General features: G+C 45.0%; 3 protein-coding genes and 1 pseudogene across 12 annotated transcripts; 1 reads left to right on the top strand and 3 right to left on the bottom strand.

Moving 5' to 3' along the window:
* Positions 1-8,858: 8,858 nt before the first annotated feature.
* On the bottom strand, positions 8,859-56,819 carry HtrA2 (HTRA2-related serine protease). 2 transcript variants are annotated; one of them, XM_075677606.1, is made up of 8 exons: positions 56,388-56,819; positions 55,603-55,696; positions 52,620-52,857; positions 41,326-41,527; positions 36,654-36,878; positions 27,164-27,272; positions 25,837-25,993; positions 8,859-9,050 (listed from the first exon to the last, which is right to left on the bottom strand). In XM_075677606.1, exons 3-8 carry the CDS (start codon positions 52,736-52,738, stop codon positions 8,897-8,899), a joined length of 966 nt encoding a protein of 321 aa, XP_075533721.1. In that variant the 5' UTR covers positions 52,739-52,857; positions 55,603-55,696; positions 56,388-56,819; the 3' UTR covers positions 8,859-8,896. The 2 variants fall into 2 exon arrangements, with proteins under 2 accessions (XP_075533721.1, XP_075533720.1); XM_075677605.1 differs by lacking the exon at positions 55,603-55,696.
* A 244,303-nt stretch (positions 56,820-301,122) lies between these two features.
* LOC142566820 (uncharacterized) lies at positions 301,123-304,053 on the bottom strand. 6 transcript variants are annotated; one of them, XR_012825132.1, is made up of 4 exons: positions 303,255-304,040; positions 302,447-302,481; positions 301,573-301,647; positions 301,123-301,504 (listed from the first exon to the last, which is right to left on the bottom strand). XR_012825132.1 is itself a non-coding variant. In XM_075677707.1 (4 exons), the coding sequence occupies exons 1-4, from the start codon at positions 303,796-303,798 to the stop codon at positions 301,454-301,456; spliced, it is 324 nt and encodes a 107-aa protein (XP_075533822.1). In that variant the 5' UTR covers positions 303,799-304,053; the 3' UTR covers positions 301,123-301,453. The 6 variants fall into 6 exon arrangements, 2 of the variants coding, with proteins under 2 accessions (XP_075533822.1, XP_075533823.1); XM_075677707.1 differs by having other exon boundaries at positions 303,636-304,053; XM_075677708.1 differs by having other exon boundaries at positions 301,123-301,500; positions 303,636-304,053.
* A 349-nt stretch (positions 304,054-304,402) lies between these two features.
* LOC142566760 (tRNA (34-2'-O)-methyltransferase regulator WDR6) lies at positions 304,403-552,138 on the top strand. 4 transcript variants are annotated; one of them, XM_075677650.1, is made up of 24 exons: positions 304,404-304,637; positions 308,365-308,463; positions 319,326-319,413; positions 325,599-325,799; positions 338,223-338,358; positions 351,488-351,781; positions 382,505-382,567; positions 391,696-391,743; positions 413,147-413,319; positions 424,248-424,408; positions 438,075-438,196; positions 447,220-447,408; positions 452,658-452,819; positions 467,058-467,132; positions 468,649-468,834; positions 479,546-479,612; positions 486,624-486,686; positions 491,141-491,317; positions 499,874-500,051; positions 508,522-508,669; positions 511,886-512,021; positions 519,862-519,996; positions 539,247-539,397; positions 551,956-552,138. In XM_075677650.1, the coding sequence occupies exons 1-24, from the start codon at positions 304,571-304,573 to the stop codon at positions 552,068-552,070; spliced, it is 3,234 nt and encodes a 1,077-aa protein (XP_075533765.1). In that variant the 5' UTR covers positions 304,404-304,570; the 3' UTR covers positions 552,071-552,138. The 4 variants fall into 4 exon arrangements, 2 of the variants coding, with proteins under 2 accessions (XP_075533765.1, XP_075533766.1); XM_075677651.1 differs by lacking the exon at positions 467,058-467,132; XR_012825126.1 differs by lacking the exons at positions 539,247-539,397; positions 551,956-552,138 and having other exon boundaries at positions 304,403-304,637; positions 508,578-508,669.
* On the bottom strand, positions 515,718-517,712 carry LOC142566777 (uncharacterized; annotated as a pseudogene).
* Positions 552,139-576,716: the final 24,578 nt, after the last annotated feature.

The following is a 576,716-nucleotide window of genomic DNA, read 5'->3' as shown; positions in this document are numbered from 1 at the left end:
ACAAAATGCTTGCAACGCACGCTGCTTCGATAGCTGTCGCTTGGGGTCGACTGCCAAGGAGCTGGAGGAGAGTTTGGAAAGGCTTTGCGTGCTCGCTCCTTGAGAACCGGAAGTTGACAACATGACGTGCATCATGAAGCACAGCCAGTGAAGGCGGAGCTTAGCCCCGATCACTCGGCAAACGAGTTGAGGAGAAAATGCATGACTATGGAGGAGGGTAACTTGTAATCGTCCGTAGTTCTCTTAATATGAGATGTTTCACACAAATTGTGCTGCGTCGAATGATTAACTTTGGCTGTGCCCTACGCATCTACAAAATTTGATCTAACCATTTCAGGGGCCCTTTAAATGAATAATTTCGCTTTTCAGGCATTATTACACACAGTACTGCAGTCCACATATTTACAACACCTCAAATGAGTTTAGCAATGGAGATACAATGCATTCCTGCAACTATTTACAAAGAAACAGCTTCCGTATTACGCAGAGTTTCAGCTTTTCTCTTCTGTGCCTTAGCATTGGCATCCTGCATTCTGTCATTCATCTCGCGGAAACATGAACCCATGATATTTCGGCCCCGATTTGTAATTGCTCCAGCAATTGGGCATGCAGCACTTATTAGGCATATTCTGGCATGAATGTAATCCACATTCCACGGCAATGAAGGTTTGCGGGACACACAACTGCAATCGCAGCACAAGTGCGGAGACTACATGCATGGTTCACATTCAGAAAAAATTGCGCTCGGAAACATGTCGCAGCATGCCAGGACTTTTTTAATCGCGAAGCTATCCATGGAGCGGCAGGGTTCCCAGATCTAATCGAATTGTTATCGCCGTCATCACCCACTCGGTCTTCCGTGCCTTGTTTTCAACACAGGTGCACCGCTCGTACCTTCGTAGCATGCTGCAGAGAACTTCTATGTGGGCCTGTTTTGCTTGACGTAGCTTCAGATAAGGAGTCTGAGCGAGGCTGCCGCGCCGACAATATTTTTCTGTCATAGTTTGCGTCTCTCTCGACAGATGGTGTGAATCACTACACGTTATTGGAGTTACTGTACGGTATGTGCTTCCCCAAGGGGAGCATATACACGTACAGTAACTCTACACGTTATACGTTTACACGTCATGCAGCGCGTGTGGATAAGAGGAAATGGCTGAACGCCTGATACTTTTCTGTACAGGGCTTACAATTCAAAGCAAGGCGGCTGGTTTTTTCAAAGCATTGTGGTTTAGGGACAGCGGAGGCAAAATAGCTACATTAAGCGGGTAGAAATAACCAAGCGGAGGTTATCTGATCGGTGGCTTAAGTCAAGGCAAGAGTGAAATTTCACCCTCCACTAAGTACAAAATGTATTACAGTCACGGCTAGATGAAAGGGGGTTAACCGAGGGTCCCGGTTTTTATTAATCATATCATAAGAAGCCAACAAACAAAGATACCAAAGACAACACAGGGAAAATTATTTCTTTAATTCAATTAGTAAGTACAAGTAATTTCCCCTGTGTTGTCCTTCATATCTTTGTTTGTTGGCTTCCTAGAATATAGTTCGGGCTATGGGACATGTTCCGCCTCCCAATTTATAAAGGTTCCAGCTTTATCCATCCATCCACCCACCCATCAGCCACAGCAGCTGGCGCGGTGCGTGCGGCTCCTCAAACATGGGGCTCCTCCTCTATAGAATCACTAGTAAATTGGCCCATATGTGCCTGCGTACCAGTCCAACCATCTGACGAGCATTCAGGAAGCAAGCTTGAGTGTATCCTCCTAGATATCTAAGCTTATAAAGTAGCGCTATCCAGACTATGCAATCCAGACTTCGTGTGTTTTGCAAGTCGTGAAAGTCCACTTAAGAGACAGTGTGTTCACTAGAGCTCAACTTTGGTATAAATGTGCAAAATCATCCGGCTATTGCAAGCGCAATGTTTTTTCAAGTTGTATACATAAGGCGAGAAACCACGGCTTGCCAACTACAGCAATGTTTGTGGTTAGCATGCATGCATGCCAAGTACGCACATTGCTACTAACCGCTCAAGTTACCATACTATATATTCGTTACTATTACTATATTTGTTATGTTAATCTAGAGTATCTTGCGAGTTACTCTATTCTAACATTTTATTTACGCCGAGTAGTGTCCACCGAGTCAATTGAATGCTAATACAGCACGTTAGGGCGAATATTCACGAAACAGAAATACACTGAATACAGACCTTTCCAAACGGGATATACAGAGTGTCCCAACTATCACCTACCAAGATTTAAAAATATGCAAATGCCACGTAGCTGAATATAACTACAGTAAGCCTTTTAGTTCACTATAACATAACCAAAGTAATGTTGTTTACCGTCCCTTGGAGGTACTCTGGTTATTTTCTGCATTCCGCCTAATTACATAATTAGTCTTGATTAACAACTTCTCCAATATTATAATTAGATGAAAAGTGTGAATGAGAAAATTGTAGAGCAACATTAAAAACTCCCGATACAGCTTTGTGTTGCTAAATACGTGCTGCATAAAAGTGTTTTTTCCGAGTGTGAAATAAGCCCACGAATACACGCAAAGTGCCTCGAGTGGCCAGTCGTGTGGCAATTCAACATACCATGCAATGTTATACCTTCCTGCATGTTTGGACTGTAAAAAAATTCACCGACGATTACGACACTCCCCAATGCAAAATTTGAGTGCAGCTACAAGTGTTTTCATTTCGCGATATATTGGCTGGCGCGGACAACCTTACTCATGCAGTACGTTGCAATGCGACTCGGAAGATCGCAAGAAGCAGCGCGTGTGGCTGCGATTCACAGCAGCCACTGCAGACAGACCTCAGCACATGCAGCACTTTGTTTTCATATATGGTATCAGTGGCGCCATCGGTGAACAGACAATGGATGGATGCATGGATCAGGCTGAACCCTTTGAATCAGGTGGTGGCTCATGCCACCTAGCCGTGACTAGTGATATTTATACTTAGTGGACGGTGAAATTTCACTTTTGCCTTGACTTTAGCCACCGGTCAGATAACCTCCGTTTGGTTATTTCTACCCGCTTAAAGTCTATTTTGCTTCCATGATCCCTAAACCCCAATGCTTTAAAAAATCAGCCCCGTTGCTTCGAACTGTATATACAGAAAAGTATCAGGCGTTCAGCCATTTCCTCCTCCTCTCCACACGCACCGCATAGCCTGTCTATCCCTTGGTACATGACTCGATACATCTTCGTCCGCAATACTCCGGTCCTAGCTTCAAACAACAAAGAGCTTCCCCTAGAATTATCGTAGATAATTTATTTGGCAATTTCCTGCTTGAAAGTTCTGCATGTTCCCAGTGCTGATTTCGTCTGAATCCCTATTTCCACAGACCCCTCTCTGCTCCTCTAACCTTTTCTTGACCAATGTTTCTTGGTTTGACGCCCCACTACTGTCGAAATATTTGCTTGACAATTTTCTGGTTCACTTCCTGCACGACACGCGCTACTCTGACGCCATCTCGTAGCCATCGTCACCGCAGAGCCCGTCTTGAGCGGCACTACGCCTTTCTTCTAACGCTTTTGCCACACCCTCCTCCTCTGATTTCCTCCTCGCGCTCTCTTCCCTTTTGCAGTCTTTCATCCTTCACTGTGCTTGTTCGCTCGGTTAGTAGGGATGCAGATGCCGACACTGGCCACAGGAACGGGCACCTAAGAGCTTCACTCTAAAAAAAGCAGGGAGGATATTGATACGACCGGATCCATTACACGCACAGATAGCGGCACAAGGTAGACAGAAAAATTTTGAGGAAGAGAAAAAAGATCAAGGTGATGTGTACACCTAATGCAAGAATCAAAAGCATGTATAACATAACTGATCAACTCAAGCAGGCTAGGTAACTATTCGGCACCACCCTGCTTTAAAGGGGATTCCAATAAATCATCACCACCGAAGCGTGAAAAAGGAGTACCACTGCAGTACACGTCTCATACATTTGTTTCGACGGTGGCAGTACGTTGTGTTTTGGGGGACACAACCTCCATTGTGGGCCCTTTATGCTTCTTTGCGCTTGCTTTTGGTTCCTCGTACCATAGAGTTTCCTGCAATAGTTACTAGAGGGAACTCTGGCGCTTCAATCGTTCAGCCACCATGGGAATGATGGAAAGTACATGGATTTGTGTAACCTTCGTGCTTGTGAATTCAGATGCTCATGTGGCTTAATTGTGCGTTATGTGCCCTCATTGTAAATTTCAGAGCAATCTATACCTTTCAAAGTGAATAAGATGCTGCAAATATGCACAATCGCTACTAATTGCAATGGTTCAGCTTGTCAAGGTGGCCAAATGAAAACACGCCAAGCGTCTCAAGGCACTGGGTTGCCTGCGATAAATTTATAAGTGCATCTTATGTCGCTTGTTGATGAATGCATCCGTGGTGTAATGGTTTCGATATCGGGCTTCTGCGCTAGAGGTCCTGTGTTTGAATCGATACTGCTGTTGGAGAATTTTAATAATGTTTATTTAATTATTTATTGCACAGTATGTTGTTGAAAATGACAAGTTCACAAAGTCAAGAAGCCGTTTGAAGCCAGAAGGACGAAGTTTAGGCAAATCCATGTACTACCCATAATTCCTATGCTGGCTGAACAGCAACATTGCAGCTCCCGTAGACATTAGCACCAGACTTCCCTCAAGTCATTACTTATTTGAACAATGAACTTGTAGCTCTGGGCTACAAGTTTCTTGGATGTTGGTCAATGTGCTGATCGATCGTAAGAACAATCATATGTTGTTGCCCATACTACATTATCACGGACACCTATGTACCATACACTTAAAAAAAAGTAGTAAATATGTGGACGCTTGAGGTGCATCCCTGTTGCCGCCTTGCTGTCCTGCTATCAATGACACATGAGCGGCTTGTGCGCAGAGGGTCTCCACAGACACGGTGTGCATTTGGCTTCAAAAACAACGAAACGGACGCACAGTCAATGCCCCACTTAATTGACTCGGTGGCGGAGCCAGGACAGCATTCTGCCTTCTGCTGCTGGGATGAGCACCATGCGACACGCACACTATAAGCACAGTAGTGTCCTGCTGAGCTGCCGTGTGTATACACTGGTCTGAACTGAACGAACAGTGAATGTCGCACCTAATATTTCACTGGGTGTTGACTAATGCCTGCGACTTCCCATCGGTCTCATCTCGTGCCCCATCGAAGTGCAATGCCTCACTGGCAATGGTCCTCATCACAACATTATTGGAAGGCTGGTAGCTGCCCAACAGCAGTTGCCTTGTGAGCTGCATCACACAGACATGTTATCGAACACAGTGCGAGGAGTTCAAGCACAACATTAAACCTTGCTATCACTATCAATCCTTCACACGAACTGCCTTTTTTTTAATTTTTCCCTGTGAACTGTCCCTGACAAAGCTTTATGTGCCATATAGACCTTCTGTAACAAAATTTTGTTAGGTGTTTATGTACACTGGTTGGCATGTTGTGGGTACCACTTTAGGGCAAGTTCATTTGCAAAGGAACAGCACTTAACAGGACAATAGGGAAATGTCATACAAGAATGCTTACTAGCAACCATACTGTTTGTTCGTGTAGTGAAAAGCTACATACACGGTCATCAAGTGCATGGGAGCATGAAACATTCACAGTTAGTAATCTAGATATGACAACTACGTAATCTCCATCGTCCTATTCTTGAGAGCTGTTTCTTTGAAAAAGCATGTGCCAATTGGCCCAATCCAGTACACTGTTGACATACAAGTTAAGTTGCAGCTGTTTGGGACTCATTTTTCATCTCTTTTGCCATGTTGCTGTTCAATAGCGAACACCTGACCTTTGCCATTTGTGTGCATTCTGTAAGGCAATCTATTAAACTATTCCTAAGACAGGCATTGTACACGGCACCATAAGCAACAGACACAAAAGGAAGAGTGAAATACGTCTAGTCCTAAGCCACAGGCTATAGCTTTCAGGCTGCCCTCTTACCGTAAGGAAAACAATGCAACATATTTTATTAAAAGCGGATTCCCCTTAAACTCCATGCAGACAAGACAAACATAAAGGTCCAAGAATTATTGGGATTGAAAAGCTGCCACGGAAAGGTAAAAATAAGCAAAAGGAGGCCGGATGAAATGTGATGGAGTAAATCTGCCAGGGCATGAATAAAATTCACTTCTGTTTATATCAAGGTGATGCATGTCACTAAGCAAGCACAAAGGGGCATCCTCTAAATCTATCAATAGCACGAAGCAGATGGAAATAAAATATTGCGGCCAAGGCAAGAGTGAGGGTGGTGTGCAATGCCCCTAATAAGCTGAGCGGGTTGTGCAAAATAGTCAACAGGGAGGATACTGTCACGCGCTAAAGCTGCTATAAGAATCATGTTCGCGGCTTTATTGACTGTACAATGCAGGTCGTCTATAGAATCCCGCTAGATTATAAACGTTGCTATATCAGGCATACGGGGAGGTGCATTATTGATCATGTGCGCGAGCATGCCGCTTCACTAAAAGGAAACCCGTACTGTCATCTGGCTGCCCACTGTAACACATGTGGTTGCTCCCCGATCTTTAAGAAGTGCAAAATAAGTGGCAGATATAGTGAAAAGCATGCGCGGGAAATCTTTGAAGCATTTTGCATATTCAAAGGTGGTGACACGTGCGTCAGTTCTGCGTCCCTCACGCTTTCAACATAAGAACTGGATTATCTTCTTGGCTGACACTTATCCTTCTTATTATCTTCTTTATGTCACATTCAATGATGTCTTTATATGCTGCTTCTGCAATAAAGCATTTGGCTTCTAGTCAGCGCTCTGTCCTGTGCTCTTTACTCGCTCATCCTGTGTTGCGCTGTTCCTGTTTTATTCTAAAGATGAGCAAACCAGCCCCATTGAACACCCTGTTATTCCAATTATTTTCGAACTTCCAATTATTTCAAAAGGATATTTACAAAATTACCATCTGGTGTAACCAATCACCAATCAATAAACTACGCTTTCTCCTGTTGAAATGGTCTTTTTATTCATCTACTATTTTTACCACATTGTTCATTATGCACTGACCATTCCCATTTGTCCTAGTCTACCCTCCCTCCCTGTTCCTTTCCTCTCCCCGTCAACCCCACTCCGCTGCTAACAGCAGCACAAGGTGTCAGCACTACTTTCCTTGCTTTCTGCTTTTTTGTTATATTTGAAATAAACAGATAATTACTACTAACCAGTGGCTAATGTTACGAAGATATTAATGTTGATAAAACATTAATTTCCTTACTTGCAGAAACCATTTCCGTCTTCTGAAGTATGTTATCTGAAACAGAAAAATCTACTGTTGACACATGCAAGCACTTTAGCATAACCCTTTGAAATACATATTTCTTGAGCCTCTCACAGTATAACAAATGTCAAAAACGAAGCTAACCACACCCTTGGTTACTTTCGGCGATACTCTCCTATCTGTGAAATTACTAGCCTATGAAACATGTGCTCGACCGAAGTTCAAGTAAGTATGCCCCATTTGGGATCAATAAATTACGGTTTCTCCTGTTGAAATGGTCTTTTTATTCATCTACTATTTTTACCACATTGTTCATTATGCGCTGACCATTTCCATTTGTCCTAGTCTGCCCTCCCTCCCTGTTCCTTTCCTCTCCCCGTCAACCCCACCCCGCTGCTAACAGCAGCACAAGGTGTCAGCACTACTTTCCTTGCTTTCTCCTTTTTTGTTATATTTGAAATAAGGCTGCCCGTGGTGCGAGCACGAACGGGCCGATATGGCCCATGTGCTTTGGGAATACCAACGCCATGAGGAAGAAGGACCAGGAGGAACGTGGAAGACAACAGCAGGACCCTCTGAAGTGGGGCGCCTCGCTGAGACATGGCAAGCTGCCCTCCTAAGCGAGGCACCTGAAGACCAGGAGTGGGCCGTCCAGCAGGCCAGGGCCATTGCCGAGGATCTCTGAAGATTTTCATTGAGCGATGGACCCCTGACAGCCTAGCCCCGAGCACCGACAGCAACAACCGTTGGACAAATAAAGTTTATTCATACCCTATCCTATCCATTTGGGACCGGCACCAATTTAACCTCTCTAATACACTTGGGGCCGTTACAAATCGCGCAGCTAGCTATATCTACTCTGATTACTAAACTTAAATGATAAGCACATCACCTTACACTTGTGTTGTGCATTTACCAGAAATCTTATTTCTCTTTTAGTGCATTATTAATTTTTGCAGCTCACCATCCATATTGAAGCACAAACCATGTGAAAGCCATCTACACTTGCGGCTTTGCAAACTTATGCTCATTTGCAGTCCTTCTTTTGTACAGACCACGAGAGACCGGAGTCCTCTTCCTAAAGGACACTACGGTCCACTCCAATTTGCATGGTTTCAAGGTTGCCAGCGAATCATTGTCACTGACTAATGACCCATCCCTCATGTAAATCACCATGCCCGAGGCACTTGAGGTATTAATATATAACATAAATAAATCACAGTGGATGAGTTATTGCACTAGGGTGAAACTATAACTGAAAGTGAAAGTTCCAAATTACACCGCCTTATTCTGCTTAGCCAGAAAATGTTCACGTATAGCACTCGGCCAAGAATCATTACCTCCAGATACACTTAGTATGCAGCATTACCACAGTAGCTCCACAATCCTGAACTTTTCCATGAAGGCACCCAAGTACAACTTCTTGTGTGGCAGGCAGCAAAATCACAATAACCATTGTAGTATTTATGTTAACTGATGCATCACTGTAATGGATTACAGAACTAGCTGAATCAACAAGTGCCATAGCAAAGTGGTCATTTTCTTGCATATTTAATGAAAACACTTCTTGCTACACCTATGGCTCCAGCAAGACAAGCAAGAACATAAAATGGACATTTTATTTCTGATAATATGCTACTCAAGGTTGAACTTTGAGCTTCTTTCGGGTGCCTCTGTGTATGACTTCAATATCAAGTGGCTTCCACACTTCAAGTGCCTTGTAAACATCCTGGGAAGATTTGACTTCTGCACCTCCAATCTTCACAATGATATCACCAGGCTGGAGACCGGCACTGCAGGAGAGACAAATGAATGTTCCTGATAATTATGAAGATCACTTTCAGCAAAGCACAGAATGCCTAGACGGTTGAAAGATAACATTGCAGCCATAAGCTACTATGTATGTACGCTCATCTTTGTCTATTACCTGGCTCGACTGTTTTACCTGTGGTGCACATTAAAGAGCAAGAAATATGCAATGGAGCAGACATGGAAGATCGAGTTTAAATGTAAAAAAAAAAGTAACAGTTCTGCCCGAAAGGCGAAGCACTGATTGCAATAGCAAATTATTAGACATCTACATGAAGTAAGGTTATTCATTTTATCAGCTGTATAAACTACTGTAAACATTCAATTACTAACTAAATTAACAAGTACATTGTAATGCGTGCAGGCTAACACGAAAACATCTAACTTGATGACCACAGACACTTGCTGTCAGAATGCTGGCATAATGAAGAGTGGCCAGCAGTGGCAAGCAAATTCCGCTTCAATGCGAACTAGGCACGCAAGAACACAGCGCACACAAAGGCATCCGCTATCTCAGGTCAATTAGCCTTCGACCCATTGCAGGTTACCTCCAACACAAGACATGCACGGCTGCGCTTAGCCACCGCAGCTGGAGTAGAGAAATGCGCACGCTGCTGGGATTTCAGGAAACCTAAAATTCTGGCATCGGGTTATGTCTGTGGTGGTCGGCAGCTGCGTTTGCTTCCACGCCATTGTGACTCTGTAGTCCGACTCGGCCAGAAGGGTGCACGGTTGTCACTGGATGTCCTAGTGTGGGCCACAGAGTCTGCCGTAGGGGTAGGCGCTAGACGGAGGTGTTCCCTGGTTGGGTTGTCTAATCTTCCGATCCAATGTCTACAAGTCTACACAATATCAAACATCGGCACAAGCTCAGGAGTGCATGTTGTTTTGATGATTGTGTTCGACTAATATAAAGTGCAACTATATTTCTCCCCACAATGGGTTGCTTTTATCTATCAGCATTTCTACAATGTATGTACAGTGGAACTCCACTGATATGTTTCTCAAGGAACAGTGTAAAAAATAAACAGTAAAGGAGGGTGAAAGTTGCCACAGCAACATCAGATACAGCTCTGAATGGTGACCGGTACAGTTATTAGACATCGTGCTTGTACTGTGCCAGGGAATGGTGTCTGTATAATTAGGGGAATGTACAATGTTCAGTGACAATGAACCCTTTGTACTCTTCATATGCTTCACTGCATAACATGATTCTTTTGCGGTAAAACTAATGTGAACCGGTGATTTTTCAATGCAAATAAGACCCTTGCAAGTCCCATAATAAATGTAATAAATTTGGTGGATTTGGTTCAGTGTGCAAGGCGTACAGCAGTTTTTCGCCAATGCACACTTTTTCGGGTGCTCCACGAACTGCTCTGTGCACGTTTCCTACCAATGCTTGTGTGGTGCCTGGCTTGTGCAACTTTGGTTGCTTCTCGCAACGTATTGATAGCTTGCTGCAATGTACCAGTCGCATGTTGAAATGAGCAAGAGCTGCTATTTTGTAGCGATGTTTTTTTATGATGCTAATGCCTTGCAGGCACTTTTCACGCTCATGAGCGGCCAGAACGATGCTGGGTGGAATGCTGAACGCAAAATGCACAAAAAAAAATGCACAAAATGCACAAAATGTAGCAAAAGATTAGAAGGCGATCCACTGGTTAACGACCTTTTATGTTACATTAGCCTCTGATTGATACACCGTCCCGTTTGCCCTACGTAGAACTGGCCACCTCTAAGGGGAATTTTATACACCACACCCATACGACAGTCAGTAAAACTGTTGTTCTTATTGTGTTTTACTGGACCATTATCTGTTCGTTTTTTGCCTTTTACCCGCTCCTTCTTTCTCTGTACGGCAGCGCATATCTTACCTAGCTTATTGGGAGCAGTGAAAGCAACATTAACATCATATCTACTAGCAACTTTTTTAAGTCTGTGCGACACTGAATGAATATACGGAATAGCAACTACTCTTTTTTTGCTATTACTGCTTTCTGTAATCACGTCCGTCGCTCTCGAAACGGACTTCTTTAGGTGCTCAGCCACAGTGGCCACCACTACACTAGGATAACCTGCTTCCAATAGGCGCCGGACGTGCGCATTAAAACTGGCACTCATTCTGTGCATGCAGGATCTGGTGAGGGAAGACTTAAGGCATGACATGGCAACTCCGTTTTTTACTAATTTAGAATGCTTGGATTGAAAGTTTAGCAACGCCTTCGAAGATCTTGGGGAGTACTGCCAACAAACATGATTTTGTTCGAAGATCAAGGAAATGTCAAGAAACCGAATTACGCGTCGCTGAGGAAACTCCTTGGTAAACTTGAATCCTCCCCCATAAAGATTAAATTACTCACTTACTGAGGTAGCAGCTGAATCGAATTCTTCCCTATTGCAGAAAATCAGGTAATCATCAACGTAACGAAATATCTTGATAACGCTATCACCTAAGGCTTTCTCTAAGCAGTTGTCAACCTTACTCAGGTAAATGTTGCTAAGAATAGGGGCAACCTTTGAGCCAATACATATGCCTGATTTCTGCAGAAAAACGCCATCTCTCCACCCAATCAGCGTCGACTTCAAGTACATTGAAAGAATTTCTAGAAAAGCTCCCGTGGAAACACCGCATCTGTCAATAAAAGCAGACTCTTGCACTTGTTCTTTAATGCACTCATTTACGGAATTTAGCAACCAGTCATGCGGCAAGGAATAATACAGGTCTTCGATATCCATACTAAAAGCTGTACAATCACCAGGATTTTCCTCTCTCAGATACTGAACCAGTGCCTGAGAATTACGTAGGCAAAAGGGGTCTGAAAAAACTAGTGAAGCTAGGCAGTTCTGTAGGTAACTAGCGACACAGACCTGCCACGTCCCTTTCTCTGACACTATAGCACGAAAAGGAATTTCTTGTTTATGGGTCTTGGCCGAGAAAAACAGTTCTAAGGTGAGGGATTTAGCTTTCTTGACATTACAGACAAGCCTATCAAGATTATGCTTTGACAAGAGGTCAACCGCACGTTGCTTAAGTAACGAAGGCTTGAGTTTTACTGGCTGCAAATTCTTTTCTATGGCTGAAATCGCTTTTTCTGAAAACATGTCATCTGGCATAATTACGAAATAACCTTCCTCGTCAGATATTACTGGTCTAAGTTTATGCTCAACAAGGTAATCAACTAACGGTCGGACAGGGTCAGGCGTCTTAAAATGAGAATTTGATTGTTTAATGCTAGCAATGCAATCCGAAATACATCGTGAGCGTTCTTCTTCCGGGACGAACATGGTTATGCAGCGCGGTATGCTTAAAACGTCAACGGGTTTTATGTTAGGCTTAAAACAGTGCTTAGGACCTAAAGCAAGGGTTCTTCTATGGTTATCACTTACAATGGAGTCTCCAAGAACTAGTACATTATTCGACGGTGCATTATTAGAAAGGTGCTTCCTCTTACTTTGTTGAAGCTCCGGAAGTTTCATCCTCCATAGGAAGTCCGCATGTTATCACAGTTAACAGTTATCTCTCACGTAGACCGGCACGTGTACCCGATTGACACGTGGTGTTACCATTCCTGAGCATGCGCAGATGAGTTTTGTGTCTTCTTTCTTTTTTCGCCTCAGTGCTCCCTTCAGTTGATAGTCGGCGTTCGTGTTGTCCACTTCTCTACTCTTGTGTCCTGTCTGCATGCCTCACTTCTATTTTGCATAATGAATCCTTACCAACTAGCTCAGCTTTCTGTCGTTCTAAGGTGCAATTAAAAAGAGAGTGCTGTTCGTGCGCGGTCACCATGTGCGCAGCTGCACACGGCGATGAGGAAGACCAGTGCAGGTTGACGGCATATTTGACGCAAGAATATGAAACTGCCACGCCGAATGAATGTAGAACCTGGCGGAAAGCGATATGCTTGGTATGCAACGTTCGGTATTTTTGGTTTCGGAGATGAACCTACTTTCTTATATCCATTGGCAGAACAATTTTACTTCGTTAAAATGAGGTTTAAAGTACATGAATTGCTATGGAGGTTTCAAGGGGAATTGCATTTACTTCGCTATTTTGCTATATCCCGTGTCGCTATAATGAGGTTCAAGCATATGAGAAGACTTCGCTTGCGTCCAAACCTGAAAACCATTTCTTCGAGAACCTAAACAATGCAGTAAAAATGGGGCAAGGTGCTTGCTGCCATGAGTAAAAATTAGGAGAGCATGAATATTGAATCGAATCATAAAAAAGAAAGAGAAAAAGCTGGATATCCAATCAAATATTGAATATCAGAAAAATATCACAAAATTTAATTTTTACAAATTTTGTGTTAGGAATGAAGGTGCTGCACATGGTCGTGAGTCTCCTAGCACTGCATAACAAGAATGTAACAAACAAGCTATCAATAACTTGGGTACACAGAAACCAAGATATATGAGGGCGATTCAGAAAGTAATGCCTCCAGGCCCACTACTTTGCCAATAGTACTGCAAAAATTTTGAACTCTTTATCTTTAATGCACTGATGTTTAAGCTATAGAATGTCACTCGCCTCTCCTTCCAACCTCTTGTTCCAGGTAATCGAGCAATCCATGGCATCCACTGGTGATGTCTGGTTGAAACAGTGGGCTGTAATTGAATTTCTGACTGTGAAAGGTTGTACGCCCATCGACATTCATCGCTGTCTGGCTGCATTTTATGGGGATGCCTGTGTTGACGTCAGCACTGTACAGAGATGGGCAAGGACTGTGAAAGACTAAAATCCAGCCGCTTCAAATATCCAGGATCAGCATCGAAGTGGATGCACCGCAATGGCTTCTGATGAGGATCATCACTATCAGGTGGACAAGTTGGTTCGGGGCAATCGCAGGATCAAGCAACACGAGATCGCAGTAACACTCGCCATTGCCATTGGTTCAGTGAACCACATCATTAAGGGCCTCTTGCATTACAAGAAGATTCGCGCTCGTTGGGTACCACGGCAACTGATGACTGACATGAAACAGTCGAAGTGTACCCAACGAACGCAAATCTTCTTGTAACGCAGGAGGTCCTGATGATGCCGTTCACTGAACAAATGAAAATGGTGAGTGTTGTTGCGATCTCGTGTTGCTTAATCCTGCGATTGCCCCAAATAAACTCCTCCACCTGATGTTGATGATCCTCATCAGAGGCCGTTGCGGGCCGTCCACTTTGGTGCTGATCCTGGATATTTGATGCGGCTGGATTTTAGTCTTTCACAGTCCTTGCCCACCTCCAAACAGTGCTGGCGTCAACAGAGGCATCCCCATAAACTGCAGTCAGACGGCGATGAATGTTGATGGGCGTACAACCTTCCACAATCAGAAATTCAATTACAGCCCACTGTTTCAACCGGACGTCACCACTGAATGCCATGGATTGCTCGAACACTCTGGAACAAGAAGAGATAGGAAGGTGAGGCAAGTGACATTCTATAGCTTAAACATCAGTGCATTAATGATAAAGAGTTCAAAATTTTTGCAGTACTACTGGCAAAGTAGTGGGCTCGGATGCATTACTTTCTCAATCTTCCTCATATATTACAACCTACTCTTATTAAAGGGACTCCAAATTATTATGGCAGCACTGATTACAGATCAGTTCTAGTATTAGAAGGTCAGCAAAGTATTTTTTATAAATAGAATATCTGTTGAATAAAATCAAGTGCTTTTTTTTCTCTAAAGCTAAAGAATTAGTGACATTATGTTGTACTGAATGTGTACCAAGGAGGTTAAAAGTTGAACAGTGGACCTGTGTTTTATGGCAATCTTTTATTGCAAAGAAAGTTCTGCTTGCCAGTTTTTTTCACAAATACCGAAGGGCTTTCACATATTTTTTTTTTTTGGCAGATGGGTTATCAGAAGGCCAATCTGCACAACACACAAAAGTGCTGACCGCACTTCACACGACTCAATCACAGTTCCGCACAAACCATCAGTGGTGCTGTATGAGTCCACCGTGGTTGGTTCCAACTGTAAAGAGCAGGTGCCTTTTCATTGTTAGGCTCGACGCGATTTGCCACCTGTCAAAAATTCTGAAATTTGGCGGGTCACAGCAAGTTTACACTGTGTCAAAGCAACCATATTGCTCTTTCTGCTCGGCCGTGACAGAATTAGCACACGGTCCTGCAGGCAGAGTCTAAATTTTCAAACGGCGTGCTGCAAGGTGTCTGAAATGTTTGTCGTGTTTATACATTATGTCAATGGGGCCAGTGGCAGTGCTGTGAAGCTGTCCACATACTAATCAAGCATGTTTGAATGATCAGTTGGCAATTGCATAAGACCTTGAATTTTCTCTGATATAAAGGCTATTATGTATTGTCACAGAATATGTGGGACTCAGCGATTTTCGCCTACACCCGATGTTTATACATAGCAAACATGTGAATGGCATTCATGACATTTGCACCAGAAAGTAGCCACATTCATTACTTTAACCTTGACCTCCACGTGGCACTAACTGAAGTGCAGGACCCACCAGTCCTATGCTTAGAATGACAAAAAGCTGAGCTAGTTGGTAAGGAATTCATTATGCAAAAAAGGAAGTGAGGCATGCAGACAGGACACAAGAGTAGAGAAGTGGACAACACGAACGCCGACTATCAACTGAAGCGCCAACTAGCACTGAGGCAAAAAATGAAAGAAGACACAAAACTCATCTGCGCATGCTCAGGAATGGTAACACCATGTGTCAGTCGGGTACACGTGCCGGTCTACGTGAGCGATAACTGTTAAGGCACTTAATCTCTTCTTAATGTAAAGTAATCGAAGGCTGACTCATGCGTGCACCTCCACCATTATAGATATGCCATGCCTCTACCATAAGACACGTATCTTCATTCTTATGCCTGTACAATATCGCGCATTAATCTAACTCTGGCGTGCAGTTACAATCTCGGCAATGTAGTGAAAGATTAGAAGGCGATCCACCGGTTAACTATCTTTTATGTTCCATTAGCCTCTGATTGATACACCGTCTCGTTTGCCCTACATAGAACTGGCCACAGCTAAGGGGAATTTTATAAACCACACCCATACGACAGTCAGTAAAACTGTTGTTCTTATTGTGCTTCACTGGACCATTATCTGTTCGTTTTTTGCCTTTTACCCGCTCCTTTTTTCTCTGTACGGCAGCGCATATCTTACCTAGCTTATTGGGAGCAGTGAAAGCAACATTACCATCATATCTACTTGCAACTTTTTTAAGCCTGTGCGACACTGAATGAATATACGGAATAGCCACTACTCTTTTTTTGCTATTACTGCTTTCTGTAATCACATTCGTCCCTCTTAAAACCGACTTCTTTAGGCACTCAGCCACAGTGGCCACTGCTACACTAGGATAACCTGCTTCTAATAGGCGCTGGACCTGCGCATTAAAACTGGCGCTCATTTTGTGCATGCAGGATCTGGTGAGGGAAGACTTAAGGCACGACATGGCAATTCCATTTTTTACTACTTTGGAATGCTTGGATTGAAAGTTTAGCAACGGCTTCGAAGATCTTGGGGAGTACTGCCAACAAACATGATTTTGTTCGAAGATCAAGGAAATGTCAAGAAACTGAATTACGCGTCGCTGAGGAAATTCCATGGTAAACTTGAATCCTCCCCCATAAAGTTTAAATTGCTCACTTACTGAGGTAGCAGCGGAATCGAATTCTTCCCTATTGCAGAAAATCAGGTAATCGTCAACGTAACGAAATATCTTGATAACGCTATCACCTAAGGCTTTCTCTAAGCAGTTTTCAACCTTACTCAGGTAAATATTGCTAAGAATAGGGGCAACCTTTGAGCCAATACAAATGCCTGATTTCTGCAGAAAAACGCCAGTTATCTCTCACGTAGACCGGCACGTGTACCCGACTGACACGTGGTGCTACCATTCCTGAGCATGCGCAGATGAGTTTTGTGTCTTCTTTCTTTTTTCGCCTCATTGCTCCCTTCAGTTGATAGTCGGCGTTCGTGTTGTCCACTTCTCTACTCTTGTGGCCTGTCTGCACGCCTCACTTCCTTTCTTGCATAATGAGTCCTATGCCCCTTCTAATTTTGTGCTTGTTTATTAGCTTTCTTCAGCATGTAGATGCCCCTTTCCCTGTGCATTTCCCCATTCCCACAAAGAAGGCCACCAAAAAGGGAGCTTGCCAAATTATCTTGAGACTCAATGTGTGCCATGCACTTTTACAAGCATGCCAAAGAACAGCATGACTGCATCTTCCTTGTACTATACTACAAGAGGTAGTATGCTGGCATCTGCTTGCTATGGTCTGTGCCTTTTGTAGCTGTGCTCAAGTCAGGGTTAATAACACTTTTGATCATTCGTCCACCCGGAAGAATGCAGGCAGCACAGTCCTGAAGTTCTGATGAAGCAACTGCTGTCAGATGTGGGTAACTGATGACTTACCCCACATACAGTGTACAGACATGGCATCTGTTTGCAGAGCACCACTGCTGCTGCCTCATGAAAACTTGCAATGCAGGCGCAACCGAAGTGATAGGCAGGGTGCCCAGCGCGTCCCCCCCCCCTCTGATATGGTTCTGCCTCTTCGCTGCGTCCATTGGTACCTCACTGGCTCCGAGTTATCAACACTGCATGCAGGCACACAAAGTTTGGTGTGAACAATAGCAGACAATGTGATAGGTACTCTGCCTGTCAATTTGATTGCGACTGTGCCCCAAGACTTTATGAGGCGCCAGTGGTGGCATTCTGCAGAGAGCTGCTGCTGCCAGGGGATGCTGCGTTTCCACTAACAGTGGCCATGCCAGTACATGTTATAGCACTGCATCATAGCCCATTTGTGGTCCATGGAATTCCTACTCAGCTAGAACTTTATGCCATTTGCAACCACGCGCACAATAATTTTCACTTGTGCACGTTTTTCACCAACATATTGCTTATACACTTCAGGAAGTACATGCTTTGTCACACCTGCATACGGCAAATAACTGCTGTGACTTGCTGTCGACCTACATCATTAAAAAAGGTGGAATTGGGCAGGTCATGTAATGTATAAAATAAGTAAGCGGTATTTTATTCGAGTAAAACAATTAATACCAAGGGAAGAATAACTTATTCAGGGGTGCCAGAGAACTACATGAAATGACAATTTTTGCTGCAAGAGAGGTTTGGTTGATGCCAGTGGCATTTCAGGCTATGCCAAGAGATTCACTTTCTTAGGCATGAAAATTTCCAATCCCAGGTGCTTTTTAACTGCAGCTGCCTAAAAACTCCAGGTCAGTTCCTTGAATATTTCTCGTAGCTAATTTATTATCTTGCCTACATCTTGCATTAAGTGAACAATAAGGTGTGTTTTTGCTGCAAGAGCCTGTTGCACATAAAACATAATTTTTGTTATGGAATGAAACGGCATATCTGTTGACTTTTATAAAGCCTTTGATTTGCCAAACTGCAATATCTTTCTGAAGAAACTAGAGCCTTATGGAATACGGGTTAAAGCCAACAGTTTTATACAAGCCTACTTTAGTAATCGCAAACCGTATATATCAATTAACAATTATTACTCAATTCAATCAACCTTTTCTGGCGTTTCACAGGGCACCATTCTTGAGCCGTACCTGTTCAACATATACATTAACAATAGTGGTAACACTGATCCGCATGTGAAATATGTTATTTATGCCGACGATACTAGCCTGTTTCTTCTTGATGATTGCAGTAGAATGTTTCATTGAGGAAATTACATTTTGGGCAAGCTAGGCACATGGTCCTCTAGTAATGGAGTAGTTATAAATTCTAATAAAACAAAAGCAGTAATTTTTAGATCAAAAGAAAAACATTTTGAAGAGTGTCAGTTACTTATGCTAAATAACCACCATATTTATTTAGTCAACAAGCGTAAGACATTGGGAGTGATCTTTCTTGATTGCATGTGCTGCGATTCGCATACAGACCATGTTGTAATCAAGTTGGCACACAATGTAGGCTTGCTGTATTGTCAAAAAAAGACCTGGCTCCCATTTACAACAAGATCGCTACTTTTCACTCCTTGCTTTCATCATGTGTATGCTACTGTTTTCTTGTCTGGGGGCCAACGACTATAATATGAACATCGCGGAACTGACTCGTATGCAAAACAAAATTTTTCGATCTGTATGTGCTCTGCCTCTACACGATTCTGTTAGCACAGAACCAAAGACATTTCTTACAGTAAGAATAAACACTTTTTATGAATACTGTCTGTCTTCAGTCCTGAGCATCAAGAGGAATTTTTGTAAGGTCTTTTTAAAAGAACTTGCTTTGTAATATGACATGAAACATCCAGAAATAGTAGTATGCATAAATCGAACTCCCAATGACCACCACATTTGATATACAGAATGCTGCACTGCGCCGTGCCCCGGGAAGTGTGCTTCTCCCAATGGAGAAGCGATGTCTTGCGTCGTAGGAAATATTTTTTGCTGAGAAATTTGGAATGGCACTGTTTTGGCAGAAGCTGTAAAACAAAAGATTTAATCTGAAGGGAAGTACATGCTACTGGGGAAAAATTAGCAGCGTGCTGCTCTCAGTTTTGCTCGATGTGGATACGGATGGCTTTTGCAAACTGTGGCCGTTCATCATTGGCGCCACTCTGCTTCAATAACGTGAAAGGCTTCCCAGACCGATATGCATTCCACAAGGAAGTGCTGATGATACTCAATCTTTTCACTGAGCGGCACCAGGCATGGCAAGCTGAACTGAAGATGCTTTGCCACTGGATTTGCCTTCTCGTAGACAAAGGCTTTCCATGACTGGCATTTTAGGATTCTGCGCGTGGCCAAAATGTATACAACCCCAACCTCCACTTGAACGGACCTTTACATTATAATTTGAATTTAACAAAACCACTGCGCACCACATCCACATCTTGCGGAAAGAACCCCCCCCTTTCCCCATTGTGGCAGTGGCACACAAGACTCATCACTCTGTGATTTGTGCATCTGCGCTGAACGCATTTCATTCTTGCTCACACAATTACACCTCAGCGGGAATGGACTATGCTGTTCTGCAAGCTGAAATCCACTTTTGAAACTAACAACGTGCGTGTAGTGTCGGCAGTCACTGATGCAGAAGCCAATAACGCAGGGACGTACCTGCCGTAAAGTGCCGGAGTGCTGAGCGGCATGCAAGAAGAGACGTGCAAACTATTTAGAACGGTCAAGAAGTAAGGAGTTCAACAAGCATTTCAGTGTAATGCCAACAGTCTTCAAAGGAAGCGTGTTGACTTTCGTGAACTGCTTGTACAATACAACTTTCCAATACTTAGCATTCAAGAGACGGGAATCAGTGACAATTTTTGCCTCTTGAATTATATGATACACAAGACGTCTCGTCAAGGTGCTGTTCGTAGAATGCTCCTGTGCGTCAGAAAGGACTTACCATCTTATCAAATGCAGTCCAGTGATTGACTTTGCAGAATTCATTGCATGCAGAATATCCTTTGGTAAGTTCTGCATAACAGTGATTAATCTATATCTACAACCTTCACGCTGGATTTCAGTAGAAGCGCTAGTGGATATTTTCAAAATAGCTCATTCTAATGTATATTTATGTGGAGACTTCAATGCACACAACATTATCTGAGGCAGTGATCATTGTGACGCACATGGTAACATTATTGAGTGCGCCATAGATAAATGCAACTTGACTGTTTTAAACGATGGGTCACCAACATTTCTTCGTGGATATAGTTATTCAAGCTGCATAGATGTTACCCTGTGTTCACATGATCTAGTGAATAATGTAGTATGGACAACAGATATGCAAACGCGCGGAAGTGATCATTTTCCCATCCTTGTAAATCACCCTAGCATGCACTACGATATCAGGTGTTACAGCAGACTAACCAACTGGAAAGCTTTTCGGTACCACCTAACGGATCAAATTAATCAACATACAACAGAGGAAAGATTTACTGAATTTTTGCAGAATAATGTGAACATATGCACAAAGAAGGTCTCCATTCCAAAAGATTATGCTGCAGTTGACGGAGAGTATGAACACTTAAGAGCCATCAGACGCCGATCCAAAAGAGCGTACTGACGGAGCGTAAGTTTAGAAGCATACAAGAATGCTCAGGACATTCCCAATGTAATGTGCAGACGCATGCAAATTTAGGCAAATGGCGCTGCTGTGATTTCTGCAGCGTGCTGTCTTCTCACACGTCTGTCCCACGAATTTTTCTAGTACTTTGTTCTTTAAGTGGACACAGAGCTTCCCATTTCGTGCTCTCGCTGTAGCGCGGGACACGTGTGAGATAATAGTTGCAGATGAATTTTGGGAAACCTGCTTTTTCATCACAATGTGCAGAATTTGATAATTCAGTACTGTTAGCTAAACAGAAAATTACTGCTTGCTATTGGACAGAACATCCTCAATTAGATCTTGCTTTCACATTAAGCGAGCTTCAATGTGCAATTCATCATGTCGCCAAAAGTCTACTGCTGGGCCGGACGGTATTACGTACAATATGCTAAGAAACCTTGGGCCGACAGGTACAAATGCTTATTATTATATATGTCTAAGAAGAAATATATAATAGTCTATGGATAGAAGAAACTGTACCTGACTCTTGGAAAATTGCTCGAATCATCCCAATTTTAAAACCTGGTAAGACACCCACCGTGGTAGCTCAGTGGCTATGGTGCTGGGCTGCTGACCACGAGGTCGCGGGATTGAATCTCGGCCATGGCGACCACATTTCGATGGAGGCTAAATGTGAAAATGCCTGTGTACTTAGATTTAGGGGCACGTTAAAGATCCCCAGGTGGTCGAAATTTCTGCAGTCCTCTACTACGGCGTACCTCATAATCAGAAAGTAGTGTTGGCACGTGAAATCCCATAATTTTTTTTAAAAGCGGGTAAGACACCCTTGTGCCCTGAATCCTTCCGCCCAGTCAGTTTGATAAGTTGTTTATGCAAAGTAATGGAAAAAATGATTGACACACAACTTCAATGGTGAGGTAATGAAACGAACATATTGTCCAACTACTTAGCAGGATTTTAGAAAACAGAGGTGCACAATGGATGCAATATTGGATATAGTAACCTGTGTGGAACACGAACGTGCATGTGGAAACTTGACGACTGCAGTATTCCTAGACATAAAGAGGGCATTTGACACTGTTCGTCACGTTCATGTTCTAAGTATGCTGGAACTTGGAATGTCTGACAGGTCCTTGCAATGGATTTCTGAATTTTTTTTATCAGGTTGCAAAATATTTGTTCAGACGGGTGAAGGAAAGAGCGCTGAACATGTTGTCAAACAGGGAGTGCCACAGGGCAGCGTACTCAGCCCCTTTCTTTTTAACTGCATCATGGCTGATTTAACAAGAATACTGCCATAACAGTTAAGGTTTTCACTGTATGCAGATGATGTGTGTATTTGGACATCTGGGACTAATGTTCAATTACTTCTGATGGCATTGCAAGACGGCATAAATATCATTAACCAATTTTTGAGAGAGAGAGAGGAATGGTTCTATCACACGCTGACAGCTGTATTGCCCTTCACTCGGAGGCAGTTAAAAAATTTCACTCTTAATCTGGAAGGACACCCTCTAATGATTGTCACAAAGAATTGATTTGTTGGCATAATACTTGATAGGCAGCTGTCCTGGGCACCCCACATGAAAGAACTCAAAAATGAGGTCAATGCGATAGTGACCGTACGTCGCAGGCTTGCAGGCACATCATGGAACAGATCAGTATCGTCCATGTTGATTGTTTACAATGCATTAATGCAAGAAAAAACTGCATATTCTGCACCCATCTTACATTGACTTTCCCATACATCAGAAGAGCGACTTCAAGGACTTTTAGCTAGACGATTAGTACACATATGTCTAGGAGTTCCACAAGAGACTTCTAGCTGTCTTGTAATATCAGAGGCTCGCCAATCATCGTTTCCAGTTATGAGAACTACATAAACGTGCCGACATTATTTCCGTCTTCAAACACAGCATAAAAGCCACCCATTGGCTCTAGGCAGAATGAAACGAGATAGAAGTTATGTTCATAAAGAAATTCGAGAAAATCTTCATATATTGCCTACAAATGAATTTTGAAACTCAGACGTCGAATATTCTCTATGGCTGCTTACACTTCCAAAAATCCAATTGTCAGTAGAGTGGATATTCAGAAAAAGAGACATGTTCATTCAAGCTGCTCAACAACTAGCACTTTACCAGATATATATGCGGTATTCAAGATACAGACAGGTCTATACAGATGGCTCCTGTACAGCAACCTCTTCAACTTCAGCATCCATTATACTGCACCTCAAGAAACAAGAATCACTTAAGTTATCTCGTGCGACTTCATCCACAACAGCTGAACTGTTCGCAATCCTATGTGCAATAAAATTTATATTGTCAGTAAGAGATGCGCAAAAATGGGTAATCTTCAGAGATTCACAGGCGGCTCTAACATCACTCTACAGCACAAAAGGAAAAACAATCAGCGATAGCATAATATACGAAACACTTAAAGACCTCACAAAGGCAAGCCAAGCGAAGGATGAAATAGCATTCGAGTGGATACCAGGGCATTCCTGGCAGCCGATGAAGCAGCACGACAAGCACACGTCAAAGATGATGTGGTTCTGCTCCCAATATCAAAGAATGAATTATGCTGCATTATAAGGACGTCTTTCAAAATGTGTAAAGATACGTGGTTTGATGAGAATTCTAAGAGCTCTGATTTGTATCATATTGATTCGTTTGTTGAATTCAAATTTTCACTGTCATTAGACAGAAATATAAAAACCCTTATTCAACTATTAAGGTTAGGCACTGCCTACACAAAACATTTCTCACACAGAACTGGCCACGCGGAAACCCCCGAATGTGATGGTGGATTTGTAGACTAAGATATGCATCACCACCTCCTAGGTTGTCCACATCACGACACACCATAACGACGACTTAGATCAACCCTAATTACATCAGATCGCAGACCTTTCAGTTTAAAGAAACTTTTGGGTCCTTGGTCAACAACGACTTTGCAGAAGAGCATTTTAAAAGCACTAAAGACTTTTCTTGAATACAGCGGCACTGTTGGCCGTTATTAACGCTTTTATTGTTCCTTTCATTTCAATGTCGCTGTATATATATATGTGTTTGTGGATTATGTTATGTTGACTGTTCTGTTGCGACAATATGTGATAATGCATTTACACAATGTATGTACCCCCCACTGACTAGAGACTGTGTTATTAGGCGACAGTATCATTTGTATTTTTGACACTTTTTTCTACAGAACTGTGGAGTCATTTAACTTGTACATTGTATGTACCATGTGTTTCTTACATCATAGTCTTACTGTGAAAACGTTGTTTGACAAGTCCTGGTGCTAGTATTAAAAGTTTATTTGATATTTAACCTTGTACCCTGTATGTTGTAATCTAGACCCTTTCAAGAGCTAAGGAGTAGCCGGCGCCTTAAATTGTGCATTAACATCTCCTTATATGATATTAATTAAAAAAATATGTTTTTATTTAACTGTTTTCCCACCGACCTGGGTCACTGTGTAGTCCATGCTCGACTGGTTAGGGCATCAGGCTGCTGTGCAGAGAGAACAGGGTTCGAAACCAACTGTCGGACCAACTTGAGACACTGAGTGTATGTTAATAAAAACAAAGCATCGGGTTGCTGTTCATGAGGAACCCATGTGGCATGGGTTTGATTCTGCCAGACATCGGAAAAATTTAAAGGATTTCCTTTGTCACTGTAGAGCGGCACACACATACTGGCACAAATTGGCATAGAAGAGGTTCATTGAAGACCAGCTCAGATTGGCACATACCCAGTGCTCCAAGTTGGCGTCAAACAGTCTCACTGAAGAGCGGCACATATGTGCACACTGCTATACACTCAGTGTCTCAAGTTGGTCCGACAGTTGGTTTCGAACCCTGTTCTCTCTGCACAGCAGCCTGATGCCCTAACCGGTCGAGCATGGACTACACAGTGACCGAGGTCGGTGGGAAAACGGTTAAATAAAAACATACATACGTAGATGGATAGATACAGAAAGAATGCCCAGAAAGTCTGCCAAATACCCTAAGAATGTAAACGCATTAAAAACGGCTGCTGACTATAAGGAAGGGTGCTACTGCCATTGATAACTGCATTTTGGACACAGTTACAACTTATGCTCTTTGATGCAGAAGCATACCCTGGCTTGTGATGCCACGGTGGCCCTAGCTGTTACTAGGTGCACTCAGATCATTTTCAGCCCATGCTGCAGGCTGCACCACATGCCTTTTCATCTAGTTGCTATGGAACGTTACTGGTTCAGGCAGTACAGATCAAATGCAGTTCTTTGAAAGGTACCTCTGTGATGCAGTAAACTTACACGCTGGTGGTGATTACGATGATGATGATGATTTAGACTGCAGCTGAAACTAGAGGGCAGGCTTCTCATCATGTGCAGGTGCTGTCTGTGCTACATTCCTAGCAACATCATTGGTGAACATCTATTTGTGGTTGAAGGCCCTTGCGTGAAAAGGTAAGAGCAACACAACTCGAAGTTTGACTTCAGTTTTTCCTTCAAGCTGTAAAGCCACTGAGGCTGCTTGTTTCACATATCATTTAGTAAGGCCACTGTAGCAAAAACAACAATGGGCAAGAGTTATGTTTCTGTTGTTGCATGCGCCTACATTATACACATATATGTGACAAGGCCACATAGCAGACCATAAAATGTTTAATCATGAAGTGAAAGCTTAAATGATAGAGCGCTGCAGCAGGCAAGTCATAATATCATCATATTCCTACGTACAGGTTCGCAGGCGAGCCCAGCATGACCCTCCAGACAAGGACTCCATTCGTGACATGCGGGAACATAGGGTCACGCTGCTGCAATTCCAGGATGAGGCTAGGCGTCAGAGTCAGCATCGTGATGCCCAGGTACCATCGCTCAGCTGATGTCTCCTCCTCTGCATATCACCAACACACTATGATACGGCAGGACATCTGTGGAATGGTTTTTGAACACAGCAGTGAAGTACATGCAGCGGACAAAAATGATCAGAACAGCCATTGGAGCTTAAAGGGAGTGGCAATCACATTTTAAGGAACCAATCTTTTAAGGTGCAATAAATTGGCAATCATCGGTAGTGTTTCTACCTGCAGCAGTTACTTCCAAAGCGTACAAAAATTCTGCAAGCAGAATATTTCGACCTGAGCAATCTCTGAAAAAATAGGAGTCCCGATGCCAGCAACACTGAGAAGTGAGAGCGACGCTTATAGCCTACCTGGCTCATTGGGATAGGGTGGATATCGTAGCAGTGAGTGCAACTTCATTAACCATTTGCTTTTTACTTTTTCAGCCCTTCTGAAAATGCTGCTGTAATAAAATCTGTGGCTGCTGCAAATATAGCGCTAGCTAATGGCAATGTGATGTCTTCTTCTGGCCGTGGATGCAAGTTTTCACCGTTCCACTATGGCCCCTGAGAATGGGCGACAGCACATGTTGCCCCATCTTGGAGGCCATGGTGCCACTTTTCTACTCATAACAATTGAAGATTTAGCTGTGCATTTAAAGTTACAAAAAGAAAGCTTACAATAGAAAAAAAAAATACATATTGCATTTCATTATCTGCAAAAGGTCTAGGAGCTGTGTACACTAACAGAGGGTCACGTGATAGAGCATTCTATTTTTTTGTCATGGTTTTGCTATGTGAGGGCACTAAAGGTAATTTTTCATGATTTGTTGTGAACAATTAAATATATAAATTCTTGTTTAATGAGGAAAATGCTGCCATTTAAGTGAATACAAGACATAATTTTTATATCAGCGCAGCTATCTCGATTCCGTCTTTCATTCATGGCTTCCCTTCGATTTATGTGTTCACATGGTTCATGCGTGCTGGGCCAGGTTTTTTCTTTTCTTTTTTTCATCTTCGCGGCAATCCCCTTGCAGCAACGCCATTCATGGTACCATCTCATGAAAACACTTTTACTGTTAAAGTGAATGCAGAAGAAAATTTCAAGCAAGGTACAGTAGACTTCCATTAGTTTCACTCCAGTTAATTCGATTTTTCAGTTAATTCAATCTTGACCAAAAGTCCCAGAGTAGGCAATTAAACATGGTAATTTTTACTCACGGTTTTTCTTTGATGCCTCTTCCAAAAAGTTCATCGCATAATCAGCTGGGATGGCAAAGGAGATTCCTGCTGTGACTTTCATTGTGTTGATGCCGATCACATTTCCATCCTATGACAAAGAAAATAATAATAAAAATGAAAGCCCAAAATGAAAATGAGCAATACTGATATACAGGGTGTTTCAGCGAACGCTTTCAAAAATTTTTAAAAGTTGCCTGTAGCAGATATCACAATTCTAGTTCACGGGCTGGTCAACTCGAAGTGGCGGACAATACTTACACAGAGAATTTAGGTGCAAAATCGATAATTAATAAAATTCACCGATAAAATTTTTAACTAATAACATTATGGCCCACACTGCAATTTACAGTCGAGCCCACTTATAATGGCCCCACTTAAGACGAACGCTCGCTAATCACGAACAAGTCCGGCGTGACCGTCAAAATATACATTAGGGCTATGGCACTCGGTCTCAGCTACAACGAACTCCCGTGAGCCTAGCCGATCGGCTACAGCGAACGCATTGGTGCCGCGGACCACTTTCCACGTGGTGAGAGCCGCTGACCCTGTGCTGTGCACGCTCCGAGAATCGGCTTTCCCGCGGCGTCTCGCCGGAGGCACGGAGGAGCGGCGATGCTGCAAGGGGATTGCTGCAAAAAAGAAAAAAAAAGAGAAAGAAATGCTGGCCCAGCACGCATGAACCATGTGAACACACAAATCGAAGGGAAGCCCGAAAGTGACAGCTCATTCGCCATGGGACCCCACTCGCCATCGTCGACATAAGGGCAGCAGCGAAGTTTTCCACCAATTGACAACATAGCACATTATCACGTGCTTTCATACCGTTGTTTCCTACTGGTGTGCTCCCGTGCCTATCTGAGATGGTGGATTTGCCAGCGTGTACTTCGACAGTGAAGCGAAAAGCTTTGGACTTGCCCACGAAACTGTTGATATTGAAAGACCTTTCCCAAGGCGCGAAAAACCACGAACTGGTGAAAAAGTATGGTTTGTCGAAATCGACAATATCCACGATACTGAAAGAGAAGGACAAAATCTACAAGAGTGCCGCCAAGAACTCCACGACGAGGAAGCGCCTACGAAAAGCCACATATGCAGAAGCTGAAGACGCGCTTCTAAAGTGGTTCCTTGATGCTCGAGCATGCAATGTTCCTATCAGCGGGCCGCTGATGTTGTCCAAAGCAAAGGACTTAGCATTCCTCCTGGACTTCCCAGATTTTTCCCCTGGCAATGGCTGGCTCCACTGCTTCAAGTCTGCCACGGAATTATTTTCAAGTCCATCAACGGCGAATCGGCATCGGTAAGCGACGAAGATGTCAACACGTGGATGTCTAAAAACTTGGCCCGTGTATCAAGTTATGCTGAAAGGGATGTATATAATGCCGATGAAACGGCCCTATTCTATCAAATGCTGCCTGGCAAAATGCATGCTATGAAGGGTGACACATGTGTTGGTGGCAAGCACAGCAAAGTTTGCATAATTGTGCTTTTGTGCACCAACATGGATGGAAGCGATCGATGCTTGCCATTTGTCATCGGCAAATCAAAGAGGCCACGTTGCTTCCGCACATATGTACCAGTGCGGTAAAGGCATAAATCGAAGTCGTGGATGACACGCAAGTTGTTCGTGGAATGGTTAATTGATTATGACAGTAGCATGGCGAAGAAAGGGCGCAAAGTTCTTCTGATTCTCGATAACTGTACCGCCCACCATGTTCTAGCTGTCTTAACGGCAGTTGAGCTGCTTTTTCTGCCGCCAAATGTAATGTCAAAAGTGCAACCGCTGGACATGGGTGTAATACGGTAGTTTAAAGCGGCCTACAGGCGCTGTGTCGTACAGCGGATGCTGATTGCAGTTGATCACCCCACTGCCAATGTTCCTCTGCAGGTCTCGCTGTACTCGGCGGTCGAAATGATCAAAGCGGCGTGGATGGAACCCGAATGCATCTGGCATTGTTTTCGCAAGGCCGGCTGCGCCGACGCACCTGAAGCCGGCATTGAAGGCCCTCAACAAAGCCAGCGTGACGACGACTTGTGGCGACGCGTTGTTGTCGCTAACCTGGCCCGCTGTGATCTTGATTGGGAAGATTTTGTTGGTGCAGACGACGCTGCTGATGTTGGGGAGTCGTTTTGTGATACGACCGCTATCCGGGGAGTGTGGGCATTGTTAGGAATGGCCTGCCGAGTTGCGGACCTGCAGGTTTTCTCAGCCAGCTGCAGCTGAGAGAAAACGAGAACAGCGAGAACAGCGCTAACCGACCATGCGCCTCGTTTGAAGGATCGGTGACGACAGCAGGGCTGGCCACGTTTGGCGCCCCATGCATTATTGGTTAATTTGCCGGGTCGTCATGGTCTCTCTGTGGCAGGGGGAGCCTGCCTGGCAAAAGGGTGCTTTGCTCTACGGGCGCCCAGGATTCGTCACAGTCTGCCGACACACGTGGCGACTACAGAAAAAGGCAGCTCAGGAATTTAGAAGCGCCGGCTGGGGTCGGGCGTGACCACCTGACTACGGGGATGCAGGACAATGGATACCATGACGACTGCGCTGCAAAGGTCGTCAGCCCTCGGAGAGAGCACTGAAATGTGTGCGGCATGTGTGTGTGTGTGTAAAACCCCTACCCCCTTCTCACAAAGGGGAACACGAGGACTTTCTACAAATTGACTGGTTGAACGTTTTCCTCACCTAGGGAACTAGGGACAAATGGAGTGCTTATAAGCAGCGGTTATCGGCTGCTAGAGGGTGCTCGTCATCGTGCTCTGTGCTCGTCAATGTACTTGTAAGCTGTGTGCCAGTTTGCTGTATGCTTCGTCTTGCGGGCTCCATAGGGGAGTCACGCTAGACTGTGTAAGTGTATCCCATGTTCAAATGTAAATACTGCAAATAAATCCTGATCGCCTAAGTCCCAACGAAGAGCCAAGCTCCTGCCTACAACTACGACCTTCAAATCTTAAAGCATCAAGCGACGCCGAAGCATCGGGCGACGACAGCGATCCATCGGAGCCAGCACCCGTAAGCACGACCACAGCAGTGAGTCATATTGAGGCACTTATAAATCTTGTGTATTTTAAGGCCTTGGGTGACGAACACATCGCAGCTTTGAACAAGCTTGAAACCGCCGTCATTGGATGTGCTCTGAAGAGGCAGACAAGGATCACCGATTTTTTTCTCAATAAATTTTTGTTTTGATTGATATTAATTTTTGTGTGTGGCGCACATATCACAAACTTCTGGATACAACGAATGAATTCCGCGTGACGCTCAGGTTCATTATAAGCGGGCTCAACTGTACAAATTCTAGCCGCGGAGTTGGCAAGGCGGATCCACTTGGAACGTATGTTCAACATGACACCAGTTTCGAGATATAAATTCCCAAATTTTGCGGAGAAATGCATTGACGTTCAAGTTCATTTGTTAACAAAATGTTGTTTCATGCACTGAAGCACACAAGTAACTGGAACGCCAATGCATTTCTCCGCAAAGTTTGAGAATTTGTCTTGGAACTGGTGTCGTCCCGAGAATTCGTTCCAAGTGGATCCGCCTTGCAAAGTCCATTGCTAGAATTAGTAAATTGCCATATGGGTCTAAGATAATTAGCTAAAAATTCACTCATTCATTATTTAATTGATTTCGCATTTCATTTTTTGTGCAAGTAGTGTCCGCCGCTTCGAGTAGACTGGCTCACAAACTAGAATTGAGCTATCTGCCACAAGCAACCTTTAAAAAATTTTGAAAGTGTTCGCTGAAACACCCTGTATAGTGTAGCAGTGCAACCACTGACAATAAGCAAAGGTACAAAAACCTGTATTTCTTGCATTGCATTTAGCACACAATTGCAGTAGGAATAGGGGTTTATGAAGTGAATGACGGGTTGATTGATTGATCAATTGACAGGTGGTGTTTCAGGTGCCAGAGCAACACAGGGGCTAAGAGAGGTGCCATAGTGGAAGGTTCGGATTTTTGCATCACCTGTGGAATTTTTAATGAGTACCCAAAGCTCGGCACCCAAGAATTTTTGCACTATGCCCCTTTCAGAACATAGCTGCTTCAGCCGGGAATCAAACTTTACACCTTGTGCTCAGAAGAAAAATGTCTTCACTACTCAGCCACTGCTGTAGACTGTTAAACCTCTCTCTACTGCTGACAAGTCTAATTGTCACTAGAAATTGCACCAATATTGCTGATAACGAGTATGCTCTGTATGAAGCCATGTTTCTGGGAATATCTGAAAAATTTGGTACCCCTTTTGTCATTTCCTGTGGTATGAAAATGGTTAAGTGAGTGGACAAAACAGACTACAGTACAGTCCACTTATCACAATATCAAAAAGAACGAAAAATTCAATCATAATAACCGGTCATCACTATACAGGGTGTTTTTCTGTAGCTGCACCAAATATCTTAAAAATGCCTGTGGCAGATTCTAGCCCTTGATCTAAATTACTCAATGAGGTGGCCACAACTTCTACGAGAAATCAAAACATCTAATTGAATAATTTACATAATTATGCTAAATAACTTTTCAATAATCACTTCAAGGCACACACTTTAATCTAGGAATTGTAGTTAGTGAGTTTGCAAGGCATATCCACTTGGAACGAATTCTCAGGACTGCACCAGTTTAGAGATACTAATTGTCAATGTGTTCGACGAAATGCATTGGTGCTCCAGTTACTGCTGAGCTTCAATGCATAAAACCGCATTTTCTTTAAAAAAAAAAAGATAGCAACAGAAATGTCAAGCTCAGTGAATGAAAAACGCTGTCCAGAAGGCAAAACTTTGAGCGTTGTATCTGACATGCAGTTACAACGTATCATTTTTTCCCCCATATCCATAATGCCCAAGTTGATACGCTTAAGTCATCTCATCGTCACAACCAAAATATTGTTATAGTATGTGGTATGGTTATAAGTTGACTGCACTGTACTATACACCTACAATTAAATCAAACGTGTAAAGGGAGATTTCAAAAAGAATAGAAATAAATTTGGGAGTGCACATAAGCTTCTTAACACAAACAACATCGCTACTGCCCATGATATACAGAACACCTCTATTAACTCGATGCCATAAAAACAGGGGAAAATTTACCCACAAGCCCATGACCTGGTACCCCATTTCTATTGACCACCAACCAATTTCCTACGCAAAAACTCACTGATTCCTAGGCGTTATTACAGACAGAGACCTTTCATGGAGCCCTCACATCTCATACTTGAAGAAGAGGCTTACTTCTATCTCGCAAATAGTAAGGTTTCTTGCCGGTAAAATGTGGGGCACATCCATGGCATCTATGCTTCAACTATACAGGACGCTCTCCCTAGGATACTTGCGATACAGCATACCAGTGCTGTCCAATGCTAACAAAACTAACATCCATGTCCTACAGAGCATTCAAGGCCAAGCCCTTTGAACATGTCTGGGGCTACCTCGAAATGCTTCAACTGTGGCAACAATTGCAACCGCGAGAGATCACCCAATATTGACCTACATAGCTATCAACGCATTCCGGGCGCGTGTTTGCCATATATTCAGAGTCGCTGACCACCATCTCGCTCGCTTGCCTGAGAAAAGACCCAAGGCAGCATTCTCCAGATCAACTGCGGCTAACCGGCACTCTTTGTCTTTGAGCCACTCACCCGCAACAAGAACGCCACCCCCTATGTGGTGCTTGAAAAAGCCCCCTGTGTACCTTGCTGTTCCAGGAATAGTGAAGAAAGCTAGCCTGACCAACGCGGCTCTCAAGCAGATCACATTGGAACTTTTGCATTGTTCATACGCTAACCGAATCCATGTTTACACGGATGGTTCCGTCTTGGAAAATTCTACGGGCGCCGTTGTTCTACCATCTCAATCGGTCGTCATCAAGTTTAAGACTTCACACATAACGACATCTACAGGTTCCGAACTGACCGCTTTTCGCGTTGCTGTCAAATATGTATATTGAAAAAGAATTGCCTAACAAATGGGCAATATTTTGTGACTCGAAAGCAGCCCTCCAGAGCTTGCGAAGTTTACGACGTGGCAATTATGAACAGCTGGTGCCTAAATTCAATAAAACTTGCCATTGCGTTTCTGAACGAGGACATATCATCTTTTAGTGGTTGCTGGGACACTGTGGCATCGTTGGTAATCGCCTCGCCGATAACGCTGTCCGACATGCCCAGGCTGGCTCACCGACACTCCTTATACCTTTATCGCGAGTGGACGCTGGAAGAGAGCTTCGCAGTCTCGCTCGTACCATCACATTAAGTTACTGGCATACACCAGAGAACTCTAAGTGTCGTTTATACAGCCACGACCCATCACTGAAGCGTAATTTACCAGCAAAACTTTCACGACGTGACGCAGCACTGCTGTGTCGGCTGTGGGTAGGAGTAGCATTCACCAACTCCTACAGCTATCGTATTGGAATGGCGGATTCACCAATGTGCGCTAAGTGCATGTGTGAAGAGACCATCAGTCACCTTCTGTGCCACTGTTCTCGCTTCGATAATCAACGTGAGACTCTCCAGTGTGCCTTGAATAGACTGCATGACAGACCATTTACGGAAGCGAAGATCTTGGGAGCCTGGCCTCCCAGTTCATTAGCCCAGAAAGCAGTTCGAGCCCTTTTTCACTACCTGAAGGCAACAGACTTGAGTGCCCGACTATAGACATCCTACACCTAAGTTCTCTCTCTCTCTTTCACTCCCCATTCCCCTCCCCACGTGTAGGGTAGCAAACTGGACTCAGTCTGGTTAACCTCCCTGCCTTTCCTTCTTCCCTTCTCTCTCTCTGTGAGATAACTGAAGTCCCAAAACTAGAACCCCGCTGCCCGTGCATCGACCACACGGAGCCCGTACAAAATGCCACCAGTTATATTCTCAGCCACTTTGGCATGCATTGGCACGAGACATGTTGCCGTTTGCAGGCAACGACAATAATGGCACTGTGCCAAGAAAGCATGCTTGGCACTGAGTCTAGACGATTGATCCTAATGCACTACTTGAAGCCAGTCATCCGAGCATAACTGGTTCCAAGTATCCAAAAAGCTGACACTGCTACTTTCTGCATCATAAAAAATTCAGGATAATTTCACTTCAAAAACCGCAACTCTCGACATGATCGTGGTTGGCAACAAGGGGAGCTGGAGGCACACAGCCAACGCAGAGTCTTGCATGGTGATAAGCACAAGAATAAAGGCTATAAAGGCACAAATAAGGTACAAAGTGTTCATTCCTGTCATTCCTGTACAGTTTCCACTGATCGCTATGGGGATGTAGACTTTGCCACATCTTTGCTTTTTGTGTTGCCGCTTTTGCTTCTTTGTGTTGCACATTTGTGACACTCCATGGTTGTTGTGCTCCAAAGGGTTGTCTAGGTTAACTGGTGTGCGGTCAAATACATCCGAATAACAGAGTTTGAGGACATTTCAACAATGTTTATGCCTGCCCAGTCTAAAGAATGAGTCCGACTATTTTACTTTATGAATTAACAATGGCCAAATGAATTAACCTTTACTGTATATTTGTTTCATGCAAATGAGTGAAATGCCAGAATGTGAAATAACTCTAAATAAAAACTGCAAGACCATGCCAGCAATTCATTAGAATGAAAATTGCCAAAGCAAGATAGCAAACAGGACCCGGATTTTCATGACCAGTTAAGAAAGTATTAAAGGCCTCTGTTGGTATTATCTTGCTTTGGCTCTCCCTTGCAGTATCAGATTTTCCTTATTTTATTAATGTAGCTGGTTCCAGACGGACAGGTGTGCTTTATGCCAATGCACACAATGAAACTAATAAAATTCCAGAATTATGATGACTCGCAGTTGATCTACAATACTGTACTTGATGACACCTATAAATATAGCAGCCAATATATTGATCTTATGATTAGTTTCCCTACACCACAGCTGCCTGCTACCATGAAAGATGCTGCTGGTGGTGCTCCTTAGTAGGCTGAAAAGCAAATATGGAAAGGAGCACAGTTTTCTTTTTTTTTTTTAACCATGAGGAACTGACTAAACCCATGCAATGAAGAGGCAAGGAGGTGATGATGAAATGATTCTGCAATAGAAGTGGCGTTCAGGGGGATGCGCTCACACCCTGCCAATAATTATCTGAAAAATTCATAGCAGAGTTCTCTCCAGCATTTGCCTCGAGGTTGCCTCGAACCCAAGTACAGTGGGAGAGTGGCAAGGACGTCATGCATCATGACACTGGCACAACAGATGCACATGCACTCTGAGCATGGTGAGATTGGTAAATTGTGGCTGTGTCATTGATGTTTGACATCCACCAATCCACCACCATTTTTGCCACTGCTTATCCGATTGTTCTGTTTCTCACCATGAAAAATGACCTAGTACTTGCATCTCTATTTTGTGTCACCTTTCTATATTAGTCCCTCCGCTGTCAGAATAGCAAGCTCCTGAATGTACACTTTGCTTGGGGTGTGCGAATATAACTTTTCTAATACGAATTGAATACGAACCAAATATGAATACTTAGCTTCAAATATCAAGTCGAATAATGATATGCACATGCATTTATGAGCAAGTTGGTTTAATTTGTTATGATGGAACATTGCAATCTGCATTGTCAATGTTAAAAAACTACAATAGTAAGCTATTGTACTAAAGCATGGTGTATTTGACTCATTTTAACTTGAAAAACTTACCACTACTTCTCTTCGCCAGCCTAAGCCTTATTATACCGCATCAAATGCCCTTAAATGGGAGGCATTTGACCCTATGCCAGTCATCACTCATCGCACTTCTTGTCAAGCAATATGCTCAGAATTATAATGGCGCTACAAAAGAAAAAATAAAACGAAGAAACAAGGAATAAAAAAAAAAGTGCACCCTCGCTGTCTGCAAACTCGTGTACCTTGTTGCTGAAAGGCTGGCTTTCCCGCACAGCTTATGCGTTCAGTGGCTAAGTGCGCTTTACAGACGAAATTTCGCTAGCAGCACGGAAATCGTAACAAAATTCAGCAGAATATCACCCCGGTATTCTGATTCGATAGAAATAAATGCTAAGAACCGTGTTTGCTCTCGCACAACCAGCAATATATTCGACAAGATTCGAATATTTGCGTCCCAGCGAATATTTGAACATTTTCGAATATGTATTTTTCGAATCAGAAAAATATTAAAAATATAATATTCGATAATATTCGAACTTTTCGAATATTCGCACACCCCTAATTTTGTTTTAATGACCACTCACTTGGTCGAACACATTTCTGATGTACTCTGAAGTTCATTCAAGTTTTGCTATATAATGAAGTTACTGTAGTACGACTACAGAATCAAGGCACCACAGCATCATTTCTTTCTAAGTGCTAAACAAAACCTGTGTGGGCATGTAATAATTTTGCAGGTGCAAGCTTATTCTCATCTCCAAGCCTCATAAAACTCTGGGGTGCTCCATAAGGTTTAGATGTGCATTAGAAAGCACAAAATAAATGCAAAGAGAGGAGCACTAGCCAGGTTGATGAGGGGTCCTCCCGAGTTGCCAAAATTGATGGCGGCATCAGTCTGGATGTAGTCCATCTCGTTGTGAATCCCGAGCTCCTTGCTTGAACGGTGCACGGAGCTGACCACACCAGCCGTGATAGTGTTGTTGAGGGCAAGCGGACTTCCCATGGCAACCACCCACTCGCCGGGTCGAAGTTGGTCTGTGTGGGTGAGTTGTAGTGTCGGCAGACCCTTCTGCAGTAATCAACGTAGAAAGGCCTGTGACTACCCACGTAGCACACCTCAACCTCAAGATTAAACACAGTACAGATGTCTAATTTTTCAGTGCATTATTATTACAAACAGCAGTTGTCAGCTATAAAATGAGACGATTGTGTTTGTTCAGTCATCACACTCTCGTTCTTTATGGCAAGACTTGTTGCAGTATCATTGCAGTATTGTGTACCCGATGCACTTATGTGCTCAAAATGTCAGGTGGTTTGAGGCCCTTTAAGACATTTTTTCCCCTTCAGCATCACTAAAGTATACATCAGCAGTTCACATAAGAATCTATAATTCTTATGTGAGCTTCATTGTGCATCCACAAATATGAGCTGCCCACTTGGACTAAAACATACTTCAGGTAAAGAACAGAAACTGAATTGATTGTCCCACATGCAGTGCAGTATTTTGAAGACACTGGGCCCCTTTAGAAGATTTAACTGATGTAAATCATTAGTGCAAAAAATAAACCGAAAGAAGAGAACCCACTTGATAACCCCACATACAGTAAATCCCTATTATCGTATTTACTCAATTATAATGCACCCTCGATTGTAAGGCACACCCGCTTTTCGTGTCCAAAAAAAAGAAACGAAGAAAAACCACCGTCGATTGTAACGCGCACCCGTTTGCCATGACCTAAAGAAAGAAAAGTCCAGATATACAATTTTCTCTCATTTGGAAAAAACAAAGATTTACTCGCGATGCACTAAAGTTGCGATAAGTAAAAAAAAGTTGCAGTTTCGTGCGAAAGGCGAAGCATAGATTACGATAGCAAATTAGTAGACAGCTATACGAAAAGTAAGGATAGTAGTTTTATCGGCCATATAGACTTATAAACATTCGCTTACTAACTAAATTAATAAGCATGGTGTCACATGCACACAAGCATGAATACGCCTCACTCAATGACCGAGGAAACTCTTTGACAAAATGCTGGAGTGAGGAAGTGCGGTAGCAGGAGCAAGGGAATTGACCTTTATGCAGCCTCTCACTTTGATGCGAACTAAGCGACGAAAACGCAGCAGGAGGCACCGACCACCGTAGGTGGCTCCAAAAGAACAACACACACACACACATGCACACACGCATGCACGCGTGCACGCACGCACGCGCGCACGCACACACACACACACACACACACACACACACACTAGTTCCACACCACGCCCAACTTGCCCCTCGGCTGCTGCAAGGGTGTTGATATATCTACAGTGGCCCCCTGGGGCCATCCAATGGAACAAAGTGCTAAAATATAATATACAACAGCCAGCCTTTTAAAAATAGTCTGGAATATGTTTGTTCTGATTGAAAAAAATCCAGAGTTATGGCTGCAATTTAGGAATTTGTTCTATGTTCTTGTGTCAATCATTGGAGGAATAAAAATGTTTATTTACAGCAGAGATTTGTTTTTTGATCATAGAAGAAAAACAACCAAATAAAGAACTCAAACAAATAAACATTCAAAGAAATATACAACTGTCACCAGATCATATTTCAACAGTTTGCTCTGTCCAAAGTGAACTTGCCAGCGTTTCCTTCTTGTGCGCCGCATGTGCGGCAAAGTGCATCAGCTTTGATAGTGGCACCGCAACCCCACTTCCGCTAAATGCCACAAATTTCATTACGCCTGTGATTGCATTTGGAGCTAGACTTGGTGCTGTATCAGCATGCTCAGGAAGTTGCTGAGTATATAAAAAGAAGTGTGAGATACGAGAGCAATCTGCAACAATGAAATTCATGGCAAAAAAGAAATCATATTATGAAAGTCTTCATTCTCATTGGTACGACACAAATGGTTGGCAAATAAAGATGCTGAATACACGTGAAAATCGAAAAAAGAATGCAGCACACTTTAAAGGCACATCGCCAAACTCAGCAGATTTACTGCGCAGCAAGCAGATGACTTTGTGGCGAGCGGATGTGTAAGTGGGTGTCAGCGCCCCCTGGACCTCTTTCCGGTGCATTGTGGAGCGGCCTCAGAGCCGGCGGTGCAGCCCACACACTTCCCCTATTTTAGACATTGTAACAGCCTCAGCATTGATGATGCATTAACAATGTGGAACGCTATAAAGACGTAATTGTTCACTGCATCATTTATTTACTACTCTGCTCTAGTATGGTAGGTGATGACGGTGGAGAGTAAATGCCAAATAGATGCCGAGCAGACGATGCAGCGCGAGTGAATAATTATAAGGGCAAGCATTCTAAAATGAACAACATATTATTGGCAAGCATTCTGCAACAACTTGCGGCCTGTTAACCACACTGGCCAGCGGCGAATTTTTGGCACGACCACACTGCCTCGGTCTAGTCGGTGGTGCTTCATCGGGCTTTAGTGACTAAAGTTATGGTTCGGTGCCTGATCAGATGCAAACAAGCACATGCCTTGTCTCCAGTGAGGAAAGCTTTCCAAAAGGCTAGGCGGAGACTGAATAACTCACTTGGCCTCTTTTTTCCTCCAAAGTGATAGGCTTGCACCAGCTCATGTGTGTGGCGATCACAATGTTGGGAAATCATGGTCATGAATTTTCCATTTAGTCATGCATTATAATGCACTACCAATAGATCTGTCAAATTTTATTTCAAGTTGCTGCAGACACCACTGAAAGGAAATCAAGACAGGAAGACAATACTCTGCACGTTTACTAGCAAGTCCTTGCAACTTAAATTTAGTATACAGCCAGTCACGTCAAGCTTTTTTATAACAATGATTGAATCACTGGCTCAAACCACATGCACAAGTTAATTATTGGCTGTAAACATTATCAGAAAGGAAAAACTATCCCTCTGCTATTGCTGATGAAACACGGTGTGTTGAATACCGCGTCAAACCTGTTTAGTGCCTTTAGTGAAGTGAATGAGAAGAAAGGGGGGGGACCAAGAGACCCAATATTTTTGTTAGTCACAACCATACGAAGTCAATAGATATTGAAGCCAAGGAAAGCATAAAGCTACTTGTAGTTTGTAATTAAAGTGTATAAATGATAAGGTAAAGAGACAAAAAGTGGACGAAAAAACAACTTGCCGTCGGTGGGAGCCGAGCCCACATCCTCTACATAACGTGCATTATCTGGACTGAGCTAAAGTCACATTAGGTAAGCAGAGGGTTCAACTGACATGCAGCTCAATATCCGTGATTTTTTTTCTTGCAAAGACTGGGCAGAACTGGCAAAAACAAGCCATGTACACAAATGTGTGCACAGTAACTGATGGGGACATGTGTGTGTGAGCTGGTGGAAGACTGTCACATTGAAAGGTCCAAAATATGTCAGTCAGTCTTAGATATGCCTTTTGAAAAATGAAATGGCCTTCTTGATAAAGACTAGGCACATGCATGATTGCATCCATGTATCAGTGAAGGGGGAGGGATGCTCAACCAATTATGCATTCTTGATGTGTGTTTTCTTTACATTTATTTTGGTTCTGCCAAATCAGCATCTTGCTTACTGATGTTCTGATAGTCGGTTAGTGCATGCATCATACAAATATAGCCAATGACCGATTTTCGAAACGCCCAATTTTTCGGACATGCCCGATAATTCGGATGCCTTCGCAGCACCGCCACATCATACCCCATAGAGTCAGTGTATAAGAATGTCTGAAATTTCGAACGCAAAGACTCTTCGCCATCTGATTTTTAGGACTTTTTGCCATGACCGCAGGTCCGAAACAGCTTTGTCGAAGCCACCATTGCCGCCATTTTGATTGTCTCACCCCCTCGAGCACACACTCTTGCACACGGATCCGCTGGCAGCCGTAGCCACCACCACGGCAACGGCACGCAGATCCACCACCGCAGCAATGGCAGGCCTGGCTGCTTCGAAGTTTGCTACCAAGCTTCTTGCTGTTCGGTGCAGTGTTTTTCATTGAAAGAATTCACCACTGTCAGCAATGGCACCGACTCTGCCTTTGTATTTCTTGGCAATGGTATCGAAGCTCGGAAAGCACAACGCGTGACATAATGCCAGTTCCTGAAAGTCAGCTTTGCTTCAACACAGGAATGCTATGCGGTGAAGCACACCATGAGTCAGAAGTGATAATGGTCACGGGACACAGTTTGTATTCCTTAATTATACACGCGTGTACCTGCCGTCTCCTGTCACAGTACGAGCACTGGTATGCCTAACGGGTGCAATGGCAGGACTTCAGAGCTATTTTGTACGTGCGTGTTGCGATTTGAGCCCTTGGGGGCAGTAAAAGGCATGCGTTCATTTTCTTCTGACGTTTTTGCGGCCCCTAGTGAGTCCGAAAAATCGGACGTTGCCTGTATCTGTGCATTTTTCTGCAATTATCAGCTCAAGTTGAGCACCCATCCTGTGTGATTCCTCCTCTGTCCTTCGTGTTCGTGCTGCCTTTAATTTATGAACCAACACCAACTTGCCAAATTTTCAATTCAGCCAAGGGACGAGGCACTCACTGCTGGGATGCGAACGGTGGCCAGATCAGAGCGGCGGTCGACAGCCTCCACTTTTCCTGTGAACTGACGCCCGTCGTGCAACTTAACAGTCACAAGCCGGCCATCGGCCACAACATGTGCATTTGTTAGGATGAGACCATCGGGACGCACCACAAAGCCAGAGCCATTGGAGACGGCTATCTGCTGTTGAGTGAATGGGTGCCTGCAGACAATAGAATCATACAAACACAACTCTCAGCACAAGCACGCATTAGCTAGAAAGCACTGTGAAATGCTGAAAATGCTAACTGAAAATTCAGTTAGACTAGATCGGTAGATTACACTTTAAAGGAAATACAGGACTTGTGTTCCAGTCTTTCCTCTACTGACTTATCTGGCTTGCTCATTATCTTCTATGTAAGCGTGTCATCTACTCGACTGTAAGGGATTCTGCTTTTATTTCTCTCAACCTTATTTTTTTGTTTATTCATGCACTTTGTCTGCAAATGTCTGCTGTATCTTTTTTAACTTCAACTCAACTGCACATCCTTTTCTTCTGTCGTCTGGGATGTCTCAGTGATGACTGTACCCAGTTATTAAAAGTACAAAACGCTGGTTTTTGCTGGCCAAAATTAATAGAAGGGGCACACATAAACTATGCAATGTTATCAATGTCTTACCATGCAAGTAAAATTTGGCAACTGCCTTAAATTAGTGACTCTAGCACACATGCTTCAATTGTGGAATTGAAGCTGATAAATGCTCAAGGCAGCAGTAGGAATTATAAGATTATCACCCTTTAAGAGACATCTGTACCCAAAGTCACAAGCAAAATACCAACAGATTGGTAGCTTTGTCTTGCAGAGCTTAAGTGGGTTCTGCAACCGCATTTTAAAGCTACGATTTCTGCTCAATTTCTGTACCCAGCACATTATAGAGCTAAATGCAAAGACAATGAGAACTGGTACCCATAAGTGGAAGTTATTCAAATATCAAGGAGTTAATTAATTTATATAATTAAATATGTTATTGTGAATAATCACATATTTTGCCGTGTCCATCACAGCTGTCAATTTCTGCCACTAAAAATTCCCACAATGAAGCCACCCTCCTCTGCTCTTTCTCTTTTCTAAAATTGGAAAGTGTCAAAAGCTGAAACACCTGGTAAAATCCATATATACAGTCAACAACCTGTTTTCCCGAAGCCCGAATTTCCGGTCATGCCCCATAATTCGGACGCCTTCGCGGCACCGCCACGTACCCCATAGATTCAATGTATGAGAACGTCTGAAATTTCAAACGCACAAAACCTTCACCGTCCGATTTTCCGCGGACTTTTTGCCACGAGCACAGGTCCGAAACGGCAATAATCGTATCCCGCCACCACTTTATCTCGCCTCCTCTAACCGGCGCTCTCGCACGTAGATCCGCTGGCAGCCGTAGCCACCACCTCGGCAACACTAGGCCTAGCTACTTCGACGTTCGCTACCAAGCTTCTTTATGTTCGGTGCCGTGTTTTCCATAGAACCAATTTGCCACTGTTAGTAATGGCATCGACTCCGCCTTTGTAATCCTCGTCACTGTCTTGGGCGTTCAGGAAGCACAACGCGTTGCATAACGCCGGTTTTTTTTGAAAGTCAGCTTTGCCTCAATACACCATTGTTACGCAGTGAAGCATACGCGAAGTATCGCGGTGAAGCATACCGAGAGTGAGAAGGGGCAATTGTCACGGGACACGGTATGTACGTATTCCTTCATTTGACACGCGTGCACTCGCCGTCTCCTATCACATTATGAGCACTGATACGCCTAATATGTGTACTGGCAGGCCCTCAGGGCTATTTCGATGTGCGTGTGCCGATTTGAGCCCTTAACGGCAGTAAACGGCACGCATTCGTTTTTTCGTACTGCCCTTTTTCGGATGTTTTCGCGGCCCCACGGGAGTCCGAAAAGTCAGCCGTGTACTTATAATACTTTTACAAGAGGACCATGGCGTACGTGGAACAAACAAATTAGCACTAAGCTATCCTGTTCATTATTTGAAAAGTACATTTAGGCTACATTCATACACATAACAGAGCCAGAAAATACGCATCCAAACACTGTCAAGATGAGGACAAGTGGAGCTAGAGGGGCACTAAAGGCAAATATTATGTCAAGATAAAGTGATAGATTAGAGCTCGAGAATCTCTAAGGCGTCAATATTCTCGAGAATAGAGCCTTATATTCATCGAGAAATTGAGGTATATGATTCACATGATTAGAGAATCCCCCGGGAAACGCGAGTAGTTGCCCGGTGACGAAAGCACTCCTCAGTTAAATTCTATGAATAGTAGTCAACCACTCGTTGCACAAAACATCATCATATTGTACTATAAGACGAAATAAAATGCTACTTGTCCAGTTCCATTTCATGTTTAGACAAAAGAACTCGTTCAAATTACTTTTGACAACGACACGGGCAGTCGAACAGTTTCGTTTTCTCTCGACTCCGCACCGCCCACGCTTTCGCGTTTTAGTTATCGCGTAGCACTGCGTTGGTTTTGCTGACTCGCGAAACTAGCACAAACTGCAAGTAGCAGAGAATTCAACAATAATGTGATGTCGCGAGATACCCGAACGGTCTACAGCACTTGGCCAAAAAGCAGCTGCAGCAGTGAATCCGCCGCTCTGACTTTATCCGGATAGATGGATGTTATGAGCGTCCCCTTTGGAACGGGGCGGTGGGTTGCGCCACCAAGCTCTTTCTGTTATACTACCTAATGTCCTACCTAGGTTAAACAATAAAAAAAAACAGTGAACTCCCACAACCAAATTTTCTGATCCCCTATTTCGAACTGTGCTTTCGTACGCCTCCGTTTTTTGTCACTTCCCTACTTTTCTTCCACCAGTCCTCCAATCGCACCTTACTAATGCCTATTGCGGACATGTTTACTTTTCTACTGCTCTCGCTGAACCCAAGGGCTTCAAGGAGGGGAGTGGTGCCTAAATCGACCGCGGGGTAGACGTCTTCACATTCTAAAAAAACATGCTCCATAGTTTCCGTAGCTTTACCACAGCAAGCACATGCTTCTTCTTCCTTCTTATATCTCGCTTTATGGGTGCGCATTCTAAGGCATCCTGATCTCGCTTCGAAAAGTAATGAACTTCCCTTTGAGTTATCATAAATTGTTTCTTTCCTGATTTCGTTTTTTCCTCTTAAGTAGTTACTCATGGCAGGTTTCTTTTCCATTGCCGCCACCCATGAGATTATTCCAGCCTCTCTGACTTTCCGCTTGACGTTCTTTGTTGCTGTGTTGCCCACCCTACAGGCCGCATACTTGCTGGTAAGCTTCATAGTTCTTTTCCTCCACTGTGAATCAATGTTTTTCCTGTACAGATACCTCGACACTCTCCCAGCCCATTTACCTTCTTCCATATTTCTCAGTCGTTCTTAATCAATTTTACTCTGCTTCCCTCACTTCAAAACTAGTCCAGCCCACATCACCCTGCACAGCTTCACTTGTAGTCTTCCCGTGAGCGCCCAATGTGAGGCGTCTCACTGACCTTTGGTTCCCATTAAGGCCTGATTGTACCCCTGATTTAAAGCAAACAACCACATTTCCCAAAGTAAGTCCTGGAACCATTACAGTTTTCCACATACCTCAGAGCACCTCGTACCTATTGTATCCCCATAGCGCTCTGTGCTTCACTATAGCTGCATTTCTCTTCCCCTTCACTGTTATTGTTTTTTCCTGTGTTTCCATATATCTACTGCTTTCATTTATCCATATACCAAGGTATTTATATTCTGTTACCCGAGGTATTTCCTCGCCCTGTATCGCCACTGTCTGTTCACTGTTTTCATTGACTACCATAACACCTGATTTTCTAACACTAAATTTCAAACCTAAATTCTTGCCTTCCTGTCCACAGATATTAGCCAGACGTTGCAAATCACTTCGCTTGTTAGCTAGCAACACAATGTCGTCCGCATAAAATAAACCTGGAAGCTGCTGCTCTAATACTGCACCCGCCTGTTTCTATGAAAGATTAAACCTGATATTACTTCCTTCTAGCGCCCTCTCCATCTTCACCATGTACATCATAAACAGCAGTGGGGATAAAGGGCACCCCTGCCTCAGTCCTTTGTTGATATCAACTTTCTCCTCGCTTCTCATCCTTTCCCACTGAACGCAAACGGTTTTTTCTAGGTAAATCTCTTTCAAAACCTGTAGACAATCGTCACCTAAGTCTTCCCCTTCCAGAATATGCCAAAAAGGTTGCGGTTTACATTGTTATATGCTCCTGTAATATCTAAAAAGGCCACATATAATGGTCTGCTTTCTACTCTCTATATTTCAATACACGGAGTAAGAACAAATAAGTTATCATCCGAACGCCTACCTATTCTGAAGCCATACTTAAGTTCTCCCAAAATGCCATTACTCTCTGCCCATGCTTGCAGCTTTAATTTGATTGCCTGCATTGCTAATCTGTATATTACCGACGTAATGGTGAACGATCTACACGAGTGAATTCTGTCTTTCTCCCTCTTACCTTTATAGATGAAATTCATTCTACTTTGTCACCAACTGTCTGGTATTCGTCTATCTTTTAAAGTTTTTTCCACTGTTTTCCCCAGAGCTTCCTTACTTTTTGGTCCTAGTTCATTAATCAGCCTAACGGGAACCTCGTGTAGCCCTGCGGCTGTGCGCTTAGGAATTTTCTCTTTGGCTTTCTTCCAGTTGAAATTTGTCAGCATCACCTCCTTTTCCATCTGGTTCTCTTTCACGCTCTCTTTTTCTTCACGTACAACCTCGTGATTGCCTTGGAAAGATTCAGCTGGTATTTTCCGGATGTAATTTAAAGCCGCTTCCCCTTTGAGTTCGTTTCCATCTTTACCTACGATATCTTGTTGTTGTTGACTTCCTGCCAAATAATTTTATGTGGTTCCAAAATATTCTAGGTGCAGCCTTCTTTTTCTCACATATTTCTGACAACCAACATTCACTTTCACCTTTTATCTTGGCTTGCATCAGTATTTGAAGCAGAGACTTTTTCTCCCGGTATATTTCCCATGTACTGGCTACTTCATCCTGCAGTAACTGCGTCTTCTTTGCCTGCCTGTGCTCTTGGCATGCTCTCTGTCGTTCGGCGATCGCTTCATGTATCTGCCTGTTCTACCAGCTTTTCGGTTTCTTTTTTCCTTTCCAAAGAACATGTTGTTTCTATTTCCGTATTTCTGTTGTTATTACACTTAGAAGCTCACTGTATTCCAACTCTTTACTTGGCCACTTGCCAAGTTCTTCCTCAACTCTAGTGAGTATATTTGTTATTTGTTCAGCGTTCAAATTTGGACTGGCCATTTTGCACTCCTTGCTCTCTTTCCCAACTGCATATCGTATTTTCAATATGATGCGTTTATGGTCACTCCCTATGCTTTTATACATTTCCTCATCAATGACCATATGTCTCAAATTATCATGAATTCCTTCTCTCATCAGACAGTAATCAATGGTTGATTGCGGGTTTCCCACTTCCCACGTGATCTTCCCTTCACACTTAGGCCCTGTATTCACGATAATGAGGTTATGTTGCTCACAAAGGTCTAGCATTGATTTCCGGTTGTTATTGGTACGGCCATCTAAATCCTCTATGTGGGCATTCATGTCACCTAATAGGATAATTTCAGCATCATTCCCGAAATCCTTAATATCAGTACTTATGCATTCCACTAACTCTATTCTTCTCTGTGCAATTATTTCCGGTCCGCAAATACGTAACTCCCAGCCAAGTTTTTTTCCCCACTCATTGTACCTGCTAACCAAGATGCTCTTGACATTTTGAATTTACTCTTTTTCATTTGGCTCCCTGATGGATGAGCATTCCAACTCCCCCTCCCTTTCTTTCCGACTTAGTTCTGTTGCACTCTTCCCAAACATAATTCTCAATTACTGGCGGCTCTTCCGAGTCTCTAAGGTGCGTTTCTGTAACCGCATACACCCCTATTTGTTCTCTATTTAACTGCTCCTCAATCTCTGCCCACTTTTTCTTTCTTCTGCCGCCCTGCAAGTTTATTTAGCCTATTGCATGGCGTGCTCTTGCTTTCCTCCTTTTGCTGTTATCGAAGGCAATGCTCTTCTGAGGTTCCCCTTGGGGACCTTCTTCATTACCATCTACTCTGGTCTTCTGAGCGCCCGCGGGTCCCCTAAAAAAGCAACAGCGCGACCACCAAGTCGCCAGCCCACTTCCCGTGCCAGCCTGTAATTAAAGTGGATCCCGTCTCGTTTAAAACCACCACACCTTTTCACTTCCCTGTTTACATCGACAACCTCGAAGCCTTTCTCTCGGCTCATTTTCCATATCGCCTCATTAGCAGCCACTACGGCTCTTTGTACGTGACTGTCACGTACAGGCACTTCCGGCACCGTGAAAACCATGATCTGCACCTGAGGGGATAGCTCACGCAAGTCGTCCACCCCCTTCGCCAAGTGCTGGGCTAGTCCTGTCCCTTTCCTGTTCAGGACGTATTTAGCCCACCTGCTACTATGACAATGTTGCGCACGTGGGTATTTTCCGCGAGTTTTTCTTTCACTCGCTCCATCACAGAACCCAGGGTCCCAGCCTGGAAATGCCCCTACTGCCACTCTTTTATCGCCTTTCACCCTCTCCACAATTGCTTCTGAACACCTAGCCAGGTTTGAGTCACCGGCGATAATCACCATTTCACTCTCTCCTACCTCTCCCTGCTTCCCTTTGTTCTTTTTCGCAGGATTCGCACTCGACAAGGGGCTTCATCCCCTGTGCTCCTGCATTTTCCACGTGGCGGCCTCAAGGTAGGTGCCACTCTTTCCAGCTAACCCTTAACCACGTTTCACGCATTTCACGTACTTTGCTGGCACTCCCTCTCCTGTCACATCGGGGGACTGCATTCTATTGTCCCGACCATTCTCGTTCACAATGGCGGCCCTGTTCAGCTTTTCCCCGGCTGCTTCAAGTCTTTTTTTCAACTACCTTCCGTGCATCACGCTCCCTATTTAGCTCATTTTTGAGCTCTTCGACTTGTTTGACAAGCTCTTCCTGGAAAGCCTCCATTTTCTGCAGCCTTGTATCGACATCACATTGTGTGCCAGTTGACTCGATTCCCTCTCCATTCTCATCTGTCCCATCATCTGCCTTGAGGGACCCCCTGCACCCTGCCCACTTTCCCAGCTTTCTTGCCATGTATTGCACGGCTTTTTCTGATGCAAATACTATAATACTATAATAATGCAGAGCACATGCCTTTTAGATAAAAACCGATATGCACAGGATCCAAATCCTCAAAATGTTACAAAGCAAGTCTCATCAATGTTTCAAAAGCAATAAATGCCACGGAGACCCAAGGTATGACACGCTCTCGCACACACTCAACCACATGGCCACACTCTTACTTTCCTGCCAAAACACACACAGTAAAACCACTAATAGCTATTAGTTTTGCCACCTCCAAGCTACCATTTAAAGGCTACAAACACTCAACGTCCCACCCGGCTGCACGTGTTGAAGCAAGTGGCATGAAAGGACGCTCTAACCATCCTGCTAACCCAAATGTACACGAAACACACCCGCGCACATGAAATACGAGAGAAAAAAAAAAGAGACACCCAATTACTATTTAAAGGCTTAAAAATCAGCAAATCAAAAACAGAAGCAAAGCTCAAAGCATGCACAAAAACTTATGATTTCGTTGCCGCCGTGGAGTCCTAAAAAGCATGTCCATCCACCACAAAAGCTCAAGCTCAAGTTGAGGGAAAGTATCGCCACTTAGAGGAAAGTGTAGGTACCACTGGCACCACTAGAGTACGTGCGGAGATTCCGGGCAAATGGCAATGTGCGATTTGAAACTTTGAATGAAAAGACAGCCCTCCCTCCCTTAACTTCAGCATGTCCAAAACACGCAACCACATAATGAAAGAGCCGGACGCCGCAGTGGAAGAATTGGGCATGGTACAATGCAGCAACTGTGAAGGCTGGACCTACTTGGAGGACTCCTCTTTTACTAGTCTAGAAGAGGCCGAGGGGAAGACATACACATGCAATTTCTGCACCAAGTTATCTGCACTGTACAACACAGTAGCATTGCAGGAACGAAAAATGAGGGATGAGTTTAACCTGCTGGTGGAAACAATGAAATGCTAGTGGCAAACAGCTGAAGCTACAAATAAGGCAGAAATACAAAAACTCACTCATGAGCTCAATGCGGAATGTATTTTACTTGAAGAACTCTTGGCGAAAGCGACGGCTCCCCAAGACTACGTTGAAAACCTCAGACCAATACGATGCCACCAGGCCGACGACAATGACACTGCCATGCCCGGAGACGAGGCCAAGCCCTCAAACAACAGAATTGCCCACCCGCTTTCCAGCCTAGAACACATCCCTGAAAAAAAAAAAACTACCCTACAGAAAATGGAGAATCCAGTGAGGAAAACGAAGCAGGCCTATAGATTAAAATGGGAAAAAGCAACCGCGCAGTGCAACTATCAAATGAACATCTGGCAGCACACTACAGAAGCCAGAAATCTGCTTCATAGAAACATTACCAACCCGAGCAGCAACCCAAGGACACACTACCACAACGTAGATGCACAGTGGTGCTCGGAGACTCCGACACTCATCGCCTAAAGAGGCAGCTATATAAAGAAGTCAGCGATTGGAGGCTTCGCGTCACTACGAAACCTAGGGCAACAGTAAAGGAGACCCTTCTTCGTGCTGAAAATGAGATCACACATGCAAACCCATCTGCAGCTAGGCTCCAACTAATACTTCATGTTGGGACCACTGACATACTAAATGAAAGAGAAGCAAACGGATCCATAGAGCAGCTGAAACAGAAACTGCAATCTTGGAGCCAAAATGCACCTCAGCACCACTACATAGTATGTGCCACACCGGAGCTGACGTCACGAGGTCTCACATGACAGCCGCCTGCCAAGAATGGAACAAGCCCCGAAAAGCACGTCCATTCGCCACCAAATCTCAAGCCGACATGCACACAGTGACATCAGTGAGTATATCACAGTGGGACATCTGAGCTGGCGTAACTGAGTCGTTTTTAACACAATAATAAAGCAAACATTAATGAATGAATAACTGAATAAAATTTTAAATAGCACAGAGTTACAATGCAGCCCATTTTGTTGCCGTGAACACATTCCTCTTTGGATGTCACGCATTGTTGCTTACACAATAAGAGAACCTATGTATTAATTTTTCTGCTAGAAAATGACTACATCAAGGGGTGTGATGACTCTAACATGACAAAAATATTACAAATTACAAAAAAAAGAACAATACCAAAACCTGCTGCACTAACAGGCTTTTTTTTTTTTCAGGGTGCAAGGACCACAGACAAAACAACATATTGACAGAAAAGAAACAACATTCAAAACTAGATAGCACCCTCCCCACCCCCTTTTAATATTATGCAAAAATTTATAACCAAACTGAAAGGCTACAATGTTTTCTAAAAGCATTGAGATGCCAAGTTCTGGGTAGTGAAGTTTGGCATGAACCATCTTATACCTCTGTCACATGAGCACGCAAAAACTCTTTTACGTATGTGGTATTTTACAAAATTGAAAGACTTTTTAATGAAGAGGTGTTGTGCAGCAGACACATGGCACTGACCATCTATTTTTAGTGTTTCCTTCTGGACACGCTACCGAAAGCATAGTGCAAGCGTTTGAAACAAAATCGTTCAAAATAAACTGATGTATCTCAAAATATAAAGTAAAAACTTATTGTATTAGATGGTTTTCAAATAAATTTAATGTCAGATTAAGAAACTTTAATGTAAAGATTTATTGTAGTAGTTTAAAGAGCATTTGACTTGCTTACGAGACCCGCTTGACCTGCTTACGAGATTACAGAAGAAAAGTAGCATTACCGTGCTTACCACACCACCTGCGAGACATACAATTATTTTTTATGATGAGGCTCGGTGACAGAAAAATATGCATTTGCTTATTGGCGCTTCTGAAAAAGAGATTGCTCTCTGCCGTGTGCCTGTGGGTGAAACTCTTTTTCGGGAGCAGTCTTTTTGCTCAAAGGACTTTCGAGCGCCCGTATGACGGGTATTATTGCGCTAGCTCAGGGAAACAACTCGAACAAAGATGAACACAGAGGAACGAGACTTGGCGGTTAATTCATACATCGCTTAGTACGTACCTAAATGCCGTTCCCGGCCGACTACATATTAACGAGGTTTGACTGTATGTATACATGCAGCCTCATTAACGTCCCTGTAAACCTGGCAGACACTGCGCCATATCTTAGCCTATTTTCACCCACACTTCAATTTTAGGACGATCACAGATAAAAAAAGAAATACGAGAAATTTTGGAGGCATTCCCCATGTTACCTGGAACAGCAGATGAGTGTGTCAGAGCTCTATCAGCTTGACAAGGCAGGAAATGGATTTTGTGAGCGGAAATTGAAGGCAAAGTCATGTGGTCCACATTGATGACTGTTTTTTATCTTTGTTTCAAAATATTTTCTTCAACCTTGCATTTTCAAATGAATGCCAATTGACAGTTTGCAGTTAAACTTTTTAGTGTCACCCCTCTGTGTCAGTACGTTCTGCTGGAAACCAATTGTGCTATGTGCAACCAACGAGCTCAGGCAAACACTATTCTGAAGTTCCTCTATGTTCGTCCTTATCCAAGTTGTTTCCCTACGCTAGCACAATAAAATGAAACTTCAACTAGCCCAATTTAAAGCACTTTCTAAATGGACTTGAAAATCACGGGTCTCAACAGCAAACAACATAAGAATGGAAAGGTTCAAGCAGACAGAAGCACAAATCACACATGACATTGAATCTAGAGTGTAGCATGGTATATGTCGCATCAATTACAGTAGTGCACAGCTTTGGATGTATACAAGTTTAAAAATAAAGCTGAGCGTTGTAGTTTTAGTAGACACAGATGGCCTGACCTTGATCATAATATGCAACTCTCTGATCAATGGCTGGCGACTTAAAATTCATATGGGCAGCCATTTCTGAGGGCCCACTGTAATGAATACTCTTCCTAGAAATCTTCAAAGCCCCTTCTCCCAAGCAACATTTGGGGAGGTTCACAGTATAGACACCTACATATCCTCATATTGATGAATGTGGGAGCCATCGTTATCCTTAAACCATATAATAATAGCTCCCAGCATGGTTCTCAACGATGTCTAGGAACTGAACAGCCTGATCTCTAATACCCACCTATCCCCCTCTCCCACAACCCTCGTCTTTCTTTTCTTTTATCCCAGTCACAGGTGCAATTGCGTGAATTTCTTGCCTGCCCAGTATCTCGATGTAGACCACAGCAGGCGCTGTCTTTTCAACAGCATCAGCGATAAAGTTGAACCGGGTGGATGGTGGTGGAACAGTGGAGGCAGAGACAATGGGTAGCCACATTGCACGCTGCCTCCAGAGCAAGTAACCGGACAACAGGGCACCTGCTCCAACTGCGTAGCGGTTCAGGCGATGGTGACCCCTGCATGACTGTGTTTGTAGGCCACTGGGGTGACTGGAGCCTGTGTAGTTATAACAATGCTTCAAGTAAGAAAAAAATCCACAGGCTATGATGGCAGACAGCAACTCCGAAATTCCCGCTAGTAGTTGCTAGAAAATTCTTTTCTCAGAGCTCTTCATGAACACCATAACATTTTTAGAGTGGAAATTCTGCTGGGAGCTGACACAGTCACTGGGAATAAATTTTGCTGGCAGTTCATCCTCACTGGCCACCCATGGTCACATTACAAATTCCGGCCGAGTCAGACAATACCGGCAAACAGAAGTCTCAGGAGAGCACCTGAGATTAAAATAAAGCAGGTGGTGCAGGATCTCCAGGGCACCCGAGGGGCAGTGGGGGGATCAAAGTTGGAGTCAGGGTGGTTCATGGGTTGATGCTGCCAAGGCTGCAGTGTACTGGAAGGTGTGCGCAAGAAGATATTGTATACCACCGGCATGCAGAGGCCTTGGTGAGCCCTCAACCTACAGAACAGTTCGAGTCCCAACTTTGGTGCCCCCTTTTCCCCTTGGGTGTCCTTGAGATGCTGCCAAAAGGTACTAAATAATGACACATTGTTTACGCTTTGTACTTGCAAAAATTCTTACTTACCTTGCAGCTGACCAATGAGGCTGAACTGCCAGCAAAACTACTTTGAAAAACCTCTGCCACCTGCCAGCAGATTATCCACTCGTTAACATTTTGCTCCATGAAAACACATTTCCAACTGTCTGTATATACAGCAAATACAATAAAAGGAACTTGTGACGAAGTTAAGGACTGTGCAATGAATGATATGAAGAAACAAAGAGACAGGAAAACAGTGGTGTGGATTAGAGAACAAAATGGGGGCAGGCAATATTCTAGCTGATCTAAAGAGGAAAAAATGGAGGTGGGCAGTACATGTGATTCATAGGGAAGGTAACATAATAGTTTCTCACTACATTACCTTAAGGGAAATCTGGCGCTGCTGCGCTGTGGCATACATGGGAATGCCGGTATATTGTGACTTCGGATTGACATCATTCTTGGAGAGCCAGGACACGTTGAAGACGCGCCTGGAAAACACCGTTCTGTCTGTCACAATGATTCATTTTCTACTAAAACAGCAGGAAAAAATCTGTTTTAGCTTTATTATTACACAAAAAAAATGTTTTGTTTAATTATGAGAATTTGTTATTGCATTTACAATTATATGAAACGTAAAAAGTATCAGCTGGCCGCTAAATAAAGTTGGAGGACAGACAAGATTCGCACCCGCTTTGGGAAAGTTTGTCGTCTGTTCTTGCTTTTCTTCGCTTGGGTATGCATTGCAGGTGAGTAAACTTCACTGGAAGGTGTAATGTGTATGAATGAAAACCTCTTATGAAGACTTTACTTTAAGAATGCATTATTTGCGTAGCCATATCCATGTTTTAGATCAAGCCTCTTACAACACCAGCCAACATAAGACTCACAGACATATATACCATCATTCCCATGACAGCACAGCGCCCCTTAGGAAACTCCCATAGACGGTGGCACCAGGTTTCCCTCTAGGTGTTATAGTGAGAAACTCTGTGGTAGGTAACTGGCAATCTATCGAGTTACAGAATGCGTGCTAAGGGAAGGGAAGCCGAGAATGGCAGAAAATCAGGTGGTGTGATAAAATTGGAGAATTTGTGGGCATGATATGAGGCCAGCTGGCACAAGACAGGAGTACAGTAAACTCTCAGTTGTACGAACGTCGGTTTAATGAACATTTAAGAATAACAACCTTTTAGAAAATACCCGGCGATTTTCCTATGTATTCTATGCAAAAATTTTTCAGTTACACGAATTTCTAAATAGCGGATATTTCAGTTGAACAACTTGGATCAGTGGACCCATGCTCAATTTTCAAATCAGTTCAACCGAGTTTTGCACTCTGCAGCGCTGGTGTAGCCGATGCTCACTACCCCCAAATCACCCCTACAGAGGCGTAGCAGTCACACCGGCTACAATAAAAAGCTACTGGCATAAATCCTGCCTTTCCCCACAGTGTGGGGTAACCAAGCATGAGCAATAGCGCAATGACCCCAGGATGTGCACAGATGTCTGTCACCAGCTGGATGTTGACAGCAACACTTCGGTTGAAGACTATGTGCAGTGTGACAGTGAGCTTGTTACCTGTGCTGAACTATCAGATCCAGAAATTGTTTCCAGTGTTCGTCCCAAAGAAGAAGAGTGTGATGAAGAAGATGCAATTGCAGAGGCAGATTCAAATCCTTAAACTCTAGCCGAGGCTGTAGGATGCCTTGGAAAGTTGCGAGACTTTGCCTCAGCAACAAGCGTGCCAGAGGAAGTGCACAAAAACATGGACTCTCTGGACAGCTTTGTTACTTCATGTGCTTTAAGTGCATCAGTGCAAATGAAAATTATATATATATTTTTTGTCAAAATGAGATATACAGGAATATAACTGTTACGCACTTTGTATGTATTGATTTACCTAACTCCATAAATTGCATTTCACACTTTTGACTCTGTCTACAGCTCAGTTAATGTTCAGTTAAGCGGACTATCGCCTTCGGTCCCTTGAAGTTCACTCAAGTGAGAGTTCACTGTAATTGGTTATTGCTGGAAGAGCCTTTCTTTCTGCAGTGGACATAAATATGCTGCTGATGATGATAATAAATAAACTACTCCTAGGTTTATTTTCGCTTGCTGAGTTAAAGGACTTGTTCTGATGATGAACGTATCAATTTCTTGTTTCATATTTATTTACAGTGAATTTAACAATGTTATTTACACTTTTCCGGATGGAGTACTCAACCAGTCCGAACAGGCTGATGCTAGCACCAGAATAGCAGCACACGATGAAAAGACGGCGAAGTTCGTCCGCACTGCGCACGAAAGTTTACATTAAATGCTTTGTTACGAAAAAGGCAACTGCAAGGACGAGACCCATGCAGTACTGATGCAAAGAGCCGGCTTCACTTGTGAAGCATATCACAGTTAGTGCAGCACTGTAGGAAATCATGAATGAAAGGAGCACATGCGCACTGCTATGCACCAGACGAACTCAATAAGGCGGCACGCGGGTCTCCGTGCTCCGCCACGTTTTAACTCGCATTTCTAAACACGAACAAGCATGTCGCTACATTTGTAAACGCCTCTCGCAGACGATCATTAGCGGGCGTTATATCGATGCACTTATACGTACACTTCGTTTTTTTTTTCTTTTTTTGAAGTGGCTAGACCGCAAGCTGGGACGTGTGGAACAGTAACCTTTACTTGAAACCGGTAACCTACCGCAGCCCTGTTTGATCTCAAAACTAACACCGCGGCGTCACACGGTGCACTTTCGATCGCAATCGGGATCGGATTTCTCCATCGCGATTGGCTCCTCTGCGCAGGCTGAGCAAGTGAGCCAATTGCGATTGAGAAATTCGATCCACATCGGCCTCGCTCGCGATCGAAAGTGCCCCATGCAATGCAAGTATTTGTCGCATTACGCTAAGTACTAAGTTTTTCAACAACTACTCTTCCTTTGCTTTTTTTTTTTTTCCAGACAATGTCAGTCCAAATTATTACCGAAACGAACAAACTTGTCAGACAGCGCTGACAACACCGGCGTGGCGGTCTGCGATGAAACAGCTGGCACACTCCGGCACAGCAAGGACGGTAGTCGACAGAAGCTGGCAGTCTTATGCATAATTGTGGTAACGGCTAGAACTAATTGTGCTTGGAACGGTACACCGCACAGTCACAGCCCTCTGTCCTAGGTCACTGCTACTACGAAAAATAACACAGCGGCATGAAGCCAGCTCGGCGTGGGTTCCGCGTGCCGTCTGACTTCAACCTTGACGAACGTCAGCAACGTACTACGCTTGTTCGTAGCGAAACATATGGCCGGCGTTGCGCGCACCAGGTCGTTCGAGCAGGTGTGTTGCGGTCACCCAGGTTGCTGTAACGCCCTCGCCGCGACCTGCACACAGAACACCTATACAAGTTAGAGAAGGGTAACTGTACCAGGCCCCGCACACTCTCAAGTTCAACAAATCGCCACAGAGGGCGAAAAATCAATCGAGGCGTGTTTCAGCGTAAGCGCGCAAGTGGAGCTACTGTAATTTGGCCAAATACTTTAATTTATGCTTTTTCTGCTAGGGGCGCTGAACATGCTGAATTTTTTACTTTACACAAACCATTGACATAAACAATCGAGGTGTCTAAGGATGTTTTGTTATCTCAGGCAAATAGGCAGTTGATCTTTTTTAATTTGATTGTTGAAGCTGCTTTTTAATCATAGCGTCAAGGTTTTTGTACTTGATTAACCGCCGACAGCCTATTGGTATCGATGTGTTTCCTGGCCGTTGGCGTTCGAATACTACGGCGGTAAAACATTTTCGAAAGCATGCTGGTTTCGTCTGCGAGTCAATACACAGACTTGCTGTGAAGAGGTCTACTCTTGGCAAAACATAGTGCCTCATTTTGTTTAGGCGTTGATTATCATAATGAATGCGGCGGAGGTTGAGGGAGTACGCTTGAAGGTACGTTTTTATGCCGTTGATCTCCATAACACCGTAAGTACGCAAACCGATGTCACAGAACACCCGATGCATCATTGTGTGTTCTCCGTCATCGCTTGTTTGCTGTACGCCTACTAATTCTTCACTTCTTCTTCAAGTGTTGCATCCTCCTTTTGTCCTTGTTCTCTTGTGCTTCACTTACAGTATGTCGTTCCGTCAGCTGTAATGCGCATTTGCAAAACCAATACGTTTGATAAGACGCAGTGGTTATCATAATTTCACTGCACATGTATTAAGCTGGCACATATGGTTCATATACAGATACATGTATGCGGACTTGCACGACGTTGATGCGGAGATTAGGATAATTATGACACCCGTAAGGAAGAGGCAGACGGCCGTGAGCTGTTGCGTTCTTTCCGCCAAATTACCCGGCCTGGTAGTGCTCTAAAGATGTTGTATAAAAGTGACACGCGGTGACAGGGAAATTATTATGTTTAGCAGCCGACTGTGCGTTTTGTAGCTTAGGTCTTCTTTCTTGTGCGGTTGTGCTACCCTTATTAATGAGCCATTTCTTGACTATGTAACCGCGTTTGTGTGGATCCGTAGACATGCGCTTTTTGTTGTACTTGTAAAATGCAAATAAAATATTTTCAAGCTTACTCAATCTTTGGTGTGTGCGTTTATTCCAGTCGAGGCCATCGTGCCACCTGGAAACCGCACTCTGTCAGTAGCCCTACACGAAATGCAACAGCTGGAGCGCGGCGGCACAACTCGGGGTAACGGCGGCGTAATAAACGAAAAACCGCTCGGGATGCCCTTAAAAGTCAGTTCAGAGTGTGCCTTAACTCGATATGACTCAGCGCTACATATATTCTGCTGCGCCTTGATCGTGCTCCCGCCAGTTTGGTTGCTGTGTGGCAAACGTAGCGCCTACATACATATGTAGGCGCTACGTTTGCCACACAGCAACCTAACTGGCGGGAGCACGATCGATGCGCAGCAGCAAGAACCCAGTAGGTCAAGAGACCATACTGCGCAAAACCCCGTTTCCGTTTCCTGTTGTACAGCGCCACCTGTGGTCACATACTTTAGTTCACGACGCCACCGCTACGCTTATTTCCGTAGCATTGTGGAAGGTACAGTTTCCCTTCTCTAAGTTTGTATAGTTGTTCTGTGACTGTACTTTCCACAGTGCAACGGAAATAAGAGTAGCGGTGGCGTTGTAAAGTGTGCGACCGAGAGATTGCGCTGGCAAGATCAAAACTTCAGGGAGCCTACATGTCGCGCCTTCTCCGGGCGAAATGTAGGCTCCCTATCCCATAGAGTTTTTCACCATATTATTAGAAAAGGTCAGCTGGTCATTATGGTAAAATATGATACAATAGGATGTAATAACATTTGTTTTGTTCTGTTATTTTTGTTTGCCATCAGTGCAGCAAGAACCTACAGGTCCTTTTCACTTTTTATTTTTTGTTTCCGCCTCAAAAATTGGCAGTTGTTGGTTTGTTGCACCGTGGCTACTTTTTGGAATATTTAGGCTACTTTTTTTTCCAAAGACCTGGCAACCCTGGGTAAAACCGCGTGGGTGCTGCTGGATGGCAGTCTCCGCGCTTCGTGCCATCATCGGCGCCTTCGCGTTATTCCTGTGGCGTCGGCTAGCCTTCTTGTCTTTCCTTCAGAGGAAGCCACTGTCAACCACCCAAATGAACGAGATCACGATCAATGTGCGCTTCTCGGCAGACCTTGTGATACCGCTGAACCTTGCGCAGGACGCGACCGTAAAAAACTTGAAAGAGAAACTCGCAGAACGGCTTTCGTTGCCTGTCGAAGAGATTCGTATGATCTTCGCTGGCAAAGAACTGCTGGATCAAGTCTTAATTAAGGTGACCAATGCGTTCTTGCATGCTTTTGGCGGGGACATTCACGCCGAGTTGTGTGCCTAGTTGTGACCGCTGAAGGCAGGAATGTATGGTTTCGTTTTTTCGCAGGCGCCTGTTGGGCAGGCGACTTCGAGAGTTCAAAACGGCGCTGTGCGTGAAATAACGGTCTAGTGACCGTTGTCGCGCACAGTGTATTTCAAGCTGCATTTTTTTGAGGACTGCGCACACTTATTTCTTTAGTCGATAGTACCTTACATTCACCGTGAAAATCCCACTGTACGAGACAAAATATTAGCGATATTAAATGATTACAGGCACAACTTGCAAACAATGCAAGAACCAAGAAAGTGTAGACACTGAGTGATAGCAAAACAAACTATGGTCACATAGTGAGATTGTATACTTGTGAGTTGATGGGACTTTTCATTGTTTGATGGCACAATTGGGAAGGACATTCCAGAAGTGAGGTCATGTTTGTGGACACTACAGGGGCTAGATGGGGAGATTAAGGTGGCTAGAATCGTCATGACAGCAGGAGTGGTGCTGCGGTCAGAGGCCTGTCGCGAAGCGAGCTTCGATGGCTACTGAGTCTGTTGTGATATATTTAAAATAATGGGTTTTCACATGAAAGCGAAAGAAAAGGGTTAACCTATGTTGAGAGAGTGCATAATAGTGTACTGTTTCTTGCTGCAATGAGTATCAGTAATTTATATCTTCTGTTAACATGCTGACTGCACAGTGTGCAGTGCTCACAGTCGCTATAGTTCTCCGAGTTCCTGTCATTAGAAGTTCAAGGAGCAAAGTGAATGAATACTCCAGGTGATGCGCATGAATATGAAGCCTTTTAGGCTTCCAGACAAAGTGAATGTGTTGTTGTACAGAAAAAACTGGCTGGAGGGGCACCACATACTTTGCAAAGAATAGTAATTTTGGCTACGAGCCTGCAAGCCATGGGCTAAAATTTCACTGATTTTGATGCCACATGACCCATAACTTTCTGAGAAATGTGATCTGGTACTTCGCCGTTGTTACGAGTGTGGTGTAGCAGTTCCGAGAGGCTCTGCTTTCACCGTCAATGGTTGTGCCCAAGGAACAGGAACCAACGACATTTATTGCAGCACGACCGTACAGTCGGGATTACACTTGAAAACTGATCCCATGTTTTCTATTTTCGCTACCTTTACAGGGTGGCGCATGTAGTGCCATGCAACAGACAGCCATCTAAAATGAAACTGTAACAGTCGTCCTCTCTTAGTTCATTCAAGTGCTGTTCCCCATTCAAGCATGGGAAATAGTGGTGTAATGACTTGCAGTTTCTGGTGCTTCTTTGCAACTGAGTAAACAGTTCACAGCAGTCTCTTCTGTGCCACCAGTCACATTCACGGCTGGCTCCGAGTTTGCAGAAACAGCCTGATGAGTATCGCACAGTTTTTGGACGGTTATCGACGCCTGGTGTAGTAGGAGGTTCAGGCTACAATGGTCCAGAAGTTGATGCGGAAACTTTGCGTTCAGGACGTAGGTGGTCACTATCCCAGACAGTTCCATCACTGAGACAGATTGTAGCTGCTGACTGATCTGTGGCGCCCATGGCATGTGCAGCTACCCACGGGGGGCCTTGACGAAAGTTCTTTGCAAGTACGTCCTCTCCCACATACGGCACCCTCTGTCGTCATGCAGCTTCTGCTTAAGCTGTCTCAGCAGCATTGAAGTGTGTAAACCTGTACGAAGAACATCCAAAGGTGTCTTGAACATCCTCCCTGTGAGCATTTCACATGGTGCTCTGCCAGGGACCTCATGTGGTGTGGTTCTGTAATGAAATAACCTTGAAATCTGGGTTTTAAAAGATCCACATCCGCTCTTCTTGATCTTGTTCTTAACAATCTGTACAACACGCTCTGCTGCATCATTTGAAGCTGGATGGTAGGGCGGTACAAGCATATGACGTATCCCATTTCATGTCTGGAATTAAAGGTATTGCTCCCTTGCAAAGGCGGGTCCATTATCGGACACGATAACATCCAGCAGTCCATGCTGTACACAATGCTGTGATGACAGCATCTGCTGATGTTTATGCCACTGGACAGATTTCGACCCATTTTGAATATGTGTCAACAATGACAAGAAATGTGTGTCCCAAGAATGGGCCCCCAAAGTCAATGTGAAGCCTTGACCAAGGCCTCTGTGGAAACGACCAGGGTGTGTACTGAATGTGTTTAGGTGTACACTGGTGAGCTTGGCATGCATAGCCCTTTACACTCTTAGCGATGTCGCCATCAATTCCCGGCCATCAGACATGGCTTCTGGCAATCGACTTGGTTTTGTCGATGCCAGGATGACGAGCATGAAGAAGAGTCGGGACTTTGCCTTGCAGAAATTTTGGGATAACAACTCTGGAACCCCACAGCAAGCAGCCTTCATGGAGGCCAAGTTCACTGCTCCTTGCCATGAATGGATTGCCCGCTGGCCCAACTGGAAGCCCTTCTCGCAGGAGAGCAAGAACTACATGACTCAGGAGTGGATTGTTTCTTATACCCTGAGCTACAATGGCTGGTGACAAGAGTCCCGGGTATGCTTGTTCAACCATGAAGGTTTCAGTAGGTGCAGGTAGATCAATGCTGTTTGTTGGCAGAAGTAACCTACTTAGGGCATCAGCATGACCCAAGTTCCGACCAGGCTTGTACACGAGCTTGTACTTGTAAGCAGGAAGTTTCAGTGCCCATCTGACTAGTCGTGGTGAAGCTTGCACAGGAATGGGCTTATCAGCACTCGCCAACCCCAGTAGCGGTTTTTGATCCATATAGGCAGGGACAGGAATGCCACACAGGTACTGGTGGAACTTTTCAATGCCAAATATGAAGGCGAATGCCTCTTTATCAGTTTGGCTGTAGTTTTGCTCTGCACAAGACAAACTTCTGATGGCAAAGGCAATGGGCATTTCTCAACCATCAGCTTCTCTGTGTGCCAAAAGTGCACCAATCTCATACGGAGATGCATCAGAACTGAGACACAGTGGTTTTCTCTGGATCGAAATGTACTAGGACGTGCTGATGTTACCAACTGCTTGACTCTAATGAATGCATCTTCTTTCTCTTTTCCCCACTCCCATTTTTTTTTTTTTTTCGTTCATGAGAAGTGAATGCATAAGGCGGAGGTGTCCAGAAATGTTTGGATGAAACGTCATGGGGTGCAGGTGTGTGAAGGATTGCACATACCTTGCTCAAGCTTTGAGATATCCGTTTTTGCTTATGATGTGCTCTAGGTACTCCACCTGTGGCACAAAAAAAAAGACATTTGTCAAACTTCAACTTGAGTCCATAGTCACAAAGTCGAAATAGAACAGCACTGAGGTTGTGAAGGTGCTCTGAATCATTCAGACCAGTGACAGAGCTGCCATCAAAATATACTGCAACATGCTGCAGTCTTTGAAGGAGGTTCTCCATTTCTCTTTGGAACAAGGCTGGTGCTGATGAAACACCAAAAGGAAGACATATTCTCAAATAGCCCCATATGTGTGGAAATAGTAACATACTACCTAGAGTCTTCATCACGAACTATTTGCTGGTAGCACCCCTCAAATCCAGTTCAGTGAACTTTTCACCCCCAGACAGCATGGCCCAAAGGTCCTAATTTCTCGGAATTGGGTACCTTTTCCAACGGGGCCACTGGATTAACAGCAATCTTGAAATCCTCGCAAATTCTGACACAGCCACCCTTGTCAGTCACTGGAACAAAAGGCGCAGCCCAAGCTGAAGAAGTAACTGGCTCCAGAATGCCCTCCCTCTGTAGGCGCTAAAGCTCTTGCGACACCCCGTCCTTCAGGGCAAAGGACAGGCGGCGTGGCTTGAAAAACTTGGGTACCGCACATTGTGGAACATGAATTGTTGCATTTGGGCCTTTGAAAGTTCCAAGGCTCTGTTCAAATACCTCAGGAAATGCTTGAATAATGTCTTTAACATCAGAAACAGCATAACATCTGCTTCCTGGACAGCAGTGATTTCAGTGCCCAGTTCCTGAATGCAGTTGTGACATAGCAGTCTTGGTGAACCTTTGCCAGTCAGGAACAAAAGTAGGACAGCTTTTCTGTTGCAGTACTGTACTGCGACATCTGCTTTGCCTTCAACTTGTGTGAGCTCACCCAAGTAGCTCCGTAGAAGCACATCTGATGGCATGACAGTCACCAATGGCAGTAGTAGCTCCTGAAGGTGTTTTTTTTTTTTTTTTTTTTTTGCAGTGATAGAAACACTCGTACCGGTGTCCAGCTCCATACGGAGCGGCTTGCCGCAAATGCTGATGGCTACGATGAAGGGCGCGAAGGCGCGACGGGGTCGACTAGTGAGATGTCAAACACATTGGCAGGTGCGTTTTTGTCAACATTGTTGACTTGGTGCGCTCCACTTGGTTTTGCGAGCTGGAGGCGTGGAACCGTGTAGTTTTGTGGACTTACCCATCCTCAACGAAGCATGTTTTTTCTTTGAGTTGCACACTTGAGGATTGTGTCCCTGCTTCCGGCAGTAGTTGCACATAGTGCTGATGTGCTTGCACTCGGTCGCGAGGTGTTCCTCCCCACAGCAGTAGCTTGGCACATGCCCATTTGATGCCACAACCTTATGCGTAGGAAGCAAACTTCCTCTGGAACTGGCTATCTCGCCGGCATCTTTCTTCGCAGCTTCCATGGCAAGTGCAGTTTTCACGGCATCTTCGTCTGCTTTCTCGAGCAGCCTCGACTTCACGGCTGTGTCGTGATGATGCCGCACACGATACGGTCCCTAAACATATTTCCAAGCTCAGTTCCAAAGTTGCAATATTCCGAGAAACTTTTTAGTGATGTCACGAAGTTACTGACGAACTTTCCCTCTGTGCAAATGCATGTGTTCAACCTAAAACTCTGAACAGGAGATGGCTTGGGGCAGTAATCGTCAGCCAGAATGGAAAGAATTTCTTGTAAGGTTTTATCTTGCGACTGGGCGGGCTTAACGAGACCCTGCAAGAGAGCGTACGTCTTCTGCCCACAGCAACTAATGAAGTCTGACTTCTTTTTTTCTTCTGTAGTGTCATAGGCGATGAAGAAAGCTTCAAAGTGCTCAGTGTAGCAGGGCCGTACATATCCCTCTCCTCTGTCGAATTCTTCGAGGTTGCCGAACATTGGCATGACGAAGTTCTGTTGTGTCGATTTTACTAGACGAATGACAAACTCACATGTGTACAAGTAGGTGTGGAAGGACGACGCACTTGAAGAAACTTTAATGCTTTTTTCCCTCGTCGCCACTTGTCACGAGTGGCGACAAGGGAAACGCATAAATAAGTAGGCATAGCCGACCTATTTATGCGTTGCCAGCTTAAAAATATAAAGTTGCATTCCGGTATACGATCAGTTTTGCTAGCAAAATGCGATGTTGGGATAGTTGGTTCATGCTTCAAATGTGGGTTTTGGCGCAGCAAAACTAAATGGGAATTTCTTCTCATTTACACTTAGTTTTGCTGCGCCAGAACCCACATTTCAATTTTGCAAGAATTTGCGCAACTTGGCACAGGACACACACTGGGCACCTCACTTTGCACAGCACAGCAAATGGCACCCGATGTGTCCGATGACAAGACACGGAATCGCGCTTAGGTGGTGTATCCCCGAAAGTGATTGCTCAAGGATGCCTGCTTGCAGCGATCATGTTGCCCAAGGGCAACATTGATGAGTTGATGTTTTCTCATCATTTGACAAGACACAAAAAAGCAGGATATTCGTTACTTCTTATACACATAAAATTTCATGCCGACCTGCTTGGGCTTCGATTTCGGGAAGTTTGTTTTGGCTGATGGTGCTTCTCTTTTGCCGCTGTGCTGAAGGACCTAGAGATGTGGCTGGTGCATGAAAATACATGCCGCATGTGACCGCTGAAAAGTTTCACATGAAAAACAAGAGTCCAACAAACTATTGTTTGTGTGGCCATTACTTAACCAATGCATTCTTTGAACATGAAAGGCCTAGTTAGACCACTTTGATTTCGAGCTGCCACCCAAACAAGGGGTCGAAACATTGACGAACTTTTGTTGTGGCCTTATATTTGTGCTATTTGTACGTTACATTTTATAATTTCACACCCTTTCATATTTGTGAGGGTAAGTAAGCTATTGAAAGTGTAAAATTTGTATTATGAAGCTAGTTTTGAAAGATCACCTGTCGAGTGAAGGACTATAGCCACTTGTGCAAAGTCATGTAAACAATATACGACTGTGAGTACATTACTTTTGGAGTGAAATGCCAAAAATGCATGGGTGTATTGCATTTATGTTTTAGAAGTAAGTAAGTGGTTCCTAGTCCCTTTTAACATGGCAGGTGTTTTTAGCACCACAGGAAAAAAACATAGTTTTTGCTTTCTCACACAGTTCACATCGGTTTTGTTTATGCCTCAGATCGGGGTTTGTTCTGAAGTAATCTTGGCTGGTAGTAGTTAACTAGAAGCCTTCAGTGACAGTTCAACAGCCCAAGTCCTGGTTTAACACATAAAGCCTCGTGCACTGCGTATTGATATTTCAGAAGTTACCATTGCAGATGATCTCTAGTATCATAATCTGGCCTATAGAAAAGTACAAGAATGAGGCCTCCAAACAACTGAGAAATCACACCCATTACAGAAAACTTGACTCTAACCAAACTTAAGACTACAGCAATACTGGCAAAGCACAGTAGCGGAGCTCCTGTCCAGGGAACTGATCGCACAATCTAAATATCGCCTCAAAAAAAAAAAATTAAATTATGGGGTTTAACGTGCCAAAACCACTTTCTGATTATGAGGCACGCCGTAGTGGGGGACTCCGGAAATTTCGACCACCTGGGGTTCTTTAACGTGCACCTATATCTAAGTACACGGGTGTTTTCGCATTTCGCCCCCTTCGAAATGCGGCCGGGATTCGATCCCGTGACCTCGTGCTCAGCAGCCCAACACCATAGCCACTGAGCAACCACGGCGGGTGAATATCGCCTCATGATGCCCAAGAACAAAGAAGCAGGCCGCTTTTATCTTCTTCCTAAAATGCATAAGGTTCCCGTATAAAAAAAATAAAATAAAAAGGCCTTGAAGAAGACAAGTCCACTTGTCGAAACGTTAGCTCCCGCTTTTATCTTGTTCCTGTTTTGCTCATCGTCTTGAATTTCCATCTCCCTCCTTCCCCATGTTTTTGTTGCAGATTATAGGGATGTTTAGGGAGAAGTAAGTTATCTTTCTTTGTTCTCCTTGCTAGCAGAAAATGCTTATGTAAATTCTAATGGCAGAAGGGTCAGAGTTGTGTAGTGTGTCAAAGACTTCCTGCAAATTTGTTGACACTCTCTTAAAAGCGAGCAGTCATTGAGTACCATGCATTAACACTGTTTTTCTGGTGTTGCTTTTTCTCCAATGCTGCTGCTACTACTCAATGTTTGGGGCAGGACTACAATGTGGAGGAGCAGACAACGGTGCATGCAGTGCACTCGGCCGATAGCGAGGCATCCATGAGCGCAAAGGTATGCTGTCCCCTGGGTGAAGGAATCATCGCCTCACAGCTCACTGAAGAGGAGCATCTTGCACGCAAAACAGGCAGGGCTGCTCTAGCTGTATCCACTTAGAAAGCGAGAGAGGCCTACAGGCCTTGTTTGCTCAGTAAAAGCCAAAATAACTATAGAAACCTGTATGTGCACTAGAACTGAGAGTAAACCTCACATATCATTATTGATATGCTCAATTCCACGCCTCCAAACTCTGATTTAAAGAGGCTATGCAATGCTTCCAAGAAAGGTTGTTAAGTGGCACCAATAGCAGCATCATGATGTGAAGATTTTATGCAAAGGATGTGACGTTGATATATGGCAGTATGAGATCATTCGTGAAAAATCGTATGTGCACTTTGCGTTGGCATGATATTGTGGGTACCATGAGAAAGATATGGCATTACGATTTACAACCATCTTAAGTATTGTAATAAAACTGCACTTAATAGCTGCACAACACAGACTCCATTTTGTTCTATCGCACTTCTTTGTCTTTTCTCCCCCTGCCCCTTGTTCCAACTTCTATCTGCAGGCTGTCATAGGATTGCTTCATTCCCCCCAGCATTTTTTACATCCCTCCTGGGATGATAGTTGAATATATTCCAATAGCAGCGGATTCAATAGAGTCATTGGAGCCAATGTACCATATGGTCTAAGTGTCCTCGTTGACTTGCCATTTTGATCACACGAAATGGCTCATTATAGGCCGCATTCAGGCTTGGCCCTCTTTTTTACCAGTGCGAAGTCACCGACATTGAGTGTTGGTAAGGTTGTGTTTTGCCTCTTGTTGAAATTTCTCTTCATTCTTTCACGATACCTTGATCTACTATATTCGGTTCTTCCTGCTTCTGTGAGCTTTTTGTTCTTGCCAAGGGTGATATCAGCAGGCAGATAAGGTGGTCTCCCAGTTGCATTGAATAGAGGAGTGCATCCCAGGCCAGTTGTATGCGAGCGGTTGTGGTGAGCTACTGCCACTTCAAGACATTTCCAACCACCTGGGAATGCTGGATACATGCTAATGTATTAGCCCATTTGCTGCGAGATGATAGGGTGCAGTGAACCGTAACTTGATGTTACACTTTTCAGTTCATTCCTGTAGCCAACAACTTCGGAAGGCAGGTCCATTGTCGGAGACCATTACTTTTACATTGTCAAACATTTTCCTGCTCAAAAAAAAATTTACGCTGTTAGCGTAATTTTTTACGAGGTCTTGCTGCAATCATTCTGGTGCACTCATCAATGCACAACAGGAAGGCAATGGTGTCTTTTTGACTCCTTCAGGCTTTTTTCGTGTGAAGTTTAGATGAAGAATCTCAAATGGGGGGGGGGGGGGCATGTTATAATATTGTAGTATAACCATTTTTTATGTCAATTGTTTAAATTTTACTTTGTTAATCTGGCATTTATGACATGATAATTCGTAGTCTTTTGTTTCTTGCTTCATACAAGGTCATGGGAGCCTTTTTGTCAATTTCATGTAGGTTTTCTAAAGTTCAAGTTTATTCTTCTTCTAGTACAGACTAGAAACGTCCTCCCGGGCTAAAAGCTGCCGTCAGCAGCTTGACTGGACCCAGGAGACATTATACATGGCAGCACGATAACAGTAACCTTTTTGGTACAAAAGAACTTAAGCAGAAATTTACTAAACATAAACTAAGCATAAGTTTGAAAACTCAGATACATGCTTATGACAGGATATGTAAGAATCAACAAGACATTTTTGTACAAATAAAACAAAAAGGCAAAAAAGAAAACATGGTCATTTATATGCATCGTTATACATGAATATATATGTTATAGGTTAACGAAATACATCTTCAACTCTTTACGAGAGAATTTATTAGCGTGAACATGATTATTTAGAATTTTCGGCAAATTGTGTTTAATAGATTGTAACTTATACTCGGTGCGAAAGCGCAGTACAAGCCAAGGTTCAGGGTTTCTGAGATGCACAGGTATGTCATGGTGTTGCAAGGTCGCTAGTGATGTAAGAAAATCTCTCCATTCTTTCCTTGCAAAATAAAATGTTTGTAAAAGACGATATTCGTAGTATCAATCTACCCATATGATTTGGTATGTTTGTGACAATGTTTTTGTTGTTGATCAGGCTTTAATATTAGCAATGTGTCGGAAAAGCGCCTTTTGTAATGTAACTATTTTATTTATGGTTAGTTCGTGTTGGGGGGGGGGGGTTGCCCATACTAAACTGCAATAATTAAATTGCGAGGTCAACAATGCATGATAAATTTGTAGCTTGGCTTTTGTCAGCAGGTAAGCTCTACAGCGAGATAGTACACCAGCGACTGCAGAAAACTTGTTTCGAAGGTTATTAAAATGAGCATCCCAACTCAGATGACATGAAAATATTACTCGCAAGTATTTTGTGTTCATTAACTAGTTCTATGTGTTTGCCTAAATAGGTGATTGAATGTTCCAACTGAAAAGGTTTGTTTCTGGCTCTGAAAAGAATAGCTTTCGTTTTAGTGGGGTTAATTCTGATCACATTTGAATGTGACCAATCAGATAGTTTCATTAGCAATGCATTACTCCTGATAATTAGTTCGTTTGCGTCTTTTCCACAGAAGAGTATAGTGCCATCATCCGCATATATAAAGAAATCAACTAGGATCTATATTTACTAAGTCATTAATATATAAGTTAAATAATAGTGGGCCCAAAACACTCCCTTGCGGCATTCCATTTTTAAGTGTTAAGAAAGAAGATAGGATGTTGTTAATACATACACACCGAGTTCTATTTCTGAGATATGATTCCATTAAAGTGAGTGGATGTCTGCGTACTCCATATATTGATAGTTTATATTTAAGAATGTCATGACTGATGCAATCAAATGCCTTGCTAAAATCAATGAAGAGCCCGAGGGCAAATTCTCCGTTGTCTATGCTTTGCACAATACTTTCTTTCAAGGATAAAAGGGCGGCTTCCGTAGATCTACCTTTTCTAAAACCAAACTGTGAGTTTGTTACTACATCATGTCTGTCTAGAAACTTTGTTAGGTGCGTAGCAATAATTTTTTCTAGCACTTTGGAAAAAATGGGTAGGACAGATATTGGTCTATAATTAGAAACATTATATCGCCATGTTTGTATAGCACAGATACTTTAGCTCGTTTCATGCCATCTGGGAAAGTCGCCGATTCTATTGCTAAATTGAATATATGGACCAACGTGTGGATAAATGGCAAGTGATGTAAGACATATTTTATTGGCTTAATTTGTAAATTGTCAATATCCAATGCATTGCTGTTATTAAGATTTTTTATTGTTGTAAACACCTCATATTCGTCAGTTGGCTCCATAAATATAGTTTCTGAAACAAATTTATCTAGTGAATACATGACTTGGGGGGAGTCATGGGTGTGCTTGTAATGCTTGCATTCACAAAATGAGTATTGAAATGGCCTGCCAGTGCTTTACCGATCAATTCGCAATTGGCGTAGCTTATCGACTTGGGTACACTACTTTTAGTTTGACGACCTAAAATGTTATTTATTATTTTCCAAACCGCATCCGGACGTTTCTTGTTGATTTCAAAAAACAGACGTTGATAGTAATCTATTTTTGCCTGCCTTAGTATTTTATTCAGTTTATTTCTTTCGGTCTTGAATTCCTTAAGTTTCATTTCTGATCTGGAGTGCAAGAACGCATGATAAAGGCAGTTCTTCTTTTTTATCATTTTGATGTGCTCACTCATAATCCACAGTTTTCGTATCGTTTTTTATTTCCTAACTTGCTTGAAGGGGAAATGCGCAGTGTAGATGCGCACAAATAGTTCAAGAAACTTGTTATACGCTTTGTTAACATTTTTTTCTCTTAACACGGAATCCCAGTTTTGCGTACCTACAGCTAGACTGAATAAATCCAGTGCTTCGTTAGAAATGTGTTGGTAGGTAAGTAATTCAATGTTTTGTTTGATACTGTTGTCTAGTGCGTACACTATATCATTAGAAAGTGTACCCGCGGTGCAGACTGAGGTTTCTATATTTGTAATAAGAAGGTCGAGGGCAGATAAGGTAGATTGAGTAACCCTCGTTGGTGTAGTGATCAGATTGGTAAAGCGAAATGATACTACTAGATTGTTTAAATCCTGGACATGCTTATTTTTATCTAAAATATTTATGTTGAAGTCGCCTCCACAGGCAAAATGAACATTATTAAATGGACAGAACCCCAGAAGCTTACCAAAACAACCAATGAAATTCTCAATACTTCCGCTCGGAGGGCGGTATATTACTGATAAGACCCTTTTCTTGTCCTTGACAGTTAACATCTCGCAGTCAAGACTTATGAATGTAAACTCTGGCATCAGTTCGTAATGGTAATTATTTTTAGTATAAAGGGCAACGCCACCCCCTTGCCTATTCTGACGGTTTAAGTAAAAAGAAGTATATCCATCCAGGCCGACGACATCTTAGCTATTTTGAAACTAAGTTTCAGAAATCATGATGACGTTGAACTGGAAAGAAAATTGGTTGAGAAGACAAGAGATACTGTCACTTTTGTGAATAGCGGAACGGGAATTAAAATGCAAAACAGAGATAAGCTTGGTATCTTGTAGATGAACGTTTTGTGGTAGTGCAAATTCAAAATATTCCATTTTGAACAGAAAGTACTAGATTTAACACAACACTTAGCACATATCTTCGAAAGGTCGTGATGCTGTATTCTTACAATGGATGTGTCGTCAGACTGCCTCGCGAATATCCTGCCATTATATGACCAGACGGACTTCCATCCATGGTCACGTTTTCTACCGATAGCGATTCCAAGTAGTTGCTTTAGGGTAGGGCATAGGTGCTCGTTCACATAAATTTTGTGAGTGTTATCATTTCCAATATCCTTGTTAGAAAGACGTGCCCTCTTTGCCTTGTTAAGCACAGCATCGCGCTTGGTCCTGGATTTAAACTGCACAATGATATTCGATTTTTTGGGTCTCGGGTGGGTACATGGTGACATATTTCAATGTCAGTCTCGACAATTTCTTCTTTGATAACTTTCCTGATCATCTGAATGGTGTCCAGCACATTCTCATTATTTTTTTTTACGACGCCTTGTATTTCGAGATTTTTGTTTCTCGAGTACTGCTCCGAGTGCACAAAGCGTTTTTCAAGTTCTCGGGCCCTGCGTTCGAGGGCGTTGCATCTTTCTTGAAGCACTATATTTTCATTTTCTAGTTTTCGTCTTGCAGTTTCTTCAGCATTCAGTCTTGTCTTTAGTTCTTCAACTGAGGCGTGACCAAACTCAATGCTCTGAATTCGATTTTTGTGCTCTATTTTCATTTCTCGAATCTCATTGCGCATGTCCCTTTCCAATGCCTCACGATACTGCTTTAGTTGATCCTTAAATTCCTGTTTCAGTTGAGTGAGTTCAGCTTTCATTTCCTCTTTTAGTTTAGCTATTTCCTTAGCCATACCTTATCAACACAAAATATGCACTCCACAAAGCAAAGAACACAAAGCAAAGAAACCCGGCGGCAGCGACGGTAAATTGTATGCAATAGTATTAGTACAATAGTATCTTAAAGCACCAACCTGCGGCAAAAATGCAGACAGGCATTCAGCGTTGTAGTAGATGCGTTGTTGCTGCTGCCAAATGAATCGAACTCCCGCGAAGCACTCGTTTATGAAGCTTTGGCGCTGTGACGTTGCCGCCAATGCTGCAGTTGATTAGCTCAGCTAATAGTCGTGCTTTACGAGGAAAATCGCTGCCGTGTCCGCCACGTCACGCCACGCTCCGGACACACTTGCAGAACGAACTGGTGGGGGGCACAACTTGCAGCTTCTGGGACAGGGGAATCTGCGGCAAAAATGCAGACAGGCGTTCATCGTTGTAGTAGATGCGTCGTTGCTGCTGCCAAGTGAATCGAACTCCTGCAAAGCACTCGTTTATGAAGCTTTAGCGCTTTGACGTCGCCACCGATGCCGCAGTTGATTGGCTCAGCTAATAGTCGTGCTTTACTGGGAAAATCGCTGCCGTGTCCGCCACGTCATGTCACGCCACGCTCCAGACATGCTTGCAGAACGAACTGGTGGGGGGCACAACTTGCAGCTTCTGGGACAGGGGAATCTGCAGCAAAAATGCAGACATGCGTTCAGCGTTGTAGTAGATGCGTCGTCGCTGCTGCCAAGTGATCATGGCCTCCTGGGTAGGGCATAGGTGCTCGTTCACATAAATTTTGTGAGTGTTATCATTTCCAATATCCTTGTTAGAAAGACGTAGAGGCTATCATGATACAGTTCCAGTATTTATGGAACCAAGGAAGTAGGAACAGCAACTCATTCATTTTTAGTACGTTGCGAAACCTCGGTTCCTTCCTACATTCTTGCAACATTTGCCTCTTCATGATTGTCTGGAAGCATGATGGCTGATCGTGACATTGCATCCGCGACCTTCATAGAAGCTTCCGGGTGATTAGCTACTACTTCAAAATCAAATTGCTCAAGTTCACTCACCGCAACAGGCTATCTTTCCTTTCAATTCGGCCACCTTCAATATGTATGTTGTGCATCATTATCTGTGTATAGCTTGAACTTAACACTTTCCAATTATGAACGGAAGTAGCAGATGGCTTTTAAAATGGCAAGAGCTCCTTTTTCTGTTGTGGTATAGTTCAATTCAGTTTTGCTGAATGTGTAGCTGTAGTATCCAACTACACGGAGCTGTTGGTTTGCTGGTCGTGACGAGTCTCTCTGATACAAGACTGCTCCCGTCCCATAGTGACACCTTTTGTTCTATCACACATCTTCATTGTCTTTTCTCCCCCTGCCCCTTGTCTTGTTTCAACTTCTATCTGCAGGCCATCATAGGATTGCTTGAAGGATCGTCTAATTATCATGCAGCCATGAGCAAGGTATTGCAACCATGAGAATGACGCATCAACATGCTAAGCACATGGCGTGCCAATGTCTGCCTCGCTGAGGCTTTGCCACCATGAAAATGACGCCATGGCCTCTAGACGGACTGTGCACCGCATGATTGCGGAGGCCTTAGAAATGCAATAAACATGCTGAGCAGGCTTGGTACGTCAGCTTCCTTCAAGTAACATGGATGCTCTGCTGGCTATTGCGTGCCACACCACCACATCATGGGAAAATGAAATGTGGCATTCGAGCTGAGAGTTGCTCTCATTTTGCTTGTATGTTGAAGTTTCTGTGACTGATAACTTGGGTTTGTGTCTGGTAATTATCACAATTCCTCTTGCTCTTATTTCTTTGACATGCTAAGGAAAGGTCTGGAGCAAAGATGGTGGCCTTAAAGGAGTTTTGTAGGGCACGTTTAAGCACAGAAAAGCTAATGCAAAGTCAATAGTTCTTTTATATGCTAGAGCATGGTTTCAGTTGGTGGATAGCTAAGGAATCACTATAAAAAGTTTGTACTCGGAAAACATTTAGTTTTTTTTGTATGATTGTGCACATAATGGCCATCAATAAAGGTGAGCAAGTTCTAATTTTCCTTCATGTAATTTGCAGGGTTAAACAAGTTAGGTTCTGTTTATTGTGGTTAAAATATCATAGTGGACACTTGAGACTAGGGCTGTGTCCTTCTTGCATTGTTTAGCCACAGTCATGCTCGCAAATATGAAGCATGATAAATTCAAAGTAGAGGCACCTCCCTTTTCACATTTTACTCCTCTAGTGGCAATGTGTAAACTTCGGCCTTTGAGGGAACAGTGTGTGAACACAGCAATGCGGCAGAAAGCACACTTATTTGCGGATGACCACTAAGTATGTGGCATCATGTACATATGTGCCACTCTTCAATGGACGTCTTTCATGCGGACATGGGTCACTGTAGATGCGGGACTGGTTAGGTACCACTGTTCAGTGAAACTCCTTGATGCCTACTTGGAGCACTGGCGTTGTGCCACTTGATCTGTGCTGGTCTTCTATGAACATATTTGGTGCCAACTTAGGTAACTGGGAATGTGCTGCCTACAATGAAGGAAAAGATGCTGGGTGGAATTGAACCCACGTCGCAAGGGTTCGTGCCTCAAAAGCAGCAGGCTGCACCAGAAATGCACTTTGTATGCGCCGCATTTCAGTGAACGCTAAACTTAAGTGCCAATGCTTAGGTTTAACAAGCTGAGTCATGAATGCATCGGTATGGGAACCTTCAGTGAACCTGTCGCCAACTTGGGCTGCGGAGTATGTGCCACTGGGTGTGTGGCCAGTGAGGAAACAATTCTCAGAGTGTGCTTCTCATCCAGTGCCATGCTTCTCATCTTGGAGGTCACACACTGGACTTCTTGGCAGTGCCATTAGATGGCGCAGCATGTCCAGAAAGAAGTGGGAGAGAGGAGCCCATTTGCCGCATTATGCCTTTCTCAGTGTTTGCATGCGTCATCGCGCCATGCATTTCAGATTCTACACACTGGCCTCGTGGCCCCACCACTGAATGGTAATGAGTGTTCTCAGGGAAGCGTGAAAGAGGACTCCAACTGTAGTACCATGCTTCATACATAACTCGTTTCGATGGTGGCAATAAGTTATGTCATTATTTTGATTCAACGCTAAACGCATTACCGTCGACAGTCATCATCAGATGGGTTCTGCCAATATTTAATGCATTAGCAATGTTAGGGTAGTTCACATATTTTTCGAGAGTTATTTATGTTTATAACTACTGTATTTACACCACTGTAAGTCAACTCGAATGTAGGCCAACCCCCCCCTCCCCCCAAAATCGCATGCCTCAAAAAAAAAAAAAAAAGAAAGAAAGAAACGTGCGAGCGCATTTCACACAAGAGAAATTTATTGACGCGGTTGATGAAGACTACTCAATGTCACTGGAATCATCCTCATTAGTGCTGCTGCCGTCATAGTTGCTGCAGTCCCACAGCACGTCGTCATCAAGTGTGAGTCCACATTTGGCGAATGACCGCACCACAACATCGCGGCGTACCGCCGCCCACGCAGAGAGGACTCACCCGCACACTGTAAACAATGAGGCCCTCCTCACATGCCCGCTTGGGGTAAGTTCGAGGTTTTCTCTGGATATCCACTCGTATTTGGGGCGCAGCAGGTCCTTAAAAGGCTTGTTGACCCCCATGTAGAGACGCTGAAGCTGCCCCGTCAAGCCACCGGGGATCACGAGCATGTCGGTGCGCTCCTTGTGAAGCACCACTTTCACCTTGTCGCTGAGGTGGCCCCGGAAAGAGTCCAACACTAGCAGGTTGGAGATGTCTCTCTTGAAGGATGCCCCCGGCCTCAGGAGCCACACCAGACGGTACCACTCCACTACCATATCATCCGTCATAAATCCCTTTGCATTCGCCCGTACCACAACGCCTTTAGGAAGTACTTCTTTAGGCATCGTCTTCCTTTTAAACACGATGTACGGGCGAAGCTTGGTGCCACCCGCCAAGCATGACAACATGACAGTAAAACACAGCTTTTCATTGCCCATTGTTAGTAAATTCACATCGCATGCTCCCTTAACGCTCACTGTCGTATTGCTGGTCATATCGAAGTATATGGGAGTCTGGTCGGCATTGCCGATCTGGCCGAGCAAATATCGTGGGGAGTTGCGAAGTGTCAGAAAGTGCCTATGGAAGGCGAGGACCTTCTCCTCGTATGCGGCCGGCATTTTGGCACATGCTGGTGCGTCTACGTAGGGGGAAGCCAGCCCCCTTCATAAATTTAGATGCCCAGGCCCTGCTGGCTTTGAATTGAGTCCTCGGTATTTCTGCTTCCGAAGCGAAGACAGGGGCTCGTTGCGTGATCATTTCACACGTGACCAACAGTGATCGATCGCATAGATCGGTCACGTATGCCACAAGCTTCGTCTCCAGCTCCGGAAAGCGTCCCGACTTAGGCCCACGAAAACCACGGCGCTTGGAGTCGCACTAGAAAATTCCCTCACGCTGAAGCCGCCACTGCTGCACCACACGTTCACTTACTGCAAACTTGCATCCTGCAGCGCAGTTGTTAGTTTCCTCGGCATGGAGGATAGCAGCCCATTTGAATGCTGCTGTGAACAAGCGCCGACAGCTCTTTGGACCCAGGGCACTCATGACAGGCACGACGATTCAGCACAACCAGCACTACAAAAGCACAGAAGTGACAATCATGTGGCCGTCGAAAAAATCGAATCTCAAAGAGAAGCTCTTCCGTCAACTACCAATACCCCCCAAACGGCGGCTCTTCCATCAATAATCGATGCTCCCACAAGAGCCTTGCGCTCACGGTGCGCGCAGTAAATGTTTATTAAAAAAAAAAAGCTAGTGGAATAACCATACGCTGTGCATTGAGTGTGAAACTTTATTCGCAAGAAGACCACATCAGCTGCGAGATGACGACCATCCAAGCAACCGGAAGCAGCCACTGCCGCACTGCAGGATACCAAAACAAACGACAAGCGGCTGCACACGATTTCCTTTACCTCGTGAGTACGTTACTCGGATTCAAGGAGTGGTTTGTTGGTATCTAATAAACAAAATGAGTGTTAGCGAATTCCTCGATTCAATTCACGGCGCTAACGTAGCCACGATCGTATCACATTGTTCAATACATTTCCGAACTCGATGTTGTGAGGTTTGTCGCTCTAGGTACAGTGGGGCCAATGGGCACAGATTGGGAGCGTCAACTTTCAAAGTGGGCATCGCCTGTATTGACATCAAAATGTATGCAATACGATAAATTAATGCACTACACTTCTACCGTAATCTTGGAAACGTAGGTGCAAAGTTGTAACCACGCCGTAGCGTCCATGATTTCTCGTTTCTCTTGCCGTTACTAGCGGTTCGCGGTTCGGTTTCGATTCCAAGTCCACCCCCCAACATTGGATTGCTAAATTTGAAAAAATAGGTCGACCTAGAATCGCGTAAATATGGTATATGTCGCTTTCACTTTAATACCTTAAAGACCCTGCTAGGGGGTGTTACATAAGGGGGGGGGGTTACAATAAATGAAAATATTAAATAATGTGCACTTTTTTGCAATGTTTGACGTGAGGTAACTTCTTCCATGAAGGCAGGTGAGGTGGTAATGTCTGTGATATTGTAAGCAAGGTCATTCCAGTCTTTGGCTGTGTGAGAAAAAAAAAATGGACAGTATACGCATGAGGACGAGTTTTGCTTAAAGAATGACCTGTGTGATGGGATATGCGGGATGGTGTCTGACTATATGGTGCACGATTGAGGGCACTGTGATAAAATTTATGGAATACTGATAAGCTACCATTGAAATGGGACAGGAAAGGGTTTGCACACCACAATCGGCTTTTGAAGAAGTTGTGCTGATATCATATGAGAAAGCAGGGCTAATAAACCAGATGGCACTATTTTGAAAGGCTTCGAGGGCCGTCGCATTTTAGCGTAGCACTTAACATCAACGCATCAATATCCTGTTCTGTCAGGCGTGGCATTGCCATTACGACAGGCCCATGTGAAGCTTTTGTTTAATGAAATTCAACGTGATCATACCACAAAAGGCTTGCTACCACACAAGACTGAAAAAACACTTATAGGCGTCATATATAGGCCACCACTTAACAGAACATTTTTTTGGAAGAACACGGAAAGCTACTCGAGGCTTCATTACGCCTAACAGTCATGTCATTTTATTGGGCGATATCACTATTGATGTCACTCAAAACGACTCTACTATTTTACTTGCTCACAAAGGCTTGTTGCAACTAATAACATCTGTCACTTGTGTATATACTTGACCACGTTATAACTAGTCATCCATCACAATGTTAGTTACAGGCACCACGTCATGTGACATTACTGGTCATTTGCCAGTTCCTGCAATTTCAAATCGGACTAATCAAATAACAAAAACTAAAGCCACACGCACAATTTACAATAAGATTTTCCACTCCTAGCATTCGAAAACTGGCAAGAAATGTATTCTGCAGAATCAACTGAAGATAAATATGATGCATTTATAAACATTTTGAAACGTCATGTGATGGTTGGAGAGACGGCTATCACAGTTACCAGAACTAATTAAATACGCAAACCATGGATAATTACTGGCCTTTTGCGCTCCATTGATCATAATAACGTATAAAAAGTAAAAGCGACAGCCACATAATGTTAACCTCAAAGCTAGGTATAAGCGTTACAACCACCACCTTATTAAACTTTCGGAAATTTCGAAACTACTACTTCAGTTCAAAATTAACACAAGCAAATAACGATAGTAAGGTACTAACATGGAAAGTTATTGATAAAGGCTAAAAAAAGAAGACTTATAGCAATGTGCCAGGAATTCTCGATATGTTCAGTGATGCTACCGCTGCGCCGAACTGCGCCTAGAGGCGAACTCTGCTACATCCCGCTACATTTCAGCAAAATGTGAGAAATCTGTGCCCACTGTGCGCCAAAAGGGTTGCTCACGCTTTCAAAGAACGGAACTATGCCCTCAAGCGGTGTTTTACCACACCATCTAAAGTGGCATTGTGTGGACCAGCGACTGCATTAGCTCTGCGGTGGGCCGAGTCAAGGGGCTGTACTGATGTTTCGTCCATGGGTTGCTGTCTATATTCAATACCAGTCAACCAATACCTTATTTTGGTCGACTTGGCACCAAACAGCAATTTTCGCCATTGGATACTGACGAAGCACCACTGGTTAAACCTTGCGGTATCTTATACAGCTGTGACAAAAATTCGCTGCCAGCTGAGCGGTGGTGGGCAGGTCGTTGTGGCTAAATGGCCTCCAATGTGTTCGGACCAGTAAACCGCTCCTTTACTTGGGCATGAGATCAAGGGCTTGACTGGTGGCCGAAAGCCGAGATTGGGTCCGCAGGAGACATGCAGGCAACTACAGTGAACACTTTCGAGAAGTTTGTTTTTGTGCTTATTGGACGGAATGGCGTAAGCTTGCGTGTAGACAAAAAAGCTCTAAACTGAATTCGCTCTTGACAGTCTAACTTGACAGCGTTACATGTGCACAGTCGAAGATCACGCGCTTATATCTGCACTTCGCGGCGGTGCATGACGTACATCAAGCTGCATGATGAGCGAAAGCGAACCGCTCTGGCAGTGTCGACCATCGCAGTATTTCAAGTAGATTGTTTTCAGTGAATCGCAGCACACGGAAAAGTAAGTAAATATTTCATACCATTGGTGGTACCTTGTCTCAATAGAATGCGCTATATCAAAGGATACATATATAGGAGCAAGATAATGCTGAAAGTTTTCAAAACACATCTGAATTCTGCATATCGCACGTCCAAGTGCTTCAATGCTTTTTTAAGCACATCTTAGGACACCACTGCTTTGTCGCGGTCCACAGTAAGGACTGCGATAAAAAAAAAGGAGGAGGAGGGGGTCATTTTTAGTGTTTGAATTTATGAACCATTGACCACTTGCTCTTTTCACATGCATTGCCCAATGTACAAGCCCCATGTAATATAGTTTGCAATTGCTTTCATAAACCTGCTCCAAAAGTCCATTTTACTGCTCCGAAATGCATTTTTGTCTTCTCCAAAATCTGCTCCAAAATGGGTTGGGCCAGTAGCATCGCTGTATGTTTACAACTAATAGTACCGCTATAAACAACACTTTTAATGATCGTTTTGCCAACGAAGGTACTACCAACAACACAATTTCTTTCAGCAACATGTGTACTTGTCTTCCAGGCGCGAAAAATGTTAATTCATTTTTCCTTCACCCTGCAACTGATGACAAAATTAAAGAAATTATTTTTGGACTGAAAAACACAGTCGATAGGTGACGATGGCATGTCACTTGTACTTATAAAGAACTTGTAAAGAACTTGTCTACACTTTTAGCTCAAGCTGTAACGCATGTTATCAGTGATGTTTTTTAAACTGGTTGGTTTCCTTCGAAATTAAAGGTCACCAGAATAATTCCTGTCTTTAAAAAAGGTAGCAAGATGAAACTCGAATTTCCGACCAATCGTCATTCTGTCAGCATTTGCCGAAGTTGTCGAAAGGCCATTGTATCATAGGCTCGGTGATGTTTTTGAGAAACAGTTTATACACGCCTGAGCAATACGGCTATAGGACAGGAAGCTGCACTGTCGACCTTGACCAAAAATCGTCAGCTGCCCTTACGTGTCCACCAGAACATCCTTGAAGTCCACAATGACGGCGTCCCTGTCGGAACTTTGGTTGATACTGGGGCACAAGTCTGTCCTGAGTGCCATTTTTTGTTGTCACATGAAAAAGATCCTTACACCTCCCATGGCCTAAGTCCTACGTGTCGTTGATGGTGCGACGGTCACTGTTGTTGGGATGTGCACAGCCTGGGTTACCGTTGCTGGTCACCAGGTGGTTATTCTTGCGGTCCTTGCACAGTGCCCTGACGACCTTATGATGCTGATGGTGCAATGGTCGCTGTTAGGATGTGCACAGCCTGGGTTACTGTTGCTGGTCACCAAGTGGTTATTTTTGCCATCCTTGTGCAATGCCCTGACGACCTTATACTTGCACTTGATTTTCTTTCTGCCAATTCCGCTCTGATTGATTGCTCCGCTGGTGTCCTCTGCCTTGAACTGCCTTGCCTCTGTAAACTGCCTCACCTACGCTTGATGCACGCCTCGAACGCCTCTCAGCATTTCTTGACGTGTTCTGCCGTACCAGACTTCAGCTGAATTCATCAAACTGCCGCTTTGGCCATCGCCACATTACAATCCTTGGCCTATTGTGGACGCGGCCGGTGTACAGCCTGACCCAGAGAAAATTCGAACCGTGAAAGACTTCTGTTATATTCAGTTTCGTTATTCATTTCAGTTCTTTATTCCCCAGGGGGCGCTTCTGTTCTTCATTATATATATTGGTTGTATATGTTAAATAAACGGCTGTTTACTTCGGGACGGCTGGAGTCTGACTTCCACCTTCGGTCAATACCACATTGGCGACGAGGGTGGGACTCGAACCCACGCAGGCAACAGAGCTCCGTAACAGAGCTCTTCCGCCAGCCTTAGCACATGAGTTCAGTTCAATTTTCAGTCCAGAGTTGGGCCTTGCTAAGGGGTTCACGCATCGCATCAAGACACGGCAAGGCGTGCCGCCTGTAACTTCGAAGCTTCGCCGTCTGCCATATTCTCTCCGGTCACCAGTATCAAATGAGCTTCAGAGGTTGCTGAGCCTTGACATCATCAAGCGGATCGATGCTTCTGAATGGCTGTCCCCCATTGTTGTTGTTAACAAGATGGTAGCATCAGGATATGTGTAGACCTTCGAGAGCCGAACAAAGCTATTGTTCCAGACAGTTTCCCATTGCCCCATACAGAGGAGCTGCTTCACGATTTGGTAGGCGCTACACACTTCTCCAAACTTGACTTGGCTTCCGCTTACCATCAGGTTCTCTTGCACCCTGACAGCAGGGAGCTGACAGCTTTCATCACTCATGATGGCCTTTTCCGTTTTAAAAGAGTTTGCTTTGGGTTGGTTTCTGCCCCAGCGGCATTTCAGAAGATGATGGCGACAATCCTTGACCGCTGCCCTGGCGTGTTGTTCTATGTTGATGATGTCATCATTTTTGGCAACACCACAGAAGAACACCTTTCAAACTTGAAGACCGTGCTGCAAAAGATCAAGAACGCAGGTCTGAAACTGAACAACAAATGCCTTTTCGACGTTCCAGAACTTGCCTTTCTAGGGCACAAGGTCACTGCATGTAGTATCTCGCCACTTCCAGAGAAAGTAGACTCCATAGTTAGCACACCAATGCCAACTGATGTGGCCACCCTTCGTTCGTTCCTGGGTCTCGTAGAATACTACTACAAGTTTGTTCCACACTTGGCACAAGTGGTTGAGCCTATGAGAGTCTTACTTCGCAAAAATGAGCCATTCATCTGGTCTGCCGAAGCAGACAGCAGTTTCCGGAGGGTCAAGGAAATGCTTTCGTCGAGTACAGTCCTCCAGATGTTCGATCCGTCATTGCCAGTCATTGTGTCGACCGACGCGTCCGACTGTGGGCTGGGAGCAGTCCTGCAGCAACAAAGTGGCCATGAGCTCCGCACAGTCGCTTTCGCATCCCGTACACTGTCGCCTGCAGAGAGAAAATATTCAGTTGGGGAACGAGAAGCTCTTGCATTTGGGCGTGTGAGCGATGGCACACGTACCTGTGGGGTCGCCATTTCACAATTCGAACAGACCACCAGGCACTGGTGTCCTTGCTGTCGTCACAAGGACATGGAAGACGCCCACTCCGAATCGCACGCAGGAGTGCACGACTGCTTTGCTACAATTTGACTGTTAAATACCGCAAGGGGTCCACAAACACTGTAGCAGATGCACTTTCTCGGCTACCAGCACTTGCCTCGGAGGCAGAGATTGCTAAGGAGGAAGAAATTGTCTCGTTCATTGAGCCAGACTGCGTGACTAAGGAGAAGTTCAGGCAAGCCGCCCTCGACGACAGTTGCCTGGACACCATCAAGTCATTCGTGCTGAGTTCCTGGCCGCCAAAGAAGTCCATACCAGAAAAGGCGAAACCATTCTATGCCATTCGGGAAGAACTTTCTGTTGTCGATAACCTGCTTCTGCGTGGAGAGCGCCTCGTTGTTCCGTCCTCCCTCACGGCTCAGATCATCGGCACCGCACACGAGACACATCCGGGTATCACGCGCACGAAGGCGTGACTGCGTGAGCGGTTCTGGTGGCCACGAATGGATAAGCAAATGGAAACGGCAGTAAAAAACTGCCATATCTGCCTGGAGGCAGATAAGTCCGCCAAAACATCACCAGCACCGTTGCAACCTGTTGATTGGCCTGAGCGACCGTGGCAAAAGCTTGGCCTAGACATTGTTGGTCCTTTGGAGCATGCAGCTTACAACAGCAGATTTGCTGTAACGCTTGTCGACTACCATTCTAAATGGCCAGAGGTGTATTTTTGCAGCGAAGTGTCCACGAGCACCGTGAAAGACTTCTTAACAAGTGTTTTTGCCCGTGAAGGCTACCCGGAAGAGATCGTTTGTGACAATGGACCTCAGTTCACTTCGCGTGAGTTCATAACTTTCCTGCAAAACAGAGGCATCAGTATTTCACATTCTTCGGTATACTACCCCCAAGCCAATGGGCAAATAGAACGTTTTAATCGCACATTGAAGAATTTCATTCAAGTTTCACTCCTCGAAAGACGACCACTCCGGCAAGCTGTCACAGAATAGCTTGCCATTTACCGCTGCACTCTGCACGCCACCACCGGGGTCGCCACAGCAGTCCTGCTGCATGGTAGAATGCCCTGAACCAGGCTGGATGTCGTGGGTTTCTCAGCACCAGCATTTGCTGAAGACCCAGCCAAGGAGTTGGCGCGACTTCGTCAAAAGGTTAGGCGTCAGCAGCAAAGCAGCAAGCACTACACGGACAAAAGGAGAGCCGCCAAGAAGACGAAGATAGCTTTAGGCGATTTTGTCTGTATCAAAAAACCGTCCGTTCGGTTCAAGGGAGACAGCGCCTTTTCTTCACCAACTGAGGTGATCAAGAGGAGGGGACCAGCCTCTTTCCGACTTGTAGACGGCTGTGCGTGGAATGCCTCCAAGCTTTCCAGGGTTCCGGAGAGGGGCACCTGGGAACCAGGCCACCTGCCACGCCGCAGCCGCAGTCTCCTGATGCGCTGCAGCCCACCACGTCGCAGCTTCCTGATGCGCTGCAACCTGCCACGCCGCAGCCTTCCACGCCGCAGCCGCGGTCTCCTGAGGCGCTGCAGCGTGCCACGCCGCAGCCGCGGTCTCCTGAGGCACTACAGCCTGCCACGCCGCAGCCGCTGTCTCCCGATGTGCTGCAGCCTGCCGTGCTACAGCCTCCTTCTCCCAGGACACAGGCACTGTCTCCTGGCATACCGCAGCAGCAGTCAACGAGCCCGTCGCCAGTGCGACGTCCAGCGCGGCCGACCCGAGAGCGCCGGCCACCGGCCTGGCTCCAAGACTATTAGACCAAAGACCAATTAGTTGGCTGTCGGACATTGTGTACATAGGTTGTAAATATGTGTAAATAAGTACAGTGTGCGTGCTTTGGGGTTTTCCTTACTAATACTTACTAACAACTAATCACTAAAGATAAGGGAGGGAGCCTGTTATATTCAGTTTCGTTATTCATTTCAGTTCTTTATTCCCCAGGGGGCGCTTCTGTTCTTCATTATATATATTGGTTGTATATGTTAAATAAACGGCTTTTTACTTCGGGACGGCTGGAGTCTAACTTCCACCTTTGGTCAATACCACAACTTCCCTGTGCCCAAGTCTGCCAATGATGTTTGCAGCTTGTGGGGCTCTGCCCCTATTTTCGCTGGTTTGTGAAGAATTTCGCAGTGATTGCAAAACTGCTCACAGATGTTCTTAAACAAGACGCCCCTTTTACCTGAGGTCCTGCACAAGCCGCAGGTTTCTCCCAGTTACCCACACTCCACACAATGCCTCCCATTTTGGCCCACTTCTCCCCATCAGCTCAAACCGAAGTCCACACTAACATGAGTGGTTATAGAATAGGCGCTGCCTTGGCACAACATCAACATGGAACGAACTGCATCATCGCTTATGTCAGCAGACAGTTGTCCGCCTCGCACGAAATTGCTCAATTACAGAGCGTGAGTGCCTCGCTCTTGTATGGGCAGTTGCAAAATTTCACCCTTATCTATTTGGCTAATCATTCAGAGTAGTTTTGGACCGCCATGCTCTCTGCTGGCTTGGTTTTTCGAAAGATACTGCCGGCAGACTCGCTCAATGGGCACTGCGCCTACATGGTCGTATACAAGACAGGGAGCCTGCACAAAGATGTGGATTGTTTGTCCCGCTACCCTGCGGCCGACTATGACTCTTCGCACAGTGATTCCCTCGATTGTGTCTTTTCTGTGAGCCACTTGCTTAACATTGCTGACTAACAGCGTCAGGATACCTACTCAAGAGGAACAATCGAGCACCTGGACTCCTCTCCTAGCGACGCCTCTGTGTGCATGTTCACCCTGAAGGGTGGTACCTTATATTGGTGTCCTTCCCTAACGGTCCTGATCTTCTCCTCGTTATACCATCACACCTGCACTCCACAGTTATTTGTGAGCTTCAAGACGCCCCAACCACTGGCCACCTTGGTGTTACCTGCACACATGACCACATGCACCGTCACTTCTATTCGTCTGACTTAGCTCGCTCAGTGCGGCATTATCTTAGTGCCTGCGAGCTCTGTCACTGCTAAAAGAAGCAGTCTATGCTTCCTGCTGGGTAACCACCCCATCGACCTGAGCCCTTCTTCCATATCAGTTTTGACCTACTCGGACCCTTTCTTACATCTGCTTCAGGAAACAAACGAGTTGCCGTTGCTACCGATTACGCGACGCACTATGCAATGACATGAGCACTGGCAACCAACTGTGCTACAGACGTGGCAGATTTTCACTTACATGACGTAATTCTAGTACAGTAAAACCTCGTTAAACCGTAGTTGGCCGGAGCTCGGAAAAAGTACGTACTAAACGGTAGTACTGTTTAACTGAATAGCATGAGATCACCCACTTACCTATCGAAAATGGAACTCAGAGAGAGTGCAATGAAAGGGGAAAAAAACATGCAGTATTTATTCACTTTGCGTGACAAAAGTGTTATTTTCGTTTGATGCTGCCGCGGCCTAGCACGACGACGACAGCAGCCTCAAACTTACTGAAGCTGCGTGCCAGCTTTTCAGCCAGCCCCCTCTTCTCGGCAAACACTCGCATGGCAAATTCCTCGTTGGCATTACATATTCTTCATGCATGTGCGCAGTAGTGCTGCAGAAGTCCCAGGGGTGCCTTTTTCATTGCTGGATGCCAGAGTTTAGAATACTTTTCATTTGGAATAGAATTACGTTATCAGGCCCCTGTTCTCGTCGCAACGATTGCATTCATGAGGCTGACGTAACGTGCAGCTTGTGCCACTGTCGGGCTTGAATCGCCCGACAGCTTGAATCGCCCGAATCGCCCGCTTTCTGTGTCGTCCTCATCACTGTCGCTAGTCGACACTTCGGCAACAACACAGGCAACGATGGCGAAAAGTCGAACCTCATAGCCGACATGTCTTCACGGTCGCAGCAGCGCTGCTGAGCAACTTCTTACCATTCCAAATGCCACACACTGTAGCCAGCAGCAGATCCCTGTTGCGTGCCAGCGCCGACTTCTTCGTGTCATGTTCGACAGCACGGACGATGTCTAATTTTTCTTCTATGCTGAGCACCCGGCGTATTTTTTATCCGAGCTTGGGAACGACGCGAGTCCTCGCTTGCACGACACCATAACGCTCTCTGGCACGGCCATAGAGAAAGCACGGCGTCGAAATGATGTTGATGTGGCTTCGCGCAAATGCACAGGGCGCTTGGAGGCCGTTGTTCCGATCTCTGAGGCTTGTTGTTCTGCCAGGCCGCCCGATGGAGACGGCTCAACGCCGTGATTGCGCGACGAAAAGTTGAAACGCTACGTTTTAACCGATGCGTACGCAATAAGCTGGTACGGTTTATGCGGATACAAAACACATTATGTTCAATGGCCGCTGAGTCGGGGATTTGACTTTATTTATTTATTTATTTATTTATTTATTTATTTATTTTCAATACCCTAAAGGCCCCGAGAGGCATTACATAGGGGGGGATACAATTCACACATGATATTGTAATAAAAATGACTGAAGGCAAGAAGCACAGGTTTCAGTAAAACGAAACTACTGTTTAAGCGGGTACGGTTTAACGAGGTTTTACTGTATATGGTGCCCCACATCAATTGCTGACTGACCGAGGCTGTACCTTCCTGTCGAAAGTCATTGATGATATCCTGCGCTGCTGCTCCATACAGCGCAAGATCACCTCGTCATACCACCCCCAGAAGAACGGGCTCACCGAGCACTTGAATCAAACCTTAATAGACATGCTTTCCAAGTACATGTCGGCTGACCATCGTGATTGGGACTTTGCACTGCTGTACGTGACATTCGCATATAATTCCTCCTTCCACGACACTGCTGGCATCCCTCCCTTTTATCTTTTGCTTGGACGTGAACCAACATTACTGTTGGACACATTGCTCCCTTCCCCTCAAACTTTGACTTGTGAATATGCATGCGATGCCATTGCCCAGGCTGATTACGTGCGGCAGATAGCTCATAGTACACTTGCTGCTTCCCAAGACAATCAGAAACATCTTTACAACCAGTGACACCGTGATGAATGTTTTGCTCCGGGTACCCTCGTGCTACTTCGGTCTGCCTCCCAATGTGCGGGCCTTCCTGAAAAGCTCCTTCCTTGCTACACGGCCCCATACCACATTCTTTGACAAGTAACTGGCATCACGTATGAGATTCTGTCTGCCAGTGCCACTACATTTTCCCTTCCATCGCCCAGCTACATTGTCCACATTTTGAGACTCGAGCATTACCACCCATCCTCTGCTGTGGGTCCTTAGTGGTGCCAGGCTGGCGCTTCTGCTGCTGGGGGTCATGCTACGTGCTACACGAAGACGATGATGTCGACTCTTGGATTTAGTGGGACGTACCCATAAGCAGCCACTGCTGACTTGATGACGATGACGTTCCTTGCTTGATGTTAGCTGGCTTCCATGTTGGCCAGTGCTTCCACCCAAGAGGCCCGGTTTTGATTCCTGGCATTGGAGCCAGAGATCCCTACATAACCTTGGCATCAAAGAAAAAGAATATGGAGTGCTTCTGAAAACTGCTATAATACAAAATCTTCCTTTAGAAATGGTACTCCGTTATACTCAGCGCGTCTTGTCTTTGACAAATACAGGCGTTACTAATGACGAGCTAAACGAAATGTCTGTTCTTCTAGACTTCTTGAGCCTTTAAGTAAGAAGCCGGGAACAGGCTATAATGATGACTTCTGACAAGAGAGAACAAGCCTCAACCGTAAAACGACAATCTAATGAGCATTTCCAAGGTTCTGCATCTATGTTAACCGTGAAACTGACTCCAGAGAGATGTATACTATGCGGAGACAAAGATCACTCGGTGGATGTCTGCCCTACGAAACTAACATTAGATGAAAAAAAAAAGTGAACCTATGCAAATTAGGGTGCTGTTTCCACTGCACTGGACAATTCACACAGCTAAGGAATGCCGAAGCTGGAAAAGACTAAGCTGTGCGAAATGCAAGGGGCGACATATCGCCATGATGTGTGACCCAAAATGGAAGTAGAAGAATACAAAAACACAGACAACTGTTTCCAGCTCATCAACAGACTCGCTAAAGTACACAGTTCTTCTGCAGACCGCCCAAGTTTGGGCTCTGGGCACTGGAAGCAAATGCTTTGTAAGAATGTTGATTGATGGTGGCAGTCAACACAGCTAGGAAGTTGAAAGCCACTGTGTTAGCCAAAGAGCAGCTCACCATCTCGGCATTTGGAAACGTTTCAACCCCGCGGAAATATTATCGGAGAGTACGAGTCATGCTGCATAGCCAGTATGACTCAAACTCACTTGAAGTAGAGGCTATAGAAGTTCCCGAAATATGCAATGACTTGTCAGCATTGACAGAGACAAATGTACTTGCAAAGTTGAAAATCAAGAACTTACGTTTGGCTGATGTCGACGCAGTTCAGGTCTCGCCTGAGCCTGAAATAAGCGTGCTTATAGGTGCAGACTATTACTGGCAGCTCATCAGCGAAAGAATTCATCAACTGCATGACTCCTTGACCGCCATCGAAACTATAATAGGATGGACACTACACGGAGATACCAGAAGTCCACCTAAGTTCTACAAGCCGGAAACCGTTAGGAACTTCAACATATGCGTAATGGAAGCCAATGTTTCCGAGCAACTGAGGTAGAACATCTGGGACGGACGGACTAAGAAGAGAGACTTTCGAAAGATGACGAATATGTCCTGAAGAACTTCGTGGAATCAACTATTAGAAACAATGTCTCATACCAGAGATGGAGGATTGCATGACAAATAAATCACGGGCTGTACCTTCTTTTTTTTAATTCTCTCTTGCGTTTTTGCCGAGTGGCGCTTTTCTGGTGACGGTCTTGCGCGCAGCTGTTGCTTTTGTCTCATTTGGAACAGTGGATGATATTGTGCGCCATGCATGGGAACACCTGATTAGTGGTATAAGTCAGTGCCACAATCGCGATAACTGAGGCAGATGTGAGAGGATGAAAGAGCATGATTGTGGCACTGGAACACGGTAGAAAATTACTTACTTCTGTTCTCTGCATGTGCAATTGCACGATGTGGGGACAAGCAGATGAAACAGAAGTACATCTCGCTTGCTACGGTACAACGTAAAAAAAACACGCAGATATTCTGTTTGTATGTTTTATTATTTCTCTAAACTTAATGCGTCTGTTGAAGCAACAGATTAAACAAATAACTGATGTTGCCTCGAATAATTCTTGCAGTCGCGTATCACTACGAGGGACCTCGCAGCACTGCCATGTACATAGGCGCACTTGCACAACAGACGTTGACACTCCTGCTGGGGGCGCGGCACCCGTAAAGAGAAGAGCAAACGGTGTTTGGTTTGAAATTTAAGCTCTTTCCATGGCAGGTAGGGATGTAATACTTAGCAGACACAATCGTTGGCACGCATTATATGCACTGCACTTGTCAGTACAAAATGGGCAGACCTGGTGAAGGTCCCTTAAAGATGCTGCATGTGGGTGTAAACCACAGACTGAGGAAATGTGGATTTTGGGGAAGTGCAAGAAAACATGACACAATTCACTGGGGGCATTTTTCATTCGATGAAGAGCCAGTGAATGTGTCGCCGGTATAGATATGATATCATGGGAATGTTTGCAATATGCTGTTGCAACATACTGCTTCAGCACTGGCCTGTTTGGCTTGCATAGTGCCTTTAGAAAGTAGTCATGCTGTCCTGTTTGCCTTGTCTGATGGGTGCATTCTCTCTCTTTCTTTTTTCATTCTTGTGCCTCACCTTTTGAGGTTTTAGGACAGTTTGGCCCTTTATGCCAACTCTGAGGCAATGTTGTCTTTTAACTCTGGTGCATTGTAGGCTGAATTGTGTTTGGGTCAGAAAGAGAGGACACTTGACAAACATTGTCCTCTTTTTGTCTTTTTCCTTGTGCAGAGGCGGACAAGGCTCTGTTTTTTGTCTACTGTAAGCAGCCATGTGACCGTGTGCTGCCAGGCAAGCTCAGGGTCTGCTGTGCCACTTGTGGTGAAGGTTCCTTCATTCTTCAAAAGGTGACCATGCATCGCCTCGTTGCTTACTTGCTCTCAAGGCTTATAGGGACACTAAATCAAAGGAAGATGGGCAGAATATTAGAGTTTTAACTTGTCTACATATCTGTTATCTTTTACATAATACTGGGCTACCAGAGAGTTGGGTGACAGTAGCAATGCTGGTAATGTCTTGTGACAGTTTGTCAAATGTGTTAGCAGTGTTTTTGTACATGGGTGTTCTTGTTGAAAAATACAGTTGATCCTGGATAGCGAACTCCGATATATCAAAATGTTGCCTATATTGAACAGGTGTAATATTCCCTTGGAAATCCCATGCAAATTACAGCGATGTACCATGTGTATGTCAAACTCTTGTTCACAGCTGCATTCAATATATTGATCGTGCTGTGCTGTACCCCTGCAAGTGTGCTTCTCCGAGCAGAGACGCAATCACTTCTTGCATCGTCGGAAATATTTAATGCCGGTGAATTTGAAACGGCACTGTTTTGGCTAAAGATTGAATCTGAAGTGCAGTACATGCCACGGAGCAAAAATGAGCAGGGTGCTCTGAGTTGTGCTCGCTGCACATATGTGGCCATTCGTTATCGGCAAGAACAGACTGTTACTCTCCTTCAAGAAAGCGAAAGGCCTCCCGATCCGATGCACATTCCACTGAGTGGTGCCGGGCATGGGATGCCAAATTGAAGATGTCTGTGCCGCCGGGTTTGTCTTTTTGTGGACAAGGGCTTTGTGTAAACGGCATTTTAGGATTCTGTAAGTGGCCAAAATGAATCCGACCCCAACCTCTACTTGGAAAGACCCTGACAGTGTGAATGTAACAAAACCACCGCATGCCACATCTGCACTTCCATTGCAGCAGCAGCAGCACACAGGAGTTGCAGATCTATGCAGAACATGTTTCACTTGTGCTCGCATGGTTCTGCATGATTGGGAATAGACTTGGATGTTCTGCAAGCTCAAAGCAACACTTGAGGATAAGGGCTCATTCACACCGGCGACTGACAGTGGTCGCAAAGCGACCAGTCGCAAATGGTCGCAAACAGTCGCCTTTCTTGAAAAGCGACCATTTTGGGCCAGTCGCTCTCTGCGCGATTTTTCAGTCGCGCGACCGTGGTCGCAAAACTGATAAACCAATCAGCGGTGCACCGGAAGTGATCTTTCGTGTGTCTACGTCCAGCCTCCTCCGGCGTCGCGTTCAAATTCCGCGTAGATTCTGAGAGTTCTTGCTGAGAACAATAATCTCCGGGATTGCGACTTGCGGGTCGCCCTCAGCCGGGCTTGCCGGTGTGAACATCAGTCGCCTTCGGTCGCTTTTTGATTGCGAGTCGCAAATGGTCGCGTGACCTCCTCAAGTCGCCGGTGTGAATGAGCCCTAACACTGTGCATGTAGTCTCAGTAGTCACTGAAGCAGCGGCTGAAGGAGAAGGGCCAAGACCGAAGGGACAGCGAGGTGTCGGAACATTGAGTGCTGCACAAGATGAGACACATGGGCTTTTTAGGGAAGTCAACAAGCGAGGCGACTAGTTCCAGCAGGAAGTCTATTCCAAAAACCGACACAACAGTCTGCCTAGCTCGTTGCCTGCATATGACGATACATTGTTTAAACAGCGTGTTATTGCTATGGTAACGAAACATGTGGCTGGGCATGTTCACATGTGATTCGCAGTACAAGTGTGCTGATGGCAGCAGTACTATGTCACTCTTCTGCGCGAGCAACTTGCGGCATTCATGTGCAAAAAATAAGATAACATTAGTGGGATAGACTTGGCCTTGGAAACGCAAATTGGTAAATTTCTGCCTTTCAGAATCTCGAGAAACTGTCCGAGATATGCTGAGGTCTTAGATAAGCATCCAATATGCAGGTTTTATATTTCGAATTATTGATATGTCGAACTATTTCGCAATACCCTTCAAGTTCATATATTCAGCGTTGACTTTAGTAGAAATAGAAAGCTTGCATGTTAGTGATTTGGAAGTAGAAAGCATTAAAATGGGTCAAAATAAGGAATTGCTTTACCAAACAGAACGACAGAAGACAGTGCACTGACAGTCCTTTCATTCACTTTACTGATTTATGGTTTTGCCCCATTTTTAGTGCTGTTTGCTTACAAATCATGTACCAACCAGCTCACCTAGTCATTTTAACGATTTTGTTGTTGCTGACACTTTACACCAGTGGCTAAGGAGAATATTATTGCATGCTGTAATAATAGTGCCAATACAGTAGGCTGCCATTAATTCGACTCTGGTTAATTTGATTTTTTGGTCAATTTGATCCCATGTAAAGGTCCTGGCCAGTGCCCATGAATTTTTATGGGCACTGGGCAAACTTTCGTTATTTTGGTCCTTAAATTGGTCTATGCTGAATAATTCCAACTTGACCAGTAATCGCCTGACCTGACCCCTATGATGACCCCAATAGCGACCCCTTTAGTGCCAGCGACTGTCTTGGGGCAGCTTATGGGACAGTGAATACATTGAACACGCACATCTCTACGCCTATTTTCGACCAGCCCTAGGAAGACTTTCAAGCAAAAACCGGAGCTCACCCGATGTCTGATTGCGGCATTTACCCAATTCTAATGCCTACATTTTTTTACGCGCACGCATAACTGGCCAGCTAGTTAAATTAGTGAGTGTATATCTGAAGCTGCGAAGGAAGCAAAGGAGGGAGACACCTGTAGGCGAAGAGAATCGTGCACCAGGGAAAGTACGAAGGAGCGTACTAAAGCCCCTCAATGTGTTAAAGTAGCGCCATACTTTGAACTTTTCCAACGCTGTGCAGGCTCTCCATCTTTCTCCCTTACCTGCACCCTCCGCCGCCCATCTCCCCTTTCCGATTGGACTACCGCTGTCACGTGACAGCATGCAATTTTCCATTTTGTTGTTTTTTCATCTGAGAACAAAGCATGTGCTTTCAGAAGTCTCTCCGGCCCCATTTTCGATGCAATGAATGAATATGCACCGTAGTGCACATAGTATAGGGTGACGGTAGCTTCTCATGAGCGCACCGTTAAGAACAGCGCGCTTCCTTGGCACGCTTTCTACTGATCCTCATGAGTTGCTGCACCTACGGTTTCCATAATCGCTTCAGTGAAAAAAAAAACCTTTTTACACTGCTGTCTGGCAAGCATGATGTGGAGCCAAGTTATAGATGCACCGTATCAGTCGCGCAAACTTCAACGGGCTGCTGTCCGCGCGCTTTTGTGAGCTAAGTAGGAGTTTTCTCAGTGTATCCGAGATATTTATTCCTATGCTTTCACACCGCGTGATGTTACCGCGGATGTCGTGCACTCCGATATGCACCATGTCGACGCAGTTTTTCCTCCTTGGGCAGTAGTGTGCACATTTTTTAATGGGTAAGCATATTTTTGGTGAAAACCACTGCAAAATTTGTCTGTCCCGCGAAAAGTTTAATGCCTTGTATCTGCACAAAAATTCTCAATTTGCAAAGGCATTTAATCGTTATAATAGTGTAAGTGTGGATGATTGATAGCTTTTAAGTGGTAAGGAACAATTGAAAAACAAAAAATGAAAATTATCAGAGAATACCCTAGGATACATAGGGCTCCATAGAAAATGCGTGGGGATGCAAGAGTAGGGGTGGGCCAACTTAAATTTGGGGGTGACCCAACTTGAATGTGAGAGTCGGCCAATTGAAATTTGGGCTTAGGCCGACTGAAATTTGGGGGCATGCTTACGCATACTTATATAACTCCAGTGGAATTTCTGCATGCTTTTTGATATGACAAAAACTGAGTGATGCTCAGACTAAAATGTGCATTTTTTAAGCTTGTGTTTTTAGCCATGGAAAAAATACAGCATCAACTAAACTGTTAAAATACTCAAGAAACGAATCAGACGTGCACGCGTTAATACTTCGGGTAAAAAATTTTGTTTCTGCTTTAAAAATTCTGTGTGAAACGCTGCTCATTCGATCAAAATTTATATCCTTACTCAGTTTTTTTTTTTTTTTTTTTTCATTAATGCTTGTCCGCGGCGAATCGTTTTCTGGGCATATGATGGTTAATTCATCTAGGAAGCCTTTCTTGCATTTCGTTTAATATTTAGGATCATTTTTTGGATGAACAATTTGAACCTTTGATTATGTGCGATCTCAGCAAGAAGCTGGAGCCAGATGATGTACCCAGCATGCTCTATGCTTATCAGCCAGAGTGCATAGTCAGTGCCAACGTAATAAATTTTAATGTTTGTTGTATTTAAGACGTAGCTGTGTAACTGTGTAGTTAGAGTCGGTGGTACTCAAAACAGATTTGTAGCTTCTATTTCTGATGATCACTTTGAGGCAGCCATGCTTCACAGCTACTTGTGACGATTCACAAATGGTACTCAGCGCAAACTCGTACAGAGATGCGAACGTGTGTGCCCACGCTATCTCTGTCGTGACTCCGACGCATGCATTCTTTTACATGTTTTTCCCCATAAAATTTCGTTCGTACTGCTTTTTCTTCTTCCCAGGGTTGAAATAAGGCTCCTGGATGTAATTTCAGCGCATCAGGAAATAAATGGGAGCTAAAACAACAGCTCCAAACTAAAAAGTTCTCATCCTGCTTGCATTAATGCGTCATGTCGTCTGCTATGCAGCATCGAGGGGTGAGAGTGTGCGAGGAGAAATGAGTGCAAAGCGGGGGTGATGGAGATGGCACTGCATTTAATCATCGAGTGGCTTTAGAGCACGCTAGAGTAACTTGAATAAGTTTCAAAGTGTCGCATTTGTTTTCTGTGTTTTCTGTGTGCTGTCACCTGCTGCGGCCGCCGATGAGTGGGCCACTCGTGTCACGTGACCATCTACCGCCATATCCCTTCCAAGTGCTTTCAGTAGGCACGTCGAACATGAAGCGGATGCAACGTGGACGGAGAGCGTGCGCTTTGTCGCTGGCAAGAGCACTTTGTTTCTGGGCAACACAGGCGCCAGAAGTTACTGCAACATTATGCCTGGCTGTTGCGCTTTTGCGTGTAGCAAAGAAACGGAGTCCGGAAAGGCATTTTTCTGCATTTCGTGGGGGAAGGATGTCCGGGATCGACGTTCTGCGTGGTTGCACAAAATTGGCCACAAAAACTTAGCGCCTTTGAAAGACACCCACAAGTATGAGGTAAGTTTGTTCAATAACTTACTCGCAGTTTGCTGGATAGTTATTGCTTTCAGGTGACGTACTTGTGTGTAACCACTAAACTTTACCTGTCTGGTTCGTGCACCTGGCTCTGCTTGGAGTTTTTGAAAACGATGGAGTTAGTACACATGGTTTTGGGTGAGCTGTTCGGTTTGTGCGGCCCGCTCTGTTTTATGTTATTGTTTCATGTTTGGCTCACATGGCTCGCTTTCCTTCGCGCTATGGAAAATCACGTAGTGCCTACCTTTCAAGTAAGCTCTTCAGTTAGCGCGGCATGCTGTGCTTTGTGCTATTGAAGACAGCGGAGTATGAACTTTCCAGCAAGGTGTTCAGCTCGCGCTGCTTATATACTGTATCTACTGTTTCATTCGGTTTACGTGGCACTGTTGAAAAAATGTAGTGCATACCTGTCAAGTAAGCTGCAGTGCCTGATTCACGTGGCTGTCTCTGATTAGAGCTGTTGAAAACAATGTACATACATTTGAAGTAAGCATGTTATGCTCAGAGGGAGATTACTGAGTGTTTATCCATTAGATATCTTGACGACAGGTACGGCAACATCTGACAAATATTGTAACTGCAACACTGCTTAGACTGCACATAAAATACTGGTCATTTGTTTTTTACGTGATGTTAGCATGGATACGTTTTCTAAAGAAAAAATACTGCCACGTTGTAGTGCGCAAGCGATAGCCTTGCAACAGTACTTTCCGGTGGTGAGAAACGGTCACTGGAAAACAATAAACAGTGCACGTGGCAGTGCAGGCATACTTGGCATAAAACAAAACATGAACGAAAAGGTGCGGGTGTTTTGGTTCCATCCACATCTTGTAGTCATCTCACCCAAGCTCATCAAATAGCCACAGAGTAAGGGGAATTAGTTCGCTTGTTGGCCTAGTGGTGCTTGCTAAAAGTCTTTTTTTTTTTTTGCCGCAGGTTAAAACGCACACTATTATTACACAGTACACACACACAGTATTGGTGTGTTTTAACTTGCAGCAAAAAACATGTCTTTTAGCAAGCGACAACTGCGCCAACAAGCAGTTCTGTTGCAACATATTTCTTGTACAGCCGGCCTGTCTTCTTGGTGTGCTTTAACTTGCGGCAAAAAACACCTCTTTTAGCAAGCGCCGCCCGTGTTGTCTTTATATGTCTTCCTTTTGTGTGTGTTTTATCTTGTGGCGAAAAACGTGTCTTTTAGAGTAAAAGGAGCCTGTTCTTATGAATAATGTGTTTTAAATGAGCCACAGGTCTATACAGAAGATGTTGCTCCAGCCTGTTTTTTATAAATTTTGCAGCCCTGTTCTTATTGACTACTTCCCCAGGGAAGTTAATATTAATGTTCTCATTTTTCTTTGTGTTCTCCTTGGACAAAATATAGGACCATTTCGTTCCTGATAATTTTGAGAAGCCAAGAGTTGACGGGGGAAAAAGTTAAAGTGGAAGGCAGTACCAAGCATTTTTGCTTATCGGCCACAGTGAAATCCCAGACATCCACCGTTTCATAGACTCCAATACTTGCTGCAAGCAAGCACCATCTTGCAACCAGGCTGCCGCCAGCCGACAGCTGATAACCTGGGAGATGCAGTTGAAGCACCACAACAGGGAGCCAAAGAGCACCTGAAGTCCCAGAAGAGAATAAAGATACCCAGGGAGCATCTGAATGCCTAGAAGGGACTGGCAGCTCTCCTGTGACTAGAGACTCAATGGAATGCTCCGCACCAGGTACAGGTACCTGTATGTTATGCAGTTATGCACAGTATATTTGAAACATTAATTGTAAAGTGAAATCCTCTGTATTGTACTTGTTGAACCTTGACCAAGCAAGGTGATAATGAGTATCGCCTAATGGAAAGTGCAGTTCACCGTTAAAGGGAACACTTGTATGTGTGCTCTTCACGTTACCGGCACTCTAGGTACAAGTGGTGACTAAAGCTATTGCATGTTGAGCTACGGCTTGAACAAAACAGACAGGACTGTAAATAAAGGAGTGGACGAGCACTGTGGAAAACTGTTACAGCGTTATGGCCGTCTTTTCATGCCCGAGAAAATTGTCCAGTGTTTGCCAGGCTGTGTAGAGGCCATGCAGAGGCCTCATGTTCAGTAGCGCACAGCGCTTGCAATAAGAGACACAGGTAAAGATTAGTGCCGTGCATTGACCACATAAATTGTGTTATGTTGGCCAGACGGCCCGATATATCAGTAAGAGGTTGCAGGAACATTTTTTTATATTGAAGAACACAGGTCACGCATTTGACTTTGTATTGTTGCGTGGCCTCATAGCTCAGCCCAGAAAAACACTCCGGCTCTGCTACAGCATCTGAAGGGGACCGACTTGAGTGCCCAACTTTAGATACGCTGCACTTGGCTTAGTGCATGTTAAAGTGCGATCAAGACTCGTGACTTCGCTCTTTCACTCCCCCATCCTCCACTCCTCATGTAGGGTAGCAAACTGGATAAAGTCGAGTTAACCTCGCTGCCTTTCCTTCTCACTTATTCTATGCATGTTTGGAAGAACAAAGACGAGAAAGCCTGCCTAGCAAAAAAGGCATACTAGATTTTTAAAAAAGACGACAAATACACAACAGAGGCATCAATAGCGCTAAACACCAAAGAAATACACTTCTTGGATGCATACATGGATTGAACTCACTATATTAGACATTATTATGTGTTGCGGTTTTTTGGGAGTCGTTTTCAATTTTGCTGTTTGCGTATGCGTGATTTTTTCCCATTTATGTCTGGTTTACTAGCATAAATGGTAGGCAACCCTAATCTTTGACTTGGCTGTGTCACATGCTGTGACTGGAACGACGAAAATTGATGCAGTCGCATGTGTCGCCATGCGATTTTTTGAAGGCCCATTTCACATGATTGGGATTTAAACAATGCGACCGGTGCGACGCCCAGGGTTGCTTGTTGCAAGGTTTTGTGGTACATGCCGCATAATTCTTTTAATGTAACGAAGGAAACATGTACATTATATTATTATTCACCTGTCTTTATTAGCAACAAATAATATGTCTTTTGTAACTTGTAAACACTTTAAGTTTAAATTTGTTTTGGAGTGCGCAACGGCGGTTTCTGAAGTTCAGTGCGATGAGACACGGCGTACGTAAGCAACAGCTGTTCGCAGCTGGTTGTTCAGTGCTGTGTGTTCTCTCACGTGCCCTCTATGTCCATCTTAAAGGGCCCCTCATCAGGCGCCATAGCAAAGTTTAGTTATACATTGGAAGTTGTTACGTGTCCTCTAGGGAGCGTTCTGTCGCAAACATTTTTCAAATCGGCTCCATTAATAGCCAAGATGTAAATATTTCAGTATCGCGAATCCATGATTTCACGAGGTGAGCTTCACCGCCAACATAGACGCTCTCTCGACTTGCCCTGTCTAGCCTCTGCAAGCGAAATTCCTTCCTTGCGTTCTCCCATACCGTACCTCGAGGATCGTGTGACACATATGTCACGGGCCCCGCCTTCATTTTTTTTTCTCGCTTTTTTGAAGCGCGGTGCATTTCTGCTGATGGGGTAGCATGCGAGCTGTTGCAATTGGCTCGTTTCACGCAGCACACAATTTTGCGTGGACGCCTGACTAGTGGTACAAGTCTGTGATGTACGAATTCTTTGTACATATTAGGTCCATATTAGGTCCCTTACTATTCTCTATATTAATGATTTGGCCACATGTCTTAAGTCGGCACATTGTGTACTATACGCAGACGATACTACTATCTCGATGCGTGACAATTCTTTAACTACCTTAATTCTTAAACTAAACAATGAGCTTGACCATATTGTTGCTTGGTGTTCATCCAATCAATTAATTATCAATCCTTCAAAAACTCAGTTTATAATTTTCCGTTATAGCCAAAGAATACTACCTGGCTTGCCTGAGATAACTCTAGATGGTCATCACATTCCCGTCTCTGACTCTGTATCATTTTTGGGCATCAAATGAGGTTCTAACCTTAAGTTTTCTCAACACATTGCCTTCATTAAGCAAAAGTGTGCCTTCGGTATTAGAGCATTAATCAAGTCAAGAACATATTTCTCTAAAGATGCATTATTAGCATTATACTTTGCCTTCATTCACAGTCGCATTAATTACGGCATTGTTTCCTGGGGAAACACATATAACTGTCTTACTATCTCATCTATTCAGCATTTACAAAACCAAGCAATACGTATTATCACTAACAGTGTGTTTTTCACGAGTGCTACTTTACTACTTCGTGAAAATAACATCCTTGTTGTAACAAACTTGTTCAACTATGATCTAATAATTATGTGTTATAAATTACTTACTAAACAGCTCTCATACCACTTCATCGATTCCAGGCACCTCATCAATAACAATAATACCAGGTTTGCATGTAACTCCAATTTTCTACTACCTATGGTTCATTCTAACTGTGGAAAAATGACATTCTCATTCGCTGCTATAAAACTGTGGAATAGTTCACCAGTCAGCATTAAATCTTCATCCTTTCATACATTTAGTCATGGCATTAAGCTGTTTTATATGTGTAACTAAGTTTACGTCATTCATTACACTACATTTGTCATTTGTATGTATTTTTTTCTTTTTTTCCACTCTAGGCTTGTGTACATTCAATTTGTTTTCATTTATCTTATTTTTCTATGTTGTATTTTCGTGATTGTGTGTTTTTCTTTTAGTTAGCTTGCTCTTCTTTAATACATCTCTACATTGTTATTATTAACCGAGGGTCCCATTGCAGTCTTTGACTTTTGGACCCTCGTCTGTAGTATATTGTCTCTTACCAATTCATTGTATTTAAAGAATAATAAACTAAACTGAACTGAATACTAAGGCAGACACAAGCGGATCACAGAGCATGATCGTGCCCTGGGACATGGTAGAAAATGACAGTTTCGGTGTCTGCACGTGCAACTGCACAATGTGAGAACAAGCAGACGAGACGGAAGTACATCTCGCTTGCTGCGGTGCGAAGTAAAACAAAAACATGCAGACATTTGGTTTGTGTGTTTTATTATTTCTCTAAGATTTAAGTCGTCTGTTCAAGCAACATATTACACAAGCAACAGATGTTGCCTTGAATAATTCTCGAAGTCGCATGTCACCACAAGCGACGTCACAGCACAAGCGTGTATGTAAGCGCACTAGCATGTGTACGTCATCCTCCGGCTTGGAGCGCGGTGGCCGCAAGGAGAAGGGAAAATGGCGTTTGATTTGAAATTTCATATCTTTCTACTGGGTGTAGCGATGTAATATTTTGCAGACACTATCATTATCGCTTGTGTCTGCCACTTGTCAGCTCGAAATGGCCAGACCTGGTGAGGGGCCCTTTAAACAGAAAAAATCACCGCCCATGCACTCCGTACAGATGGTTAACCAGCGAAGCTGAAACGTACGGCCCCTTTGTTTATCTCTGCGTTAATCCTGACGGTTCATTAAACGGCGCCTTAGTAGGCGGCCGGATCCTCGGTAAGCAGTTGCTGCTTGCGCTCGGCTGCATGAGCCTGTTCTTGTGCCTGGGCTGCAGTATCTGCACTGCATAGACGAGCTTGTTCCTGGTAATGCTTGTGCCATTGCTGATTGAAAGCTGCCTGCTCCTAAGGATTACATATGACGTGTGGCCTACCCATTTTGGAGCCGGAGAGAACCTGCTGCACGCATGCTCGGCTGCGACGGAGAGCAACAACATTACTACTGGCACAGCTAATCCAACACCACATAGATAGCACTAGGCTTTTTCACTCCGATCCTTGACGTCATGTTAGCTGGCCCGACTGCCATAGAATCTAATAGGGATGCTCCCAACTAGGCAACAGTGATTTTGACGTCACCGCTTTCATCACGCCAGCCTTTTCAATGGAAATTTCGGACCAGGTTGCATGACGTCATGGATCGGAGTACAGAGGCCTTGTGCTACCTAGGTAATGTTGGTTATTCGTGTGCTTCTCTTTCTCGCTTTTTTTTTTTTTTTTCGCACATGCTGGAGGAGTTTTCGGCGTACAGGCGACCAACAGAGGGACAGACAGACAAAACGGCTAGCCACATACAGCTTCGCTGTAAAAACTGCACATGCGGTGCACATATTGTAATCTATTCGAAGTTATCTTTTTGTCAAGAGTCAGCTGAATGTTAAAGTAACTGCGATATATACCATATTTACACTATTGTAAGTCCACTCGAATGTAAGTCGACCCCCCCCCCATATTGTGTGTGACAGGGGAAAAAAAAGAAGGGCATACCCATGGGTGCATTCCATAACGAAAATTTATTAGTAGCCGGCATAGTCACTGGACTGCTCGTCTTCACTTGTGCCGCCATCCTCACTAGTGCTACCATTGTCGTTGCTGCTACGGTCCCACAGCATGTCGTCTTCTAGCGAAATTCCGCATTTGCATACATAAGTCCACACCGAAAGCACCCAACCACACACAGTCGTCATGGAGGCTCTTTTGACATGTCCGGTTGGCATAACTTCGCGGTCTTCTGCCGCCAGCCATTCGTACTCACGGTGAAGCAGGTCCTTAAAAGGTGAAGATGCAGGCTTGTCTCATGACAATGTCGTACGTCACTGGCAGGGACCGATCACGCACTTCAGCGAAGTACGCTGCAAGCTTGGTTTTAAAAGATGGCAGCCCTCTTGAACGCTGATGTGAACAAGCTCCGAATGTTTAGTGGACTCGGAGCACTCATGACGACTGAGGAAGCATGGAAGTAACACGGGGCTGGCAGTCAAATCGAATGCATGAAACTAAAGAGCTACAGGGAAAGAAAAACACATGAGCGGTGTCTGCTCTTCCATGAACTATCGGTACTCCAAGCAAGCGCCGCTGTTTTGGGGATGCCGCTGCAAATGGAACAGCGGCACTTCCGTGAGCTATCGACCCCCCTTCCCCCCCCCCCCTTCATGAGTGCTGTGTGCACTGTAAAGCTCTCAAAATGTTGAAAAGCCCTTCTAAAAAGCAAACAAACGCATGAGATAGCAGAAAGCTATGGGTAGGGCCGTATAGCAGGCATAAAATTGTAACTACGTTGTAGCTCCCCTGATATCTCACTGGTCTAGCTTTTTTTGTTGCACCATGTTTTGGTTTCGATTGTAAGTCAACCCCCTCCCCCCCCCCCCCCCCACTTCCGATTTTCAAATTAAAAAAAGAAAGGTCAACTTACAGTTGTGTAAATACAATTTTCCTTATTTTCAGTACTCCAGCATGTCATCTTTTGCAAGGTTTGTTTATGCACTGCATAGGTCACAACCTTTGTGCCATGTAATGTTTATGCACTACACTGGTCACAAACTATACCGAAATGCAAATGGCAGTTAATGTGGATGTGCGCTGCAAAACATCAACACGGTGACGTTTCTTGAAGGAGGGATGGTTAGAGGTATGCATGCAGAGAAATGAGTTACATGTGCTTATTTATTTATTTACTTATTTATATACCTCTCTGGCAGCAAGGTTGTAGTATTAGGTGAGGAGGGATAAAAAAGTAGTTACAAAAGGAAGAAGGGCATGACCTTATACAATACTTAACAATAACAGAAAATAGATTGAACACCTTTCTGCTAGAGACCAAGATTATCATGAAGCGCACTAACAGACGAAAGTTTACTGAACATGCCGAGTAAATGCTGGTTGGCAAGCAATAAATCGAAGTTGCAAATAAAGGAGAAGCAAGAACTGATACGTGTCCGTACAGATCTCAACACGAAATTCATCCATCTCAGAAAGCGTTACAGAGGCCATGCTGACACAAAATTCTCTCAGCATTTTTAGATCTACAGCTTCCATAATTTCTCTAGGCAGTTGATCTGCACAGAATGCTAGCTTCTTCCTCTACCATGCCCGCTCCGATGTCTCGACATCCAAGTGTGCATTGTAGACGAAGGAGCTAGCATTCTGTGCAAATCTGCTGATCAGCTGCCTAGAGAAATTATGGAAGCTATAGATCTAAAAATGCTGAGAGAACCTTGCGCTAGCATGTCCTCTGTTAGCGATGGATGCATTTCCTGTCAGGAAACACACATTAGTTTTTGCTTCTCCTTTTTGTCTATGTTCAGTTTATTGCTTGTCAGCCAGAATTTACTCGGCATGTAATTAAACTTTCTGCTTTTAGATCATCTAGGTTTTCTTGTTTGTCCTATCTTTTCTCTGGTGCTGTTTGCAGCAAGGCTTTCTTTATTTTCTTAGACTGCAACAAGCCACTTTAATGGCCCTTATGATGCTTCTGTGTACCTTATAAAATTTTTTTATTTGGACAAAGTTGCAAGATCGTATAGTGTGAAGCAGTAAGAACAGGATATGCTAACTTATAATTAGCAGGTTTATTGTGAAAATGCTGTGATCCATAAAGGTTACCAGAAAGTAGTACTACAGCAAGAAAGCCTGATAAAAACCGGTGCTTGACGAAACCAAACATGATCAAAAACAGGAAAGAGAAAATATAAATAAATATACAAGTCCTGGGAAAAATAAACATTGTGATCACCAACTACTCATGCAACTACCCTCCAAGAAACTAGTTTTTTTCCTAGTGGCATGGAACTGGAAGAGTGCTTGCATAAGCAAGCTGTCAGTCTGTCTATTGGAAAAAGAACCATGTTTCTTGAAAATTGCTGGCATGCTTGATTGGTGATCGTAGTGATTTTTTTTTCTGCACTTGGAAATTTTATGTATTTTATTTCTGTGACGTTTTTATTTGTTTGGTTGCATAGAGCACCAATTTTTACCTAGCCTTTTTGCTGTCTTTTTTTTTTTCTGGTAAACTGTACAAATCGCCTCATTTTCCTGGTAAACCTCATCGTGTGGTATTGATGGTATTAATTCCAAGTTCCTCCAAAGCACTGCAGAATACAGCTTCCATCATACTTACCCTTATTTTTATTAGAAGAATCACATAACGACAGCGTCCTACCCATTGAATGGAAAACCGGTAAGGTGATCCTCGTCTCTTTCGGGAAACTCGCATAACACACTGATTTATAGACCCATTTCATTAACTTCGGTACCCTGCAAAATCTTTGAACATGTGATCTTTTTTAGCTGTTATCAACACGGGTTCAGGAAATCATATTGTTGTGTAACACAACTATTAACATTTACTAATGGCTTGCATGGGTTTTTGGACTCTGGTTTTGTGACAGACTGTATCTTTTTAGACTTTTCTAAAGCTTTGATAAAGTTAATCACCAACTACTTATCTATAAGCTAAGCCTTCTAAATATTGACACTTACCCGCCGTGGTTGCTCAGTGGCTATGGTGTTGGGCTGCTGAGCACGAGGTCGCGGGATCGAATCTCGGCCACGTCGGCCGCATTTCGATGGGGGTGAAATGCGAAAACACCCGTGTGCTTAGATTTAGGTGCACGTTAAAGAGCCCCAGTGGTCGAAATTTCCGGAGTCCTCCACTACGGCGTGCCTCATAATCAGAAAATGGTTTTGGCACGTAAAACCGCATAATTAAAAAAAAAGAACACCATTGAAAGAAATGCACACTCAAAACAGTGTTGTGTGTGTGTGTGCATGTACTTTTCTGTCGTGGAGTGTTTTGTGCATTGTTAATCATACATGAATCACAAACTCGCCCACACTTCTGCCATAGTAATTGAGGCTTTTTAGACTACAGCTGCCAAGACGCTGCGCATATTTGTTCTCCCCTTTGGACTCTGTTGTCTCTGGACGTACAAACCAACAGTGAATGTGTCACCACTGGGCCAGAATCCTCGCAAGGTATGTTTCTGAAAACTTCACCTAGAACCGTGATTTGTTCATTGATTTGACTAACTTTTGTTTCACCATCGTTTACTTGCATGTTTGTCTCGGCTTCATCATTTCTCTTTTCAGAAAGACGGACAAAAGACATGTACTGAATACACTGGGTAGTGGGCATGGTGCTGGTGAAGAGAGGAAGACGACGAGAAGCGCTTGCTTGCCCGTTTCGCTATAGCACCGACTTGTTTCAGCCTACCGCTGCAAACCTAGAACTTGTGCTGCTAGGGGAACACCCCCGTTGGATTTGGTGGAGGTGCTGGGTTTCTCTTCGATGTCCTGAAACTCTGGATTCGGATGCTACCACCAGCTATTGAAATGGATGATCCGGGACCGTCCCAGGCTGCTTGCCTTATTGGTCTGCAAGCTGCCCATGTGAAGCCATAAGAAGCTCAGCTGTCACCATAATGACAACAGGTCCACTTGAACTATGTGCGTCACCATAAAATGTTTGCAAGTTTACCAGATAGAGGGGTGTGAGCCCTATCATGAAAGCAGCAGTCTACAGTTTTGTATCGTACAGAGCGGTAATGCAAAAATTTTACATAACAAGCTTACTTGCATTTAAGGGCATTTTATGACAACCGGAGAAGTAACATGTTGAGTGCCAACTTGTTTCTTTTCAAGTCAATATAGCCACGACGACCAGAACAGAAACAACGTAGCATGCTCCTACTTTCTGATGCACAAACTCTGTCGTCTTCTCTTTGCAAATCAGCTTGACGGGCATTACCACCAAGTATCACATGCTCCCTCACAACGTTAATTTGCTACATGAAAATGCAAGTTATTTTGAAACCTTCAAAAACGGTCAATTCAGTTTTGAGGAAATTATATTTCATGTTGACTGAAACTCTGGCAGTCACTGTTCATTTTATTATTTTATTTTTTTATTCAAGATACCCTCAGGGTCATATGGCATTAAAGAGGGGAGAGGTTACGAAGTAGTAGAGTAAAACAAACACATAAACAAGGGCAGTGTGTTTTGGTAACATAATCATTTTGCTGAGTATGCAATGTTAGCTAATGTTTTGCAAAAAGTTTGTTATTGGTGATGGCTATGATAATTGAGGGAAAGTGGTACCATTCCTGAGACTTACGGGGGATGAAAGATTGAAAGAAAGACTTTGTGTAACATGAATCAATTCCTACCTTACCACAATGATCAACGCAGTTAGAAATGCACTGAGGCCGCAGTATGAAGTTTTCGCGAAGTATGGCGGGATGGAATTTTTTATGAAATAGCGAAAGGGGGGGGGGGGGGGGCGACTTTGCCGCAGTTAGCCAGGAAAATAAGTGCTAGGTTAGTTTTCATTGAGGTTATACTTGCATTATGGTTATAATGAGAAAGAAGGAATCGAGTAGAGTTATGTTGCACTAGCTCAAGTGAAGTAATAAGATTAACGCTACTGGGGTCCCATATTGCAGATGCATATTCAAGTTTCGAGCATATTAGAGTCTTGTAAAGCGGTAGTTTTAATGTAGACGGTGGTTTGGAAAAGCTGCCCATAAGTACCCAAGCATGCAATTAGCATTGTTAAGGATGTACTTTATATAAATGGTCCAATTTAAGTTATTTGTAATGTGTACATCAAGATATTTATATTACATGATGAAATCTAAGAGAATGCTGTTAAGATGGTAAGTGCTAGAATTAGAATTAAATCTAGATATGTGCATTATTTGACATTTGTTAGCTACAAAAGGCTCATGTAGAGTTTGCATGAAATCAATAACTAGACTAACCTTGCACCGTAAGAGACAACGAGAAAAGGCAAATGCACGCAACCGGCCTGCTCCATACTTCAAAAACATTACATATCAATAAAAACCATTTTTCTTTCTCTTCAAACATCAGATGGCAAACCTGAGCAGTATGTTCCCAAAAACATTCTGAACTATATTTGCAGTAAGTTTGGCTTAACATTCAGCCAATCAACAGTGGACGAGCAAGGGAAGCCTCAGCGTGGGAACTTGTCTTTGTCGCGGCCTTCACAAATATGTTTGCTTGTTGAAACGTTGGCTCCAGGCTGAGGCTTCCCTTGCTCATCTCTGTTACTCAATTGAAATGTTCATCTGCTTGCAACCTCTTTGACTTGTTTGAATACACAAACTGAAGTGTTTTTTCAACATGAAACCATAAATTGCATTTTCCAAGGATCTGTGAGCATTAATTGTCCTTACTCGTATGTTTATTTAGTGTCTTTGTTTATTCACATAATATTTGCAAAGGTCCTTGTAAGCACTGTTGTCTCCACAACGTTCCTCGCTTTCCTACGAATATTCCACTTACGTCGAAGCCTTTACTGCAGCACCTGAACACTAAATGTGCAGCAGAAATATCAAGAGCAGACAATGTGTGATGTAAAATTTAGCGTGACGTTTTTTTTTTTTTTTTTTCCTTACACTTCGTGCCTCTCTCCAATGTGCTATGAAAACAATGGGACATTGCAGCTCAAGCTTATCTTGCTGACAGTACATTTTGCCAAGTGCTTTTTTGTTTCTTTTTTTAACATAGCTGGAATAGTTGAACCCAGACAATGTACTATGAAACACATCAAGCAGCACTGTATGCAATATAAGTACGAGGGTAGCCCAGCATAAATATCATTGTCTGAAGCTTCATTCTCCCTGCTTTAGCCGAAAATGGATAAGAAAACTCAATTTCAGCTTTCAATTTCACTTAATAGATGACTGTCTGTGTTTCTATATGTTGCAAACTCAGTGACTGACAGCATTAACTCCACCTGACCTGTACAGAAATTGTGGGCATGTACTGCTTCATTCACCATTAACAATAAACAATGTAAGCTTACTTGTTTGTAGTGTTTTTTTTGCCAGTTAAGGCCTCTCGGTCACCTGGCAACATATCGAAAATATCTGTATTCATGTTAGAGTATCGTATACACGAATACCGTCTTGAAAGCAATAACAAAGCACCGAAAACAAGCGAGCGAGCAGCACAATGAGCCCCGCCAGCCGCTACTGTAGCGGCCATATTGCTCACTATGTAATAATGATATTAGTTTTGATTTTGCTGGTGCCATCTCTTGGTCGCATACTTCAGTTCATAACGCCACCGCTACTCTTATTTCCATTGCACTGGAAAAGGTACAGTTTCCTTTCTATAAGTTTATATAAGTGTTCTGTGGTGGTACTGTGAAATTTTTCTGGACGGACGGACGGACGGACGGATCTTTAAATTAGGCAGCAGCACACGCCACCTAGCTGTGTCTAATAATATATTTTTTACTTAGTGGAGGAAGAAATTTCACTCTTGCCTTGATTTGATTTTAGCCCCCAATCAGATAACCTCCTTTTGGTTATTTCTACCCGCTTAAAACCTATTTTTCCTTCGCTGTCCCTAAACCTCAATGCTTTGAAAAAGACCGCCCGGTTGCATTGAACTGTAGGGTGAATCCGTTTACAGAAAAGTATCAGGGGTTCAGCCACTTCCTCTCCCTCTCCACACGTACCGCATGACGTGTTTATCCCTTTGTACTTGGCTCGGTACATTTTAGTCCGCAGTACTCTTGTCATTGCTTCACTCTCCCTCTCCACACATACCGCATGACGTGTTTATCCCTTTGTACTTGGCTCGGTACATTTTAGTCCGCAGTATTCTTGTCATTGGTTCAATAAACAAAGAGCTTCTCCTAGAATTACTGTAGATATTTTTTTTGGCAATTTCCTGCTTGAAAGTTGTGTATGTTCGCAGTGCTGATGTCGTTTGCATCCCTGTTTTCCACAGACCCTTCTCTGTTTCTTTAACCTTTTTCTTAACCGATGTTTCTTGGCTTGCTTCCTCCATGTTGTGTCAACATTCCTCATGTACAAGTAACTGAAAACTTTCCTTGCCCACCGCTTTCCTGCTATTTCTCTCAATCGCTACTAAATTCTGTCTTGCTGCTAGCTTCCCTGCCCTCGAATGATGTCCATCCCATGTCAACCTGCACCCCCTGATTTGGTGTATTTCCGTGTGCTCCCAAAGCAAGCGTACCTACCCATCATTGCCTAATTTCCATCCTTGCTCAAACCTCTGATCTCGTGCACAGGACCGCATTGCTGAAAGTCAGACTAGGGACAATCACCCCTTTCGAAATCCCTCTCACCACTTCGTACCTATTGTAACTCCACAGTGCCCTATTTTTCATCACAGCTGCATTCCTGCTACCTTTAGTCGTTACATATTTTATAGAGTGCGCAGCAAAGTAACGCCACCTTGGGGAAAGTGTAGGTAACATTGAGCGAACGAGGGATGGAGAAACTAAAGCCTTTAGAAATGAGGCAAAGCATCCCAGAAGAGGAAGGTAGGCGGAGGCGCACTGGGTTGACCTCCTCTGTTAGTTGCTACAGGTTGTGTGAGCGCTACGGAGGTACCGGGTTCGTCTCGTGATCGAGTGGCCGCGCGCCAAGGGAGGATAGAGCAGCAACGCAAGCTGCGGCAGGCTGACCGCGAGTAAACCGACCCTGAAGTCTTCACTAAGGCTAGGCAAAAGCTGAACAAGTCCGGCAAAAGGTGCGGGCTTCGCATGACCAGCAGATTCCCTAAGAACGTGCTATGCAGCTTGCGACAATGCGGGTGTATTAGGCAAGACGCCGTAGCTTAGAAACTCCTCAACAGCGTGAAGCCCATTTGGAAGCCCAGCGCAGTGTCTTGTGCAAAGCCTGGAAGCACAACACCGGACAGAATGTATCGATTGCGATAGCAAATTAGTAGACAGCTATACGAATTAAGGATAGTAGTTTTATCGGCCATATAAACTTCCAAACATTCGCTTACTAACTAAATTAACAAGTATGGTGTCAGCGTGTACAAGCAGACATAAACACATCACACTCGATGACCGCGGACACTTGCTATCAAAACGCTACCATGAGGAAGTGGCAGCAGCACCGAGTGAAGTGACCTTCGTGCTGTCTATCGTTTCAATGCAAACTCAGCGGTGAAACACAGCGCCGTTGCAGCTATGAGCCGTCGGCGCCGTTGGTACACCTATACTCTGCAGATCACTTTCAAGATAACGTGCGTGCAGCCACGGAATACGCAGTTGCTGGCGGAGCACGATGCCGCCCTCCCCCCGGGACCATGCAGGCAACAGAAGACAGCGCACAGTCTCGCCATTTTCTTCTTTAAAGTTTGAATAACAGTGCAAGGACAGCAGAGGGGACAGAAGAGAGAACATAACGCTAACTTCCAACAGTTTGTTTTCTTTTCAGAAAGCATAGCAAGTTATATAGCCAGACACTAGCACACCAATTATACGCAGAACACCGCGACAAAACCATACAAAATTCGATGTGGGAACGATAACCTGAGGTATCTGCTTCACCAACAAGCCCACTCCTGCACCCTTCTTAATTACACTTTCCTCTCTTGCGCACACGAGATTTAGCTGCTATCGTCGGCTCACCGTTGCTCGCTTTCACTTACACATACAGCATACGGCGCTGGGATAGTGTTAAGGTATGTCCTCACTTGCGGAAACAAGGAGGCGCGCTTAAAAATGCGCACCGCAAAAGGAGCTATTGCGGCAAGAATTCTCTGCCGCGCCGTTTCTTGCGGCGCCGCGTTTCCGCAAACCCGAGCGAGCCAATCACATGCGCCGAAGTTGTCACGTGGGCGATGAGGTCGATGCTCTCACCGGCGAGCCTGACCGGTGTGCGCGCCGTGTCTATAACCGTGTCCCAGCGGCAGGGGGAAACAACAACTGAAGTGCGTGGGAATTCTTGCGGGCTCCCGAGGCATCTCGAGAGAAGGTGAGAACTCTCGCCTGCTCGCCACTCTCCACCACCGCGAACGTGCAGTGGTGTGGCCTTGGGAACATGGCGCACGTTTTTTAAGTGCACCGCCTTGTGCACGCTTATTTCCGCAAGTGAGGACGAACCTTTATCGCCCTTGGACTTTATACGGAACATCGAGGCGACAATGACGGCAGAAATGAGCCTGGAGTGTTCATATAATTGCTATTGCAATTATATAGGAATGGCACCCACACGTGCTTACACATTATTCAAGTTCATGAAGTGAAACGTCACTGTAATTTAAAAAAAAAGAAGAAAATTGTGATAATTGGCTGTGCCGTACAATCGGACAAAAAGTGAAAACCACCTTTGCAATGTTCATATGCTTTACTGCAAAACAAAGGTGTATTGCGGCGAAGCTGACTAGAGACCGTGTGGCGTAACGGTTTTCACAAAACTGCTTGCATTTGAGCAACAGCTGCTCAAATGCAATTGTTACATATAATTCTTTCTTATATTTATATTTCTTCGTTCAGGAGATGTAATATCATTTCTGTGTTGGTGTTATACTTTGGACATATAGGAAGTGGGCTTACATTTGATTTGGGGGTGCGTTAAAATTGGGTAAATACTGCTAAATGATTCAGCACTGTGTCTTGGCTTTTTTTTTCTGCATCTTGTTTAATACAGCTTGCCAAATAATTTAATCAATTTCATCGGTTCCGTCTGGTTCAAATTAACGGAAGTTGGCTAGAATGGATACACTCTACGCCACCAGATAGCACTAGCAACATTGCTACTCCTGTTCACATCTCCAGTAACCTAGTGTTTCAAGGCCAGAGTGCTTAATAAACACTCTGGCTTTGAAAGACAATTTATGCAATGACGGCAGAGCCAAGTCGCTTGAGTATAAAGGTTTTTAACTGCTCTGCAACAAAAAGGTGCTCTTTGCAGGAATGCTTTACTTGACAGCATTTCTGTGCTCATGCTGGCTAAGAGCTTCACTGGAAAGCTGTTCTTGACAATATTATAATGACACCGACAGCCAGTCATAACAGCTTTGACAGAAGTGGTTTCCGGGATCCTTTATGCATTAACCCACCAAGGTGTAAATAAAAGTATGCAGGGTGGAATTTTTTTTAACTATTTACGCAAAGGGCCAGTCTTCAGAATCCTGCTTGCTGCAGTAGTTCAGTGCCTGTGAAATTCTGATACAGTGAAACTACGTTAAACTGCAGTTAGCCGGAGCTAAACAGTACTACTGCTTAACCAAAATAGCGTGAGATTGCCCACTTACCTGTCAGAAACGGAACTCTGAGAGAGTGCGATGAAATAGCAAAAACAGTATTTATTCACTTCACGCGACAAAAGTGTTTATTTTTGTTTGATGCCACAGTGGCCTGTAGCACGACAGCGGCCTCAAACTTACTGAAGCTGCCAGCCAGCTTTTCAGCCAGCCCCCTCTTCTCTGCAAACACTCGCATGACCTAGTAACACGACAGCGGCCTCATACTTACTGAAGCTGCCAGCCAGCTTTTCAGCCAGCCTCCTCTTCTCGGCAAACATTTGCATGGCAGACTCCTTGTTGGCGTTACATATTCTCGGTGCACGGGCACGGTGGCACTGCAGAAGTCGCAGGGTGCCTTTTTTATTGCGGGGTGCTGTTCTCGTTGCGACGATTGCATTCATGAGGCTGACATAATGCACAGCTTCTGCCACTGTCAGTCCTGAATCGCCCGTACTGTTGCTTCCCGTGTTGTTCTCATCTCTGTCATTAGGCAACACAATGGCAACAACAGAGGCAACCATGGCGAAAAGTTGAACCTCATAGCAGACATCTTTTCACGGTCACAGCAATGCTGCTGAGCAACTTCTTTGCATTCCAAATGCCACATACTGCAGTCAGTGGTAGACCTCTGTTGCGTTAGAGCGCTGACTTCGTGCCACATTCGATAGCACAAACGATGTCCAATTTTTCTTCTATGCTGACCACGCAGTGTTTTTTATCCGAGCTTCGGCATGACGCGAGTCCTAGCTTGCACGACACCACAATGCTCTCTGGCACGGCGCCAAAAAAAAATAAAAAATGATTTGAACCCGCCATGGTTGCTCAGTGGCTATGGTGTTGGGCTGCTGAGCACGAGGTCGCGGGATCGAATCCCGGCCACGGCGGCCGCATTTCGACGGGGGCGAAATGCGAAAACACCCGTGTGCTTAGATTTAGGTGCACGTTAAAGAACCCCAAATGGTCAAAATTTCCGGAGTCCTCCACTACGGCGTGCCTCATAATCAGAAAGTGGTTTTGGCACGTAAAACCCCAAATATTAATTATTAAAATGATTTGAAGTGCAAATGCACAGCCTGCTTGGAGGTCATTGGTTGATTTTTTTCGCCATATGCCACCGCCCAGGGTCGATTATTTTGTTGCAGATTTCAATTCTTCTTAGGGAGTTACTTTGAAAAAAATTAACCGTAATTTTTCTAGGGTGACCGTAAAGGGAGAAAAAAGTATTTTGCGTTGGTATACATATACTCTTAATTCATGAATAACAACAGTAAAAAAGAAAATAAACTGATAAGAATTGAAAATGGGATGCATTGTTATAGTTCAAGGCTTTGAAAATGCGCACACGAGAATATTTCGCAAGATTCAAATGTTCCTGCTCTTACACTAATATAACCGAACTGCATAGGTGCGCACACTCTAAAAACTGTGTGGTTGTGTGCCCGTCAAAAAAGCAAAACATATGACAGACTTCCGCTAATCTTCACCTTATCGCCAACCAGCGGCAATTAGTTTTCGCAAGTCCCCCCAAAAAGAAAGAAAAGCAACGGAAGTGCATGCACGGCGGCATCCTTCTATGTGCACCCCCGTGAGCACTAAACGAGCGAGAAACAAGCAGTCGCCCTTTGAGCGATTAGCAAAGAGATAGCCATCAGTTTTGCAAGCGCAAGAAGCCGAAACCGCCCACGGAACAAAGCTCAAACCGCCATCTGCCCGCGCGTGCGCCAATGCGCGAGCAGCACTATATGGACATGCAGGAGCAAACTAGCGCTAAAACAAACCCTGCAACGAAAACCGAGAGAGGGAGGTGTGAAAAAACAAAAAAAAAATCCCTGTATTTCCACATAATGGCAGCACATGACAGATAAGAAAAAGTTAGAAATTTGGCGTGCTTTTTAAATGTACAGACAGCACCGTAAATATATGGCATCGACCATTTCGGACTTCGTTCGCGGCGCCGTATATTTACGTCATTGACCCTCAAAGGGTTAATACTTTTCAAACGAAACTACTTTATAGGCGGGTACGGTTTAAAGGGAAGCTGAAACGGTTTTCAATTTCCATGAATTGCTGGGATTGGGAAGAACAGACCTAATAATTTACGGTTCCGAAATTTGTTTCTTCGTTTTGTTAATATAAGGGGCGGAAATCGCTTTCTAAATCGCCCCTGCGGACACGCCCCCATTGCTTCCCAGAGCGCCAGGTGAGGTGGTTGCCAGAGGAGAGAACCGGCGAGAGTGACGTCATTCGCGGGGACCGAGCTGCCGGACTGGCGTGCTGGCATGTGCTGGCATGCCTCTTTCCGTCCTGTGCTTTACTGAACGACGCTATGAGAGATCTGCTGCCGCCGCCGCTCACGTTTGTTTTCTTTTGCGATTTTCGTAAACTGTTCTTCCCTTCTGTGCTGCGTGAGTGCCTACAGCCAAGGGCGCCCAACACAGCATTCGGCTGCGCGAACACAGGCGGGCAAGACGATGTGATGTTTCACAGGTTCCCGAAGGACAAGAAGCTTGCAGCGCAGTGGGTCCGTGCGGTGAAGAGAGATAAGTTCGTGCCGACGAAATCAACTGTGCTGTGCTCGGACCATTTCCGCGATAGCCGGATAGCCTTACGACAAATGCGGAAACGCATTGTTGCTAGCGTTGCTACACTCCGTTTCATGCATCAGGTGCAACGCTGTGGAGGCTTGAGATACTTCTTGCAGTGGCTGAGTTCGCACTTAGAAAAAGCTCAGTGTTTCTTGACCCGATTTTTGAGAAAATTTTCCATATATAAGCTCAGTTCTGAATAAAAAAAAAAGAATTTACCCATAGAAACAATCCGTGTACTTATACGGCTGCTAACACGTTCTTTTAAATCAATTTTCTTTTCGGCATTTTTCATTGCAGCCCGTCGCGGCAGCTTCACGTGCATGCTCGCGCGAGCAAACGCCGCTGGCACACTGCGAAGCATAGACGGAAACGCGTGCAGTAATAAATTTTGGTGACCAGAGTTCGTGCGTAGCTTCCACATCGTTGCACCTGAGGTATGAAATGGAGTATAGACTTGCCAAGTGACATTCGACGTACGGTTGCAGTTATCGTGTTTACCACACGGCGGTGCTAAAACTGCCTAATATCTTTATGTCAACACTAGCATGGAGCACGAATACCGATTCTTGATCGAGCCACAATCGCAAAATCGTCAAACCATAGTGTGAATATTGCACATATAATACCTCTGGCCATCTCTGGATGTGTATGATAAGCAACTTCCATGACTGTACCTCGCAGCACTGCATGTGCACGCTTTGAAACGCGGCACTTATGTTCGCAATCGTGTATCAACACTAAAAAAACCACGGGACTTTAGACAAGCAGCGGCAAGGTGCTTGACATCGCGGAATTGCACCTGTGTTTACAATCTAATGAGAAGTTAGTGCTTAGGCATTCTTCCAGCAGCATGTTCCCAGTGACACTTTAGTGCATTTTTCTCCCGTCATTGGAACGTGCAGCTACATGAAAAAAACAACAACAACATACGTACCAGCTAAGATTTCCAACGCGCGAGAAGGTGCACACATCGCTCTCGCTATTGGCACACTCTACATCGTCGTTGCCGCTATCGTTTTCCGTATCGGCTGTCGGTTCGAACATGTACGGTGAAAATACAAGCTGCCCGAGACAGTGAGAACGTTCCATAATGCTTACAACTCAGCTATGAAGCCAGAACAGAACAGCGTGCTACGCTCTGAAACGGCGGCGCCGACCGGCGACTGCCGCAAACGACGTCACAGCGGCCCCCACCAATCACGGGCAACAGCGGCGTTCGCGCGATGCCCTGAGGCGCTGGTGCACGTTTTCATCAAACAACAGCCGCTTGCGTTTGTTTCTGCCCTTTTTGAACCAGATATTTGTGTTCAGAGGACTCAAAACTGTAGGATGCCGCAGAGAACTCATTTTTTTTTTTTTAAAGGGTTTCAGCTTCCCTTTAAGGAGGTTTTACTGTGCTTAGAATGAGGGGACAGTATCCAATCTTAGTTGTGGGGAACTGCATTTCAGAAGGCGCAGAATAATAAAATGCCTGCATGGTAAGGTCAACTAGTTGAACCCCAGACGGTTAACATTATTCCACATTTGACCATTTCAGTATCATACATTCGTAGCTCACATGTAGGTTTGATCATGAGGTGCCAACTTGGTAAATCAGTTCTGCGGAAGCCCACGAGGTTCAGGAAGGTCGATGATAATGATGTTTTGAGTCCGCTACGTGTCCCTTGTTGTGAATTAAGGTGGCTGCAAGAGTGGGCGTTTGTGGGTTTGGTGGCGCAGAGTGCGCGTGTATATCTCGGGGAGATTACCTCGTGACTGGTTAATTGCGTTTTTAGTTGTTTGAATATGTAAAGATTCTAAGAGTAGCCGTGAAGATAGGCCCTTCTCTGTCGTGATTATGCTCGCAGCATCCTAATCTTAGTAGTTTATTAGACGATCCACCAAGGTATTCATATTTGCACTGCCTTTCTGACATTGTTCTGTTGCTGTTGAATCCTTCTTTTAAAATTCCTAGTTTCATCTATGTAGGATGCGTGACAACTCTTGCACAGTATCTTGTAGGTACTTTTCCAAAAGGTCTTTAATGCGTAAAAGCTTCTGTCTTTGTTTGTTGGCATGTGTGTAATTTTTGCACTGTATGTGCCAAAAACTCTTGCCAGTGCCTCACTGAGTCCTTGCACATAGGGGACAGCCGCATGTTTCTGCTTATCTTTTTGTAGTACCGTTTCATGATTAACAGCTGAAGACTGCAGAGAGTGTGTGAAGTCTACTGTTGGCCTGAGGAGGACCTCAGGTTTGTGAACCTGCAGGAAACCATAGATTGCAGGTGTTTGCCTGTTATGGCAAAACAACTTGTAGTAGAAGTGTTTGTTTTTCGGTGGCACAACTTAAATACTTATGTGAATAGCTTTTGTAGTAACTCGGATTCTGTCTTTTTCATTAGGTTCCGGCTCATCTTGGTATAGGTTGTTTCATCTTGAAGTAACGACGTCACCTTGGCGATGTAGTCCGAGCGGTCAAAGATAACTGTAGCATTTCCTTTTGTCTGCAGGCAGGATAACACTTTGCTTATTCTGCTGAAGCCTTTGCAATGCTGTCTTCTCAAGAACAGGTAGCATGTCACTCTTGGTCTTTGACAGCTTGGAGAGGACCCCAATGGCATGAGAATGTGCCTTCTCTTGTAGAAGGGGGTTGATGAGGTGTACTGCTTGTTCCATGGCACGTCATTTTTTTTGTTGTTGTTGTTTGGGCGGCAACCCACATTGAAGTGCCACGACTGAGAAGAAATTCTTCTGAGGAGTCAAACTTGTGTGAAGACAGGTTGCAAACCCTCAGCATACCAGAAGGATCAGAGTTCCGACGCAGTAATAGGGAGAACTCGCCATCCTGGGATTCTGTCCTTGTTTTGTGAGTCCGGCAAGTGACGCTATTTGCGTGTAGTAACACATTGCGAATCTTGTTCGGAAGGCGGTATTCAAGCTGTTGTTGACCAAAGAAAATGTCATGTTGGTGGACCTCTTCAACAACGGATACCCTTCACAGCTACTGAAGACTCGAGAGTTGCGGTCTTCATTTGCCGATCATGAAACAGTATAAGAGAAAGAGAATCAGAAATGTGCGGCTGTTCTCTACGCGCAAGGAATCAGCGAGGCACTGGTGAGAGTTTTCAGTACATACGGCATAAAAATCGCACACGTGCCGACAAACAAACCAAAACAGAAGCTTGTACGCATGAAAGACCTTTTGTAGAAGTCAAGGTTTCCAGGGGGATCTACAAGGTACATGTGTAGGATGCCAAGTTGTGATGCATCCTACATAGGTGAAACTGGCAATTTTAAAAGAAGGATTCAGCAGCGCCAGAATGATGTCAGGATAGGCAATGCAAGTTCGAATGCCTTGTTGGATCATCACATGACTACTAAACACATCATGGATTGCGATGCTGCAAGCATAATCGTGACAGAGAAGCACCTATCTTCATGGCAACTTTGACAATCTTGACATATTCAAACGACTGAAAACACAATCGGGCAGTGGGTATTCTCCCTGAGATATAAATGCGCACTCTATGCCACCTAGCACATAGATAATCTTCATTGTGATCAAGGGACCCTAAGTAGTCTCGAAATGTCATTGTCATCAACCTTCCTCTATCTTTCGGGCTTCCACAGAACTGATTTGCCATGTTGGCACCTTGTGGCCAAACCTACACTTTAAGCTACGAGGGATACTGAAGTGGTCAATTGGGGAATAATGCTGACTGCCCGGGGTTCAAGTACTTGACCTTACCATGCAGGCATTCTTCTATACTGCACCTTATGAAATCCAGCTCCCCATAACTAAGATTGGTTACTGTCACCTCATTCTAGGTAGCAGAATTTATGTCATAGATACTGAGCTACTGCAACAAGAAGGCGTCTGAAGGCTGGCCCTTTGCATGAATATCTGAAGGAAATCCCACCTTGCATACTCTTATTTACACCTTAGTGGGTTAATGCATAAAGGATCCCTGGAACAACTTGTGTCAAAGCTGTTGTGACTGGCTGTTGGTGTCATTGTAATATTGTCATGAACAGCTTTCCAGTGAAGCTCTTAGCTAGCGTGAGCACTGAAATACTATCAAGTAAGGCATTCCTAAACGGAGTGAAGCTCTTAGCTAGCGTGAGCACTGAAATGCTGTCAAGTAAGGCATTCCTACACGGAGTGCCTCTTCGTTGCAGAGCAGTTAAAAGCCTTTCTACTCAAGCGACTTGCTTGTGCAGTCATCATGTAAATTGTCTTTCAAGGCCACAGTGTTTGTTAAGCACTAGCTAATTGGCAATGTTCTTCATGAGACTGCGATGATGAGACAGTTCCCAGGATTCCTACAAGTTCTTCAAAAAGGGCATGCTGAAAAGACATGGTACAACCACTGCAAGTGGTCCAACCTGATAGCAACAGAAAGCCAGCTAATAACAGCACAGATTGGAGCTAAATGCCAGCCCATTCAACAAGCTGAACTGGCACTACTCCCAATATGTAGGGCCACTGACCTCTTCCCTCATCTCACTGGGACAATGATCATTGTGTTCCCGCTGTGTCCACTTGGCCTTGATTTTGTCGGCATATAGCCAACCATCTTCCACTAAATAGATGAAGCTGAAGTATCCTGAAAGAATGGGGAGTTCTAGCTGGCCTCGAAACATTTTCGCCTTTGCTTAAGACTAGGTTACTGGAGATGTGACCAGCAGGATGGATGAGTGGAAGGATGCTACGAGCATCCCTTTGGAACGGGGTGGTGGGTTGCGTCACCAAGCTCTTGTTAATTATATTACTTAATGTCCTACACATTAACGAAACAGCAAAAAAAAAGAAAGGGAAAAGGACTCACAAAGAATTCCCTTCACCCAACTTTCTGAACCCCTATTGGGAACTGTTTTTGTATGCCTTCGTTGTTTGTCATTTCCCTACTTCCACCAATCTTCCAATCGCCTCTTACTAATCTCTATTGCGGACATGCTTACTTTCCTCTGCTCTCACTGAACCTAAGGGCTTCCAGGAGGCCAGAGGTGCCTAGCTCGAGCGCTGGGCAGATATCTTCACATGCTAATAAAACATGCTCCATTGTTTCCCTTGCTTTACCGCAGCAAGCACATGTTTCTTCTTCCTTGTTGTATGTCGATTTATAAGTGAGTGTTCTAAGGCATCCTGGTTTTGCTTCTAATAAGTAATGAGCTTCCCTTTGCGTTATCAACTTATTATGAAGTGTTTCTTGATTTTATTTTTTCCCTCTTAAATAGTTAATCATAGCAGGTTTCTTTTCCATTGCTCGCACCCATAAGATTACCTCAGCCTCTCTGACTTACCACTTGACGTTCTATGCTGCCGTGTTGCTCACCATACCGGTCGCATACTTGCTGGTGAGGGCCCTAATTCTTTTCCTCCACTGTGAAGCAATGTTTTCATTTTTCAAATATCTGAACACTCTTCCAGCCCATTTACTTTCTTCCATATTCCTCAGTCGTTCTTCATAATCAATTTTGCTCTAAGCTTCCCTCACTTCGAAACTTGTCCAGCCCGTATCATCCTGTACAGCTTCATTTGTAGTCTGCCCGTGAGTGCTCAATGCGAGGTGTCCCACCGAATCCATAGAGTCCTGATTGTACCCCTGGTTTCAAGTGAACAACCGCAGTTCCAAAAGTAAGTCCTGGAACCATTACACCTTTCCACATACCCCGGAGCACCCCGCACCTATTGTGTCCCCATAGCGGTCTGTGCTTCATTATGGCTGGATGTCTATTCCCCTTTACTGTTATTGTTTTTCTTGTGTTTCCATATATTCTATTGCCTTCGTTTATCTGCATAGTACCAAGGTATTTATGTTCTTACACGAGGTATTTCCTGACCCTGTATTGACACTGTCTGTACACTGTTTTCATAACAGTAACACAGTAGTAGCAATGCTGCTCGAACCATCTGGTGGCTAACATAGCTAGCATAGAAATGACATTAAAGCTTCTAAACAAAGTAGAAATCTAACTTGCACCCAATTTCTTAGCAAGAAAAATTGTTGCACAGTGGCAATTGGTTTCCTAAAGTCAGCTTCGTCACACAGTTTTTAAAGCCAGCTTTGCCGCAAGACACGTGTGTTATGCGGTAAAGCACATGAACGTTACAAAGGTGGTTTTGGTTTTGTGTCCGATTGCATCGCGCAGCAATTTTCGGGCCAATTGTATGTTTAAGAAAAAGGCACGCATTAGAATTGAGTAAATATCATAGCGGGACATTGTAAGCTCCAGTTATTGCTTGAAAATCTTCCTAGGGCAGGTCGAAAATAGGCGTTTTCAATTAGAGATGATGTGTGTGTTCAGTGCATTCACAGTCTCCTAAGCTGCCCTGAGACACGCTGCTACTTTCGTGAAGTGGGATCCTCAGGGGGATCCTCATGATAAACGCTATACATGGCTGGTGAAATGCCAGATGCAACAGAGACTGTAGGATAAGGTGAGAAAGGCACAAGTCAGCTGACATAGGCTGCATGAGTGGATGGTTCCACAACTGGAGTATCAAGTGGAAACATACGTGACATTGAATGCAGCTGCATTATGCGCAGGACCCATCCTGCTGGCAGGATGTACTTGAACCGGGCAGGCTGTCGGGGCAGTGCCAGATCTGTCACGAGGTGCGGGCTGCACGCTTCATATTCAAGTGCACAGGCATGGTGGGCTCACCTGACGATCACGTGCCCATCGTACTGCAGCTGATACGCTACAACTACCTTCAGGTGCCTTGTCTGGCCTGCTTGGACATCAGGTGAGCTCACACAACATTCTCAGCAGTGTTCAAGACCCCCGAATACCCTTGAATATCGAAATGCCAATTTCATAGCTACGTCGTACAGTTGGCTTTCGTTGACTAAACCTTGGCGGGACTGATAGCATTGATCAGATCATCCAGCAGGTTGAAATAAAACAAGAGGCATAAAAAAAATCGCCAAACACACCATTGCTTCATTTGACCATACAGTAAAACTTCGATAATTCAACTCAGTTAATTTGAACAATTTGAGCGGTCCCATCATTTTCAATGCAAGTTCTGCTGGATAATTTTAATAGCCCACACGGCTCTATCTGGATAATTTGTAGTTTCCGGCCGGCTTTAACATGCAACAGCATCAGCGTCCTGGCAACGGGAGGCTTTCGGCAAATCAATTGACCCGCCGCAGTGCGTCTAACCCGGTCAAATCCTGGCAAACAAATAACCCCGGCAAACCAATAGACAGCATCACCATTGACACCGTGTTTTCCACTTCCTGTTTTCCACGTGTAGGGCTGCATTGCATTCTTGTCATTAATCCATGCATCGTTGCCTGTGGACCTGTGTTGTCCTTTGTTATTCTCACTGGTAGTTAGTGGTGTGCACCCAGCTGTCTACCACGTGCGAAATCTTGGCTGCGTGCACTTTGCGGAGTAGAGTCGCTGACTGATTTTTGGGACCTCGCAGGAACCGAAAATCGGAACAGTCCGAAAAACTCATTCAACCAAAGAAATAAAATATATTAGGCTTAGAGCAGCTTAAAAAAATCTAATAATGCCCTTTCTCATACTACACATGGAGGCGATCAGACCTGCTTGGATTTGCACAAGGGTGACGTCTCCCTATACTGTCCACAAGAGCATCGCCACATTGGCGATCTCTGGCAATGGAGTTTGCCATGGATATAGAAGAAACAAGCCATGTTTCTTCACGCCACTTGGCTTTCGCAAAGGCACAGGAGAGGTGGCACTGGTCACACAAATGCGAAGCTGTACAGACACGCACATCTCCAAGGCACACTTGCTCTGTGGGCACAGCACATACAAAATAGCAACCGAAACTTTGGAAAAACAAAAAAAAGAGCACCTGCATTTAGTGATTATGACGATAGTGCTGATAAAAAAAATAGCGAAAAAAACGCCATCCCCTGGACTGTTTTGTCAGCCAAGCAAGAGTGGGCATGGTCTCCGAGACTGAAGGATGGTGCTCACTTTCTATTGATAGTGTGTGCCTCCCAATCTTGATAGCTATAGAGCGGGCAACTGGAAGCCAAGCCTGGCCAAGCCAGTTGAAAATCCAACATGGCACCTACCAAGCTCAGGTTAGAGTCTACTAGTATAGTGCCTAGAATATACTTGCTAGTGTGCCGAGGGCGCGCGCTCGCGTGGCCGCCGAGGCGATGCCTTCCCGCAGCCACCGCGTGGTGGCGCTGCCAATTGCTAAGGTGCCACCACGCCTCGTTCGCTGCTGAGGCAGCGTAGGTGCGGCAACTCTGACGTTCGTGCGCTGCGCTTTTCACTGCGAAAGCCTGTCTCTGAAGGCTTTGAGAGCAGTTTTTGCTTAAAAACTCTACTGGCTGGAGACAATCTTACCGCCCTGGCATTATCCGGAAAACATCCTGGACTGAAACAGCGCTCGGCAAAACGTTTGACACGTACAACTGCGAGCTGCTTTGACAATACATTGCGCAATGATTAACCTTACCTGTGAAAGGTTGGAATAGCACTACCATGCCATGGTCGGCCAGGCCGCCTTTTTGGTCACCTGTCGTGTGTTTACCAAGGTCTACGAAGCCTTCTAAGTTGCCTGAATGGAAAACAACAGAATAAGTATCAAAGCAGCATTTGGTTGTGTGATCCTTTCCAAATAAACAGGGATAACCTTCTAGGTAAAGTGCAGGCTCAAAGGAATGTAATGTTGAAGATAATAATGAAATTTACCTGTTGACATCACAGTCAGGTGCTCCGAAAGCTTGATTTCATCAATCAGCAGGCCGCCGCGACAGCTAAAGGCATCCATGTGCTTTGTCTTCTCCTTTAAAGCGCTGAAGATATTTGGATTTAGTCCAAATCCATCTTTAAACTGCTGCAGGTATTTCTGCAGGCAAGTTCGTCCGGGCAAAACAAATATCTTCTCTCTCCGCAGGTGCTCATACAATTTTGGGCTTCGCATTCTCATTAAGATGCATTCGATAATCCAGTTGTCGTCATATGCCATTCCCTTCACAGACCTCCGTCGAGCAGCATGAAAACAAGTCCTTACAGCGAGTTGCTGCTTTTGGGGGAGGGACTTAATTTTAGCTTCGACTGCAGACTTACTTAGCGTCTCATTCTGTGCCTTCATTAGTGCCACTTGCTGCTGCGCACCTGCCAGTTTTCTCTTTGCTCTTTGCAGAGCACGAGAAATGTTACTGCTTTTGTTTGGCTGACTGCATGCTTGCTTCCTCTTTCTGCGCAGCTTGTTCTGAGTAAGTCTCCGCTGGTATTTGCATTGAGCACAGCTCTCCCCTTCAGACTCGGCGGTCAAGCGACACTTTTCTGCAAAATACTTCCCCATGAATGATATGTGCTTTGCTGAATCAGGTTTCAGGCCACATCCGCCACAAAGAACCTCCAATGCACTGCGCCTAATTAGTTCTTCAGCTTCAACTATTGTTGTAAGCACGTGCTTGCTATGTTCTTTTCCAAGAAAATACACTGTAGCGACCACAGAGCTGCCTTCAGGCATCAAGCTTCCAAATGTTAGCATTCTTTCTATATACAAAGTGGCAAAGTTATTTTTTTCCACTCGATAACGTGCGTAGGCTACAGAGCGAGCAGGTGCTTCAGATAGCTTGGCCCAGGTTTCAGGAATACAAATTGAGTCGAACGGATGGTGATCTTTAACAGCAATACAACCCATCTGCTGCTGCGGGCATGAGTTCTCGCACGGCTCTTCTGTTGCTGGCAGCTTGTCGGAGACATCGTCGAGCATGCTTGACGCTCCATCACTGACGCCTGCATCGGCACTGCACTTTTGCCGTTTAGCGGCAGGTTGGTCACACAAGTTCCTTACTTTTCGTTTCGATGTCTTCTTAGGCAGAAGGTATTTCAAATAGTTGTCGAATACCGTTGGCATTGCGTCGGGCATGTGACGTGGTCTGTCTCGGGCGAGCTCGTTGACAACACCGTTCACCGTCACTTTGAACGTTCTTTCGATATAGCAGTCTTCAAAATGTTTTTCGCAGACAACACACGCTGGAGTCAACTTGCGGTCCCGTCTTCTGATCAGCCGCTCCCACTCCGCAAGCCGTGTTGGGTCCGAGGGCACACCGAACGTGGAAGCTTTGTCCGGATTCGACCGGTAGCCACTCCGACAGAGCGGCACGAAACACGTTTTTTCCCGGCCTTGATGCTTCAAGTTTAGCGTCATTAGTCGCTGTGGTCTTCCCTCACACGAAACAGCACGGAGAAAAACGCAGGAAAAAGCGCAGATCCGACTAAAATACTATAATGCACACCGCACACGACCAATGCAACTGCGGCGACTGCGGCACGCCTGGCAGCGACGACACCTTTACGACGTGCAGCGCCTCTTGCGGCCAAAGTTGGAAGGCATCGCACGCGCTGCCACCCTCTCCCATTGGGACAGCGCTCCGTACGACACACTAGCAGTATATTCTAGGCACTATACTACTAGAATGTGGGGGGGTGGGTCCAACATGGGCTCTGCGCTGAGACACTTTTTATTGAAAATCCAGATGGCACCACCGTTGCCTTCTCCTCAGCGCCACGGCCACGCGCACCGGAGATTCTGGCCGGCAGCATCGGAGCATGCCAAACAGCAGCACGGTCGTGCTCGAACACAGTGTTGCAGTTGCGTTCTAGTGTAATCGTGCCTGTAGCAGTCGGAGCCATGCAATCAGCTGGATCATGTTTGTGGTTTGCTTTCCTTTTTAAACCTTATGTGTGCGTTTTCACTGTGTCATGAGCGAGTGAAATTCAGAGATCATATTGCAAAAAAATGAGGGTCATGTACAGGAACAAATGAGCTGTGTGGCTTAATTAGGTGTTCAATAAAAATTAGTAAACCTTCGTGTCGTGCTTTTCTCAAGGCAGTATATTGGATGCTAACAAGATTTCCCCGATGCCCTAATAACGGCAACAATTAGAGATTTAGGTATAATGCAGTCCACATTATTTGTTACATACAGCACATTTTTTTTTAGGGTAATTGTGTGTTTTGCAATATTTTCAAAATAGCTGTCTTTTTTCCCATTTTTATGCATCATACGCCTGAGACGTAGCTGGTTTTCCAGGTTCCCTGGGTTAATAAAGGAAAACACATTCTTTATACTTGCTTGAATTAGGAAGCATGTTATAGGTTGTCTATGTCTTCGAGCTTGCGCAGGTTTCTATTGTCACATGCCTCCAACGTCAGTGGCGGTTCAAGTGATAGTCGGGGCATTCTCTTTTTTTAATGATCAGCCTTCATCTGTTGCTTGTGTCTTTCGCATGTGGGCTGCTCATGGAGGTACTCTAGGAAGGTACAGCACGATTGTCGGTGCCACATCAGACTGAAGCGCACGCTTTCCATGTTATGCAGATACTTCCTGGCCTTCAATATGTACATAATGCCTCATTATATACTTTGCCTCAAAGTGTAACCCACAAATGGAGTTGGTGGCTTCCAAAGGGCCGATCGTGCGGTGAAGATTGCGCTCCCGCATGTGGTGCCTAGCGAGAGCTTAGTCTGACCTTTCAACTACTGTATATGGCTTTGCAACCCACAACACAACAGTAGTTATTTCACCGAGGCGTACTAGGTGTGTTCATCCTCTCATCCTTTGAACACTCTGCCGAGTTGCTAAGTTACCAAACCCTAGACATATGGGGGGGCCGTCTGCTTGCGTATACATTGCGTAGATGTCATCGTTTGACCGAAGCGACAAACCACCGTTCATGGCAAAGCTGTAATTTTATTGTCTTTCTTTTTTTTTGCAAGTACTAGGTAAAAAAAAATTAGAGAGAAAATGATGAAAAAAACGCAAGCACGACAGTGTGTTGAGCAGACGATGGCTTGTTGAGCAGATGACAGCTCGGCGCCGCCGTAACCTCTGCCAGTTCTGTTGGGCCGCCGAGGCACCAGATTGTCCTGAACTTCAGGAGAAAGTGACGGCAGCGCCGCTGCAAATTTCGGCCTTTTTTGCTTCGCTCTTGCTGCTTGCCGTTGCCTCCGTTGTACCCACTTCCCCATTCCAGTACACTCTACTTGTGTGGCTTGGCTCCTTGTGCGTGGCTTGTTCCAAGCCATGCACAAGGAGCCAATGAGCTACAAGGAGCACATAGAATTCTGGGGCCTAAATTCGTCCGAAAAAGCGGTCGAGAAAATGCTTTAGCTCTGTGGGAACCCTGACGGCACATTTATGAAATCCAGAATATCCATCAAGTCTGAATTTTTTTAGCCTGAAAAATCCGTTGCCTACTGTATTCGAACATAGAAGCAGATGTTCAAACAGTGTATGCTGATGTGTAAGATGAAATCACCGTGCCACTCGGCAATGACAGTGATGATAACGAACCCACCTGCGCACCGCACTTGCTTTAGCGACAGTTATTGATCCCAGGAACATCGTCCGCAGGTTTGATGAGTGCAGTGTTGGGGATTTTGATATGCTACATGTTGTAAGCCAGCTGGAGAACATGACACATGGGGTGGTGAACTACTATACCAAGATGATGATGCGGGATGCATCAGTGATTACTTCAAGTAATCTTTCTCGGACATGGAAAATAAAAGTGATTTCCTTTTGTGGCAAGTTCTTGCTTTCTTTTTTTTTTCCCTTAATGTTGGTTAATTTGGAAATCCACTTCATTCAAATAATTTTCGTTTCCGTCGGCCTTCGAATTATCGGGGCTTTACTCTATTTACCCAATTCTAATATGACACTGAATCTTATGAACGCCCAATTTTCATTGATTCAAACCAGAAAACAGTGTGCTTTCAAGTCTCATGTGCATGGAATTTTATAACACAAAAAATGCAGCGTGTTTCTTGCGAATTGGAAATAGCCAACGCTTGAGCAGTTTACCTTCATAGTCAAACTTTGAGATCATAAACCTGGTTTCATGAAATTCGCAATATAATGAACCATCTTTGTTTCCTGATCTTAGTTCCATGAAAACCAGGCATTTTTTTTTCTTCATGATTTAACTGAGTAATTTTATCTGATGGCTTCAATTTAACCAAGTTTTTGGCCATTTCAAGCATGTACTTAGAACCTGTATGTCTGGTAAACCTAGCAAAAAACTACAAATATGGCAGCCAAGGCAAAAGCTATTTGCAATCGTGTCCTTCCGCATGAAAAGTTTGAGCGGCAAAAATTTGTTAAAGCACATGCACTGGGATGCAGTATGCAGGAAACACTGCTGCGCCAGTCGTATTGGTAAACAACTTGCGACGGTCACGGAGCATGCAGCAGCTCAGAGTGCTTTGAGGAAGACTATTCCTTTAGCGCAAGGGGGTTGGGAGAGGGTGAACACGTGGTAATGCAATCAAGCATGTGATAGAGAGGTGGGGGGCAGGATATGCACATCTGCCCTCTTCCCTTAGCATGCGCGTCTCCTCCTCGGTCCTTGCTGTGGCTGCGCAGGCTGTCCATATGCAGGCCACATGCTGTATATTGTGGGTAGTCTTTGGCAAGTTCAAAGGCCGAGCCGACATATTTGCTGCCTTGAGGTGCATTGTGTTCCTGCATGTCTAGTGTTGGTGGTGACGAAATCTAAAGTTTTCTAGACATGGTGCAAAGTCATGTTGTGACAGCAAGTGTCAGTGGTCATTGAGTGAGATCATTTCATGTTTGACTGAGCACGCATGACACCGATAAAGCTATGAACCCTACTTAGCGTAATCTCTCTGCTATCGCCATCAATGCTCCGCCTTTCTGGCAAAACTGTAACATATATTTTTTACCAATATGAATGTCCATATCTTTTTACATTTTTGTTTTTAATTTGTGGGTGTCATCAATGATCCCTGCGAGCACTGAGCACGATCAGCCATGGCATCCAAGATTTACAGTGTGGATGATGCAACACTCGGAAATCTGGACGCCATGAGCCGTGCCTATGCATTGCTCTCAGTGTGATCTGCACCGAGATCTGCACCATAACCATGCTATTACGGCTAGACCTTCTTGCGATTTATTTGTAAAGGCTTACGACTAGATACTATCCACCAGGAATGTCCTGGGAATTTGGGAAATAATTTTTACTGCTGAAACTTTCAAATCTCAAATTAGAGAAGTTTGTGACTTAATGAAGCTTTTTGGTGCAACTAAACCTTCGTTATATTGAGATCCGACTGTATAGGTAAATACAGAATGTAAACTTACTGTCCACCATCATCACTTTCTGGAACACAATCTTCAGTGTGTTGAAGTTTATAGCACATGAAAAGACAAGGATGCAGAAGGACATGGCACACACAGGTACTGACTTGCAACAGTGTTTATTTTGAGTCAAAGAACCACATATATAGGCAACATAATTTGGAGAAATCATCACAAATGCACAGTTTTCAAGGCTCACCTATCTTTATGCAGATAGGATAACTCTTTAAAAGATAACACAATTGATGGTTTTAAAACCCAGTTGTCCCCTAGCCTTTCAGTCACTTCAGCTTTGATAATTTCGCAAGTTAACTGACCCCTGCCACTTCCAACAATGGAACAGTCTTAAAATACTGGAACAAACGTGGTACGTTCATCGTCACTTGCGCTGACAACGGAATTCCTACAATTTCTGCAGTGTGCATCGAGAAACCCATGCTGCACATTTGTGATGATGAGCCAACTATGCATTTGTGATGATTTCTGCAAAATGATGTTGCCTGTATATGTGGTTCTTTTTTGTATATGTGGTTCGTTTCGTTTGCTTGTCTACACATGCGTCCGTGGCTTAATGGTTTCACTTTCAGGCTTCTGTGCTAGAATTCCTGTGTTCGAATCCTGCTGTCGGACAATTTTAATGATGTTTATTTAATTATTTATTACGCAGTACATTAGTGAAAATGAAGAGTTTACAAAGTCACAAAGCCGTTTGAAGCCAAAAGAACGAAGTTTAGGCAAATCCACATACTTCCCATAACTCGCATGCATGTGCATGCAATCGCTCCCATTTCAGTTCCCGTAGACAGTAGCGCCAGAGTTCCCTCTAGTAATTATTGTACGAAACTCTATGGCTCTCGCAAAAGCACACGAAGTAGTGTCGATCACATATGCGAAGCCGCACGAACACACACAAAGATGCGGCGCCGTCTCCGAAACACACCTGCTCTGTAGACACACCACCTTCACATAGCAACCGAAAATTTTAAAATAAACAAATGAATAAAAATGGATCCCGCTTTAAGTGATTATTACGATGGTGCTGACCGAAAAAAGAAGTAAGCAAGGAAAAGTGTGCTCCCGTAGCTTATTTTGTCAGCCATGGGAGAGAGGGCATCGCCTTCAAGACAGGAGGATGTCACATGCTTGGAGGCTATAGAACAGGCCAGTGGAAGCCAAGCCAACGGAAAATCCAACGTGGCGGCCCCCAAGATTAGGTAGCGTGGCTTGGAACGAGCAACTTAGTCCAGAAAATCGAACTTTGTAGCCTAAATTTGTAAGAAAAATCGGTCGCAAAAATGCATTAGCTCTATGGTAACCCTGTTGGTGCATTTATGAGGTCTAGATTATCTACCAAGTCCAAATTTTTGGAGTTAAAAAAATCTGTTGGCAAGTGTAAATCGCTTGTTCCGAGCCACACTAGAGTGACTAGAATGGGGAGATGTGAGGACCGGACTCTTGAGGCTGGCCCAAAAATGCGTTCCTACCATATGACAGCACTGCCAGAAGGAGCGCCATTGTTTCTCTCCGTGTCTGCATACCTCCAGGTTAGCAAATGATTTGGTCGTGCTTAGTTTTTCTGCTTGTACGCTTTCAATGCTGACAAGTTTTTTTTTTCAGCACTGTGGATGCTGTGAGAAGTTAACGAAGCATTTCACTGCTCTCATTCCACATAGAAACTGCGAGCACCGACCACACAGCTGATATTGGGAGGGTTTTTGCATCAACCTCTTGCCGACCGGTTGGCGCACGTATGCCTTGCCGAAGGTACAGTTCATAGGAATCACCGTGGAAGGTCAGCACGTTAGAACAAGTTTGAATGTGTCACCTGCACATTAGTCACACATTTGAGATTGTAATAGCACTTTAAAGGGAGGAAGTTAATGCAATATATCAGCTATGTGGTACAAAAAATTATAAAAAGTACAAAAGGGGATGACTTAATACGTGATTATTGCAAATAGCACAGTCATTGCAGAGCATCACATTTTTACAAAACCCACTTCCTAACCCTCTTGTCTTTGTTTCGAGTACAACACTTGTTTAACCCTTTGAGGAAAAGGCAACCACGTGTGATGCAGTAAAACCTGGCCACCGATCCTGTTAGAGCAGTGGAATACCCCGGGCAGCCAGTCTGTGGCATATTGGCTGCTAGAAGCAAGCAATCCTTAATCACTTTTGCATGTAGTCGTGTAATCCTAATGTATGAGTGAGTCTGTCCTCAAGGGTCTGAATAAGGTTGTACAGACAGATTGATGGGTACAGAAGACCCCCTCCACCATGTCCCACTGTTTGCAAGCTTCTGCTGGCAATTAGTGCAGAACGCTTTCTCTTGTCACAAGGCAGGCATCCCTGCATGCCTTGCAATCAGTTAAAATGATGCACTTCCTGGCTGCATAACCTGCAACGTAATAAACCAGGCGGGCATCACTGTGCTGCTCCACATTGTCCACGTGATCTAAGGCAACTTCTGCCGCTTCTGCTTCTTCAGCTGGTAGTGCAGTATCGTCCAAGGCTGTTTCCTAATTTTTCGGGTGCAGCTGCTCTTCCGACGGCAGGGACTCCAAAAGTTCAGGGGACACGTTTTCTCCCTTGGGGCTCCTTGCCAAGCTGTAAAAGCTCATGCACTCCTGTAAAAGCTTAACAGAGCTGCACTACGTATACCACGAGAGCCACCTTGCACAGTGCTGTGGCCTACGAGACTGACAGACTGACGGCACCCCCGACGGAAGCGCTGGATTTTCCCCCAGTGGCAGGAACACGCACTGGGACCTCGCTAGTCAATGGTGGTGCCGCCGCGGTCTTCACACTTCCCCATTCTAGCCATCCTAGCCAGGCTACCCGATTTTGGTGGCCGCCATGTTGGATTTTCCGATGAATTGGCCAGGCTTGGCTTCCATTGGCCCACTCTATAGCCTCCAAGATTAGGAGGCGCCCGCTTGCCATCCTCCTTTCTCGGCACCATGCCCGTTCCATAGAGAAAGACATTCAACAAGAGCGGACACTCCCATAGAGCGCAGCAGCAGAGTTGACTAGCGTGCCAAGCGGATGGGATTAACGTCTTCCGGTTTTGGGCATGCGTGTTTTGAACGCTAGCTAGCATGGGTCGGGCCTGCTGCGCTAATCAGTGTGGCATTTTCGTTCTTTTTTTCTTTTTGCTTCTGCTGCTCAACTGCATGCGTTCTTCGTACAGGATCGTTTTATTTAGTACAAATGATTGTGAACAATCTTTACAAGCCTCCATCCAATCTGTGCCATGCGCATTTTCATAAAGCAGACGCAAGATGCATTGTAAATGAGAGTATGTTTATTTTGCTCTATATAAATGCTCGTTCGGGGTTTTTTGTGTGTTCGTGCAATGTTGTGGCACCAGGTAAGCAGCAGTAATTCTCGTACGAAGCTCCACCGGAGGGCATCAGCTGAAAAAATTACAAAAATATGTCATTTTGGTGTTTAGACCTTTTAAGAATACGGCATGTAGAGGCGACGCGTGCAACAGTCGGTAATGGGCGGCATTACAAACCAAAGCAATTTGCTTCTACGTACACATTGCATAGAAAATACCCGACTAATCTCAAACAATTCCATAAACTATGAAAACGTATGATTTGCAAGCATTCCCCATTCCCGGTCATTATTTCCTGCACTTTAAGAGTCCAAAACACGGGCGACTGCGTGTTTACAAAACAACTTGGCCTCAGCCTATGCAATGGTAAGCTACATACACAGAAGTGGCCACAACACAGGCTCTGAGCCAGACCATGCTAGACGCTGGCATAATTCCTTCTACTCACACTCAAGACAAATGTGTGGGCACAAAGCCGGTTTTCAGTCGTTCAGAAGACAGAATCTTCAAGTTCTTGGTTTTTGAGCTCCTTGGCGTTATCTTTTGTGCATTCTGCCGGCGCAAGCAACATGCTCCAGTGTTACCACTCCTCACTATCGCTCGTCGCGTTTTCGCAAGTGTGAGTACCGAAAGAAGGTATATGTTGTTGTGAAGCCATAGAAAGCTTCACAAACTTGTCCAATTGAGATTCAGTACACGGCACTTACTTTGTCACCACGACCAAGCTGCTTTTTGCTAAGTGCATCACAACGCCAGATGTGGTGAGTGTGCCTCAACAGTGTCCCAAAAAGTAATTAAATTAGTTACAATAATGTTCGGGGTCAGACAAAGTGAGAAAATTTGTCCCAGTGAGATTCAGTATGCACGAAACCAACTGCGTCACAGAGCCGGGTGCAGCAAGCGTGCCCAAAAACTACTGGAAAAAGTTAAAAAAAGGTTGTGGCTCATAGAAAGCATCGCAAACTTCTCCCAGTACAAGTCAATAACTGAAATTAACTATACCAGGACAGCCAAGCGGTTTTTCACGAACTGTTTCACAAGTCTCGGTTCCGTGCCGTAAAAGCCTAAATTGGTTGAAATGCATCACAGACTGTCAAACAAAATTTCTCACCTTGCCATTGTCCAATAGTCCAGTGGCGCCATGTGGAAGTACACAAGGAACGCAAGAATGTGTCGGGAGCCCAACGAACAGGCTACGTCCAAAAGAAATGGGTCGCCGAACAGGCGAACTTCACATGCACAGCCACCTCACTCGCTTCGGTGGCCTGTCTGGCGCATGACGCATGCATCTGTCGTGCCTGCTGTGCTGTTAGCTTGTTGCTAGGTAACGCTAGAAAACTAAGTCACAAAGTATAAGTTCATTTATAGGCTAAAGCTTTTTAGTTTTAGCGGGAAAGAATTTTAAAAAATGTCTAAGTTCATTTCACATTCTTTTTTTCTTCTATGCTCGCGTCAGTTAATGGATGAGATTAACACAAGGCGTGACGTCTTTCCTGCTGCCAATTTTCGCCAAGTGTCCCCTCGTTGAATTTCTTTCTCTATGCCCGCTCTTCCTTTAGCCGACAAAATGCACCAGGGGACAGCACTTTTTCTTTTTTCTTTTTCTTTTTTTGGCCAGCACTATCGTCATAATCACTGAATGCAGGAGGTTTTTTTTTTTCCAAAGTTTTGGTTACTATTTTGCACGTGATGTCTTCACAGAGCAGGTGTGTTTGCGCAGCTTTGCATTTGTGTGATTGGTGACACCTGTGCCTTCACGAGAGGCAAGTGGTTAGATGGGGAGGTGTCAGCATTGGGCAAACTCAGCTGCGAGAGGAGGTGTGCTAGTGTTTCATGACGCAAGAGTGTGGCGTGCTCGTGACGTTTGGTGTGTTGCAACACCATGTACCCGAGCACATGAGGGTTGGACCCTCTCGCATGTAGCCGCGCGTGGTTTATCTGTGTCTGGAGAAATAGGGATCTTGGAGGTTGAGCCAATGCCGGATATTTGGACCTTTATGGCCCCTCGGTGGTGGTAACAGAACCTCTTTGGTCTCTGCTTCACGTAGACTGCACCTCCTGACTGACCTACCCAGGGGAAATTGGCAGTCACCTTTTCCTGTCCTCATCTCCACGCTCTATTTCTTTGCTCTTCTCTTTCATTACTGTCCTGTCTTCTTTTATCTTCTATTGATTTCCCATTTTTCTTGGTGGCAAGGGTGTACTTTGTGTGGCTAACCTGTCTTGATTAAGTCATATTTGGTTATTTATAGCAGCGGTGTATAGCTGGCTTTGGCAGGACTTCCCTTGCTGGAGCACCTGTCACATCCCCTTGTTGGGCTCGGTTGTTGGCTATTCGCATTGGGTCCGAAATTAAGTAAGGATTTATGGCATCAGATTCATTCCCCAAACTACCTGATCATCCTCTTTTCAAAAGAGGACGCACCGAAGAAACATTGAACTTTTTTGTCACGCACAAATAAATCTTTCCCCGCTATCATGTTGTACCTAGTGAAAACCCCGCAAAGACTGTCTGAACCGTTTCCCCATTTGTCATTGCTTAGTGTCTCACCAATGCACTGGGTCCCGGCTACAAAGTCACAAAAATGGCTAGTGGCGACCTTGTGCTTCAGGTTCGAGACAAGCTTCAGTATGGAAACATTTGGTGATACTGTATTCCAGTCACAGCTCATAGATCAATGAATACATCCAGAGGACTCATTTCAGATGATGATGATGAAGCAACATTCACTGGGCCCGACATAAATCGGTGGTGCACTCAGGCACCAGATGGAGTGGTTCCCTAGTTATGGGACCCATATGTTTCCAGCAGCTCCTGGCCCCTGTCCGTCAGTGCGAGCTGAATCAGTAGGACGGGGCTGGATAACAAGGTCTCCCATCGCTCAAGGGGTTGGGGATTGGGGGTGTTGGTGGGAAGGGGAGGAGGGGGGGGGGGGTCTTGAGTTCTGTGCACTCTGCCAAGACGTGCTGCAGGGTGCCCTTTTCTCTTCTGCAAAAAGGACAGAGCATATCGTATTCGGCAGGGTACATGGGGTTCATCAGTACAAGATGCGCAAGCGATCCCACCTGCGCTCGATGCAGGATTGTCTGTTGTTGCCTGGTGAGTTTGGGGTGCGGTTCTGGCAGAGTGCAGCTCTCCTCTTGGTACATCTGGGTAATGTCCCGAAAGCTGGTAACCGGGTGCGGTAGCTCTTCCGGCTCGTGCTCGGCCCGGATTGACATTTCTCGGGCATGGTAGTCGGCGATGGTGTTGCCTGCTACCTGTGAGTGAGCCGGGATCCACACGAGCTCTATGGCTCTTCCCGGAGGCTTGTGCTTGGCTAGAATGGCTCGGGTCGCGGAGGAGATTACCCCCCTGCGGAAGCTTCTGTAGGCTGTCTTTGAGTCGGTGACTACGGTGTCCACGCTCGGCTGTGCGAGTGCGAGGGCCATGGCCGCTTCTTCGGCAACAGCGGGGTCTGTTGTCTTCAGGGACGCGCTGACGATCAGCTTGTCTTTTGATGTAACCACCACGGCTGACTGCTGCACGGTCACTGTGTTTTCGGAGCGAGGCGTCCGTGAGAGGACCCTGGGGTTCTCTTCCAGCATCCGGGCTAGATCTTTGGCTCGCGCGGTGCGCCTCTCGTTGTCCTTGCCCGGCGTCATGTTCCGTGGAAGGGGTTTTGTCTGAATGATCATTTTCCAGTCTTCCGGAAGGGCCATCTTGATGGGTACTGGCTTGATCTGCCATCCTATCTTGCGTAGGATGGCTCTTCCGTGTTCCCTGTGACTGAGCCAGATTGTCTGATTAGAGAGGTGGGCTTTGATGAGCTCCTCCACCGTGTTGTGGGCGCCCATGTCTAGCAATTTTTGCGTGGACGAGTATATGGGCATGCCCAGTGCTTGTTTCGTTGCCTTACGAAGCATCGTGTTTAGGGTGTCCCTATTCGCCTTCGTCAGCTGGAGATACGGGACGGAGTAGGTAACCTGCGACACGACAAACGCGCATACCAGGCGCATGGCATCGTCCTCTTTAAGGCCTCGGTTTCTGTTGGATACCCTCCAAATCATACCAAGTATCTGTTCGGTTGTAGTCTTGATCTTTGTGATGGCGGCCTGTGCCCTTCCGTCGCTCTGAAGTACTAGGCTGAGAATCCTAATCTGCGGTGTTGGCTTGATGGTCGTTCCGGTGATCATGATAATCACGTTCGGCGGCAGCTCCTTTCGGATTTTCCCGGTTGGGTCATGAGCAGCTCTGATTGCTGGGGAGCGCAGCTCAATCCGCACGACTTTGCGTAGTCGTACACGGTCGTTGCCGCCCGCTGCAAGACTTCCTCCATCCAGGCATCAGATCCGGCTTGGGCCGTCCACACCGTAATATCGTCGGCGTAGAACGCGTGATCCACGCCTTCGATTTGCTTGAGTAGATCGGGCAGGGGCAGCAGGGCCAGATTGAAGAGCAGGGGCGACAAGACCGATCCCTGAGGGGTGCCGCTATCGCCGAGCTCGACAGGGTCCGACTTCTCCTCCCCTATCCTGATAGTCGCCGTTTGGTTTGACAGAAAATCTTTTATGTAGCCGAATGTCTTTCAGCCACACCAGGTTTTGTTTAGATTCTGCAACACGCTCGCATGGGACATGTTGTCAAATGCTCCCTTCAGGTCAAGGGCGAGTATCCCGCGCGGTGCGTGCCTCATTGCCGGCTTGATGACCAGTTCGTGGAGTTGGATCATCACGTCTTGGGTGCTGAGATGTTGCCTGAAGCCGTACATCGTCTGTGGCATCTGATCCGTTTCTTCGAGGTGCTTCTGCAGCCGGCGAAGGACCATGCGCTCCATCACCTTCCCCACGCAGGATGTGAGGGAGATGGGCCGCATGTTGTCTATCGTGAGGGCCTTGTCGGGCTTTGGAATGAAGCGGACCTCGGCGTCCTTCCATTCCTTCGGCAACTGCGAGCTCTCCCAGGCTTGTGTTCTAGGAGACCGCAGGCCGCTGTACCGCTCATGTTACCGAGTAATTTGTAAGTTATGGCGTCCCTGCCGGGTGCACTTCTCTTCTTACTGTCATCTATCGCTGTCCACAGTTCCGTCATGGTAAACAGCCAGTCCAGTTCTTCGTTGTCGGGTCCTTCGTACCTCTCGGGCACCGGGTACTGGCCCTTCTCTGTCTTTAGGTACTTGGCCTTCAGGTCTTCCAGGAGCCTGCGGCCGTCTCCCTTGTACTTGTTTAATACTTTGGTGAGGTTGCGATTGGTCGCAGTTTTGCTACTCAGTGGGTCGATCAGATGCCTCAAGAGACACCACGTCTTCCACGTCGAGAGCTTGCCCTGTAGGCCGTCGCAGGTCCTCTGCCAATTTTCCTTACATAATTTGGCCGCGTACTCGGCGATCTGTTTTTTCAAGACTGCTATGCGCTTGGCCAGCTTTCTGTTGTGTCTCTGACGTTTCCACCGCCACGTCAACGAGTGTCGGGCCGCCCACATGTGGGTCAGTCTGGCATCCACGTACGGTGTCTGCGACGTCGTTGCGATTTCTTGGGTAAATTTATCGAGGGCCTTCTTCTGGTTCGCCGCCCATTCGGTGTAGGTCCTTTGTGTTTCAGCTTGTCCCGTTTCTCCCTCGGATGCCGCTTCTTGTTCTTGGGTAAACTTTCTCATCTTGTCCCAATCCGTGATCCGCGCCATCCCCAGCACAGCCCGATATCGGGAGCCTCGGATCGTGATGCCGATCACGCTGCGGTCAGACCCCAGGTCCACTTCTTCGCTTCTCCAGGAGACGTCTAGCGTGCCCATTAACCACGACAGGTCTGGCGTGGTGTCCCTCGCGGCACTTGCCTCCTCTGGTGGTTATGTCCGGCTCGTTCAGGAGGGCCATCCCGTGATCCTCCATTGCTTTGGCCAATGCTTTTCCTCTCTTGGACTGAAACTTATAGCCCCACGTTGTGTGAGGGGTGTTAAAGTCGCCGAGGATCAGGAGCGGCCTGGTCCCCGCCAACCCTTTCGCCTGGCTCACGATGCGGTCAAATTCGTACTGCCGTTGTGACGGCCGGCAGTACGCGCTCATTACAAATAAATTGCCCGAGCTGCCAATTTCTCTAGCATGAATTTCGACTAGCGTGTGCTCGCACCCACCCTGCGCCATTACATATTGAGTTGCCGCCACGTTGCTGCGGACAAGCACCGCCGTCCTGTTCTCCGTGGGGTCCGTGTAAGTGACGTACCCCGGGAATCTTGGTTTCCCGTTTGTTTCTTGTAGAGCAATTACATTGGGCGTGTTTTCTTGCCCGTCAATGTGTAATAATAGTTCCGCTTCTTTGTTGCGAATCCCGCGGCAGTTCCATTGGTAAATTACGGTGGTATCCCCCCTGGTTTTCTTCTTGTGCTTCTTACTTGGCTTCTGCATCATCCTTTCCGGATGTCTCGAGTCGATTGCGCCTTTTCACGATCGCGCCTTTTATTTTTTCGGACCGCTCCTTTTTCAGGGACGCGAAGCAGTTCCTCACCGAAGTTGAGGCTACTTTTGACGCTAGATGCTTGTGCTTCACCGATTCCATGTGAGGCTGACTCTCGACAGCCTCGAGTCAGGCGTCCATTTTGCCTAGCCTTTCATTAATTTGGGAAATTGCGGCCAAAATGGCCATCAGCTCTCCTTCTCGCGGGATCTGTGTCGTTGCCGTGGTCGCGGTCTCTGCGGTCGCCGCTTCCTCTCCGCTTGCGGGGCTCATTTCGGCGTCCATCGCCTCTTGATTACTTGATGCACGTTGCGTAACCCCAGCATCTCCTGCCGCCCGCCCTAGGCGGGGTGAGGGGGGGTCCCTCCGCGGCATTATGCACAAGCCTGTGGCGTTGTTTGCCGCCGTACTGTTGTTTTGGGGGCTTGCATTTGCCGAGCTGTCGTTATTCACCAGTGTTTCGGTCTTATTCATAAGCGCCCGTATTTGGGCGTTCTGCTCCTGGATCTGAGCGTTTTGGCGCTCTATGATCCTCTTAAGTTCTATCACTTCGCTACTGTCCTTTTGTGGATTCGCTTGTGAGTCAAGGGGTTGGGAGGGGGTGAGCGGTGGGAATTCGGTGTTGTTGGTTCGAGCGACGGGAGACCTGTTGGTCCAGCCCACCTTTTTCTCGGCGATCCCTCAGCGTCCGGTTGACTCGCTCCAGGACCTTGAACTGGCCCCGGATCGCGAACTGGTCCGGGAGCGCGAGCTGCGGTTGCCGCCGCCGTTGCCGCCCCCAGATGTTGTCTTCGATCGGGAGCGACTCCGGTGGCCATTTCCGCCTCCACTGTTGTTGCTGCTGCGGCCTGGCATGTGTGACCGGCTCCGTTGTTTGGAGGCGCTACGGTGGGGTCCGCCTGCAGGACCTCTCTTGTCTCAGTTTCTTGTTCCGGTGTCTTCTTCCTCTGCTCGGCGCCGTTCCCAGCGTCGCCGGCGGACGACGTAGGGCGTCTTGAAGCAGGCTTCGCAGGCCTTGTCCGTGGTCAGGTGTTTGCCTCCGCACAGGCCACACTTCGGGACACATCTGTGGTCTTCGGCGGGGTTGAAGATTCTGCACCCTCGGCAGATCGTGTTCAAAGGATCCGGGCACATGTCCATTCTGTGGCCCACTCTTCCACACGCATAGCATACGTCAATTTGTTTTCTGTGCAACATGCACTCCATGAGCAGGTTACCGTATCTCACTAATTTGGTACTTTGTGCCCTTCGAAAGCAATGACGACTGATCGGGTTTTACCGATTCGGTTTGCCTGTAGGGCCGTTGGGTTATGCTTGTGCACAACATTGTCCTGAATTTCCTGGGCCGTATCCTCGAGCGGGATGCCCCTTATGATCCCCTTCACCGTGCCGTGGGGGGCCTCTTCGTAGGTACTTATTTCGTGAGCCGTGCCGCGTATGTCGATCCTTCCTACTGCAGCGTATCGGTCGGCGTGCTCTCTCTTGGAGGTGCTCACCACTACGATATTTTGCTGTAGGTTAGGGCACACAACGTCTTCACTTGCTTCATTGGCGAGGATCTGTGCTGCTGCCGCAATTGCACGACTTAGTTCAACGCAAGTCACGTCGCTCATGTGGAGCCCGCCTCGCGGTCGGAACACAATCTTTATGTCGCCGCGCGGCAAGTCTGGCATGCGCGCGCCCTTCAACAATTTGCCCTTGTTTATACGTTTCGCCCTTGAGTGATGTGTATCGCTGCCAGTGGCGCCACCGCTGAGGTTGTTGCTCCGGCTGTTGACATCAGCCGTGGCCTTGGCGCCATCTTGGCTCGTTTGAAGTACAGGATTTAGGCCTATCTTGCCCATGCCTTTGTGCCTGACTCTCTCACCGGCAGTTTTCCAGCCTTGCTATCTTGTGCACTGGTCCAACGGAATTTCGATGATGTCCACGTCTACACGCGTAGCGGTAATCATCTTAGGTTAATGCTCACTTGCGTAATCACCGATGGTTCGATGTTCCGCTGGCGGCTTCACCGAGGCTCGGGCTGGGCCTACCACTCCCCCGGCCAAGGCCGAAGTCGACGTTAGGCCCAGCGGAGGAACGCTCCTCTTGGCACACAAAAGTCCTCTAAATTCAGAAAAAGCGGTCCCCTACCTCGGAATTTGGATTCCCAGTGGTCCACACAACTTCATGCATCTGGTCGATGCACTTTCATTAAGGTGCGGCTAAAAAATCCGGCAGTTCAAAGAAAAAAAAATATGGAACAGGTGAGATGCGTCCGCTCGCTCCCTTTGTCGTCTTCGTCTTCCTTAGATGATGATCCCTTGAGCTTGAGGGAAGTGGAGTTTCTGGGTGGCTGGAAGGAACAAAATATTATAAAAGTGCAGCGAATAATCAAGTGTGAAAACAAAGAAATTCCAACAAAGCATCTGATACTCGATTACAACGAAGGCACCAATAAAAGGAAGGCGACACGAGACAACTACGTCCTTCGTCCCTTGTTTTATTTGGCGCCTTCGTTGTAATCATGTATAACCAACTCGCCCACCAGCATGTGCTCAGTGATCTTATACTCACATTTGAAGCGAGTGTACTGCCAGGTTCTCCTGAAACTGGGTGCGCAAAGACACTAGTAAGGGCATACATTCCCAACCCACGTAGATGCTTTAAGTGCGAAAGATTCAGCCATGGCTTGCAAACTGCCGAGGCCAACAGACCTGTGTGAAATGCGGACTCAATGAACACAACTCTGACAACTGCAATGGTGCACTCCACTGTCCTAACTGCAACGGTGAACATGCAGGTTACTTGTGATCGCTTCCCACTTGAAAAAAAAAAAAGAAAAGGAAGTAATAACTTAGCAGGACTCTGATCTGAGTTAGTTCATTCATGATCTTGAAGCAAACCTTTACCAGCGTGAAGAAAATGAGACAAAGGACAGGGAACATGCGCTCGTCTGTGTCTCTTCGAGTTCGTCATACTTCGTCTTGTTTTCTTCGCGCTGGAAAAAGTTTGCTTCAAGTAATAACTATCAAGACAAAAAGAGAACATTTATTTCCAGGGAGCACGGAAGCATGTTATTTCTTCATAGCTCGGAGTATGCTGATGTGGTGTGTAAGGGGGTAATGCTGCAGCAAACTCCAGCATCTCCCCGGCCCACAAAGAGTGTGACCATGCCACCAGCCCTCCCAGCAGCAGCAGCCAGCGCTGCTTTGCCATCCCTGAAGGAGTGCCCATCGGCCTCTGATTTGGCGGCCTCCAAGGCTTCGTCTCTTAAGGCAAGGCCTACCCCAGAAATACCCCGCTCGAGTGAGTGGAAGCCCAGCGGCTCCCATGAGTCGGTAGACATAACACCAAGTCAGCCAGCGCACCTAGCGCCTTGGGAGCAGGACGAATCTTGTGACTGCTCCTAGAAAGACAAAACCCGGTTGACGTGACCTGGAAAGGCTCCGTAAGCCAACTTGACTCCTTTTGACACACAGCACAAAAACACAAACAATCTGGATACACAAATGTTACACTGGAATGTGAGAGGTCTTATCCACAACCTCAATAACATTAAAGAACTTCTACACAGATAAAATCCAAAGGTGCTATGTGTTAAGGAGACACACCTAAAACCAACAAGGAATATGCCATTTTCCGAAAAGATCGCAATGACACACTCACCTCGTCGGGCAGCGTCGCAATCATAGTTCAGAAAGAGGTTGCTTGTCAGCAGTTACTTCTTTGAACTCGAGTTACTTGAGGCAGTCTCAGCCCAAGCGGCACTCTTTCAGAAGTTGGTCACTACAGTAGAACCCTGTTCATTCGGATTACACGGGACTAAATAAAATGCCCGAATGAACCAAATGTCAAATTAACAAGGTGACGACAGTAATAACTAAAAAAATGCCTAAGACATCACCATACCTTTACTTCGTGAAATAACTGGTTATTGTTGCTTGTTTCGAGCGAGACATTTGTGCAGAAAGCACTGTTTTTCGGAGTTCTTGTGGGTGGTGAAGTCCGCTCACACTGCTGGGAGATACCACATGGATGTCCTCCAAAACTTTCAGAGGGTCATCAGCATCTTTAGCAGTGCAGCGCGGCACTTCACATGCATTCACGACGGGCACGTTTTTACTATCAGAGTCAGGGTCTTCATTGCCGAGTACCGTATTTACTCGCATAATGATCGCACCGCTGAATTTTGTCATCAAAATTCAGCGTAGTATCCCAAAAGTAACGAAATTAATTACAATAATGTTGGGAGTCGGAGAAAGTGTCGCGAATTTGTCTCAGTAAGATTCAGTACATGCGAAACTGCATAACATGACCGAGCTGCTTTTTGCTAACTGCGTCACAACTCTGGGTGCCGCGAGCATGCCCGAAAACTCCCTAAATAAGTTGCAAAAATGTTGGGGCTCATAGAAAGCATTGCAAATATCTCCTAGTAGGAGTCATGAACTCCAGTTGACTGCACCAGGACAGCCGAGCTGTTTTTCGCTAACTGTGTCATAAGTCTCAGTTCTGTGCTGTAACCCTAAAATTGCTTGAAATGCATCGCAGACTGTCAAACAAAATTTCTCACCTTGCCATCGACCAATAGTGCAGTGGTGCCATGTCTAAATGAGCAAAGAGTGCAAGAATATGCCCAGAGCCCAACATGCTACATCCAGAAGAGACAGGTTGTCGAACAGGCAAACTTCACCGCGCAACCGGCCTCGCTGGCTTCGGTGGCCTGTCTGGCGCATGCATCTGTTGCACCTGGCGTGCCATTAGCTTGTTGCTAAGTAATGGAAGAAAAATAAGTCGCTAAGTATAAGTTCATTTATACGCAAAACTTTTTAGTTTTAGCAAAAAAGAATAAAACATAAAAATAAAATGTCTGTAAGTTCATTTATAAGTGTTCATATGTAAGTTCACAAAATTTCTCACCTTGCCATAGCCTAATAGTAAAGTGGTGCCATGTCGAAGTGCAGAAGGAATGCAAGAATACTTTGGGAGCCCAACAAACCAGGCTGCATAGAAGAAAAAGAAACAGAAAATGGGACAGGTCACCAAACAGGCAAACTTCACATGTGCAGCCGGGCTCACTCGCTCCGGGGGCGTGTCTGGCGCATGACACATGCATCTGGCATGTCTGGCATGCCGTTAGCTTGTTGCTAGGTAATGCAAAAAAAATAAGTCGCAAAGTGTAAGTTCATTTATACGCAGAACCTTTTAGTTTAAATGGGAAAAAATTAAAAAATAAAACAATATCTCTTGACTTCATTTCACAGTCTTTTTTTCTGACGCTTGCAGCAGCTAATGGACGGCATTAATACTAACATGACATATTTCCTGTTGCTAGTTTTCGCCGTGTGCCCCCTCTTGTTGAACTTCTTTCTCTACGTCTGCACTGTCTGCACTGTAGGTCCATTCAATTTGCGTTTCACCAGCGGCTCCTGTGTCATTGGAGCACCTGTTCTTCTTACACCTGTTCAGGGCCTCTCAAACTTACGCACTCCGTGCATATTAGTCGGACAAAACATTGCGCCTGCACCGCCTCTGCATCTTGGCATTCGTTTTTGTCGCCTTGCACAATTTCTCAACTTCTTGTGAACTGATGTGAACTGGTTCACAGGGGTGCAAGCAAATCGAATGGACCTCCTGTGGCTTGACACGCAGGCTGGCAGCCATTTGCATTGGTGCAATCTCGGTGGCCAAGAGCCAGCCAAGCCAAGCAGGCACGGCGAAGCTCGCCGTGACAGCGCTCCTCAATCACACAGTGGAGTGCTGTGTTGTGTGCCGCAAGCTGTTCAACCACGACATGCCAAGTGGAAAGCAGATGAGAAAGACCATCACAATGGAACAGAAGCCAGCTATCTAAAAGCTGTTGCGACAGGTGCTAAGTCACCTGTAGCACACGGTGAATTTCTTTTTTTTCCAAGTTTCATTGTATGTGTGACCATGTAGCGGTTCTTTGGGCCACAAAGCCATCATCTTATTTCCATATTTACAGTTTCGCACCCCAATGGGCGTATATTGCAGTAAATGGCAATACAGTTGAATCCTGCTACAACGAAATTGATGGGGCACGTGAAAAATTTTGTTGTCGTCGAAATTTGTTGTGACAATATCAAATAAATAAGCCACATGTGACTCGCTGATGCAGAAAGCAAGCTTTAATTCTGAAAATCGGTCAGCTTAGCTTGTTTGCGCTTCTTGCCAAGTGATGGCACAACACGACTCTCGCATGCCGCCAGCAGAGCCATTGCCTCATCGTTGTCCTGGGGCCCGATGCAATGCCTGATTGTATCGAATGCATCCATGACCTGCGTTGTAGTCGGTGGTCTGGACTCACGCTGCACGGCTGTTTCATCTTCGTCCGACGACACACAATCTTCCCGGACGCTCTTCAGGATTTCTTGATCTGTCAATTCTTCGCGCACCACTACGCATGAGTCGGCTTGCATGTACTCGTTGGGATATACATCAGCGGGCACATCTCCACTTTCCTGCAGGGCTGCCCATGCGGCTGTGACTCTATCAGACTGTGACCCATCTCCATTGCTACCTTTTTTTCAGTGTCCGAAGTCTAGGCAGCCTACGCAGTGAAGCCAGCATCGTGGAGCATTTGCAGATTATGGTGCTTCTCGTTGTGCACCACAAAGCAGCGATCATTTGGAGTGCCATAAAGGGGTCCACTTTTGTTTCGTGGCCCAATGGCATGTTCGGAAGCAACCTTTGACTAAGGCGCTCACGCTAGGCCTACTTGACGCTTTGGATGACCCCATGGTCGAGGGGTTGAACAGTAGAGGTACAGTTCGGTGGAAAAAACTTTAAATGCACATTTTCCAGCTCGGCGTCCTCTATGATGTGGGCAGAACTATTGTCTAAAAGTAGACACCTTTCGGCCTTGCCTTCCCACTTCCCGGTCGAAGGCTTCGACCCACTCTCCAAAAATAGCCCGGGTCATCCACACCCAGATGTTAGCCGCATACTGCACGGAAAGGCTCCAATTTGCTTTGAAGCAGCGTGGTTTGGCCCTTTTTCCAATGACCAAAAGTGGCCACTTGTCCAAACCCTCCATATTAGTGCACAGAAGCACGATTATTCTCTTCTTACTGTGCTTGCCTTCGTGGCAGTGCAGCCCCTTAATATCCAGGATCCTGGTGGGCAGCATCTCATAGAAGAGCCTGGTCTCATTGGCATTATAAATATCCGATGGTGCGTAGTCTTTCGGGTGTCTGCGAGGCTGGCTGACATCCACGCAGTGGCGCTGTCACCATCCGCCGAAGCGGCTTCACTGCACAAAACTTTGCTGATGATGCTGTGGCGTAACTTGAATCTGTTCAGCCAACCTATGCTGGCCCTAAAGTCATTTATTCCTAGCATGCAGGCATAATCCAGCGCTTTCTCCCACGCAATATTACCGCTAAGAGTGATTTTCTTGGCCCGCATCTCCATGAACCAAGTGTAAACTGCCTTGTCCAAGGCCTCGTGCACTGGCTGAGTTACTTTCTTGTGCTTTGCTGATGCTCCTGAAGCTAGCGCTTTGTCTATAACATCCTTGCTCTTCAATATTGTTGAAAGAGAGCTTGCCGGAATTGGAAATTCTTCCGCAATGACTGTTTTTTTCTTTCCAGCTTCAGCCTGAGCGATAACTCAAGCCTTCTCTTCTGCGTTGGATTGTCAGCTGCGACATGCTTAGCTGATGATCCAACAGCTTTGAGTGATGATAGAGAGTTTTAGGATTGGGGATTCAAGACTTTGGGTCCCCAGCCAGCATTGGGTAGGCTGCTCTTGGGTTTAGAGGAGCAGCAGAGTTTGAGAATTAAACCAAACACAGACAGCATTTGGTCGAGCGCGCGGTATGCCTCAGTGGGGAAAATGAAATGGTGCTTGAATGCAAAAAAGAAGAAAAGTTTTTCTTACAAGTGAAAACAAACAGAATGCATTTTTGAGCAAAAAGGGGCAAACAATAAAATGGAATAACCATAATCACTGTGTTAGTCATACACATCTCTTGGCTATTTTGCAATTTCTTATCGTCCGCAAGGGCAGCCAAAGATGGCTTGGGGACTCACTCAAGTTTTAAGTTTCTGGGTCTTGGGTCAATGCGAATTCAAGAACCCAAAACTGGCTTGAGTTTTGCGCATGCGCGCTTGCAGCCCGCAATTTCCTTGGGTCCCCAAGCCACTTGGGTCCCCAATTCTATAACTCTAATGACCAAAAGGCATGCAATCATTCGTTGTCAAGCGTGCGTCGCTCCAATGCCTCGTCGCACCCTACGGGGATTCGGCCTCACAACCACTACTTCGTATACGGGGGTGTCCCACATAACTTGAGCCAAGATTTTAAAAATGAAAGGAGCGTCAGAAGCGAATTGAACCAAACGCATACTGTTTGCACTGACTTATAGTAACTCGGGCAATTTTTTTGTTTTCTCCATAACTTACAAATTAAGTTTAATTACCAAACTTTTTAATTATTGGCTGAGGACCTCAAGTATGCTATGCAGATTTGTAGAGCACCTTCAGAAACCACCGATTGAGTTGTTTCCTGTGTGATACATCTCACGTAGTCCTTTTTCCCGGATTGCAAAAAAAAACCCTGAAATACAAAAAAACACATGATGAAGTGCTTGCGCAGTGGTATCATGCTGCTCTCAATTGTGCATTCGGTGAACAAAGTCGGCTGCATCGTGACTAGCGACGAGGAAGGAGGAGGGCGTTCTCTATCTCCTTGGCAGCACTTGGCCAGCAGCATGCATTTGCACCGTCATCCAACGGAAGCCGACTTTGTTCACCAAACGCACACTTGAGAGCAGCATGATACCACTGCGCAAGCGCTCCGTCATGTGGCTTTTTTTTTTTTTTTTTTTTTTTTGCGGGCTTTCTTTGCAACCTGGAAGAAAGTACTATGTGAGATGTATCGTACAGGAAACAACTCGATTGGTGGTCTCTGAATGCGCTCTACAAATCTGTGTATCATACTTGGAGTCCTCAGGCAATAATTAAAAAAGTTGGGTAATTAAACTTAAATAATTAGTGAGTTATGGGGAAAACAAAAAATTGCCTTAGTTACTATGGCCACTGCGAACAGTATGCATTTGGTTATATTCGTTTCCGATGCTCCTTTCATTTTTAAAATCTTAGCTCAAGTTTCGTGGGACACCCTGTATAGTAATTGGTAGTGTACACTGGAGCCATTTTCACTAAACTTTGTAGAAAAGGAATAATTAGAAATACTATAAAAATTAAATTATTGCATGTATGTTATCCTTATGCGCACCATTTTTCTAACCATATGATCCACAACATTTCCTCAGAGCTCGGATGCGTCTCCATAAGAGCGCATTGCATCGCGCTATCATCACTAATGCGGCATGGCGGCTTTCTGTTTTGTTTACGTTGTGTCATGGCCCAAGCAGCTCTAGTTTGTGGTTTTTTTTTTATGCTATCAAGGTCGATGGTTTGTCAAGGGAGGAGAAAAGCAGTTTTTGGGGTTTTGATGAGCTACTGTTTAACCCTTTGAGGGTCGAATTATTTTGAAAAAAACTTTCCCAGGTGGTCAAATTACTTTATTGCGGATCTTGAATGTACAAGATGTATAAAGTCGGGAATAAATAGTAAAAAAAAAATTAGGAACCCTGTTTTGGTGTCGGCATCACTCAGAACTGCAATATGTTCAGTAGTATTTCAGAGTGTGGTACTCCATAAAACACGGTTCTACGCACAGCGCCTTATCGCAGTCTGCACACCTAAAATGCATTTATGTTCTCCCCTTGGAGTGACGAGTTGTGTTGGCGCGCACATGACATCTTCTCTGCGTGCGGCTGCCTTGGGCCGAGGTCTGAGGCACCTTCTCGCGTAAGCGCGTTGCCGCAGAGAGCGAGAATACCTCGTGCGCGGTGGTGATAAACAAACTAAGAGCAGCGCCAATCAAGATAGAAATCAACTTCCGCCGCCCCTGCCAGAGCCTGCCGACAAAGAGAAAAATCACGTTTCGCGCGCCTCCGTTGCGATCACGCGGCGGAACCGAAACCGCAAAAGCGCGTTGCCGCTGAGAGCGAGAATACCTCGCGAACAGCGGTGATAAGCTAAGAGCAGCGCCAATCAAGATAGAAATCAACCTCCACCGCCCCTGCAAGAGAGTGCCGACAAACAGAAAAATGACGTTTGGCACGCCTCTGTTGCGATCACGCGGCGAAACCGAAACCGCAAAAGGGGTGTTGCCGCAGTCTGCGCGACGCGCTCAAGCTAGAAATCAGTTCTGTTTATCTCCCCAAGAAGGTAGCGCAAATTTCAAACGCTTCTTGTAAGTTCTGAGAGGTGGCAGCACCTCCCAGTGAGCACGGATCGTCATTATGGCGCGAAATTTCAAACGGAGGTTCGAAACCGTACCCGTACGGCAAAGACCTTGCGGGACAGGAAACCGCCGCCGTACATGTACGGCGAAAACCTTCAAAGGGTTAAATAACTTTGCTCATGTCTGCTCCATAAAAAATTCGTTTAAAATGCCTCATATAACTTACGTGCAGCCGTATCAGGGCTCTTTCTCGATTTCCATTGAGTAGAGGCTTGCACATGTATTAATGATGTGCATGTGTACCAGCCTTTCTAATAAAGCGTCACTTGAGAGTATAGTGCTCTGTCCTCCTCCTCATCATCATCAGCCTGTTTTATGTCCACTACAGGACAAAGGCCTCTCCCTGCGATCTCCAATTACCCCTGTCCTGCGCCAACCCATTCCAGCTAGTGCCCGCGAATCTCCTGATTTCATCGCTCCACCTAGTTTTCTGTCGTCCTCTATTGCGTTTTCCTTCTCTTGGTACCCATTCTGTAACCCTAGTGGTCCAACGGTTATCTAACCGGCGCATTACATGACCTGCCTAGCTCCATTTTTTTCTCTTGATGTCAATTAAAATATCTTCTATACCCGTTTGCTCTCTGATCCAAACCGCTTTCTTTCTGTCTCTTAACGTTATGCCTAGCAATCTTCATTCCATCGCTCTTTGCGCAGTCCTTAACTTGTTCAAGCTTCCTTGTCAGTCTCCAAGTGTCTGCCCCATATGTCAGCACTGGCAAAATGCACTGATTGTACACCTTCCTTTTCAATGATAATGGTAAGCTTCCAGTCAGGAGCTGGCAATGTGTGCCATATGCAATCCAACCCATTTTCGTTATTCTGTGAATTTCCTTCTTATGATCAGGGTTCCATGTGATTAATTGACCTAGGTAAACATACTCCTTCACAGACTCTAGAGGCCGACTGGCGATCCTGAACTCACTGTTGTTCCTTTGCTGGCTATTTATCATTATCTTTGTCTGCTGCATATTAGTCTTCAACCCTACTCTTACACTCTCTCTCTCTCTGTTAAGGTCCTCAATCATTTGTTGTAACTTGTCTGCATTGTTGCTGAATAGAACAATGTCATCAGCAAACCAAAGGTTGCTGAGATATTCGCAGTTGATCCTTACTCCTAAGCCTTTCCAGTTTAATAGCCTGAATACTTCTTCCAAGCACGCAGTGAATAGCATTGGAGATATTATGTCTCCCTGTCTATGTCTCCCTGTCTGACCCCTTTCTTTATAGGTATCTTCTTGCTTTTCTTGTGTAGAAAGGTAGCTGTAGACCCTCTGTAGATATTTTCTAAGGTATTTACATAAGCGGTCTGTACTCCTTGATTATGTAATGCCTCTATGACTGCTGGTATCTGTACTGAATCAAATGCCTTTTCGTAATCTATGAAAGCCATATAGAGAGGCTTATTGTACTCTGCAGGTTTCTCGATAACCTGATTAATGACATGGATGTGGTCCATTGTAGAGTATCCCTTCCTGAAGCCAGCTTGTTCCCTTGGTTGACTAAATTCCAGTGTTGACCTTATCCTACTGGAGATTATTTAGGTAAATATTTTATATAATACTGGGAGTAAGCTAATGGGCTTGCAATTTTTCAATTCTTTAACGTCTCCCTTTTGGTGGATTGGTATAATATTTGCATTCTTCCAGTTTTTTGGGACCCTTGCAGTCGATAGACACTTCGTATAAGGAGCCTCCAGTTTTCCAAGCGCTATGTCTCCTCCATCTTTGATTAAATCGACTGTTGTTCCATCTTCTCCTGCTGCTCTTCCTCGTTTCATGTCTTGCAAGGCCCTTCTGGCCTCATCACTAGTTATGGGAGGAGGTTTCTGTATCCTGTTCATTAATGTTTCTAATTCAGGTATCCTGACTCCTCTGATTACCCTGCTTATCTTTTAGTGCATATATCTTGGTTTGTCCTAAGCCAAGTTTCATTTGCACTGATTTCAGGCTGCGGCCATTTTTTACGGCTTCTTCAGTCTTTCTCACGCTATTGCGATCCTTTTTCTATTCATTTTTTTTTTCTACTTTCCATCATGCTTCAAGCACTTGTAGTGGTGCACTCTTCTGGAGCATCAATTTTCACAGGGGAAGGACACAGGTTCTGGACCACTTGTGGTACTTTCTTCAAACTTTTATATTTAATTGTGATGATGATCTGGTGCAAAGTAACAGCTCTTCTCCGTAAATGTGCATTAAAAGTATTTTTAGCTGCTTGTGAAGCAAAATAATAAATTTTCTCATAACATTTCATTCAAGTTCAAAAAAATCAGTCAGCCACCATATTTCTCGATGCTGATGCCACTATACAACTCTCTTTTTATCAGTGACCCTAATTGGCACGTATTGAAGGTCTTGTTTTTTGTTTTCTATTTTACCATCTTGTCACTCTAGTCTCCTTTGCATTGTGCTGAATCATGCAGCCGGCTTGTGTTGGTGTTCAAGTGTGCACACGTCATCTGCCTGGACTGTTTTCGGGCCTATTGCCAGAGCCGACTTGACGAGCGTGGCTTTGTCCAGCACCCAAACTTGGGCTGGACGCTTCCCTGCCCTGGTGAGTAGTAGATCTTGATTGTGAGTCATATGACAGTTAAGCTGTTATCTTAGTTATGCCATGATCATGAATAATAATTGGTCATGATCCTGAGATATGTGAGTAGTTGCTGATCATTATGATGGATATAGGAGTAGCTAGGCCACAATCATGAGGTACGTAAGTAGTTTCAGCGTGACACCAGCTATGCCTTGATCATTAATAGTAGTGATGTAAGTGCTGCGCCATTGTACCATCGAGCTGTGCCTGTGCCAACCTGGACCAAAACACTAATTTCGAATGAAGTCGCCAAATTTAGCAGGATGTGCATGTTCAGTGGCAGCCATACAGCCATTGACATACACTGGCTAGAGCTTAACGCTGCAATCCAAGCCTAAGCAGTCCTTTTCTGTGTCGGTGTCTTTAGACTGTGGGTGTGTTCGGTGGCATAATTGTAACTAGGCTGTAAGAAAATTAAAACAGTGTTGTGCTGTACAATGCATTGTGAGCGTTTTATTAAAGAATCTGACAACTGGCAGAATGTGAGACGTTGATAGAAAAGAAATGACCATGATTTATAGTAATACAATCCAGCACACTGTTTGGGATTGACGTAGGAATTATAATTTTGAATTAGCAAAGAAAGTATCAAAAACCAGTAAGTGGAGCAACCTGCCAGTGAAGTCTGGTTACTTCGGGCATAGTATATGAGATGGCTGTAAGTAAGTCAGCTGCTATTAAGTACGACATAGTCATTGCTTGAAATTACAATTTGTGTATTATTCGACGCTTTCATTTTATTCTATCCATATTACGAAGTAAAAAAAAGTCCACGCAAACAGGCAGCACACCCATCCCACAGTGCATGGCGGCGCATATGGTGTTGTGTGTGTGCGAGTGAGTACCCAAATTTGTGTGGTCTCCTTGTGGGATTATACAAAATGCCATCGACTAGTTGTGTCACAAATTGGCGCCAGCACTGCAATATTAGCACTTGCGTGGCTACGGCAAAATGCTGAACTGCATATTATGTGTAAAAGCGCCATTTGGTTTCAAGAACTTAACTAAAAAAAAAAACAATTTTTATTGTTTAATGAGCAGTTGGAAAGAAAACCATGAAAATTATCGTATAATAATAATGTAGAAATAATTTCACACTTCAGAAAACATGATCCAATCACAGGAACATTGGCATAATAAATAAAATAATACTTGCTCATATCTATGACCGCACTTGTCGTCTGCCTCCCACTAACGCCAGCATATTGGGGGCGAGCTCCACCACTGGAAAAGCTGGCGCCACCGTCGGCATGACATAGCATGGCGGATCACATGGACATAGCGACCGCGTCGGCTGCTTCAGAAGCGCTGAAGCGAGCTGAAAACGAAAGTTTAAAGTCCCAGCTGCGCTGCGGTGAGGCTTTACCACCTTGGGTGTCTACTTCACAACATTTTAAAGTATTATAATAAGTAGTGGCTGCCTTTGGTGGCGTGCAGCATGGTAGACTACTGCTCGGTGCCGCAGTGCCGGATGTACACAACCGAGCCCAATGTCAGCCTTATTCACACGTAGCCGCAGGAGCTGCATGAAGCTTGGCTCGCGAAACTTAGAACCGGCAGACAGCCATCGGCTGCAACTCAAGTATGCAGCAAGCACAGACACGAGGAAGATTTCTGCTACAGCACCGGGACTGCGATGTTCGGTGAGTAGCAGAAAATGCGTACTGAGACGCTCGCCCGTGCCCGCTGCCCAACTAATGTCATGACGGTTTGGTCTATGAACTTGTTGATGCTAGATACTGGCAAGTTCACTGGAACAGAAAGGGAGCGGTAAGACGCACATTCAAAAAAGGCATGGCATATGGTCATGTTTGTGTTATGAATTAATGCACTGGATTACTGGAAAAAGAAGCAGGGGGAAATCGCACGCTGAGAAGACCGATAAACATACAGTGCGACACAACTTGAGAAGTAATATTGAAATGTCCAAGAATTTAGAAGACAAAAAAAGATAGAATCATCGCTACAGCACATCACAGTCGCCGTAGGCGTCGAAGTCTCTATAATGAAATTATTTTTTAACATTTCCGATAGAGTCCACGCAACAATGGTTGCTAGTGTACTGTCACGTGCTGTGGCCTAAAGCTCACGGCACGGTGCGAAAACACGCTCACAGCGAAAGCAAAACACTGTGCATGGACATGCATGCAGACGCGCATTTGGTCGCTGCGACCTCATGCGATCGCTGCATTGAGGCTTCGTTCTGTAGTGTACTCTCAGCGTTTACCTACCTTTCACGCAAGAAGCCGGTTTGGGAGACCCCGTCGCGGCGACCGCGCGCAGTGGCGTTCACTGTACATGTTCGGTAAAGAGATAGCGTCTGTAAACCATTCTGTGCTTTCAGTTTACCCAAGATTATTATATCGACAGTCAAAAACTTCCCTTGTATGGAGAGCACTTACATAAATGTCCAGGAGGGCTGCCACGTGGTGCTTTTATTGAGCGCCGTAAGCGAAACCTATGAGGAGCGCACCGCGGGATCCCTCATACTACGCAAGGGAGGCGCTTCCGACAGATGGCAGCTCCGTAAGTCCTCGCCCCCAATACCGTATATACTCGTGTAATGGCCGCAGGTTTATTCCGAGATTTGGCGTGAAAATCGGCGGTGTGACCATTACACGGAGAAAAAGACTTCTTTTTGTAAATATTTTCAATGGTACTTGCCTTTATTCATTTTATTTTGGCATCATGGTACATGTATAGCATGCACAAAAATGCTGGGGGCACTTACTAAAAGCCAGAGAAGGCGTGACGGGGTCTGTACCCAATAATTGCACTTTGACAGGGGTGAAAAAAAAGATGTTTGTATGCTACAAGCATACAATGGCAATAACCGTACATGTGAAATATACTACTAAAAGTCTAACACTAAAAACGAAATACATTGCCGCTTGACTTTTAAAAAAAGAAAATAGCAGCACTACAGTAAACAATGTTAGTGGTTTAAAAAAATAGGCAATGTATATGCGATTGTTTGTCGGCCATACCATATTTACTTGAATCTAATGTGCACTTTTTTTCTGATAATACGAGTCCAAAAATTGCCTGCGTGTTAGAATTGAGTACGACCCTAAATCTGTATTACCATATCGCCATAGACATTTCAATATGGCCGCCTCGTATGCGCTGTGAGCCTAGCTGCTGTAGCTTTCTCCATGTGCTGGAGTACGTCTGCTTAGGCAATGCTTCCTTTGGCTTAAGTTGGTGCTGCCCGTCTTCCCATTTTCTGCGTTTGCTCTATCAGCATGGAAGTGCCAACTGCAAAGACATGGCGAGTTCATCACGATGCTGCAATTAAAAGCAAAGCGGTCACGTGCGGAGACGGACGGAAATCGGGCCACAGCACAGGCGTTCGGAGTTTTCGAAACTTGCATGCAGGACTGCCGCAAACAGAAGAGGCGTTCTACACTGGCAGCTGCTACCTACTGCGTGGCTGTGCAGTACTTATCTTGAAAGTGATCTGCGGCAGAGACAAGAGTCTACGCATCTAGGCCATATCTAGGTGCACCGCGCTGTGCTCTCGTCGCTTAGTTCGCATTGAAGCAAGAGGCCGCACAAAGGTCAATTCTGTCACTCCTGCTACCGTACTTAGTCACTCCAGCGTTTAGAGAGTTTCTGCGGTCATTGAGTGACATGTGTTCATGATTGTGTGCACGTGACACCATGCTTGCTAACTTAGATGGTAGGCGAATGCTTAAAAGGTTATACGGCCAATAAAACTACTACCCTTAATTGTTGTATAGCTGTCTACTAATTGCTATCGTAATCGATACATTACCTTTCATGCGAAACTGCGAGTTTTTTTATTTATCGCAACTTTAGTGCATTGGGAGTAAATCTGTTTTTTCCAAATGAGAGAAAGTTGTATTTCTGTATGAAAAAATGAGGTGTGCGGTACTGCAAAGGACTTTTCTTTCTGTACGTCATGGCAAATGGGTGCGCATTACAATCGAGGGCGTTTTTTTTTTTTCTTCTTCTTTTGGTCACGAAAAATGGGTGTGCGTTGCAGTCGAGGGCACGTTAGAATTGAGTAAACACGGTAGTTAGTATGACTCTGTGGCGAAAACCAAAAAGTGATTCCACGCGTATCATAAACATTCACTCTTTCTGTCAAGTTGGCAAGTTACTTTAAGTGCAGATTGTTTGTTTTAATCCCTTGTTTGTAGTGTGTCATTAGTAAAGAATCGTACAATTCGGCAACAGGTATTACATTTAAGATTTTATAGATGGGCCTTGTGTGTGCGTTATATGGAGCATTGACAATCAAACAGACAGTACTTTTTTGTAATCTAGAAAGCCTCAGAATGTTGGAAATTGTTGTGGTTCCCCAGACAAGGTAGCAATTGTACAACAGTTTTACATTTTCAGGCAAACGAAAACTTGTGCGTGATAGTATACCAACCGTGCAAGAAAGGCTGGAACAAACAGAATCAGACTGCGAATCCCAGAACATGTTTCCGTTAAAAAGTATACCAAGGCATTTCACAGCAGGAAGCACTTCGATTTTTGATGTACCAAGAAAAAGTTTCTTGTAACTGCATGAAAGAACGAGTACACAAGAAAGAAACACACACCACACCACTATTTTCGCTCAGTTACGTATAAGAAACGTCTAAATCTATAAGCCAACTAGCCCGCCAGAATGTCCTACTCAAGAAAAAGTGCCAAGTCAAAGTTGACTTCCTTGCTTTTAGCTCTAAATAAAACCGCTTTTGTTTTATTTATTTATTATACCCTGAGGGCGAAAGGCATTACAGAGGGGAGTGGGTAATATAGCTTACAAAGACAATCAATACAATACAGTGATTTTTGTTAGAACATAATTTCGTCATTCTCCAAGGTAAACAAAGGTTGTTAGTGCATCGCGAAATTGGTGATTATTTTCAATGGCTGCAATATCAGGGAGGAGGTGGTTCCATTTGGCAGATGTCCAGGGAAGGTATGACTGAAAAAAAAAAAAGCTTTATTATTGCATTTATTGATGCAAACCTTGTGCCGATGATCAATGTAATGACTTATGTATTAAGGTGGTGAAATAAAATTGTCATGTAGCGTGACGTGATGATATACCTTGTAGAATAGAGTGAGGCAACTGATTTTCTGGCGAGATTTTAAAGGTGGGAGTGAAAGGTTAGTTTTCATGGCTGTGATATTTGCGGCACGGTTGTAATTTGAAAAGATGAAACGAACGGAGTTATTTTGGATAAGTTTGAGAGAAGATACAAGATTTTTATGTGCAGGGTTCCATATAGAGGACGCGTATTCAAGTTTAGGTCATATTAGTGATTTATAAATTAGGAGTTTTAAGGACGATGGTTGAAAACGCTGCGGAGATGCGCGACGTCCAGTCATTGTAAGATTCAAAGGAGGCGGAAAGGCGATTAGTGCGAAATGTGTGCCAGTCAGTGTGAGTGATTGGGTGCGATCGAGGGATGTGGGAAAGAGAGGCACTAATATGAAAGAAAATGGTCACTGAGAAGGGTTCCAGCTGTGACCTGCCAGTGAAAGGAAAGGGAGCCCCGAGAGAAAGAGAGGTCGGGTGTCGTGGAACACTGTGAGACAGTGCCCACTCGAGTATGGGAGCCAGGAGTATTGGCGGCGAGGAGTTACGGAGTCGCCATCTATCGGAAGTGCCTCGTTGACGTAGTATGAGGGATCCCGCGGCGCGCTCCTCATAAGTTTGGCTGTCAGCGCTCACAGAAAACACCACGCGCGAGCTCTCCCGGACATTTCTGTAAGTACTTTCGAAACGAGAGAAGTTTCTTACTGTCTAAATAATAATCTTGGGCAAACTGAAAGCACAGAATCATTTACAGACGCTATCTCTTTACCGAATACATACAGTGAATGCCACTGCGCGCGGTCGCCGCGATGGAGTCTCCCGAACCGGCTTCTTGCGTGAAAGGCAGGCAAACGCTGAGAGCAGAGTATGTGAAATATGTCCTTATAGTGTTTGTATAACTAAATGGAGCCTAATAGAATGAAGCCTCAATGCAGCGATCGCGCAGATTCGTAGCGACCGGCTGCGCGTCTACATGCTTGTCTGCGCACTGTTTCGCTTTCGCCACGTGCGCATTTTCGCACCGTGCCATGAGCTTTAGGCCGCAGAATATGAGCATTTGACAGTATACAAGCAACCATTGTTGTGTGGGCGCTATCAGAACTGTTCAAAAATAATTTCATTGTTGAGACTTCGACACCTACGGGGATGTGCCGTCCCGACAATTCAATTTTTTTTTTTTCTTCTAAATTCTTCGACATTTCAATATTATTTCTGGAGTTGCATCGCACTGTATCTTTATCGGCGTTCTCAGCGTGCGATCTCCTGCTGCCTCTTTTTTGTAATACAGTGCATTAATTCATAACACAAACATGACCTTATGTCGTACTTTTCTATAATGTGCTTCTTACGCTCCCTTTCCACTCCAGTGAACTTGCCAGTATCTATAGCATTGACAAGTTCATCGACCAAACCGTCATGACATTAGTCGGGCGAGCGTCTCAGTGCGCGTTTTGCGAAGATCGCAGACCCGGCGCTGTAGCAGAAATCTTCCTCGCGTCTGTGCTTGCTGCATACCCGAGTTGTAGCCGATGACTGTTTGCCGGTTTTATGTTTCACGAGCCAAGCTTCACGCAGCTTGTCCTGCAGCTACGTGTGAATAAGGCTACGTATGAATAAGAAGAGGAGGCCAGCGGGGCATCGGTTGGTGTTGGCTGCAAGGTCTTGGTGAGACGCTGCATTCCAGAGGTGCAGGCGTGGCAAGTTAGGGTTAGAGCGGCGCTGCGCCGCTTCGGAGTTTTGGAGGGGCCTGGAGGGCCAGCCTGGTGTCGGACCGGGATGCGAATGGTGTCCACCTGTGGTGAATGTCTTCATGAAAAGATGAAGAGTAAACCCAGAGGCAGGCAAGGCCCTGGACTGGGCCAGGGACAGGTGAAAACGGAGCACGATATGCAGCCAGTTAAACAGGGCAGCGCCACCTAGCAGTCTTTGTTAGTATAATTGAACTATAAGTGCAAGTGCTTTTTAGGAATTTAGAACTAATTTCATCATAACCCAGAGATGAATTGTGTTTTTAAGACTCGATTAATTTAGCAACGCCAGGAGTATCAATAGTTATTGGTGACATAACGTGGTGCAGCATATCTGGAAGATCAACTGTCATGCGCGAGGAAAAGCTTTCAGTGAATGTTCTATTCAGTATGGTAGCACAAATATTATTTGGGATTATGTTGCCGGAGGTATCTTGCAATGTACCGTATTTACTTGCATAATGATCGCACTCGCGTAATGATCGCACCCCTGAATTTTGTCGTCAAAATTCAATTTTTTTTATTTCCCGTGTAATGATCGCACCCCGAGCTTGCCGCAGCGATATGTCGTGTGCCAAGTCTAGCTAATAATGATCGCACTTACCATCTGTCCAATGCTACGCGAACGACTCTTCAGGACAAACCAAGTGGTCTGCACGCACCAAACATTCTTAAGCAGATGCCCCATTTCATTCCTGTCATCACTTTTCCGCACTTCCATGACAAAAAAAAGCTACAACCAAACTTGCCTTTATTATATGTGGGCTTTATAATAGTTGTGGTCAACAACGACAACAACAAAGGTGCCTTTCGGTTCTTCTCGTCTGCACTCGTGGGTATGCAACAAATCGCAAGCGGCAACGATAGTAGCCACGTTTACAATGATATGTTAGAAGTGTACCCTATTCATATGCCGACGCTTGTGTAACACAGCTAAGATATTCGCCCACCCTTGGCGGAAACGTGCCGGATTAGGATAGTAGTGAAGAAAAACGCCTGAGTTTCCACAGCATGCCCGCCATGCGTTTCTATGTCACTGACAGCTAAGCGTGCCCATCTGTTTCTGTCCCCTCAAAGTGAACATGGCTACGTTATTGCTGCAAAGTTGCCGATATTAACAATATTATTCATTACTGGTACGGAAGAAACTGTTTCACTTCGCGTAATGTACTCACAAGAAGAAAAAAGATCGCATTCGGCACGCTCGGCTTGCTCCGCTGGCCGCCATTTTTGTTTTGGTGTCCCGCACTACATATAGTGGCAGCCGCCTATTTGTTGACAAGTTGTCATCCCGCAGCAAACGCGGAATGAAAAAAAAAATTCATTTCTTTTCGCGAGAAATTTAACCTGCGTGATGATCGCACCCCAGAATGTGCGTCAATTTTTTTGACAAAAAAGTGCAATCATTATGCGAATAAATATGGTAATTAAAGGGTCGTGTGCAGGGTGTATAATGCAGCAGAACTTTCTAACATTTTTTTTTCAAAGTATATGGTAAAGTAGAAGACAGAAAGTTGTTCTTTGTAAGTTTTAGGGTTTTCACGTATGCATCGGAAGCAGTCTTGTATGTCGACCATCGCTCAATAGAAGGAGAAAGTTTGGCAAGACGGAATAAACGTTTCTTTTTGTTAGATAGTTGCCTGATGTATGAATTGTACCAGAGTGCTTGAGGGTTAGAGGTGACGACGCACTTAGGAATATATTTGATAGTTGGTGTACTTTCATTTTGAACAGTAGCCAATTTTCTTCAACAGAGTGAGTATCGAAATTAACAAGAAAATGACCAATAAATGCAGGTAGTTCATTATTAATAGCTGCAAAGTTAGCCTGTTTGTAATCTAGAATGTTTTTTTTTATTTTATTTGCTTTAGGACGTGGCGTATTAATGACGAAATTGAGCAGAAGATGATCACTGATACCTGGCAGATATGTTAGATCTGTAGCTAGCTCTGGCTTAGTGGTTAGGATTAAATCTACAATATTTGCAGTACTTGTTACAGTCCTACTGGCTTGCATTACTAACTGAGTTAGCAAAAACAATGTACATAAATCTAAAAATTCTTTAGCTTGTGATAAAGGCGGCGATGAATAAGGTGGTTGAGCAGTCCACAAGATAGTTGGAAAGTTAAAGTCTCAGTATAAAAAGCGTTGATGAAGGATAGTGTGTGCGAACCAGGTTTATAGCATCATGGAATTCAGTAGTAAATGTGAATAAACAGGATGGAGGACGGTAGGAGACACCAATAATTATTTTCAGATGATTGATGACTACTGAAGCAAAAACTAGTTCCAACTAGCTGCAGGTTTGAATGCATGAAGAAGGAATATCTTTTGAAATGGCAAGCAGAACACCACCACCGCGTCTTGCTGTCCTATCGCAACGATACATCGAGTAATGATGAACGTCATGAAATATTTCAAAATCAGACACATGCATTGTGAGTCAGGTTTCTGTTAGTGCAACAGTGTGAGGTATACATGTATCAATGGCGGAAGATAAGTTAGCATGCTTATTAAGAACACTTCTAACGTTGATAAAAAGGACAGACACAGGAGATAACTTCCCGCTGCCCCTTGAGATTCCCTACGATACAACTTGCAATGTAGAATTAGTGTTTAATCCACTGGCTTCGCCACGTGTGCCAATCCAATTGACAATGTCAGCAGTCGCTCTCCCCTGCACACCATGTTTACCACATGTCGCGATCTCGTCGACAGTGCCAGTGATTGCGTTGTACATAAAACATCTGTTATTGAAGCATAGCTTGTTGTATTGTAGTTTAAAAGAGCGAGGGCCAGCCTGGGTGGTTCCGAATTCACAGTTTTTTTCGAGCCAAGCGTGTTGCAGGTGAGAAATCTTCACTGATAGTGATGCCTTTCGACTTGAATTCATTGCGCAGGGACAGTATCTTATTTTCATTTTTGAGTCAGTAAATTTGACTATGACGGGTCGACACTTATCAAGCATAGCTTGTTGTATTGTAGTTTAAAAGAGCGAGGGCCAGCATGGGTGGTTCCGAATTCAAACAGTCTTTTTCAAGCCAAGCGTGTTGCAAGTGAGAAATCTTCACTGATAGTGATGCCTTTCGACTTGAATTCATTGCGCAGGGACTTTTCTTTCATTTTTGAGTCTGTAAGTTTTACTATGACGGGACGACACTTATCATGAGAAAATATGCCCAGGCGGTGTGCACACTGCATTAAAGGACCAGAGCACGAGTCGACAACCTCAGTCAATGCTTTCATTAGGTTAGGTTCAGTATTTGCCCAAGACTCTTTAGCATCTGATATACCCCGAAATATTAAGTTCTCATGTCGTGATCTATCTTCAGCTTTGTCAAGACGAGACTGCAGAGAATCAGTTGGATTACGTTGCTCATCCATCGATTTCTTTAATTATGAAAGTTCTTGACTAATGTTGTCAAATTTCGTGGCCTTTTCCTCGAGGTTATCAAGCCTCTTGTGCATGCCAGCTAACTTTGATTCAATGTTCTTTTGACTATTTTTAATGGCTTTTATGTCCGCAGTTATTTCAGCCCGACCTTTCGAGCTTTGCAGCGTACGAGAGTGTACTTCTTTCAGGAGCTGAAACATAACCTTCATTTGATCAGATGGATCATTTGGTAGGCTATCCATATCTAGGAGGACCTCAGAGCGAGTTGTAGGACCCGGGTTCGACTCAATGTCACCCGAGCGCAATAGCAGGACAACCAGCAAAAAACAATCACAAGCAATATCACAGTAAACCCGTGGGCATGGGAACAGTAACAAACAGCGATCGTCGCTCCTTTTTGCATGCAAAGAATACTGCGTACACACCTGCACGGTGAAAAAAAACGAAGCATTGGAGCCATGCCGTTGTCACTGCGCCCATACCCCCTGAAGGGAAAGCAGACGCATCGGCTTCTTAAATCTGGTGTCGGTGTAGGAAATTCCGGGATGTTCAGCTGACTGACCAAGATCAATCGGCGAGCCACAGGGTGCAGCCGAGGATGTCGTCACGATGAGCAACAGCACAGCCTGCACGGCGAAAAAACGAAGCATTGAAGCCATGCCGTTGTCACTGCTCCCATGCCCACTCAACATGTTTATAGTTAGCAAGTTGCTCATACTCCAGGCATGCAGTTTCGAGAGTATGTTATTTGCTCTGGTTTGAATTTTCAATAAATCTGATCCTAAAAAAAGAAAGCGAACTAGTATCGTCAGCATATGCTGCAAATTGGGTACTGTCATCTATTTTTACTACGTCATTAATAAGACATTAAAAAGTAGAGGCCCTAGGATGCTTCCCTGCAGTACTCTACTGTTTAGGGATCAAAAGGTTGATTTGTAGTTATTCAGTAGTACCTGCTTCTGCCAATGACTCAAGTAGCATTGCATAGGGGTAAAAAATGCTCCACAGAATTCATAATACTCTAGCTTTTTTAAAAGTGTAGTATGATTAATCCGATCATAGGCTTTTGAATAGTCTATAAGTATTCCAACTATGTAACGTTGATGCTCGAAACCATTTAATATGATTTCTTTTTGAAGAAATGTGTACTCCGTGGAACATTTTTTACTAACACGATATTGAAACGGCGTTATGATGTTATGGCGACTGAAAAAGCTATTCATTCTTATGTTTATCAACTTTTCAACAGCTTTAGGAAAAATGGTTAGTATGGTAAGTAGGCCTGTAGAGTGATACATTATTTTTGTCACCATCTTTGAGTATAAACGTAACTTTAGCAACTTATGTCTCAGGAAATCACCAAAAGAAAAGATTAGATTAATCACATGCGTTAGGGCTGGGGCAATAATATCAAGCACGGTTGATGGGTTGAAATTGTAGGTCATGAGGGTCAGCGCAGTTGCTATTTTTCAGGGATAAGAACACTGCTAAAATTTCTGGCCAGGAGACGGGCAACAGATGTGCAGGTTCACATGTTCTTGAAGGCAGAAATTTTATACAGGATGTGCGTTGCACACTGCTTGAGATAGAGGCAAAAAAATTATTGAGGTCAGCTAGCTTACAGCCAGTGAAAGTATTGTTATCTAATTTGATCTCAGTGGGACCAGTTTTTTTTTTTTTTTTAGAATAACCTTTTAGGAACGAATTCAGCTTTTTCCAGACATGTTCGGGTTTTCTAGATACTTCGTGATTAAATAAGTTTTCAAAATATTGTTCTTTTTGCTTGCGCAAAAGGGTATTTGTCTTACTCTGATGTTCCTGAAACGCTTGTAAACTGGAGACTTTTTTTGGAGGCTAAGGGGCTAAAATAATGTGACTCGATCACTGCTGCCTTCCTTGCCTGTGCAGTGGGCTGTGCAGACTCATTCATCGAGGAGAGTCATCACTTCTGCCTGCTTGGAAGTGAACAGGTGAGGCACGTCATTCTTGCTTGGTGAATGCAGTGAGTGATGCCTTGCTGTTGATCCGAGGGTGTCACAGTGTGGCTTTGGTGTGTCCAAGTAGTATTGGGTGTTCCATGAGCACCTGCGTTAATGCAGCTGCTCCTTTTGCCACTGCAGCAAAGCTAAACAACACTTGATGCATAAGATTCACAGGCTGGTTAGTTGGGGTGGATCATTTGTAATAATTTATTTAGTGCAGTTGAATGCAACTCGCAGAAGAGCATGTTATGCAGCAAAATGCCCTGTGCTCAATTGTAGTAAAGTGAATAAAAGTGGCATGATCATTGTAGGCAGACATTTTGCTTCCTTTTGCAGTGCCTGCTAGTGTAGCCATTAGTGTTAGTCATTTCGAAGTAGTGTACTATTTAACTTGAGACTGGCTGTGGGTGTTGCCAAACCAAAAAGTGACTGTATACTCAAAGGAAAGGAGGCAAGCCGTTTGCATTGAAATGGGCGCTGTTTTCTTTTTCTTAAATTTGATTTTCTGCAATTCATTTATTTACTTGTAAATCATGAGTTGCATATTCCAACACTGCATCAAGGCGAGTTGCAGAAAAGGTTGGCATTTGCATTTGGCAAACATAAAAATTGGTTGTGCATCATCGTTAAACAAACAGTTCAGTACATAATAGTACAAAATGTATTGTTACATAAACAGGTACGCAAAGGGTAAGAGATTCAACTCAAATGACTGTTATATATCAGCAACATTTTATTGGGTGGGCAAGAGCAAGACGTTAGTGCTTGTACAAATATACAATAATACGATGCATCAAATAGTTACATGGAGCAAATAAAAAATAAACTTCATGGAGTTCATTTGATTTGTAGAGAGTGGATGTTCACTTAAGGAGTACTCTGTACTCTTTATGGTGTGCTTATATGTAAAGCAAGATGGGCACTTACTAAAAGCTACAGAGTTTCATGGAAGTGAAAAAGTCTGGGAACTCTTGTTATAAAGTGCGGGTTTTTGTAACACCAAATCATTTCATGACAGGTGACCTCAATGCAATCCAGGTGTTTGCCAATTTCAAACAAATTTTGTGGATCCCATGCACTGTGGGAATTGATGTAGGCAAAGCTTTCTGTGCGGTTTGCATCGATTGACAATATCTGGCGGTATTGTTTAAGGTGAATGTTCAAGTTCTTCAATGCTTAGCGCAATATAAGAGTGGTGAGTTGATGTTAAACATTACTTTGTGTGCACCACTTGTCTTTGTCTGCGCAGTACACGTAACATACAGCGAGACATGTTTGCTTGAGGCGTTGTTGTACACTAGATAACCTCTGAGAAGGTTAGCATTGTCAGTGCCTCACACAATGCATCGCATTGTAGCTAAGTGTTAAACTTTCAATAAATAATCGTACTTTGCGTGCCATTGCGTGCCATGCCCACAATATAATTATGAGGCACAATAGTGGGGGGACTGCAAATTAATTTTAGCCACTTGGAATTATTTAACATGCACCTAAATTTAAGTACACCAGCAGTTTTGAATTTTGCCTCTGTCAAAATGTGGCTGCCGTGATCAATATTGTACCTGTGACCTCGAGCAACACCATAGCCATAAAGCTACCACAGCAGGTACAGGAGTGGCGATTTGATAGGCAGCCGCTTCTGTCTAGTGTCATCTAGATGCTGCGGGGCTTTAATGTGGCTTTATGGCTGCATGTCTTGCATCAGATGTCTGCTTGACAAATTTGCACGGTGTCTATTTTTCAGAAATAGCACAAATGTACTGTACTATAGCTTGAATTTAAATTTAACCAGTTTGTCCACAACTGGCTGTGCTGTGTCTCGTAGTAACATTTCCTTGCCTTCTTTCATCGCCTTTTTTCCCTCCCGCCTTCCCTTCGTGTATGTGAGCTGCGAGCGAAGATTGGTGCTGTTGTTCACTAGTTTCGTGACTTCATCTGTTCTACCCATTCTCTGCCTTTCTTCCCTGCCTCCTCTCTACTGTTCTACCTACCTCCCCTGTGGACCATTGCATAGTTTACATAGGCCTGGTCCGATAAGCTGCTCACCGATGGCTTAGTTAAGTGAAGTGGGACATCCCGAAAATGAGCGGGGCATTACGGAAACGTCTGCACCTGAGTATGTTTAGAACTGAGGAGGGTAACCCGTTCAGATGTACCACGATGTATTGGCCTTGTTCATGCGATGACTCGACAGAAAGAAGCCGGATGTGACTGAGGTGCTTCGTCGTGGAGCGGCACACTGGTGCGAAATGTCCCCGTTGTCCGCAAAGGTTGCAGGTTGTTCTTTGAGCCGAACACATGGACCACGAATGCTGTTTGTTACCATATTAACAGCACAAACTTTTCAGTCCGCTTTGAGACTGGTCATGGTGCTGCTGGTTCTCTCTGCTTCTGGAAGCTTCCCGGAACTGTAATCCACCTATTGTCTTGGTTTGCTTCCACGACATTGAGAGAGCCTGGCGGCAAGTTTCGTTCTGCAGTCCTTTCTTATTTTCAGTGTCTTCAGGCTTTCTAGCTTGAGTGAGTGCGTCCAGGGACCGTATTCTGAAACAACCCACTTCGGCGATAGTCACGTTTAATAAATCAACCGGCTGCTTACCCGTGATGACAGCATGCACTACCAGCATGCGCTCTCAAACGCTTTACAGCACACGAGAGAGCACACCGTGCGAGTGCAGAGTGGTTCGAGTATGTTGTTTTCAAGTGTAATAGCTGCAGTAAGGGTTACAGCACACGAGAGAGCACACCGTGCAAGTGCAAAGTGGTTCGAGTATGTTGTTTTCAAGTGTAATAGCTGCAGTAAGGGTTCTGCGCACTGACTACGGTTGGCTATGACCGCTTGAGGTAAAATAAATTTGAAAAAGGAAGTGTGAAATGTTTTATTTTAATGAATAAATTGGGCTAGAACTCACGCGGTTGCAAAACACATTTTGACGATATTATAAAGCAACATACTATTTCTGCAGCTGCATGTCAGCCATTGTGCACCACCAGAGCGCCATCGTCTGACTTGTCGCTACTACACTTCACCACCAATTAGTCACCACCAACCACACGAGCAACGCATTGTTCATGGTGGTGCTCTCAGCTGTTCCCAGACACTGTCACTGAAAATTGTCTCTCAAGGCAATACAATGCAGTAGCCGATCAACAGTCAACAGATATTGCTGTGCTAAACTACGTGCAAACTGTGCTCAAAAGATATGTACTATAAACTACCAATGCTCTTGTCTCTACTACAGTACACCACCAGCCGACTGCAAAAAGACGCGGTCGTTTACTCAATATGTCGGGAGCACCCAACAACACTGTGATGTCTAATTGACGTAGGCCGGGACTACTAGATGACGCTATTTATTTTCCGGTTTTGCTAAAACAGCCAATCAGCGTGCAACATTGGAGGAGACGTGGCTAAGGCAATAGTATCGGTGAAGTGGATCATAACTGCGAGTCGGCCTAGTTGGAACAGATTCATTTGTAAAAAACTTTTTGTGTGCAAACAAAAAGGGACAAAGAAAAGGAGCAACACAAGGACGAGAACTCGTCCTTGTGTTGCTGTTTTTCTTCGTCCCTGTTGGTTTGCGCACAAAAAGTTTTTTTAGAAGTGAATAGTTTAAAATTACAGCCCCTTGAGTGTTAGTTTTGGGTTTCAGCAAAGCTGGTTTGGCAAACGAGTGTCGAACATGCCCATGATGAACCGGTCGCTTATGAGGTGTTCTTTGACTGCTGCTGACAAGTATGTGCAGTTTTTCACCATGTTCCAGAGTGCCCTGTTGAAGGTGTCCACTGTATTTCCAGGCATCTGTGTACGTCGATGGAACCGGCTAGAGTCGTATATTTTGTTGGCCAGATGCACGAAGTGGCCCATGAGTGCCTTTCTAACAGTTTCGAAGGGACAGTAGGCGTCACTGTCTGTCACGAGGAAAGCAACAACAACCCGTGCTTGAGTACCCATGCATTAAAGGAGAGTGCAGACCTTGGTCTGTTTGAAAGTGAAGATAAAGCTGGATGAGGAACAGTCCTTGAATTGGAGTAGCCATGCTAGCCAGTGATTTGGGTCGTTGAATGTGAAATGCGGCAGAGAGTAGGGGTGATTGTGGTGGTTACCGACGCAGTTGCGGGCAGCTCGGTGTTTGGCATTCTGACACCATGAAGAGGTGTTTGGAGCATGGTTGAGCAACCCTGAGCTTGCCAGCAAGGGGTGACTGCACCACTTTGTTTGTGTGACTCGAAAAACTTTATTTTTGCTGTGCTATATACAGGGTGCTTTAAGCGTGAAATGCTTTTAGCTCCCATTGTCGGCGACCTTCAGGTGACCTTGAGCCAAAAGCCAGAGCCGTTATCTGGGCACTCAGACGAGAACATCTTTCCATCGTTACGAGAACAAAATGAAATCATCTGAGCAACCAGTCAAACTTGAGAAAATGCGGTCTCTGGCCCCCAGCCCCTTGTACAGGACCGCATTACATAGGCTTGTTACTGCCCAAACAAGTTTTAAAAAATAGAGAGTTTTCGGATAGGGGCCCCAAAGAAATAGCTTCGAAGCCACTGCACATGCGCGAGATGCAAACTGCGTTTGGGTTTTGCGTTGGGAACGCTATTTCACCGATTTAGTGGGAACCCAAATAGCGTCCCCAAAAGCTTTGCGTCAGCAAACATGGCGGCACCCATCGAAGCGACGGCTCTAACCTAGCATTAAACTGGCTTTGATTCGCGGTAACGTGGGAAGTTCGCAAGCTAGGAGAAGTGACTGCGGTTATCGCTTCCTCTCAACTAACGTGTGTTATGAAGATTGATTCATCAGACGCCGCTGATTCCGAATTCGATTGTGGATTTTATGGCTTGTAGGCCTAACACAGCTAAGCTTGGCTGGTGAATGCACGTAAAGACGGTTTGCTCAAAACTAAGTGCAACTAATTGTTTGCTGCTTACAGAATAACCTCTAAATTGTAGTTAAACGCGAATACACGCAAGTAAAAATTACTATTCCTATCATAATATGCTACATTTTATTTAATTATTTCTAATAGCTTTTCTTTGACGCTGTAGTGGCGCTGTCAGTGCAAGACGCTATCCACAAATGTAAAACCCTATTCTAAAACTCTTCACTCCTGCATGCCCCAACGCTAACACCTGCAAAGCTCTTTGGGGCCCTAAACTATTGGGGCCCCTCTTCTAAAACTCTCTAATATTGTTTCCTTCCTGTTTGTTCACAATATCACCAAAGCTGTTACTTCTAGCACGCAGAAGTTTTATTTGTCATTTCCAGTAGCGGGACGTTCAAAAGGCAGACACAATGCACCATACACTTGACTGTCATCTTTTGGTGCTGGCACAGGGTTGCCTGTGCTCTTTTCAATGCCAGTAGTCCGTAATTTCTGCAGCACGGGTTCTGCACCGCCTCCTTGAGTGATGGCACCACGCTGCATGACCAAGCCGGAAGCGTCCGGCACGTGGCGGATGGTTGCAAGTAATCGTCATAATTACTCCAACCAATCTGCTTTGTTGGTAGCCATTTCATGCTTACATCTACTCTCGATTATGGGAGAGCCAGCGTTCTTTTTTTAGACAATACAGATTTTTCATAAAAAAAGTAGTGAGCACAGTTAACGTGGCGCTTTAGCAGATGAGTTCCTAGGCGAGGCGGACATGCTTTGTCACTAATAATGTAAGCTTGAGAAGACTAATGAACAAAAATTCATTAACTTTATTATTAGTGCCTTAGGGCACAGTTGGCTAAATGGTAAATTTGGAGGCAGTGACATCTTTATGCACGCCCATCTTTTAAAAATCTTGAAAATCACACCTAATTAGAAATATGTATCATCAAATTCCAAAGCTTGTCCTAACAAAAAAGTAGCGCGAGAAAGACATAGACGAGCTAGAAAGAAACGACAAACACTGGCGCTACTTTCAACGAACAATTTATTTGCCAAGAAACAGAATAAGTAGAAAACTACACAGAAAGGAGAACAGACACCCTCTCAAGGGTGCACAAAAAACGAAAGTAACATCAGGATGTCTACCAACCGGGAAAACCGGGAATTCTCAGGGATCTTGAGTAGTCTGGAAAAACTCAGGGAAAACTCATGAAAAACTCAGGGAATTTGTGCCTCTATCAGGGAAAATTAGCTGTAATTTTATTGAAAGGGTCGAAAGTCGCGGTAATGCTGGCTCGAGCAACAGACAGGAATCATAATGTATCGTCTTTTACGTCCTGTCGTCGGCTGCAGGAGTTGCCAGTGTACAGTCAACGACCAACTTTGCGGATTCCCGATAATTTGGACGGCTTCGCGGCACCACCACATACCCCATAGAGTCAATGTATCAGAACGTCTGAAATTTCGGACGCAAGAACTCTTCGCCGTCCAATTTTCTGGACGTTTTGCCATGACCGCAGGTCCGAAACGGCATTGATCAAATCTACCACTGCTGCCATTTTGATTACCTCGCCGCCTGAAAGCGGCGCGCTCGCATGCAGATCTGCTGGCAGCCATAGCCACTGCTGCAGCTACGCTAGGCCTAGCTGCTTCGACGTTTGCTATGAAGCTTCTTGCCGTTGGGTGCCGTGTTTTTTATTTAGAATTTGCTGCTGTGAGCAATGGCGCGCACTCTGCCTTTGTTGCCCTTGCGATTGGCTTAGAAGCTTGGAAAGCACGTTGTATAATGCCGGTTCCCGAAAGTCAGCTTCGCCTCCGTACAGAAATGTTACTTGGTGAAGCATACGCAAAAGTATTGCAGTGAAACGTAACAAGCGTGGGAAGGAACTATTGCCACGGGACACAGTATGTATTCCTTAACTATACACGCGTGCAGCTGGTATTTCCTGTCACAGTATGAGCACCAATATGCCTAATACGTGTACCGACAGGCCTTCAGAGCGTTTTCGAATGTGCCTGTGGCGGTTTGAGCCCTTAGGGGCAGTAAATGACGTGCATTTATTTTTTCCAACTGTTCGATTTTTCAGACGTTTTCGCGGCCCCTAAGGAGTTCAATCAGTATGATGGACTGTGCAACTGACCAAGAAGATGCCTCAAATGGTCCGTGGGGCAAACGAAGGACGGAAGGAGTACAAGAACAGAAATTAAGGACCCATGCATTGAGGAATGAATGGGAAAGGAAGCATGCTGCCGCCGTTTTGAAGAAGCGTGAGCTCAAAAAACAAAGTATTGGCTGATGCCGAGATGCAGGTGTCCTTCATCCAAACCAAAATAAACTCTTTAAAGCAGTGAAACACAACACGGAGGCGTCGTGGGTGGGCTGAGAGTATATCAAGGCAGTTGAGGTTGACTTACGAGCTGTTGAGAGAGAATCTCAATTGTGACAGTTCGGTGCCTCATACCACTGAGCTTGCTATCAGTTGATAGAAATAGCTCATATACGAAAATATTTGCTTTTGTATGCATCTCCTTTTTTATTCGTATTTGAGAATGTCCGACTCCATTTGCAATTTTTTTTTAAGACATCTTATTTTCTGTGCATTTTACTAACCCCTCACTTCTATTCTCTTCTTGAATAACATGAACACTACTCCTTGGTGTTCAAATTGAATTAATTCATTTCTTTAATTTTTTTTTATTGCTTGCTAGAGAGTGACCGCATCGGGTGATATGGTTTCAGCTCGTCTTGACATAAAACAGTTCTGCATTGCTCAGGGAATTTTGCAAAGGCACTGAGGGAAAACCTGGAAAACTCGGGGAATTTGGAAATGTCAACTTGGTAGACACCCTGCAGATGCTCGCACAAATGCATGTAAAAGATGCCTTGGCAAAAGGACACTGTGCACTTAGGCGATGTTCTATACACAAATCGCACTGTATGATCGGTGCCACTTGGCAGCAGGTAGCATCTTTCAAATAAACACCACTGGTTCTCACCGAGTCAATAGATCGTTCTACAACCAAGCATGCACACACATAGGGGAAAGCTTGCTGAGTGGATACATATCCACATTCTGCCGCTGTGCTTTCCTACCAAAGTGTTGAAAGGCAGTTTGGTACCACCTGACCATTATTGTGCGGCCGTGAGAAAGGATTGATTGTGTTGCGATGGTTGACAGGTGGAGGCAACGCCCCTCTCGTAGTGAACGAGACAGTCGTTCCAGCCGAAGAACGCCAGGTTTATTCACGCTCAGAAATATAAAGAAAAGATAAGGGGAGAGGGAAGGTGTGACAAAAAGAGTGCGCACATGCGCACTGAAGGAAATAGCTTGCTTGTCATGTTCATGGGTTACCCCATTTCTTCACCCTTAGTAACCAAAACGCACAACAGGTTTCTTTGATCGTGTGGAGCGACGTAGCTCCTGAGGTTGCACTTCTGGTATTCTCTCAGGTGTTTCAGAGGTCCTTGGTTCCTTTAATACCGGGGAACCCGTTGTAGGAAGCCTCGACAGGTCGACGGCTGCTGGGGTCTCATCTGTGGTCCGCTTACGAACTTGATTCAAGTGGCGGCGGACAAACCCGTCCGCAGTCTTAACATCCAGGAGGCGAGCGCCGGAAGTAGTTTCCACAGTGCCTGGGGTCCACTTATCGCCGACGCCGTAATTTCGCACGTACACATAGTCTCCCGGTGCAAAGTTCCAGCTTGAGTCATTCACAGCTTTAGCAGGGCAGGCTCTGGAAGGAAAAGACATGTCCAGTCTTGTGCGCAACCGGTAACCTAATAGCATCTCTGAAGGAGAAGGGCCTCCTTGGTGTGGTGCGTTTCGATAATTGCACAACAGCCGGGCCAACGACGTTATGATGCAACTGCCTCCTATCTTCTTCAAGCCTTCTTTGACGGTGTGCACGGCTCGCTCGGCTAGGCCATTACTCTGGGGGTGATAGGGGGGTGCCCGAATATGGACTATTCCGTTTCGCTTCATAAACTGCTTGAACTCCCATGCTGTGAATGGCGTCCCGTTGTCTGACACGACCGTGCGCAGTATACCGAAACGGCTAAATATTGTCCTGAGGGCATTAATGGTACGGTGAGCGTTAGCCTGCAACATGGGAACCGCCTCAATCCACTTTGTGTGTGAATCGACGACTACCAGAATCATTTTCCCTTTGATTGGTCCCGCATAGTCGATATGCAAGCGCGACCACCTTTCGCGCGTATCGGGCCAACTTACTGGTTCTTTCGCCTGAGGCATTGGTAACGTTTGCACGCAGTTGTGGCAGGTCGCTGCAATGCGCTCGATGTCGTGGTCTAAGCCGGGCCACCAAAATAAAGACCTGGCTTTTGCCTTCATAGCGGACACGCCTTGGTGGGCTGCATGTAGTAGCTTTAGCAGCTTCCCTCGCGCATTTGTCGGAACTACAACGCGATGACCCCAGTAGAGCGCTTCTTCAGTAACAGACAGCTCATGCCGCTTTTTGTAGAACTCTGCCATCTCTTTCATTTCTATGTCAAAACTGCGCGGCCAACCTTCCCGTGTCTACTTGCGTACCTGTGAGAGTACCTCATCAGCGACGGCGAGTGCTTTGAGTTCCTTTAACGGCATGGCAGGCTGATCCCACTGGTCCAGGGTCAGTACAGTTTGGGCCTCATCCTCCTGGTCCGCTTCGTCCTGTAACGGTTGAGGCAGGCTGCTCAGAGCATCGGCATTGCACATGAATTTTCCAGGCTTATGTTGTAATCGATATCGGTAGGCCCCGAGTATGATTGCCCAACGCTGAATGCGGGCAGCGGCCATAACCGGCGTTTGTCTGTCCGCTCTTAGGAGACCCAACAATGGCTGGTGGTCAGTTATTAGTGCGAATTGCCTGCCCAGCAGATAATCTCGGAACCTCGTGACACCGTAGACGAGAGCTAATGCCTCACGCTCGATCTGCGAATAATTCCTTTCTGCGGCAGTGAGCGTCCGAGATCGGAATCCTAGGGGCTGATGCTCTCCTGCAATGCGATGGAATAAAGCCGCTCCCACGCCGTAGGGTGACGCATCAGCCTCCAAAAATAGCTCTTTTGTGGAGTCGAAGTGAGTCAGCACTGGAGCAGAACACAAAATGGCTTTAGCCTTCCGGAATACCTCATCCTCAGGCCCTTCCCAAGACCATTTCGATTTCTTTTCTAGGAGTCGGTATAAGGGGCTGAGGAGCGTGGACAGATTAGGCAAGAATTTGTTATAAAAAGTCAGCATGCCCAAGAAGGACCGAAGCTCCGTAACGTTTCGAGGAGTCGGAGCCAGCTTAATTGCCTCGATGTTCTTCTCTGGCGGGTGCAGCCCTGCGGCATCAATTCTATGTCCTAGATACGTAACGGACGGTTCGCCTAGTCGGCACTTGTCCGCCCGGAGCTTGATGCCATATTCCCTGAAACGCTGCAGAACTGCTTGCAGATTCGTATTTGGCTGATCCTTCGCATCTGCTATTAAGACATCATCTAAGTACACTTGAACCCCTGGAAGACCTTGCAGAACGTGCTCAGTCGTTCTTTGAAAAATCGCAGGTGCAGACGCAATTCCAAATGGCAGTCGATTATAGCAGAAGAGGCCCTTGTGTGTATTTATAACAGCTAATTTACGCGAATCTTCGTCTAGAAGAATTTGGTTGTAGGCATCGCGTAAATCCAAGATGCTGAACTGCTGTCCCCTGCGAAGCGTAGCAAAAATGTCGTCTACTATGGGTAGAGGATACCTTTCCATTTCACAAACTGGGTTCAGTGTTACTTTAAAATCTCCACAGATGCGAACTGTCCCATCGCTTTTCAATACGGGAACCACCGGGGTGGCCCATTGTGCATAGGAAACAGGCGAGATAATGCCTACGGCCACGAGCGGTCTAACTCGGCGGAGATCTTGTCTAACAGAGCGGACGGAACGTTTCTTGCCTTGCAGAACCTTGGTGTTGCTCCGTCCTTTATATGCAGCAGTGCAGGTGGCCCTTTGATCAGTCCCAAGCCCTCCGTGAAAAGGTCAGCGTACTGCTCCATCACGGGTGCAGCTCCTTGGCTCTCCAGCTTCACTTCGGTTGACTGCGACGTGATCTGAAGAAGCGGCACCCCTTTTATTTCGAGTTTCTGCAGTAAGTCACGGCCACAAAGGCTAGGGCCTTCGCAGTTCAACACTACAAGATTGCAGTCAACTGTCGCAGACTTAGAGGAAGCTTGCATTTGCAGAACGCCCAGCACTGGTAGCTTTCCAAGGTAACATGAAAGGGTTAGCGCAGCCTCACAAAATGGTGGCCACTTATGACGATGAGCTTCGTATATTGCTTTAGGCACCACGCAGACAGGCGAACCGGTGTCGATTATCATTTTCAGCGGAATTCCATTCCACGTGACAAGTTTCTGTATGGGCAGAACCGGACATTCATTACTTTTTACTGACCATATTTGCAATGCATTGCTGCCACTGTCTTATTTCAGCTGAACATTCGGTTATCGCCAAGGTTCGATGGGCGGGAACTGTTTGCGAGCATACTCGCGCCAAGTGACCTTGTCGCCCACATTTGTAACACCGGCGCCTTCGCAGCGAGCACACAATGGCTTAATGCCCTTGTCTGCCACAGCAGCTACATTGTTGCACTGACATACTCGGTTCATTCCTTGATATTGCGGGTTCCCCTTTGCGCTGAAAGTTGAGCCCATCGATGGCGTCACCTTGACTGTTTATCTGTTGCGAACCTAGCTCTGCGCTTTCTGCTGCTAGAGCAAGTGCTTCGGGTTCCGCAAGAGTCAAATCCTTCTTGGCTAGTAGCTGTTTCTGCAAGTTTTTCGACCGCACTCCGCAAACGATGCGATCCCTCAGCATTCGCTGCAACATCGAAGAGAAATTGCAGTTATGGGCTATTCTACGAATCTCTACGATAAACGCCTGCATAGACTCTCCTTCTTGTTGGCTTCGATAAAAGAACTTGAAACTTTCCGATATCTCGTTAGGAGATGGATCATAGTGCTCATCCAAGGTTGAAACGACTTCTTCATAGCTTAGCGAGCTCGGTTTTCTAGGTGCTACTCTACCGCAAAGAATCTCCACGGTCCTTGATCCTAACGCCGCAACCAACAAGGCTCTCTTCTTGGCGTCGTCTGTAACCTCGTTTGCTTCAAAGTAAGCGTCGACTTTTACGAGATATGCGTTCCACTTATCTGTGTCCTCTATAAAATCCGGAAGCTTGAGGGCCATGGTCGCGGCTGGGCTGATGGGCGTCTTCGTGTTGTGGCTGGTGCCCGGTCGTTGTTGCGTATCCATGGGCGTTCTCGTCGCCACTGTTGCGATGGTTGACGGGTGGAGGCAACGCCCTTTCCGTAGTGAACGAGACAGTCGTTCCATCCGAAGAACGCCGGGTTTATTCACGCTCGGAAATATAAAGAAAAGATAAGGGGAGAGGGAAGGTGTGACAGAAAGAGTGCGCACATGTGCACTGAAGGAAATAGCTTGCTTGTCATGTTCATGGGTTACCGCAGATTGAACTCCATAAATCACCATGTGCTCTATGCATTGCCCAACTCTTCCTCTTGATACCAGCTGCCTGCACACATTGCCACTAAATGTTTGGTTTCATAAGCTCATTGCATGATCTTTATCTTCATCTCAGTGTTGTCCAAAGCTCTTGTGTAAATGTCCTCACATATGTTGCAGTACCAGCGATACCAGCGCTTTGCTGCTGAGGAGTGGGTCCTTCAGGCAGGAGGGTTGCTGTGTCCCCGGCCTGGTTGTGGACAGGGACTGCTGCCCGAACCAGGCTGTGATCGAATCAAATGTGACCGTGGATGCGGGGTAAGTTTCTTATGCGGACAACGTCTATAAAACACTTCCTCGTTGCCATGTTAGATTCTTACCAATGGAAGATTTCTGAGTAAGCTGTCTACTGTGCTGGGTTAAGAGCCACTTTAGAATGCAACAAATGTGTTGCACAGGCTTCTTTTGCAATATAATGTCTGTAGGCCTAGCACCAGCTCCCTAGGGACCGACAACCACCCAGAGCATGTTATGAGATTTTGTTTTAATTGTAAAAACCATGGTTTATGGTGATAGAATCAAGCATGCTGTTCATGATTTAAGCAGGAATTATAATTCTACATTGGCACAGAAAGTTGTAAAAAACAGTATGTTGCACTGCTTTGGGGTGAAACCTTGGTAGTAGAGCTGTATGCTAACCACATAACTGCAGATTACTGTACGTAAGTCGGCTGTTATATATCACACCATATGTATTGATTAAAATTGCAGTCTTTGTATTACACAATGGTCGAGGTGCCTTCCAGCGCCTCGTCCCCCAGCTCGCACATGGTGCTTAGATCGATCTCCGGGAACCGCCGCCGTAATGGCAACATCGCGGACAAGGCTAGTGCGCCGGAGCTAATTTCTCATGCAAACCATGCTTCTCACTCCCCGGCTCGAATCGGTGCACGACAAAGTGTCACCGGGATGCGCCCTGATTGGCCTCCCGAGTGCCAGCCCCCGGGCACCCTCTCCACCCGAACTCTCTTCTGCTGAGCGCTTCGTCATCGTGGCAGATGCTCACAGGCCCGCAGTGAGTTCACTGCATGGGACCTTTGCTCCCGCGACTCCTTGTTCTCGCACTTGGTGGACCGCTTAGTGGTTAGCCGTACTGCAGCGGGTGCACATACTCGATCAGTTTTGCGCTGAGCCTTTGCCCATAAGTGCTGTACGTGACTGTCATACTGTGCGGTATCTGGGGTGAATAAACTCGCATTTGTTGGCGATCTGACTCTGGAGCCTTCTCTACACCGTGTTGGAGAGTCCATGAACCCTGCCGTAGCGCCTTTGTGCATTGCAGAGTGGAGGAGCATCGGGCCCTTTCCTGACCGTCACTCGTAGGGTGAGCTGTGTGCAAACCCATCACAACAATTAAACCTCTATATAACGAAGTCTGTAAAATCTGCAGTTTGCTTTACTATATCAAAATTTCATTGTATTGAAATTGAACCTTTTATTTAAATAAGTACGGTCGCCAGTTGATTTTTCTTACACGGAAAGGGGCCGCAGAATTTTCCGAATTATCAGGCAATCAGAAAAGCAAATTTAAATGAGAAAACAATTCCTTTTGATAAATTTGGGAGTCGGCTACGAAGGATCCGGTTTCATACCACATCGGCGATATCATCACATCGGCAATACGAATTCAGCGAAGCCAGTGACTCTGCCCACATGGCTGATAGCATTGCCCGCACTGGACAGCACTACCATGAAAAGCACTGCCAGCAGGGAGCGAATGCTTCGTCTGCCTCTCTCTCGCTCCAGCAGGTTACCGAAACTCAAGATTATGCAACCTCCAATACTAAACGCGCTGGAAGACAGCCCACATGCTGCCACACCGTCTTAACACATCCACTCATTTCACATGTGGCAGATTACCACTAAAGCAGGGTATGTGGCTGCGTATGTGCTCAGCCACACTTACAGCCATACATAGCCATGGCCGAGACGCGTGCCATATTAATGACCCCCCTCCCCCCCCCTCCCCCCCAACGCTCTCACACGTGCTTGATCACATTACCGCAAGCTCACTCTCTTCCCCATCTTTCCCCTTCCTCGCCCAGGCAGGCAGCACTCATGAAGTCACCATCGTTCTTGTCTCAATTTCGCATGCTTTCACTCGCACCTAAAGCACACAGTGCATGGAGCACAATAGGATCTTATTGCACTTGGACTTTATACGGAACATGATGCGGCTTTACTTTGGCGGTCGCTCTTTCCACACTGCGTGCGATTTGAGAGGTGCGTTTACAAGCAGCCGCTTGTTATTCAATCCTCTGACCATCTGCGTCCACAGAAGTTTCCATTTATTGTCTCGGCATTCCTTTACGGCAACAGTGAAATTTCGTTCTGTTGAAATTGCATGCAAACACACTTCATTATATTGAGATTCTAAGTACACGGTATTCTATGGACACAAGGTATAAAAAGTTAAATACTTCATTATATCTAGAATTTCATTATATTAAAGTTCGTTATATCGAGGTTTAACTTTACAGAGGTTTGCAGTTCATTTTATGCTTATTACAATGCCTATGCTTACTACAAGAAAGCTAATGCTAACAAACATGTCTTTGTGGCAACAAGTGCAGCTACAGAACTGCAGCAAGCCATGGTGTTGCTTATTGCATGGCGGCGCAGACGAGTGCTTCTGTATGTGTGTGAATTTGCGAGTGAGTACCTTGAGTTTTGTGGTCTCATTGTGACATGCAAATGCCATCGCATGAACATTGGCCTGATAAACAAAGTATTAATTTCTTGCAGCTAGGGCTGCACTTGTCTGCTTCCCACCAAAGCTGAAAAAGGCAATTGTGCTCGCCTATCACTGTTTTCAGCATGTTTCCAGTGTACAACTTAGTGATTACGATCGCTACTGCAGATAGAATAATCTATACAATATGTTCCATGACGTTTCCACGTTACCATTACAGGATTGGACACTCTGACTAGTAAGCTTTCCATTGCACTAAAAAAATGGGCACCATAAAAATTCGTTATTGGTCACATCAAATTCTAATGCTTACTGTATCTCTGCATTTGCTTCATTTATTTGGTACTGATGAGATTCTTTTAAATGACCCCTCATCAGGCCCAGTTGTAGACTTATACGAGGGCTGTCCCTTAAAGGAGCCAGGACAGTTATCCAACTGTTCTCAGGTTATTATTGCAACTGAGCGTACGGGCCCTAGTATGGGCCTGGGGAAGCTTGGTTCTGCCTCTTCGAGTTCCACGCATCTGCTGCATCAGGAGATCGTTGCCAACTTCAGTGAATGTGTGACCGGTGAGGCATTTCGCTTCTACCTCACACACATATTTGAAAACGATGAATCGTGGAGCAGAATAAAAGACGAAATGATCAGCTAATTTAAAGTTTATGACCTCTCCATCATCCACCAGCTGGAGACATTTGAACTTGGTCACTGCAGTTGCACGCAGTTTCCACATAGTGATCATCATCAGTGCGAAACAAAGCCCCATATTAGTAGATCGTGAGCAATTTTTTTCTTGTTGTGATTTTCCCACGAAGAGCACATCCAATTGCGTGCCTAGCATTAAATTGACATTCCCAATAAAAGAAAAGCCACTGTGCACTAGACAATATGTAGGCCTATTCGTACCTTTGAAACCCAACATTGAGCCAGATTTGACCTCCACACATCAGTCAGCAATACGTATGCCTTCAGCACACTACAGCATTGATGCCAATGTTGCAGCTTCTGGCGCATTCTATCGCTCATCTTAAATGCGCGGGCCACCGTGCACTTTTAAGTCACTAGACTCTTCTGTGAACAGTGGGCCGTAGTGCATGCTTTACATGATTGAGCACAGCGTCACGACATCGCAGACAGACAACCTTACTTTGGAAGAACGTGGTCAAGCCACATCTGCTGCAACACCATCTAGCATTCAATCACCAGGAATTCCAAAGTGCATGAACACAAACTTTGGTATCAACAACAAAAACAAGAAATATTGCAACAATCAGTTCTTCTGATGAAACAAAGCCAACTTGCATTCTGCCAAAACGATATCAGCATACAAGTGCCAGCACCAACGCATGGACTTTTCAAGAAGGCATTTTGGAGCCACATATGTGTGAAGAACAAGCTGCTTCGTGATTCTCAAGCTTTTTACATACTAACCCTCAACAATCTATTGCCACTGCAGAAGCATTGCATGTGTCAAGCATCATCGCACACCGTCGAATTACACTAGTGTCTGTTCTGAGTGGCATTGCAAAAGCCTCAGAAAAGTCTTCTGAGAAGCCTGGCACACTGCCCTCGCCACCAGACAAGTCTAACAAAAAAGAGAAGTGCGCCAGCTACCAATTGATCCCCACTTCAATTTGCAAAAGAAATCAAAGGCATGTTTTGATAAAAATGCAAGAACAATGGCAGCAATCACGATGACTTCAAAATAAAAGGCTACAGAGACCGCCACCGAACTTTCCACAGATGTGACAAGAAAGACATCAATGCTCAAGCTCACTCACTCCAAGGCGAACTCAACGAATACAGCGTTTTCCGAGAAAGGAACATCGCTGAGGATGGCTTTGGCAGCAATCAGACTGGGCCTACACCGAGGACTTCAACGGTGATACCGTAAAATACGACGCAAAAGACACAGACCATTTTCGAGCAAGATCGTCCAACAAGCATTTGAGCGAGCGGCAGGACATGTCTACCAGCTGCGACAAGTGGACCTAGGCCAACAGAACATGACAAATCCCAGGCCTGAAACAAGTATAGGCCACACCAGGTATCATTCAGTCCCTAAAAACGTCAACCTTACACCGATCCGCCACAGCTACATGGCGCCCCTACCTCATTCATTTGTGACGAGGGCACATGGTGTGACAGCAGCTGTATTCATGTGCGCGGCACTCTATACCGCCCTGGACGCTACAGCCAGCCTCGCCCACCAGAGCTGTGTTAGATGTCATCGGACAGCCGCACTTTTCTGTGAAGCCGATGAGGTTACAGAACTATCATGGGACATTGGACTAACTGCGCATCTTTTTGATATAAACATGGCTTTTTCAGTATAAACATGGCTCACTGCATTTTATATGCCGACGATAGGACTATTTCCTTTGCTGATACATGTATTAACACTGTCACTACCAAATTAAATACTGTTCTTTGTAGCATGTCCAAGTGTGCCACAAAAATTATTTATTAATCCAAATAAATCTAAGTTTCTGGTTTTTAAATCACCTCAATGTAAGTTATCCTCATTATCAGGCATTACAATTGACTCACATTTCATTTGTGTCAGTGATAGTATTTCATTTGTGTCATTGATAGTGTATTTTTCCTTGGCGTTACCATGACACCAACCTTAAGTTCGTTAACCATGTTGCTCATATTAGAAAGATGCCAGCATGCGGCATTCATGCATTGCTTAAAGCACGCTCATATTTTTCTCATCAGACCCTTTGTCTTTACTTCGCGTTCATTCATACTCATATCAGTTGTGCCATCGTATCATGGGGAAATACTTATCAGCATCATCTTTCATCCCTTCAGCACTTGTAAAATCAAGCTATTCGGATTATTTCTCACTGTCCTCGCGATGGCAGCGCCTCTGCTCTTCTTCATTGCAATAGCATCCTTACTATTAATAACTTGTTTCGGTTTAATCTAAATTTTTTTATGCATAAACAAATAACAAATCAACTTTCCATCAGTTTTATTGATTCTGAGCTTTTAGTAAATACCAACTGTACCAGATTTGCTGCTAACAATAATTTTTTGTTACATAAGGTTTCAACTAATTACTGTAAATCATAATCATCCTTCTGCGCGATCACAACATGGAATCATTTACCTAGGTCTCTAAAATCCAAAGTTTCTTTAATGTCATTCAAGAGTTAATTAAAAGACTATTTGTTAAATTTTTGAAGTTCTTGCTTGTTGAGTTGTACTATATTTGTGTTCTTATATACAGTATTTATTTCTCAATTTCTTCATTTTTTGCTTTTATGCATTTTTGTTTTCTATTCCATTACGCTTACTGTTATTTCTTACTTGACATATTTATTCTATTGTTCACACTGCTGCTATTCCTTGTATTATTTTAATGTAATCTTCAACGAGGGTCCCATTGCAGTCCCGTACTTCAAGACCCTTGTCTGTGTATTTTATATGCTGTAATTAACGTACAATGTAATAATAATAATAAACTGACTTGACTTCATCAGCATCTCCTAGTTCCCTCGTATCTTGCTTGTTGCTCGCACTCTCTCGGGGGGGGGGGGGGAGAGAAGCATGTGATGAAACGCACAAGGACGTTACGGTGCAATAGTGGTGGAGCAGGAAAGACAAATTTATTCAGACAGATTTACTCATGAAATGCCAATTAATAATGAAATTCAATTTTTCGATTTACAATTAAGATTAACAGAACAACATATTAGTTGGCAATATAACGCCAGGACAAGCAAACCAATTCTAAACTACGCGTCAGCACACTCAAAACTAGTAAAAAGAGGCATTGCTATGATTTGTTTAAGTTCCGCACTTAGAAAGTCAGGCCACCACCTCGCTAATCTGAGCTTTTCGCAACAGCTTAATCGTCTAGAGAAGGTCGGTTTTCCAAAATCTATTGTATCTATTTGTGCATGGCTGGTGAAAAAAAGAAAAGGGGGAAGCACCCCAGAAACAGATTGAAACGGTAAAAAAGTTTGCAGTCATCCCTTATGTACATCAGATGGGGCATGAATTAAAAAAGACAGCCATGAAATATGGTGTTCAAGTCGTTTTTTTCAGCTAAATACTTGTTAAACAAGATTTGCAATCGTATCAATAGACCTAACAGGCATCCAAGGCCATGTGCCGCGTCAAACACACAGGGCAGCTCGTGGCATGCTCGGTGGGAGTGGTCTACGTCATTCCATTTCGTGCGGCAAAAAGTACTTTAGGCAGACAGGACGCTGCCTTAACATCCGCCTTAGGGAGCACCAAGGTGCGATCAGGAATGCAACAGGCTCGAATCTGGCCGCGCATTGTCGAACAAACCTTTGTTCGAAAAAAGCTGAAATATTATATAAAAATGGAAATCAAATCAACCGCGAGACTGCACTCGTATCGTAGACTTCCTTTTGTCCTTCGTCTGGGTTGCGGTGCCCACTTCTAGGAATATGTTCAGTCACCAACTCACCCAGCTTGCAGTGTTAATGAAGAATAAAGGCAGTGTTTGGGCGACCGTGTTTGCCTACGCCCACAACCTCGTGTCACACACGCACAAGAAAACTGGGCTCAGCACATGAATGTGTGGAATTGGGAAATTAGGAGCTACCACTGTGTTGTGTGCATTGGAATAGTTTGAGACCATTTGTGAAGCATTGATTGCGATACCAAATTAGTTGACAGTTATACAAAGTAAGGATAGTGCCGTATTTGCACGATCCTACCATGCCACCGATTGTAACATGCAGTTATATATTATCGCTGAAAAATTAAAAAAAAATAACTTGGTGCCGATTTTAACATGCACATCAAGTAACAAAACCTGAGGAGTTGACGTGTACCATGTTGAAACGATTTTATGGAACATAGAAAGGCACACAGACATGCCTACAGCTGACCCTTAGCAGCTAGTCCCTATCGGAGTCCAACGACACCTCCTTTTCTCTGTCTACCAACCACAGAAAGTCATCTTCAGTTCCTCTTAATGCATTGCAAATGCTGCCTTTCTGGAAAACTCGTGCAACCATCGTCTGCGGGAAGGCAGTCCACGCACTGTGAACCCACCTTGCGATGTCTCTGAGCATCGCTTTCTTCAGACGACCCGTTTGATGGCAGTGTGGCTAGCTAGATTGGATTGAGCTTTTTTTAAGTAATAAGTTCTGTTTTTGATTTTGAGTAGAATGAAGATGGAAAGGCACATACAAATTTGAATGTGCATTTTATAGTAAAACCTTGTTGATGCGTCTTGGAAGAAATTGCAAGAAAAAACACACTAACCAGGAAAACGTGCATACGACCTGAGGTAACTAAAAAATTGGACAGACTCAACTATTCTTTATTCAGAGATACCCCGCTTTACCCAGGGGCGTGCAAGCAGAAGGGTTACAACTTCGAAAAAACACATCTTCATTCGCACAGCACTCTTGGTCACAAGATAATCAATTCCACTCTATTACACTTTGGGCAGAAAATGAATTAGCATAAAGGTTCATTCTAGTTCGGTATTCTCGAATTTTAAAGTCATGATCTGTTCTCTTAGGTACATAGTGCAGTGGTTTAAAATAAGTGTCTCTATTAATTCCGGTTTTGTTATTATATATGCTAAATAGCAATTTTATACACAGTTTCCTTGGGCAAGACGAGAGCGTTTCCCATCCGAGCTCACTTTTCATTGCAGTGCAGCTCTCCTCTCGCTTGTATCGCCCAAGAACGAACCTTGCCGCTCTGTTTTGTATTCTCTCTATTTGGTCGATCAAGGTTTTCTGGCAAGGGTCCCAAACACAACACGCATACTCCAAGATCGGACGAAGGAATGAAAATAAGCAGTATTTTTTAGGGCAAAAGGTGAAGATTTCAAATCTCGCTGAATAAAATTGAGCTCTCTGGCAGCATTTGCAGCTACATTACTCGCGTGTGTTCCAAGAACAAACACTTGGAAACGTCACACCCAAATATTTATACATAGATTGCTGGTCGATAATATCAGTGTTCAAAAAGTAACAGGTTTCTATTATTTTCTTTTTTTTTTTTATGAAAGACACGTGAACACATTTTTTTGTATTTAGTTGAATTTTCCACTTCTCACACCATGAGACAATGTTAGTAAGATCAGCCTGCATATCGATGGAGTCCCTTTCATTCTTTATTTTTCTATACACTACGTAGTCGTCGGCAAACAAGCGTAAATGTGAAGATATCCCGGCAGGAATATCGTTAATATAAACTAAGAATAATAGCGGCCCTAAAACAGACCCTTGAGGAACTCCCGATGTGACCTCGACCCAAGGAGAAATAGAGCCGTTCAGTATTACGCATTACCGACGCTGCGACAAGTAGTTGGCAGTCCAGTTACACACTTCTTGATTAACATTTGCCTCATGAAGTTTTTGAAGGAGCAATGAGTGACAAACCGTGTGACAAACCGTGTCAAACGCCTTTTGAAAATCTAAGAAGACACAATCTGTTTGCTCGTTCTCATCCACCTCAGCCACTAGGTTGTGATAGAATTCAGTTAGCTGTGTTGTACAGGACAGTCCCTTGCGAAAACCATGTTGATTATCAATTAATAATCTGTGTTGTAGTAAATGTTTTATTATTTCTTTGTACAAAATATGCGCTAATATTTTACAGGAAATGGATGTTAAAAAATATGCACTAATATTTTACAGGAAATGGATGTTAAAAAGATAGGTCTATAATTGTTTACGTATTTTTTTTGGACCACCTTATGAACCGGAACTACATGTGCCATTTTCCAATCCTCCGGCAGCACTCCAGTAGAAAGAGATGTAGTGTAGATTAGGTAGAGGTAGGATGCGATTGGCCAGGCACAGCGCTTCAATATGTGGGGAGAAATACCATCTGGGCCGGGGGCCTTAGTTTGATCTATACTTTGTAGCAATGATTCGATACCACGAACACTGAGTTCGACAGGTTGCATTAATGGCTCAGCTCTCACATGAAATTTTGCAAAGGTTGTTTTGGGCAAGAATACAGAATGAAAAAAAAAAAAAACAGTAAAGCAAGCTGCCTTAGCTGTATGATCGGATAGGACCTTATTAAGGTGAAAAATTTCGTTTGCTCCCGTTGAGTCAGATTCGCATCCTTTTATGTATTTCCAAAAAAGCTTTTGATTTGTTTTCATAGTATCATTAAGTCAATTGAAATACTGATCCTTGCAATGTGAATTTTAGTTTTATATTCATTAGTTACTTCAACCAGCGTGTTAAACTGTCCCTGAACACAACTACAGTAAAAGCTTGTTAATTCGTATCTCATGGGACCGGGAAAAATATCCTAATTATCCGAATGCCGCATTAATGAATGAACAGGAAAACAACATTAAAATCAAGTTGGAGAAGCATACCTTTATTTACTGAAGTATTTTGCAATAGTCGTCTGCTTTTTCGCGCAGATTCCAGCTGACATCACAATTTTTCTTAACTCTTCCAAGTGGCCAACAGCCCACAAACAGTCGGAAGTGCTCAGGCAAACGTCCTCCAATATCAAAAGCGCCTCCATGACTTCCTGTAAGGTGCGATGAGGTCGCTGCTGCACCTCCTTGAATGACTCTTCGTCTGAATCATGGTCTTCCCGGGCGTCCATGACATCATTAATAATTTCTTCATCGGTCAGGAAACCAGTCATGGCGACACAATCATCAATCACGATGTAGTCCGGAAGGGTCACATCTGTGGGAAGGACAGCATCGATGGTCGGGCAGTCATCATCAGTGTACTCGTCTGACACTTCGTCGGCTGCTGCTGTATGCTCGGGCCTCACAAAACTGCTGGGCCGAAAACAGTTGGCGATGACTTGCGGAGGTGTATTTTTCCACATGTGGGCAATGATGTGCACTGCACTGAGTAAGTTTTCCAACTTCTGAGCATAAGATCATTCGCTGTAGCAGGTGCTTTCAGTACTTAGACTTCACGCAGTGAATGATACCCTGGTCCATCGGCTGAAGCGCACATGTAGTGTTGGGCGGCAAAAAAAAACTACCTTGACGCTCTTCAGTTCGACTGTACAGTTATGTGCACTGCAGCTGTCAACAACCTTAATTATCTTGCGGTCTTTAGACGTGAAGTGCCGGTCTAACTGCTGCAGCCAGCCTCGAAAAATGTCCGAGGTCATCAAAGCCTTCCTGTTTGCTCTGTACTCGACAGGAAGGCGTTTGATGTTTTTAAAACAATGTGGCTTATCCACCTTCCCGATGACAAGTGGCAAGCACTCCGTGCCAGTCATATTGGCGGCAAGAAGCACAGTTATCTCTTGCTTGCACTTCTTGCCACCAATGCACGGGTCCCCTTTGAAAGTCACCATCTTGTCGGGCAGAGCTCTGAAAAATAGAGCAGTTTTGTCTGCATTGAACACGTCACTTGGTTCATATGCAGCGATGTGCTCAAGCAGCTTCACGTTTTTCCACTGGATGGTCATGGTTCCATCAACGCTGGCCTTTTTGCCGCACACACTTCTGAAGACGAGTTCGTGTCTCTCCCGAAACCTCGCGAACCACCCTTCTGAAGCTCTGAACGATTCAGTGTTCATCATTGGAGCGTACTTCTCACCTTGTGCCATGATGAGAGGTCCGCTCAAAGGCAGGTGCGCGTTGCGACAGTCAGTAACCCACTGGAGCAAAGCTTCTTCGAGCTGGGGATAAGCTGCGGTTCGCAACCGCTTTCTTGATGCATGAAACTTCTCACTTTCGAAGGCTTGAAGGATTTGTTGTTCATTTTTCATGTACAGGCGCCGACAAAAGTGGTATACGCCATGCAGCGGGAGCCGGAGCAGTGGCACACTGCATCACGACGCCATCTACAGGCGGCATCTGGGATCGACATGCCTGCAGATGATAAAGGGCACCCATTGGCTGTCTCAATCCCAGATGCTGCCTGTAGATGGCGTTGAGATGCAGTTTGCCGTTGCTCCGGCTCCCGCCGCGTGGAGTATACCACTTTTGTCGGCGCCTGTACATTCCCAACGTGCTCCGCTTCACGTTGTACTTCGTCATAACATGCTGTCACGATTCACCGTTCTTCAAAGCCTGCAAAATTTCCACCTTAATCGCCAAGTTCTTGGCTTCATACTTCTGCCACTTTGCCGGCGTTGCCATCACTGTAGCGCATGAAGGTGGTGGCATGCAAAACACGGTCACAACGAAAAAAGAAAACTTCGCAAGAAGAGATGATGCCCACTCGACAACACAAGGGAAAATTGCATCGAAGGTGCAGTGGAGCGAAGAAAGAAGATACCGATGTTCAGTGACGCTGCGATCGCCCCCACTAATTGATGACGATGGCAATGCCTGTCAGGTTTTGGTTTCACTCCAGTGGTGCCAGCGCTGCTTTACCACACTTTCATGTAGCGGCAGCCATCAGCATTTGTCCGAATTAAGCGGTGCGAAGCTGAATTCTGACGAATTAACAAACGTTTGGTCCCATAGACTAACATGCACTTTGGCCGGGACCAATAGAGCCGTCCGAATTATCAGAATTTCCTAATTAACGAGCTTTTACTGTACCAGTACTGCAGCTCATTGACGTCACGGTGGATGGTATCACATGACTAATTAAATAGCCTAAGGCATCTTCATCAGCCAGTATCGATGATATTGTTGCGGGAAGAAAGCAGGCCCACGAGTCTAAAATAATGTATATTTACAAATGGTGTATATGGCATTCAGGCAACTGCCAGACTCGTCTTCCTCTAGTCCAATTCAACTTCTTCCTTCACTTCACCGTAACATCACCCTCCCGGCGGGGTAGCTCCGTCCCGGTGCAAGTTATACAGCCTCACTTAATGGGGGGACATAGGGCTTGAGCCTGGTGACGTGAACAACATCACTGGTTACGTTGGGAGGCACTGAAGGCTGACCGACTGGGGCGATCTCGTATGTCACGTCGGACAGTTGGCGTAAGATCTGGTACGGACCAGAATAACAGGAAAGTAGTTTTTCCGACAGACCGACGCGACGTGAAGGCATCCAGAGAAGGACAAGGGAACCAGGTGAAAAATGGTGGTCTCGGTGCCGAAGGTCGTAGCGCCGCTTTTGAGAAGCTTGCGAGACTGTGAGGCGATGACGGGCGACATCTCAGGCCTGGGCGGCTAAGTCAGTGCTGGGTGATTGTACTGCGGAAGGTAGCAACGTGTCAAAGGGCAAGGTGGGGTCACGGCCATACAAAAGGAAAAATGGTGAAAATCCGTCAGTGTCGCGACGGGACGAGTTGTATGCGAAAGTGATGTATGGTAAAGCGACGTTCCAGTTGCGGTGATCGTCGGAAACGTACATGGCGAGCACTTCAGTGAGTGTGCGGTTGAGTCGCTCGGTGAGGCCATTCGTTTGAGGGTGGTATGCGGTAGCCATCTGGTGTTCTGTAGAACAGGAGCGGAGCAGATCATCGATGACCTTCGATAGAAAGTAGCGGCCGCGATCCGTCAGCAACTGGCGAGGGGCGCCGTGGTGCAGGATGATGTCTTTCAGTAAGAAGTCGGCAACATCTGTAGCGCAGCTGGTTGGCAGCGCTCGTGCAATGGCATATCTCGTGGCATAATCGGTTGCTACAGCAATCCATTTGTTTCCTTTGATGGAAATTGGAAAGGGGCCAAGGAGGTCGAGGCCCACACAGAAGAAGGGCTCTGTAGGTATAGCAGTTGGTTGAAGCAAACCAGCGGGAGGCATAGCAGGCGTCTTCCGGCACTGACACAGGTCGCAAGAAGCGACATAACGGTGCACAGAGCTATAAATGCCGGGCCAGAAGAAGCAGCGCCGCAGGTGGTCATAAGTACAAGTGATGCCCAGATGTCCAGCAGTAGGAGCGTCGTGAAGTTGCTGGAGCACGGCGAGTCGAAGGTGCTTGGGGACGACTAGGAGGAGCTCTGGGCCGTCAGGACGAACGCCGCGACGGTATAAAGTTCCATCGCGCAAGGTGAACATCCAAAGGGACTGGTCATTGGGTGAGGAGCTTAGGCGTTCCATAAGTGTTCGAAGTACAGGATCCTTGCGCTGTTCGTCGCCAATATGGAGGAAGCCGGAGAGGGATAGAACACTGATGTCCGAGTCTGCATTGGTATCGTCCGGTTGATCCACGGGATTGCGGGACAAGCAGTCAGCGTCTTTATGCAGGCGCCCTGACTTATACATAATAGAAACTGTATATTCTTGTAGACGCAATGCCCAATGGGCAAGTCTTCCAGTTGGGTCCTTCAAAGAGGAGAGCCAGCAGAGGGCATGATGATCGGTTACGATGCAGAAGCTCCAACCGAAAAGGTACGGTCGAAATTTTGCGACCGCCCATACGAGCGCGAGATATTCTCTCTCAGTAATGGAGTAATTTCGCTCGGGCGTGGAAAGAAGGCGGCTAGCGTAAGCGATGACACGGTCTTGGCCCTGTTGACACTGAGCGAGGACAGTGCCAATGCCATGACCATTCGCATCAGTTCGTACTTCAGTGGGCGCAGAAGGGTCAAAGTGTGAGAGAATCGGGGAAGTTGTAAGCCGCTCAATCAGGGTAGAGAAGGCTTTCTCCTGTAGTGGTCCCCAAGAGAAAGAGGCGTCTTTCTTAAGAAGGTCAGTGAGAAGGTGAGCGATGTCGGCAAAATTTTTCACAAATCGCCAGAAATAAGAGCATAAGCCCAGAAAATTACGGACATCGTTTGTTGAACAAGGTACAGGAAAATTTCGCACGGCGTGAACTTTCTGTAGATCAGGTTGGATTCCGGCGGCGTTTGCAAGATGGCCAAGCATGTTAATTTCATGGTGACCGAAATGGCACTTGGAGGAGTTTAGCTGAAGGCCAGCCCTGCGAAACACAGAGTATGGTTGTGAGGCGCCGGAGGCGGCTCTCAAAGTTCGGCGAAAACACAATCACATCTTCGAGGTAACACAGGTATGTAGACCACTTCAAGCCATGCAAGAGAGAGTCCATCATGCGCTCGAATGTAGCTGGTGCATTGCATAATCCAAAGGGCATGACTTTAAATTGGTACAGACCATCTGGTGTGACGAAGGTGGTTTTCCCGCGGTCCATCTCATCGACGCTAATCTGCCAATAGCCGGAGCGGAGGTCAATTGATGAAAAGTATTGGGATCCGTGAAGAAAGTCAAGAGCGTCATCAATGCGAGGCAGAGGATAAACATCCTTCTTTGTTATCCTGTTGAGGTGACGGTAATCAACGCAGAAGCGCCACGAGTTGTCTTTTTTCTTGACTAAAACAACCGGTGATGCGCACGGGCTACTGGAAGGTTCAGTGATGTCGTTGTCCATCATCCTGTCTACCTCTTTCTGTATGATGGCCCTTTCTGTTGCAGAGACACGATATGGCCGCCTATGAATGGGGCTGGCGTCACCGGTGTTGATGCGATGCGTGACAACAGATGTCTGCCCAAGTGGACAGTCGTCCAAATCAAAGATGTCCCGATAAGATGACAAGAGGTGACGAAGAGCTGTTGTTTGCTCGGAAGGAAGGTCAGGGGCGATCATTTTAGAAACATTGTCTGCAGGCGTCGAGTACGAAGGAGTGGGTGACAAAGGTCCGTTCGTACTGAGGAAGGATTCAGAGGTCAAAAAAGAAATCTGAAATTCTTCCAAAAGAGTGATATGCACTGTGGCGATACCATGTGGCAGCACATGTGACGAAAACCCAAAATTGAGGATGGGCACGCGAGCGCAGTTTTCGCAAATTTGGATTAAGGGGCTCGGCAGGGCAATATTACGCCACAAAACCACATCAGTAAGCGGCGACACGACGTACTTGCCATCAGGTACGGGAGGACAGGGCGTCAGGAGGACATTTGTAGCCGCCTGTGGAGACAGCCTTGCAAATTCAGCAGAACATAAGCGGTGTGAAGCACAAGTGGTTGCGTCGGCAGGAAGCGGCAGATGCAACTGTACAATACCTGCGGAGCAGTCAATTTGGGCAGAGTGTTTCGAAAGGAAGTCGAGGCCGAGAATTAGGTTGTGTGGACAATGTTCAAGGACGATAAATAGAACAACGGTATAATGGCCTCCAATGGTCACACGTGCTGTGCATATTCCAAGGACAGGTGACGTACTCCCATCGGCGACTCGCACAGTGCTCGGTACAGCGGGTGTCAGAACCTTTTTGAGCCTTCGGCGGAAAGCAGCGCTCATAACTGAAAGCTGCGCTCCTGTATCAACGCGAGATCTAACAGGAACGCCATCAACTTCAATGTCCAGTAGGTTTCCACATGTAGGCAGGGTCAACAGAGGATTTGTGGGCCGGGTCGGAGTTGCAGCTTCACCTCCGGGAGCTGCATCGCCTAGTTTCCCGTAGCGAAGCGGCCAGTAGCAGAAGGGGACGAAGAGCGGTGAACGAGAGGTGAACGGGACCTACGACCTTGCGGAGACGGGGAGCGGCTGGATCTTGGTGGAGCACTGTCAGCGTTGATGTTCCTAGTCGGCGTATAGGGCGAGAAAGTATGATTGTCTGGTACTTGGCGGTAGTGACTCGGAAGCGACCAGTGGTTGTGGCAATGACGGGCGATGTGTCCGATACCGGAACAATTAAAACAGATGTGTTTATCATCCGCTGTGCGCCAGTCAGCTGGGTTGCGACAGAGTGGCGGAAAGCTTTGCGTCTGGGAGCGAGCAGTTGGAGAAATTTGGTAGGTGTTTGTATGTCGGACCGAGCAGAGAGATGGAATGCACAAACTTGCTATTTCCTCCTGAACGACCGCTTGTATAAGGGAGATAGCGGGTACGCTTTCCCGACAGTCTGAACGAACTGGAGCCGGGGCCATGGCCTCAAGCTCACGGCGAACGATGCGTGGTATTTCTTCCAGGCCTGTGGGCTGAACGAACCACGGCAGGTCTTCTCAAGAAGATGTTGCAGAGGTATTGGGCAATCGGTCGAAAGTTTGAGCGACGTAGCGGCCCTTCGCTTGTTCGAAGCGCCGGCACTCTTTTATAATTGCATCCACAGTGGCACAATCCTTACACATCAGGAGATTGAAGGCATCATTTGCAATACCTTTCAATATATGACCAATCTTGCCTGCCTCGGTCATGTTGTCATCAGCCTTGCGACAGAGGGCCAGCGCATCCTGTATGTACACGACATAGGATTCTGTGGACGTATGAGCGCGGCACGCAAGTTCTTTTTTTGCTGCCAGCTGACGACCGACAGGTCTGCCAAACAAGTCTCGCATTTTTTCTTTGCAGACATCCCAGCTCTTTAGGTCAGCTTCATGTGTGTCGTACCATTGCTTCGCAGTTCCCCTCAGATAAAATATCACGTTTGCTAGCGTCATTGTTGGATCCCACCTGTTGTTGTCGTACACTCGCTCGTATATTGTAAGCCAGTCCTCGACGTCAGCGTCGTCCGTGCCACAAAATGTCCCCGGGTCCCACGGATGAGTGAGGATGACCGTTGGCACGGGCTGCCAAGGCTTTGTCGCTTGTGTCGGTTGATTTGCCATTGTGGCAGCAGGTAGATGACGTCCGCTGCGAAGTTCCGTGGTTGTAACCCGCACCTTCCACCAAAATGTTGCGGGAAGAAAGCAGGCCCACGAGTGTAAAATAATGTATATTTACAAATGGTGTATAAGGCGTTCAGGCAACTGCCAGACTTCGTCTTCCTCTAGTCCAATTCAACTTCTTCCTTCACTTTACCGTAACTATATTAACTCCAAGATGCTAAAAAATACCTTTGTCATATCCAGCACCATATTATGTCACATCTCAACAGTCACTCCAAAAATAAGAATTCACCTGAAAATTACCGTCCAATATCACTCACATGCATCTGCTGTAAACTTCTTGAGTATATAATCACCTCCCACGTCAACAATCACCTGGAGACTAACAAATTCTTCTTTACAACCTTCGAGCCGCCACCCGAGGCCACCACAACAAAAACTGCCGGACCATTCTTCAATAAAGTTTCTTCTTCTTCTTCTTTCAAACCAGCACGGATTCAGGAAGGGCATGTCATGCAAAACACAGCTACAGTCGAACCCGGTTATATCAAACTATAAGAAAAGTCTATCAGTTCGATATAGGGCATAATTCGATATAAGCCCACTAAAGAATTTGCCGTCATAAAAGCACATACCTGATGAAAAGTATACCTGAACATACCTGATGAAAAGCACATACCTTAATGAAACTAGCTTAGTTTTGTATGAAATAGTCCTGTATTTTCTTATGCTTGGGCAATTTCGCTGCCTGCGACGCACGCACTTCTCCACATTGTTTAAAGAGTCGGAGCAGCTGAGGCCGCAAACTTCTACATTCGCACAGAAGCAACGGACTAGTGCGAGTGCACTGATCGCCTCGGATGATGTTGGCAAAGGATCGTCGTTGCTTTCCTCATTGTGCCCACTATCACTTGTGCTCGGTATGATGTCGGCAATGTAGTCTTCGTTTTCGGGCTCTCCCATGGTCGTGACATCATCATCCGCACTCATAGACTCATTGACCATTGATCCGTCAATGGCTTCCTGAAATTGACAGCTCGCTCCAAAATTTGTCAACACTTCTTTGTCGCACTCATCACAATTTTCAAACTCGTCAAAGGGCACGTGGAAGCCAACATGTCTAAAGCAATTTCGGATGAACCACTTGCACATGGCCCCTCGACGTTGCCGTGCATACGCGTCGGGCGCCACAGGCACCGGGTCGCAAGTTTGTCCCTAATCCCTTAGTTTGTCCCTATGCTTTAGCCCTAATCTTCCCCTTATTCTTCCTTCAAGATCATGCTGAGAGTGCTCTTCGGAATCTTGCACGCTGCGGCAACATCCAACTTCTCACCGCGTTCAACTTGATTCACGAATTCGAGCTTCACGGCGAAAGGTAAATTTTGTTGCTTCATGCTAGCCAGCACGGCAGCATTGAGGGAGAAGGCCCACAAGGCACAAACGCAACGAACCAGAAAAGCAGCAAGACCACTCGCTCTTCCACCATCTTGCACAACAAGGGCACAAGAGCCTCTGATTGGCTCTCTAAGTGAGCTCTGCAGGCAGGTCAGGATCCTTTTTTGCAGGGAGGGTGTCGACGGCTCGCACAGAGCAGCGGGATCATGGTAGGCAGAGCAGATGGACAGAGCCGCACTGCCGGGCTTCCCTGCTGCCATGAGGGAAAGCCAACTTCCAGGGGCACTTTTTCGCAGTTTAACATTCGATATATGGGGAGTCACTGCTATTTTTGTTTTATGTAAGCATAATTTTTGCTATATATACTCATTGTAACTATATTGTGTTCAGAAATTGTTCGACATACAGGATAATTATATGTAAACAGGTTCATTAGAGTCGGGTTCAACTGTGCTGGAATTCACCACTGACCTTCAGTCCAACAGGAACAATGGCCTACAGACTGATTCCATCTTACTTGATTTTGCGAAAGCTTTTGATTGTGTTGCTCATTGCTGCCTCTTTCTATACTATTTGCCATTCGATTAGATTACCTCACTTTATCGTGGCTTTAGAATTTCCTTTCCCTTCACAAGCAGTTAGCGACGGTTAATAATTCCTCCTCTCACTCTTCATATGTCTCTTCTGGCATTCCACAGGGCAGCATTCTAAGCCCGCTTCTTTTCTTCATCTAAATAAATCGCCTGCCAAATGACATATCAACAAGTATTAGAATCTTTGCCAATGACTACGTGTTATACAGACCAATTGTCATATGTAAGAGGCATGGGGCACAAAAAGAAAAGGACGATGTGCGCCGACCGGTCCGAACAACACGAGCCCTCGAGGTGCGTGACCCGAGGTGTGATCGGGGGAGAAGCGGCACCAAGCTAGGATTATCGATGTGGCTCTGGGCCAAGAAGGTTGGAGCGCCAGCTTCACACTGGCGACGGGAGCCATGGAGATTCGGAGTGGCCCGTGACGCTGGCCATCAGGGTGTGGTTGTCGACCTCGGCGACGTTCGAGTGAGGCTCCCTGGACCTGCTGCAGCCTCCCACGGTGCTGCTGGGCACTCCAGGAATTGGATCCCCCTTCTTCGGCAGACCAGCACGAACAGTAGTCCCCAGGGCTTCTCGTCGGCACTCGGAGAAGTAGCGGCGGAGCCTGGCGGTAGGCCTAACCAGGTAGAGCTCAGTGCCACGTCACCGACATAGTTCAGGGCACCGACATCCAAGACGGAGGAGCTGGCCGGTCGATGCCACGACAACAAAGCTTGCAAGTCTGCAGGAGCACTGACTGGGATCAAGAGCCGACACATATCGCACTTGGAGTTACGTGCGACAACGGAACTTTGTACGAGCATTCCTTTTTGTTATCGTGCAGCCATAGGCCAGGGTTGCCAGACTTTCGCGCGAAACACGCTAAGGACGCACGTAGGCAAGGATAAGAACATTGTTTTGGCCACGACCTACTGGAACTCCAGACCTGCACAGATATCCAGCTTCTATGGGAGCAGCTTGCGCCCACTTTCGTTCAAACAACGGCCGTAGGTGGCGCTTTTATAACCTGTTCGTCTGCTACGCGGTGGGCGGCTGTGCGGCGTAATTAGTACGGCAGCTGTTGGGTTGTGACGAACTGCTTGTCTTGTTCATGATTTTTGCTAACACAGCGACAGTGATCTCACAAGGCTTTGATCGGTCACTTGGTTCCAAAAGTTGACTGCCCGAACCTAAACAATGTCGGAGCGTGTAGTCCGCTGCCCTCTAAAGTAGCGTTAAATAGCCTTTCCTATTGCTTTTTTCAAGCAGAATATTATAAATCACATTGTGTATAGAGTTCGCAACGTACACAACAGTTTCATTGTACACATTGTAAAATTCGCTTCTGCGCTCTTTAGAAACTTGAAGCCACCGTAATGTTCAACGACAGAACGATTACCACTCATTTTAACTCTTAAAAGTTGTCTGTGAATGAGTTACAAGTTCAAAAAGTGAATTACGTACACAGCTTCACTGCATACGTATCTTAAGCTGCCGCCGTACCATGCAGAAGAGCTAGTTTGAAAAGAATTCCGTGACACGATTTAATTAAGGCCTGCAGTGCAGCACGTTTTAAAGCACTGGGATCGCTTAATTTTTTGCAAGCTTTCTACTGAGCTAGACATCCAACGATATTAAAAACAAGATATGCTCACCTTCCCTTGAAACAGAATCGATCAGCCTATTGCACATATCGGGCGGAGGACTTATACTCGTGAATACTTTTACTATAGTTTTACCAGATCATCTTCCTTTCACTACGGCACACAGCAGTAAATCCTAATGTCATCTACGACATTAGGCTGTCTGTAATCAACTAAAAAAAAGCTAGATTATCCTATGAATTTTTTAAAACAATTTTTCCAGTCTCTTAAGGAGGCTAGGAAAGGGAAATTTATGCCGTTGATCTAGCATTGCAACGGCCACCTATGCTCGTTGTTTACATTTCTTGCACCGCTCCTTCTCTTCTAGTTTCACTATTCAAATGCAAAGCATTCGCAAATATGTTTTCTTTTCTATATTTGTGAATTTATTCATTTACTGCCAATACAAGCGCTTTGTGCTTGCCGAAATGGCAAGACAAGCGCTGAACAAATCGCAGAAGCAGACGGCAGCAAACAGGTTATAACTAGCGCCACTCTGCTCGTACGTTCTTTCCCTAGCGGCAAAAGGGGCAAACTGGACCAGGCGTGCTGGAGGAGGGAGATCTGTGCAGGTCTGGAGTTCAGTAGGTCGTGGTTTTGGCTGTGCAAGTGTGGAGTTTTATTTTTTGCCAATTGAGTTTTGACTTTTACTTTTAGAGTTTTGACTTTTCTATTTCGAGTTTGGGTAAATTAAAATCTGTTAGCTGTGCTCGCCTGCGTCTCCCGACTCCATCTCTCCCAACATCCGCACGGCCCCGAGATCAGTGACACCAATAAATTGTCCTGACGACCACCTGATCCTTCAAGATGATCTTAACATTATCTCCAACTGGTGTAACACCTGGCTCATGATCCTTAATACAAACAAATGCAAAATTATTTCTTTTGGACGTAAGTCTTTCTAATTTTTCCTACCACATACAAGGAGACGAGATGCCCTAGACATCATCTTATAAATCCCTTGGCATCTACCTTACACCAGGCCTCTGATCACATCTCTGCTGCCTGCACGAAAGCCTAAAAAACATTCGGGTATTTACGCCGCAACCTCCGTCATTATCCCTCTAATGTTCGCAAATTATCCTATCTAACTTTCGTCTGCCCGCAAGTTGAATATGCCAAATCTTTTTGGTCCCCTTCCGCTCATTATCAAATTAATAACATGCTTGCAAGCAGTTGAGAGCAGAGCTGCCTGTTACATTTCATGGAACTATGACCCTCATCCAAGTGTGACTCAGCTTAAACTCAATCATTCCCTTCAACCATTGGCCATTCGCCATCAAATGTCGCTCCAATGCCTGTTTCACAAGTACGTCTACAGCAATAAAATAGCCTTGTTACATCTTGAATGCCCCCTTTTCATGTCACGCAGGCTACATAATCACTTCAGCTTTGCGTGCATCTTTGGTAACACGAATGCTTTTAACACATCTGCACTTCCACAAGCCATGTGCATGTGGAATGATCTTCCCAATGATATTGCCTCTGATATCAATATATATTGATATAGCTATCAATATTTACTGATATATATCGCCTCTGATATCTGATATATTGTCTCCGAATACGTTTTGTCACAAGCTTGAAGTGAATTTTTCGCAATAGCGTTGTATCATGGATTAGTCGTTTAAGTTCATAATTTGTTTATTTTGTGATTTCTTGCATTTTCGTCTTCACTTGCACTGAAATGCTCTTTTAGTGCTTATTTTGCAAATGTATTTTGTTGTTTTGTATTTTTTTTGTTCACTTGCTTTGGAACCTTGTTTCAAATTTTGAAATTTACTTCGTTGCTTTATGTTTCGATGTTCACTTGCTTAGTAACCCTGTTCCTTACTAGTTTGCTTGTACTTTCATTGTAGTAACTAAACTCCCCTTACTCAATGCCCTTTGGCCCTGTAACGTATTTTAAATAAATAAACAAAGAAATGTGTTCTTTTCTGAGACTCCATCATAAAGGCGGCACAGATAATTAAATCAAAACTTTATGTAAACACTAAAATACATATACAGTTAAACCTCGATATAATGAACTTCAATATAATGAAATTCTCGATATAATGACGTATTTAACTTTTCATAACCTCTTGTTCATAGAACCATGTATTTAGAACATCAATATAACGAAGTGTGTCTTTATGCGATTTCATTATAACAAAATTTTGCTTCCACCGCCAAGGAATGCTGAGACAATAAATGGAAACTTCCGTGGACGCAGATGGCAAAATGACTGAATTATAAGTGGCTGCTTGCAGATGCATCACTCAAATAGCATGAGGCTCATCAAGAGGGACCGCTGAAGTGGAGCCGCATCATGCTCCGTATAAAGTCCAAGGGTTATAAGATCCTATCGCACCCCGCACACTTTGTACTTTAAGTATGACTGAAAGAATGCGAGGGTGAGACAAGAAGGTGGCTTCACGAGTGCCATCCTCTTCTCACGCGAGCAGAGGGAAATAAGGGAGGGGAGTGATCTCATTGTAACGTGATCAAGCGCATGCGAGGGGCACGGGGGAGGGGTTAAATTGGTGCGCTCACGATTTCTGGCGCGTCTTGGCCATGTCTGCGCTTGGCTGTAAGTGCGGCAGAGCGCATGCGCAGTCGTGCACACTGCTTTAGAGGTACTCTGCCACATGTGAATAGAGTGTGCATGCCAAGACAGCGTGACATCATATAAGCATTCTTCCCACGCATTTAGCATTGAAGTTTGAATAATCTTGAGTTTCAGTGACTTGTTAGAGCCACAGGCAGATGAAGCACTCGCTCCCCGCTGCTGGCGCTTTTTATGATAGCGTCATCCCAGTGCAGGCGACGCTATCAGCCACGGGGGCAGAGTGCACGTGAAAGCGTGGCTGGCTTCACGTAATTTGTGCCGCTGATGTGAAGGTATTGTCGACGTGGCATGAAACCTTATAATTCGTCGCCGGCTCCCACATTCAGGAAAAGGAATTGTTTTCTCATTCAAACTTGTTTTTTTCTATTGCCTGATAATTCGGAAAATTCCTTGGCCCCTTTCTGTGCAAGAAAACTCAATCGGTAACTGTACTTATTTGCATAAAAGGTTGAATTTTAATACAATGAAATTTCGATATAACGACACAAATTTCAGATTTTACCTACTTCGTTATATCGAGGTTTAACTGTACTTGACTGCAAGCACCAGCTGAAAAGGTGCACTTTACCAAGGTGTGCTGTACAAAAGCCCAACCAACGAGGAGGCACGCCATGCCTCTTGTATTTGCTAGGAAATAAGAACTGTTTGGCTGACTTCCACAAAATAAGGCGATTACTGAACCCTTCATGCATGGTGGTCACCTCAGGTGACTACTTCATTCTCTATGACTAAAAAGTGACCCAACTTTTCTTCCTAGTGAGAACAGCATTTTCTTACCAGATGTTCACAATTTTAAAAAATTCAGTTTTACTAGCGAAATAAGCTTCTGTGCATGAACGAGTTAAGGAGGCCACTTAATTTATTGTAATTTCTTGTGTGCAATGTGCCCCTTATGTGCAGTGCCTTGTAATGTTCAATGTCAGTCTGTGGTGGAATTGTGGGAAGAGGTGTGGTAATAGCTGATGTGTTCTCTCTCTGTGCAGTTTGTGTTTTGCCGGCAGTGCCTCCAGGGACATCACTTGGGGCCCTGCAGCAGCAGCAGCAGGGAACGTGGTGAAGAACCAGCCGTAAGTGGTCCTTGTTGCGAATAGGTATTAAACATGGCGAACCGGACAAGCAGGACAAACACTCAAAACTCAGAGTGACGTGACTGCCTGAATCTAGAAAGTAAAGATGGCCTCCAAGCCTGGGTGAACACACATACCCGCTCAGCGGCATGAAGCTCGTTGTCTTTATGAGAGAAATTCAGCATAGGCTCACCTGTGTAGTTGGGGTGGCCACTGGAAACTATCTGGGAAAATTTCTTGCCTACGTCAAAAAGATTGCCAGCGTAAAGCCCAGAGTTAGATGCATATTGCACCGAAAAGTGTGCTTCTGATAGTCATATCAGAATATGCTTCTGGCATTCACTGCACACTCAAGTAAATGTGACAGAGCATTTGCATAACCTGGGTGAAATGGGGTTGCTGCCTCTGTTAGGCATCAACCGAGAAGGTAGACCTGCACTGAGAAAGCTACACCAACTTGCCTTGCTTCTCAGTTGGGCTACATCAGAACTGTACAGTGTTACGGGTGGCCTATGCCTGCATGTTCTCCATGTTCACAGTTGGAGAGCCATGGACGTACTCCATGAACTTCTCGCAAAGATGCACCTGCTGATGTAGTATGGTCGCTAAACTGTGGTAAGTGATAGTGATGTAATTGTCAAATCCATGTCGAATGCACCAGCCAGGAACTCCAACCTCTCTGATTTCATTTTTTAAAATTGTGGGTGTCTAGTATGTCCCAACAAATGCATTATCAAAACATTTCATGCAAAAAAAATGTTGGTCTTCCTGAGCGTCATTTGAATTGTAAACTTAAAAGTGAATTCTACCAGCATCTCTTCTCTAGCATTTCTAGAATCGACACCGTAGTTGCCAATTGCCTGCTCACCGCCTGCTTTTTTCCCACTTTTGCATTGAAGTCGCCCATTACTGCAGTATATTGAGCTTGCACTTTTCTCATCACTAATTCAACATCTTCATAAAACTGATCTACTTCCTCATCGTCGTGACTGGACGTTGGAGCGTAGGTTTGTACTGCCTTTAATCTATACCTCTTATTGAGTTTGATTACGACTTTTGCTACCCTCTAGTTGATGCTGTAGAATTCGTCAATGTTGCCCGCTATGTCCTTATGGATTAGGAATCCTACCCCGTATTGCTTCTTATCTGGGAGACCTCTATAGCAGAGGACGTGGCCGTTATTCAACAATGTGTAAGCCTCACCAGTTCTTCTAATCTCACTAAGGCAGATAATATCCCGAACAATGTCTGATAGTTCTTCGAAGAGTCCTGCTAAGCTAGCCTTACTCGAGAGGGTTCGGGTGTTAAACGTTGCAAGGGTCAGTTTCCATTGGCGGCCTGTCCGGATCCAGAGATTCTTAGCCCCCTCTGCTGCGTTGAAAGTCTGACTGCCGCCTTGGTCAGGTACTCCCCAGCCACTGGGGACTGAGGGCCATTGGTTAATTGAAGATATCATTAAGGAGGTTGTGGCCGAATACTGCACCAGGGAGGCCAATTCCTGTTCTGGTGAGGGAGTGTCTTTGTTCAAGCTTAGTGGGGCTTCCTAATTTGGTTGTACCTGGATTAGTGTAGCCCCACTCGCTCTCGGCATCTTTCGCCAGCGTCAGGTGTCACTCCAAGCCTGATAATGTAGTGCACTGGAGAATGTAAAAAAAAATAAAAAAAAAAGGAGGGAGGGATGTGAACTTCCGACTACCGCAACCAAGCATTCGGCATAGCTCAGTAAGATAATACCGCAGGCGGCAAGGCTACCTTGTCGCCGATAAGTACAGCCCGGAGGGCCCTACATGCCTGAGAGATCCGCTAATTTATCCGCCCCTTGCGGGTTTTGCTGATCGTCATAGGTTGCACGACGTAGCGTCAATTCTCGGTGGCCCTAACCTCTTGTTTCCCGAATCTCGCGCATGCACACGCTCTTGAGCGTGCCTAGGTACACTATGTATCTTTACTGAATTTGAACAGCACTTAACACTTGTGCGTAAAAATAAAAAAGGAAAAGCTTTGAGCGCTTACTAAGAGGCCCTGAGTTGCATGTGATCCGCTCGTTGCGTCTGCTTGTCCCTTGGCGTCCAAAAGCTAGCGCTCTCGAGCAGCTATTCAGAATGGTCAGTCACGCTGCCGTCTCAATACTGCTTTGAGGTTCGCTCAAAGCAGGCGACCTTGACGGCTCCCAGTGGTGTCTTCATCCCTTCTACAGCTTTTTCTACAGCGGTTATACCAGAGCTAATGAGAAGGAGAAAATGGGGGGGGAGGGGGGTAACTGACCCCGCAGTTTTTCTGGGAATGCAGCGAGCCTAAGCGCTAGAGAGTTGGGAGTGGTATGCCTCATTTAACCTACAGTGGTGCCTTCTTCGATCAGTCAGACATGGTTTGAATATTTCGCACTTGTAAGAAATTGATGGCTCTGCTACCGCCATGGTCACAATACAATTCTCAGTAATACAAACGAAAATAAGCAAGAAAGGAAGAATAATTGCAGATGTAGACGAAAGGGATGGACGCATATACAATCGTTCTGACGTGCTGAAAATCTGTGTGTTAACTTTACAGCTAGATGTTGTTGCTGCTTGTTTTTTCTTATTCTTTGTGTGAATACTGTAAACAAAAAAAACCTTCCCGTCATTTTTCTCTGTACCTTCTGTGCGGAAATTTCACATCCTCAAAGAAAGCCCATTTTGGCAGTGCCCTCGTAAGTTGCTATGGAGAAGTTCTTGAACATACAAGTTCTACATTTGTAGTGTTATCGAGTATGTAGTGCCAACATCTATTCGCGGATTAGGTTCCCCGAGTACGTTTCCAAGATCTATATCAGCTAGCTTCTGTGTATTGTAGGCTTATGAAGAGGGAATTGCGGCAGGTGCAGATGTTAGGAATTTGTCTGCATTATATTTTCTAGTGTTGTCACGAGAAAGCATGCACAAGGTATGTCAGTAGTGTATTTGCGAAACCCTTTTTGTAGAGATTTCATGTTGCATGACATGTGTCAATTCTCGGTTAGAGCCACCGGTTAGGGCCCTGCTGAATTTTGTTGTCAAAATTCGATTTTTTTTCTTTCCCGTGTAATGATCGCACCCCGAACTTGCCGCAACGATATGTCGTGTGCCAAGTCTAGCTAATGATGATCGCGCTTACCATTTGTCGAACGCTGTCGAATGCTACGCGAATGACTCTTCAAGACATACCAAGTGGTCTGCACGCACCAAACATTCTTGAGCAGATCCTCCATTTTATTCCTTTCATCACTTTTCACACTTCCATGAAAAAATAAAGCTGCAACCAAACTTGCCTTGGCTTTATTATTTGTAGGGTTTATAATGGTTGTGGTGAACAACAACAAAAAAGGCGTCTTTCGTTTCTTCTCGTCTGTACTCGTGGGCACACAACAAATCACGAGCGGCAATAATAGTAGCCACGTTTACACTGATACGTTAGAAGTGTACCCTATTCATATGCCGACGCTTGTGTAACACAGCTAAGATATTCGCCCATCCTTGGCGGAAACGTGCCGGATTAGGATAGTAGTGAAGACAAATGCCTGAGTTTCCACAGCATGCCCGCCATGCATTTCTATGTCACTGACAGCTAAGCGCGCCCATCTGTTTCTGGCCCCTCAAAGTGAACATGAACATGGCTACGTTATTGCCACTGACTTGCCGATATTAACAATATTGTTCATTACTGATACGAAAGAAACTGTGTCACCGTGCGTAACGTGCTCGCGAAGAGGAAAAAATCGCGTTCTGCATTTCGGCTTGCTCCGCCAGTTGCCATTTTTGTTTTGGTGTCCTGCACTGCTACAGTGGCAGCCGCCTGTTTTATGGTGGCTAGAAGGAGAGGTGTCAGCATCGGTGTGCCGGAGAGGGAGCGAGAATTCATCCAAATATGCTGGTGCTGCTGTCGGCTCTGAGATGCCCCCCACGCGCGAACCGCATAGCAGCCACTTTCCGTTGCAGCTATTTCACAATACTGTGCGGATTACAACAAAGGCTAGTTGGCACACTTTTCTGATGGCTCTCTGCAAAGCATGTATTGGCACTGAAAACTATGTTTGAACTTGCTTCCCTGTATATTAGCTGCATGCGTCGCTGGCACCCCGAAGCGCCGGAAGATAGCGAATCAAATGACTTGCCGTGAGCTTGTCACCAAAACAACGTCCGTGCAGTTTTTGCTTTGATGCTGCAGTGTTCTCCATGACGTCTTAGTTCAGGTAGAAGCATCAGCAGCCATACTTGAACAATTTATTTTGACGACTTGCAAAGCTTTCTTTATGAATCCCTCTTGCCCTCTCTTGCTGACTGTGGCTGCCACCTGCTCTCCTGCTACGTTCTCACCAAATAGCTCACACTTGGCTGCGGGGCCCACACTACTTCGCCTGCAGTGGTGGGAGATAGAGGGGGGAAGCCGGCCTGCATATGCAGTCCTTGGCCGCTCATAAAGAGGGTGAAAGGGCCACAACGCAGAGAGCCGCAATGAGACAGGAAACAGGGCACCGGAGGAGATGGCCTCACGTTGCGCTTGCATCGTGCCACCTCGCAACTGCATGGATGGTTGCATCTGCGCCTCCAAGGGTAGGGTGGGTGCCCCAAACAAATGGCACAGAAAGCCAGCTTGCCTCTTTTAACCCCTGTGTGACACCAGTTCTGTTCAAAGGTGCACTGCATTGCAGAGCTGCTCGTTTGGGGCATCCTTGAGCCAGATGAGAAGTTTCGCGTGAACACTGCCTCATAAGCTTTGCTACATATAAATTCCAGCAGGACACGTTGGACCTGCTGCATTCTTGAAATTTATTTATTCAAGTTACCCCCAAAGGCCCTCTGCTTGGGGGTATTACATAGAGGGCCTGGTACAAATAAAGCTTCAGTATTGTGAATGTGATTTGAAGCAAACGATAATAGCAAATTATCAGTGCAGGCGTATGCACAATTTATTAAAAAATAACAGTGTAGTATAGGTACAAGGAATTGATATTCAGTAAAACCTCGATAATTCAAGCTCGCTTAATTAGACATTTCTGTTAATTTGAAGAATTTGAGCAATCCCATATCAGATCGAGGTTAATGGGCAGGCATGCGTGAACCATCTTGTACGGTTTGCTGAGGCCTAGTGCTATTGGCATCCTTCCATATTCCTACATTTTGGCTTTCCCAACATAGGACAAGCTCTTGGAAAACGAGATGACAGTCGGTTCTGTGCAAGAAAGACTTCATTTGGACCAGCGTTAAGCTCCCCCAAAAGCGTGATTGCTAGCTATCTTGGGCATGTGCTTTCTTCAGTGCAAGTTAACGCTGCGCCAGTGTTTCCTAACTCATGTACATGGTGAGATTTGCAGCGATTTTTTTCTCCAAAGAAATGTACGGCCCGTTGATCACGCAGGGTCCACAACGTCAGGACAAAGAGCATGCCAGAAGCGAGTGAGTGCAGCAGCCCAGACGGTGTCAGAATTTTCCTGTGCATATGTAAATGGCCTCCCCTGTCTGTATCTATGGCTCTGGGAGCCAGGTGCTGGAAACGCTGGCTAGGAAGTGAGCAGGGTGCAGTCCCAAAGGTCCGCTTGGAAGCTGCATGTTCAGCAGCCAGTGGAGACAACTTAGCTAGGCTTGCATCTCCTTGCGGCAGCTCATTGGAACCCTTTATGGGGTTTTTGTGGGCATTGGTTAATGTCAGATGCAATTAGGCCTAAGGCTCTTCAGAGCTGCCATTCGCTTGTTGGAAGATGACCATGCCATGCCATTTAGTGGGTGCAAATGTATTCGCTAGTTTTACTGTACTTGCCCAAGCTGGGAAATCTAGTTCGAAACAAAAAGTTTATTTCATTCAGACAGACTTATTCTGCAGGCAGAATAACTGAGAAATGTCAGGGGACCATAGACATCTTTGTTCAGACGAGCATAACCAACTTACATGCTGTAATCAAACCGGGAATACTCAGTCGATGCGAGTAACTTGGTTCAAGCGAACTTGGTTCAAAATGAACTTGCTGCATAAAGCTATGTGGTAGACGCATCGTTGATGCCACAGCAGCCTCTACTGCCTGAATTTTAAGTGTTTGTGGAGTGCATTCCAGCAATTTTTCAGAATGAGTGAAGCCACCTGGACTTGCTATTGCTGTCATCATCTACATCCCTGCTTGCTGTCTCGGTGTCAGATTGCAGTGGAAACTGTTGTTCCTGGCCGATGCAGCAGCACATGGCAGCCATGACGAGGGAGATTCCACCATTATGCTCCCATGATGATGGGTCGGTGTGAGGCTGCTTGTGCTGGCTGTTGTAGTTTCGACAGGGCGGCCGGCCGGAGAATCTACAGCATGAGGCCTAAACGGCCGGGGCGCGCAGCACCGCAAGAAAAAGCCGGACTGCTTTAGTCAGGGACCAGACCAAGAATCATTTTATTTCCGCGAGGGGAAACGCTGCAGGTAACTTACAGCGTTTGGCACTGAGTGGCGCCCCGACATAAACGACCCAAAACCGAAACCAGAAGCCAACACAGGATACCACATCACCTCTCCCTTGAGAGGAAAATGCACTGCTCGCTTTCCTCACAACAGAAGTTAGTCATGAGTTACAGAAGAACACATGTTAGCTCTGTAACACACGTGTTTGGTGATGACATCTTTACACAATAGAAAAGGACATCTTTGGCTTCCACATTTTAAGAAAAACACACAACATGAGAACTGAAAATGAACATGATTGCACTACAATTCTGAAGAGTTTCAGTACCCGTCTTGGGAAGACGATGAGATGCAGACTTGCACGCACAGATCATACATGAAAAAGAGTTCACAGAGTACAAAAGTAGACAGTGCAAACATCTGTATGCCGCCTGGGAGAGCACTGATGGGTGGCTCATTCGTCCTGAGCCTGACTCGAGACAGCTCTATGGCTGTCGTGGATTGGACATTGTGCGTAAAAGCACTTCACACTCCAAGAAGTTGGGATAGACCCCCTGTAAGGATGCTAAAGACCTAAGTAATGTTCAAAAACTTTTTGGCATAAAAGGCCAATTCGTATGGTGGTCAATACCACAGTAATGATGTGCGTACTGCACGATTACGCTACAAGAAACGTAATGTATCCCCTATACCAGTAGTAACTGGAAGAAAAGGTGGGAGACAATCATCAAGGGAAGGCTAGTCACTGGAGTGACTCTTTTCTGTGAGGTTTTCAAGAAAATCCTGTCGTGCAGGGCATTCACAAGTTTGGATGCATTCCAATGTTTGCCATTTTCAAGCTTGAAAGTATTGCACCATACCCTACGGTAAATCTTAAGTGGACCTGAGTATTCAGGACCGGACGTTCTGAAGTTACATACTGGGACAAGATCTCCTGGACGAAATTGAGGGCATTTTGTTGCACGACGATGGTCCAGGTAGGTCTTAACACGTTTGGCGTAAGAGCCGAATTCGCATGCAGCCACTTTCTTAATAGTCTGGAAGCTGTATTCAGTATCCTGATCCCAGACAAACTGTTGTCCTTGCTTTAGAAGTTTCCTAAGTGGTTCTGCCAATTCAGTGTAATGCAGAATCAGTTTAGAGTAGTATCGCGCGAGACCAAGAAATGAATGCAGCGACTTCTTGACAGTTGGTTGCAGTGCTTCAACAATTGACTGACCTTTGTTCAGTCAATTGTTGATTGAAACCAGAAGCCAACACAGGATACCACACTGGCACTTGCGCCACTTCGTTGGGCCCACTGTTCCTGGGTTGTGGGGATGTGCGACTCTCGCGCGTCCCCTGATGTTTTCCCCGCATGGATCCTGTCTCCTATTATCCCGCTTTGCTGTGTGGCTTTACGGCGGTGGTCAGTGTGGTTGCAGAGTAATACGAGAGATTGTGCAAGTGTTGTGCTGCTAACGCCTCCTAACGGTGGTGTTACTTGGGCGCCAAAGGGAGAAGGCTGTTGTTACGAGTGTAGCCAAGCAGTTCCGAGAGGCGGTCGGCGGCAACGGTTACACCAATGAACAGAAACCAGCGACATGTACTGCAGCATGACCGTACACTTGGAATTGCTTGCAACTGATCGCGTGTTGGTTTATTTTCTCCGCCTTTAATAGGGTGGTGCAAGTGGTGCCATGCAACGGACAGCCGTCTAAAACGAAACCGTAACGTTCCTCCCCCCTTAAATCACTCAAGAAAAACATCATGGAGAGTAGCACTGTACTGGCTTGCGGCTTGTTGTGCTTCTTCGCAACTGAGCTGTTCTGCATACTGAGTCACAGCAGTCTCTTCTATGCCACTAGTCACGTTCACGGCTGGCTCCAAGTTTGCAGAAACAGCTGGACGAGTATGGCACACAGATGTTGGACGGTTAGTGATGTCTGGTGTTGTATGAGGTTCAGGCTCCAGTGGTGCCACATTTGGATGTTGAAAACGTAGGTGGTCGCCATGGCTATGCCAGGCAGTGCCATCACCAAGACGGACGGTAGCTACTGACTGACCTGTGGTTCTCACTACACGTGCAGGTACCCACGGTGGGCTTTGGCGGAAGTTCTTTGCAAGTGTGTTGTCTCCCACATATAGCAGTTGAGAAGAATGGCACCCTCTGTCAGCATGCAGCTTCTGCTTAAGCTGTCTGATCTGGACTTAAGTGCGTAAACTTGGGCGAAGAACATTAAAAGGTGTCTTGAATATCCTTCCCATGAGCATTTCACATGGTGCTCTGCCAGTAACCTCATGTGGTGCAGTCCTGTAAGGAAATAAGAATCTTGAAATTTGGGTTTGAAAGGATTCACAACCATTCTTCTTGATCTTGTTCTTAACAGTCTGTACAACATGCCCTGCCACAACATTGGAAGCTGCATGGTAGGGTGGTAGAAGCATGCGACGTATTCTATTCCGTGTCAGGAATTCCAAGTATTGCTCACTTGCAAAGGCGGGTCCATTATCGGACACAATGACATCCGGCAGTCCATGCTGCACAAATGCTATACACAATGCTGTGATGACAGCATCTGCTGATGTTGATGCCACTGGACAAATTTCGACCCATTTTAAATAGGCGTCAACAATGATGAGAAATGTATGTGCCGAGAATGGGCCTCCAAATCAATTTGAAGCCTTGACCAAGGCCTCTGTGGAAAGGGCTAGGGTGTGTGCTGAATACGTTGAGGGGTACCTGGTAAGCTTGCCATGTAGCTCAACCCTTTACACTCTTGGCAATGTCACCCCCAATTCCCAGCCACCAGACTGGCTTCTGGCACTTGACTTGCTTTTCCCAATGTCAGGATGCCCAGCATGAAGAAGAGTCAGGACTTTGCCTTGCAGAGATTTTGGGATAACAACTCTGGAAACCCACAGCAAGCAACCTTCATGGGGGCTAAGTTCACTGCTCCTTGCTGTGAATGGATTGCTCTCTGGTCCGACTGGAAGCCCTTCTCCTCGCAGGAGAGCAAGAACTATGTGACTGTGGAAATGGCTAGGGTGTGGCTGAATGCGTTGAGGGGTACGCTGGTAAGCTTGCCATGTAGCACACCCCTTTACGCTCTTGGTGTAAAGTGGATAATTTTTCATAGCCTGTGCTACAACAGCTGATCACAAGAGTCCCAGGTATGCTTGTTCAAGCATGAAGATTGCAGCAGGTGTAGGTACAGCACTGAGGTTGCGAAGGTTCTCTCTATCATTCAGGCCAGTGACAAGGATGTAACCAAAATACATTGCAACATGTGGCAGTCCTCGAAGAAGGTTCTGCATTTCTCTTTTGAACAAGGCTGGGGCCAATGAATCGCCAAAAGGAAGACATTTATACTGTAATAGCCCCATATGTATGGAAATAGTAACATACTTCCTAGAGTCTTTGTCAAGGACTATTTGCTGGTAGGTATCCCTCAAATCTAGTTTGGTGAACTTTTCACCCCCAGACAGCATGGCCCAAGGGTCCTCAATTCTCGGAATTGGGTACTTTTCCAACTGGCCACCAGGATTAACAGTAATCTTGAAATCTCCACAAAATCTGATGCACCATTCTTTTTAGCCACTGGAACAATAGGCACAGCCCAAGCTGAAGAGGCAATTGTCTCGAGAATGCCTTTCCTGTATAGGCGCTGAAGCTCTTGCGAGACGCCATCCTTCAGGGCAAAGGGTAGAGGGCATAGCTTGAAAAACTTCGGTACCGCATCTTGTGGAACATGAATTGTGGCTTTTGGGCCCCTGAATTGTGGCTTTTGGGCCCCTGAATTGTGGCTTTTGGGCCCCTGGAAGTTCCAAGGCTCTGTTCAAATACCTCAGGAAATGCTTGAATAACATCCTTAACATCAGAAACAGCATAAACATCTGCTTCCCAGACAGCAATGTCAGTGCCCAGTTCTCAAATCCAATTTCAACCTAACAGTGTTGGTGAACCTTCTCCATCCAGTCAGGAAAAAGGGTAGGACAGCTTTTCTGCCGCGGAACTGTACTGCGACATCTGCTTTGCCTTCAACTTCTGTGAGCTCACCCGAGTAGCTCTATAGGAGCACGTCCGATGGCATGACTGTGACTAACGGTAGTAGCTCCTGAAAACAAATTTATTGCAAAAATGGCAGAAACATTCGCACCGGGGTCCAGCTTCATACAGAGTGGCTTGCCGCAAACGCTGATGGTCATGGTGAAGGGTGGCAAAGGTGTGATGGTGTTGACTGGCCACATGTCAAAGACATTGGCAGGTGCGTTGTTGTCAACAGTGTTGACTTGGCAGGTTCCACTTGAAGTTTTATGAGCTGGAGCCACGGAGCCATGTAGTTTTGTAGACTTGCCCTTCTGTGAAGAAGCATATTTCCTCTTCGAGTTGTGCACTCAAGCAATGTGTCCCTGCTTTCAGCAGTTGTTGTACATAATGCTTGCACTCGGTCGCGAGGTGTTCCCACCGCAGTGGTAGCATGAAACATGCCCATTTGACGCCACAACTTTATGCGCAGGAAGTAAACTTCTGCTGTAACTGACTATCTCGCCGGCATCTTTCTTTGCAGCTTCCATGGCAATTGTATCTAGTTTTCACAGTGTCTTTGTACGTAAAGACTGCTTTCTTGAGCAGCCTCGTCTGCGCAGCTGTGTCGTTGAGACCGCACATGATACGGTCCTTCAACATATTTCCAAGCTCAATTCCAAACCTGAGGTGTGTCCTCGTTTCGCCACTGTCTTTCGTCCCTTTTCGTGCGCTAAAAACCTCGGTTATGGAATACCAACACGCCCTAACCTACGCTCTTTCAATTCCAAAGTTGCAATATTCCGAGAGACTTTTGAGTGATGCCACGAAGTTACTGACGGACTCGCCCTCCATGTGAACGCACGGGTTGAACCTAAAACACTGAAAAGCAGCAGATGGCTTGGGGCAGTAATGGTCACCCAGAATGGAAATAATTTCTTGCAAAGTTTTGTCTCCCGGCTGGGCGGGTTTAACGAGATCCCACAAGAGAGCATACGTCTTCTGCCCACAGCAACTAAAAAAGACTGACTTCTTTTTTTCTGCTGCAATGTCATTGGTGATGAAGATGGCTTCAAGGCGTTCAGTGTAGCAGAGTCACACATCTCCGTCTTCTTCATCGAATGCTTTGAGGTTGCCAAACGTTGGCATAACGAAGTTCTGTTGCGTTGAATTCACTAGACGAACGACGAACTCACTTGTGTAGAAGTGGGCATTTAATGACACACCTGAAGGACGACGCACATGAAGAAACTTGAATGAGAAACTTGAATACCTTTTCCCTCGTCGCCACTTGTTACGAGCGTAGCCGAGCGGTTCCGAGAGGCGGACCGACTCTTGCCGTCAATGGTTACGCCCAATAAACAGAATCCAACTACATGTACTGCCGTGAGCAATATGCACGGGAACACAGGAGCGCGTGTAAGATAGCCTCGAACCCTGCTATGGGTGTTACATGGTGGCCGCCGTTGGAAACAAGAGTTGAATACTGTTCTAATAACAGTTGGCTTTCCCACCATGCGTCTCTTTATACAAAGTGTGGAACTTCACATTGCCAGTACACATTGATAAAGCTGTTTATTATTGCAGTTACTGATAACTTTGTGCACCGAAGCGTAGCACTGTTTTCAAGCATAAGCATTCAAGAGCTACTTGCCTGGGAAATCTGTCCGTCTGTCTGGAATGCGTGACACGATGGACTCCATGAGATACATAATCGAGAGTTCGGCGGAAGCCCGTCTGGTCAGGGTGAGACATGACAAAGAAAGACGTACACCGACCATGTTAAACTTATTAAAAGACAGGTCCCACTGCGATGGCTGCTGCAACTGGACAGCAGCCATACAGAGCCGTACTGCCTATCGACATGAATTCTGCCAATTCTTGCCAGAGTGTGCCATTACAGCTGCCTGGACACTTCGTCAAAGCCGCCTTTCTCACAATTTTGCTGGTGTAGGTGAACGTTTAATGAGTGTGGAATGTGGGAATCCCTGTCCCAAAGTGGTCTCTTGCTCGGCAAACGTTACAGGCAGGCAAGCCAAGCAGATTTTGGGAGAGGGGGAGTCACCTTCACACGGGTTGCACACAGGAGTGCAAGCACTATCAGCACTACCAAGCATGTCATGTGAGATCCCTACAACATTGCCCGAGTGTCTTTGGTCCCCACCAAGCGGCAAGTGCGGAAAGTTTTGCTACCTTTCTCGTTTTCCTGCAGGTGGTTAGTCAACCACGTTTTTACCATGCCAGTCGGCCACAATTGCCTTTACCCCAGCTGGTAATTTGGAAGTCCATTTTTACCTAGCATATTATTCTCTTCAAGGGAACTTTCAATGATGTAAAGTTGTGGGCTTCTCCTCCGTGCTCTTGGGACAAAGGAACGACAACACAGTAGTGCAAACAATCACAAGGGCATTTATTGCACCTTTCATAGATCAATGCCTGCTAGCCGAGTTGCTATCCACAAAACATGCCGATGGGCGCGCGACAAATCTAGAAGTCCGACTCACCGCGAGCGAATATGTTCGCCCCATGCTGGATCTCAACGCCTGGTCGTTAGCGCGTACAGTCACGCAAACGGTGGCGCATTCCAAGGCGGCCACGCAAGACAGTCTCGCAGAAGCATGGGTCGGCGCACGCGCGGCACGGCACGTCCGTACCGCTTGCTTCCCGAATCCCAAAAGAAAGCGAGCGCCTTCCGCTCCCGCACCCAAGTAACCCCGCTGGTAGCAGCGCAACACTCGCGCCATCTCTCGCGCTGCGCTTCAACCACATCGACCGCCGCGGGCATCACGCAGAAGCGGGATTGCAGGAGATGGGGGGCGGAAAAACAAGATATCTGGGGATGCGCGTGAGTCGCGCATCCCCACATCCCCCCAACCTTAAATCACTACATATTCCGGCGAGACATGTAACACGGTCTAACATCAAACTGTGCTTCGCGAACAAGATAGTACATGCAACAGTGGCCGCGCTGAGGAAATGTCCACACGCTGTCCATAACATGCGAGCCGACTGTCCTTGGGTACACCGCTGGCGTCCGCCGGTCACAGCAGCAGCTTTGCGACTCGACGGCACGATCCCAGGCCAGGACTCCGGAGACGACGACGCAGTAGTCGGTACGAGCAAGCGTCGCTCACGCCGATGCGCCCTGCTGGCAAGAGCCGCCGTAGCTGTCGGTGACCGCCGGCTCTTTTGTCCGCCGCCGAGGGTTGTGAGCTGGATGCAGGAGGCCGCCGAAGTCGCTGCGCCGAACTGGCCACAGCATCACCATCGCCCGGGGTGACTCGATCGTAGTCCGGGGCAGCAGCGCAGACGATGTGCAGGTGACGGCAGACCAGGGGTGACTCCGTTCACACTGCGTACACTCAACACACTCGGCAAACACTAACGTAGTGCAAGGGAGAGGAAGGCTGCATGTGCATCGCCCACGTGGTACGATGTTCAACTCGGCTAGCAAAAGATCGGGCAGCTACTCAGATGCTAAGTTCATGTGAACGAAGCTCGCGAATTCCTTGAGTCGAACGAGTAATTTCAAATCGTGCGAGGCTAAATAGAATGAGGGAAGCAAATTGCAACACCTCAACGCCACGGTCCACCAGGTTGTGTCCCTCCACGTGCGACAGGCAGCTTCGTAAAGCCTTAGGCCTAAAGCGTCGCTACCCTGACAACAACCGGCATCCAAAAACAACACCCAAAAGGAGCGCAAGACAGGCAGCCGCGAGGAGACGTCAGCTCTGTGAGGTGGTCCTACTCCGCTCGGTGCACACAGCATCCGAGTTGACGGCGCCCACCGTCCTAGACGGTGTCGGAGCGCCCGGTGCCAGGCCGCAATACCAGTCAGCCCGTAGTGGCACCCGTGGCCCGCGGCCACCGGCTCCCAGAGCCGCGACTTCATCCGAGTCAAAGAGATAGAAGAAGCTATTTACATAAGAAATTCGGACCACCCACGAGGCTTCCGTACTCACTCGCTTCAGGCTTGCCACTGCTCCGCGGTCGCTCAGCCTCGCTCTCCCAGGATGCAGACCACGTGGCTCTCGTACTGACGAATGTCATTAAAAAAAACACTTGCGAAAAGGCTTAGCATGTTGACATGTTCAAACACACTACAGCCACCATCACCTCGCTCAAGAAAGCACGCCGCTGACGCTAGCGATCAAAATTTACGCTAGGCCTACGCTTCGGTTCAAACAAAGGTCTCGAACGAAGCAAAACTGTTAAAACTATCGTCCGATGCCTCAAGAGTCCCACGTTGGGCAGCCAGATGTGGGATCTCTCCTCCCGTGCTCTTGAGACAAAGGAATGACAACACAGTAGTGCAAACAATCACAAGGGCATTTATTGCACCTTTCATAGATCAATGCCTGCTAGCCGAGTTGCTATTCACAAAACATGCCGATGGGCGCGCGACAAATCTAGAAGTCAGACTCACCGCAAGCGAATATGTTCGCCCCATGCTGGATCTCAACGCCTGGTCGTTAGCGCGTACAGTCACGCGAACGGTGGCGCATTCCAAGGCGGCCACGCGAGACTGTCTCGCAGAAGCATGGGTCGGCGCACGCGCGGCACGGCACGTCCGTACCGCTTGCTTCCCGAACCCCAAAAAAAAGCGAGCGCCTTCCGCTCCCGCACCCAAGTAACCCCGCCGGTAGCAGCGCAACACTCGCGCCATCTCTCGCGCTGCGCTTCAACCACATTGACCGCCGCGGGCGTCGCGCAGAAGTGGGATTGCAGGAGATGGGGGGAAAAACAAGATATCTGGTGACGCGCGTGAGTCGCGCATCCCCACAAAGTATAGCTGACCTGCTCAAAGTGTTAGTTGCAATCGTAATAAAGTCTTTCTGAGTGTACATGTGGTTGTTCCTTGTTTCCTCGAGCTTGTACAGGACTGTGGTTGAGGGGCAGGCATGTGCCAACTACAGTGTGCAGTGTCCCCCTTATACCTTGCAAACTACCATTGTCAACAACATCAGAGTCACCGTATCTCCCTATAGCTTTGAGTATAGCCCAAGCATGTGGATAAGACAGACTTGTCCTGGCATTTATTGAAAAAAAAAAAAAGAAATGTAACAGAGTAGGAGTCGTCCATGATGCTTAAAGGGTTAAAAGCCCGTTGCTGTTGTAATTATCCATCGAGAATTGCTTTTATGGAAGAAAAGTTGTGTACATATGTTTTTTCTTTGCATGTTATATTCTACCACAGCAAGGAACACACCATGTACACCCATTTAGCATTTTTGTATGCTTTTCATGCATAGCCTTAGTTCTATTTTGGTGGTACTAGGGAAATTTGGGTGTATTGTGATGCATGCACATTGTTATGCAAGCAGAAGTAGTGCAGTAGGCCACATTTCGTCCAGGCATCAGCTGGGTGGAGGTCCTTTGCCACGGTGGTGCAAGGCAGCTCGTGGGATGAGGCCAGTCGACTGACCGTGCAGGCCACTACCAAGCCCTGCCCCAAGTGCCGGGCACCCACCGAGCGCAGTGGTGAGCCCCAGACTGTACAAACATGCAATGCTGTTCTTGCCTTAGCACAACATTGGAGTTGACTGACTTTAGGGTAAAAGTCAAGAATAAAATTGCAGTACCTTTAGCGAAATTGGCATGGATCTATCATAATATACCGCTATATACTTGTAGCAAGATTGGATGGAGGGGACCTACAGTAAACCCTTGCTAACTCGAAGTCACGTCTCCCAACACATCAGGTAATTCAATAGTTGTTGACACTGAAGACTGAAATTTCATTGGTGCCATGTAGTTAGCATTCCTTAGCTCTTGAAGTACCGTAGATACTCTCACAATGAATGCACATTTTTTCCTAAAAAAATGAAGCAAAGTTGGGGGTGTGTTTATTATGCGGGGTAAATTTTATGGGAACATTTTTGAAACAGCGAAAATTGAAAAGTAAGATGGTAGTGGTTTGAAAAATGCATGAGATAGCTTATCTTTTCAGTAAAAATACACATGTACTACTTGCAAACTGTAACAGCATTTTTATTGCACTTCACTCCGCATCGGAACCACTGGACCTGTCGTCCAGGTCACCGACCGCTTCGTCCAGATCGTGGATCCACAATATCTCGTCCTCTCTGCTGCTTTTTGGCACCTGTTGTTTTGACAAGCACGCTGTGTGCGTCTCTTTCCTCGACTGTGCTGTTCATCGGCATTTCAAAGTTTATTGTTGTCTGATCGGCATTTCTGTTTTATGAGTAGATAAACCCTCTGCTCCCTAGCAGGCCTGCCGGCTGGGGAGCAGAGTGCCGGCTGTCCATTCTTCACTTAGACTCTCCCATGTGCCACGCCTGGCTGCACATTGCACACACACACCCTCCTATTACGTCAGATTAAAGTCCGTAAACTGCGTAATGTAACTGTTGCAGAGAGCCAGTTGCAGGTTTTTTTTCTCTCTCGAGTCTAGAAGGTGCCTTTGCACTGGCACTGGCAGCAAGGTTGTGGTAAGAACAGACTGTGCGTTATCGTGGTCACTCTTTGCGTCAGGTCCCAAGCGACTATGATAACATGCAACCTGTTCGTACTGCATGCTTACTGCCAGTGTTTGCCGTCAGCTTCTCAGTCGTCAAAACCACTGCCCCTGCCGGTGTGCTGCCACGGCATGTTTGCTGCTAGCGTGGATGTGCAGCCTACATAAGTTAGCTGCAGAATTTCATTTACGTGATCTTTGCCTCATGTGGCATTAAGTATTTACAACGTAGCGATGGGCATTGAGATTAAGTGCGCTTGCTTTAAACACATGTGCGAGAGTAAAAAATTCTAGTCTCTCCAGAAAACTACAGCACGGCCATTCGATCATAGGACTACACACTAGCAAAGTTGGAGGTTTGATTATTATGTGGGAGAAAACAAAAATAAAAATTTTCAAGACCAAAGTTGGAGGTGCACTTATTATGCCAGTGCATTCATTGCACAAGTCTATGCGGTATTCTCCCCTGGCAGACTCGTAGTTTAGAAAGTGAGGTGGACTGGAAATATCTGCTTCCATTTGGTAACCCTAGGTGTGAGTGAACCTTGGCTCCTGACACATTCCCATATCACCACTCTCAATTTCTCATCCACTCCAACCTCATTTTATTAGTACTGTGAGTGCTGTTCAAACACTTTATCGCTTTCTTCCATATATGCTTGCCATCATCCCATAGCCTCTTGGCAGTCCTGCTTGGTTAAACGAGGTTCCTGAAACACGAAGAGGAAATACCCAATTGGTCTGCATTATACAGCCGATCTGACAGAATTTTGGCACTTGGGCTGGCTGATTTGGTTCAGCAAAAAGGAAGGACAAGTGCTATCGAAATGAAGGCAAATCCTGCACTTGATACATTGAGGATGTCTTGCCACTTTGCCAATGCGCCAACAACACGACAGAAGCAGAATACCTTCTACCTCTGTCCAGAGGATCAGCCTCGCCTTCCCCGTTGCCTTGAACATACACATTAGTCAGAACCCCCCACAGTTTGTGACCCTACTGTTGACGTCTATTCATTCGACCTTGACGGGAGCCACGGAATGGATAGAATTGTACAGCTAGTCAAATTAAAATAACAAGTAGAAAAAATGGCCCGACACACCATTGTTTCATTTGGCAGTATTTATATCTCATTTTAATGTGGGCCCCTGAATATAACAGACAGCTAACATTGATGGATTCACAGTAGAAAACAATGTGCACTCATATCTATGCGCACCCGATTTTATGAAAAAAAAAAAGAAGAATGTAACACGCCTCCAACGTTGCCAATCAGAAGTACGATGACGCTTGTAGCGTTTACTTTCTGAGAAAGGAAGTTTATGTCCATCTTGGAGAGCTTTGTTTTCCTATGGGGCACAACATTCTGCCCTCCTCCTGACTGGTTGCATTCATCATTTCTCGAACCACTCCACTATAATCACAAATAGAACAGTGATCCACACCTACACATTGGCAGTTGTGATGCTTGCAAGTGTCTAAAGTGCAAAAAACATTTGATGTGTTTCTGTTGCCACTAGCTTAGCATGTAAAATAACTTATCTTTGGAATTAGCTTACGCAATTTATGCCTGACAGTGGCTTGTCCTTGTCACCATGCATCCTACATCCTACTTCCATTTTGTAATGACAATGATGGTGATGCTGGCTTTAACAGTAGGCAATTGCTAATGCCACGAACATGGTTTTAGTCTCCTGTCTATCTGATGCTAGAAGGTATCAGTTTTGTATCTGATACTATCAGATTTCAATCCACTGGCAATGTTCAGACAAGTTTTCTTGAAACAAAGGTGTGAACATCAGGCAAATGTGGTAACTATTAATTGTAAGCTGCCATTTTTTCTCATGAAGGCAGGCCGAAAGTATATGTTTGTACAGTAAAACCTTGTTGATATGTAGTTGGTGGGGAACGTGGATCAGGTATGCACTAAGCGTTATACTAATTAACTGACAATGGCAGATGAGTGGGTATAGCCATACCGGGCAAAAAAAAAATGTGTTACTTCTCACTCAAACACACACGCAGACGAGTTTTATTTGCAAGCAGGCAGCAACAAAATCTGTGATTATCGCTTGCCACTGTGGCGGCCTTGCAGTGACGACAGCATCCTCAAACTCAGCAAGGCTGCGAGCCAGTTTCTCCATCAGGTCCCACTTCTCTGCAAACGCTCTCATGATGGTCAACATACTAGTGACGTCGGATAAGGAAGGCCCATCACCCACGTTGTCATCCATGACAACGATGTGGAAGTGCTAGAAGCTATGGGAACAGGAAACACGTCATGGCTACCATGTTTTGACATTGCTATCGGTGGAGAATGCAGTCCGGGAACGGTCCATGCTCCGTAATTTCGCCATATGTGGTCTGCGCACATGACATTTTGACGATTCCACGCTTGTACGCTCCGAAAAATTACGTAAATACTACGCACTAATCGTTTGGCATGCATTAAGTGACTATGGCTTTAAGCGGTCAGCCAATACATTAGCTGGCAAATTCATCATGACTATATTTAAGCTGTAATTACTTATTAAGTGGGTATGTAGTAACAAGGTTTTACTGTAGTGGGAGATAATGTGTCTTTGATGCATTCACGACCTCCTAAGCACTGTCAAGGCAGACACTTTAGTCATTGCGGTCATTACTGGGGTAAAGCACATGCATACTGACCAGTCAAGTTCAAATTATCTCGTGAGGGTCAATCTCAAAATCACAATACTCTGCGATCAATGCCTTCGGCAAAGGCAATGTACCCCTGAGGCCTCGTCTTCACGTAGAGGGCACCCCCGGACTGGCCCATCCGGGGGGAATCGGTAGTTGCCTTTTCCTCTCCTATTCTTCAACCTTCATCTTTCTCGATCAGTTTCTATCTTTCCTGTATTCTACTCACTTCTGTATTACGTCCTATCTTCCTAGCAGCAAGGGTTAACCTTCTATGAAATAGCCAACCTAGGTTATCTCATATTAGCTTATAGTGGCTGTGTACTGCTGGTGCTGGCAGGCTATGTATATAGAGAATCTTGTCGCATCCTCTTGTTGGGCTCTGTCATGGGCAGCTGGCACAGGTGCCAAAATTATGTTATTTTTATGGCTTCAAAGTAATTCCCCAAACTGCCTGATCGCCCTCTTTTCGGAAGAGTGCGATCAGGCAGCTTGGATGAATCTTTGACCTTTTCGTCAACAGCAAAGAAATCTTTACATGTTTCCACCTCATACATACAGAAACCCCCCAACAGGCTGTAAGAACACTATCACCTTTTGTTGTCACGAAGTGCCTCACTGACATTCTGGGCCTCGGATGCAAAGTTACGAAAATGGCCAGTGGCGACCTTCTCCTAGAAATTCATGACAAAGTGACAAACTGACAATTCTCATTTCATTTGGTAACACCCCTATTTCAGTAATGCCTCTTCATTCCCTCAACAGCACACGAGATGTAGTTTCAGAACAGAACCTGCTACAATTGACTGAGACAGAGCTCCTAGAGGGCTGGAAGCAACAACATGTCACGAATGCGCATGAATTAAGATATGATGAGATGACAAGGAAATTATGGCAAAACATGTCATTCTCATCTTTTGTACAACCACACTCCCCGAACGCATAGAAACGGGCTATATCAAAATCAATGTCAGACCATACATACCAAGTCCACAATGTTGATTTCAGCGCCAAATATTCGGTTACAGCTCTCAGAGCTTCCAGCGCCATTCCGCCTGTTCAAAGTGCGCGTCGCATGACCACCCTGGGGCAACTGCAATGACCCACCCCACTGTGCAAACTGTTGTGGTGAGCACCCGGCATAATCTCTCTCCTGTTCTTTGTGGATGAGAGAAACCATCACCCTCAAAGTCAAAGAAAACATTTCTCTGAAAGAAGTGTGCAAATTAGTTTTTACAGAGGCCTTCATTCTCTGAAATGGCACGGTAGAGGGCCGTACCACAACGGTTCTCGGTGGCCATTCAGACCACGCAGAGTGAACTGGTGGCAGATGCATCACCCCCACTATAGGATCAGCTAGTGCTGTTTCGCCACCCAGCAAGAAAAGCCAGCAGTCCTCCGAGCCTGCGGGCTCTACACCTGGCGACATCTTTCTGTAGCAGCACTGCCAAGGCTATGTGGGCGGAGCCTATTAACTTGTGTTACTATGCCAAATAATCCGACCATTTCACCCGGGGTTTCGGTTTCACCGGCGCATTCCGTGAAAGCGCATTGTTCATAACGTTGACATGTGAACATGCGGTGAATATGTATATCTGTGTGAAGTTAGAGTAAGGCTTTATGAAACTTGTATAATCTTTATCGAAAGATATACATACATTATATATATGCATAATTTGTAACAGTGGTATAATTTGTGAGTGATAATAAAATTTAGGGATTCGGCAAAGAAGTACTCAATTTTCAGTTGACCTCGTCTGCAAAAGATACTATGTATGTCATTTTTCGATAATGCCTTTGATTATGTGCTTTGCTGGTGTGTGTGTGTATGTGTATGTGTGTATACACACACACATGCAGACTGTGCTGCAATGCAGCACAGTGACATGCCATGCGATGTTTCACTGCAAAGCACTAAAGTAAACCCCTCTACAAAAACAGACTTTATTTCCAAAGGATTTCGGCACATTTTGCTGTGGGCAAAATACAAAAAGCACGAATGCACTTATATTTAGGTGCACATTAAGTAACATAGACCGGTTGAAAATGTTTAATTCTAAACTGAACTGTGCCTCCTCATATTGTGTCTTTAATATGTAAAACTTTAGAATTAAACAATTATAATGCCGTGGCATTAGTAAAAGCGCGTGACTTATGCACAAGTACGCAACACAATGTGGCGGTGGCTTCTGCGACTGTGTTCACGTTCACGTGAGCTCTTCCACTCTGTTCATGTCAGTGGCACTCGCAACTCTGTCACTGCTCAAATCCAATCCAAGTGAATTTAGAAGCTGGTCGAGGCTTGCGTCAGTGAGGTTGTCATGTTGCCAGAACTCCTCTTCGATTTTCTGAACATGAGCACATGCCTGAAGCCACCTGTCTGTCATCACAAGATCGATGTTTTCATGCAGCAATTTTTAAATGCCGACAAGGGTGAATGTTGTATTGTTATCAGCGACGTAACCGTTCACCTGGCTCCATATCAGTTTGATAGAATTGAACTCGCAATGATATGGTGGAAGGTTCACGCTGTCATGACCGGCAGCCTTAGTGACAACATCCATGTGATAGGCGGAAATTATCTTTTTGTGTTGCTTCACTAGCTCCAATAACTCTGTGTTTAATTGGCCCTGGCAAAATGTGATGTTCTTCTCTGTGAGCCAAGACTGAATGTCACTCTTTCGTGCTGACGACGTTGCAACGTTCTCAAGGTGAACGTGCAAAGGGGCATTATCCATTATTATAACACTGCACAGTTTGGTGTTAGGCAAAAGCTATTCAGTGAAGCACTTTTCAAAGTGCAGCCCATCCATTTCTTTGTGGTAGCTAGCAGTTCCTTTGCTGCTCAGAAAACCAGGCAAACAGCATATAAGAAGCCTTTCTTGCTACCAGCGTGCAACTGGATCAGCCTGCCACCTTTGCCGCATGGTGTGCGAAGCCCTGTTGTTAAACCTTGCCAAAAAGCATCTTCCCCTGTGGTGACGTTCACGTCCTCCAATACTTTCTCCTTTGTAGGGCCGGCATTGACCCAAGTTTCGTCAGAGTAGTATTTTGGTCTGCAAGAACAAACAAACAATAAAAATTAATTGAATCATGTCATCAGCTAGAAACACCACATTTTCGCAAGATAGGAGAAGCAATGAGACAATCGGCACTGTTCAGCTAATATGATCAAACAATGCGCAGGGGCTGCTTGTTCGTGCTACCCAACAACCAACGCATATCGTGTAATGCATCATGAATACGCTGGCCAGCTGAGTGCTGTGAGCAGCATTGCTACCGTCGAAATGCATTGATGCACGACGCGAGGCTGCAAAAATCAATGGCATTTGTAACTTCCACTTTAATGTGTGTTCTGCTGAAATAATGCATGAATGCATTATAAAGCAAGAATGCTTGTGTTTCTTTCGATCGTGAGCACTGAAAGGTTAGACGCTACCATGTCCTCACTGAAGAGGATTGGGCTGGACGTGATGGCGCATACTCTACGATGCCACGTAATTGCAGCCAAATGCGCGTCGCGTCTGTTGCACCTCGAGAGCAGTGTTCTTGTGGTACAGGTCGCTAGGTGAATAAAAAAATTTACTTATTCATCTATGCGCTACAAAACTTATAAAATGGACCGACTCGCGTATGTACCATTTTTTAGTGTGAAGTTCTCGGATGGTACGCAAGTACTGCCATTGCTGCATGATGACGTCATTTCTCTTGAAGAAGGCACAATTTCTATTCCATTTTCAAAAGGAAAAGCCAATATCATTAAGCAGCCTTTGCATTGTTTGCATTCCTATTTTGGGCATGTTCATGTCACTGTCACTGGCTACATCTTGAACGAGTTTTGCAGCTGGCGGAATTTCATTTCGCCGAAAGTATTGATGCACTTTTTTTTTCGTAGAGCTTTTGCTTTTGGGCAATGTCATCAGCAAATCTGGAGTCCGCCCTGATCCGCAGAAGACATCTGCCATCGCTAACTTCCCACAGCCCACTGACTAGGAGGAAGTGCACATATTCCCTGGCTTGTGTGCCTATTCCTTACGATTTGTCAACAACTTTTCATGAGTCACCGGCAAGACCTGTACGATAATATGAAAAAGACGAAGGTGGCGGTCGACGAAACGGAAAAGGGACCCGCAGGCAAGAAGCACGTGAAGCATGTGAGAAAAGAAGATTAAGAAAAAAGAGACACAGGTAGAATTAGCTATGCATTGCTGGCGTGGTCAAGAAGGAGGACAGTGGCATCTCCAGCTGTGCTCTGGAGACAGGAGGCAGCAGCTTTGTGGCCCACGGACCAGAGAGGGGACATTCGGGAGTTGGCCAGCAACAACTTCAGCTCCTGAGCCTAGACTGTGTCGCCGTGGCTGTGTTCCGCGGTCCCAGTCCAGCCCCATGCTGCCGTAACCAGTTGCTGTCCCATGCCACGAAAGCAATCGCCTGGCCACGTCAGCGGCACAACAGCCGACTGGCCCAGACAGCCTACTGTGCCACACGGGTCTCTGCGGAAGACCACAACCTCATCGCTCTCGTCGGAGGTCGACGCCCACGCTGCGTTGGAACCATGCAGGCCAACATCCTTTGCCACGCTGGGCTGGAGTCCGACGGAACTGGTGACGGTCAGAACGTTCGTTTGCTCGTGACTTCGCGTTGGTTAGTCGAGCAGAGGAGCAATATGTAGTTGTGGGCTTGTTTGTTTTTATGTGTATAGCTAGTTTTTGGAGTGTCTCGTGTGTGTATAGTGTGTCAGGGTAGTTCGCTGTTTTTTTTTCTCTTTCATTATTTTTTTTCTTCAAGATAAATGTTCTTTAACATATTTGAATTGTGTCTCTGTCCATTTCTGGAGTGCTAAAATTTGTGACGATTGGCGAGCCTGCCAGGATTGATCTTTCCTGCCCCATCAGGAAGTTTTTGTCATCCGGAAATGGATTGGGACAAGACTAGGATTAGTGAAAGAGTTGAATTTTTCGAAGGACGAAGCCCTGAAATTTAGTGAGAAATAGAGAGAGATCTTCCAAAAAAAAAAATGCAAGGCCGAACGTGTGGAAGTGCGGAAAGTGCATGCTAGGGAGAAGGGAATTTTAGAACTCAAACTGAAACTGGCACAAGTAACGGAGTGTCACCGTGATGACAAGAGTTTGGCATCACTGTCTTCCGGCTCGCAGTCTCCAAAAGCCAACAGAATCTGTCGACGTAAGCTAATGGCACCATTCGATGAAAAGCAGGACAACTTGGATGCATGCTTGCACCGGTTCGAAAGGATAGCCCTCGGACAATGCTGGGACCGGAGTGAACGGGCCACAGCCCAAGTTTTTGCCTGGTAGGCGAGGCACTGAGTGTCTTTAGGAGGATGACCGCCTCCAACTTCCTAGACTATGACAAGGTTAAGAAGGCACTACTACAAAGATTCCGACTTGCAGCGGAAGGTTTTCGCGAACGATTCCGAAACTGAAAGCCGGAAGACGCAGAAACGGGAAAGCAATTTGTGTGCTGCTTGTCAAATTATTTTGACTGGTGGGTGGAAATGGCCGATGTCACGAAGACTTATGTGGGGGTTCGTGATTGCATGGTCAGTGAGCAATTCTTAGCTTGCTGTAGCCATAATCTGGGTGTCTTCCTAAAAGAGAGAAAGTTAGATTCACTCAACAATCTAGCCAAACACGCTGATCAATTTTTAGAGGCACAGGGGCTGAGAAACCTAGGAAGAGTGAAAGATGACCTAGCCAGAAAGAAAGTAGATGAAGCAAAATACGAGCCTCAGGGAACCGTGCGCCCACCCCCAATTACGGTGTTTCCTCTGTAATCGTACCGGGCACCGTGCCGTTAACTGTCAAGTAGGGAACAGCTGCTCCCACCAAAAAATAGTGTGTCAGTTATGCAATAGAAAGGGACACCATGAGAATGAGTGTAGGTCTGGCACATCACAAAAAACAGCATGCATAATAGGCAAGTGTGGAGAAACCGACTCGCAACCGAACTGTGTAGAGGTTAACCAGGCTCAAGAGGGCCAGCAGGTACCGGGAGAAAAGCGGAAAGAACGAGACCCAAAGGAACAAGCTCTACCTGTTGTAGGAGAGGTTCACGGACAGCGGGCAACGGTGCTAAGAGATAGCTGCACAAATACAGTTTTAGTGAAGAGGAGCTTGGTACGTGACAAAGATCTGACAGGCGTGCTAACGCAAGTTACCTTGGCTGACAACACAGTGAGGTATCTACCTGGTGCCTGTATCCAAGTCTCCACGCCGTATTATACCAAGTGGCTTAAGGCAAAATGCCTTGAAGAGCCATTATAGAATCTAAGTCTAGGAAATGTATCTGGAGTACTGAGAGTGGATGATCCAGATTGGAGCTGGAAGGGAAGTACAGCTATTGCTGCAAGAGAAATGAATGACTGTGGTGAACAACCATGTCAAGAAGTGAGCAAGCAACAGCTGTACATCAATAATTCATGAGAAGTGGCAACTGAGGTATGCCGTCCAGTTATATTGTCGGCTGTACGAACCGGAGTCCAAACCTAGAGCAAGACACCCATGTCAGCCCTGAAAGTGCCTGCAATTCAGTGGTTAAAAATCATGCCCGCTGATTTCATGGAGGAATAAGAGAAGGACGAGTCAGTCAGATCGTGCCACAACATAGGAGAATTAGTGAAAAGGAAAAGAAGCCGCGCTACGTTTGAGTTTGTTATGCACAATGGTCTTTTATATAGAAGATGCATATTCAGCTCGAGCAGAGAGGCTCAGCAGCTCATTGTGCCTAAGGCCTTTAGGGGGACAGTGATGGGATTAGGGCATGATAGTGTCATGGCTAGTAACCAGGGCATAAAAAATACGCTAGCAAGGATTACAGAAGAGTTCTTTTGGCCCAGATTCCAGAGTGACGTGAAGAGATATGTGAGGTCTTGTGATGGGGGGGGGGGGAGCAACGAACAGTACCAAAAAGGCGCTAGTAATGTGGTGAAGTGGAGCTCATTACACAGTAAAGCCTTCGAAACACTGAAGGGAATAATGGCAGAACCGCCAATCCTGTTAGCCCCAAATATGGAGGATGATTTCATGTTGCGCACTGATGCATCTGACAAGGCATTGGGAGAGGTGCACTTGCAAGAAAAGGACGGGGTTTTACATCCAAAATTTTATGCCTGCAAGAAGCTCAATGATGCGGAGAGAAATTACTATACAGTGGAGAAAGAATGCCTGGCATTGGCATGGGCTGTCAAAAGGTTCCATACCTATCTGTTTGGCAGATGTTTCAGAATACAAACAGACCACCTGCTGTTGGAATTCTTGAGCAAGGCTAATTTAACAAACGGAAGAGTAATGAGGTGGAGCCTCACTTTGAAAGGGTACTGTTTTCATGTCAAATATATTAAAGGGACAGAAAACGTGGGTGCAGACTTTTTGAGTAGAGTTACTTAGGTTCGGACATTAATTTACAAGACAGCAAGAAGTGTAAATTGTATTTTGCTGTGCAGAGAGTTATGTTTAAGTGCAATAAAGAGATTAATTGTTTGGTGCCATGAGGTGATGTATGGACAGTGGACATATGGAGTGGCATTGTGATTGTTCATTTCGAACCTGGTGTGACAAGCGTGCGATGAGCAGTTTTTTGTGCAAAAAACTCTTGAAATGAGGGCCTATGTCATGAGTCACCAGTAAAGCTGTACAATAATGTGAAAAAGACGAAGACTCCGGTTGACGAAATGGAGAAGGGACCCGCGGGCAAGAAGCACGTGAAGCGCAAGAGAAAAGAAGATTAAGAAAGAGCAGACGCAGGCAGAGGTGAGCGGGGCCTTGCTGACGGGGTCGAGAAGGAAGACAGTGGCATCTCCAGTTGTGCTCTGGAGAAGGGAGGCAGCAGCTTCGGGGACCACTGACCACTAGGGGACGTTCGTGAGTTGTCCAACGACAACTCCAGCGGCATAACGGCCAACTGGCCCAGACCGCCTCCTGTGCCACGCGGGTCTCTGCGGAAGACCACAACCTCATCGCTCTTGTCGTAGGTCGACGCCCACACTGCATCAGAACCACGCATGCCAGCGTCCTTTGCCATGCTGGGTCGGAGTCCGGCACGACTGGCAACGGTCAGAACGTTCGTTTGCTCGTGGCCTCGCATTGGTTAGTCGAGTGGAGGAATGATATGTAGTTGCAGGCTTGTTTGTTTGTATGGGTATAGCTAGTTCTTGGAGTGTCTCGTGTGTATATACTGTTTATGGTGTGTCAGGGTAGTTTGCTGTTTTTTTTTATAAATGTTCTTTAACATATATGTTCTTTAACATATTTGAATTGTGTCTCTGTCCATTGCTGGAGCGCTGAAAATTTGGAGTCCGCCCTGATCCGCAGAAGACATCTTCCATCGCTAACTTCCCACAGCCTACTGACAAGAAGGGAGTGCACAGATTCCCTGGCTTGTGTGCCTGTTACTGATGCTTTGTCAACAACGTCACTACTACGTAGGAATATATTTCTGCTCCGAACTGCGATTTTTTTTTTTTTTGCTCTGAAAACTGCTACAAAAGACGAAGTGCCACTTTACTCACTGGTATTTTGTAAAGTGCGAAAGCATGTGTGAAGATCGGCCCAATTAGCATGCAATTGTGTTGGATATGCAGTGATGAACTTCATGCCGCTTCAACAACTGTCAATCTAACCCGCACACCGAATCTTGGGAACGATCACTAATAAGGCACTCGCACGAACATATTAGCGCAAGCATTCCATGACGGCTTGCGGCCCGTTACCACATCGCTCAGAGGCAAATTTTTGTCATGGCCACACTGCCTAGACCATTAGGCCTAATCAGTGCTGTTTCGTCGGGTATTGGTGACTCAAGTTACGGTTTGGTGCCAAATTACGCATCAGCTACCCGACATTTGGAAAGCCGATAAACTGCCTCACAAATGAAAGCGAATGTACAGGATGGCACCAAAGTTGTTCACAGCTGCCATCTTCGTGATACACATACCGTATGGCGGCCTCTTGTTCCCGGCGCTGTTCATAGACACACGTCGGTCTCTTTTTGTGGCTTTGAGCAACTCGTCACAAGACAAGCATTGGATTTACACCGAGGGCGCGACGGTGTCATGCACGGTTGCATGCATTTGTGTGGACCGCAGATTATGAGGGGAGGGAGTGGGGGGGGGAGGAATCAAGCGTTGCACGAACTTGCCATGACCCTCCAAACTTTACAATCTTTGGCCAGCGGCAAATCACACCGAACCTGATAATGAAATGGCACGGACCGCACCTGCTCTTTACCGTCAGTGTTGACTACGCACCGAGTGGTCATAGAGTCACGTGATGCATGGCCTTTTCGTTTGTAGCGTAAAATTGCCTTATGATAATCCACCTCCCGTAAAGTTGGGATAGCCCTTCTTTATTTGGAGAAAAACTGGAAATGCAGGTTCACTATATAAGCTGAGAGCTTCATTGGTATTCATTGCAACAGAAGGTCCTAACTGATTAATTTCAGAGGGAAAAAGCACTTGATTCTATTCAACAGAAGTTCTATGGATAAAAAGCAGTATTGTACGTACCTTAATGTACTAGAACGGAACATTAATCAGTGCTGGCATACTAATTTTCCTTTAATAAGAGTAGAACGTACTGTCTGTCTTGATTTCTATCTACCTAAGTTACTGACAGCTTGCTGTATTCTTGCTATGCAATGCTAGGAGACTACCAATCCGAAGCATGTGCAGCACTATTTTTTTCTTGCCCAAAGTTTGTTAGCATCAAATTTTGTGAAAAATTTTCTAACATCTGATATTCGATTTGATATTCGGCTTTTCTTGATTCGAATCGGTAGTCGATTCGAAATGTACTATTCGGTATTTGCACATGCCTGTTTTTCTCTCCTAGACACGCACCACAAATTAATATCAATAGGGATAGCCAAATATTGCATCGGAATGCCAGATGTACTTTCCACGATCTCGATGACATAAAAGAACTCCTATATCAATTGAATTCAAAGGTGTTGTGCCTACAAGAGACCGTATCTCAAAACCACTAACATACAAACTTTCTTCATCAATACACCATCTTCCAAAAAGACCGTGATGAGGCTAACGCTTCATCAGTCGAACTCACTTATAATGATACCAATTTTTACAATATTGGGGACAAGGACTTACGGAGTCACCATCTGTCGGATGCACCTCCCTTGCATAGTATGAGGGATCACGTGGCGCGCTCCTCACAGGTTTGGCTTATGGCGCTCAATAAAAACACTACGTGGCAATCCTCATGGACATTTCTGTAAGTACTCTCAAAACGAGGGAAGGCTTTGCTGTCGAAAGAATAATCTTGGGCAAACTGAAAGCACAGAATCATTTACAGACGTACGCTATCTCTTTACCAAATGCCTACAGTGAACGCCACTGCGCACTGTTGCCACGACGGAGTCTCCCGAATCGGCTTCTTGCGTGAAAAGTAAGCAAATGCTGAGAGCAAACTAGGTGAAATATGTTCTTATAGTGGGCTGTCTGTATAACCAAATGGAGCATAACAGAATGAAGCCTCAATGCAGCGATCGCACGGGCTCGCAGTGAGTGACTGCGCTTCTGTATGCATGTCTGTGCACAATGTTTCGCTTCCACTGCGTGCGTGTTTTAGCACCGTGCCGTGAGCTTTAGGCCGCAGCATATGAGCATTTGACAGTACACAAGCAACCATTGCTGCGTGGATGCTATCAGAGCTGTTCAAAAATAATTTCATTATAGAGTCTTCGACGCCTACGGCAACTGTGATGTACCGTCACAAGGATTCAATTTTTTTTCTTTCTTCTAAATTCTTGGACGTTTCAATCAAATTCCGTCACACTGTGTTTATCGGTATTCTCAGTGTACAATTTCTCACTGCTTCTTTTTCGTAATCCAGTGCAATAATTCATAACACAAACATGACCATATGCCATGCGTTTCTTTAATGTGCTTAATTCTTACCTCTCCTTTTCCATTCCAGTGAACTTGCCACTATCTAGCATCAACAAGTTCATAGACCAAACCGTCATGACATTAGCCGGGCAGTGGGCACGGGCGAACGTTTCAGTGCGCATTTTTTTGCTACTCACCGAATGTCGCAGTCTCGGCGCTGTAGCAGAAATCTTCCTTGCATCTGTGCTTCTGCATACCTGAGTTGTAGCCGATGGCTGTTTGCCGGTGCAATGTTTCGCGAGCCAAGCTTCACGCAACTTCTCGTACTGCGGCTACGTGTAAATAAGGCACTCCCAATAACACACTCCCAATTATCGGGCAATTGAAGAAAGCAACTTGAATGAGAAAACAATTCATTTTGATGAATTTGGGAGTCGGCGACGAATGATATGGTTTCATGCCACATCAACAGTACAGATTAAGTGAAGTCAGCCACACTTTTTGGGGCACTCTGCCCCCGCAGCTGATAGCGTCGCCCACGCTGGGATGACGCTATCTTGAAAAGTGCCGGCAGCGGGGAGTAAATGCATCATCTGCCTCCCGCTCCAACGGATCACTGAAACTCGAGATTACGCAACCTTCAATACTAAATAAATGAACGGGAAGACAGCTTACATGATGCCAGGCCGTATCAGCGCGCCCGCTCTTTGAACACGTAACAAATTACCTCTAAAGCAGGGTGCGCGGCTGCGTATGTGCTCACCAACTCGCCCCCCTCCCCTCTGTCCCTCACGTGCACTTCATTGCATTACCGCAAGCTCGCTCCCCTCCCCTCTTTTTCTTTGCACGCGCGGTAAGGCGGCACTCGCGAAGCCACCATCTTTCTTTCTCACCCTCGCACACTTTCACTCACACCTAAAGCACTCAAAGAAACAGTGGCACTCAAAGAAACTTCGTGTCACCTCAAAAAATTGTTCACTGAAGTGACAGCCTTATATCAGTATTTACAAGACAGTCGAGTCCCTCGCATCACCAAGAACCTGGCGTCTTTCGCTGGTGACCTTCGTATAATTGTCTTTTACTTCGCTATCATCACTAATACTGCTTTGCCTTTCTGGCGAAACTGCAGCCTTTTTTACTGCGAGTCCGAGTATAAGCGCTGCTGTGCAAGACTGATATTGTTTCTGATTTCAAGTGAATACGGCTTGTTCTCATGTCAATTACTGAGTGAATTATATATATATAACCTCTGCGTGCAAGTGGCGATGTTTCCATCCCTAATAAGTGTTGTAAATTATTAGAATATGTTCTTTTTCATGAATCATTATTGCCCACTGGAAAGAAGCAATATTGAGACACATATCAGTCACATGCACTTCACACGCCATTGATAAAAGACTGCCAAAGTCTGCAGGTTTTTTCAGGGTCAAAAAAGCACACAGTTTGAAGCAATTTGAAGTGAGTTGAGTGTGCAGCAACATATTCATTCTCTAGGCATAGGCTATCCATACCATTAGCAATAATTGTTAGTTGGCTACCTCCTTCTCTTTAAAAATATAATAAACTCTGTCCTATATGTATATTTAAATATATTGTGTCTGTGCATGGTGCCTACAGTGGAAATTTCAAAAAATGATGTGAAAAAGTGCGAATGAGGTAGTTGCCGCTGGTGCTTCTAATGCACTTGTCCTCCTATTATCAGGATTTGCAGAAATAAAGCGAAAGTATGAATTAAAAGTCGTGAACGTCTGCGACAACAGTAGTGCAGTAAACGTTTAGCCACAATAAAATTTTAAGCTGTGAAGAAGAAGACGCGCCTCGCGGCACAGCCGCATCGCCAACGCGCGGCTCGTCTCGCCTCGCGCTGTTGATTGCTGGCGTCCGTTTGGACAGTGTTTCGGGCTGCTTCGCCGTTCCCGGTTGCTGTGCCTTTACATTAGGAGCCGCCAATAAACCTTTTCTCAATTGGTGGAGGTGCGGGGACTCAAACCCCGTCGCTTGAAACCCTGGAGCTGAGATCAAGAACGCTACCACCCGCCATGACCGACAGCTCCTCCCAAACGGCACCGACGCCACAGTCCATCACCTGCACCGGCGTTCCACGACAACAGGACCCCAAGGTTTTCAGCGGTGCAGACGATGAAGACGTAGAAGACTGGTTTGCGTCATATGAACGGGTGAGCGCACACAACAAGTGGGATGATCCAGCCAAGTTAACTCACGTCATCTTTTACCTGGCTGGTGTTGCCCAACTGTGGTTTCACAACCACGAAAGTGACGTGCCCACATGGTCAGTCTTCAAGACAACCTTTACGGAAGTGTTCGGCCGACCCGCTGTTCGCAAGCTGCGCGCCAAACAGCGCTTGCGCGCCCGAGCACAGCAGACGGCGGAAGCGTTCACCAGTTACATATAAGACGTCGTGGACCTTTGTAAACGAGTCAACGCCGCAATGCCCGAAGCTGAGCGAATTCGCCATATGCTGAAAGGCATCGATGACGGCGCATTCCAGATGCTCCTAGCCAGGAATCCGCGCACAGTGTCTGAAGTTGTCAGCCTGTGCCAAAGTTACGATGAGTTAAGGAAGCAACGCGCTTCGACTCGGCGTCCTTTGGGAAGCGACGAGTTGTTGGCGAGCCTTGACAACATGTACGACCCATCCTCATTCTTTCAGCGGGTCAAGTACTTTGTGCGTGAGGAAGTTGCCCGCCAACTTTCTTTAGTCCCCTTCACTCAGGAGCCCACCTCCCGTCTTCCAAACTCGCTCCGCACCCTCATTTCCGAAGAGGTCGCCCAAGTTGTCCCTTCCGCACACCATCAGCCGCGAATCTCAACTCTACGCGGGCAGTGCAGCCTGTCGCCACGCCTCTCACCTATGCGCAGCCGGTCCTGCCTGTGGCCGCGCCTCTTACGTACGCGCAGGCAGTACGCAGGCCTCCACCGGCGTCTTTCACGACCCAGTCCCAACCGCTGCCACCGGAAGCCCATGCTACATCTTGGACCGCCCCGCGAGCTAATCCTTGGCGAACACCTGACAATCGACCCATCTGTTATTCTTGCTGCACTCCCGGACACGTCGCCCGATATTGCCGCCGTCGTCCTCAAGCGTTCGGCGACGCCTCGCGGCCCTTCCAGTACCGCAGCCAGCACTTTCGCCAATACGCCGCTCCTTCCCCCCAACCATATGCTCGTGCTGACATCCCAGAATTTCCTTCGCGTCGCTCGCCATCCCCTCGCCGACGCTCGCTCTCCCCAATGCGTCGGCGACCCGCACCACCTGACCAGGAAAACTGAACGTCGCAGTTCAAGAGGCAAGAACTGCGCCCCATTCAAACTGTCAAAGTCCTCGCGCCTCTCCTGCTAACGTGGTTGAAATTTGTGTAGAAGGTGTTCCAGCATTCGCTCTTGTGGATACCGGCGCAGCCGTTTCTGTGATAGCCGCCAAACTGTGCCGTTCGCTGCGCAAGGTGACCACGCCGCTTTCTGGACTGTCGCTTCGTACGGCAAGCGCGCAGCACGTCACTCCGCACGCCGCCTGTACTGTGCGTGTGCTTATTCACGGCATTGTTTACATCGTCGAGTGTATTGTTCTTCCCACCTGCTCGCATGACGTCATCCTCGGATGGGACTTCTTATCCAGTCATAAAGCCGTGATCGACTGCGCACGCGCCGAAGTTGAATTTGCCCCTTGTGACGCACCCTTGGACGACGATTGCGACCGCCCTTCTAAACTTACCGTGCGCGAGGACACAGATATTCCACCTGGCTCCTTCGCCCTCGTACCCGTCTTTTGCGATGCCATCGCTGATGCAACGGTCCTCTTCACGCCGTCCGACGTCTTCATGGGCCGTAAATCTCTCCCACTACCCTTCGCGACGCTTGACATGGCTGGCGGCTGCAGCAATATTTACTTTTACAATCCCCTCTGTGCGCCTCTTACGTTGCTCGTTGGTGAATGCCTTGGCTTCGTGGACCTCCTCGACTCTTCGTCTTTGGTTGACGTCCCTGGAGACTCTTTTGACGTCGACCCCGGCCAACCATCTTCGATGTCCACGCTTGAGGAAACGTCCAGGGTTGCGTTCTTGAATGCAATCGCCGATACCCTCACACCTGCCGAACGCGCCGACCTTCTTGATCTCCTGCACAAATTTAGCAGTTCATTCGACGTTTCACAACCTCACCTGGGCCGCACGTCGGAAGTGCAGCACTACATTGACACCGGTTCACATCAGCCGTTACGTCAACGACCATATCGCGTCTCTGCCGAAGAGCGTCGTGTCATTACCACCCAAGTCGAAGCTATGCTGCGCCGTGATGTTATTCAACCTTCGCACAGTCCCTGGGCATCTCCTGTCGTTCTCGTTCGAAAGAAGGACGAGTCTATTCGCTTTTGCGTCGACTACCGTCGGTTAAATAAGGTAACGCGCAAAGACGTCTATCCTTTGCCGCGCATCGATGACGCCCTCGACAGTCTTCAGGGAGCAGAATTCTTCTCGTCCCTTGACTTGCGTTCAGGGTACTGGCAGGTCCCGATGGCTGCGGCCGATCGCCAGAAAACCGCATTCATTACGCCTGACGGTTTATATGAATTTAAGGTGATGCCTTTCGGGCTTTGTAACGCCCCTGCCACCTTTGAACGACTCATGGACAACACGCTGCGTGGCCTCAAGTGGTCTATATGTCTGTGTTACCTCGACGATGTCGTGGTTTTCTCGCCTGATTTTCCTACTCACCTGCTCCGCCTCAGACAAGTTTTGACCTGTCTAACGAACGCTGGCCTTCAACTCAACCTCAAGAAGTGCCGCTTCGCCGCGCGAGAGCTCACCATTTTAGGCCACGTTGTGTCCAAGCACGGCGTTCTACCCGATCCTGCAAAACTTCGAGCAGTCGCCGAGTTTCCGAAGCCTCAGACCATCAAAGAACTTCGAAGCTTCGTGGGCCTATGCTCATATTTCCGGCGCTTTGTTCGAAATTTCGCATCGATCATGGCGCCATTGACACAGCTTCTACGCGGTGACGCCGCCCTCTCCTGCTGGTCCCCTGCATGCGACTCCGCCTTTGCTACGCTGCGTCGTCTTCTCATCTCCCCACCTATTCTTCGCCATTTCGACCCGTCAGCTGCAACTGAAGTACATACAGATGCCAGCGGGGTCGGTCTCGGCGCCGTACTCGCCCAACGAAAGGCGGGCTACCCCGAATATGTAGTCGCCTATGCGAGTCGCACACTGACGAAGCCTGAGGCCAATTACAGCGTGACCGAAAAAGAGTGCTTGGCTTTAGTATGGGCACTTGGCAAGTTCCGACCATATCTGTACGGGCGCCCATTCGACTTGGTCACAGATCACCATGCGCTTTGTTGGCTCGCCAACTTGAAAGATCCCACTGGCCGCCTAGCCCGTTGGGCACTACGCATCCAGGAGTACGATATTCGCGTCGTATACCGCAGTGGACGCACACACTCCGACGCAGATGCCTTGTCTCGTTCACCTTTACCTCCAGACTCGGCCTGCGCAACAACTTCCGCACATTCCGTGTCATCTCTCGACATGGACTCCTTTGCAACCGCACAACGTCGTGACCCGTGGATCGCTTCTCTTTTCGACTATCTTTCTGGATCGTCGACCATCCCTGTATCCCGAACCCTCCGACGCCAAGCAGTTCATTTTGCCATTCGTGACCAGCTGCTGCACCGACGCAATTACACTCCTGAAGGTCGTCGGTGGCTTCTGGTGGTTCCCCGCAGCTTAAGGTCTCAAATATGTGCCGCTTTCCACAACGATCCGCAGTGTGGCCATGCCGGAGTCTTCAAGACGTACGACCGAATTCGCCACCGCTACTACTGGCGCGGCATGTACAATTTTGTTCACAAGTTTGTTCGGTGCTGTCTTGACTGTCAACGCCGCAAATCGCCGCCTTTACGCCCATCTGGTGCCTTGCAGCCGCTCCCGTGCCCTGCCACACCCTTCGATCGCGTCGGCATCGACCTATACGGCCCGCTTCCTATGACACCAGACGGCAATCGGTGGATCGTAGTTGCTATTGATCATTTGACACGTTACGCCGAAACTGCTGCTTTACCAAGTGCTACAGCGCGGGATGTAGCCTCTTTCGTCCTACATCGCTTCGTGCTTCGACACGGCGCACCTCGGGAACTCCTCAGCGATCGAGGTCGCACCTTCCTCTCCGAAGTCGTCGAAAGTTTGCTTTCGGAATGCCATATTATTCATCGGACAAGCACGGCATACCATCCACAGACTAACGGGCTCACAGAGCGATTTAACCGCACACTTGGTGATATGCTCTCTATGTACGTGGCATCTGATCATGGTAACTGGGACCGCATCCTTCCATTCGTCACATTCGCGTACAACACCGCGATCCAGGCCACTACGGGATTTTCACCTTTCTTCCTCCTGTATGGCCGCGAGCCTACGCATACCATCGACACGCTCCTTCCATACCGTCCTGACGCCTCCGAGTGTCTACCTGTTTCCGAAGTCGCCCGACAAGCCGAAGAATGCCGCCAGCTAGCGCGCTCCTTTACGGCAGAGCAACAGCAGCGCCAGAAAGAAAACCGCATCGACACGCATCCCAACACGACCTACGCTCCAGGCGTTCTTGTGTGGTTGTCGGTCCCTTTCCAAACGCCGGGGCTTTCCTCGAAACTCGTCCCAAAATTCGAAGGGCCTTACCGAGTGTTGGAGCAAACATCCCCGGTGAATTTTCTCATTGAGCCCCTGTCACCACCTGAAGACTTGCGCCGGCGTGGACGTGACATTGTCCACGTCTCGCGTCTCAAGCCCTACCACGACCCTCTGCCTCCCGATTCTTAAGGTGCCAGGATGGCTCTTTTTGTCCGGGGGGAGATTGTGAAGAAGAAGACGCGCCTCGCGGCACAGCCGCATCGCCAACGCGCGGCTCGTCTCGCCTCGCGCTGTTGATTGCTGGCGTCCGTTTGGACAGTGTTTCGGGCTGCTTCGCCGTTCCCGGTTGCTGTGCCTTTACATTAGGAGCCGCCAATAAACCTTTTCTCAAAGCCTAAAGATAGAGGCAATGAAAAGAAGCCTGAAATTATGTTGTTGACTAAATTCTGGCAATGGCACATTAGGGGAGGAGGGGGGTAGGCTTCAGCATCGCCGGAGGGGCTCTGCTCCCCACAGAAAACTTCGGAGGGGGCTCGAGCCCCGGAGCCCCCCCGTAGTCACCACCTATGCCCGTAGGCAATGTACACTGTCCAAAAGTGCTTGGATTTAAAGTGGACTGAAGCATCAACCAGTCAGCTGTTAAGATAAGCAAGAGATGTTTAAAGTATTGTTGGAAAAAGAACAGGGCAGAGATTGGTGACCGGATCTTTTACAGGCATACGTAGCGCTACAAGGTAGATACAGAACTTAAGAGGAATTTAGTTCAGGCCCAACTCCAACGCGGCCTATTAAAATACATGTAAAACGCAGAAACGCTTTTCTGGGATAACCCTTGGACTGATTTTAATTAAATGTGTTTTGTTTGAGAGAGAAAGTTAAATTCTAGTGACTGTTCGAAGTGAAATTTGATTTAGGACCTGAGTTTTCTTAAAAGAATTTCAAAAATGTGAAAGTTTGAAAATATAGAAGCTAGAAGTTTACAAATTAATAGCTCTGCATAAAATACAGATATCGCTGTTCTGTAAATGGCATCCATTGGAACATACAAGGCAGACAAATTAGCTATGTCAAGTTATATCTTATGTGGATCCGTTACGTTGTGTACAAGGGTTCTGCAAAAGCTGTATTTCCAAGTACTAAATTTTTTTAGATTCATGTGTTACATATCAATTTTGTCCACTTTAGATGTACTACAGTGCTGTCCACTTATAACGATACCACATATACGGATATATAGGTTATAATGATTTGACTATAATGAATTGAATATATGTGGGGCAGACATAACAATGCCTAAACGAGTGGTTAAGGGAGCATGACAGCAACGTGACAAAGGGAGGACAGTGACATCTGGTGTTACACTACAAAGACTATAAGTGCAAGCCATATCTTGGCAATACTGCACTCTTGTTTAGAGACAAAGATCGGTGCACGCACGAGAATGTGGAAGCTGCAGTAATGAGTTGTGATGTTTATGAGTGTGCCAGCTCACCATCTCTTTTGTTCGCTGCCAAAGAAATAAATTTTCTTGAGGGCAGTTGGTGACAATTGCTTAGTAATTCACAGATGCGAGACGGCATGATTAAATGATTAGTTATGTCCATTATTGTCTTTTCTGTTTCTTTTTGTCTGTTTTTCTGCGTATATTCACGACATCTTGCATTAAACGTTAATTGGAAGTTAGCACCTGTCCCGTTTGTGTCCCTTTGTGGTTTTTGTAAATTCTGCGCTTAAACAGTATTAAGTATGGATTACGAACTAGCCCGAACCAGTGCTTTGGTCTAGATAGAGAAGTTTTGAGAAAGAGAAAAAAAAAGATTAAGGAGATGTATACAAAAATGCTAGAATGAAAAGCATGTATAGCATACCTGATTAACTCAAGCAGGCTAGGTGACTATTTGTCACTGCCCCGTTTCAGTGGGGACGACATTAAATTATCATCATCATCAGTAGCGGCACAGCTGACACGCACTACGAGGCTATAAAAAGTCTGGTCTATGGTATATGCTTACCGTATTTGTTGAAAAGTGTACAATCATTGCATTCTACTGGTGCTAACATGTGAGGCAGACACTTGTAGCTTAACCAAAAAGCTCGAGAACAAGGACTGTGCAAAGAGCAATGGAACGAAAAATATTAGGTGTGAAGCAAAGAGACAGGAAAAGAGTGGTGTGGATCAGAATGCAAACGGGGATAGCCGATATTCTAGTTGGCATTAAAAAAAAAAATGGGGCTAGGCAGGTCATGTAACGCGTAGGTTAGATAACCGGTGGATCATTAGGGTTACAGAATGGGTGCCATTAAGAGAAGGAAAGCACAGTCGAGGACGGTGGAAGACTAGGTGGGGTGATGAAATAAGAAATTTCCAGGTGCTAGCTGAAATTGGTTGGCGCAGGACAGGAGTAATTGGAGATCGCAGGGAGAGGCCTCCGTCCAGCAGTGGACATAAAATAGGCTGATGATTATGATGATGATGACTGTATTTGTGTTGTTGTTTATGTGCTTGTGTGTTAAGTTTTGAATACATAAAGACAGCAAAAGCTATTGAAGTTATAGACAAAATATGTATGTTTGCTATTGATACATGACATTAATTTCCACGCTTGAAACAGTGAAAACCATGGGTGTGTTGAACACACCCATGGAACACACCCACTTGGGGGGGGGGGGGGGGAGTTATATATGTTGAAAGAGTGTGCAAGAGACGGGATGAAGTCTACACTTTGTTCTGTCTTTTGTGCTGTCCGGTCCCCTTTGACAAACCATGTAAAAACTTCTGTCTTCCACACGCCAGTGCAGCTCATCTTGCAATCCTTCTGGATAAAAACTTGCACTCGCAGACTAGCTTAACAGCCTGCCTGAACTGTGTTGTGCTACATTAACATGTAAGGCAAAGCATGAAATGCACTGCATTGAACTGATTTGCAAACATGAACCAGTTTATAAAATGCTACAATTTTTCTTTTCCCAAACTGAACTTGAACCGCATTGAAGCAGCTTTAACCTAACTGAACTAAATTTTTTTTTCGGTTCGACAGCCTGATGGAAGTGAATGGACTGGTAGCAAACAAGCTGTGTTTAGCAGGGGGAAGAGTGGAATTTATGGCGAGTTCTCTATCATGCTGCACTGAGGCAAAGTTCTTTTCAGGGGTGTGACTTTTGGAAGAATAAGTTCATTTATTTGAAGCGTTTGTTGACTCCTTGTTTTAAGGGCATTGTCAGAAGAACAATGCGGTGCTGACCAGATAAAAGAAGACATATTTTGAACCTGCTAGGCCTAGTTTATTGTAAACAGGGCTCCTGTAGGGGGTAAAAACATTGCATTTTTTACACGGTCAAGAATTTCCTTTTTAAATGTGATTAGCATTCTTGGGATACTTCAGGCACTTTCCAGGGTCTGTCTGTCTGCTGTCTATCTGTGTCTTGCACTGGTCTGCTGTGCTTAGGGAACTGGGTTCGAAACTAACCGCCAAACCTGTTGTTTGTTGTAATCATCTGTGTAAATGATATTGGTAGAAATTTAGATCCAAATTTCAAGGTGAAATTGTTTGCCGGTGATTGTGTCATTTATTCTCTTGTCAAGAGTTTTTCATGCGATGGCACATTAACAACAGTCTCTGTGAAGTCATGGGCTGCTGCGGCAAAAAAAAATTACTGCAGAGAAGCGTTTCTAAAACAATGTCAAGCACAATAACAATGAAACAAAGGCACTACTTGAGGCTTGTCACAACCAACCAGATTGCAACCTTAAATTAGTTACCTTTGTTAAATGCTTAGGCATAACAATTAATGACAACCTCAGATGGGACACCCATATTGTTAACATATGCAGGAAAGCACTAAAAGACTTTGCTTTTTACCTAGAAAATTAAACAAGTTGCCTTCAACTGTCAAGCTGCAAGCTTATCACTTGCTCATATGCCCAGTCATAGACTATACATCCACAGTTAATAAGTAAATTCCCCTAGTCGAAAAAATCTAGTGCCTGGCTGTACAGCTTATTTGCTCAGATTACAAAACATCATCCGTTTCTGGTATGTTCGGCATATTCGGACTGGATCCACTCTGTGTGTGCTGTAATATAGTCAGTCTTAAAATTTTATACTTGATGTTCCATTCCCAAACAGGTTTAGCAAATGCTACATATATTTCTCATGCCCCACACTGGTCGTAGTGTATATTTAATCGCAAAGTACTACTATCATTGCCCACACAAAACTCTGTCAGAAATAATTCTTTCCACTTACGAGCGATGAGTGGAATCGTGTACTCCAAAGTGTTGAATGCACTTTGAAAAAACTGTTGTGGACCCATTTGTGGTAACTGGGCCCGCGGTCATAGCACACGGTAGAGAGGACACAGTAGCCTCTGGGAAGGGCGTAGGCACACCGACGACACTGGTCACATGCTCTACCTTTTGTTGTACAGTTTAGTACGGGTAGCGCCACCTGGTGCTGCCAGTTACCACAATTCCTCTCCCCTTAACAGATTAACGGAAGTTGAAGCAGTTACAGTTCAAGGAGAAAACCAAAGCACAGACCAGCATTCCCTGGTGCTCCGATGAAGCCGAGGTGTGGGAGGAAGCGAGGAGCACTTTGTATGTAGTGATCTTACGGTGTCACTGACTTCCAATTGGGAGGACTCGCCGGATGGAAGTGCTTGGTCTGCCAAACTTGGTGCCACTTTGGGAAGAGCACTGTCACCTGTGTCTCTGGTCCCTGACAGCAGTGGCAGCTGTAGCTCTAGACATTCAGTGGAGGTGCCGGAGCTAAGACGGTTGTGCCAGTCGGGTATTGACTGTGGCCTTACATGATCCAGATGTCGGGTCCATTGTTGCCCATCGTCCATCTGTAGCTTCCATCTGAGAATTGTGTTGCCTGGTGGCTACAGTGGGCATCCAGCTCGGAGCTGGGCGAAAATTCCTGGCAAATTCCCTGTGTCCTGGTTGTGCTGGCACCCTTCGTTTGGTTCCTTGATCATACTCCCTTTTTTGAGTAAGTTGTTTCTTTAGGACTGTTTTTCTTAGGTCCAGCTGCAGCAGGTACCATGTAGTCCTGAGCCTCCGTCCCATCAACAGCTTAGATGGGCAACACTTGGTGACCTTGTGGGGCGTAGACTGATACGCTGACAGTATTCATTCAATTTGTGTACAGGTTTCCTGCACCAACTTTCTGTAGCTTCACTTTCATTGTTTGAACAGCCTTTTTTTTTTTTGCAGCACCATTAGAGGCAGCATGATAGGGCAGTACCAGCATCCGCTTCACGCTGTTTTTCAAGAATATCTCTTTATGTTTCACTCAGGAACGTGGGGCCATTGTCCGATACCACCATATCTGGGAGGCCCTGGTTCGCAAACATGACTCGCATGCATGCAATTGTATGTTCTGCTTAGGGCATTGAAATGGGAAACACTTCATTTGGAGAATGCATCAATTGCAATAAAAAGTACGAGTTGATATAAGGTCCCGTCTAGTCCATGTGAATTCTTGACCAGGCCCTTTCTGGGAACGGCCACGGCGCCATGGGCACTGGCCTCAATGGTGGCTGTTGTCGTTGGCAAGCGCAGCACTCTTGTACTGTGGCTATGATGTCGCTGTCTAATGATAGCCATCACACATGACTTCGTGCAATGGCTTTCATTTTTATGACCCCACGGTTGCTTTCGTGCTGTAGCTTGAGGACTTCCCCTTGGAGGCTGGAGGGTACCACAACACAGTTTCCCCGCAGTACACAGTTCTGATGCATACTCAACTCAATGAATCGGGACACTTATGCCCCCCCCCCCCCCCCTCTGCTTTCATTTCTAGAACATGACAATACCACAAATCCTGTAGTACTCTTGACAGCACATGGTCTCTTGCAGTGGCTTCCGTGACCGCCTTTAATGAAAGAACACGGGGATAGACACCTTCAAGCATGAATAACTCCGCAGGAGCCCCTCCAGAACAGCCTATTGTTGGCAAGGGGAGCCTACTCAACCCATCTGCATGGGCTATCAGGCCTCCAGACTGTGTTATAGCTCCGGCTGTAGCTGTACGACGCCAGCAGCAATGCCGAGCAAACAACCCTCGGCGAGCACATTTCAGGAATAGGCCTTCCAGTGCCTAACAGACCCAACAAGGGTTTGTGGTCAGTAACTGCTTCGAATTTTCATCCCTGAAAGTTCCTGAACTTTGTCACTTTCCAAGCTCAAGTGCTTCTTTATCCATTTGGCTGTAATTCTTTTCAGGGTGGTCAGGCTTCTTGACACATAGGTTACCGGCCGCTCTTCTCCAGAAGTCCCCTCTGTGCCAGGGCTGCCCCTAGGCCGTGAGGGAAAGCATCAGTGATCACCACAATTGGGCTGGATGGCTCTTAATGGGTCAAGACACGTGCGGATGTGAGCAGCTCTTTGGGCTCCTGATGAATGCACCTTGCTCGACTGCAGTTTAACGCCACTTGGTCCCTGTGGTCAGCAAGCTGTTCTACGGTTGTAGTACATTTGACAGATTTGGGAGAAACTTTCTGTAGAAGTTCACCAAACCCAAATAGCTTTGCAACTCTTTCACATCTCTGGGTTTTGGAGCTTTCCCGACTGCTTCAGTCTTGGCAGGATCTGGATGTAGCCCGGCAGCACTTATTATGTGACCCAAGTACTGGACCTTAGGTAAAAGAAACTTGCATTTTGCAAGTTTCAGCTTCAGACCCATCTTTTTCAAGCACTCTAGTACCTTGCAGACATTTGCCCAATGTTTGTCATCACTGTTGCCCATTACAAAGATGTCATTGAAGTAGACTGTGATGTGATCAGAACCATTCGGAAGATTTTCCATTTCCCGTTGAAATATTGCCAGTGCTGATGCGACTCTGAATAGCAGTCCTCTGTACTGAAACAAGCCTTTGGAAGTATTGATAGTGATGAAATCCTGCGATTCCTTTTCCAGCTCAATCTGCTGGTAGGTGTCCTTCAGGTCTAGCTTTGTTAACCTTATGCCTCCCTGGAGCTCTGTGATCAATTCCTCTATACATGGCACAGTATACGCTCCGTGTGCGCTATCGGATTGACAGTCGTCTTGAAATCACCACATATGCGCAAATGCCTGTCTTGCTTTAGCACTGGAACAACAGGCGCTGTCCATCTGGCAGCCTTCACTGGTCGGACCACGCCTTGCCGGACCAGTCTCTGCAACGATTCCTTAAACTTATCTTTCATGGCAAAGGCAATCAGCTGGGGCTTGAATCTGGATTTAACATCTTGTGGCACCATGATGCGAGCCTTAAGCCCCTGGAATGTGCCTAAACTTTCAGGAAACACTTCCTGAAAACAGTCCACAGCTTCTTCTGCAGGCAACATAAAAAAAATTGATTCTGGCTTGCTGATTCATAACTGAAATTCCTTCACCGAACTTTACCGAACAATGTGGGGCACTGCTCTTTTACCACAAACAGTACTAGCTGTCTTTCCTCTTCCCCAAGCTTCACAGCTGCCGCAAACTTCCCGGCGACTGGTCGCGTGGCCCCACAAAAACTCCTCAGCCGCATGTTGCATTGTTCCAAGGTGTCCAATGGAAACAGTTGCGTGAACTTTTTCCCACTTATTGTTGATATACTGGCACCTGTATCAAGTTCCATCTATAGCGGCACGCCGTTAACGATAACCGTAATGTGCGCCGGTGCTGGTCTGGCTGCCTGAAATGCCCATAGGTCGTAAGCTTCCAGCGTTTCGCCCACATCGTGTGCCCCAAGCACTTCATCTACAGTATCCATACGCCTCAAATCTGGGTGGTGCATCTGTCTACCTGCTAACTCTCTATCAGTATTGCACACTCTTGCCAGATGCCCTTGCTGCTTGCATTTTAGCGAACTGAATTGACGTGTTGGCGCTGGGGCCCTTAATGGGTACCACCACAGCGGAAGCACCCGCGCTCGCCCATGTTATACTCTGTTTGTTGCAGCCATGGCTGTTTCGGCTGTCAATTGGGCTGGCTCACACTGTGGTGTTGGGTGAGTGCTCAGCTTATGGGAATCCTTGCGAGCAGCCTCGATGGCCCATACCGTACTCATTGTGGTTTCCAAGTTTAAATCGGCTGTTTCTAATAACCCCATTTGCATTGGCACGTCGTTAATGCCACTAATGATTTGGTCTTGCAGCATGCGGTCTTGGAATGTCCCAAATTTACAGTTGTCGGCCAGTCACTTAATGATGCGATGTACTTGCTCGCCGTCCTCCCCATCCCGTCTATGTTGTGAAAAGAACTTGAAACTTGCTACCACTTCCGACACCTTTGGCCAGAAGTGGTTGTTGAGGGCATGAAAAATTGCCGCTAAGTTTGCCTTGGCAGGTTTCTCAGGGGCCAGTAAACTTTGTAGCAAGGAATACGTTGCGGCTTCGCAACATGTCAGAAATACGGCCGTCTTGTTACCATCTGGTACATTGTTCATGGTCAGGAAAAGTTCCACCCGCTCTCGGTATTGTGTCCGGCCCGTAGTGTCTGCATTGAACTCATCTTTCCGATGACCGGCATGCCTGCTCTTGCGTCGCTGGTGTCGTTCACTTGAAGCATTTCCCTCATTGCCAGTTTTGGTGACTGGGCCCATGGTGATAGCACATGGTAGAGAGGTCACAGCAGCTGCTGTCAGGGGCGTAGGCACACCACCCACACAGGTCACGCACTCTACTTTTAATTGTACAGTGTAGTCTGAGTAGCGCCACTTAGTGGTGCCAGTTACCTCAGCATCTCCTGCTTGGGCAGCACTGCTGCCCGCAGTAGTGTATTGCATAAATAAAATAAAAATAAATAACTGGCGTCACTGTGTATATGCCGCTCTTCAACGAGCCTCTTTGATGCCAACTTGGGTCACTTAGTACCGTATTTACCCAAATCTAACGCATACCTTATTCCCAAGAAAATGGGTCCAAAAACTGCATTTGCATTACAATCGGACATAGAACCAAAAACTGTTTTTGCACTGTTGGCAACAGCCTGCCATCAAAGCTGTCAGAGGCAGCGTCATCAGATGGCAACAGAGCACTTTTTTTTGCGGTTGCTGTTGGTTCACTTTGTGCTCAACTACAATCGTGAGTGGTATTCTCAGCCAGCCATTTTTGGAGGTACTATCACTTTCAGGAGGTTTCGCGTGGTTTCGCACTGGATGCGCCAGTGTATACGGCCACCAGTGTTTTTGGCACTGTGCTGAGCTCGCTATCTGTGCGCAGAGCCAGGATCACTGTTGGCCGCATACTTCAACAAATCTGGTGCAGAATCACGTAAAATCTCTTGAAAGTGATAGTAGTATGTCTAAAGTGCTCACTCTAGTATCCATGTACTTGGTATCTGTGGCTGATGAGGCACAAATTGTAATTGTGATGCACCACTTTTATAATTAAAACTCACTAAAAAGAAGCCCTTCTGTGAAAGTAAGTTCTGCGCATCTAGTTTTTGTCTTATTGTTAACATAGGGAGCAGGCTATATTTTTCTTTTATGCATTAGGGCTACATTACATTCAAGTGTACCTTTATTTTTTACTTAAAGCTTGTGAAAATTAAGTGTGTGACAGATTCAGATGAATACACTACTATAATTGTAATAGTGTATATGAAGAGCACCACTGGGTATATGTCACTCTCAATTTAAAAAAAATTGCCCGGGGCTGGGCGCTTTATGCATCATGCGTTTCAGCAGTGGCAACACACAGTGTGTTGCTGCATTGCTTCAATGCTAATCACATTATTGTCGACTGTCATCAGGAGATGAGTTCTGCTGTAATTTTGTTTATAGATTTGTATAAAGGCTCTGGTTGCAACTACCCATTGAGTGCGTGTAATCTATGCAGGTGGCTGTATGCACATGGTGTGCAGCCGGTCACAGTGCGGCTTCCAGTGGTGCTGGCTCTGCCAGGACGAATGGACACGGCAATGCATGGGGGCCCACTGGTTTGCATGAGGGACAACGGTATCCTGCCACCCTAGTCATAGCCCACAAAACTTTGGGTGTCCTGTTCACCTCATCAACCAGAAGAAGCACCTGGTACACACACCATGCTTTATTTCTGTCAGTGTGCTGTGATACGCTGGACATTAGGCCTATAGTAGTCGCCTGTGGACACTTAGCCAAACAGTGATGCCAGTTACCTGCTGCCAGTTGCACAAGTCACATTATAGCGGGTATTGTGCCACATGTGGGGTTTCTGAGGCATGTGGTCGCTATATGTTGTTTTTATTTTTGTGTGCTATGTATTATTGCCTTTAATAACTTTTTAGATGAGGAGGCATTCACTTTAATATAGTGTGCTAAGTACTGCAGGTGAGGTGTGTTACACAATGCACTCACTGTGATCAAAAGGAACCATGATCAAAAGGACTGTTGAAGCAGCAGTGCAGCATAGTCTGCATTGACCCATGATGTTTGTCATTATGGTTCACACCTGATTATATTGGCTTTTTATTCAGCACCAGTATTTGTATTTTCTGAGATCGTGAAACTTTGGACTTGTGAAATAAAGTTTTTTTTTTTATCTTCAGTTTGCTTGTTTCCTTTCCAAATGTAGTGGTGCTCGTTTCATGACAAGTGTCTTCAGGCCATCTCATTGCTTTTAGTGTGTTCTCTTGAAGAACTGTGTGCCATTGGATCAAGAATTAATGACTGGGTGGTTTCTGTTGTTCAAGCATACTTTGAAAGTGTAAGTGAAACTGTCTCCAGTTATTAAAAAAAAAGGAGGCGGGTGAGGAGCTCAGGACAAAATTATCATTCTTGCTGGTAGGGACAGACATCATAAATTTTGTGGAGTTAGCTGATAAGCCTGTTAACTATTGCAGGTTTTAGGAAAGGGCCTGTCCACGTCCCATCTTATAACTTGCAGTACAGGAAACTGGACAAAATACAAGGACACAAGATTTATTTATTTATTTAGTTGGTTAGTTAGTTAGTTAGTTAGTTAGTTAGTTAGTTAGTTAGTTAGTTAGTTAGTTAGCATGCTTGCAAGACCCGAGGGTATTACAGGAAGGAGCAGTAAGTAACTATTGTTTGTACAGTAAAAGAGAAAAAATACAGTTGCTATAGCCAAGTAAAGAAACCATGTTAACAAAAGGCTTAATGAATGGCAGTCTTGAAGGTGTCGGTGATAGAAGCGGCAAGGTGGTTCCATTCTTTGCTATAGTTGGATACAACTCAAGTCTGCACTGAAGGCCCACCCATGCCCTCATATCTGCCAGCCACTGTTCTTCCGCGAGGCTGCAAATAGTTCGGCCTTCAAACTTTCCCGGTTACCTAAATAAGGCGGCAACCACAAAAATAAAATAAGAAGCGCATAATTTTGTACGGTTTTACTCGTCTATTATAGTGGAACGGTGAAAGCCTGAATCTTTATTGAACTGAAATAAAACGCATGCTTCGCTGCAACTATTTGTTGTCAAGTTTCACTTCAATTGGCAGTGAAGTTTCATGAGTAAAACGGGGTAAGCAGTGAAATGAACTGTGCCGCTGACTTTTCAAGAGTGAAAAGCATAGACTTCATACACTTTGCCCGCGTCTCTTGCACACCTCATTGGTTTGATGAAAAGACTCTTCCAAGAACATCAACGCTCCCGAGGTATCAAGTATGACGCCATTTTGAAATGGTCGCATGACGACGATGTTATTTGCTTCTGTGATTGGCTGGCGGAGTAACAATCTCGCGCGGTCCGTGTGCCCTGGTTGCCAACTGCTGTTTCTTTAAGTTGTGTCCTACTATAGTCTTCGGAATGAAAGATTTGCTGTAGGTATTAGTCCGGCAAGATGGCACACCAACTTTGTAGTTATGGTCTGAATGCAATGATACATAGAAGGGAGCAGAAAAAAGAACGTCCTTTACAATCGAATTATAATGATAGATTTTTTGGAACGAAGAAAGGCAAAAGCATTTATGGTGCAAAGATAGTTCAGGTAAGGCAAGTTTTGCTTTCATTCATGATATGCTGGCATGCCAAGAGTAATTTGATAGAATGAAACGAGCTGCGCAATTGTGGACCGATTCAATAATTGCCGAAAGTGTAGTGTTTTTAGGTCCAAGATAGAGCATGCGCAATATAACTTAGGGCAAACAAGCATTTTATATAGATGTAGTTTTACTGTTAAAGGTGATCTGGAAAAATGTAAGTAACCCAGCATGCGGTTTGTGTTGTTAGTAACATGGTCAACATGCATGCGCCAAGAAAGATCACAACTGATGTGGATGCCGAGGAACTTATAAGAGGTCACAGAATCTAGTAGGTTACCATCAAGAAAATATGTGCTGATAATAGCGTGGTCACGTTGAGTTATTCACATGCTTCTACACTTCTTGATGTTTAGCCACATCACCCATTTATTGCACCATGAGGACAAATGGTTAAGATAGTGAATTTCTGCTGATCAGAGGGTTTGTAGCTTTAGATCTTTCTTTTAACTGTGCGAAAAAAACGAGGACACATGAAAGAAACACACACCACACCACGAGTGCAGTTCGTGGTGTGGTGTTAAGGATTTGTTAAGGAAGGTAGTTGAGGGCAAAGTAACAAGCCACCTCGAGATCTTCACTGGAAAGACTCGTAAGCCGGACTGCCTCCTGAGAGCCATCGTGTCAGAAAAATACACTTGACAAAGGACAATTGGGAACTTTCTTCAATTAAACCTGTATACGATAGTCGGCAAGGACCCCTTTTTAGTCCGGTCTTCGACGGAAGTGGTCATCTGGAAGAAGGTCTTCCAACAGCTACCACGGGGTTCTCGATTGACATCGAGGACCTCTTCTACTCAATCCCGCATGATGGTTTGTTCACCGCTATTAGGCAACAAATTCAAGAGACCGGAGAAGTAGCCTCTCAGAATACGACAGTGGTGAGCACAGAGCATTTCCTTGAACTGTTAAGCTTTTAAGTTCCACAGCCACTGCGTATGATGGAAAGTACTACATGCAGAAGGCTGGAATTTGTATAGGATCTTCAGTTGCAACTATTCTTTGCTATATCTATCTGTTGGCATTTGGTCAACGAGTTCAACAACTAATTTCCGGGCATCATGTCGTGCGCATTTTTCGTTATGTCGATGACTACTTAGTCGTACTCCACAGGTCTACACAAGATAAGCTTAATAATGCCGTAGATCATGTATTAAGATATTCCAATCAGCCTCGGGGGCTCACACTCACCCACGAGTTAGCCAGGGATAATTCTCTTCAGTTTTTGGACCTCAGTCTTCATTTTGATGCTAAGCACATCTGTTGGTATTACAACCCCAGGACTAAGAAGGCCCCATTGCCATTTGAAAGTGCACATTCCAAACTAGTTAAGAGAGCCAACATAACCCTATCTTGTAAGTCTGCCCTGGAAAAATCATGTGAGCATAAATTAAAAACCAATTTCAATGAGCAAGTTAGGCACTTCCTCTCGGCTGGTTACCCTCAGAGTTTAATCACAGGCACCTGCGAAAGTCTCTTGCAAAAACTTAAAGGTAGAAATCAATAGAAAGAGGGTATTAAGAAAGAAAAACTGCAGGTTATGCCCTATATTCATCGAGTTTCAAACAACATCAAAAAAGTGGCAAGACACTACAGGATGAAGGTGGTTTTTTTTTTTTGGCCCTATGCAAGCTCAATAGAGTGTGCCCCATGGTGACAGGCAATAAAGAGAGTAGGCCTCAGTGTTCAACCATGCGCAAAACGCACTACACCGATTGTATTTATGGGGTAATGTATTCGATTGCCTTGACATGTGAACACATTTATATCGGACAAACGGGCAGGTGTTTCGATGAAAGGGCACGGGGACACCAGTGGCATGTAGAGAACAAGACAGGAGGCACTTTGGCCGTACACTGTGACAGACGCAGACGAAAAGAGGAGGGCAGAAGAAACAACCCTTGTAAACCAATTTTTAATAACGCAACATTCTTGTTCCATTCAAGGGATTAGACTGAAAGGGAGATTGTCGAAGCCTTCTACATATTAAAAGATGGCGACAAATGAATCAGCACGCCATCTGTCGTTGTTACCAGAAGTCAATTTTCTGGAATATGCCTAGTAAAAAAACAAATTCCTTTTGGCGGTTTAACATTTCTTTGGTTTTTGTTTTTTGGTTGTGTTCTTTGTAGGTGTTTGTGCTGCAACTGCGGTGAAGCACTAGTTTTTCACCATGATTCATTCTTTCCATAGCCACATTTGCAAATTCCGTTGCCGTCGCCCCCTTTCTATGGTCATTTTCAGTAAGCCATATTTTGAGCCTTCATGGCTTCATTGCCACAGTTGTTGACCGGTGGGATATCCTCCGTTTGTTATGTTTTTTTTTTACCTTTTTGCTTTTTCAAACGATTTTATGCACTCGTCATACCCCTTTACACTGGTTATTTGTTAAGTGCCATATCCGTTACCTTCACATGCTCGCAGTCTCTTCCTGTTTTTTTTTTTCTTCCTGTGCTCTCTTCTTTTTTATGTTATCTCTCCCTCTTTGATGATACTGTTAGAATGGCTCAAGGTTATTTTCTGTGGTCACTTGTCGCAATCTTGGTTTGCACCATTACCCAGCAGATAACTTTTATGTTTTTATGTTTATCGGTACATGTGAGAGTCACAATGCGGACATGTGTACAGGTTCCTGAATGAAATATATGTAGGTTGCTTGCTTACCAAAAATAAACAGTTGGCAGTCTGCGCTCATGGTGTGATGTGTGCTTCCTTCGTGTGCCCTCGTTTTTTTCACGCAGTTAAAAGAAACATCTATAGGTATGAACCAACTAGCCTGCCACAACGTCCTAGTACAGAGGGTTTGGATAGTTTCTTATTGGATCTTATCAATTCTTATAGCAATCGTCAGCAAAAAGTTTTATTGATGAAAATGTTGTACAGACAGGGAGGTCATTAATGTAAATGAGAAAAAGCAAGGGTCCCAACACAGATCCTTGTGGGACACTGGATGAGACAGGAGGAGGAGCAAACAGTTGTTAGCAGTCACACACTGGGTGTGGCTAGAAAGGTCTTCAGTCCAAAGGAATACCTTGGTATCTATGTTAAGCTTGCTTAATTTAAGAAGTCATGTGCCACCCCGTCGAAAGCCTTAGCGAAATCTAAGAACGTGCAACCATTGTGAGAGCTGATGTCGTTATGGATAAAGAGATAAGTAAAAAATAATAGCTGCGTTTTACAGGAAAACATTTTCCTGAGACCATTCTGGCAGTTAGTGAAGAAACAGTTGTCTTCTAGGAATTCAACTGAATGTGAATAAGGAATGTGCTCAAGAAGCTTACATCGGATACTTGTAAGTGATATGGGTGTGTAATTATTGGGAAGATATACATTATCTGACTTATGGACGGGAACCACCTTCTCTATCTTCCAATCACCGGGAATTGTGGAGCACTCTTAAAAATTGAGCAATAATATTGGACAGGGTAACAGAGGAGTACACTTCTGTCATTTTCATTTTCTTTGTGTGTGAAATTGAATTACAGCCAGAAAAATGAAATTTTAAGCTTGCTAATGAGTTTACCAAGGCCTACATAATCAATCATTATGGGATCCATAAGAGGAAAGTTACAGTAATGAAAACATGGGAAACAAAGAGCCGCAGTTTTACAGAAAAAGAAAAACACATCGTTAAACTCTGAGCAGCACTGTAGAGGAGGAACTTGTGCCAGTTGGATAAGACGATTGTCCTAGCCACTGGCAATATGTGCGGGTTAGTATACAACATTTCCGGCAAAGTAGCGTTAAAAAACGCCTTTTGCATGCTTGATGTCGTCATTGTACTGCATGTTTACTTGCAGATATGCAACCCGATGATTAGGGTTATTGATTTGCATAGTGCGATGAAACAAACATTTATTTTTGTTCTAAAGTTGTTTTTGAGCAGTGGTGAACCAGGGCGAGCGTGGTTTAAAAAAATGGAAGCTGGACAAAGCTGTTGTGGCAGCACTTTTTTTAGGCATCCATTGTTTATTTAACATGTCGGCTGCTCTCGGCAAAAAAATGCTGATGTGGTTAAACGAATCAGTCGCTTCAGACCAAATTCAATACAGTCAATTTATGCATGTGCGATGATATAAATTTTTGTGCGGAACTTCCTCTAAAAAAATTGAGAAAGTAAGAGCAAGTATAGTGCACTCTAAATGTGTGGAGCAGGCCGGGATTGCACTTCGCGGTATTTTGACAGGTAGTGGTGCAGTTCTTAACCAGTTATATCGGATGCAATACAGTGAGTGCACACTTCAGTCAGCCACTGCATGCACCCGACCCATCTGCAGCGAGAGTAATTGTGTTACAACAGTGACAATACATAATTCAAGGAACTTCCTGCTATAAATACAACCACATATTTTCTATCGCATATAAAGTAATACAACCTCAATGTTTAAACACATTTGAAAAAATTGGGCAGATCCCACACACTGTGGGGAATCAATGTAAGCGAAGTTCATCCACTTCAATGTTTGCTTTGATTGACGATGATTAGCAGTGACGTTGACAGCGAATGCTTAATTCCTTAAACGTTTAGTTCAATACAATAGTATTGAGTTGGTGTTAAACGTTACCTTGCCTACAACACTGCTGTTTGTCTGCATAGTACACAGAACACACGGGGGGAAGTGTTTGCTTGAGGCATTGTTGTGCGTCATACTTCGTAGCCTGTGCGAGGGTTGAGCATATTGATTGCTTCACTTGGCACATTGTATCGTAGCAGAAGTATTAAACTTCAATGGAATTATCGGGCTGTTGTGCCAAAACCACAATCGGATTATGAGGCACGCCATAATTCGTTCATGCTCTGAACCACCCCCAACGCGGTGTGCCAGACAGCAGCAGCAGCAGTGGGATAGTCAAAGGAAGGGGCAAAGAAAACTTCACTTTAAAATTATCCTTCACTGTGGTATGAAGCATTGGGCTGTGAAGAACCCAGCTTATTTTATGGAGGCAATTTTGAGACCGTGGTGTTCTTCAAATTGTCCCTAAATCTAAGTGCACGAGTGCTTTTTATTTTGCCCCCGTCGAAATGCGCCTACTGCGGTCGGGTTCAAACCCGCAACCTTGTGCCATGCCATAGCCGCAGAGCTACTGCGGCGGGCACAGAGGTATTGATTTGACATGTGAGTGCTTCCATAGTGTTGCCTTGACACTATGGTGCACTTTAATGTGGGTCTGCTTCTGCACACCCTGCATAAGTTGTCTGCTTGACAAATTTGCAGACTGCTTACTTATCAGAAATAGCGTGAACGTACCGTATCGTACCTTGAACTTAAATTTATCCAGTTTGTCCGCAACCACTGTCATGTCTAGTAGGAGCGTTTCCTCTACCCTCCCCCCCATGTATGGAAACTACGAATTAAGCGTGTTGTTCACTTGTTTTGTAACTGCGGCAGTTTTACCCATCCTCTGCCTCCTCTCTACCATTCTATCTAGCTTCCCTCTGGACTTGCACGTTAGTCGAAAGGTAAGTGCTGCAGTTTCTGCAATACTTTGCGAGGGGTCATGAATAATTACAGCTGTCAAGAGGCTCATGTGGCGACGCCCAGGGCATTGTGCACATTCAACGTGGTGTTAAGGTCCAAACGAGTTTCTCGCATCGCTTTTCCTCTCTGCCACTCTCCTGTCATGTATACACATGCTCTGAACCACCCCCAACGCGGTGTGCCAGACAGCAGCAGCAGCAGTGGGATAGTCAAAGGAAGGGGCAAAGAAAACTTCGCTTTAAAGTTATCCTTCACTGTGGTATGAAGCATTGGGCTGTGAAGAACCCAGCTTATTTTATGGAGGCATGAGTTTTCCTGAACTGTGCGCCTAGAAAAAGCTCACAAAATCAAGGAGGAATGATTGCATTCCAGCTATTATTGATGTTTCATCTTCCCGACCGTATTCTCAAATTATTTTATGCTTTTTAGAGCGAAGCTTTCTTTGCCTCTTCCTTCGACTTTCCCACTGCTGCTGCTGTGGATGCTGCTGTCTGGCACAACGCCTTGGGGGGTGGTTCATAGCGTGTGTATACATGGCATGAGTGCGGAAGAGAGGAAAGGCAACGCGAGGAACTAGTTTGGACACCAACCGTGTCGAATATGCACAATACCCTCTGGAGCTGCCTGGGCGGTGCCACATTACCCTCTTGACAGCTGCAATTATCCATGACCGCCCTCAAAAGCATTGCAGCAACTGCAGCCCTTCCCTTTCTAATAATGTGCAAGTCCAGAGGGGACGTAGATAGAACTGCAGAGAGGAGGGAGGAGAAGGGGCAGTTCCCATACAAGGGGGGGGGGGGGTGAGGTGAATAAATGTGTGATGTTTAGTGGCACAAGGGTCAGGTATGGCCAAAGAGCGCCATGCCAGTGTTAATGAGTTCGCAGTGGATATATGAGTTCTGTGAAGTTGCTGAGACGTGGTTGTAAAGGATCCTAAAATAGTTGCTGTAAATTGCGTAACATCTATGTGTAATAAGATTATGGCAATGACTAACTAAGTGTACTATGAGCATTAAAATGCATTGCGAAAGAATGATGCATTATAAAAAAATATGTGAGATGCTAAAATTGGCTAGAGCACTACAGCCTCCCCAGAGCCTGTGGAACACAAGGGCCTAGAGGCATGTGCTATAGAAAACAACTATCATAGAGACATCCTCTGGAAAGAGGATGCGCTACGAATTTAATGGGCTTATGGCATGTAGCACAACATCACTCAAATAGGCGAGCACCACATTGGTCTTAAAAAGTGGTTCCTCACCAAGATAGCCGGATGAAAAGGGTCACAATAGTGGTATGCAAGAGGAAAATGTTTATTCCTGTCTCTTGGCTTCTCGACACTCCAGGAAGACGTGGAGGACGGTCAGCCTGTCACCACATCTACCACAGGTTAGAGGCTCGTTACCAATCAAGAGAACGTTATGAATGTCAAATGTGTGTCCTATTTTGAGTCTAGTGAATAGGACATCTGTTCTTCGTGTTCTCGTAGTTGGGGGCCTGAAACCTAACTTCAATTTAATCACCTGAAGCTTATTGGTCGTTTCAGCATCCCACAAGCGTTGTTGCCAGTGGCTTCGCAGTTTGTTTCGTAGGAAAGTCTTCATGTCTGTGGCAGGGACAGCAGCAGAACGAATACCTTCTGATGCTATTCGTTGGCAAACACATTTCCTTCGATTCCTCTATGGCCAGGAACACAGCATATCACTACATGTCTATGAGATAAACAAATGTTGCACAAGATTGAGTAAAGTTCAATAAAAACAGGATTTCTATGCTTTTGTAAGAACATTAACGCTTTTACGAGACTTAATGAGTCTGTGAATATGATTGCTCTGTCAAGTTTTATTTTCGTTATATGTTTTACCACAGACAGTACTGTATATATTTCTGCACTGAAGATGTTAGGGGGTTCAATACGTCAGATTTAGAAAAAGAGGGACCAGCAGCAGTGTAAGATGCACCAGCATGCGATTTTGACACGTCTGTGTAGAATTCAGAGCGGGAGTACTTCAATTGAAGTTCACGGAAATGCGTAGCGATTTTGAGCTCAGGAGCATGCTTTGTGACCTCTACAAAGGATGCATCACATTCTATCGCCTGCCACTCCCAGGGCGGTAATAGCTTAGCTGGAGCCATTAGGCGATTTCAAGAATTGGGACATCCATTTCTTTGCTAAGTTCTCTCATACGCAGTGAGAAAGGTAGTCTCATAGAGGGTCTATTACAAAAGTGTTGCAAATATCAAGTCGTTAACGGTTGTGGAGCATGGATGCTTCTGATTAGAGTGCACTTTAAGAAAATAGATGAAGCTGATGTGTGTTCTTTGCAAATGGAGTGACAACTCGTTTGAATCTACATATAATCTTTCAACAGGGCTTGTTCTGAATGCACCAGTGGCCAGGTGGATACCCAGATGTTGGACAGGATCTAGCATCTTCAGCGCAATCGGGGCGGCAGTGTGATATACCACAGCACCATAGTCCAATCGTGATCAAATAAGGCTCCTGTAAAGATTCAATAAACACTTTCTGTCGCTACCCCATGTTGTGTGGGATAGGATTTTAAGTAAGTTCATTGTTTTTAGACATTTTGCTTTAGGATATCTTATGTGTGGAATGAAAGTAAGCCTGGAGTCAAGTATAACACCTAGAAATTTTTGCTCTTTGTTCACAGCTATTTGTTGCCCATACATTTCAACAGTGGGATCTGCAGCAAGCCCTTTCTTCCTGGTGAAGAGAACGCAAAGACTTTTGTCGGGGTTCACTTTGAACCCGTTTTCGTCCGCCCACTTAGGAACGTTGTTCAAGCACTGTTGTACTGGTCTCTCACAGACTGTTAGGTTGCAGGATTTGAAACGTACTGGTAAGCATGTTGATTTTAACAACAAAGAGTGTGCAACTTAGTACACCTCTCTAGGGTACTCCAGTTTCCTGTATGAATGCACGCGACAGTGCATTACCTATTTTCACGTGAAATGTATTTCTATAATCTTTAACATATTGCTGTGGATGCCCAGCGTTGACAGGTCGCGCAGGATTCCGAAACGCAAAGTTGTATAGTACGCCTTTTCCATATCGAGAGATGCGTATAAGAAGGATTGTTTATGTACAAAGCCGTCGCGAATGTTTGCTTCGATGCGCACAAGATGGTCGGTTGTAGACTGTCCTACTCTAAAACCACACTGATATAGATCAAGAATTTTGTTTGATTCAAGGAAGTGTAAAAGTATATTTACAAACTTGTGAGGGCAATTGGGCAGTAACTTGTTATTATTGTGGGGGTTTTTGCCTTGTTTCAGAATTGAAACAACAAGGGCTTATTTCCATGCGCTAGGGAGGTACCCCATAGCCCATATAGCGTTAAATATTGGGAGTAGAGTTATTTGAGTATCACTGGGGAGGTGTTTAATCATGTCGTACATGATCCTGTCAGGTCTATCTGTAGAGCTCTGACATGCAGTCAAGGAGGCGCTCAAGTCGGCAATGTTAAAAGGCAGGTTATAGGCTTCATTCTGTCTGCATTGTCGGTCAATGGCCTTGCATTCTGATACATATTTGTGCTTTAGGAATGCCTTGGAATAATGGTTATGACTAGAAACATGCTGAAAGTGTTCGCCAAGAGCATCGGCTTGGTCTTCCAAGCTGTTCACTTCATTGTTCGCAAGGGGCAACGGATGAATTTCTTGTTCCTATAGCCTTTTCAGCTCGTCCCATACTTTAGCTTCTTGGGTATATGAATTAATACTGGAGAGAAACCTCTGCCAGCTTGCACTCTTTGCCTGTCGTCGTGTCCTTCTTCCCTGGGATTTAATCTGTTTAAATTCTATTAGATTTTTGGCTGTAAGACACTCACGTAGTTTGCCCCAAGCTTTATTTCATCTCTTCCGTACCCCTCTACAATCGTCATTCTACCAGGGGACCCGTCTTTTCAATGGGGTGCCATTTGTTTAAGGAATGAACTTTTCAGCGGCGACAATGATAAAAACGATAAAGTATGAAACGGCATGGTCTGTACTAAAGTTATTTATAAAACCTCGTGACAAGTAGGTGGATTCCTTAAAAGCTTGCCAGTCAGCGGAGGCCAGTTTCCAGCATGGGACATATGTGGAGAGGAACCATGTTGGGTTACTAAGTTCAGTGTTACTGGGAAGTAATCACTTCTGAAAGGATATTTATTTACACGCCATTCTAAATCAGGGAAAATAGAAGGGGAGCCGATGAACAGGTCTATTGACGAGTGTGAATTATGGTGAAGATTATAATATGTTGGTTCCTTCTTATTGAAGAGGCACACGCTGGAGTTTAATAGGAAGTTTTCAATGAGTCGACCTCTCGTGTCACATTGTGAGTCTCCCCACTTTGTGTTATAAGCGATAAAATCTCCCACGAGTATATATGGATCGGGAAGTTTATCAATGAGGTTATAAAAGACTGTTTTTTCGAGATGATGGTTCAGGGGTATATAAATGGTACATACAATTGCCAACTCATTAAAAAGAATAGCCCAAACTGACGCTGCCTCATGGGGTGTCTGAAGGGTGACGTGTCGACAAGCTACAGACTTATCGGCTACTATTGCTACACCGCCGGAGGCGTTGGCCTTGTCACAGTCTTTTCAGAAGGTGGTGTAATTTCGAAGAAAATTTGTGTTCGTGGGTTGACATGTGTCTCTTGAACACACAGCAACTTGGGTTATGTTTGTGTAGGAGTTCTCTTCATTCCATGGTAGTATTTGTGTCTCCATTATGATAAAAGTGTTTTGTGCTGTGTGTTTAAGATACGAAGGTTAGCTCACGGGCGTTTTCCAGGCGCCGTGACACGAGCTTTGTCTTTTTTGGAGCAATCGTGAGAATCTGATCGCACCTTAGGCGCTGGTGGCATCGTCTGGCTGGTGGTTGTGTACATCTCCTCTTGCGAGGCGCTTGATGGACACGCGCCTCTTGCGAGGCGCTGGACACGCGCTTCCGAGCGCTTTGCTTGACCTGAAGGCCTCGACACTTTGGAAGAGACCTTTGAGGCCACCAGCCCGGAGGTCGATGCCCCCTTCTGCTGGGGTGGCGGAGAAGTGCTAGCTACAGCCGCCAAGGGGGCAGATGGCGTCACCGCCGGCTCACTGCATGTGGGCTGGACAGCTGCCGGGAGCCGTTGTGGCATCACCCCCTGACGCACCACTTCGACAAAGCTGTTTGTTGGCAGGTATGCCACCCACTTGCGAGCCTCTTTAAACATTATATTTTCCTTTACTTTGATTGGGACTAATTTTTCTTTCTTCGAAGACGAGCATGATCGCAAGTAGGCGGCATGCTCGCCATCACAGTTCACGCAGTGGAGAGCGTTTTCTCATGTTTCAGAGGCATGGTCACCGGAACTACATTTTGCACATGTCTGCCAGCCTCGGCAGTTCTGGGGACTGTGGCCGAAATGCTGGCATTTGAAGCAGCGAAGAGGATGTGGAACATATGGCCTGACCCGTAGCTTTACATAGCCAGCCTCGAGTGTCTCAGGCAGGATGCTTGATGCTTGAGCAAAAAGCGAGTACTAGATGCTTGGTTTTTATCTCCTTGCCGTCGTGCCTTAACATAATTTTTAAGGCGAAAGCCTTTCTAGACTCATGGTAAAGTTTGTATCAGCAGACCTGACCGCCGGAGTGTCCGCCGAAGCGTCATCACACTATATGAAGACAGGTTAAAGAATGAAAAATGATTGATAGTGACATTTAGTGAATGATAACGTTATAATAGAGATTGGTAGAGGTTAATAATGACTAGTAATGACTATAATTACTTGTATTAACTACTAATTACTCCAAAATGACCAATATGTCTAATGATGGCTTGTAATGACCATAATCGATTATAAATGTTTAGTAATGAGTAGTAATGACTAAACGACTACTAATGACTATGGAATTACCAATATGTCTAATGACAACTTGTAACGACAACGATTGATTAGAAATGACTAAAAATGCTTAGTAATGACCAGTAATGACTGAAATTATTTGTAATGACTTCTGATGACTATGATATGACCTACATGTCTAACAACGGCTTTTAATGACCACAATTGATTACAAATGACTAAAAATGCTTAGTAGTGAGCAGTAATGACTTGTAATGACTAGTAATGACTATGAAATGACCAATATGTGTAATGACAACTTGGAATGACTTAAATTCATCAGAAATGACTAAAGATGCTTAGTAATCACCCGTAATGACGATTAATGACTATATGCCCAAAATGTCTAACGACGGCTTGTAATGACCACAATTGATTACGAATGACTAAACATGCTTCGTAGTGAGCAGTAATGACTAAAAGAAAGAAGAGAAAGAGAAGAGGCAAAGAAAAAGAGGTGAATGATAGGAAGAAGAGTAGGCTTTGCTGTTCACCTCTTATTAACATTGATCACGTTTTGGGCACTCCAGCCTTCCAACAGTTCAGCTTCTGTTAGCTCCATCAAGTCGATCGTCATCAGCAACAACGCCACGGCTGATGTTCATAGTTCAGTGTGGGATTATTGTCACTGGGATTTCCTCACATGACACTACTTTAGGAATATCATAACAAGCATTGAAACACTGGCACCAAGAACAACATAGGGGAAATTACTTATGCTCAATAAATTAAATAAAGAAACGATAAATTAATGGAAATTAAAGTGGATTGAAAAACAACTTGCCGCAGGTGGGAACTAAAACCCCTCCATACACGTTTCCGCCGACCACGTTAAGTACCGACAACTTGCCCTCCTCCTCTACGCTCCTCTCCCACTCACCCCCTTAGCTTCCGGCGCCAAGCGGAACTTACGTAGCTGCACCGAGTGGAAGGGACATTTTGTTTTTTAGCGTTGTTTACTTTCGCATCGCTGGAGAGGCTTTAATTGCACCAGCTGCGGTTGAAACTGTGAATGCGATTCCATCTAAGAACCACCGCCTATTGTAACCAGCGATCTGCTCGTGTTCGCTGCTTCGCGTCAACCTGCGACCGGTTGTGGCACGAGCGACAACGTACAGTGGAATGTAGTGCCTGGGCGCTCGGAGACCACTACCGTTTTTCGTGCATTTGGAAAACGGTGACCGCGAACTACTACTTCAGCGGAATACAACAGCTTGTCCCCTTTGCATTCTTCTTATGGTGACTGCCACAGCTCTGCTAAGCACGCGCGGGCGTCTCACCATCGTCCAGCCAAAGCGGAGATTCACGCACGCGCGTTATCAGTATAGAACAGTATACACCCTTTGGAGTGCCCCTTCTGATAACGCGCGTGCCGTTCGTTACTGGAAAGTTCCGGGCTCGCAGCGTTAAAGAAAGGAAACGCATCAAGGCAGATAACGATTATCGTTGTGTGGCAGAAGGGGCAAGCCAAAGGGTGTAACTTTGCCTAAGAGTGTAAGAACAGTTTACACCCTTTGGCTTGCCCCTTCTGCCACACAAAAATAATCGTCACCTGCCTTGATGCGTTTCCTTTCTTTATCGCTGCGAGCCCAGAACTTTCCAGTAACGAATGGCACGCGCGTTATCAGCATAGAACAGTAATAATAATAATATTTGGGGTTTTACGTGCCAAAACCACTTTCTGATTATGAGGCACGCCGTAGTGGAGGACTCCGGAAATTTTGACCACCTGGGGTTCTTTAACGTGCACCTAAATCTAAGCACACGGGTGTTTTCGCATTTCGCCCCCATCGAAATGCGGCCGCCGTGGCCGGGATTCGATCCCGCGACCTCGTGCTCAGCAGCCTAGAACAGTTTACACCCTTTTGAGTGCCCCTTCTGATAACGCACGTGCCATTCGTTACTGGAAAGTTCCGGGCTTGCAGCGACAAAGAAAGGAAACGCATCAAGGCAGATGACGATTATTTTTGTGTGGCAGGAGGTGCAAGCCAAAGGGTGTAAACTGTTCTTAGAGTGTGGCGGCGTACGTGGAACGCCCTTTTTCCCGCAGGCGTTACGAGAACGTGATCTTTTTGGGTGAAGGCAACTGGCCAATAAACCCACATATGCTACCTTAAGGCATCAATGTTGCCGGATTCGAGACCCTCGTTATGTGATAAATGAGAAGAAACGCTCTAAGAACAGTTTACACCCTTTGGCTTGCCCCTTCTGCCACACAAAAATAATCGTCATCTGCCTTGATGCGTTTCCTTTTTTTATCGCTGCGAGCCCAGCACTTTCCAGTAACGAATGGCACGCGCGTTATCAGCATAGAACAGTTTACACCCTTTGGAGTGCCCCTTCTGATAACGCGCGTGCCGTTCGTCACTGGAAAGTTCCGGGCTTGCAGCGATAAAGAAAGGAAACGCATCAAGGCAGATGACGATTATCCTTGTGTGGCAGAAGGGGCAAGCCAAAGTGTGTAAACTGTTCTTAGAGTGAAGGGGGTTAACCGAGGGGCCCGGTTTTTATTAGTCATATCATAAGAAGCCAACAAACTGACAACAAGGACAACATAGGGGAAATTACTTGTGCTTAATAAATGAAATAAAGAAACGATAAATTAATGGAAATTAAAGTGGATTGAAAAACAACTTGCCGCATTTCGAAAATGCGAAGGTTGTGGGTTCGGTTTCCGCCTGCGGCAAGGAGATCACCGCTAGCCATTTTTGTTGCTTTATATCCTGCGCCAAGAGCTTCGGTGAGACATTTTGACACGAGGAAGGTTGAGATCATTCTTATCGTCTTTTCAAGGTTTTCAGAATGAATGACATGGAATCGGGAAATTTTGCAATTTGTTTGCAAGAAATTGAAAAACATCTTCAGCGCACCCTCGTTTCTAAAGGCAATCGTGGAGTCAGAGGAAAGAGCTAGCTATTAGTAATATAGAGTTTTTGGCAGGGATGGCCGCCGCCCACCATGGAACCCAACCTGGGGACAATACAGGACGGGAGGTGTTCAGTTCTGCACACACCAGCGGTACAAAGCCGCTATAACCGAATACATGTACCCAAGGCTGGATATCATGTAAGGTTAACCCTTGCTGCCCGCAAAGTCGGAAGTAAACGGAAAATAAAGAGAGGACAGTAAAGATTGAAAGTGAGTGGAAAACAAAGGTTGGAGGGAGAGAGAGACGGGAAAAGGCAACTACCGATTTCCCCCAGGTGGGTCAGTCCGGGGGTGCCGTCTACGTGAAGCCGAGGCCAAACCCACGAAACACAGAACCTCTTAAAAACTTCTTGAAACGGCTACAAACGGCTATAGACGTCTTGGTCTATGATAAGACTGAAAATAGAATTTCTTCTAAACATAACCTCAGCACTTGGAATATGCTAGTATATATTCTATCTGCGGGAAAACCCACTACTGGTGTCACTAGAGTCTGTTTTGGTAAACGCATTCACAATGTCTAACTCAAGAACTTTTCTAGATCTTTTTGTCTAAAAGTGCATAAAATGCCAAACGACGTGTTAAATGTGCGGTTACCGTCGGCGTTAGCGATTAAAAGACGCCACAGACAAATCGAATTCGTTGGAAGCAACATAAGTTAATTGGCTTTAATATTGAATAATTTCACACCAGAACTTCAACAATCAAGGGCGTGTTATTGTTTTCAATACGGGGGGCGCACACGACGCCTGGAAACCATTCTATGCTTGCGCAGCAGGTATTTAAGTAGCAGGAGCGAAACGCCGGTGTTGCACAGCGGTGTCACAGGGCCACCGCGCTGCGATCACTTCGTCGGCACAATCCAAATTTGCCGGACATCTCATTCTGTGCTGGAAACACTGGGAGGCAGAAAGTTTGAAAAAACGCGTGCGTCTAATTGTCGTACAAAAATCCCTCACGTGACCTGATCCTAGGTGCCTAGGGACAGGATCGTTTAGGGACTTTTGAGAAGGCATGATGGTTGCGCCGAGCGACGCCGTGGCGTGTTCGTTCTCGGCGTGATCGTTCACCGGCTCGCGCGGACCGCGCGTTATTCAACGTTGCTTATGTGATTGTGCTTGCGTTGCTTGTGTGTTGGTTGTACGTACTTAGCGGGAAAGCCGCGAGTAGTGGTGATGCGACAGTGCGGCTTTCGCCATCTGTGCTTTCGCCTCGGTGAGCTCTGGCAGTACAGAATCTGCGTTGTGTGACCCGTGCTTCCTTGACAATTGAAATGTCGAAGTGGCCAAGCGCCTCGGCAGCGAAGTTCTGCGAACCGCGATGCCGTGGCGTGCGTTGAATCTCCGGCCCACGCCGACCGCTGGTCGTGTGTCTCCGCAGTGGGATCAGTACTTGTTGGCTAAAAGTCGCGCAGTAGTAGTGGTGTGGCATGTCGGCTTTAAGTCTCGGTGAACTCTGGCGGTGTGAGATCCGTATTTCTGAAGAATTCATTGGTGCTGACGATTGAAATATTCAAGTGGCGTAGCGCCACGGCAATGCAATTTGCGAACCGGCGCTGTGCAGCAGCGTCGTCGTGTTCGCCCCTTTTCGGCAGCGTCATCACATCGCACATGCACTTTTACTTGACGGGACTCGTAGGCGGAGGTATTGCACGTGTTTTTCGCCACGACTTACGTAAGTAATATAATGCATAAGGTGGTGTTTGCTCACAACTGTTCACGCGTCCTTGAAATAGGGCAGCGCATGTTTTCAATCGTGTTCAGCGCTAGTGCACTATCCGTCACTTCATGTGATTTACTTTTATCGTGGGCTTTACGACAATTATCGCGTAGTGCTGTGAACATAACGGAGCTTTAGTGATGTCACATGATCTGCCAGAATTCCACGAAATGCAGAGTAGATGTTTAATATTATTCGTACTAAGGGCGCGATAAGCACAGTGAGGTGGAGCCTAATACTGTGCCCTGTAATCTTCAGCTGCATTTGTGCCCGTTTTTCGCGCTCTTAGTTTTAGCAACGGGACGCAGGGTTAAGTGCAAAGTTGGGACGAATGAATGTGTATATACGTCTGCAATAACGTCACCGCAACACATTTGTTACCTTGAACATACTGCCCCCGCTTTACTATAATCTCAGGTGCTCTCGAACTCTCTATTTGCCGGTATTTTTATTTTCACGTGCTGAATGGTCCTACCGCAATACATATATATAGTGAGGTGAAGCTGATTAATGTTGCCAAGTGCTTTGACAGTGTCAGATCTAACAGTTATAGAATGACATGGCCAATACAACAGCTCATACCTTCACTTTAACAATTCTATTAGGACGGTCAAACTAATCTTACAGCACAGAAAAGCAACGTAAACACCTCAAGAGTTGATTAGCAAGTAATACTGGGAAGTTCAAGTCTAGTGACCAAGGGTGTGGTGAAGTGCTTTAAACATTCAACCAACACACCTTAAATGCTTAAAAATTTCTAGCATATTGATGCAGGCTGATCAGACTTACTTTGATATTGGTTGTTTTACAATGAAAATAATAGTACTGCATAAGAGGACGCAAGCGACTCGTGTGCTGCTTGGTTATGCAAACCACATGGGTGCCAGAAATACCCAAACATGGTGCTTGTTTACACACGCTGCTTGCGTCCACTAATCTAACGCTCTCTAATGTCAGCAGTATAAAGAGAGGCTGTAAAAATATGGCTTTGAATTTTGCAACTCCAATTTTGTTTCTTCTGTACTTGTACAACCTATGGTTTTGTGACAGCATCTGCCTAGCTCATTGCCACATTTTGCGACAAAAGCAGTGATGATTCAATCAGAGTTGCCTGTCCTAATATTACTCCAATAATTCTTTAAACAGTTCATTTTTTAAGCACAAAGCATGTCATGCCCAACTAGAAAATTAACCATGCAATAATCTACTAGAAGTGGCTAAAAAATCAGCAGTCTTCTGAAGTCAGCTTGATTTGCAGCTGCTAAAATTGGCTATTATTGAATTAGGGCAAGGAAGAAACGGCTTGAATAAACATATGTCTCATCAGAAAGTTGCGGTGGTGTGCTGCAGGCTAAAAGCCGTTTCGGCATTGGTCTACCTCTGTCCCAAAACCAGGCACCACAGCCAAGGCGACTTCACTTGGCTTTGACAGCTTCAAATTCGCTTTCACAAGCACGTAATACTCAGTCGAGGTGAGCTCAATGCACATCACCCGCACTGGGGATGCAAAGACATACGGCCAAGAGGATGCCACCTTGACGAAGCAGACACCACAGAGTGCACATGGCGAAGATGGAGTCATTTTTCAGATGTTGAGGAATCTTGCCGAAACAAGGAAGCAAGCACTATTGCTTGTAATCAATGAAATCTGGAATATTGGAATTCCCCACAGAGTGAAAACACTTGGTCATGATGCCACTACCGAAACCAGGCAAGAAACCTGACACCATAGACAACCTTTGATTAGTCTCACTCACATTGACAGTGTGCATATTGACTGAAGGAATGTGCCTCGCGAGGCTGAACCAGCACCTGGGAAAGACAATAGCCTCTTTCTGCATCAAACCATCGTCAATGCCAGCCGCTTTGGAGGAAAGATGTATGGGTTCTTAGTCACAGTCCAACCAAGAAGGATGTTGAGCACAGTCTGCAATGAGGAGGTACTGGTGGCCTTTCGTGAAGCCTGCCCAGTCATTAGTGGTGTGAAAGCCTCTAATGCAACCATATGTTTGAATATGAAGTTATAGTAAACAGCCAAAGACTTTTACCAACTGCACAGGTGGAAATGCAGGTAAAACCCGGACCAGCACACTTGGTTGCAGGAGTGATTTGCTGATGAGGTAAGAAGGTGACTTAACAGTTCAAAGAGTTTATTCAGACAACGTGGTACAGTTGCCTAGGGTGCAGACCAAAAGGCAAGTGGTTGCCTGACAAGGAGTCTGTGCCCTTGCTCCCATTCGAGAGCACAAGACATTCAGCGCATAAAATAAACACTAAACAAGATCGAAATACAGAGTGGTTGGTAACATTGAGACGAGAGTTATTTCATATTGAAAAGTTATGTACAATTGGGAAAATTGCTGTAAGAGACAACAGAAAAAAAACAAAAACAAAAAGGAGTGGTTATGCCTGCAGTGACAATAGATACATAGTGATGCTATATTTTAAAGCTTTGAATGATTTACTTTCTTGGATAATGTTTACAGCAGGATGGTGATCGTTTAAAAAACTGGAAATTCTGTAGCTAAGTTTCTGGGTGCCGTAGTTTGTACGTATTTTTTCCTTATTGTAACATATGTGCCGGGTGTTGTAGGTGTGTGCTTTCGTTAGATATTGTTGAAAAAAAGCCGTAGGATCGGAATGCATTTGTAGGTAACTAGCTAACGCTATCATTTTGTTTATAACATTCCACAGTGTAAGCAGTTGATGTTTTCTAAACAGTGGTGATAAGGTACACCGAATGCAGGTATGCGCAATATGTATACATACTGTTAGGCTGAAACAGATTAATTTTCTCCAAAGCAATATCAAAAGCTCAATTTTGTTTAGGATGCCACTCGTGCTTTAGGTAAGTGTGGACATCATCATCATCAGTCTGGTTACACCCACTGCAGCGCAAAGGCCTCTCCCATACTTCTCCAACTACCCCGGTCATGTACTAATTGTGGCCATGTTGTCCCTGCAAATTTCTTAACCTCATCCGCCCACCCAACTTTCTGCCGCCCTCTGCTACGCTTCCCTTCCTAGCAGTGTGGACAGGGTTATATACAGCGGCATAGGCAAATGATACAACTAGATACAGCTGTTATGCGTAATATTATTTTCTGGACTAAATTCTTGCTCCTTGAACTCATTCGAGATCATTAACTGTAGCACCAAGGTAGTGGAACACTACCAGAACAAAGGCATGTAGCGTGCACATCTCAATTCTTCTTATGCCAGTCTTCTTTTTTACACCAATAGCTGCTATGGGCCAACTCCCCTGGTTCTGATGTCTACTGGTGTTGTCACTCTAATTCCCAAATTTATTGCTAGAATATTGCAGATAAAGTTCTCATTGTGATTCATTCAAACATATGATCAAAAGATTGGCAGTCCACAATTCTACATTTCAGCCACTCTGCTGAAGGTACAGTCGTGGCGAATACCGATCCTGGAGAGTGCGATCTAGCCAACAGGTGACATGATTGGCTAACACCTGTTCAATGTCTGCGTGCTGTATATAGAGCTGGCGTCCACGCCTTCAAATTCTTACTCATCACTTGCCCCACTTGTGAAGGCAGTACTATGTTAATTTTTCTTCTTACATGTAATGACAGTGATTGGATGCATCTGCTTTATTAATCTTCTAGTGCTTGGCTTCTCAGATTTGCTGGATGGGGCTGGTTGATGGGGCAGAGCGCGAGACCTAGCAATGGGTAGCTCAAATATAGCTTTGAGAAAACCAAATTAATTCAGCAGTAAGAAGCTAAAGGGTTGTTTTTCTGGAGACCAGAGACCAAGTCTGGATGTTAAAGAGGAGGAAGAAAACTTGTCTTTCCACTTCAACACTGGGAGGCACAACTCCCACTTATTTTACTTCTTTAAAGGAGATTACTGACTTACGCTGGCAAGTGTTCACTTCAACAAACACCGAATGAAGCAAGCTTCCTGCGCATATTTCACCATTTATTGCATCACTTTCACAGTATGAGTGGAACTCCAATTTTCGTTATGCCACAACTTGCCCAATCTTGTGTTTTGCAGTAGTATTTTAGCAGTGCTATTAAGGCACTTACATATTCGTGAATAGTAGTAGAGAAAAAAAGTAAGAAAACAGTGGCTCTTCGTGCATCGACTATGCATGCACCTAGTGCTCTCATGTCCATTTTTTCCGCTATCTGCTAAACCGTTCTAAACAAGAAAAGCTCATAGACAATTATTTTGCAGAGTCAGACAACTAAACCAGTATCCTTGGTAAGCAAGGTTTATTTATTTGGTGATATTTTCTGTGGCCCTGCTATTGGGCAGACAGTTTGACAATTTTAATCATTGAAAGACTTAGCGAAACCTTTTTTGGGTTGTTTTTCCTTGCTTTCAGACTCTGCACATTGCCTTTTAAGGCATGTTTTAAGTGTTTCTTTTTTTATGGAGAGGGCATGTTAACATCTTTTACACCATGTCAATTATGTGGTGCCATAGTGCATTCTTGGATGCAGTCTTGCCCTTTCATTCAGTAAAATATAATGTTTTTTGTGTCATAGGCTGTTTTACATTTGAGTACGAGTGTAGCATTTCGCTAAGTTTTGCCTCTGTCACCCAAGCTTGCTACCCACTGTTGTTGACATGTGACTTTTGTTCAATAAAAGGAAGTCTGTCACTTATCCTGTGCACTGGTTGTCTTTTTGAATTACGATTTGTTGCCTATATTAGTTCTTTTGTTGTGTCTCAGATTAGGAATGGCTATCAAAGTTGACATCATTTAATCATATTGCACACAATGTGGATGATATGTACTTGCAATATATGGCCACCATAAATAGAAGTTAATTCAAGAATAGTGCCTTTGCATGGTGGGGCAGCCATGAATTGTAGCTATAAGTTACCAGCACTGCAAGTAGCACTGTTTGTGCAGAATATAGTTCAACTCTACGACTTTCAAACATCATTGTTTTTATCTGCATTTGTATAGCTCCAGTTCCTGTGAACAACACGCATCTGGCGGAAGAGTGGCTTGCACCTGCAGTGGGGCCCAATGAATAGCCAAATTTCTGCCCGTTTTCATGTTATTAGCATATTAGTTGAGGCAGTAGTTCTTATAGTAAACTGTTTGCGCAGTGTAGAAGCCACTGCGGGTGTCAGGATCTTGTACACATCTTCAGCTTTGCAGGGGACACAGCATCTGGCACATAGTTTGTCACAGGCCATGTTTTTGGGGCAAGTTGGGTTTACTCCCTTGCAAAGAGAGAACCAAGCTTGTTGGATATGAATTCAACCGCCTGTACACTCGGTGGCCTTCTTCATTTTGTGTGACATATATGGTTATAGCTACCCTTGCTTTATGCACTTCTTATCCGGCAGCAGTTTTGCTTTTGAAACACTCAGGATAGCTTTCAGCAAGCTGGACAGGAATAGCACTGAAAAACCAGCAGATGTTAATTGTTGCACTTGTCATGCGAAGCTTCCTACAGTATGATGAGGACGGAAATTAATGAAGGTGTTCCTCAAGGCCTTCTAGCTTGTCATGAGTTTGGAGCAACGTGATGTATAGCACTTTTCTGATCGCATACTATAGGTTCAGCAGGTGTGGCCATGGTTGAAGTGCAGTGCAAGGTCAAGAAAACAGATATCTATGAGCAGCACACTGGTAAAGGAGACGCTGGGAAAACTAGTGGGAAGCCTGTTGAACATTTAATTGACCAAGTTGCTGGCTTCATCAGGCAAACTGTGATAAAGAGAAGGAAGTCATCAACACATCAGAAGGTTTTTGCGTATAGACACTGCTAAGGTTCTCAGGCACGTCTCTTGTAACACGCCAACAAATCTTAGTGCGCAGGCTATGCATGACCAACTACATATGCCTTCTGTTTGGACAAAGAACTGCTCATTGTGACTGATGAAGATGGAGTGGACAAAAAAAAACGGCAGCTCCACTAATCTGGTTTCACTGGTATTAGCAGTGCTTTGTAAGTATGCATCGCCATACTCCCCACTGCCTTCTTGGTTGACATCAGCAAGGACCGGCTTGAGGCAAGGGGTAATAGACATCTTTACAAGCTAAAAATGCATGCATGCATGGAGAGCACGTTGTGTCCAAAAAGTAGGCACTTCACAGGGGCATTGGAGAAAAAACAGATTATTGACAGTGGCCAAAGGCAAGCTTATCTGCTACTAAACACCCAACACTGTTGCCATGTGACACCTCTGAAACAATCCTTCTGAAAGAAGAAATCATCCTTGTGCATCCATAAAGAGGGCGGATAGGCAAAGCCCCTTCAGCAATGCGGCCAGCTTCAAAAGGCCCACTTGGCACATCCTGAATGCTTCCTTCTTAGACTTTGCTGGGTGCAAGCATTCTACTGTCCAAAAGTTGTCATTGAGAGCACTGTTGGTTTGGTGGCAATACAGTTCAGAAGCGATTGCAAGAAACCTTTCTTCCGAGTTGGTCTGGAGGCTCATGGTGCTCACAAAGCGACACCATGAGACAAGCAAGGTGACCGGATGCCTCCAAGCCCTTGTTCGTGTATCACACTGTTCTGTTAGTAACAACCATCAGATCTGAAACCAACAAGCTCAAGTTCAGCACTCGTGTGGTTACTGTGGAGGATCCATAATAGAAAGCACAAAACAGAAAACTGAAGGGAAAGGATAAGGCACCACTTAACACCTAGTATTGCTGCAGCCCACCCCCTTTTATTTTGTCTGGTCATGCTACATTTTTTTCTATATATAGGCATGAACTTATCCTGTGCACAGCTTATTGCAGAGAGCATAGGTGATGTTCCCAATCGGTGTCCGATTTTTATATACACTATATGCTGGCTCAAAGAGGCTCGAAACACTGCAATGGAAGCTTCTAATAGAAAAGGTGCCTGGAAGAAAAAAAAGCTGTGCTGCAACCATCTTGGCAACATCTTGTCCCCTTAATAGAAATTGTGCTTCCGTATAAACTTCAGCCCTCCAGTTTAGAGTAAAGTACCAGTGCACTTATGCAAAATGAATCAATTCTCAAAGAGCATGTGCAGTCCAGCCAGAAGCATAGGTATGAATCCGCATTGTGCTCCTGCATTGAAGGTGAATACTGCGTTACAAAATGACGAATGTGCCTTAGTAAGCTTCCCTGCAATATGAATTTGTAATGTACAAAGAATTGTCAATTAAGCTTACCAAGAGCACAGATGCACTTGCAAATTATATCACAATTGAAAATAATGAGCAAACCTATGTGCCCTTTCCACTATTAGTATGCTTTACTGCACAATGCTTATTTCCACCTCTGTATTGCGGTGTAGCAAGCTACGAAAGAAACGTTGCATAATTGAGCTTTTTAAGATTAACTTTTTTGCAATACACCTATGTTCTGCGGTGAAGCCTAAGCAATGTACTGCGTTGAAGCATACTAAAAGTGGAAAGGGGCCACTGTCACTGGACATAAAAAGAGTTCTTTAATTATACCCTATGATTATACACTCGCGCAACCGCCGCCTCTCAGGTCGCCTGAGTGGACATACTATGCTGGGTGATAGCGGCCCCCTCCCACTTTTAGTATCCTTTACCGCGTAACTAAAATGCGCTGCGGCGAAGAAGCAGTACATTTGTATTGAGTGAATAAACAAATGCTTTTTACAACAGTACAGAAATAAACGCGCACCATGCATCAGTCTAACACATGGAAGAGCGTCGCAACAAAAGGTAGCTGATTCACACAGGCTGTGTAGCCCACTTATCAGTCGTAAAGGCTATTCTGGGTAATTCATAATTTCACACACACAGAAATATGTTTATATGTTTACGTTCGTACTCCTTGCGTAATAAGACTTCCAGAACTTCCACAACAGGTAGTAATTTACGACACACAAACGAAAACAACAGATACATATGCCTTGTTTTCAACTCGGTCGTCATGCAAATGACATATAGCACGGAAAAACGTGAACATGCTGTGTGTTAGCATCGTAAACTTCATACTAGGCAAGGAGCACACCACAATCCCGCGACAGCCGCTAATGAGACCAAAACGGGAGTACATATCTGTGAACGTGCAAATGGAGACCCTAAGCCACTCTGCTCCTCCACCACCCCCCGCTGCACGGCTGAACCACTCGTTTCAAGCACAGCACACCTAACACACATTCAGCACTGAACAGTGGGCGGTCGACGCAGTCGCATTTACATGACTTGTAGCGAGCAGCACATCCCTCGATGTCCGTTAAGCAAAGTCGGACACGGCGACGCCACATCGCGGTTCGCAGAACTTCGCTGCCGATGCGCTAGGCCACTTCGACATTTCAATTGTCAAGCAAGCACGGGTCACACAACGCAGATTCTCTACTGCCAGAGCTCACCGAGGCGAAAGCCGCACTGCCGCACCACCACTACTCGCGGCTTTCCGCCAAGTAACGCAGAACCTACAACCAACACACAAGCAACGCACGTACAATCACATGAGCAATGTTGAACAACGCGGGGTCCAGAGAACGATCACGCCGAGGACGAACACGCCACGGCGTCGCTCGGCGCCAGCATCGCGCCTTCTCAAAAATCCCTAAACGATGCAGTCCCTAGGCACCTAAGATCAGGTCACGTGAGGGATTTTTGTACGACAAATAGACGCACGCTGAAAAAACGGCCACTGCCGCCCGCTATGTCTCGGTCGTGGGTTCGTTATCCAGTTGTGCGTCATTCTAAGCCGTTCTGTACATTTATACTGGATATTAACTGGAGTCATTTAGCTATGCTGATGCTCTGTGCCGTGTGTTTTGCATCAGCGCTTCGTGACATCGGCTGTATTGCGTGTTTTCGCCGACGGCTTACTACCACAATGGCGGGATCTGCGTTCGCCGCCTTCGTGTCTCGGTGCGTCTTTGTACGTCGCACGTTCGGATAAGACTTTTTCCGGTAAGTGAAATACATTGCGCTTCGTTTTTCGACAACAATGTGAATATATTTAGGTGTTACCCGCGACAATTCTTGATACATGGGCTCTTCTGCCCTGCAAGTTTTCGTCATTACTTTTATACGAGGGTTCTGCTTGTGTTCAGCCGTTCAGCACTACCGCGCTCCACGACTTCCGCAACAACAGTCAGAACTTTGCCCTGCTTGTTAGCCTGTGGTTAACGTAGGACGAACCAACCGAAAGGAGTGCATTCGAAGACGACGCGCTGGCTGTAATGCTGAACCAGACTGAACTCGCCCTATTTTGTGTCCTTTTGTTCTTACGTGTGCGCGCGTGTGTGTCAGTGACTATGCAGTTTGTAGCGTTCCCATTTTATAGCAAAACAAAAAATATAACTGCAGTGTTTACTTTATCTATACAACTCTAAATTAAATCGTCTGCTGATGTACAAATTTCACTTGTGTTTTGTTCTAAATAAGCAGCAGAACCTTTAAACTAGTAGGTGCTTCATCTGGGAGTGAAATCACGACAGGTTGGCATTTATTAATGAATGACTGTGACTGCGTCACTTTATTTGTAATCGCAAACCTGCCTTTCAACTGACTTGATGCTATCTTATTTTGTCCTTTCACTCTATAGAAGGCTGGACATCCTTCTTGTACCTTGGCGCTAGCTGGATGACGGGACCTCGTCATGATCAGTGTAAGCCAATGTACTGTACCCTCTCTGGTCCTCCCAGTGCTTTTTATACGGGTTAAGGCCAGGGAGCGCTTCGTGGTTTTTTGCACTGGTCCATTATAAGCTGCCACTATTATAACCAATTTCTCAGTGCCAGTGTACATACACAGTTCTACTAATAATTATTTTCCCTAAGCCTTACAAAATTTACCTGTAGGTAGTCATTGCTATGTAAGAGCTCACTCTGCTGTGTCATAGAAGTATTCCATACATGAGTAAAAATTTTCTACAACAGTGTACATTACACCTTGCTTCCCTAATGCACAAATGCATTCAAGCCAGTATTTGATTAGTTTGGTATTCTAAATGTTTTCTGTGTGATTTAGTTTCTTTACAGGAACTTACTGTACAGCATCAGCAAGCAGTCTAATTTAAGATTTATGTGTGCTGTAAAAGGTGTGCTTTGCTGCTAGAATTGATAAAACATGGGCCAAGGCTTCCATACAAGGACAAACTTCAATTTCGCTCTACCACCATCAGCACTTCGCTGGCGCTTGCAAAATGAATCACATCAAGTAGCTTGTGCCAGACTGTTTTTTAACCTTATTGTGTGGAGATCACAAAGTGATCTGTGGAGGCGCCTGCGTCTGAGATATAGATTGCGCTGCAACATATGTGCATGTAGAACAGGCATGATGCTGACGGTTCCAGCAGTTTGCAGAGGTGCTTTTAAAATTTTGTAATTTTGTCATAACTGCAATTTTACCTGTGCTGTTTTTTATCACCTATTTCAATAATATCATTGGAGGTGTTATCAGAATTTATCAATCTATTTGCCCTGGCCCATTAGCCTGCCACATTTGCCTTTTCACTAAGTGGGCAATTATTCTGCATGGACCATTACTTGAATACACCTTTTTGTGTGCAGTGGCTTCTCAGTTGCAAGTCAGCATAGATGCTCAGAATTACCTGAGGCTATAGATGCACTGATGAATTTGCCACCTATACGAATCACTTTGCACTTTCTCACGCAAACAGCATGTTAACACTTCCAAGTCAGTGGGCAATGTTATCGTTTGATCACATCATGAGATACTTTCAACTTTGTATGACGCATCATCCAAAGTGTTGCATCATTTGTGTGAGGTATTGCCCGAAGCCAATTAGGGTCACATGAAAATATATCAACAAAAGTGATTGATCCAGCTAGGAGTGTTGCTTTGGAACACTACTTTATCACCAGTCCTCCTTTGCATGCTACCTGCTTACTCTGTACTGTGTGAAAGAAAGGCAACAGCTAGGCAGTGCAAAATGCCAAACTTGCTTTTAGTTCAATAATATAAAACGCCATTTAACTTTTTAATTAAGTTAGTACATCACTTACCTGCAGAGTGAATTACTGTTTTAAACTGATTATATTTTGCAGGGAGCTTCTCAGACTTGTTTGACAGGTTGATAAGTGGCTTTTTAGCCACAAAACACCATATAATAAATTGAAGGCTGACTTCGACTCTGCTATGCAACTTAATGAATATATGCCAGGAACAAGGTCTCTGAGTTGCGGCGCTGGCTAACACTCCCAGCGTTCTACTAGGACACATAAATACCCAAGAAAGTGGATGGGAAAGCGACGCCGCTGTAGCTCAATTGGTAGAGCACAGCACGCGAAATGCGAATGTTGTGGGTTCAGTTCCCACCTGCGGCAAGGTGTTTTTTCATCCACTTTAATTTCCATTAATGTATCGTTTCTTTATTTAATTTATTAAGCACAAGTAATTTCCCCTATGCTGTCCTTGGTGTCAGTGTTTGTTGGCTTCTTATGATAGGAAATATACTAGTCATTTTAAACATCATCGCATACATACCTTAAGATACCCGTAATTTAAGAGAAAGGAGTGCTTAAATTTATTTTTAATGTGAGCCAAACTTCTTACTTAGCACATATTGCTAAGTGAAGTTCCAATTTCAACATTCCCATTTCTTCCCTTGCCCTTTTTTTCCTGTTCTGTGCAGGTATTGCTTTCCTATGTCTACAAGAACCGTCATGCGGGGCCTGTGACAGCAAGCTTTTGTGGTCAATTAGTGCTCTCCTACGAAGGCTGGCCTACTCTGGCAGCGGCGGCAATCATCTTCAAGATTTATCCATGATCACCTTTGCTGCTATTTCTCACTCTTGTTAATTACACTTTCTGCATCTTTTCTAATTTATTAGGTAATAAAGTATGAGTATGTGACATGGTGTGAAGTTGATGCCTTGCTGCATTTTCGCTTGCAATGACCTTTTATGCATGAAAAGCTCATCATACAGTTTATGAAAAAAAATAACAGCATATTATGATTTATCTTTCAGTTCTTGTAACATGCAACGTACAAGGAATTCACTAATAGATGGTATGCCGAAGAACTCGCCATTATTTCTGCGTGATGCTGTGCAAGCATGTGGTGTTACCTTATAAGAGGCACCCAGAAAGTAAGTTACAATTTACTTTTAAATGAAGCATGGACATCAGAAAAAATTATTTATATTGCTAGTTAGAGTGGTTCGCAGAGTTTTTCCAGATGTGTACTATCCTTTATTTCTTAACTCATTGCAGTACAGTGTTCTGTTTCGTATACTGGTGTAAGGCTATTGTGCCCCCTGTAGCTGAAACAAGGATGTAATTTTTGCCTGAACTGCAGCATCACTGACAAAATTTTTCTTTGCTAGAAACTATTTCAATTTGGTGGAGACCCAGCAGGGAAAAGTTTTGTCAGTAATGACGTGTTTCACACAGAGATGTTCTCGTTTAGGTCAATGAGTGAACATTGGAATTATATCAGCATACAATACAGATCTTGTTTTATTTGCAAAATAATTCTGACAGGTGGCATTCAATTGATTAGTCTAATTAAAAAGCACAAATTGACCAATGAGGCTGTACTACACTATTCCCATGGTTCACATCTGGAAAAACTACCTCTGCATCACTCTATCTGACAATATAAACTTTTTTTTCTGATGTCCATGCCTCGTTTAAAATAAGTTGTTACTGTGGGCAAACGTCGTGTTACTGTAACAGCTGCCGCAAAAATTTGAGGGAATGTCTAATAAAAGTCTTCAGTTGTTCTTGTCAAGCTGTCCATTAGCCAACTTTTAGCGTAACGTTAGCAGGGCTTACTGAAGTACTTCTAGACGTCCATGGCTACAAAATGTCTTGATCAAGACAGCTACTAGGCTTTTGAATTAGCCGTTCAAGACATCTTTTAGACATCAAATAGCTGCTTGCGTGTTTCGTGGGAAGGGGTATGTTGCTGCTGCCGAGGGGCCGTAAAGGTCCAAACACGCGGCATTGGCTCAACCCCTGTTCCCCCGGACACGGCTCAGCCACACACGGTTGGAAACAGAAGGTCCAACCCTTGTGTGCTCGGGTACCTGGGGTTGCAACAGACCAATTACGCCTGCTGACGCAGATGCCCCTGCGGGAGGGGGGGAGGTGACCTGAGAAGGCAAGGAAACCCTACTATGATACGACAGTGGTTGCGGGGAAACTTGATAAGCTTAAGTTGGTACATACTACGTCCCTGCTATTTCTGAAAAATAAGCAACATGCAAATATGTCAAGTGGACAAATTACACTGGGCTGCAGGAGCAGAGGCGCATTAATTAAAGCGCACTGCAGTGTCCAGGTGACACTACGGAAGCGGTCAACCATCAAACATAGGTCGGCAGTGCGGGAGAATACTCACTCTCACCATAATTTTTCCAAGCCCCGCACTCGGCTCCCCTCACACTCAGGCACTCACTCGCCTCCACTCACACTCACAGGCACTCGCTCGCACTCGTACTCACCTCCACTCACACCCAGTGGGTGTGAGTGGAGGTGACTACAGAAGTGGTCACTACAGAATGTGCTTTGCTGAGCAGGGGACGATGCCGGCAATATGATATGCTCAGACTAGCCGAGCTACGCTGCCGAGAAGCAACAAGACAACGAGGCGACATGCGATGCTGAGTTATATTTCTTTATTGATCACTTCTTTAAGTACATAACACGTATAATTGTGACGAAGGCACATGATGTCAGCAGGCAGTTGCTTAATGCCATCTGCCCGAGGAGGCATGCACAAAATAAAGACATTTACGGTCTCGGCCCCAACACACATATATACAGAGCCTATACATCTAATACTTTTCTGGAAAAGTAAAAAAAAAGGGGGTAACATTCAATTTAAAGCATCTTCAACACGTTTGAAACTAACATGTGTAGTAGCTTAATATTGTTGCATGGTGCTGTGGAATGACACGTAACACTGATAAAAGCATATTAATTCACTTGACGTGTAAGAAATCAGGGCTATTTTATACATAATACTTAGATTCATCACCTCATTTAAGAGAAAGCAGCTGCAAATATCCAGAAAAAAAGCTGCTAGATTAATACTCAACATCCCATTACCCCACCTAAATAATGGCAGTGGAGGACATCCGACTGTTCAAACTAAGAATAAAGGAAGATCCAGAAAGCTTATAATGCTTATGGGATTCTTGATTTGTCCGCCAGCATAAATGCTAACGTTATCAATATGTATACTCAACCTGTTTGCGACAGATGTCTCTCTTAATGTACTGTCGCTCCAATCAACAAGCACTGTGGCAACAGAACAATTGAGGAACAACTTAAATATCGGTTGTATCGGTTGTCCACAGTGTTTCACGTACATGTCTTTTTGTCTGATGTTCCTAGATCTACTGAAGTCCATATGCGGAAAAGTGTCACACACAATCCATTCTTACCTGCAATGCACCAGACGTATATCGTACAGTACTGGGTATTTACAGTTTTCTTTTTTTCATCTGTGGGAACAAAAGCGACTTCGAATTAATCACGACTTTTCCGCAATGACAACCAGACAAGCGTCTTAACTGATTTCTTCCCGAATGATGATAACAGTTCCGAGCGTAGCAGGTCATTCGCACACCATGCTTCAATTTAAGCAGTGTCGTTCCAAATTTTCCTAAAAAATATAAAGGAAAATGCGCCACGCTTACAAGATGAAAAAGTAATATTAAAAATATATACACGAAAGTACGTCTCACATTTTCTTGTCCCAACTCTCGAACACTTGATAAGCTTTTCTTTTTTTCATCCTGCCAGAAAAACAACAACACAAAAGCAAGGAGTTTATCATACATTGCAAAACCATTTGCGCAATACAAAGCCAGTTTTGTTCGCTTGACAAAGGCGGCCATGTACTAAACATAAAATTAAAATACCACTTACGAGTACGCATATGTCGAACGGCGAAACAAGGCGGCTCCACTCCATGGAAAGGGCTTGCGCTCTTCTTGTCCATCTTACCTTGTGTAGTTCGCGTTTATATGCGCAGTCCACGATAACATAAAAGCACCAACCAAGCTGTCGAGCCGCGAAACGAGCTGGCATCCAGGGCTAGCATTTGGCGGGAACTCGCGCCCTTGCCGCCCTAGCCGCCTGCGGCCCCGCGAGCGGGCGGCGTTGCGCCTGACAAACAGCAAAGCCCCGCTTCGCTTCCCACTATATCCGCGCATTTCTTCGAGATCGCACAGCCACCGTAGGAATGGGACCGCGTCGATCCGGTACGATTCGCCTTGTAGGACGTGGGACACCCCAGGGCTCAGTTCTTTCCCCTACTCTATTCAATATCGCGCTCGCAGGGCTCCCCCGGCTACTCGACCAGATCCCTGATGTCGCCCACGCTATTTATGCGGACGACATTACTATCTGGTCGACACGGGGTTCCGACGGAGCCATCCAGGACCGACTGCAGCAAGCAGTCGGTACAGTTTCCGAGTACGCAAGAAAATGCGGCTTAAGATGTGCTCCGGAAAAGTCGGAGCTCATAATCATTCGCACCCGGAGCCGTTCCTCTACTCCCCCTATCACTGTGCACGTGGATGGCACACCGATACCACAGGTTAATCGTGCTGGTATCCTCGGCCTGCACGTCCAAGCGGATGGCAGGTCAAACTACACTGTTTCCCTTCTATCCAGACAGATTGAGCAAATTCTGGCCATGATGCGGGAGGGTCTCCAACAGGCGCTCGGGCCTTCGAGAAGAGGACCTGCTGCGCTTGGTGGAGGCATGCGTGATCAGCCGCCTTACATACCATCTCCCATTTCAGCGGTTGACCCAAGCGCAACAACTTCGCATAGACGCAATGATTCGCAAAGCGACGAAGCTGGCCCATGGCCTCCCGAACTATACTTCCACACACCGTCTCCTTAACTTAGGGACACACAACACACTAGGCGAGCTGCTAGAGGCACACTGGGTCAGCCATCGCCAGCGCCTCCTACTCACTCCTACTGGCCGCCATCTTCTCACACGGCTAGGATACTCTGTCCCACCCCTTGAGTCTGAAACCCGTCCAACGATCTTGTCGTCAGCGATACGCCAAGCACTAAGTATTCATCCATTGCCACGCAATATGCACCCCGAGCATGACAAAGGGCGGCGCAAAGCCCGTCTACGATACATTGGCCGCATGCTTGCAAACATCCCGGAAACACATACTTTATACACGGACACATCACGCACTCAACCCACGAAACACAGAAACTCTTAAAAACTTCTTGAAACGGCTACAAACGGCTATAGACATCTTGGTCTATGATAAGACTGAAAATAGAATTTCTTCTAAACATAACCTCAGCACTTGGAATATGCTAGTATATATTCTATCTGCGGCAAAACCCACTATACTGGTGTCACTAGAGTCTGTTTTGGTAAACGCATTCAGAATGTCTAACTCAAGAACTTTTCTAGATCTTTTTGTCTAAAAGTGCATAAAATGCCAAACGACGTGTTAAATGTGCGGTTACCGTCGGCCGTCGGCGTTAGCGAATAAAAGACGCCACAGACAAATCGAACTCGTTGGAAGCAACATAAGTTAATTGGCTTTAATATTAAATAATTTCACGCCAGAACTTCAACAATCAAGGGCGTGTTATTGTTTTCCATACGGGGCGCGCACACGACGCCTGGAAACCATTCTATGCTCGCGCAGGAGGTATTTACAGCAGCAGGAGCGAAACGCCGGTGTTGCACAGCGGTGTCACAGAGCCACCGCGCTGCGATCACTTCGGCGGCACAATCCAAATTTGTCGGACATCTCATTCTGTGCTGGAAACACTGGGAGGCAGGAAGTTTGAAAAAACGGCCATTGCCGCCCGCTATGTCTCGGTCGTGGGTTCGTTATCTAGTTGTGCGTCATTCTAAGCCGTTCTGTACATTTATACTGGATATTAACTGGAGTCATTTAGCTGTGCTGATGCTCTGTGCCGTGTGTTTTGCATCAGTGCTTCGTGACATCGGCTGTATTGCGTGTTTTCGCCGACGGCTTACTACCACAATGGCGGGATCTGCGTTCGCCGCCTTCGTGTCTCGGTGCGTCTTTGTACGTCGCACGTTCGGATAAAACTTTTTCCGGTAAGTGAAATACATTGCGCTTCGTTTTTCGTCAACAATGTGAATATATTTAGGTGTTACCCGCGACAATTCTTGATACATGGGCTCTTCTGCCCTTCGAGTTTTCGTCATTACTTTTATACGAGGGTTCTGCTTGTGTTCAGCCGTTCAGCACTACCGCGCTCCACGACTTCCGCAACAACAGTAAGAACTTCGCCCTGCTTGTTAGCCTGTAGTTAACGTAGCACGAGCCAACTGAAAGGAGTGCATTCGAAGACGACGCGCTGGCTGTAATGCTGAACCAGACTGAACTCGCCCTATTTTGTGTCTTTTTGTTCTTACGTGTGCGCGCGTGTGTCAGTGACTATGCAGTTTGTAGCGTTCCCACTTTATAGCAAAACAAAAAATATAACTGCAGTGTTTACTCCATCTGTACAATTCCAAATTAAATCGTCTGCTGATGTGCAAATTTCACTTGTGTTTTGTTCTAAATAAGCAGCAAAACCTTTAACCTAGTAGGTGCTTCATCTGGGAGTGAAATCACGACAGCTTGGCATTTATTAATGAATGACTGTGACCGGGTCACCTTATTTGTAATTGCAAATTTGCCTTTCGACTGACTTGATGCTATCTTATTTTGCCCCTTTCACTCTATAGACGGCTGGACATCCTTCTTGTACCTTGGCACTAGCTGGATGACGGGACCTCATCATGATCAGTGTAAGCCAATGTACTGTACCCTCTCTGGTCCTCCCAGTGCTTTCTATATGGGTTAAGCCCAGGGAGCGCTTCGTGGTAAAATAGCTAGTTGGTGTCTCACAAATGGCCATTTTTTTGCACTGGTCCATTATAAGCTGCTACTATTATAACCAATTTCTCAGTGTCAGTGTACATACACAGTTCTACTAATAATTATTTTCCCTAAGCCTTACAAAATTTACCTGTAGGTAGTCATTGCTATGTAAGAGCTCACTCTGCTGTGTCATAGAAGTATTCCATACATGAGTAAAAATTTTCTACAACAATGTACATTACACCTTGCTTCCCTAATGCACAAATGTATTCAAGCCAGTATTTGATTAGTTTGGTATTCTAAATGTTTTCTGTGTGATTTAGTTTCTTTACAGGAACTTGCTGTACAGCATCAGCAAGCAGTCTAATTTAAGATTTAGGTGTGCTGTAAAAGGTGTGTTTTGCCGCTAGAATTGATAAAACATGGGCCAAGGCTTCCATCAAGGACAAACTTCAATTTCGCTCTACCACCATCAGCACTTGGCTGGCGCTTGCAAAATGAATCACATCAAGTAGCTTGTGCCAGACTGTTTTTTTAACCTTACTGTGAGGAGATCACAAAGTGATCTGTGGAGGCGCCTGCATCTGGGATGTAGATTGCGCTGCAACACATGTGCGTGTAGAACAGGCATGGTGCTGAGGGTTTCAGCAGTTTGCAGAGGTGCTTTTAAAATTTTGTCATAACTGCAATTTTACCTGTGCTGTTTTGATCACCTATTTCAATAATATCATTGGAGGTATTATCAGAATTTATCAATCTATTTGCTCTGGCCCATTAGCCTGCCACATTTGCCTTTTCACTAGGTGGGCAATTATTCTGCATGGACCATTACTTGAATACACTTTTTTGTGTGCAGTGGCTTCTCAGTTGCAAGTCAGCATAGATGCTCAGAATTACCTGAGGCTATAGATGCACTGAAGAATTTGCCACCTATACGAATCACTTTGCACTTTCTCACGCAAACAGCATGTTAACACTTCCAAGTCAGTGGGCAATGTTATCGTTTGATCACATCCTGAGATACTTTCAACTTTGTATGACGCATCATCCAAGGTGTCGCGTCATTTGTGTGAGGTATTGCCCGAAGCCAATTAGGGTCACATGAAAATATATCAACAAAAGTGATTGATCCAGCTAGGAGTGTTGCTTTGGAACACTACTTTATCACCAGTCCTCCTTTGAATGCTACCTGCTTACTCTGTACTGTGTCATGTTTAAGTTTGAAAGAAAGGCAACAGCTAGGCAGTGCGAAATGCTAAACTTGCTTTTAGTTCAACAATATAAAATGCTATTTAACTTTTTAATTAAGTTAGTACATCATTCACCTGCAGAGTGAATTACTGTTTTAAACTGATTATATTTTGCAGGAAGCTTCTCAGACTTGTTTGACAGGTTGATAAGTGGCTTTTTAGCCACAAAACACCATACAATGAATTAAAGGCTGACTTTGACTCTGCTATGCAACTTAATGACTATATGCCAGGAACAAGGTCTCTGAGTTGTGGCGCTGGCTAACACTCCCAGCATTCTACTAGGACACATAAATACCCAAGAAAGTGGATGGGAAAACGACGCCGCTGTAGCTCCATTGGTAGAGCATAGCACGTGAAATGCGAAGGTTGTGGGTTCAGTTCCCACCTGCGGCAAGGTGTTTTTTCATCCACTTTAATTTCCACTAATTTATCGTTTCTTTATTTAATTTTTTAAGCACAAGTAATTTCCCTTATGTTGTCCTTGGTGTCAGTGTTTGTTGGCTTCTTATGATAGGAAATATACTAGTCATTTTAAACATCATCGCATACATACCTTAAGATACCCGTAATTTAAGAAAAAGGAGTGCTTAAATTTATTTTTAATGTGAACCAAACTTCTTACTTAGCACATATTGCTAATTGAAGTTCCAATTTCAACATTCCCATTTCCTCCCTTGCCCTTTTTTTCCTGTTCTGTGCAGGTATTGCTTTCCTATGTCTACAAGAACCATCACGCGTGGCCTGTGACAGCAAGCTTTTGTGGGCAGCCAGTGCTTTCCTACGAAGGCTGGCGTACTCTGGCAGCGGCGGCAATCATCTTCAAGATTTATCCATGATCACCTTTGCTGCTATTTGTCACTCTTGTTAATTACACTTTCTGCATCTTTTCTAATTTATTAGGTAATAAAGTATGAGTATGTAACATGGTGTGAAGTTGATGCCTTGCTGCTTTTTCGCTTGCAATCACCTTTTATGCATGAAAAGCTCATCATACAGTTTATGAAAAAAAATAACAGCATATTATGATTTATCTTTCAGTTCTTGTAACATGCAACATACAAGGAATTCACTAATGGATGGTATGCCAAAGAATTTGCCATTATTTCTGCGTGATGCTGTGCAAGCATGTGGCGTTACCTTACAAGAGGCACCGAGAAAGTAAGTTACAATTTACTTTTAAATGAAGCATGGACATCAGAAAAAATATATTTATATTGCTAGTTAGAGTGGTTTGCAGAGTGTTTTTCCAGATGTGTACTATCCTTTATTTCTTAACTCATTGCAGCACAGTGTTCTGTTTCGTATACTGGTGTAAGGCTATTGTGCCCACTGTAGCTGAAACCAGGATGTAATTTTTGCCTGAACTGCAGCATCACTGACAAAATTTTTCTTTGCTAGAAACTATTTCAATTTGGTGGAGACCCAGCAGGGTGAAGTTTTGTCAATAATGACGTGTTTCACGCAGAGATGTTCTTGTTAAGGTCAATGAGTGAACATTGCAAATATATCAGCATACAATACAGATCTTGTTTTATTTGCAAAATAATTCTGACAGGTGGCATTCAATAGATTGGTCTAATTAAAAAGCACAAATTGACCAATGAGGCTGTACTACACTATTCCCATGGTTCACATCTGGAAAAACTACCTCTGCATCACTCTATCCGACAATATAAACTTTTTTTTTCTGATGTCCATGCCTCGTTTAAAATAAATTGTAACTGTGGGCAAACGTCGTGTTACTGTAACAGCTGCCGCAAAAATTTGAGGGAATGTCTAATAAAAGTCTTCAGTTGTTCTTGTCAAGCTGTCCATTAGCCAACTTTTAGCGTAACGTTAGCAGGGCTTACTGAAGTACTTCTAGACGTCCATGGCTACAAGATGTCTTGATCAAGACAGCTACTAGGCTTTTGAATTAGCCGTTCAAGACATCTTTTAGACATCAAATAGCTGCTTGCGTGTTTCGTGGGAAGAGGGCTATACCTCGGTAGTTTTGGATGGCACCGAATCCCTGAGAGACTCTGCTGCAATGCGCGGAACAAATGCCGCTTACGGAGAAATTCTCGGTGTTGCTCTTGCAATTCGATACGCCATCCGTGTTCCTGAGTAAGTGTATATATTGACGGACTCGCAACAGGCATGCCGGGCGTTCCTATCAGGACATGGCATCCCGAGAGCGGCGCACCAAATTCTCAAACAGATCCCGCAAAATACACCAACCACACCTCCCCGCATCCACTTACTCTGGACCCCTCGCCATACCTCGCTGCCGGGTAACGAACGCGCACATGCGGTTGCCCGAGAAATTTCCCTCCGGGCGACTCGGCGTGGTGAGGCGACTAGTTCAGAGTGGGGGGATCCCTTGCTCCGTTACAAAGACATGCTCCGTCATTATACACGCATTCGTTGCACCCACGCCGCACCACCGCCGTCCTTCTTGCGGGAGGAATCAGTGGCATTACGCCAGTTACAAACCGCAACTTTTCCAAATCTTCTCTCTCAATAAATTCTACCCACACTGCTATGCAGATCGTTGCCCTGGCTGTGGCAGCTCGCCCACAATCTTCCACGTCACGGTTGAGTGCACTGCAAACCTCTTTCCTCCCTTGCCAACTCTCCTTTACCCCCTACGCAACAAAGAGCTGTGGGACGATGCCCTCCGCGACGGACCTCCCGAGGTCCTCCGAGCTGTGATACAACGGGCTCGAAACATCGCCGGAATCATCTTAGGGACCCTGGACTGAGGGTTCCTCCCACACTGTTCTCGCCATTCAAATATTATTAATAAAGATGTTTTACTCTCTCTCTCTCCTCGCCCCGTCCTCGCTGGTGGGAACTGATGCTGACGGAGAGAATCGCCCGTCCCTGCTTTCGGAGAACCTCTTCATTCCTTCTGGGAGATGCGACGGCGCAAGACGACCGCGGTTCCCCATACTTTTCCGTTCCTTTCTTTTTTCGCTGTTTCCGTCTTGATGTGTGTGTGTGTGTGTGTGTGTGTGTGTGTGTGTGTGTGTGTGTGTGTGTGTGTGTGTGTGTGTGTGCTGTGCGTGTGCGTGCGTGTGTAAAACCAGCGATCTAGATTTTGCAGGGATTGGTAGCTCTATCAGAATATGTAATAGCTAATATATATAATAATTTTGACCTCTTCAATGCGTCAAACAGTAGTTTGGGTCCTATGTTTGTTACAGTGTATGTTCTGTTTTCCTTTTTGTGAATATTGTTTAAATATTGTAGAATCTTGTTTTGTTTCCGTTTGTTCTTGCTCATTATTGTATAACTGTTGTTACACTGTGCAATTACCTTTGTTTTAAAAGTCTTGCTGTGAAGACGCTGCCAAGCGAAAGGGGGCTGCGGCTTTGTCAAGCTGTATCTGACAGTTTTTTCTGCGACTCCGCTGTCTGTACCTTTACCGAGGCAGAAATAACTAATTTGAATTTTAATAAATATTCATCTTCAATGCATTGCGTCTATACGTGCACGGAGTTCGATATGTGCGTGCATGCATGCACAGTCAATACGCCTTCCAGGCGATCTTTGCACGAAAATGGTAGATATGCCTCACAGAAGACGGAGCTTGAAAAAGCACTCATGATGTACCATAACTTTATTAATTCTCAGCTGCTTGATTGTTGAATGTCATTAGTTCATTGTGCAAAGGTTGTAATAATTTGATCTAACTCTAGTTCTTTCCAATCAAATACACGTCGACAGCAGAAATGCTACATTTGTATGACTGACATTGATTGGCATGCAGCCTTAATTTTTCGTAGACGAATTCACAATAGCTACAAAAATTGCAGATTCTGACATTTCTTGGCTTCGTATAATCACTTCTTTCACACTCCCCATTGATAACATCCAACCGAAATGTTTTCCTGAACTGTATACAGTCCGCGAGTCGCCTGCGCTTATATCGTCTGACGATTTTTGCTGTGATGCGACAGGGCCGTTTACAATTAACACGCCGTTCGCGAACAATTTTGCTTGACTCTTTCCGCTGTGCTATTACGACTATTGCTATTACGAGAACTGTCTAGCCCAATATCCACTTGATTAAATTTTGTTCCCCGTTAAATAGTTATTTTCTCGATAGTTTACCTACAAAAAAAGAAAGCAATGATGAACGATACAATAGTGTTACAAACGTATCTGTTCTTGAAGTTTTGAAATCTTGTGCTTTTTGGTAAAGGAAATGTAATACTTCCGCGATATGTCTTCTTCTGCGACTTGCACACTGGTCTCCACGTACTCTTGCTCTCATAATAGTGGTCGTTGCATGCGCATCAGCATATATGGCGAAAATAAATTTGATTCTGATTTCATAATTTGCTCTAATTACTAGAGTTCGATCAGTCCAGAACAAAACACAGAACCATCGTTTAGCCGGAAGCTGATCTAACTGCCAGATGAACTGTCACTAACGTCTAACTAACATGTGATGGGATGAACCGTGGGATGAACCCGTGGGATGAACTGCCGCCATCGCTTTTGTATAGCTGGTCTATATTCCGTCATCATATATTGGTCCCTCAACATTTGTTACGCAAAAGCATCAACAACAAAAAATTGCTGCCTGTCACTTCTTCAAAGCACTGCGCAGCCTGTTGGAACGCACTGGCGCGTGTGAACGCATGGCCTGAAGGCTCAATTTCAAAGTGTTGTTCTATTGCTGCCTGAACCACTCGTGAAGACTTTTCGTGCCACGTTACTTTATTATGCTCGCTTTTCTTGTGACCGATGACAAGACATTAAATTTGTCGGCCTCTACAAGACAAAGCTGCACCTACGCAGCTTCCTAAATATAAGAATCGGCTCAGCGGCTGTCGGACTGTGTGCATGGTCCCGTGTGACACGTCACTCAGAAACCAATTAAACACTTACCGTATGTGCACGTATATGACGCGAACGCGAATATAACGTGGGAATGGACTTTCGGTCTCAGAAAAAAACGATATATATATATATATATATATATATATATATATATATATATATATATATATATATATATATATATATATATATATATATATTACGCGAAGTTATGCCGCAAGGAAACAGGAAACGACGCATAAAAGCGGGTGCTCGCAAGACGCAATTTATTCCTCGTTACTGTGAACTGCCGTCGCAAAATACAATGAAATGACGAGTGCCTGCAGAGTTACTCGATGTTACTACTGACATCTTTGTCACCGTCGGCGCAAACGGTTTCTGCCCGTCATGCGACCAAATTATTCCACAATTATTCAGAAATACCCGCAATAGAATCAAACACTGCAAAGCCTTTCACGCAGTGTGCGACGAAGGCCGCTCGCTTGGCGCGCCTGCACATCACCACCGATCGTCTTGCACAGGGTAAATTTCGATTAATACGCCGTAACCACATTGATGCGGCACTAAGAACCTTTTAAAGTGGGGAGAACAAAGGGCAGCAGAAGCTTGATGTGGGCGAGTTGGTTGAGCATACTTAATGAAAAAAGAGAGCGCTACGAAGACAAGGACGAAAGAACAACGTGTACGACAGACAAGGCCTTGTCTGTCGTACACGTTGTTCTTTCGTCCTTGTCTTCGTAGCGCTCTCTTTTTTCATTAAGGAGAACAAAGGCGACGCGAAATTCACAGTGGCAACTCCCAGCTCGCGGGCTCTTGCGCACGGTGAAATCTCAGCGCTAAATAAAGTGAGGGAAAAATAGAACACGTTATGTTTATGTCACGAACCCAAATATAATGCGAGATGCGTTCCCAGGCTGGAAATGTCGGGGGAAGAACTCGCGCTATATTCCTGCAAATATATTGAGTGCGTATCTCTCGTGTGTCGCCCCTTCTGTGGCTCACGTGCTCTCACGCTGCACAACCTCTCCGGTGACACTGGTAGCAGCACGTAAATACCGCCTCCTTTTTTAGTATTGTTATTTTATTATTATTATTTTGTTTTTGTGCAATTAAACACCAACAATGGCCAACTTACGCCAGCATCCAGGCACTCCAGCTACGTCTGTCTCTGTGTGTGGTTGTACCCATTCGCTACATTATGTCATTAACTACAAATGTTCAATTAGGTGTAAATCCCCATTTATGCGTTATGGTATATGTTTTTTAACAAGTAGACGTCATTTCGGACGTGCGGTTGTCTCGATCGGACACGTACCACGGCGCTCATTGCGAGCTACAACGCGCGACCGCTTTACCTCGCGCATTCGCGTTGTAGCTCATGTTGAGCGCGGCAGGACATCATAGCCCCATATACGAGCCAGAAAACACATATATTCTAACGTGGAAACTGAAAGTTCGATCACATTAAACGACTTTTTTTCGTATATATGTGCCAGAAGAAGTGCAGGGTAATATTCTACGGGACGTCTTTCATATATAAAATATCCACAGTGAGACTTCCGACGGATGCGGTTTCGTATACTGAGGCAGTGCATGCATGAGTCGGATATTCTAATGACGAAGCTTTCTTTCACATGGGAGCTATAGGTTGCGTGGGAGCTAGGTTACGTAGGCGCCTGCATGCAGCGCGCAGTCTGACATCTGGGAAGTGGTGCCATTCCTTCGTCTTGCGCAAGAGCGATGTATGAATGCGCTATACGTGAAAGCATATAAAGTTGACAGCAGCTTTGGTGGACAAGAAGAAAGAAACCTATATAATATTGCCTATTGTAAGCCGTTCCATGGTTTCAGGCAAACTTATAACTATATTAGGTAAAGCTGTATAGGTAAAAACTATACTGAATAAAAAAAGATATTCCAAATAGTCTGTACATTTATTGCGACGCACTATAGCATATGCCTCCATGTTAATTTTTCCGCGTGCAAGTGCTTTTGTGGTGCTGCCTTGGGCGTGTTTCTGAATTTCTCATCTTGGGCTCAGATAGATCGCACCGTTTATTCAAAATTTAATGACGACAGACACCGCTGGCTTCCCTACCGCAAGCGCAGTGTACAACTCCAGGCCATATCACCCAGCTGCAGAGACTAGTAGAAAACATGGATGGAAAAGAAAAGCTTCCCGCGCCTGCCTTCCCTGGCGGCGCGCGTTTTTTTTTTTTCTTTCTTCTTTTTTCCCCTGCTAGCTCCACACTGCGGTTACCCGGACACGCTACCCGGCCTTGGGCTCGGTTCTCCCCTGTTGCCCGCATTCTTCCCCGTCGCTGTACTGTTTTGCTTTACTTCCTCCCCCCCCCTTTTTTTTTTTCGCTTAGCCCGAGTCACCAGAGGGTATATCGGCTTGTCGTTTGAAGTAGGCATGCGCGTTTGCTCTAACAAGTTTTAAAAGAATCCTTTACATTGCTTGTTCGTTCACACTCAAGTTTCGCAATGAGGTCGTATTCTTTCTTTCTTGCGTTTTTTGCAGAGTGTTTAATTAGTATTTTTGCTTGCCATGGTTCATGCGAAAAGGCACCTCCTACCCAGTCAAACCGGACCAGCTGCGAACGAACTAGTTAACAGCAACGCAAAGCGTTTTACCAATGCGGACACATAAAAAAATGCGGCCTTTTAGCTAAACGTGAGTCCAAACCAAGCAGCAGTACGAGCACAGTCATTAAAGAAAGAATCTAAAGAAGTCCAGAGTTGCAGTCTGGTGCAGTGTGCATCAGCTGTGGCAGCATGCAAAATTCTTGTTATTATTGTAGTTATGGACTTATAGCAATATATTTTATGCAGATAACAAAAAAAATACGTGGACCCAAAGTTCAGTCGGCAACTAAAGCCGGCCCGATTGCCGGCTTGTCGCAGCGACGAGCGTTTGACGCGCTCGGCGTCCAGTCGTGCTCTGACGGAGGCCCAGCCCGTGTGGCCGGCCGCGTGCCGATGTAGCTGGAAGTAGACGTCGGGCCGACTGTTTTCGGCAGTCGGGTGACCAGTGAAGCTGGCTTCCGACTATTTCTCAACAATCGGCCAATCATCGGCAGTCGGCTAGGGTTGCTTGGGATAGGTACAGGCGCCCAAATCTTTAACTGGCGTGCGCGAGCGGCGACCTTTCCGTGCGTCAGCGCCGTATGACGGGGCGAGGCTAGAAACAGTCTGAGGCAAAGCGCACGTCAACAAAGCGCGCTCAGCTGGGCCCATCGTCTGCTAGGCTGTTTCCAGCCTCGCCCCGTCATACGGCGCTGACGCACAGAAAAGTCACCGCTGGCGCACGCCAGATAAAGATTTGGGCGCCTGTACGAGGTGCTCCGAGGTATGTGGAAAGGTGTAATGGTTCCAGGACTTACTTTTGGAAATGCAGTTGTTTGCTTTAAATCAGGGGTACAATCAGGACTCGACGGGAACCAAATGTCAGTGGGTTGCCTCCCATTGGGCGCTCACAGGAAGACCACAAATGAAGCTGTGCAGGGTGATAGGGGCTGGACTAGTTTTGAAATGAGAGAAGCTCGCAGTAAAATTGAGTATGAAGAACGCCTGAGGCATATGGAAGAAAGTAAATGGGCTGGAAGAGTGGTGAGGTATCTCTACAGGCAGTGGCGTAGCAACAGGGGGGGCCGGGGGGCCGTGGGCCCCGGGTGCAAGGGGCCAGTGGGGGGGGGGGGGTGTCATATAGGCATGAAGACACCCCTCTTTCCGCCGGCTTGACTGCGCGCAAATGGCAAAGAATGCTCCGGTATCCAGTAGCCCGAGCGCATGCACCCGATGCGTTGCGCCGCAGAATTGTCGGCTGCAGCTGTATCAACACCCCACGAAATTATCGCACGAATGTGCGGGCTAAAGAATTTATTTCGCAAAATGGTCGCTAAACTACTCGCCTTAGCGGAACGTTTCATGTGGGGTGCGCTCGCGCCGTGCGTTCATGCTGGGAGCAGGCGTCGCTAAACGTAGTCAGGCGTTGTAAGGCGTTGAGGCTCTCGGGCCCCTCTTCCGTTCCGAACGCGCAGCGAACAAAGACGGCAGCAAGAGGGCGTTTAGCGAGCGCGCCCGGCACTCGCGTTTACTGCGAAGCGTTCGTTGAGAGCGACGTTGCATAAGTGCGGCCGTCAGAAGTCGCGAATGGGATTCTCTGAATCGTCTTCTGACTCGGTGCGGCCGAAGAGTTTAGCGGCGTATCACTCGACAGGCTGTAGTCACGGCCGCCGCGATGTTCTGCTCGCGTTTACTTCCCCTCTCTCGCTCGCTCCAAGAAGCCGCTGCGAAACCTGCCGTTATGTTTCACGATTTCCTTCCTACCCTCGAAAGTTTCAGAAAACTTATTTTTAACGCGAAAGCTTTACTCGCCGCGAACTTGCGATTTCGCCGTGGCGGTGCTCCGAGGAGGCACATGACGTCACAACGCGCGCCTCTACGCTGATATTTCTCTCTTCCTCTCGCTCCCTAGTCACTACTGCGCATACGCCACTAGTAGCACCGAGCCACAGGTGTTCCGCCGCTGCGCATCGCCGCGCCATATCGCCGCCGCCATTTAGTATGACGTCACACCGTGTTCCTCGTAGTTGCGCTCGCCTCCGCTCGCTTCGCCAGCTGCGTCACATGCTTGATATGTCGGAGGATTGAAAAGGAGAGCTCGCGTGCGCCGCAATCACAGTTGAGGCGGCAGTGTGGACGGTGACAATTCTGATAAGCAGGAGGAGGCCTGGAATCGACATCGGAACGAGATGAAGAGGAAACGAATCGCCCAGAAAACAGTCGAACAGCGCGCCGAACGACTGGCTAAACGCCGCAATATAGCTAGACAACCAGACTAACCTGGCCTTGCAATCAAGGTTAACCAAGGCTAACCATGCTATGCCTTAGCTTTCGCTACGTATATCCTGGCATAGCCGAGCTAAGCCACTGCCAATTTTTTTGTTAGGCGACCGCTTCCCCGCAGAAGGCGCATGATGCAATTCAGCCTACAGTACTTTGGCACTACGGGCAGCGCCCAGTATGGCAGCAACGAAAGAAATATGAAATAGTGGACCAGTGACGTTGATCCCTCAATCCTCTCCATTGCGAGTGCAGACCAACAGTAGTGCAAGCTTTTGCTGGCACGGACTTCATCGCGGCCATTTTTTTTTCATGGTGACGCCAAGAATCAACGCGAAGCGTGCTCTGTACCATGCCCAATCTTGTGGTGGTACCACAGCTCGAATAATCACGTTTGTCCGTGTAGCAGCAAATAAATACAAAGCTTTATTGATCAGAATGAAGAGTACTCGTAATTTTCATAGCATTGGCGCCCGCGCAGCCGGGAGGCATTCCCATGGCGTTTTCCATTTTTCTAATATGGTGGGGAGATCAGCGTCACTGACGCACAAGTTAATTTACGTTTTCGTTCAAGGCTGCCCACAGCCAAAATACTGCGCGCCATAGTACCTACGACAATTTTTGTGAAGTTGTTGTTAGGCAAGGTATGAATGTCGGGCTTCAATTTTGCAAATGCCATATTGCCGCTAAAATTGGTAATTAAAACTTTATAAACATATTTTTTTGTTACTTGTGACGTGAGGCATATTTTCCAAGATGCCGCATTTGTATTGGCGGCCAAGCCTTACAGTCTCACAGAAGATGCGCACATGCGCTTATCACAAGTTATCAGTGCAGCACCCTGTGTCATCTGGCTCAGAAAAAAACAGCCTGTATACCTGGGGCGCTATAACGTAAAACTATTCCAAACTTTTCTATTCCAATTCCGCAATCAGCCCTCCGCGATTGGTGAAAAACATTTTTGGACCACCCCCACTTCAGCTGTCTGCCGCGCGACGTCACGAAAACCGCATTACCTCCCCATCTGATATGACGTGCACACACTGATTATGCATGATTTGACAGAACAAAAGAAAAATGGTTATTTCTGATTCGACGCCTTTTCGCCCTTAGACGTCGGCTATTGGTCAAAAGATTTTTGTGGCTGCATCCATTTCACCTGCCTGTCGCACGACGTCACAAAACTGCAAAAACTCACCGCGTCAAAGTGACGTGTACGCGTTAGAGATGCATTAATATGCCGAACAAAACTGAATTTTCTGCTGAATAGCCGCAGGCTGCCCCGTTCCGAAAGGAATAAAAGATGGCTGCCGCTGATCGCTCAGGCGCTAGCTACTCGCACCTGCCGGTGAGCATGGGTTTATTTGCGTGTAATAAAACTTTTTGCGTGGCCGTGTAACGTATTCGAGCACTTTCGGAACGCTTACGACCTCGTTCTGCCAACTCTTCTTTGCTGAGGATCCGTTTTAGCGTCATTCTTAAGCTTCGGTTGCATGCCATCGCGATTGTCGATGAGCCACCGCAAGCTAAGTAAGAAAAAGCGGACCAATCACAGACGCTGGCACCACCCTCTTCATACGGTTATCGATTTTCAGTGCAGTGGCTCGGCCCCATCGAATCCCTCTCCAGTTGAGCGTGCTCCTCGCCTCTTGTGAGCCAATTGGATAAGACAAACCGCTCATTGTAGGCAATGTTATTCGTTTTTCAAGCAAACTAAACTAACCTCCTATGAACGAGGGGAGCATTTGATTGGTTTGTTGAGATAACCCTACGGGTGACCGCCCGATGCCTGCGTCGACGGTTACGCAAATTTGACATCAGGATATTGGAATAAAAACATATTGGAATAGTTTTACATTATAGGGCCCCTGCTGCATTCGCGATCTCTAGGAAAGAAAGCGAAGGAGAGGGGCACCCGAGAGACGTGCACGGTATCCAAGACGGCTGTACTGGTGCTGAAACCAGGAAATTGTCGATATCCTCGCCTTCCTCGACTACATCCGGGGGAGGGGGGGGTGACAGAAGACCTATGGGCCCCGGGTGACAGACGACCTAGCTACGCCACTGTGTACAGGAAAAACATTGATTCACAGTGGAGGAAAAGAACTATGAGGCTTACCAGCAAGTATGCGGCCTGTAGGGTGGGCAACACAGCAACAAAGAACGTCAAGCTGAAAGTCAGAGAGGCTGGAATAATCTCATGGGTGGCGGCAATGGAAAAGAAACCTGCCATGAGTAACTACTTAAGAGGAAAAAACGAAATCAGGAAAGAAACAATTTATGATAACTCAAAGGGAAGCTCATTACTTTTCGAAGCGAGACTGGGATGCGAGAGAACACGCACCTATAAAGCGAGATATAAGAAAGAAGAAGAAGCATGTGCTTGCTGCGGTAAAGCTAAGGAAACGACGGAGCATGTTTTATTAGAATGTGAAGACGTCTACCCAGCGGTCGATTTAGGCACCACTGCCCTCCTTGAAGCGCTTGGGTTCAGCGAGAGCAGTGGAAAAGTAAACATAGGGGATTGGAGGATTCTGGGAAGAAAAGTAGGGAAACGACAATAAAACGGAGACGTACAAAAGCACAGTTCGCAATAGGGGATCAGAAAATTTGGTTGTGGAAGCTCATAGTGTTTTTTTTATTGTTTAACCTAGTTAGGACGCTTGGTGGCGCAACCCACCGTCCCGTTCCGAAGGGGACCCTCATAACGTCCATCCATCCATCCATAAAAAGAGCTGCACATGGCTGCAGGAGGCTGGCGCGCCGGGGTCCGGACATACTGCGCTGGGAGCACGATTTGCAGCCGGTGTTTTAGAGTGTCTTCTTTATAGCGACAAACCCTAAGCCAGTGTCTTTATGTTACAAAATATTAAAATGTGATTTATAATTGCTGATGCACTTTTTACCTCTCCTAAACAAAAACGTATAGTATTTCTCTCAGTGCGGCAGTCACCGTTCGTCTTTTGAGTAAATTTACTTTCGTCACTTCTGCTTCAACAAACCGTGGCTACTATTTGTCACAATACGCAGCGTTCCCGCTCTCATTTCATACGAAGCATGGTTCTGAGGAGTGCGGCATAGGATTAGACTCTGAGTGAATAGAGTGCCTTCACCCAATAAAGTAAGTTAACATTCATATATTGCACTGTTTATACTCAAAGAAAAATGATATGCATAGCGCGTTTCGCATACAGATTCTATGCAGAAGGTCCAAATTCTAGAAGCCACGAATTGAGAGACAGCTGATTCCTTTAAAACCATGCTGCCGTGGAATCCGCGGTATCAACGTGCGTACTCATGAATAAATTATTCTCAACGCTGAAAAAATAAATTCAGGATTTTTCGTTGCTAACGCCACGTGCACTCTGATGAAGATGTACACCACAGCGGGTGACTCCGGTATTACTTATGCCCGCCTGGGTTTCTTTGATGTGCATCTTAGCTTAGCCATACTTCTCAAATTTGCTCCGGACTTGCTGACTTACAAATTTATTGTGTGCACTGCTTTATTACGGGGTAAACAGCACAAAAAGAAGTGTGACAAGAAAGACATACAGGAAAGCGCCTGTCCTGCCCTCTTTCTTGTCTTACTTTTTTTTCGTGCTGCTTCAGCGTAATGAAACACTCAAGTACAGACCGTTCAGATCGCTGTCCACGACCTTTTGACCTACGCCGGGTCGAAGTGCTTTTCACACACGTACACTCCTGCGTCGCAGGACTTGGTGTCTATGTTCGAGAGCATCCTACGAACCATGCAATCGACTCTTTTCACTGAACATGGACACTCTGTCTTTGCACATGCAAGACGTGCTGTTGCCGTTTGGTGCGAATCACTTCTCGCATACAACCTGTCTCCACCAGGCAACGTGGCAGCTCGAGGTGCAGACCTGCCATCCCTCTCTTGCGATTCAGACTGTTCGTCTGAATTTTCAAGTGCTTACCAAGAACAACGATGATAGATTGCTCAATTGTGAAGCGAACATTGCTAAACTAATAGCTTATCGCCTGCCCGCGGCGCTTGTCGACGACCGCTTCGAAGGATCGACAGACACCGTCTGCAAGCGCACGCGGCGCGACTGAACTTGTTGGAGTCATTATCATCTGTTATGGCGCCTGAGGGATTTTAATGAGTATAGTGAAGGGCAGGAATACTGAAAGAAAAAAAAATTATTTCTTTCAACGCACTTTTGGTACAGTTACAATTGCTTGCACGTTCAAATTTCCCGCTTTTTAGCCTCCTAATGTGTGCTGCCGTGCAACCACGGAGGAAGGAAACTAAGGAGAGGCCCTACCCCCTCCGCGCGCTATAGGAGAAAAGTGTGGCAGAAATGACGCAGTAGGTTCTGATTTTTTTGCTGCTTTTTTATTTTTTTTGCTGTATGGCCACGCCTTTTGGGCCACAATGGCGGCGTTGTTATGGTTTTGAGCGCTCACACGTGTTGCTCTGGTAGGTTTCGTGCCGTGGCAAAGGCGCTGTGTGGGCGGGTTTGCGTTAGTCACCGTGTCTTGTTGCGCTGTGTTACCTGCACCGTGCTCTGCCGGATGTTGCGCGAGCGCGCGCGCTCCGCGCGCGAAACCATGCGCAGCGCGGCGTGGTTTCGCGAAAGGTGTAAACAAGAGAGGAGGATGGCCCAAAAGGCGGAGCATCGCCATGAGCAACGCCAACTTCCGGCTTCACTTTTGCTTCACAAAGAGTGACGTCAGGGCCTCTCCTTGGTCTCCTTGCGTGCAACGGTTTAGACATAGAGTTACTATACTGACTCTAGAGGACAAGCTACCCATAGGGCCCATGCATTGAAATCGGGAACCGCAAGAGCGCCGCCATGTTGCTACGCGCCGAGGTTGCCAGCTCCTGAGACGCTTGCTAGACTTTGTGACAGTAGTCAGTTTTAATCCGGCAACAGTAGCAGCGTAGCAGCATGGCGTCTCGCTTGTACTGTCGTGATGTGTGCGTGCAGCCGTGTGTTTGGGCTTTATAAGTTGGTTCTTTATTCTATGTTGCGGGACGGTGCGGGTGTGGTCCATGTTGGCCGTACAGGTGGCAGTTATGCAACCGAGGGATGATCCTGTTGAAGTTTCCGGTGGTATGCGGTTTTCAGCGGTCACGCCTGTTGCAGGAGTGTCACTCGACGAGGTTACCAGCTCGAAGCTGTGGTCAGATTCCTCGTTGGCGTTCCGTAATTCTCTTCGCACGGGCGCGGTATGTTGCAAAAGCCGCTTTCGCGATCTATCGTCGCGACGATAGATCGGGCTTTTTTATTATTATAAGCACTGATCCAGTTGGGGTAGGGCACATGTAACCTACAAACGGAAGTCTCAGGAGAGCACCTGAGATTATAATAAAGCAGGCGGCGCAGGAACTCCAGGGCACCCAAGGGACAGTGGGGAGATCAAAGCTCGAAGCAGAACGGTACGTAGGTTGGGGCCGCCGAGGCAGGTGTGTGCCAGGGAGTGTTCGCACGGACAGCTCCCCTGGCACGCGCAGCAGAGCCTCGCAAGGTCGAGATACCTTAAAGGCACCTGCGCCCATCATCTTTCATTTGCCTCGGTGCAGTGTGCACGATTAAAGAGAATAATATGGAGGGCATCCGGTACAGTCGCGAATGCGTCATGACAAATGTAGCTCGCGTCGCCTGGCGTGTGCAGTAATATCAGAGTTGGTTGTGTGAACTTTATGCATAATACGCTTTGTTACGGTACCTTAACGCAATGGGTCTAGAGGACGGTGTTGGTACATTTTTTCGTACCGCCCTAATCCTATACCCCCTACTACAAACACACACACACATACCCCCCTCTTCTTATGTATACATACAATTCCTTGCCATGACGGATCCATATCCTCCTTTATTTTTGAAAAATAGAGGAGGCTATGGACCAATTGACCAGTTCAAGTTGTCAACTTGTCAGTAACTGTCATAGGAATCACTGTATTAAACACAATTCCACGATCGGATTGTTTACTTTCATTTTTTGTTGTAACACTGAGGACTACATAGAACTTTATTTTGTATATGTGAGAGAAGTATGTGGATATCACGAGCTTAAGCCAATGTGCGATACACAGACAAAGCAGCTGCTACAACATGAACTGCATTGAGGGCCACACAACACATACCTAATTAAAGGTGCAAAATATAGGGGGAAGCTTCAAAATACGCTCTGTAGCACTGCAAAGTTTAACATATATTGTATGTGTACAATAAATGTACAAAAATACAATGCATCAATGTCCCATTTGCCTTCAAGTTTATTATCAAGTTCAAGTTTACTGAAGTTTATTATGAGCATATGTACAACAGGAATCTACTGACACACCCGCAGTCAAGGTGGCTGTTCGAGGTGTGCTGGCTGCCTCAGTGTAAGAAAAAGAAATTGGGTGAATGTCGACACCAGTGCCACTGCTTCTTGCTTCTGACCTGCACGTGCCTCCACGGCATCTTTGTGCACAAGTGTGCTGGCGTGGCGAGGCGTAGGAGTTATCCGAGAGAAAGAGTATCGTTTACATGGAGAAGTGGCTGTTCACATTGCCTGTCGCTTTCCCTCAAATGCTTCCTTGGCGACTAGGGTGACACACCCGCAGTCAAGGTGGCTGTTCGAGGTGTGCTGGCTGCCTAAACGAAAGAAAAAGAAAGAAATTAGATGAATGTCGATACCAGTGCTATTGCTTCTTGCCTCTTACCTGCATTTGCCTCCACGGCCTCTTGGCTTGCGGAGTCTGTATGAGGGAGCTGCTGTGACTAGGCGTAGGCATTGTCTAAGCAAAAAGAAAAGGCCATTCAAATGGGAAATTATTGAAATCAATGCAGTTATGTCTGCTTCTTGCACTCTTCTTGCCCAAAAATTTTCAAACATAGTGTCCAGTACACACCAGGACTTTGACTGCTTCTGCTTTTTACCTGCAGGTGTTGCTGCGAGATCCTTAGTATGGCTGCGTGCAGCATTGTAACACTTGGTGGAGGCATTTGAAGTGGTAGCCAAAAATATAAAGAATCATCCTTGTCTGCACGAATGCTTTCAATTTCTAAATGCAGTGGTAACTATCACTATTAGTGCAAGGCCCCCCACAACTATGCGGCAAGTTCCATAGCTCGAAACTGAATTTTTCCTTTAGTGTTTCACAAGACGTCTGATATGTCCACATTAGATGTGATGTGTTTGTTTTTATTTATCCCACTGTGGAGAGAGCATCATTAAATAGTTTTTATTTTTGCTTGTCTTGTTTTTTGGTTTATTTCTGAATTTATCAAGCACCAGTCTCATGATGCTAAAATGACTTATGTAATGGCAATCAGCTTTTGTTTTGCAGAAAAACAACGCATTTCCTGACCCATTGTTTGACATCCCCTCACTCGCATAATTTTGCAGAGTATTCTACCTATATTGACTTACTTGACCTCCACTAAAGAGTCTTGCATTTTCAAATATGACTCTTTCCTTAAAATCATTCGACACTTCTCATAATTTCTGTACCTTGGGCTTCGATACTCTGCATTCACCATTTTTGCTTGTTTCTGACTAAAAATGTCTTCTTTAATTTAGAGCTTAAATTTTACCTTTGGAACACACGGAAGGGCTTGCCATTGCATATCTGCATAAAAGGGAAACATGTTTCATTAAACATTTGCAAAATCCAATTGAAGATTGATGAATGCAGCTTGCAGTGTGATATGACTGAATGAGCCATAAAAGTAACTCATCTCACTTGGTAAATTAAAGCACATATTAGTGTGATGTGCAAGATATGTTACACTAACGTGGTGGGTTCTCTTGCTTATACAGCAAAATAATCGGTGCGCGAGAAAAAAATTATCTTTGCATGCCCCTTGTACACACTGATTTAAGGAGAATGAGCTGGAGCTGTCCACATGATCTACTTATTTTACCTGCGAGTATGGTCAACAAAAATGTGTCCCAGCTGCTTAGTGGTACTCGGGATTATGTCAGTATTGCATATGTGCCTGTTGTCTAAAATAATTGAATTTTGAAAATGCTCGCAGGGATCTGATGTGCATATCTTCAGTTTATGGATACATGTAAAAGACTCAGCATCAAGTGCAAGTGAACGTTCCCGCAGGCCCGGAGTCAATCATGCAAATAGATTCGCTGCACAAATTTGTGACCAGAAAAGATATTCCATATGAAATGGCATGCAAGGAAGTGTTGAAAATATTGCACAGTTAATAAAACGCCTACGCTATTAATATGTGGGTTGATGCACTCGTTATGCAAAACGGAGGTGAGGCGTGCAGACAGGACACAAGAGTAGAGTATTTACAAGCAAACAACACGAGCGCCGCCCACTTCTCTACTCTTGTGTCCTGTCTGCACGCCTCACCTCTGTTTTGCATAATGAATCCTTACCAAGTAGCTGAGCTTTCTGCCGTTCTAAGTCTCGATGCACTCGATTTCGTCCGCATTAGGCACTCGCCTCTTGATTACTTCGTGGCACAGAAATACTCGGCATCAGGCTGTTTGTCTGCTGTGGCCTTTGTAGAAGCATGATTGTTCAAAGTGCAACAATTAAACAGATTCTTTGAGTTGCTTGCGGCTTCGCCAGTACAATTCCGGTGCGCTGGTCCGCCTGTCCAGCAATTTCCTACTGAAGGGAAACCTGCAAATAAAAACACCGCTCCGCATGCAGAAAAATGCTCTACTGTGACGCTTCTCAAACGATTGTGATGCACCACAAGAGTTGCGTACTCGCGTGATATTCTCAACAAGGAGATACATTTGTTTACTTACATGTGAAGGTATATGCCAGAGCACTTCGGGGCTTCGGTGGCACACAAGGCACGAGTGTGTGTGCCATAGCGTCCGATGTCGACGCGCGATCGCATGTCAAACCTAAACTGTACGAAACTACTACGCATCCAAAAAACAGATTCGAAACCGAAATTCGCGTCATCCTTTATTGCAAGAATGCGTACATCGTGATTTACATAAGTCGCGGACTTAGCGATCGCTTTCTGTAAACTTAATATTAACGTACCACCTTCATAAAGCCATCAGGTATGCGTTTTTAGATGAGAAAGCATAAGGTGACCTGTACTTGCTTTCAGCCCTTTCAATAGTAATTGCGCTGGCCACATTGACCAGTAGCAACAGGGCGGCGCCCTAGAGGTTCCCACTTTTCCGGCCCAGCTTTTCCTCTAGAGTTGTTCTACTAACTCTATGGGTTTAGACGTGAAACACCACCAATAGCGAGACGCGTTTCGCACCAGCGGCCCCACGTCGTCGGGGCACCTGTGTGCTAAAAAACTAACCGTTTACCTAATTGTTTTGGGTAGTTTTTAAATGTTTAGAGCTTTCATTAAATAAATCTCTCTTAAAGCAGAGACAACAAATGCACATGATAATAAAAAAAATTTGCAAAGACTGCATTTTTTGAGTTAGTTTGATAACTTTGTGTAGGTTATTTGCACTATTTATGTAGTTATTTGAGCATTCGCGTGATCAGTGCCTGAAGGCGCTCGCTTGACGTAAAAGGACCATTGCCTGTTGGCAACGCTTGCAAATTGCTGTAAACATGGCCGCGCTCTTAGTTACTTATCCATGTGCGCGGCTGTGAAAACGTTGCCGGCTGGCGGTTGTCGTACAACTTGTTTGCTCGCTGTCATGAAATGCGACTTGATCAAGAGATTCTTGTTACAAAGAGAACTTTCTGATACTTGATCGCGATGGAGTGTTTGTTGTCGAGGACACATATTATAGCGGCGACATTCTGGGGCAACACCATTCTCGTAGGTAGGTTCATATCACTGCATCGCTGAAGCCGACTATGAACGACACCAAAAAATCGCCGATTGTCGTTTTACTCTTGTGCACTGTGTAAATTTGTCTTGCTTATACACATGTTGTGCCGGTTCAACAAATTGCCTTCTCAAGGCTGTACATAGCGAATAACTGTTTTCCCTTGTTCACAGTCGACTGCGGGAAACTTACCGGTTTGCTTGGTGCTAGCCACTATCCTGGTAGCTCTATGTTTGTTTTGTCTCGCGTACATACGCGTGTGTCGTGTAGCGTGGTGTTATCGAGCAAGGCAGGACGTTTCGCCAGAGGAAACGCTGCTTGTTTGCATCATTTGTTTACCGACAAGCGCCTACACGGAGCGCTTCCTGCAATAATTATAGTTGCAGTGCTTTCCTCTCCTTTAGTAGTTTTGCACAGAGTGACATTACGACGAGTTTCTTGGGGCTATAATGCGCACGGTGCTGAATATCGTGGCGCTGCCGACAGCAGCAGCTCAGCAGTGACAGCGCTGCAAACGAAACGAAGAGCCAAATATTATTGAGGGGAATTAACCGAGAACGACATTTCACGGGATGTCAGCAAAGGCAAGGTTTTGACTGGTGTTGCAGAAGTCGCGGGACGCCTTTTTGATCACAGTGGTGGATTGGGTTCTATAAAACTACTGCTCCAGGAGGGCAGATGTAACCGGCAAATGGAGGCCTCAGAAGAGCACCTGAGATTATAATAAAGCGGGCGGCGCAACATCTCCAGGGCACCCAAGGGGCAGCGGGGAATCAAAGCTGGAACCAGGGTGGTCCGTGGGTTTGGGCCGCCGAGGCCGCTTATATTATACACCCCCGGCACGCGGAAGTCTCGTCGAGCACCAAACCTCTGGACCGGTCTGTGTTCCAGCTTAGGTGTCCACGTTACCTCTTCGGTGTCCTATAGGCTCTTGACACGGCCCAGGCGACGCGTTGGAGCAAAAACTATCCGCCTCACGGGTCAAGTTGAGTCCACACTGGCACGGAATGACTGGTCTGCTCGTGTTGTGATAGCGTTCAAACTGCATGCGCGCTCTTGCTTAGAGCAACAGAAATGGAGCGAATTTTGCTTTGTGGCTTCAAGTCAATAGCAAAATTATTCAGTTCACCTATCTGACACGTTCTCGGTGTGAAAGAATGTGGCTTTTTTTTTCTTCGTGTGTGTGTGTGTGTGTGCTGGAGTAGCGACATTCAGAGGAATGGAAACACAAAAGTTTTTTTTTTTCCGGACATCGTCATGCTTTGACATATTCATTCAATAGTCTCGGAGCTTGCCTCGGTATTCGAATAGCTTGCTCTTTCTTGGCACTGCTTTGATGCTCTTGCAAGCCCTCAATTCTCACTTACTTTAGCATGCTCATAGTGATTAGCCGCTTCTCGAGCACCACCGGATGTTTGCCATTAAGAATGTCAATGTACGAGTACCGAGAACCATGATGCAGAATGGAAAGCATAAATGTCGGCTCATGTGTTTCAAAAAGATTTATTCTGCTATTGAACTTGCCAATACTGTGCTGGGCCCCAACTGGTTTCGAAGCCATGAACTGTGCTGTCCTACAGGGTGCCTATTCTCCATCCATACCATAGTTGTGCTTCTGCTGCGACAGGTGGCATGGCCCTTGCCGGCGAACTCCGCTGTCAGGAGCGTATAGGTGCCACCAAAATATACTGAATAATGATGCATTGTTACAACTTGTAATAAATAAATAAATAAATGTAATCGCGCCCAGCCACAAACTCGTGTCACTAAGTTCAGGGCTGCCGCAAATTCTTGCAAAAGCAAATATAGGCAAGTAATTCCTGATTGTTGGTGAGAAAAATGACCAGTGTTTGGTAAATGACAAGTTCAAGTGAACAAATATTTTTGTCTGCGCAAACGCAGACAAAAATATTTTCACAGGAATCTTTCGAGGCAGGAAGCAGTGTATCAGGCGGACCTTGGCAGTCCAGAACGACAAATTGGGGAGGCCCATAATCGAAAAAGCGTATGGGAAGTTGTTTCATCACTAGGATGATGTTACCTAAATAACTAAACAAACGGCCTCAAAAGTGTACATCATTGTCTTTTGGAGCAAGAGGCAAGCACATAGTACAAAATCACTGAGTTGTTTCACACGAGCTGGTAAATACTTCTAAAAGTTGATGTAATGTATTTCTGAACATGTGCTAGGTGTCTTTCATATTGATTGTTTACCATACAAGTTAACTTGTACGCTAGGCTTTTGTAATACTATCATGACACACTGCCAATGGAAACTAGATTTCTTGTTTATCGTTCATTATATCTTTATAATGTGCAATGCTGTTTTCCTGTGTGAGGTACAGCTTCTGTTTCAGATTCTACGTATAAACTCTGCACATTTCAAAACTTAGTGTTTAAACACTGTTCTTAACTCGCCCAAACTGTCACTGCAAAGTTCAGTTTAGCTAGTGTAGGCTAATTATACTCTATTTTAATGGTAAGTGTTTTGCTATTTGACAGGAGATGTATTTGTTGATATGTTTATGCTCCGAGTCCTAGTTGGTGTTCCATGTCCAGGGGGGCGAGAGTCTTTTCAAGCTATCTGATGAATTTCTTTTATTTTCCATGTCCTGTGCAATGTAAGCTGTACGCCTGAACTAAAATTGTGCTGAAACCATCTATGATGATTGTTGATGTAAGCAAATAGCTAAATGCTTCTAGAAAAATGTTCGCTTTATTAAATGACTGGTGCACTTGAAGGCATACATTTGTGGCAGTGAAGATATTTAAGTAGTGTTTGTTGTTTCATTGCCTCAGTGCGTAGAAAACAAGCCCATTAACCAGCACATGTGTAGCCGGAGTATAGTGGGCTATACATATAAGCTGATTCGTCGTGTGTATTGTCTCCAGAAGTGCGAGTGCCAGCATGGAAGGTGACAAGGGAAGAGGGAGGCGGGAGAAGAGGAGGGCAATCCACAGCATCTAAACCTTTAGACACCTCAAACCTCTTGCACAACAGCACATATGCGTCTCAATAAAACAGCTATAATAGTTGGCGTTCAGTGATAAATGTGTCCCACAGTGCAATTACGGGAGAGCATGGACCCTTTGCATCATTGCTTTCGTATAAGCAGGGAAAGTTTGACCACCTTGAAAATGTGCAAAGGAGCCAAAGAAAGCTATGTGCTTTAATAATGATAAAAAGAAAATATTGCAAAGGGCCTTTAAGCGTCACCCAAGAGAGCTTTAGCTGGCCAAATAGTGACAACCTCAGGAGAGGCTTGTATGAGCTTGCAGGTTTGCGTCTTAGTTGCACTGACATCTTGATGGGGCCAGAAATCGAAAATGCTCGTGTCCTAAGCTGTGAATGCAGTTTAAAAAGTCTCAGATTGCCAAAATTAATCTGGAACGTCTCAACAACAGTGTCTCTCAGTACCTCTTTGTTTCATTGAATCATGAAGTCCTGTATTTTAATTCAGATTACCTTCTTTTATTAAATCATTTGGTTATCTTATTTTATTTTTGCAATGCCATGATGGTAAATGTTTGGCACGGCATCAAGCATCAAATTAACATTTACAGATACCATTGCGAAAAAAAAAAAGAAAACTTTACATGAAATGCAAGGAAGCCTATGAATTCTCAGCCTGCTATTGTGCTAACTCAAGATGTAAATAGTCCTAAGGATCCTCACTCTCTTTGCAATTGGCTACTACAGTTTGTGACTGTTTGTGCTCAGGGGAAGGTGACCGAGTGTATGCCTATTCCCTGGAGACCTTGAACCAGGTGGGATTCCAGACAGCATTCACCACAAGCAATGTGCATGGCATACGCGTTGGTAAGTGCTCGTGCTTCTTGTGGGCTCTCATGTGCCTCTGCTGTGTGAATGAGGAGGCCTGCGAACCTTGCCGACTTGGCATGTCTGGGCTGGCTCGTGGCCACAGTGCATGAGTGAGTGAAGTGGATATACTGCTCTTTCTGACTGTTGCACATAGCAGCGTTAGTGTGAACAAGAAGTGGCTCACACTCATGCTCCTCGACTTGCCTCTCTGGCACAGACTGGCACTAGCTGGGTGGAGCTAGGCATGGACTCCGAGATTGCGCTGGTGCAATCTCGGATACCATGCTCAGACCATGGCTATTGCACCAGCCTGCACGGTGCGCTGCTGTGAGTGTGTGGAGCTTTGCAAAGCGGCGAGAAAGGTCAGTGTTGCTCAATGGTGTATTCAGCGCAGAGATGCAGGAATATTGAACTGCCACACCAAATGAGTGCTGAACCACGCAGAAAGCCATATACTCTGCATGCACCGGTCAGGTATATATCGCAGACTCAGGGCCGTGGCTTCAGAGCCAGTGACCAGCTGAAGCTCTTAGAGACGACACAAGATGCAAGAGCCGTGCAAAAGACAACCTTTACTGCCCGAAGCACCAAACCAACTGAAATTGCTTCCTGGTTGCTGTTCCTCGCGCTCCGGCTCCAGGCTGGCTGTGCGTGGCACGGGTGCATGAGCCAGGCCCAGATGGTGATGATGCCGGCACAGTGATGCATTCATGCAGCCAGCATCCCCACAATATATATATATATATATATATATATATATATATATATATATATATATATATATATAGGTTTTGGTAACAAAGCTAGATCGTCATATCTATAGGCAAAACAATATTACTTTGTGAAAACAATCTTTTAAAAACATGGATCTCCATGAGGGTTTTAAGGGGAATTTCATTCACTTACAATATAGCGATTATTTCATTACATACTGTTTAGTTGTAAATGGGGTCGCGAGAGAGGTCACTGGCCACGAGAGAGCCAGTGGATGTGATGGATGGAAACCGTGTGTAGTTTTGAGAATGTGGCGGCAGAATTTGAAAGTTATAGGGCAAATGAGTGGACTGTATGATGCCCAATAGGGGATGATACATTACTAATTGCGGCTCACGTTAAGGCTTTCAGGGAGTTCAGAATGCTTTCTGTAAAGTAATTACTGAGTACATTGGGTTGACAGTTTATAAATAGGGTGTATGCTTGGATAAACATGCTGGTAAGATCACAAAGTCCTGAAGCAATTAGTGAAGTCACGATAAATAAACGAAGTGTCGAACTTGTAAAAATGCCCTTTGGAGTAGCAAAGTATAAATTTGTTGGTGTAACAGAATGTGTAGACATTTGAAGATGGAAATTTGCACCTGCATAGTTCAAGCCCCATAGGTATAGAAACACATTTAAAGTGTACCTTGCAGATAATGTGGCAAACAGTACAAAAACAAGACAAAAGAATAAGGGAACAGCTCAGTGTCTACTCAATTCTCTTGTATCAGCACAGCATCTATTCACTTACTAGACAAGAAAGTCACATATCTGCAAGGTTAACACTCCTTTCCCCCCTGCGTACTCAGAATCCCCCAGTCACATGTAATAATATTTTTGTGTTTGTATAATTATTTTATTTTTTCATTTACCTTGTTTTCCTCTGCTTTAATGTTTTGCCACTGTGCTTTGAACTTTAGGTGGAAGTGAGCACCCGGGCCATCTGTTCCTTTTACTGTGTGTTGTTTGCCGTATTATGTCGTTGTACCAACAAGCGTGGCTAACTACCATTTTGCAGTGCCTTGTAGCTGCAAATGTCAATTTAAGAGAGTTTATTGTAATGGGTATGCTTTCAAGGTTGCTGCTGCCAGGGATGCACCAGTGGTGTGCTGAGGGAGAATCACATTGCTGGCGAGTCTCGGGGGCATGAAAGATAGGCAGAAGGTTTCCTTTGCTACATGGTCTGCAGTATCGTAGTGATTTTGCTGCTGCGAGTGAGTTCAGTGTTTTGAAATGTATCCAAGTGATAGCGCTCACAGTGCTACCATCACATGTCCGAAAGATGGTGTTAGTGTTTGGATGAGCACTTGAGTGACATCATTTTTGGTACTACCATTGTGCATCGAACCTTAGTGATCACTTCGTAACATTGCAGATGGGCCTCATTGGTTCGACATGATCCAACTTTGTCTACTTCTCAGTTTATGTGTTATGTGTTGGTGACTATGCTTTGAAATCGTGGTTTACTTGGGAAGAGGGACATAAGTAGCCATAGAGTATTTTGCAACGGAATCTTCATGTGATGTACTTTTCAACACTAAACATTTCACCATTGCTTCTATTAGGAGAGCTACGGAAAAATCGGCAAAATATAAAAATTCATGGAGATTGCTTCGTGTTTGGAGAGGTTCAGGAATTAATGGGGGCATTCTAGTTGCACTAACATCCATGCTGGATATTGGGTTGTGATTCTGCAAGGTTTCACCAGCCTGCCCAGTTTTTTAGTTCTATTTCTGCAACCTATGCTGGAAATATTACTTAGTGGAATAAGGGCAACACTGGATTTTCGTCAACCAAATGAACAGGCAGGTTTCAGGAAGGGATACTGTGCAATGGATCACATCTATGTCATCAATCAGGTAATCGAGAAATCCTCGGAGTACAATCAGCCTCTCTATATGGCTTTCATGGATTACGAAAAAGCATTTGATTCAGTCGAGACACCAGCAGTCATAGAGGCATTACGTTATCAAGGAGTACAGACCGCTTACATAAATATCTTGGAAAGTGTCTGCAGAGATTCCACAGCTACCTTAATTCCCCACTAGAAAAGTAGGAAGATGCCTTTAAAGAAAGGGGTCACACAAGGAGACACAATCTCCCCAATGCTATTCACTGCGTGCTTGGAAGAAGTATTCAAGCTATTAAACTGGGAAGGCTTAGGAGTAAGGGTCAACGGCGAATATCTCAGCAACCGTTGATTTGCAGATGACATTGTCTTGTTCAGCAACACTGAGGACAAGTTACAGCAAATGATTGAGGACCTTAACAGAGAGAGTATAAGAGTGTGGTTGAAGATTAATATGCGGAAGAACAGAGATAATGATCAGTAGCCGGGTAAGAGAACAAGAGTTCAGGATTGCCAGTCAGCCTCTAGAGTCTGTGAAGGAGTACGTTTACCTAAGTCAATTATTCACAGGGCCCCGCAGGGGCGTCTGCGTCAGCAGGCGTTTGGTGTGCTGCGACACCACGTACCCGAGCACACGAGGGTTGGACCCTCCCGCGCGTAGCCGTGCGCGGCTTAGCCGTGTCCGGGGAAAAGGGGATCCTGGGGGTTGAGCCAATGCCGGGTGTTTGGACCTACACGGCCCCCCGGCGGCGGCAACACACCTCTTTGGCCTCGGCTTCACGTAGACGGCACCCCCGGACTGACCCACCCAGGGGAAATCGGTAGTTGCCTTTTCCTGTCCCCCTCTCCACTCTTCGTCTTTCTCTCTCACTTTGAATCTTTCCTTTCTTCTACTCACTTCAGTTTACTTCTCATTTTCCAGGCAGCAAGGGTTAACCGTGTGTATCTACCCAACCTTGGGTACATATATTAGGTTATGGCGGCGTTGTATAGCTGACGTATACAGGTATATTCCTAACCTCGTAGCGTCCCCTTGTTGGGCTCGGTGGTGGGTGGCTACCATCGCCGCTGAATATTCTAAGAATGGCATGGCAAATGCATTCCCCCCCCCTTCCAGATCGTCCTCACAAAAGAGGGCGCACCGAAGTAATTTTTGATTTCACCTTAAAAACCAACGTAGAAACATTCCCACGCTACCATGTGATCCACAGTGAAGGACCTCTGCCAATAAGAAAAATATCCCCATTCCTAGCCGCAAAATGCCTAGCAGAGAAAATTGGAAAGCAATACAAGGTTTCAAAAATGTCAAGTGGGGACCTCCTCCTTGAACTCAGAACGAAAGACCAAGTAGAAAAGCTCACTGATCTCGCCAGTGTCGGTGACATCAAAGTCACAGTCTCGGCACACCGTTCGCTTAACACAAGCAGGGGCGTAATATCAAAAGAAGATTTCTTAAACCTGAGCGATGAAGAACTCCTGGAAGGTTTCCAAGAACAGAATGAAATCAAGGTTCAAAGAATAACTCTCCGAAGAAATAATGAGCAAATACCAACCAAACATGTTATACTTACCTTTGGTACCAGTATTGTACCTACACACTTGAAGCAGGCTATCTGAAGATCAACGTAAGACCATATATCCCAAACCCGAGGCGGTGTTTCAAGTGCCAGAGGTTTGGACATGCATCGCAATCATGCAGAGGTAAATCATCATGTGCAAAGTGTAGCGCCAATGACCATCAGTCGGAGAACTGCAATGCTGCTCCGCACTGTACAAACTGCAAAGGAGATCATCCAGCATATTCACGATCTTGTCCTTGCTGGAAGAAAGAAAAAGAGATAATTGCACTTACGGTGAAAGAGAAGATTTCCTTCTACGAAGCAAGAAAGAAACTTGCACGCTTACCTCAAACAACCTACGCCAGTGCGGTGCGACAGGGGACAGTACCGCAGTGGTCTCAGGAGTCTACAGGGACCGCAGTCAGTGGCTCAGTAGTAACTCCATCCGTCCCCTTGGTGGCAGCAGCTAGTGCTGCTCCATCATCATCATCACAGACCGGCCTGCAGACCCCGGTTCCACAGGGCCCCAGGCTAAATCGAACTCCCAGGCCTGAGACGCGCGTCTCAGCGCCTGGTTCTCGACCATCCAGCGCCTCGGACAAGGCTATGGAGGTCGACACAAAAACTCCGGCGTCATCGACGCCAAAAGGTCAGCGCTCTCTGGAGCGCACTAAGAAAGACAAGATCACAGTAACTACGCGAACAAAGGGACCAGTAACCTGAACGGTAACCGTTCTTCCAATAGTACATTCCCACTAACAAATGTCACCTACAATTACTTAGTACATATATGTAAATTACCATTCTCATTCTGCCACTATGGCTTTTATCGTACATTGGAATTGTAGAGGACTGATTCGCAATCTAGGTGACATTAAAGACATAACAAATAACTTTTCGCCAATCGCATTTTGCCTACAGGAAACAAACTTAGGCCCTAAACACAGTCAATTCCTTAGAGGCTTCACCGTTGTCCGAAGGGACCGCGAATGTTCCAGCCGTTTGTCAGGAGGAGTAGCTATAGTCGTGCAGGGTGGCACTCCGACCCGAAATGTCCAATTAAATACATCTTTAGAGGCCGTAGCTGTCACCATTCTATCCTACAAAACCATCACCATTTGCTCACTATATATTCCACCCCACACACATTTTACTATCAAAGACTTAGAAAATCTAACAGATCAATTACCGGAGCCATTTGTCCTGGTAGGAGATTTTAATGCTCACGGTACTCTTTGGGGCAGTGTCAAGACTGACCAAAGAGGACAACTCATTGAAGATTTTATTCTATCAAATGATATCTGTCTTTTAAACTCAGGTGCGCCAACTTATTTCTCACCGACTTCCCACACATTTAGTTGTTTAGATTTAGCTTTTTGTTCGCCCTCTCTTTTTACTGATTTTAAATGGGAAGCTCTCGACACGTCATATGGTAGCGACCACTTACCCGCACTCATCAAACTCCTACCATCACCACAAACCTTAGTAACTAGACCACGTCGATGGAAAATACAGCTCGCTGACTGGCAGGTTTTTATGGAGAACGCGATACTGGAAGATGTCTTTTCGCCAGGGCTTAGCATTGACGAACTTAATCAAAAAATCACTGAGGTTATAATCTGTGCGGCAGAAGAGGCCGTACCCCTGTCATCGGGTATAGTGCACAAAAAGCTAAACCCCTGGTGGACGAAGGAGTGTACGGACGCTAAAAAAGACCAAAATAAAGCCTGGGGAATCTTACGGAGGTACCCCACCTATAGCAACCTGTTAAACTTCAAACGAGCCAAAGCAAAAGCACGTTTCATTCGAAGACATACTGAAAAATCATCATGGCAAAAATACATCTCTTCAATTAATAGTACGGTAACATTGAAACAAATGTGGGACCAGGTGAGGAAATGTAGAGGACAGTACTCATCATACACAATACCGTTACTTACAAGTCCAGGCACACAAACAACAATACAAGAACAGGCAGATATACTTGGAGAACATTTCCGTGATGTATCCAGTTCAGGGAATTATACAAAGGAATTTTTACAATACAAACAGTCTGCTGAAAAACAGAAGCTGCCCACTACTGGTGCATCAAATGAACCATACAATTCCCCCCACACAACACGAAATAAACAGAGTTCTTTCTGCAGGGAAAAACACAGCGCCAGGTCACGACCGTATTCACTATGCCATGCTGGCTCATCTGTCTCAAGCATCTGTAAACGCTCTCCTTAAATTTTTTAACTTAATCTGGGAATCTGGCATAATGCCGGAAGAATGGAAAAAAGGCAATAGTAGTTCCATTTCTAAAAGCCGGTAAATCCCCAACATCCGCTAGCAGCTACAGACCCATTGCCCTCACAAGCTGTTTGGCAAAATCATATGAAAGCATCATCAATATAAGGCTTTCATTTATTTTAGAATCACGAAACCTTATTGACCCCCATCAGTGTGGATATAAAAAGGGTTGTTCAACCACTGACCATCTTGTCCATCTAGAACAAGGAATTCGATACGCATTTTTACACAAACAACACTGCCTTGCAGTTTTCTTCGATTTAGAAAAAGCCTATGATACCACATGGAGATATGGAATTTTAAGAGACCTGGCTGACCTTGGCATCCGAGGTAAAATGCTGAACTGCTTAGCTGATTTTATGTCTAATAGAACATTTCAGGTACGTCTGGGCTCAGTACTATCACATACATTTAAACAGGAAAATGGTGTTCCACAAGGCTGTGCTCTCAGCACGACACTCTTTATAGTAAAAATGAACTCAGTTAATAAGATCATACCGTCGTCTCTTATGCACTCTTTATACGTAGACGATCTCCAAGTGGCTTGCCGTGCCTCAAATTTACTAACCTGTGAAAGGCAGCTTCAACTCACAATAAATAAACTTACACAATGGGCTAACAAAAATGGTTTCCATTTCTCGACACAGAAAACAGTTACTGTTTTGTTCTCTCAGAAACGAGGGGTCACAGCGATCCAGTCCTAAAATTGAACGACACTATACTGCCCGTGAAACAAGACCATAAGTTTTTAAGAGTAACCTTTGACACCAAACTTAACTTCCTAACTCACATAAAAGCACTAAAGGTTAAAGCAAATAAAGCTCTAAATATCCTTAAAATTTTGTCTCATAAGCACTGGGGTTACGACCGAACGTGCCTTTTACGTGTTTACCGGTCTCTTGTGCGTAGCCTTTTAGACTACGGCTTCGTGGTTTACGGCTCAGCCAGACAGTCCTACATCCAATGACTTGATCGGGTACATAACCTTGGACTGCGACTGGCAAGTGGTGCCTACCGAACTTCACCTATCCCAAGTTTATACGTTGAGTGTAATGAACCCTCCTTACAGCAGCGCAGAGCATTCCTCACTTTTTCCTACGTACTCAGAATTCAGTCTTCACCACAACACATATGCTACAACATCCTCACACAATGCAACACACGCTTACACTACACAAATAAACCGAACACGATTAGGCCACTTGTCCTGCGGTATGAGCAATACTGTCGGGACTATGACATTCCCCACGAAGTCCTCCAGGTTGCCAAAAAACCACAACGGTTGGCCCCGTGGTACGATTTCACACACTTATGTGATTGGACGTTAACACATCTAAAGAAAAGAGACATCCCACACGAACACATTATACAAGAATTCCGTGCACTTCAGGACAAATATCAAAATAACATGCAATATTACACTGATGGCTCGAAAACTAAAGATTACGTGGGTGTGGGGGCCGTAACGGAAAATTGGGAAACAAGTATTCGATTACCACAACATGCCTCTGTCTACACAGCCGAAATATACGCAATATGGACTGTAATTAAAAAGAGCATTGCTGACAAACACGAAAACACAGTAATATACACTGATTCATTAAGCACTCTGAAGGCTCTACACGCGAAATCCGAATGTGAACCCCTGATAGGGGACATTTTAAACATGGTAACATTAAACAAATACAGCCGGTCAATTAGGTTTTGCTGGGTACCAAGCCATGTCAGTATACCGGGAAATGAAGCAGCGGATAGGTGTGCATCAATGGCAGTGCGCAAATACATAACAAAGACGGCGCTTCCATATCGGGATAGTATCACGGCGATTAGGAAGGCCTTGACGGCCAAATGGCAACAGACATGGGACCATTGCTTAAGCAACAAGCTACATCTTACTAAACCCGTAATTGGTGAGTGGAAGTCGTGCACTCACCAGCAACGATTCTATGAGGTTATCCTGTGTCGACTGCGGATCGGACACACACATTTAACACACAACTTTCTCCTCCGTAAAGAAAACCCGCCGACTTGCGAAAAATGCAATCAACCTCTTACAGTAATACATATCCTTATAACATGTCCACAGTTTGAAACACAGCGACGGAAGCTTTTACACGACCTATATAATTTAAATATGCCTTTACACCCTGCCCTATTACTGGCAGATGGCCCACTAGTGCCATTTACTAACCTATTCCACTTTTTAGAGACAACTGGTTATTTACGCGAACTATAATGTAATGCAGGTTTGTCTGCTTTAACCTTTCGTTTCCTTTTGTCTTGTGACTGGCGCAGCATGGCTTTAGTTGCCTTTGTGCCATTAAACCACAACTAACCAACCAATTATTCACAGGGAACCCTGATCATGAGGCGGAAATTCATAGAAGAATAAAAATGGGTTGGATCGCATACGGCAGACATTGTCAGCTCCTGACTGGAAGCTTGCCATTATCATTGAAAAGGAAGGTGTACAATCAGTGCATTTTATTAGTGCTGACATATGGGGCAGAGACTTGGAAACAGGCAAAGAAGCTTGAGAACAAGTCAAAGACTGCGCAAAGAGCAATGGAACGAATAATGTTAGGCATAACGTTAAGAGGTAAGAAGAGAGTGGTGTGGATCAGAGAGCAAACAAGGATAGCCGATACGCTAATTGACATCAAGAGAAAGAAATGGAGCTGGGCAGGTCATGTAATGCGTAGGTTAGATAACTGGTGGATTATTAGGGTTACAGAATAGACAGTTTTAGTTTAGCGTACGCTATAAAATAGCGGGTCGTCACTGCGCATGTGCAGAACGCTAAACGATCCATAGCATATAGTGTATGCACGCTATTTCTCAGATTTAGCGTTACCGTCTTTGCGTGGTTTGCGGAGTTTGCGTGAAACATGGTGGCGGTCCCGGCTGCCCGCTTCGAATTGAACTTGGCGTTGCTTTTGTAAAATGCCCCTCGTTCGTAGCAAATGACTGTGTAAATGGCTTTCACTTAGTTTCAGGCTGCTTCGACGACAGAGTATTATGGATAACATTGTGGTGTTTTCAAGGTCGCTTCTCATTTTGAACGAGTCGAAGCCTAACGAAATGTCAGCACCACCTATCGCTACAGTTGGGAGATAGCCGCAACAACAGCATATAGCCTCTGAAATCCGAAAATCTCGCAGGCCAACTAAAGCTGTAAAAAATGTGCGCTGCTTAGCGTATGCTACACTATAGCGTATAGCGTACACTATAAGTTGCGTACGCTGAACTAAAACTGTCTAATGGGTGCCAAGAGAAGGCAAGCACAGTCGAGGACGGCAGAAGACTTGGTGGGGTGATGAAATTAAGAAATTCGCAAGTGCTAGTGGAATCGGTTGGCGAAGGGCAGGGGTAATTGCAGATCGCCTTCATCCTGCAGTGGATATAAATAGTCCGACGATGATAATGATGGTGATCATGCTTGGATTTGGCGTGGATGTTTATTGAGGCCCTGTCTATGCTCAGCCTTAGGGACAAGGCAGAAGGCATTTTGTCAGCACTTTTTTAAAGCTTGTAGGGCTCCCCAAAGCCAGAAGCTTTGGGAACCCCTTAAACAGCCACATCAAGCCATGGAAAGTGTATGGAAATTTAACTGTTTCTTTTGTTAAATAATATGTCTGCAAATAAAGAAAAGGGAAATGAAAGTGGAGAAAATACATATTGCCACTGGTCGGAGCCCAGCACATTTCTGCCACATTACGACATGTGCGATGCTTTACCAGTCAGCTACTGTTGAGGCCATTCTTCCATCCATCATCTTGAATATTTGCATATGAATACTAGATCTATCCCTAGAAGTGTTAGCCGGCTCCACTCATACTGATGGATTTAGTTGTAAAATTTGAACCCCCTATGTTCCTCTTATTCTTCTCGCTCCTTATTTAAACAAGTAAAACTTGGATGGATGCTCAACTCAGTTGTACTTCACACTGTGGCAAGGTAATTTGTTTGCGGTAGCCAACAAGCTGATCTTGTGGGGTCTGACCCAAAAAGCAACAGTTATTTTACTGTCCACTTCCTCTCATTAACACGCAGTGCACATTTTGTTCTTGTCAGTAATATTTTTGGTGGATGTGTGCACTTTACTGAAGTGACACTGCCTATCACCAAGTGTTCATAAGATTCTTAAATATTCTTAGTACAACAGAACATTTAAAAAAGGTGTAGCCTTTTTGAGAATGTCAGACATGGTGTCACATTAGTATGTTTGGTCATATTGCGCAGGTTTGCTTGACTGCAACATTGAAATGGTAGGGAGCAGGCTGGCCAAAATAGGAAATGTTATCTTAAAGCTTTTTTTTTAATAAGGAGCGTTAGACAAGTTGCTAATTTGTCAACTCTTCTGATGTTCTGTTTCTGATGTTCTGTTTCTGATGCAGTGGGCAAGTCTCTTGCGACATGCGCTGTATTTGGCTCTCGTTTCCTGACAGTCATGACTGCTGAGGTGTCTCCCTCGTCATCTGTGGTGTGAGTCCTTTTTATGAACCTTTAGCTTGGTTGGCTGTTCTTAAGGTAGTATATTGGGCTTGATCTGTTCAAGTCACAAGACAGTGCACATGCAGTGGGTGATGCCCACAGCTCAAGAACAAGGTTAATGGCTTTAAGTACTTTATGCCGGAATTTTTATTGCTGTGTGCTGTGCAGTGTGTAAATATTTAATGGCAGCATAGGCCAACATGCATAGAGGTTTAGTGATGTCAGTGACATAACAATCTGGTGAACCTGTGCTGTTTGCCTGATATTGGTGTAGTTTTGAATGTGCAGTTTCTAATGGAGCACAGAGACACTGTGAAAATAAGAAGGGCATGTAGCATGCACGCAGCTACATATGTTTTTCAAGGTGTTGTTGCAGTTAGATGTGGCTTAGTGGCTCTTGCAGCCATTATCTTAAGAAAACCATGTCTCTGTCGAATGTTTATGAACTGTACAGGCAGCAGGCTCTTTCCTGTGCTGTGTAACAACTGATGTGTGGTGTTATATGCACTACAGTACATCCTCATTCATGTAAGGTATGCTGTGGCAGCACCTTCAATGAAAAAGTTATGCAATAAAGTATATGAAACTGAATCTCAGCATCTCCAATCCAGAGCGTGGTTGTGTACGAACAGCCTGTACACAGTATATCAAGACAAGTGTCTCATTGGTTTTTTCAATGTGGTTTGAGATCAACTCCATTTGAAATTACTGCTGGTGCTTGTTGCGGCGAAGTTTTTGTGGCATTGTTAGGTACTATTTCCTCGGCTCACTTCATTTCTCACCACTGAAAATGTAGAAAGGAGCAGATGGAAATGCGGGCTTACAGAAATGCAGACTTGTTAACATGGCACTGGTACTGTCAGTGCTTTAAACTCGCACATTTTGGTAGATGTGCACAAGTCATCACTTGTCACTGCAAAAATATGAGCGGAACACATGTAGCTGTTACAAGTGATTAGTACAGTTTGGTTTTGTTGAACTGGTTTTTCTGAACAAGTTGATATGTTTTTCAAGTGACCGCGAAAAAAAACTAAACTTGGCAACCGGGAAGACATAACAGTGAGGAAGGCTGTAAATCTCCACAGCAACATCAGAAACAGGTCTGAATGGCTGCCGGTACAATTATTAGCAGATGTCTCAGTGCTTTTACTGTGATCGATGACAATAAATGTATGTGCGTATAACTAAGCAACATGTATGATTTTCCGTGATGTTAGTCCTTGTCCACGCGATATGCTTCGCCACAATAGTTTGCGTATGCTTCACTGCATAACATGGCTCCATTGCAGCGAAGCTAACTAAAGACAACCAGCGATTGTGCACTCTTGCCAGCTACAAAATAAATGTAGTCCTGCGCTCAGTTCCCACTAGGTTTTACCTTGCACATTTCCGGTGCTTTGCCAACTGCTCTGTGCATGTTTACTACTGATATGCTTGTGCAGCCTCGGTCGCTTATTGCAACATATTGACATGTGTGCTTGTCTTTATCGGGCGACATGTTTCACCATCTAACAAATGTTATCGCACAGCGCAGGATGCGCCTGCATGTATAGAAGTTTCTGGAATGTTATCGATGGTTCCATCCGCTGTCTGTGACCAAACCTTGTGTGATCTGATTGCATGTGTGTGCGACACGAATAATGTTGAACTTTGTGGAAGGCACGCGGGTCCCAGCGATTACTCTGGAACATTCGACGACTGATGTATAAAAGCCGACGCACTTGACCCGCTCGTCAGATTTTCGACGATCGCCGAGTGTGTTCGCCGCTACCGTTGTTCTTTGAGTGTAGCCTGTTTTTGAGGGCACAAGTTCGCCCAATAAAACGCTTGTTTCGTTAACAGTTTTGCTGCCTTCGTAACCGTCACTACCACATGACAATATTAATTTATCGTCTTCGTACAACATGCTAGAGCAAATCTCTCTGCACCGCTAAATTTACGTGACCACCACATTCAAACACATTGTAGGGTGTGTGTGGGAGCATTGAAGAATGGTGACATATCAAAGGGGAACATAATACATGGGAATCAATGGGATTTAGTTCTGGATGGCAAAAATGTGACGTAGCAGCAGGGAAGCAAGGAACATATCAATGGTGTTCCACTGTACACTGTTGTGAAGTGTTTAACAAACAACTTCTTGTGACAGCATCTTTGTGATGCACTTTGTGGAACACTCAGTCTGCCATGATGAGCCTTCCCAGTTTGCATGCTTTGCGGCAATGTCTGCCAGGGTGGCTCAGTCGCTATAGCATTCGTCTACCCAGCACAAAGTTATGGGTTCAGTTCCCGGACACATTTTGAGGCAGGGCAAAGCAAAAATGTCTGTGTACTTAGATTTAAGTTCACATTAAAGGGACCATGACACCAAATTTTCTAGCTTGAATTATGCATTGAATGTTAAACTGTATGCATAGCTAGCAAAATTTCAGTGCTTTCATTGTAGTGGAAAATGTGTATTTGAATTTTTTTATATCGCAGTTGAACCATATTTATTTATATTTATTTTATTTAAAAGTACTGGAGGCCTCTTCAGGCCTATACAGGAGAGGGCATGCAAGTTGCAGAGGATTTAAAGGAGAAGAAATTCACAATACAATGTGACCAATGTAGGAAAAATAACTATAAAATGTCAAAAACTGTACTTTGGAACATTTAAATTTGAGCACACATAAGCTTTGTAAATAAAAAATTGGAGGACGCTTAAGCTTCGCCTTCAAGAGTGGAACGCGACAGCGTTCCCGTCGACCCGCCAAGGGGTATTGGGCTACGGCGCAGCGACAACGCGCCCCGCATCGGACGCGGTGAGCGTCAAGCAACGCAGCGTTCGGCGCGACAACGAAATGCGCGCCTCAGCAAGCGACGCACGCCTGAGCCTTCTAAGGTAACACCGCGTTCACTAGAGGCGCTTTTGTACCGCTTTGAAGCATCGAACTCGTGGCTCAGTGGTAACGTCTCCGTCTCACACTCCGGAGACCCTGGTTCGATTCCCACCCAGCCCATCTTGGAAGTTGCTTTTTATTTATGAAGTGCCTGCCGTGATTTATCGCTCACGGCCAACGCCGCGGACGCCGACGCCGACACCGACGCCGACGACACCGGCTTTTCTGCGACACGAGCTCCTTAACGCTATCGCGTTAATAGGTCAAGACATAAGAAGTGTGGGGCTTCTGACCCGTGCTCTTGAGACAAAGGAACGAGAACACAGTAGTGCAAACAATCACAAGGGCATTTATTGCACCTTTCATGGACTAATGCCTGCTAGCCGAGTTGCTATACACAAAACATGCCGATGGGCGCACAACAAATCTAGAAGTCTGACTCACCGCAACCGGATAGCGAGCAAATATGTTCGCCTCATGCTGGACACCAACGCCTGGTCGTTCGCGCATACGCGGTCACGTGAACGGTGGCGCGTTCGAATGAGGCCTCGTGAGACGGTCTCACAGAAGCATGGATTGGCGCACGCGCAGAGCGTCCGCGCCGCTTGCTGAACCCGAGCCAAAGAGGAAGAGCCTTCACCTTTCCGCGCCCAAGTAACCCCGCCGTTAGGTGGCGTTAGCAGCGCAACACTCGCTCCATCTCTCGTACTGCGCTTCGACCATACTGACTGCCGCAGGCACCAGGCCACGCGACGAAGCCAGATTACAGGAGACAGGAGCTATGCGGGAAAACATCATATCAGGGGACGTGTGAGAGTCGCGCATCCCCACAGAATATAGCAACAGAAATTTTTTCAACACTGAAAGTGATCATATCAATTACTACACTGCCATCATATGCAGAAAGCACGAATAACTCGTATCACAGCTTTCGTTTTCAAGGTCATCAATTTTGCCATGCATTTCTCAATTCCTTCCGCATAGGGGAAACAGTTGCTTCGCATTTTCTACCTTTTTCTGGAATTGCCTGAGTGACATAAGTGTAGTTTCAGTCTGTGGAAGCCTGGAAGCCTTAGCTGCATATAGCCATATAGCAGTGTGGCAACACTAACAGGTTACAAAATGAATCAAATCTCCAGTTACAGCTCCCTCAGGGTAATGGAAGCCAATCTCATGCTTTTGTACACTGCAAGCACTGGAAGTGACTGCAGGAACCAAAAATATGTCATGGTCACCATGCATTGTTTTGTTTTCTCATGTGCATCTCTGCGGGTAGGCCGAGGTAGTTTCTGCAGGCGTTCTCTCATTTCTGCTGCTTTCAGCAATGAATTAATTGGGCTGAATTCAATAGCGACGCCCTTGCTGCACCATTGGGTGCCAGAGTGTGCAGAGCTAGACATCAGTATGGTTTTGGACTGTTTCAAGGCAGTGAACAGAGTGGGGACTCAACACTTCCTGATGTCAGAAAATTCCTTCCCAAATGGCAGTCGCTGTCACTGGGAGGGCCTTAGAGGCAGCATTTTCAAACTGAAATTTTGAGTTGAAATGTGCAATGGGAGCCAGGTTTTTTGTGCATAACCATATTGGCCCCTTTACTCTCAGTTGCAATGATAAACTGAGACTAGTTGAAGGACTGTGTCATGACCCCTTTAAAGAACCCCAGGTGGTCAAAATTAATGCAGAGCCCTCCACTAAGGCATCTCTTATAGCCTACTGTGCAATTTGGGACAGTAAACCCCCTCCCCCATTTTAATTTTTCACAACAGCAATTCATAAAACTTGTGTTTCTTGAATAAACCTTAGTTGTATGTTTGAGTTGTCTTTCACTTTATAGCTATTGAAAGTGAAACAATGTTTGCTACCCTAGTTCTTTCTTGTTTTCTTTATTTCTTGACGGAAAGCTGCAGCCATTGCGAAAGAGTGAATCGACAATCCCTTTGCCATCTCCAGCATGCGTGTTTCCGCCAACCTGTTGAACACGATTAGAGCAAGCACTTTGCTCTCTACGTGTCCTAGCCTCTTGCTGATTTTTACTGCTAAGAGCAAATCATTTTGCCAGCATTATATCATAAAAAGACCATGCATTTGCATAACATGCATGCCAAGCACCAGCTGTATGAGGCAAAGCTGAACGCATCAGCTGCTTTTCAGCTTGGCAAGAGGGTGGGAGTCTGAAAGTTGTGCATGTGTGCTTCTTTTGTCCAACCATGGTGCCTATTCTGTCATAGTTGTGCACGTGGTCAAATCCCACCAAGTGAATTTGCCTTCAATATTGGGCTTAGAAAAAATGTAATGCTGTTATTGATCAAAATGTTAATCTCTGTTTCAGTTAGTTTGCTAATTAGTGTATATTGTCATGTGGTAGTGACAGGTGCTGTCCAGCAGGCAGGCAACCAAACAACCTATTTGAAAGGGAAGTGTTTGTTGGGCAAACTTGTGCCCTCTAAACAAAAGCACAACTTGGCAACAGTGATAGCAAGAAGCTTGGGTCCGGCTGCTTTTATACTTGCGTCATTGAGTCTTCTAGATTTGTTCATTGTTGCAAAGTTTATTATAGAATGTGCCACAGTAATCTATTAGCATGCCTACACACTTATACGATGAGCCCATATTTCTGAAAAGAACAAGGACATTCAAGAATCATGCATTATCTGATACCACTAGCATGGTCTTGCAGGATAGAAAAAAACATAATAACAAAGCTGTGCAGTGAAAATGTGTGATCATGACTTACTGCTAATGAAATTTGCATGGCAATGTCATGTAGTTCCTGATGATGTGTTGCCAAAAAATTGCCCATTTGCTGCACTTTCACTAGGATGCTTTCTAATACCTTTACTAAAACAAGTGTTCATGTTAACCCCTCAGCCATTCCCTTGTACTGAGAGGTTCCTTATCTTAAAAGCAGTTTAATATTTTGTACGTGAATATTCATTGAAGCCCAGGTTGACACAGCAAAATGAAATTGCAGACTACAGATGAAGGAGAAAAATAACATGTCTGCTGGCCATCTGTTCTTTGAAATTTATTGTGAGAGCTCAGCGTGATCTTATCTTGGGCTAAAGTTCACTCAAGCAGCAAACTAATGAACCTCATTAGGCTACACTTGTTAGTATTACCCACTTCAGGGGCTGGCTTAGGGTGGACAAATTAGGCTTGTCTTAAATGTCAGCAGATTGAAGCACTGCGCGTGTGTAGTCTCAGCTGACTGAAATTTTGTTATTGTAACCAGAGGTTGTCTCTTGCGGAGTTTGTGGTAGTCCAGCCAGGGAGATGAACCCCTTGTGTGTGCAGGTTCAAGGTTGTCCTGCAGCCTGTGATGTTCGATGATTGGATCTGGGATGTGGCATGGCTGCAACCAGAGGCGGGCCCCCTGGTCCCAGGCACCAGTTTCACAACACTGGCGCTCTGCTTTGGCCACAACCGTGTAGCCCACTGGGATTGGCAGACCAAGCAGACGCTCACCGTCACTTCCTGTAGCGACTACTGCTTGTTGTATCCTTTTGCTATGGTGTTTGCAGGTCTCTTTAAATTACTAATGGGCCCTTAAAAGGATGTTGGCCTTCTGAAGGAGTAAGTGTAATGCTTAGAATACCTGGTTGTAATCAAGTTGGCTAAAGCTTATTAATTGAGCCATTGCAAGGAGCCTCAAAAATTCTGCAAGAGCCGTTGCTCTCACGCTAAGATTGAGGCTGACCTTTATGGTCATTGCTGTGTCATTATCATTCATACTATGGCATCAATGCTTTGCCACCATTGGCCGGAAAAATTGTGTGTGCGTGGGAAGTAGGTATAATGGCAGAAGCACAAAGCACAAAACTGTCATGTCTGCATGTTGTGCTCTTGCCGTTGAAGAAAAATGAAACATTGTAGACTTGTGATGTGCTACCCAGTGCTTCCAACACAGGTTTATGTGTGTCCAAAAGCCTGCAGAACCTAAATGCATGCCATGGTGCAACTTTATGGGGGAAGCCGTAGTTTTGATCATAGCACACAATTCTGTTGCTGTAAATCCCAGTAGTTTTGTTACAACTTGTCATGAGTCACCGGCAAGACCTGTATGATAATGTGAAGAAGACAAAGGCGCCGGTCGACGAAATGGAGAAGGGACTCGCAGGCGAGAAGCATGTGAAGCACATGAAGCACAAGAGAGAAGATTAAGAAAAAGGAGATGCAGGCGGAGATGAGCGGGGCATTGCTGACATGTTTGAGAAGGAAGACAGTGTCATCTCCAGCTGTGCTCTGGAGATGGGAGGCAGCAGCTTCTGGGAACACGGATTGGAGAGGAGACGTTCGTGGGTTGGTCAGCAACAACTCCAGCTTCTGAGCCTCGAATGCATCGCCGTGGCTGTGTTCTGCGGCCCCAGTCCAACCCCACACGGCTGAGACCGGTTGCTGTCCCGTGCCACGAAGGCAATCGCCTGGCCATGTCAGCGGCACAACGGCTGAATGGCCCAGACCACGTCCTGTGCCACGCGGGTCTCTGCGGAAGACCGCAACTTCATCGCTCTAGTTGGAGGTCGACGCCCGCGCTGTGTTGGAACCACGCAGGCCAACGTCCTTTGCCACGCTGGGCCGGAATCCGACATGACTGGCGGCAGTCAGAACGTCCGTTTGCTCGTGACGTCACATTAGCTAGTCGAGCGGGGGAACAATATGTAGTTGAGGGCTGGTTTCTTTTTATGTGTAAAGCTAGTTTTTGGAGTGTCTTGTGTGTGTGTATAGTGTTTATAGTGTGTCGGGGTAGTTCGCTGTTTTTTTTTTCTTTCATTTTTTTAGATAAATGTTCTTTAACATATTTGAATTGTGTCTCAGTCCATTTCTGGAGTGCTGAAATTCTTGACCATTGGCGAGCCTGCTAGGATTGATTTTTCCTGCCCTGTCACGAATTTTTGTGATTCGGAAATGGATTGAGACAAGACTCAAGCCTTAGTCAAAGAGTTGGGTTTTTTGAAGGACGAAGCCCTGAAATTTATTGAGAAACAGAGATCTTCCAAAAAGAACACGAGGCCGAACGTGCGGAAGCGCAGGAAGTGCATGCTAGGGAGAAGGAAATTTTAGAACTCAAACTGAAATTGGCACAAGTAATGGAGTGTCACCGTGATGACAATAGTTTGGCATCACTGTCCTCCGGCTCGCTGTCTCCAAAAGCCAACAAAATCTGTCGACGTAAGCTAATGCACCATTCGATGAAAAGCAGGACAACTTGGATGCATGCTTGCACCGGTTCGAAAGGATAGCCCTCGGACAATGCTGGGACCGGAGTGAATGGGCCACAGCCCAAGTTTTTGCCTGGTAGGCGAGGCACTGAGTGTCTTTGGGAGGATGACCGCCTCCAACTTCCTAGACTATTACAAGGTTATGAAGGCACTCCTACAAAGATTCCGACTTGCAGTGGAAGGTTTTTGCGAGTGATTCCGAAACTGAAAGCTGGAAGACGCAGAAACGAGAAAGCAATTTGCATGCCACCTGTCAAATTATTTTGACTGGTGGATGGAAATGGCCGATATCATGAAGACTTATGCGGGGGTTCGGGATTGCATGGTCAGGGAGCAATCCTTAGTTTGCTGTAGCTATAATCTGGGTGTCTTCCTAAAAGAGAGAAAGTTGGATTCACTCAATGATCTAGCCAAACACGCTGATCAACTTTTGGAAGCACTGGGGCTGAGAAACTTAGGAAGAGTGAAAGAAGACCTAGCCAGAGAGAAAGTAGATAAGGCAAAATACGAGCCTCAGGGAACCGTGCGCCCACCCCAGTTAGGGTGTTTACTCTGTAATCGTACCGGGCACTGCGCCGTTAACTGTCAAGTAGGGAACAGCTGCTCCCACCAACAAATAGTGTGTCAGTTATGCAACAGAAAGAGACACCGTGCAAATGAGTGTAGGTCTGGCACATCACAAAAAACAGCATGCATAATAGGCAAGTGTGGAGAAACCGACTCGCAACCGAACTGGGTAGAGGTTAACCAGGCTGAAGAGGGCCAACAGGTGCCGGGAGAAAAGCGGAAAGAACGAGACCCAAAGGACTAAGCTCTACCTGTTGTAGGAGAGGTTCACGGACAATGGGCAACGGTGCTAAGAGATAGCTGCACAAATACAGTTTTAGTAAAGAGGAGCTTGGTATGTGGCAAAGATATGATAGGAGTGCTAATGCAAGTTATTGTGGCTGACAACACAGGGAGGTACCTACCTGAAGCCTATATCCAAGTCTCCACTCCGTATTATACCGAGTCGCTTAAGGCAAAATGCCTTGAAGATCCATTATACGGTCTATAATTCTAGGAAATGTATCTGGAGTAGGGAGAGTGGATGGTCCAGATTGGAGCTGGAAGAGAAGTACAGCTATTGCTGTAAGAGAGATGAATGACTGTGGTGAACAACCGCGTCAAGAAGTGAGAAAGCAACAGCTGTACATAAGTAATTCACGAGAAGCGGCAACTGGGGTATGCTGTCCAGTTATATCGTTGGCCATACGGCCAACGGCCAAACCGTACGGCCAAACCCAGAGCAAGGCACCCATGTCAGCCCTGAAGGTACCTGCGATTCAGTGGTTAAGAATCACACCTGCTGATTTCATGGAGGAACAAGACAAGGACGAGTCGGTCAGATCGTGCCACAAGAAGATAGGAGAAATAGTGAAAAGGAAAAGAAGCCGCATTATGTTTGAGTTTGTTATGTACAGTGGTCTTTTATATAGAAGATGCGTATTCAGCTTGGGCAGAGAGGATCAGCATCTCATTGTGCCTAAGGCCTTTAGGGAGACAGTGATGGAATTAGGGCATGATGGTATCATGGCTGGTCACCAGGGCGTAAAAAACACTCTAGCAAGGATTACAGAAGAGTTCTTTTGGCCCGGAATTCAGAGCGACGTGAAGAGATACGTGAGGTCTTGTGGTGTGTGCCAAAGAACGGTACCAAAAGGGCGAGTGGGGCGTGCACCACTTGGGGACATGCCCATTGTCGACATGCTGTTTCCCGGAGTGGCCATGGACATAATACTCCCCATAACACCTTCACGTAGCAAGGGAAACCATTATGTGCTCACGCTGGTGGTTGTGGCTACCAGATACCCGGACGCAGTTGCGTTGATGACCATTGACACCATACAAGTGGCAGAAGCTCTCCTCGAGATGTTTGCTCGGTATGGGATCCCAAAGGAAGTGTTGAGTGACTGAGGATCAAACTTTATGTCAGAATTGATAGAGGAGGTCACCAGGTTAATGTTCATTGTGCAGAGATTGACGGCGTCGTATCACCCAATGTCTAATGGGTTGGTCGAAAGATTCAATGGTACAATTAAAACTATGGTCAGGAGAATGTGCCATGAGAGGCTCAAAGACTGGGACAGGTATCTGCCAGCTCTCCTTTTCGCCTACCGGGAGGTACCACAGGCAAGCATAGGATTCTCGCCATTTGAAATGTTGTATGAAAGAACAGTGAGAGGACCAATGGCGATTCTCAAGGAATTATGGGCAAATGAAGAAATCGGGAAAGAGCTAAAGACCACATATACATACGTATTGGAGTTGAGGGAAAGATTAGAAGAAACATGTAGAGTGGCGCACCAGAACTTGAAGCAAGCAAAACACCCACACAAGAAGTACTACAACCGCAGGACAGTGAACCGAGGCCTGACGCCAGGAGACAAGGCTCTGGTCCTGCTTCCCAGCTATAGCAACAAGCTACTGATGCAGTGGAAGGGACCTTTTCCTGTGACTCAAAAGAAGGATGTTGATTGTGAACTCCTCATACGGAGTCATAAGAAGGGGTTCCACATAAACCTGTTAAAGAAGTACGAAGAGAGAGAGAGAGAAAAAAAGATTCTACAATAGCCTGCGTGGTTGTGACCGATGAAACTGGTGCAGCAGAAATGCCCATGTACAGCTCCGAAAAGAGTATGGGTGTAGAAAACGTGATAATTGACCCATCCCTTTCGGAAAAATAGGATGCGGAACTGAAGGTTCTGCTGTACAAATACAGTGATTTGTTTTCGGACCTTCCAGGAAGTATAGAATTAGTGCAATGCAAACTGCAATGCATGACTGAGGAACCAGTACATGTGAAGCATTACCCTCTACCGCTGGCGGTGCAAGAACCGATAGAGAAGGAAGTGGACGAAATGCTGTGTTAGGGAATAATAGAAAGGACTAACTAGGCATACAACGCACCCTTAGCCGTGGTCAAGAAGGCTGATGGTTCAAACAGAGTCTGCGTGGATTTCAGACATTTGAACAACGTTGAAGGCAGATGCCAAGCCTATACCGAGGATTTACGTTGTGTTCGTGAAAGTCGCAGGCAAGAAGTTTTATTCAAAGCTGGAGTTGGCAAAAGCCTACTGACAGATCGCCAGGGAAACATCATCCAAGGAGAAAACAGCATTTTCGTGTTTTAGCGCACTTTTCCACTTTAAGTACATGCCTTTTGGTTTAAAAACTGCTGCAGCAGTATTCACAAGACTGGTGAGACGAGTCTTGCATGGAATGCAAAATGTAGAGCACTACATTGATGATATTCTGGTTGCAACTGACACGTGGGAGGAGCACTTAAAAATATTAGAAGAGCTGTTTCAAAGGATCAAGGGCGCCAAGTTAACCGTTAAGCCAAAGAAATGTGAATTTGGCTTCTAAGCGGCTTCTTTCCTAGGGCATAAGTTAGTCATGGGCAGAATCGCTGCTAAAGAGGACATTTGAGAAAAAATGCAAGCGGTGGGGCATCCAAAAACTAAGAAGGAGGTTCAATCGTTCTTAGGGCTGACGGGATTCTACAGAGAGTTTATACCTCATTATGCCGATATAGCTGTGCCATTAGTGGAACTTACGAAGAAAGGTGCTAGTAATGTGGTCAAATGGAGGTCATCACACACTAAAGCCTTCGAAGCACTAAATTAAAGAATGGCAGAACCGCCAATCCTGTTAACCCCAAATATGGAGGATGATTTCGTGTTGCACACTGATGCATCCGACAAGCATTGGTAGTGGTGTTCTTGCAAGAAAAGGACGGGGTTTTACATCCAGTATTTTATGCCAACAAGAAGCTCAATGATGCGGAGAGAAATTATTCTACAGTGGAGAAAGGATGCCTGGCAAACGTATGGGCTGTCAAAAGGTTCCATATTTTTCTGTTTGGCGAATGTTTCAGAATACAAACGGACCACCAGCCATTAGAATTCTCGAGTAAAGCTAAGTTAACAAACGGAAGAGTAATGAGGTAGCGCCTCGCTTTGCAAGAGTGCTGTTTTCATGTCGAATATATTAAAGGGAGAGAAAACATGGGCACAGACTTTTTGAGTATAGTTACATACCGTATTTACACGATTATAAGTCGACCACTTTATTTAAATTTGAAAGTCTGAAGTTGGGGGGTCGGCTTACAATCGAAACCAAAACATGGCCCCGCCAAAAAAGCGAGACCAATGGGAGCTACTACGTAGTTACAATTTTATGTTTGCTCTATGGTCCTACTCGTATCTTTTCGCTATCCCGCATATTTGTTTGCTTTTCGGAAGGGTTTTTCAACATTTTTGAGAGTTTTACAGTGCGTGCAACACTCATGGGGAGGGTGTCGATAGTTGATGAAAGCGCCACTGTTCCCATTTGCGGCGGCACCCTCAGAACGGCGGCGCTTGCGGGGAGTATCGGTAGTTCATGGAAGAGCAGACACCGCTTGCGGGTTTCTCTTTCTCTGTTGAAAGGCATTGGCATTGGTTTGACGCGTTCCACTTGACTGCCGACTACGTGCTACTTCTATGCTTCCCCAGTCGTCATGAGTGCTCCAGGCCCACTAATCATTCGGCACTCGTTCACAGCAGCGTTAAAGAAGGCTGCCATCCTTTACGTCGCAGAAACAAATCACTGCGCAGCGGGCTGCAGTTTCTATTGTTTCTGAACGGGTGTTGCGAGAGTGGCGACTGCAGCGGAGCAAAATTTTCACCTGTGATGGCAAGTGAGAAATTTCCCATGTGCTGAAGTCCGGACGCTTTCTGGAGCTGTAGGCTAAGCTTGCGGCGTACGTCGCTGAAATGCGTGATCGGTCCCTGCCAGTGAAGTGCGACATGGTCATGAAACAAGCCCGGACCTTCACCTTTTAAGGCCCTGCTCTGCCGTGAGTATGAGTGGCTGGCGGCAGAAGACCGCGAAATTACGCCATCCAGACCTGTCAAAAGAGCCTCCCTGATGGCTGCGTGTGGTTGGGTGCATTCAGCGTGGGCTGCTGTTCTACAAGATGTCGTGGTGCGGTCGTTTGCCAAATGTGAAATTTTGCTGGACGACGATGCGCTGTGGGACCGCAGCAACGATGACGATGGCAGCACTAGTGAAGACGAGTACTCCAGTGACCATGTCAGCTACTGATAGATTTTCGTTATCGAATGCGCCCTCGGGTATGCTCCTTTTCTATTTTTTTTTTCCTGTCACACGATATGGAGGGGTCGACTTACATTCGAGTCGACTTACAGTCATGCAAATACAGTAGGTTGGGATGTTAAGTCACAAGACAACAAGCAGTGTAAACTGTATTTTGCTGTGTAGAAAGTTGTGTTTAGGTGTAGTGAAGAGATTAATCGTTTGGTGCCGTGAGGTGATGTATGGACAGTGGACATATGGAGTGGCATTGTGATCGTTCATTTAAGAACCTGGTGTGACAAGCGTGTGATGAGCAGTTTTTTATGCAAAAAACTCTTGAAATTTCAGTGCTCCAGGAATAGACTGATACACAATTCAGATATGTTAAGGAACATTTATCTCAGAAGAAAAAAAAGATGTAACGAAAAAAAATACAGCACACTATCCTGGCACACTATAAACACTATACACACACACGACACTCCAAAATCTAGCTATACGCATAAAAACAAACCAGCCCTCAACTACATATTGTTCCTCCGCTCGACTAACCAACGTGACATCACAAGCAAACGGACATTCTGACCGTCGCCAGTCGTGTCAGACTCAGGACCAGCGTGGCAAAGGACATTGTCCTGCATGGTTCCGACGCAGCGTGGGCGTTGACCTCCGACGAGAGCGATGAGGTTGTGGTCTTCCGCAGAGATCCGTGTTGCACAAGACGCGGTCTGGGCCAGCCGGCTGTTGTGCCGCTGAAGTGGCCATGCGATTGCCTTCGTGGCATGGGACAGCAACTGGTCACGGCAGTGTGGGGTTGGACTAGGGCCGCAGAACACAGCCACGGCAATACATTCGAGGCTGAGAAGCTGGAGTTGTTGCTGACCAACCCACGAATGTCTCCTCTCCAATCCGTGTTCCCAGAAGCTGCTGCCTCCCGTCTCCAGAGCACAGCTGGAGATGCCACTGTCTTCCTTCTCGAACATGTCAGCAATGCCCCGCTCATCTGCGCCTGCATCTCCTTTTTCTTAATCTTCTCTCTCACGCTTCATGTGCTTCACATGCTTCTCGCCTGCGAGTCCCTTCTCCATTTCGTCGACCGGCGCCTTTGTCTTCTTCACATTATCATACAGGTCTTGCCTGTATGACTCATGACACTACTACAGTAAAACCTTGTTAAACCATAGCCACTTAAACAGTAGTTTCATTTTAAAAGTAGTAAAGTCAAGTTTCCGACTCGGCTGCCATTGAACATAATGCGTTTTGTATCCGCATAAACCGTACCAGCTTATTGCGCACATATCAATTACCACATTGTGTTTCCACTTTTCGTCACGCAATCGCGACGGTGCGTCGTCCTGATTGGACGGCCCAGCAGTTTTACCCACGATAACGAAATATTGTTGCAATGTAATTCTCATGACAGCAAAATATTTGCATATCCCCGGCGAACACTTGTAGGATTCAATGCATTACATACCTGTCGACAATGAAATGCCACTGAACTGCAATCCCTTATCAATGCAACTTGCTGGCATGTAACCCTGCATATTACCTACTTGCACAAGGGTAGCAGACTCTAAAAGGTGCTCAAATGCATTTGCTTTGCACTTAATTTGTATAAAATATCACCGCATTATGCTTGTGTGGGTACCGCCATTTTTGTTTACAAAAACAATCAAGTGCTGAAAAGACGTCTTGGCCGCCATCTTGTTTGTTGAACAAAGAATATAGCCAACAATGGGCACAACCAATGGCAGCGCAAGCGCAAAGAGCTAGACATTCGTGCAAACAAGTGCAGCAAGTTTCCCAGCAAGAGGACGGCATGTACTTAGTAGGGCACATGCTGCACTCAAATTGCATACTATGATTAGACCCACACAGCAGTGGGTACCATGTTTCAAAGAAGTGCAGCCAGTTCTCACTCAGTAAATCATACATACATGCACACACACATTAGGTAAAGCTCGACACATGTTGATAGATACATTGTCCGTTCTACCAGTGTGCTTCCTTGTACCAAATTTTCAAAATGCAGTTTATCATCAGTCTTCTATGCCACGGTCATCTGGAGGAGCCTGAATTGTTTTTAACCACTGTAGGAGGAAAAAAGGAGATACCTATTCGGTACAGTAAAGCCTCGTTAATCTGGATTTCACGGGTCCCAAAGAAATGTCCGAATTAACCGAATGTCAAATTATTGAGGGTATCAAGAAGACAATAAAGAAATGCTTACTACATCAATATGCCTTTATTATTGAATGAATCAGCAAATCCTGTATCTATATTGCAGAAAAGCGGTGCTTAAGCTGCAATTTTCGTCATCTCATGACTAGCAGCAAAGGTCTCGCGATCGATTTCCTTGGCAGTGTGGCCGTGGTGCATGTCTTCATTTGAGACACGCTTTTCCCTACTGCACGCACATCCCAATTATTTTTTAGCTAGTGTTGCCGCCCACTGCGATGTGAACGGCGGTCTTCATCCTCGACAGCTTTGCACTGAGTAAAAACGAAGCTACTGTTTACCAACCGCTGCGGACGATACCACAGCCGCTGTCGACGCGATCATGGGCAGCCACTACGCAGTTATAAAGGCACGCGGCCGACGCGTGTACTGAGTCAAAATGAAATCACTGTTTGTCGCAACTGCTGTGGATGAAACTGTGGCCGCTGAACGACGCAATCGTGGATAGCGACTGTGCATTCATGAAGGCACGCGGCCGATGCGCAACCCGAGTCAAAGCGAAACTACTGCCGCAACCGCTTTGGATGAAACCACAGCCGCTATCGATGCGACCATGGATGGCGACTATGCAGTCATGAAGGCACGCTGCCAACACAGTGCTATGTGCGCCGTTAAGCGCAAGAACAAAGGCTTTAAAGGCATAAATAGGCATGCGGCGTTCTGGCATTGCTGTCATTTACGTACGATTTCCACTGACAACTATGGTGATGCGAACTTCGTCGCTTTGTTTCGGTGGACGTTAATGCCTTTTTTGCTCTTTTGCGTTGCACATTTGCGGTGCTCGCCAAGCTCCGAGAGTTGTCCGAATTAACCGGTGTACGGCCAAATATACCTGAATTAACGAGAGTTTCATTGCATTAAGTAATGCACACACCTGCTGAGACCAAAGTGAGAGTCCGAATTATCCGATTTTCCGAATTGATGAGGGTCAAGTTAACAAGGTTGCACTGTACATACGTTAGGTCACACTCACTATGGCGTCGCATTTCTTTCTTTGTTGGTGGCAGCGCATGTAAACAGATGCAAATTTGTAGTTGCTAGTTAGTATGTGCATTTAAACCTCATTATAACGGACTTCAATGTAATGTAGTATATCACTTGTTATAACTTGTTGTTCATAGAACACAGCTCAATATTGTGAAGTGTGTTTATGCATGATTTCAATGTAACGAACTTTCACTGCCGCCACGAAGGGCTACCGATACAGTAAAAGGAAACCCCATGAATACAGATGGTAAAATGGCTTAATTACAAGTGGCTGCTTGCAAACGCACCTCTCAAATCATGCACCGTGTGACCAAGAACAACTTTTGAAGCACAGCAGCGTCATGTTTCGTATAAAATTCAAGTGTGATAAGATCCTATTGCACCCCTCATGCTTTTTGCTTTCTGTGCGATTGAAAGCAGGCAAGGGTGAGCCTAGAAGGATAGTAGCTAGATGAGTGCTGTTTCCCTGCGCGAGTAAGGGGAAAGAGTAGTGAGTAGTGAGCTCGCGGTGACGCGATCAAAACGTGTGAGGGGTGAGAAGGGGGCAGGTTGCTGCATGTCTCCTTTTCTAACGCGGCCATGGCTTGGCATGGCTGTCAGTGCAGCTGAGCGCGTATACAGCCAGTGTGCCCTGTTTTAGAGGTAATCTGCGGCATGTGCAAAGTGTGGACATGCCGAGATAGCATGGCATCATGTGCACTGTCTTCTGATGCATTAATGGAGGTTGTGTAATCTCATGTTTCGGAGACTCATTGGAACGAGCGGCAGATGACGCATTCAAACTTTTCATGATAGCATTGTCCCACTGCGGGCGACACTATCAGCTGCAGGGGTAGAGTGGACGTGAAAGCGTGGCTTGCTTTGCTTCATACCGCTGATGTGAAGATATCGTCGATGCGGAATGAAACCGTATATTTCATCACCAGCTCTCAAATTAAAAAATGTTTTTTTTTTCTCCTTCAATTTTGCTTTTTCAGAAAATCTGGAGGCCCATTTCATGTAAGAAAAATCCATCGGTGATTGCACTTTGCATTAAAGGTCGAATTCAGTATAACGAAATTTCAATATAACGAAGCAAATTTACCCTCTTACCGACTATGTTACAGTCGAACCTGACTATATCGGACCCGTTTGCATTGAATTATCCTGTCTATTGAAAAATGTTTTAACACAGTATAGTTACAATGAGTATATACAGTAGAAATTACGCTTACATGAAAAAAAAATAGCAGCAACTCCTGATATTTCGAACATCAAGCGGTACAAAAGTGCCCCCACAAGTTGGCTTTCCCTCACCGCAGCGGGGAAACCCGTTGACACATCTTAAAAGTAGTTGAGCCCATCGGCGCGGCTCCATCCATCCGCTCTCCCTACCGTGAACGCACCACGTAGGGTGAGTTTGCGATACCCCTCTGCAGAAAATGATCCTGGCCCACCCGCAGCGCTTGCTCAGACAGCCAGTCAGAGGCTCTTGTGCCCTCATCATGCAAGATAGTACAAGTCTGAGTTGCCTCGCTGCTTTTCTCGTTTGTTGTGTTTGTGCATTGTGGGCCTTCTTCTGCATTGCCATGATAACTAGCGCGGAGCGTCAAAATTTGCCTTTCGCCGTGAAGCTTGAAATCATAAATAGAATCGAAGGCAGTAAGAAGGCGGATGTAGCCGCAGTGTACAAGATTCCGAGGTGCACTCTCAGCATCATCTTGAAGAATAAGGGGGAAATTAAGGCTAAAGCAGATAAACAACCCACTGCCCGTGGCACCCGACGCGTATGCACGGCCGTCTATAAGACGTTGAGGCGGCCATGTACGAGTGGTTCATCCGAAACTGCCCCAGACGTGCCAGCTTCCGTGTGCCCGATGATTATTCAGAATACGCTTATGAGTGCAACGAAGGCAGTGCCAGTGCCATCGAAGTGTGGTCGTCCGGCATTCGTGCAGAAGTCCGGCACTTCTGCACGAATGTGGAAGCTTGCAGCCTCAGCTGCTCCGACTCTTTAGACATTGTGGAGAAGTGCATGCTGTCACAGGCAGCAAAGTTGCCCAAGCAGAAGATACAGGTCTATTTCATGCGAAATTAAACTAGTTTCATCAATAAAGTAGTTTTATAAACTGTATGTGCTTTTATGACGTCCAATTCTTTAGCAGGCTTATATTGAATTATGCTTTATGTTGAGCTGATCGGAATTTTTTTTGTGAGTTCGATGTAACTGGGTTTGACTGTATATTGAAGTTTAGCTATCTACCATTCAGGAGCCTAGTTATGCCTTGTTCCCGCCAGGTATGTATTAATGAGTTTACACTGTAGAATGTAAGCACCAGCTTGCTTTCCTTGACAGAATGCCACACTTAAGATACACTGCACAATTGGTTGGTGCTTCTTGGAAGCAACTGATTGCTGTGGTGGGCACGGTATACCGGGAAGTGCTTCTCTGGGTGCCATCCCAACCTTCGCCTGCACCTGTTCTTCACAGACTCACTGGTCACCAAGTAAGTTACTTGTCTTCTTGGGCTTCCAGTTTGAACATGTTGCATTTTGTACAAAGCCAACAAAATTATGAAAAGTTAACTGTCTTTTCTTACTAAATTACAGGCGCCATATTAACTTTTCGGTGTAAATTGAATAATGTCTAATTACAGATATCTTAATGTTCAAATGTGCACAAACTCTTAACCCATTGGCTATCAAACTGGCTAACCACCGGGCCCAGCAACAGGGGCCATATTTCCAACACTGGCGATTGGTCAGGTTGGAGGCTGGAGGTATGTTTGGTTTAGAAACTTATTCATAGATGGCATGACGAGCAATATAGGCTATACTTGATTAATGAAGTTGTGAATAGATGGCACAACTTGTCCACTACAGTGGAGGTTAGATTTTTTAATTTTTAGTACTTAGTATTTAGCGAAAGTTTGCTTAGTGCCCATAAGCAGCAAAAATAATCAGTACGAAGGGCCTGGTGCCACATATCATATTTGGTAGCAAACGCTTTAAAAGAATGAGTGTCTATGCACATTTGAAAGAAGGTGTGAGGCTGAAATGTAGCATATTATGTACAGTCAAACCTTTCTATATAACGAACTTCAATATAACTAATTTCTCCATATAATGAATTAACTCTTTCTCTACTGTGGGAAAAATGGGTGTTTTTTGTAGGTGATGCCAGATTTCTTTTCTGAAGGAACTACTGCACTCAATATTTTATGTAATGCATAAACAAAAAGCAGAATGAATGCACTTTGTATGCATTAAAGTTTTATTAAGATATATGCCATGAAAAAGATATAAATTGCCGGAATCAAGATTATGGGATAAAATTGAACAAAGTTTGTAAAGACACGCTTGTATCTACGAAGAAGAATATGTAACAAAAATTATGGGATGTACAATATGTATTGCCCTCTAATAGGCACTATATACAAAAAAAGAATGAAATTTTTCATTGAACAGGTATTCCACTACAAAAATTTGGGCATACCCTACTGCAGCCGCCAATGTTCCGGGCTGGTTTGAGCCATCGTTCCTCTCAGAGTCAAAGTATGACGAAAAAGTAGCATCTTCAGGCTTGCTGCTGCTCGATCCATTGGTAAAATAGGGCACAGACACAGCGGAATCACGAGATCTGCGATCTTTTGAAGCGTTGCGGGCCACTCCCAGAGGCGGCTATTTTTGCTTTCTACTTTGATGATCGAAAACTTTGGAGTGGGTTAAAAAATCGCTGCCTGGTGGGACGAAATAGAACTACTTAGAAAACATATAGTTCTCCTCCTTCAGGTCCGATGGCGCAGTTTCACTGTGAGCGGTGTGGAAGGTTTTGAAAGCTGCGTTTCAAACCATAGATAGCGGGCGGGCGTTTTTGCTTTATAATTTTACAATCGCGAAACTTCGGAGCGTGTTCAAAAAATTACCGCCTGGCAGGAAGAAAGTGAAGTGCTTAAAAAACAAAAATATAGTTCTCCTTCATGTCCAATAGTGCAGTGTGTCCATGAGCAGCGTGGAAGGTCTTGGAAGCAGTGTTGCAAACCATTGTTAGTGGGCTAACGACCAATGGGCACTGTACAGAAAGAGTTAATGTTTTATAACTTCTTGTTTATAGAAGGCCGTATATTTTGAACCTCACTATTACAAGGTCTGGTTGAATGACATGTGGCTGCAGGGGAAAGTGTGCAAAAGTGAGCTGAGAAGGGTGGTGACTTGATGGATGCAGTCTTCCTATGTGAGGAAGGGGAGGAAGGAGCATGCGGTAATGTGATCAAGCGCACATTAGGGATGGCAAAGCGGGGGGCAGGAGAGCTCTTTTATCCTGGCAGCACTGCGCATGGTTGTCAGTACGGCTGTCGGTGCATACGCGGTCCACATGCCATATCTTAGGTAATCTGTAGTAGGTCATGGCTTCATGTGCTCTTTCTTCCCATGTGTTTTGTGCTGTAGTTTGCGTAATCATGAGTTTTGGAGATGCATTGAAGTGAGAGGCAGACAAAGTGTTCGCTCTGTGCTTGCACATTTCATGATAGTGTCATCCCACTGTGAGCGACACTGTCAGACGCACGCGCAATGTGGGTGTGAAAACGTCGCAGGCTTCGCTTGATATTATCAATATGGCATGAAACCATATCTTTGGTTGCTGACTCTCAAACTCAACGAAATGATTTTTTTTTCTGTAGAAATTAGCTTTTTTCCAATTGTCTGATAATTAATTAGAAAATTTTGCAGCCCTTCTCCCTAAGAAAACTGCTTCGGTGACTGTACTTATTTGCATAAAAGGTTTAATTTCGGTAGGACGGAACAAACTGTCCATTTTACTGACTTGTTCGAGCAAGGTTTAACTGTTCTTTGTCATGCACTACATCTTAATAGGTTCTTAACTGCTGTCCTTTTCTATGTCATGCTAATCAGTCTACAATGAGATATAATTGCAGGATTATATATTTAAGCACTCAATTGTGCAGTCCTTGGCTCCTTCCTGGGTGCAGGCCTTTCCAGATAACCTCACTTGCAGCCCAATATTCCTCCGCCTACTTCGGTCATCATAAATCCTCTCTTTGTTGCTGTTGACACTAATAGTGAATTAATCATCATCTCACACTTCTCTGTGGAGTGGCTACTTTTTGTCTTCTCATAAGCGTTAGCTCAGTGGCTATGGAATTGCACTTAAAACTTAAAGTCGCGGGTTTGATCTCGACCGCGGCGGCTGCATTTCGATGGGGACAAAATGCAAAAACACTCATGTACAGTAAAACCTTGTTAATACATACTCGCTTAATGTTTAATTGTGGTTTAAATGTAGTCGCAAAGATTCCCCCATTGAACGCCCTGTATTGGTTGGCCGCTTAAGTCATAGTCGCTCGGTGCCCACCAAATGGTTAGTGCGTAATATTTTCTTTCTTGTTCTACACGCATAGGCACAAAATCGGCAAAATCTCATGTATGCAGATGTTTGATTCTCGAGTTTCGACACCCGGACGACAGCTGCCAGCGATAGTGACGTTTAAACATGGCCACCATGGCGGTAATTCCTGCTTATACAGCTGTTGTTGATTGCAGCGCACAAAAGCGTGGCCTTTGAGATTTGCCTCTGGTAACGCGAACAAGCTGCCGGTAGAGGTGCGAATTCGCTGTCGTCATTGAACCGAATTCAATCCAACTTAAGTAGTAACCGCGCAAAAGCACATTTTTTAAAATTCATAGGCACTTTTATGCTTACCCAACGAGAAAAATATCCCTCCGTCCGTCCTGTAAGGCGACCACTTTCAAGATAAAGCCCGCAGCAGCGAGTAACTAGCAACTGTACCTTCATGTTGCCTGTCACTTCAATGCTAACGAGGCGACGCTAACACAGCGCTCACGAAGCTCTCGGCACAAGCCACACCCTGCCCCTTTTGCAGATACCTTTCAAGATGTGGGCCTGCGCGTCTCTCTTCAGCACGCAGAGGCAGAAATGCAGTGTGCAGAGCTAGTCAGCACTCTGTCCACATCGCAGATACGGTCTGCGCGGCTTTGCCATGTATGCAGGCGCTGTCGGTGTATGTTTGATCATGGTTTATAATGGTTTGATGCAGATGGATAAGGCGCTAATGTGCAATAACGGCTTATAATGATTGGAACGTCATCGGTGCACCGGGCGCCACTACCTGCCATACTTTGCTTGCGCTATCAATGCACCTTGTGCCGCTGTGCACACCAGTTCATGCAGTGTTGCCAGGTCGGACAAGGCGGTGTAGCCCAAAGCTAGAGAAATTGTATTAAAGTGGAAAGTTGGGCGAGTTGGTAGCCCAAATGTTGTAGCCCAAATGTAGCCAAACACAAACATTGGCAAAAAAAATTGTAGCCAAATATAGCCATGCTTATTTTCAGATCTATATGTATATACATTTTCATATTCGACTACGGCAATAATTTTTTGCAAAACCTGTCGTAACAAAATGACCGTGATTCCGTGCACACAGAACACTTCTTGGTTGGCCCCGGAAACTCAAGTTCAAGCGAATTGCTGCACAGAGAGAATGTATTGAAATGAATCTTGAACATAAGCACCAACAAAAACTTGGAGGAAGCTTCACCTTTAAGAGTGGAACGCGATAGCATTCAAAGATCCCTGACCACTTCTCATGCTTCCCGCAGCTGCAACTTATGTAACTGTAATATTCACCTGCAAGCCTGGCGGCGAATGCTGAGCTTTATACTGTGAGCTTCCCTCGTTTCAAAACTTGTCCAGCCCATATCACCCTGCACAGCTTCATTTGTAGTCTTCCCGTGAGCACCCAATGTGAGGCGTCCCACTGACTGTTGGTTGCCATCGAGTCCTGATTGTACCCCTGATACTACTACTACTACTACTACTACTACTACTACTAATAATAATAATAATAATAATACGTGGTGCGTATAAGGCAGCACTTGGGCTTCCTACGAATGCGGCAAACGAGAGGGTGCAAGCTCTAGGCATATGCAACACATTTGAAGAGTTAAGAGCAGCTGTTCTTATGACACAAAGAGAACGACTGTGCCTCACAAACATTCTGTCGCGTTTAGGCTACCCATTGCGACCGCAATAGTACTCCCAGGAACAAATGACCACAATGCCGGATCCAATACGCAAGCACATAGTGGTCTCCCCAATACCACGCAACATGAACAAAAATTATCACACAGCGAGAAGAAAAGCGAGAGCTAAACAGCTTCAGAAAACCTTCGGCTGTAATCAAGATGTAATGTATACTGATGCAGCTAGATTTAGCAAAGGACATGTAATAGTGGCAGTTCAACCCACACGCCACGGAACACTTCACACATCAGCCTCAATACGTACTAGGTGCACTGCTACAGTGGAAGCAGCGACGATTGCTCTCGCTCTCGCCTACAAGGAAAAGCAAAACAGCTCAGCTTTAATAATGTCCGACTCAAAAGTGGCATGCAGAATGTATCTACAAGGTAACATACCACAAGTCGCCCTTAAGATCATAGGCGACACATTTAAAGAAGATCATGCAATTTTATGGTGTCCTGGCCACAAGGGTGTCTCGGGAAACGAACAGGCACACACTCTAGCTCGAGGCTTTACTGACCGAGCTGGAGATACGCACAACGATGAAAAAGACGATTGCCTACTGGTCCGCAATATACTGGAGCACCAGCGAAGAACCCGGCAACAGTACGCCCCACCACACAAACTACTCAATGTAGAGGAGGCACAGAAATATAGAATACAGACGCATACTTACCCACATTTAGGTAGATACCATAAAATAAACCCAACCTTGTACACTAACTCTTGCCCGTGGCGCGGGTCATGGCCTTCATGGGAGTGCGCCAGAAGACCTCATGCCATTAATTCACCTTTGCTTATTAATTCCTATTAATTCCTACTATTACTAATTCCTATTAATTCACCTTACTAAGGGATCCCTGGGAGGCCATCCTCGCTCTTGCTGACCTCGAGGCCCAGAAGGGCCTCCTGGATCAAGCTGGGCGGGTCGTGATGGCCACTGGAGTCTTGGAATAGGGACCCACCCTGCACCACTCCCTTCCGCCATTTTTTTTTCCTCATCGATAAGATGTTTTCCTCCTCCTGTACCCCTGATTTAAAGCAAACAACTGCATTTCCAAAAGTAAGTCCTGGAACCATTACCTTTCCACATACCCTTAATCACCTCATACCTATTGTATCCCCATAGTGCTCTGTGCTTCATTATGGCTGCAATTCTCTTCCCCTTTACTGTTCTTGTTTTTTCCTGTGCTTCCATATATCTGTTGCCTTCGTTTATCCATATACCAAGGTATTTATATTCTTTTACCAGAGGTATTTCCTGGCCCTGTATCTCCACTGTCTGTTCACTGTTTTCATTGAATACCATAACTCCTTATTTTCTAACACTAAATTTCAAATGTAAATTCTCGCCTTCCTGTCTATAGATATTAGACGGACGTTGCAAATCACTTTGCTTCTTAGCTAGCAACACAATCTCGTCTGCATAAAATAAACCTGGAAGCTGCTGCTCTACTACTGTACCCGCCTGTTTATATGAGAGATTAAACCTGATATTACTTCCTTCTAGCGCCCTCTCCATCCTCACCATGTACATCATAAACAGCAGTGGGGATAAAGGGCACCTCTGCCTCAGTCCCAACTATCAACTTTCTTCTCGCTCCTCATCCCTTTCCATTCAACGCAAACAGTATTTTGTAGGTAAATCTCTCTCAAAAGCTGTCGACAGTCCTCACCCAAGTCTTCCCCTTCCAGAATATCCCACAAAATGTTGCGGTCTACGTTGTCATAGGCTCCTGTAATATCTAAAAAGGCCACATATAACGGTCTGCTTTCTACTCTTGATATTTCAATACACCGAGTAAGAACAAATAAGTTATCATCCAAATGCCTACCTATTCCGAAGCCATTCTGAATTTCTCCCAAAATGCCAATATTCTCTGCCCATGCTTGCAGCTTTAATTTGATTGCCTGCATTGCTAACCTGTATATTGACACGTGTACTTATCTTTATCGGGCAACCACGTTTCGCTGCCTAACAAATGTAATCGCACAGCGTGGGACGCGCCTGCATGTACCCGAAGTTTCTGGAAAGTTATCGATGCTTCTATCCGCTGTCTGTTGTCGCCGAACCTTATGTTATCTGATTTCATTACCTGACGCGAATGGTATGCAACTTTGTGGAAGGCACGCGGGTCCGAACGATTAGTCTAGAACATTCGACGACTGCTCTATAAAAGCCGACGCGCTTGACCCGCTGATCAGATTTCCGACGATCGCCGAGCGTGTTCGCCGTTATCGTTGTGCTATAAGTGTAGCCTGTTTTTGTGGGCACAGGTTCGCCCAATAAAAGCTAGTTTTGTATTCCACCGTATTGCTGTTTTCTTCACCGTCACTACCACGTGACAATCATATCAATCCACGTGACACGTGACCGACATGATGGTCAACGGTCTATACGAGTGAATTCTATCTTTCTCCCCCTTACCTTTATAAATTAAATTCATTCTACCTTGTCGCCAACTGTCTGGTATTCGTCTATCTTAAAGTTTTTTTCCACTGCTTTCACCAGAGTTTCCTTACTTTTTGGTCCTAGTTCATTAATCAGCCAAATGGGAGCCTCGTCTTCTTTCTTCGGCTTTCTTCCAGTTGAAATTTGTCAGCACCAGCTCCTTTTCCACTTGGGTCTCTTTCATGCTCTTTTTTTTTTTTTCAAATACAACCTCGTCATTTCCATGGAAAGATTCGGCTGTTATTTTTCGGATGTAATTTAATGCCGCTTTGCCTTACAATTTAATAATAATATTTGGGGTTTTACGTGCCAAAACCACTTTCTGATTATGAGGCACGCTGTAGTGGAGGACACCGGAAATTTTGACCACCTGGGGTTCTTTAACGTGCGCCTAAATCTAAGCACACGGGTGTTTTCGCATTTCGCCCCTATCGAAATGCAGCCGACGTGGCCGGGATTCGATCCCGCGACCTCGTGCTCAGCAGGCCTTACAGTTTGTTTCCATCTTCGTCTAGGATATGTTGCTGTATTGTTGTTGACTTCCTGCCTAATAAGGTTATGTGGTTCCAAAATATTGTAGGTGTGGCCTTCTTTTCCTCACATATTTCTGACAGCCAACGTTCAATTTCACCTTTTATCTTTGCTTGCACCAGTATTTGAACCGTAGACTTTTTCTCTCGGTATATTTCCCATTTACTGGCCACTTCATCCTGTGACAACTGCGCCTTCTTTGCCTGCCTCTGCTCTCGGGATACTTTCTGTCATTCAGCGATCGCTTCTTGTATCTCCCTGTTCTAACAGCTTTTCGGTTTCTTTTTTTCTTTCCAACGAACATGTTGTTTCTCTTTCCGTATTTCTGTCGTTATTACAATTAGAAGCTCACCATATTCCCACTCTTTACTTGGCCATTTGCCAAGTTCTTCCTCAACTCTAGTGACTATATTTGTTATTTGTTCAGGGTTCATATTTGGACTGGCGAGTTTGCACTCCTTGCTCTCTTTCCCAACCACATATCCCATTTTAAAAATGATGCATTTATGGTCACTTCCTATGCTGCTCTACCCTTCCTCGTCAATGACCATTTCTCTCAAGTTATCATGAATTCATTCTGTCATCAGACAGTAATCAATGGTCGATTGCCGGTTCCCACTTCCCACATGATCTGCCCTTTGCACTTAGGCCCTGTATTCACGATAATAAGGTTATGCTGCTCACAAAGATCTAGCATTGACTTCCCGTTGACTTCCAATTTCCTCTTTAAGCAGCGCCAACTGTCGGGCCCCCCAGTAAGTTCCACGCACTGCCACTTCATATTTTTATGCTACTGTGGAAGGTACAGTTTCCCTTGTCTAAAGTTCGTTCTTTATTCTATGCCGCAACGCCATCATTTGTTTGTACTGGCCGGCTCAAGTTTCATGACATTGATATTGACACCGGCTTGCGTGGAGATGAGCAAGTGGCACAATGCTTACGCATACTTAGACAACTGCCAGAGAAGTTCCTGTATGAATTTTTTTTCTTCGTTCCGCCAGTGTGTTAGCAGTCGTGGTGTTCAACGGTCTTTGCTGCGGCATGTCGTGTTCATGTTATCGAAAAGTCGACGTTACATCTGTGGAGTTCTTGGATAGCGACATTATTACCACCGTCGGACCTTGCCCATCTTCAAGTGAAAGTGATGACGACGACAATGTGGAACTGGGTGAAGCCCCTTTATTATCTGACGTGGTGCGTGCTTTGAGCGTCATGCGAGCTTTCGGAGGAAAGCAGGGCCGCATGGACAAACTTGCTTGCGGCCTTACCAAGTTCGAGGATGTCGCAGCAAGGCCACCACATCAGCAAATGAAGAGCGCCAATCTTTTTCTGCCTACCCACAAATAAAGCCTGTCTGAGTGTGTGTTTGAGAGCATTGTGGCCTAGTTCTTTTCTGGCCCATAAGTAGCTTCTAAACTGGCATTGGTGGTTAATTCGTACATCATTTATTGCATACCTAAACGTCGTTCCCAGCCAACTGTGTTTAACGAGGTTTGACTGTACCTAGATTTAGATGAAAATTAAAGAAGCCCTCTGCTGGTCAAAATTAATACAGAGTCCTCCACTACGGCATGCCTCATAATCATATCGCGCTTTTGGCTTGTAAAACACCAAAAAAAGAGGTGAGGCGTGCAGACAGGACACAAGAGTAGAGAAGTGGACAACACGAACGCCGACTACCAACTGAAGGGAGCACTGAGGCGAAAAAAGAAGGAAGACAAAACTCATCTGCGCAAGTTTTGTGTCTTCCTTCTTTTTTCACCTCAGTGCTCCCTTCAGTTGATAGTCGGCGTTCGTGTTGTCCACTTCTCTACTCTGGTGCCCTGTCTGCACGCCTCACCTGTTTTTTGCATTATGAATCCTTGCCAACTAGCTCAGCTTTCTGTCGTTCTAAAACACCAAATTTTTTTTTTAAGCACTGCACATTTTGCAAGCAGCATAATGTCTTCAATTCAAACTTCACGAGACCAGTAAAGCATTGCCCAAATTATCTGAAGATAGAATTATCCTATGGGGTCTAGAAAATAGTCAATAAATGCCTACTGTGTTTCTGTCTTGTACAATATTTTCATGGAAACCGCAGTTCTTTTTGATCATGCAAATGCTAAGCACCTGCAGCCAGGCAGAACTTGCGCGAAACTTCTACAGAACGGCAAGCACCTTCTGACCTGCTTTGCAGTGTGGCAGCAGCAGTGGCTTAACACACACATCATTATCTGAACAGATTAAATTTTCACTGTGTGATTATTTCATTGTCATTAAGCTGCCCAACAACACTCCTTTGTTGCGATGTAGTTAGTGAGCTTGACGCCTGCACGTTGACTGCAATCAAAGCATATGTTGCACGCCTGGCACTGGAGCGAAACAGGTACTGATCGTAACTGTTTTCTGTACAGCTGATGTGGGCCAAGAAACTACAGGAAAAATTTTTAAGGTGTTACCATGGGGTATTTTTAATTCTTTTTTGAGTGATGATTGTAGGGATGCATACACTGGCACTTTCTTGGAGGAAGGAAATGAAGAAGCATTCCTTTCTCCGTGGCTGCTAGCGCCGCTTTTGAGTCACACATTTGTGGCTGACCATACTCACTATGCTCTGGTGCCTGTCTGAAGTTTACACTTCGAGGGTAGAATTTTCAAATACAATTTTCAGTGGTAGGAAATGATTGAAAACTCAGGAATACCGCAAAACATTATTGCAAGCAATATTTGTCCCAAAAATGCTTTATTCACGCCAACAGTATGCACACAAATGTGTTATACAGTGAGTGATTGAGGAAAATGTCTAGCAAAATTTATCGCTATCAAATTGTTGTCCCAAAACACGTTTCATCAGAAGAAGAAACGTGCCAGAAACGAGTTGTAAGAAAAAAACGCTTGAGGAGTCGTCGCGAGAAGAGGCACTGCATGTAGCCATAGTGAAAACGCAGCTGTGTGCACCCCAGTGTACGGGAATACGGGAACCACAACCAAAGGGGAACCGCAACCAAAGGCAATGAAAAAGAAAGCTTATTAGTATCTCTGAACTTTGGCCATGCAGGGCTATATCTAAGCTACCAGAAACACGATATTGGCGGTCGTAAAAAACAATAACATCTCCTTCATGCACGACGTGGAGGTGGCAGAAGACGCATGTGATGATGTAAGCGAGTTATCAGAAGTAAACAAGTCCAGTTGCGTGCCCTGGTCAGTGGAAACACAACTTCAGATTACGTTAGGTGACCCCATTGAGTTAGGCGACTCTATAGAGGTGGAAGCACCTCTCAACAACCAATGGTGTAATATAAAAAATAAAATTGGCGCTGTACATGTACGTCAAAAACCATGTGGGACTTATTAGTGTTGCTGTACACGTACATCTAAAACCCTAAAAGGGCTAATTGATGCATAGCTGAATATCTCTGAATTAAGCAGCACTTGATTCCATCAAATAATGCATGCATTTATCTGTGCCAGGTGGCGAGGCAAAATTATTCAACTTTCTGAATTGGCAAGGCTTATATTTCACAAGGTTTTACTTACTGTGGTAGGTTAGACTGAGTACATGATGGCATTGAGCTCGTGACTTAAAGGGGCACTGAAGGGAAATTTAAGTTGAGCTGAACTACTTTAGTAATGTAGCTTGGTAGTTCAGTTCATACATGTTAACTTGAGTGGACGCACTGTGTAAGAGACATACAACACTACAGTGAATTTTCCACAGACGGGTCGAAGACATGAAATTATGTGGTAAGCGACATTGTAGCTGGAATATAGCAACACACTGTTAGGCTGCTATGGTTTGTCTCTGTTTTCAAAGCTGAATGTTATGCTCTGTGAATGGCAGTGCAAAAAATTGTAATTCAGAAACACATAAAAAAAAAAAAGAAAGAAGAAGAAGAAAGGGGGTTAACCGAGGGGCCCGATTTTTACTAGCCATATCATAAAAAGCCAACAAACACTGACACCAAGGACAACATAGGGGAAATTACTTGTGCTTAATAAATGAAATAAAGAAATGATAAATTAATGGAAATGAAAGTGGATGAAAAAACAACTTGCCGCAGATGGGGAACGATCGAAGGTTGGGCCCGAATGTCGCAATACAGCAAGTGCCGGCAGGGGCCGCCTCTGTTAGTGTAAGTTTCGTCCGGGTCGACATGATCGATAGACACAATAATAGGATATGGGCAAAGGGAACAGAAACAAAGGAGTGTGTATTTCACAAATTGCAAAGATCGGGCAGATTAGCCACCAATAGGCACGTAGGTCATGTTGTAGTGTACATGTAAATGAACTTCACATCACTTCAGCAGCCGTTGATCACTGATGAACCACCCGTACGAGCGTGCTAGCGGCAAGCATTCCACGACGGCTTGTGATCCATTGTCACATCGACGAGTGATAAATTTGAGTCATGGCCATACTGCCTAGGCCATTTGGCCTAATCGGTGTTGCTTAATTGGCCGTTGGCGATTAAACTTATGGTTTGGTGCTGAATAGGCGCAGATCTATTCGCAGCAGTTGCGCGACACTTGGAAAGTCGACAAACCGCCTTGCAAACAAAAGCGAGAGACAGCAGATGAACGAAGAGGAAGAGGGTGGGGGGGTGTGTAGCAGGCGCCATGTAAACTTGCTGTGGCCCTCCAGATTTCAGATTCTTTGACAGGTGGTAAATCAAGCCAAACCTGACAACGAAACGGTGCAGACAGCACCGGCTACGCACGGAGCATTGATCGAGTCACGTGATGCGCGGTCCTTCCGCCTGTCACACAGATTGGCCTTACGATAACCTAACCGGTGTAAAGTTGGTTTAGCCCTCCTGTGTTTTAAAAACTGGAAAGAAAATCTTTCTGAGCAACAATTAAAAGGTTGCCGCAAAACACAGGTTCACTATTAAAAGAACCTAACTGGTATTCAGCACAACGGAACGTTGCTAATTCATTAGTTTTGGAGTAAAAATATATGTCCACACTTGTGCGAGTTGTGTAGAACAAAGGCGGGTGCGCAAAGTGGCTCACTTTTCTTTTCTTAAATGTCGCTTTTCTTTTTGGCACAGCACTGAGTAGCCTGATTTATAATTATTATAGCCAGTAATGTGGCATGGGAACATTCTAGCTAGCAGATTATTTTACCATAAAACAGACACAAAAGTTCACTGTGCAGCAGCTGCTCATTGTTACATTCGAGTATTGTTAGAACCAGTAATGGTATAAGTAGGTTCGACTGTACTGTTTTCTGTCCAACTAAAATATCTGAATGTTTGTCCCCTCTGCTCTTTTGGTGCAACCCGGTTATAACAATTATTCGTTGTAACAATAAGATTTTCTTGGCACTTGAACATTGTTATGAGTGAGTTCGACTGTATTACTATTATGGTCGAGACGGATTAAAAATTTGATAATAGTTTGACGGAACCACCAGTAATGGGCAGCATGTCTTTGAAGAGATGATAACAGGCAGTATGACATTGCTGTGAGCTCAGTGTAACTTTAACAGGGCTATCACTGCAACCTTTTAGGCTGATGATTTGTGAGGCCAGAGAAATGAGGCCATGGATGCTGTTGCATCGGATGATGCGATGCCACTGTTGTCGCCCATTTGTTGGCAGGGTGTGATCTTCTCGGTGAGCTTCCATGTACCACAACGGCTGCTTTGCTCCACATCCGACGACCGGTCACTGCGTGTCTACCGGTTCCACGAGGCTGGTGGGTCGAGCGGCACCTTACCAGAACGGTTGGGCACCAGCAGCGTCAACACAAACTTGGGCACCGCTTCCCTGCTGCCCTTTGGGCCTGCCCAGCTGGCCAGTGGGTGGTTCAGCTCGGTGCATTCACTGTACGGCCACGAGTCACGCGTGTGGCGGGCTGCCATCTTGCGGAGCTGCTACCTCAGCGTTGGCGAGGTGAGAGCTCCATTGGTGTGTGTGTCATACAGAGTGGTGCCTGGAGCCTATGCACACGTACGAGATAACCTGTAGTAATAGTTGCACATTCTTTTTTTTTTCTTTCCTTATTTTCTTTTGCAACACTTTTCACGCAGCGTAGTGATATGACTGGTACACTAATAAAAAATTTGGATTCGGCAGCACTCATTCCACGATGAATGTCGACATCATTGTGATTGGCATTGAAGCAGTGTAGTGACACAGGGCATTGCCAACGCCGGAATATGTATGCAGCAGGACTCCTCTCTTGTTGTTTTCACTGGACACGCTGTGCCATCTAGCAACGCCTCCGCAGAGTCCACGCGTGGTGCAGGTTGGATTCTGCCGAGCATGGGAAGAATTCTAAAGGATCTTTTTTGTCGCTGACGAGCAGCACCTATCCAGTGCCACATACCCAGTGACCCAAGTTGGTGTGAGGGTTGGCGCAGCAGCCCAACGCACTACCCATTAGGCCATGGAAGACCCACACATTTATCCAAGTTGGCTCGGACCCGTATATAGTCCGAGGTGTAATTTGGGGACACTAAAAATAGAAAAAACAGTTCATCGTCATACAGGCTGAGGAAAACAGTCACTGAAAGCATTTATTTCCATTGCACTTCACTCTTTACTCATGGTCGTCTGTTCCGCTTCACTGTTTAGTCATTCTCGTCCGTTTCACTTTCCCACAAGAGTTTCTTGTCGAAGATATCCTCTCATACAAACTCTGTCCAGTACCATGAAGTGCGTTCGATATCTAACATTTCTTGAACACACAATGGGCGAGCTCCTTGAGAATGCAGGCTTATAAGGAGACGCTGCTCCAAAAAACATTTCTTTAATATTTGTGCTAGAGATTTGAAAATCCACCCACTTTTAGAGAATTTCAAGCAGATTTCAAATATGTCATTAGTTTCTGTGTAGCTGCTATAGTTCTTGATTTAAGTCCAAGATAAGGGCAAAATTGAGTGATTTTTGCGGGCACGTTATTGTGTAATAAATTTTCGCAAAACACTTTGTGCTGTGGGTTATTTAGCTCTTTGTGGACCGCAAAGTGCCGATATCTATTCAAACAGTGTGTACAATTACTGGAACTATTAAAAAAAAATTAGGACACTTCAACTAATTTTTTTCACAATCACATGAAAATAACCTTGTACAGTCGACTCCCGTTAATACGAAGTTCACGGGGACCGCAAAAAACTTCGAATTAAACGAACTTCCAATTAAGCACAAAACACAAAAAAACAGCACTTTATTTGTGGCGAAATCGAGTATTTTCTCTAAGAAAAATAGTCGGTCATCTTGCTTTGCTTCTTCTTGCCGAATCGCGCTGCTGAAAGCAAGTTCTGCAGGCTGTAGATGTGGCGGAACGCTTCTTCCGCGTTACCTTCAGCGGCAAAGAAGCGCTCCGCAAGAGCAAGGCCCGCAGCTACATCGGCAGCCTTAGGTTGCGGCTCGCCTTCAACGTCATCGTCGCTTTCCTGGGTCGCTTCCTGGGGCCGAATAATCTCTACAATTTCGCTATCCGTCAGCGCACCGCACGTTTCGACCGCCTTGTCTACGGCGACGTAATCTTCAAAATTGACGTCCCCGAGAGCATCACCAAAATCAGTGCCGTCAAGCTCGCTTGTTGACGCTTCCTCCGCTGAAATTTCAGAGGCATCCTCCGAAGAAGCTGCCACAAAACCGCAAGCCCTGAAGCAGTTTGCGATTGTTTCTTGCTTCACACGATCCCATGCTCGCGCCAACATGTGGATGGCACTAAGCAGGCTCACCTCGTACTTTGTGGAGCTATCCATACACAAAATCATGCACTCGAGGAGGTGCCGCCTGTACAGGACTAACATTCTTGATGATGCCTTGGTCCATTGGCTGCAAAACAGCCGTTGTGTTTGCAGGAAAAAATGCGAGGCGTATTGCACTCAAGGCTGGCACATTCACGTGAGCACTGCTGTGATCGACAAGGAACAACACCTTGCGGTTCGAAGCAGCAAACTTGCGGTCCAATTTGCTTATCCAGCTTTTGAAGATTTCGGCCGTCATCCACGCTTTTTTGTTCGCCTCATAGTCCACAGGTAGCGTCTTCACGTCTTTAAAACATCTCGGCTTCGCGGCTTTCCCGATCACAAGTAACCGACATCGTTCCGTGCCAGTCATGTTTGCCGCGATCAGCACCGACACTCTCTCCTTGCTGCGTTTGCCCCCAGCACAGTCGTCGTCCTTGAATGTCAGGGTCTTCTCTGGTAGAAGCCGATAGAAGAGTGCAGTCTCATCTGCATTGAAGATGTCTTCCGGTCTGTATTCGGAGAGATATTCACGCAGCTTTCCGTCCTTCCACGTGGCGCATGTTTCCTGGTTAACGGACGCCTTTTCACCACACACGCTCTTGAAAACCAGGTCATGGCGATCTTTAAAGCGCGTCAGCCATCCATCTGACGAAACGAAGTCATCGATCCCCAACATTGCTGCAAGTGTTCGGGCTTTCATCGCAACGATGTCTCCGCTGAGAGGAAGTTTGTTGCTCCTGGCCTCCCTAACCCAAACCAGCAGAGCCTTCTCCAACTCTGGGTAAGCGCCGGTGCGCATTCGCTTCCGAGAAGTCTTGAACGTGTCGTTCTCAAATGCATCCATTATTGTGCGCTTGTTCTTGATGTAGTTAGAGAGCGTGTTCGGCTTGATCCCGTACTTGCGCGCTATGTCTTGTTTGGTGGCACCTCCCTTCTCAACTTCCTTCAAAACCTCGACTTTCGTTGCCAGGTCGAGCGTGCGATGAGAGCCACGGTTTGCCATGGCTATAAACTGCGCGACTAGGTACAGTCAATTCCGAATCACTCGTGGAACAACCTAGCCTACGAGCTTCCCGCACAAAGGCGCTCGACTAACACACGCCTCGACATACGCTGCGCACGCTGCAAGACTAATCTCGCACAATCTCGCCACTGCCAGTATGCAGCGCTGCGTGCACCTATGGCACCCGCATGGCCTCCGCGATCAGCTCCGGCCACGTGCGGCAGCCGCGCGTGGCCTCCGGCGGGAGCCGCTTCGCCTCCCGCTGGAGTCGATCGCGGAGGCCATGGCAGCCGTAGCAATGAATAATCGCGCCACTCCAAGAAGGATGGCGTTGCGGGCGGCTGCGGTGGCGATGACACCAACGCGGAGCACGGAACTGTTGCAACACTTAAAAAATTTCACATTCTACCAAAGAATGACGGTCACCTCGAGGATCCCGGCTGAAAATTAACTTCCAATTAAACAATATTACTGGATGAGGACTTCGAATTATTGAGCGATTTCTTCTATAGGATTATATGCAAAACTGACGGGACCAGCACTTCACTTCTAATTAACCGAAAATTCCAATTAAGCGGCTTCGAATTATCGGGAGTCGACTGTACACTTACAAGTGTCTTACACTAACGAAATTTGGTATACATACTCTTGAAGATATGTACAGTGCTAATATCTACTTGAAATTGCAATATCTCCAAGCAGCAAGTTGCAAAAGTACATACACGGCTATATTTAAGAGAATTGAGAAAAAAATTTGTCGAAATGTTCAAATTTTTTTTTCATAGTTTCAGTAATTGTACATACTGTTTCGCTAGGTATCAGAACTTTGCGATTTACAAAGATCTAAAAAAGCTACAGTACGATGCTTTTTGTGAGAACTTATTACATAAAAAGCGCCCATTAAGATGACTATATTTTGCCATTGTGCATCACATAACTCTAAAACTATAACAGCCACAAAAAAAGTAGTGCTTTATTTGAAATATGCATAAAAAACTCTATACTTGACTGAATTTTGAAACCTCTATGACAAGTAATAAAAGAAAGTTGTTTTGAGGAGTGTTAGCGATCCACAAGCAGGGAATCGCTGGAGAGGTCCATTTCAGCCCTTTGGCAGGAGTCTCTTCAGGATCTCCCGACCTCATCCATTCCATATACAGAAGCACTTGATGCGGCCTTTGAATGGTTTACTTATGCACACATCAAGCGGTTGCAACTGAGATGTCATTCTGGGAGATGACGAACGACAACGAGCTCAGTGCTGGACTCGCGTAGCAGTTGCTTCACCGAGTCAGCCAGGTGACAGCTGAAAGCGTCCACGATGGGAGTGCCAGCAGTGCTCTGGGCTGCCGACACCTTACAGAGTTTATCCAATGAAGCACCAGTGCTTTGTCCATTCACCGTTTTTCTTGACAGTGGATGACAAGATTTTTTTTAAGCTTGTCCCCTTTTGGCAGAGTCTTCCATTTGAACACCACTTGGAGTGGGAGTTTGCAACCGTCTGCCATGCAGGACATCATTATGGTGACCCCCATTTTCTCATTTCTACTTGACCTCACGAAAACTTGCCTGAAACCTTTCTACTGCACCGTTAGTGCTGAGGGCATGTCTAGATATACTGGCGTTTGATCAGCATTGCTGATCTGGCCCAGCTGAAAGTTGACCGACTTTCTCAGCGAAATCACTTTGTGCTGAAAGGTCATAAGCAGCTCTTTGTAGCTTTCCGGCTGCTTATGCAGTATCGATGTGCGCCGACGTAACGAAAATCCTGTGTGGCGCATAAAACGAGACACCCAGTGCTTACTTGCCTTCAAGTCCATCCGCGGAAAGCTCTTTCCTGTAGGAATCTCTCTTGCCTTTGCTTGAAGTAGCTCTATGTTGATAGTGAGGTGTGCAGCTCATGTCTCTTGGACAAAGTATGTTAGGTCCAGTTCAACCTCAGGAAAAACTCCATTCTTGGGCCCCGGGAAACTTTTCAAGCACATGCACAGAAAGAGGGTTTCTTTTGCTTCCTCCAACTGTGAATGCTGTGCTCCTTCACACCTAACTGCCACCCTGCATCACACCTGCCCATGGTTTCGGCATCTACAATCACTTTTCTTTTAAAAGTGGCTGAATATTGCTTTCATACTTCTGACAATGTGCAAAGCGTGGCTGTTGCAAAGTCAGTGGGGTTTCAGTAGCAACTGATGATGGCACAAGAACCTGATGATGATAGCAGTGAGTAATCCCATAACCAGAACTGTGAATTTGGGTTGAAAATTGTTGGGACCTGCATATAATACTGTGGAAATTTCACATGGTAAAACATGGAAAGATACCTCAAACTATACTACATGGGTTTCTATGGTACTAGATCGACTAGGCTTCGCTAGTTTTGGTTTCGAGGAGGTGCTTGCCACATGGCTGTCGACCATGCCTGCGATATATAAAAACGCAAATCTTGCTTTTTCTGCTCGATTGAAAGACTCATTGTGACGCATGAAAGATTTTTTTTTTTTTTTCAGTTTTCTTTCTCGCTTCTCTCGCTCCCTCCCTTCACAGAGCAGATTCGCTTTGCGCTGCTGTGCTAAGCAGCGTTTTTTTTTTCTTTTGGTGTGCGTGGATGCCCCGCCAGGACTGCAGTCCCCGCTTTGCGGAATCGCCAGTGTTGGCAGCCCCTGCGAAAGTTTGTGTTGACCGAAGAGTATATCTAAAGCTGTTCATATTAGAGGGACACTAAAGGCAAATTAAGTCCAGCTAAAGTGATAAAGTTGTGCTCGAGAACTTCTAAGGCATGAGTATTATCCCAAACAGAGCTTTAGTATTCAAGAAATTGAGGTAAGCGCAGGACATGATTGGAGACTTCTCTGGGAAATTCAAGTATTAGCTCGATGGTAAAGGCACTCCTCATTAAAATTCTGTCTCTAGCGCTCATCTACTCGCAATAGAAAGATCATTGTATTGCATTATAAGATGAAATAAAATGCTGCTTCTCCAGTTCTATTTGATCTTTTAAAAAAAATAACTCATGACGTGGCAGTGACGTGGGTGGTTGAAAGGTTTCGTTTTCTCCACTTTAGATTCTCCTGTGCTTTTGCGTTTCAGTAGTTTCATTATTGCATAGTGCTTGGATGGTTTTGCTGGCTCATAAAGCTCACACTAACTGCAAGTAGTAGATAATGCCACGTCCATGGGATGTCGTGGAATTCCCAAACGGTCCACGCTTCTTCACCAAGAGCAGCTGCACAGGCGACTCCAATGCTCTGTCTTGGCTTGGCTTCTCCATCGCTGTGTATTAGCATTTTGTGCAGAAAACCGTTGCCCCATTTGTCGGGTGTCGTTTTGCTCCCCAATAGCAGTAAAGGGCAGTGATGGCGTAGGTAATGTCACCACTCCCCCACTCAGGGGTGGGTGACTTGAATTTATTTATTTAGCATACTTCCAAAGCCCGAGAGCATTACAGGAAGGAGTAGTAAATAAAATATTAGCACAGTAAAAGAGAGAAAAAATACAGTTATAACAAGTAAAGAAAAACAAGTTAACAAAAGGTTTCGTGAATGGCAGTCTTGAAGCTGTTGATGTTGGCGATGGAAGCGGGAAGGTGGTTCCATTCTTTGCTTGTCTTTGGAATGAAAGATTCGCTGTAGGTATTAGTCCAACAAGATGGCACACCAACTTTGTAATTATGATCTGAACGCAATGACACGTAGACGGGAGCGGAAAAAAGAACGTCTTTTAATATTGGATTATAGTGATAGATTTTGTGGAACAATGAAAGGCGAGAGCATTTACGGCGCAAAGATAGTTCAGGTAGGCAAGTGTTGCTTTCATTGATGATACGCTGGAATGCCGAGAGTAATTTGATAGAATGAAATGGTGCTGCGCAATTCTGGGTGGATTCAATAATTTATGAAAGTGTGATGTTTTTGGGGTCCCAGATAGTGCATGCGTAATCTAATTTAGGTTGAACAGGAGTTTTATATTGATGTAGTTTTACAGACGATGGTGCTCGGGAAAAATTGCGTCGCAAGTACCCCAGCATGCGGTAACACAGTTAACTTGTATGCGCCAAGAAAGATCAGAACTGATGTGGATGCCTAGGTACTTGTATGATGTCACAGGATCTAGTCGGATGCCGCCAAGAAAATACTCACTGCTAATAGTGTGGCCGCGTCGAGTTATTCACATGCTTTTACACTTCTTGAGGTTGAGCCGCACCATGCATGTATTGCATCATGAGGACAAGTGGTTAAGATCTTGACGTTCATGCTGATCAGAGGCTTGGGAGAGTTTTTTATAGAGAACGCAATCGTTGGCAAAAAGTTTTATTGATGAAAATGTGATGCAGTCAGGGAGGTCGTTAATGTAATTGAGAAAGAGTAAGGGTCCCAACACTGATCCTTGTGGGACGCCGGATGAGACAGGCGAAAGAGTAGATGAACAGTTATTAGCAGTCACAAATTGGGTGCGGTCAGAAAGAAAATCTTTAATCCAGCAGAATACCTTGGTGCTTAAGTTAAGTTTACTTAATTTAAGAAGAAGTAAGTCATGCGCCACCCCATCAAAAGCTTTAGTGAAATCCAAGAATATGCAATCAGTGTTAAAGCTGAAGTCATTTTTAAAGAGATCATTAGTAAAAGATAGTAGCTGCATTTCACAGGAAAACATTTTCCTGAAACCACGCTGGGATTTAGTGAAGAATTTCCCTCTAGAAATTTGATTAAATGAGAATAAATAACGTGTTCAAGAAGCTAACATGGGATGCGGGTCTGTAATTATTGGGAAGATGTACATTACCTTACTTATGGACAGGAACCACCTTCCCTCCCTTCCAATCATCGGGAATTGTGGAGCACTCTAAAGATTGAGCAAAAATGTTGGACAAGATAACAGAAGAGTACACTTCGGTCATTTTCAATATTTTTGACGTAATTGAATCACAGCCAGACGAAGATGAAATTTTAAGATTACTAATGAGTTTACCAGTGCCTACAGAATCAATGATTGTGGGATAAATAGGAGGAAAGTTAAAGTCGTAAAAACATGCAAAAGAAACAAACCATCGTTAAACACTCAGCAGCACTGTGGAGGCGGCACTAAAGTATTATCATCGCATGCAAGTTGGATAGGACGATTCTCCGAGCCGCTGACAATGTTCCAGAACTTGCACGGATTAGTTTGCAACATTTTCGGCGAAGTAGTGTTGAAAAAGAAATCCTTGGCATGTTCGATGCTGTTATTGTACTGCATATTTATTTGGAAATAGGCAGTCCAATGATCGGGGTTATTGGTTCGCTTAGCACGACGAAAAAGACGTTTCTTTTTGTTTGAAAGCCGTTTTAGAGCAGTGGTAAACCAGGGCACCTGTGGGTTAGAAATTATCTTTCGCTGTGGTATGAAGTGCTCGACTAAACAACCCAGTTTATTTTTATAGAGGCACCAGTTTTCCTCAATTGTGCGCCTAGAGAAATCGCGCATAAAATCAAGGAGGAACTATTGCATTTCAGCTATTATCGACGTTACGTCTGCCCGACCGTAATTGCGAACCATTTTATGCTTTGTGTCGGATAAGACCCTAGCTTTGATTGTAAAGTGGATCAAAGAATGATCACTTAGTGCAGAGAGGTAAGTAAGAGGGCTAGCTACGTCAGGTGTGTTGGTCAAAACAAGATCAAGAATGTTGGAGACTGATACAGTGGTTCTGGTTGGTTGAAGAACAAGTTGGGTTAGATTAAAATCATTACAGAGGCTCAGAAAATTAATACACTCAGAAGAATTATGTTTAAGAGTAGTAGCCTGGTGGCTCCACATAATGGCAGGCTAATTAAAATCATCCAAGAGAAACAATGGCAGGCTGGGGAATTGAATGGTTATGCTGTCAAATGCGTCGTGTAATTCATTACAAAATGACATGGATGCAGTGGGAGGCCAATAGCATTTACAAAACAGATTCTCGATAGCCAGCTAGAACACGTACACAAACTAATTCCAGAGGGTTTGCTATAGCAACAGGTGAAGAAACAAGTGAGTCACTGACAGCAACCAATACGCCCCCTCCGGAGTGAATGTCACGGTCATACCTATAAATAGTGCAGTGAAACCTCGTTAAACCATAGTTGGCCGGAGCTTGGAAAAAGTATGTACTAAATGGTAGTACTGCTTAACCGAAATAGCATGAGATCGCCCACTTACCTGTCAAAAGCGGAAGAGAGAGTGTGATGAAAGGGGGAAAAGCTTGCAGTGTTTATTTACTTCACGCGACAAAAGTGTTATTTTCATTTGATGCCGCCGCGGCAGCCTAGCAGCGATGACAGCAGCCTCAAACTTACTGAAGCTGCGAGCTAGCTTTTCAACCAGCCCCCTCTTCTCAGCAAACACTCGCATTGCAGATTCCTTGTTAGTGTTGCATATTCTCCGTGCGCAGGCGCAGCAGCATTGCAGAAGTCGCGAGGCACCTTTTCATTGCGGGGTGCTGTTCTCTTCGCGACGATTGCATTTGTGAGGCTGACGTAACGCGCAGCTTCTGCCACTGTCGGGCCTGAATTGCCCATGCTGTCGGTTTCCGTGTGATTCTTATCACTGTCGCTGGGCAACACTTCGGCAAAACAGAGGCAACGATGGCGAAAAGTCGAACCTCACAGCCGACATCTCTTTGCGGTCGCAGCAGCGCTGCTGAGCGACTTCTTCACATCCCAAATGCCACGCACTGTAGTCAACAGTAGACCCATGTTGCATGCCAGCGCTGACTTCTTTGTGTCACGTTCGACAGCACGAACGATGTCTAATTTTTCTTCTATGCTGAGCACCTGGTGTCTTTTTTTATCTGAGCTTTGGCATGACCCGAGTCCTTTCTTACACGACACCACTACACTCCCTGGGACGGCGCGCCGAAATGATGTTGATGTTGATGTGGCTTCACGCGCAAACGCACAGGGCGCTTGGAGGCCATTGTTCAGACCTCTGAGGCTTGTTCTGCTGGGCCACCCAATGGAGATAAGGCACTGCCGTGTTTCTGCAACGAAAAATGGAAACACTACATGTTAACCGACGCGTGCGCAATAAGCTGGTATGGTTTATGCGGATACAAAACACATTATTTTCAATGACTGCTGAGTCAGGGATTCGACTTTACTGCTTTTAAAACGAAACGACTGTTTAAGTGGGTACAGTTTAATGAAGTTTTACTGTATATGCTTTCTCGCAGTCAAAGATTTCGCTATCTTTTATTTTAGCCGATAGCCATGTTTCAGTGAGGATGATGATGTCTGCTGAACAGGAATCAGCAACGGACGACAAATCGGTTAGTTTATTAAGGATCCTTCTGATATTCGTGAATACAATTGATAGGTTGTCGGTATTAGAGTGTGATGTTTACTAGGATGAGCTAGTGGTGGGAAAATTTACTGACGTGTCAGCTGAAACATGTGAAGTAAAAGTAAAAGCAGGACTGGACTCACAGACCCTGTTTGTAGTTGGGTAGTACACATACGTTTTTCGTTTACGAGTCTGTTATGGCGAAGTGTGTAAGAATAGCTGCTTGCTTTGCCAAATTCAATTATGTGTTTCTGCAATTGTCAAGTGGCCCTGCAGAAATCTTCACCTAATGATACACCGGTGCCCTTAAACTTTGCTCCTTGGGAAAGAATGCCATTTTTTAAACTTTGAAGAATCAAATTTCACGACAATTGGCCGGGATTTGTTTGCGACGAAATTGCCCAATCTATGTGCCCGTGAAATCTGTCCCTCCTGGATATCCAAGTTCAGGTGGCGGGAAAGAAAATTGCGCTCCTGTGTTTCTTTTCTGACTGTGCACAATTTCCCGAAGTAGTGTCGGTGATTCCATAAAATATTAGATTTTCACACCTCGAACGATCCTCAAGATCATCAAGGTTGGACTGCAGTGCGGCTTGTTCTTTGCTGACTGCATCAGCAACGATGTGTGGCACATCAGTGCTCAACTGCCCGCCTTAGTTCAACTACGGCTATTAGTTTAACTGCGGCTACTTCAACTGCGGGTACTCGAACAGTTAAATCGGATACCTTCGATGCAAGCGCTTCTTGTTTATTTCCAAGTTTATTAAGAGCATCCATGATTTCTTTATGCCGTGAATCAAACTTCGAGGAAAGAGCAGCAATAGCAGAAAGCACGGCGTCATTATTAGGCTTACAGCTTGGATCTAACTTAGGGGGCCCAGGATTGGACTCGACGTCGCCACACATAGTAAGCTTTTCGTGACAAACACACAGTCACGTAAAGATGCTCGCAAAGCTTGTGGACACGGGAGCAGCAGCAAACAAACATTGCTCGTTCGCTTAGAGTACAAGGACGTAGTACTACTAACCTGCACTAGAAGGCAGAAAGGGTTCCTGAGCGACGAGCACGTAGCTGTCACTCCCCTGTGTCCACTAAAGGCAGCCAGGCGATGGCAGTGATTCAGTTGTGCAGTAGAGGAAAGGAAGGACGATATTGGCCCGCTGATCTGATCCAGAAGTCCACGTGCGCTGATGTCAGAGACAGATACCAGCCGCAGTGATGAGGGAGCAGACACGGCTTCGGCTTCCAAAGGTACAGGATGCCATGCGCCAAGCTGGACGATCAACTGCACAAGAAGGCAGAAAGGGTTCCTGAGCGACGAGCACATGGCTGCCTAAATTACGCTAAATTACGCTAAAGGTATACGAACCTTTCAGACGCAATTTTCTTGTAAACTAAGTCTCTTCTTGGCATGAAACAAGCGCTGCGAGGTTTCTGGAATGGTGGTTTAACAGTCCATGTCGGGTTAGTATTTGCCTTTAGTGCCCCTTTATACGAAGCTGCTTTACATTTAGTCTATGGAAAACCAACCCAACGCTCCCACATTGTTCGGTGTACAGTCGCTGATCGATAAATCGGACACTGATAATCTGGACATGCTTGGTAATTCAGACAGCTTCGTGGCGCCTCCAGCTCTGCATTCGATTATCCGGACTCCGTCCGTGGCTGTAGTGTATGCCAACTCTGCCGCCGTTATCTCCTCTGACAACCTCGACAATACATCAATATGGCCTCGGAGATTACACGCTAGACGGTAATCTCTGATGCCATGCCTTGCCTTGGTCGCCGCTCTACGCCTCTGAGATTTAACTGCAACTTGGAGGCTTTTTGGAGGCTTTGCCTGAATTGTGAGGTCGCATCAACATCACAATCATCACATCTTTTTCCGGCACCCCGGCATATGGCCCGCTATCGCCATTCTGTTTGTTGAATTTTTCTTGCAGGCAGCATTCTGCCATGGCTGTGCTTGTTTGTTTAGTTTGCGTTCCAGACAGCACTCTGCTGGCACCAAGAAGTCTTTCATGTGAAGTTATCGATAGGCCGCATCAAATGGCACCAACGGTGCCCTCGCAGTCCGACTCTAAACAAGTCTTGAGTTGCAGTCCGAATGAGCCCGACTCAGCAACTGAAGAGGCTGAACTTCCACCTACCACAATGAGCTCAAATGTGGACATCATCGATAACCTGCCAGGCTGCGGTGTGCCGATCCCTGCCGCCATTAGATTTGTAGAATTTGCAGACGTCGACAGCACGGTTTCGTCGTGTGCCGAAATGAATGGTGACGAAATAATTGAGCAAGTTCTCCCACCGTCAAACAGCGACTCTGACTCGGATGATGATGCGCTGTGTACTCTGGAGCCTTCCACATGCGGATCTGACACAAGCATTTGCAGTCCTTGTGTCGGTGTACAGTGAAACTCAAAACTGGCAGAAATACAGGCGGACTTGGTTGCACATAAGCGGAAGTGCGTGCAGCAACGCGTCGACCACTTGTCCCGTGCATAGGGGCCTTAAAACGTAAATAAAGTGATATTTTTTGGTTACACTCGTTTTTTTGGACATCTGATAGTTCGGACGTATTTATGTTCACTGTGGAGTCTGAATTATCGGTCGTCGACTGTGTCCGAGAATTCGGCTTAAGGGGGGACACTGCTATTAAAATAATTTTAATCATTTTTTCCATCAATATTTATGAAGGTTTCCTATTAAGATTTTTGTGCTGATTTCAAATATGTAATTATTTTTCCAGTAGGCAATCTAGTTCCGAAAATAAAGGAAATTCATTATTCATCATTTTCAGAAACAATAGAAAAATAACTGCACTACAGACATTCATATCGGCACATGCCTAGGTACTAGAAAACATAAGGAGCACAATGATAGGAATACTTTTTTTGATATAGCAAATATTAGTAATTCTATAGCAATTCAATCTTCACTGTTCCAAATTTGGGTACCCCACTGCCTGATATAAAGCAGAACTGAAAAATTTTAAAGTATAAATTCAGAAATATGTTCCTACCATTGTGTGCTTTGCACTGCAATAAAGCGGACAGGCAGTATTCCAACAAGTAAAAGGATGACCGTGCATTGTGTATGTTCACAATGGCCGCCCTCTGCCAGTGTACAAGTGTACCACAGATTGCTGTGGTATACTGGTGGTGTCCTTCGTTTTCCCGGTACCAAGATTACGTAGTTCGTATCATATAATTTCTGAATTATGTCAACCGGTCCTTCCCATTCAACCTCTAGTTTGTTTTTCAATGAGGGTTTCAGAATCATTACCTTTTCCCTAACTCCAAAGCGTCAAGTTCGAGCCGTCCCGTCATAGTAATGCTTAGCCTTGCTTTGGGCCTTGCGCATTTCCTGCCCTGCTAATTCTTGAGATGTGTGCAGTCGGTCTAACAGCCCTAGCACGTAGGCCACAATCGAAGGGTCGTCCGCCTGGCCTTCCCAGGCTTCTCGAACAATGCGAAGAGGGGACCGAAGGCAGCAACCGTAAACGAGCTCTGTAGAAGAAAAACCAGTTGACTCATGCGGTGCAGTTCGAAGCGCGAACATTGCTGCAGGCAAGCAAACTTCCCAATCGGCTTTATGCTCATAACAAAGGGCTCGCAAAAGCCGTTTCATGACTGAGTGGACTTTCTCTACTGCGTTTGACTGTGGGTGGTACACTGAGCTATGAGAAATTTTAATGCCACACATTTTCAGAAATGTCGAGGTCAATGCGCTCGTAAAGACGGATCCTTGATCTGACCGTATTTCTGCGGGGAACCCTACTCGTGCGAAGATAGACAAAAGCGCGTTGACGATCTCCACCGAGCTTAGTTCTTTGAGGGGCACCGCCTGTGGGAATTTCGTTGCGGGGCATAGTACAGTGAGAATATGCCGATAGCCAGACTGCTTTGCAGGAAGTGGTCCCACTGTGTCTATTATGAGCCTGCGAAATGGCTCCGTGGTAATGGGAACAAGTCTCATTGGTGCTTTAGCCTTATCTCCGGGCTTGCCTATGCGTTGACATGTGTCGCAGCGTCTCACGAATGCTTCCACTTCCCGAAAGCAGCCGGGCCAGTAAAATTCCTGCAGTAAGCGGTCCTTTGTTTTCCGAATGCCCAGATGCCCTGTCCAAAAGCCCCCGTGGACCAGATGCAGGAGCTGCTCACGATAAGGATGCGGCACCGCGAGTTGGTCAAATTGCACTCCCTTTCGACTGGCGTACTTTCTATTGAGGACGCCTGCCCTCTTGAGGAACATTACATTCTGTTTGACCACACCTTCTTTTGCATCTGGCCTTAGGTTCTGCAGGGTGGAATCTTTTTCCTGTTCAGTATTCAATGTGGCAGGGCTTACATTCAATAACTTTCTTCTGCATTCGGCCTCTCTAGACATTTCAGGCTTTGGAGGTTTCCTGACCTCTTCATTAGCTAGTGTACTTTCCACAATATCCCCTATAAGGCTGTCCTGTTTGGTGCTGGTTGACGAATCGTCCGTCAAACCTGTTTCCTCCACCACTGGACATTCGTACACTGTCTTGGCCGCGAGCTCCCTTGCCTTGGAACGAGTTAGGGCTTGTACTATTCTCTCACTAAACCCGATTTCCCCGCGTTGCAGCAAATCCTCAGATTTGTTAGAAAACAAATATGGATACTGTGGTGGGAGATGTGCAGAGACGGCGGCTTCAGTGTCCAGTACTCCAAAAGGGCCTTCAATGCGAATCTGCCACAGGGAGACAAACACTGGAGGCCTTTACAGCTTGCCTTATCCAAGCACATTCTCCCGTGAACTGGCCTCCCTTCACCTACGACGGGTGCACCACGTCCATTGTGGCTGCTGAGTCGCGAAGCACCCGACATGGTTTGCCGTTTACCATGAGATCTCGGATGTACGGTTCTAGCAATTTCAAATTTTCCTCATTACTACTTAGTGACATCAACACTAGTTTGGGATTTTTCCACCCCGTGGAGATATGCCCTGTTTGCTGGCAGTTGTAGCAAACTACTGGTTTCTTTGCCTCGAAAGCTTTTTTTCTTTTGCCTTTCTGGTGTTTGGTGACTCCTCCTTTCCCTTGCTGTTCTTGTCACTATTTTTCACCGAATCTGACCTTTTCTTTGATTTATACTGACTTGACTTTGATCATCTGTCTGGCTTGTCGGGTCTGTATTTATTCATCTCCTTCTTAAGAGCTTCTTTGCCTTCGAACGCACGGCGAGTTACATACTCCTCAGCGAGATCGGCCGCTCTCATGATATTGTCCACGCCTGGCCTATCCTGAACCCAATACTTGATGTTTTCTGGGAGCCGGTGGAAGAACTGTTTTAATGCAACGCACTGCATTGCCTTTTTGGCATTGCCGAGTGCACCCTCTTCTCTGAGCCATTCTTTCAGGTTTATCTCCAAGGTGTATGCGAAATCTAAATTATGACTCACTTTTGGTATGCTCGACCTCCCTGAATTTTCGCCTGAATGCTCCTGCTGATAATCTGTACTTTTTAAGCAAACTCGCTTTGACAATATCGAAGTCCTCTGCTTCTTCTTTACCCATGCGGGTGATGATATCAGCTACCTCACGTGGCAGCAACGTAAGCAAGCATTGTGGCTGCGTGTTTCTCATGAATTTTGCCTTCTCACACGCACGCTCAAACTGCACCAGAAAAAGACCTATGTCCCCTCCTACTGTGTAGGATGCCATCAAGTCTGTCATTCTGCGCTCGCTTTTTTGTGCCTCTGTGCTATCTCTTTCAGTATTTTTAGCCTTCAGAAACTGAATATTGCTACGGAACAGCTGCCACAGTGTGGCTGCACTGAGGAGGACGAAGACGACGTGTGTGCCGGTTTGATATAGCGTCGCCATTTTGGCTCCGTGAGCTTACCTGTAAATAAATTGTAAATAGTATTCGGCTTCAGCTTTACATAACATTAATTTGGTGGAGGTGCGGGGTGTAGCCGTGCATTGGTGCTAGGCCCCGCGGTTTCTTAATCCCGTTACGAAGTGTCACGTGACGTAACAGTAGTATTTCGCTCTCAAAGAACTAGTCGTCCTTCCTGAAAGTGTCTGTGCGCTGGAAGCCGAGTGCGCCATGTCCTGTCCAGGCCTGTGTGCTCCCCAGAAACAAAGATAGAACCGGGCTTCACGTCCTCTTCACGTCGATCGAATATCGGTGCTTAAGCTTCGTCCCGGCCAGAAGCGGCTTCTCCGCGCGCGCTTCCTCCCATCGCCTGTTGCCCCACGCACTGCCGCGATCGTCCCACTTGCCGACACCGGCGTCGTCCCGGGACGCCTTCCCACGCTCCGGTGCGCGACTCACGGTCTCGACCCTGTGCTCGAGCCTGCTGGGTCTGGCGTTGTTCGCCGGCTCGGCGAACATCAGCCGCACGATGACCGCGAGCACGACGAGCACGACGAGCACAACAAGCACGACGCAGCCGAGTGCCAGCGCCAAGCAGAAGATGACGCGTCGCGTGTGCCGCTCCTGCTCTTGCTGCATCTCCTCCAATGCCAACGACAAGGTGGGAGAGGACGGCAGGCCGCTACTGGGGCTGCGGACGGCTCGCTTCGCGGTGGCAGGGTCGATGGCACTTCCGCGAGATCCGGCCGACGTGTCGCTTGTCAGGCCGCAGCCGGTAGACGACGGGCCTTGGGCGCCGGCCATGTCGTGACGTGTCCGCGTAAACTTGCTGGCTGCGACGGTGGCCGCGTCGCTGTGTGCGGTTCTTGTTGACCTCTCGCCCTGCGACACGCGTCGATGTCGAAGGCTTTGGACAGGTGCATCCACAGTTCCAGCTCGCAGAGTAGCAGTCTAGGCACCTAGACTGCTAGGCGCCTAGATATGGCGCAAATGAGGCGCATATCTAGGCGCCTCATTACGAGTGCATCGCATGCAACACGGTTGCGCTCTTCTTTGGCCTCACATGCTGCCCGCTCGTGCTCTTCTTTTTCTTCTAGACACTTACGCTCTTCCCCCCTATGCGCAATGCTCTCTAGGCATTCCTTCAGTTCGTCATCTGCCCCAATCACTTCAATCGCCTCAATGATCTCCGACTTTCTCTTCGATTCGGCATTTTGGAGGCCCAGCTCTCTGGCCAAGTTATGCAACTCCGGCTTCTTTAGTGCCTTCAAGTTCATGGCTGCCCTTAGTGCTGCTAACTCTTCACTCTATAACAACCTCGACATACTCAAAACTTCCATCAACGGTTAAAGAAGAATCACTGCTTTGTATTTCCCCAACAAATACTTAAAGCCAAGTGATATCTCAGTGAAGAAAAGTCATGCATTCACCATATGCAGTCATGAATCCTGATACCTTCCTTCGGCAGTTGTCTCCAGGACAAAGAGGAGATGATCTCTTAGATGTCATCCAAAGTTGGGGCCTCCGGGGTAGCGTATCCCATCGCTGCCAACCAGTTGTTGCGACGCCGGTTACTCGAACCTCGACTGGCGTTACTCCTGGGTAACGTGGCGTTGTCAGCAGGCTGCAGGTGGGCTGCAGGCGTCCAGTAGACCATGGCGACAAGGCAGGGGCGAGACGATTTCTGGTGCGAAGCGTGCACTGTTTATTCCATGGTTGGTGAAGGATATAAAAGAAGAGAATGAAAGAATATATACATTGCGGGGCCGCTTAAATAAGCCCGTTAAAGTCATAGGCGGGATTTTGCTCTTGTCAATGTCACGTAACATGTACTGAGTCCCGTCGGTGCTGCATAAATCTGCGTAACACTGCTTGACCGTGTTCTTGAACGGCTCATTCACGCAAGCATCTAAAGGCTGCAGCTGAGACATCATCCCACCCGGGATAAAGACGAGTTCAGTGCCGGATTCGCACAGCAGCCTCTTCACTGAGTCGGCCAAATGGCAACGAAATGCATCCAGCACGATGATGGACGGGAACGACAATAGTGTGCCGGGCCGCCTACACGAGACGGAGTTTATTCAGTCGAGCACAATATTCTCGTTCATCCAGCCTTTCTCATGGCATCTCACGACCACATTTTTTGGCAGCTCCTCACCTTTAGGCACTGTCTTGCACTTCAAGACCACATAGGGTGGGAGCTTGCGTCCGTCTTCCATGCACGACAACATGACGGTAACTTGCATTTTCTCGTTGCCAGTGGACCGGACATGAACTTGTTTAGAACCCTTTTTATGCACAGTGAGGGGCGATGGCATGTCCAGATAAATCGGTGTTTGGTCAGCATTGCTGATTTGCCCTAGCTGGAAGTTCTTGGACTTGCAAAGCGAAATAATGTGGTGCTGGAAAGCCACAAGCAGCTCTTCGAACGATTCAAGCAGCTTTTGCGAAATGGAAGTTCGGTGGCATAAGGAAAAACCAGCACGGCACATCTAGCGATAAATCCAGTGCTTGCTCGCTTTGAAGGCGGACCTTGGCAGCCCTTTTTCTCTTGCAAGCTCCTTAGCTTTTGCTTGCATAAGCTCCACACTCACAGCTAGATGCACGGCTCGCTGTTGGCGTACAAACATCGTCAGGGCGAGTTCGATTTCTGGGAATGTCCCACTCTTCGGGCCGCAAAACCTTCTTAGCATTCCACTGCACACGAAAAGGGCTTCCTTCTGTCGACGCCATCCGCGAATGCTTCCCTTGTTGATGCCAAACTGCCTCCCGGCCACACTGTTGTCGATGTCCTGTGCAGCTAAAATAATCTTTCTCTTGAAAACAGCACAGTGCTGTTTTCGTAGTCCGGTCATCTTGGTCTTTCAATGCGGAATAAAAAAGATGTACTTCGCGAAGCGTGGTTTGCACGTGTGCTGCCAAGGTGCGCCCTCAACAATAAGGAAACGATGCTGTAGTCAGGCAGCAATAACGAAACCCAGCCGTAACCACGCAGCAAAAAGGAAGCCAAGCCATAGCTACGCAGCAATAACGAAACCAAAACTTTTAGCCCAAATTTCTGACTGAAATTATCGTTCACATCCGCATATAGTACAAAGCGAAAATTTGGGACACTAATAATAGGAAAAAAAACTCGTATTATATGCGAGTTTCTACGGTAAGCTTTTTTTTTTTTCTGGCTTCGGACTTTCAGGGGTTCGCTTAAAAACGAGGCTGGCCTAGATTTAAGTAAATATGGTAAATATCGCTACACTTCACCTCGCCAGGTCCATATTCATCTTGCTGAGAAAATACAGTAGAACATCATTCACAGATTTTGGGAAAAGAGAAAGAAGCCGAGAAAGAACGTACCAACCAGGAAAACATACAATTTGAAGTCACTCAAAAAATTTGGCAGACTCAGCCGTAGTTCGCATCTACGTAATGTGAAGCATTGCGTGAATTGTTGCAACATGAAACATCGAGGCGTGGCAATGTGGCGGGGCTGGAGTGGTCTGAAACGCGCATTATCGTTTTTGTGGCTTTGGCAAGCTTTTGTTCACACTCCTCATATTTAGCCTGAGTCAGCAGCTTCTTGGGTGGAGCATGTTCACAGGAAGTGTTGATGTGCTCACTGGGTGAGAATCATTGCAGCACGAGATACCGACGCACGTTGACCTCGCAGGGCCCGAGATGCACATCCTCATTTTAAGACGTCGATGGGAAACCGAAATGAAGTTGAGCTGGTGGGCAGTGCCAGAATATGATGCCACAATGCCGCCAGGGCGAAACCTTGCACCACCTGCAGCAAGAAACACAGGCGTGTTTGGGTTAACGGCCATTAAAAGCGTGCAGTACGCTTCTTTCACCACACATGCTGTGTAACAGATAGGTGAAGATGCTTATCACAATGGGTTGGTGGCAATAACTGTGAATGGCAATATGCGACAACCCGGGAGGATATTTGGCGGTACTGGAATAGGAAACTGAGTCCATGGTGGCATTATCTCTTGACCCAGGGCAGGCGAGTACTGTGGGGAAGCTGCCATTGTGGTTGCCTACTGCTCTCGATTGCGTGTGCCTTGTGCCTTTTCTTGTTTGCGTGGGATATAGCGGCCAGAATACGTATCATACAATCACAATTTGGCAGCATACTGAATGTTGGTGCCAAAAAATCTTGTTTTCCAGGAACATATTAAGCTGTAGAAAAAGACATATGACTGTATTGGGTCATTTTTTTTAGGTTCACGAACGTAAGCTTTGGCACCGCAAAATCATACGAAGCAGGATCGTATCAAAAAGGTTCTTCTGTACATTGATAACATCAAAGATTGGGCTAGTTGGTTCTGCATGATTCAAAATGTAACAGCGTGACTTAGGACAAGGACGTAAACCAAAGAGCAGACTAGAGCAAGTGCTGACTTTCAAGTAGGAATCTTTAATCCAAACGAGAATATACATGTACAGTGAAATCCCTATACAGTTAAACCTCACTATAACGAACTTGAATATAACGAAATTATCGATATTATCGAAATGATCAAAAAAAATTGTCAAAATTATCTATATAAATGAAGTATTTCACTTTTCATAACCTCTTGTCCTTAGAACACCATGTCATTACAACCTCAATATAACAATGTGTGTTTGTACGCAATTTCTATATAAAGAAATTTCTCTTCTTCAGCACAGGAATGCACAGACAATAAATGGAAACTTCCACAGGTGCAGATGGCAGGTAGCATCATGTAAGCTGTCTTCCCATGCGTTTAGTATTGAAGGTTGCGTAATCTCGAGTTTCGGTGACCTGTTGGAGCGAGAGGCAGGCGAAGCATTGGCTTGCCCTCTACTGGCGCTTTTCATCATGGCGTCTTCTCAGTGCTGGCGATGCTATCAGCTGTGGGGGCGGAGTGCATGTGAAAGTGTGGCTGCTTTCAATTAATTTGTACTGCCGATGTGAAGATATCATTGACGTGGCATGAAACCATTTCATTCGTCACCGACTCCTAAATTCTTCAAAATGAATTGTGTTCTCATTCATATTTGCTTTTTCCGATTGCCCGATAATACGGGAAATTCTGTGGCCCCTTTCCGTGTAAGAAAAATCTATCGGCGACTGTACTTATTTGCATAAAAGGTCGAATTTCAATACAATGAAATTTTTATATAATGAAGCAAATTGCCTATTTTACCTACTTCATTATATCGAGGTTTAACTTTATATTGAACCTTAGGGGACTGCGGCAAATTGATCGTTATTCTAAAAGTTTGTTATATTGAAAGCCCCAAAATTAACCATTCTGCCCATCAACCCTCCAGTTTATCAGCTGTCACCACATGAGCTATCCACGAAAACATCGCTGTTGGCTCTCAGCCCATGCTGCTGCTATTTTCCATAGATTCCGCCACCATGCACAACAAAAGCACCATGTATTAAGAGTGTTGCTCGCAATGGAGACGCTGACGCTGGCAAGAAAACCATCAGCATTGCCTCCAAAACGCAATATTTCTTTTTTGTTTGTTTGTTTCTCACATTCCTAGCCATGGACACTGTAGCTGTCTCACTTTAGGCGGGCACCTGAACTATGCCAAAGTGCAAGTGCGTGTTAATGACACCATCCAGAAACTGCGACCATGTGGTATCCCCGCGAGCACAGAGGTTACATTTTACTGTGTGTGTAGCTGGTACAGTCGCAAAAATAAGTATGAAAGAAAGAAGAGGCTTGCACTGAAAGAAAGGCAAAAAAAAAAAAGGGCAAAGATGCGCCTCACTTGGTAGGCAACACTTGTCAGGGCGGAGCATGCGCTAACAAAACTGGATTTATTGTCACCTCCGCAATAGGAGGGGGGTGGGAAGTTTTCTCCTACGTTTTTTTCCTCCAGCGCTGTCTCGGTTTTGCCGAACCCATGCACCACGGCATCCACTCTCTGCAGTTTCTCTGCTAGCTTACTGTTCCGGCTGCCATGAAAGATACGCGGAAATCTAAGAATCCCCAAATTTAGAATACTAATTCGTATTACTGAGGTTGCTGACGTGACGCGGAAATTGAATAACAATCACTATTTTGAAAAGTTCGGTACTGAAATATTTTTACATTGAAGCTATAAGCCGTCAGCAGGGGATTTCTGAAAAGTTTGTTAATCTGGTGTTTGCAGTAACAAGGTTTCATTATGCATACATTGTGAACAAGAAACAAGGGAATAAGCAGTGAGTGCAGCACAGATTGAATACAGTCAATGCCACTTATAACAATATTCAAGTGCCAAGGAAGTCCGATTGTTATAACTGGTAATTGTTATACAGTGCAGTCCACCTATAACTATATATCGGTTATAACAATGAGTCGTCTTAAGAATATCAGCTTATACATTAGGACTATCAGAAAAAAAAACATATTAAAACAATATTTTATTCACCGCATATTGGATATAACAATCAAAATTTTGCCTTCTGGGTGGCGTTTCTCATGCAGAATAATTGGGACATTTGCGTTGCTAAGTTCCCCTTAAATAAACAATGCTGTGACAGGGTGAAAAGTTTGCCTACTCGAGTGTGTATCTGCTGCCATTACCACACAGTGTGTCCCGCCTGTGCGCCGATTGCAAGACCTACAGAGAGCATCATGAGTTAGTTCAGTGCGCCACAAGATGGCACCAGCTGTGTCGCGTCTGTGTTGCCCGCCATCATGCTCCATTGTGTATGGAACCATGCTCTACGCATGAAGAGAGAGAGAAAAAAGAAATCAAAAAGGAAGTTGCACCCGCCTTTTCTACACTCTTTCAGCGAGTGCGGAAATGTGCTGTGGAAGCAGCCCCGAGCAGTAGATGCAGTAGAAGGTGGTGCCGACAAAGCATAAGTCGCTTGAGACGAAGCTGAGAACTTTGCAAGACTCAATGAAGTGCGAGCCTGTGCAGGAGCACTGCGATCATGACGGCTGCAACCAGGGGCTGTTCCCCTGGTTGCAGGCGGGCTTTGTGCGCTAGGGTGAAACCCCCCATGATAGCGAAACTGACATGGTGAAAGCGGATGACATTACCAAGCTCTAGAAGTACATCGCTACTGACGTTAAACAGATTGTGCTTCGAAAGAGGAGTTTCTGAGTGCAGATAGTGCTGCCTCGTTCTGCAAAGAGAAATCTGATGAGGTTATCATTGTCGTGACAGATGGCGGCATTGTGCGACAGAGGCGACGACAGCTGCAGTAGTGACGACAAGATTGACAATGGCTTGTCTTATGACACTGACCCTGATTGAGTTGCTCATTGATTTCATGCAAGCTAAATTACTGCCGCCAGTGTTTGGTCGCCACAGCTGGACGTGATGCACACTGCTGTTGTGAACCTGAAACTCCCGCGAAAGCACTTGCAGATTTCAGACTATTTCAGTGTGCCTAATGCTTGACATGCTGTTTATAGGTACAAATAAACATATTTTTCACTGTTTACTTTGTACAATGTCCATTTTCAGTGCAAGTGGCAAATTTGGTTTTTGAGCTTTGGAGGTATGTTCGGTAGTGTTTATTTATTTGTTTATTTATTTTAAATGGCAGTCCAAATAATAGCGAGGACCGGTTATAATGATTGGATTTTTCATTCTTCTTGGTATCGTTATTAGTGGTGGATTGCACGAAAAAAAGCAGAGAAGACAAACATTTTAACCAGACTGAAAGAAGTACCGTATTTACTTGGGTAATTTGTGCACTTTTTTTTCCTTCCTATTTTAGAGCTTTAGAAAAAGGGGTGCGCAAATTATGAGAAAATTTCGCAAAAATGTCCTAAATTACATCTACAGTGGAATCCCAGTTATACGTCCCCCAATTTTTCGATGTCCTGGGTTTTACAATGGATTAGTGCAGTACTAGTGAACTGCCCATAGAGTCATTGCAATAGAAACATTGATTATACGACCTGAGATTACACATACGCATTGCTCATACGACGACATACACGAAATTGCGAACCCAGCCACGTGAGAAGCACCACCAACTTCCGGCAGCTCCCTCAGGGCACTGTCCCCTCCGTCATGAAGGCGATAGCGCCCCTTTTCATGAAAAGCTTGGTCTGATTTTCGTACTCCCTCCTAGTCTCCTTCTGCCTGCTGTCGAGTTTGCTGCCCTCTCATCATTTGTTTTCTACCCCCTCTTCACGTTGCTCACCTGCCTTCGTCCCTTCGTTGCCACCTCATTCCTCATTACACTTTCTCTCTTTCCACATTTTCTCACAGCAACACCTGCTCCGATCACTGGATACATTCACATATACAGCTGACAGCATGTTTAACATTGTGCCAAGCTTGCTAACTTCGTACAGTGGCAAGAGCACTGTCAGTTGAATACTTTGATGTGTCCAGTGCCGAGTCTTGCGGAAGCGAAACTATCTCCGAAAGCAATCACCTGATAATAATGCCCTGTGTGCATGGAAGGTGCGAGAGCATGTGCGAAGCTCGAACTGATGACCCTCCGAAGGGAAGGCACTCAGAACGTATCTATCGGATATGCATGTTCATGCACACAGTTCAGAGCTTTGTTTACGCATGAGCACACAAAACTTATAGCGTGTCTGTCATTGGGTTTCCGGCTTCGTGCGCGTGGTCGTATCATGCTGACACTGCTGGCCGCTAGTGCACATGCACTGACGGGCTGCTGCAGGGCAGGAAAGGGAGTGCAAAATATGCTAATAAAAGTTTTGTTTCCTAAAACCAGGGTGGTAATTTAGGGCTGTAAAAGTACACGAGTAAATATGGTATAGGTTAACGCACTTACAGCATTACCGATTTTAACCCTTTGAGGGTTAATGACGTAAATATATGGCGCCGCGAACGAAGTCCGAAATGGTCGATGCTGTATATTTATGGCACCATCTGTATGTTTAAAAAGCACGCCCATTTCCTAACTTTTTCTTTTCTGTCATGTGCTGCCACTATGTGGGAATACAGGGAATTTTTTTCGTGCGCCTCCCTCTCTCGATTTTTGTTGCATGGTTTGATTTAGCGCTAGTTCGCTCCCGCGCATAATACTGCTCGTGCATCGGCACGTGCGCGGGCGGCCGTCGGTTTGGGTTTTGTACCCCAGGCGGTTTCGGCTTCTTGAGTTTGCAAAACTGATGGCTGTCTCGTTACTAATCGCTCAAAGGGTGACCGCTTGTTTCTTGCTCGTTTAGTGCTCAAGGGGGTGCGTCTAGGAAGGAGGCCGCCATGCATGGTTTCCGTTGCTTTTTTTTTTTTTGAGACTCGCGAGAACTAATTGCCTCTGGTGGGCAATAAGATGAAGATTAGCGGAAGTTTGTCACATGTTTTGCTTTTTTGACGGGCACACAACCACACAGTTTTCTTGAGTGTGCGCAGCTACGCAGTTCAATTACGCTATGGATATACATATTAGTGTAAGAGCAGGAACATTTGAATTGTGCGAAATATTCTCATGTGCGCATTTTCAAAGTCTTGAACTACAGCAGTGCATCGAATTTTCAATTCTTACAAGTTCATTTCCTTTTTTATTGTTGTTATTCATGAATGAAGAGTACATATATACCAACGCAAAATATTTTTTCTTACTTTACGGTCACCCTAGAAAAATTAAGGTGAATTTTTTTCGAAATAAGTCCCTAAGAAGAATTGGAATCTGCAATAAAAAAAATCGACCCTGGGTGGTTGCATATGGCGAAAAAAATCAACCCTCATAGGGTTAACAATACTCGGATAAAACAATGAGCAGCTGCTGCACCTTAAACTTTTGTGTGTACTCTGGTTAAGTAAACCACTTACTGCAATTTTACTGTGCCACATTATTGACTGCGTTCAACCTCACTATAATGAAATCTTCGGGGAATGCAAAAAAATTTGCTTTCACTAGAATTTCATTGTTGCGAAATGACAGCATAGATAGGGAATGCATCTCAATATGAAACTTTACTGTCAAAATTCCATAAGCCTACTTTGTCAAGTCTTGCCCAAGGATATAAAACTGTATTGCGAACAATGCAAAGTGCGCCCCATGCTTCGATCAGCAGTGGCAACAGTGCCATGGAGCAGTATTCTCGGTCAATTGCTTTCGGAGATACGATCACCTTTGCAAGATTTTGTGCAACTCTGCACCAAATGCGGAGCAACAGCACTCTATGCACACAGCATTGTTTCTCCAGCACACACTGTCACCTGTAGACGCCAATGCGTACGGTGTCGAGCGTGAAAGCAATTGCATCTCGTATCCACAAAGGTGATCAATCGATATTACGGTTCCTTTGTGCCAGTCTACGTCCGGCGCAGAATCCGCATGTGATGCCTGTCGGGTGGCACTGAAACAACCGTTCTTGAAGCAAGGGCGCGTATTCCTGGACGATCATTCAATCATGGCCTGATGCATGGTAGTCCACACTGTGGCCGCCATTTCAAGCATCATAAACAACTCCATGTCGGTGGGACGTGGATTTCTTTGTTTTTGCTGCACTTTTCTCACTGAGCCGTGCATTATGCACTGCACTAGGTGTGCAAAAACCATCATCACATGTCAATAAGCTACATGTGTGCCACTTCAAACAGGCGATCAATAAACAAGATGGTGGCCATGACGTGTTTTCGGCGCACACAATCACTTCCAGCACTTGGTTGATGTAACCAAAAATGCTGACACTCACGCAAGCATAATGTGATGGTATATATAATGCAGTTTTTGTGCAAAGCAAATGCATTTGAGCACGTTTTGGAGCCTGCTAGCCTTGCACGAGTAGGTAATGTGTGTGGTTATGTTCCGCAAATTTTGTTGATGCAGGATTGTTGTTCAGTGACATTTCATTGTCGAGAGATACGAAATGCATTGAATCTTGTGGGCATTCGGCAAGGATACAAAAATACTTCGTTGTCACAAGAATTTTGTTGTCGGAGAATTTCGTTACCGCAGGTTTCAACTGTATAGCAATTAAATCTGGCTACTTGGTACCTGCGCCTTAGTGCCACGTGCCCTGCACGGGACACCTTTGTCACCCCTCTCTGGTGTCCCTTCCACCACTCTGATGTTAATGAGAGGGTGACAGGAGATGGGCGCGCGAGGCTGGTGATGGGATGCATGCCATGCACGCTGTGCAGCACAGAAGCAGGTGTTGCAAAGCAGCTCGCATTTCTTTCTCTCTACGTTTTTTTTTTTTCAAGGAAATGTGGTGAAGTCATGTCATGTTGGGTGTGCAACACAAAGGCAAGTGTGATGAAGTAGCTCACGCTTCTTGCTCTTTTTTTTTTCTTTTTGTGGATTTTGCATTCTTTTTCCTTTTGGCGGACACACCCAGTAGCCAGATTTAATTGCTATAACAAACAACACGGCATGGAAGCATTGTAGTAAGTGGTTTATTTTGCCATAGAACACATACAAAACATCCGCCCTGGTGGCGTAGCGGCTTTGGCGTTGCACTGCTAATCCTGAGGACATGGGATCAAATCCCGCCTGAGCCGGCCACATTTCAATAGGGGCAAAATGCAAGAATGTCGGTGTACTATGCATTGGGTGCATGTTAAAGAACCCCAGGTGGTCTAAAGTAACACGGAGTCCCTCACTACAGCATGCCTCATAATGATATCTTGGTTTTGGTATGTAAAACCCCAGAATAATTGCAAAATAACCTGTACAAAAGTTGACAGTGCATCAGGTGCTCATTTATAAGTGGTTTAAACTGTACCAATAAAAACGGGAGCCGCTGTAGTCTATACTGCATGCCCATGCTTCCCCAAAAACTTCATTTTTTTTTTTGTGGTAGAATGAGTGATGGTTTGCTTTCATGTGGTGTGCGTTTCCATGTTGTAATCTACTAATAAAACTGAAATCATTTTTATCTTCAGTGTCCCTCTAAGTAAACTCCAAACACACTGCAGTGCAACTGATACTAAACCAATCAAACCTACCAGAAAAGGAAAAAACAACAACAAAAGAACAAACAGACAGAGTGGGGGCGAGTTGTGATGGGAGGCTTTATGCTCTTTATGTTTGAAAGCTCCCTATATGAGTGAGCTGAGTGATGGTCAGTGAAACACCTAGTGAGGCCCTTGTGGGGTCTGCCACCACGCACTTACTGTTGCGGGGGTCCAGTTGTTTCATGGGATCTGTACACAGTGCATTGTCTACTCGGCACATGCTGTCATTGTGCTGAGACACTTGCTGCAGACTGTACCCGTGTTTAGTGGGAGCGTCTGTGCACTAAGCTTTCTTCATGCCTGTGCCGCTCCTGGCTGTGCCTGGGTGTTGCAAACATCTTTTTGAGCCAATGCTTCTGTGGTAGGCTGCTTTCATTTCTGCAAGCTGTGTGCTCTTGAAATGGTCCTGCTCAAAGAGGCCGCAGAGAACGGCGGCGCTTTTGGGTTAGCACATTTGAAAAGTGTGCACTGTGTTTATGATAGCGCTGCGCACTATGCCACTCATGCTGTCGCAAAGATAGTTTTAGATGCTTATCGCGCTTGGATTGGCAGCAATAAGTCATCGGTGGTTATATTCTTTGCCGGGGCCATCATCAAGCTTCCGTTCACGTCCAGTGCTTGTCACCACTTGCACTGAAGCCACAATCATTGTTTAGACTGGTATCTGCATTTTCCTGACAGGTGGAAGATATTTTGCGGCACAGCCTGGCATCAGCCACACCGCTAGTTGAAGTGGCACAGTTGAACTTTGTGGGGCAAAAAGTGATCATGGTACGCACTAATGGGTAGGCACACGACAAGCCACTACAGCACGGTCATTCAATACTTTAATCTCTGTGGAGACTTGGTCCCGGATTCATCACAGCTACGTTTTAATCTGGTATACAATAATGAGCTTTTTGCTGCGTAGGGTTTTTCCAGGCAAACACGTCTACCGTGAATTCAACTCTCCCTGCTTTCTATTTCGAAAATTCTGGATTACTGCATTTATGGGAAATGCACTCATGAAATATTTTTGCATTAAAATTTTTTAATGCGTTTAGCTTTCTTTAGGAACTAACCATGATTTTTCATGTCTTACCATTTTCATAGGCTAATCCAGAAGATAGCACAGCAGTAGAACCAGCACTGAGGTACCACCGGTACCGCCGTGTGGTTTATGTTGGTCGTATGGTGGTAAAGGGAGCTGAGCCAACACCACCTAGACAGCACAAGGCATGTTCACTTCAATCCATGACGTCATGCTACCTGGCCCAAAATTTCCATTTAGAAGGCTGGTGTGATGAAAGCGGTGACGTCGAAATCGCCACGGCTTACTCGGGAGAATCTCCCCAGGTAGCATGATGTCCTGGATTGGAGTGAACAGCCCTTGTGCTGTCTAGGTGGTGTTGGCTGAGTCTCTCACATTCTTCCCTTGTGACAGCTAGCACTTGGGGACACTGTTGTTGAGATGCTACACCTCTGGTCGAAGATGCAGACACTGTCATTTGAAACACTGTGTTTCAGGTTGCAGCATCTACTTGCAACCAGTGGCTCCTCCCGTGTACGGGTAAGGCACTGTAGTAAGGGGAGTGCCACCCAGCAGCTTAGTGCCACTAATAGCTACCTCCCCAGGGATGCTAAACTCATTCTTAGATAGCAACGGGGGTTGGTTTTTCATAATTTCGGTCTGCTTGAGCATCATTTGAACTTCAGAATAAAAGGTAAAATATTGTATAAAGAAAACGAAAATTATTATGGTTAATAGCTTGAGTGCAGAAACTTTGCTTGAGTAGTTTAAAGAGATGGCACTTTGATATGGGTGCCCTCTATTGGAGGCATTAAATTTATTTTTTCTGTATTTATTGTTGGAAGCAAAAGTACAATTTGGGACAGGTTAGGTTTTATTATTTAAAGAAACTTTGGCATTATTTACAGTCGTTTAATATGCACCAAATGTATGAAAATAATTTACTGATATTTGAGAAAATGGCACTTTGTCATGTGTTCAGCTGTAAACTGCACATTGTTTTAGTCCATGAAAAAAAAAAAAAATGGAAGACGCTTATGCTTAACTTTTAAGAATGGAATGCAATAGCATTCAAAGATCCCTGACTGCGTCTCATGCTTCCCGGCAACTGCAGCGTATGTGACCGTAATGTGTACTGGGAAATGCTATCGGCGAACGCTATGCACAAAGGCGGGCTTTCTGGTAGAAATGCGGCCTCTTGCATGGACCGCTATGTGGCGGACGCGAGCACCATCTGGAAGTGTTTCAAGGAAGCAGGCGCGCCGCTCCGTGGACCCCAAGATAATTACATGCTGGCATGCACAAATGGCAGGTGCCATTGCCGGTCTGTGCATTGTAGAAACGTTGGAAAAGGGGTTTGTTTGAGTTTTCATGTAATAGAATTACGTTTTCTCGTATATTCAAATTACAATCCGAGACCTATCATGTCTGTAGGTTGTGTGTAAATCGTAGTTTACAATTTTTTCATGTATTATAGCTTGAGAAATTTAATTAGTTCAGTCAATTCCTTGCGTACATGGAGGGCCTGGGTATGTGTGGTTCGAAAATCTTTTTGCCGTAATGACGTCTGACGCCGTACACCAATGCCGATGCCAGATTTTCTGCGACATGGGCTCCTTAACGCTATTGCGTTAATACCGTTGATGTTGCATTTGATAGCAGGACATTTAATAACTTGTTTCAGGAGGTTTACTGAGGGTATTCATTCTTTTAGTGAGAAAAGCAGTTAAAACTTAGTCCCTGGTTAACCTCATGCCTTTGATTTGCAGTACATCTTTACTATAATCTTCAGTGTTATATTAACCATTGTTCATCAACCCAGCCAGCTCTTCTTTGACTTGCGGGACTAATCGGTGCTTTCTGTGTTTTTCATCATTGTTCAGGATAGCCATATCTGCTTCTGGGGCTGCCCAGGAAACCTCATCAACCGAATGACGGCACCAGGGGTGAGCACTTTTCTCCATCAGTTCATAGCACTCTTATGGCACAGCTCACAAGGTGTCTACGATGAAAGACTGCTAAAACATAAGCATTTACAATAGCAATATTCAGAACTTTAATACGTGCAGTTGCAAGCGGTCAACACCATTCCCATTGATAAGGGAGACATTGTAGAGCCGAGTGTGCGAAATAATTGTTGGATCCTTGCTGACTCGTACGAAGCGGTGGCCAAATTAATGGCGCCTGTGACAGGTGATGCTGTGGCCAACTACACTAGAAAAAAAGCTAAAGCGAGTACAGGACAATGGGACAAATGTTGAAATCGTATGGCATACCGGCACGGATGGAGGAGGTGCAGCTGCTCACACAGTTGCCGCGCAAGTGGGTGGGCTTGATTACACGTACAGCACCCCATACTCCATTTCCTCGTCGAACACCGCGGACCAAAATCCCTACCTAGAGATATAGGCCGAAGGCTCTCCTAGCAGAACACTGATGCATTACATTTGCACCAAAGCAAAAGCATACGGCAAACGGAGACTCTTAGAAGCTACACCAGTGCGTGTGTTTGACGACAAGGACAAGCTTACTCGCAGGGAGGAGGTTTGCTTGAACGCAGTTATTGCCAATACTGCATACACATTACACATACTTGACTAATGGCACCAAACCAGAAAAGCTATGACTGAAAACACTTATACATGATGCATACATTGTCAGGAGTCATGCAGAGCAGACTTGCCACACCTCATTTGGAGCTGCGGAGCTTTTCCACAAGGGAGATCCAACATTCAACACTTGCTGCACGGAGTCCTTAGAACCCTAGGAAACCGAATACAAACTAATCTGAAACACAGAAAGCAGGAGTGTACAAATATCAAAATTTTTGAATACGAATCGAATACAAATACTCAGCATCGAATATCGAATGGAATATTTAATAATGATATGCACATAAATTTATTAGCAAGTTGGTTTATTGGAACACGGAAAATTCCAATTACATTCTAATTGGTAAAAAAATTAAACTAGTAAGCCGTTATACTAAAAGACTGTATTTGGCACACATTAGCTTTGGAAATTTGTATTATTTCTGCTAGTTGTCTGTTCTTGCCAACCTGTGCCTTACAGTGGAATCCTGTTAGAGCGAACCTCACATTAAAGATTTTTTCAAATAAACGAACATTCCGAAAATCCCCCGCCGAGTGCCCATTGGTTTAATGTAAAAATCTTTCGCTGCAAAGAATTTCAGAATACCAAATTTCGCGGAATAACATACCGAATTTGATCGTCATCATATCTTTATAACACTTCACAATAACAAATTTGGAACGTAGGAATCTTCTCGCAGTGGCACAAACGACGACAAATGCTCCATATGTTCCACTATCATCATCATCAGTATTCCCGCCTATATTTCTCTATGCTCCTGCCCTTTTTTAAATGTGCATTTACCCTATCGCCGCCTGCATTTGGCATTGTGCCTCGCTGGTCCTCGCCATCCTTGTTCCGTCAACCGGCTACCTCGGCACGTTTGTCGTAGGGATGTTTTGCTCGCTCGAAACGTTAGACTTCATTTCTATGTTCGCAATGAGCTCCAGAAACAGCAAAAAAAAAATAAGTGGAGGCAATTCTCTTTGCAAGAAAATATATTCTTTCTCAAGTGAACGTTGGAAAAAAGCAAATCGACATTGCAAAGGTGTGGGGGATTGCACCATCAATGGTTGCAACAATCTTGAAGGACCGACAGAAGATCACTGAGCTGCACCGAAGGTCCCAACTTGCTCCAACCAGGAAACGGCTCCGACTAGGATACTTTCAAGATTTGGATGTTGCACTGCTAACTTGGTTCAAGGACACATGTTTGCAAGTTGTGCCGGTGTCTGGGCCCATGCTGCAAGAGAAAGCCCGGCAATTTGTCCATGCCTTGGGCATTACAGGCTTCCAAGCTAGCGCTGGGTGGTGTCATCGTTTCCATGAAAGGAACAGAATCACCTGGCAAGTGGGGTTGGGTGAAGAGAATTCGGCAGATGCAGGAAGTGCGGCTGCGTGGAGGGACGGCAAGTTCCGCGAAACCGTCGCTTCATATTCTGCAGGTGAGCAGATTGGGTGAGGGAACAAACGCGAGTTAATGACATCTTAGTTGAAATCAAGAAAAATAAATGGGGGGCATGGGCAGGACATGTAATGAGGAGGGAAGATAACCGATGGTCATTAAGGGTTACGGACTGTATTCCAAGGGAAGGGAAGCTTAGCAGGGGGTGGCAGAAAGTTAGGTGGGCGGATGAGATTAAGAAGTTTGCAGGGACGACATGGCCACAATTAGTACATGACCGGGATAGTTGGAGAAGTATGGGAGAGGCCTTTGCACTGCAGGGGGCGTAACCAGGCTGATGATGATGATGACGACGATGATGATGATATCTTCAATGCTGATGTTTATCTACCAGATGGTTCCTGACGAGACTATGCATTTTAAGAGATGCAGTGGCAAGTGTGGAAGCAGTCCAATGTCCGAATGTCCGTGTTGCTCTGCTGCAGTACCAGAGGTATCAAGAAGCTAAAGTCCTTGGTGATCGGCAAATACAAGAGGCCCTTCTGCATGAAGAATGTGGTGCTGCTACCGTGCAATTACTGAGCCAATGCACGTGCATGGGTGATGCAAGATCTGTTTTCAGCGTGGCTAATCAGGGTCGACAATCAGATGAGCACGGGCAAGAAAATCCTCATTATTGCTGATAACTGCTTGGCGCACCTTGTAAATCTTTGGTTGACAAATGTGCAGCTGGAATTCCTGCCTCCCAATTGTACATCCTTGCTCCAGCCACTCGACCAAGGAGTCATAAAGAGCATAAAGGCTCATTACTGGAGGTGTCTCGTTCAGTGACTGCTGATTAATCTTCGAATGAAGCTGCCAACCTCCATCAATGTGTGTGAATGAATGAAACCACGTTTATTCCACATTAAAATGCACCGAAGACGTTGCGGTGGAAAGAGGAGGGGTGTTATTGCAAAAGGGGAAGGGTAAGGCTGCCTCCGTTTTATTAATGAACGTCCTGGAGGCAGCTAAGTGGGGACCGCATGACGCTTGTGGCTGTCGCACAGCCGATCGCCGACAGGTGGTGCTGCACGGTCCTGAAGGAACAGCAGCAGTGCTCGCCAGAGCTCGATGGCATGGTCCGGAGACGTGGCATCCGGGCAAGCCCAAGTCCGGAGAGAAGAAGGCCAGGGTCCCCGCTGTATGGTGGACAGGGCACGAAGCCTTGGTGGGATGTAGAGGGGGCACTCCCAACAAAGGTGGTTTAGATCAGCACGACATGTGCACATGGAACAGAACCCACATACGGGTGGTGGTGTGCCACCCTTGTGGAAACGGTTCAACAAGTGAGGAGTAAGGAGGGTGCTTGTCTGGATTCTCTGAAGCAAGACTTACTCTCGCCGTGTGAATACCTTCGGTGGAAGTGACGGTATAGAGAGTGGATTGCCCACTGCTGCGAGGTAGGCGGCACGTCGTTGTTTGGTCGCATGCTTGTCTGCCATTGGGTCTGCGATTGGGTCTGCTACCTCAGGTGTGGTAGCTAGGAGAGGATAAGGATTGTCGGAGGCTCTGGCTAGCGCGGTAAAGAGATGAGTGCACGCCAGTCTATGAGCCTTCTCGTTTCCGGGGATACTGCAGTGCGCAGGGACCCAGTGAATGGTAACATCGTGACCGCATTCGCAGAGCAGGCGTGCCTGGTGCCGGATCTTCTGCAGTACGGGATCTGTGTAAATAACATTATCACACGCCCGATGGGCAGCCTGGGAATCTGTGTACACAGATGGTGAACAGGGTCAGTTTGAGACGAAGTTGCGAGGGCCCACTTTAAATAATCTAGGATGGCCATTAGCTCAGCGCGGGTGCTGGACATTGCTTCTGCTGATATATGATGGCGGCGGTTCTGATTTTCATTTGTCTGGTCGTACCACGCAGTCGCATAACAAGTGTTACTAACGTCGTCTGCAGGCAGCGCAGTGTCCGTGTATACGATGCGTTCAGTCGAGGAGAGTGAACTCGTAGCCTTGGCATGCCTCTTGGCATATGCAAGGCGCTGCATTCACTGAGTAGGGTCCATATTGAGAGGAAGTGGCCTGCCATCAGTGAGAGCCGTGATTTCCCATGGCGGCGTGTTGTTTGGCAAAATGGGCATTTTGGGGACGTCATGCCCGAGGAGCATGAGTGTGTGTCGCCGGGCTTTTGTGGCGCGAAGTCTCGTCTCTTGTGTATAGATGTGCATGTCTACGAGCTCGGACAGGTTGTTGAATTTGCTACAACTTTTAAGCGCTTTGAGGCTTGTGTACCTTGGGAGTCCAGTTACAATGCGTTTGGCTTCGTTAAGTAACCGGTCGAGCGCGTGCATCTGTGTGCGGTTGACTGGATGATACGGCAGCCCGTACATGATATGGGAGACAAGAAAAGCTTGAGAGAACTGCCGCATTTTACGTTCGTTTACTCCACGAGTGTGGGTAGAGATTCTGCATAAAGCGTGCAGGATTTGTTTGCTGGTCTTCGTAACGCATTGGAACCAAGTGTTCGCTGTGCAGTTCTCGTCTAGGTGCATACCGAGTATTCGGATAGTAGATTTCCGTGTGATGGGTTGGTCACCGATGTACAGTTTAAAAGACTGCTTTTCTTCCTGCTTTCCAAAGGTAGACCTGCCACTATGAATGATGACAAACTCTGTTTTGTCTGGGGCAGTGTGTAAACCCATTTCCGTGGCATAGGCGTGAATAATGTCGAGAGCTCGTTGTAAGACGTCCTCCTGCTCCCCGATGCATCCTTGATGCGTCCACACGGTGACGTCATCGGCGTACACCGCGTGTTTCAGGCCCGATACGTCGGCAAGGCGCTTAGGTAGCTGGTGCATAGCTATATTAAACAGCGTCGGTGAAATAACCGAGCCCTGGGGGACGCCTACGTGGTTGGTTCGTATGGCACTGGCGTCGTGACCAGCTTCGACTTGGTAGCTTCGCTCTTCAAGGAAACCCGCTATGAAGTTGTACATCTTCCCTCTGATGCCAAGGGCACGTGCTTTGATCATGATAGTGTTATGTGGGACGGAATCAAATGCCTTGCGTATATCCACTGCGACAACGGCTCGTGGGTGCACCGAATTCGAGTCGAGGACGTCCTGTTTTAGGTGGGATAGTACATCCTGTGTTGATAGCCCACAGCGAAATCCATACAGTGTAGGAGCCAAAAGGTCACGATCTTCAAGGTACCACATCAAGCGTGTGTTGGCCATGCTCTCCATTACTTTACAGACACACAAGGTCAAAGAGATCGGACGGAGGTTGGATAAGGTATGTGGTAGTTTACCAGGCTTCGGAATGGGCTTGACCACCGAAAACTTCCAAGTGTAGGGCAGTATCCCGGTATCCCAGACTCTATTAAATTCTTCGAGAAGAGCGTGCTTGTGCTCAAGGGGCAGGGATAGGCTCAAGGGCTCAAGGGTGGGATGGTGGCCCTAGTCGGCGAGCATCGCTCGTCGGTGCAGCGGGGCAGTAGAGCGGGAAGTGAGTTCACTTCTGCATGGCAAAACGGCCATAACCTCATGAGGCTGCGGTAACTTCCATCAATGTGCGAGAGGCTGCGGAAACGGTTACCGGCGCCTGGTGGAGCATGACAGCAACCACCATCCAGAACTTTTGGAGGCAGGTCGGCCTGCCTACGATGCCACCTGAACTTTAAAGTGCACAAGACAGCGAAGAATGCGACTTGAGCAACATAGGGGATGAAGTCGTAGAAAGCCTCACTATGGATGCGTCGGTAACATTTCAAGACTACGTGCAGTACGACGACGATGTATGCATGTCGGCTGAACTGACGACCAACGATATCGGGAACGCTGTTCGTCGTGATGAAGGTAACAGCGACAAGGACACTGATAGTGAAGACAACACCGAGACAGCGCCTGCGAGCCAACAACGAGAATTGGCGTCCAACTCCGACGTTATGGAGTGTGTAAGAAAGATGTGCACTTACCTTTCTAGGTGCAGCAGTGCCACCGAAGCAGTGCACAAGAATGTCAACAACTTTGAAGCGTTCGTCTTGCAGCAGTTGAGCGGCACCCGCCAGGCATAGATTACTGATTTCTTGAAATAAACATGCATTCATTCCCGAATACTAAGTGTTTTTTCCATGCTTCTTAGACATTAAACATTAACGCATTTGCGGATGTGTTCCTAGCAAAGGTAGGAGACTCCTTTTGTTGCATTTACGATTTTTCATGAGAATTAGTTCTTTTTAACTATTACCATTTTTTAAAATAACGAACAATTTTTAGCAGTCCCTTGAAATTCGTTGCATCAAGATTTGACTGTATAATACCGCATCAATTTCCTGTAAACTCAGAGGCATTTGACCCTGTACCAGTCGTTACTCATCATATTTGCTGTCAAGCAATAAACCCAGGATTGGGAGTGGAACCTGCAAAATAGTGCACCCTCGCGTTTCACAAACCCGTGCCCCTTGCTACTCAGAGGCTGGCTTTCCTGCAAAGTTTATACGTCCACAGGCTAAGTGTGTTAGGTGAAATTTTGCCAGCAGCATGCAATTATCACAATATTCAGCACAAATCAGGCACACTTTCTTAGATTAAATAGAAATAAATGCCAAGAATCATGTTTACTCACGTACAGCGAGCAATATATTAGATTTAATTTGAATATTTGTATCTAGTCAAATATTCAAAAATTTTCGAATACCCTATTTACTTGCATAATGATTGCACTCGCGTAATGATCGCACCTCTGAATTTTGTCATCAAAATTCGATTTTTTTCTCTTCCCGTGTAATGATCGCACCCAAAACTTGCCACAGCGATATGTTGTGTGCCAAGTCTAGCTAATGATGATCGCACTTGCCATCTGTCGAATGCTGTCGAATGCTATGCAAAGGACTCTTCAAACATACCAAGTGTTGCACACACCGAACATTCTTAAGCAGATTCTCCATTTCATTCCTTTCATCACTTTCCGCACTTCCATGAAAAAAAAAAAAGCTAGAACCAAACTTGCCTTGGCTTTATTATTTGTAGGCTCTATAATGGTTGTGGTCAACAACAAAAAAGGCACTTTTCGATTCTTCTTGTCTGCACTCGTGGGCATGCAACAAATCGCGAGCGGCAACGATAGCAGCCACGTTTACACTGATATGTTAGAAGTGTACCCTCCACCAGCCGCCATTTTTGTTTTGGTGTCCCACACTGTTACAGCCGCAGCTGCCTATTTGTTGACCTGTTGTCATCCCGAAGAAAATGCTGAATGAAAAAAAAATGTTTTCTTTTCGCGGGAAATTTAACCCGCCTAATGATCGCACCCCTGAATTTGTGTCAATTTCTTGACAAAAAAGTGTGATCATTATGCGAGTAAATACAGTACTTAGTTTTCAAATAGAATATGAATATGAAAACTGTAATATTCGATAATATTCGAAATTTCCAAATATTCGCACACACCTTACAGAAAGCTATTGTGACTAATGGAAGACAAATTGGCTTGTTTAGAGCAGTGTAGGAGGGATCGACCAGCCCACACGAGAACAATGGAACTGAACATGCACCTAGTAGTACCAGTGTCTGCATAAAGCGGAAGACCATAGACTGAAATTAAGATGTGCCTCGTACAACAATCTGGCAACCTAGATTCCTTTCTCACCCAATACCAACAGTGGCAGAGAGCCGTCCCCTTCCTTAAAATAAAGGCCTTGTTCATTCGATATGTGCTGTTCAAGTTTCAAAGAAAAAATGCCTTATGTAGCACATACGGTAGATTGTGTTCCTCAAGAATATCCGCAATGATGTGTGCCAGTATTCTGTAACCATTTTCGATGCAGAGGAATGGTGTCTGTTTGAGACAACCATTCAGAATTGTCATTGTTGACTGCTACAAAATCTGCTTCAAAATGCTCTTGGCTCTTCCCACCACTGTGTCTTGGACTCTTTCACTGTTCTAACACCACTAAGACTGATACAGTCGTTTGGATCACAAATGGGCTTATTGGGGTCACATGCGTGCATGCTTACCAGTCATGGACTAATTATTCGGGGAGGGCCAATTTCGGGATCAAAATTACAGAAGTGTTGGCCAATACAAATGTATGGACGCTACCTGGAACATTTGGTCTCGATTAAATTAACTCAAGTCAAATTAACGGAAGTCTGCTGTATTATACTTAAAGGGACATTGAAACGATTTTCATGATTGCGTACAAATGTACTGAGTTGAAACGGTAGGTATTTCTGATTATTAAGAGAGAGATATAAGTGCTCCGCATAAGGCATGTAAATTATTATGTCTTTTAAAAATTTGGAGGACGCTTAAGCTTCGCCTTTAAGAGTGGAACATGATAGCATTCAAAGATCCCTGACTGCTTCTCATGCTTCCTGGCAACTGCAGCTTATGTAACCGTAACATTTACCGTGAAACGCTGGTGACAGACACTATATATGCACGAAGGTGAGCGGGCGACCTTTCTGGTAGAAATGCAGCCTCTTGCATCGGCTGTGGATACACGGAGGCGAGCGCCATCTGGATGGTGTTGTTGCAAGAAACCGAGCGCAGCGGGCCACTCTATGAATGGTAGAAATGCTGGAAAAGGGGTTTACGTTTGAGATTCCATGTAGCAGAGTTATGCTTTCTGGTATATTCAAATTATAATCTGATGCTGTCATGTCTGTAGGTTGTGTGAGGTTGTACTTCACAATTTTTCTGATCCATCTTACTTTGAGGAATTTAATTAGTTCAGTAATGCCTCTGCACCACGTGGAGAGCTGCGTGGTTGGGGTTCAGAATGATTTTTCACTAAATGACGTCTGATGCAAGATCCTGACACTGGATTTTATGCGACAGAGCGCCCTTAACGCTATCACATTAAAGTGAACAGAAAAGGACATCAAGTAAATGCATGCAGCCGTGTGTGTTGCAGGTACTATAGCACCTGATGTTTGCATTTTCTCATCTATCACAGCTGGGCTATTGGTAAGAGTGGCATGTCTATTATACTTGAAAAATACTTTACCACTGTATGCTTACTTTATTTCTGTGTTTTAATAATTGATGAAATTTGTCCTTTACTTTTTCTCACCAAATCAAGGGTGGCAGCATTTGGTGCCTTGCTGTCAATGAAGATGAGACGCTTGCGGTGAGTTGTGATCGAGTGGTGCTTCCTTTGTGTTTGTCAGTCTGTTGCTCATGTGTGTTTTGCAAAAAATGAAAGTCATTGTGTGTACAGCTTAGTCCTCTGTTGCGCCATTTACACCCTTAAATGGCGCCATTTGCGCTATTTTCAGGGTGTCTACCAATCGGGAAAACCGGGAATTCTCAGAGATTTTGCACAGTCTGGAAATACACTCAGGGAAAGCTAAGAGAATTTGTGCTTCTATCGTGGAAAATTAGCTGTAATTTTGTCGAAAGGGAACGAAAGTCGTGGTAACGTTGGCTCGAGTAACAAATCATAACGAATCGTCTTTTATGCCATGTCGACATCTGAAAAAGTTGCCATTGTGCAGTCAACGACCAGCTTTCCGGACGTCCGATAGTTCGGATGGCTTGCGGACGGCTTCGCGGCACTACCATGTACCCCGTAGGGCCAGTGCATAAGAACGTCTAAAATCTCAAACGCAAGAACCCTTCGCCGTCCGATTGTGCGGAATTTTTGCCGTGACCGCAGGTCCGAAACGGCATTAACCAAAGCCGCCACCTTTGATTTTCTCGCACGCAGATCCGCTGACAGCCGTAGCCACCACCGCGGCAATGCTAGGCCTGGCTGCTTCAACGTTCGCTATTAAGCTTCTTGCTATTCGGTGCCGGATTTTTCATTGAAAGGATTCGCCGCTGTCAGCAATGGCACCGACTCCGCCTTTCTGGTCCTCGCGATTGGCTTCGAAGCTCGGAAAGCAGGCCGCGTTGCACAATGCCGGTTCCCGAAAGTCAGCTTCGCCTCAGTACAACAGTGTGACGCGGTGAAGCATAACAGGCACGGGAAGGGGCAATTGTCATTTTTTAAATTTATTTAGTGATACTGCAATCCCAGGAAGGGATTTTCGCAGCGTGGGCGTACAGATACAAGGACTGGTCAAATATTTACAAAAGAAGTCAGAAAAAAACAAAGGCCGCAAATGATTAGCGAACAAACAAAAAGGATCAGCATTTGAGAGAAAAAAATTCAATGATGGCAGTGCAGCATAGGAGTAGACATAGCAGAACAGTAAGGTTTATGGCATATCTTAATTATTCAGGAACATATAAAATATTGAGTAATACAGTAATACAAAATGTAAGGCGCATAAAGTTGATAACAATAAGAAATTAGTAACTATATGGGCAACAGGGAATGAATACAACAGAAAATAGATGTTAATGGACACTGAGGCTTCTGGTGAATGATGTCAGAGATTGCTGTAGTACTTGATTGTTAGTAAGTCGTTTCCATTCCGTTACTGTTCTGGGAAAAAATGAATATTTAAAGCAGTTATTACGCTGACCAAAAGGGATGATTGTGAGATTATGACATTGTCTTGTAGTGTAACCTGAAGAGGATGATATTAGTCCATCAGTATTAATCTTAAAATGACCTTTGATTAATTGATATAAGAACTTAAGTTGGGAAACGCGATTTCTTTTGGATACAGATATCAAACCAGCCCTATTTATCAGATCAATTACTGATGTGTGTCCGTAGTTATTGTAAAGAATACAAACTGCTTTCTTTTGTACTTTTTCAATTTTATTAATGTTCGTTTTAGTAAATGGATCCGAAATTATCGCCGCATAATCAAACATTGGAAGGACAACCGATTTGTAACCTAGAGCTGGACTCTGAGTGTGGAGAGTTTTAGCGCTCGCCTAAGAAAAAAAAGTTTACGGTTAGCATTGCTTATAACCTGATTAATGTGTTTAGTCCAGTCAAGGTCATTAGTAATCCATAATCCTAGGTATTTGTATTGTGCAACTTCGGAAAGGATATTGTTAGAAAAAGAATATTGGAATATGAGGGGATTTTTCTTGTGGATTATTCTCATGTAAACATTTTTTTGAAAATTTATCGGCATCTACCAGGCATCACACCATTCAGTAATCTTTTGGAAGGCCTCACTCAGTGTTGTTTGATCTGCTATTGTTTTAATTTCTGAGTAGAGCGTGCAATCATCAGCGTATAATTTAATATGAACTGTAATGTATTTTATGATGTCGTTTATATAAATGATGAATAGAAGTGGCCCAAGCACCGAACCCTGAGGGACGCCAGAGTCAACAGAAAGAGACTGAGATGAATGATCACGAAAAGTGACATATTGTTGACGGTTACTCAAGTATGCTGAAATCCAATTAGTAACCTTTCTATTTTTAGTTGTGCTAATAATTTTGGAAAGCAGCTTTTTGTGAGAAACTTTATCAAATGCTTTTGCAAAATCCATAAATATGGCATCTGTTGGGTTCCCATTATTAATAGAATTAGCAAAGTCATGTATAGTTTGGACTAATGGAGTGCAAGTAGAATAACCTTTCCGGAATCCGTGCTGAAGATTTGTAGTAAAATCATGTTTTTCAAGAAAATCAGAGATGTGGGTATGTATTATGTGCTCCGTAATTTTGCAAGTTGTCGATGTTAGTGAGATTGGTCTATAATTATTGATGCACTATTTTTTACTGTTTTTCTGCACTGGTTGAACTCTGGCCGTCCTCTTGTCTTTTGGAACCTGTCCTTCGTTTAGAGATCTTGAAAATAATATAAACAAGTACTTGGCTACCCATTCTGCATACCTAGTTAGGAATGCATTTGGTATGTTATCGGGCCCGGGAAACTTCTTGGTATCGAGATTCAAAAGCATTTTAATAATACCTTGCTCGCTGATGACAAGATCATGCATCGGATGTAAACATGTTTCGAAGGTGGGCTGTATGCCATTATCATTAGTGAAAACAGATTTGAAGTATTTATTAAAAGCAGATATTTCTTTTTCGTTATGGGTTGGAGTTCCGTTGACTTCAAACGCATGAGAATCTCTGGATACCGGAGAGATTGTGCGCCAGAATTTTTCTGGTGAACTTGAAATGAAGTTAGGCAACTTGAAATGAAGTTAGGCAACAAGTTGCCAAAATAATTTTCTTTATCGAGTGCTATCTGACTTTTATATTGAACAGTAAGAACGGAAATTTTTTCTTGCAGACACCTAGGACTTTTAACTGCTTGCTTTCTTTTTTTCAATCATTTTAATTTTCTGAGCATTTCTATTGAAGTACGAGACATCCAGGGATTCTCACGTGTTACCTTTTTAATAATGCTTGGCACAAAACATTCGATACACATCAATACGAGATCCTTGAAGGAAATCCACAAATCATCTACATTTGCTGTTGACTTTGAAAAACTATCAAAATGAAAGGATAAGACATCGATTATGGATGTGTCATCTGCACGTGAGAAGTTAGGAAAACAAGAGTGTTTTTGATTTCTGTCGATAGCAGTGTCAGATAAGGTAAGGAGTACCGCCTGGTGATTGGAGATTCCCATGACAATTTCGCATTTTGATTTAGTGCTACAGTAAAACCTTGTTAATTCGAAGTCATCGGGACTGCAAAAGATCTTCAAATTGACCTTGACCGCGGTGTCCTTTGCTGCGAATGTTTTTGTGGGCAGCATCTCGTAAAAAAAGGTTGCCTCATCAAGGTTGTACACATCGTCTGCACCACACTCGCTAAGCAATGGAGCCAACATGTGTTTCTTCCAGTTGTCAACGACGCTCTCGCTTGCGCTGCCGCTCTCGCCACAGACGGCTACAAAGGTCAAATTATTGTGCTCTTTAAAACGGCTGAACCATCCATTGCTACACTTGAACTCTTCATGCCCAAGTTGTATAGCCAAGTCGTTGGCCTTCTCCCGCAGTATCGTTCCATTGATGGGAAGGTGGGCTCCGTTTGCTTTCTGCAGCCAGCAAAGTTAAGCTGATTCCACATCCTGGTACGTGGGAGCCCGTACGCACGACCGCTACGAAGAATATGTCTTGCTGTAGGCTTCCAGTACCTTCGACTTGTTCTTCAATATTGTGGACAGCGTCGAGAGGGGGCACGCTGTGCCTTTCAGCCAACTCGAGTCTTGAAACACGTGTTCTTACCTGCTTCTTGGATCAAGCAAAACTGCTGCTGCAGCGTTGAAGTATTATACTTTGGCATCTTCACTTACTGGCACTTCTGCACAGTTCGGAAAAAAAAAACAGTGTTGCACGCACACACATCGCCGTAGGTGCAGAGAGAGAATGGGCAAATGGCAGCCAGTGGCGGCGGCACGAAAGACGTGTTGACGCTGCGACTGCGAGGAGCTTGCGGAGTGGGGGACGAAAGCACATGGCAAAAACCGGTATGCCCACTGCGTTGCAGTGAAGCATGTCTTCTCCGCTGCAGGCGTGCGTTTCGGCGGTGCGTACCGTGGACTGCTACCGAGTGCTAGCAGTACTATGAGTCAGGCGCTTCGTCTATAAATAATTGTGATTGTTATGTGACGTCACCTCGCAGCTCCAGATGGCCGTCGTTTCGTTGGGTTTGTGGTGAAATGGGTATCGGGAATTGCCGCATAGCACTCCAAATCTTCGAATTAACCGGGTTGGCCTAGGTCACCGGTACGAATTATCCAGTCAAATTTACATTGAAAAATATGGGACCACAGAAAACCTTCGAATTATCTGGCATTTCGTATTAACCGAGTTTGAAGTAACGAGGTTTTACTGTAATAGATCCTCTCACGAAGAAAAAGTCTAGTATAGATTTAGAACTGTCGTGTATCTTAGTGTACTCGCCAACAACTTGAGATAATCAAAAGCAAATGCTATATCCAACATAGCATCACCTGTTTTGTCATTATGGTTTACGAGGGACATTGTGGGACAGTCAATATTAGGTAGGTTGAAATTGCCAGCAAGAATTACCCAATCGCCAGGTTTTATATACGTGTTCATGTAAACTTTTGAATCATCTAAAAGTGACAGGGAAGAGGAAGGGGGCCTGTACATCACACCTATGATGTACCTGGTTTGACCACAATAAGCTTTACTAAAAATGCACTCAGCATTTGACACATCAGGCATCCTGAAAACTCGTGATGATTTTTTGTAAATAATACAGATGCCACCACCTCTACCAATGCGGTCTTTCCGGAGTGTATTGTACCCAGCAGGCACGAATTCGCTGTCAAAAATGTCATCATGTAACCAAGTTTCAGTCAGCACAGCAATGTCAGAATTGTTAGAAAGAAGCCCCTCAAGCACGGTTGCCTTATTAACTACACTTCTGCATTTAACGTTCAGGACTATCAAGGATGTAGTATCGTGTTGTTTCTGTCACTTATTTTTTTCTTTTGGTCAATCTGATACGCTCTCTTTTTTTCTGTCCCAGGCATACAGAACACCATCTATGCTTATTTTATCGAAGACCAGCTTTACTTTAGCGCCGTTTGCTTTTTCTTTCGTTCCACTGTCCCACAAAAGTTTAAACATCTCACGAACGCGCTTTGAAATGTCTTCGGACAAAGTCAACGACAAGCCTTTTAGTTTGTCGGATACATGTAAAATGGACGTCTTTTCCCGATAGTCAAGAAATTTTATGATTGGCCTAGAATTCCCATTAGATTTATGGCCAAGCCTACGAAGTCTTTCAATACCTGTAGGCGTTATACCTGTCTTCTTTGCTATTAGGTCGTCCTTTATTGATTGAAGCCACCACCGCCGCCATGTTTATTATCTCGCCGCCTAGAACAGGGGCTCTCGCATGCATATCCGCTGGACACTGCTGAAACGCTAGGCCTAGCTACTTTGACATTCGCTACCAAGCTTTTTGCTGTTGGGTGCCGTGTATTTTGTTAAAACAATTCGCCAATGTCAACAATGGCGCCGACTCCGCCTTTGTAATCTTCGCCAATAGCTTCCACGCTCGAAAAGCACGACTAATTGCATAATGCCGGCTCCCGAAAGTCAGCTTTGCCTCAATACAGCAATGTGACGCGGCGAAGCATACGCTAAGTATTGCGGTGAAGCATACCAAGAGTGGGAAAAGGCAATTGTCACGGGACACTGGGCTGGATGTTTACATTTCTGTGCAACTTCTCTCTGGCTTTCTGATTGCCTATATCAATTTTGACATGGTAGGACTTAGATGCAAACTACTTGCTCTTGCCATGCAGGTTTGTGCCAACTTTTGCATTTCATTACCATGTATGAATGTACCCTTAGCATCTGCTCCTCAGTGTAGTTAGTGTTTTCGTCTATCTTGCTCTGTTAAATTGGGGGGTTTAACATGCTGAAGCTATGCAGTGGGTTATGAGGGAAACTGCGGTGGTGGACTCCAGAATAATTTTGGCAACCTGAGGGATTTCTTAAAGGGATACTGAACCCTTCCTTAAAGGGACACTAAAGGTTACCAGAAACTCAAGTTAAAGTGGTAGAGCAATGTTCTAGAACGTCTAAGGCGTCAATATAATCGCGAACAGAGCTTTAGTAACCGAGAAATTGAGGTAAATGCATGACACGATTTGAGACCCCCCAGCGACATTCCGGTACTAGCCCGATGACGAAAGGTCTCCTCATAATTTGTGTTACTAATACTCAACTACTCGTATTAAAAATATCATTTCATTCGATTATAAGCCGGAAAAAATGCTACTTGTCTACGTCTATTCGATTCTAGGAAAAAATAACATTTTGACGTTACCCTTCAGTAATATGGGTGTTCGAGAGGTTGCGCCGCGCACGCTTTGGAGTTTCAGTAGTTTCGTTATCGCGTCGTGCTGTGAGGGTTCTGCTCGCGAAACTTTCATTTGGAACAAGCAGCGAGAATGCCACGTCCATGTGATGTCGTGGGAAGCCCTCGTTGCTTTCCCGCTCCGGAGAGCCGGTGTCGAGGCCGCCGTCGTAGTACGCAACGACGCCGGCAGTGCGAGCCCTCAGAAGCAGGTCGCGCTCGTCGGTGCTCAAATCGCTGAAGTTGAGCCCACCATCGCGAGCCAATCTGTCGGTGTCAGGGTCCATTGCGACGAGCATCGAAGTTAGCGTCATAGAATGAAGTACCAGCTTATGGGCGTCTTGCGCTGGAGTGTGAGGTATAGTAGCGGCGCCTGGTGGCGGTGCGGGAAACGACATCTGGGTCGTGCCAGCTTGGGTCGTATTGAGCCCTGGCTGTGGCGAAGCACGTTTCTAGGCCGAGTTTTGCGTCGATTCGCACATTTTTATGCCCTGTTGCGAGTGCGAAAAGGCTCGTCGCTTCTCATAGACCACGCCGACCACGCTGCGAGCTCGCTGCAGCCTATAGTTTAACGAAAACGGACTCTCCGTGTGCCGTGGGACGTAACGTGGGACGTAATTCGTTTCTCCTTCCGCTAGCCACCATACTCCCGCTTTCGCTCTGCTGTCGGCTCTGTCTTGGCTCTGTTTCTGGCCGCGCGTTCGCGTTTTGCGCAGAAAAGCCGTAGCGCCGTCTGCGGACGCCGTTCTACTCACCGATGGCGCAACGTCACTATGAGACCATGATGTCAGTTCTCCTCGATCGGAGGGCGGGCGATTTGAACTGCGCTAGAGGTACGCGGACGCTTCAGAACGCATTTTCTCTTAAAATAAGTCTCTCCTTGGCACGAAACAAGCGTTTCGAGGTTTCTGGGATGGTATTTCAACAGTCCACGTTGACTTAATAGTAACCTTTAGTGTCCCTTTAAAGGAATCCCTTAAAGGATATCCCTTCCTTAAAGGAATACTGAACAAAACTTTTGCCACCAAGATTTTTAGACCAAATGAAAGCTTTGGTGCTGAAATTTGTTGACACAACCTTGTTTTTAGGCAGAAGCTAGCAGAAAAGAATTAATTTAATGCATTTTTAACAAAATACTGTGTCTAGTGGCAGCGCCGTGAATTAGAGGAAGTGACGTTGTCTGGGCCAGATACTGGTATGCCAGCCATTGCCTGCATCTCTCCACCAGCATGGACGGTGCCGGATAGCAGCGAACGACATCTCAACTGCACACTTGCTCGCGGCCGCATACTTGTTTTCAAAAGCGGAGCTTGTGCAAAAGTCTTCTAAATTGCTGTCTGTGTTGTGTGCTGCTTTGTAAGTGAAGCACTTGGCACAACGCAGGAGAATGCCTTTACGCTGCTACGCGCAAGGGTGTGAATAAAGCATCGTTGAACGAGACAAGCCGTGTCGTACCTTTTTATTTATTTATTTATTTATTTATTTATTTATTGTACCTTCAAGGCCCAAAGGTATTGCAGAAGGGAGTGAAATGAAATATAGAACATGTATAGACGACAGGTTATAATAATAATAAAAAAAATAAAAATTCAGATTAACAAAAATATTCTTCAATAGCAGTTCTGAAAGCAGATGTATCGGGTATGTTAACAATTGAGGCCGGCAGATGATTTCATTCATTGGTAGTTTTATGAATAAATGAATAAAAAAATAGGTTCATGCAACAATGTGGAATGCTCAATTTATGGTGATGGTCAGTATGAGATGATATGTGTTTTTGGATACTTCTTAATTTCGCATTGTAGTAATAAATTTTGTGCAGCAGTGATGAGCGTGCTAACTTCCTACGAAATGAGAGGAAAGGGAGGTTTAAAGTAGCCTTCATAGATGCTACGCTTGATGTCCGAGAATACACTAAAACCTTGTTAAACCGTATCTGCTTAAACAGTAGTTTCGTTATAAAGTAGTAAAGTAAAATCCCTGACTCGGCGGCCATTTAACATAATGTGTTTTGTATCCGCATAAACCGTACCAGCTTATTGCGTACGTTATTGCTTAACACGTAGTGTTTCCACTTTTCGTCGTGCAAAGATGGCGGTGCGTCGTCTCCATTGGGCAGCCCGGCAGAACAACAAGCCTCAGAAATCAGCACAACGGCCTCCAAGCGCCCTGTACGTTTGCGCATTAAGCCACATCAACATCAACATCATTTCGGCGCCGTGCCAGAGAGTGTTGTGGCGTCATGCAAGCAAGAACTTGTCATGCCGAAACTCTGATATAGAAGACGCTGGGTGCTTAGCTTAGAAGAAAAATTAGACATTGTTCGTGCTATCGAATGTGACACGAAAAGTTGGCGCTGGCATGCGATATGGGTCTACTGCAAACTATGGTGTGTGGCATTTGGAATACGAAGAAGTTGCTCGGCAGCGCTGCTGCGACCGCAAAGAGATGTCAGCTACGAGGTTCGACTTTTTGCCATCGTTGCCTCTGTTGTTGCCGAAGTGCCGCCTAGCAACAGTGATAAGGACGACATGGAAAGCGACAGCATGGGCGATTCAGGCCTGACAGTGGCAGAAGCTGCGCGTTACATCAGCCTCATAAATGCAATCTTCGCGATGAGAACAGCACCCGCAATGAAAAGGTGCCTCGTGACTTCTGCAACACTACCACGCCTGTGCACGGAGAATATGTAACGCCAACGAGGAATCTGCCATGCGAGTGTTTGCTGAGAAGAGGGGGCTGGCTGAAAAGCTGGCTCACCGGTTCAGCAAGTTTGAGGCCACTGTCGTCACTGCTAGGCCGCCGCGGCATCTAATGAAAATAACACACATCTGTCATGCGAAGTAAATAAATACATGTTTTTCCCCTTTCATCGCACTCTCTCCGAGTTCCATTTTTAACAGGTAAGTGGGCGATCTCATGCTATTTTGGTTAAGCAGTACTACCGTTTAGTACGTACTTTTTCCGAGCTCCAGCCAACTATGGTTTAACGAGGTTTCTCTGTAGTTAGTAAGAATGAAACGTGCACTACGATTTTGTATAGATTCATTGCATTTTTCAAGCAATCTAGGCCAAGGTCCCAGGCAGAAGAGGCATATTGAAGCTTAGGACGTATTAGTGTTTTGTACAGAGGTAGCTTTAAGTTAGGAGAGACCATAGAGAAGTTGCGACAGAAGTAACCAAGCATGCGGTTAGCATTGTTAGTGATGTGGTTTATGTGTGTTTGCCGGGGAAAATCAGATGTTATGTGGACGCCTAAGTATTTATGGGAAGTGACTTCTTCGAGTACAGAGTTCATCAAGTGATAATTGGATAAGTTAGACGAAGCAATATTGTGGGAAATCGTCATTAGTTTGCACTTTTGGCTGTTCAGTTGCATTTTCCAAGTTTCACACCAGTTGGAGCACCAGTTAGAGCACCAGTTAGATCAGATTGTAATTTTAGAGTGTCAGAATTTGATGATATTACTCTGTAAATGACGCGATCGTCTGCAAATAACCTTATGGAGGATGCTATGCAGTTAGGCAAATCATTAATATAAATGAGAAAAAACAAGGATCCGAGAACAGAACCTTGCGGAATTCCTGAACTCACAGGACAGAGCGAACAGTCAAAATTGTTAGCAGAGACAAATTGTGTTCTATTGAATGAAAAGTTCTCAATCCATGAGATAATATTGCAGTCAGTGTTGAGTGTATTTAATTTTAAACAAAGTAATTGGTAAGAGACGAGATCAAATGCTTTAGAAAAGTCTAAGAAGATGGTGTCAATGTAAAATCCATTATCCAACGCGGCACAGATTTCAGGTGTAAATGAAGTAAGGTGAGTATCACAGGCAGTATCTTCAAGCAGTCCTTGCCGTCTGGTGTCTTGCCCGTTGACTGGAAGATTGCGAAGGTTGTCCCCATTTTTAAAACTGGAGATAGACACAGGCCTGAAAACTGTCGCCCAATATCGCTAACATCTGTGTCATGCAAACTATTTGAACACATTATCGCCTTGCACATTTACACGCACCTAGAAAAAAATAACTTTTTCTTTCAGAAACAGCATGGCTTCAGGAAAGGTCTATCTTGTGAAACACAGTTACTAGAGTTTACCACTGATCTACACAGCAGTATGACCAACAGTCAACAAATAGACGTCATTTTCCTGGACTTTTCAAAAGCATTTGATCGTGTTGCCCATTGCCAGCTCATTTCTAAAATATCTCGTCTAGGTATCGACTCACTAACCCTTTCTTGGCTTAGAAACATTTTATCGCTTCGTCGCAAATTTACCGTTGTTAACGATTGTCCTCCTATCACTGAGGTCACCTCTGGTGTACCACAGGGGAGTGTGTTGGGGCCTCTGCTTTTCCTAATATTTATTAACGACCTACCTTAAAACATTTCCTCCTGCATACGACTGTTCGCCGACGATTGCGTTGTTTACCGACTAATTAATTCCATTAACGATCATACCGCCTTGCAGCATGACCTTCACATTATTACCGACTGGTGTAAAATATGGAAAATGTCTCTTAATCCTTCCAAATGTAATAATATATCGTTCTCACGCAAGTGCACTAGCTCCATATTCACATACACCATAAATAACACGAATCTGTCACGTACCACTACTTACAAATACCTTGGTGTAAACCTCACTAGTAACCTTTCTTGGTCTCCGCATATCACTACAATTTGCGCAACTGCATCTAAAACCCTTGGCTTTCTGAGGCGTAACTTGCAAAATTCATCTGCTGACGTGCATAAATTAGCATACCTGACATTCGTACGCCCGCAATTAGAATTTGCATCCGCTGTATGGTCACCGCACCAAGAATATTTAATAACCATGCTGGAATGCATCCAGAACAGAGCTGCCCGATATATAACTCGGAATTTTGATCGAAAGTCAAGTATAACGCAGATCAAGCTCGATATTTCTTTACAGCCCCTAGACATCCGCCGCAAGATTGCTTTGCTCTGTCTATTTCACAAATATGTTCATTCCGATAAACCATGCATATTACCCCTCGAAACCCCCTTTCGTACATCCTCAAGATTACATAATCATTTTAGCTTCAAGCGCATTATCGGTAAAACCACTGCTTTCAATTTATCTGCTGTACCTCGTGCCATATCCCACTGGAATGGTCTTCCTGATGATATCGTCACGATAACTGATCGTAAAATATTTTGTGAATGCCTGTGCGTGCTTTTTACATAATCTCCTTCCTTTTATATATCTGATATGCTTGAAAATGCTGTGCTTTGTGTTGTTTTTTAGTTCAGCCACTGTACAGTTGTCTTAGGTTTATTTTTGAGTTGTTTCCATTGTACTTAACAGTTCTTTGTTACATTGCCCCCCTTACTCAATGCCCGACAGGGCCTGTAAGGTGTTTTCTAAATAAATAAATAAAAACGATTTACTGAACCCATGCTGACAAGATGAAAAGAATGAATTTGTTCCTAGGAAGTTAATAAGATTAGAGTGTATTATATGCTCTAGAATTTTGCATGGCACACTTGTTAGAGAAATCAGTCTGTAATTTAAAGGTGAATGCACGCCGCCAGACTTAAATAATGGAACCATCTTGCCGACTTTAAAATCCTTTGGTAATGAGCATGACAGAATGCACTGCGAAAAGATGTTGCACAAATTTATAGAATACACTTTGGTATTTTTCAAAAAATTTGAATTAATGTCATCAATTCCTGATGCTGACAAATCTTTTAATTTACTAATGAAGTTCAAGACACCATCGTAATCAATTAACAAGGGTTCCATCTGAGTAAAAGTCATCTTAACAACTTCAGGTGGAGAAGTACAGAGCAACACGTTACTCAAAATTGATTTAGGAAACTCTTCATTGAGTACAAACCAACACTGTTCGTGCAGAAGAACAGCACCATCTACATCAGTTAACGATATTGTGTTACATTCGGAACCCTTGGCAACTGTCCAAAATTTTTTAGTAATTTCATTCAGCGGAGGTGGAAGTGTATTGTAAAAGAAAATGCATTTAGCTTCTTGGACTGCGTTTTTAAACAGTGAAGCTACCTGCTGATATGCACGCCAGCTATCGGTTGTATTCCGTTTTTTAGCTTGGCAAAACAGCCGCTTCTTCCTGTTCAAGATGCGTTTTAGAGATGCATTAAACCATGCTGATCGATGGTTACACTGAATAACTCGGAGGGGTATGTACTTTTGGACTAATTCCCTAACTTTATTTTTAAAGAGCGACCAGTTCTGTTCAATGCTCCGAGTGTAAAAGTCCGGCATATATTCTTCTAGAAAAGCTTCAAGTTGTGTGTTCATTGATGCGTAGTCGGCTTTACTGTAGTCCCAAATGTATTTTTGTTTGCTATTGGACGGCTAATGTTTTCTTTAAGCTGGAAATGAATAAAACAATGATCGCTAAGCCCTGGTAAAATATTTCAAAAATTAACAAGATCGGGAGTGTTAGTCAAAACTAAGTCGAGGATGTTAGCACTGGTTGCTGTAGTTCGAGTTGGTTGAATAATCAGCTGAGTAAGATGGAAATCAAAACACAAATCGAGAAATGCTTTGCTATCACTGGATGAGCTGGATACAGTTGGTACAAGATAGGACCAGCTTCATCATCATCAGCCTGTTTTATGTCCACTGCAGGACGAAAGCCTCTCCCTGCGATCTCCAATTACCCCTGTCCAGCACCAACCGATTCCAACTAGCGCCCACAAATTTCCTAATTTCATCGCTCCATCTAGTCTTCTGTCGTCCTCGATTGCATTTCCCTTCTCTTGGTACCCATTCTGTAACCCTAATGGTCCAATGGTGGTCTGAATTGAAATCCCCCATTAAGAAAATTGGTGAGTGTGGAGACCTTGTTACGATGGTGTTAAGCATGTCATGAAGTTCTGTGCAAAAGTAGAGGAAGTGCTTGCTGGCCTATAACATATTCTTTAAAGCTCCGGCAGAGCCAAAGCTTCAAAGGATATGGTATGGTATAGATATGGAAGGAATGCCCTTATGAATTTCTCACGGGCAAGCCAGCACATTGAGATGCTTGGTGTGTTTTGATTTGGCCACCTCGACAGGCTGAACCACTGCAGTTAGCAAGGATTGTGGGTGTTCGCAGAGTCTTCTGCACTTAGAAAAGTGTAGATTGCTCTGACATTTAGGACAATGAAGGCAGGTAAAGCATTAAAAAAAAAAAAACAAAGCCACAAGAATGTCTGAATCCACAAGCACAAATCACAAACAAATCCATGTACCTCTCATCATTTCCATGTTGGCTGAATGATTTTGGAATGATTGCAGCGCCGGAGTTCCCTCTAGTCATTATTGTAGGAAATTCATGGTTGCGGCTGCATGCTGCTGCATGCCGGCACACATGATGTCACGGCGTTTGACGCTCAGCCCTGCGTGCGTCAGCATGCATCCGCCGCAGGCTCACAATCCTCCAAAAATACAGCCATCCGTTTCAAAATATGTGGAATAAACACTGCGTATGGGAACAGTCGCGTCATCCGAGTCGAATTCCTATGCTTCTCTCACTTTTTAATATTTTTGTTCAGTATCCCTTTAATGTGCGCATAAGACACCTTGCATGGGCATTTTTACACTCCACCTTTATTGGAATGCGGTTATTGCAGCCAGGAATTGAACCTGCGACCTCGTGCTCTCAGCACAATGCATAGCAACTGAGCCACCGCAACTGGCTATCTTGCTCTGTAAACATAAATGACATAGTACTACATGAAAAGATTATGCAAGACCTGGCTGTAAAACAACAAAGCAAGATTTCACATTGCAAAGCAAGAAATGCTGCAAAGAATTGAAGACATCGCTGATCACTGAATTATCAAGACAAACATGACGCTTGTTTTTTCCTCCATATTCCATGCACTTGAGTGATAAGTAAGGGTCTCATGATATGAATATTCTTGTAATGTATGAGATGGCATATGCAGTCGAACCTGCCTATAAGGAACTTGATAGTTCTGCAAAAAGTTTTATCAGTAGGTCATTATATGCTGACTCGCCCTTCAAAACACACAAAAATGAACCACACTAGCTGGCGTCGGCCATTGCAATTCGACACCACATTGGTCCAAAAATAGGATTTTCAGTACCTTCATTTTTGTTCCCAGTACTTTTCTGCATCGAACTGCAAGTTTACGTTAAAGACGTAATCTAAAGAGAGAAATGCAGTGTCCTATCCCCTTTTAAACAGTGCCCATAACCGGTTCCAATCACCTGCCACTTCAAAACTACAAGTGCGTCTGCCTTCACTTTTTCTTCGAGAGTGTGATATATTTTACTCTCAGCGGGATGAGTGGATTCTGCATACAATAGTGAAGTGTTCTAGTTGGCTGGGAGCAGAAACTACTGTAGCAGGCCAGTACTTTGCAAAGGACTTGCCATTACAGGGACAGCACAGGCCACACGCATGCTGAGAACCACGAAGTTACATTTTTGTACGTCGCTTGGCCAAAAAAGTTTAAATTTCGAAAGGCAGAATGTCATCACGAGACACTATCGGTAATAACATAAATGAAACATTGAAAAACCGTAACCGCCCATTCTGCACTGCTGTGCACCTAGTTTGATAGAGCTTCTGTGCTTCGGAACTTCACATGCGCCCTTAATTTACAGCGACTGGGTTTGAAGTGTTAGTCATAGAGGTACAAATTTGTTCATTGTAAAAGTACACTGCTTTTGAATATGTTTGTTACATCTTGATGAAGTTTCTATAGGCAGGGTCGGAGAATAGTAAATGCTGTGAAATGTGGTCGTTATAACCGATAGATCGTTATATCTGGGACCATAAGAAGTGGGTTCGACTGTAGTAATTTTATAAAGTAGCCTTTAAAACAAAAAAACATAGGTGTTGAGCACTGTTAATACCTCAGAATGCCTACAGAAAGTATTCTTGAAGGTTCAAAGGCGAATTCTGAGCTTCTTTGCTTTAAATTTCCTTGAAACTAAATATCCTTTGCTGTGTTTCTGTGGTAGTAGTATACATTCTTCCCCACGTAACAGAGCATGTACAATCTCACATTACAGGCGTTTAAGTAAGGTACTCTTGTCTACTACACTGGAACCCTGATTATAAAACTTTCTCGGGATCACACAAAGATTTCGTACAGGTAAACCTTGATATAACGAAGTTGGTAAAATCTGCAATTTGCTCCGTTATATTGAAATTTTGCTATTTTAATTTCGACCTTTTATCTAAATAAATACAGTCACTGATGTATTTTTCTTATACAGAAGGGGCTGCGAAATTCTCCGAATTATTGGGCTATGGGAAAAAGCAAATTTGGATGAGAGAGCAAATTCATTTTGTTGAAATTTGAGTAGGCGATGAAATATGCAGGTAATGCACTAGAAAAGCAGATACGCACCAATCGGCTCCTTCACCAGCATTTCACCATCTATACTGACCACAAACCTATAACATACGCCATCTCTCAACACTGCAATAATCTTCTGCTGGTCCTGCAGAACCAGCTGTTGTTTATTGGCCTGTTTACGATCAACATCCAACATGTCAGCAGGAAGATTAATGTGGTCGTTGTCGCACTGTCCTGTGTCTCCCTTATAAATTGATCTGTGATAATGACATCTTTGCTGAGGCTCACACATCCAACGCTGAACTGCTGCAACTCCTTAAGAAAGGCTCTTCACTCAAGCTACAGGAACTTCCTCTCCCTGGGTCAGAAAACACTTTCTACCACGACATATTCACCATACCACCCAGACTTTATGTGCCCTCATCACATCACTGTGGCCTCTTCAACTAGCTGCAAAACTTCCTTTCCTTTTGGCATTGAGACACGTCCACCTTGAATCCCTCCCAATTTCGTGGCCCGGCTTATATGTACCATGACCACCCTCTGTTCATTGCCAGTGGCACATCATTCTAAGCCAACACCCTTTGTTTTCAAGGAGCTCGCAACATGCACGCATGCCTTTCTCTGTGATGACACCATTCAGGCTTCTTCCAGCCACCTTACACCGGACCCTAGCGTGTTGTCCATTGTGTCGAGAAAACATTCACCCTGCGTATCAGAGAAGGACGTCCACATCTCCATCGACTGACTGAAGCCAGCATACATGCTTTCCGATGAACCATCAACACCCAGCGCACCTCAGGTAGTCCATCAACCCTTGGATATCTCCACCCTCACTCACCAAAGATTACCATTCTAGATGCAAGGTGCAGTTCACCGGCTTATATCAATGCTGAGGTCTCTGTACTCCACTGGGAGCCTATGTGGCAATACATTATCACCACAACTGCACGCATAGCTCTGTCAAAGCCTTCACCGCGTCATTGCTTTGTCCGACGAGGCACAGCTTCTACACCTGCACATATCACCGGCCTCAATAACAGCAATGGATACACACGAACCTTGTTATAACGAAATGAGATATAATGGAATAATGAATATAGTAAATAAATGAAATTCTCCTTGAGATCCCCATAGAGATACATGTATTTAAAGCCTCATTTTGATGAAGTGAAATTGTCCTGGCATTGGATATAATGAACTAGGTTCGTCTCCAAAACCAGAAAATAAGCGACTGTTGCGCAGGATATGTGCATTGTGCACGTGGTTCAGCATTTGTTTGCCGTGGCAGTTCAAAACTCCCACATCCCTGCATCGAATACCTTGTTGAGCATCACTGGTCTTTCTGACCGACGCACCTGTTCACAAGCAGCAGCTTACTATTGCACTTCTCCACTCACTTCTCGCTGGCGTGTGCCTGGCTGCGTGAGATGCGTGGTGGTATGAAAGATTAGTGTACCCACTTCTACTGTACGGCACGCTGTGCAGGAAGGCGCAGCTGGGCATCGACTCCGAGATCTTCCCAGTGCAATCTTGGGGACCACGTGCAAGCCTGCACAAATTGCGCCGTACTGTGAGGCTACGCGTGTAGGTGCCACAGATTGGTGCATTCACTTCTGTCTTTCTCTAGGGCACACTGCACAGGCAACTACAGCTGGGCCTGGCCTCAGAGATTTCTCTGGTGCAATCCCAGAGGTCCCGGCCTGACCATGCATTCACTACTCCCTCTCCCTGCAGCGAGCCCCGCAGGCAGGCAGCTAGGTGTGGCTTCCGAGATGGCATTGGCATCGGCATAATCATGGAGGGCATGAGCCTGCTGAGCAAAGCCAGCGTGGTAAAATTCGCTTGCCTCCTCGATCACATAGCACTGCACTGTGTTGTGTGCCACATGTTGATCGATCATGACAAGCCGAGTGGAAAGCCGACGCGAAAGACCATCACAATGGAACAGAAGCCAGCTATGTATAGGCTATTGCGTATGGTGCTAAGTCACGTGTTGCACATGCCGAAGATTTCTTTATTGCTTTATTCAAGGTGCCACAGAAAAGCCACTGTTTGCCATACGGACCGCTTAACCAGACCTAATGCGTTTTATGCTTGTTATTTGTTGAAAAAATAAACCAACATATGTTGGGGTTCAGTGTTGGGATCCATCACTTCGTGATCCCAGACATGGTTTTGCATGACAGAGTTGCGAGGGACTTCAGTTTAAACTAGAGCTAATATTCTGCAAGACTCAGAAACCAAAACTGCCAACGAAATAAATGTGAAAAGAAAACATCTATCTGGCTTGGTCGTAAATATTAGAGGCGATCCCAGCACCATGTACTGGGATCTGTTATGTACTGCAATCTGCGCCCACCAGCATGCTAGAACATTCTTTTCTCACCTACACCCTCTAAAAAAATCAAAAATAAAAAGGAAGAAAAGGTTGATTATTCACAGACTTTCTTTGAGCCGTGCAACAAAGCTTTCGAGCGCAGCAACGTTTGTAAGGAGGTCACCTACGGCGTCATCTTCACAGACGAATCTCCCAATGTGGTCAATGCTACAAACATGCTGTAAGCATAGGCATGGCAGCATCCATGGTTATGGCCTTGTCAGAGGTCTTAGCTGGCAGTGTTGACATAAGACCTCATACGTCCTGTTTCGTAGGCGGGGTTTTAACAGTGCTTACGCCTGTGTGCTACGTCGTCTGCTGCGCTGCTTCTTCGCACCTGCATATCTGCACTAAGTCTGCACCACCAGTAAAGAGGGTGCAGAAAAATCATGAACTAGCCCTGCACCTTTCCTGCACCCTTTGAAATGAACGGCATGGTTGAGTCAGTGCTATTGCTGCACCGCTGAAATGAATGGGAGGGTGCAGCCGCTTTTGAACTGGCTCAGGTGGTGCAGGCGAACGGAACAGACCTACGCCTCTTCGTTTGACATTTGTAGCGTGTGTCAGCGATGTGTGGACAGTCTTTGCTCGCATGTTTGGGCAAGCCACACCAAAAACAGCAAGACGACAATACGTGCAGTTCAGCATACATCTTGTGCATGTTAGACGCACCACTTTCCGAAGAATTTGCAAGTGCTACCCTTCTAGTAGGCGGTCTGCATGACGAGAACCTTCTCGACTGCTTTCTGGAATATTTGTTTCTTGTACTGGGTGAACAAGAGTCGCTGATTTGCTTCGTGTTCGAGGCTGCATACAAATTGGTCATGAAGGGATTGGTCAAGAAAACTTACGAAGTCGCAAGTTTGTGCTAACCTCTTGTGCTTGCTGATGAGATTAGCCACACATTCATTGTCTATTTGACAGCATTTGTAAAACTTGGCCCCCTCAGCACTGATGGGCTGCTGCGTAGCCAAGGGAGTCCAAAGTATCTCTTTCAGTCCCTTAAATGTCTTGGCTGACGGCAGCTGCGGTGCTGCTAGTGACTCTAACAGTGCGTAGGTCTTTGGACCGATAAGGCTTAGAAAGGCATGCAGCTTATCATCCTCGGCAATTCATTTGACGCTTGGGTAAGTAGACAGCCTTTCTTCGTATAGCGACCGATTGCTTGTGGCCTCGTCGAACAGCTCAGTGTGCCCAGGTGGCCCATGCTGGTTCAAGCTGGTTCGTTGCCTTCTGCTGCGCTTTTGGTCTAGTCTAGTTAAATGGTTTCCGTTGACACCGGGACTCTGCGTCGCTAGATTACAACATTGAACAGTCTTGGTTGACAAGGAAGCACTAAAAGTCATGGACAATGTCATGTCACCTGTACGGACTGACACAAGAGCTCATTCTTATCGGCAATATGTTGTATTTTTCTTGAAGCAGGGGAGCCAGGCAGACATGCTAGTATGAGAAATAGAAACTAGGTTTATTCTTATTGTCTGCATCTGAGGAGTTTTACAGCAAATTCTGTGAGAGTGGAGCCCAAGAAATGGAACTCCAAACGCATGCCAGATGGTGAGCAACCTGAGCTCCGCAGGGGTAGTCTGCACTAGTGGCAGTTTCATAAACAACAACCACAAGATGCGTCGGAAATGTCTACGTGCCCGGCCAGTGCAGTCATACTTAACACCTTGGTTGACAGTATCTGCCAGAACTGTGCTGTTTCGTCGGCATGGATGATGCGAGAAGTGATTGTGGTACCATTAGGAGAAGTGCACTTACAGGGGTGCTGCACAGTGCAGCGTTCAATATATTGAATTCGGTGATGAACGGGAGTTCATTATATGCATACGTAGTGCTATACTTTTTCATGGGATTTCCAAGGGGTTGCAATTTTGAGTTATTTGATATAGGCAATGATTCAATATGTCCGGGTTTTATATATTCAGGATTGACAGTATTTCAATTTCAATTTTCAATTTCTATTTATTATGCAGTCATAGAGTATACAAAGTTTCCAGAACTTGTTGGACCTATAACCAAAGGCTAAACACATGCTATTTGCATCTGTTTGCACTGGTATGCTCATCTAGGCACCATTGTAAATCCCTGGGCATGCCCGGGTAAAGCCATGCCACATTTTCTGCGCGCTTGCCTGCCTTTCCCAAGAGAATGTGTGAATGTAAAACATTTATAGACTGGTTGCGCCATCTGCACAGAAGTTGGTCAAAAAAAATGTGCGGCAGTTTTTACATATATATACAACAGATGGGGCTACAAAGCTTATTTGTCGGTATTGCTCGTGTGTTGTTGTGTGGCGGATCAGTGGTGGATCAATGCTAAAAAGCTTGTGCGTTTTGTGATCGATGAAGAAAATTGTAAGCAACAGCAGCTTTGAATGGTGCGCCACAAGACAGAAAAAGAGCCACAGGACAGAGTACTACAGCACTCTGTCCTGTGGCTTTTTGCTGTGTCCTGTGTCGCACTGTTTAAAGCTGTTGTCTAGAAGATGTACCAGCCAGCCCAAATGAGCACGTTGTGGAAATTTAAGAAAGCTCTAATTCAGAGCGCTTCTATGTTGATTACGAGTTGTATTCAAATGACAATGACAGCCACAAAGAGTTCATGTTGCCTATAGAACACTAATTATTCTTAATTTTTTTTAGCTTCAGATGAAAAAAAAACTTTGCAAAATGCTGAACACCACACCACCAATAAATTAAGTTTGAATTCAAAGCCTGCTATTGTGTTGCTTACAAACCACAATTTTTTCACTTTGGAAAATCTCCAGCACGTAGCGGGTAGAAATGCAAGGGTAAACGCTTGTTAGCTGGGAGTAGCAGTACATGTATGTGTGTGTCTGGCACTTCTCTGTCTTCTTTCATTATTGTTTTGCTTGCAAGATGAAGTTCCAATATTCATACAGTTTCGCTTTAAGGAGAGAAAATATTGTGCAATATTTTAAACTTGGCAAAATAGACAACATTTGTCATGAAATAATGTCTTACTTCACTTGAAAGTGCATGTTGTCAGACATCATAATATTGCCAGGCAAGGCTTTTTGTTCTGTCATTACTGTTGGAAGGAAGAAAGGTTTGGTAATATATGTGTGTGGTGTTCTTCAGGTAACAGGGAGCAGTGGATCGGCGCTGAGCCTGTGGCACATCCCAGAGCTGGTGACTCAGTCAAGCAAGACCACCTGGATTGAGGCATTCAAGGACGGCGGAGACTTTCCACGCAATCTTGCCATCCTCAACACATGTGGAACCATGTCCCTTGTTGTGTCTACCAATGAAGGGTGCGTGCGAGTGATGAACAAGTGCAGCAAGGGCACTATTTCAGTGCACACAGGAAGGTTGCTAGTGTCTGAAATCTTCATCAGTTAAGATTATTAAAAAAAAGTATAGGAGAATATTTATATTTATATTTATTTATAATTATTTATTTATATATTATAATTATAATTTATATATATAGTTATATATATATATATTATATTATATATATATATATATATATATATATATAATTATAATTATATATTTATAAATATTTATAATTATTTATATTATAATGGTACATATTCATTTAAAATTGACATTTCCATGAAATTATTCTTTGAATCTCTCGTGCTTTCCCTAGTTTTCCATGATGCTTGACTTATTTGGAGACACGAAAGTGTTATTTCCTTTACAATTAAGTGCAATGACGTAGACTTTTTTTCTGGCATCACCGTCTTGACAAAATAGCACTATCTTGTGTTTCACTTGGGCAAGATGCGTGCTGAAATGTGTGGCCAGTTGCACCATTGCTTGGCTGTTCAAGAACGGTAATTTGCAGAGCCCTGTTGTAATTGCTTGTTGTCGATGTTCCCTGCTTCACTGAGAGTTGTGTTACTGATAACGTTAGCACTAGATACTTATTTATTTAGTACTGTCAACTGCATTCTTGGGGTCGCTACAGGGAGGGTAATATTTCATAAACACTGATATACAATACACTATAATACGCATAAATTCACTGATACACAGTGGGCATTCAAGAAAATACTCATAATAAAACACAGAATATCCAATTTTTAAAGCACATATCTAATGCCCGTTCTAAATCGGCAGCAAATTTTTGGCTACAAGAATGTCAGGCAAACTATTGCACATTTTTTATGTCATCAGGAAAAAAAAGAAGCGAAAAGCATCGATACATGGTAAGTAAAGCTGAATGGCTCTGCTGTGGTTTACACAGGCTCATCTTCTTCATGGAAGTTGTAAATACAATGCTTCGTTTAGTCTTGCATGCCCTTTCATGATCCCCCCCAAAATTTTAGTTTATGTTTACATCTGCACTCATCCAGTGACTCTAGCAACTTTAACACGGGGACGTATTCTGGGACAAACACTTTTGGCTATACTATCGCCTCGGCCATCAAGCGTACACTGATTGGCTGGTTGAGCAAAACCGGATGAGCTGATTGGGTGGGTGAGCACGACGTCACGCGAAGGCAATAGTATCGCCAAAAGTGATCGTCTGAAATATGACCCATGGCTGTAACAAAATCTGTGCATCAGTACTTACAGCATATAAAAATGGCCACCAGTTGCTTTATTTTTTTTTTCTATTTTACCGTTCAAACCTTTCTGATGAGTCCATATCACAGTATTACTGGCTATGCAAAAGTTTTAAGTGCTGCTAACTTTACCTCCCATGTACCATCTTACAGTGTTCTTGTTTGAAAGTGCAGCAGAACCTCGTTCTATCATTCTGAAAAAAAAAAATTAAAAAATGTGTGAAAAAATGTACTACAGTCAAACCCATTTATAATGATACCGATTTTAACAATATATCGCTTATAACAATGAAAAGCTGCTGCACCCACAACTTATGTATATTTTTTTATGGGACAATAACCCACTAACTACAATGTCCCCATGCCGCATTATTGGTTATAACAATGAAGTCTGGCTGCTGGGTGCCCGTGCCAAAAGGTAGTGGAATGCGAAATCCTCGAAAAGAAGAAAGAAAAAGTGAGATGCAAGCCAATGCACGCCAGCCTCGTGCGCATTTCTCCTGTTGCCCTTGCACCATTTCAAACACGAATGGGCTGCGCCCATAGCTCCGCGTTGCGCAACCCTCTGAAACAGGAACGGGCTGCACTAACCGCGCTGATAATGCTGCTGGTGCTGCTCCCAGGTTAGGGCACCCGACCCAGATTGGTCGCTGGGCCAGGCCCTCATAGTTGGTTCTTTATTCTATGGCCCTCATTCTGCACAATTCTGCTAACGGATTAAGTCACTCGTGCTTGTCTTTGTTTGTTGCGACTCACCGCTGAAACGGAAGATGGCTGATCCGCCCGCTGATCATCGGCAATACATGACATTGCCGGTAACAAGGAAGTGCAATGCTATAGATTTGGAAATGAAGTGCTTCATTGAAATGAACGTGCTTGCATTGGATAGCGACGCTGATGGCCACGACGGCAGTGCTGACGCGGTAGGGCAGGCTGTCTCAACATTGTCTCCGCCGTAGGTCCTGTACATGATTCAGTCCCTCATGAGCTTGTTTTCCCGAGGGACCTTCCACTTATCTACGTGGAGCACCTGGATGCCTTGGAGAAGGATGTCGGCAAGCTTCGCGTTAAGCAAGCAAGGCTGATGGACATGCAGTTTTCTCATGCAAGCCAGTGGGAAGTACATGGGGAGATGCTTGTGGCGATCATGTCCCAGTGTTTATTTTGGATTTCTCAAGCTGAGATGCTGCCGCGGCAACCTTCCCGCATTGCTTTTTAAAAGGCGCCTTTTAGGGGCCACCAAAGTGATGCCTGGACGGAGCTCATATGTCACTTACTGCCCATGACTCCTCTTTGCAGTTGTTATAGCAGTGCCATTCTTGAATGCTGACAGCCACGGCTTGTTAACAACACGCAATCGGAGCGCACAGGAAGCAGAGTAAAGTTCAATGAGTTAACACAATCAGAAGCCAGATGGAGGAAGGTGGTGAGGAGGAGAACTAGCCTCTCCACCATTATAGTTTTCTCGGAACAGCTACGCCATCCCTCATTTTGATTTTTTTTTCATGCAACCTAGTTATAACAAGTATCAGTTATAACAATGAAATTTTTGTGGCCCTTGAATATTGTTATAAGTGGGTTCGACTGTAACTGGGAAAGCATACAATCCAAAATAACTGAAAAATTTGACAGACTCAACTGTAGTTGACATGTATGTAATGCGCAGCATCGCGGGAATCGTTGTGGCATGAGGCACGAGACGCCGATGCACATCGAGTTAGTGGGGCAGAGGGCAGCCCAAGACACGTTTTGCTGTTTTCCTGTTGTGTAGTGTTTGAAGAGGTTGATGGGAAACCAAAACGAAATCAAGCTGGCGGGCAACTCCAGATGCCACCGGAGCAAAACCTGACGCTCACATCCCGCCGCCTGCAGCAGTGGACGGCAGTGTGATCAAAAAATGTGCAGTACACTTCCAACAGGACTACGACCCACGCGCTGTAAAACAGATAGGTGAAGATTCTTATCGCAATAGGGTTGGCAGCAATAGCTGTGAATGGGGCGTGCGATGACCCGGTAGAAGATTTGCTGATACCTGAATAAGAAACTCAGTGTGCGCCAGTCAAAGTCTCCTAAAATGTTGTATGAAACTCTATGGTGCCGGCGTTTTCACCTGAGCCGGTGGGCAAGCATTGCAGGGAAGCTGATGGAGCTTGCGGCTACTATTCTCGATCGTGTGCGCTTCGTGCCTTTTCTTGTTTACATGGGATCTAGCGGCTGGAAAATGTATCGTATGATCGCAGTTCGGCAGTGTCCTTAACATTGGGGCTGAAAGATTGTTTTATAAAAAAATGTTTTATAAAAGATTTATGTGTTTGCGTACATGCGGAGCAGCTAAACGTAATTTGCACTGGCGCTGATTTCATGGGGCGATCAGGAAAGAAAGCCGCGCTGAATGGATAAGGTCTATAGTGTGCTAAGTGTGTAGCTCATCAGTTTCATTATGCATTTTAGCACTTGGTATTGCTCCCTATTCCTGCATCAGCTTCGATTAGTTGGCGAACGCTATGTGTTTGACGTTCTAAATCTATTTCGCACATGCACCGCGCCGACAAATGACCGACTTGCTTTCATGAAACTTCTTGTTCATAAATATCCAATGGCAACCACAATCACCGCTCAAATTTGCACTCAGGCTGCACTATTTCCTGCCCGGCCACACCACACAAAATCAGGCTCTTGCCACCACAGAACGCAAGCCAAGGATGTAATGTTTCATGTTTAGTCAACCTTAGTGGCCGAATTGTGGTTGTAATTAAACGTTCGTGGTTGTAATTAAACGTTCGGCGAAACCGCAGACCTCTGAAATTGCATTCGTGGCAACGATGTTCAAGACATGACTTGCACAGATCGAGTCCAATAATTTTAATAAACCATCATTCAGCACACAAAGTATTGGTGGCCATTTTACACTGGTTTTATGGCACCTGTGGTGGAACCGTGAATAAGCCTGAATAATCGAGCTCATTCAAAGTATTAGTTAACCATGCAGACCGGAAAGCTAGTGAACATTTTTTAACCCTTTGTTGGTTTAAAAAATATATTAGAGCTTTTTCTTGGCAAGCAATGTGAAATACTCGCAAACATGCAATGAGCAGTACGATACTTTACATTTATTCTGTGGTATTCTGCTATCTTCACAGAAGGTCGCCGAGAATTGAAAATTACCAGAGGGCACTACGCAAATGGCACTCACTGTACCTTGATGGGTGTTGTTCATGGTGGCCACTGTAAATACTTCTGGTTCATCATTGTAACCTGCCATGGTTGTTTAGTAGCTATGGCGTTGGGCTGCTAAGCACGAGGTCGCGGGATCAAATCTTGGTCACAGCGGCCACATTTCGATGGGGGTGAAATGCGAAAACACCCGTGTACTTAGATTTAGGTGCACATTAAAGAACCCCAGGTGGTCCAAGTTTCCGGAGTCCCCCACTACGGCGTGCCTCATGATCAGATTGTAGTTTTGGCACGTAAAACCCCATAATTTTTGGTTCATTGTGCATGAATACGTTTAATTAGCTTATTTTATCAATTTACCTAATCGATGAGATGTCAATGAAAACGTTGTAGATGACGTTGACAAATGATGTAGCATTTAAAACAACCTTGGATTCGTGAAGACATTTTTAAAGACAATGAAAGCCCGTGAAATAAACAAAAAGGAACAAAAAAAAAAAAAAGAAACGCTGTGACCGTGACAATGCTTCTGCACACCAAAGATTTCATCAATCTTTACGCAAACCTCGTCAAACAGTGGCCCCGAGAATGAGCGACTGCATTTTTTTCTCGTTGCGTCAGCAGTTTTGGGGCACATCTTCGGTCACTATCACACGTGAAGTAGTGCGATCTTGTAACATTTCACTTTCCGAACAGTTACAAGGCCGTAACTTAGTTTTGCACTTTCATAATATACACAATGCACTGAGGACGTTTATGCCTGAGAGCACTTTTATTACTGGTGCAGAGACGCATTCTCACAAGGATTAAAAAAAAATATTCACCGGCTTTTCTTGTTTTTTTTCCGGAAAGAAGGACCACACAAGACGTAGGTTGCTGTATACAATATCAGTCATTTCTTGACTTATTCCACAACCTTTAACTTGGCACTTTATTGACTAATTAAGGTAATAAATGTTACGTCATTAAAATAAAATATTGCTTCCTTGTTCACAATGGAAAAAAAAACAACATTTGACTACCATAACACAAGCCTGTCAACGGAGAGCCCTTGGTTATTTTTTTCTAGACCACATTTAGTTGGCACATCCAGTATGTAATTTTATGGAGCTTTCTCAGAAACCCATATGGGTTTCTTTGTATACAGTCATGTTGATGACAATTATTCCCCTGATGAATTTTGCTTGCCTTGCAGGCTTCCACAGAACTGATCTGCCGTAACCTAATAGTGTACTTCAAAGTCAAATAAAGAACTCCTTTTCTTCATATTACCTGCATTTCATTCATATTGACCTTTACTGGGTTGCTCCAAAACATGTGTTTACTGCTAGAAAGTGGACAATTCATGCTCCAAACCTGCTCCAAAGAGCAAACTTTTTGCTCCCAGAGCTGCTTCAAAGCTTCCTTGGCTGTTTCGATCCCTGCTAATCTCTTATATTTTGAACACCACCTATGCAAGTACCATTATTCATTGCTGTGAAATATTGTGCAATACTCTACATTACTCTACAGCACTGCACATGAACTTAGCAAAGCATGTGGAGGCTCCAACGCCAGTTGAACGCACATTACACCACATTGCTTGCGCATAAAAGCTGATCAAACACAATAATGAAGTATCTGACCTGACAACTATGGCTTTGGGAGTCTAAAGAATGCAGTAAAAAACAAACTAGGTGCCTGCTGCAATGAGTAAAAGCAAATGCTCCCTGTACAATATGAACTTACCCATTTTCAAATTTGCGCAGCTACTGTTTCCCCGCATAGCATGGGCATCACTATAGCTAGTATTGATGCCAACAAACCTTCCTAATAATTTTCTTTTTGGGATCTGAGTTACAAAAGCTGGGAAGTAGGAGCCAGGTACATATTTTGTAAATTTCACATGTTTTTTCTTCTTCTCAGTACATAGTATGCTAAAAAAAAGCAAATTATTGATTTCATTTGTGTTCCTTCAGGTGCCTCTTTGTATTTTCATATAAGAATTCTCAAAAACTGTCTGAGCATTTGTTACTGCTTTACATCCACTCAAAACACCAGTGATCAAACTATAATTTTATTAATTGCAGTATGCGTTGCGACTACCATGTCCTGAAATAAAACATTAAAACATAAAAGCACCAAAAATGACCGCATTTCTAGCGGTAACAAAAGAGATAATCAGGCAGATCGAAAGAAAAGAATTTTGGCTGTGAAAATAAATTTTGTTTTTTACAATGCCAGCGGATACGAAATTAAATATTTTACTTTTACTATTTTCCTTTTTTGAAATACCTACTTGAAATTTCTTGAGGGTTGAGGTCTTGGGTGCTTTTATTATTTGAATACCTCGTGCGGCCTGATCTCTGTCAAGTGTTGGTTTACGCACAAAACCTTAACTCAGCTATGCAGTCATTTTAGGCTGTGTTGTGCATTTAGAGCTTTATGTTTGCAAGCAAGCTTATGTTGTTCCATTAAGTAAGCGGACACAGACTTGGTAAGTGTTTTCAGGAGCTGTCGGCTGATGATCCACAGACCTAAACTTTGTTTCACCCATGTGGCCATCAGTCTGGGCCATTCACTTAATATCACACCCAATCTTTATTATAGTATATGGGTACGAACACATCAAGTGCAAGCTCCTTGTGATGCTTGCCATCTGCTGCACCCTTCTGCTTTGCCTCTCCAGGTCAGTGAGCATGCATTGCAATTGGTCTCCTGAGTTACTAAGCAAGGCAATATCATCAGCGAATCGCAAGTTGCTAAGGTATTCTCCATCAACTTTTATCCCCAATTCTTCCCACTCCAGGCCTCTGAATACCTCCTGTAAACATGCTGTGAATAGCATTGGAGATATCGTATCTCCCTGTCTGACGCCTTTCTTTATAGGGATTTTGTTGCTTTCTTTGTGGAGGACTACCGTGGCTGTGGAGCCGCTATAGATATCTTCCACTATCTTTACATATGGCTCATCTACACCCTGATTCCGTAATGCCTCCATGACTGCTGAGGTTTCGACTGAATCAAACGCTTTCTCGTAATCAATGAAAGCTATATATAAGGGTTGGGTATATTCCGCACATTTCTCTTATCACCTGATTGATAGTGTGAATATGGTCTATTGTTGAGTAGCCTTTACGGAATCCTGCCTGGTCCTTTGGTTGACAGAAGTCTAAGGTGTTCCTGATTCTATTTGCGATTACCTTAGTAAATACTTTGTAGGCAACGGACAGTAAGCTGATCGGTCTATAATTTTTCAAGTCTTTGGCGTCCCCTTTCTTATGGATTAGGATTATGTTAGCGTTCTTCCAAGATTCCGGTACGCTCGAGGTTATGAGGCATTGCGTATACAGGGTGGCCAGTTTCTCTAGAACAATCTGACCACCATCCTTCAACAAATCCGCTGTTGCCTGATCCTCCCCAGCTGCCTTCCCCCTTTGCATAGCTCCTAAGGCTTTCTTTACTTCTTCTGGCGTTACCTGTGGGATTTCGAATTCCTCTAGGCTATTCTCTCTTCCACTATCATCGTGGGTGCCACTGGTACTGTATAAATCTCTATAGAACTCGTCAGCCACTTGAACTATCTCATCCATATTAGTAACAATATTGCCGGCTTTGTCTCTTAACGCACACATCTGATTCTTGCCTATTCCTAGTTTCTTCTTCACTGTTTTTAGGCTTCCTCCGTTCCTGAGAGCCTGTTCAATTCTATCCATATTATAGTTCCTGATGTCCGCTGTCTTACGCTTGTTGATTAACTTAGAAAGTTCTGCCAGTTCTATTCTAGCTGTAGGGTTCGAGGCTTTCATACATTGGCGTTTCTTGATCAGATCTTTTGTCTCCTGCGATAGCTCACTGGTTTCCTGTCTAACGGCGTTACCACCGACTTCTATTGCGCACTCCTTAATGATGCCCATGAGATAGTCGTTCATTGCTTCAACACTAAGGTCCTCTTCCTGAGTTAAAGCCGAATACCTGTTCTGTAGCTTGATCCGGAATTCCTCTAGTTTCCCTCTTACCGCTAACTCATTGATTGGCTTCTTGTGTACCAGTTTCTTCCGTTCCCTCCTCAAGTCTAGGCTAATTCGAGTTCTTACCATCCTATGGTCATTGCAGCGTACCTTGCCGAGCACGTCTACATATTGTATGATGCCAGGGTTTGCACAGAGTATGAAGTCGATTTCATTTCTAGTCTCACCATTCGGGCTCCTCCACGTCCACTTTCGACTAACCCGCTTGCGGAAAAAGGTGTTCATTATCCGCATATTATTCTGTTCTGCAAACTCTACTAATAATTCTCCTCTGCTATTCCTAGAGCCTATGCCATATTCCCCCACTGACTTGTCTCCAGCCTGCTTCTTGCCTACCCTGGCATTGAAGTCCTCATCAGTATAGTGTATTTTGTTTTGACTTTACCCATCGCCGATTCCACGTCTTCATAAAAGCTTTCAACTTCCTGGTCATCATGACTGCATGTAGGGGCATAGACTTGTACCACCTTCAAATTGTACCTCTTATTAAGTTTCACAACAAGACCTGCCACCCTCTCGTTAATCCTATAGAATTCCTGTATGTTACCAGCTATTTCCTTAATCAGGAATCCGACTCCTAGTTCTCGTCTCTCCGCTAAGCCCCGGTAACACAGTACGTGTCCGCTTTTTAGCACTGTATATGCTTCTTTTGTCCTCCTAACCTCACTGAGCCCTATTATATCCCATTTACTACCCTCTAATTCCTCCAATAACACTGCTAGACTCGCCTCACTAGATAGCGTTCTAACGTTAAACGTTGCCAGGTTCAGATTCCAATGGCGGCCTGTCCGGAGCCAGGTATTCTTAGCACCCTCTGCAGCGTCACAGATCTGACCGCCGCCGTGGTCAGTTGCTTCGCGGCTGCTGGGGACTGAGGGCCGGGGTTTGATTGTTGTATTCATATAGGAGGTTGTGGCCAAGTACTGCACCAGGGTGGCCAATCCTGCTCTGGTAAGAGAGTGCGTTACCGGTTCTGGTCACCGGGATCAGGCCGCACTCCAGGCCTGTTTGTGCAATTTTCTCAACACACGGGTTTTTTTTGTATTTTCCGGTGGAGAATTGCGCGGCACCGGGATTTGAATCACGGTCCTCCATGAACATACATTCCAGCAAATCGCCTTCGATTCCCCCTTGCGGCTTTTGCACGCAAGTGTACATACCCCATCTGTGAAATCGGCAAGATTATGTGTGCCGCTGCGAGGGAAGCAAGCACTTGAAGAGGAAGGTGCCTGGAGGTGGAGAAGAAAATTGCACGCCAGTTAAAGCATGGAGGAGCGCACAGCAAAGCACTGCCACCTAGAGGAGAGTCTAGGTGGCATTGACGATAATGGGGAAGGAGAAAGGGGGTGAAGCATCACGAAGGAGGAGGGTGGGCGGAGGTGCACTGGGTTGACCTCCTTTGGCAGTTGCTACAGGTTCTGTGTGCACTATGGATGTACCGGGTTTGTCTCGTGATTGAGTGGCTGAGCGCCGAGCAAGAAGGACGGAGCAGCAATTCAAGCGGCGGCAGGCCGAGCATGAGTCGACCGACCCCAAAGTTGCCAAGCTCCGGGCACGAGCTGAACAAGTCCGGCAAAAGGCGCAGGCTTGGCGTGCCCAGGAGACTCCAGAAAAGAAAGAGAAAAAGGGGAAAATGAGCTGGGTGAATAGTACATTACCAAATTACTTGAAATAATAAAGACCGGGCATTTTATTGCTGTGCCTGACCATCTTTCCTAATGGCACCTCACACTTTATGAAAATCGAAAGACAGACATAAAACATAGCAAATAAAAAATAAGCCTTAAAAGAACGGCCAGACTTACACACATTCAAAGCATTTTTATAACACTCTACACGCATTCCACAAATAGGGAATGGCACCCATACGCTTGTGCGTAACCCGCATTCACGAAATGAAATGTCACTGTAACTTTTTTGTTCTCCATCTGTGAAAGTAGTTGCTTATACAGCCGCTGCCATTTGTAAAGTCAATCTCCAAAAGCAAACCAGCCCCGGAGTTACTTATTCTTGCTTATTGCAAAGCAAGGGGATTAAATTTGGCAGGTTTGATGCCATGTGGTAACATATAAGGGATTTATTCGCTAGTTACCTGCTTCTAAGTTTATACGCCATGTGATGCCTGCAATTGAAAGGGCTTTCCACATCTACTGCCTTGGCTGTGAGTGGTGCTGGCTAACACTCCTGAGGCTAATCTTGTACACATACGCAAATACCCAAGAAAGTGGACAGGAAGATGGCTGGTCACAGTAGTTTAATCTGTAAAGCACCACATGCGGAATGCAGAAGATGTGGGTTTGGCTGCCACATGTGGCAAGTTGTCTTTTCCCTTATTATTTCAACATTTTAGCTGAACATAATTTCCTCCTATGCTTTTTATGCCTTGTTTTCTTTCTTGGTTGTAACTAACAAAAGATTGAGCCCCTCAGATCACCTTATCTTTCTCACCTATTATTTGGCTGTCACTTGCATGTGCAGGCGGCTACTTCGATGGTCCCTGGGTGGACCTGCAGGTGGCAAGCGGGAAGAACTGTTCCGGCGGGACTATCTTGCCTCTTACAGTGTGCTAGCTGTCTCTCCAAGCCGTAGTTACCTTGCCCTTGGAGGAATACGTGGACATGTGGCCATCATTCGATGTGGTATGTTTTCTCTGGATCATGCACTAAAATTTATTTCTTGTTAAATGGGTGAAGTGTGCAGATAACTTTGGTGCTCAGTGGATTTTGTCATTATCACGATCAGCCTACTTCATGTCCATTGCAAGTAGAAGGCCTCAGCCAGTGCTCTCCAATTACTCCTGTATTGTATCAGCTGACTCCATTCTATGCCTGCAGATCTCATAAGCTTAACACGCCACTGAATCTTGTGCTGTCCTTGAATGCTTTTTCTTTTCTTTGGCCTCTGTTTTGTTACTCTAATAGACCTTATTGGGGGTGAGGACATACTGTGGCGCCACCGGATTTCAGTGCCAAAATCACGTGTAAAGTTGGATAAGGTGCGAGAGCGTCTGGTTCAGCGTCGTCGTGGGCTTTGCTTTTCATTTACTGCCACTGATTCTTGGTGCGTTGTAGGAATTTTATGCAAGAGCATTTGTTCTTAGTTTTGATTTTAAGGTTTTATGCGCTGTATGAAAATATGCAGTGTCTCTCCATGCCGTTGTGGGCCAGATATTGCTTTACGTACCATTGAAGAAATAGAAACAATGGCAGCTTCTGCAGAAGCTCGACGGTGGTTAAATCATGGGATGTAAAATTCAAAGGGTGCATATACATGTTCAAAATAACAAGTTCCATTCACAAGTGTGAAGCTGTCAAATACTTGAAGCGACATATATGCCACTGATGCAGTTAGTCATGCGCTTGGTAAAGCATCATGTCTCGTAAAACAATGGCTTTTAGATGGTTTGAACATGTGAAGAGATCCTGTCGTAGACATCTTCAATTTGTTTGTACATTTTATTATTATTGTCATTATTATTATTTTAACTTTCTCGTGGCCAACGTACAACACCCCTGTATATTATGTTCGTTTCAGTCAGATTGCTACTTTTGGCCATCTAGGTACTGGAAATGTGACTTAATTATCTGCATAATTTGATAGTGCAAGTCTCTTCCTCACTGAACTTACGGTTATTAGAAATCTCTGTAGCTGCTTAGGTTTTATTGCCCTTACAATGCAGAGCCTTCGAGACCAACATGCACCTTAATTAGCTTGTATACGAAGTGTATCATGCCGCGTAGTTGTGTCTCATTCCCATGCACCCTAATGAATGATAACAGACAATATTGTGCTGTAATTTTCTGTTTTTAGTGTCAAAATGCCCAAAGAGAACTGAAGAAACAAAGCAAAGCTAAGAAGTAAGGTTGGGAGGTGGTCATATTTTTGTTTTGTACTGTAAAATTGACGGAATTTGTTCTTACGTTTGCTTCGTGTAGTAGCCAAAGTTGTCTTTGCACTGCTGATGAAACAAACACAAAAAAACAGTCAAGTATTTTTCTTTCACTACAGCAAACATTATCGCCAACTGTAACCAAACTGCATCTTCAACGCTGACAATCTTTCACTACAAGTTAACTTACTGATAACGAAATTCAAAGGCGTGGTCTCTAACCCATTAAAGTTGCTGAAAATATCTCTGACCAGTTTACTTTTGCATAGGCCGTCTCTTCTCGCTGTATTCTAAGCAAATAAATCTGGCCAAAACAAGAACAAATTCCAGCCTTTGCTGGATATTTTCCTTGATGAGCTTACTAAGAATGCCCAGAGTAACATTTTTCTGTTCTAATACAACAGTCAGTACCATTTAGTGACAAGGGCAAATGTTTATGAACAATCAAAATAAAATAAACCTTAAAAGTGCCGATCACCTTGTTCAAGGTCGCAACTAATACACTGTAACCACGTTGATGCATCACTGAGAGCGTCCTAAATCAGAGGGGGAAAACAGATTTAACTCGAGTGTCACCACTCTTGCATGAGGCCACGACGACGTGGCAGCGAGCAGCAGAACAAGTCCACGCTAGCAATGATAGACAGAAACAAGGAGTAAAGGATAAGCTGAGAGCATGGCCAGTTGACCCATGTGCAGCAGAGCGAATGATTCTGATATGAAAAGAGGTTCCAACAATCCCAAATGCATTGCGAAGTTTGGCGAATGTCACATGTAATTTCTTACTTTTGTTCAAGGAGCAAATAGCAATGGTTGCTCTCTCTGGCATGACCTTGCTTGGGACGTTGCAAAGGGCAGCAGTGCACTTTGGTAGGAGTGGAGTGGTGTTTGTGGAGTGATGTTAGGGCCTCTCTTGTAGCAGAGTGCACAACCCAGCACAGTGACAAGGCGCGTGCCAAGGTTTGTTGATGCCTTAGTTGGAGGTTGCTGTGGCCACAGAACTCCGTTTTCACTTTTTTGGTGATATTGCAGCTGCACACAGAATATGGAAACCTTTGGGTAGTGACTTCTCTCTGGTATTTTTGCACTTGCGATTTCTAACTATCTATAGTTGGATGCAAAAACTTTTTGAGGTAAGAGGTGGAAAACACATAGATTTGAAACTGTGTCAGAAAAAAATTTCTACTTTACCAATATTTTGAGACATCAGAGTGCGAGTTAATGAGGGTTTACTATAATGTTGTTTTATATGAGTGTACACACCAGCCATGGTAGCTTAAGCCTGGCCCTCGTGGCACAGACTTTTTCGCTGAAGTACGCACGTCAGAAAAGAAACCAACTTGCCGCAGTATTTTTGCTGCACCGCCCCTCGCGTGACATTATTCTGCAGGAGGGCTTGTTGGGGTAGTTGATGCTTGCTTAACGACATATTGTAGCGCAAAGGTGCAAGTACAAAGAAGACACACAGACACACACCACAGGCACTACTAACAACACCACTAACAACTACTAACAAGTTGTTAGTATATTCGAATCTCGATAATTCGAATACGAAGGGTCCCGAAAATTTGTTCAAATTAAAAGAAGTTTGAATTAAAAGAATGACTTGTTTTTAAAATATTTGTTCACCATAGCACGATGCACGAACTGTGCGAGTCATGAAATATTGCGGTGCGCAAGCACACAGTGATTGAGGACCACAAAACTGCCCACGCCGGCGAACGCTCGCTTCCCAATAATGGCGGAAAACGGTACTTCAGGAAGTGGGCTAAGCTGGCGCTGGGATGATGGCGCGGAGGGAGATACAAGGGAGTTGAGAGGGATGGCGGGAGGGAAGTGGATTTGCTTTCCAGCCAGCTTACTGGATGGCGCTCATTACCTCTGCTACCTACTGCCACCGAAGCAGCAGAGTTGCCGAGGCCGGACTGGGCCTCCGTTGCTGCTTCCCTCTGTGTGCTCGCAAGTTTTTTCCTTCATCTGCCAACAGACCGGTGCTCTGTTTAGCTTCTGTGACCTGCGTTTTTAAAGTGTGGAGATGGGTTTGCACAAAGCTCACTCTACGAGCGACGATCAGGAAAGGGAACGACGCTCCTCCACTCTGCAACGCACAAAGACGCTACAGCAGGGTTCGTCGACTCTCCGACACGACGCAGAAAATGCTCCAGAGTCAGATTGCCAACAAACGTGGGTTTATTCACCCAAAATACAACACAGTACGACATTCACGGCGCTTATGGGCAAAGGCTCACCGTAAGACCGAACGAGTATGCGTGCCCGCTGCGCTGGGGCTAACTGTGTAGTGGTCCACCAAGCGCGACAACGAGAAGTCGTGGGAGCAAAGGTCCCATGTAACTAACTCGTTTGGGGCCTGTGAGCATCTGTTGTGGTGATGAAGCGCTCAGCGGAAGAGAGCTCGGGTGGAGAGAGCACCAGGGGGCTGCCACTTGAGAGGCCAATCGGGGTGCGTCCTGGTGACACTTCCTTGCGCGGTGACTCGAGCCGGGGAGAAAGAAGCATGGTTTACATTGGAAATAAGCTCCGGCGCGCTAGTCGTATCCGCCATGTTGCGGTTACGGCGGTGGTTCCCGGAGATCGAGCTAAGCACAGTGCACAAGCTAGGGGGAGAAGGTGAGTCAACCTTGCCAAGTGGCAAGGTTGACTCAGCCAAAGTGGGCTAAGCCAACAGGACAAAGTCCAAAAGGGTGTCACCGTCATCATTAGAACCAGGTCAGGAAGAAGATGCCACAGCAGTCGAAGAGGTGAAGGTATTGCTTCTCTTGATGCGAAGCCAGGTGGGGGCCAGCCTTGGACAAAAAAATTCCACACACCAGGAAGGGCCCACTGCCAGGAGGAAGAGACGGAAGCCCAGGAAGGACAAGGTGGGGCAGCACTGAGGGTCAGCCTACAGCACTTGAGGTCCGCCAAACAGGAGCTGCCAAGGATGCGCGAAGCGTGGCTACCATTTTGGTGCAGCAGCCACAATGAATGTCACTGGGCTCTCCGGATTGCGTGCTGACAGGAAGGACATACCGTGATGCCTGGCAGCCGGGCTAGCAGCAGCAGCCGGAGTAACCACCCTCAGTCGGGGTCTAGCGCTTGACTGGGCATATCAGACGCAGTGAGTGGCCGCCTAGGCAGCAGGAGGCAAGGCTGGCACGGTAGAAGTCAGTCACGGCAGCAGGTGCAGGGACAGCTGGCATCATGGTCAGCAAGACTGGTGGCACAGTGGTGGGACCAGGCGTAGCAAGAAGACTCAACAATGCTGGGGAAAGGACAGGAAACCCCTCCGGCATAGCCGGTTTGTTAAAAAAAGAAAGGTGCTCACCCGGCTGATTGCCTAAAATGGGTTGTTTGCCAGGCTGAGGCTTGGGCAACACATAAGAGGGCACATTAGGCCACAAGGGTCTGTCACCGCTTCTATGTGTGCCCACGCACTGTAACTGCATTTCTCTGTTCACCTGCCTGGTAGGGAATGAAGTCTGGCTACCAGCTGGTGGGTGAAAAGCTGTCTAGGTGCATTTCTGCAGGTTGTACCGGTGGTGTGGCTTGGGGGGGCCAGCCATGTCATGGTTTGCCTGTGGTTCGTTGATCGCCTCCACCTCTCCTCAGTCGCTGCTTCTGGCAACGAAAGGTTTGAGGTCCAAGATGTGAACTGGACCACCAACTAGTCTCTTTTGAAAGTTAGCCAGCTTGCATACACGAGAAAACCACGGCCAGGCGGCGCTACTGCACCTCCTGACAGCGCCCCCAATGTGGAAACGTCAAGCAGCGCGGTCGCGCCGTGGTGCAGTGTCTGCTTTGTTTACATTGTTTCGTCCGCGCTTTTCTTCGCTGCTCATGCTCACGGCGCTCCGTTTTCGATGGCGGCAGATCGCCTGCTTGCACAACAGCGATGCAAATATTACAGTGCGGTTTCAAGAAGGTTGCCGACGCCGACGGCTTTTTTCGTAGCGGCAACCTCACGAAAAGGGAGCATCTGCTTCCGCACATGTACGGCGTTGAACAAATTGTGGACGGTGATGTGACAGTGAAAGCCAAGTGCATGTCACAGGTGTCCGACAAGATCGCGTAAGACGTCGAGTTAGAGGTATGCACCAAGTTCAGAAATTTAGCCACTTTTATTTCAATTACAACATAAGTCACTCTGGCAGCAGGAACTTCTGTTGTCATACTACTCGATGACTGCAGATCTGGTGGGCTGCTTGTTGACGGTTCTGTAACTTCAGAAAAGCATGTTCTGGAGTCTGTTTCACATGTGTCTTGTTGCTGCTCAAGAGTTGTGTCGCTGCAGCACGAAAGCACATGTCCCGTTGTTGCTGACTGCTGAGAAGACTGCTGTGATTGCCATTGGTCTGTTAGACTCCGCTCCCATCTGCATCGCATAGAAATGAGACAGTATTTGTGCCTATTTGTTATGGGAATTAAATTACTCCCAATAATATGTTTGAAAAGGTAACATTCCTGTGATTGTGTGCATATATTATTCTATAAGAGTGCTACCACTACAAGTTATGATACTTGTACACTGCCAGTCGTACCTTTTCACCCTCTCTTGATCTGGTGCTTTCTTTCTGTATACACGTGGGAAAATAGTAGGGATGTATGATGGATGCTTACTTAGGTCACTCTTGCAGTTGCCAACGAAATGGGTGCTGCAAATTAACGTGCTTTTTGATGGCTCCCAGGGAGTGTCATCAGCACTGTGAACATAGAAAGAAAACATGCATTAGGCACCAATAAGCATGGCACTGTACTAACAAGAAAGACCCTCTTCCCATTTTCAGCAACATGGCCTAGCTTATAGCTCCTTATACCCTCTCAGCCTTAGGTTCAGGCAAATCACAAATTAAGATGTTTTTGGCAAACTGTACACGCCTTTAATATATGGTGATTCGGAGATGCCTGTAACTTGTGCTGCCTATTTCTTGTCACATAACATCACTGCATGGCACGAAGAGATTATTATAAAGCTAATGCAGTAATGTGGAAAGTTGGGCGAGTTAGTGATTAATAATCATACCGTGTTGGTGAAGCGGCGCACTGACCAGTACAAAGCGAGTGTCCTGTATTCTTGTGTGTGTGTGCCTTGTCCTGATCAGTGCGCTGCTTCACCAGAACACTAAAGCAGTTTCCTTCCCAGAGTACACAAAATACTAGAGCACAACAGCCAAAACACACATCTGCTCAAAATTAACAATTTAAGTACTACATAGGTGCATATTGCCGTATATCATGCTGCAATAAATATTTAATGTATACCACGCCTTATTCAGTGCACATGTTGGAGTCATTGCAACTCATTGCATTAGTCAGCAAGGTATCTCTTCACTGCTCATGAGAAATGGCTCGTACAGACTGCTCCGCGAAATGAACCGAGACTACGTTAACCAGGGATTAACTTGAGACCAGCAGCACGAGCGCAAGCATTAGCGATACGTGCCTCACCAAAGCAAATCAAGTTCCTCGTCGGGCGAGCAGTTAAAGTAAGCTCGCGCTGATGGCCGGCTTCTACAGGAAATGAAGATTTTTGGCAGGAAGGCTGAATCAGGAAGAATGTGCAAGGTGGTAATTACCTTAAAGCATGCTTGGATATTGTGAACTTAGAAAGCAGGGCCAAACAACAAACATAATGCGCACGCCTAGAGTGGCTGCTTTCCGATATGCCGCTTACCGACCCACGTGACGACCGCAGCTGGCATTAAATACGGTCTGCTACCACACAAAAGTAGCGCGCAGCCCCTTTCGTTACCTGCACAACTAGTGATTTAAGTTGCAGCGTTTGGAAAAGGGAAATAGTTCTCTTGAGCTCGTCCTTGCCGATCGCGAGGGAAGGCACAGTGCAGTCAAATAAATTCGAGTGTTTTAAGTGCCAAAACCATGCCAAAACCACGAAATCATTATGAGGCATGCTGTAATGGGTAGTCTCAGGAATAATTTTAACCTCCGGGGGTTCTTTAACGTGTACAAAAATCAAAGCACACGGTAACAAGGGTGTTCTTGCACTTCGTCCCTATCAAAATGTGGCCGCCGTGACCGGGAATTGAGCTCGCGCCGTCGAGCTTAGCAGCGCAACACGCATGCATTTACCGCTAACAAATGGTGGATGTCACCACAATTCAACTACGTGACACGACTAAACAAACGGCCGTGCGCTAAAAACAGACATATCACTATTCCGTTTTCATTGAGCGGCTGTGATACTGCACGCGAATGCGAAAGTATGATACTTACTTGACTCGGCACACTGCAGTTATCCATGCTTGTCGTCTGTCCTTCTCATACCACTTCCCCGGAAATCTGTAGAACTTCACGGGCGGCGTTTGACTTTTCGTGTTTTCGAGGCTGCTGTGGCAATCAACAACACAACAGTATTGCGTGCCACCTTTCCTGGCTGATTAAGTCACACCCGCCATCGCAAAAACAACGCGCTCGAGCGCTTCCGCTGTACAGAACATGGGCGCGCGCTAGCGCAGCGACGACCTTCGAAACTTCCATTGGTCCGCTAGGGGAGCATTTGGCACTGGTGCCGTGCAGGCAAACTTTAGGTTGCCTCGTCTATACCAGAGGGGACATTTTGCTCTCCATTCGGTACGGGCCCTACCATTTGGCCGACAGGAAGGCAGAGATGCCTTTGGCAGTGTCACTGTCAGACATGGTTGCGTCTGAGGACAAGGTCGCCGGCACCATAGTGGACGTCCTTATGTGACTGGTCGTATTAGGCCTTCTGTCCAGCTCGCACTTTGGCCGGGTTGGAATGGGCCAGGTCAAGGGCCGCGTCCATCCATAAGCGCAGTTCTGCTGCGTAGCCGGAAAGGCCGGCTTTCATGGCGCACGCCCTGCTGCCGGTCCACAATATGCAATTCATGGAGTTTGGCCACTCTCACCCGAAGTTGAGGAAAGCTGGCGTGTACCCAGTTGAACGGTTCACTGTGGACCACAAGAAGCCTCTCTCGTTAAGACAGACATCCCAATTCCTGTGTTGTTGGGCAAAGGCCGTGAGCAAGGGCATGAGGTTTTGGTTAATCCGCTCTGTCGGGTTGGCCTGTGGGTGATACATGGTTGTCTTGTGGTGCTTAATGCCAAAGGCAGCACATGAATCCACGAACACCTTGGCTGTGAAGTAGGATGCGTTGTCCAATATCGGCTCTGCCGGAAAGCCGAAGCAGTTAAAGACCTTGGTCAATGTGTCCCAGATTGCGCAAGCCGTTAACTTCTGAAGGGGAAAAAGTTCAACCTATTTTGTGAAGTGACCTGTGACAGCCAGGAGAAAAACGTAGCCTCGCCACCTTTTGGGAAAGGGTCCCATAAGGTCACAGGCTGTGACTTGCCAGGGTAGCTGGCTGTCGATTGGCTGCATGAGCCCGGGGGGGTTTGCCCGCACGAGGCTTCATGCATTGGCACACGTGACACGAGCAGGTGTAGTGAAGAGCGTCGCGCTTCATGCCTGGCCATGTAGCAGAGTGGCACAACTTTTGAAGTCTTAAGGCCACTCGCATGTCCGGCCAGCCGCGAGTTATGGAAATGGCTCAGGGTGGCTTTCCTTAGACTGTGGGGTATCACCACCTTGAAAGACTCCTGGAGAGCCTCCTCAGATGGGATATAGTGCAGGAGAAATCCATCGGTGTCAAGCAGATACGTATCCAACGTGCCCGTAACAGTACCAGCTGCGTCGCACTCGGTGCCACCAGCAATACCAGCTGTCCGTGTGCGCCCAATGGCTTTGCCGACCCGCTTCTCTTGGAAACTTGGCTCTGTGAGCCAGTCAACGATTTGTCGACAAAATGGATTGCTCTGCCGTGCCTTTAATAGTTCTTGCCTGCTGAAGATGATACCAGAGGAAGTAATGGGATCCACTAGGTAAATATCTTCTCCCGAGGCTGGCAGTCTCAGGACGGCTTGGTCATTGGGGGTCGCGCTGTTCAAGCCATTGGATACACAGGCTCCGGTCTCTACTTATTGCGAATGCTCATGGGAGTGACGGACCAAAGGGTCAGACGCTGAAACGGGGGCGCACAACAGGGCATCAGCCACCACGTTCGAACTCCCTTTCCGGTAGCGCACAACAAAGTTGTACTGCGGCAGTGTCAACGCCCAGTGCGCGAGGCGGCCTGACGGCTCGCGCTAGCGCTTAGGGGAGGATGAGGGTCATGAAAACCTTTTTCTTTTTTTCAGCTTATGTTGCTTAATTTTTGTGTGCATATATATTGTAGAATGCTGATTTCAAATATGTATTCAGATTTCAAATATGGCGCTAGGAAGAAAAGATATGACAGAATACAATAGTCCTAATTAGGTCATTTGTTACGGGCCTTTGTAGTAATTTCTCATTAAAATAAAGTGTTCTTAGGAATAAGCAGACATTTCCAAAGACCCACTGCACATCCTAAAGCTAAGCAAATACCAATAAAGTAATTGTGATTATCACAAATAAATACCAAAGTTGGGAAGAAAAGACAATGGTGGTAGTAATTAGCCTACATTTGGTCTAATTAATAATTATCACATTTAAGAAAGAACGGAAAGCTTTAGGATGTAGCTGTTATATTACTAAAGAAATTATACCTAGTTCACCGAAATCAGTTGATGCAAACATTATCAAAACTTCATAAGGCAAAAGCACTTGACGAAAAAAAGAAGCTCGAGATAATTGCCACTACCTCTTTTGTCTATTGAACAAGGAAAACCTTTAGGCTCTAGCATGTCGGCCAGCTGTTGCTGAACACAATAACACCAAACTTACTGAAATCGATTCATGAAAGCTTTATCAAACCTTTCATAAAAAGGCACTTGACGAAAAAACACATCCAGAAAGTCACTTTCAAGTTTTCACTTTCAAGCGTCGCTCCTTAAACGGAACTGCTGCTTAAATGGAACACCAGCCTCATGATTGGTTGGATTTGTATTCATGCAGTGCTCTTGAAACATGAAACTTTCAGGACACATCTAATCTTGCGTGCTGCTTACAAATATGCAATTAAGTTTTTTTTCTAAAGTCAATAAAAAAACTAGTTAAAAATTTTGCATGTGACTTGCAAAACATTTATTGCAACAGGATAGCTAAAAGTAAGCAGGTATGTTCCTAAATGTTCAAATACTGCAAGTTAGTACTTGGATGTTTGTATCTGTACTTTAGCCAAAGTTATGAAATTCTAAAGTTGCATGCCGCTTTACAAATGTGAATTCTTGTTGGGGATTTCTACTGGATATCAAAATATTTCAGTGTCCTAAGACACTATATCATAGTTTTTGTGCACTCTCAGACTCGCCTTCATTCAGGGAAAAAAAAAAGAATGATGATAATTGAATGAGTAGAAGGGACAAAGTTCTGATCCCAAAATTATAAACATTAAAAAAGCTGTACTTGAGAAGAAAAAAACTAGAAAAATAAACTGGGAATATATAAATTTCAAGCTTCAAAACCAGGAAATAATAATAACAATATAATTAAAAAACGTGCAATCCTTCCGCTGATGTGGACATTAGGCGCACATATAGGCTCCTAACAGAATCTGGAGTGCACCGACACGAACCCGCGTACGCACGAGAGGCACGGGAATAGGCATCGGCACATTGTCTGCGGTATCCAAAGTAAACCTACACGTGGGGATAGAGGGCAATAGTTAGCTTTGCCGGCTGCGTTATTGCAGATGCGGTATGAGATTCCGCAACACAGTGACTTATCTCGGGCGCGATCTCGTCCGCTCGTCTGAACCTTAGGGTAACCACCTCCTCTTTCTTGCTGTAGGAAGCAGAGACGGCTTGTGCTTCGCTTTTCGTGGACGTGTGTTCAGTTTCCAACTTTTTTTTTAGAGACTGTCTATTTGTCGCTTACGTTCATAATATGATGAACAAAGAAACGGCACATCAGCGGTTTTCGAAGCAACCCACTGCGAGGCCTAGCAGACAAGCTCGTCTGCTAGGCCTAGTTGCCATAGCAACAGCCAATCAGAAGGCGCCTCTCAGCGTGGTGAGCCAATAGGAGGACCGCGTGCATTGCAAGCTTCATCAAATCGGCCCCTGATTGTTTTACGTTTGCTGTAGACAAACTCAAGTGGTGCACGCAAGGTAATGTTATACATCAACTCACCGCTCTCATATTGCATTGAATGCTGGAGAACTTAAAGGGGCCCTGAACTACCCCTCGGGCTTTGTGAAATAACATACTCTGTGGGTAGCATACGCAGCTGGGAACATCTCAGCCAGGTTCTGCTGTCGCATGCGGTCCATGGAGCTCGCAAGTGGAGTGCGAAGTCACCTTTTTCTCAAATGCTCTCGTTTCAAAAACCCCATGATCCTTGCTATTTTCTGTGTGTTTCATTTCGTCATAAAGCAGACTCCGATACGCGGCTGCTATTGGTCTCTATGCTCGGCTACACTGCAGCTGCCACAAGGTGCCGCCACGAGTCCAGTGGCTAAGCGCACTGCGGCTCTCTGAGGACAGCCGCGTTTGGCTTATGTTTAGCGCGGCATAGGCACCAAATCAGAAATTTGAACTGCACGCCACGGTGACGTCTCTGCCATAGCCTTCGCAGTGCAAGGCATTGGAGGAGGAAGGGGGAGCACAGCTGAAGCTGTGTTTGATTGCCGATAACTCCGCTTCTGCTGAACGCATTGAAGTACTTTCTGCGGCAAAGTGGTTCTGAAATAGCCTATCTTCACTTCAAATGTCTTTCTCTACTTCGATAAAAAGTGGTTCAGGGCCCCTTTAAACATTCATTGTAAACATCACTGCCAATTATTGCCAATTGATGCAAACAGCAAAGAAAGCTTCGGTTACACTGATTCACACAATATGTGGGATCCACTTAATTCTTTTTTTTATTCGGATCATATCCTAGGAGTTTACCTACATTCCAGCTTTTATGGCAAAAAAAAAGTGGACAGTCACTTTGGCATATGCTAAAGAGAATGAAGGCGAAAGCCTGCGTGCTCACGAGACATTCATTACATTACTTGACATTCTTATTCGAATGTGTTGTTACTTCCTAATGTTTTCTCCCACCAGATCTTGTGGGTTTGGGTGCCTTAATTAATCTCACCTTAATTAACACCAAAGGTTGTAGGTTCGACTCCCACCAACGGTCGTGGGTTGACCATCGATGGTGGCACCATCAATTTTGGTGTCATTGAATTTTGATCCCACCACAGGTCGAGGGTTCGACTCCCACTGCAGGTCATGTGTTCGAGTGCCTTAATTAACTTTGCCCTAATTAACACCAAAGGTTGGGGTCGCGGGGACCATGCCACGCGCGGACGGGCCACGTGCTTGATGGTGTGCTTTACAGGACTGTCCCGTGGATGCATTCTTGTTCGCTCGTATGGCACTTTTATTTTACATTCATCAACAAAACTTTTTCAATTTTTGTGTTCCTAGACATGTTTCAGTTGCCACTGACTCCACGGTGTATCAAGGTTCCAGTGTGCATGCACAGCATTGTGTCTAATGACGCTGCGAAGTGTCACCTGCGCAGTTGTGTAGCCTCATTTTTTGAGACTTTAGGTGTTTTCAATTTGGCAGCGCTTTTTGTGCCAGTTCAGAAAATGAAGCACTTTCATTCCTGATTTGACAGTGACATGCTGTCTGCACCACTCTTCAGTTTTACTTCATGCAGAAGCAGTTCAGCACGACTTCACGGTTCTCCTGCACTTGTTTCTTTTGAAGTGCAGGCATCTTGGTAGCTCACAACATTGTGCAATGCTAGTTAATTCGAATTGATTTGTGGTGCATGGAAGTAAATATCTCTGGATGGTTGTTAGGACACATTGCTAAAAGCTTGCTATGCACTAGATTACTTTTGTTTGAGTGGCTTTATTTCATGACATGTTTTCTGATGAAAAAAAATAGCGCCCATTTCTACCATTTCATTGCCATCGCATAGTACTAACATAGCACAGGTCACTGCGATGTTGAAAAGAAAACGCCCTCCCCATTTCTATGTGTGCATTAATTGAAAAGGCCTAACAGCCCACAGTAGACAATAGACCTCATTCGTTGCTGCACTTTTAATAACTTACTGCAACTGTGAGGTGTGCAGATGCCACGTGAGTGCAGCAATAACTTTTTCTCAATTTGTTGCAACTATGTGGTGTGCAGGCGCCACGTGAATGCAGCAGTGACGACATAAGTTCATGCGGCGCTGAATACAGAACTTCCAAAAAGTGGTTCGTAAGGCGCAGCCAGCTTGAACAGACCCATTGTTCCTGTTTAGCTCAGCGTAAGGCAATGTCTCTCCATCTGCATTGTATTCTCATTGCATGTTCGCATCACTTGTCGGTACATTTATTATGAAAAGCAGTCGTGTCATTTGAGAGATGAGAATCTTGTTCATATTGCCACTTTTTCAGACTTTATGAGTTTATATCACCTCAGTGGTCAATATTGAAACATGGTTCTCGCTGTTCCTGCATTGTCACAGGACCTGGCTCGGCTGTGACGCTGTGCTCTGAGTGGCAGTTGCATGAGGGCCGAGTACACAGCATTCGATGGGTTTCCGACGATCCACCTGCCTACCTCAGTAGTGGGCCAAATGGAGTCATGGTACGTTTTCTAGAGTTGTCATGCAGACGTGGGAAAGCTGGGCTATACTCTGTGTATTATTTCTTGGTTTTGCTCAATAATTTGTTTATGCTACAGTGGAACCTCGTTGATAAGTTCCCATTATGTATGTTTTCCCGGTGCCAATGTTCGCAACTGACAACAGAAAAAACGACCCAGTAGAGTTGCACTCATTTTTTACTGGTTCATAAGTTCCCGGAACACACTATTTTTCGGCACCAACATTCAGTACGGTGCCAAACTGCGATCGTATGGTATGTTTTCTGGCCACTAGATTCCGTGTAAACAAGAAAATGTGCGAGGTGCACTCGATCGAGAACAGCATATATCGTATTTACCCAAACCTAGGCTGGCCCTGATTCTAAGCCGACCCTCGAATGTCCAAAGCCAGATAAAATAAAGAAAACTTAACTTGAGTGTAAGCTGAACACAAAAGTGAGGACAGCGTTCTGTAATCTGTAAATATAATTCACCATTCCAGTAACAGATCAGTGTGAACAATATATGTTCAGGTTTTATGTATGAAGTTAATTTTTGTTATGCAGAACAGAGCTGGAAATGTGTGGTCAGCATACAAGTCTTATATGAGCCACTTCACGGTTTCCTTCATATAACCTCTGTATATATATATCCACAAATATATTTGGCAAGACAGCAGCCACGGTCAGGAAAGTCTTCAAGGGTTTGCAAAGAAAGTTCACTTCTCATTTATGGCTCATCATTTCCGTTATGTTTACTTTACAATGCTATTTATTATGATTCCGTATGTAGCAATCTATTCATTATAATAGCTAGATGTTGGTCATTCTTCATCTGCAAGACTCTGCCCGGTGAAATTAGTCCTCTTATAACGGCCATTTCTCAGTGCATCATACAGTTGCACCAAAGACTGGGACCCTGCTTGCATGAAGCGAAAACAAACAAGAACATGCGAGCAAGGAAAAGTTTGGCACGACCCATCTCAAAAGGACAGTCAATGATAATGCGTGAGCATGAATCAATACAGTCACACAATGTATTGCCGCTGTCAAAAGGAGTTGTGTGAGGCATGTACTGCAGCAGGACTCTTCTTTTGTGCTTCCTTAAGAACACTTTGCACCATCTAGTGCCACCGCTGCAAAGCCTGGGGGGGGGCATCCGAAATGCGTGGCACACCGGTGCATGCAAATGCTGAGAAACGTGTCATGCGGCAACCAGGTTCGTCTCTTACACTTCTTTCTGGACACGTTGCACCATCTAGTGGCATTGCCCAGAAGTCTGTGCATGGCCTCCGAGACGAGATGTCAAGGATGTTCATTGAAGAGCAGCAAACACCTAATGGCACATACCCAGTGACCCAAGATAGCATCAAGAGATATTCATTGGAGACCAGCACAGACCGAATGACACATACTTAGTGCTCTAAGTTGGCATCAGAGTTTTTTTGGACAGTGGTGCCTGCCTAGTCCTGCACCTAAGTGACCCATGTCGGTGTGAAAGACCTTCATTGAAGAGAGGCAGATATGTACACATTGGCATATACTCACTGACCTATGATTGGTTTTTTCGAACCCTGTTACATAGCACAGCAGCTCGATGCATTAACCATTCGACCATAGTGACCCTGGTAGGCAAGAAAACAGTTAGATACAAACATAGCTAGATAGGTAGCCCCCCAGAAAGTGTGTGAAGTATCTTAGGAATGTGAACACATTGGTTCCACTGTAATCTGTGTCCACTGCTGTAATCATGGCAAACATTTTTTTATGCCGTGCTTGTAACTTTTTGTGTTTGCTTATGTATAACACCCCCCTACAACAATGCCTCAGGGCGAATGTAGGTATGTTAGTAAGTAAATAAATAAATAAATAAATAAATAAATAAATAAATAAAAAGAATTGAATAAGCTTCCCAGAAACCACAGAAACGTTCATTTCCTTCCTAGGCACCCTCCACAGAGGAAATGGGAGAAGATATGAAAGAGCAGTGGAAAAAAGAATAAATCATTTGGTGGTGCAGACAGGTCGTGCCTTATCACTCGTGTTATTGACCGATTATCAGTTCACGGGGAAATTGAAGAGGAGACAAGGAGATCTGTTCAATTCACATGTTTGCAGCACCAGTGCCAAAAAAAATTCACGTGGTATTAGTGCAGTGCAGAGGCTGAGGTCATGGAGCAAAATTTTTCATGAGCCGGAACAGATTTTGCTCAGGCGCCCCAAAAAGTCACGGTGGAGGGCATGGCACTGACGTGCCCTCTGTCATTTTGAGTTGACTGGGTTCTCGAAAATCGGAGGATGCACGCTCACCTCAGAGGCTTGCCGATTCAAGGCCATCCGGGACCATCCGCTGCTAGCCACATCTACATGTGAAGGCATGCGCTGACTTCTGTTACCAGCACTTCCCCAAGTTTTGAAGCAGGGGCACAAACACAACAATCCAGGGACTCGTGAGAGGTGGCAGGACGCCCCACCTCATCTTGCTCACTGTTGCAAGCAGGGTCATTGCTCGTATCGTGACTCGCTGAACACTGAAGTCTCTGTCTTAGAATGCTTCACGTGTGTGACAGAAAAGTTAGTGGGCCCAGGGGCTCAACACACAGTGAGGAAAGCGTGGAGCACAGACATTGTCTTTATCTCATTCAGGTTCTGGTCACATATGACATGTAGACACATAACAAAACAATACATAGGACACTTAAGCATATAAAGAGAAAGCTCCGTGACGTTATTGTAACCGTCCGTGCATACGCAGTATAGTTCACTATCCTACATGTCCGTTTTCACTCGATAACCTACTATCGCATGCATAGTCTCGTGGTGGTGCACTTGTGGCATGTAGACTTTGTACGGGGACGTCGGCTGTCCACACCCTGGCACAGGGTAGGCACGGCTACCCGTCTGGGTGCTCGAGGGTCGTGGCAGGCTAAAAGCTCCGCCGGCTTCTGCCAGCGCAATTGTGCTGAAGGCAGTGCTGGCGGCTACGTGAACCGTGGCTCCGCTCGGTCTTGTCAGCAGCTCTCAAGAGGGACCATAGGCACAGGCACCAGGGCAGACTGTCAGCCACAGGAGCCGCTCTCTGGTCCCAGTGGTTCCCGGACGGCGGCCCGAGTAGACCGTTAGCCACACAAGTGTGGGCTGGCCCGGCTGTGTCCGCGAACAGGCAGGCGCCAAGGCGGACCGGTAGCCGCCTCAATCGCCCCCACTGGAGTACGTTCCGCCAGGTCCTCGCCAGTCCGAGCTCCTTCTCCCGAGCCGTCCGCAATCGAATCTCGGCACGCGCTCTCCTCCCATGCCACACTGCCGCGCACCGCACACACACACTTCTTTTACTTTGTCACACTCCTGCCGCGCATTTTAATCATTCCAGTTCACTCGTCACAACGTGCTTCACGTTGCATTAAGAGGAACCCATAGCTTGGGGGCTCCAATTGGAAAGGAGAAATTGTTTTTCCCAGCAACCACTGCACCAAATTTGATGAGGTTTGAAGTTAAAATCTAATTACTGTTTGAAGCGGAATTTTTGTTTACACCATCAATTCTTTAATAAAACTTGTTGAATATTGCCTATTTTCAGAAAATGAAACAATCAAGTTTACAACTCTGTAACTCATCACTGAAAAACAATATCGCAATTTTGTAAATTGCACCTAATAGTGTATCTAAAGCGGACAAAATTATGTATCATACATGGCTCTCAAGTAGACCACTAATATCTTACTAGGCCTTTTTCAGAACCCTTGTAACCGATGTAACATATTCACATCAGATATAAATTTAGACATCAAATTTGCCCACTTTGGATGCTCTAATGAATGCAGTTTGTAGAACTGTGACATCTCTTCTTTGTGCAGAGCTACGAATTTGTAAGCATTGTGCTTCTTTTTTTTAACATACCAATTTCTGAAAATTTCTTTTAAGAAATTCAGGCCCTAAAGAAAAATTTTGCTTTAGCAGTCACTAGAATTTAGCTTTCTCTCTGAAATACAGCAAGTTTCATTAAAATTGGCCCATTGGTTATCTCAGAAAAGCGTCTCTGTGTTTCACATGTATGTATTTGAAAAGGCAGCATCAGAGTTGCGCCCGAGCTAACACTTCCTCTTAAGCTGGCTTTCCTTTTTCAAATACAAGACAAATACCTGGCACAGTCCAGAAATATTGACAGCACGTCATCTGGCAACCAAACCGGTCTTTTGGCTTGTGCGTAGATGGCGAATATGTAATTAGTTTTTTCCAAGCTCTTCCAAAAATTTCTTTTTTTATTTTGTAAATTCGAGGTGTGAGTTGCACATCTCAAAGCCAGATAGATAAAATTAAGCAGGCATGTTTATGAATACTTAGAGAGTGGAACTTGACATTTTACTGTTTGTATCTATATTTTAGACAAGCTTATGAAATTCTATAGTTTCAGCACTGCAAGTGTGAATATCTTTTGGCGATTTCTACAAAATTTCAAAATGTTGCCATATCATAGTGGTTCTAGGCTCTATGACACTAGCATCCAGGCAAGAAAGAAAGAATGTAACAGAATGGAATGTGTAGAAAGAGACAGTGCCTGTCCCAAACTTGGCCACTAATAAAAGTCATTTGAGGAAACTCCCAAAAATTGAGAGTAAAAATGTACATTTCACACTAAGAAATGAGATAGCTTTCTTCTGAAGCAGAATTGGAGGCCTGTTTCTGGCAGGAAAGCTAGCCTGAAGATGCTCTTTGAAATGGGACCAAGATGGCCTGGTTCTTATAAGTGGTTTTGGAATGGCAAATGAGACAAAATGTTTCAGTTTCAGTGCTTTCATGGGCAAAATTGAGCATTTCGATGGATAAATACAGCATTTTCTTCAATGACATGTCATTTGAGCTAGTTCTTTTGCCAGCAGGTGTGCCATAATGTTTAGATTTAAAAAAATAATAATGAAAATGAGAAGTCAATTTCTTTTTCTTTTTTCATCTCCAAAACCTCAACGAACTACTGATGCATGGCCACTTCTCATGAAATTATTCTTATTCATTATAAGTGGGTTAGACTATTAAAAATACAAAGCTTATCACATTTATAGCCTGTGTTTGTAATTAGTTCCATATTTGAATAAACATTTAGTTTCTCCTATAGTTTTTGTAGCTTCATTGTCAGTTGGCTTGATATGGCCATTACTAAAAATCTAACCCTCAGTTCTTCCAAGTCTCTTTGCTCAGTTTCTGGATCAGTGTCTATAGATGTGAATTTTGTATTTTTACCCTTTGTCTGTGCTTATATCATTTTACTTTTCCAAATTGAACTGTTTCAAGTCAGCACCAGTCTATGTCTTATATGTTGGAAGCTAAACATATTGACAAAGTTACAGATCTACTTGGGCTAAGTAAGAACGTCTCCAACCAAAAGGAGGCATTTATTAAATCCCGTGTTTCACAGCCAACTCAACTCATTCCTCAGTGTTTAGAGGCTCCTCTCCAGGCCACATAGCAAATTTTCGTTATACACTGGAAGCTGTTACGTGCCCTCTTAAGAGTATTCTACCGCAAAAATTTTTCAAATTAGTTCATTAATAGCAGACAGAAAAATATTTGAAGTGCCACGAACCCACTATTTCAGGAGGCAAGTGTCACTGCCAAAATAGACACTCTCTCCACTTGCCCCATCTAAACTCCACAAATGAAATCCCTTCCCTGCATTCTCCCATACCTTATACTGACAGATCACGTGACGCAGATGTCACTGGTCTCGCCTTCTTTTTTTCTTGCCTTTTTCCTGAGTGGCGCACTTCCCGTGATGCTTTCACATGTGAGCTGTTGCGCTTGTCTCGTTTCGCGCAGCGCACAATTTTGCGCACTCCGTACGAGAACACCTGATTAGTGGTATAAGTCAGTGCCACAGTCACGAGCACTGAGGCAGATGCAGACACATCAAAGAGCACAATCGTGCATTGGAACCCGGTAAAAAATGGCAGATAGTTTTGTTTTCTGACACGCGACTGCATGACATGAGAACAAGCAAACAAAACAGAAGTACGTTCCTTTTGCTACAGCAGGGTGTAAAACAAAGACTCGCAGACATTCGGTTTGTAGCTTTTATTTCTCTATACATTAAATTGTTTACTGAAGCAGCAGATTAAACAAATAACAGATGCCTTGAATAATTCTCGAAGTCACGTGTCATTGTGGATGGTGTCACAGCACTGCAATTTACATAGGCGCACTTGTGCGATTAATGTTGACTCTCTGGCTGGGAGCACCGCTCCCTCAAGAGGAAGCGCGCATGGCATTTGGCTTGAAATTTCAGCCTTTTCTGTAGTGCGTAGCAGTGTACTTTAGAGACACAATGCACTGCGCTTATCGCTCAAAATATCCAGACCTGTTGAGGAAACTTTAACTTGAGGACTCTTATATAAATGCATGGGAAAGGAGATACTATAGTTTTTCTCAGCAACCACAGCACCGAATTAGTTGAATTTTGTTACATTTAAAAGAAAAAGCTCAAATCTAATCACTGCTGGAAGCAGATTTTCAATTTATTCTGTTGCTTCTTCATAAAACTTGCTGAAAATTGCAATAGGTAGAAAAACGAAACTGTCGAGTTTACAACTCTATAGCTCATTAACGAAAAGAGATATCACAATTTTGAAAACTGCATTTAATAATCAAATACAACTAAAGTTGACAAAATTGATATAAAATACACCCCTGTAAAGTATATTACTAATTTGTGAATAGGATTTTTGCAATACTGTTGTATAAATCGTAACAAATCCACATAGGCTGTAAATTAATATACCAGATTTGTCCGCTTTAGTTGATCTGACAGATGCAATTTGCAAAACTGCAATATGTTTTTGGCGTGGAGCTAGAATTTGTAAGCTTTGTGCTTCTATTTTTTTTTCAAACTTACTATTTTTCGGTAGTCATTGCTAGAGAAATTAAGGTCCTAAATCAAAATTTTGCATGCTACAGTCACTAAAATTTAACTTGCTCTCTCAAATGCAACAAATTTCATTAAAATCGACAGAGGAGTTATCTCAGAAAAGTATTTCTGCGTTTAACATGTACAGTGGAATCTCTATAAACGAAAATCGAATAAATGGAACTGCTGCTTAAACAGAACACCATACTCATGGTTGGTTGGTTTTGTATTCATGCAGTGCCCTCTGCAAGGTCTCTCAATAAATGGAACTCCTGAATAACGGAACCAATTTCCCTGGTCCCTTGAAGTTCTGTTTAAAGAGTCCACTGTATTTGAATAGGCAGTGTCGGAGTTGAAGCTGAGTGAAAGCTTCCTCTGAAGTGAGGGATGGCAGTGGGGTGCAGCTTTTTAAATGTTTGATAGATAGAGGGTGGTGCTGTGTCATTTAGTCTGGTAAACTTGTTTTTTGGTAAGCTTGACAGATGGTGAAGATGAAGGGCAGTACCAATGCTGAAGCCAGGAGGCCATTGCTTTCATGCTGTGGTGCCTTTTCCTTTCTTTCTTCGTTGTGGTGGGTAGGCCATGGTATACAGTGGGAAGGTGGCCTTTGGAATAATTGATGTTGTTTTCTGTGTTCTGTATCTGTCGTGGCTCAAGTATAATTTTTGGGGGGAGGTTTGATCCCTCGTAAAAGACTGGAAACTTGAAGTTCAACTATGTGATGTTCTGCTGCACTGCCTGTCTGCATGAGTTCATCTGCACATATTATTGTGTTGTCTTCTAAGAGAGCTTAAAAGGAGAGCCATCTTAACCCTCTATTGATTAATGTTACCTACGTGAGACACGCCGCGAAATTTTTCTCTTGCTCACTTTTGGTATTGATTATGAAGTTTCTGGCTAAATGTCTTCGGCCGACACTGAATGACAGGCAGCAAGCCTCATTGAGTTTAGAGCAAGAACACAGGATGGAGGAAGAAGTTTAGCATGCGACTCGCCTTCTTTTGAAAGCACGGTCAAAGGAGACAGACCAATGAAATTTCTCTGGCTGCAGTAGTTTACTCGTGTGATGTAAATGAAATGAAATGTACACATATGGTTCACATATGATGTCAACTGTCTGTACCAATTCCAAACGAAACCACAGGTGGTTTGGGGTGAAGCCCACTTTCAGTTTTCTGCCTGGGGTTTCCCCCCTATTGCTGAAAGCATTTCCCTCAAAATATTTTTTCTTCTCGTTGATTGTGCTTATTCTTGATGTGTTTTGCACATTTAGATAGAAAATAAACATTTTTTCCGTGGATTCATGTGTGTTGTCATTAAAAGGTTAAAAGCAGTATGTTAGCTCAAGTGCTGCTCCAGCTGAAATTGCATTGAATGAACATCACACTGTGACAAATGCAATTTGAAATAACCTCAGTGCAAAGAACAGTGACAGTGTTGGAAATAGGTGCATTGCTGCATTTAAATTTAATTCATTGCTGCCATTGTTTGATTCACATTCAAATCAGTTTCAGAAAACACTGCATACCACTATTGACATTATGGCATGGTAACTGGCATGTCTATCTTAACAAAGCTTCCAGCTTGAAAAACACGAAAGCAATGTCAGAATTTTTTTTTCTTTTGCTACTGCAGATAACAGGTCAGCAGTTGTGATTTCCTGCTTGCTGCTCCATCATGGAAAACAGCATCGATATCACACTTAGTGGTCAAACGACAATTTCAAATTCATCCTAATGGCTTGGAAGTTGGCATATTATTCGAGATGTGGTGCACAAGCGCTGTTTCTGAAAAGTCTATCAATACATTTCATTGTGTCAGAAATTTCTGCAGCTCATGCATTTTCTTTGTAGGGCTCATGGTGGTATTGTGGACAAACCAACATAATTGGGGCCCAAAACCAAGCACATGTAAAAACTTGGCAGTGATTGAACTCGCGCATGTGACTGATTTCTTTTCCCAAAAGTTTTGGTTGTATTTTCTTTTCATGGTACCATATTTTTCCCTGTATGAATGCAAAAGCTTATCTTTTGGTGAATTTTGTATCACATTGTGTCGGTATGTCATTACAATCATGCAAGTGCAGTCAGGGAGCAAAATGAATAGAGTTGTAAAGCCCTCTTTGTTGACAGGTTTTATCACGAGTTCCAGAAGAGGTCTCCGGGGAGGACCCTGAAAGCATAGACCTGTATGCCACATGTGCGCTCCCACGTGGCAGGCAACGCTGGGCAACGGCAGCCCTCTTTTGCTCCAACTTGGAGGCCCTGTACGTTGGAGACCGCTGTGGATCCATTCATGGCTTCTACGTCGACGAGGACGAGGTAGAAATGGAAAGGTGCCACCACCAGGACCTTATTTAGTTCTTGGTTGATCGCAAACAGGGTGGGAAATGTTATTGCTGAACTTAACCATTTCTTTTTTGGAGGGTGTACTTTTTGTTAGTGATAAGGACGACAGATGTTTCATGTTTCTTTACTCACTACCTACCAGCTTAAAGCTGCATCTGAATGTCCAATTCGTGGTCAGGTGAATCCGGGAAGGCTAGGAAGCCAAGACACTCATGCAGCATCTGCTAGTTAAGCCCTAAACATCTGTCATCTATGTAAGCGTGAGACGAAATTGTGTGCCTACTGAAGTTTCAAATTTTTATAGAACAGGTTATCAGATTTGACTTCATAGCTCCTGCTAATAGTGTAGTTGGCGTCAGCAACCAAATCTTGTAAAGTCAAGCTTGCTCTGTTTTCATAATAGTTTAGCTAATACAGTAAATCCTGAGTAAATCTCCTTCGGGCACCAATCATTTCTGTTCATTGAAAATTTAGTTTCAACATATTTCTTGCATCTTCAGAATCATAGAGAACAGCTATAGAACGGATTTGGAATTTTTTGTTTTTTGGAGAGTTTTGTCATGTTTCCAGAAGATAGACTCAATGTGAGGAGTGTCAAACATGATAACATCATCTATTACTTGTCTAGGATACTTGGAAATCACCTATGCAGACGCTTGATAAGTGTACACCGGATGTAAACCAATAAAAAACATTGAATGAAATGAACTCACTACATGACAACTCACTGACACCGAAAATTAATGTCCAGCGGTCTATCTTCTAACTCCTTTTACTAAAATGCTATACACATATGTAAACCAATGTGAAAAAATTACAAACTTTTTCACTGCGCCAATCATGGAATATTGTGTGAAAGCACATTTTCTTAGACCAATTTAGCCATTTTCTTGCACTAAGTTAGGCATTGCTAGCCCATTGTTTGACCGGTTGCTAATTAAATTCCTTGCAGTTGTGATGTCCTTGTTAAACTTGTTTTATTGCACACATGATATGCATAGCGACGCACACTGGGTTGCATAATGCATACAGGGTTACTCAGTAGACACAGAAGGAGGAGGAGGAGGACCATTTTGTGGTTTCATGCCATATTGGCCAACATTGTAGAGCAGCGCTTGCATGAAGGGTATCCAAGGGAAAATTATGTACTCTGCTATACAGTTGAGCGGATGGAGGTGGGCAGGCTTGGGTATTTATACCCATTGCTAACGAAGCACAAAGGCACTTTAGTTTGGGTGAGTGGAAGAGTTACACGTTCTACACACCTGAAACGAAGAGAATTCTTCAAAGTCGGGAAAGAGCCAAAGCCAAGGTTGCATACACGGGGGCTGTGACACAGTCCAAGTCCTTCTTGTGCCACAGTCTGTCACACACAAAACCAAGCAGGTTGTCGATAAGTCCCACTTGAAGATGGCCGCTACAGCCGTTGCCAAAGACGGACATTTCTTGGGCTTGTGATGCTGGTATGCAACATCCATAGCTAGTCAGGGTTGTCGCTGTTCATCCATTTCGGCAGCACACTTGGCATGCTTGTGCAATCTGTTGTTCTCCAATTGCATCTGTTCTTCGGCAGTTTTGTTGGCCCGTTTCAACGCCATGCATTGATTTCTTTGTTGCTGCAGTCTCAATCGCTTGGCCACATCTTCGTTGGTCGATTCCCACTGCCTCTGTCACCCAGCTCATTGCTGCTTACTGCGCTTGACGCGATGAATCTCTTCTTTAGACATTTCCGACAACGATCCTGATTCACTTATCACATTTATTTCACACATGCGGGCATTTGTGTAAAAAGAAGAGGCTGTGTACGCGAAACGTGCATCAAGAAACGTGCACATGAAGAGGCTTCACAGGGACAGACGTGAAACCCAGGTTGGTAGGCTAGTAGTACTGTATATTCCGGTGTATATGTCGCACCTTCATATAAGTCATTTCCCCTTCAAATTTTTGCAAAAGAAAAGCATGTATAAGTCGCACTGGTGTATGAGGTGCACCTGTTGATTCAGCAAGCAATTTAAAAAGAAAATACAGTGACATTTCACTTTGTGAATGTGGGTCATGGGCAAGCAATGATATGGACACTTCAGGCGCATTTCTGTCGTTGTGGTTGCCGTGATGTACTGTATGAAGTCCAAAGGTGATAACATCGTCCTCGCACGCCGTATATGCTCAACGTGCAAGTGAAAGCGTGCGACGGGGAGCTGCATTGCGCAAAAGGGTGGGAAGCAGGGCAGCGCGGGAGGTAGGTGGGAGGGGTCTTGTACTCTGGTAGCAACTGCATAGTTTTCGCAGTGGCGTGTGCCGTATCTTGAAAGCGATCTGCCGATGTGACGACTTCGGAGTTGGTCGACTCGTGGCCTGCTGCCGCTTGCGTTGCTGCTCCGTCCTCCTCGCACTGCGCTCTGTAACTCAATCACAAGAAGAACCCGGTACCTCCATAGCGCGCACACAACCTGTAGCAACTGCTAGAGGAGGTCAACTCGGTGTGTTTCACTTGGCCATAGCATCCAAGCCAATTTTGACGGCAATTTTTCCAAAAAAAAAAAAAAGGAGAAGAAATCTGTATAGAAGTTGCACTGGCGAAAATTTCAGAAAAAAAAAAACACAACTTATTCACCGGAAAATACAGTACTTTCGCACTAGAACATTGAATGAAGTGAACCCACTACTGACAACACACTGACACCGAGAGCTAATGTCCAGGGCTCTACCTTCCGACTCGTTTTACTGGAACACCATACACATAGTATTATTTAAATTTATAGCACTGGTTTAATAAGTGTTTCAAGATGTATGAGATGTCTTTTAGATATAACTATTTCCATAAGTGCTTTTCCTCTTGATGCAGGATGTTGGCATTCACAATTGCGCGCACAGTGCCTGAAAGGGATATTGAATGGGGATAAATCGAAGAGGCTGTTAATAGAACCATTTCTGAACATTCTGAACATTTGGACAACAAAAAACAAGTGAATAGAAAGAAAAGAGATAGTGCATGCACTTCCGTCTCTTCACTTCTAGATCAGTCTTCTGTATCAGTTCTGTATCAGGCTTTAACATTTCAGTTAGGACCACAGGTAATTTTGCTTAGTCTTTCCTTGGATTAACGTGGTTGTGTATAACGAAGAAGTCAAGCCCCTTGGTTCCCCTTCTTCTCATTTATTGCACTAACTGGCAGGCTTATGATGGTCTAAGCACTCGGCCAATACATTAAGCTCTATGAAGACTTTGTATGGGATCTGCTGCAAATGCATTTTAACCATTAATATGTTTTAGGCAGGTACATAGTAAGGAGGTTTTGCTGTATGTGCTGTGAATGCAGTTGTACTTTTCAGTAGATGACCGAGTAGGTAATCAAGCAGCAGTGTTTGTCATTTCCTCCTGGATACTGCAGTTTTTAATGAGTATGTGTGCCAGTAACCCTAACACAAAACGGCATCCATGTACAGTAAAACCTCGTTAATTTGAAGTCATCAGGACCGCGAAAAATCTTCAAATTAAGTGGGTTTTCGAATTAACCGAACACACAAAAAATGCAACCCAAGCAAAAAATTTCGTTGCAGGAATGCACTACCTTTATTCGGCAATCTTTGGATTACGTTAAATAATCAGAGGTGCTGGTTTGCCGCGTCCTGTAGTTCTAGGTTCCAAGGGTCATCTTTTCTAGTTGGCCAACTACGTGCAGCATTTGAGAATTCATCTGCACCATACTCGCTAATTCGTCTGCATATCGTCGGCACCATACTCGCTAAGCAACGGAGCCAACGTGTGTTTCTTCCAGTCGTCGACGACACTCTCGTTTGCGCTGCCGCTCTCGCCACAGACGGCTACGGAGGTCAAATTATTGCGCTCTTTAAAACGGCTGTACTATCCATTGCTACACTTGAACTCTTCGTGCCCAAGTTGTAGAGCCAAATCGTTGGCCTTCTCTCGCATTATCGTTCCATTGACGGGAAGGTGGGCTGTGTTTGCTTTTTGCAGCCAGCGAAGTAAAGCTGATTCCACATCTTGGTATGTGGGAGCCCGTACTCACGACTGCTTTTAAGAATATGTCTTGCTGTAGGCTTCCAGTACCTTCGACTTGTTCTTCAATATTGTGGACAACGTCGAGAGGGGCACGCTGTGCCTTTCAGCCAACTCGGTCTTGGAACATGTGTTTTTACCCGCTTCTTGGATTAAGCAGAACTTCTGCTGCAGCGTTAAAGTCTTATACTTTGGCATCTTCACTCACTGGCACCTCTGCACAGTTCAGAAAAAAGAAAAAAGAGCACCACGCTAGCTGCAACACCCCTAACCACCGCACACAAAGAAACTGTGCAGACCGGCATTGCGTGCACACGTTACTGCAGGCGCGGAGAGAGAATGGGCCAACGGCAGCCAGTGGCAGTGGCACGGAACACGCGCTGATGCTGCGACCGCTGCTACTGCGAGGAGCGTGCGGAGTGGGGGACAAGAGCACGTAACAAAAACTGGTATGCCCACTACATTGCAGCGAAGCACGTCTTCTCTGCAGGTGCGCATTGTGGCGGTGCTCGGGCGTACCGTGGACTGATTTTTGTGCCAGCAGTACTACGGGTTGGGCGCTTCGTCTATAAATAATCGCGATTGCTGGATCAGAGAGCAAACGAGTATAAACGATATTCTAATAGACATCAAGAGAAAAAAATGGCGCTGGGCAGGTCATGTAATGCGCAGATTAGATAATCGTTGGACCATTAGGGTGACAGAATGGGCACTAAGAAAAGGGAAACACAGTAGAGGACGGCAGAAGACTAGGTGGTGCCATGAAATTAGGAAATTGGCTGGTGCTAGTTGGCATCGGTTGGTGCAGGACAGGGATAATTGGAGATCGCAGGGAGAGACCTTCGTCCTGCAGTGGACATAAAGATGATGATGATTATTATTATTATGATGATGATTATGATGATGATGCTATGTGGTGTTACCTTGCGGCTCCGAATGGCCGTCGTTTCGTTGGGTTTGCAGTGAAATGGGGATCTGGAATTGCTGCATAGCACCCCAAATTTTCGAATTAACCGGGTTGGCCTAGGCCGCCGGTTCTAATTATCCGGTTAAATTTACATTTCAAAATAGGGGACTGCAGAAAAGCTTCAAATTATCCGGGATTTCGTAATAACTGAGTCGGAATTAACCAGGTTTTACTGTACTTGCCTAACCTAACGCCATTGAATGTTGACATTTATTCTGTTTTCTATGCACTCTAGGACCTCATAGAGCCATTTCGGACGTACGCGGGCATCCATGGCAACAATGGTGTCACAGATATTCAGCAGCAGAGTGAGACACTGGTGACTGCGGGACGAGATGGACGAGTGCTGCTCTACTCTCTTAAAGATAGAGAACTGCGTTACTTGCGTGTCTTTTGGGTGAGTGCACATACAGCTCTTTTTTTATTTGTTTAAATCTCAATGATTGCAACTATATTGAACTCCCACCTGTTTGGCAAGGGTGTGCGTTGCACGAAAAGAAGGAAGTCCGTGCCATGTAAGCTCCCTGGTTCCACTTGTCCACTGTGCACACAGCAGCAGCACTTCCGTTCAATGTGACATTAGAGCCCGCATGTTGCAGCACAATGCAGACATAGCATGCAGTAAACCTCCGTGCACCAGAAGAGGAAAGTATCTATAGTCATCAATTGAATTTTTTCAAACTTGACGGAGACCGGAAAGTAGTCAGAAAAACTCGTTGAGCAGGAAAAAAAAAAGAGCAGCTTAAAGATAATCACTGATGATACCTTGCCTCTTGCTATGCTTGAGGGCGATCATACTTCCTTGTACTATTTGCGCTAGAGTCATGATATCCCCATACATATTACAAGAGTGTTACTGCATTTACTATCTTCACTGCTGACGGTTGTGTGAGATCATCATCATTGAAGCCACTTTCTGGCTGTGCAACAACTTGGTGCATAATTTCATAATTCATGGGCTCTGCACACAGTTCAACTCCATTGTCACACTTGCTCGAAGTCCTCGAATGTTATGTTAGCAGGAATGTCCATCTCGCTGCTTTGCAGATCGTGCATTAGGCCTCCGTGCCAGTGGCTATTGTCAGCAGCCTCCATGGTTAACTGCCTCTTCACATGCACAAACTTTTGGTCTTAACTTAAAAAAAAAAACTGCATGGTCTACACCTTCGAGTTGCTGCTGTACATCGCTGGATGGTCTTTATGGCCCTAAAGCATCTCTGCTTTTTTATTTTCCAATGACGAGAAGTGACAGCTTCTTTATGCCAAGTGTGCTGGCCCCAACCATCACTGTAATTAATTCTTTGCTCTGGTTAACCTCCCTGCCCCTCCCCCCCCTCCCTCCATGCAATATTTAGGGTAAAGAGGCAAGGGTATGATGTGGCAACAGTTTGAAAAATACCCAGTCTTGTCACAGTTAAATACTGTATTTACCTGAATATAACCGGCATCTTTTTTTCTGAAAATAATGCATCTGAAAATTGCCTGCACATTACAATCGGATACTAACCGCACTTGTGACATTGACAACAGGCTACTGTCAGAGGGGTCCGACGCATTGTCAGAGGACAAGGGCGACCGAGCATGTTTTGCTGTGGGTTAGCGCTGGTTGGTTTTGTGCTTGACTGTAACATGTGCGTCATATGTGTTGCTAGGGGATCAGGAATGGGGATGTGCAGCTTTCATTATGAAAGCTTATTTAAAAGGAAAGTTACTTTGCACGCTGAAGACAGTGGTAACAGAGCTGCATCACATCTTTTTGATGTGCCTGAGACTTGTGTTCTTGACTAATACAAACAAAGGGAGAAAATCTTCAGCTGCAAGTTGACCAGGAAAGGCTTCCATGGGCCGAAAACAGGAAGATATCTGCACCTTGAAGACAAGATTGCCGACTTGGTCAAGCAACTCTGTGTGTACCGTATGCCCATGGTGACCGAGTTTCTCAAGGAAAAAACCCTTAAATTGGCACGTGATTGAGACCTATCCAGAACTGATATTAAAGCCAGTAAGAACTGGATAACTAAATTTATGAGCAAAAAAGTTTTCCCTTCAGAGGCGCACAGGCATCTGCCAGAAGTTTCCATTGATTTTTGAAGAAGAGCTTGACGCTTTCCAGCGGTTTGTGCTGGCACTCCGTCACAAGAATGAATATTTGTTGGAGCAAATTGTAAATGCGAGCCAAATACCACTATATTTTGATATGCCTGCTAACTCTACAGGGGAGACGAAAGGCGTCAGGCAGGCATCCTTGCTGCCATCCAGAAATGAGAAGACCTGTGTCACCACGATGCTGTGTTGCACAGCTTATTGGCACAAGTTGCCCCTGGTTTTCATTTTCAAGTGTAAGACACTGCTGAAAGCACTCAAGTTCCTGCAAGGCATCATAGTGTGAGCCACTGAAAATGGATGGATGGACACCAACATAGTCATTGACTGGATTGGCTGCATGTAAGGAAAGAAGCCTGGCAGTAACCTCAGGATTTGTGCCATGCTTGTACTTGATGCATTCAAGTGCCACCTCAACCAACATGTCAAGGACAAGCCTGGTGTATGGCGAACTGCCTTGGTTGTCATACTTGGAAGCATGACCTCCCAGCTGCAGCCGCTGGATGTGTGCATTAACAAGCCCATGAAAGATCACGTTTGCACGGTGTATAGCGAGTGGCTAATAAATGGCAGCCACATTTTCACGCCGAGCAATAGGCTGAAGCGCGCATCATTGGATGAACTGGCCAAGTGGCTAGCCGAGGCATGGACCACTATCCTGTCAGCGACGGTCGTAAAATCGTTCAAGAAGTGGGGAATTTCTAATGTGATTGATGGCGTGGAGGATGACATGCTGTGGTCAGTCAACAGTGATAAGGAGCTTAAGGGAAGCTGAAGAGTTTTGCATAAAAAATGAGTGAAAAGCTGTACGTAATGGTTTTCAACCCTCCGAATTCGAATATCGCATCGAAATTAAGCGAAAGAAAGCGCAAACAGATTTTATTTCGATGGAAAGTGCAGCAGCAGACTCGGGGCAGCTCGCACGCCTCGTTTCCGCCTGTGATTGGCCGGGCGCCTCATGACGTCAACAATGGCGTTCGTCCGGACCGACCGCTGCCGCCACACATGAAGCACGGTGCAAGGTGGTTTGGCGCTGTGGTTTGGTGAGACGGTAATGGTGAATTTCAAGAGCTTGCGTTTCTCTGAGGAGTTCGGCGTTGCGTCCTACATGTATACGTAGCCGGCCCCTCCAAGAAGCAAAAGATGCTGGTAGCAAGCAGTACTTTCAATGCGAACGAAAGCGAAGTGTTAGCATCTCCTCATGTTAAAAATGTTCTTTGGTGAGTATGTTGTTTGCAAAGCTGTATTCAGCGATCCAGTGAGTTCATTTTCGGGCAAACAACTGTACTGTTATGTTCCTAAATGCCTCCTCGTGGAACGTAAGGAGGGATGCGATCGTCGGCATTTGTGCGCTGCCCCAAAGCTGTCAGCAATCTACACAAACGGTTTACATGCGGAAAAGTTTTCCGGCTCTTGTATCACGTGTAGTGGCCTTCATCAGCGCGCCATCCGCACGCTAATCGTAACCGGAGCCATAAAGGCGGCAAATCCCGTAGGCTACGTGAGACGGCCGTTTTATCTCTGTGCCCGAGAGAAGGGGGAGCACAGCGTTCTGGCGTGCGCAAGCTTTCAAACACATGCAAACTTTACACTTGCACTGCGTTATGTACCTGCATGTTGGCTGTTTCACAATACACGTCCTAAAAGAAAATTAACGGCGGTTTGCGACCAAACATGCGTCAAGGGTTTGAGATGAACATGTACCTTCCGTTCAGCGTGCTAACACGAAGGAGCTAGCAATAAATCAAAATCCAGGTTTGGACGAGATCATGTATTCATAAGGTTTTCCAAGACCAGTTACCATCCGTCTGCCCGCACCCGTCCCGCCTTTGTGCGTTCGTTGCCCCGGCCTTTAGAAAGCTTGCTTGCAGAAAGTCATACTGTCACTCATTTACGCCTTATTGATAAACTCTGGTAGTAATCGTCGTCACGGAAGTGGTTAGAGCACAGCACTGTTGTTCTTGAGCGTTTGAAGTTCTTTTGATTCACAGCAGCCTCCCACTTAGCTGCTGGCTTCTTGTCTTGCGGGGAGTAATGGAACATCGTCGCGGCCACTGGTGTTCGTGCAACCATAGGCTGCACAGAACACATGACTGGCATGATCGGCCCACCACTTCAATTGATGCTGCCCCCATCAACTACCGCTCTACATACACACAAACAAAGGAGGAATGCAGGCTCGAGCGAGGCAGATTATGACGGCACACACGCAGAAACAAGCATGGTCAGGCACGGTCGCGGAGACTGCGAAGGAGCGGAACACCAGTGCTGACGTCACTACGCCGCGGTTTCCACTCTCCGCTCGCATCGTCAGTGTCAGCAGCAGCAGCGCTGCACTCGACGGGGGGCAGAGTGTCAGCGCAATTATAACCGGTGATTACGTCGTTCCTAAGTGAAAAATCCCGCCCAAAATTTTATGTGCATGGTTTATAAGGTTCCCGCATCCGTATATGAGCGTGTTATTGAATTTGACAGGCTCTTCAGCTTCCCTTTAATGACAGGTTTGATGACAGCCATGGCAAATAAATTTTGAATTCTGTGGAAGTAGATTGTGCTTGTTTCATTTTTTTCTCATGGCCAACATAAGGGGCATGCTATAGTTTACTTTTATAAATCGGGTGCACATGACATTCAGGTGCGCTTTTATTTTCATGTTTTTAACCCGTGAAGATCGGGTGCACGTTAGATTCAGGGGGCGTGTTAGAATCGGGTAAGCATGATATGTCTGAAGGAACATATTTATCCAGCAATGAGACACAGACCTGGTCTGTTGCTCCATTTTTACTGCAGACGTTCTTAAACAAAATCTCATGCCTCTTAAATCCACAGAGCGATTGATCAATAAACTTGGAAGTTCTCTATGTCCATTTTGAAGGCAAATTCTCACAGCTTTTTGCTTCAGAAAATCTCCCAACATGGGCAAGTTCTTTGCTAACACTCCCTATGGCCATAGCTATACCAGAGTCCTTCCATGTTTTTCTGGTCACGAAACTCCGCCGTCACGCTATGGGAGAGGTTCATATGCTGCCCAAAGGTGCCGCGACGCGGCGCCACTGTGCCACAGAGGGCATCGTTCGCGTACCGAAACGCGCGCGCAGTGCGAGGCAAGCTGAGTGATCGGGTGGGTTATGTGCATGTGCTGCGCTATTTTTCGAGTGCTGGGCTATTTGGTTGAAGTGGCGGGGTGGGACAATGATGCCGAACACGTGTTGCGTGCCTGGGTGCCGTTCCGGCTACAAGGGCACGACCGAAAAGGTGTCGTTGTTCTGTTTACCTAATAACAAGGAGCAGCGCGAGAAATGGAAGCGGGCCATACCGCGGCAGGAAAGTGGCGGTTTTAATTTCGAATCGAAGTATACGCGTGTGTGCGCGAAACACTTTGACGCCTCGGACATCGTCACTGCGTACAATTTCAACATCAACGGCGACGACGTGTCCCTGGAGCGTGAGAAGCCGACGCTGAAGACTAACGCCGTTTCAAAGATGCTTTTAACAAACTTCTTGCATTGTGAATGGTGGACCATTTATGACCGGACACCTCTGTACTATCTGTATTTCGCTCCGCTTGTTTTACATGATAAATAAATGATCGTGCTTGTATTTTGTTTTTGCACCAACACGTTTTATTTCTTTTCTTAATCGAATTATAAAGTTTTTTTTTTCATTTTTCGACCATGATAAGAATATCAGGACCGGTGATTGCAACATTTTAACACATTGTAAATAGTTGCGAATTAAGAACCAAAATACCTAGTCTCGTCGTTTCTGCGTCGAAACCACGAGCAGCGTGAATAAGTGCTGGGCTTACTGACGCTTCTAAACGACTGCTTGCTAAGGCAATTGCCTAATTACAGCTAGTTTCAACTGAACCTAACACTTCAGGTTCGCCTTAATCCGTTGTTAAAAGCCGCACCGAAGACATTTAGTAGCGAAGTTCGTCTTGCATTATCTTATTCAGAAATGGCATCGCTTTGCAAGAAATCTTAAGCGTATGGAGCAGCTCAGTTCGCTTTTCTTTGTCATGAAGTATTCTACGGTAGCAGCCCTTTGCAATAGCAATTTCATTCTTTTGATCTCGTTATAAGATACTGCCCACAGAGTCCTTCTCTGCCACAGTTTAACAGAAACTGAACAGCTGTGCTCGGCGAATAATCTGGCGCTATGCGCAACGGAGAATTGGCGCTTACTCATCTGGTGATAAGTGGGACCACTGGCGTTTTGTTGCGAATGCGCGGTGTTTAATTTAAGGCAAATATTAAAAAGCGGAGCCCACCGAAGCGTTGAGGCGAACGGCGATGATGAAGAAATCCGGACCGAGACCGCCCGGCCGTGTACAGCGGACGCACTTCGACGGGGGCGAAATGCAAAACACCCGTTTATTTAAATTTAGGCGCATTTTAAAGGATCCCAGGTGATCAAAACTAATCCCGAGTCCCCCCACTACGGCGTGCCTCATAATCGTATCGCGGTTCTGGCTCTTAAAATTCCAGATCTTTCTTTTTTTTCGGTCTGAGACCACCGCAAGCTCCATGTTATGAGCGGCTTTTTCTTTTCGTCCCGTGCGCTCATATCATCGCAGAAGACACGCTCAGGCAGTAATTTAATTATATTCAATGTTAAAAATAGTTACGTGAAACTAAAGCGATGGTTGAGGAAGTTGAGAAAGCTAGAATACCGAGGCTGCCCCACACACAACCACAGCGGCAGCGGCGTTCGCATGCCCTCTCATGCACGGTTGCGCCTCTAGCGGCGGGCGCTGGCGCTATATGAAACTGAGGCGGCAGTTTCGTGACCAGAAAAAACATGGAAGGACTCTGGCTATACTAAAGGGCCTATATGAGTGCTGGGTATTTTCTCTTCCTATCATTCTTCTGGTCCTTGTTATTTTGAAAGGACTTAAAATCTTCACTCCATTCTTCACATCGCCAGGAAGCGTTTGCTTTGACAGATGATATTCTTTTGCAACAGCAACTTGAGAACATGTGCTACAGTTGAACCTCACAGTAAGGAAATTGGCGGGAAACACGAAAAAATTTGCTTTCGCGAGAATTTCGTTGTTGCGAAATGTGACAGCATAGATAGGTAATACTTTGCAGATTGAAGCTTTCCTGTCAAAATTCCGTTAGCCTACTTTGGCAAGCTTTGCTCGAGGATGTAGAACCGCATTGCTGACTGTACAAAGTGCGCCGCATGCGTCGATCAGCAGTGGCAGCACTGCTATGGAACAGTATTCGCGGTCAATTGCTTTCGTAGGTATGATCACTTTTGCAAGATTTTGCATAACTCGGCACTGGATGCAGAGAAACAGTGCTCCATGCAAACAACAGCATTTCTCCAGCACATACTGTCACCCATAGACGCCGACACGTCCGGTGCCAAGTGCGAGAGTGATCGTATCTCGTATACTTGAAGGCACTCGATTGAGATTAAGGCCCCTTTGCGCTAATCTATGTCCGACGCCAAATCCGCACACGATGCCTGTCGGGGGGCACGAAAACCAGCGTTCTTGAAGCAAGGGATGCATATTCCCGGACGATCGCTCAATCACGGCCCGATGCATGGCACTCAATGCTGCGACTGCCATCTCAAGTGCCATAAACAATTCCGCTTTGGCGGGACATGGATTTCCTTGTTTTTGCTGCATTTTGCTTACCGAGGTGGAAATTAGCACTGCACTAGTTGCGCAAAAGCTGTCGTCACATGCCGGTAGCAACATGTGTGCCGCTTCGAATGGGCGATCATCAAACAAGATGGCGGCCATGGCATGTTTCCGGTGCACACAATCACTCCTGGCGCTTTGTTTTTTTGTAAACAAAAATAGTGGTGCACACACAAGCGTAATGTAGGGGTATTTTACGCAATTTTAGTGCAAAGCAATTGCAGCCTTTAACACCCAAACTCTTCGAGTGAGGCTAACTTAGCAGGACTCTTTGAGGAAATATCAGGCTTTGTTTGGAATATCAGTGGCCTTAGTGAGGTTAGAACTGGTGAGGCTTATACAGTGCTGACTAACGGCCATGTCCTCTGCTATAAAGGACTCCCAGGTAGCAAGTTATACGGGATAGGTATCCTAATACATAAGGACATAGCAGGCAGCATTGGTGAATTCTACAGCATTAATGAGAGGGTAGTGATAGTCGTAATAAAAATTAATACGAGGTATAGAATAGAGGTGGTACAAGCCTACGCTCCAACCTTTGGTCATGGTGATGGTGAAGCAGATCAGTTTTATGAAGACGTGGAATTAGCCATGAGAAAAGTGCAAACTCAGTTTACTGTACTAATGGGCAACTTCAATGCAAAAGTGGGGAAAAAGCAGGCTGGTGAACAAGCAATTTGCAACTACGGCGTCAGCTCTAGAAACATTAGAGGAGAGACGTTGGTAGAATTCGTGGAAAGGAATAAGCTACAAATAATGAACGTGTTTTTCAAAATGTGGACCTGGAAAAGCCTTAATGGTCAAACAAGGAATGAAATCGATTTCATACTTTCTGCCGATCCCAGCATAGTGCAGGATGTAGAAGTGTTAGGTAGGGTAAAGTGCAGTGATCATAGGTTAGGGAGGTCTAGGATTCACGTGAATTTCAAGAGGGAAAGAGTAAAATTATTCAAGAAGAAACAGGCCAACCTAGATGCTGTAAGGATAAAAGTGGACGTATTCAGGCTGGTACTTGCAAATAAATATGCCGCCTTAGAACAGAGAAATGGAGATGAGAATAGAGGTAATGAAATGAAGCCGTAACTAGGCCGGCTTCAGAGGCAGCACTTGAAATAGGAGGCAATGCACCAAGACAACCAGTAAGTAAGCTCTCCCAAGCAATAAAGGACCTAATAAAGAAAGAACAAAGAATGAAACAGTCCAACTCGAGACATCAGATAGAATTCGCGGTATTGTCAAAACTTATCAACAAAGGGAAAATAAAGGATATTCGAAATTGTGACATAAGAAAGACTGAGGAAGCAGTAATAAAGACGCAGCATGAAATCAGTCAGAAGAAAACTTGGCATAGGGACAAGCCAAGATGTATGCACTGAAAGATAAGCAGGGCAATATCATCAGCAATTTCGAAGATATAGTAAAAGCAACGGAAGAATTCTATACTGACCTATACAATACCCAGAGAAGCCAGGACACGCCTCCTTTGAAAGTAGTAATGAAGAGGTTACAGAGGCTCCTTCTATAACTTGCGACAAAGTTAGAAAGGCCTTGGAAGACATGAAACATGAAAATGCGGCAGGTGAAGATGGAATAACAGTGAATTTAATCAAAGATGGAGGAGACATAATGCTTGAAAAGCTTGCGGCCCTTTATACGAAATGTCTCATGACTTCAAGGGTCCCAGAAAACTGAAAGAATGCCAACATTATACTAATCCACAAAAAGGGCGATGTTGCAGAATTGAAAAATTATAGGCCCATTAGCTTACTTCCAGTATTGTATAAAATATTCACAAAGATAATTTTCAATACATGTAGAATAAGGGCAACACTTTACGTCAGTCAACCAAGGGAACAGGTCGGCTGCAGGAAGGGCTACTGTACAATGGATCACATCCATGTAATAAATCAGGTAATCAAGAGATCTGCAGAGTACAATCGACCTCTCTACATGGATTTCATAGATTACAAAAAAGCATTTGATTCAGGAGAAATACCAGCAGTCATAGAGGCACTACGTAATCAAGGAGTAGAGGAGGCTTACGTAAATATCTTCGAAAATATCTACAAAGATTCCACAGCTACCCTAATCCTCCACAAGAAAAGTAGGAAGATACCTATAAAGAAAGGGCTCAGACAAGGAGACAATCTCTCCAATGTTATTCACTGCGTGCTTGGAAGAAGTATTCAAGCTTTAAATTGGGACGGCTTTAGGGGTAAGGATAAACAGCGAATATCTCAGCAACATTGTCCTATTAATTCAGCAACACTGGGGATGAGTTACAACAAATGATTGAAGACCTTAACAGAGAGACAGAGAGAATGTAACAATGGGGTTGAAGATTAATATGCAGAAAACAAAGATAATGATGAACAGCCTGGCAAGGGAACAAGAGTTCAGGATTGCCAGTCAGCCTCTAGAGTATGCGGATGAACAAGTTTACCTAGGCCAATTACTCATAGGGGACCCTGATCATGAGGAGGAAATTTACAGAAGAATAAAATTGGGTGGGAGTGCATACGGCAGACATACTCAGATCCTTACGGGAACCTTACCATTATCACTGAAAAGAAAGATGTACAATCAATGCATTCTACCGGTGCTAACATATGGGGCAGAAACTTGGAGACTGACAAAGAAGCTCGAAAACAAGTTGAGGACCGCACAAAGAGCGATGGAATGAAGAATGATAGGCGTAATGTTAAGAGACAGGAAGAGTGGTGTGGATTAGAGGGCAAACAGGCATTGCTGATATTCTATTCGACATTAAGAGAAAGAAATGGAGCTGGGCAGATTAGATAATTTGTAGGTTAGATAACCGTTAGACCATTAGGGTTACAGAATGGGTGCCAAGAGAAGGGAAACGAAGTCGAGGACGGCAAAAGACTAGGTGGGGCCATGAAATTAAATTCGCAGGGGCAAGTTGGGATTGGTTGGCGCAGCACAGGGGTAATTGGAGATTGGAGGGAGAGGCCTTCGTCTTGCAGTGGAATTAAAATAGGTTGTTGATGATGATGATGATGAATTTGATATTTGATGATGATGATGAATTTGATGATGATATTTGAGCATATTTTGGAGCCTGAGTAGGTAGTATGCGGGGTTACGTTCCCACAAATTTCGTTGATGCGGGATAGTAGTACAGCAATGTTTTGTGGTCGATAAGTACGAAATGCGAAATGGGCATTCACCGGGGATAAGAGAATATTTCGTTGTCTCATGAATTTTGTTGTCGCAGAGTTTCGTTATTGCAGGTTTTGGCTGTATCAGCTTATTGAGCGCCACTGTTCTTTTTTTTTTTTCAAATGTCAGTGCTGCGTATTTGCTGCGCTTTCTTGCAAAAGATGGTGCTAACTGACATGAAGTGGCGCCATGGCACTGAATAACGCTGAAAGCCACACGAGCATTGTTGATGCCACAACACGAGCAGCAAAATGAATGTTTATTTCCGGCCCAGGCAAGTGAGAAGCTCGTCACAACAGTCTTCTCGTTTAAAAATACTGATCCAGCGGCCAACTTGAGCATGTCAACAGGCGTAGACCAAGGGTGATTGCTGCAGTTTCATGGTGCTCGCTGTCGCTTGTGTTGGCTTTTGACAGCTGGGGCTGTGCCACTTCTTTAGCCAAATCCTGTGGCTCTTGGGTCTGTTCTTGTAAGCGGGGTTTCACCTGGTCCAGGTGTCGACTAAGGACATCACCATCGGGGCCATGACCATCACCATTTGCTAGCCGTCCCTGGCTAGAATGTTGGCCGAGGTACCAGATTCACCGCGTTCATAGTTTTGCACCCACACTGGATGGTCTGTCTAGAACTACCTGGTAGTCTGCAAGTTGTGTGCGTGTTGTACACACAGATGTAGTGGCACAACCACATTATGAAGCCTTGAGAGCAGCTCATCACCAACGAACAGCCTGGCAGGTGTTTTTCTGCACAGTGGTGGCGTCCAACGATAAATATGCAGAATTCTTGCTAGGCATCTCTATTTTGTTCTGGTTTTATTTTTGTAAAGCCCGCCCATTCCGTGAGTCTATTCAGTTGAGGATGATAAGGCACGGTGCGGACATGATCAGTGTTGTTTACCCGGATTCATTTTTTTAATTCTTCACATGTAAACTGCAGGCCGTTACCCAATATGATTGTTTGCAGGAGGCCAAAGGTGCTAAACAGGGTGTGCAAAGCTTCAATGCGGTGGTCATAACCTTGCCGCTTTTTCATGGCACAACCTCTATTCATTTGCTCTTGGAGTATACCACCACTAGCAGCTTGTACCGATTCACTGGGCCTGCAACATCGATGTGCAGATGGGTCCAGCATTGCCTGATATCTGGCCACATAACTGGTGGTTTCCTCGAAGGAATCGCTGCTGCCTGGACACAGACTGGGCATTATTTAATCGAACACTTGATACCTTGATGACGCCTGGGTACTACAGTAATGAACGAGCTAGCCTTTTTATTGAGGTGCTTCCCTGATGGATATCGTACAGCAACCGTAGCATCGTAGGCCTGCCTTTAGGCACCACCACTCGGTTGCCCCAGTACAGAAGCATGTTACTAATAGTTAGCTTGCCTCTCTTCCATATTATGGCTTCAAAGTAGTGTTTTCATTGTTAAGCCGGAAAGGCCAGCTATCACAAACCCATTTCCGCCGCCTGCTTTGTCAGGTTCTATCATGTTGCTAGATGCTTGGCTAACATTAGGCTGTAGTGGGCAGTGGGCTGCCAGACCACCGCTGGTGACGAAGAGAGTTTGGGAGGCGCTGGTATGTGAACAGTCCTTGAGCTCCATCGACACACGGCCTACTACTAGCCACTAGCTTAATAAACAATATTTGCCTTGGACCTCGTCTTCCAAGCTGGCGACACCGGATGCTCTACACATTGCAACTGCCCCGAAGCCATATATCCGGCCCCCAACGAAGGCACAACATTCTCAGTCATCGCAGTCAAGCTTCCCGAATTCTGGCATTCTAACTGTGAACTGTGGTTCATCCATATTGAGGCCCAGTTCTGCCACCAACGATTAGTCCTTTGTGCCATCCTTCTCCAAAATGGCATTTTAATGGAAAATTGCACTGAGGCTGCACCAAAGAAAGCATAATAACGAAGGCCTTGTAACTGTTGTTGCTGCCTCGCTGGTAAAACTGAAACCTAAAGCGTATTATCAGCATCATCATTATTATCCTGGAAGTCAATGGAGCTGCCATAGCTGGTGGATATAGCTGATGTAATCATTCCTCCATACGCCGTCCTTGCCAGTTTTCACTCTTTCGTTGCATATTGCTTCAGCGTAGGTTGGAATGTACTGCTGCTGTGTGGTTATTTGTGCCGTTTGTGCTGCAGTTGGGTACTCTTCGTACTAGTGTAGCATGGAGCTTGCACAAGCAGGCTGCCGCATCAAAAATAAGTCTCGGATAATGTCCGGTCGCACATTGCTTAGCATAGGTGTTGACACGGTGCCACTTTATAAATACCTAGTAATACGCATACTCAACTGCTGATGCATAATTTGCATATTAAGGGCACTTTTCTTGTAACCCTGCATTTTCAAAATAGCAGATTCCATGGTTGTAACCAGCTTTCACATGATCCAAAGCACATTTATGTAGGAGAGATTGTGCATGTTAGCTGTAGGGAAACCCATCTTAAAGGTAACTTCGGTTTAGTTGCGTCATCTTCCTTAGAGGCCCTTATTCCACAGTTGTTTTTTTCCCTTGCTTGCTTGAAGTGCCGCGATCACGCAAATGCCTGTTACTAGTCAAAATGGTGGAAGTAGCTTTATACCACAGTATGCGTGCAGGGAAAGTCAATTGCGTATTATAGAAACTAGTACGGTAGTCTTTATTTCAGATGCCTCATTGATGAGCGTAAAGCCTGCTCCGTCATATTTATTGACCATTTTCGTTAAAATTGAGACCATCTGTTGTATATATGTATGTTCGCCACTGCACCAAAAATGTTTTTTGCTTTGCCAGGATGTGCACCAAGAGGTCAAATGGGTGCCTACCACTGTTAGTGGGATCAACCCTAAACCCATCCAAACTATTCTAAACCACCAAAGCAAGCCGACGACACCAGTGATCGTAGCCTCTGCCGTGGTGTCCTTAGCGGCAGCTTCTGTACCTATAGCAAACAAGGCCTGAAGTTTCGGGACCAGTAGAAAAGTATCAAAGGACTCTGCTACTACCTTTTGAAGCATATTCAAAAGGAATTTTATAGCTTTTTCAAGCAATATTGTTGAATGGCGCACATGAAAATACTCAAAAAATTTATTGCAGCACCTTGCTTTATGTACATAAGCAAACCTAGAGAGCCTCACAGGACAAAATGCTTATGAAAAAAATATTTTTAAATAGATACTATGCAGAGCAATAAAGTGTCATGATTTTTAGACAATATCAGAGATGGCTGAGCAATGCACCTGCGGCACTTGGCATGGAACACTTTTCACATTTGTGTCAATGTGGTAATTTTTTAGAAAAGCAGCATGAAAAAAAACTATGTGAAAGAAAGACATAGCAATGTTGTGTTCTTTCTGCTGTGTGTTTTTTTTTATGTTGCTTTTCTCAAGAATGGAGTACCAACTCGCCCATCAAACCATCCTTCGAAAGAAAATTTTTATGATATTCTCAGGTATATCATCATATGGCTCTTAATGACATTATAACTTGACTGAAGGCTTGCTTTGAAAAAGATAACGTTAAGCAGGTTAAGATGTCACATATTTAATGTCATCTTTTCGTGCCCACATGCCAGAGGTACAAGTCCCAAATCAGGATTTTTGCTGATATAATAGGCCATAATTTGTGACTGAAGGGGTCCCAGTTCGATTTGTTCCAAGGGTCACGTGTGCATTTTGGCTGTGCATAGCGCAGAGCTCGACGACGCTTGAGTGGATCGGCCACATGATACTCCAAAGCAATGGCCTCCTGCTGTGTGGATATCACATGGTGAGTTGCTGCCAGGACTGCTGTAGTGAGTTGGTGGCTATGATGTCCCAATACTGAGCATGGGGTTTGGGGTTAATTCTCACATATATTTTTTCAGGAGTGTAATATAAGAATGCTTCTATACCTGGATGTAGGCACATGCTAAGGACCTGTATGGACTGAAAATTAATTTTAGGCCCTCTATACAGCATCCCTTACACGCTGTGTGCAGCTTTCAGCTGTTAAAACCTCCTGTTTATGTTGTGTTGCTGCCGTAGCTTGGCATCGTAGCAGTTGCTTGAAACATTTTGTTGTGCAGCACTAAAACAGTCTCCAGTTTACTTTTTGTCTTTTTACAATGCATGACATGCCTAATACAGTGGAAGGACAGAGGAATTCACTGGTAGCGGGAAAGAGAGAGAAGCAGTGTTAATGTAAAAATTGTAAAGGATGTGGTTAACTGTACTTGATGAAAATGTATGTAAAATCCAATGAATTATCTAGGCATTTACTTGGCAGTAGTAATTAGCCAGAGATTTATTAACATTTTATTACTCCAGTACTTGAGAAAACATGCAGGGAGATCCTTTAGCTTTCTGCAGTATCAGTAGCTTCATTCTTGTTTGCGTTAAATCGTAAATACTGAATAACAGTCTCTGAGCATATAAAGCACGCCTAATGTGTTGCTTGTCAGGACTGTAGAGTTGGATTGATGTTGTGTTTTTCTCAGTGTTGAAGATAAACTTTCTAGGTTAGTAACTCCAACATTCAGAAATGTTCTGATTTCACTTACAAGGTTATATTCCTCTTTTATACAGGGAAATCCCGATAATTCTAAATCTCTTAATTCATTGAAGAACGGCAGATTGGGCGAGTTGGTGGTTTTCTATAATGTTTAAAAAACAGCGCTAAAAGCCTACAACGGACAACAGAATAGAGGATGGGACACACACGGTGCTGAGTTAATTCAAATTGACGGATAACTTGAACTGCTCTGTTGATCCTGGCCAAGTCCTATGTATTTGAATAGAGAAAGATTCCAGTGAATTTGAACTCCAAAAACGGTGCAATGCTTATTTTGAAAAAATTTTGTAATTCCCATGGACCACTCTTCGGACAAACTTGAGCCAAAGGTGAAGGTTCAATGTATCACTATCTGATGTAATTTCACATGCCGTAAAAATGATGAGGAAAGATGCACGGGGAGCCAAGACCTAGCCGGAGCAAGCAGAGTGGCACCTTTCCCATCTGGCTTAAACGGAGCTGAAAAGGAGCCCTCTAGCGTGCACTTGATCACATTATTGCACATTCACTACCCCCCCCCCCAACCCCTGATGGCTCAGGCAAGCTGCATTAGAATTAGGTGTATGGAATTGCACTTTCTGTTATCATGTTTACAGCTATTAGAAAATATCCCTCATGGCTGGATCTCTAGTTGGCCTACAAAATTTGATGGTCTACAGTTTGTGTAATGCACAGTTGCTAGTAACTATTCTCAAGGCATGCTTTCTTGTTTCTGGCATACATTCCATGGTAGAGTGACTTCGTGCTGTGGAGTACTTGGCAGCAGCGGGCAGTGTTTCAGCTGAACTGTGGTGGTGGTCACCGATCCTGGGACTTTGCAATGAGTTCCCATGAAGGCCTCTTTGCTTGCCTGAAGACTGGCCGCATCATGGTGCAACGCTGTGGGCTCAAGGAGATGCTGCATCGGTCGTGCATACGGGTAATGAATCACATATATATACATCGCAACCGATTTACAATTTATCTAGCTCAGGCATTTGCCAAAGGCTTCGGTGAGCCATGTCTGATTCTGAGCAGTGCCAAGGAATCCTTGTATTATCTCTCCAGACATACTTGAAACTGGAATAAGGGTTCATGGCCCCTTGAACCTATATACTTCACTCAGATGACTGCACAACCTTTATTAGACAGAAAATAAAAGAGCTGTATATTTGTGCAAATGAAGTGGCAGGTGAGTTAATGAAAGCACTGCTTTAGTAAAGAAAAGATGAAAATCAAGGGCTGGGGCATGTTGTTAAATTATCCATGTTTTTTTTTTTAGGGTACTGATTTTTAAAACCCTGATCCAGCTTATGCAAAGCCGATATACATTAAATGTATACAGTAAAATCTCATTAAAATTTGGATTTCATGGGACTGGAAACAACTTTCCGAATGAACCAAATGTCAGATTATTTAATGCAACAATAAAACAATAAAGAAACACTTGCTGCATCAACACACCTTTATTTACTTAATTAATCTGCAATCTCGATTTATATTTTGCCCAATATTGGTGCGGAAGCTGCAATTCTCATGGTTACTGCTCGCAATGGCGAGGGCCTCGAGACTTTTCTCCCAGTGTGGACACTGTATGAGACCTGCATCTTCATCCAAGTAGACATGTTTTTCACTACCGTGTGCACATCCTCATTTTTTTTTCTGCCAGTGAGCTGGTCGGCAACAGATTGATTGTAGCTAGTGGGTTTGATGCCAACGTGTGGGCCATGGTAGAATTGCGCTTCATCCTTGATGGCTTCCGCCGTGTTTGTGATGCGCACCTTGCACTGAATCAAAATGAAACTACTGCTTGGCACAACTGCTGCAGATCACTAGTTGCTGTCGACGTGATCGTAAAGGCCAACCGTGAAGTTCTTAAAGCACATAGCCAAAATGAGGCATGCGTGGCGGTAAACTGCGTAAAGTATACCTGCACTCCTGTCACCACCCTACCATATGGTCCCCACTAAAGGCTGTGCTGATGGAGACTCTGCCTTAGTTTTGCTCACTTGGTTTCTGTTGCTCTTTTGAATAGCCGCTTTTGCTCTTTTGAGTCGCGTATTTGCGGCTCTCCTTGGTCGGCGCATGTCAAAGGGCGCTGACTCAGCCAGTGTGTCGCCAAATGTGTTAAAATAACAAGAGCTAATTTCATGTAATAATGCATACATTTGCTGTGACAAGAGGGCAAGTTCAAATTAATGAAGGTCAAATGAACAAGGTTTTAGTAGTTTTTAATTGGAAATGTCTTGCTGCAAAGTTTGTTGAGACGCACATGTCATAAATTTTATGTGGTGGTTTGAATTTTACTTGGTATCAAAGTTAGTTGTATTGCAATAGCGGCATGTCGTTTTGTTTTCTTTGTTGGCATTTATGGGAACTTGGCATGTTAATTCCTCTTTTCAGTATTGCGCTCATTACTGTAGACAAGTTGCTGTTTGGCTACATTGTATATACTATACAGCTTAGGAACATGTGCTTTTTGTGTACATCATTCATGTGAAATAAGATTTCTTGAAACTTGAAAAAACATAATATTTTCTGAAAAATTGAAGTGCTATTCATTTTATATGCACCTTCTAAGTAAATAATGCCTTGCGGCCACTTCGTGTATGCAGCAAAAGGTACAGATTTCAGAGTTGGAGACCGGTAAAATTAATGCATACTCTCCACTCCATTTCCACATCCCAAAATTTGACAGGCTCTGTATATGTTTATTATATTTTTCTTGCGTATTCTTGTGAGCAAGCAGTCTCACCCCTGTCCTCTGCAAGAAGTGAACAGAAACAGGTTTAAATCTTTCTATGCAGTTTTTTTCAGAAAACCATTAGATTCTGCAGTTCTTTTTATGGCTTACTTATTGTGAACAGCTTTTGTTATTGCAGTACCAGCGGTCTGTTTTTATTATTTACTGTTGTATACTTCTGTGAAATCTTTTTTTCGTATTTTTGAGTTGATGATAGGCATGGACGCAGAAAAAGTTTATACGAAACTTGAAATTTCATGGGACAGAAGTCAAAATTAAGCGTGCTTCTGCTGTTTTCTTGGAGCTCTGAGGAAAGGAAATTGTGGAGGAGGCGCAGGCACCAAAGCACTTTTTTTGAGCCATGTACACGCAAGATGCTGCCAGTGGGTCAAAGTCCTTCTCGCAATTGGTCGAAGTAGAAGCTCCAAATACATCTCACTCGTCCTTGGCACAGACAGGGTAACCTAGCTTAGCAGCAATTTTGAGACTGGCCCTTAGTGTCTCTGAACCAGACAATAACATTTTGCTTGATACCATGTGCACCCTATGTGTCATTGCATGCACTGTTTTCAGTTTTACTCCTGTATAACATTTAGGGCACAGCTCTTAGGCGCCCGTTCCTGCGACAAGCATCGGCGTAACCGAGCGAATGAGCAAAGGATGAAAGAGTGAACATGGAGTGCAGCAGGGGATGAAAGACACCAGAAGGAAAGCGGAGGAGGAGGGTATGGCGGAAGCGTGAGATGAAAAGTGTAGCTCGGTGACGATGGCTACGAGATGGCACCAGAGTAGCTCATGTCATCTGGGAGGTCCGTCTGCAGCAAGTGCTGTGAATCGCGCCTACGCACTACAGTCGACTCCCGTTAATACGAAGTTCACGGGGACCGCAAAAAACTTCGAATTAAACGAACTTCCAATTAAGCACAAACCAAAAAACAGCACTTTATTTGTGGCGAAATCGAGTATTTTCTCTAAGAAAAATAGTCGGTCACCTTGCTTTGCTTCTTCTTGCCGAATCGCGCTGCTGAAAGCAAGTTCTGCAGGCTGTAGATGTGGCGGAACGCTTCTTCCGCGTTACCTTCAGCGGCAAAGAAGCGCTCCGCAAGAGCAAGGCCCGCAGCTACATCGGCAGCCTTAGGTTGCGGCTCGCCTTCAACGTCATCGTCGCTTTCCTGGGTCGCTTCCTGGGGCCGAATAATCTCTACAATTTCGCTATCTGTCAGCGCACCGCACGTTTCGACCGCCTTGTCTACGGCGACGTAATCTTCAAAATTGACGTCCCCGAGAGCATCACCAAAATCAGTGCCGTCAAGCTCGCTTGTTGACGCTTCCTCCGCTGAAATTTCAGAGGCATCCTCCGAAGAAGCTGCCACAAAACCGCAAGCCCTGAAGCAGTTTGCGATTGTTTCTTGCGTCACACGATCCCATGCTCGCGCCAACATGTGGATGGCACTAAGCAGGCTCACCTCGTACTTTGTGGAGCTATCCATACACAAAATCACGCGCTCGAGGAGGTGCCGCCTGTACAGGACTTTAACATTCTTGATCATGCCTTGGTCCATTGGCTGCAAAACAGCCGTTGTGTTTGCAGGCAAAAATGCGAGGCGTATTGCACTCAAGGCTGGCACATTCACGTGAGCACTGCAGTGATCGACAAGGAACAACACCTTGCAGTTCGAAGCAGCAAACTTGCGGTCCAATTTGCTTATCCAGCTCTTGAAGATTTCGGCCGTCATCCACGCTTTTTTGTTCGCCTCATAGTCTACAGGCAGCGTCTTCACGCCTTTAAAACATCTCGGCTTCGCGGCTTTCCCGATCACAAGTAACCGACATCGTTCCGTGCCAGTCATGTTTGCCGCGATCAGCACCGACACTCTCTCCTTGCTGCATTTGCCCCCAGCACAGTCGTCGTCCTTGAATGTCAGGGTCTTCTCTGGTAGAAGCCGATAGAAGAGTGCAGTCTCATCTGCATTGAAGATGTCTGTATTCGGTGAGGTATTCACGCAGCTTTCCGTCCTTCCACGTGGCGCATATTTCCTGGTGAACGGACGCCTTTTCACCACACACGCTCTTGAAAACCAGGTCATGGCGATCTTTAAAGCGCGTCAGCCATCCATCTGACGAAACGAAGTCATCGATCCCCAACATTGCTGCAGGCGTTCGGGCTTTCATCGTAACGATGTCTCCGCTGAGAGGAAGTTTGTTGCTCCTGGCCTCCCTAATCCAAACCAGCAGAGCCTTCTCCAACTCTGGGTAAGTGCCAGTGCGCATTCGCTTCCGAGAAGTCTTGAACTTGTCGTTCTCAAATGCATCCATTATTGTGCGCTTGTTCTTGATGTAGTTAGAGAGCGTGTTCGGCTTGATCCCGTACTTCTGCGCTATGTCTTGTTTGGCGGCACCTCCCTTCTCAACTTCCTTCAAAACCTCGACTTTCGTTGCCAGGTCGAGCGTGTGATAAGAGCCACGGTTTCCCATGGCTATAAACTGCGCGACTAGGTACAGTAAATTCCGAATCACTCGTGGAACAACCTAGCCTACGAGCTTCCCGCACAAAGGCGCTCGACTAACACATGCCTCGACATACGCTGCGCACGCTGCAAGACTAATCTCGCACAATCTCGCCACTGCCAGTATGCAGCGCTGCGTGCACCTATGGCACCCGCGTGGCCTCCGCGATCAGCTCCGGCTACGCGCGGCAGCCGCGCGTGGCCTCCGGCGGGAGCCGCTTCGCCTCCCGCCGGAGTTGATCGTGGAGGCCACGGCAGCCGTAGCAATGAATAATCGCGCCGCTCCAAGAAGGATGGCGTTGCGGGCGGCTGCAGTGGCGATGACACCAACGTGGAGCATGGAACTGTTGCAACACTTGAAAAATGCACATTCTACCAAAGAATGACGGTCACCTCGAGAATCCCGGCAGAAAATTAACTTCAATTAAACAATATTACTGGATGAGGACTTCGAATTAACGAGCAATTTCTTCTATAGGATTACATGCAAAACTGACGGGACCAGCACTTCACTTCTAATTAACCGAAAATTCCAATTAAGCGGCTTCGAATTATCGGGAGTCGACTGTACCCACGTACTGCCTGCCTCTCGCAATCACCAGATTAGAGAGGCATTGGCCCTACACTTCGCTCCGTTTGCAACGTACCGCATGAGACAGATTGTCCTTGCCAGCCAATATATCACAAAATAAAAACACCTTGAGAGCTGTGCTCAAATTTCACATTAGGGAGTATCGTAATCGTCGATGAATTTTTGTAGCTATTTAGTGTTGACAGTTTTTAGCAGATAGGAGAGGGTGGTACACATTCGTAGGCTGGTGAGCAATGACACATGTTTTCCTAGGCACATCTTTAAAGGGCCCCTCACCAAGTCTGGCAATTTTAAGCTGCCCAGCGCTGAGCATACATTGCGCAATAACGATCGTTTTTGCAAAGTATTACATTGCTACACGCCGTGGAAAGATCTGAAATTTCAAACCGAACGCCGTTTTTCCTTCTCCTCGCGGCCGCCGTGCTCCAAGCCGGACGGTGACGTAATCGTGCCCCTGCGCCTACGTAATCATGTCCGCAGTTTGACATCGCTCGTAGTGACATATGACTTCGAGAATTATTCAAGACAACATCTATTATCTATGCGATCTGTTGCTTGAATTTTGGAATTGAAGTTTAGAGAAATAATAAAACACTCAAACGAAATGTCTGCGTGTTTTTTGTTTTACTTCGCACCGAAGCAAGAGAGATGTACTTCCACTTCGTCTGCTTGTTCCCACGGTCGGGCGGTCACGTGTGCAGGTACCGAAACTATGCCATTTTCTACCGTGTTCCAGCGCATGATCATGCTGTGCGATGCTGTGCTAGACGGGTGATTCGGGGATTCAGGGGCTACTCCGAGTTGTTGGAGCTCCTCACGTACGACGTCGGCAATCGAAGCCACTTGAGGCTGTGATGAAGGGAACAGCTTCTGTAGCTCCTCCCGCATGACTGCTCTGATAGTCTCACGCAGGTTGTCGGTGGCCAGTGACTGAACTCCGGCATAGTTTGTCGAGTTCTTGTGGCGGTTGTATTGCCGGTTCCGAATTTCCAGTGTCTTTTCGATGCTGGTGGCCTTGCGAAGAAACTCATAGACGGTCTTCGGTGGGCTTCGTACCATTCCGGCGAAAAGTTCCTCCTTCACACCACGCATGAGTAGGCGGACTTTCTTCTCCTTGGACATTTCTGGGTTGGCGTGGTGGATTAGGCGGCTCATTTCTTCTGTAAAGATGGCAACATTCTTGTTTGGTAGCTGCACTCAGGCTTCCAATAGAACCTCGGCCCTTTCTTTCCGGATGATGCTCGTGAAGGTCCACAGGAAGTTACTTAGGGGGGGGGGGGGGAACAGCTCCCTCGTTGTAAGGGTCGACTCCCGGTTCTCGAACTACGTCCTCGTGGCACCTTCCAAGGAGAAGTACACGTGGCGCAGCTTCGTCCTCAGAGGTCCACTTGTTGAAAACCGAGATCCTTTCGAAAGTCTCCAGCCAGGTTTCTGGATCCTCCGATGAAGCTCCACGGAAGGTAGGCTGTTGAAGGTAGACTCTCTAGGCTGTTGAAGCACAATGGGGGACGCTGGTGCTGCCATTGTGGTCGTTGACTTGGTAACAATCTTCCTGGTCATCTCAGACAAACGTCCGTGCTCCAGGGGCAGCCCTTGCAGCCTGCAGCTAGCTCACTGGTCCTTGGCGACAGTGGTGTTGTCTTCGTCGTTCGGGCTTGGATCACGGCTTTGTGGGGACGTTCGGTACATGAACGCAGTAGCACCTCCACCACATGTCACGTGGTAGTCACAGTGAAGAAAGCAAAACGATGAATGGCAAAACTAGTGTTTTATCGGGCGAACTTGTGCCCATAAAAGCAAGTTACACTTAAAGCACAATGATAGCGGCGGACGCAGTCGGCGATCGTCGGAAATCTTATCAGCGAGTTAAGGGCGTCGGCTTTTTATAAATCAGTCATAGAATGTTCTAGAGTAATCGCTGCGACCCACGTGTCTTCCACAAAGTTCTACTCCATTCACGTCACGCATACACGAAATCAGATTACACAAGGTTCAGCGACAGACAGCGGATGGAACCATCGATAACATTCCAGAAACTTCCGATACATGCAGGCGCGTCCTGTGCTGTGCGATAACATTTATTAGGCGGTGAAATGTGGTCACCCGATAAAGATAAACAAGTACACATGTCAGTATAAACTTGTAAACATTCGCTTACTAACTGAATTAACAAGCATGGTGTCAGTGCGCACAAGCAAACACAAACACATCACACTCGATTAGCGCGAACATTTGCTGTCAAAACGCTGGTGTGAGCAAGTGTGGCAGCAGCAGCGAGCGAAGTGACCTTCGTGCTGCCTATTTCTTCAACGCAAGAGCGGCAAGAGCACAGTGTGCAAAAGGGTGTGAGCCAACTGCACATCCCTTTCAAGATACGGCGTGTGCGACTGTGCAAAGTATGCACTTGTTGGCGGAGTCGAAACCGCCACCTCTCCCTCCCGCACTGCCTACCCACGTACCTCCATATATGGCGCACAATATTGAGCCGCGATCGTCAGTTCCCCTTGCTCCTGGTCGCGAAATGCGCAGTTGCTGCCAGAGCACAACGCCGCCGGAGGACAACGCTGCCCTCCTTCCCTCCCAACCCCTCACGGGCTTTTGCGCCACGGAAGATGGCTTGTCTGCTCTCCGCTTTCTGCCTTTGTGCGAGCCAGATTGAGCCACGATCGTTGGCTCCCCTCGCACGCTTTCAATCGCGCATACAGTGTAGGGTGCGCAGCGAAGGTGCTATCGCCCTTGGACTTTATACAGAACCTCACGGCGATGCTGACAGCAGAAATGCACTTGGAGCAATAATGCAATAAAAAAAAGTGCATCCTCGCTGTTTGCAAACCCGTGCCCCTTTAGTTGAGACGTTTAGTGGCTAAGTATGCTTTACAGGCAAAATTTCACGAGCAGCACGAAATCATCGCAACATTCAGCACAAAAGTGCCCCAATATTCTTAGATTAGATAGAAACAAATGCTAAGATATATTCGTATCCAGCCAGATTCAAATGTTCGTATCCAACCAAATATTCAAACATTTTCCAATAGAATACAGATATTAAAAATATGATATTCCATATTATTCGAACTTTCCAAATATTCGCACGCCCCTAGTTTTTTTTATAGCTTCCTAGAAACACGGCCGCTCAGCAGAGGGGAGAAAGCAACTCGCCCTCGCATGTGGCTTGCGCTCGGTACATATCAGTGCATATTCCCGCCACACCAGCGCTGACATTGCGAGTCAGTCTGAAAGGGAGAAGGCACTAAAATCTTTTCAATTTTTTTCATGGCTGATTCATTGTGAAAAGCTTTCATTACTCTATTCATGTAAGCAGTTCATTTGTTTTCTCGCTGCTAGGCACGAGGTTGCAGGATCAAATCACGGCCGCATTTCGATGGGGGCAAAATGGAAGAACACCCATGTCTTGTGCATTGGGGGCCCCTAAAAGATCTCCTGGTGGTCAAAATTAATCCGGAGACCCCCACTATGGCATGCCTCATAATCAAATTGTGGTTTTGGCACGTAGAACCCCAGAATTCAATTCATTTCTTTTCTCTTGTCTGTTACTGTCCATTTTTTAATATTTTTTAGCTGCAGATAAGGCATGGCCATAGAAACAATCTATATGAAGCTCGACATTTTGTAACATATGTTAAATATGCTTTTGTTCTCCATGCGATATATCATTCTTTGTGCTACAAGAGAAAGAAATCCCAGATATGCCAATGGAAAACTTGCATCCATGCAAGAGAGGCTGCCAGAGGCTTGCAACTCTTCCTTGCAATCATCAGTTCTAAATTGAAGCTCCGAAAACGACTCACTGGAGATATCCAAGTCCAATTGTTTACTTTAGGTCAAGAAAAGACCAATAACGCCATGATTCTGCCATTAAAAACTGCAGGTGCTGTGGCTGTAGCTGCCTAACTTTGTGCCACCATTTTCAAAACCCAGGGGAGCCATACTTCTGCTGTGTTTCTGTCAATTGCGCCCATAAAATACCAGTCTCCTCTAAAACTGGCTTCATATAGTAGTGCGAGCAAGAAACCAAAATGATAAAATCACTTCCACTCATCTCTGGTAGTTAGTAGAAGAAAGAAATCTTTGGACGAGTGAGACTCATGATTGATTTATAGTAGAACCTTGTTGATATGATTCAGTAAAGTGTGATTTCCCAGCACCAGTGTTCGCGATGGAAGACACAAAGAATGATTCTTGCACTTCTTTTTTACACGTTCATACATTCCCAGAAAACGCAATATTTTGGCACCAACGTTTGGTGCATCACTAAACTGCAATCGTATAATATATTTTCTGGCCGCTAGATCCTGTGTAAACAAGAAAAGGTGTGAGGCACACGTGATCACGAACAGTAGTTGCCTGCGCCAGCAGCTCCCCCACAATATTCGCGTGCCTGCCTCGCATGAAAATGCTGGCGCGTACTCAGTTTTCTATTCTGGTACCAGCAAATCTCATCGCGACTCATTGCACACCGCATTGACAGCTATCACCGCCAACCCTATTGCGATAAGCATCTTCAGCGATCTGTTTCACAGCACCTGGGGCGTTGTGATTTTGGAAGCGTACTGCGCTCATTTAATAGGTGATAACCCAAATGCTCTGCCATTCTCTGCTACACACAGCGTGAAGTGAACGTCATGTTTCACTCTGGCGGCATCCGAGCTGCCGTATTCCAGCGTCACCCACCAGCTTGATTTCGTTTCGGTTTCTTGTCGCCATCTTGAAACACTGCACAATAGAAAAACAACGACGTGCATCTCAGATCGCACGGGTGTCACCAGCTGAACGTTGGACAGCGTCTCATATCACAATGATTTGCGCCATGTGAGCCTGTCAAAACTGCCCGCTCGAAGAAGTTGCTGACCCAGCCAGAATTTGAGGAGTGCATACATATGCTCGCTGAGGCTGCAGAAATGACAACGCACATCTTGGGCTCCTCAGGTCCCGCCAACTCGGAGTGTGTCGGCGTGTCGTGCTGCAGCGTTTCGCGCAATGCTTCGCCTTAGATAGATGTGAACTGCAGTTGAGTCAAATTTTTTATGATTCGGATTGTACGTTTTCCCAGTGAGTCCCTTTTTCTTGTGTTTTTTTCCAAAACATATGAATAAGGCTCTACTGTATATTGGACAACATTCCTGGATGAGTGAGACTCATCCTTGACATTAAAAGGGTTAAAATAGGGACGTCATTGCAGTATGATTTGACAGAATTATACAGCACCTACTTGTGTAAGCTGCACCTAGTATTATTTTTTTCATAATCTTAAGTCTGTGGGACTTTCACAACTCCAGTGCATGCCTACTTTCTGAGACCACATACTGCACCATGACTGTTACACAGAATGCGCAACCTAGGCTGACCCGCTAGGGAAAATTTTATTCAATCTTTATCACTTTCATTGTAACAGTTAATTAACTTAGCCTGCTTTTAATCACATATTGATGCCTGTAACCTTTGTTGAAACATATTAAAACTGAAATTGTAGGCTTGGAGTTTACATAAGGGCAGGTGTTATACGAATGTGTTGTCTCAGTAACTATGGCATTTGGCAGCAGAACATGTGGTCACAGGTTCAATTCATGGTTGTGGTAGTTGTATTTCGATGAAGAGCAAAATGCAAAAATTCTTGTGTACTTAGATTTAGGTGAAAGTTAAAGAACCCCACATGTTCAAAATTAGTCCAGAGCCCTCCACTACGGTGTCACTAATAGCCCATGTCGCTTCTGGACAAACCAGATCAATCGGTCAACCTTATGCATGTGTAAAAAAGTATGTTTTGTTTTCCTGTCATCTGTACCTGTAGGCGCCTCTGCACAGGAAAAAGATATCGGCCATCTGCCTTCTTTTTACAGAGGAGAATGCTTCTGGGGGTGAGTGTCCATTCAGTGCGCTTCATTGGTAATTTGCTTGTGATTAAATTGAGTTGTTGGTCACACTGTTGAGCATGCATCAAGCGAGACTCATCTATATATGTGAGTCAGGGGTCCTTGTGAGTATCGTATATGCGAAGATAATTGATCACTAGAGTAGGTAAAGGTGTTGAAGCACAAAGCTGAAACATAAATAGGCTTCTTTTTTATAAAAAAGTTCAAGACATTCTTATTACGTAAGCTAATGTGAGGAACAACATGCACTGAAAATCTGTAATTTGACAGACATAATGCAGAGACAATGTGCATAATAAAAAAAGGCAGTCGTTCTGTTTTAAAATATGGGGACATAATGTATGTAAAACACAAAATTTTTCTGTCACGGGTTTCATGAATGTTTCCTCTATTATTATTTAAATGGAATCATTATTTTTTTAAACACGGATGTTCCCTCTTTATGACTAATAAGAGAATTTATGTCCATTTCACAATGCCATGCATGAAATGCATCGTACATATGCGAATATTGAGAGTGAAATAAACTTCTTTGTGTGAACTGCTATTTTAGTTCCCAAATTGACACTTGTGTGCAACTTCACCACCAACATAAGTGTAGGCAGACATATTTCATATGCACACGATATCAGTCGTAATTTCTTTAAAAAAAGAAAAAAGTATGCCTACTCCATGGGCCAGTCAGCACCACTCGGAAGCGTGGCTGTAGTACTTGTAGGGTTCATTCTGGGTATATATTTGTCTTGAAGTGCTGGGTGTCTTTCACTTCTCATATGTCCTATGTAGCGTGGTTATCTGTACTTGTACCACACGTTACAACTACATTTGTCACGTTCATGAACTTTTGAAACAGACTTGCGTGCATGTGTGTTTTGTAAATTATGGAAAAAGTCAGTATTGCTGAATACGGATGCTACATAATTTAACACTTTTCGTGCTACTGATTGTCTGTTGTCCCAGTTCTTTCATTTTCTAATTATGAAAATGAGGTTGGCAGCATTTTACCAGCAGTTTTCTCTAAACTGAGGAAATTTTTTACGGTGATCATGTTTGGGATAAAAAAAGTTTGTGAGCCAGAAGGGAACAGCTTGTGTCTCCATGCGGAAGTGCACCTAAAGGAGTACTCACAAAAATTTTTTTAGCCAAGTAAGGTAGCTGTTTATTCCACAACAGTGGTGGAGGCCTCCATTTTTAAGCATACAATCATTATTAAATTATGCTATCCTCTAATGTGATTAATTCAAAATGGGTGCCAAATGGAGTGAGGCTGCAAGCATGTTGACCAGAACTCCTGACACATCACAGAAATTGGGGGCTGGGGGGGGTTCATAGCCACGTGATATCACTTTTGGACATGTTGACCTCTTCCTGAAAGTTATAAATGGTAGATAAAAGGACGAGACGGTGAGACTTGTGCTGCATGTTCCTAGCAAAGTGACAGCGGAGGGCCTGTGTTGATGCAGCAAGTGTAAAATGAAAGAGGCATGAATGGCCCTGTTGCTGAGCTTTCGGTGACACAGCCATGTGTGGCTTGCATTCACTGCACTTGGCTCACCAGCTCGAAATTGAATCCAAACATGTTGAAATAAAAGAGATGCAATTAAAAAAATTCTTGTGAGCTATTGCACGCGAGCCTCTCTACCTTGATAGCTGGGTTAGTAGCTGTATACTCACTGTTGCAGAAAAGGTTACAGCTTGCCTTCTGTGCTCTCTGAAGGGAAGATGAGGGTTTAGGACTGACATTTCTCAAAGACATAATTGCTCTTTGATGATTAATGTGTGGATATTCTGCTTTTTGTGTAAAAAGACTAGAGCAATATCTGAAGACAAGCATATGCAGTCCTGGTGGCTTAAGAAGCCGTAAATGTGGTTGCATTGAGTATCTGCCATTTAATGCTCGAGCGACAATCATCACTAAAAATCAGTTTGAAATTTAAAGGTAACCTACTTTTTTTTTTATTTAGTCATACTGTTTGCCTGTCGGCCGTTACAGGGTGGGTCAAAGCAGCACTTCAACAATTAGTACAATACATGGTATTACAATAATACATATAGCACAAAAATAAAGCAAGTCAATAGCAGTATTTCAGGAATTAGTACAGTACATGACTAAGGCAGTACATGAATAGTGTTTTAATAGGTGAACATAAGCAAACAAAGAAGATACATAAGCGAAATATTCTGCAGATACTCCGATCAATATGACAATAATGCAGTGTTAATAAAAGAGGTTATACACCCCCCCCTACTCAAAAAAAAAGGGTGAGCAAGTATGCGTGCGTGCATCTTTCAATGTTGCTTTAAGTTTTTCTCAAATTCTTCCGCACTGATGCTTTCTCGCGTTAACACCGGTAATTAATTCCATTCTTTAATGGTTCTTGGGAAGAAGGAAAATGCGTAAGCATTAATGTGCATCTGAGGTATTTGAAAAGTATTATATTTGCTTTTCCGTAGTGTTCTACCTTGTCTTGCTATCAAATACTGTTCGCTGTTGATGTTGAATGTGTTTTTTGTGAGAAGAAAAAAGAACTTTAACCTAGCTATGCGCCTGCGTTCAGCAAGCGTAGGCAAGTTCAGCAAACCGAGCATTTCGGAGACTGAATCTGTGCGAGAATAGCGCGATAGAATAAACCTTGCTGCTCGACGTTGAACTCTTTCCAGTCTCTCAATTAACCCTGACTGATAAGGGTCCCAGATTATGCTGGCATATTCTAACGTGGGTCGAACGTACGTTAAATAAGCTGTTAGTTTTACTGACTGTGAGGCTAACTGCAATTTCCGTCGCAAGAACCAAAGCTTCTTTTCCGCAGTTTGGCATATTTTTGTAACATGGTTCGACCAGCTTAAATTTGCAGATATATGTATGCCTAAGTATTTCAGCACGTCAACCGTAGAAAGCACTGAAGAATTCACTGTGTAATTAAAGTCAAAAATATGATTTATTTTGTTTGTTATGTGCAATACAACAGTTTTACTCTAATTTATTTTCATTTTCCATTTGTCACACCATTCTTCTATAGCCCTAAGAGCGTCACTGAGCAATTTCTGATCTTCAGTGCTATTAATTTCTTTGTATAGTAAGCAATCATCGGCAAAAAGTCGCACCGTGATACCTTCGTCAATTGCAGAGGAAATGTCATTAATATATACTAAAAATAGTACAGGACCTAAGACAGACCCTTGTGGGACACCAGACGTTATGTTCAACGGCTTTGATTTAATGTGTTCCACTTCTACGTATTGGGACCCGCCGTGGTTGCTCAGTGGCTATGGTGTTAAGCTGCTGAGCACGAGGTCGCGGGATCGAATCCCGGCCATGGCGGCCGCATTTCGATGGGGGCGAAATGCGAAAACACCCGTGTACTTAGATTTAGGTGCACGTTAAAGAACTCAGGTGGTCTAAATTACCGGAGTCCTCCACTACGGCGTGCCTCATAATCAGAAAGTGGTTTTGGCATGTAAAACCCCATAATTTAATTTTTTTTTTCTACGTATTGGGTTCTGCCCTGGAGGTACGCGGTTATCCATTTTACTATTTTCGCGTTTATTCCCATATTAGTCAGTTTCGCAATCAATTCTGCATGTACCACTCTGTCAAATGTTTTCGACAGATCAAGACAGATGGCATCTATCTGTTTCTTATTGTTTAATGCGCTGTCAAAGTCATGGATTGTTCCAAGAAGCTGCGTTGTTCTGGAAAGGTGCTGTCAGAATCCGTGTTGGTTGGGTAAGAATGAGCTCGCATTTTCGATGTACATGTAAATTGACTTGGCTACAACATGTTCTAGGAGCTTGCAGCAAACGCAGGTCAGCGATATTGGACGATAATTTTCAATTAGCTGTCTATCTCCAGATTTGTGCACAGGTATAACTTTTGCCGTAAGCCAGTCGTCAGGGGCTCGGCCTTCCGCAAGTGACGCGTCAAACATAATTTTTAAGTAATGCGCAACCCATTCCGCATACCTGCACAGAAATGCATTGGGTATGAAACAGTTTTTAATAGATATGGCTCCATCTTTTTTTCTAGAAATCAGCAGGGAGGATGCATTTAATTGCAACACAGAGTACTACTCTGTGTTGCAGTTTTCTGATAGAACATGAATATTTAAAAAAAAGCGACATTTGATTATTGAATACCAAATATTTCCAATTTCAAAACAAAGTAAAGTATGAATGTTACATGGTGTCCGTTTAGCACTAAAGCCTCATTTATGTTATTTGATGCAACTTATGTCAACAATTGTATGTCATGTCAACTGAGAAGATTGTAAATCAAGCAAAGGAACAGTGATTGTATCTGCTGCAGCATAATTATGACAGTATTGAAACAAACAAGCAGTACGTGACTAGATACACTTAGTAGTGCAGTACTTGTTGAAGCAACTGAGCTACCGCGGCACTGTTTCCCCATCCACTTTCTTGGGTATTTATGTGTTACTACTAGAACTAACCTTGGGAGTGTTAGCCAGCGCCGACACTCACAAACCATGGCAGTGGATGTAGAACATCCTTTCATTTTTTTTGCTTTCAGGTAGCATGTGCGGGTCTATTGACCAGTTGCCTTCACCCAGAAAGATCATGTACTCATGACGCCTGCGGCAGAAAAGATGTTTCACATCCGCCACCAAGGTTTGTGAATGTTGGCGCTGGCTAACACTCACACTCACAGTTCTTGTAGTAACACATAAATACCCAAGAAAGTGGATGGGGAAACGGCACCACAGTAGTTCTGTTGGTTATAGCATCACACGCTTAATGCGAAGATGTGGGATCGTTCCCCACCTGCGGCAAGTTGTTTTTTCATCCAATTTCAGTGCCATTAATTTATCATTTCTTTAATTCAAGTAGTAAGTGCAAGTAATTTCCCCTATGCTGTCCGTGGTGTCTTTGTTTGTTGGCTTCTCATGACATCGTTCAGAAACTTAATTCAGTTGTTGTCAAACTGCCTTTGCCGTTCCTTCTTCATCATTCCATTGTAACCATGCTGTCATCAAGCATAATTAAGCTGCTATTGACATGCCGTCGTGATACTGTCGTGGTCGTTCCATTGTCGGCATTCAGCTTTGTCATCCAATTTTTGTCATACCACTGATGTCAAGTCATCGTTGGGATATGCTCGTCATCCCATTGCCCTCACGCCGTTGTCGTACCAACACCATCACTTCATAATCGTCATCCCATTGTCATCATGCCATCATCATCATTTTTGTCGACATCATTCTTTGTCATTCTATCATCATCATCATACTGTTGTCATGGCTATGGCCGATCTTGGTGAGCAAGTGTTGTAAAATGTGCCGATTGTGAAGACAGTGTATATTATTGCATATAGACGAACCAATGTAAAACACAGAATGACCACTGCAGATTCTAAATAAAGGTGTCTTCAGCAATACAATGGTTTTCTACACTGCTTAAATGTATCACATTAATGTCAATAGTCATCATGAGATTGTTTCTGCTGGAAAAAAGCCTTGTGCCAGCCCATTTTCTTTTTTATTTCAGTGAAGTTTTGGAATCTTAAAGGTTGCCAAGGTGATAGCTATTAAATAGTGCCCATGTGGCATGTGTAGAGCAGAAGAAGCTATTGTGCAATATTGCAAAATTTTAGCATCTTAAAAAGCGTCCAGGAGCATTTTGCTTTTTTGTATGTCACGTAACGGAAAAAGCATAAAAGCTAAATAAACTTGAACTGTTCTTTGAAAAGAGCAGCTGTTGTCATACCTCAGGTTTCATAATTGTAGATTTTATAATAATTTTCATTGGCGTGTTTTATCATTAGGCAGCTTTGTGCTGCCTTACCAGGGTGACCACTTATGCTTATTTTGAACAGATTTGGGGATTTCACTTTTGCTGAGTGACTTGTCCAATTCTTCATTGATTTGTGGTCTTGGGACTTGTCAGTGTTCAAATTATTTAAACTAGAAGGTGCAAAGGGGTTATCCAAACCATATTCTCACATTCGTAAGTCCTTCCACATGATAAAACTTCCAACTTGCATGGACTGAGGCGCTCATTTGGGTCTGTAATCTCATCGGAAAGAGCAACTGAAAAGTTACTGTAATATTTTAGCGCTAGATAGCATTTAATGAAAGTCTACAACTGGCTTTTGACCAGATTTCTTCACCATCTAAGAAATTCAAGCATCTCCATAAACATTTATGAAAACATTTAAAATGTGCAATATTTCATTCAAATGAGCAGATTGAAACCCTTTGCATCGTGAATTTTATTACTTATATAAAAAAAACTAATGGAGGTTTTGGCAACATATCAAAAGCTTTTCTCACAAACTGCCAAAAATTCAAGGTGTTTAAAACAGCGTATGGATGGTTCTTTGGATTCCTCATTTCACAGCATAACGATGTGAAATATGGCCTTAAATTAGTGTGAGACCACCCTTGTGCCACCCAAGACAGTGTATATTTCTTGTGCAGGAGGCTCCAAAGACAGAAGCCCAACCTCAGCATGATGCGGCATATGGGCATTCTGTATTCATGAAATATCAGGGAGAATCATATTTACCTGCAGCATAAAAGTAAACAAATTAGTATGTTATCAGAATGGCTGACACTTGGCATTCTGATATTGACCTGTTTCTTTTTCTCTAGGTAGAATATTGTCAAACTTATTCATACATCAATCATTGAACCACATAGAGTTACATAGTGTTTGAATGAAATATTTTGCGGTTATTAGGCTATTCACAAGCAATGCTGCTCACTTTGACTTGTTTTGAGTGGACTGTTCAGTAGTTGGCTTGAATTCACTGTGTCCATCTACACCATACTGTTCTATGTTGCACATCAGTCTGTGGCATCTTTTAAGTATTTTGGTTTATCGTGCAAATAAAAAGCGGGGGGGGGGGGCATAAAGTTGAATATTCTTGCATTTATGCCTCTTTTTAATTATTTGCACTGATGGGAAATAAGTATGCTGCATGCTTGGTTGTGTTGCCAACTGAAACCTTTTGTCTGTTTTCTTTTTTGCCTGCAGTTTCCCAGAGCTATATTGCCACGGCTGGAGAAGACAATGTCATCACGATATCACAGCTTTATCGTATCCTTCTTAGTTTAGTTTTTTAATTTCAAAGCAATGCACTTTTACAAAAATGTGCACACCACCTAAAACATATATGGTTAAGTTGCTTATTGTAACTTCCATATGTGGGCTTTGGCAAAAGAAGTCAAAGCATTGTTTATCACCTAAGCACCCTGCCAGTATCCAGTGCTCATTTCCCAAAAGAATCTTTAATGTGTTGTTATAGTTAAACCTTATTATAGAGAAATATTCTGTAATAAAATAATGGATCTAACAAATGAAACCCATGTTCTTCATCCCTCAGTTTAACTTGGCAAAATTTTCCTGTCAGTGAATTTCACAAACTACATTTTATCCTGAACCAATGAATAATTAGCCATGATGAGCCATATTATTTTCTTTGGCAAGCTAGTACTATTCTGTAGGGCTGAGATTTGACAACAAAGGATATTAAAAGATAAGGACTGCTCAGTGAGTGATGAAATAAAAATTGACCGATGTAACTTTGAGAGGGGAAGATGCAATTGTATGGATATGGAGAGCAGATGCAGGCAGCTAACATTTTTATAGAGATTAAGAGAATGAAGCAGAGCTGGCCGTGTCATGTGATGCATAAAACACTTCAGTAACCATGGGTACCAAGGGAAGGGAGATGCAGTGTGAGAGAGCATGGGATTGAACTAACTAATGAGGTCAGGAAACTTTTAGGTACAAGTTTGATTCAGTTTATGCTAGTTCGAAAACTAGAGAAGCCTTCTTCCTGTCCTGGACTGCGAGCAGGCTTCTGATGATTTACTTTGCAGCACTCACTTAAAGCAGCAGTCCAAAACACGTTTAGCTTGTCATGGGGCAATAAGCTAAACCTCTATCTTCCTCAATGGCTTGATGCAGGGCCTTGGGCATGTGGCATTGGGAGCTGTGCCAAAGGCATATGTCTATGCTGCTCACAGTGTGTGGTGAACTGAGCACCTAATTGTGCTCAGGTCATTGGATCATAGTGGGTTTAGTGTGACTGCCATTCTGTAGACTTCACCAATGCAGAACAAATGAACACAGTGAATACAGGGGCAGCAAATAATCAGCAGTAAACTTGTGCATCTTGTGTGGGGGCTTGTGCAGTGGGCGATAAAACCATTGAGGATTGCAAACAGCTTACTTTTTCAGCACATTGCCGCGCCTCTACTCCGTTGAAGAGGAGAACGCAAGTGTGCATTAGCGTATTTGTAAAAACGCAGTGAAGAAGAAGAAGTCGCGGTTGCACTCATAATTAAAACAGCAACCTGCTGCTGTGCCTCCTGCTGTACAACCCCTTTGACATTGCAACACCGGTGGAGGTGCTGGAGCCTGCAACCCCATGCGGGCAACCCCTATTAGGAGCCGTACACCCAGTCCCGAAGCTCCACCTCTCGTAACGACTCCAGTGCATCGTTTCAATCGGCGCCTGCTTGGCCTTAGCCCGGACTTCCCTCCCGTTGTGACTCCCACCAGCGTGACTACGTCATTGGCGCTTCTCCCTCCTTCACACACATGGCGGCTAGCCTATCCCAGGTGACTCTTGAACACCCTCGCGTCCCTGAAATATTCCACGGTGATGCCGTTGAAGATGTCGAGGACTAGCTTGACCAGTACAAATGCGTCGCTCTGGTAAATCGCTGGAATGAACAACAAAAACTCGCCCATGCTTATTTTGCACTAGAAAACAGCGCTTGTACATGATACGCGAACAGGGAAGCGAGCTTCCAAACGTGGGGCAATTTTCGTCGTCAGCTCCTCGACACATTCTTGAGCTCGGACCGGCTAGATTACGTGCAACAACTTATTGAGGCTTAGGCACAGAAACCCAACGAAATCGTCGCCATGTATGTAGAAGATATGGCCAGTCTGTTTCACCGAGCTAACCCCGATATGACCGAGACAAAGAAAGTGCGTCATCTAATGCGGGGAATTAAGGAATCACTCTTTACCAGTCTTGTACGAAACCCGCCAACAACGGTCGACGAATTCATCAAGGAAGCGATTGTCATTGAGCGTGCGCTTCAGCAACATTGCCGCCACATTGACCGCCAGCCCAACAACACGCCAATCAGCTCCACAGCTCAGATTGTGGATCACACTTCTTTACAGGACGTGATTCGAGACATCCTCCTACTGAGTCACTAGTCGTTTCTGTCGCCAAAGTCATGCGCCAGGAGTTGCAGCAAGCTTTCTCCTCACCAGCCCCATGTCCAGCAACATGTCCGCCGACCTATGCCGACATGGCCTGACGTCCTTCCCCTTCACTGCTGGTAACGCCATTTCAGTCACGGCCCGTTCCTATGCTGTGGTGGCAACGGAAGTCTGTGAGACAACCTTGAGTTTGCCGTGCCGACTTATGACCATTTACTTTAGGTCTCGAAGGTGAGCACAAGAGCGGCCAGCTGGTTTATGAATTCAGCGTCGTTCTGTTCCTCTTTCCCCACTCGGGACCGCAAGCATGTTCACCAGTCTTCGTTTTCCTCATGCGTAACAATATTTTCAGGATAGCTCGTAACAATATCTACCATACCACTACTTCATAAAGAGAACCTCATCATGAGCTCTGTTCACTAGGCCCCTTGGGCTGGCACAGACACCTGGCTGCAGAAGTGATCGAGGCATCATACAAGAGTACAGTTCTGGAAAGCACCTAGCAGCTGAAAATCTATCACTGGCTCACTGATCCTAAGTTCTACAGCCATTGTCAAGTAAAGATGACTTGGGAGGCTGCTGACTCAGAGCTTTTATTCAGTAACATGGTTAATTCTACCAAAAGGAAAAATAAATGCCTCACTGATTGTACTGGAGATTGGCATCAGTTGGGCAGCCTGCAGGTACAGGCTGCCTGAATGTACACTGGAACTATATTCATGCCCACACAGAGTTCTACAGGTCACTTGGTTTAAAACCTAGGCACCATGCTCTTTTTAGAACAGCAGCAGCAAAGAATGCCCTATAAAAAGAAAAGGAGGGGGTGAGGGGGGAAGCACACCAGACCAGAGGCCACATGTACAAATAAATCCCACATCAAGAAACACCCCAAAGACTACAAATTTGGTTCCTTTTAGAGAACTAAAGAGAACGTGAAACTTTGAGAGCCGTTTCCTCAAAACTGTTTTTTTGCCTTTCTGTTCAGTTTCTGGGGCTGATTTCTTTGTTACCGTTTAACATATTTTGACTCCGTTTTTTTTTTTTTTTTGTCACATTCCTTGGGCTAGAGTGCAGGTCGTGACATTCTCGCTTTCTTATCTTGACCCTTTGTAAGTTTACGATATGACTATTCGTCTACCCCGAAAGTGTGCTTGATGCAAAGGTAACAAAATATGGCACTACAAAAGATTTGTGTTGCGAAAAACAAAATGCAAGAATGTCACAACCTTCAGCACGCATTTAGCTATGCAGTCAATACTTAACAAGCCTTCTATCACATTTTTTAAGTTCCCCAGGCTATCCAGAAAGTTAGAGGGAGAAAAATTCTGCTCAGTAAAATTGAATAAAATGTTCTCAAGACATCGCTCTGAAACTTTTATGGAAGCATCAGGGAGGCATTCTAAGCATTTGTGCCAATTTTCATCAAAATCCATGAAGAAATAAGGAAGTTGATTTTCAAAGCCACCTCCCCCCTTAAAATGGCGACCTGCTGCTGTGCCTCCTGTTCTACAACCCCTCTTTTGACGTTGCAACAATATTGTTACTGTTTCAGGTGTAGAACTATGTGGGCCAATGACAATTTAACTTCAGCATGCGTAAAAATGGCTGTTGTTTCCTTCTGAAGTCGCTACTTAGCGAGCAACAATTGGTTTGCCACTAAGTTTTAGCATCCAAGGTTATCTTTACATGTGGAGCCAATCAGGACTTCTTTGCTGTCTCAAGTTAATAACTGTGAAAAGAAAAGTACAAACTGTGAATTATTTGAAAATTAAGTGTGCCATGGAACCATGTACTTCTGTGATAACTCTGACATTTCGGTGTTCCACATTCGTGGAAATTTTTATCACTGATGTGACCTTTGTATTTGTAAGTAGTTCATGACGAGTGACGGCGTCCAGTAGCACTTAGTTCTAGATGCTTATCTGTGGTAGTGGTGCCTTATTATATGGCATGAAACATGTTTCCCTGCATATATTCCCTGCATATGACTAAATCATCTAGACATAGTTTTGGGCTTTGGCTCTTGTACAGGGCACTAGGGAATGCTGGTAGTCACCCACAATGATGGCTATGGCATTCTGCTGCTGAGTCTCTGATTCTGTTGTTGGTCATGGTGGCTGTGCATGTGTGCTTCAGTTTAGGTGATGTGAAAGGTACGAAACCACAGGTGGTCTGAATTAATCTGGAACCCTGCACTATGGTCTCTCTCATAAAGCATGTGTTGCTTCGGAACATCTAACTCCGTGAATCAGTCACTGCATGTTTGAATGCTCATGTTCCTTGACCTAGGCTCACGATCTTTCCAGAGGAACACACACATTTAGTGCAGCGTGTGGCATGCCGCTTGTATGGCCACATCTCATCAGTCAAGGCACTGGCTTGCTGTCGACCTTCGAACTTGCCTGGCCGTGAGGAGAGGCTGCTCGCCTCTGTGGGAGGTCGTGCTCAGCTTTGCCTCTGGCGTATCAGTGCCTCCCGACAGTGTGAGTCACTTCCTGTTTTTTTTTACTCATTTTAGATATGGCACTGTTTATGATACCCATACCATGTACTGTAGTGAATAAATCCTCGAATGCACTCTTATCAAAGCCATTGTTATGCCTTGAGTTTTGTTAAAAAACCGCGAGGAATGTATGAGAATGCAGAAAAAAGAAAGTTTTTGCCATTGTTTTTCTTGCCCCCAATTTTTTTTTTAGGGCTTCATTTATATGTGCATTATCTGTGTAAGCGTCTGCTTCTCTAAGGGTAGATGTCCCAAAGCTAATGGGTTAGGATAGAGGCTGTATTGTCAAGCACTACTGAGGAATAAATCTTTGGAAAATTGTGTGCGTCCCTATGCCATAACGGAGTCTAGAAAAAGGGCATGCTAGTGGCTCTGCTTTGCATGTGCACTCTAATTCTGTCTGGTGTCTGTGACAGGAGCACATTTTTGTCCTTGCAAAATGTTATTGGTAAACCTTGGTTGAATTTGTCTCAGATCAGCTGGATTTCAGTTAGATTGCATCATGGAGTAACTGCCAGCCCATAATGCAGCCTTATCCTTTCCCTGGCCGTTTTAGTCAGCATCTACCTGTGCCTGTTCTTTTTTTTTTCCTTTGGTATATAGCATGGTCAGGCTTGTACTGTTTCTTTTTTTTAACAAATATAGTGTCCCAGAAATGGGTGCAATGCCAACTGTCACTAAAACAATGTAACTTGAGTGTATTCCTATTTATTGATATTCAAATAACGCAGCTACCCAAGATGTAAATTACTGCACAGACCCAGAATCACTGTAACAGGCAGAAATGCTCCTGTGCTTCTCTTTTATGTTTTATGTTGCCATTGACAGAAGTGGGCTTCTGTACATTGGTTATGCCTTTCCGCATGAGCTTGATCTACCTGTATGTGAACACAGTGTACAACACTATGCATAAGCTTTTGTAGTCCTCGCCACCATTATTGGCTCTTGACAAGAATTAACAAAGGAGCTCTGCACTACATTTAACTCTGCTTAATTATTTGAGTGACTTGATGGAATTTAAGAAAATGAGATCGACAGCAGTTTTTGTGCTGTAGAAACGTTCACTTAAATGTCTATCATAGAATACTGAAAACAAATGCAGTAAAAATTTGGTTAAAGCAGCATTATTGTTATTAAAAAAGTGTGTGTGTGGTTAAATGTGGTCGAAGGTTATCTTTTCTTTGTATTTAGCCTGGAGCTTGAATTTTTAATGAATGTTTTCTGCACATTAATAGCATTTCTTCCTTATTTACTTTGAGTGCATAAACCTGTAATACTGAGCGAATGCTCACATTAATTGCTTGAGGGTTACTTCTAAAAGCTACTCAATGTGCTACCTTCCTCAGATCAGAGATGCTTACAGCAGACCTGAAAGTTTGCTCCCGTTTGTCTGTGGGCACACAAAGGAGTGTTTCCACATGACCTCATTGTGTCTTTTGCAAGGCCAGATGTTGTTGCACTACTGTGAAAAGGTTTCCCTTTTTTATATATATATGTGTGTGTGTGTGTGTGTGTGTGTGTGAGAGAGAAAGATAAGGAGGAGAGAGACCTGTATCATAGTGTTACACATAGTGTTTCACAGTCATACATATTAGTTGTATCCATCTTTCCTGCAATTTTGCATGTTTTCAGAATATGGCTCAGTGGCTTGGTCCCATGGCATGTAGCTCTGACATCCAAAAACATAGCGCACAGTCTTGCTGGTTTGCAATGTGCTATAAATGTAATAGGTGCGCAGCATAGCTACAGTCAAACCCAGGTATATCATACCTGGACACATCCAATTATTCTCTTTATCAAACAGTTGTAATATCCCCTTGGAAATCTCATGCAAAAGTATGAAATACAGTCAAACCTCAGTATAACAAAGTTGTACTTGAAGCAAAAAAAAAATTGACCAAATCATGAATTTCGTTAATATGAGGTTGTAAAGTTTCATAAGTAAAATTAATTTCACTAATTCCCAGAACATTCCTGGTGGATAGTATGTTGCTAGTAAACACTCATAAACAAATTTGGCATAAACAATTTTCTGGCAAAACGAGGTTTTGCCAGAAAGGAATAGCAATGACGATAGGGAAGAGACAACTGCACAAAGCAGGGTTTTTAGTGTTATCGGTGTCACATGCGCTTGGGCAAGCGTGAACAGGTCTCACTCGATGACCATGAACACTCGCTGTCAAAATGCAAGTGAACACTTCTCACTGTGTCTCGGAAACTTGAGATTACGTGACTGCCAGCACTAGACATGCAAGTACACAATGAGCATCAAGGCACCAACCACCTTAGCTTGTTCTTAGCATTTGCTGCAGATTACCTCCAAGATACAGCTTGTGTCCCTCCTATGAGCAGCCATGACAAAGGTAGAGGAGGAGACACGTGTTAGGGGGAAGGGCCGATAATCGCCTGTCTCCTACCCCCTCCCCATTCTCCTGGTACTGAAGTAATCGTCAGATCTTGTGTTTCTCTGAGTGCTCTGAACTGCCGCATGCCCCACGGCCTCCACAAATTGTTTACCAATGTGATAAATGGCACAGTGGTGTTTTCTGCATACCACGTACCGGCATGCATGCTTGGACAGTGTTTCTGCCACTCAAGCTTTTCATGCAGAAGGACGCTTGCTAATAACTTTTGCCTCAGCCAACACTTTTATAGCTTTTTGCTAGATTTACCAGGCTTACAGGCTCTAAGTGCATGCTTGAAATGGCCGAACTTTGTTAAATCGAAAATGTACCACGAAATTACTTCGTTAAATCACACACACACAAAAAAAAAATACACAATTTTCAGTGCAACTGAGGTCAGGAAATAAAAGTTACATCGTGAATTGTGTTGAATCTAGGTTTGACTTTACGCATCTGTCAAACTCCCATTCACCGCCACATTCGGTATGTGAGCGGCAGTGCGAAGAGGTAGCCATCTTGACCATGGTTTACTTAAGCCGGCCAGCCATGATGCCGCAGGTCTCGGAAGCAGCAGCTACCACCACCACCACTCGGGTTGAGCGCACCAGCGTGTTCTGTTTCTTGCGCTACCTGCACATGAGCTGTCTTCTTCACCGGCTCTGGAGGCGATAATAGTGCTGCTACAGGGCCTCCTGCTTGTGCAAAGCATGATTAAAATATGTGCAAAAGGTGCGTGTATTGGCCAGTTCTTGCCACGTGCCGAGAGTTCAGGACTTTTAGGGGAACAGCGATGAAGACAGTGTTTTCGATGGTCGTGCAACAATGGCAGTGGCGTTGGTAGTGTCGTTGGTAGTAGTTGTGGCAGTAATTGGTAACGTCGGGTTCCGAAATCCAAGAGAGATGTACCAGGCTGGCACCGGCAGCGCAGGTTGTGAATGTGGCGCAGCCACGGTGATGCCGTAGCGTGGAATCACGACCTGCCTTAGGTTATCGTAGATGCCCGAGCTTGGTAGAAGTTGGAGCTCCGAAATAAGACCATCTGGCAGCTCGTGACTTGCATAGAGATAGCGCAAGTGTTGGTTACTGACATGTTGACGTAGAAATGATTCTCAAGCTGACATAACCAGATGACAGAGCTGCTCCTGTGAAACTTTGGTAGGCCATGCATCCGCAGAAGGTGCAAGCACAGAACATCGGAAGGCTTGCGTGCTGCTGCATGTGGTGAAATTTTGAATGCCGATAGCATCAGGTTTGTGGAGGTTGCTGAAGCATCGTGAAGGTTGTGCTTGTGGTGTCGCCGTGACAGCGAGAGTGAAATTTGCACCTAGTGGAGCCTGTGGGAGAGCCTCTGAATCGGTGATGAGTGAGGTGCCCCAGAACGGAAAGCGGGCAGCTTGCGAGAACATCCAAGAAAAGCGAGTGGTGGGCCGTATCTGAAAGCGCTTGCATTTGGCCCACTGAATTCCTTGGAAAGAGTCGTTGCGCAGCTGCCTTTGAGATGGGGAGGAGGCTCACAAACCAAGTAGAGGTTTGATGCTGTGGTCGGCATGTCCTGACGATTGGCACAGATGGACGCAGGCGATGTGGGACACCAAGGTGTGGGATGGCGTGACGGTTCAAATGGCAAGATCTGTTGTGACTGAGCACTCAAGGTGGTGTAGTGAGCAAGGATGGCTGCCCACAAGTCCGCGTAGTAGTCGGGGCCGGGGGGTGGCAACCGGAGCCTAGAACGCAGCCAGAGCCTGGAACCTTGCTGAGATGAAAGTGGCTGTCCAGCTGGGTGAACCAAATGTCCGGCATGGTGATGTAGAATTCCTGGACACCCTACAACCGTGAGACATCTGCCAGACCGTGTGAGGCAATGTCACTCTCACCTTTGTAGTCAGTGCGTTGACGCTCGCATGGCTCGGTCATCTGGGTCACCAATTTGTGGGAGGCGGCGCGGAGAGGTAGCTGCCTTGGCCATGGTTTATTTAGGCCAGCTTGCCATGGTGCCGCAGGAGCTCGGAAGCAACTGCCGCCGCTCAGGTCGAGCGCACTAGCGTGTTCTATTTCTTTTGCTACCTGCATGCGAGCCGCCTTCTTCTTCACCGTCTCTGGAGGTGATAGTCAGGCCACTACAGATATATCAACACTGCAAGTGCACTCCTGTAAGTGTGCTTCCCCAGTGGGGCCACAGTCACTTCTCGCATCATCGGAAATATTCAGCACCGGTGAAACATCACTGTTTTGACACCATGCACGCTGAACGCATTTCCTTCACACTCGCAGGGTTAATTGTGACTGGGAATGGCCTGAGATGTACTGCAAGCCGAAAGCCATTTTCTAATCTAACAGTGTCTGCTTGGTTGACTTGTTGGCCACATATGACAAATGGGCATTTAAACGCCATATTGTAATGGACACGCAACCAGGCTTATTCACAGCTGATTTGTCCGACAAGTGTCCTTATGGCAGCATACTGCATATTCATACAGACTGGATTGCTTCTGCAATGAATTGATTTCCACCTTATCCTGAATAAAAATGGGCTACAAGCACTTCAACGCACACGAGGTGTACTTGGTCTCATGGCCAGGCAATGCAGGCTTTTAGGGTTAGCGTTGCTATCAGTATTGGCTGTGAGGACATGCATGCATGCTTCAAGGAGGTTAATGTAGTCAAGCAGTATTCTGAAGATGATGATGTGACATTTATCTCCGTATACTTTTACCATGGGACGGGTAACATTGGTAGTTGCACTGATGATGGCATGTCTTAGGCATATCACAGGACATGCCTATGTGTGATTTACTTGAGACTATTCGGCTTTTAGTTAGCCCTTTAGATTCTCATGTTGGCTTGTATTGTTTTTATTTAAAGGGACCCTGAAACGATTTTGAAAGTTTTGTACAAACATCCCAAGTCGTTAGGGTAGGTTCTTCTGATCATTAAGTGACGCATTTAAGCACCCCACCTAAAGCATGTAGTTTATTATGTGGTTATATCACCTGCCACGTCGCGGGCACGCATGACATCAATTGGGCGAGCTATCTATCCGATTGGCTACCCGCATTGCATCATCGGGAATGCTTGAAACATACCGCTGCATTAAGCTTATTTTTAATAGTATGCATAGTAATTTGTGTAACCGTAAAAATAAGTGCACAAATGTATTAAATGTAGGCGTTTCTTCAAGCCAATGGCCCACTTCCACCTGAGACAGCTCTGGCCATGGGGCAGCCAATGAGATGCAGAGGGGTTCTCACATGAAAATAGAAAGTGCTTTCTTCTTTGGCGATAAGAACACGAATGGTACCAGCACTGCATTACAGTCATCTTGCACTGCAGGTGTGTGCAGGGAGCGAACTGCAGCAACAGCACGCTGTAGATGACGCAAACGCGGCATGTCAATTTCAACACCAGCCTCCTTGGTCAACACAGCAGTCTCACGCAGTTTTAAAAAAGGCACTTACAGTGGTACCCACAGGGTATGCACGTGTCAGGGAGCCAAGTTTTGTTAATAATTTGTCCAGAATAATAGCAGAAAAATACCCTAACAAGCCGAGTTATGTGGAAAAAAAATGTTGCAAAGGAAATTGAATGTGCTGAAATTGAACATGTTACGAGAAGGAAAAATTGTCATTCACCCGAATGTAGCACAAAGCTACAAAGGAAACCTGCACAGGTTTTTCAGGAAGAACTCTCTGCAATTGAGGAAAAATTCATCCTGGTCCGGGCAGCCTCTCTCAAATAATGCTTTCTGACAAGAATTTCGTGTCAGCACGCTATAATAGCATAGCTACGAGTGATTAAACATTACCCTCCCCTCAAGCTGTGGCATTGAGGATGAATTTTTCCTCAAATGCAAAGCATTCTTTCTAAGAAACCCATATGGGTTTCCTTTGCAGCTTCGTGCTACATTCGGTCGGATGGGTGACAATTTTTCCCTTTCTTGATACTTGCTCCACCGTGTGGGATTCCGCAGAACTGATTTGCTTTACAGTGTGTCATAACATCCATCAGAAAGCCGCCATCTTGAGTTTAGTCCATGTAATAAAGAAAAAATACTTTGGTACATCTCTGCCTCCTACACAGAAAGTGGGTTCGATTCCCCTAATTATTTTTTCTCTCTCCTCAACTTTTTTTTTAGATTCTAGAGTAGTGAAAATGTTATAAATAGCTCATTTCACCACAGTCACTAGTTAGTAGCAGCGCTTTCTTTTTCCACTGACGGCTACAAAGAAATCTGACAAGTGTAATATAGAGGCAATTATAAATGTGCGTATTTGATATTTTCGTGTTATCAGGCAATTAGGAAACCGAAATAGTACTGGAAACAACTACTTGATAGTTTCTACATTCATATACTCTCGCAGCAATGCAGCAAACACCTGCGACAGCATCAGTCTGTTTTCGCTTTTATGTAGCCTTAAAAAAAAAAGCGAGTGAACATTGTGTGTAGTGCTGCCACGTCTCCATCCGCCGTGCAGTTATTGTTTTTAAATTTAACTTCATGGAAGAAAATACTTTGAAGTCTGTGATGCATCTTTGACGTTCTGGTGCTGAAGTTTTGGAACAAAATTCAGGAAAGTGAACTGTAGCCTACATTTTCTGCAGTAATAATTAACTTTTGCCTGCAAGGTGAAAATACTATTTTAGAGAACACTTTACCAGTCTAAATTGATTTTGTGTCCCTTAACGTCCCTTTCAAAACAATGTTAGTGAAGCATTTTTGCAGTCTTTGAGTTTTGTTCCTATCATGTTTGGTGCTTGTGCTCAAGTGCATGTCTTTGAAACATGGGCACTGAGAAAAAGATGCAAGTGCTTTCCAGTCTAGGCATGCACACTCAAGTATAGAATCTGCCTCTCAATCGCTAAATACATACCTTGTCTGAAGTATTTCAGTTCTTTAATTTTTTTTTATTCCAGAAGAATTTGTGGGCTGATCTGCTTGTTATTTATCAGATGGTAAACCCACTTGCAAACTCTTTTATGTACCATCTTTATTCATGTGTTGTCTTTGTGAAATTTTTTTTCCTGCTCATGGATGTACGAGTGGATGAACAGGGAACCAGCAAAAAAGACGCACACATAAGGGAAGAAGCAGACAGGACAGTACTTCTTCCCTTGTGTATGCATCTTTTTTTGTTTTCCTGTTCATTTACGAGCATGTACCAACTTGCACAGCAAGTAACTCTTCTTAATGAAAGCAATATGTTGGCACATTGTGATCGCTGTGCTGTCTCATCACATATCTGTTTATAGGCTTGTGTGTATCCGTCACCCCTTCTATGGTGCATGTTTCTAATGAAGGGGCCATCTTGGATGTGGGCACTTTCCCACATGTGTCTTTGCTGAAAGCTAGAGCAGCGTACAACACTCAAGAACCACTCTAGATCAAGCATTCAACATTCGACATCAAACTCCTGGAAAGTCAGGCAGGCTTGCTTCATCCTTTGAAGTTTAAAGCTTTTTTGTTGTTTGTATTGTTGCATTAATGGTCACGTATATTTTGAAGTTGGTTTGTTGTTTGTGTTGTTGCATTAATGGTCACGTATATTTTGAAGTTGGTTTGTTGTTTGTATTGTTGCATGTCTGGGTGACATTTTTTGTCTATTACGGTCAGTTTCATTTAATTGATTTAGTTTTACTGCATTTTCTCCTTGCAATTGTATGATTTCCTTCGTTAGATTTATTGTAACTCCTATCTGCACAAGTATATCTTGTTTTGTATTCTCCTTTACTTACTTTCTTCCATGTTTCCTTATATATAACCTTAACGTGGTGCTCCTCATTGCTTTAGAAAAAGCATATTTATAAATAACAGGAGGTCCTGATACAGATGGGACCTCCTTCTGTATATTATTGTTTGTTTATAACCTGTAATCTATAATGAATAAATCAATTTCAATTTCAATCCTTGCATTGCAGGCATTGCAGTGACTAGTATGTTTGCCATGGTATGATGCACTGAAATAGAGATGTGTAATGTGTTGTTTTCTGCCTGTGGTTGCATGCTCGCAGACAAGCATTGTGCACTAAGCCAAATTTTCAACTCTATTAGCCTTGCTGCAGTTTTAATTTTGGTGCTTTATTTTATAGTGTGAAAAATTAAAAGCTTTATGACAATGCTGCCCTGTGTGATGCAGGTAGCATGTTGAGTGAAGAGCTGCATGACCACCGTTTGTGGTCCCTGGACCGACAGCAGCGAAATGCCCATCGCTTTCCGTCTGCGGACCCCCTTGCACGATACTTGGATGTCTGTGTCTGGGAGCATGGGACCACCGATTTCCGCGTTGCCACAGCTGCCTCTGATGCCCTAATACGGTGAGCGGCATGAATTATTTTTGGGTAGTTGCATAGACATGAGTTGACACTTGACAGGTTATAGGTTGTTGCAAGAGCAGTGCACAAAGCAGCAGCTACCTCTCATTTTTCATAGACCAGTAGGTATATTGTTCCTACCCCTGTGCAGTGTTTGCATTGGTTTTGCAAGGTAGAAAAATTAAGTTTTAATACATTTGGCCTCTAAAAATATCAGTGGAATAAAATGCACCTGAGATGTGCCTAAATATGCCTAAGTACTCACCTAAAAGCAACACAAGGACTATTGAGGCTAAACATTGTTTTTTTCAAGAACACCCATGAATGCTTGCTTTTTAGGGACTGGGTTGTTTGGTTTATGGGGTTAATTGTTGCTCTTGGCACCGAGTTAGGCTTTTCTCCTGACCGAACTTCCGTGTAGCATCACTCACAGATCTTATCGGCAATCGAACATGAGATCAGACTCGCAGCTGAAATGGGCCATTTTCGCAGAGCATGGATCCACGTGCAGTTCCTTCCATGTCTGAAAAGTCTGCCAGTGGCAAAACTCAGCACTAGCAACTTTAAATGACACGTACTGGGTGTACATGCATGTTTTGGCCATCGACTTAGCTGGTTGAAATGCAGTCGACATGCCAAGGTGCTGATCCCACAAGATAACACTGCCAAAACCAGTTGCACATTCGTATCAATACAGATCTCAATTTCTTGTTCCTCCTGTGCTTTGTATCTGCATGACAAGGTGCTGACGAGTAATAATTTTCAAGACACTTTTTGTTGGCCCGTTGGCACCCCAACCCCTTGCATTTCTTTTGCATAAATGTGTTTGCAATTTTTTTTCACCAATATCTGCATGTGTGTTTATAATGAATACCAGATATATGAAGGTATTTTCATGGCCGATGCAACTTTATTATAATGAGGTGCAGCTGTGTTGTTATTTGTAGACTAGTGCGTACAGCTCAGACAACTTATAACCAGGGGTGTGCGAATACTCGAAAATTCAATTTTGAATCGAATAGTGAAAGTTCGAATAATTCGATTCGCTAATCGAATATCTAATATTCGCTTTCTCGATTTCTCAATGTTCCCACAGCGTGCGATCTTTATCAACACAAGGTTCGACCAGGTCGACTGGACCGATTGAAATGATTAACCCTACGCAAACAGAGGGAACCACAAAAGCAGCGCATGTGGAAAGCACAGAAGCAGGTGTGAGGATCGGGCCAATTAGCCACCTGATGCATGCTTATCGCATTGAATACGCAGGTTCAGTGTTCACGCACACAGATTCACGCAATCAGGAGCTTTCTACCCACATAGAAGCACACAGACCAACGCGGCCCGCGTGCTTGCAGTACAGTAAAACCTCATTAAACCGTACCCGCTTAAACAGTAGTTCATTTTAACAGTAGTAAAGTCAAATCCCCTACTCAGAGGCCATTGAACATAATGTGTTTTGTATCCGCAAAAACCGTACCTGCTTATTGCGTACGTATTGGTTAATACATAGTGTTTCCACTATTCGTCAAGCAATCACGGCAGTGTGTTATCCCCATCGGGCAGCCCGTCCGAGAAACAAGCCTCAGAGATCGGAACAACAGCCTCCAAGGACCCTTTGCGTTTACGCATGAAGCGACGTCAACATCAACATCACTTTGGCGTTGTGTAAGCAAGGGCTTGCGCCGTGCCGAAGCTTGGATAAAAAACACCAGGGTGCTCAGCATAGAAGAAAAATTGCATGTCGTTCGTGCTATCGAACGTGACACGAAGAAGTCAGCGCTGCCATATGACAGGCTTCTACTGTTGACTACGGTGTGTGGCATTTAAAATGAGAAGTTGCTCGGCAGCACTGCTGCGACGGCGAAAAGATGTCGGCTACAAGGTGCGACTTTTCGCCGCTGTTGCTTCTGTTGCCGAAATGTCACCTAACGACAGTGATGAGGACGACGTGGAAAATGACAGCACGAGCGATTCAGGCCCCTCAGTGGCAGAAGCTGCACATTACGTCAGCCTCATGAATGCAATCATGGAGACGAGAACAGCACCCCGCAATGAAAAAGGCGCCCAGTGACTTCTGCAGCGCTGCTGCGTCCGTGCACGGAGAATAGGCATCTGCTATGCGAGTGTTTGCAGAGAAGAGAGGGCGGGCTGAAAAACTGGCTCGCAGCTTCAGTAAGTTTGAGGCCACTGTCGTCGCTGCTACGTCGCCGCGGCATCAAACGAAAATAACGAAACTTGTCGTGTGAAGTGAATAAATACTGCATGTTATTCCCCTTTCATCGCATTCTCTCCGAGTTCCATTTTTGACAGGTAAGTGGGTGATCTCGTGCTATTTCGGTTAAGCAGTGCTACCGTTTAGTACAGACTTTTTCTGAGCTCCGGCCAACTACGGTTTGGCAAGGTTTCACTGTAGTTGCCGGCTAGTCGGCTGCGAACCTGAATCCTGCTTCAACTGCTGTCACTCTAACCCATACGCATGATCTCACGACCAATCACTGATGAGCCATCTATAGGATTTTTAGCAACAAGCTCTCCACGACGGTTTGCGGCCAGTTATCACATCAGCTGGCAGCGAATTTTTGTAGGCCTAATGGGAGCTGCATCGTCGGATGTCGGGGATTAAAGTTACGTTTACCGAATCAAGGCATATCTATTCACAGTGGTTGCACGACCCTCAGAAAACCGACCAACCGCCTCGCCAACGAAAGCGAGTGCACAGGATGATAGTTGCGTATAACGGCCGCCATCTCCATCTTTGTGAAGTACCATATGGTGGCCCTTTGTTCCATATGCCATTCATAGGTGCACAACAGTCTCTTTTCATAACTTCGAGCGACCTGTCACAAGACTAGCTTTGGAGTTTCATGGCGGGCTCGAAAATATAATGCGGCAGCATGCTGGCCCCCAGCTGCAAACGGCAGATTAACGCGGATGAAAAAAAAAAAAGCGGGAGGTGGGGGCGGGGGGCACGTCGAGCGAATGTGCTGTGGGCCTCCTGATTTGAGAACTCTTTACCGTCAGTGCCGACCATGGTCGACGCTTGTGGCGCCGGTGACCACGCTGAGCGGTGTTGAGTGACAGGAAGCACATTCCCTGCTTTTGTCTGTGATGCAGATTGGTCTTAACGAACTGACGATAACCCATTTCAACCGCCTGCCATAAAGATGGAAAAACCCTCCTGTTTTCTGGAAGAAAACTGGAAAGTAATACTGTCTAAGTAATAGAAGATTGCCATTAAGCACAGTATGGGCCTTTATTAAATTGAGAACCCCATAGGTATTTAGGACAACTTCACTATTACTTAACTTCAGAGGAAAAAAAGCACTTAATTCTATTTGACAGTAGTTATAGTAGCAAACCTTATTAAAAAATATATCTGTGGAAGACATTCTGTTGAGAAAGATATTTTCTAGACCTTTGTATATGAAATGATTCTTTATCAGTGCTGGCATACTAATCTGAGGTTCTCTTTGATAAGAGTAGTGTATACTATACATCTCGATTCATAGGTACCTAAGTTACTGATAGGGAGCAAGATTGTTGTTAACTAATGTGATTAGCCTCCTGAATATGTGCAGCACTGTTTCTTGCACAAAATTTGGAAGCATAAAAGTTTGTGATAAATTTCTGCTAATATTCAATATTCATTTTCTTTTTCTTCATTCGATTCAATATTCTATTTGAAATCTACTACTCGGTATTCGCACAACCCTACTTATACCTGCTTGTAGTGAAGGACCAGATATAATGCGGTCTTTTTTGACTCCTGTTTATCATCCCATAGAACTCAATCTATGTGCATACCACCTATAGTGCAGCTGCGTGGCACAAAATACCAGTTATAATGTGGTTGCCGGAAAATCCTGCAGACAAGTGAGGCAGCGAACGCACTTCTCAACGATGTGCGCAGGCCGCGGGGAGAGCAATGAGGGTGGTGCGGAGGAGGAGGTGCAGAGCTAGCGAACAAATAGAAAACAGGGGAAAGAAAAGAAAATACGGCAGCAACGCGCTTCGGGGTCTCCACGGGTGCGTGGGGATTGCCTAGGCAACGGAGAAGCCTTTTGCTGCTTTTGCTCCAGCCACTTGTCAGCTGCCTGTAGTCCGCATGGAACATGTGTGCATTGCTGCTCTTTGGCTTTTCAGTTTGTGTGCAGAAAGTAAATACAGTCACTGGCTGATCTTTTTCAAATGCGGATGGGGTCACAAAAATGTCTGAATTATCAAACTGGCCAGAAAATTGGATTCTTACGGTAAAGTCAATTTGATGTTGTTGACAACCCCAGCACTGCGGAAAGATCGGTTGAGGCCGTGAGTACATTTCATGTTCGCCCGTTGTAATGCCCATCATCGCGAAGTGCAGATATCATGCATACAACCTTGACTTCGCAAATTCCTAATTTTGGAATGTTGTCCACACGCAAATTTTTGCCGTTCCTCAAGTACTCACAAGCTTTGAAGACGTGTTAAGTGAGAGGCATATGAAGCAGCATTCGCTCCAGGCTGCTGGCGCTTTTCGTCGTAACGTCGTCCCACTGTGGGCAACGCTATCAGCCACAGGGCTGGAATAGACACAAAAGCATGGCTGGCTTCGCTTTGTGCCACCAATGTCAAGATTTTATCGACACGGCACACAAGCGTATCTTTCATTGCCGACTCTCAAATTGAATAAAATTATATATTTTTTTCTTTCAAATTCGCTTATTCCGATTGCCCAATAATTTGGAAAATTTTGCTGCCCCTTCTGTGTAAGAAAAGTCTGTTTCTGACTGTACTTATTTGCATAAACGATTGAATTTCACTCTAATGAAATTTGTGTATAATGAAGCAAATTCCCGATTTTACTGATTTCATTATATCGAGGTATAAGTGTACATGCACCGGGAGCAGCCCCTCCTTTGGTTTTATAAGACCCTCAATAAGGAATATGGAAAGCTAGTTAACGGTGCTTTGAAACTAGCATCTTCCATTGAAAGTTCTGCTTGATGACCCTGGACAACAACTGTCTTCCATCTTCAATGACCGACGTGACATTACAAGGTGTGTTGCGGACAGCAAAGAGTGTGGTGACATTAAACACGACTGCCTGTCTACAAGCAATATGCATTTCTCAGTAAAGTGTGATGCCCACGAGACTCCTATAGAAGTTTCGTTTTGCCCTCGCTGGTTTTGAGTTGTGTAGCCCTGTTTTATGAAGTTCTTTCCCTAGCTCTGACAGCTTCTCAAAAGAAAAAAAAAAAATTACATTTTATTTTTTTTGCACTCCTGGATTACAGCACTTTCAGCCTCAAGATAGTGTATAAGGCAAACAGCCACGTCAGAAACTTCATTGTAAAGATGAAAAGAAAGCATGGTGTTGCAAGCATTAGACAACAAGTCAGTGTTGACGGCTGATGTAAACACTCTGGTCTGCTCGTTTTGTGGCAAAGATGTGTGCATTGATTGTTGAAAATATGCTCAACGGCACTGCCATTTGCCATTTGTAGCGTCATGCTACATTCGGGTGGGTAACAATTTTGCTTTTCAGCTGCTGCTATCGGAGTATGCAAAGAAGCAGTGGCAATATTATGAAGCAAAGCTTTCTTTACCCAATATCCTGTTGTTTTACCTGGGACGGCCGGGTTCTTGCCAAGTAAATTCCTCCTCACTCTTGGAAACAAAAACAAAACAAAAATAAGCATGTGCGACAGTGGAAGTTGAACCTCGACCCCCCAGCACAGCAGCCTGATGCTCTTTAGGCCACAGTGACACGTGTACTTCCATCGTGCCAATGCCAGCTAGCTCTTTCAGATGATCGCTGCATGTTGATTATGATTTTGATACCATGGCAAGTACCCATAACCGGAGATTGGTCAAGAAGCCAGTGGTACATCTCATGCCAATGCTGACTAGCTCTTTGAGATGATCGCCACATGTTGATGGTGATTGTGATTCCAATTTTTCATACGTGGAACACACTCTCAATGGGGGATCGGCCTAGAAGCAGCCGGTACATTTAAAATAAATAAGAAGAAAGGAAGAAATACTAGCCAGTATAAGGATTGTCACATTGCTTAGCACAATTGCGCAAACGGTCATGCACACCCGAGCATGTAACAAAAATGCATGAATGAAATAGGCAAATTTCAAGCATTTGATAACAGCTTCACGAAAGCTTCGCATCGCGTAGATTTCATCAACCTTCTTTGCAGCCCTCACTACATAACTTCCTTGAACCCTTCTTGAATGTGAATGTGTGAAGTCAAGATATTGTGGCCACTATCCCTCAGCTTGCAACTTGGCGAAATGGTGAGTCACTGGGCATCACTCTGATTGCCAGTGTCACTCACAGGTGATGAGTGCTACAAGTAGAAAGTCTGTTGTTGGGGTGAGCGAGTATCAAAATTTTCGAATATGAATCCAATTCGAATACTTAGCATCAAATATCGAATCAAATATTGAATAATGGTATGCACATATATTTATTAGCAAGTTGGTTTATTTTAACATGTTGGGACATTGCAGTTGCATTATCATTGGTAAAAAAATTTAACTAGTAAGGCATTGTACTAAAAGATTATGTATTTGGCTCATGTTAGCTTTGGAAAATTAGATAACTTCTGCTAGTTATTAGCAGCCCACCGTGGTTGCTTAGTGAGTATGGCATTGGGCTGCTAAGCACGAGGTCGCAGGATCCAATCCCGGCCACGGCGGCCACAATTTGATGGATGCGAAACCTGTGTGGTTAGATTTAGGTGCACATTAAAGAACCCCAGTTGTTCCACATTTCTGGGGTCCTCCACTACGGCATGCATCATAATCAGATCGTGGTTTTCGCACGTAAAACCCCATAACTTAATTTTTTTTAATTTCCTTTCCAACCTGTGCCTTGTTATATGGCACCAATTTCCCGTAAACTCGGAGGCATTTGGCCCAGTACCAGTCGTCGCTCATTGCATTTGCTATCAAGCAATAAGCTCGGAGTTGGGGGTGGAACCTGCAAAAAAGTGCCTGTCGCTGTTTGCAAACCCGTGGGCCTTGCTATTGAGAGGCTGGCCTTCCTGCAAAGCTTAGAGGTCCAGTGGCTAAGTGTGTTGTACAGGCGAAATTTTGCCAGCAACATGAAATTATTGCAAAATTCAGCTAAAAATCAGACACACTTCCTCAAATTATATAGAAATAAATGGAAAGAACCATGTTTTTTCATGCTCAGCTAGCAATATATTTGATTTGTTTCAAATATTCGTATCCAATTGAGTACTCAAAAGTTTTCAAATCCCTAGTTTTCAAATAGGATACGAATATGAAAAATGCGAGTTCTGTGAGTGCTGTGTACACAATTGTGTGCACCAACATTGTGTATCAACAGCAAAAGCATTGGTGAAAGTAATGATATTGAACATGTGTGACATAAATCTTGAAACACTTCTCATTGTAATTATGCTGCAAGCTTGAATAAAATGTGCAAAACATTTTGATAAAACAAATGATGAAGGTAGACAGTTGAGTATTTTTGCTTGGTGTGAGTATGTCATTTATGCAGTGGGTTCACTTTCATAGTTTTTTACAATGCTTTGCAATAGGCATAATTTCAAGTGGCTGGATAGGTGCTTTTCAAGCCTGCTAGACATGCAGTACTGTAAAAACCTAAATTAAGTCAAACTGCAATATAAGTCAACCCCCCAAACTATCATTCTAAAAAAATTAAAAAAGTATACTAAACCGATAAAAAATGACCAGTTTATAAAATGGGGGTCAACTTATTGCTGCGGCTTTTTGAAAAAAGTTTGACCTATACTCTGGTTTTTACGGTAGTTGATGTTTTCATATCGATTTTCCAGTAGTGAGCTTTTGCGCGGAGTCCACATTCTGTAAACTTGACAAAACTCACTAAATAATTGAAAATGCTTATTCTATTCAGCACTTGTGTACTTTTTATGATTCTGAAGATGTAAGGAATGCGGTGAAAATAAGTTATCAACATTTATTGGCACCTGAAAGGGCTAAGTAACATTTTCCTGATGCATTGTAAAAGAAAAAAACCTTGCACAACAGCAGAACAATTCAGTTTTTGTGACCAGAGCTCCCTGAAGCATTTTAAGAGCACAGAAACTGTGTTAATTGTGCTGTTTGTAATATTGTGAAATATGAACAGGAATATTCTTGTAAACATTTCATGCCACTATGGTTTTCGGTGTACTATTGACAAAAGCAGCGGCAGCAGCATGGACATGGAAGAGCCAGTAGCACAACCCAACTGTCAGAACTGTATTGTAAATACTGTTAATGAGGGCTTGCCTTGAAATGACAGCAAAGTTACTTTCCTGCACCCGAATCCTTTTTTTGATGTTCCCACCTTCTTCATGTAGCCCTTACAAAGATATGGTGCTTGTGTTTTCAATCTTTCCCACACCTTTGTTCTTTCTGCTGGCAGATTGTTATTGTTCTGCTTCATGATGAAACAGTGTTTCCAATTGCTGTGGTATCATTACAGACTATTTCGGTACCAATGGGCAGGGCCTCTTGACATCCTGATGGTTATTCCAGCAGGTCAGCACTGCCTGTTTCGGGTTCTGCGCACCCCACTTCCACAGCCATCAAATCAGCAGCTCACACCACTCCAGCGTCAACAGCTACAACAGGTGGGTGTACGCTAATGTGTTTTTTCTTAATAAAATCAATAATTATTGCATTTATTTATTTATGATACAGTCGACTTCCATTAACCCTTTGAGGGTGAATGACGTAAATATACGGCGCCGTGAACAAGTCCAAAAATAGTCGATGCCATATATTTACGGCGCCGTCTGTACGTTTAAAAAGCACGCCGATTTCCTAACCTTTTCTTTTCTGTCATGTGCTGCCACTATGTGGGAATACAGGGAATTCTTTCCGCGCGCCTCCCTCTCTCGGTTTTCATTGCATGGCTTGTTTTAGTGCTAATTCGCTCGCGCGCGTCTATATAATACTGCTCACGCATTGACGTGCGTGCGGGCGGACAGCGGTTCGGGTTTTGTTTCGCGGGCGGTTTCGGCTTCTTACGCTTGAAAAACTGATGGCTATCTCGTTACTAATCGCACAAAGGGCGACCGCCTCTTTCTCGCTCGTTTAGTGCTCACGGGGGTGTGCATAGGAACGATGCCGTCGTGCATGCGTTTCCATTGCTTGTTTTTTTTGTTACACTCGCGAAAACTAATTGCCTCTGGTTGGCGATAAGATGAAGATTAGCGGAAGTTTGTCACACGTTGTGCTTTTTTGACGGGCACACAACCACACAGCTTTCTTGAGTGCGTGCACCTACGCAGTTCGATTACGCTATGGATGTACATGTTAGATATTAGTGTAAGAGCAGGAACATTTGAGTCTTGCAAAATATTCTTGTGTGCGCATTTTCAAGGCCTTGAGCTATGTGTATAAAAATGCATCAAATTTGTAATTCTTATAAGTTAATTTCATGTTTTATTGTTGTTTTCATGAATGGAGAGTACATATATACCAACGGAAAATATTTTTTTCTCACTTTACGGTCACCCTAGAAAAATTGTGGTGAATTTTTTTCAAAATAAGTCCCTAAGAAGAATTAGAATCTGCAATAAAAAAAATCGACCCTAGGCGGTTGCATATGGCGAAAAAAAATCGACCCTCAAAGGGCTAATTCGACCCAAACGAGGTCCACAAAACTGGTTTAATTATACGGCAGGTAAAAATAAATGAGCCAGAAAAAACACCAAACACACTGCTGAATCATTTGGCAGTATATTCCCCAATTCTGTTTTCTTGTTACCATGGATAATTCGACATTTGGTTAATTTGGACTTCTTTTTTTCTTTTTACCCTGTCAAATCTGAATCAACAAGGTTTTACTGTATTGTGAAATTCTTTAAATTAGACAGCCACTTGCCACGGTGGCTCACTGGCTATAGTGTTCTGCATCTGAGCACAAGATCGCAAGTTTGTTTCTCGGCCATGACCGGCTCCGGGGTTGTAGTGGCTCTGGCGTTGCCCTGCTGAGCTCGAGGTCGCGGGTTGGATCCCAGCAGTAGTGGCCACATTTTCGATGAGGGTAAAATGCAAAGGTTCATGTGTACTTAAGTTTAGATGCACTGTGTCCCCCCAGGTGTCCAAAATTCATCTGGCGTACTCCACTCTGGCGTGCCTTATAATCACATACATAGTTGTTTTGCACATAAAATCGCAGAATTTAATTTTGATTCTTGGCCATGGCAGCCGCATTCTGATGGGTGTGGAATGCAAAAACGCTCATGTTGCACACTAAAGAACGCCTGGTGGCCGAAATTAATCTGGAGCCACTCACTGTGGCATCTCTCTTAGCCTGCATTTTGATTTGTAATGCTGTACCCCACAATTTGATTTTGTTTAGATAGCTGTAATTAAACCACATAAGAGTAAATTTGGAAAAGATATGTATGGACTTTTTTTTGTAATCAAAATTTTTATGTCAATGAAATACAGGATAAGTTTTTCAGAAATAGTCTGCCAGTCATTTGATGTAGTGTGTCTCCTCAGTGTTCCTGTGCTTGACTTCTTTAACTAGTGACAATACATTTTCTGAATTTCTAGTTCTGAAATTGTGCTCTAGGAACACTTTAGGGCCCTCAGGTTTGTCTCTGGGGTCTGTAAAACCTTCATTCACTACTGAAGCTCCCTGAATTTTACGCCTAGATGAGGAAGTCAAATAAAGCATTGCTGAGCCATTGCGCCTTTGACGTGTCAAGCCAAAGCTGCGCCTCCTTATGTCTTTAGAGCAGTTATCTATGCAGCTTTTGATTTATCGTGGTGCTGTGCACATAACAACTGGTGAACTGGAGCAATGCAAGGTATCCCTTCTTCTTGGAGGTAAACAAACACTCACCACCGGTAACAACAAAAGAAGAACAAAGTTTATGACATTTTGAGACCTTTGTTTGGTTTCCTTGTTCAGAAATGCAAAAGAGACAGCACCAAAATGACATAGCTGTTGTGATCGCGACTAACCATTGTACAGGGTCCTGAATATTTGGCTGTGCGTGTTCAGGCAAATATTTTCTACTCACGGCTGCACTGTTCTTGCTCAAATTTTGCAGAACGATCGCATTTTGTTGTCGACTTCGTTTAGTATAACACTTGGCAGGACTAGTCGCCTGTTTTGTAAGACAAAAATGAGAAACTGTTTTCGCCTATGGGAAAAATGGCGCCTGAAAAGCCGTCCCTGGCACAGACTTGTGTCGCCGCCTGCCGGCAGCAGCAGGAAGGAGCCGCTGCCGTGTAAGCGGCTGATTTCAAGATGCCGTTTTGTCTGCGAAGCTGCTCCTTCCTGCTGCTGCCGGCAGGCGGTGACACAAGTCTGTGCCAGGGACGGCTTTTCAGGCGCCATTTTTCCCATAGGCGAAAACAGTTTCTCATTTTCTCATTTTTTCACACAGTTATAAGGCAAGGCCCAGCTTCTTTTGTATTTGCGAACAAAGGACCTGCACGAGTCTTGAATGTTGTAAACAATGTTCTTCCTTTTTGTTGTTGTTGTTTGTTGCCTGTGGTGAGTGCTTACCTCCACAAACATGTGTGCCCCTCACCAGACGATGTTATGTCGAACCGTAGATTATGTTGTCCGTTTGTGAGCACATGCCTGATTCATAGTTTCTTTAGTTGCGTCATTATTTTTTGTCATGGATAGTAACCTCCACTCTCCTTTTCCTGGGCACTGGCGTTACTTTTAGTGGTGCAGAATGGTGCTTAATGCATTTAGGATTGACAGAAACACCCCTTTCCAGTATTAACTGAGGCATTTGGGCTGTATGACTTGGGATAAAAGTGAAATTAAGCAGCCCTCAAACCAGCAGCACTCTTTGTGTTATCTGCAGTCGTCCTTGCTATTGTCTTCTGGCAACGATGGTCTACTTCGTTTCTGGAAGTTGGAGAGCTCGAAATGTGACCTGATTGCTGTCTTCCACCGGCACCAGTCTGGCATAAATGCCCTTGATGTGTACGCATTGCAAGGTGAGCTGTCTATTTCTTTTATTGTTATTTACCGGTATTTTATTTCCTTTTTTTTATTGTTTCTGCACCTTGCTAAGACCTTGGTGTGCCACAGTCATAGCACAGAGTGTAGCTACTTGCCCACATATTTGCAATCCAGGGAGAAGTACAGAGCTTAGTGTTATTTTTGTTTTAACCACATTGCTAGTGCTTTTTGATCAGTGTATGAAAACGAGATTCAAGTCTTTTCGACTGCTTCAGTTGTTGCACCTCACCACAAAGTCGTTTTGCATTTTGCTTCCACTAATGATAGCATTAACCGCCTCTTACAGCCATAACTTTTTTTTTTGCTTGAAACAAGAAAAGCTATACAGTGTAACTATATATCATGCTATGCATTCACTGCCATGCAGAGAAAGATCTGCATCGGCGCAATTCAGAATGTGAGGTGTTGAGATCGGGGACCGAGTCTCCTGCTTTTATTCTGTTGCATTGCCTCTCACTTGCACTCTTCATGTACTATTAGCCCCGAGAACGAACTACAGGGGCACTGCGAGCACTGCTCGCGTGACGTCAGGGCACAGATTCGTGCCTGTCGTCTGCTGCAGTTTGGGCGGTGTCCGGGCGCCTTCTGCAGTGTTTCCGTTTGTTCGCTCTCATTCCCTGTGCTTGTATACTTATGGCGGTCGCCTCAAATATATTTTTACAATGTCTTTGTTCGTGAAAAGTTATTCAGAGAGCTTATTTCCTAAATGAAAATACATTTCTCAAAGGTAATGCTACAGTATCAGCCGAAGGAGCTTGGACCAGCCCATTGCGGGTTTTCGTGCGCGGATCTACACTCTGCAGCAGTAGCTCGCATGAATAATAAAAGCATAAATGCAAAAGGATACCATACCTACCATGGTGCAACATGCATGTCACAATTAAGCACTGGCTATATATGACTTCTACAACATTTATCTTGATTTTAACTCACTAAAACACATTTGCTCACGATGAGTGGTTCATGGTGTAATATCAAATTTTTGCATTTCTTCACAGAAACGCTCAGAAGTAACTCTACCAGCATCACTTGCTTAACTGCTTCTCAAAATTAGGCGGTTCTTCACCGGTTAACTTTAAGTGGCGGTAATTTGAAGTAAAGCTAATTGAGGCTTACGGCTGTTTGCAGCATACGAAAAGGAATGTACCAGTATTTATCCTCTTTTTTGTGCTGCCTATTCAACTCACTTGAGCAATTTACTGGTGCTTGTTTCTGGAGGAACAGACATGACGATCGTGTTTGCCGAACTGACTCAGGCTGCTCGGCCCAAATTTTTTAATTAATTATGCCTTTTGGACTGCATGGCTACAGCCAGAACCTCATTTATTACTAGTATGGGACATATTGAAGATATCATTATTCCGCGGTGGAGGTAAAAAAATCAAGTGAAATATGTAAGGCTTGTGGTGTCTTCCTTATGAGGCGGATATGCGAGGTCCTCTTTGATGTGCTGACGAAGTGAATAGTTCTTAGTCTGTATAGTAATTAAAAATGCAGGCTCGAGACATGGTGAGGCAGAAGGTGTTTGAATTTTCATTTTCAAGGTAGCCTTTGCTATGCTGTAGTGCCTCGACTGTACTTTAGCCATTGCAGTTGGCGCTGTAAAAACAGCATCAGGGTTTCAATTCGAAGTTGTTGTGAACTAATGGATTTCATGAACAATGCGTGCCTCACCTTAACGACAGTCGGTTGCTTCCGTTGTGTGAGGGGTGTGCCATATTGTCAATAAAGGCTACTGAGGACCACTATGAAGGCCACTATGATACAGTATACATAGCGCCACTTGATTGGCTCTCGATCTTAATCACGAAACTTTTCTTTCAGGTGATTGTTGTTATGGTATTCGTGAAGCATTTACATGACCCGCCATCGTGTTAATCGCCATGAGCGATGCGTTTTCTGGGTGTGTTTCAGAGAATGGTGAAAGTATAGAGGCAGGCTTTTTCATACAAAATGCCCCTTACTCTTCTTTTTAGGCATTAATAAAGTGGCCATATTTGACTAGAACAACTCACCAGAGTAATAAAGTTTGTAAACAGGGAAACAGGGATAAAGTGCCTCATAAGGATCTCTCTCTCCCTTTTTTCTTTTGTCTTGGTGTTGCCCTGGCTCCCCCCCGCCCCCTTTTTTTCTTTTTTTCTCTCTGCCTTTCTTTCTTTTCTTTTCTCCCCACGCTCCCACTCTTCCGCTCTTGTCCCCCCGTCTTGGGAAAGAAGCTCACAGACGTCGGACGACAGCGCTCGTTTCCTCTGAAGTCTCTCTCTTTAAAACCAGCCGCGAGCGACAACACCCGCACGTGACGTCACTGCACTAACCGTTTAAAACTAACATGCCGTGGATGACGAGGCCGCCTTTGACGAAGATAGGTCCTCCTATCGAAACGTTGGCCAGCCTTTCTGAGGCACCTTATCCCTGTTTACAAACATTATACCACAGTGTGCTATTCCATCTGTCAGCCCCTTTCTTGATTTTGGATCACCAGAGTAATAAGAATTGATGACAGCTTCGCTGGGAAGTGTCTTTGCAACACAGATAACATGTTGACACCAAATACCTAGATTTTTCTTCCATGTAAAATGCAATGTCTCTCATAACTAAGTAGTACTAAGGGAATGTTGAGTGTTGTTTAGCTGAGCATCATACACAACTTTGCATGTTCAATTTGCAGATATTCTTTTTACGCAAAATTTGTGAACAGACACAGCACATATGTGCATTGCAGAACCACTAGACCCCTTCAATGCTACATAGCTTGTGATAGCCAAGCTGCAAATTTTCTCGACTCACACAGTATGAAGAAGAAATTACGATTCAGCCATGGCAGCAGAAGGAAGCCGACAGATCCTTCAATAAGTGTGGCTCGAGCCACTGATACCACAAGCATGCATGAAGGGAACGAGAGCATGTGGCAGTCGAGCAAAATGGAACAAGCGGTGTCCTGGCCGTGACGTCACACGCGAGAGGGCGCCACTCCAACTTCTTGCTGCAAAAGCAGTGTGTGGCACAGACACCTAATGTTCCCCAGCACAACAGGAAATCACCAGACTCAGAGGAATACTAGGCTAACCTGCAGCATTTCTTGTTGCTTAATTATAATGCATTGTGGTGATGATGCTGTCGATGTGCTTAAGGCTACCCTCGGATACCAACTTTTTTGTTTATTGAGATATCTTAGTGACAATTTCAGGATAGGCTCATAGCAAAAGCTTTAGTAGAACTACAAAATTTTATGCAGTTATGTTCACTGGTTCTCAAGTTACAGCAATATGTCAGAATGGTGCACATGGTTTTCTCATTCCAGGCCTGGAGAATTTTCAAAAGGTGCTGCAACTGTGAAATTCACTATGATCATTACCCGCTAAATACCTCAGGGCTAGACAGAGCCCTTTTTTAAAATGTCCTTGCTGAAAATTTTAGCAGACCACCGAATTTAATGTTGGTGATTAAGAATTTATCAATCAAATTTTGGTTATATATCAAATCACAGACAATATATAAAAAAATGGGCTTGTCTTGCCCCCAGAAATTTATTCAGATACACAATAAAAAAATTTATGCAAATCTGATGAGCGGTTACAGAGATATGGCTGGAACAAGCAGCCTCAGCAGCCAAAAAAGTAATTTTGAGAAAATGAGCTTTGAAAGTTTTGAGCACATGTATTGGTCTAAAATCACCCTGCAGCGTAACTGGAGATGTCCTTAGGCACTCTCTTCTTTTGCCGCCTTTCCGCCTTCTCTTGCGATTGCTGCTTGGCCTTTTTCAAGTGCAGAGAATCTTTCTCGGCTTCCCGTTGGATGGCCAGGAGGCCAGGTGTTAGCCTCACTGATGAACATAGCTCTTGGGTGGCCCTGTGGCAGCCAGCATTATATGTTAAAACTGCCTCATGCAGTGCTGTCTCCACAGCAATCAGCGGTGCATGCTGCTTTTTGGGCATCAGGGATTACAGCACGGAGTGAAATGATTCTGATGCATTCTGCATCTTTGCTCCCAGGCAGCGTTGCAGAAGAGAAGCCTGTGATAGGCGCTCATAAACAGGTAGCAGTGCTTCTGCAACATAGCCTGGAAGACTGTACCGATGCTTCGGAGGTGGCACACCATCACTATTGCTGGCGTTATGACGACACCACGAGTCTGCACCCTCAGGGCACAAGTCGTGGTGAAGGATTCTCGTCCGTCGATGTCACGTGGTGGCACGATGCCATCACTGCACGCTGCATTGCAGCCACATCATTGGAATTGTTCCGTAGGTCCCAGCCATAATAGTCGCTCAACTTGTCGATGAGGGCCTTTGTCAGCCTGCCCTTCCCTCCTAAAGCCTTGTCACTTTTTTGCACAACGTTGTGCAGTGCTGTTCCCATCCTCTTCTGGACGTGGTTCAGGCATTCCTCTTTCGAAATGGAGACCAGTCCATAAACATTTTCTTGCACAAGGGCAGAGAAGGTGGCACTATCTCCGTCAGACACAAGCGTTGTGCGACGGAGGTAGTGCTTTGGCACCAAACGGGAGAAAAGGATGACAGCTGCCTCAACCTCCATCCTCCCAGACTTATTTAGTCAGTGTTTTTCGGGCACCCATGATCCTCCTGCCGGCTTTCGTAGCCTGGGTCTCCAGGCTTTGGTCCTACTTGGCAACCAAGGCACTGGTTCGATAAAACAAAGGCATCCAAGATGAGGCCCGTGTGATATTCAATTGTTGCACCAACTCCAATATGGGACATGTGGCCACGCTTGTGCCATGTTCCATCAAAGTTTACTGTGATATCCCTGCTGAAATATGGATCCATTTCCTTGTAGGTGGTTTTCACAGCAGAAGCAGATTCTGCATAGAACTTGTCTATGCACTGTGTCTGCAGTTCCCTGAATTTCTTCAAATGCTTCTGAAAAGTCTTATGATGCAGGCCACAGTGGGACACGTTCATCGCTGCCCAAAAGTCATTGAGGGCTGCTTATCCCTTCCCTATCTGTTTTGTTGCCACAATGGCTCTTATATTGAGATCAAAGGCCATTGAGTCATCCTGACGAGCAGAACTCCATGAGCTTGCAACTACTCCACAATGTAAACACAGGAGCTCAAGCTTTGTTACAAGTCCAAGTTGGGTGCCTCCTTGAACCTTCATCCCAGTCGCGAAGCATCTCTGGCACGGGGTCCTGGATAGCAGGTCACCTGGGGCATCCGTTTGCACAGGGAGAAAATTTTCGCCTTCACTTGTAGCGGACACAGCTTCAGAATTGCGCTCCATTGCTTGAAATTTTCACTTCATCGCTGACATAGCGCCAAGTCCTCGTTTCACAGCAGCACATTTTTTATCCGCCGCCTCTTTCTCCTCACACGTCAGGAAATGTGTTTTCAAGTGCACAGTGGACGACACGATCGCACTGTCCAAGGCAAATGAAAGAGAGGATGTGGAACCCGCTGTCGATGAACACGAGACACCAGGCGCCTTTGTCACAACAAATTCTTGCGCTGGTGGAGCAGGAGTCACGTTGATAGAAGGATCGACGCAACCATGCTCTTGCGTAGATGAAGCAGAAGCTGCCCCACAGGAACCATCAGTGCGATCATCGTCGGCGTGCGGGCCAACGGTAAGCTTTGCCATGTGGGCGAGCTTCATAGAACGCTTCCTTGCACCGAACACGTGTAGCGTCTTGAGTTTGTTCGGGCGCATCGTGGTGGTCGACCGCACAACAATCGGCAGGCTAAATGCAACAGCGGTCTCGTAAAGACGGTTGAAAATCGTCTCATAAGGACGGTAGAAACTTGGAGAATATGCAAACGGCTGCAAAAATAGATGATGGCAAGCAGAAAACATAAAGGGCGATGGCAATGGAGAAGCCGAAGCAGATGACGGCCCGCTGAATTGTGCAGGAGACCACTACGTCATCGCACGCAGCAGCCAATGGGAGTCACGGGCTCCCCCGAGTCCTTGAGGAGCATGCGCTTCGCCCAATCTTAGCTTCGCGTGTCAGCCGGGGGAAACTTGAAAGCTCTCACGAGCCCTCCAATTAGGAGCGATTTACGGCTCTGATGCGCTGCCACCGCCGCCGCGGCTGGCGGGGAAAAAAAGCACAAGAATGCACGAACAAAACAACACCCAAATGGTGGCACTCGGGGGAGCGGTGGAGAAATGGCATTCGCACCAAGTAGGGGTATTTTGAGCGCTCACTCGCCGCTCGAGGGCTGCCGCGGCTCATTATAAACTTAATTTGAAATATTTTCGCGATGAATTAGACGTTGATATTTACAAAAATGGTAGTTTATAAGACATACTGCCCGAATATGTGGTTTTCCAAAAATCGACTTTTTCGGGATTTTTTGGTTTTCAAAGGCCGCGTCCCCCTTTAAACTGTTTTGTGATGCTTTAAAATGCATTTGGACTATTTACGGTTTCTTGGGTATTTGCCATATGGAGTCGAAGCAACCTCTCATTAAGTCTGTGCAATACTGAGCCAACCAATGGTGGTTTTCGTTGCTTAATAAGGGCTGTAACACCATATTTTCATGCTGCAACTCTTCTTCTTGCCTTCTTCCGTGTACATAAAACAAGTATCTGTAAAATATGAATTAATTTGAGTTATTGTTCTTTAAATTTATGAAGTGCAGTTTTACTGTTACTGCATCACCAGAATTCTGTGGTGTAGCTGCAAACAGCACCACAAGTTGTCATATCTTGTGGGACCAAGTTGAACAAAAAGTTTGTACTACTACTACTGTTTAACTGAGTGTTGATATAAAATTTTCAATAGGGATGTAGGCTTCCTAAGCTGTATTTTATTTTTCATTTAATTTTTGCATAGTTTTGCGTACTTTCTTTTTAGTTTTCAAAGTTTTTAAATGTTTTGAGCACAGTGCTTTCAAAAACATTTACATACTTTGGCATCAAATTTTGCATGCCCTCTTAAATGGTCATTGCCCTATCTGTGCCAAAAGCCAGCCCACCATGCTGGCCACCATGGTTCCAGGGAGCTTCTGCTCAGACCATTGTTTTGCCATCACAGAAACAAAAGCTTCATGTGCACAGGCTTAGTCTGTAGGAGGTGGCACTAATAAATTCTCCGAAACACACTCTGAGTCCTTCATCACTCTTGAAAGTTTTAAGTCTGGTGTGTGTGTCACAAGTGACAATTCCTTCCGCACGAAAAGAATTCCCAGTTATTGTGAAATTTAAATTCCATTTTTTTCTCTTTCGCTTTACAAAAGCTTTACACAAACATGACCCCACGCAATGTGTTCGTAGGCTAGTTGGTGCAAATCCATAATTACTTTGTTTAGCACAAGACATTGGCCACAAGAGATGACAGGACAGACCTGTCCTGTCATCTCTTGTATCCGTTGTTTTGTGCTAAACAAAGTAATTATGACCTTACACCTAGGAAAAACACATTTTCTGTGCATTTTGTGTAGAAGTTCACTGCAGTGAATGAAAATACGACTTGCTTGCTCCACTATCCAGTGCACCCTGTGGTTGTCAGAATCCTATAGAAGGCAACGCAATTGCTTTTTTAAGCTACCACTCTTTGAAAAAGGCAAAAACAAGAAAAATACCCCGTATTTGTGCCATCCGAGCATTTTAGCCTTATTAGGCACGTAATGTGTGGCTTGACATACTTAAAACTACAAAGTTAGCAATAGTGGCAGTATTATCATTCTTGTTAAATTTCTTTTGGATGTTTATTTTGACCTAGTTGATCCCAAGAATAAAGCAAACTGTGAAATGTGTTGTGTGGCTTGAGAGCGCAGTCCCAGTGGTAAGCACTGCTTTGCTCTCTGCTGTTCAGAAGCATCTGCAACTGCTCTTTACATTTTTGGCTCTGCAGACAGGATGCTGCTCGTGGTCACAGGTGGCGACGACAATGCATTGGTTCTGACTAACTACCTCATTACTGAGGACAACTCGGTGGTAGTCTTAGAAGAACAGATCTTGAACAGTGCACACTCCACGCAGATCACTGGTGAGTGGCTGTCTCTCTTATGCATGTTGCAGTAGCTGGAAGCATCAGTGGCTGGGTGAAAATCCATGTGATCGATAGACATTGCACAGTGCTATACAAGACCGCATGATAGCTGTATGAGAGATATACAGCAATGTTATATCAGACAAGAGAAACACAGGAAGACTGGGCATGTGCTAACTTCCAATAAATATGCATTTGAATGAAGTCAAAGCTTTTGTTACTCACAGATGCCTTTTTGAATAGGGTGCTGAAATAATTAGCTGAGCATCTAGCTGTCACTTAACGTTCTGGAAATTGTACCATGTGATCTATGCACCGCGCTTGTCTTTTGCAATGTTCAAACCTAGTGAGGAATGTTTTAAATATTCAGTCTGTGAACATACCCGTGTGTGCAAGATTAGTAGTATTTGCCAGTATTACCAACTCAATCAAGCTTCCATCATTGTGAGTAGTAAAAGAAAAGCCGTTACAATAAAACCTGTTAAGTTATCAGCTGCTGGCTGGGTGCCTTTTCACTGCAACAACAAAGCAACTACTAGAGGTTCCATGTGCCCCTTTTCATTCTGACATACCCTCTTCCTTCACAATGCACTCTTCCACAGTCTTCACCTGTGTGTGAAGAACACTCAACGCCACGTATCACTCACAACACAAAGTCACGAATCAGTTGCAAGCCATTTCCTAATACAGCTACTGCTGTTAAGAAAAAAATAATGAAGGGTAAATAATTGCAATCAGCGCACTGGTGTTTTGTGTGCAATCCGCATTTAAGCCTCACTGACTGGGTGAAAAGTAAAACATCCTTCGTGGACATAAAGCCCAAACGACATGTGAGCGATTTTGTGCGCAACGGCGACGAGCGACGGCTTCGAGTGACGAAACGGTCCGGTGTGCGAACAGATAGCTAATTCTTGTTGCTCAATTGCTTGGTTCTAGAAATCGTCGTGCGTCGCGCGGAAGTGGTATGAGTGACTAGCCAATAGTGTGCAGCCGGAACTGCATGTACATCAGTCAAGTACTACTGATTTCTGCACGGAACACACAGATGACAAAACTTGAATACGTGTAAGGACAAGAACCTACTGCAAGGCCTTCAGAAATATTTTATGCTATTCTTTACAGCAAAACACAACAATTTAAATAAAGCACATGCAGTGGTGGAAAAGCTGCGCCAATTGCGCCAATCTGCACCAACTGGAATTCGCTGCGCATACTGCTTCGAAAGGGTCTTTTTTGCCTAAATTGCACCATTGCTGCACCACGACCTAGTTTTGGGGGTGCCTGCCCAAATTCACGCACCAGCGATGGCTTCATATGAGTGACAGAAACGAATCTCGAAGGCTACGCTTTCGTGGACTGCACATGGCGGAAGCGATTTGAGGTGCCGGGAGTGCATCTAGGTCGCTATCTTTTACATGTAATTTAGTGCGGCGCTTGGTGGCGCATCTGCATTTGTTGATAGCGGCCGCTGTGACAGCCGACGTAATCCAATTCAACCCCAGTTCGTTTGGTAGCCATGCTGGTCAGTGCTGGTTCTTTTCTGTGGTGTGCATTGTGCTGGTTATGTGGTTCTAGTTCCGCAACTCGAGGGCTGATGTATGATGGCGTTCTCCAAGCTAAAAGGTAAGCAATGGCCACCACTTATTTCGTTTGCTTACTTTCAACTTTACTCTCTCTACTGTAAGACTGTTTTTAAGTGAACTTGAGGTAGTTTAGTTTAGCATGGGGCTTTGTTAACGCATGCATGATGATTGGGTACCGGACCTTGTCGTTAGCAATGCACAGGCCTTTGGTAAAGCTCTTGAACGTGAATGAATGAATGTGTATTCAGCGTTTCGGTAACAAGCATGATTTGAAGCCTTTGTACTACGAGTGCATGTCTGTGTATGTGTTCACACTGATGATTACGGTTCATAATGCGATATCGAAATGTGCTGAATACGTACCAAGCTTGCGAAGCAGCCCAGTGCCATTATGTTGCGTGATTTTGCGCAGCGCAGCCGGCAGCATCATTTTTAGTATGCTGCTACTGACGTCTGTTTCCGCTGTCAATCGTCGCATGCAGCTACATTACATGCACTGGGTGGCTTATCACGTTCCGCAACTGGATTTTTTAGAACTCACCGGACGGCTGTAAATTAGAGCACGCTTGATCTTCCAGTGGTGTAAACCACAATGCATGGAAATAGCTAGTAAATTACAGGGATTAAGCTACCACACAGATGCTTTTCGCAATGTTGGCAGGCACTCTGTGAGCTTCATTAATAAATTGGCTTTGATCATTCACATCGTGAATTTGGTTCTAGTTCTGGAGCGTAAGTTTCATGAACTCAAATACTGATAAAAATTTCCTTTTTAAGTAGTTCCTGCCTCGATCTTTGATTGAACTTTCGAGCTTTTAAGCAGCCATTGTTTGCTCAAGAAACCGCACGTGCTTAGCAACCTTTGAAACTTAATTTCTCCATATGTCATAATTGAAGCAAATGAAATAATTGGTGTCCCGTTTTTTCCAGGTTGGCGCAGTAAATTCAGTCGGGACACATTAAACCAAGATGATGAAAACGGTGACCGCATTCGTCTTTGGTGCAGGCCAGGTGACAAGGAAGAGGATGCATACTGCAATGTGTGCAGCACAACCATACACTGTTTACATCACGGAGCCACAGCAGTCAAAAGGCATTCTCAGTGCAAGAGGCACATAGAGCTTTGCGAAGCTTTGCATGGGCCTGATGGAAAACTGAAGTTGCTGCCAACTGTTCAGGCTGTGCTCAACTTCTCTGGATCAAGAAGCACCACGTCCCTTGCCGACGCAATAACTGCCAGTGAAGCACATTTTGTTTTGGCTATAACATTGAACCGACTTCCGTACAGCTGGGTGGACACAGCGAGACCACTGTATCATGCAATGTTTCCAGACACCAAAATAGCACAAGACTTTTCATGCAGCAGGAAGAAGGCATCTTACATTGTCTCGGACGGCGTCGGTCCTTACTTTGTAGGCCTTGTCTTGAAAGAACTTAATCAGTGTGCTGTCTTTTACAGCATATTTGTGGATGAAACACCCCTGCCAGAGTTGCATTGTCAGCAGCTCGATATTCTTGTTTGTTACTTTTCGGATGTCCAGAAGGAAGTCGTTGTGCAACATTTGCAATCATTTCGCTTAGGAATGCAACTGCGGATATCCTTTTCAACTGTATAAATGAGGCGCTTGAGAACGTTCCTCGCAGAGCCTTTTTTTTTCTTTTTTCAGTGATGGTCCAAATGTCATGAAGTCATTGAAAAAGAAACTTGTTGATGACAATCCTTCGCTTCTAGATGTTGGGGAATGCTGGTTGCACAAAGTGCACAATGCCTATTCACATGGGCTAGATTTCTTTGGTGCTGAAGTTGAAGCTGTGGTGGTTGATACCTACTATTTCTTTAAACACTCAGCGGTGCAGAGTGGTCACCTGAGAGAACAGCAGGGCCTTCTTGGATTGCCGGAGACTGTGTTTCTGCGCCACGTCAACAGTCGCTGGCTGTCACTTGTGCCAGCTCTGGAACGTCTGCTTGAACACTTGCCTGCTTTGAAGAGTGTACTTACTGCCCAAACACCAGCATGCAGTGGTGGAAGTGGGAAAGATAGCTTAATGAGGAACATAAACGACAAAGCTTTTTATGCAAAGGCTCCATTTGTAAAAAACGCAGCTGAGGTTTTTACTAAGTTCCTTACAATCTTTCAGAAAAGTGAGCCCCTTATTCACATTCGTTACTCGGATTCTGTGACACTCGTAAAAAAATTCTTGGAAGATTTCTTAGACTAAGTGCCTTTCATGGCATGTCTGGGTCAGAGCTGGCCGACCTCAACATGGAATGTTCTCAGAACTGGAAATCAAGTGTTGAAATTGGTGCTGACACTGAGGCAGCCATGGCGTCATGGAGCACAGAAGACAAAGCCGCTTTCCGACTTTGGGCAAGACCATTGTACATCAAGTGTGTCAAGTACCTTCTCTAGAGACTCCCTCTTTGAAGCCATGTTCTTGTGCACCTGTCGTGCTTGGAGCCTTGTGCCTCAGTTTCTGAATCTTCGAGAGAGGCTTTCAGACAGCTTGCTAGATATGCACTTCAAGTCATCCCTTCAAGTGACGTGGCATCACTCCTGGATGAAGTGACAGAATTGAGCTTGGATCCATTACCTGAGCATTTGAATGGATGGCTAGATAAGTACTGGCAAAATGTGTTTGAGCGCAAGAATGCCAATAATCAAACAAAATACCCTTTGCTAACGAAGCTCATGAAGGCGCTACTTTTCTTGCCACATGGGAATGCAGATGTTGAACGTGGCTTCAGCCAGAACAACAAGGTCCTTCACGAGAGGTCTAGTCTGTCTCTTCAGAGTATAAATGGTATTTGTCATGCGCTAGCATTTGCACAAAGATATGGCAGTGACCCTTGCAAATTTGCCATTGGCACAGACATTCTCAGAGCTGTGAGAAATGCTTCAAAACGCTATTGAGAACGCACCGCAAAAGAACCGCAGGCTCTTAAACAGCTGTGCACTGGTCATGAACAATTTTCAACACCAAGCAAATCTGAAGCACAGGCACGAAATGAAGTTGTGGATGCAGAGCACATGCTTAAAAATGCTGAAATATTAATTGAGCAGGGGATGAAGATGAAAAATGTCGGTGACATTCAGAGTGGTCAAGCTGTATTGATGCAAGCGAGGGAGAAAATGGCGGCTAGTGTGAAACAGCTATAGCTGGTGAATAAGGCAAAGAAAAGGCAGGGCAGTGCACAATGAAGTGTATGTATACGAATATGCTTGTGTTCAAATTAAAGCACATTACGAGTTCATTTTGCTAGATCTTGTGCTTTGTTAGTGCTTATTGATGTTATCTTTAAGCTGTGCTGGTACAAAAAGGGAAAAGCAATGATACATTCTGGGCTTTCGTTTTTTTGTAAAAGCATGTTCTTATGAACATGCTCATGCTGCAAGCAGCTTGTTCCTATTTACAATATTGTAACACCATTTCTGTGAATTTCCTAATATACATTGACCCTGTGGTAGTTTGTGTTGAACTAATAGAATTGGTTTATATATACGTTTTATAATGTATTCTGTTGTTCTTTGGGATAATACTGAATCATGCTTTTGTTAAAAGTGGGCTCCTTCTGTGATGTTTATAGTATTATGACAACCTTTAATTTTTTTCTGTTACGAACTATGCTAACATTTTTATTGAAGTCAGAGGCTTAACTTTTGCTTGCCTATGCAAATAATATATTCTTGTACTTGTATTGTTCATGGTTCTTATGACAACTGTATAAACCAGTGGAAACGTCTAACTGAATTTCGTGCATCTGGTGTGTGCTTTCTTGGAAACCCTACACGTGCTCCAAACACAGACACAGCTGCTCCAAAAGTAGATTTTGCCTGCTCCAATGGCTGCTCTAAAACACTGAAGGCCATTCCCACCACTGCAAGTGTCGCGCCAGTTTCGGCGTGTATTTGCTGCCGTCGTACCTGCAACACTAGGGAGACGTCGTTCAAAGTCGTCGCTCGCATGGAGTGTAGGCAACGAACAAACGCGACAGCCTTCTCCATCACCTCACTTGTCACCGTCGCATGCAAGATTGCTTGCATGGGGTTTATACTTAAATATTATTTGTGCTGCAGCTCCCTGAAAATGCATATAGTATGCAGATTTGCTGTATACACATGCATGCAAGCAAGCAGAAGGAAGGCCTTAAAAGCATCTTTAAGTGCCCCCACACTTGAAGCTGTCATTGCCCTTTACATGTTACCCCTAAAGAAAAACACTAAACTAAACTAAACTATAAAAAGGGACACATCATAGTGGGCACAGGCAGGTGAGTTTCTCTGTTTGTATTACGGTGGTTACAAGCTTAATTTAGTCATGTAATGGTAAAAGCATCAGCAGAAGCTGCATAGACATAAAATACTGGAAGAAAACTTTTATCCATAAATAACTATAAATAGTAAGTCTTATGTATATGTACAGTTATTTGTTGTTAAATGTTATTGGCATCATTGCAGCCTAAAAGCAGCTGGATGTATTAAACCAGTACATTGTTCTGTACTGGTGTTGATATAACGACTTATGTATGAGGTTTGCATGCAGTCATGCAGTATACCTACTGTAGTTTGCTTTTTGCTGTTGCCATGGACCTTGTTATTTCCGGGTTCATGTGTCAAGGAAAGGGTGCAGTCTTTACGAAGAATCTTGCTTGTGGCGATAGTGGGAATGTGTCTGTAGGAGAAAACCACTTATTGCGCTTTTGCCAATGCCCTTGAAGGCATCATCTTTAGTGCACTGCAGGAAAGTTAATCTGCTTCAAGTAACAGTGTCATGAGTCATTTACTCGTTGAAATGGCATCCCATTTACTGCTTTTCATTCTCATTTGTATGCAACATCAGACTCCTTAAAATTACTAGTTAATGTGCATGTACAGTAGAACCTCGTTGATACGATCCCGTTACATACGATTTCCCAGTGCCAACATATGTGATCGAGAACACAAAAAATGATCTTATAGAGTTTCTCTTATATCTTACCGGCTCATGCGTTCCCAGAAAACAAGATTTTTCGGCACCGTTTAGTACATCGCCAAACTGCAGTCATATGATACGTTTTCTGGTTTCTAGATCCGATATAAGCAAAAAAATGCACGAGGCACGTGTAATCGAAAATAGTATATAGCTGCTCACTGCAACAGCTTGACTGCAATACTCACCCGCTCGTCTTGCGTGAAAATAAAGGCATGCACTCAGTTTCTTATTCCTGTACCGGCAAAACTTCTCTGGGGTCATCGCACGCCACATTCACAGCTATCGCCACTAACTTTATTGCAATAAGCATTTTTACCTGTCTGTTTTACAGCACGTGGTGATGTTGGAAGCACACTGCACACATTTAATAGGCGATAACCCAAACACAGCGCCGTTCCCTGCTGCAGGTGGGGCGAATTGAGCACAATGTTTTGAGAGCATCCAGTGTCGCCTACAAGCTCGATTTCGTTTCGGTTTCCCGTGGCCATCTTAAAACACTATGCAATAGGAAAACAACAAAACGTGTCTCCGGCTGCTGAAGCCACACCAGCTCAACATGGGTCAGCATCTCGTGCCTTGTACACAACGATTCACATAACGGTTTGCATTTTGTAGAAGTCAACTGCAGTTGGAGTGTGAAATTTTTTAGTTGTTCGGATGGTACATTTTCTCGGCTAGTACATTTTTTCTCACCTTTTTTTCCTAAACACATGAACTAGGTTCTAAATATTCTGTCTACGTGTTCCTTTTCGTATTTCTATTGTATCATTACTGTCACACCATTTTCCCCCCAAAATTGTGCATTACAATCAGGTACAAAACCAAATCCATGTTCATCGTTGGCAGCAGCTGTCAGAGCGAACATCATCCCCACTGTCATCACAAGCTGACAACATAATATGTGTGTGCTTTCACTAGGTTGGTAGCAATGACACCACTTTTATTATGAAATTTTATTGAAAAAAAAACTATTTTACATTAAAACTGGTGGCAGCAGAAATGTGTCATGCATTTCTAGCATTCTAGAGGACTTGTCTGCATCACTGGATGAACTTGTGAAGCGGTTGCTTAAGGCAACAGCCACCATGCTGTTTGCAATGGTTGCAAGTCCCAGGTAAAAAAAAAAGAAAGAAAACCATTGAGTTCAATTGGGTTTTTCAATGGTACCCAATTGCTGCCAATTGAACATCATTGGAGGTCCAGTTGGCTCAATTGACCATCATCAGAGGTCCAATTGGATGTCAGTGGAGGTCCGATTGGGTCTGATTGGAGATCACTGCAGCTCCAATTGGACATCATTGGGGCTTGATATGCCGGTTGGTCCCAGTTGGAAGTCACTGCATGTGTAATCTCTTGAAAGAACTAAATAGTTGATAAAAATAATTGCATAAATATGTTGTCAGTCTTAAAAGACTTTTTATTTTGGTGTGGTGGATGGGGAAGGGGAGCATTTTTCTTCCTTTTGTACCCAATGTTACAAAGGATCAGTGGTAACCACACCGTTATCAGGAGATCGCGGTTCGGTGGCACTTCATTTACATGTTGCCAATTGCTCATAACGTTTTACGATGACCTTTTACCTTTCAAACATGCTTTCTTTCTTTTGCTTGAGTGACATAGATGGCATAATTTTCATCTATGTGTCTTGTGTGGCTGATGCACAGTCGTAATTTCAAAGCCATGATGTCTGAGACCTTCGCAGAATGGTGGCACATTCCGCAGTAGTTTCCGAATTTTATGTTTCCGGCCAACTAGAATGCTCTGCTCTCTTGTGCAGAATACAGTCATATCCCACTAGTAGTAAAATACAGTTAAACCTCGATATAACGAACTTCAATATAATGAAATTCTTGATATAACAAAATATTCAAATTTTCATAACATCTTGTCTTAGAACGCCATGTATTTAGAACCTCAATATCACAAAATGTGTTTGTAGGCGATTTCAATATGATGAAATTTTGCTTCCGCAGCAAAGGAATGCCGAGGCAATAACTGGAAACTTCTGCGGACGCAGTTGGCCATATGATCGAATTACAAGCGGTTGTTTGCAAACACCTCCCAAATCAAGAGCAACCGCCAAAGTGGAGCCGCATCATGATCCATGTGAAGAACAAGTGTGATAAGGTCCTATCGTGCCCCGCGCACTTTGTGCTTTAGGTGCGAGTGAAAGTGTGTGAGGGTGAGAAAAATGGCTTGCTTCACGAGTGCCACCTCCCTGAGTGAGCCAGGGTAAGAAGGGGGAGGGGAGCGAGCGAGCTCACGAGAACGCGATCAAGTGCAAACGAGGGGCATGGGTAAGTTAGCATGCAACACTAGTTCTGGCGCGCGTCTTGGCCGTGACTGCGCATGGCTGTAGGTGTGACTGAACGCACACGCAGCCACGAACCCTGCTTTAGAGGTAATCTGTCGCGTGTGCAAAAAGTGGGCACGCTGAGAAGGCTTGGCATCATGTAAGCTGTTTTCCAGCACGTTTAGTATTGAAGGTTGCATAATCTCGAGTTTCAGTGACCCGATGGAGCAAGAGGCAGATGAAACATTCGCTCCCTGCTGCCGGCACTTTTCATGATAGCGTTGTCCCAGTGTGAACTAGGGTGGTTGCTTGGGCTAGTTGGTAATTCATGATCAAAAATAACGTACAGCGCGAAGGACAAGGACAGCGACAGACGACATACACAGCGCTGACTTCCAACAATATTGTATTACGTTGCCACATCGTGTGTATATATACAAGAAGAGGCATGCGCAGAAAATGTACGACAGTCACATGGGGTGTTCTAACAGCAAGTCATTGAACTAAGAACATGGTTACCTGAAAAAATAAAAAATATAAAAAAATATGGGCATTACGATTTCTATCTGTTTAGATACGAGACTTCAGCAGGGGTCAGCGCGATTGAGGGCGCACTAACGCAAATACTACCAAGTTTTCTGATGAAATCAGCTTCCACAATTTCCCTGGTGAGCTGAGAGCTGTGTCTCGCTAAAACTTCAGTATCTTTGAAGGGAAATTGTGGAAGCTGATTTCATCAGAAAACTTGGTAGTATTTGCGTTAGTGCGCCCTCAATCGCGCTGACCCCTGCTGAAGTCTCGTATCTAAACAGATAGAAATCGTAATGCCCATATTTTTTATATTTTTATATTTATTATTTTTTATTTTTTCAGGTAACCATGGTTCTTAGTTCAATGACTTGCTGTTAGAACACCCCATGTGACTGTCGTACATTTTCTGCGCATGCCTCTTCTTGTATATATACACACGATGTGGCAACGCAATACAATATTGTTGGAAGTCAGCGCTGTGTATGTCGTCTGTCGCTGTCCTTGTCCTTCGCGCTGTATGTTATTTTTTTTGTCCCAGTGTGGACAATGGTATCAGTCATGGGGGCGGAGCACACACGAAAGCATGGCTGGCTTCGCTTGATTTGTGCCGCCGATGTGAAGGTATCGTCAACATGGCATGAAACCGTATCATTCATCACAGACTCCTAAATTCATCAGGATGAATTGTTTTCCCATTTGCTCTTTTCTATTGCCCGGTAATTCGGAAAATTCTGCGACCCCTTTCTGTGTAAGAAAAACCCATCGGCAACAGTACTTATTTGCATAAAATGTCGAATTTCAACACAATGAAATTTTGATATAATGAAGCAAATGACCGATTTTACCTATTTCATTATACAGTGGAACCCACTTACAACAATATTCAAGTGCCATGAAAATTCCATTGTTATAACCAATAATTGTTATAACCGGGTTGCATGAGAAAAAGATCAAAATGAGGGATGGCATAGCTGTTCCGAGAAAACTATAATGGTTGGGAGGTCCGTTCTCCCCACCACCTTCCTCTATCTGGCTTCTGATTGTGCTGACTCATTTACCTAACTGTTTAACTCTTCTTCCTGCACACTCCGATCTCGTGTTGTTAACAAGCAGTGGCTGTCGGCATTCAAGAATGGCACTGCTACAACAACTGCAAAGAGGGGTCACGGGTGGCAAGTAACACACAAACGGCAGCATCTCAGCTTGAGCAATCCAAAATAAATGCTGGGATGTGATCGCCACAAGCATCTCACCATGTACTTCCCACTGGCTTGCACGAGAAAACCGCATGTCCGTCAGCCTTGCTTGCTTTACGCGAAGCTTGCCGACATCTTTCTCCAAGGTATCCAGGTGCTCCACATAGTGAAGCGGAAGGTCCCTCGCGAAAACAAGCCCATGAGGGACTGAATCATCTACAGGAATTCCTATGGGAACAGTGTTGAGGCAGCCTGCCCTACCGCATGAGTGCTGCCGTCATGGCCGTCACTGTCGCTATCCGATGCAAGAACGTTCACAACGATCATTTCATCGCTTAAAAATCACTTCGTTCCCAAATGTATAGCAGTGCGCTTTCTTTTCACTGGCAACATCGTGCATTGCCGATGTTCAGCGGGCGGATCAGCCATGTTCCATTTCGGCGGCAAGTCAAATCAAGCTGAGAAATAACGTGACCACGAGCAACTTAATCCATTAGCAGAATTGCGCAAAATGAGATCCAGAGAATAAACCCAACTTCGAGGGCTTAATGGGCCAAGTGAGCACTCTGTCAGTGCAGTTGGCGCAGTCCATTCGTGTTTCGGAGGGTGGCGCGGCGCAGAGCTATGGGTGTAGCCCATTCGTGTTCGGAGGTGTGGAAGGGTGACGGGAGAGATACCCATGAGGCCGGCTTGCATCTCTCACGGGGAGAAGCGTGCGGAGGCAGTTGGGGTGGTGGGCGATCGGGCAGCTGCTCGCATTTCACTTTTTCTTTTTTCTTTTCAAGGATTTCGCATTCCATTACCTTTCGGCATGGACACCCAGCAGCCAGACTTCATCGTTATAACTGATAATGCGATAATGTGGCATGGGGACATTGTGGTAAGTGGGTTATTTTCCCATAGAAAACATGCAGAAGTTAACGGTGCAGCAGCTTTTTATTGTTATACCCAATATATTGTTAAAACTGGTATCGTTATAAGTGGGTTCGACTGTATCGAGGTTTAACTGTATATCACAAGCTTTCGAATAAAAAATTGTGGCTGCGTTTGCAGTTCCAAAATTACAGGTGATCGGAACTGGGCACCGTTTTGAAATGCTATGCAATGCCGCATTTCGTTCTTGACATCTATGTTTCTAACGGAAGTTTGCAGCTAGGTGTGGGAATGCACTGGGAACAAAAATGACACTGAAGTCTGGTTTTCAGACCAAAGTGCTGTGGAATTGTAACTGCTGATGCCAGCTTCAGTGCGGTTAATTTTTGAGCATTTTTAAGGGTGAGTCTATATAATGAACTATGATATAATGACCACTTTTCACGGAACTGTCGAGTTCCTTATAACAACTGTATTTGAATAGAGAAAAACTCCTGTGAATTTGAACTCCCAAAACCATGCAATGGTTTTTACGAACAAGATCTCTCAATGCCATGCACCACTTTTCGTACACACCCGATCCAAAAGATGAGGGTTCGATGTGTCACTCGCTATTGGGATGTTGCTTGCCGTAAAAGTGACGAGAAAAGGCACGCGAGAAGCCAAGACCAAACTGAACCATGGGCAAGTAGAGCAATGCGCGACCCCCTTTCCCATCCAACTTAAATGGAGCAGGAAGGAGCCCCCAGCACGGGCTTGATCTTGTTCCTGCATGTTCACCTTCCCCCTCCCCAACCACTCCCTTTTAGTTTGTACCTGATCACATTACCACGCACACTCACCTACTCCCCTCCTTCTAGTGCGTGCTCCATCACGTCATCTTCAACATAGGGCACGCAGGAGCACGGCGTGCGTCAGGCCACCATCCTTCTTGGCTCACACTCGCACGTTTTCCCTCGCAACCACAGCAAACAGTACGTGAGGCGCAATCTTATTACACTTGGGCTTTATGTGAAACCTAGGTTTCTACCAGCACATGTCGCATGCTGATGGAGGAAAGATACAAGACTTTTTTAATGTGAGCGCAGTGATGGCTTTGCTTTTGCATGCTGTACTGCACATTTGATTGGGTGCTATATTTAGGGGCTCTACTTAGTAGTTTGAACAAGTTTCCGGTCTCCTTGGAGTTCGAATTAGCAAAATTCTACTGTATATTTTTTTCCTATTGAGTGTGCTACTTTTTGTGGCTTTGAAAATTTTGTATGCATTAGATTTTGCTGCTCATAGTTTCTTTTTTTTTTCACTTTAAGCTCATAAAGGGGAGGTGTGCATTTTAAATCAGGTAAATGCAGTAGTACTTCATCAGCTGAGCAAATGGCCTTTATTGTGAGCACTGCAAGTGACCTGAAATGTGAGGGCACATACATATTTTGCATTTACCTAGCACAGTATTTGGAAGAGCAGGGAGCAGTGACTCATTTCCTTATTAAAATTGGAACTAAAAGCCATATTGAATATCGGAAATACAGACAGTGAAAGCTTTATTGAAATTTCTGTATGACATGGGGGGGGGGGGACACTGAATGTTGGTTTAAGATACTACGATGTCATGTGCTTTTTTTTTTTTTTCATCTATCCCTCCTTGCTGTCATTCATCACTCCTTTGCTTTTCTTCGCCACTGCAGAAGTAGCAAGAGCATCTCCAGCTCAGGCTCATAAACTTTTTTTTTTCTGTAAACTAATTCTCTCTCTTCTCACATGCTCAAGAGTACTTTCATGGCTATGAAATTGTATGGTGCATTCCTGCTGCAAGCATCTGCAAGCAAAACATTGGTTTGCCTTCCTGACGGGGACACTTCAGTTTTCGATAAAACACTTTGATGCTCTGCATTTTACAAGTTGTACTGCATGAAGTATGAATGCCCTTCTCAAACAAGCTTTTTGGAGAAAGTTCACCATTCATTTTTATTTGCTTTCCTCTTGTTATTGCCCCAAAGAGTGAGGTCCACATGCAATTTCATTTCAGATCCGTCTTTTGTTCCTTGTTCAGCCTTAAGGGGCCTCAAACAACAGTGAACTCAAAAATGTGTTATACTAATAGTGTTGGCAACTGTGTGCTAGCCTACAATGAACATAGAGCCTCACAATCATCATCATGATCATCATAAGCCTGGTTACGCCCACTGCCGGGCAAAGGCCTCTCCCATACTTCTCCAGCTGCCGCGGTCATGTACTAATTGTGGCCATGTTGTCCCTGCAAACTTCTGAATCTCATCCACCCACCTAACTTTCTGCCGCCACCTGCTACACTTCCCCACTTTTAGGATCCAGTCCGTAAGCCTTAATGACCACCGGTTATCTTCCCTCCTCATTATATGTCCTGCCAATGCCGATTTCGTTTTCTTGATTTCAACAAAAGAGCAGATTGGGTGAGGGAACAAACGCGAGTTTGTTCCCTCACCCAATCTGCTCTTTTATCCCTTAATGTCACACCCATCACTCTTCTTTCCATAGCTCATTGCGTCGTCCTCAATTTAAGCAGAACCCTTTTCGTAAGCCTCCAGGTTTCTGCCTCGTAGGTGAGTACTGGTAAGACACAGCTGTTATACACTTTTCGTTTGAGGGATAATGGCAACCTGCTGTTCATGATCTGAGAATGCCTACCAAACACAACCCAGCCCATTCTTATTCTTTAGATTATTTCAGTCTCATGATCCGGATCAGCTATCACTACCTGCCCTAAGTAGATGTATTCCCTTACCACTTCCAGTGCCTCACTACCTATCGTAAACTGCTGTTCTCTTCCGAGATTGCTAAACATTGCTTTAGTTTTCTGCAGATTAATTTTTAAACCCACTCTTCTGGTTTGCCTGTCCAGGTCAGTGAGCATGCATTGCAATTGGTCCCCTGAGTTACTAAGCAAGGCAATATCATCAGCGAATCACAAGTTACTAAAGTATTCTGCATTAACTCTTGTCCCCAATTCTTCCCAATCCAGGTCTCTGAATACCTCTTGTAAACACGCTGTGAATAGCATTGGAGAGATCGTATCTCCCTGCCTGACGCCTTTGTTTATTGGGATTTTGTTGCTTTCTTTATGTAGGACTATGGTGGCTGTGGAGCCACTATAGATAGATATCTTTCAGTATTTTTACATACGGCTCGTCGACACTCTGATTCCGTAATGCCTGCATGACTGCTGAGGTTTCGATTGAATCAAACGCTTTCTTGTAATCAATGAAAGCTTTATTTAAGGGTTGGTTATATTCCGCACATTTCTCTATCACCTGACTGATAGTGTGAATATGGTCTATTGTTGAGTAGCCTTTACGAAATCCTGCCTAGTCCTTTGGCTGACAGAAGTCTAAGGTGTTCCTGATTCTATTTGTGATTACCTTAGTAAATACTTTGTAGGCAACGGGCAGTAAGCTGATCGGTCTATAATTTTTCAAGTTTTTGGTGTTCCCTTTCTTATGGATTAGGATTATGTTAGCGTTCTTCCAAGATTCCGGTACGCTCGAGGTCATGAGGCATTGCGTATATAGGGTGGCCAGTTTTTCTAGAACAATCTGACCACCATCCTTCAACAAATCTGCTGTTACCTGATCCTCCCCAGCTGCCTTCCCCCTTTGCATAGATCCCAAGGCTTTCTTTACTTCTTCCGGCGTTTCTTGTGGGATTTCAAATTCCTCTAGACTATTCTCTTGCATTATCGTCATGGGTGCCACTGAGCCTCACACTACACCCTCACAAATTTTTTGATAAGATGCCATAAGAGCAAAGCTACAAGGATTTGATGAACGACCATATGGCTGCCACGCTTTCTCACTCATCTTCGCTACCGGGACAACGGGCGCTCTTCTCCTCCCCGCCATGTACTTCCTTAGTAGACAACTGGACGCTATGTCAGCACCAAGCTTCATGTTGGCGCTCTTCTTTGAAAGCATTGTTTATTCCAGTTACCACAGCTCTGCACTATTGAGCTACTCGCTGTTGCCACAGAGCTGGGCCTTGCTTCTGCACGAAACAGAAACCAAGACACGGTCATGGCTTGAACACACAATGCAAAACATAGTATAGTAGCTGAAACCGATTTGTTGTGTATGACAGGCAAGCAGCATAAATGTGGAAGAGCATTCGTGTGACTGCATGGAAAAAGCATACTAGCAAACTGATCCAAACTGACGTCCCTCGTACAGTTAAGCCTCAATATAACGAACTTCAGTATAAAGAAATTCTCGATATAACGAAGTATTCAACTTTTCATAACGTTTTGTCCATAGAACACCATGCAATTACAACCTCAATATAACGAAGTGTGTTTGCAGTTTCAATATAATGAAATTTCACTTCTGCAGCAAAGGAATGCCGAGGCAATAAATGGGAATTTCCATGGACAGAAATGGTCAAATGATTGAATTACAAGCAGCTGCTTGCAAATGCACCTCTCAAATCGCTCGGGGCATGACAACAGTGACCGCTGAGGTGAAGCCGCGTCATGTTCCGTATCACTTTGTGCTTTAGGTGCGAGCGAAAGCGTGCGAGGGTGAGAAAGAAAGATGTGGCTCCACGCCTGGGTGCCGCCTTCCCGTTCAAGCAAAGGGAAATAGGGGGAGGGGAGCAAGCTCGCGGTAACGCAATCAAGCGCATGCGAGGGATGTGGTGGAGGGGGGGGTAAATTGGCACACGTCGTGATTTCTGGAGCATGTCTCAGCCGTGGCTGTAAGCACAGCTGAGCACATACGCAGCTGCACACCCTGCTTTAGAAGTGCCATATTTATTCGAATCTAAGCCGATAGTTTTTTCCAAATACAGTGAAACCTCGTTAAACAATGGTTGGTCAGAGCTCAGAAAAAGTATGTACTAAACGGTAGTACTGCTTAACCGAAATAGCATGAGATTGCCCACTTACCTGCCTGTCTGGAGAAATCTACATAATGCCAGCTCAGAAATAAAATGTTTAGCTTACAAGGCACTCGTACGGCCAATCATGAAGTACACAAAGGTGGTGTGGGATCCGTATACAAAAAGTAATTGCAGTAAGCTAGATAGAATACAAAGACTGGCTTCACATTTCATATATAACAAATACCAGTATTTGCACTTGCCAACTCAACTTTGTAAACTAGCGCACCTTCAACCACTAGAACAAAGAACAGAGTATGAAAGGATTAAATTACTCTTTCTAATAATTAAAGGTCAAATAAAAATTGACAGATCAAAGTACAGAGAAATAAAAACTGAAGAAACATCAAGACACCGGAATAGCATGTACATTCCTCCTCCGGGACACCACAACGATTGCTTTAAGTACAGTTTTTTTCCGCGGGCGATCAATGAGTGGAACAGGCTGCCGAATTCCACTGTTTCATCTGAATGTGTACCTTCTTTTGTAAAAAAACTAGATGACTTAGTGTTTAAAGATGTATAGTGTATTTTATGCATTGTTTGCTGTGCTTCAGTGTAAAGAGCTTTGGCTATCCTTTGTCAATCATTGTTATATGTTTACAGTTGTTTGTATAAGGAGGGCTTATATTTGAGTATGTATGCTCCTGTCCACCCCTGTTATAGCCCAAATCAGGCTGACAGTATAATAAAATGAAAATGAAAAAAATGAAATAAAGAAACGGAACTCGGAGAGAGTGCGATGAAAGGGGAAAAAACATGCAGTATTCATTTACTTCGCGCGACAAACGTGTTATTATTTTCATTTGATGCCGCGGCGGCCTAGAAGCGACGACAGCAGCCTCAAACTTGCTGAAGCTGTGAGCCAGCTTTGCAGCCAGCCCCTTTTTCTCGGCAAACACTCGCATAACAGATTCCGTGTTGGCGTTGCATATTCTCTGTGCACAGATGTAGTATTTTTGCAGAAGTCGGGGGCACCTTTTCATTGTGGGATGCTGTTCTCGTCGTGACGATTGCATTCATGAGGCTGGCGTAACGCGCAGATTCTGCCACTATCGGGCCTGAATTGCCCATGCTGTCGCTTTTCGTGTCGTCCTTATCACTGTTGCTAGGCGACACTTTGGCAACGATGGCGAAACAGAGGCAACGATGACCTCGTAGCTGACATGTCTTCGCGGTCGCAGCAGCGCTGCCGAACAACTTCTCATTCCAAATGCCACACACTGTAGTCAACAGTAGACCCATATCGCATGCCAGTGCCAACTTTTCTTGTCACGTTTGATGGCATGAATGATGCCTAATTTTTCTTATATGCTAAGCACCTGGCGTCTTTTTTATCTGACCTTCGGCATGACGTGAGCTCTCGCTGGTTCTTTATTCTATGCCACAACGCCCTCTGGCAACGGCGCCGAAATGATGTTGATGTGGCTTCACACGCAAACGCGCAGTGCGCTTGGAGGCCGTTGTGCTAATCTCTGAGGCTTGTTGTTCTGCCGCGCCGCTCGATGGAGACGACGCACAGCCGTGTTTGCGCGACGAAAAGTGGAAATGCTACATGTTAACCGATATGTACGCAATAAGCTGGTACGGTTTATATGGATACAAAACACATTATGCTCAATGGCCGCTGAGTCAGGGATTTGATTTTACTACTTTTAAAACGAAAATGCGGTTTAAGCGGGTATGGTTTAGCGAGGTTTTACTGTAATCATATACAAAACCTTAGGGTAGCTTAGATTTTAGGATATAAAAAGCGCACTTGTTCGTAACTGAAAATGATAAATATGGTCCATAGCTAGCGCCATATAGAAAAATCAGTATCACAACCGCTACTAGCCGGGCCAGTAGCCAACTGAAGTATACGAGCGGTGTTGTCACTTTTATCTGTGTTGTATCGGAGCTGGTTCTATGGTATCAGCATGCAGCATGGAGTTATCGTAATGGCACACTATAGTGCCGCTTTCAAACGAAAAGTTATGCTAGCCGCAGAGGCATAGTAAGTTGTTTCTTCCTTCTACTAAATATGTATATGTACTTTTAAAAAGCAAATCTGTGTAACTAGAGAGGCTGATGACTTGTCACATTGGTCTGGTTCCATGTGTGCATATCCATCTCTGACTGCATTACTGCTGCTGCTGCTATGGGATGAGTCAGTAACGCTTCTGCCATGGCTGTTATTTAAAACATTTGCTGGAGCTTGAGCTAATGAATTTGCTGTTGCAGAACCCCCTGAAAGAAACCATTGAAGCCTTATAGCTTTTTGTTTACTGTGGCCGTAAACAGTTCTGTGCAGTCTTCCAGCCAACAGAGTGCTTAATGCCATGAAGTCTAAGAACTCAGACCCCTTGGGATCATTCATGGTTGAGGCTGGCTGGCTGGCTTGCCTCTCCAGGCTGCTACATGTACTAATATCCTCACAAAGGTACAAGTACATAAGTTGAATGCCACAATTTATTCTCCTAGCCACATCTTTCTCTACATCTGTCCTCATTGTCTTTGAATACTTGGTTCCTTGTATTCAAAAAGTCTTCAGACAAGTCCTCAGAAGAACTGTGTCATTGCTTTCATATGCTTTTTGGCTCATTGGCAGTTGGGAGACCGAATTGTAATTAACTTTAATAATGGAAGTGGCCATGGCTTATGTGACTAGGTATAAAATATTGTAGTGGTGTGTAGCACAATGGGGGGGGACTAAATGCATATTCTCTTTCATACAAAAAATAAGATTTTCCACAGGCGGCCTTCATGTGACTGCCCAAATATGGAAGCATAGGTGGTCCTTTTCACAGCCTTGTAATAAGGGGCACATACTTATAAAACGCTATTATGCTGGAACCAGGCCACTTTGATGGAATTAATTTTTGCATTTCAAATTGCTATTCATTGTTAATGCAGGCACAAAGTTTTTAGCATCACGAGGGAACTGGCTGGTGTCAACTGGCGTAGACCAGCGGCTTCGTCTCTGGCAACGGGTTGCCGGTTCCTTGCAGGAGCACTGCAGTCGCTTCTCCTGTATACCTGACATTGCTGCCTTCACGTGCTGGAGGCAAGAGCATTTACTTTTTTTACTTTTGTAGTTGGGGCTATGCTTGGTGATTGTAACTTTGATGTCTCTGTATCATTTCTTTATTGACTTATTTATTGCCTTCTGGTCATCTACGTGCCATAGTTAGCAGAAGAGGTCATATCAACCACGTTCCTATTTCTAGACAGCATTTCCCCTTGGCACTTGCAGTTTATTGGATCTACATTTTAGCAGTGGTACTGTCTGACACCCTTAAGGCTCGCTTTATGTAGATACATGCAGGGGGTTCTGTTGCAAGTATGCATGCATATGGCTTATTTAATTTTCTATTGGTGGCATGGTCAACAGACAATGCATCAGTGCTGTTTTTACTTCTTCACTGGTCAGCTGGTGTGCTGGTGACCCTAAGCCACATGCCCGTTCACTCAATCAGAATATCACCTTATGCATTAGTACACTCTTAAATAAAATTGCACCGTTTGGGTCGTATCTTGCCACACAACAATAATCGTCACCTCTCTTGTCCGCATTTCTTTAACGCTGCGAGTCTGGTACGTCCACGTCGCGAATGATATGCGCATTATCAGCATGACAGAGCATTCTCAACAGGAAAGTAGCGGGCGCGGCGTTTTCTAGAAACACAAGCAAGACAGATGACAGTTATTCTTGTGTGGCAAATATACACCCCAAAAGTGTACTCTATATGGAAGTAGTAGAGAGGACACAGGTACTGTGATGGTTCCATTAATAAAGGAGGCCTGCCCTTAACTTTCAGCGCTTTCATGGTTTTGTTCTCTACTGAGAATTTTTTTTGTCTACTTTCTCTGTGCTCTCCTTGATTTTAACAGTTGTTCACGTATTTGAAGCTTACTTTGCTTGAAGTAAGCTACAAATTTAAGCTGGAATTCAAGTGAGTGAAGTAAGGAATTAATTCTTTTTTCCCGATTCTTCCGAATACTAGAGCATACCTTGTAATGAGCCACATGGTGGCTCAGTGGCTATGGCACTCTGCTGCTGAGCATGTGGTCATGTATTTGATTCCCGGTTGCGGCGGATGCATTTCAATGACAGCAGAATGCAAAAATACTCAGAGATTTAAGGGGGTATGCAGGGCATAAAGGTCACGTTTTGAACTGACATGCCAAATTTAACAAAATCTTTGCAAGAGAGTGTCTTCTTGTCGTTAGAACATGTAGCAAATTTGATTAGCCTAGCACAAAAAGAATTGTTATGCAAGTACCATTTAGCAAATGAGTGTGTTACCTTTTGGAAAATTATCATTTTAAAAATGATAAAGTTACATAAAATTTTTCGGAATGAATATCTTCTGGATGTCCTGTATTACAAGAGCGGGACTGCTGCTTGCAATTTTATGCCTTCTTCTGAAGGAACCGCATCAGTTGAAAACTAAGTACGTTTTTTTTGTTGCTACAGCGATTCATAAATGTATATCTTTTTTTTTCGACAGAGGCAATTGAGGAATTCAGGATGTCCATAGTCTTGTTCCTCGCAAATTCTCAGCTTAGAAACAAACCTAAAAACAGTTATCGCCTTTTCAATTTTGAAACAATAGCTTTCCAAAAGTGGAAATTGTCCATAAAATGCCCAATGAAAAAAATTGGTTCAGAGATCTCAAAACATGCCAAAACACACACAACTGCCATGTAAAAAAGTGCATTTTCTTCTCTTCTATTGGGCAAACTTGGTGAGGAGGTTCTTTATATTGCCACATGGTATGGACAGCAAGGGAACTGAAGAAGAGGAGAACGAGGGTCGTCTCAGCTTCGCGCGTCGATGCTTACCTTTCGTGAAGTGCAAACGCCTGCATCCTCATTCGGCATGTATACTACAGCAGGGTATACGCGACAATATGCTTAGAAATCCAAAACACACAAAGTTAGAAAATGCGTATTTCTGGCAAAAATTGCGATTTTAGCCCCCATCCCATGTCACCATGTTCGACCATGTCAAAGTAATGGAATAGTTAGGTTCCCGAGACCCCCCTGTCACGTGTTTGATAGTAGAATTAGTTTGCAAATTCCAAAATAATTTTAAATAAGCAAAAAAGCGCAAAAACAAAACCGAAACCTGATCAAGCAGCTGGGCGAACCACTTCGTGTGATGTCATGAGTGTCTCCACCAGGGAAGGTGCGCCAGGCATGCCGGTCTCGCCTGCTGACAGCGAAGAGCAGACGCTCGGCTGAATCGTGACCGCGCCGGATCTTTGGGTGAAGATGTCAGCCGCACCACCTCTTCGGATCTGTCAAATACTGGCAGATATGATTCTGACGAATTGGATAGCCATGAATCGCTGTTAGCATTCGACCCGCCATCACGAGAGTATGTATCACAAGATACATAGCGCCTATGCACTACATATGCTGCAAAATGAAGATCAAGGGTAGCCCAAACCACTTATATTATATGTGCTGCTTGCTATTTTAGGTGTTTTACCCCTTCTCAGGGAAATGCTTCACATGCTCACTGTAAGATGTGGGGCATTTGTATCTCGCAAAAACGCCACTGACTCTCCAAGCACCGAATGGTGCATTTGTTTACATCGGCCACTCATCGTTCGCTTGAGATATAATACTAGCCGCTCATCATTGACATCAAATAATGTTAGAACATATCAAAACAGGCAGGTTTTGTGCATGTGAGCACCATTTCATCACTCTGAATCGTGCTGAAATGAGCGACCACGCACCTACGGAAACAGCGAGCGGGAGACCGTAGTACGGGAGCGTTATGCTGCCTACTTATTATATTCGTATTCTCTTCATGCACACAATATGTTCCGTAAAGTGGACATAGATGTGAATTTTGTGCGTGTGATCGTTCATTTAGAGAACGCATAGTTTTCTCATGGGAACACCGATGCCAATATAGACACCGTTGGCAGCTGAACGAGGCGGTTGTTTACGCTGCTGTATCGAGGAGCCTACGCTTATTTCCCATTTGGGATACGAGGCAAGCAGTGTACCTCGGAAGCTAAATAATGAGTCGGCATGACAATAGGTAAAAATACACCCATCTTCGTAGTCACATTTAATTTAGGGAAGTGCCGGTGAGTACGGCGGGCTGCAACGTACCAATGTTGATACTGCTCCGTGTTGTTGCTTCTCGCTTTTTATGTGTGCACTGTAGAAATGAGAAATGGTTTATTTCAAATCCATATGGGCAAAACTGAACTACACAAGGAGTTTTCTTCATCTTGGTGGCTTAATTAGCTTCTGGTCATTCGCTCAGGTGCGCCAGTAGCAAACGCATGAACTATGTGACTGGGACATATACCTAGGCTTAAACTCAGATGAACGCGATTGGCATCGGCTCGAACTGTGTGTTCGGATGGCGAAGGCTGAAGTTCGTACAGCCAACAACGCAACACCTCTTGCCTCCCATCTCTTGCACGTCTACAGGGAACACAACGTCTCGCAACAGCAAATTCTCCTGCCATACACTAGCTCACGATCATCGAATCCTCGATGCTCTCGTCGCTGTCGTCTGCATTATCCCAGCATGCTCTGCATGAAACATTCCTGACGTTATGCACAATGGGACCTGTAACTGAGGAGGAGGCAAGATAGGGTGTTCGGAGCAATTAATTAAATTCATTTCTAAAAAATCTGCGCGAGTCTCAAACCTGCTTTTTTGAGGACATGACAGAAGTGTTCAGAGGAACATACCTAGCGAATTTCATCGACTTCCGTTCACATTGAACAATCACCAGAGTTGCCCTTTAAGTGAATGTTACAGAATCCCTGGGGGTCAATGTATTGGAATCCCTCCACTACGGTGTCACTTATATCCCCAGTGTTGCATTAGAGTTTAAGGGGTCATTCCGTGCGAAATGTGCCAGAGGGTAGCACTCGACCATCACCGATTTTCATGAGAAGAAACCGTGGCTATTAACGGTATCTTAAGCTCGATATGCACTATATGTCACACAAAAATTTTTTTTATGCTGAGTGAGTGCCATTTTGATTTTGTACTGGAGGGCAGAACATGGTGTAGGAGAAAAGTTTTTCCCAGGATGACCATGAAACGTGTTACACTGTCTTCTAGAAGGATGGGACATTGAAGTTAACTCATTTTAAAGGGTGTTTGTGTTCTTTTTCATGTGTTTGCAGTCGGAGGAAATAGTCCAATATGAGCAATTGGAGATTTCTGATAAAATTGATTATTTATTTTTTATATCTTATAACACCTACATGTTCTTACCCAGAATCCAACTAACCAATTTAAAGTGGTTTGTTACTTGGCACACTTAATATTTGTGAGAAAAAAAATTCTGAAGCTCATAAAGTTTAAGTTGAGCCATGTGTTCATCCCCAATTTGCTCACTGAGGTGGTCCAAAGAAAAATTCAGAGCATAGTGCATTTGATAAGGACACCTTAAAATTTCTTTCAGAAAGTTTAATCGAATTTTTTTGTTTTAAGGGAGAAAAGTAATTTTGAAGTTTGTCAAGTCGCTGTCCTGCATACAATGCAGGACAGCAACTTGACGTATCCAAAGCGGATGGCATCCACTTGAACAGATGTCCCTGTGTTCCCCTATGCGAGGCTCCCCTTACGTGCTTTAGTGTTGAGCGCTAGATCCCAATTCTTTTAGTATGTGTATGAAAGAGCCCCAGTGTCGCTAATGCACTGCAAATGCATGGTGTGTGTCACGCAGTGCAAGGACCTAATACTGAGTCCTTGCGGTTGCTGCTATACACTATATACTAAAACTCTCTATGGAGACATTAAGCCCCATGAATAAATCATATTTTATAATGATTATTTTCTGTCAATTCTGTTTTTTTGTTGGAGTAAATAACATCCTGGTAATTATGGTGTCATTGCAGCTTGAGAGCCAGTAACAGAAGGCACAAAGGATGGAAATTGTTACTAAAGCTGGCAGGTAGCTACTGAAGGAAGCAGTTGCTGCAATTTTTTTAAATTTTAGCTACCAATGAAAAAGAAATTCAGCGGATATAATGCTACATCCATCTAAATCCTGAAGACACAACATACTGTCAATGATCAGGCAAAGCGTGCCTCATATTCCAGTTCCTACATTGCTGCCAAACCTCTAAGTTATAGCAAAGTAACCAAAGCTATTGGGAGCAGTGGAAAACAGTACCCATACTTAGAACATTCATACACCAACCCCGTGTTATCTGTGTAACGCAAAGCATCACGCAAGTCGTTGCCGCACAAGACGCTGATGCGAGCTGAGCTGGTGGCCTCGAGTGGCTCAAGACATGCATTGTCGTTTTCCTGGCTTCGGTGAGCTTCCATTTGCACTCCTCGAATTCGGCCTGGATAGGGCGCAGCTTCTTCGAATGGAGCATTATTGGTGACAAGTTTTGACGTGCCCACTCAACGTTGTGGCACCAGACAGATGCAGACACGCGTAGGGCCGAAGCGACCAGAGACGCACATTGTCGTTTTTCTTTTGGATAGTGTTTTAAAGACTGCAGCGGGAAATATAAACAAAATTGAGCTGGTGGGAAACACCGGAATACAATGCCTACGATGCCGCCAGAGCGATGCATGATGCTCCCTTTACACTGCCTGCAGCAGGGAACGGCGGCACATTTGAGTTTCCACCTATTGAGTAGGCTACCAATGGCACTACGGCCCAGGCACTGTGAAACAGATAAGTGAAAATGTTTATCGCAATAGGATTGGCAGCAGTAGCTGTGAATGTGGCATGCGACAACCTGGGAGTAGATTACTGGAACAAGAAACTTAGTGTGCACAAGCGTTTTCATGTGAGGCGGGTGGGTGAGTGTTGCGGGGAAGCTGCTCTTGATCATACGCACCGCGCCCCTTTTCTTGTTCACATGGGATCTAACAGCTGAAAAACATAGTGTACAATGACAGGTTGGCGATCTACTGAACTTTGGTGTCAAAAGATAGTGTTTTTCGGGAACGTATCAACCGGCACAAAATAGGCGTAACTGTATTGGGTCATTTTTTTTGCGTTCTCGATCGCATATGTTAGAGCTGGCAAATTGTACGTATGGAATTGTATCAACGAGGTTCTCCTGTATTGCACTGCTATGCGCTGCGAATGCAGCTGAGATTTCAAGCCAAGCACTGTGTGCCCCTTTCCTCGAGGGAGCCGTGCTCCCAGCCGCAGAGTCAAGGTCAGACACACAAGTACGCCTACGTAATTTGCATTGCCAAAACGTTACTCAATGCGACTCGGGACATTGAGAATGATTCAAGGCTACAGCAGTTATTTGTTTTGATTTGTTGCTTCACTAGAGTATAAGTTTAGAAAAGTAATAAAACCTACAAACCGAATGTCTGCGATTCTTTGTTTTACTCTTTGTCGTTGGAACAAGGACGTACTTCCGTATTGTGTGCTTGTTCCTACGTCGTGTAGTCGCCCGCGCAGTAACAAAACTATCTGGCATTTTCTACCGAGTACCAGTGTGATCGTGCTCTTTAAACCGCTTACATCTGCTTCAGTGCTTGTGTGGCACTAAATTATCATGCCACTAGTCAGGTGTTCTTGTGCACAGCACACAGAATTGTGCTCTGTGTGCAACAAGACAAATGCAGCAGCTCGCATGAGAAACTGCCTCTGGAGCTGCACCACCCAGCAAAAACGCAGGAGAAAAAAAAGAAGAAGAAGAAGAAGGCGTGTGATGTATAATTCACGCGATCCTCCCACTTCGAGATGGGAGAACGCAGAATTTCGCTTGTGGAGGCTAGACTGGGCAAGGGGAGAGAGTGTCATTGTTGGCAGTAAAGCTCGCCTTCGGAAATCATGGGTTCATGACAATTCAAATATTTCTATCTCTGCTATTAATGAACCAATTTGAAGAATGTTTGTGGTACGTAACTTCCAACATATAATCAAAATTTGCTATGTGGCCCGGTGAGGGGTCCTTTAAGACGAAGCCACAGCTTGGGAGCTCCTACATGGGAACAAAGAAATAATTTTCCTTTGCAGCCACTCTAGGGGATTGTCGCAATTAAAATAAAAACTTGAAATCTTGTGAAGTTAGCCAACAGATCTTTTATTTAGCCTTCAAATTTCCTGAAAAGTTGTTGAACATGTTAAATCAGCTCAGTTATCAAGTTTATAACTCCAACTCAGAAATAAAAATTTTTATTAGAATTATGTAGGCTGCACCTATTAATACATTTAAAGTGAACAAAATGGGTCTATTATAATTTGCTGTAAATATATATTACTTATATGTGAGTAGGACTTTTGCAAAGCCCTTGTAAACATTTTAAAAACTTTATGTAAAGTCTAAATTGTGTAATTATGTGTATGCCCTATGGAATGTTTTGTTGGGACCCTTTAACAATACTGTAAGGTCCTGAGAGCTTATTTTTGTACTCGTGTAGACTTTTCTCTAATTAATTTCAAATGTATCAAATTTTTTGGCTTTAAATGCCCTAACAGGTGCCGTTTACAGAACTGCAATATCTGTTTTCGGTGAAGAGCTATGCATATGTAAGTTTCATGCTTCAGTTATTTTATTTTAAAAATTCCAATTTCCGGGAATCTTCGCAGGAAAATTCTATGGCCATAATCGAAATTCTGCTTCATAGAGTCACTAGAATGCAATTACTTTCTCTCTCAAGTGCAACAAATTTGATTCAGAATGGTCCAGCAGTTGTCTGATAAAGCATTTCTGCATTGTACATGTTCTTGAATAGGGCAATCAGAGTTTGCCCCAAACTAAAGCTACCTCTTTAATACTGGCATTGAAGTTTTATTGTCATTTAAAAAAGTGAAGTGTGGCCTTGATTTTCTCCACTGACCAACTTTTTTTCTCCTAAACAATGAAGTTAAGGTTTGAAAGAATAGTTCCCTAGTGTGAATTGATTTATTGTAGCTTGTGTCCCTTTAAAGGGCCCCTCACCAGGCCACATAGAAAATTTCGGTTATATGCTGGAAGTTGTTTGTGCCCTCTAGGGAGCATTCTACCAAAAGAATTATTCAAATCGGTTCATTAATAGCCAAGATAGAAATATTTCAGTGCCGCGAACCCATGATTTCAGGAGGCGAGCTTCACCACCAACATAGACACCCTCTCCACTTCCCATCTAGCCTCTGTAAGTGAAATTACTTCCCTGCATTCTCCCCTACCAGAGCTCGAGGATCGCATGACGAATATGCCACGGGTCCCGCTTTCTTTCTTTCTTCCCCCCCCCCCTGCTTTTTTACTGCATGGCACACTTCCGCTAACAGTGTCATGCATGAGCTGTTGCATTCGTCTCGTTTCGTGCAGCACAGGATTTTGCGCTCTGTACACAAGAACACCTGACTACAGTCGAACCCCGCTACAACGAACGTCGCTTCAACGAAATTTTCGCTTCAACGAAATATTTCCAATTCCCCGTCAGCTCGCTATACAAAGTAATGGAACAAATTTCTCATCACAACGAACCATTTTTGGGGCGCGTTTCCGCTTCAACGAAATTTTTGCTATGCGAAGCTCGATTTAAAAATATATCTTACAATAAAACAAGCATATCGCCGCCCATCTATGTACTTCCATAGGCCCACGCTGCTTTGTTTCGCTAAACATTCGCTGGACCAAACTAATCCACTCACTGAAACGCACATGATCACCGCCATAGCTTGGTGTTGATGACTATCGGGCTGGCTGCCTTGCGACAAGGCGCGGGGGCAAGCTCCCGTTTTCTTCCAATCCAATTCAGAGCCGCAACCAATCCGTTGCCAAAGGACGCAGCAGCCTGGCAACAGCAGCGCGTTTGCCCTAGTTTTTTTCACTCGTGCTTGTGCTGCTAGTGCGCTGTAATGAATGCGAGCATGGCGACTTCATCTAGAAAGCGGAAGTTCCTCTCGCTTGAAGAGAAGGCACGGATTATCAGCGCGGCATCCAGTGGCAGGAAAAAGGGAGATGTTGCAGCGGACTTCGGCATCTCACAGAGCACGCTGTCAACGATCTTGAAGTCGAAAGACGCGATAGCGCAAGCTCTTTCTTCGGGGACATCCGCGAAGCGGAAAAAGCTGACGCAAGCGGCTCATGAGGACCTTGAGAAGGCTCTGTACACGTGGTTCCTCGACGTGCGCGCAAAGAAGATGCCGGTCAGCGGAAACATGTTGCAGCAAAAGGCACTTGGCTATGCCTGTATGCTGGGCATCAATGATTTCAAAGCCAGCTCAGGGTGGCTGACCCGTTTTAAGGCCAGGCATGAAATCGTCGCTAAAGTGCTGTGTGGGGAGTCGGCCTCATCAGACGCCGACGCTGCATCTGCTTGGGCATCAGCTACTGTGCCGGAATTAATGGAGAAATATGCCACATCAGACATATACAATGCCGATGAAACGGGACTTTTCTTCGAGCTCCTCCCCTCCAAGACGCTTCACATGAAGGGCCAGCCATGCAGCGGAGGGAAGCATAGCAAAAAGCGTGTGACTGTGCTCCTGTGCTGCAACATGGACGGGTCTGACAAGCGCTGCCCACTGGTGATAGGCAAAAGTGCGAAGCCGCGGTGCTTCAAAGGTGGCAAAAGTGCGAAGCCGCGGTGCTTCAAAGGTGGCAAGAGCCTGCCCGTCAAATATGTTGCCAATAAGAAGTCTTGGATGACACGGGCCGTTTTCAAAGAGTGGCTAACCGCTTTCGACCGTGACATGACGGCAAAGAAACGTAAGGTTTGTTTGCTCATCGACAATTGCTCAGCGCATAACGTTGAAGACGTTCAGCTTCAAAGCGTGGAAGTAAGATTCTTCCCGCCGAATTGCACGGCTTTAATCCAGCCGCTGGATCAAGGTATCATCAATAGCGTTAAAAGCGCTTATCGACAGCGACTGATTCAGCGGCTGGTGTTAAACATCGACACCGGTCGGGCAATCGAAGTGGATTTGTACATGGCTGTACAGATGGTCTCAGCAGCGTGGACGGCAACCAGTCGCAGTATCATCTACAACTGTTTTGTGCACGCCGGCTTTCACTCCGATGCTCAACTGGCAGCGAACTCCACGTCGGACGAGGAAGGCTGCAGTACAATTGCTCCACCCTCCACAGAGGCCAATGCGGCATGGGCAGCCCTTCAGGACTCCGGAGATGTGCCGGCCGATGTTCACATCGGCGACTACATCGCTGTTGACAGTGAAGTGCTAGCTCACGAGGAGCTGAGTGACGAAGCTATAATTGAGGGCGTTCGCCACAACGACGCATCATCGGATGATGACAGCGACGCGGAGGACTTAGCGCCACCACCTGCAATAAAAGTGATGGATGCTTTTGATGTGATCCGCAGATTTTTCGGTGCTCACGATGACGACGTCGCGATGCAACTGTTCACCGAGTGCGAAAGCCGCGCCACTGCACTCGTGGCAAAAAAAAAAGAAGCAGAAGAAGCTGACCGACTTCTTTGGAAATAAATGATGTTTTGGGACTATGTGGTCCAACCTGACAGTGTTTTTGGCCTGTTTTCGCCTCAACGAAATTTCGCTTTAACGAAATTTTTCGCGCGCCCCGTCAGTTTCGTTGTAGCGAGGTTCAACTGTAGCAGTATAAGTCAGCGCTACACGAACACTGAGGCAGACACAAGCGGATCACAGAGCATGATTGCGCATGACGGCACGACGTGGGAACAAGCAGACAAAACAAAAGTACATCTCTCATGCTGCGATGCGAAGTAAAATGAAAACACGCAGTCATTCGGTTCGTGTGTTTTATTTCTCTAAAATTTAATTTGTCTATTGAAGCAACAGGTTACTCAAATAACAGATGTTGCCTTGAATAATTCTTGAAGTCACGTGTCACTATGAGCGACGTCACAGCGCAGACATGTACGTAGGCGCACTTGCACATATACGTCAGCCCTCCGGCTTGGAGTGCGGTGCCCGCGAGGAGAAGGGCAAATGGCGTTTGGTTTGAAATTTCAGCTCTTTTCACGGCGCGTAGCGATGTAATACTTAGCAGACACGATTATTAGCATGCATGGTATGCACTGTGCTTGTCAGCTCAGAATGGCCAGACTTGGTGAGCGGCCCTTTAAAGCTATCTGTGAAAAAAAAAAAAAAAAAGAAAACATTTTAAGCACACCACGATAATGTGGTGCGCCTCATGGAATACACATGGTCCTGGAAGCTACTATCAGTAAATTTAATAAAAAGCCTGTGCTAGCTCCACCAGTACTGCTTGCACGTGGGGCTTATGCACTTTGGTGGACATAATTTTCGCAAACAGATAGTCAGCACATATTGAATTAGCAAAAATTTTTTTAAAAGGCATTTTGAATATTGCATTTATGGTATATGTTTCTAATAAACCTGAATACAATCATATTCAAAAACTACTTTATTTCACACTTCGAATGTGTTTGTGTTTCAAGATATTCATAATGTCAGTACTCTAATTTCGCGTTCGGAGGTGGGAGTCACAATAGAGACGAACCCCCTACATGATGTGTCCAATTGCTGGGAAAGGGGAAAGCTAGTCTTGTTCTTGCCAGTCAAGAGCAGGAGCACAGCTGTTACAGCTCCACCCAGCTTCTAAAGTGGCATGCTGTACGGAATCAGCTACGTCATATGAGAGGGTTCATCTTCGTGTCGGGTCTCGTGCCTTGGACTGCAAAATTGGCATTTTGAGTATCCACTTTGACGATGAATATTTCTGAACACAAATGCTTTAGAAGTGTTCAATTGGAGTTGGCCTCGAATATGATTCAAGTTTCTAAGACAAACCTATGGCATAATGGCAAAATTCAAAAAGTTAGCAGTTATTTACTTGTTCATGAAAGTTGTGTCTGCGAAAGTGCATAAACCACCTGTGCAAGTAGCTTTTGCATAGATGCCTTTTTTCTTTAATTAAGTTACTAATAGCTTAACTTGTGCTTATTAATTTTAGAGGCTTGCGGCACTTCAAAATTTGGGGTTGGCATTGTGGCTACTTTGAGTACCCTGTATACTCAACTTTTCATAATTGAGAGACCAAAACAAGTCTCGAAACATATTTTTGATAGTCTTACGATTCAGACTAGGTTAGTTTAATTTTTTTTTTTGTCAGCGATCTTCAAGATGTGTACCTCGACTTGTTATAGAGGGTCATCATAAATTCACAGTGTACTGTATTTAAGCCCTTAATTGGGTAGGAAAGCTTAATGGAAAGAAAACTGCAGTCGTGCATCATTTGTTGTGCTATGGCAAGAACATATATCAGCCTATCTGCAATTCTTTAGAAAACAAAAGCTTGATGGAGGGAGCTTCCCATGATGGTGTGCACTGCATGAAAGCCCAACAACTGCATCTGTTCAGGTGCACATTTCGAAGTTCCCTCTTCCCGATACAATTTCATTCCAGACATTGCACTTTACTGGTCAGAAGGCACAAAATCGAATGCACACGAGGAATACCCGCAAGGCAAATGAGAAGAATTGCTTTTTTTTTTTTCACAGAACATGAAACTTCAGAAGTATAATTTTGTTTTGTATGTTCAGTCATCACCACTTTTACGTACCTGCTGTTGCGTGCTTTGGGTTTGCATTAGTGTACTCTACCTTTCTGTGACATTTGTTGCACACAAACTCTGCACACCCTTTTTATTCATGACTACGACTACAGTGTCCTGCACCTTTCTTCCCTTATAGGAAAAGCAATGAGGATGTGGTCATGGTGGTGGGAGGTGAGGGCTTGGACGTGACCCTGTACGCTGCCAAAGCCGAGGAGGCCATGATCAGCCAGACGGGTTATTACCTGGCCTAGCGCTGAACCTGTTCACCTTTTTAACTGTACAGATGGAATTTTTATTAAAATAAATCAAGTGCCATGCATATGTTATCATGGACATGCACATTAAGGTGAAATGGCACCACTTTTTGTTTCACATTTATTTTCATGGGTTTCTTACTGCAACTGTTTGCTAAAGGGGTAAAAACGCAATTAAGTTTCGTAGCAGCCATGAGTGCTAGAGTTCACTGCCTACACAGACCTGAAGAGATATACAAGATCACACCTCTGGGGTTGCGATGTTGCAGCGGGAGAGAAATGTAATGTTTCGCTTAGAAAGCAATATTGAAGCAATGGCCTTATTGCTTATAGGTGGTCAAGACAATAATATAGCGAGAACGCAAGTTATTTTCGTGAATACATTGCTCCTGGGTGCATATTTTGTAACATTCCATTCTTCTTAATTATGTGTTGCAATAAAGGTGGCTTCTGACACAATCACGAAGTGTGAAAGAAATGTAGAATTAGATGGATTGTTATAAAATAGAGCCCATATTCTTTCTTTGTTGTTTTCTTACATAGAGCATGCGTGTTCATGAGCAATACAAGAGGGAACACCAAATTCATTTCTAAGCAACGGTTACTTATGATTTGTGAATTTGAACGTGCCATGTTAATATGTAACAAGTCGCTTGTCCATTGAACGTACTGTTGAATGCTTTTAAGATTTGTGAATCTGAACGAGCCATGTTAATATGTAACAAGTGGCTTGCCCACTGAACATACTGTTCAATGCTTTTAAGTGAGGCATGTAACCACTACAACCTCTTGAAAGCAATTTGCTTGTTCCACTTTATGTTGTTTGAGGGTGCACCAAGCAGCCTTAACATATAGAAGATTACTATAATGGCACACTTAAAGGTCGGTCTTGATGTGCTGGTTTTGAATTTATTTGATGACAGTGTTATTGTTTTGTTTCTTTAATAGTGGGAAGCTGGTTTTGAGTATATGTTAATTTACACTTCATGGTAATTATCTTAAAGGGGTCTTTAACCACTTTTTATCAAAGTCGAGAAACGCATTGGAAGTTAAATTAGACTATCTCATAAATAATTTGCTGCAAGAAGTACTTCAATGTGTTCAGCAGAAGTGGAGTTATTGGTAATCAAAGGTCGCCTATGATCCCCTTTACGGTGCTCCCACTCCTTCTTCAATGCCTTGCACTGCGAAGGCTATGGTGAAGCGGGGCGTGCCTACCGCGCTCCACCTTCTAAATGTCACTGTAGCACGCAGTTCAAATTTGATTTTGGATGTTCACGTAGATTCCATTATGTCCGATTTTGGCGCCTACGACGCGCCAAACGCCCTTGTCCTCGGTGAGCCGCAGTGCACTCAGCCAGCACAGCCAGCTAAACAGCCAACGGACTCGTCGCAGCACCCGTGGCGGCCGTGGTATCTAGGCTACATAGCAGACCGCAGCCACATGCAACTGTAGTGTGTTATGCACAGCGTTTGCTTTGTGCACGACAGGACTTGAGTGCACGCTCGCACTCCCATGCTCCAGTCTGGCCGGCCGTGGTATGTGGTGCGGACCGGCATTGTCCTGCACCAGCTTGACAAACGGGTAGGGACCACATCCAAAAAGCGAAGTCTGCCAAGGCATCATGCCAGGAAGTGAGCGCGCGTGTAGTCTGACCTTGAGTTTTGCGTAGATTGAGGCTAGAATCTAGAATGTTCAAAACTAGTCGAAATTAGCGAGACTCGATGGGTACGACATTGATAAGCAGGGTGGCTATAAGTTTAATTCCGACGTGGGCATCTGCAGCCGAGCGTGAGCAGATGACAGTAGGCTTCTTCCGGAAGTACATAATTATCGAAATTCAAAAGCAGATTTTCGCCCACTTCAGCCTGTTCATTAAACTGCGTCAATAAATATACACAGTAATAGTAGGACGAAGCGCACTGATCCAAACACCCTTCTTAATTGATGTCGGCTATTGAGCAGCCGCACATGCAAATCTGCTATGGGCTACCTTCTATGGTCAGGCGGTGCAGCGATCGGCTTAGCTGTCAGCACCACCTCTTGAAAGTTCCGCTAAACGCCGAGGTGGCCACTGCTACGGAGGCATGCTTTTGCAGTGCTCGTTTGAAACGTGCTGGTCATTTTAAATTGTGGTTTTAAAGGAATCGAAAACATCGATGCTTACTTTGGACCACCGACGCTTCAGAAGCTATGTCAAGTTTACAACTACAACAATGTATATCAGGCCAAAAAATTCAACAGCACGGACATCACAGCGAGGTGCTTAAATTAAATTATGGGGTTTTAGGTGCCAGAACCACAATCTGATTATGAGGCATGCCGTAGTGGGGGACTCTGGAATAATTTGGACCATCTGGGGTTCTTTAACGTGGACCTAAATCTAAGTACACTGGTGTGTTCGCATTTCGCCCCCATCGAAATTCGGCCGCCGTGGCCGGGATTTGATACCACGACCTTGTACTTAGCAGCCCAACACCATAGCCATTAAGCAACCACTGCAGGTCGCGAAGTGTTTGTCACAACAAAGTAAGCATGCTTACGAAGTCAAACTCAAAGTAAGTTAGCAAATAATTATTTTATGCCACTTAAGTGAGCAAATACGGCCGTAGACTTCTTTCAACTGTCATTTGTCGTTTCATTACTTGGAGCATGCCTTGCACCTCATAATTGTCATAACTGTAGAGGTTTTGGCGAAATGGCAGGTAAGTGCTTTTTTCTCCATTGGCAAAGTGCCTCGAGCATATTCTAGTATTGTCGTTCGGGCTCGAATGTGAGAGGGCATTACTGCTGAAGAGTAATAGAGAGCAATCAGCTGAGACTAAACAATGTGAACACTGAACAAATATATGCTAGCGTGCGCAAGAGAAATGCTAATTTTTGAATACTCGATGTGTGCAGTGGTGTACTCCAACCTTAGTTGTGTTGTTCTAAGCTCGAGAAAACATCGGCATGCATTAACCCGGTTCCAGCAGTCACGTCTTGATCTTGGCGCAGGAAGAAGCACAATGCATACAAAGCTCCAACATGGAGCGCTTACAAAGCTAGGTTTGACAAGTAGCAACCACTGCACGTTTGTTTTGGAGCAAGACGAGTTAAACAACTATCTAAAGTAATTTACAACAGCGGGAATCAGTTCACGCGTATTTATGTAGTGTGGGGTCTCTCACACCCATACTCTTGGGACAAAGGAACGACAACACAGTAGTGCAAACAATCGCAAGGGCATTTATTGCACCTTTCGTAGATCAATGCCTGCTAGCCAAGTTGCTATCCACAGAACATGCCGATGGGCGCGCGACAAATCGAAGTCCGACTTGCCGCGACCGCATAGCGAGCGAATATGTTCGCCCCATGCTGGATCCCAACGCCTGGTCGTTCGCATGTACGGTCACGCCAACGGTGGCGCATTCCAAGGCGGCCACGCGAGACGGTCTCGCAGAAGGAGGGGTCGCAGGATTTTGCGCGACACGGGCCCCTTAACGCTATCATGTTGAAAGAGTAGTGCCGCGCAAGACGGGCTCTGCGGCGATGACCGCTACGAGAGGGCGCCAGCGGGCCGATTTACGCTCGAGCCGCCCATCGCCGCAAGCCGCACCGCACGCTTGCGGTTGCGCGAAAAATTACACGTATCCAGCACTTGTGCACAAATTACCGTTTACATTGTGTACACAGTGTATACCTTACACATTGTAAACCGAAATTTGTGCTCAAGTGTTTGATACGTGCAATCTTTCGCGCGACCGCACGCGTGCGGTGCGGCTTGCGGCGATGGGCGGCTCGAGCGTAAATCGGCCCTTTAACCCGGCCTAGGAAACTCGGCCGCTCCGGTGGCAGTAGAGTTACTGTATATGCTACCAAAGGTAGCAGAGTTGCGCGTCTGTTTTATCACGCCGCTAGCGCCTCTATTGGCCGAACGTCATCACGTGGTAATCAAGCAACCATGCATTGCGGAGAAGCAGATGCCCGGGCCAATTTTTGTATTTCCGCCGCTGCAGCGAACTGGATTGACACAAGTTATCGCCAGTCAAATTTAAAGCGAATCCGGCCGATCTTGGCGTTCGCTGTTCGCGTGCGCGCTATTGGCGGCGAGGAGTTACGGAGTCGCCATCTATCGGAAGCGCCTCGCTGGCGTAGTATTAGGGATCACGCGGCGCGCTCCTCATAGGTTTTGCTGTCAGCGCTCACTGAAAACACCCCGCGCGAGCTCTCCCGGACATTTCTGTAAGTACTTTCGAAACGAAAGAAGTTTTTTACTGTCTAAATAATAATCTTGGGCAAACTGAAAGCACAGAATCGTTTACAAACGCTATCTCTTTACCGAATACGTACAGTGGATGCAACGCCACTGCGCGCAGTCGCCGCGATGGAATCTCCGAACCGGCTTCTTGCGTGAAAGGTAGGCAAACGCTGAGAGCAAACTATGTGAAATATGTTCTTATAGTGTTTGTATAACTTAATGGAGCGTAATAGAATTAAGCCTCAATGCAGCGATCGCACAGATTCGCAGCGACCGACTGCGCGTCTGCATGCTTGTCCGCGCACTGCTTCGCTTTCGCCGCGTGCGCGTTTTCGCGCCGTGCCATGAGCTTTAGGCCGCAGAATACGAGCATTTGACAGTATACAAGCAACCATTGTTGCGTGGGTGCTATGAGGGCTGTTCAAAAATAATTTCATTGTAAAGACTTCGACGCCTACGGGGATGTGATGTGCCGTTGCGACGATTCGATCTTTTTTTCTTCTAAATTCTTGGACGTTTCAATATCATTCCTCGAGTTGCGTCGCACTGTATGTTTATCGGCGTTCTCAGCGTGCGATTTCCCGCTGCTTCTTTTTTGTAATCCAGTGCATTAATTCATAACACAAACATGACCATATGCCATGCTTTTTTTAATGTGCTTCTTACCGCTCCCTTTCCACTCCAGTGAACTTGCCAGTATCTATAGCATGGACAAGTTTATAGACCAAACCGTCATGACATCAGACGGGCAGCGGACTCGGGCGAGCGTCTCAGTGCGCGTTTTCCGAACATCGCAGACCCGGCGCCGTAGCAGAAATCTTCCTCGCGTCTGTGCTTGCTGCATACCCGATTTGTAGCCGATGATTGCCGGTTTTATGTTTCGTGAGCCAAACTTCACGTAGCTTGTTGTCCTGCGGCTACGTGTGAATCAGGCTGACACCGGGCTTCGTTGCGTACGTCCGGCAATGCGGCACTGAGCAGTAGCCTACCATGTTGCGCGCCTTCAAAGGCAGCCACTACCTATTGTGCTTTCAAGCGTTGTAAAGGAGACGCTCGAAGCGGGAAAATCTCGCCACTAAATGAGGACCGCAGCGTACGAGGGAATTTAAACTCTCGTTTTCAGCTCGCTTCGGCGCGCCCGAAGCAGCCGACGTGGCCGCTTTGTCCACGTGATCCCTCCTAGCACGTCACGCCGACGGTGGCGCCAGATTTTCCAGTGGTGGAGCTCGAGGCCAATTGCAAAACCCAGTACTCAATATCCAGTGCAGCGCCGGATTATGGACCCATGTGCCGCGCGATGGATGCTGGGGCGCTGGGCAGGCGCGGCGTACTGGGAGGGGCTGGGTATTGGTTCGAAAAACAGCTCTAGCGCGTTAAATACGCGGTGCCTGGACACCGTATATATATATATATATATATATATATATATATATACGGTGTCCAGGCACCGCGTATTTAACGCGCTAGAGCTGTTTTTCGAAAAACAGCTCTAGCGCGTTAAATACGCGGTGCCTGGACACCGTATATATATATATATATATATATATATATATATATATATATATATATACGGTGTCCAGGCACCGCGTATTTAACGCGCTAGAGCTGTTTTTCGAACCAATATATATATATATATATATATATATAGAACAGAAAGCAACAGAGAGCGTTTTGGTGCAATAAATAAAGAATGAACAGGCTCTGACCAGGATTCGATCGTCGGACCTACAAATCCCAAGCCCGGTTCTCTACCACTATGCCCCGCCAGGATCCGAACATGCACGAATAACTTTCCACGTCAAGGAGCCAGAAGCAGATTTAGTTTCACAGAGCTAGGTCTCGCTCAGTCATGGTAGACGCACTATCGCCCAGCAACTAAAACTCGCGCCTGTACCACAAAGAAAATATTGCTGTCCATATTCAGTAGCATGCTCGGAAGTGCCACAACACTGATTTTCACTTGCGATTGGCATTTTAACTTCGAAAAAAGTCCTAAATGAATCGCCGACCCGGGACGCTGTATGGGCTGTTACTACCGACTTCGATAGCCGTTTCTTGTTCTTCGCGCGATGGATATGCAACGTTTCCTAAGTTCAGTGAAGCCTTTCAGTCAACACGTCTGTCTAGTCATATATCTTCGTCAGAGAAGCGCAGGCTAGTGCTGGGAGCCTTCGGCGATAGCACATATAGCTGTGTTTATGACGCGTCACATCGGCGGTCATCGCTTCTTGTGCTGGCACTGTAGACATGAAAAAATTGTTTATTTAGGAACATTGATGCGAAAGCTAAAATATGGTCATTTATCCTTCTTAGACTTCTTGATTCCTGAGCCTAGACTCGCCGAGAGCGTGCAGACGGACTCGGCGGATACGCTTGGCCTAAGCTTCGGTGGGGACCGATCTCGGCGCCTTTTTCTTGACGATCTTATTCAGTCACATGTTTCGATGCACTTTGTTTGCGATTAGGCGGAAAAGCAGCCCACAAGCGATGCAAAAGCGTCCACGGTCGATCGACCATATGGTAGGCATGTCGCCTGCAAAAATAGAGTGTGGCTTCGCCGCACAGATTTGGTTGCTTCCCAGGCAAGATGGCGGACCTACGCGCAACTCTGCTACCTTAGGTAGCATATACAGTAATTCTAGGTGGATGGATGGATGGATATTATGAGCGTCCCCTTTGGAACGGGGCGGTGGGTTGCGCCACCAAGCTCTTGCTACTATACGGCCTAATATCCTACCTAGGTTAAACAATGAAAAAAAAAAACACTATGAACTACCACGCCCAAATTTTCTGATCCCCAATTGCGAACTGTGCTTTTGTACGTCTCCGTCTTCTGTCGTTTCCCTACTTTTCTTCCACCAATTCTCCAGTCGCCTCTTACTAATGTCTATTGCGGACATGTTTGCTTTACCACTGCTCCCTTTAAACCCAAGGGCTTCAAGGAGGCCAGTGGTGCCTAAATCGACCGCTGGGTAGACGTCTTCACATTCTAATAAAACATGCTCCGTAGTTTCCCTAGCTTTACCACAGCAAGCACATGCTTCTTCTTCCTTCTTATATCTCGCTTTATAGGTGCGTGTTCTAAGGCATCCCGACCTCGCTTCGAAAAGTAATGAGCTTCCCTTTGAGTTATCATAAATGGTTTCTTTCCTGATTTCGTTTTTTCCTCTTAGGTAGTTACTCATGGCAGGTTTCTTTTCCATTGCCGCCACCCATGAGATTAATTCAGCCTCTCTGGCTTTCCGCTTGACCTTCTTTGTTGCTGTGTTGTCCACCCTACAGGCCGCATACTTGCTGGTAAGCTTCCTAGTTCTTTTCCTCCACTGTGAATCAATGTTTTTCCTGTACAGATACCTGAACACTCTCCCAGCCCATTTACTTTCTTCCATATTCCTCAGCCGTTCTTCATACTCAATTTTACTGCGAGCTTCCCTCACTTCAAAACTAGTACAGCCCATATCACCCTGCACAGCTTCATTTGTAGTCTTCCCGTGAGCGCCCAATGCAAGGCGACCCAATGACCTTTGGTTCCCGTCGAGTCCTGATTGTACGTACCCCTGATTTATAGCAAACAACCGCATTTCCAAAAGTAAGTCCTGGAACCATTACACCTTTCCACATACCTCGGAGTACCTCGTACCTATTGTATCCACATAGCGCTCTGTGCTTCCATTATGGCTGCATTTCTCTTCCCCTTTCCTTTTATGGTTTTTTCCTGCGTTTCAATATATCCATTGCCTTCGTTTATCCATATACCAAGGTATTTATATTCTGTTACCCGAGGTGTTTCTTTGCCCTGTATCTCCACTGTCTGTTCACTGTTTTCATTGAATACCATAACACCTGATTTTCTAGCACTAAATTTTAAACCTAAATTGTTGCCTTCCTGTCCACATATATTAGCCAGACGTTGCAAATCACTTTGCTTGTTAGCTAGCAACACAATGTCGTCCGCATAAAATAAACCTGGGAGTTGCTGCTGTATTACTGTACCCGCCTGTTTGTATGAGAGATTAAACCCGATATTACTTCCTTCTAGCGCCCTCTCCATCCTCACCATGTACATCATAAACAGCAGCGGGGATAAAGGGCACCCCTGCCTCGGTCCCTTGTTGATATGAACTTTCTCCTCGCTCCTCATCCCTTCCCATTCAACGCAAACGGTATTTTCTAGGTAAATCTCTCAAAAGCTGCATACAATCGTTGCCTAAGCCTTCCCCTTCCAGAATATCCCACAGAATCTTGCGGTCTACGTTGTCGTACGCTCCTGTAATGTCTAAAAAGGCCACACACAACGGTCTGCTTTCGATATTTCAATACACTGAATAAGAACAAACAAGCTCTACCTACCTATTACCTACCTACGCCTACCTATTCTGAAGCCATTCTGAACCTCTCCCAAAATGCCATTATTCTCTGTCCATGCTTGAAGCTTTAATTTGATTGCCAGCATTGCTAACCTGTATATTACCGATGTAATTGTCAATGGTCTATATGAGTGAATTCTGTCTTTCTCCCCCTTACCTTTATAAATTAAATTCATTCTACTTTGTCGCCAACTGTCTGGTATTCGTCTATCTTTTAAAGTTTTTTCCCACTGCTTTCACAAGAGCTTCCTTACTTTTTGGTCCTAGTTCATTTATCAGCCTAATGGGAACCTCGTCTAGCCCTGTGGCTGTGCGCTTAGGAATTTCCTCTTCCGCTTTCTTCCAGTTTAAATTTGTCAGCACCAGCTGCTTTTCCCCTTGGGTCTCTTTCATGCTCTTTTTTTCATCAAGTATAACCTCGTCATTGCCTTGGAAAGATTCGGCTGTTGCTTTACGGATGTAATTTATTGCTGATTTTCCTTCCAGTCTGTTTTCATCTTCGTCTAGGATATGTTGTTGTATTATTGTTGACTTCCTGCCTAGTCATTTTATGTGGTTCCAAAATATTCTAGGCGCGGCCTTCTTTTTCTCACGTATTTCTGACAACCAACGTTCACTTTCACCTTTTAATTTTGCTTGCACCAGTATTTGAACCATAGACGTTTTCTCCCGGTATATTACCCATTTACTAGTTACTTCATCCTGTGGCAACTGCGCCTTCTTTGCCTGCCTGTGCTCTCGAGATGCTTTCTGTCGTTCGGCGATCGCTTCTCGTGTCTCCTTGTTCCACCAGATTTTCGGTTTCTTTTTTCCTTTCCAACGAACATGTTGTTTCTCTTTCCGTATTGCTGTCGTTATTACACTTAGAAGCTCACCATATTCCCACTATTGGCCATTTGCCAAGTTCTTCCTCAACTCTAGTGACTGTATTTGCTATTTGTTCAGCGTTCAAATTTGGACTGGCCATTTTGCTCTCCTTGCTCTCTTTCCCAACAACATATCCCATTTTCAATATGATGCGTTTATGGTCACTCCCTATGCTGTTAAATCCTTCCTCATCGATGACCATTTCTCTCAATTTATCATGAATTCCTTCTGTCATCAGACAGTAATCAATGGTCGATTGCCGGTTTCCCACTTCCCACGTGATCTGTCCTTCACACTTCGGCCCTTTATTCACGATCACGAGGTTATGTTGCTCACAAAGGTCCAGCATTGACTTCCCATTATTGTCGGTATAGCCATCTAAATCCTGTATGTGGGCATTCATGTCACCTAATAGGACAATTTCAGCACCACTCCCGGAACCCTTAATATCAGCGCTTATGCATTCCAGTAACTCTTTATTCTTCTCTGTGCAATTTTTTCCGGTCCACAAATACGTAACGCCCAGTCAAGTTTCTTTCCCACTCATTGTACCTGATAACCAAAGATGCTCTTGACATTGTGAATTTACTCTTTTCCATTTGGCTCCCTGATCGATGAGCGTTCCGACTCCCCCTCCCTTTCTTTCCGACTTACTTTTGTTGCACCCCCTTCCCAAACACAATTCTCAAAAACTGGCGGCTCTTCTGAGTCTCTAAAGTGCGCTTCTGTAACCGCATACACCCCTATTTGTTCTCTATGTAACTGTTCCTCAATCTCTGCCCACTTTTCTTTTCTTTTCTTCTGCCGCCCTGCATGTTTATGTAGCCTATTGCATGGCGAGCTCTTTTTCTTGCTTTCCTCCTTCTGTTATCGACGGCGATGCTCTTCTGATGATCCCCTAGGGGACCTTCTTCATTACTATCTACTCTGACCTCCTGAGCGCCCGCGGGCCCCCTAATAAAGCAACAGCGTAACCACCAAGTCGCCAGCCCACTTCTCGTGCTAACCTGTAATTGAAGTGGATCCCATCTCGTTTAAAACCACCACAACTTCTAACTTCCCTGTTTACTTCGACAACCTCGAAGCCTTTCTCTCGGCTCATTTTTCACACTGCCCCATTAGCAGCCACTACGGCTCTTTGTACGCGACTGTCACGCACAGGCACCTCCGGCACCGTGCACACCCCGATCTGCACCTGAGGGGATAGCTCACGCAAGTCGTCCACCCCCTTCGCCAAGCGCTGGGCTAGTCCTGGCCCTTTCCTGTTTAGGACGTCATTTAGCCCACCAGCTACTATGACGAGGTTGCGCACGTGGACATTTTCCGCGAGCTTTTCTTTTGCTCGCTCCATGACAGAACCCAGTGTGCGCCCTGGAAATGTCCCTACCGCCACTCTTTTGTCGCCTTTCGCCCTCTCCACAATTGCTTTTGAGCACCCAGCCAGGTTTGAATCGCCAGCGATAATCACCCTTTCACTTTCTCCTACCTCTCCCTGCTTCCCTCTGTCATTTTCCGCGTGATTCGGACTCGACAAGGGACATTGTCCCCCTAGGCTCCTGCTTTTTCCGCGTAGCGGCCTCAAGGTAGGTGCCGCTCTTTCCAGCTAACCCTTCATCACCCTGCCTGCGTTCGACGTATTTCTCTGACCCTCCCTCGCATGTCGTGTCGGGGGTCTGCGTTCCATTGTCACGCACATTCTCGGTCACAATGGCGGCCCTGTTCAGCTTTTCCTCGGCTGCTTCAAGTCGTTTTTCAACTACCTTCCGTGCCTCACGCTCCATGTTTAGCTCATTTTTGAGCTCTTGCACCTGTTTGAGACGCTCTTCCTGGAAAGCCTCCATTTTCTGCAGCCTAGTATCGACATCACATGTGTACCGGTTGTTTCGACGTCCTCTCCATTCTCATCAGTCTCCTCATCTGCCTTGAATGGCGTGCGCGGAGATGCACGCCATTCGACACGGTTTCTTCTGAGGACTTCCTTCGGTGAGTGGCCTTTGCGCGGAAACTGTGGAACTTTTTGCGTAGACCACGCCGCGGCGACGCGGGTAGGCTTAGGCCTAACCCGACGAAGAGGCGCATTATGCCTGAAGTAGAAATGGTGGTAGGAGAGGAAATCTCCTCCGAAGAAGCCAACAGCCCAGGCTGGACGACAGCGTTGGGCAAGAACAAGAAAGCCCGGCAAGAAACACCAGTTTCCACGAGCAAGACAACCCACGTGGGCTCGAAGGGTGGCTGCCGCACGGCTGCCCCGCAAGGCGTGTTGCATCGTCTCGCAGCCTCGTCGAGGCTCCCGAGACTACCTAGGGAGCACATACGAATTATTGTCCGCCCAAGGGGCGGGCTGGACGTCAAGAAGATAAGCCAAATCAAGCTGGCTCAAGCCTTGGCCATGGCGGCTGCACTAGCCCCCCACAGAAACTGAGGGCGACGTAATCTGCCTTAATTTCTCTCAAAACGTTCTCGTCGTCTCCACCCCGGAGAAGAAGAACGCCGCCGCTCATGCAGGAATCCAGCAACTCCGCATAAGCGAAGGACTATACAAAGTGGCCGCATACATAGCGGCCCCAGACAACACCTGCAAAGGGGTCATACGAGGGGTCGACGCAGACATTAGCGAGGCCCAACTCCAGCGCATGATTGTCAACCATCGTAACCCGAAGGCTTTGGAAGTCAAACGAATTAAGAACACCACCACAGTGGTCGTCCTCTTCGACGGCATGAAAGTGCCTAACTATGTCATGTGCGGTGTCAGCCTTCTGCGCTGCACGCTCTACAAACGCCAAACCGAGGTGTGCTACGCGCGTGGCGGCTTGGGACATCGCGCGGACGTCTGCCCCAACCCCACCAATGAGGATTGCCGGGGCTGCGGACTAAGCTCACCACCCGATGACCACCAGTGTTCGCCGAAGTGCGCCCTTTGCGGAGGCCCGCATCTTATGGCGGATAAAACGTGTAAGCAGCGCTTTCAAGTCCCATACGTCGTACGCAGACGCCGACGGCGCCGTAAGCGCGCCAAGAACAAGCACCAGCAGCAACAGCTGGCCAACGAACACGGGCCACGTGGCTCCAGCGCGGCGGGAGCCCCCAGGAGGGAGCGCTCCGTCACGCCCTCTGGTCGACAACGCAGCCTCTCCAGAGGGCGCTCTCGTTCCCGAGGGCGCTCTAACTCCCGGGTTCGGATCCAGGAAACGCCAATCTGGGCCGATCGTGTCAAGTGGAAGCAGAAGACGCCGGCTTCAAAGATAACGCAGGTAGCATTGCCGGAGCATAAAGTTGATCCCAGAGTCGCTCATCTCATGCAAGAGAACGCTCGACTCAAAGCAGAAATGCAGCAGATGAGGGCCGACTTTGAGTCTTTCCGTAAGTCGTACCCTTCGCAAGTCGAGAAGCAACCGGTGCCCCCCTCAGGGGAACCACAGGCGTGCTCGGGTAAACGTAGGGCCGCGCCCCCAGAGGGGGACGCTGACTCTATGGAGACCGAGTCCAATAACAAAGACTTAGCAAGCACGGAGCGGGCAATTCAGCAGCTCGCTGAAAGCGTGACTGTCCTACTTAAAAGGATGGCGTCCCTGGAAAGTGCACAGACCGCGTTAGCTACGGCTAGACAGCCTTCGAGGGAGCCCCGTCGGGCACCTTTACCCGCAAGCGCCGTACCCGTCAACAAGACGGTGGAATGGCCAATCCAAGGCAATCACCATGGCGGTCAATCCCAATAAGCTGGTTGTGTGGCAGTAAAACTGTGCCAGTTTCTAACGGCGCAAAGCTCCGCTGCAGCAATTCGTTTCGGCACAGGCGGTCAAACCGCACGTAATTCTTTTACAAGAAACCCTCGATGACGCGCCCACCTTCCGGGGATACCGGGTTGTATCGATACGGGAGGAAGGAAAGCGGGGTTTAGCAACCTTGGTCGCACGGAACTGCTCCTTTCAAGTACACAAATTACCCATTGGCAAAACTAGGGCGGAAATCATTACGGTCGAAATTATCCCTAACAATTGACTTAAGAGCAGTGTCTTCCTTTTAAACATATACAGCTCGCCGTCTGATCAACGGCAGGCATTCGCCACGATCATCACAAAGGCGGTGGCCCTGAGCAAGGGGGCCCCCATAGTGATAGCGGGTGACTTCAATGCCCCTCACAATGCCTGGGGATACCCCCGCCAATCCACCAAGGGCAATCTCCTTGTCCAGGCAGTTGCTGACTGCTCACTGGAATTGATTACGGATGCTCAATACCCGACGCGAACCGGCACGTCGGTAGTCCGAGACACCACTCCGGACCTGGCGTTCGTCAAGAACGCCCCCGGAGCAGTATGACAAAATTTGCAAGAGAACCTGGGCAGCGACCACTTCATTGTGGAGATTACCCTAACGATTAGCACAGCCCCTACCAGGGAGTTTAAAGTGACGGATTGGGATGCCTTCCGGAAAATACGGAAGGCGGACCAGACCGACTACGATAATCTCGATAGTCTGTTCACAAGACTACAGAAGGACGTACAAGCTGCGACCAAGGTGGTTAAGACCGACCTAAAAGTAGATCGTATGGACGCGCGCCTTGCGCACCTCCTAGAAGCCAAAAACTCCATCCTGCGCCGCTGGAGAACGCACAGACACCACCGCCGGCTTTGTAAGAAAATTGCGGAGCTTAATCGTTCAATAGAAACTCATTCCATGGAACTGTCCAAACAACAATGGAATGAAGTGTGCTCCTCGGTTGATGGGCAGATGAGAACGGGGGGCAAATGGAACCTGCTCAAACACTTACTCGACGATTCGCAAACGAAAAGCAATTATAGACTAGCCATTGATCGCATAGTTCATAATCAAAAGGCGGCGGGCGTATTTGAACACGTCCTCCTGCAAGAGTTGGCCGAAAAGTATCTTCCGCTGGGCCACTCCGGTGACGGGGATTATCCTTGTTATCACGGGGGAGCGGTGGGGGAGCTCGACGCCCCCTTCACGGAATCCGAAATCTGGGAGGTGCTCCAAACGCTCAACGGTCGCTCTGCACCGGGCCCGGATGGCATCTCCAGTAAGCTCCTCCGCAACTTGGACGAACAATCAGTTGCGCTGCTCACCGGGGAGGTCAATAAAATTTGGGAAACGGGCCTGGTCCCCGACTCCTGGAAGACAGCCTCAGTGGTGCTCATCCCGAAACCAGGCAAACCTCTTGCGCCGGAGAACATGCGGCCCATCTCGCTCACGTCCTGCGTGGGTAACGTGGCCGAACATGTCATTCACAACCATATATCTAGGCATATAGAAAATAATGAGTTATTTCCTCACAACATGGTCGGCTTTCGGCCGGCACTCTCCACACAGGACGTCATGTTACTTATAAAGAGGCAAATCATTGATGTCGACACTAGAGACACTCGGGGAATCCTTGCTCTAGACTTGTCCAAGGCTTTTGATAACATCTCGCACCGGTTCGTAGTAGACGCCATCTCGGATCTGGGCCTGGGGCCACGATTCCATGCGTACGTTAGCTCCTTCCTCAGGGATCGCAAGGCCACTGTCAAAATAGGGCAAATCAAATCGAAGGAATTTACATTGGGAGCGAGAGGCACCCCGCAAGGGGCGGTCATCTCTCCCCTACTGTTTAACATCGCCATGAAGGGCCTCTCGGACAGACTGGTCACAGTAAGAGGAACGGGTCACGCCCTCTACGCGGATGGTATTACCGTGTGGTGCATGGGAGGGTCTGACGCTGCAGTTGAGAGTGCGCTCCAAGAGGAACTCGACATCACAGAACACTTCCTACTAGACACGGGCCTGAGTCAGTCACCAACCAAGTCCGAACTTCTATTGTATAGGCCCACCCGACGGGGGGGTTAGGTGCTCCACACCCTTAGATCAAGTTCCCATAGCCCTCTATACGAGGGACGGACAACAAATTCACAGAGTGGATACCATCAGGGTCCTCGGACTCTTGCTGGAATCTCGCGGGGGCAACTCACAGACTATAGCCCGCATTACTTCCAAGACGGAGAATATGCTTCGGCTTATCCACAGGGTCTCGAACCGCAGAGGGGGTTTAAGCGAGAGCAATCTACTCAGACTCTACCACGCGTTTCTGATGAGCCTCGTTAACTATGTAGCCTCCGCGTTGCGCTGGTCTAAACGGGACGAGGCCAAAATCGACGCCCTCATGCGCAAAAGCATCAAGCGCGTGCTGGGTTTACGACTCACTACCAGCACCGCGCGTCTCATGCAACTAGGCATGCACAACACCCTATCAGAGGTGATCGAGGCCCAACGAGTGGCCCAAATAATACGACTCTCATCATCGCGAGCAGGGAGACGCATCCTCGAATCCGTTGGATGTGGTCACCAGGAAATCACGCAACGTGACCCTACCACCCATGGTCCAAGATACGTTCAAGGTAGATCCCATGCCACGTAACGTCCACCCTCAATACAATGTACGGCGACGGGTAGCCAGGGCTCGTTCCCTGTTGAAAGCGGCTGCTGCCACTCCGAATCTGGCATGTTTCGTTGACGCCGCCCAGTACGAGTGCTCTGATCACTATGCCATAGTTTCGGTTGACTCCAATGACACTCATTAACTCAGCATCCGTGCGGAAGGTTTCTTCAACAGTAGCCGAGCAGGTTGCTATAGCTATAGCACTGAAGGACCCTTTACGTCCCAATATCTTTACAGACTCCAGGTCGTCAGCCCGAGCGTTCGCCTCCGGCTCGATCTCAAAGGAGGCGGCGGCCATCCTCGGCAGCGAGGGGGCTGCTGGTTTTCATAGCCTCAAATGGTTCCCGGCCAATATGGGAATCAATGTGCACTCTGAGGTTGTTAACGCCAATGAGTTGGCCCATGACTGTGCGCGAGGTCTTACACACCGCGGCAGTTCAGGTGGACTCACGGGCGGCGACTTAGGACTACAGGGAGTCGCTTCTCACCTTCCATGAAATCTTGACACATTATCAACTTGCTCGGCGGGCCTTTCCGCTACCACACCCTAAACTTAATAGACCACAATCGTCGGCGTTTCGCATGCTTCAAACGGGGTCATTTCCCTCCAGGGGCCGATTCAGTCGCTTCGCGCCTAATGTAGAACCCCACTGTCCAGAGTGTGGGGAGGCGTACTGCTCCTTATCCCATATGCTCTGGCGATGCCCTGCGTTACGCAGCTCATCGCTAACCACTCTAACAGACTGGGAGGCAGCCCTTAAGAGCGGCGACCTCTCAGAGCAACTACGGGCTGTCCAGAGGGCCTGCGACAGGGCGGAGGACCACGATCTTCCGACCCCGACGTGGGTGCGGCCCGCGACCGCTACGGGGACTCACTGAAAAAGGAGGTACCCTAACGCCGGTTCCTCAGGGCCATTAATAAAGTTCTTTGTCTGTCTGTCTGACTCTCACCACTGTTTCAAAAACAATCAATGTCGCGGAGACCGAAGGTATGACACGTTCTCGCACGCGCTCAACCACGCGGCCACGCTCTCACTTTTCTACCAAACACGCACAGTAAAACCGCTAATAGCTATTTGTCTTGCCGCTTCCAAGCTACTATTTAAATACTACAAACACTCAACGTCCCACCCGGCTGCACGTGTTGGAACACGTGGCACGAAAGGACGCTCTAATCATGCTGCAAAACAAATGTACACGAAGCACACCCGCGCACCCGAAATACGAGATACAAAAAAAAAAGGAAAGAAAAGGAACCCCCCCCAATTACTATTTAAATGCAAAAAAACAGCAAATAAAAACAGAAGCAAGCTCAAAGCATGCACAAATCTTATGATCTCGTCGTCGCCACGGAGCCCCGAAAAGCACGTCCATCCGCCACAAAATCCAAATCGGAACTCCAAATCCAAATCCGAACTTAGTGCCTTAAGTGATGCAATTTTACTGCTAAGCATTGCATTCGGGGTGAAAGAAAAAGTGGCAGTAAAACCCCTTGATAATTTGAAAGTAGCGACACTCTCCTCCTCACGGCGCTTTCCTCCTCGATTCTTCTCTCCCGCCGGCTGCGCACGGCCCGCTTTTCCTCCTGGGCCCCCGCGGACGGGCCGCAGGATTCTATGGAGGCGTGTTATTTTGGGCCAGTTGCGCGCCCCAGTGGGGTTGAAAATTTTGAGAAATGCTAATAACAGCATTGCTAATGCTGGAGGCAACGTTTGTAAGGAGGTTGTTTTTTTCTTAAAGCCGTATGAACGGGGCATACCGATGTAAAGGGAGCTTTGAGGCGAGTTCTATACTCCAGGCAATTTTTCTGCCACATGATCAGATGCTTTACTTCGTGCGTCTGATCTAGTATTGCTTGTGACACATCCCTTTGTGTGTGGCTTAAGCCAAAGCCTTAGACCTCTGTTTCAAGGTCCCGTTGTGAGCTACAGAATATATCACGGGACCGAAGGAAGGCGGGAAGCGAACTAAAGCATGCGGAGCAGCGTATAAGAGATGATTAATGATTAGCAAACTAATGATTGATTAGTGATTGGATTAAGATGTATTCAGGTGTATTGAGGAGGATTAAGGTGGATTAAAGTCGAAGGTGCATTAGGGTGAATGAAGGTGCATAAAGGAGGACTAGGTTGGATTAAGGTCGATGAAGGTGCATTGAGGTGCATTAAGGACGACTATAGTGGATTGCGGTGGATTAAAGTGCATGAAGAAGGATAAGGGTGGATTAAGAAGGATGAAGGTGCATTAAGGAGGACTATGGTGGGCTAGGCTGAATTAAAGTGAACGAAGGAGGCTTACGGTGGATTAACGAGGATTACGGTGGACTAAGGTAGATAAATGTGGATTCGAGTGGATTAGGGTGAATTAAGGACGATTATAGGGGATTAGGTAGATTAAAGTGAATGAGGAAGGATTAGGGTTGATTAAGGAGGATTAAAGTTCATTAAGGAGGGTTAGAGTAGATTAAGGTCGATGAAGGTGGATTAGGGTGCATAAAGGAGGACTTCAGTGGATTATGGTGGATTAAAGTGAATGAAGGAGGGTTAAGGTCGACGAATGTAGATTCGGTGGATTAATGTGCTTAATGTGGATTAATTATGGTGGAATAATTGGTCTTAATACTCAATGAACCCTAATTCACCTTAGTCCAGCCTAATCCACCTTAATGCTCCTTCATCCACCTTAATCGAGCTTAATACTCCCAATCCACCTTAATACAACCTAATCAACCTACATCGCCCCTAATGCACCTTAGCCTACCATATACGGTCTTAATCCTCCTTAACCAACCCTAATCCATCATTAATCCGCCTTAATCCCTTCTTGTCCATCTTAATCCTTATTCATGCACCTTAATCCAACTTAATCCGACGTAATAGTCCCAATGTACCTTAATACACCCTAATCCCCCTCAAACCTAATCCAGCTGCATGGTCCCTAATCCACCCTAATCTACCCAAATGCATCCTAATCGGTCTTAATCCTCCTTTATCAACCCTAGTTCATCTTAATCCGCATTAATCGACCTTAATCTTCTTCTATCCACCTTAATCTACCCTAATCCTTGTTCATGCACCATAATCCACCCTAATCGGTCTTAATACCTTTTCATCAACCCTTAATCCACCATATACCGCCTTAATCCTCCCCCACCTACCTTAATCTTTATTCATGCATTCTAATCCTTCTTTATGCACTCTAATCCACCTTAATATTCTTTAATACACTCTAATCAACCTTAATTCTCCCTAATCCACCTTATGTTAATCACTAATGATTCATTAATTAACTTAGGTAATCATTCTCTTATACAGGGATGGACAGGCTTTGGGTCACCTCTGGCCTTCCTTGGGTCACGTGATACTTCCAGTTTACAACGCGATCTTGAAACAGAGATCTAAAGGCTTTCGCCTTAAAACTTACAGAAAACTGAATGTTGTCTAGCTAACGCTCATCACCTGCAATACCACGGGTATACTTGCAAATAATTTTTTCAGGGCGCAAAGCAGAATCTGCCCTTCCGACTGAATAACAACAGTTAGCGACGTGCGAGGGTATGGAGCAGCCCCAGAATATTAAGCATACTAAGGACAACCGCAACAAAAACGCTGTGAGCAGGCCGGAAGAATGAAAAAAAATGCATTACGGGATGCTTTGCTACGAGCCATAATAAAGACGCCTCAGCTCGCAAACAACGCTGTTCTTTGTCGGAACAAAGTTCTTTCAGCCAATGTCATGCAGCCACTGCTTCCTGCGCAAGCCGTCGCGCTTTCCTTGTGGTATCATAAAAACGGCATAACCATCTTCAGGCTTCTTGCTGCAGTTATATGCGCGACAGCCTGGCTAATCGCTAGCACATAGAACAGGAAACACCGCGTACATAAAGCCCCAAGGGCTTTACGCGTACAACGTTCGCTACACCGAGCTAAAGTGCCGAGCCAGCCGTGCTGAGGAGGAAAATGGCGCGAACGAAAAAGAAAAACACAAGCAAAACTCAAGATCCGCGCGTTTCCAAGGGCAACGGCAGGGATACCAATCGTCGTGCAGAAAAACGAGGGCAAAACTGGTTGCCGCGGGGGAGCGCGCAAGGGGCGAGGAGGAGGCGAGGCGGTCGCGCGGCGGCGGCAGAGTTTAAAGAGTGTCGCTACTTTCAAGTTATCAAGGGACTTTACTGCCACCTAAGAGATTCACACCTAAGAGGTGTGAGATTAATTCTCTCAACTGCGCATTTTCCCGTCTCATTTCTGCTATTTCTTGAGAAGCTGCAGTCTCCTCAGTTCCGCCGCGGCGCGACGAGCCTTTGACCGCGTCTGCCCAGCTCACCTTGTTGGTGGCCTCTACTACCGCCGGGCCGCCTCCGCTGCGGCGGGACCGCGAACGCGTACTGCTCCTGGATCTGGTTCGGGCCGGGTGTGCGGCTCCGTGATCTGGACATTCTGGTTCTCGAGCGGGCCCTCGAGCATGAACGGGGCCTGAGGGCGTCCAACTGATTCCCTCGTAGCCTCCGATGCTAGGAATTCTTCCTGTTGTCGTTGTCTTTCCCAACGTTGTCTCTAGACTATATATGGCGTCTTGAAGCGAGCCTTGTAATTCTTATCGGCCGTTCAGTGCTCACTCCCGCAAAGTTGGCAAAGGGGGTTGCACTGGTGGTCGAGACCTGGGTGGGCCGTGCCGCAGCCTCTACAGATGCGGTCCTGCGGACTGGGACACACGTCCATGCGGTGACCCAGTCTGCCGCATTGGAAGCACAGGTCAAGTTGCTTTCTGTACAACGCGCACTTTATGAGTGCGCCTCCGTAGCGGACGAAGGAGGGAACTTTGTCCGGAAAACAGCACGATAAACGTGGTGTTATTGCTGAGTCGTTTCGCAGCGATTGCCGTAGGATTCTTGGGGGTAACGACCTGGGCGGTGATGTCCCGGGGTGAGTCCTCGAGAGGTATACCCCTGATGACTCCTTTGGAAGTTAAGTCGGGTGCCGATTCATATGCGTTGGTCTAATAGGCGTGGCCGTTGACCACGAGGCGCTCGACTCTTTGGTATCGGTCTGCGTTGGCTTCACTGGGGGTACTCGCTACGATAATGTTCTGTTGTACGTTGAGGCACATGGTGTCGTCTTCCCTGCGCTCCCCGGGTATGCCAGCAGCTTGGTCGACGCACGAGGCTACTCGGGCCGCTCCTAATTCGCCAATCTTGAGGCCTCCCTTTGGGCGGATGATAATCTTGAAATCACCCTTCGGTAGATATGGCATGCGGCTGGCCTTGATCAACTGTTGTTTCAGCTTCTGCTCGCGCTTCTGCTTCCTTCCGCCGGTGCCGAGGTGGGCGCCGAAACTGCTCGTATTGGATCTCTCCACGGCTTGCTTTTTCGAGCCGACGGTACTCCAGCCCGTGCCGGCCTCAAATTCTTCTTGGGAAATGTTCTCCCCTTGCACGAGAACCTCCATTTCTTCCGTCTGCGAGCGAGCGTGGGCGCGCGCCACGTGTACTCTTTTTTCGCAGTTGCGCCTATAGGCCTAGGCTCGCGGCAGCCACCGCCGCGGCTGCCGGTGTGGCACAGACGAGAATTTGGCGTAGAAGTTCGAAAAATGGGATTCCCACCTTGAAGTTGGTATCGGCAGAACCTTGGTAACTTGCTGCGTGAGATGGTAGCAAAAACTCGGTGTGTTGGAAGTGGGATTTTTTTATGTCCCGGCACATGCTGGTATAAGTATGGGCACGACTGCGTGCGTGCCAACGCATAGCCCACGGCGCACCACGCGCCAGCTCGCAGGCAATGCCAATGCGCGGCGTAGCGTGCGCATTGGCATCGCTGGCGGTGTGCCCGGTCACGCTCTATCACCGATAACAGCTCGGCCAGATGGGAGGCGGTTTTCCGCAGCTCTCTTCTGGTCGACCAACTCTGGGCTGTCCAGCAGGCCCACGATGCGGCCGAGAGGCTCGGCCTCCCGGTTCCCACGTGGGAGCGGCCCGCTTCGTAAAGACTCACGATCTGCAGGACTTCAATAAAGTTTTGCCATACCATACACAATGCCGTCACGACTCTTGAGGAGGCAGTTCTTATATTTGACATTATTTTTACAATATTTTTTCTTGTGTTTCGAGTGAAGAACATTCCTCCTGGTGTTTTTTTTTTCTCGGACGTCTTACCTCTTACTAGCGGGAGATGAAAACCACTAAAGTGCCTAGTTGCATTCCTTCTCCTCCCGTGGAGTAGCGCATAGAGGCACCCTAGAGATGACACGGAATGAGCGCCGTGTTGCGTCGCCTTCGTGTTGTGCTTCGGTCCCCTAGCGCTGGCATCGCATCATGGCAAAGCAGCAAGCCCAACTGTACTGTTAGTACCCCACATTGTGCTTAATGTGACGTTAATTAGGGTATCATTCTTCAGCATAACGCTGTAAGGTACTACTTTGTATTGACGAGGGTGTTTGCGAAGCTCGTAATAACAAAGTCACTGTTATATGCAAGCTGAAAATTCACGCGTTAATTACATCCCCTTTATATGCTCGATCGGGGACAATTAACTCTACTGCAATATGACAGCTTTTATCACGGAGTTGTGAAATTGATATGTCAATTTGCATTTTTCGAAACTGCCACTAGTATATTTCTTTTCGTAAGGGAACTGAGGCTACAAATATCAGTTCTTTTCTCAGTGGTCACTAGATCGTACCTTTTGATTCATGCGTTCTGTGATGATCGAGCAGCAGCGTCCGCTTGCTAATTTCCAAGGATACCACAGTGATTTGGCAGCCATTGAAATACGATGTCATGCCCTTTTTCAACTGCCCGATGGAAAATTTCTCGTGTGTCGGCGACAAGTCGTTCGTGGGATGCACCGCGTAGTACAGAGAGCAAACTCTGGAGGGCTTGATCGCGAGCTTACGTTGGTCCAATGAAATTCGACAGACTCTAAAAACCAGCGCCTTTGTTCCCTGGATCCTCAGCTGAATCTCTGCCTTGCACATGCCTTACCACGGCGGGAGTTAACTCTAACGTGTTGTCTGTGCCTTGGAGTAGCCTTTACCAATGCGTACTCTTACTTCATCGGAATGGCCACAAGTCGAGAAGGTGAAGTTTGCGGGTGCAAATAGACGATAGCGCACCTTCTGTGTGATTGTCGTCGTTTCAATGCACCATGAAAACCCGCCGTGGTTGCTCAGTGGCTATGGTGTTGGGCTGCTGAGCACGAGGTCGCGGGATCGAATCCCGGCCACGGCGGCCGCATTACGATGGGGGCGAGAACACCCGTGTGCTTAGATTTAGGTGCACGTTAAAGAACCCCAGGTGGTCAAAATTTCCGGAGTCCTCCACTACGGCGTGCCTCATAATCAGAAAGTGGTTTTGGCACGTAAAACCCCAAATATTATTATTAATGCACCATGAAAAGTCCTCCACACCACGCTCAACAACATTGACAACCGTCCCATCACGGAAGCCAGACATCTTGGACCCCGGTCCCAGCCGACGTAAGCCCGAACTGCTATAAAAACGCTAGCGGGCTTTTTAAAAGAAACGCGAATCATTGGAAAACTATAGTATGCGCGAACAGCTGCGTTAATTTTTTTTTATCTTCTCTTGTTTTCTTATCTTACCTTCCCTATTTTTTCTACCCCTTACCCCATCCCATCCCCTTGTGCACAGTAGCCAACCGGCCACTTAATCTGGTTAACGTGTTTGCCTTTCACCTCTTGTGTTCCCTCCTCCTTCTTTCAAATGCAGAAAATTTGAGTCATATTTCTATAGCAGTTACCAAAGGACAGTGTTTTCGTGTTTTGTATGCACTTGCTTGGGGAGGGCCCTTGTTCAATTGATGAAGCTCGTAAAGCAGCTACCACGTAGGCATGAGCCAAGGCGGTTCAATGTGTAACCGAGTTCCCTCAAATTTTTTTTTTTTTGATATCCGTTAGTATCATGGAGCTCGAGTTGTCCCCTCTGAGGATTTTCAAATGTAAAAATGAAGTTCACTAACTTTCACCCATTTCTGATATTTTTCTTATCTTCCCTTTTATGAAACAATTTGGATCCAAAGAGTGAAAGCGCCCAGGGTGCATTTGGAAGTCATACAAGCGCATTTACTATCAGGTGTCTCCCGCTGCACTCTGCTATTGATTTTATATCCGCAATGTGCGAAGCCTCATTTTCGGGAAGCTTTTTAGTGCATTTTGCTGTCTGCGCATTTCGTCGGAGTAGATTGTGACTGGACGTCCAGATCGATTCGCGAAAGACATAAAGCATGAACACGCCAGCCTGTTTCAAACGGCAGTGCGTCTGTCATTCTCAAATTAGGCTGGATTCACAACACGGGACGGTTCACTTAATCGATTTGCAGACATCACGCAGCTTAGTTGCAGCGAATCGTGCCGCAAGCTTCGTTATCAGCTTCCTTGTGTGAAGCGTGATTCGTTGGCACTGAACCACGCTCGTCCGCAGACTGAACGGCGATCCGTCCCTTCATATGAACAGCTTTAACGAAGCCTTGATTACAGCGTACACGCTTGTCCTCTAAAGCGATCACTTTCTTTGGCTCTTCTCCCCCACTTTGCGGTGTGTCAGTTTTTGGTCATTTATGTCCAACGTCACTAGTCATCAGGAGAAATAAATAAATTATATAAATAAATGATAAAAAATCCGATGTTCGGTTTTGAACTCTGTGCCCCAAGCACAGGAGCTCCATGCTTAAGAACCTCAGGTATTTTGCTAAAACACAATGGTACATAAAATGCTCGCAATATTT

The sequence above is a fragment of the Dermacentor variabilis genome, unplaced genomic scaffold (genome assembly GCF_050947875.1).
Source record: "Dermacentor variabilis isolate Ectoservices unplaced genomic scaffold, ASM5094787v1 scaffold_13, whole genome shotgun sequence".
NCBI lineage: Eukaryota > Metazoa > Arthropoda > Arachnida > Ixodida > Ixodidae > Dermacentor > Dermacentor variabilis.
This window is presented reverse-complemented; position numbering and strand designations above follow the sequence as displayed.

Excerpts from the sequence above, each read along its gene's own strand:
- LOC142566820 (XM_075677707.1), bottom strand. The coding sequence starts at position 303,798 with ATGACGCGAATTTCGGTTTCGAATCTGTTTTTTGGATGCGTAGTAGTT. Across the intron at positions 302,482-303,635 it reads TCTGGCATATACCTTCACAT|ATATGCAATGGCAAGCCCTT; the intron begins GTAAGTAAACAA and ends CCTTTTATGCAG. Across the intron at positions 301,648-302,446 it reads CCCTTCCGTGTGTTCCAAAG|ACAATGCCTACGCCTAGTCA; the intron begins GTAAAATTTAAG and ends CTTTTTGCTTAG.
- LOC142566760 (XM_075677650.1), top strand. The coding sequence starts at position 304,571 with ATGGAGTGTTTGTTGTCGAGGACACATATTATAGCGGCGACATTCTGG. Across the intron at positions 391,744-413,146 it reads ATGAAGATGAGACGCTTGCG|GTAACAGGGAGCAGTGGATC; the intron begins GTGAGTTGTGAT and ends GGTGTTCTTCAG. Across the intron at positions 500,052-508,521 it reads GCCTCTGATGCCCTAATACG|ACTATTTCGGTACCAATGGG; the intron begins GTGAGCGGCATG and ends GTATCATTACAG.
- HtrA2 (XM_075677605.1), bottom strand. The coding sequence starts at position 56,508 with ATGCATAAGACTGCCAGCTTCTGTCGACTACCGTCCTTGCTGTGCCGG. Across the intron at positions 52,858-56,387 it reads TGACAAGTTTGTTCGTTTCG|GCTCCAGTCACCCCAGTGGC; the intron begins GTAATAATTTGG and ends ATAACTACACAG. Across the intron at positions 41,528-52,619 it reads TACATCGAGATACTGGGCAG|GCACCCATTCACTCAACAGC; the intron begins GCAAGAAATTCA and ends TATTGTCTGCAG.